Raw genomic sequence first — 538,033 nt, 5'->3', positions numbered from 1 at the left:
GATTGGTAAGAAATGTTGAACAAAGCCTGTAGATTGCTAGATTAAGGTTTAGACTTTTAGACAGCATTTTCACTTTTATTAAGAAAAGGACATAGATTAAGTGGTGCCAAGTACAAGAAATAAAAGTAGAGATGGTTACAAGCAAATAAGTTTGTTTTATTTTTACAATAAACCAACTCAGGGAAAGGGTGTTTCTCCCATTTACATTAATAAGCTGTGATGTGCTTCTCTCTCTTTAAGGTTTGTTTGTTCCTTGAATCTCTCCCTGAATGGTCCAGGAGCTGGACAGTACAGAACCTAAGTTTTGGGAAAATTCAGGATGGTGCGTTCTTTGGGGTCACCTTGCCAAGTTGTCAATCAAGGTCTGGGGGAAACCAGTGGAAGTCTGTGGTATCGCAGGCAGCCTCCTGAATCCAAAGTGTGAGAGCAGGGCTGCCCAACAAAGACATAAAATGCAGAGCCAATAGAGACAAGGAAAGAGGCTGCAGATTGTGCTGCTGGCAGTCAGGAAATATCTTTGGTGAAGGGAGAAAACTAGAGCTAGGCGTCACTGAGCGAGACAGAATGTGGAATCCTACCAGGTATGTCTGGACTCCTGTGTGGCTATTGGTGGAGCTCAAGTGAACTGATTCCCAGTTAACTTAGGTTAACTAACATAACAGTAAATGCCACCCCAGAGGCGGCATGTAACCGTGGATGGGGGTGGGTGGGCACATTTGAAAGGTTCTGATGGGGTGGAAGGGTCTGCGAAGTAGGCAGCATTGGGATCCAGCATCAGGGAAGGAGAAGCAGCGCATGTAGCAAGGGGAGGTGAGGGGAGCTCAGCCAACCGCCCTGCTGCTTCCTCCCTCCCCGCACTGCAGGGACACACAGTGAGTGCTGCCATCAGGTGAGTTGCTGCCTCTTTGCTCTAGATGTCCCAGTGAGAGGCATCCAAAGAAATCTGGAGAGGCACATGACCCCACAAGAACCCTCCCCCCTCCATGTGTCACCTCTGCAGCAGATGTTTGTTCCAGGATGCAAATATCTGTGGTTTATCCCGGGACACAGCCTCAAGTAAAGTACAAACATTTGTGGTGTGTCTAGATTAGAATTTACAATAGTTGATAAATCTGAGTTAGAACAGAATCATAAACTCTAGTCTAGACAGACCTACAGTGTCACTAATCACTGCTCCTCTGACTGTAAATTCATGTTAACAATTAAACAGGTGCCTGCAGTTTCCTAGCTGCAGCCGTACAGACTGATGAATGGCTGATCTTCCAGTATATTGCTTTCCATTGCGTGCCAGAGAAAAGGGATTCGTTTTGAGTCCTGGTTTTCCAGTTGTATGGAGACCCTTTGCTGTATTGTATGCTGGCTGCTATTTGGTGGGGGGAAACTCATTCTCAATATGCCAGACATTCTTTGTCTAGCCTGCAGAGGTCTGTACGGGGGTTGTCAGTGATTCAGAGTCAGCAGATGTGGGTTAATTGCTGACTGATAGCAAGACAGGAGTCAGTATTTGGTGTAAAATCCTGGGGGGTGGGGCTTAGGGAGGTAAATCAGCAGAGATGGATGCACTTCTCTCTCTTTCAAGACTCATAGTATTTGAGAAGGGTGCCACGTTCGCAGTGCTGCAGATTGATATACTCTGTCTCCAGCACAGGCACTGCTTTCCCCACACTGTTCTCTACCAGAGTGCCCCATCCCTGAACATGAACAGTTGTCCCTGGGGCTTTGTCTGCATCCTATTCCATTATTCTCCTCGGAGACTGCCAGCAAGTGGCCAGCATCGGCAGTGTCTTCACTGAGGTGGACACTGGTCCAATAGAAATTAAGAGACCACACCATCCCCAACTCAGTCTAAGCCAAAGAGTCTGATGGTCCCTGCTAGCCCAGACTACATTCACACCAGAGACCCAGATATCTCCATAAACCATTTATTCCCCCTTTTGCCCGTGCTCACCGTTAATCCAGATCATAGAGGCAAGGGATTTCCAGACTGTTTGTGAAAGCTGTTAAATGGTCTTGCTACAGTAGCTGTAGAAAAGGCTGCTGCTCTAGCAACGGGACAGAGGGATAGTAGAAAATTGTGCTTCTATGAATGCCTTTAGGTTATGTCTATATTGCAGACTTCTGCCAGCATAGCTGTGCTAGTTTAATATCTGCCCAACAGAGTTTTCTGGCCAAAAGCCCCTAGCATAGAGGCAGTCGTACCACCAAAACCACACTTTGACCAAGGCAACTTGTTTTGCTCATGGTGATGGTGGAATAAGCTATACTGGTAAAGGCATAGCCAGTATAACTCTTTCCACTTTCGGAGCGCTGGTGTAGCAAACTGATATTCCTACACCAGTCAAATGTTTCTAGTGTAGACACAGGCCTAGTATTGACAGGGCCTATATCTATTTAATCTTTCCTAGTTAGCATCAATCGTGGCAGTGGTTTTGGGGACGTGGGCATCTACCCACCAGAAACTGGATTGAGATAGCCAAACTCCTTTCAGTAGAGCTGGTTGAAATTTTTCTGATTTTGATTTTTTGAAGACCTCTTTTGTTGAAAATTCAAATTTGGACAAACACCCCTTTTCTTCCCCTGCTGATCAAAATGTTTCAGTTTTCAAAAATAAAAATAAAAAAATGGATATCAAAACAGTAAAGATATTGGAATATTTTCATGGTTTTTTATTCCTACTTTTTTGACCAGCTCTGCCTTTCACACACACACAAGGGTCACAGGTGACCTGTACAGCTGTGTGGAGAATAGAAATTCCATTCAGCACAGGAGTCCGAGGTTAGAGATGTTTGAAATTTGTAATAAACCTGCAAATTTCAAAATTCTCTGTGAAAGAAAATTCCAGAAACTTTGTTTCAGATCGATTGAAACATTTAATACAATTTAAAATAAAAAATATCAAAATGTTTCATTCTCAAAATGTTTCAACATTAGCAGAACTTTCCCCCCTCCAAAACAAAATGTCAGCAAAATCTGCACAATTTTGTGAAGCTTTTTGGTTTAGATAGAACTGCATTCTGCAATGGAAAATGGTTCTGTCCAAGTTTTTCTGACCAGCTGTAGTGATAAATAAAGGGGATGGAAGGTTCTGAGCTGAAGTATCTTACATGATAATGGCTTGCAAGAGGGAGTGGGGCATGTAATACCTTGCCCCACATCCTGTGCAGCTGCAAGCCCTACGCCAGAGCCTGGCAGCTGCGACACAAGGCCGTGCACGACCGCCTAGTGAAGGCCATCGCCCTGCACCTGGGAGAGATCGCCGTCAATCGCGCCATCTCCAACACCGACAGCCCGTTGTGCCTGGACATCGTCGTCACACACGAGGATCGGAAAAAGATCATCCTTGTTGATTCATAGATTCATAGACTCCAGGACTGGAAGGGACCTCGAGAGGTCATTGAGTCCAGTCCCCTGCCCTCATGGCAGGACCAAATATTGTCTAGACCATCCCTAATAGACATTTATCTAACCTACTCTTAAATATCTCCAGAGATGGAGATTCCACAACTTCCCTAGGCAATCTATTCCAGTGTTTAACTACCCTGACAGTTAGGAACTTTTTCCTAATGTCCAACCTAAATCTCCCTTGCTGCAGTTTAAGCCCATTGCTTCTTGTTCTATCATTGGAGGCTAAGGTGAACAAGTTTTCTCCCTCCTCCTGATGACACCCTTTTAGATACCTGAAAACTATCATCATGTCCCCTCTCAGTCTTCTCTTTTCCAAACTAAACAAACCCAATTCCTTCAGTCTTCCTTCATAGGTCATGTTCTCAAGACCTTTAATCATTCTTGTTGCTCTTCTCTGGACCCTCTCCAATTTCTCCACATCTTTCTTGAAATGCGGTGCCCAGAACTGGACACAATACTCCAGCTGAGGCCTGACCAGTGCAGAGTAAAGCGGAAGAATGACTTCTCGTGTCTTGTTTACAACACACCTGTTAATGCATCCCAGAATCACGTTTGCTTTTTTTGCAACAGTATCACACTGTTGACTCATATTAAGCTTGTGGTCTACTATGACCCCTAGATCTCTTTCTGCCATACTCCTTCCTAGACAGTCTCTTCCCATTCTGTATGTGTGAAACTGATTGTTCCTTCCTAAGTGGAGCACTTTGCATTTATCTTTATTGAACTTCATGCTGTTTACCTCAGACCATTTCTCCAATTTGTCCAGATCATTTTGAATTTTGACCCTGTCCTCCAAATCAGTTGCAATCCTTCCCAGTTTGGTATCGTCCGCAAACTTAATAAGCGTACTTTCTATGCCAACATCTAAATCGTTGATGAACAGAATTGAACAGAACCGGTCCCAAAACAGACCCCTGCGGAACCCCACTTGTTATACCTTTCCAGCAGGATTGGGAGCCATTAACAACTACTCTCTGAGTATGGTTATCCAGCCAGTTATGCACCCACCTTATAGTAGCCCCATCTAAATTGTACTTTCCTAGCTTATTTATAAGAATATCATGCGAGACCGTATCAAATGCCTTACTAAAGTCTAGGTATATCACATCCACCGCTTCTCCCATATCCACAAGGCTTGTTATCCTATCAAAGAACGCTATCAGATTAGTTTGACACGATTTGTTCTTTACAAATCCATGCTGGCTATTCCCTATCACCTTACCACTTTCCAAGTGTTTGCAGATGATTTCTTTAATTACCTGCTCCATTATTTTCCCTGGCACAGAAGTTAAACTAACTGGTCTGTAGTTTCCTGGGTTGTTTTTATTTCCCTTTTTATAGATGGGCACTATATTTGCCCCCTTCCAGTCTTCTGGAATCTCCCCCGTCTCCCATGATTTCCCAAAGATAATAGCTAGAGGCTCTGATACCTCTTCTATTAACTCCTTGAGTATTCTAGGATGCATTTCATCAGGCCCTGGTGACTTGCAGGCATCTAACTTTTCTAAGTGATTTTTTACTTGCTCTTTTTTTATTTTATCTTCTAAACCTACCCTCTTCCCGTAAGCATTCACTATATTAGACATTCCTTCAGACTTCTCAGTGAAGACCGAAACAAAGAAGTCATTAAGCATCTCTGCCATTTCCAAGTCTCCCGTTACTGTTTCCCCCTCCTTACTGAGCAGTGGGCCTACCCTGTCCTTGGTCTTCCTCTTGCTTCTAATGTATTGATAAAAAGTCTTCTTGTTTCCCTTTATTCCCATAGCTAGTTTCAGTTCATTTTGTGCCTTTGCCTTTCTAATCTTGCCTCTGCATTCCTGTGTTATTTGCCTATATTCATCCTTTGTAATCTGACCTAGTTTCCATTTTTTATATGATGCTTTTTTATTTTGTAGGCCACGCAAGATCTCATGGTTTTGGGCCCTTAATAGTGTCCCTTTGAAAAACTGCCAACTCTCCTCAGTTGTTTTTCCCCTCAGGTAAGGTCCCATGGGAATCAAGACTATCAGCTCTCTGAGCTTACCAAAATCCGCCTTCCTGAAATCCATTGTCTCTATTCTGCTGTACTCCCTTCTACCCTTCCTTAGAATTGCAAACTCTACGATTTCATGATCACTTTCACCCAAGCTTCCTTCTACTTTCAAATTCTCAACAAGTTCCTCCCTATTTGTTAAAATCAAGTCTAGAACAGCTTCCCCCCTAGTAGCTTTTTCAACTTTCTGAAATAAGAAGTTGTCTGCAATGCAGTCCAGGAACTTATTGGATAGTCTGTGCCTCGCGGTGTTATTTTCCCAACATATATCTGTATAGTTGAAGTCCCCCATCACCACCAAATCTTGGGTTTTGGATGCTTTTGTTAGTTGTTTGAAAAAAGCCTCATCCACCTCTTCCACCTGATTAGGTGGCCTGTAGTAGACTCCCAGCACGACATCACCAGTGTTTTTTACCCCTTTTAGCCTAACTCAGAGACTCTCAACACTTCCATCTCCTATGTCCATCTTCACCTCAGTCCAAGTGTGTACATTTTTAATATGCAAGGCAACACCTTCTCCCTTTTTCCCCTGTCTATTCTTCCTGAGCAAACTATACCCATCCACACCAACATTCCAGTCGTGTGTATTATCCCACCAAGTTTCAGTAATGCCAACAATGTCATAGTTGTACTTATTTATTAGCACTTCCAATTCTTCCTGCTTATTACCCATACTTCTTGCATTTGTATATAGGCATCTAAGATACTGGTTTGATCTTGCCTCCCAGCTTTGCCCTGACCCTCCTTCCTCACTGCCATTATAGCCCGTGCTCCCTCCTGTTTCCAACCCATCTCCCAGGTCTTGTTCCCCACTTACCTGTGGGGTTTGCTCACCTGTCCCCGTCGAACCTAGTTTAAAGCCTTCCTTACTAGGTTAGCCAGTCTGTGCGCAAATAAGGCCTTTCCCCTCTTCGAAAGGTGAACGCCATCTGTGCCTAGCAGTCCTTCCTCGAATAGCATCCCGTGGTCGAGGAAGCCAAAGCCTTCCTGGCGCCACCATCTTCGCAGCCAGGCATTCACCTCCACAATGCATCTGTCTCTGCCCGGCCCCCTACCTTCAACAGGAAGAATTGAAGAGAATACCACCTGCGCTCCAAACTCCTTAACCTGTACTCCCAGAGCCCTGTAGTCACTCTTGATCTGCTCAGTGTCACACCTCGCAGTATCATTTGTGCCCACATGGATGAGTAGCATGGGGTAGTAGCCAGAAGGCCGGATAATCCTCGACAATGCCTCTGTAACATCTCGGATACGGGCCCCTGGCAGGCAGCATACCTCCCGGGATGAACGGTCAGGGCGACAGATGGGTGTCTCCGTCCCCCTCAGCAGAGAGTCTCCAACCACCACTACCCTACGTTTCTTATCAGTGGTGGCAGCAGACCTCCCAGCCTTAGGGGTACGAGGCTTCACTTCCTTAACTGTTGGGGGTGATTCCTTCTCTCCTGTATCAAGAAGAGCATAACGGTTATCTTTTACCACAGCAGGAGGGTTTGCAGCAGGGGTGGAGCACTGCCTGCTGCTAGAAGTAACCAGCTGGCTGTGTCCACCCTGAGCCTCCTCCTCCACTGGTGTGTCAGATACACTCTGAGGCATCTCCTCCTCCACTGGTGTGGCGGTAGTCCTGTGAACTGGGACAGCTACGTCAGCTGTCTCTACATGGATACTGTCCAGGAATTTCTCATGGATATGGATGTTCCTCAGCCTAGCCACCTCCTCCTGTAACTCTCCCACCTGCTGCCTGAGAGATTCCACCAGTAGGCACCTTTCACATTGGATGCCACCCCCAGCCTGGATATCAGTAAGTGGAAATTGCAAATTACAGTCTTTGCAAGCCCACACCAGAATCTGGGTAAAAGCATCCATGCTTTGGTGCTCTGTCTGGCTACAGGCACAGGTGGAGGAGACAGAAGCAGTGCTGGCACAGGTGTTGCGGGTCCTCCTCACCATTGTGAGCCTCCCTCTGTCAAACTCTCTCAAATTCCCGTCTGCAGCTCCCTGTCCGCTCTGCTCTGCTGTAAACAGAAAGGTTTTGGATGTGGCTCAGTTTATAGGTTCAGGGGACCAATGGGTCACAGATGAGACCGACAAGGGACCCCCACACCCTTCCTACTCCCCTTCCTCCTTCACCTGGAGAACTCCCTTGCAAAACTCCCTGTTAGCAGCTCCTGGTCGCTAAGCTCCCTGGTCGCTTGTGCACAGCTTTATAAAGCCCTGGCCTGGGTGAATGCCCCGCCCACTGGTTAAGGCTCAGCCACTTACCAGAGGCTTCTAGCTTTCAAACCTTCCTGGTAGCTCTGCCTCCAACTGCCAGCTACAGCACACGGTCCTTCAAACAAACAAACCAAACAGACTGACAAACACAAGCTCAGCGCACAGCCAGTAACCCCCAAACACAAACACAAACACTGCAGACAGTTCGAGAATAGGACCCCGATCTTCTGTGAAGCCCGAGCCTGCAAACTCGAAAAGTACGCTCCCTTGGCTGACACCCTGCGGACAAAGGGCTACGAGGTTTACACCGATGCTTTGATTGTTGGGGCCCTGGGTGCCTGGGACCCCTGTAATGAACGCGTACTGAGGATCTGTGGGGTGGGCCGTCGCTACGCACGGCTCATGAGATGCCTAATGGTCTCAGACACTATTCGATGGTCTAGAGACATTTACACAGAGCATATTACTGGCCACCGCCAATACCAAGAGTGAGCCGGCATGCCATTGTGCACCCATAAGGGGGAAGAGACCTGTAAATCTCCTCTGTTGGACTTTATCCCCTGAGCCCCAAACCCACCAAACCGAACTGAACTCCACCATGTGAGGGTCATCCTATCCCCATTACCCAGCCCGCTTATTTATACCCATGACTGTCTGCACCTTTTTGTATGAGTGATGTACCCTCACAACTGGCTGACTGTATCTTCATCTCACCCACCGTATACCCCCCCCCGGGGACATTGCAGATTGTATATGTTATGTGCTGTCCAATACCAAAATACTAGCATCCCCCTATACTCTGTATGTTACCCCCAATGACCAATAACTGACGTTTCAAACTCTGTATCATCTATTTTTAAGCATTTTCTAATCAACTTAGGATCTGTCTTCACATTGAGATGGCTAACGTGAGACAGCTCCATGTGTAGAATCCTAGTGGAGATAGGCTCTGTAGTTTTTATCTGGATGTAGCTAGCTGAGGTAAACCCCAGGTCAAGGGTATAGGGTTGATCTTGATTAACTACATCCAGGTGAAAGCTACCTGTGCTTTGTCCCCACTAGGACTTTACAGCGGGACAGCTAGCGCAGAGTCAGAAACACACCTCTTTTTGCAGCGAAGGCATAGCAGACTCAGCTCTGAATGTGTCCCATTATCCTAAAAAGTCATCAACAGCTTTATTGGGAATACTGGGCCCCCAGCAAATGGACAGATCTCCAGGTGCTAGAACCTGCCACTTCATTTTACAGATAAATAGCAGGTTTGGCTGTGCTGTGTTGGTGTGTGTATTTGCTTTTGCTACCAATTTTTAGAGCACAATGTACTGTATTAATGAAAGCAGCTGCATTAGCAAAAGCCATCACCGGTATCGAAAACACTTCACAAAGGATTTTTTTTTTTTAAATCAATTTGTTTGGGCTTGAAAAAGGTCACTCCACCAGGCCAGTCACAGAAAGCTTCTCAATATTCTCATGTATTTTCCTGGCAATACAGCTGTCATGGTATAATTCCCCACTCTGAACCTTAGCGTCCAAAAGATGAGGTACCAGCATGAATTCCTCTAAGCTCAATTACCAGCTTAGTACTTGTAGCACTGCCACCAACCAGGAATTCCAGTGCCTGGTACATTCTGGTCCCCCCAAAACCTTGCCCGGGGACCCCCAAGACCCAGACCCTCTGGATCTTAACACAAGGAAAGTAAACCCTTTCCCTCACCGTTGCCTCTCTCAGGCTTCCCCTCCCTGGGTTACCCTGGAAGATCACTATGTGATTCAAACTCCTTGAAACTTAAAACAGAGAGGAAAATTCACCTTCCCCCCTCCTTCTCCCTCCCCCTCCCAGACCTTCCCTGAGTGAGAAAGTAATCCTAACACAGAGAGAAAATTAACCTTTCTCTCCCCCTTCCCTCCTTTCTCCCCACCAATTCCCTGGTGAATCCAGACCCCATCCCCTGGGATCTCACACCAGAATAAAAAAACAATCAGGTTCTTAAACAAGAAAAGCTTTTAATTAAAGAAAGAAAAAACAGTAAAAATTATCTTTGTAAATTTAAGATGGAATATGTTACAGGGTCTTTCAGCTATAGACACTGGGAATACCCTCCCAGCCTAAGTATACAAGTACAAAGTAAAATCCTTTCAGCAAAATACAAATTTGAACTCCTTCCAGCCAAATACACATTTGCAAATAAAGAAAACAAACATAAGCCTAACTCACTTTATCTACCTAGTACTCACTATTCTGAATTTATGAGAGCCTGTATCAAGGAGATTGGAGAGAAACCTGGTTGCACGTCTGGTCCCTCTGAGCCCCCAGAGTGAACAACCATCAAACACTAACAGCACACACAAAAACTTCCCTCCCTCAAGATTTGAAAGTATCCTGTCCCCTGATTGATCCTGTGGTCAGGTGACAGCCAGGCTCACTGATCTTGTTAACCCTTTACAGGCAAAAGACATGAAGTACTCCTGTTCTATTAATCCTTAACTATCTGTTTATGACAACAGCATATTGGTGGATATTGCTAAAAGGGATTTCTTTGATGGAGTTTGTAGTCGCCAGGTTGAGCGGGGGGTGGAGGTATTTCAGAGGTGACTCTTATCTTGTGACTGTATTTCTTTTCCAGCTTCCTAGTCCTTGATATCTTCTCTTTCCTCCAGGGTTTTTGCTGGTGGCTTTGGCCAGCTGAGCCTTTAGAATAATAGCCAATAGCACCAACGCCTTGGAAGAGAGTAGACTGAGTGACAGAAGTAGTTCTAATGGGATCTGTCTAATCTATGGTATTTATACAGCACCAATAACATAGGAATTAGGGGTTGGGAGAAAAGGAGGAGAGGAACCTTGCCTGTAATTCCAAAATCATTGAATGAAAAACTGAGGGTAACACAGCCATCACACAGGAATTTCCAGACCTAGTCAGTCCAGCAGTCTGGTAATCTGTCTCCTAGAACAGCTAACAGTGGAGAAAGTAATGAACAATGTTTCAGTAATTTGTCTATAGGGACATCTCACCAAAGCCTCAGTAGTTAGTGATTGGCTTATACATGTGGTGCATGAGGACAGATAACCCTGACAAATCCCAATGTCTCTGGTACAGGAGCTTGCTGTTGGCTGGAGCCTCCACCCAGTAATCTGGGAACCCACATCCACTCTGGGCACCTTTGGTAGGCAAAGCTGGACCCACTCGCAAGCACATTCAACAGAGGTTTAAACAAATAAGTTTTATTGGGGAAAGGAAAGGGTGAACTTGAACAAAATTTGCAATTTATCACTTTCTACCACCTCAGGGTGGCATGCCTCACAGCCCCAAACAATTGGATCCTGAGTAGCTGATGCAGTTTTTCTACCTCCCAATCCCCTATTCACAGTTCATGAGTCTCCAGTTTTCCCCACTCTCAGTTTGTGGTCTCAGGAAAATCAGGGGCCCTGTTTCTTAAGCAGCTCTCAGGCTCTGCCACCCATCCTGCTATAATGATTTTAGCATCTAGTACAGGGAGGCCTTACCAGAGGGCACCAGTGAAACAGTGGCTGCAAAGTCCTCTGCTCCCACCGCAGTCCATCCAATTTCTTTGTCTGCTACTCTTCTGCTGTATGTGTGGTTGTACCCACCTACCATTTTGCGCTACCTACTGCTGGCCAGGTGACAAAAATGGCAACTGAGCTCTGCCGTCTTCTCCTCAGACAGCAGGAATCAAAGCTGAGCTCTGCTTACAAAGGCAGCTACCGTTCTCAACTCAGCTCTTTCAGTTGCAAAAGGACCAGTAATCAAAAGAAGTGTAGCTCAAGCTTTCTGATACCAGGGACGGGCTTGCTGCTTTCCTAAAATGTCTCAGGAAAATTTCAGGGACTGGCATGGAGATTGCTACAGAACGGCACCGGTCCATTGAGAAACACTGATCTCAATCCAGCAGCACATCTGCCACCAAAAAAGACATTTCTAATGGCAAACCAAAACATACTCTCTCTTTCTTTGAAGTTTGGTTAAATCCCAGGCCTCTGTCCCCAGCCTCAGCAAACGTTAGTCTCCCTCAGGGTGAACCCAACCCGGTCGGTATCCAGGCTTTGCCCAGGTGGTTTCCAACAGGATAATCTCCAAAATATTGTCCCCAAGTACAAAATGTAGTCAAATGATACCCCTATGTCCCCAAAATAGCCAGTTAATATGTAAACGAGGTATTGCCTCTCTCAATTGACTCTTCCTGCTCTCCAGCAGATGACAGCAAAGAATGCAGTTGGTATTTAAATCAGGTGCAACCTCACTCAGTCGATTCTCCTTGCTCTCGGACAGATGCCAGCGGAGAGCTCACTCAGTTACATCCCTTCTCTGATAGTCTTCATGTCATTGGTCAGTCTTCCTTTTTTTGTATGTTCATTTTTTTTTGATGAATCACTTAACTATTGCAATGAAAATTTGTCTATTTTTTCCTCAGTTTTCCAACCAGCTGAAACTTCTAAAAATGATTTAGGACTTGGTTTTTCAGTCAATTCTACTTTAAACTCTTTTCTATATGTAGTGCCCCTCTCTACCTGATTACCTCCTTTAATGGCAATCCGCTTACAGGTTCTGATGGACAGGTCTGGCTTTTTTTGGATCCCGCCACCCACTCAGCAGGGTGATTTTTCTTTTTTTTGTTATGAAATTATTTGGCGGTGCCTCCACCCCCCTCGCTCCTTCCTGGCAGAGTCACCAGGGCAGCTTGGGCGGAAAATTCTAACTACAGGGGAATCCACACTTACTTGCCAGATAGTTGGAGACTTCCAAGAAATAACACAACACATAAAAATATATTCAACACAACAGTTATATTAAACAGGCAATAAATACAACATAACAGGGTGAAACACTATTTTTAGGGTCACTGGTGCCCATACTGAAAATACCCCTGACTTGATGTAACAAGTGTAAAATTAGTGTCCTGTTGGTACATGTACTTTGCTGGGGCCCTTGATGACCTAAAAAATTCTCTGCAGCGGATTAGCAGTGTGGCTGACTGGGTTCAGTACAGCTCAAAGGACCTACAAGTGGGAGGAGGTGGTAAATCCCTCCACAGATGTAATATGCAGCAGGTTATAAAATCCTCAAACTCTCCCTCCCTGGTTTGAGGACACAGTTCAGGGAGTAGGGGATCCCTAAAACAAATTCCCTGATTAACTAACTAAAAGCTGGTGCACTCACAAACTCCATGAATGACCTTCAGGTTTGAAGATGACGCTGGACTCCTCAGTCACTGCAGAGTGGCTGCTGGCTGCTGGCAGGGATCCTCCTCAGGCAAGATTCAGGCTGCGCTGGTCCCAGGATTTCCCCTCACCACAAAGGGGCGCAGGGCTCGAGGTGTAGGTTATACAACTACCCTAACATCCAAACTGTAGACTCCTAGCCCAGCCTCCAGTCACATACCCAGCAGGCAGCAGCCCTGGACTAGCAGCGCTGACCATGTGGGGACTGGTCTCACCAGGGGAGCTGGAGGTGAAACCAGCCTGGCTGGGGAAATTTCTCAGCAAATGTAACAATTGAGAATCATCCGTAGGGAAGGAAAATCCAGCTGGGGGATCTGCGGTCAGGTCCCTAGAGGCCAGTTCGCAGGGGGAACCCTGCATGCAGGCCTGGGACACACCAGCTGCCCACACAGCAAGTCCTGCCCTGGCCCTCACTGGCTCCAGCCTCTTCCAAATGGCTTCTCCCCTCTCCTCAACTCCCTGGGAGGGGCTTCTCACGCCCTATGGTTGCCGGGCAGATTCTGAGTTTGCCTTGGCTTCTCCTCCCTGAGCTGCCAGCAGATAGAGCTCCAGGAATCTATGTAATTTCCTTGGGGGTTACATATACATAGGAAAATGGGAAGGGGCAAGGGTGTATGGTAGAACAAGCCTAATTCTTCACTTTTCCAGGCAGTTGGAGCAGGGCGAAAGAAATCTGTAATAAAGCAACTTTTGAGTCACAGGCTTTGTAAAAAGATTGGCTGTCCCTGATGGAAAACATTTTGATCCCATCCTGCTATTTTTGGTACAGAGAACAAGCAAGTGTAATGCATCTTGCCTCGATCCCAGATGTAAGCCAGTGTAATTATGGACTCCCTACACACTTTGATGCATTTACTCACACAAATAGACCTATTGGCTTCAGTGAGATGTTGTGGGGTTGTGGATATAACTAACTATTCAAGCACAATCTAGACCTAAATCTTTATGGAAGTCTCAGCAGTAGCACTAACTTGCATTTTCACTTTCCCTGGATTTCACTCTTTTGTTATTTAGGGCTGGACAGCACACAGAAGTTCTATGTTGGGTAGGGATGTAATTTTTTACAACATGGTTATACTGGTAAAAAACCCTAGCATTGACACAATTACACCAAACCAGAATAAGCTAGATCACCATAAGAACTTTTTGTATCAGTATAACTGCATCCACACTAGGATCTCCCCCTCCACATGCCCATTTATCTATACCCACATAATTAGATTGCTACCTTGGTTGAAAATCCCCAAGATCATTTTCATCCCGTTAGTTTTCAAAATAGAATGGATTTGTTGTTTGACATTTTCTGCATAATTTTTATTGCACATTGTCGTGGGGTAGATCCACCCAGGGATGTCCAGTCATGTACGATTGGTGGGGGGCTTTATTCCCCAGCCGCTAGAGTTGCTCTGATGGTCTAACCCACAAAAATGGGAAAGTGTTGCCTAGTGGTAAGAGTTCTTTGGGCTACCCTGTCTCTCAATGCAGTGTGACGTAGTGGTCAGAGTTCTTTGGGGCCGCTTCGCAGGGTCTCAGACCTTCAAGCCAGGTGGAGCACCAAAACACTAGCCCTTAGGATTTCAGACAGAGTAGAGCAACAAACATGCAGTCTGGGATGCTCAGGCCCTCAGGCAGGGTGGAGCAGCAAACAGCATGCTGTCCTAACTCTGGCAGACAACAGAGAAACACAAGCCTAATTTGGGAAGGCTGCCACCCCAGGGATGGGGTTGGTAGCAGAGGGTAGGGGGACCCAGGCCCACACTACCCCATCGGGTCCCAGCCCCGGGCCCAAACAATGGCGGTTTGTTCCGCCACTGGGTCAGCGGGGATCCCACCACAACACACTGACAAGTTTCATGGTCTTATGGCTGGGCCAGTGTCTATTTCCCCTGGGCCACTTCCTATCCTGTCTTTCAGTGCAGCAGTCCACGGGTCCTTTGGTCCCTGGGGTTTTCAGCTGGAGAGGTTTCCAACAGGTTCAGTTCCCTCCCAGGTCTGCACAGGCAGTCCGGGGTCCGCCTGGGTTTGGCGTGCCTGGTCAGTGTGGACTGGGGCTCCCGCAGCTCTCTGGAGGGAGCTTGCGATACACATCCTTCCTCCATGGCAGTTCAGCCCAAATCAGGTTCTCTGCTCGGTGTCCCCGTCAGGTTTCCTTCCTATGACCCTTTGACTGCACTCCTGTCCCTGTTCTTTTATTAGTTGTCCCCCGAAATCAGTGGGATTCTGAGGTCCTGTGGGTCCTCCCCTTAGGCTGGGGGGTGATCCTTTAGCAGTGGGCGGGGTTCCGCCCACCCACTTCCCAGAAACCCAATAGATACTCTGTCTCCAGACTGAGCATGTCCAGCAAGGACAGAGGAGCGGCTTCCTCAGCCCACAATGCACATTAACCTCTGTGGGACCAGTGGGAGATAGATACACCATGTCAGAGGCATTTTTTCATTTTCAAAAATCATTTTTTTTTTTAGTTTGAAATCAAAGATTTTCAAAAAGACACTTTGATTTTGAAAAAAAAATCCTCCCAGGTGGCTGAGCCGTCCAATCAAAACCAGCAATGCAACAAAACCAAACCAGCAACGTTGATGACTGAACACAAAGAAGGTTTAATGACTGAACACACAATTACACACACAAAAAAGAAGAGAGGTATAATGAGAACAGCTAAACACAAAACACCGAGGTTCAATGACGGCGGAACGTAAGGACGTTAGAACACAAAGCCCGAAGAAGACAACTGTGTGGGAAGCATTAATGTACAAGGAGAAGAAGTGCAAGAACTAAAATGAATTTTGTGCCTGTCCTTTTGTTTTGTATTTCTATAGTGCCTAACAGAGTGGGTTCCTGGTCCCTGGTTGGCGCTCCTAGGTGATACTGTAGTGCAAATAGTAATAGTCATTAATAAAATAATAATAATTAATAATTGAAAAATGAAGGCCAAAAGCCCAATAGGCTAGCTAATTTTTTTTTAAAATTGCAGTTTCTATTAAAAACTTTTGAAAAGTTAAGCATTGCCAAAAGAAATCTAACTGGCTTTGCAAAATGTTTCATTTCTGAAAAAAGGGTCATTTTTGTTTGCCTCTCCGATAAAAGACAATTTGTTTGCAAAATTCCACCCAGCTGTAATCAATCTGTGTTTCCCCGGATGCAAGTAATCATGGCGGCAAAAGTAATGAGTGAAATGTACAGCTGTATCTTAATATCACCATGTTTCCTGAGCACGGGGATAACATTCTTGCTATGCAATGAAAGACCTCATTTGCCCTTTTCTTAGCATAGCTGCTATGAGATCCAGTTGGAGATTTTTATTTCTAGGGCCTGTCACCGGGCAATTATCCACCTGACACCCAAGTCTGCCTAGACAGTCCCTCCTCCCATTGACTTGCATGGCTAGAGGCCCCAAATTGGGCCAATTTACAGATAAAATCTGAAGCTCGGCTGTTCAATATGCAAATACGGTGCTATCAAGAAAACAGTTTAACCTAATTACGCTGCCCAAACTTTCGATTCCCATCGCATGAAGTGAGTGCATTTGGTTGAGTCAGCAACATTTTGGTTGTTTGGGTCAAAGATCTGGGGCCAAGACTCTTCCAACTGAAGGCATTCTTCCCCCGCAGCTGAGATCGGAGCATTCCTGTCCTACATTTAGGTTTAGACTTTGAGCTGCATCTCTGTGGTAGCTTTCTCTGTATTGTTAGCGCAGACCCCATCCCTCTCCTTACTTGGATACAAATGCAGATCACAGTCAGGAACCAAGCTCACAAATGATGGACCAAAGGAAAATTACCAGCAGGTGCTCAACTTTCAGCCCCCAGCCACATAATTTCTAGGCCCAAAGTGAGCTTTATCTCCTCAGGCAGAACCAGTGAACAAGGATGTGACACACTGAATACAACTTCATTTTCTATGGAGTCTTTTATACAAATGGTCCCTGGTGTTGCCTAGAGCTACTGCTTCCGGCCATCGGGTAGCAAAGTCCACTAAAGTCAGTACGTACTGCTTTCCTCTGGGCGTCTTTTTTGGGAAAGGGCCCAGAATATCCACAGCTACTCGCTGAAATGGGACCTCAATTATGGGGAGTGGCTGGAGAGGGGCCTTGACCTGGTCTTGAGGCTTACCCACTCTTTGGCATACCTCACAAGACCGGACATACTTGGCAACATCCTTGCCCATCCCCTCCCAGTGGAAGGACTTCCCCAACCGGTCCTTGGTTCTGTTCACCCCAGCATGGCCACTGGGATGATCATGGGCTAAGCTTAAGAGCTTCTCCCGGTACTTAGTTGGAACCACCAACTGTTTTTGCGGCTGCCATTCTTCCCGGTGTCCACCAGAAAGAATTTCCTTGTATAAAAGTCCTTGGTCTATAACAAACCGGGATCGATTAGAAGAGCTGAGAGGCGGTGGGGTGCTCCGTGCCGCCGCCCACGCTTTCTGAAGGCTGTCATCTGCTTCCTGCTCAGTCTGGAACTGTTCCCTTGAGGCTGGGGTCACCAGTTCTTCCTCAGACTGTGGACTTGGGCTTGGTCCCTCTGGAAGCGATGTAGGTGATGGGGTTGTTTCCGTTGCTGGTGAACCGCTCTCCGCTGGTGCACCTGAGGGTATTTCAGGCTCTGGCTGAGACTTTTGGGTATGGCTGTCTGTTGCTTCTGCCAGTTGTGGCTCGCTGGCGCCCACTGGCGTTGAGTTTGAAGATGGGTTTGCACTTGCTGGTGCTGGTTGCTGTTCCAGTTCCGAGCCTGGGACTGGAGATGCTGTGGCTGTTTCAGTGGTAGGCATGGAATCCGGGTCCATTACCTCTGTCTGGGTCTCTGGTAACACAGACGGGGCCTCTGTGGACGGCTCAGGATCAGGAATGGGTCTGGAAGCTTGCCTGGTTTGGCTACGTGTAACCATTCCCACTCTCTTGGCCCGCCTCACCTGGTTGGCCAAGTCTTCCCCCAGTAGCATGGGGATAGGATAATTGTCATAGACTGCAAAAGTCCACATTCCTGACCAGCCTTTGTACTGGACAGGCAGTTGAGCTGTAGGCAAGTCTACAGCTTGTGACATGAAGGGGTAAATTGTAACTTTGGCCTTTGGGTTGATGAATTTGGGGTCAACGAAGGATTGGTGGATAGCTGACACTTGTGCCCCCGTGTCTCTCCACGCAGTAACCTTCTTTCCGCCCACTCTCAAATTTTCCCTTCGCTCCAAGGGTATTTGAGAGGCATCCGGGCCTGGGGATCTTTGGTGTGATGGTGGTGTAATGAATTGCACTCGCATGGTGTTCTTGGGACAGTTGTCCTTGATATGTCCCAGTTCATTACACTTAAAGCATCTTCCATCTGATGGGTCACTGGGCCGAGGTGAGTTACTGGAGACTGGTGAGGTTGAAGGGTAGGGTATCTGTGGCTTTACTTGGGTGGTATGTGGGGTCTTTGGCTGTCCTCGGTTGTAGGGTTTATGGTCTGTGTGCCCCCTGGGGTAATAGTTCCCCTTGACAGTAGCTTTCTTGCTTTCTGCCAGTTCCATCCATTTGGCTCCAATCTCCCCCGCCTCAGCGATATCTTTGGGATTTCCATCTTGTATGTACCGTGTGATGTCTTCAGGAACACCATCCAAGAACTGCTCCATTTGTATGAGGAGGTGCAGTTCTTCCAAGGTTTGAACGTTGTTTCCCGTTATCCAGGCCTCATAGTTTTTTGCAATGTAGTAGGCATGTTTGGGAAATGACACCTCTGGTTTCCACTTTTGGGTTCTGAAGCGTCGGCGGGCATGATCTGGGGTTATCCCCATTCTGTATCTGGCCTTGGTTTGAAAAAGTTTATAGTCATTCATTTGCTGCTTAGGCATTTCAGCTGCCACCTCTGCTAAAGGTCCACTGAGCTGTGACCTCAATTCTACCATGTACTGGTCTTCGGGGATGTTGTACCCAAGACAGGCTCTTTCAAAATTTTCCAAGAAGGCCTCGGTGTCATCACCTGCCTTGTAGGTGGGAAATTTCCTGTGCTGTGGAGCAATAATTGGCGCCGGGTTGTTAGGGTTGGCTGGCACATGTAGCCCAGCTTTTGCCAAGTCCAGTTCATGTTTTCTCTGTTTTTCCTTCTCTTCATTCTCTTTTTGTTGTTTTTCCATTTCTTTTTGTTGTTTTTCCATGTCTCGGCGGTGGGCCGCCTCTTCTTCTTCTTGCTTCCTTCTGTGGGCCAACTCATCTTCTGCTTGTTTCCTTCGGTAGGCCACCTCTTCTTCTTCTAGTTTTCTTTTCTGTGCTGCCTGTTTGATTTGTTCTTCTCTTTCTTTCATCTCCATCTCTTTTTGTTTTATTTCCAGTTGTCGCCTGTGTTCAGCTTCTTTGAATTGCTCTTCGGCCTCAATTTTTGCCTTAGAAGTCATGATTCCTGTTTTCTTGTGTTGGGGTGCCCTCCGGTGTTTATCTTCTGAACTGCAGGCTCTGTTGCCTCCTGGGGTCTGCCTAGCAACAATGCTTTTTTCCCTTTCTCTCTCTAGCTAATGTTCAATGAAAGGAAACCAGAAAAACCACTTTATTTGCATGCATATAGTGCTGGTACTTGCCTCCTAATGGGAGGGCTATTGCATGACAAAAGACCCTTAACAGTCTCTTAATGGCTTCTTGCTTATTACGCAAGCCACAAACTGCCAGAGAGAGCAGAAAAAAAAATTCTCTCTGGTTCCCTTTTAAAACCAAACTGTTTCTCTCTGCTAAAAAGCCCTTAGCAGAGAAGAGAAAAATATAATATTCCTACTGGTTTCTGGAGTCTGTCTATATCCCACCGCTGGCACCATGTCATAACCTTAGTCCCAGATTTGGACCTTAGCGTCCAAAATATGGGGGTTAGCATGAAAACCTCCAAGCTTAGTTACCAGCTTGGACCTGGTACTTGCTGCCACCACCCAAAAAATTAGAGTGTTTTGGGGCACTCTGGTCCCTCTGAAAAACCTTCCCTGGGGACCCCAAGACCCAAATCCCTTGAGTCTCACAACAAAGGGAAATAATCCTTTTTCCCTTCCCCCCTCCAGGTGCTCCTGGAGAGATACACAGACACAAGCTCTGTGAAACTACACAGAGTGACTCCCCCTCTCCGTTCCCAATCCTGGAAACCAAAAGCACTTTCCTATTCCCACAGAGGGAATGCAAAATCAGGCTTGCAAATCCAACACACAGATCTCCCCCCTGATTCCTTCCTCCCACCAATTCCCTGGTGAGTACAGACTCAATTTCCCTGAAGTAAAGAAAAAAACTCCAACAGGTCTTAAAAGAAAGCTTTATATAAAAAGAAAGAAAAATACATACAAATGGGCTCTCTGTATTAAGATGATACAATACAGGGTCAATTGCTTAAAAGAATATTGAATAAACAGCCTTATTCAAAAAGAATACAAATCAAAGCACTCCAGCACTTATATTCATGCAAATACCAAAGAAAAGAAACCATATAACTTACTATCTGATCTCTTTGTCCTTACACTTAGAAACAGAAGACTAGAAAGTAGAAACCACTTCTCCAAAGCTCAGAGAAAGCAGGCAGGCAGACAAAAGACTCAGACACTAAATTCCCTCCACCCAAAGTTGAAAAAATCCGGTTTTCTGATTGGTCCTCTGGTCAGGTACTTCAGGTGAAAGAGACATTAACCCTTAGCTATCTGTTTATGACAGCACCTTACCCAGTTCAAACTCGTGCACATTCCCCATACTCCAAGCATAAACCTCTCACAGCTGTGAGGGCTGGTATTGCCAAGAACAGAGGGGGAATGTAGGCCTCAGAGAGGGGACGCAACCAACACTCACTCAGTTAGGGAGCTGAGATTGGAAGCTTGATCTTCTAGCTCCCATGCTATAGGCCTCAACCACCTGAGGTAAAGACATTTTCCTTCACTTGACACTAGTAATAGGGCCTTTATCCTCTCTGAGCCAGGCACCACACACACAACACTAGTACCAGCTCACCAGGAGTCAGAAAAAGGATTAGAACATGCGTCTATTACAGGAGCGAGTGGGGAAGGGTGTGCAATGTTCTAGCTGGGATGGCCACGGCAGCAGGATTTGAACTGGGGACCCTCAGAGCTAAAGTGGCAGGCTCCCGAGGCAGTGTGATTCTGTTGGAAAGTAATACCAAAATGCTGGATCAAAACACCATTCCACCCCCACCTGAAGTTGTGGCAAATAATGCCTACAAGTGATTTCAGTGCTGGGGTGGAACTACTGGGGCAGGTGAGAACTGTTTTCACAACGCTCTCAGCCCCATATCATCTGGAAAGTGAGACACTGGGCCCAAGGATAAGATCTGGTTTTTTGCATGGTGGCTTTGGATATTCACTAGAAAGCTATAGGGCTAGCTTGGTTGTTTTGAAAGGACCATCACCAAGACTTTTGACACAGCATCCTTTGTTTCCTCACTCTTGTATACACATGGCCCCTGGAATACAATGGTGATAGCAATACTGGGCCTTGTCTCCAGGAGCTTCTTTCTAAGTGACTCCCTGGTCCCACCTAACTGTCACCAACCCAGGATTCCCTTCTTGTAGGGACGTTTCTCCCTTGCCCCCCAGTATGGCTTTCTGGGGCTGTTCTTTTCAACTGAGCAGAGCCAGACATCTGCAATCTTAGGGGGGCCATTTTATAATTAGCTGCTGTTTGCTGTATCTCCTGCTCTTCCAGCTGGTGAGTCCCTGTTATGTCTTCTTGGTTCTTATTGCTGAGAAGCTGGGACACTCTCTCCTATATACTCTAGTAATAATAGGAACGAATCCTGTGGCACCTTATAGGCTAACAGACATTTTGGAGCATGAGCTTTCGTGGGTGAATACCCACTTCGTCAGATGCATAATAATCTTCTAGTAATAATGTATAAAACATCTAGTAATAATGCAGTTCCAGGGATAGTACACCAGGTGGCGCTCTAGTATAGCCTCTGCTTTGGTTTTTTATCACCATGCTGTCTAATAAGGTTAGATGACAGTGTACACCTCTCATAGCCCCTCCCTGTCTTCCAGACCTCTGGTTAGAGTGTCTACAGTTGGTCAGACCTTATCTGCACTGGGGTTTAACCACCAAGTTAGCAGTTGTAAGCTGTGATTTCCACTGATGCTGTTTATTTCTGCTTTGAACCAGATTAAGTTGCACTGGGGCATATAGAGGGTTTGCCTGTCTAAACTCGGGGATTGCGTTGATCCAGTGACATCAATGATTTGCTGCTGCGGGCAGACACAAGAGCAGACCCCCATGATCTAAGGCCTGTGAATGTGTCTTTCATTTTTTTGCAATGGTTTTGCTCATACCAGAAATATCAGAAAATCCAAAAGTGTTCTCCCTCCACTACTGCCCCACTAGGAATCCCTGTTTTGTGTGGGGATGGGCACTCAGAGTGCCAGATGGTGTGGGATGATTTAAGAAATATATCCATGCCACTGAAGAGCCAAGACTCACTTTGATATTCATTGATATCGCTGCATAATTCAGGGCTCCCCTGCTGCTGTAAGTGGGGAAAAGAGGATTTGCTAGGTGATTGAGTCCCACATTGCCACATAGTACAAAGGCCCTTTTCTCTGAGTAAATCAGCAAGTGCAAGCACATGGACAGCAAAACCAAGCTGCATCTTCGAAGAAGAGCGACTCAGTACAGACATGGCTGGATTTTCCCCAGAGTGTCTTTGATAATATGCTGACTCACAGCTATCTGAGCCGGAAAGAGTCAGAAGGCAATGGTGATGTGACAATCAAACAGAAAAACTCCCTGCCGTGTGGGTTAGACTCTGCAAAGTGCTAAGTGCTTACTCAACCTACGCTTCCACTGAGACATCTGGGAGTGGAGGAACAGTCAGCATTGATTGGAGCATGGACCTGGGCACTTAGTGAGCATAAGGATGGCAATTAATAATAACACCTACTGCTTACCTGGCACATTTCATTAGGAGATCTCAAAGCATTTTACTCACAAGGGTAGTATCATCACCCCCATTTTACTGATGGGGAAATTGAGGCACAAAGAGGTGATGTGACTTGCGCATGATCGTCCAGCAGCACAGCTGGGAATAGACCCCAAATATCTGAGTCCCAGGTAAGCAGTCTGTCCACTAGGTGACACCGGCTCTACCAGGGAGCTGTTACTGAGGCTATGATGAGTGAAAGGTGCTTCCGTTTTTGACAAATGACCAAGTTAATTTAAAATAAAAAAGTCTTGGTGTTGATTACCGGGAACTAGATACTACTGTCCTCTGCCCCAAAAGAGAATTTGCCAATAAGCATGGTGTCTTAACTAGTCGTTAGAGCATGGGCTGGGAGTCAGGATTCCCAGATCTAGTTCAGATACTGCCACGCCTATGTGACTGCGGCTTAACCGCTCCATACACCGCTCTACCCACAGTGTGAATCTGAGAACATAGTTTTATTCAGGGTGTGAAGCCACCCTTGAGGAGTAATAAATGGTGAGGTTTGCATTGCAACTCAGTCACCACATCACCACAATCCCTCCTCACCTTTTAAGAAAGCTGGTTCTGACAATACAGAAGCAGAGCTGGCTGTGACTGTTGTACCAGAGAAATGATTGTTTAAGAGCCAAGGGAGAACATAAGAACATAAGAACGGCCATACTGGGTCAGACCAAGGGTCCGTCTTGCCCAGTATCCTGTCTTCGAACAGTGGCCATTGCCAGGTGCCTCAGAGGGAATGAATAGAACAGGTGATCATCAAGTGATCCATCTCCTGTCGCTCATTCCCAGCTTCTGGCAAAAAGAGTCTAGGGACACCACCCCTGCCCATCCTGGCTAATAGCCATTGATGGACCTATCTTCCATGAATTTATCTAGTTTCCATTGATGGACCTATCTTCCATGAGTTTGTCTAGTTTAGCTGTGGGAGCTACAAAAGACAAAAGACAAAATACTTAGGCAACCTCTTTCTCAGCAAGAATTTGTTCTTTGTTGATTGGGTTTGCCATTGGATTACATTGATTTTCCATGTTATTCAGAACTGTAAACAAGTCAAACAAGTGCAAATGTCTATACACTAGGACAGCTTTTAGGAAAACTGTTAGGATGTTATTTTAGAGAGTCTCGGGTAGCGAAGAAAAAGAAGTGGTGGGTAGAGTTATAGAGATGCAGTCATGGTCTGTGAGTGAGGTATATTAGAGATGAGGGGTAGCAGAGTCAAGGAAAACAAAACAACTCTGAAGAGGTATTGCTTATTTGTATTAAACTAGTGCCTGGTTGTGCTACACACTGTACAGACATACACACGGTGAAAACCAGTGCCTATCCCAAAGAGCTTTCAATCTAAATAGATAAGATGGACAAAGAAAGTATTACTGTCTCCATTTTACTGATGAGGGACTAATGCACAGAGAGATTAAATGTCAATAAGGCATCGATGGAAGAACTAGGCATTGAACCCACATCTCTCAACTCCTAGGCCGAAATACCTTCCCTACAAAACCATCATTATGGTACAAGGATTGCTAAGGCCGTGCCTACATTGGAAAGGTTTCCCAGTACCTGTTTTACTGACATAAAGCAGTTGACATGACAATGTTGCTACAGCACACACACAGGCTGCCTTTACGATGCTGTGCATCCTTGCTGCAGGAGGTGGTAATGGCAAAGGAGGCATTGAACTGTGAGTAGGTATCTTTATGTGCCCCGTGACCACAGCGTAGAGAAAAGGCAGCCAAACTGCAAAATATTGGTTGCTTTTATCACCTTTCCTGGCAACAACCTTTTCCGTAATCAGCATATCCCATACTTTATAGTGCCACTATCCTGCGACAAATAGAATGTGGTCAGGTGATTAAAGACCATGAGCCATTTGCTTTATAGTCTTGATAGGCTTGAAATTCACTTTGTGCGTGGAATTTCCAAGGTGTTTTTAATTAAAGAAGACTGGAGAAACAAAGAAATTCCATCACATGCAGATGCTTGCTAGACAGCAGTAGACCTCCCGGCTCTAGGAGGAGGGTGTGATCTTAGAGGTTAAATTTAGAAAAGGGCTGAGAACTGGGACTCCTGGGTCCTATTTGTTTTTTTTAATTGTGATTTGTATTACATGGCGCTAGTTCATCTAACAATGGGGGGGGGGTCTCTACATACTTTGTGGCTCTGTAGAATTAGCCTACACATGCCATAGCCCAGAAGATACACATGGATAGTCCTTCTGAAAGGCAGGGCAAGTGAGTGGATGAAATTTGGGTCTGTCACATTGTACACTTATTTTCTATTCTCAGCTCTGCCAGCCACACACTTGTGCACTGGGTGTTCTTAGTTACCCATCCGGGAATGATACCTGCCTTGCTCAATAGGAAAGGCTATGAATTGCAGAAAATGATTAATATCAGTATGTGGAATAGACGAGCCTTCCACTCACAGTGTCCTGGCTCCTAGGCCAGTGTGCTTTCCTCTGTGCCAAAAGGTATTTTAGTAGCAAGGTTGTCTATGTCCTGTTCAGAGCTGTCACTGCGTACTTTTGTCTCAAAATGATGCAGGAGGCTCAGTGGAGCCCGTGAGCTAGTAGGAAGAAGTTTTTAAAGGCATCTACGGGAGTTCGGCGTGCAAATCCAACTGAAATTGTGTGAAGTATTTCTTCACGCAACACACAGTCAACCTGTGGAACTCCTTGCTAGAGGATGTTGTGAAGGCCAAGACCACAACAGGGGTCAAAAAAGAACTAGATAAATTCATGGAGGATAGGTCCATCAAAGGCTATTAGACAGGATGGGCAGGAATGGCGTCCCTAGCCTCTGTTTGCCAGAAGCTGGGATTGAGCTACAGGGGATGGATCACTTGATGATTCCCTGTTCTATTCATTCCCTCTGGGGCACCTGGCATTGGCCGCTGTCGGAAGACAGGATACTGGGCTAGATGGACCTTTGATCTGACCCAGTAGGGCCATTCTTATGTTCTGATGAAATTCAATGGACATTGATCACCTAACTCCCTAATGCGCCATAAAAACTTCAGCCAAAGGGTGCAATGAATTCCACGGTGAAAATGGTGATATTCTTAATTGTAACTCGGTCAAATATGGGCAGATTCTCGTGATGCCAGTAATAGGCACCTCTCTGACCTCTGCACTACGTCCCTTCCAAATCTGGAGTCCCTGCTCCTATAGACTGTGACATGAACGCTGTTCAAACAGTGCCCAAAGATTTGTTTTAGGTATCAAAAAAGCACCTCTTTTTGACTCACCATCTGGAAAATGAGTGCAACCTCTTTGATTAATGTATCATTAAACTTCAATCTGAGGCAAGCGCCAAGCATGGAAAATCTGAGCTCGAGAAGTTAATAGTTGCTGAAGTTACACATCATCAAAAATAGGAAGCGATAATGGAAAGTGTTAGGAAACCTGAAAAATGTCAGTGTTGCGCTGCCTATGCTTATTTCCATTTAACATGATACCTGCAAAATCTAACCCGATATACAACGCAATGCTTTGCTCTGCTCCTTTACCTCAAACAGTCAATTAGGAAAAAGAAAAGACCAGAAAATAGGTCAATTGTTGACCTGTAAATGTACAACGTTGGTAATTCTACTGTCACTCGGTCTCCTTCCACGTTCCATTCGTCGTCATGTTCATCTGTGATGTAGAGAGTGATGACAATCTGGCCCATTACTGGCAAACAGGAAGGCATTAGAAGAGAAAAGGTGTCATGAAAGTTGCTGTCATCCAAAGAGAGGAAGCTGCGTGATGATGACTGTAGTGACCTAAAATATCAAAAGTTAATGTGACACGAGTGGCTGGTCTCAACATGATACCTACCAGACAAGTGTCAAGGTTCAAAAATCATGATTACAGGTGGCAATGACAGTAAGGGTTGATGGGTAAGGTTCTCTGGCAAGAGCCCATTATGCTAGGCACTGCACAAACACAGAGCAAAAAGTCAGTCCCCCCCATATACTTAGAGCATACAATCTAAATATGTGACAAGAAACAACAGATGGATACAGACAGACAAGGGAGCAGAAGGAAACGTTGATCAGCATGATGGACAGTGGACTCTGCATGCCAGAGAAGAAGAGTTTAAGAAGGAATTTGTAAGGCAAACAATGAAATATTCTGCAGGAGGTCAGACTAGTTGATCATAATGAGACCTCTTGGCCTTAAAAATCTGGCTCTATAATTGGCTTTCTAGTCCCTACCTTTCTACAAAGGTAGTGTGGTCTGGAGGAATGAACACAAAGTTGAGTTAGGAAGTCTTGTGTTTTAATGCACTGCCTCGAAATTTACCATGTGGCTTTGGGAAAGTTGTTTCATCTTCTGTCTCAGGGCTTGCCTACAGGGAGGGAGTTGACTGGAATAGATATTCTGGAATTTCTCTGTGTATGGACACTCTATTCTGGAGTAAAAGTCACTTTTGTTCCAGAATAATTATGCCACTTCCAAAGTGAACTATTCTGGAATCAAGTGACATTTATTCTGGAATAGGGAGGTACCTGCAACAGCTGTTATGGTCAGGTTCCTGTGTCTCCCCGCGCCTAATACTGCAGTATCCACCTCACCCATCCACCTCACAGTGATGTTGTCAGGATTCTAAAAGAATCTGTACAGTGTGTATCTCTGAGTGACCGGGGCAGCACTAGCTTTTTTGCTGCCCCAAGCACGGCAGTCAGGCAGCCTTCGGTGGCTTGCCTGCGGGAGGTCCCCGGTCCTGCGGCTTCAAAGTACTCGCCGCCTAATTTCTGCTGAATCCACGGGACCAGTGGACCTCCCTCAGGCATGCCACCGAAGGTGTGCCTGACTGCCGCCCTCACAGGGACCAGCAGGGCACCTCCTGCGGCTTTTCCCCTCCAGGCACGTGCTTGGAGCGCTGGTGCCTGGATCTGCCTCTGTGAGTGATCCCTGCTTATCATGATAAAATCATAATTGTCTCAATGTTGCTCTGTGCTCTCCAAGTTATTTGTTGCATCTACGTCTTGTTTCTCATCTTATACTTAAATTATAAGTTCTTCAGGGCAGGGATCATATTTTGTCATGTCTGTATAGCGTCTAGCAAAGTGGGCTGGGACACCTTGGTTGCTACCGTAAACCAAATAAATAATAATGAAGTGCTTTGAATGTGTAAAGTGCTACATACATGCTAGAACAATTAGATTAGTTATTGTACTGGGCCTATCAGGACAGCATCTGAACACCCATCTAACCTATGTTAAAAAGTGCCTACTGCCTTGGGGGCAGATTGTCTGCTGTTGCTTGGAGCATTTACACCAGCTGAGGATCTGACCCTTGGTATCAAATCAGAGAAGTCAGGGGAAGCGTGGGCATAGAGTGAGAACTATCACCCCATTCCTAGAAATGGTCCCTCCATGTGCTGTCAAAGGAGAATTAAAGTCAACAAGAACTCAGCATCACATTCTATCAGTGGTGTATTTTCCCCTAATGATGGAGGTGGAGAGAAATGACTGGCATCTAAGTTCTAGTTATGTGAAAAGTGTCTGCAATTCTTGATTCAACATTGTGGTTGGTGAAGTGGAGCCTGGTCTCATTGTCTCAAAAAACGCGACACAAAGCAATAGCGAAAGGAGAGCTTGTTCTGGGCAGCTCTGCTAGGAAATCTTGTGCATGGCCATGAGCATGGTGGGCTCTTCACAGGTCACAGCACAGAGACCATCATCACGCTTATCGTTGGTTCTCTTCCCAATGAGTGGCACGAGGAAGGATGGTTGAGTGCATAGGGCTGGGGTGTGCCCCCTAGGCTAGTGGTTTTCAAACTTTTTTTCTGGTGACCCAGTTGAAAATTGTTGATGCCCGTGACCCAATGGAGCTGGGAATGAGGGGTTTGGGATGTGGCAGGGGCTTAGGCCTGGAGCAAGGGGTTGGGGTGCAGGAGGGGGGCAGGGATTTGGGCTGGGCATGCAGGCTCTGGGATGGGGCCAGGGATGAGGGGTTTGGCGTGCAGGAAGGGGCTCGGGTTTGGAGGGTGGCTCAGGGTTGTGGTAGGGGTTTGGGCCGTGGGCTTACCTCTGGCTGCTCCCAGTCAGCGGTGCAGCCAGAGTGCAGAGGCAGGCTTCCTGTCTGTCCTGTCACCGTGGACTGCGCTGTGCCCCGGAAGCAGCCAGCAGCACATTCAGCTCCTAGGCAGAGATGCTCAAGAGGCTCTGCGCAGCATGTGGAGCCCCATGGCCGCCCACTCCTAGGAGCCGGGCCTGCTGCTGGCCGCTTCCGGGGCGCAGTGCAGTGTCAAAACAGGTAGGACAGGCCTGCCTTGGCTGGGCAGCGCCGCCGATGGGACCTTTAACAGCCCAGTTGGCGGTGCTGACCAGTGCCGCTGCGACTCAGAGCCTTACATTCCCAGAACTGGGTCGCGACCCACAGTTTGAAAACCACTGCCCTATGCAACTTGTAGTCAATTCCCTGCTCAGCTGCATATTGCCTGGGTGGCCTGGGGTAAGTGACTTAATCTATGCTGTGCCTCAGTTTCCCAAATACTTCACAGGGCTGTTGTGAGGCGAAAATGCACAATGAGATGCATGGGCCATATAAGTATCTAGACAGACACGAAGGTTTAGAGGGGGTTCCCAGGCAGCAGGGATGAGGTGCTTGTGAGGAGAGCTTGCCCAGCTCGTGGTACGTCATTCAGTGGTGAAAGAGAGGCCCCAGTCTCTTCAGTGCAACCATCCATCCATTGGCACCAAATTCACTATCCAAAGAAAAATACATTCAGTGGGTCGAATGCTGAGAAAATGAGCTGTCTCATGTGACTGTAATGGCTCTGAGATGAAACCCCAAGCTAGGCAGCTCGTTGTCTGCTGCCGTTTCACTGTCTGTCACTTTCCCACTTCTTTAGGGGGGTTGATTTTTTTTTTGAGATTTCATTTCAAATCTGGGAAACCACCATAGATTCAAAATCAGAGATCCAAACCCAGGTTCCTTGACCACATTCCTCTGTGTATTTTCAGTGCTGCTAGCCCATCGCATGTGGGGTTAATGACAGGTACAGAAGCACTGCTTTTCGGTACTTCACGTACTGTGATGCTTTGCACTGTGTTTAATAAAAGCATGAATAGCTATGCTAAGCAGGGCCTGCTCCAGGTTTTCTGCCACCCCAAGAGGCAAATAAGAAAGAAAGAAAAAAGCCAATCAGCGGTAGTTGGGTGGCAGCTCAATTGCGCCGCTCTATTCTTCGGTGGCGGGTCCTTCACTCCCTCTCTTCCTCTTCAGCAACACTTCGGCAGCAGCTCAAAGAAGAAGAGAGGGATCTGCCACTGAATTCCTGCTGAAGACCCGGACGGGCTGCCCTGATACCAGATGGAGGGCCACTCCTTTGTATGGCCGCCCCAAGCACCTGCTTCCTTAGCTGGTGCCTGGAGCCGGCCCTGATGCTAAGAGGTGCTTTGCAAAAAATGAGCCCAAGGGTCTCATCCTGTAATGAGCTCTGGCCAGGACTGAATGAGGATCCATCCAGGGGAGCTCATTACACTATAGGTGTATGGCTGAATGGAGTTGAATAGTTCAGTTTACTATAATGATCCAAGGCTAATCTTATTTAGTGTGTCTGTTGATCTCAAAGCTCTTTACTAAGAAAGGGCAATCTTACTATCCTCATTTTACAGATAGAAAAACTGAGGCAGAGAGTGAACTTACCCAGCAGGTAGGGGGTACAGCCAAGAGCAGAACGCAAGTCTCATAAGTCCCAGGCCAGGGCTCTAACCACTAGGCTCCATTGCCTGGCTGTTCAACTGTTCCTTTCTGCCCCCTTTGCTCTTCATTGCTCCCCTCTACTCCATCCAAAATGCAGCTGCTAAAATTATTTCCCCCAGCCATCCACTTCACACCTCTATTCAGATACCTTCAGTGGCTCCATCTCGTCCACCAGAGCAAGCTCAATGCCCTCATCCTACCTTCAACTCCTGGCAAAACTTGGTTTGAGTCCACAGTGTGTATCTGATGTCTTAGCTCCAGGCGATACTTTGCCAAGGATGGCAGTCTTGAGGGCTCCTTTACTAGGATCCTCCACGCTGCCCTCTATGCATGGTGTGACCTTCCAATGAAGGGACCCCAAGCCCATTCAGAACTCTTGCCCAGAAACACTAACTCAGGGCAAACGCCCTCTCAAGTGCAATATATGCATAAAGGGACATTTGCAAGACTTTCTTTCATGGTCATCCCCCTGACCACCCCCAGCCCCTGAGGGATCATATACCCCACTACAGAGTCAAAGAGAATGCAAATGCTTTATTTTAACAATTTTTCACTTATATGCTTTGGGGTTTTTGCAATATTCATGCATCTCATAGATATGAATTACATGCAAATCTGCCCTGAAATAAAAAAAACAACATTATTTAAGGTTGCCAAATCAAGCACTTAGAAAATAGGAAATCCAATAATTAAGGTTGCTTGTACAAACTTAATACGGTCCCCTTGTGCAAGTGCATTGTGAAACAGACTTTAATTATGCGATCACATACGATTATTTTCCACAGACTCCTGCCTCATTCAGTGTGAGGATAGACGAGTCCTTCAATATTTCGATTTCTCCTCATTGTTCAGTGTGAACGCTGCCCAGAAGACTGAATTACTAAGTGCCTCCCAGGCTTTTCTATGCTGATCATCACAATAGGATCTGAGTGCTCTACAAACATCAATTCATACTTTTTTTTACAATCCCTGCTCTGAGATGAGGGGATGGTATTATCTCCAATTGCTAGATGGGAAACTGAAGCACAGAGAGATTAAGGTCAAAAGTAGACAGACATTTTAAGTGCCCGGCTTGAGGTGCTTAGGGAACCTTATTTTTCAGGGTACTTATCATTGTATAGCACCCTACATGGTCAAAACAGTTCCCATTGACTTCGGTTGCAGCTATGCACGCTCAACACTTCTGCAAATCAGACTGCAGGACCCAGAAAATGAGGCAGACGCAGTTAGTAACCACCTGTGAAAAGTTTCGTTTAAGTGACTTGCCCAGCACCACACAGGAACTCTGTGGCAGAGGACGGGATAGACTCCAGTTCTCCAGGGCAGCATTTAACTGCCTTAACCATGAGACTATCCTTTCTCTTCCTGCAATCCCCTGCCTTATTAACTGCACACCTTCCAGCTTCTGTAACACAAGAGGATGGGGTCTTGCAGAGAAGACTCCTTCACTACACAGTCCTGATTCATCCCCAGAGCAGGTCCATCCTGAGCACTGAAAGAGGCAGAGGTCCTGGGAAAAAGAGTACTATGTGACCATGTAACTAAAGACTGTATCATACTATGTATGCACAAGGAGGTGAATTAAGGTTGTACAAATTTCTTGTCCAGCAAGTTCCAGTCTTTTCCCCCATCCAGTCTCCTTGCCCAGCCATTCCCTGTTCTCACGACACACTCCTGGCTACTTGTCCTGCCAGTCCCAGTTCCCTGCCCTCCCAATCCATCTTTCTCCCCCTTGGCCTCCAGTCACTCCCAACCCATGTTCCCTATCAGCTCCCAGTCTCACTACCCAGGCTTCTTGTCCAGTCTCGGTATTTTCATCTCCCCTGGTGCCTTGTCCCAGTCTTTTTGCCCAGCCAGTTCCAGTTCTCGTTTTGCACTCTGGCTCCTTGTCAGATCTGTCTCTCCTCACCCACCTCTTTCTCCCCACCTCACTGGTTCCCAGTTACAGACTCTGTAATGGCTCCTCCTCCAGTCTCAGTATCCCCCCCCATTAGCTCCCAGTGTTCCCTGTTTCCATCCCCAGCTTCCAGGCCCAGCCTCCTTGCCCAGTCAATCCCACTCTCCTTCCAACTCCCAGTTTCCTTCTCTCCTTCACACTAGCCACCAATCCCAGTCTTCCTCCACCCCAGCTTCGTGTCCCAATCTACTTCCCACACCTTCCCCTCCTAGGTCCAGCTCTTGTCCCCTCTGCATTTGAACCAGATGACTTCCTCTTCCACACTGCCTGGTTGTCAGCAGAGAAGTCACTGAGAGCATAGAAGAGGCAGACTCCCTGCTCTCATTCTGGTGCCTGGCCCCACCTTGGCCCAGAGCAGCCATTACAGGAAAAGTCCAGCTTGGTCTATGTAGCCCTGAGCTGGACGGACCATGCTTAATCGCTTTGTGGGGATACGCAGTCTGGGCAATGCTACTAGGACCCGAGAGATGCTCCAAAATGTGCAGTGAGGACAGAATTCTCAGACATTTTAGTGGCTCAGCTCTGAGAAGTCTCTACTGAGCCTGTGGGAATTGGGGTTTTTCCAAGGCTTATAATTTGGTCAAATTTGGAAGGATTTTCATGGGAACACTGAAAAGCACCCCCATGACGCAGACCACGCCCTGCCAAGTTTCAAGTCCTTGCTCCAAAATAAGGATTTTTTATCATGGACAAAACAAAATACTTTCTCTTAGTCTCAGAAATGAGTTCGGAATATAACCTAGTCCCCAGTGCCTTTAACCACAAGGGAACATCCTTTCTTGTCATGTAGCCTGCTGCCCCATGCAATGTTCATCCTGTGCACAGAATGAGGCAGGGGACCTGTAGAAGAAATAGCAAGTGATCATGTAGTTAAACTATCAGAGTGGTAGCCATGTTAGTCTGGATCTTTGCTGCTTTCACATGCTGTATTGTCATGCCCAGGTACATGGGCACTGAATTAAAGTGCCCCAGCAATCTAACTTTTGAGTGCTTGATCTTGTGATCTTAATGTTCTTTTATGTAGATTTTTGTAGGCAGTATATAGGTCTGTCTGCATAGGTGCGTGTGTTTGTGGCATATGTGTGGAGAGATAATTGACTAATATGAAGAAAGAAAAAATGCTGATAATACAAGTGCAAAAACGGATGGCACCATTCTACATCTCTTTAGGGCTAGTTTATTTCTTATATATCGCTTTATCTGCATCTGATCAGTTGGTCTTGGATTCCAATAGCTGAGTAGTTGGTTCATCACATGTATTTTCCTTTCTGCCTCCCACCCTGTGACAGCCTGAGGATGTGGCATAGAAAACGTCAAATGACCCAGAACCGCAAGTAAGGGAAGGGAAGCTACCTCTGCACTGCAATGGAAATGATGGGAGTGATTGAAAACCATTATAAAAAGGAGCTGTTGCTGGGCTGATAGATATATTCAGGTTGAAAGACCTCCTGCGGAAGGATACTCACCATCTGACTCAGACAGTCCAGATCTGCAGCAGGAGAGAGATCGCGATGGCTTTTGCAAGAGACCCCTCACTGGTGAGTACTTTTATTTAACTCGGGTGGCCACTGGTTAAATAAATAAAATCTCACTCCTTTGGAAACCGAGAGCTAGGGTGACCATCTGTCCCATTTTTAAAGGGATAGTCCCATTTTTGGGGACTTTTTCTTATATAGGCACCTATTACCCCCCACTCCCTGTCCTGTTTTTTCACAATTGCTATCTGGACACCCTACCAAGGTCCCCCTTATGCCAGTGCTGCTTATGAATGACTCCTCTTACCTGCAGTGGGAGCTACTCACAGGCAACGCAGTTAAGCCCTCTGGCAGTGGGATGAGTTTGGAGTTTTCTTTAAAGTTTTCCCAAGTGGATTTAGTGCTGGTGAGAAGTGCTGGGTTGACAGCCCTGGGGGACTTACCTCTGCCATTTCTCCACCAGAGAGGGGTTAAAGCACAGGCAGTGGCAGTGCAAGCTGCCCTTTGCTGTTTCAATAACATACCCAAGCCTGTTCTGAGAGGAGCCCTTCTGTGGGGAACAGGACTGTGCATTATTGTTGTTTAGTTGTAATGACAGTGTCACTTACTGGCCCGGATTGGGTGTGGCACTGTATAAATTCAGCGATAGAGACAGTATTGAGACACTAGATGGAGGGGGCTCTGAGTGACTACAGAGAATTCTTTCCCAGGTGTCTGGCTGGTGGATCTTGCCCGCATGCTCGGGGTCAGATTGATCCCCATATTTGGGGTTGGGAAGGAATTTTCCCTTGGGTTAGATTGGAAGAGACCCTGGAACCCTCTGCATGCACAGAGAGACCAGGGAGAATGGACTGGACTTTGCATTGCAAAGTACTGTACCAGATGCAGTAAAAGGCAGTGGGGGAAAGGGAGAAGTGTAAGAGAGACTGGGACAATGCAAGTGGGAAGCTGTGGCCTTCTGGATTCAGTCAAGCATCCTGGGTTCTATTTCTGCCAGCGCTGGCTTTGGGTGAGTCACTGTAGCCAAAATGTTCAAATGTGGGTGTCTAAAGTTAGGCACCTAAATCCATATTTAGGTCCTAAGTTGCCCGATTTTCCAGAGGTGCGGAGCGTCTAGCTGCTTCTCTTCCATATCCAGCCTGATAATAATCAACCTCCAAGATCAGGCCCTGTCATTGTTCTTAGAAGAGGCATCTCTGCTTAGTGCAAATATTTATTTTAAAGACAAAGATAACCATAAAAAAAGATTTCCTTGAAAACTCTGGGCTCTGTCCACCTTTGAATTGTCTTCCATTGGAAGCAGCATAAGCCTCTACTGCTGTGCTGGCTAGTATGTTATGCCCAGCTGAGCTAGAGTTGCGGGTGAATGGTAACCATAATCCAGTGCTGATTCCCCAGGATGGATGAATTGGCCTTCACTATTCTAAAATCACTATTCACCATGCTTCACTTGTGTTTTCCTCTTCCTTTCACGATTTACAAGGGATTCCCGAGTGAGCTGTCACTGGAGCTGTTTGGTGCCTTCGTCAATTTCAAACTGATCTGAATAGAATCAAGACAGCTGTTTCTCTCTTTCAGTTCAGGACACTGCTGCTAGTGCTGATCCTGGTGCTCTCGGCTAAGAATTCAGCCCATGGGAGGGCTGTACAGACTGTACCCAACAAGGAAGGAGGCACTGATGAGAGCGTGAGCGATGGCTGCCCACCCCAAAAGAATTCCAGATTCCCTCTAAGTGTGAAAGTCAACATACACATCAGCAGCTCCAGTCATGCAATCAGAATGGCTCACGATGTCAGGAACCGGTCTATATCTCCTTGGGATTACAGGTAACAAACACATCTCCATTGGCTGGAAATGCACTGGCCACGCTGCACCGCACAGTTATCTGCATGTTCCCATCGGGAAGAAGATCGTCATTGTGTCCTTTCAGCATTTACAAAGGGTATTGGATGAATTTGCCATGGAACTCCACTTGGTGTCCTCAGCCAGAGCACTACTCCATTCGTCTGGTACAGAGGAATTAAAAACACTCCTAAATTTTCAGCCATTTCTAGGAAATCACTCTAAAATAAATAACACAGGGGGACTTCTTTTAATTTGTCTCCTAATGAGGATCAGTAGTCATGTAATGGGCAAAAAGGATACAAATATAAAATGAATAGAAGGAAGTATCCTTTGCACAGTGCATAATGAACCTAGGAAACTCACTGCTGCAGGATATTCTAACCACTGTTGGAGACAGGATCCTGGGCTAGGTAGACCATTGGTCTGATCTGGTATGGTCACTCCAGTATTCCTATTCTTGGGGCAAATTTACAGTAAACATAGCCATGTCCAGAACTAAGAATAGCATCTATTTATTGAGTAGAATAAAATTACAAGGCCTATCAATGTGTTTGCTTCGGGCTAAAAGTTGATCACTAGAAACGTCTTGCATTGACCTCATTTGGAAATAAGGTGACCAGTTGTCCCAATTTTATAGGGACAGTCCCGACATTTGGGGCTTCGTCTTATATAGGTGCCTATTGCCCCTCACCCCCATCCCGATTTTTCACACTTGCTGTCTGGTCACCCCATTTGGAAATAAGTCATTGGATGAGAAAAAACACTGATCTGTTGAGTGATTCATGGAGGAGACTCAGACCCTGCAGATCTGCATTTTCCTCCGAGGAATAGTGGTGTAACAGAATTCATTCTCTTTGTGTCTTGATTCACAGCATTACCAAGGATCCCAACCGGTACCCTGAAGTGATCGCTGAGGCCAAGTGTCGCCATTTCAGCTGCATGAATGCCTTGGGGCAGGAGGATTACAGCATGAACTCCGTCCCCATCCAGCAGGAGATCCTCATTCTCCGACGGGAACAGAGAGGCTGCCTGCACTCCTACCGACTGGAGAAGCAGCTCATCACCGTAGGCTGTACCTGCGCTGTGCCTGTTCTCCAACATCAGTCCTGAGAGGGTCAGGACAAGGAAGACACATGGACAGCTTGCCAGTGTAACAAAAGACATGTGTAACAAATTTGTGATTACTCTGATCTGTCAGATCCTCATGAAATTTAACCTGACTTTTCAATACAAAATCGGGCGGAGGGGTAGGGGGGAATTTTTTCCAGTGCTGATAATTATTGTTATTAATTAATATTTGCATTATGGTAGGGACTCCAGATTCTGATCATGGGCCCCATTGTGCTAGGTGCTGTACTGACATAAAAGTAGAAATGGACCATGTCCTGAAGAGCTTACAGTCTGAGAAGGCAAGCAACACACAAAAGGAAGGGAAGCAGAAAATGCAAATTCTGATTTGTGAGAGAGCACAACTCTATTCCCAAATCATTTTGTGTGTGTCCGTGTCTGTATCTGACAAAGAAAACTGAAAATCAATGCAAGACTAGCTGTACATTAGAAAAAGTTTGCCAGGACACCCTCCTAGTGCTTTTGCCAGTATAGCTTATACTGGTTCAGCAAGGGAAATGAACTATACTGGCAAATGCACCTTTATGCTGATATAACTGCATCTATACTAGGACCTTTTCTTATAAAAATATTGCAGAACCCCCCGCCTCTAATCGACTTTGCTATACCAGCAACTGTTTCCAGTGTAGTGCTGACTAGGAGACTTTGGGCCTGATTCTGGTTTTATCCCGTTATAACTCCTGTGATTTCACTGGAGTCACTCCTGACTTACATCAGTGTAAATGAGAGAAGTGGACCCACTGGCTTCTGCAATAAATAGGACATAAGTGAAAAACTCCAGGAGAAATGGCTAAGACTTGTTACATGTTTATATCTCTATTTATATGATCTATTTATATGACTATATTTATGGCCCTGTAAGTGCTCACAGTACAAGAACATTGTATCTGTTTATTTGTATTTATTCAATAAAGACAAAGACAGACTTCTGTTTGCTACTGTTTTCTTTCTTTTTAAAAATGCTATTTTTCTGGAAGGGAAAGAAATCAGACAATTAAAAGTTGTTAGTACTCCAGTAGGGACTGATAGATCCCAACTAAAACCAGGGCCCCCGTGGTGCTAGGTGCTGTACATATGCATAGTAGGAGACAATCCCTGCCCTGCAATTACGGTCTAAATAGGTAAGGCATGCAAAGGATGGGATGGGAAAGAGAGGTCCAGTGACTTGCCCAAGGTCACACAGGAGGTCAGTGGCAGACCTGGCAAAAGACCCTAGATCTCATGAATCCAGTGCAGTGCCCTCGCACTCTGAACTGCCTCTCAACTTGTCAGAAGCTGTTTTCAATATTACACTGATGTTAGGAGAATGTGAGGTAACTAGAGTAGAGACTAAACATAATAGTTTTGCCTTTGGCCTTACTTTTAGTTTCAACGGGCTAAACAAGCAAGCGTATTCCAAAGCCCTCCACCCCAGTCAGGCTATCTCTATACGCTGGCAGAGATTTTTTCTTCCCTTTCCCCAGCTACTATTCTGTACGCTGATAGAACCCCCTTCTTCTCCTAACCCCTAGCAATGGAGCTCCCTCTTCTGCCCTGCTCTTCTTGTCAAACTTAATTATATTTATAATGCCCCTCCCCGCCCCGTACCTCCTTATTAGCCCTTTAGGCTACCAGCTGGGAGGAGAGGACGTGGGGTGCAGCCTAGTGCTTTCACTTACATTCCCTTGCTTGCTTATTCAGCCAGTTTACTTCACATTCTCCTAACATTTGAGAGAAAAGAAGTAGGAGCAACACCCATTGTGCATTCTGCACCCAGCCCATTGAGTGGCCCTCAGGGCAGAAGCAGGTTGAATTATGAATTATAGCCAGGCTTGAGATGGAGCTTTTGCGCCTGAGCTGCTGCGTGTACTGTGGTTTGAAGGTTCCATCGGGCAGTGTGACTTAGGTGTGAAGAGTTACCAGCCATGTCAAAGTGTGCAGCATGCTTGCCTTATAAGAGTACGGGCAGGGCTGGAGAAAGCAGTGTGCTGGCTTGGGATGTATTATGAGAGAAAGAGAGAGAGAGAGAAGCTCCCTTTGTGCCCGCTTCAACACAAGACTCATCCCAAAATAGGTTTAAACATCTTCATTTTTTCATCTCCTCCTGCCCGGGCCATGGCTGAGTAGATATAGGATAAATTGACCATCTGCATGATGCCCCTTGATTTTTAAAAGCCACAATCTGAAAGGTCGAACGCCTTGATCCGAAGCCCCTTGAAGTCAGTGAAATGACTCCTGCTGACTACAATGGGGCTTGGCTCAGGACTGACATGAGATAAATTGGATGGCTTGAGATCTAAGGGTATGTCTACACTGCAATTGGGAGGTGTGACTGCAGCACATGTGTACATACCCATGCTAGCTTTATTCTAGCTAGCTTGCTAAAGATAGCAGTGGAGTCACAGTGGCATGCACTAGCTGCCCCAGTACGATCCCTTCTGGGGCCTTGGGTATGTATTTGTGATGTTAGTCTGAGCCTCAGCCTGTGCTGGTGCTACCATGGTTACCCTGCAATTTTTAGTATGGTTGTAGCTGTGGTCCCAGGATGTGAGAAAAGACAGGTAGGGGTGGTCCCTGCAGCATGTGTGAACCCCTTATGCTTAACCATCTAACCCTTTATTGCCCACTTCAGTTTAAGTAGTCTCCTACAACCTCTTTATGCTAACAGTCTGTCCCTCCTTGTAGTTAGCTCGGACACTGGTTACCTTCCCCAGACCTGAAGAAGAGCTCTGTCAAGGTTCCTTCCCCACTCTGAACTCTAGTGTACAGATGTGGGGACCTGCATGAGAACCTCTAAGCTTAATTACCAGCTTAGATCTTGTACACAGGAGGCTGTTACCCTTCCCTTCATAGTTATGACAAGCTCTGTGTAGCTTGGAAGCTTGTCCCTTCCACCAACAGCAGCTAGTCCAGTGAAAACGACCTCATCCACCTTTTCAGTCAGCTATTTTTAGCGAGCTAGTTTGGCTGTGCCTACAGATGCTTCAGTCACACCTCCATGCTGCGAGACTCACAGTCATTCACACCTGTAATTGTTACTTATTACATGAATTGCAGTAATATTATGAATAAAGATGCACATTTTCTTCACTTTCCCAGCAAAATATGCTAAACTTTCCTCCTTAAGGTTTTGAAACAAATTGATAAATTAAACAGGAATAGGTCACCTGGTCCCGGTGATATTCACCCAGGATGTCTGAGGGAATTCAAATATGAAATTGCAGAACTGCTAACTGTGGTATGTAACATATTGCTTAAATCAGCCTCTGTACCAGATGATGGAGGACTGCTAATATAATGCCAAATTTAAAAAAAGGCTCCGGTAATCCTAACTTCAGCACTGGCCAAATTGGATGAAACTATAGTAATGAAGAGAATTATCAGACACACAGATGAACATGATTTGCTGGGGAAGTGTCAACATGGGAAATCATACCTCACCCATCTATTAGAATTTTTGGAGGGGGTCAACAAACATGCGGACAAAGGTGATCTGGTGGATATAGTGTACTTGCACTTTCAGAAAGCCTTTCACATGATCCCTCACCAAAGGCTCTTAAGCAAAGTAAGATGTCATGGGATAAGAGGGAAGGTTCTCTCATGGATTGGTAACTGGTTAAAAGATAGGAAACAGGGTAGGACTAAATGGTCAGTTTTCAGAACGGAGAGAGGTAAACAGTGGTGTCCCCCAGGGATCTGTCCTGGGAACAGTGCTGTTCAACATATTCATAAATGATCTGGAAAATTGGGTGAATGGTGAGGTGTCAAAGTTAGCAGGTGATATAAAATTACTCAAGATAGATAAGTCCAAAGCTGACTGTGAAGGGTTACAAAGAGATCTCACAAAACTGGGTGAATAGGCAACAAAATGTCAGATGAAATTCAGTGTTGGTAAGTGCAAAGTAACGCACATCAGAAAACGTAATCCCAGCTATACATACAAAATGATAGGGTCTAAATGAGCTATCACCACACAAGAAAAGGATCTTGTAGTCGTTGTGAATAGTTCTCTTAAAACATCCACTCAGTATTGAACAGCAGTCAAACAAGCTACCTGAATGTTAGGAACCATTAGTAAAGGGTTAGATAATAAGACAGTAAACATCATAATGCCCTGATACAAATCCACAATACGTCCACAGCTTGAATACTGTGTGCAGTTCTGGTTATCCCATCTCAGAAAATATGTATACTAGAACTGGAAAAGTTACAGCAAAGGGCAACAAAAATGATTAGGAGCAGCGCTTAATTTGTAATCAGAGAGGTGCTGGGGCTCAAGCAATTTTTTTTACGTTCATAAGTGATGCAGTAAGCCCAGAGGTGCTGGGGTTCACGCCTGCCAAGCCCTGGCAAAAAAATAAACATTGATTAGGGGTATGGAACAGCTGCTGTATGAGGAGAGATTAAAAAGACTGAGACTTTTCACCTTGGAAAAGAGACAAGTGGGGGGAGATATGTTAGAGGGCTATAAAATCATGACGTGAGGAGAAAGTAAAGAAGGAAGTGTTATATACTCCTTCTCATAACACAAGAACTAGGGGCCACCAAATGAAAATAATAGGAAGCAGGTTTAAAACAAAAAAAGGAAGTAATCTTTCACACAATGCACAATCAACCTGTGGAACTCATTGCCAGGCGATGTTGTGAAGGCCAATAGCAGGAATGGGTTAAAAAACTATTAGACAAGTTCTTGGAGGGTAGGTCCATTAATGACTATTAGCTAAGATGGTCAGGGTGTAGCTGGGTGGTCACCCCACTCCTACCATGAAAGGCTTAAAACAGCTTGAAAGAGGGCTGCTGTGGGGAAAAAGCCAGGCAGATTGGGGGAAGCAGTCACAAGTGGGGCCATTCCCCAGTCAGACCACAGCTGGCCCAGAGGGCTGAAGGCCAAAGACTGAGACAGACACTGTCTCTCTAGCTTCTTGAGAGAGAAGGACTTGGCTGCCTGGGAAGCTGAGGAGGGTACCGAGGGTGGAACAATGCTGGGGAAGGGCAGATGGAGATGGGGAGCTTCAGCCTAGCAACGCTCCAGGCTGCAGGCCAAGTTAAGGGCCCACAAAAGGGTACTAGGGCTGCAGAGGGGCAGCCAGGGAATAGGCAGAGGCAGTGGGTCCAACCTCCTTGGCTGATGGTGAGTGGTTTACAGAATGCAGTCTGCCCCAGGGAGCAGGGGCTAGATGGAGACTGGCAGTAGCCACTGAGAAAAGTTGGGGATAGGGGATTGGAGGTTCCCCTGAGAGGGGAGACCCAGAGTGAGCGGGTACCGCAGTGGGCAGAACCCTTAGGTAAAGGGCACTGAGGTCCTGGAGGAGCATGAGGCCAGTGGCAAGCAAGACACCAGCATACATAGGGTGCTGCATGCTGGAAAGAGCTAATTCACAGGACCACCAGTGAGTCGTCACCCCACCACAGGGACACAACTCCGTGCTGTAGGTGTCCTAAGCCTCTAATTGCTAGAAACAGATGACAGGGATGGATCACCATATAATTGCCCTGTTCTCTTCATTCCCTCTGAAGCACTTGGCATTGGCCACTGTCGTAAGCCAGGATACTGGGCTAGATGGACCTTTGTTCTGACCCGGTATATCTGCTCTTATGTTCTTCCTAAACCTTTGCGGTTTTGGAATATTTCCTTTGTGTGATGCTTATTTCAGCACAAAGTCCTGGGTGTGAAGCTGCCAGTTACGATCATGAGTCCTGATCATGCAGTCAGACCCAAATTGTTTTAAGGGTCATGTTGATCTGATTGCAAGTTTAGGGCTATCATACGTATCACTATATGCCCTACAAGAACTTGTGGGGATCCCCCCTGAATCTTCTGTGGAGCAGTTGCATATCCGACTCTTCACTGACTCATTTTCCTTTAATAATGAAGCATTTTCACTCCAGTTTGGAGTCTGGAAAGAATCTGGTAATTAAGACTTGCTATTTATTAATTATTAATTATTATTATTATTGTTATTATTATTATTATTATTATTATTATTATTTGATTAGATTGTTGAGGGTTTCTATTTTAAAGTGTTATTCTTTTTCTAGACATAGTGGGAGCTAGAGTCATCCCTGGTGTAAATTAGTGTAGCTGTAAGTTCAGTTTACACCAGCTGTTTCCTTGTTTACATGGGGAAAGTTGCACCAGTTTTAAATTAAATCAATTTTTCAACTGGTGTAAATCCCTGTGAAAATACTCTATCTTTGGTTTAGGAATAGTTAAACCAAAATTCTTCCCAACTGATTAAAGTTAAGCCAAAAAGGAAAAAAAAAAGAGAGAGAGAAGCCATTCTTAAACCAAAAGAGTGTCTACACAAGAGTGTAATAAAATCAGTTTCAATTCAGACTGGTGAAACTTTCTCATGCAGATAAACTCTGTCTTCCTTCCAGCATATTTCAAATCTGTGACCCAGACGTCTGGTTTGGAGCCCTCGTGTTCTCCTGAATTGGAGGTGAGGTAGATCTGGGCAACTAACCTAGCCCTTGTCTAGTTTGCAGTGTGTTTCTCCCCCCTGCAGGTGGTGTGTATGTAAATGGGGTCTAGCCACACCAGTAAAACACACTACTTTGATGTGACTAGAGGGGAAGCGTTTCTCATTCAGTTACAAAGCAAAGCGAACTCTGGTTGGCTGCAACAACAGAGCTGTTTCTTTATGACTGCCAAGCCCTTCATGTGGCAAGCACGTAAACCCACCAAGGCGCTCTGGAAGCTCCCCACGTGATATGAGTTCCCTTGTTACAGTAACCCTGCGAGAGGGAAGCAAGCAGCAAGCTGTGCACCAGTTGTTGTTACTTAAGGTGACCTAAATTCTCTGCCTCCTGATAAGCCCTTTCTTGGTTGCCACCCCTGCTAATTTGCTGCGCTGGAATAAACAGCCTGAGGCTTTGTCTTAACACAGAATTAAATTGGCTTTTAAATAAATTTAGATAAACTGGTGCAAGTGCCTGTGTGGACGCTCAATTTAACCTCTCCATTTAGCTCGAGCCAGCAACATATCAACTTTAGCTAAATTGACATAAACCAGGTAATTAAGAGTATCCACGCAGGGGTTTGGACTTGTCTGACTATACTGATTCAAAAGCACACCTTTAGTGAAACTAGAACAAACCTGTGTGTAGATGGGGCCTGAACAAAACCAGCACCAAGGCCTATTCCATTCTAAAGAGACCAATTTCCTGGAGAGAGTTGGCTGAGCAATAGGACCATTTATGACCTATTTGACTGGCTTTTATTGCCAGGAATCTAACTAATGAAACAGCAGACAAACCTGTCCTTGGTTCCCTGTCAAGAGCATAATTTCATCACCTCCAGTGTCAAATGAGTCCAATTCCAAACAGCTCTTCTTTTTTTCAAATTGCACCCAGCTCAGCTGATCTTACAAACCTAAGCCAGTTCCTGGCTGCTTTTTGTGCGGCTCCAGTGGTGCAAAGCAGCCCTAAAGCCAGTGGATCCAGCCCCGATATGATCCCATGTCCTCTGGCACAGAGCTGCTGATGTGCAGAGACCACAGCCTGTCATGCAGATTATTATTGACACTTTTCTTCCTTGTACTCCTCTGTCTGTCTGCACTCATCTGTCGTCTCTTATCTTACACTTAGACTGGAAGCTCTTTGGGACAGGGGCCATCTTTTTGTTCTGTGTTTGTACAGCACCTAGCACAATGGGATCCTGATCCATGACTTGGACTCCTAAGTGCTAAAGTAATAGAAATAATAATAGTAGGAGTTCGTAAGCCACCCTTCAAGCTGCAGCTACTGAAATTGCCCTTGGGGTCACAGGCAGCTGGAGAGCAGTCTTCAAGGACCTGGCCAGTCCACAGCTAGCGTCAACACTGGAGAGCTACACAGGTACCATAAAACCACCTTGGTTCTTCCTTGCAACCCGAGCTGGACTGAACTATCTCTGGCCAGACTTCAGAGTCGGGGCCTTTGCCTCTCTCCTTTCCCCTTCTTCTTCCTTCTGCTTGCCTGACACTGCCTCTCCCTGTCCCTTCACACAGTCCTTCCTCCTTTGGTGTGAGAATCTCCTTCTTCTACAGCTCCTGCCGTCTGGAACAGCCTTCCTCTGTCCAGTCTCCTGGATAGCCCTCTGGACCATGGGACTATTCCTCCCCAGTACCACCCCCAGAAGATGGACCTGTTGGAGATGGAGTTGCCAGGAGATGGTGAGATCAAAGCTAAGGGCCCTCCCCCTCCAACCCAGGCCACAAGTGAATTCTGGGGAGCCCCAGAAGATGGAACTGCCTGGAGTGGCCTTCCTTTGTCATGGTCACCAGGCTGTTGTGTGTCATCTAAAGTTTGCAATCAGCCAGTGATGAGATGGTATGGATAGAGCGCATCAGTTGATAGCATTCCTGGAGGTTTCATCGCATGATATAATTTTTAATTAAAGATTAATCATTAATTCCTGGAAACTCCAGGACAATCCTGGAAGGTTGGCAACCCAAAACCAGCTTCTTTATTCAGGCAAACTCAACTATATATCAGAGATCTCACCAAATTCCCCCTTGAGATTTTGACCTTGATTTTACTCTCATATCCGGCTTCTAAAGTATGTATCACATTTCCTCAGCCTAGCTCTCATCAATTAGCATTATGCAACATAGCTCTATTTATCCATCTATCTAGCAATTTATCTGTGTATTTATATGTCTCATCACTATAGTATCTGATCATCTTCCTATTTTAACTGAGATTAAAAATAATAATTATCTGCTCTTTTGCTACACCAAAAAATCTCAAACCTTCCTTTCTGTTTGCTTTTTATCGTCGATTTTTATCACGTTTTAAGTTTAGCAGGGCTGCTGCTGCTGCTGACGTTTTACAAAGCTAACAGGAAACTTATGGAACCAAACTGGAAGGGAAACCAATGATGTGTGAACTGAGGCTCCCTCCCATGAGGCTCCATCCCATGAGGCTCCATCCCGTGAGCTTAAATCAGGGAGAGATTGAAACCTTTGGAAAAAAATGGCTGTGGTCATTTATATTTTCAAAAGGAGGTGCTGGATGGACAGTTCTGGAGACGAATGTCCCTTATTCATAGAATGGGCCCTGACAAAGCAAGCTTTCCTTTCTATCCATCCCAGTCCTGGAAGGACCATTTCTAGGGTAAAGGGAATAGTTCAGCCTCCATCTTTCCTCAGTTCTTTGCTTCAGACAGTGCCGACTATGGTCATGGAAGTTTGACCACAGGAGACTGGAATGAAACCATGAAATGGCCATCAGATGGTAAAGTATCTGTTTATTTATATTTATTCTATAATGTTTTGGGTGCATACTGAAATGTAAAGACAGACTTGTTTCTCATGGCGATGGAGGCCATATGAGATTGTAGATAGAATTGAAAAGAAATCCTTCCCGGTAGCAAAAGAATTCAGGCAATCAAAAGTCGAGTTCAATATTACTGAAGAAACATGTGCAACACCCAAGAAGCCTTCTGAGCTCAGCAAGTGAGTACAGCAGGCATGAATAGAGTCAGTCGGGAATTTTCCCATGGAACTTTTTTCATCAGAAAATGTTGATCAACTAAACTAAAAATTTCCTGGAAATGTTTCAGTTTTGACTAAATTTTTGTTGGGAAAGATATGTCAGGTTCAGGATGGAATGTCTGAAACCTTGAAACATTTTGTGGGGATGGGAAAACCATTTCCCACCTAGCTTCATTAATGAGGCTTGAGATGAAGATTTCTTTATGTTGGCCGAGTGAGCTGTTAAGTGCTGCTGGTGCTAGTCATACACTGGGGAGAGTGACATGGATATCACTGCAGCTCGTAAACGGAGTGTTGACCAGTGTAGACCGGAGTTGGGATGTACTGAAGGGGAAAGGGGCTAGAGTCCATCACCAGACCCTTGAGCCATTCAGTCACTATTTTTGATTAGAACATAAGAACAACCGTACTGAGTCAGACCAAAGGTCCATCTTGCCCAGTATCCTGATTTCTGACAGTGTTCAACGCCAGATGCTCCACAGAGAATGAACAAAACAGATAATTATTAAGTGATCCACCCCTTCTGGCCCATTCCCAGCTTCTGGCGAACAGAAGCTATGGACACCATCTCTTCCCATCCTGGCTAACAGTCATTAATAGACCTATCCTCCATGAATTTATCCAGTTCTTTTTTGAACTCTGTTATAGTCTTGGCCTTCACAAAATCCTCTGGCAAAGAGTTCCACAGGTTAACTGCCCATTGTGTGAAGAAATACTTCCTTTTGTTTAAACCTGACCCCCACTTCTTGCATTATGAGAAGGAGTAAATAACACTTTCTTATTTACTTTCTCCACAGTAGTCAGGATTGTATAGCCCTCTATCATATCCCCACGTAGTCGTCTCTTTTTCAAGCTGAAAAGTCTCTGTCTTATTTCTCTTTCCTCATATGGAAGCTGTTCCATACTCCATTGTTTGAAGGTCCAGGGATTTTGTAAATAATACTTCTCTAAATTCCTAATTGGCCCTCATTACCATAGTAATGGGCATGCTCATTCGAGCCACAAATTATTTCTTGAAAACAAAAGGTCACTTGGTTTGTAACCTGTCCCACTTGACATATGTCTTCACTGCACATACCCATACTCTTGAAATAATTAAGAGAAGAGTCTAAAAAGAAGGAGTCTGGCTAAGAGGAGTGTCTGCAAGTCATTTTAAATAAGACAAAGATAAATCCATCTTAGAAGGAGTCAACATGGTCCTTCCCACCCCACAAGCTGCAAAAAAAAAATTGTGGTTCAGCAAAAAGGAGAGGAAGCGACAGAAGAACGGCTGCGGGAGAAAGGAGGTTGTAAATCTTCTCAGATTTAAGATTGGAAATAAGAGTGAACTATCTGAGACAGGTTTTTAGCTGAAGTTGGTAATAGGCTATGACATCACGTCTTTGTTAAAGAGTATACAAAGTAAACTCTTAAAGGGGTCATTGCTAACACCTGCCTGACCACATTGGAGCTGACCAATATGGGTCTAAGCACCCCTGTGGCTAGACTGTTTGTATATCTCTTGATCAAATACTTATAAATGTTTTGTTACTGTTTGAGTGTAGTAAATTGCTTATTATTTAGGCTTGTTAGGTACACTTAGCGCAATTGTATAAATACCATTTGACCTTTGGATTTAATAGAGGAATTGATGGTTACATTAGTGTGTTGCTAATGCTCTGAATAAATAATAATAATTCCAGCACCACCTACCATCCACACAGGAGAATCTCTGACTTGGCTTTGGAGGTGTTTTAAACCTGGGCCAGCTTTCAAGCCTGGAGTGTTAGTTTCTCCAGCTCTGCTTTAACTTGGGCTGAGAACCTGCCTACTTTGCAGGCTAAATCACTCAAGTGATGATAGTGATGACAGTTCTCCAACATCCTTCCAGCAATTCCCCTGAAGGACAGACAAGTCCTCCAGTTGACAGAAGTTGACTGGGAAAGCATCCTAGAACATCTCAGCACAAAGAACCATGGGATATGTCCACAGTCACACACAGAAGGCAGAAACAGTAGGGATAGAGCAGTGCAGGCATGGCTTTGAGGTAAGCATGCTCACAGCTGGGCTAGGCTAACCCCAGTGCTCAGAGTCTGGGTACCAATCACTGGGTTAACTGTGCAGTGAAGACACGCCCTTTGTGACTGGTCCTCAAACGGTAATGGCCTGCTATTGACATTGTTGGTGCCTATCCGCATGAGGAGCAGATTCTCAAACTTGTTTATAGCAAATGTTAAAGCTGCTGCTGTGTAGCTTTAACTAGTGGGGGCCTTAGCCTGGCATTCGGGAAGCTAGAAATGGAACTATCCACCTTGTGTACTTAATCTACTAGTTGAAGGGATAGAAGTTTGTGTTTTGGTGTGGAAGGTCCTGGGCTCAGACCCTGCTGTCAGCCTTTGCTGCAGGGTTATTGTCCACAGCCAGAAGTTTCCCCTACTGTCATTTGCATTAGATAGCCCAGCATTCTCAAGTCTTGTCTGCATAGATGAAGTCTCAATCGGGGGTCTCCTGACCCACTGAACCCGTGACAAGGAACTCTGTCCACTCTGTAACTGGAACTGGTTGAAAAATGGGACTACTCTTCATGAAAAATGTGTCTGTTTTTCAGCAGAATAATTTGAAATTTCTCAGCTAGCTCTATCTCTAACCTCATCTGCACTATTGCCACTGATGTTAGCAACACTGGGGGCCTGAACATAGTAGGCTCCCTGGCTTCAGCAGCTGTTTTCAGCCCAGTGCTGCTCACAGAAAGCCTAACCAGCATAGTTCTGCCTCAGCTGGAGAGTTGTTTGTGGGAGTAGGGCTCCCAAAAGTGATAACCACAACAGCTGGTAACAGTATGGATCTAAAGTACATATATCCCCCGTTCACATAGTATCTGAGCATCTTACAGGTTTCCTGGAAACATCTTGCCAGGTGCTATTGTCCCCATTTTACAGATTGAAAACTGAGGCACAGAAAGACTGACTTGCCCGAGGTCACACAGGAAGTCTGTGACACTGCAGGGTATTGAACCTGCATCTTCAAGCTAGCATTCTAACCGCCAGACAACCCTTCCTATCCAAAACTAGAGCTGGGGGAAAAATCATGGAAAATTTATCCCTACTTGTCGTCCAAAATGTGATTTTTCTAAAGCACCTGAAGGATCCAGGAGTACAAGTCTCATTGACTTTTAGTGGGATTTGTGCTCCTAAATTCCTGAGGTGCTTTGGGAAATCTCCCCCTAAATTCTTTTCAGGTACTTACATACCCAACCTCAAACTAATCAGTTGTTAGATACATGCAACCCACCCTGACCTCTGCATCCTTCGCATGTCTGTATTTTCTGTCGTTTTCACAAATGAGATTTCAGTGGTGACAAACACACCACAAACTTACTCCTTCCAGGAATGATAGCAACATCTAACATCCGGGACTTCTCAGACCAGCCAAACATTTGAAAAGTGGGACATTTTTGTCTTTCTTTTCTCAACAAAATAATGCTTTAAATAAACACAGACAGAGAGAGAGCTAGCTTTCCACCCCACCTACGCCTCATCAAAGCCACGGCAGAAATGCTTTGTCAGCTTGTCCTACATTCAACACTTCTGCGCAGCACTGACTGGTGGTGAGGAATGCATTGCAAGAGCATGAACATGGAAGAAACCACTCCAGAGATCGGCAAATCTGCGTTTCACCTCGCCAGCGGTTATCTTCTTCCCTCAGCAGTCTCATTCATTCATGTATGGTTCCTCTCACCCACATGGAATAAGCCCAGACAACAGATAATCTGTCTGCTTGCATGGTATAGTTTTGAGATAAATAGAGTTGGCTAGAAATTGAAAAAAGCAATTTGGTGAACAAATGTTGAAGTTGTTTGCTTTTAGCAAAATGCACCCTAAAAATAACTAACTAAAAATTTGGGGCAGAATATTGGTATTTATAAAAATTAAAAAAAATTGCTTTCAAAAATGAAAATGTTGTTTTTCCAAAATATCTGTCAGAAAAAAGAAACAAGAATATAATATCTACCTCCCACAGAGTGTCCTGCATCAGTAGATTTCCAAGCACTTCATAATCTTTAATGCACTTATCCTCACAGCACCCTTGCAAATTATTAATTTCATTTTAAAGATGTGGAAAATGAGGCACAAAGAGATTAAGTGACTTGCTCAAGGTCACCCAGGAAGCCTGTGGCGGAGCAGGGACTCAAACATGGGTTTTTGAAGTCCTGAACTATGCCCAAACCACTATACCAAGAAAAAGAGAGTAGGAAACTAGGAAAAAGCTAAAACACAATAAAGCAAAATGTTCTATATACGTGTTGATTAACAATTTCAAATAAAATGTTGAAAATAGATTTTTTTCACAAAAATGTTCACATTTGAAAAAAAAAGAGTCGCATATCAATAGAAAAAATCACTGAAAAATGTATGAGAAAAATCAGTCTGGATGTTTTTAATCTATCGGTGAGCCAAAATAACTAAATGTAAGCGTTTAGCTGCCTTTTGATGTGCGTTTCATATCACATTTCACATCAAAAATCATATGTAGCATTTCTACAGCTCTTATCTTCAAAGAACGATGTGCAGAAAATGCAAATTAACTAAATAGATCTGTAGGGTAAGGAAATTAATATAATGACCTGGGTTTTATAGATGAGATGACTGAGACAGAATTGGTCAGAATTTGCTGATTCAGAGAAACTGGAATGTTTGTGTGGTGGGCAGTCCGATTTTGCCAAAGTATGGACAGAGTCCAGGTACGGTTCTGTTGGAAAAATGCTGGTTTCCTGCCAGGTTGCCTGTCTGGCCTCTCAGCAGCCTGCCTGGTTGTCTGCCGAAGTCCATGGCTTGGTGGCAACCTGCCAAGTGGAGTATCCCAGGTCTTGTAGGGCCTATGTCCTTGTGCCAGCCAGCCATGTGGACTGTCTTAGAGTTTCAGTCCCTTTCATGGATATCTTAACATTTTTTGGTTTTCATTCTCAATTGGAACAAACCCAAATTGCAAAATATCAAAATCCTCTGTGAAAAGAAATCGCCTTTCTCTGCACAGCTCTACTATTCATAGAATAACAAACATGTAGGGCTAGAAGGGGCCCTAAGAGGTCATCTAGACGTGCCCCCCTGTGCTGAGGCAGGACCAAGTGTACCTAGGCCACTCCTGCCAGGTGTTTGTCCACCCTGTTCTGAAAAGCCTTCAATGATGGGAATTCCACAACCTCCCTTGGAAGCCTATTCCAGAGCTTAACTACCCTCATAGTTAGCAAGCTTTTCCTAATATCTGACCTAAGCAGAGACATGGCTGACCTGTGCTGAGTACTAACTTGCCTGAAATTGGTGGGTACGTACTTGGCACAGCTCTTGATGTGAGTTAGCTTGATGAGAGCTACTGTGAGTATTTTTGTATGACCAGTGGAATCAGACCCATAGCTCATAGTATAGACCTAGCCTACATCTGCTGCAGATTAAGCCTGTCACTTCTTGCCTTACCTCAGTGGACATGGAGAACAACTATTCACAGTCCTCTTTATACCAGCCCTTAACATACAATGAATTTCATCAGGCCTTGCTGACTTGAATACATCTAAATTATCTAAATACTCTTTAATGTGTTCTTTTCCCTATTTTGGCTTGTGTTCCTTCCCCCTTGCAGTTAATATTAATTGTGTTGAGTATCTGGTCACTATTAATCTTTTTAGTGAAGACTGAAAGCAAAATAGGCATTAAACATGTTAGCTTTTTTGATATCATCAGTTATTAGCTGTCCTTCCCCACTAAGTAAAGGACCTACACTTTCCTTTGTCTTTCTCTTGCTTCTAATGTATTTAAAAAACCTCAGTTTATTGCCTTGTTCCTGATTTGGTGGTGTATGATAGACCCCTACCATGACCTAAGTCCTATTTTTTCCTCTTTTATCCTTACTCAGAAATTCTCAATTGCTCTGCCTCTCACCTTCTTCTGGACCTCTGAAAAAGTGTACGTATTCTTGATTTATAATGCAACACCTCCTCCCTTTTTCCCCTGCTTGTCCTTCCTGAATAAGCTATACCCCTCTCTACCAATATACCTGTCACTGGAATTGAGTGACTTGGCTATGTTGTGAGTCACAGATAATGTGAAAACTGTGCTGCAGATAGCAAACACAGTCCTATGTAAATCAGTCACACACAGACAAGGGAGTTGGGACTAGAACCCTGCTTCTTCAGCTCTACCAAAAATGAACCTCTGTCACTTGAGCTCTAGGAGATCTCTTTTCAGAGACAGCAGTAGTAGAGACCTTATCCTCTCAGTGGATCACTCATTAGATGGCAACATTGAACACAAAGAAACAATAGATTTATTCACTGGATTTTTATTGAATAAATACAGATAATAATCAGATCTATTCTTTTGAATCTCACCTCTTAATGGTATAAATAATTGTATAAATAGATAATTTAAATAGAGATACAAAAGTATACCATTTCACCACTGTTCTCCTGGGGGTTTACATAGATAGTTAAATTACTGCAAATTTGGTTTTATGTTCCATATCCATTTGCAGAAAAAGAAAGAAAACTACATTTTTGCTTTTTTTAAAGTCTTGTGCTGTTACAAATATAATAATTTACTTTTATGAGCACTTAAAAAAGCCTCTGGATTTTAGAATCAGATTCAGGTTGATTTTCCCAAGGCTTTGATTGACTCTAGAGCTGGTCAAAATGGTTTGAATTTTGAAATAAAAAACAACAAACAAATGGGGGAAAAGGTTGATATCAAATTATGAAAGTTTTCACCCATTTAACTCCCACTTACAGATCTGATTGAATTTTGAAATTCAGAATTTCAAAATCTGGGGGAAATGTTTTAAAAAAATTGTGTATTTCTTCCCTCTTTTTTAGCCAGCTGTCTTTGAATCTGGCTATTGATTATGGCCTGGCCCAATTCCAGTGAAATCAGTGGAAAGACTCCAATTCTTTTCAGTGGGAGTTGGATCAGGCCATTTGTTAAATCTGAGGCCCATGGCTGGTTCTCCATGTGGTTTCCTTCTTCTGATCTTCTGGCTTCTCTTACTGCAGGTAGTGGATGATGGGCCTGGCACAGGTACAGCCCACAGTGACCAGCTGTTTCTCCAGCCGGTAAGCGTGCTGGCAGCCTCTCTGCTCCCGTTGGAGAACAAGGATCTCGTGTTGGATGGGGATGGAGTTCATGCTGTAGTCCTCCTGTCCGGTGGAGTCCACACAGCTGTAATGGCGGCACTTGGCCTGAGCAATCACTTGGGGGAACCGGTTGGGATCTTCATTAATGCTGTGAAGCAAGACACAAAGAGAATGAATTGGTCAAAGTGGAGGACTGGCCACTGCCCTGAATCAGCAGGGCTTTCTCCTCAGCTAATTCTGGCTCATCACCCAACCACAGTTTGCAAATGCCTCCTTGAGATGCACCTTTTCCCATGACTCATAGAGTCAGCTTGTGCTGGGTCAAAGTCTGAGCTCCTGCAATGCTCAATCACTTCATGAGTCTGACTCGTTTCAATGGGAGTTTTTGCCTGAATAAGGATTGATTACAATTGGATGAAGACTTCCAGTATTAGGCCCAAATGTTCCCAAAGCCTAGTGTCCTGCTAACATCAGTGGCAAAACTCCCATTGACTTAAATGGTGTAGGATTGAGCCCTTGGGGGTAATTTGCTGGACTTTCTGAGGCAGGATTTGCACTCAGGTGTCAGACCAGAAATGGCTCTGAAAAAAAGAGCAATGGTAAATCCTAAAGCTAATTAGTTTTCTATCCTTAGCGCTGAGTTGGACCATCTTTTTGTTCACTGTTTGTACAGTGTCTAGCACATGGAGTCTTAGTCCATGACTGGGGCTCCTAGGTGCTACCACAATACAAATAAATGATAACAATGAATAAATATCCAGTTATCATTTTTTGGATTAGGAATCTGACCCTCACCGCATGGACTGGCAGGTCAGAGTTAATGTTTCTGGATATAGCAGTGCACTATGTTTTGTCCTGGGGACATTCCCTCCGGCTGCCTAAGCAGTGCTTTGGAAGAGCCCAGTGCATTTCCAGACAATGGGGACATGAACTGTACCTGTAATCCCAGGGAGACATAGACCGGTTACTGACATCATGACCCACTTTGATAGCATGTTTTGTGCTGCTGATGCTTATGTCAACTTGCACACTTAGAGGGAATCTGAAATCTTTTCGGGGCAGGCAGTCGTCACTCTTTTTCTCATCAGTGCCTCTCTCTATGTTGAATCCAGGCCGTACTGCCTTTCCATGGGCTGAATTCTTAGCCTGGAGCACCAGGATCAGCATTAACAGCAGTGAACGGAACTGAAATAGAGAAACACCACGATTAGTTAATGCAGAGCACAGAATGCAGGAATGGGTTGTGTAGCTTCAATAACAAGTTATATCCTGAAATTCAACTCTTGGCTTGGAGGTCTCATGCACGCCTAACTCGGCTTGTGGTTGGTAGGTTCAGAGATGAACAAAGTTCTACTTCATTCACAGAAGCCTTTGTGTCTAAAGAGAACCCATGGCAATTCTCATGATTTTTATGAGATGGATGCACTTATAAACATCTAAGGTATAAAAAAGTAAATTCCTAGGAAGATACACACCTTTGCAAAAATACAGCAGCAGAGTGTGAGTTATTGTTTAGGATTGGGAGCTAGGAATCCTTTTTCCAGGCCCAATCTCTGCTAGTGTAAATGAGAATAGCTCCATTAACATCTGTGGACTTTTGACCATTTACACAAGCAGAGAATTTGCCCCTCTGAATCCAGATTTTTTGCAGAGATAACTCGTCAATGGCTGAAGGTAGAAACATCAAACTTAGCTTGTTCTGTTGATCTCATTGAGACAAGATATAAAACAAAGTCTGAAGACAGTAAGTTCTTTTACTGTAAATTAGTAGCATAAGAAATTCAGGTTGTATTAAATAATAAATAATCTAATTGAACAAATAATTTCACATAAAGGAACTCTACTTTAAGAAATAAGCACAACGAGACACAGTAAGGTTGAGTTTTCAACCTTATTGTTTCATTTCCTGACTTTAGAGTGCCTGAATTCTCACAGTTAATATTGAATTAGTGCTAGTTTTGTGTATGGAAAATCATATATCCTAATAATCCAGAACAGTGCAAAGCAGCCACAGCATACGAGTGATTCTGATCCAAAACATTAGAATTTTTAAAAAAGAAAAGATTTAGGATTGAGATTTTATATCTTCAATTGATTAGTGATATCATATAGTAGCATTCTCTGTGGTTTCCTTCTTTACTTTTCATGTATGACATTTTTAACAATTAAGAAAGAAAAAAAAAGGAAATACTCAGACAAAAAACTCAGTTAAGGTTGACCGTACAAACTGGTAACTAAATTGTAAAAGAAAAATCACTAAAAAGTTGTATTTATCCTCAAAATAAGCATTATAAACCCAGTAATTCAGAATTACAGTGAAAAGTAATGTAAACATTTTAAGGTACAACAATGCATAGTAAAGGTGCTAATAACCATTACTCTGCCCCATAGTAATGCTATGTGATAGCCATATGTTTTAATATTTGCTGGTCCCAATTTAGAATAAATTGATTATTAAAAATAGGTAGATCAATTTATCTACAAATATCTTTTAGAAATTACATCAGTTACAATCAAATTTAATGAAGCTGGTACTTACCAATGTAACACTCCTTGTAAAAGTCATCGTACTGCAGTGTCTCTTACTTTGTCTGATGTGTGTATAGGATATTTTCAACTGAACCTGTCTGTGTGTATAAACTTCAGGGCTTTATATAAGGACTTCTGCTGTCACTGTCCTAGTTTCCGTTGCAATTCCATTGCAATTGGTTTTTCCCAACCTTATTTGTGGTTCTTGCTCTGGACTGTGACTTAACTTTATATAAAACTTTACATAAAACCTTCACCTGATGAACTCCAGGAAATGAAGTTGTTGTGGTAACTGACAAACTGCTACCAGTTAACCTTAAAAACCCCTGGTTGATTTCAAGGAGTTGGACTATAAACTGTCATAAGTAGTAAATTAGTATCAGTTTGGAATATTTGCATAATTTGCTCCCTTTCTGGAACAAAATTGAAGTCAGACACAAAATCCTTATGCTGTATTGATCAGAAATAAGGTTAGGTACTAAGTGAATTCAGGTAACTGTGGTTATTTCATCAAATGTAGGTTGAGATACTCGGCGGTCTTTCCTGGCAACACCATATGTATGATAGATGCTGTACTGTCACAGAAATATAGGAATATATGTGCCAGACTGGATCCTACCCATGGTCCATCTAGTCCAACGACCTGTCTCTGACAGTGGCCAGCACAAGAAGTTTCACAGGAAGGTACAACCCCCCTAAAGTGGACATTCTGCCCCCAAGGAAAGTTTCCTTCTGTCTTCCAATATTTATTAGAGACTGGCTTATACCCTGACACACGAAGGTTTAAATCCCTTCCTGAACACTTGGTTTCTTTTAACATTTACTCTTATAACTCAGGATGGTCTTGTATCAGAGGGGTAGCCGTGTTAGTCTGGATCTGTAAAAGCAGCAAAGAGTCCTGTGGCACCTTATAGACTAACAGACGTTTTGGAGCATGAATTTTCGTGGGTGAATACCCACTTCGTCAGATGCATGACATTCGACAAAGTGGGTATTCATCCACGAAAGCTCATGCTCCAAAACGTCTGTTAGTCTATAAGGTACCACAGGACTCTTTGCTGCTTTTACAGGATGGCCTTGTTACTTATATCAATGTCCAGTCTCTGTTTCAGTTCTGCTAAGATCTTGGCCTCCATTATAGATTGTGGTAATGAGTTCTACAGACTAATAATGCATAATGTGAAAACTTACTTCCTTTTACCCATTTTGAATTTACCAGCGTTCCATATCATTGAATGGCCTCTTGTATTCTGAGAGAGGGAGAAGAGAAATTCTCAGTCTACTTTCCCTATCCCATTCATTATTCTTTCTGTCTGGAAGATAGGTTATTCAGAGTGCCAACTAGTTAAACTCTGTTGGGAGGTTAGTAAGAGATGAGATGGGCTATCGTAATGCTGGAAGGAAGATAATACTTAGTCCTGCCATGAGTGCAGGGGACTGGACTAGATGATCTCAAGGTCATTCCAGTCCTATGATTATCTAATCTATCTATCTATCTATCTATCTATCTATCTATCTATCACCTCTATTTCCATATAAACCCCCTTCTATCTATCTATCTATCTATCTATCTATCTATCTATCTATCTATCTATCTATCTATCTATCCGCCACCGATCACTGTAGTATCTGAACACTTGCTCTTTAAAATCAATGGCAACAGTGAAGTCACTATTTGAGCTCATGTTGGGTGGTAGGAGTTTAAGTTAAAAGGGGCCATTTGTGTCATTTTTATGATGAAAAGGCCTTTTTTTCAAAGGGCAGGATTTTGCAGTTTTTCCCAAAGCCAGCCAGACTCTGGATTTGTCTGACCATCTCTGGATCCCCTCAACTGCAATGGTCCCCTCTTGTTCCCCTGCTCCCTAAGGTGAACAGTCCTTCTCTTTTCAGCTGTTCTTCATACAAGAATTTTTCCATGCTTCTAATCTTTCCCTTGAGGCAGCCTGTTGACACATGGGAGAAGAGTCATCACACACTGGTACAAAGAGCAGATTGGTTCATTATTCAGGGCCTTGTCTTATAGTTGATTTTTCACTCTAGACTCATTGACCTGACCGAAAGGGGCTGGCAAAAGGAATCCCTCCTTTGGACACCATTAAGAGAAGGGAAAACATATGGGACTTAACAACACAGAGGACATGCAAAGAGTGTCCCAGAATAGACAAGGATGATGGAACCTTGCTTGCACTAGAAGTAATGTCTGATGACGTGGGTAGGAAGTTATTGCACTTGGAACAATGGCAGGATGTAAACCTTTGGAAGTACTACAGTCTTGAAGCTGCAAGGTGCTCAGCATTGGCTGTGATATGCTGTGCTCTGTCAGCTCCTTCTGCTTTCAATGGGAGCTGAAGGCATTAGTACTTCTTAGGCCATATGCCAACATACAGATGGACAGTATGTTGGGCAAAGAATTATAATTGGACTGAGGATATCATGTACATCTACAAAGCCACTGAGTCAATTCTACCTGTCAGTCTTCTGTCTGATGCCCATTGGTAATGCATCTCATCACCAGGGTAACCAGGTGCCACATACACAAATTAAATGCAACCGTTCATTCAGCAGTATTTGGCAGTGTTTCCACTGATCCATCACTCACCAGCAGGATCCCTTGGCCTTGTTTGGGGAAGGCATAGCTGCCTAGTTTGGCACTGACATTATTGTAAAGAGGTTGGTGTAAACAGGTGAGTCTGGTGTTAAGCCCTGCGGGTGGACAGACTCTGCTTCCTTCTGACTTCTGGTGGTGGTGAATTCCACAGTCAGGGGCCCCCTCAGAGAATATGGAATCCCAGCTTCTGAGAGTTTCACCCGGGGTTTTATCAACCTCAGTGTCCCTGGTGATAGCAACTGCTCCGTTTGTATTCATTTCTTACATAAGTAAAACTCCTACTGAAGTAATTGAACACTCCAAAAGATTGGGCCCCAATTTGACATTTTTAAGCCCGATCTTGCAAGATGATGACTTCTTTGGGAGCATCTCCAGCATTTGGCTGCTGGATGAGATCTTTGGCTGGGATAAATCAGAATAACTTCACAGACATCAATGGAGCGATGCTGATTTACACCAGTGGAGGATCTGGTCCTCTATGTCTTACAAAGAAGGTCCTGGTGGATACATTTCCCCCATGACTGGGCTTGTCACACTTGGGGGAGTAGCTTTATTTCTTGGCACACAATCTCCATCCATTCTTTTGGGGATATTGAAATTCGAATCCTCTAGGAAAGGTTCAGCATCAGCATGATATGGATTGATCATCTTTTCCTGGTGACATTTATGTTAATAGATTATATATCAAAAGGGATAAATCCAACCCTGGTATAAAGAGCAAAACCCTATTAACTTCAAGGGAGTGTTGTGGGATGCATGTGGTCTATAGCCATGTGTCCATTCATCTCTCATGTGGCTCCACCTCTGGGATAGATTGTACATCTCTCATCCCATCTCAGACATGGAATAGCTCTTGCTCCAGGAGCACTCCTAAATTGTGTCAGGGTTGAGAAGGAAGGACTAGGAATAGTGGAGTAGTGATGCAAAATTGCTCCTTTGGGGCCAGACCCCACCTCTTGTTCAGACGCCTTGGCCCCAGTGCAGATGAGGTGCATGCCAAATGTACTGCCTGCATCTGCCAATGCACCTTCTCTGCATTGAAACTCAGGTATAATTCAGTTCTCCGAGGTGGTGGGAGGACTTCATCCTTGGTGATGAAAGGGCAACAGGAAAAGGTAGTGCAGTGGTTATGGCACTCATTATTCCCCTCTGGGACCTGAATATGATCTTGGGATGACCTCTGTGTAATAAGATCTCCCAGTCTCAGCCTTACCTCTTCCCTGGAGGATGGATCTTCCACCCACAGGCCACTTCCCAGTCAATCATCAAGAACAGAAATCTGATTTCACTAACCAGGCAGCTGGGCTCCTGCCTCAAAGGTGAGTGCTCATCAGTGGTTGTGTATCACAGTGTTCACTACCAAAGAACTGCTACAATTGTTACATCATTTTATCTTCCTAAAGCAGCTAACTTATAGAACCAGGTTCAACTCTGGCATGTCAGTAAAATTCCCATTCAGTTCAATGAGATTGGGAAGGAAGTTTTTTCACCCAACTATTGCTGAGTTTGAGTGAAATTGTAAAATATAGTTTTATTGAGATACATATTCTGCAATGTTCATAGATCACTGGATAGATAGACAAGAGTTTGACAGAGGGAAAGAAAATCATAAGTAAATCCATAAATAAATACGTATTGTATTTGGTAAGTGTAATTATATGTGTGTGTATAAAATTGTGTATATATACATACCATTTTAGTTGAAAAAAAAAAGGTTATATCGTTAAAAATTCTCCTTTCCCCCCAAAATATGCATTGAGCAATGGAAAATGTAGGCTATGTTTCAGGAACAGTGAGCACTACTACACCATGGAAACCCCATGGTTTGAAACATTAACACTAAACTGAACAAAGCAATGAAGGATATAGACTGCAGGATACAATCCAGCTCTGATGTCTTTCTGGCCAAGGACTAGAAGTCCTAATGCATTTTCTTTCCAACTTCTAATTTTGATGATTCCATGAGTGAAGATTGTGCTAATTTGAAGCATGCTTAATATCTGCTCACTGGTACAAACTCTGTCTTCATTTTTTTCAAAGGGATGTAACTGAGGGTAGAATTTAGTCCTTTATTTCTGGGATAACCATGACCTATATCACCTCCCTCCAAAGTACGTTAAGATCTGAAATGTTAAATGCGTAGTTTAATTTCCTCTCAATGTGAGACACATACAGGCTAACGGAAACCTTTCCCTCAGAAAGGGGTTTTCTCCTCAGCCACTTACTGAAATACTCAAAGTGGGTCAGGGAACTTTCCATTTCTGAAAGCAACGAAGATCTCAAAAATATCTTTCTGGCTTAAGGTTAGACCGATGGAACCTGACCCTGAATTGAGGCTGATCAGTGGTCTAGGTCATTTTGATGTGTGAATAGATAGCATCCTGATGTAGCCTGATATTAAAAATGATTAAGAAATCTTCCTGTGGTTTGTTTTATGAGTGATGAAATCTATTGATCTGCAATTATTATGAAAAGACAGACATAGAGAGGGAGGAAAAGTGGGCAAACCCCTGATGTATATCCAGGAATGACATAATATGAGCAAAGGAAGTTGCAACAATACAGTCCATATCTCTCTAAACCCATTGTTCTGTGCTGGAATCATGGGAGTCAGGAAGAAATCCCCTCTAGAGGTATACTATTGCATCACCAGGTATATTCATAATAATATAGTGTGCTCTGGCAGTAAACTCTGGCAGGTGTGCAAGATATTTGCATCTGCCTCTGAGCCTCATGAAACAGGATCATAGAGCTAGAGAAATCAAACATGGTAAAGACCTGGTCTGTCATTTAATCCATCTTTCTGCCAATGAAGGTGTCAGGGTCCCCCACACACACTCTGAACTCTGGGGTACAGATGTGGGGACCCACATGAAAGACCCTCTAAGTTTATATTCTATCAGCTTAACTTAAAACTTTGCCAAGGGACAAATTCCTTTCCATGTCCTTGGACCGTATTGCTGCCACCACCAAGGGATTTACACAAAAATTTAGGAAAGGGTCATTTGGAATCCCTGTCCAGCCAAAATATCCCCCCAAGCCCCTTCACCCCCTTTCCTGTGGAGGCTTGAGAATACTATACCAACCAATTGCCTTAACAATGAGGGCACAGACCAGACCTTTTGTCTTCAGGACACCGAAAATCAATCAGGTTCTTAAAAGAATAACTTGATTATAAAGAAAAAGTAAAATAATCACACCTACAAAATCAGGATGGAAGGTAACTTTACATGGTAATAAAAAGATTTAAAACACAGAGGTTTCCCCTCTAGGTTCAGCTTCACAGTTACAAAAACAGGAATAAAGCTACCTCTGTAGCATAGGAAAATTTACAAGCTAAAACAGGGGTCAGCAACTTTTCAGAAGTGGTGTGCCTAGTCTTCATTTATTCACTCCAATTTAAGGTTTCACGTGCCAGTGATACATTTTAATGTTTTTAGAAGGTCTCTTTCTATCAGGGCTGGCTCCAGAGTTTTTGCCGCCCCAAGCAGCAAAAAGAAAAAAAAAAGCCGTGATCGCAATCTGCAGCTCTACCGCCGCTGCTTCAGTCTTCGGCGGCAATTCAGCGGCTGGTCCTTCACTCCGAGAGGGAGTGAGGGACCTGCCGCCAAATTGCCACTGAAGACCCGGATGTGCCACCCCTCACCATTGGCCGCCCCAAGCAGCTGCTTGCTGGGCTGGTGCCTGGAGCTAGTCCTGCTTTCTATAAGTCTATAATATATAACTAAACTATTGTTGTTTTTAAAGTAAATAAGGTTTTTAAAATGTTTATGAAGCTTCATTTAAAATTAAATTAAAATGCAGAGCCCCCCAGACCAGTGGCCAGGACCTAGGCAGTGTGAGCGCCATTGAAAATCAGCTTGCGTGCCACCTTTGGCACCCATGCCATAGGTTGCCTACCTCTGAGCTAAAACAAAAAAATAACCTAATGCATTTCCTTGCCTTACTTACAATTTCTGTGATTTAGATGGATTATTCCAGGTGTATTTTCAGGAAACGTGGTACGTGCTTGGCTTCTCTTTCCGTCTGGAGAGGGAACAAAAAAAGAGAACAACAAACAAATCCTTCCTCCCCAGATTTGAAAGTATCTTCTTTCCTCATTGGTCCTTCTGGTCAGGTGCCAACTAGGTTATTTGAACTGTTTAATCCCTTACAAGTAAGGCAATTCAGTACAGCTGCCAAGGCGGGGTTTTATGTTACTTTTTCCTCTACATTTATGACAGAAGGTTTGCTTTCTACATTGTATTTCCTAGACCTATGTCAAGTCTAACTTTACATGCCTCAGGCAATAGGTGCCTCCACCATTTTAACTATAGTCCAATGTTCCTCATTAGCACCCTCTTGGTTCATCCCAACAATTCTTCTCCCTTCTCTACACCCTTTAAATATTTGTAGCCCATATCTCCACTTTAGCCAAACAAAGCATAATTAAAGCATGGGATCAGTGGTCTATTCCAAATGACACACAGCTCTGTATTGATTGCATATCTGAGAAGGATTCTGGGTTAGCGCTGGTATTTCTGAAACATTGTCCAATGACAGAAACATGGGCATTGCCATGTCATGACAAACGCTAAGATTGTGTCATGGTTATTTTTCGTAAAAGTCATGGACAAGTCATGGGCAATAAACAAAAATTCACGGAAGCCGTGACCTGACTGTGACTTTTGCTGCTGCAGCTCCACGGTTTCTCCCACCACTGTGGTGGCTGGAAGCTGCAGGGTGGCCATATTTCCCAAAGAGAAAATGAGACATCCCCAGCTGCTCGCCCGAGGCATCCCCCTCCCCCACTCCCAAGGCTGTCACCTGTCTCTGAAACCCTGAGGGGTGCCCCCTCGTGAGCCTGTCACCTGTTGCTGGAACATTGCAGGGCCCCCCCCACATTGCTTGTCAATGCTGTTGCCTGTTGCTGGAACCCTACCAGCAGAGAAGGTCAGGGAGATCTCTGGACGTCATGGATTTTGTGACTTCCATGACATAAACGCAGCCTTAGTCATGACATCTGGATTGTGCTAGCGTTGGTGAACTGTGGGACAACACTATCATGTTGCATCAAAATATCCTCCAAGCATCATCATGTAGTGAGGTTCTGTCTCAACTTATTGTGGTTCTACAGGCCCCGAGAGTCCTTTGGAAAGCAGTGAAGTTAACCACAACATCAACCTGAGAGAACTGGGATGATTCCAGATATAGCAGAGTAGGTGAGAAACCTACATTTAGGTTTGTTCTTTTCACTTTACCATGGGAGAGGTTAGGTAGTCTGGCCAGAGAGTCCATCCCATAGAGGAGAATGGAGGTGAGCAGACTAAAACTCCCATGAGTCACCATTATGCCTTTTAAACAGATGCAGCTTAATGTCAAACTCACTCGAAACAAAACATTTGGATTTAGTTTAGTTTAGTTGAAACTAAACATTTTTTGACATTTCCAAATCCAAATTTTTTGGAACATTTCATTCTGTGAAAAATCGTCGATTTGTTGAGATTTGTGTTGAAAGCAAATGTTAAAATATTGGAATTTTCCACAGGATGGAAATTCCAATTTTTGCTCAGCAGGATTATTTCTATGTTCAAAAAGGACTCTACCCCCACCTTGCCCCTTTCCTTCACCTTGTGCCACTCTAGTGTGAGATAATGTATGGTATTTGTCTTCATAGCATAGAGTTATATAGCATCATGGTCAGGTGATATACAAATGATTGTGATGTCACAGATTTAATTATCATTGTGACTTCAACGCAAGGCCAGGTTAAGAAAAAAACTAGGCTGTAAGAGAGGAAGCATTTCATTTTCTTCAGCCCCTTTGAGATGATGAAATAGGTGTAATACCAATGTCTCGTGCTTCTGTCATGCTTTTCACTCAAATATTTCAAAACAATGTCATTTTACAACACTCCATTGAAGGTGTGTATGGTTATCCCCCGGGGGAAACCGAGGCACAGAAAAGTTGAGGCCAACATTTTCAAACTTGGATGCCTATGGTTAGGTGCCTATTTAAGTGGCATGATTTTCAGAGGTGCTAAACGCTCATAACTCACACTGACGTCAATAGGTACTTCAGGTGCTCAGCACCTTTGAAAATTAAACCACTGAAGGCCTGATGCAAAGCCTAGTGAAATAAATGGGAGACTTTCCATTGATGTCAATGTGTGGATTTAGAGGTGTAACTTAAGGCACCCAAGTCTGAACATTTTGGCCTCAGTGACTTTCTCCAGGCCACACAGTGAGCAGGGGCAGAGCAGCAAACAGAACCCAGAAGTCCTGCCTCTCAGTGCTATGATCCAACCATGTGGTAGCCAACACTGCTCCCTAATAGCTGAAAGGAAAAAGAATTTTTGTCCCAGACAGTATTGCCCAATATGTCAGCCCCTGTTATCCTAGCACAGGAGCCCCTCACAAGCTTTGTTTACTCTATTTATTCCCCTCACCCCTCCTGTGAAGTGGCCCAGTGCTCTCGTCCCCCTTTTACACATGAAGAAGCTAAGTGATTTGACCAAGGTCCCTGAGATAGTCTGTGGCACTGCAAGGAATTGAGCCCAGGTTTCCAACTAGTGGCCTAACCCTTATGTAGTCCTTACTCTTTCAGAGAGCAAGCATGCTGAGAAGGGGGCAACCCTCACCCAGGAAATCCCCTGTGTCCCTTCGAACGGCTGCTGCCAGAGCATAAACTGTGATCTCCTCTTGCACACCTGCCTTTCTCAAGCTCAGCTAAATCTATACTGCGGTTACACATCCGATGTGGTTTCTCGCAGTGGTTAATGTCTGATAGTTAATAGATATTTTATAGATAGCAAGGGAGCTGCTTTGAAGGAAACCCTCAGCCACTCACGGTGCTTTGCAGTTGCTGCTAACCAGGAAGGGGGCGGGGAGAAGAGGGAGAAAGAGTTGCCAGAAACATGGGCTGGATTTTAATCATAGGCAGGTTTTTTTCCCCCCAGCCTGTTCTAAGTTAATTTATATAGGGTAGATTTGCACCTTGCAATCTATCCCCAGGAAGGCACAGCATGTGTTTGCACTGCCCTAGGTGCAGAACAGGGCAGGGCTGCTGGAACAGATTTTACAGTGGGGGTGCTGAGAGGCATTGAACTAAACTGTAAACCCTGTATGTGATGAAAACCACTTCAAGCCAGGGGGTGCTGCAGCATCCCTCCCTCCCCCGCAGCCATAGTTCCAGCACCTATGGAACAGGGACCATAGGCGCCGACTTCTATTGAGGCCAGTGGGTGCTTGACCCCACTCTGCCCCCAGCCCTGCCCTGACTCCTCCTCTGCCCCACCCCCCATTCCAACCCCTTCCCCAAAGTCTCTGCCCCAACTCCGCCCCTCCCTGCCCCTACTCTGACTCCTTCCCCAAATCCCCTCCTGGCCCAGTCTCTTCCCCACCTCCTCCCCTGAGCGCTCCACATTCACGCTCTGCCCCCTTCCCTCCCAGAGCTTGCTACAGCTGTTCGGTGGTGGCAAGCGTTGGGAGGTAGGCAGAGGAGCAGGGACGCGGTGCGCTCAGGGGAGGAGGCGGAGGAGGAGGTGAGGTGAGGTGGGGCGGGCAAGGGGAGCGCTTGGCTGCTGGTGGGTGCAGAGCACCCATTCATTTTTCCCTGTGGGTGCTCCAGCCCCAGAGCACCCATGGAGTTAGATCCTATGACAGGGACTGAATTGTGACTCAGAATCAGGTCCCTGGTTCCTTCCAGGGAAGTAAGCTTTGCCACCCCTTTACCTGAGTTCCACCTATTGCCTGCCCACCTGTACAGGAGGGAGAGTAGCAGCCCCAGAGAGGTTACCCTCCCCACTTACATTGTGACATGTTATTATCTGTATTACCAACATTCCTGGAAGTCCCCGTCATGGTCCAGCACTGTGCTAGGTGCTGTACCAACATATAACAAAAAAACAGGCTCTACCCAGAGAACTTGCAGTGTAGAGTCTAGAACAAGAGACAGCAGATGGATACAGACAGACAGGGGAGCACAAGGAAACCACGAGACAATATTGGTCAGCATGACCGGCAGTGGTGTTAGTACACCCCTGGCCTAACCATTGTCAACTGTTTTCTGTAGACATCGGGGCACCGGAAAGTTGTGAGGAGGGATGTGAAGGGTGGATAATGAGATGGTTTTATGGATGTTTGTGGGGAGCACTTCCCAGGTGTGAGGGGCACCGGGGGAGCGACCATGCAAGTGCTGGTATGAACATGTCACACAAGTAGGTGTGATGGAGGCTGGCATCCTGGGCCAGTTGAAGGTGGCAGTCGATGTCTCAGCAGTGAATGAGCGATGACAAGGAGGGTGGGGATAGATCACAGAAGTGAAAACGAGCAGCTTATAGCAGATGCAATGGGGAAGGGAAAGCCAATTGAAGGACACAAAGAGAGGCTGACATAGTTGAAATGACCAGCAAGGAAAATAATCTTTGCAGCAGCCTTCTGAATGGACTTGAGCCAGACAAGATGGCATTTGTCAAGGCCAGAGGAAAGGATGTTGCAGTAATTGAGATGTGCTCTGTGGATGGATAGGAAAGGCCGTAATTTAGAGCATAGGCGCTGAGTTTCTAATCTGCTAGGGGGTGCTTCTCCCCTGGCTCCACCAAGGCCCCTCCCCCACTGCACCCTCCCCCCAGTGCCCCACCCCTGCCTTGCTTCTTCCCATCCCCGCTCAGCACCCACTTTTTTTTTCCTGTGGGTGCTCCAGCACCAGAGCACCCACGGAATCAGCACCTATGCCTTAGAGCTTTATACAGAGAGAATCAACAAGAAGTGAGGAGCTAGAGAGAAGCCGGAGTCAAAGATTATGTCCAAGTTACCAGGCAGGTAACTCATATAGAGGAGTTAGAGGGTGTTTAATTCCTCTGTGGGGGAAGAGAGGATCATAGGCATGTCCATACTGAATTAGATCCGGGGTCCTCTAGGCCGGTGTCCTGTTGCTGACAGTGACTGATGCCAAATGCTGTGGGGGAAGAACAAGAAACCCTGCAGTAGGCAGATGTGGGATAATTTAGATCTCATCTGATTCCCTAGTAATTAGAGCAGACGTGGGCAAACTATGGTCCGTGGGCCACATCCAGCCTGCAAGACCGTCCTACCCAGCCCCTGAGCTCCTGGCTGGGGAACCTAGTCCATGGCCCCTCCCCTGCAACCCCCCTCCCCTGCAGCCACGCCATCAAGTGGGCTGCGCTCTGGTCTATGGCTCTTGCTGGGCAGCGTGGGGAGTGCAGCCCCAGATTTCCTGGTGTTCTACACAGCTGTGTGCTGCTCCAGCCCCTACTCTGCCTCTTCCCCATGGCCTCTGCCCCAGCCCTGCCTCTTCCTGCCCCTGCTCTGACCCAGCAGAAGGGGAAGAAGGGGGGCTTGGTTGGAGCACCGAAATGGCTAGGGATGGCCCTTAGTTCCATAGACTAATTACATACTGTGTGAAAAAGCATTTCCTTTTATGCGTGTGTAAATTGGCTGATAATTTAGCCCATAAATAGTTCCCAGTTATACATCTTTATTTTTTCTGAAGTCCCAGTATTTGTTTTATGCAAATTATGACTCATTTCCAAACTGTACGATTTCTACCTTATCTACCCTTTTTATCGCTATAGCATCTGAGCACGACATAACCCTTAATATATTGATCCTCACAACAACCCTCTGAGATAGGGAACTGTTAGTACCCCCATTTTACAGATAGGGACTGGTGCACAGAGGGTATTTCTATGATGCAGCTGGGAACAAGCCTCCCAGCCTGGGTAGAGAGACTTACACTAACGGGGCTCAGACCAGCACACTAAAAACAGTGATGTGGGTGTGAGAGCCCCACACTGCTATTCTGAAGTGCATTAGCTCGAGCTTGCTCCCGGTTGCAGTGTAGACATACCTAAAGAGGCTGAGTGACTTGCCCAGGGTCATCCAGGAAGTCTGTGGCGTAACAGGGAAATGATCCCCTGGGTCCCAAGTCTCAGGCTAGCATTCTATCCACTGGATCTTCCATCCTTTTCTGTCTCTGGGGTTTTATAACAGTTAACACTGATGTAAAATGAAATAATTTTCAAAGGACGTCAGTATGAGCCTTCCTCCTTATTACGGGTACATGCTCAGAGACCACACTCCTGTTTATCATAGGGAAAGCTGAATTAATAAGCTCCTTTCATCTATAGATAGGGTGGGCCTGACTCTCCCCTAATTTACATTGATGTAAATCAGGAGTAGCTGCATTGGAGTCAACAGAATTACATTTTATATGTCTGGTGTGTGACAGAAGAGAAACAGGCCTATTACCTTGCATCTCAGCAATGAATTTGGGAACAGAATGCACTGGAAAATAGAACAGAAAAGAGCAATAATCAGTTCTTTTTGGTGATTATTGGAAAAAAAATCTGTCTGAGTGGGTTTTATCCTTCATGTCAATTAAAATCTAAAACCAGAAGCCTGTATACTTGATTCACAACTACTTTACTCCAGTTTTACATCAGTGTAACACCACTGATTTCATTAGGGTTAGACTCATATAGAGCTAGAGTGGAATTTGCTCCCCACACTGACCCTGCAAGAGCTTTAGGCCAGGTAGGCCCAGTCTGATAATTAGGCTGCAAAACAGGAGCTTTAGGCTGGAGGCAGCTAATTAGAGAGAAGCTCACCTCCTAGAGACAGGCAGGGCTTCTGCAAAAGTCAGGAGGCTGGCAACAGAAGGTGTGGTATGGAGAAGTCTGCAGTTACTTCCTGGGAGAAGTGTTTGGGGGCTGCAGACATGACTTGCCTGAACTTACTCTACAGGACAGCGGTGAGTAAACTTTTTGGCCTGAGAGCCATATTGGGATTGCAAAACTGTATGGAGGGCCAGGTAGGGAAGGCTGTGCCTCCCCAAACAGCCTGCCCCCTCCCACTTCCTGCCCCCCTCAGAACCCCTGACCCATCCAACCCCCCCTGCTCCTTGTCCCTTCACTGCCCCCTCCAGGGACCCCCCATCCTTAACTGCCTCCTTGGGACCCCACCCTCTATACAACCCTCCCTGACTGCCCTGATCTCTATCCACACCCCGGACAGGGACTCCCATGCCTATCCAACCCCCTCTGTTCCCAGTCCCCTGACTGCTCCCTCCGCAACCTCTGTCCTCTGCCACCTGGAACCCCCTGCTCCTTATCCAACCCCCTCACTCCCTTACCATGCTGCTCAGAGCAGCAGGAGTGGTGGACCAGAGCGCTGGTGGTGCGGTGATATGGGGCTGGGAGCTCAGAGGCTGGTCAGGATGGTCCTGTGGGTTGTAGTTTGCTCACCTCTGCTGTAGGAGGAGGGGGGAGTGAAGAGAGTGGCAAACCCAGAGGTGTGGGGAAGGCCAGGAAATATGGATGCAGCTCAGGAAAAGGCAGCAAGGTGTAGGGAACAGACCTTGACTGCTGTGTAAAGGGTCCCTGAGCTGGAACCTGGAGCAGAGGGTGGGCCTGGGTTCCCTTCCTAGCCATTGCAGGAGTGGCAGTGTGAGGTAGTGAAATGGAAGAGTGCCTGAGATGGCTGGAGAGCAGGAACCTTGTTATACTCTCCCTGGATGGGGAAACCACCATAGTGACTTGGCTGGAGGCCTGAGTCACAGAGAAGATGCTGGAGTGAGGGGGAGGGGGGGCTGTAGAGGAGAAACTGAAAGGGGGTAACTTCTGGAAGGAGCATCAGCCTGATAGAGCTACTCCCCAGAACCAGGAGGAGGTGGCACTGTCTGGTGGTGAGTAGAGTAACACCAGTAAATCAAGCTCACTCTCATTTGGGTGGGTGGGTGGGTTGGGGTACATACACATGCTTTTTATACTGCTTTATGTGTGGAACACAAAAGGGAGCCCATGTATGAAGGACTCAGCAACCTGTTGAACGTTTATTGGACGTAGCTCAGACCTGATCCCTGGGCTATGACTGCTCCCGAGAGGCTGAAAGTCACCCCTTGGCAGAGGTCCAATTCAATGTCTAGGCACCAGCAAAGTTTAGGGCCCGATTCTCATCTACACTAAAGACCCTTTACACCACCCTAGCAGCAAAAGGCCCCTTTACGCTGCCAGAGGGATGTACAGAGGACACAGGTCCGTTTCCTTAAAGGCTTTTAGGCACTTAACTCCCACTGAAATTGCTTTGAGGGTCTGGATCTTGGTGTAAATGAGACTCTGGCCCTGAAGTCTTGAGGTTTTAAGTAGGAGTCAACCAGTGGACCATCCTTCCTCTCCACTTAAAGGATTAGCCCAGGGCTTGGGAGGTCTGAGTTTAAGTCCTTTCTCACTTCCTGGGACACCTTAGACAAGTCACTAAGTCTCTCTGTGCCTCATATTTGGGATAATAACACTGCCTTGCCTCAAGTGGTGGGGTTGTGAGGCAAAATACATTAGAGATTGCAGTGGTAGAGCGAAGTGGTGCATAGCCTGTGTGCTGGCACTTTGCACGGGAGAGAATTTCATCCCAGGTTCTAAAGAGTTTTCTTTTTAGTCTGCAGAGTCCCTGTAGTGACCCAGTACTGGCATCTCTTTATTAGCCCTTCCTCTTAAGAAGTGGTTCACCAGTGGTTATGGTATGGCATAGCCCATCTCTGGCTAGCACCTCCACTGTGTCTCTGCACGCCACCAGGGCAACTGCTTGGCTTGTGACCTGCTATTCTTACATGGGAATAAAAAATTTGGGTTCTTATGTCACCTGGCAAAGCCCAAGCAGGCCACAGTGCCAGAGCCCACAGCCACAAAACACGTGCTTTGACCTTTGTGAGCCACTGTGGTCCTGGGTGAAAATGTTAAGACCTGTTGCAGGTGCCCTGCCATGGGGGGTGCCCGTCATAGGGCTAGAAGGGACAAGAAGTATCTTCCAGTCTAATCTGACCCTACCAGGTCGCCAGTGTATTGGCATAGTGCTATTGATGGCCATAAGCACTTGGCCCTCTGTAGCTATGAATCCAAGACAGTGCTGGCTGGATGATGAGTCGCTGAGTGACTAAGCTGAGAACTCAAAGCAAATTGGGTGGAGGTGGGCAGAGTCTTAAACACTTGGGCAGAAAGTGCAAAGCATGCTCTGGATCGGGGTCCCCAATGCGGTGCCATGGCTCCCACCGGGGCGTCTAAGTGTGCCTGAGTACTGATGGTCGGACGAGCATCTGCCGAAATGCTGCCGACAAGCTGCATGATCCAGAGGCATCTCCTCCAAAATGCTGCTGATTTTTGGCAGTATTTCGGTGGTGAAGCCTCTGGATGACACTACTTGTTGGTGGCATTTCGGCGGCAACGCCTATTGATGTTGCTGCTTGACAGTGGAATTTCAGCGGATGCTCGTCCGCTGCCATGATCCTCCGTGGCTCGTCATCTGGCTCCTGCCAGACAAAAAGGGTTGGGGACCGTTGCTCTGGATGAATGGGATATGGGGCCTTTCAGCTCTAGCCCACTGGTTTATTTAGCAATAAGTGGCATGGCTTGTAGGAAAGGCCTCTTTATTGAACATGTATAGAGACCAGAGTTGCATGCGGAGAGGACTGTGTTTGTCTGGTACCTGTCTCTCTGGTCCCCTGCTGTCACACCAAACTAGGGTCCTTCTGTAACCTGACTTTTTCTTTTCTCCAGTTCCACCCAGCATGCTATGCATACCTGTAACAATAGGAGGGCTCTTTGATGCCTTTTTCAGGTGATGGTACAGGGGCACAGATGATGTAGCTTTCACGGTGGCTGCATATGGATAAATGCTGACTCATTTCCAGTCAGGCATGAGCTTGTCTTAGAGATGCAGCTGCCATTTATTTTCAGTATAAATGGATTCATCTAGCGTGTGGTGTTCATGGAAGAGCATACAAAATAGGTAAGGATTATAACTGTAACCTAATTTAAGTGGTTTTGGCGAGGGCGGCAAATATATGGTAGGACTTGATCTGATACCTTTCACCCATGCTAGGAAAATTATTTTAAAAAAATAAAGGAAATTCACCATGAAATGGAACCATTTCACCAAACCTGTGCATTTTCAACCACAATACCATTTAGGTCTCAGAACTATCCCAAGCGTAGCGTTCAGAGCACAGCCATTGCGATAATGGAATGATGATCAAGTCTCTCTTCCTGTTCTCATTACAATCTTCGTCACAGAAACAAGACGCTGGATTAGAAAGGCCACCTGCAGTGGGTGGGAGGCAGAAGCACGCTGCCCTACTTTGATCTGATCTTTAGACTCTATGGGGACAGGCTAGTACTTGAGTCCTACAAAGGCTGTGAGTGTGGGGGGAGAGAAATGGTGAGACACCAGTCAAAGCAGATCCCCTTAATAATGTCTCCTGCAAAATAGAAAGGCCAGCAATATCCTCAGTCTTAACAGCACCCCCTGCCGTTATTTCAGGAGTGGCAGCATGATCCAGAGTATCAGAATGGGGATCCAAAGGATGTGGGGGTGTTCCTGCAGTGTCAGTGCCATGGGGGAAGGGAGGGGCTGTTGGCATCTAGCCTCACCCTCCATTGAATGGATGGAGCAGAGCATGCTTACACGCTGCCTCTTTGTGACCCAAAGTAACTTGCTCCAAGGAGCACAGATGCAGGTGTAGCCTCTGCGCAGAGGGGACCCAGCTGCAGAAAGCTGAGGCAAAGGGAGTGAGGAGCAGCCAGCCAGTGAGTCTAAGCCGGCAGCAGGTACAGGCCAGCTACTTGGCACAGTAGGGAACAGGTTATGTCTGTGTGGAGGAGGGGAGCTGTGGCAGAAGGTGGGGTTGGGGGGGTGTGGTGGAGGAGGGCTGAGGTTGAGGGTGGGGTGTGTGGAGGAGAGGAGCGGTGGTGGAGGAGGGCGTAGAGGGTGTGTGTGGTGGAGGAGAGCTGTGGTGGAGGTTGAGGGTGGGGTATGTGGTGGAGATCGGGGTCTGTGGTGGAGGAGGGCGTAGAGGGTGTGTGTGGTGGAGAGGAGCTGTGGTGGAGGTTGAGGGTGGGGTATGTGGTGGAGATTGGGGTCTGTGGTGGAGGAGGGCATAGAGGGTGTGTGTGGTGGAGAGGAGCTGTGGCAGAGGTTGGAGGTGGGATGGAGGTTGCGTGGAGAAGGGGTGTGGGTGTGTGTGCACATGCACCCGTGCTGGGGAAAGGCCCCAGATGGTTTAGTTGGGTGACTGATTTAATCTGGGAGATAATCAATGACTGTGAGTGGTGAAGGGCAGGGAAGATATCTGAAATTTTAGAGGGAAGGGTGGTATCAGATTGCCAGCCCCACCAGTTACTCTGGACACCAGCCACTGATAAAATCATCCTGCCCTGCTTGTGGAAGACCTGGCTGGGGTGGGTGGCAGAAGAGTGCTGCGTGAGTGCTAAGCATGGTCACAGGAACGAGCACTAGACCGAACCAGCCTATGCTAGTTACAGATGTAATGTAGCTGGGGGGCCTTGTTCATCTTACAGATAAGGTGCAAACATCTGCCAGTGAGGGTAATTCACAGCTGAAACAGATTGCCTCGGGGTGAGTGGATTCTTCATTCTCCCCCACCCCCATCTTTATGACCACGAGATTGGCCATCTTTCTAGAGAACATGCCTTAGGCTGTGTCTACACTGCCACTTTCAGTGCTAATACTCTAGTTGTTCAGGGGTGTGAAAAAACAGCTCTCTTCCCCTCCCCCAACCCCGAGCGACAAAAGTTTTAGTGGTGAAAAGAACCAGCATAGACAGCGCTTTATCCCCGGGAACCACGCTCCCAGCCATAAAGCTACCACCGCTCGTTTGGGGTTATTTTTTATCACCAGGACAGCTCTCCCCCGGGCGATAAAGCATGGCTATACTGCCCACATCACAGTGCTGCCTCAAGTTACAGGCTTAATGCAGGATTTACTGGGAGAAATTCTCTGGCCTATGTTATGCAGCTAGTCAGACTAGATGATCACAGTGGTCCTTTGAGCCTTAAAACCTATGGAAATCTCAGAAAATGCTGCCCTTGGGGACTTTCTAAGTGGCTGGCGATCTCTGTAATCAGCAGGAGATGGCCAATCATAACTGCTGCAGGGGTGTTAATTAGTGGCTATTTTTCCCCCTAGGGGGTTGTCATAGGATTAGGGGAAACAGTGTGGCCCAGTGGTCTGGGACTCAGGAGGCTTGAGTTTTATTCCCAACTCGGCCACCTTGGGCATGTCACAGTGCTGCTCTGTGCCTCAGTTTCCCCATCTGTAAAATGGGGGTAATGCTACTGACCTCCTTTGTAAAGTGCTTTGTGCTCTGCTGATGAAAAGCACATGGCATTCAATAGGGGTGAGTCAACAGGTTGTACAGAAATGACTTAAGGCCAATAGAACCTGATAAAAGTGAACTTTCTGGAGTTTATTTTTTTTTAAGTCATCCTCTAAAATTCTGTGATGAATGCAATTTCCTATTAAACTCAAAGGAACATTTTTTTGCAAAAATTCACATGGACAGTTCCCTCTCTCCTCCCCACATTGATGTTTGGAGAATGGCTGCTGTTAAGATGAAAACCTGTCTGTATGTGAGCAAGGACATTTGTGTATGAACTTACTATTTTCAATGCACTCTTTGGCACACACCCTTTGATGTTTTACTCCTCGTTCTCCAGTCATGTAGTCAAGGAGCAGAAGCAATACCATGTGACTTAAAGGACACAACCATGCACCATGTCAAAATGAACGGTTTATGAACAATCTTTTAGCTGACCATCCAAACTATCTGGCAAATACTTATTAAAAAATTGAGGTCAGTCTGTGAACCATCTGCAAACAGAAAACTTGGCAAAGTTCGCCAGATAATTCATCTGCACCAGATAATTCAACATGTTCCACTGGATAAGCAGTTTTGCCTGTGATGGTAGCTAATGTGATATTGCTCCAACAGTAGGTTAGGTTTTAGTTATCATGAATGGCATCTTTCTAAATGCGGCTCATTTTCAAGGGCTAGACTGCGGTCTTACAATCCGACCTGAGCACGCAGCTGCATTGCTCCAGGAGCAGGGACTGAAGTGTGATGCTGAGAACTGCAATTTGATCCCAGCTGAGCTTCCCCCTTGCTCCATTAGGAAAACAAGATGTGCTGGTTCTTTTTCTGGTGCAGATGACTTACCCTGGCATGATGGCGCATCTGCATTGGCTGGCATATTAGGGGGATGGTGGAGTGAAGGCCCCACCCATTCCCTGCATCTCCCACCTGTGGAATGAGACATATCCACCTGGCAGCAGCTGTTCTCTCTCCCCAGTGCACAGGCTAGCAATAGAGGTGGGCAACAGAGGAAAATAAAACTTTGTTTCATGTCCCTGTACTCCCTTTGCCATGTGTTAAGTAGCCCACCACTGAGCCCTAAAGGAGATTTTGCTGGTTCATGGTGTATGACTTAGCATTGGTAATGGTAATGGCTGAAAATGTAACAGACAAGATGCCAGATATCTCAAGCCCTCTGTGATGTGCAAGTTCAGATGACTAAGTGACAGACAGCTTGATAGACAGGCATTCCAGGACTAGCATGTGACGTACACAAATGCCTCCTCATCCACCTCTGAATCCTGTGTCTGAAGGACTGAACCAGAAATCGCTAGCCTGGAGTGGGGTTTACCTTCTCAAAGCTTAGTGAGGCAAAATGAAACTTAGGTAGGAAATCACATTTTTAAACAGTGATCAACTGGGAACTGCTGTACAGAGTTAATCATTCCGTCACCCAAGGGCATGATGGAGTTTTAAGATTAAGAGATCTGTTATTCCTACAAGTGACTCTGGGGGTATGTTTACACTGCAGCATGTGGAGAGGTACAGGAGCTAGCTTTGATTTATCTAGGACAGGTACCAAGAGCAGTGAAGCAGCGGCAACATTGGCTGTGCAAGCCCCCCCATTATCCTATACTTGAACAGCTAGCTCATCCATGCTGCCATCACTGCTACTGTTACTCAAGCCAGCGAGACCAGAACCAGCTATGTCTACGGGTGCTGCAATCATGCCTTTGACTGCAATGTAGTTGTATCGTATGAGGGCAGATTCCTGCAAAACCTCAGTGAAATCAAGGGGGCTGTGGCAGAATTGGGGCTGTATCTCCTTGGCTGCCAAAGCTTGGTATGGGTCACATGGTCTGACAAAGGTCTGTGGATTCATGTAGGACGTTCAGTGTTGTGGGATTCCTTCCCTTCATTGCAAACAACCCTCACTAACAATGCAGCTGTTTGCATGTCTGGTGTAAGTGAGGAATTACCCAGCTTGTGTGCAATGCAGGCAACTTGGGGACTGAAATGAATGACCTCGCTGGAAATTGGGAACAGTCAGAGGGTAGGACCAGGGCCTTACTTACGGGAAAATCATTCAGATTTTCAGATTGATTGATGAGAACACAATTGTAAAGAAAGGCATTTGAGATCTGAAAAGGAGAATTTATTAAATTAGTGGACACAGGGATTCTTCCCTTCCTATCTAAGTCATTATTGGTGGAAATAAATCTAGCATTCTTAGATGATAATGATAGGGTCCCTGAGGTGCCAGGTCTTGACATCCCAGGGACCAAGAAGATGTTGAAACTCTGGACTACATCAACCTTATGAAACCCTCATAGTTAGAGTGGTCTGAAATTTTCCAGATTAAAAGTTTTTCCAGATGGGGGTGGGGGGAGGGGAATGGCCTTTTTTAGTGGATAAAAAACATCACCTGTTGACTGTTTTGCACAATTTCACAAATGTTCACGATGTATTTTTATTGTCCTTTTTTATTTACCCAGAAATGGGTTTTTGCTAATCTAAAAATGTTAACCATTTCTTTAACTGTTTCAATAAAATCTTCAGTAAACAAAATTGATCAGTTTTGAATCCTGTCAAAAGAACCTGGAAACTCTGAGGATTATTTCTGATCACCTTTACTGAGGCTACATGAACTCTGTGGGCCACTGGTGCTTGCATGGGGCTGCATTTTGCCTTCAGTGGGGCTATCTGTGTGCTGAGCTCATGCACTGAATTTTATTGAGGAAGATGGGACAAACTCTTAATTTGGTGAGCTGTCTCCATTTCACTGGAAGGAGATATACTTTTGTTTAAGTGAATTCAGTGCTGACTGGGGGGGAAAGCTAGATTCTCAGCCCAGGAGGGCGAAACTGTCTAGACAGAGGAAAGGTACAATATCCTGGGATTGGAAACTCTCTAGGGCAGAGACTTTTGTTCTGTTTGCATAGCACCTAGCCCGGTGTGTTCCTGGTCCAGGACTGGGACCCCAGGCGGTACTGCTGTGCAAATAAATAACACAGCACAGACGAGCTTCCCCTGTTCCGCCTAACCAATGAACCTTACCCCACCTGGATAGATCATTTCTAGGGCCAGATTCTCTGCTTGTGGAAATGGTTTCACTTCTGATTTCAATGGAGCTGCACCTGTTTACACAGCAGGGAACTTGGCCCCTATTATTGAGGAAGTAGTTGAGTCTTTTAAGGTATGTCTACACTGATAAGAGTCATGGCCATGCCGCAGGTGGCCTGGGTCGGCTAGCTCAGGCTCAGCCTGCGGGACTAAAAATTGCAGTGTGGAAAGAGCCCTAGAACTGGAAGGGACCTCGAGAGGTCTTCTGGTCCAGTCCCCTGCACTCATGGCAGGGCTAAGTATAAACCATCCCTGACCGTTGTTTGTCTAACCTGCTCTTAAATATCCCCAATGATAGAGATTCCACAACCTCCCTAAACAATTTATTCCAGTGCTTAACCACCCTGACAGTTAGGAAGTTTTTCCTATTGTTCAACCTAAACCTCCCTTGCTGCAATTTAAGCCCATTGCTGCTTGTCCCATCCTCAGAGGTTAAGAAGAACAATTTTTCTCTCTCCTCCTTGTAACAACCTTTTATGTATTTGAAAACTGTTATGTCCCTTCTGTCTTCTCTTTTCCAGACTAAACAAACCCATTTTTTTCCAAATCTTCCCTCATAGGTCATGTTTTCTAGATCCTGAATCATTTTTGTTGTTTTTTCCTGGACTTTCTCCAGTTTGTCCACATCTTCCCTGAAATGTGGCACCCAGAACTGGACACAATACTCCAGTTGAGGCCTAATCAGCACAGAGCAGAAGAATGACTTCTCAGGTCTTGCTTACAATACTCCTTCAAATACAGCCCAGAATGATGTTTACATTTTTGGAGGCTCGGGCTGGAGACTCAGCTCTGAGGTCTCAGAAGGGGGAGGATCTCAGAGCCCAGGCTCCAGCCAGAATCTGAACATCTGCACTCCAATTTTTAGCCCTGCAGCTCAAGCCCCATGAACCCCAGTCAGCTGACCTGGTCCATCCCAGTGCTGTGGGATTTTTATCACAGCGTAGACGTACCCTTAGGACTTCAATGGGGCAGCATCAGGCACTGAGTCTATTCAGTCCTTAGCATTGCTGCTGAGATTGACAGCCACCGGGCTACCTAGATTTGTGGCAGTGGTGGTAGCTTGTCTTGTGGCCCCCTATTCATGGGAACGGGTGCTGCTGCCACCTGCTCATTCCCCACCAGTCAGAGCACTTGAAGGCTATTTACTGATTTGCTTTGCTATATTAAAGAACTTAATTCAACGTATCTAGTTTTTTTTAAAAAAATACTTGTATGCTGATATCTGGGTTCCCCTCCACTCTGAACTCTGGGGTACAGATGTGGGGACCCACATGAAAGACCCCCTAAGCTTATATTCTACCAGCTTAGGTTAAAACTTCATCCAGGCACAAATTCCTTTCTTTGTCCTTGGACAGTATTGCTGCTGCCACCACCACCAAATGATTTAGACACACATTCAGGGAAGGGTCACTTGAAATCCCTATTTCCCCCCCAAGCCCCTTCACCTCCTTTCTGGGGGAGGCTTGAGAATAATATAACAACCAATTGCCTTCACAATGTGAGCATAGACCGGACCCTTTGTCTTCAGGACACTGAAATCTATCAGGTTGTTAAAAGAAGAACTTTATAAAGAAAAAGAATCACACCTTCAAAATCAGGATGGAAGGTAACTTTACAGAATACTAAAAAGATTTAAAACACAGGGGATTCCCCTTTAGACTCCACTTCACAGTTACAAAAATAGGAATAAAACTAATTCTGTCATACAAAAAATATAACCTAATGCATTTCCTTGCCCTATTTACAATTCCTGTGATTTGTAGATGGATTATTCCAGGTATATTTTCAGGGGCTGTTGTACCTGCTTCACTTCTCTCTCAATCTGGAGAGGGGAACAACCACCAAAACCCTTTTCCCCTCATTTGAAAGTATCGTCTTTCCTCATGGGCCTTTCTGGTCAGGGGCCAACTGAATTATTTGAGCTGCTTAACCCCTTACAGGTAAGGGGATTCAGTACAACTGCCAAGGAGGGATTTTATGCTACTCTTCCCTCTATATTTATGACAGCTGAACTACACACACTGGCAAGGGTGTGAGGGTGGTTCACCAGTGGAGCAAATTACTGATGGAGGTGGTGGCTTATCCATCTCTTGAGGGCTGCTCTTCAAGACTGGATGTCTTCCTGGGAGATGCTTTAGTCAAATGCAATTTATTGGTCTCAATACAAGGGAAAATGGGTGAAACACTCTGACTGTGTATTATCTAGCAGGTCTGACCTGATCTACTGTCCAGAAGAACATGAGCACAGCCATACTGGCTCAGACCAATGGTCCATCTAGCCAAGTGATTCAGAGGGAATGAACAGAACAGGGTAAACATCAAGTGGCCCATGTGCACAGGCACCAGCACTCCAAGCATGTGCTTGAGGTGGCACTTTCCAAGGGGTGGCACTCCATCGCCCCCCCATTTTTTTTTTTTGGTGGGGCGCACAAAGCCGGGAATGTTCCCCCTCAGCTGAGGCGTTCAGGCGGAGCTGGAACGGACACTGCAGCTCTGGATTCAGTCGCTAGAGGGTGCTCAGGGCAGCCTGCGTTGCATAGGCTGGGCTGCAGTTCAGGCTGCGCTGCCGCTGCGGAGCCGGAGCATCATCCGCCGGAGCTGGGCCCAGGCTGCGGCGGCGGGAGGGGCTCAGCTCCGGGGGATGATGCTCTGGCTCTCCAGCGGCAGGGCAGCCTGAGCTGCAGTCCAGCCAGGGAGGGAGGGAAGCGGGGCCTGGGATGCAGGGAGGGGTCCTGCTGCCGCTGCTACTCTGAGTCTCCCCAGGGCGGCGCGCGTTTCCCGGCAGGAGTGGGCTGTGCAGGGTGCCGCTGGGCTGGATGGGGGGGCGAGGATCCTGGCTCGCATGCTGGTTGGGCTGCCAGGGAGCTGCCACCACCCTCCGCCCCCGGACCCAGCCCGCTGCACACATCCCCCACCTCAGCCCCACTGCCTGCCCTGGGGGTGGGGGGAGAGGCATGCCCTGTTCCGAGCGGGGGATACTGCCCTGCTAGGGGACCCCCGCGGCTCGGGCACCTGGGAGGGGTCAGTGTCTGTCCTCTCGGCTCTGCCTGCATGGGGCTGGGGAAGCAGCTGGCAGCGTCTGCCCCTCTCAGCCCTTGCACCCCCCCATCCCACTCACAGCCCCTCCACTTCTACCTGCTCCCATCGCTCCTTCGCCGCACCCCTTCCTCTTGCACTCTCCCTTCACCCGTACCTCTCCCCTTGTGCCCTCCCCCAGCCCTCTCCTCCCATACTTCCCCCTTCCCCTGCACATCTTCTCCTCCCCCCTCCTGATACCCCCTCTCCTCCTCCAGGAGTACATCACACCCACTTCTCTGCCAGTGTAGAGCTCCTAAGCACCACCACACCTGCTCCTCTGCCTAAACCCTCTGTACTAGATCCCCATCCCTTTCTGGGTACAAGGTTTGAGGGTGAGTCACTATGCCATCCATATGCATTTGGAGCACTAAAGATGGGGTTGTCGGGCATGGGGGAGTGAGATTTATACTAAAGTGAAATAAAAATAGAAGAAATGGTTTGATCACCACTGCATGTGTAAATGGGGATTGCTGTGGTGAATGGGGAGGTCACGTTTGGGAAGGGGAGCCCAGGGCTGGGGTGGCAGGGGGTGGGGGAGGGCACTGGTGGGGGTGGGAGAGCCCAGGGCTGGAGTAGGGGACAACCAAAATTTTTTTTTTTGCTTGGGGCGGCAAAAAATCTTGAGCCGGCCCTGTGTACAGGGAGATTTTGGAAAACCAGTAAAGTGCCAGAAATCACTATTGTGTATTGCTAAAAGCAGACAAATCAGCAGGCTGTAAAGTGGCTGTGCAGCAGGCTTAGCTTCCCCAAGGCAAGAGGGGAGGGGGTTTTGGGAAAGGGCAGCTTGACCTTGCATCCTTCCTGATAAGAATTGTGTTGAAGTGCTGATACATGCATTTTAGAAGAGCAGGATATGCCCTTGAGACTCATAGACTCGGACTGGAAGGGACCTCGAGAGGTCATCGAGTCCAGTCCCCTGCCCTCACGGCAGTACCAAATACTGTCTAGACCATCCCTAATAGATATTTATCTAACCTACTCTTAAATATCTCCAGAGATGGAGATTTCACAACTTCCCTAGGCAATCTATTCCAGTGTTTAACTACCCTGACAGTTAGGAACTTTTTCCTAATGTCCAACCTAAATCTCCCTTGCTGCAGTTTAAGTCCATTGCTTCTTGTTCTATCATTGGAGGCTAAGGTGAACAAGTTTTCTCCCTCCTCCTGATGACACCCTTTTTGATACCTGAAAACTGCTATCATGTCCCCTCTCAGTCTTCTCTTTTCCAAACTAAATAAATCCAATTCTTTCAGCCTTCCTTCATAGGTCATGTTCTCAAGATCTTTAATCATTCTTGTTGCTCTTCTCTGGACCCTCTCCAATTTTTCCACATCTTTCTTGAAATGCGGTGCCCAGAACTGGACACAATACTCCAGTTGAGGCCTAACCAGTGCAGAGTAAAGTGGAAGAATGACTTCTCGTGTCCTGTTTACAACACACCTGTTAAACACAGTCCTAAGGCTGCAAACTCTAGGAGGAAAAAAAACTTCTAGTTAATCAATAACCAGAAGAAAACCTCTTGCTTGACCATTGAAACTGCTTGCTTAACAAGTTTTCTTTAAGGAACATGTCATTGTGTTACTAATGTATAAAACAAGGGAGAAAAGTTTGAGGTGGTGGGACTCTTTGGGACTGGACTCTCCCTCTGGATGCATCTTGTGTTTCCCACCGGTGGACGGGCTGTCACTGTGTCACTCGAGAACCGCACTCTGCTTTGGTAATTATTGAGGGTTGGGGTTGTTTTACTAACCTGTTGTGGAGGTGTGTGAATGCTTGAGACTAAGTAAAGTTTAGCTTTAAGTGAAAGAACCCTTGTGTTGTCCTGTTTGTGCCAGCCATACATCGGTCGGATGGCCATGTCTCCCCTGATTTATTTCCTGACACCACCTCACACAGAGTAAAAGTTACCAAGAGCTTTGGGTTGAGAGACCCTCAGGTAACATGTCCCCTGTTTTCCAGTCCCAGCATCTGGCAGTCAGAGGCTTAAATTCCCTCCTGGCCTTAAACTCTGTGGAATAATGAATACTGCAACAAGGGAACCAATTCAGAATAAGACTTCCTTTCATCAATCAACCCATCAGAACAATCAATATTAAGCCCCCACTAAAAGCCCATGGGCACCCTCTGGGCCCTCCCTGTTCCTGAAAGCCTGGGAAAATACTGGACCCGAAGGATCATCATACTCGGGCTCTGTTGGACCAATGAGGGAAGGAAATGCCAGAGTTGAAAGAACTCTGGCTGAAGATGCTCTTGTAGTCAAGTATTCATTTGGTCAGTGATCTCAGATGTGGTGGTATTGGACACAGAGCCAGGCTCCAAATAAACCAGGGTTGCCTTATACCTGGACATGAATTGGAGCCCTGTGCAGATCTGGAGCCCAGGCATAATGTCAGCTGGAGTCCTGCGAAGTGAGTGCACAGTGTCCCCCTGCACTAGCTGAACTCTCCGCATGGAGGATAGGTCCATCAATGGCTATTAGTTAGCATGGGCAGGGATGGTGTCTCCAGCTTCTGTTTGCAAGAAGCTGGGAATGACTGACAGGATGGATCATGTATTGATTGCCTGCTCTGTTCATACCCTCTGGTGCGCTGGGCATTGTCAGAAGACAGGATACCGGGCTAGATGGACCTTTGGTCTGACCCAGTATAACCATTGTTCTTATGTTCACATGATTATTCGGGGTGTATTTCAGTAACCAGCGGTATAGACGACAAAGGTGTGAGCAGGTTACAACCCCTGGCAAAACAACTAGCTGAGGTGGGCAGATACAGTGTGAGAAAAGTGCTGTGCATCAGATGTGTTGCTGGTGCCCTCTGCTGGTTAACTGGTAGAAGAGCAGCCCACACAAGGGCATTGCCTGATAGGTTAGAACAGCAGCGCTGGTAAATTTCCCTATGCAGCCAAGCCCTTGGTGAGAATTCCCGTTACGCTGCCACGTTTTCTAAGAGCTGAGTTGTAAATGTGATGTTGGGGCCTTTGTTGTTCTGCTTTAGTGTTTTTTTTTTGGCCATTTTTATTGTAATGTTTTGTAACTTTCGACCAGTTCTAGCTGTGACTTCAGGCCTTATTTGGGTTTCTGCAGGGTCTGAATGTACAGCTCTACATTGCACAGACATAGTCAATCACATTGTGCTCATAGTTAAAATGGAGTAAAACCAGAGCGATTAACTCCCGTTCATTGAATTGCACTGCGCTAAGTCCAGAAAGCAGAATCTCTGATCCAGGATACAAAGTGCTGATTGAGTACTGATTAGTAGTTAACAGGTGACTATTCTAGCTATTGATGGATACAAGCCAGAAAGCATGGATTTGGACCAGTAGGGTGACCAAACATCCCATTTGTAAAGGGGCAGTCCTGAATTTAAATCCATCTGCAGGTGTCCTGACTTTTTTTTTCCCTTAAAAATGGGCAAATTGTCCCGTATCTTTGTCATAAACAGATAGCTAAGGGTTAATGTCTCTTTCACCTGGAAAGGAGTAACCTGAAACACTTGACCAGAGGACCAATCAGGAAACGAGACTTTTTCAAATCTGGGTGGAGGGAAGTTTTGGGTGTGAGTTCTTTGTTCTTTGTCTTGTGTCTGTGCCCTCTCGGCTCTGAGAGTGATCTCTCTCTATCTCCTAGCTTTCTAATCTTCTGTTTCCAAGTTGTAAGTACAAGAATAGTAAGACAATAATAGGTTTATATTGTTTTCTTTTGTATTTACATGTGTGTAGTTGCTGGAATGTTTAAATTGTATTCTTTTTTTTTGGATAAGGCTGTTTATTCATTTTTTTCTTTTAAGCAAATGACCCTGTATTTGTCACCTTAATACAGAGAGACCATTTTTATGTCCTTTTCTTTCTTTTTTATATAAAGCTTTCTTTTTAAGACCTGTTGGAGTTTTTCTTTAGTGGGAAATCCAGGGAATTGAGTCTGCAGCTCACCAGGGAATTGGTGGGAGGAAGAAGTCAGGGGGAAAATCTCTTTGTGTTAGAATTACTAGCCTGACTTTGCATACCCTCTGGGTGAAGGGAGGTGGAGAGATTAGACCTCTCGGTACTTGTGTTTTCCAGGACTGGAAACAGGGAGGGTGGAGTCCCTCTGTTTAGATTCACGGAGCTTGCTTCTGTATATCTCTCCAGGAACCCAGGGAGGGAACACCTGGAGGGGAGGAGGGGGAAGGGAAATGGTTTATTCCCCTTTGTTGTAAGACACAAGGAATCTGAGTCTTGGGGTCCCCCAGGGAAGGTTTTGGGGAGACCACAGTGAGCTAGGCACTGTATAAATCCCTGGCTGGTGGCAGCGTTATCAGGTCCAAGCTGGTAACTAAGCTTGGAGGTTTTCATGCTAACACCCATATTTTGGACGCTAAGGTCCAGATCTGGGAAAAATGTTATAACAATCTTCTGTCTCCCCTCTTCCCCACAATCAGTACTGGAAGGTCCTGGTGCCGGCCAGATCCCTGCTCACCAGTTACCCGCCCACCAGTGGGGAGGGGGGGAAGGCAGTGGCCGATGGTGGGTGTGGGTGTGCAAGATTCGTGGTTGGGCAAATATGCAGTATGTGGGGCCGGCTACTCCCCCTGCTGGTCCATCAGCACAGCCCCTGCTGCATGCCAGCTCTCGGTCAGCAGGGTCCTATCACCCATCCTGTTTCTGGGGGGCACTAGCTGCGAGCTGCAGTGGCTGGTGAGTGCAGGTCAGCACCAGGCGGCAGCCAATTATGTGTCACCTCTGCTGCCCACCCATCGGCCCTCTTGCTGTTTTCTCCCTGCTTTGTCCTTCACCCTTAGCCCCACTGCTCCTCCACATTCCCCTAGGCAGGGTGCATCCTGCTCCCAGCGCTGTGCGGGGAACCCACCCCTAGTCAGAGCACTGAGCTCACCCACAGCCTGGCCGGAAGGCTCCTTCCTTCCTGCCACTGCTTCTGATTGGACTGGTGCCCTGGAAAATCCCAAGACCCTTTGCCCTGGGGTGCTGACCAGGGAGAGCCAAAGCCTGTCACAGCACTCGCATAGCAATGCCTCTCTGTCCCTCAGCTAAGCTCTGGAGCATCAGGGGAGGTGGGAAGCAATTTCCAACCTCTTCATGCCCCAAACCTGCAGGCTCCACAGCAGTGCCCCTCGCCCAGCCCTCAGTCCTGCCCCCAGGGAGCGTGGAGAAGCTCCGTCCCCTAGGGTCCCTCTGCTGAGCCACCTCTCTGGCTGGGTTGACTGAAGCTGGGTTGTGACAGTGGCCAGCAGCAGCCTGTAGGTGTTAGTTGCCTTTTGACAAGATGCTTCCAGCCGCATGGGAGGGGAAGAGGAGCTCTTTGAAGACACAGGCCAGCCAGATCATCCCTTCTTCCCCTCCGCCTTCCCTGTGGCTGGAAGCAGCTCCCATCCCTTCCCTCCTGCACAGTGCTGAAAGGCTGCTGCTGCTGGTCACATTCTGGTGTGAACCCTGGATGAAATCTGGGGAAGAGGGGCACGTGACCCTGCATTGCATGTGTGTGTGAACCCTAAGGCCTTAAGGATAAGAAGGTAGCTTAAAAAGAATCCACCTACGCAGGTTTTTTTTTTTTAAACAGGCTCAGTCACCATGATGTTAATTTGAACGTTTGTATGATTGATTGCCATTTAACTGGCTTGAATATGAGTAATTTTACCTGGTGTCCTGTATTCAGCATAGGGAAATATGGTCACCCTCGATCTGGATCAGAACCCGACCTGGGTTCTGATTCTAACTACAGATCTCCCAGACCTATAAACCTTTCTGGTGTTGGGCTCTAGAGTGTATGTCGGGTCCATTAGGCTCATTAACCAGTTAGGGTCACTATTTATTTTAGGTGTAAGGACATTTTTAAAATAGACCCTTCCTGCCATATGAATTCAGCTCAGGAGCCTGAGCTGTGTATATCCTATGTGTGATTTGCCCATAGGGGTGGCAAGATAGTAAGGTCAGCTGCATGTTGATTTCAGCAGCTGTGTGGCCCTACGCTGTTTTACATGATATTACACACCATTAACATCAATGATTATTAGTCTCTGTTTGCTTGGCTTGCTACGTTTTCTGGGGTGAGGGGATGGTAAGTTTCTCCATCTTCCACTAACTTCCCTAGCCATAAATCTTTTTTTGTAACCCTTCCCTTTCCCTGATGAGACCAGGATCACACAGCCTAGCAATCCCCCAGCTAGCAAGATAGAGGCCAATATAAAGCCCCTTCCGTGCCAACAAACTGCCGGCAATAGCCCTGAATAACAGGTGGTTTGGAGACTCCCTGCCATGAAGCCAGTGGCATATGCCCCCAGCCACCACAAGCAGGTATTGTAAGGAGCACTGGCTCATGGCAGATGCTTTTGCACCAAAAGTTATCTGAGTGCAGGATGTGAGGGTTTTAATCTTCCAGAAGAGCCACAGAGACCTAGTGTGTGAGCTGGAAATCCTTTCTGCTCACCTTGAGGAAAGGTGGCAGAATGATAAGGGCTCAAAGAGTCTTGGGAAACCTTCCAGGGTCTGGCTTATGAAATGTGGCATCTCCTGCTAAGCAGGACTTTAGATCCAGAACCAATCATTTTAACAACAACTCAACCTCTTGTGTTCATGGGAAACTTCTGTCTTATTGGTCTTAAATGTTGGGCCGGCTTGTTTTCTAATGTGTTTCCTTGGGGCTTTAGATGACCTTGTCAAATGTCTAACAAACAGGTACGTGCGCAGACAAACAGGTGCACCCAGTGACACAAACATGTTTCTGTATGCACAATCACACGTGTGTGTGTGTGTGTGTGTGTGTGTGCGCATGTATACACACAGACCTGAAAAGGCCTGGTCATTCAGGTGCACGTCTCCATACACATGCATGCCAACCCATATTCATGCCTGAACAAGCAGTTGGGTCCCCCGACAGGCAGAAGCACCTCCTCTCTGGTTGGTATGTTTGTGTGCAGTCTCTAACAAGGTCCATTAGCTGTGCCTATAACTCTTTTCCCCTTAGCCAAAGCTGACAGTTTTGCTGAGCTGTTCTGCCAATAAGTCAAAACCAGGGGTCCAGTCCTGCCAGATGCTGAGCACCTGCCAGGTGCTGAGTATCCCCTAGGGGAGCTAGGAGCATCCACTGCCTCTCTGGAGTACAGCTGCGTGAATTTTTTTTTTTTTGTCCCAAACTTGTTTTCTGAAGGAGAAAAAAATGCTGATTTGGCAGCATGAAAACATTTTGCAAATATGTCAGTCTTGCCAAATTATTTAAATAAAAAAAACAACCAACCCCCCCAAACTGAAAGGTTTTGTTCTGACCTTTTCATTACAAGGTTTCCATTTTTCAGTTGGAAATGACTTTTTTTGTTTCAAAATTTCATTAATTTCTTTTTTAAATGCTTGAAATCAAAACATCTAAGTTTTGGGTTAAATGAAAACTTTCATGTGACCTGGAGCAATTTTTTAAAATCGTTTTGAGTCTCCTAAAATGTGTTCAGTTTGACTCACAGCAGCTTTATTTTATTTTATTTTATTTTTTTTGGAATTCGTAGTGAGCTGGAAAAAATCTGTTGCTCAGCCGGCTGTAGTGCTGAGCATCCCTAATGGGAGCGGGAAGTGTTCAGAACCTCTCAGTAGGTTCTCCTGTAACCCCCTGTTCGGCGTGTATTGTATGTTCATTCTTCCTTTTATGGCAATAGGTGTAGGCTCTATGCAAATATCTTTAGTCCCTTACCTCAAGGTCTGGTGCACAGCTAGAGGTCTTGGCTTCAAATTCTCCAGTTGTTCTGGGGTTACATGCCACACCTGATGAGGCTGGACACAGCCTGAAGTAGAGATCTACTTATGGTTTAAGTGCTACCAATGTATTCATTCCCTACCTCAAAGAGTTTAGACTAAACAAGATCAGGATAACACGATCCAATGGCTGGAAGTTGAAGCTATGCAAATTCAGTCTGGAAATAAGGCGTAATTTTATAACAGTGAGTGTAACAAACCTTATGGTGGATTCTCCATCATTGGCAATTTTTAAATTAAGACTGGATGTTTTTTCTAAAAGATCTGCTCTAGGAATTACTTTGGAGAAGTTCTAATACTAGAAGGCAGACAAGGTGATCAGTGATCCCTTCTGGCTTTGGAATCTATGAATCCATAAACTCCCTAAAACATTTCAGATGTGGCTCTCCCCTGTGCAGAAAGCCAGCACCAGCCTCATGTCCTGCTAGGCCACTTAAGTAACTAGCTTATGCTCTAATAAATTTGTTAGTCTCTAAGGTGACACAAGTACTCCTGTTCTTTTTGCGGATACAGATTAACACGGCTGCTACTCTGAAACCTAAGTAACTAGTGGCATTTATGTGAGGGTCTAGGTCTTGTGCTGGCCTAGGGTGAATGCTTTTCACCTGTGGGAAGTTTCTCCTGTAAAATATGTAGTCTACATACACAGAATGCATGAATGTTGGGTGGTGGGGGAAGAGGCTTTATGAGAGAGGCAGTGTGGGCTAGTGGCTAGTGTGTCTGACTGGGATCTAGAATGACTGGGTACTAGTCCCATCTCTGCTACTGGTTTGCAGGGTGACACTGGGCAAGTCAGTTTGCCTCTCCATGCCTCCATTTCCCCATCTGTAAAATGGAGATAATAGTACTGATCAACTTTGAAGCTACTGATGAAAAGGGCTAGATATCATTAGTGGCACTCATTTGTGGGTTTGCTGCTCATGAGAAATGCATCCACGCTCTCCTTGTGCTGATTTAAAAAAAAATCCCGCCCCCTCCCTCCCAAAGCACCATTGTGTGTCCCATTCATGGCTCTTTTTTCCAATGGATTTTGAGAGCCGCGTTGTGTGGCTCTCCTGACTTTTGCTGGAGTGGACCCTGTCTTGAGAAAATTCAGAGTTCAGAACAAAAGATCTTTTAATATCTTAATATATCTCCTTGGTATTATCTGTTGTGAGTCACTAATACTGTGACCTGCTGCAAACACAGCTGTGAATAAATCTAAGCAAGAGCGCACCCATTACAAGGCCTCAGCAATCTGTCTAAGTGTGCTGGAAAAGCGTTACATGTGCAGTATAATCAGTGTTTAAAAAATAGAGAGAGAGAAAATAGTTATGCACATGCTGCTTTTTTATTAAGCAAACAAAGGATTTATGTACCTCATGCCTTATTTTGTTCAATGACAGATTTGAACCTTTGAACACTGGCCAATGTTTTCCAAGTTGTGTGTCAAAAGTTAGGCATTGCAATTCATATTCAGGCACTGATTTTCAGAGAACCTGCATCTCCTGTTGATGCCTGGGAAATAAATAAGCTCCCAGGCTATTCCCCCGCCCCCTCTGAATCCATCACTTTGCAGTGTGTGTGTGAAGAGAGAACTTTGTGTGTTTCTGTGTGTATTGCAGTGTATGCGGTTATGTAACTGTTTTGTGTGTGCCACACACGCTTACGTTTCTAGGCATTGGCTGCTTTTGGAAGTGGCTGCCAGTTTGTTTAAATACAGCTTGTAAGTGAGAGCAGAGACTATACCTCTTTTGTTTTTATACTTTTTTTTATTCTCTAACAAGTCACACAGACTGAAAGTATGTGGTGGAGTCTTTGGGTCTGAAAAACCTCTTGGGTGCCTAATTCCTGGCATGCCCTGAGCCCCGTTGAAGTCAGGAGCAGAGATATGGGGATCCCAGGGCCCCCTGCGAGGCTGAAACTGGGAATGAAGTTATGGGACTGAAGCCCTGATCACAGTGCTCCCCCCAGGTCTAAAGCACTGAACCCCAGTGCTCCTGTGGGGCAGAAGCCCGGAGCCCCCTGCCTGAAGCCCTGGTGCCTCAAATTTCAGAAATCCTGACTAGTGCCTGGAGTCCTGACACCTCCCCCCAACCATGTGACTGCAGCCCCAACCCAACATGTGGCTGAAGTCTGTAACTTCCTCTTCAGAGTTACGCACAACCTCCATTCCCCGAGGTGTCTGCAACTCTGAGGTTCATACTATATTAACTTTTTAACTTTTAACCCACTTTTAGGTGCCCTTAGAATGCCAGTGCCCCAAGGCCTGTGCTTACTGTGCCTAATTGGAAATCCAGTACTGCTGGGAATTACCCATGTGTAGGAGCTTGCTAGCTCTACACCAGTTGCTCTTGGTCCCCAGGGTGTAGGGGGCATTTTGCTGACATGCTGGAGGATAGAGGGACTTGGCTGGAGTTCAGTGAGCCTGGGTCACAGCAAGTTAGCTGCTCTCACTTGTGCTGGGGGCTGACTAGCACCCAGACTTCCCCTAGGATCAAGAGACTGGAAAGGGGGCAGAAAGCCCCCTGCAGCCACCATCCTCTTGGCCAGGTGCTCTGAGTGTAGCTCAGATACACCTGAGGACCTTGCCCAGTATGTATAATCAAGACATTGCCCATGAGGATCAGCACCCCGCTCCCATGTGCGCGGTATGTGGAACATGCTAACAAGAGTCAAATGCACATTTAGGAGGAAAGTCCTGTGGGGGTGAGTTGATGGGAGGGGGAGGTGTCTTCCAACAGCAGGACAATTTCTGCACTGCTGTAGCTGGTTGAAGGGGACCAAACCTCCAAGGAAGACGGACTTGGTTCCGTTTGACCAGCCAGAGCAGGGTGCAGCCCCTGTATCCATGCGAGCATGTGCAGCTCCAGCTGCTTGCAGCTGAGTCCACTTCATGGTGCCTTACCTGCAACATAATTAGCACAGGTTAGATGAGCACAGTTACCAGCCACCGCTGGGCATTGACAGGGAGTAGAAGGCTGGCCCAGTGGTTGGGGCCCCAGCCTAGAATTTAGGAGACCTTGGCTTAGTTCCCTGCTCTGGCACAGATCTTTGATGTGACCTTGGGCAAGTCCCTGATTCCACATCTGTGAAATGGGGGTTCTGTAGTAGTAGCTCCCTACCTCACAGGCGCATCAGGAGAGTCAATCCAGAAGAACAGTGCTTAGAATTTATCTTGTGCTTTGCATTTGGAGATCTGAGTACTGCATTCCCCAGGGTCCTTATGACGAGTCTGTGACCTCCAGGGCAGTAATGTCTCCTGCCCCTCTTGGGGCCTAATCCTGCTTCCCCTGATGGCCCTGGCAGAAATCCCAGAGTTGGCCCTTACTACAGGGTGTAAGTGATGCCTAAAGTCTGGTGTGGGCTCTCTGTGCTCCGGTGAATTTCAAGCTAGCCGAGCAGGTTCAACAGCAATGGGCCCAAGCCGCAAAGCTGAGTTCTGGCTCTGAATCCACATTGCCCCCCCTCCACACACATGTACTCTCCTCATACCCCTTCCCCGGAGTCTGGGGTAGTTTCAGCTGTGCCAGTTTTGGCCTGGGCCCAAGTAGCAAAGCTGGGTTGTGGATCCAGATCTGAACCCAAACTCTCCCCAAGTTCAGAGGTTGGGCCCATTTCTAGCAGCAGCAAGAAGTTTAGCAGCTTTCCCTTTGTACATCTGCTCTTGCTCTTACCCCCCACACCCTTTGACAGGGGGAAGGAAAGACTCCTCCTTTGTCAATTGAAAGGAAATCACCTGTCAGTTGTCAGTCAGGCATCACTTTTCAGGGACGCTGCCCCATCCAGCTGTACCTGAGACGACCAGTCTGCTGACAGCTGCCGAGGGTCTCCAGCAATGGGCCTTGTGGCATCTCTTAAACAGCACCAAAGCCTCATTTTCCCCACCCACGCCGAAGCTCCGCGCCATGTGTGCGTGGCTCGTCAGGGACCTGACAAGACCCCCTTGGCAGGATGTCTGTCTTCGGAGTGTTTCCCTCCCTTCCATCCCCCATCGGTGTGTGGCATTGGCGGGAATGTGAAACTGTGTAACAGAAAAGACCAGCTGCATGAACTGTGTAGTCCCTCAGGACAGGCCCCCTCTTCCTGCCAAAAACTGCTCAGAGAAGCATTCAATATTTGAGCCTGTTTCTCCTTTTCCATGCCAGTTTTACATGAGTGTGACTCTAGAGAGAGCAATGATTTGAACCCATGGCACTGAGAGGAGGAGCAGGCCTGTAGCGACTTTTGTATTGGAGTAGCGCCTAGAGGCCTCAACTCAGGCCCTGTTGTGTTGGGTGCTGTTCAGAGTCAGGCCCTGCCACACCAGTTTCCTAGCTAAATAGATGTGACACCCAAAGGAGGTAACAGGAAACAGATGAAGTGACTTGACCCGTGTCCTGTGACAAAGCAGCAGCAGAGCGAATCCTAGAATCCAGGTTTCCTGTGTACCCAGTATCCCAGGCAGGGCTGGCTTTAGGAAGTGTGGGGCCCAATTTGAACAGTTTCGGCAGGGCCCCGGCAGGGAAGACTTTTTAAAAAAAATGTGGGGCTTGTACTCACCGGGCGGTGCTCTGAGACTTCGGCAGCGGGTCCTTCAGTGCCGCCGAAGACCTGAAGCGAGTGAAGGACCCGCCACCGAAGTGCCGCTGAGGACCCAGAGCACCGCCAGGTGAGTAAAAATGAAGAAGGCTTAATTCAGTAATGCAGCATTTCCCTGACCATGGAGCATGTCACCTGAGAGAGGAGGAGGGGGAAGAGAAGGCATCAAAATTGTTCTCCAGAGTCTTTTTTTTTTTTTTTTTTTTAAGTAAGCTACTTATGGTTCAGAAGGGAGTCTCGAAAATATGATGTGAATGTAACTGATGCAGCAAGGTCTGCCTGAGTTTGCAGAGAGCCTGACAGTTCCAAGCAGTGGATTTCCCCATTCATTTCAGTAGGTTCAAATGCCACTGCTAGGCAGTTTCCCCTTCTCATTGGGGCATGTAAGAAAGGACAGGAAGCATCATATGACAAAAATCTACACAGGTGTGATTGAGTGACAGCGCCTTTTGAATTGACCTTTTAACAATGCAGAGTGGAGTTGAAAGTACGGGTCAGCTTTCAAAACTTTGTGTGTTGTTGCATTAATGCTCCAAAAATTCACTAAGGCTCTTGAATGGAAGATGCCAAAGAAGTGCAAAGTAGTATTTTTGCTGCAGGAAAACGACTTGAAACAGAAGAAAGATTGCTTCTAGAGATGGAGAGCCTCAAAAGGCACAGAGGCTGGAAGAGGAAGACACATTTGGATGCTCATCTGGACCTTCTCCAGACATCTCCGGTCTGGAAACTGGATTGAAAATGGCAAGAGACCAGTCCTTGTTGTGAGATTTCCAGTCCTTCTTGCTTTCAGTGGTGACCCAGAAATATGGCACCAGGAGCCCCTGTAACATCTGCTTCTGGTGGAAATCAGGCTGGGAGGAGGGAAATGAAAAATATCCAGCCAAAAGCAATCCTCAGTTTCTTCAGATCTCTTTAAAATTTGGGTTCTCTTTGGAGTATGGTTTTAGTGCTGACTTGGTGCTTTTATAACTGGGGATCTCTAAGTTATTAAGGAATTTAAATATCCATTTTAGAGGTGAGGAAACACACAGGGGAAGTAACTTGCCTGGGGATTTAGCAGCAAAACCAAGACAAGAACAGGGGCTTCTGTACTGCACTGAGATCCCAGTGCACAAGCCCAGGGGCGGCTCTAGGCATTTTGCCGCCCCAAGCACGGCAGGCAGGCTGCCTTTGGCGGCTTGCCTGCGGAGGGTCCGCTTCCCGAAGCTGCGGGACCAGCGGACCCTCCGCAGGCAAGCCACCAAAGGCAGCCTGCCTGCTGCCCTCGCAGCGCCGGCAGAGTGCCCCCCCCTGCTGTGTCTTGCCTCCCCAAGCATGCACTTGGTGTGCTGGGGCCTGGAGCCGCCCCTGCACAAGCCACTGGACCATAGTTCCCCTTTCCTGTGTTTTCTGAAGTTCCTGTTTGTATCAAGCATTTTGTCTTGCTATCTTTTAAAAATAACTTTCCCCGACCCTCTTTCTGCTCTGAAATGCATCCACAACCAATCAAGGCAGTGAACTGAAAGAAACTAAATCTGATTAAAGCATTATATGTTTGTGTCTGATCCCAACTTACAGTGGGGATAAGATCACCCAGGATTTAATAATAAATGGCCAAAAGCAGAGATCTTCAGTCAGTTTTTGACTCCAGGTGAAATTTTCAAAAGCACATAAGTGACTTATGAGTCTAAACCTCACTGACTTTGAGATTAAGTCCCATTCAAATGCCCGAGTTTCTTCTGAAGTTGAGATGTAGGCTCCTAAATCACTTAGGCACAATTGAAAATTTCTCCCTTAGTCCAGTAAAACTCCTATAGACTCAACAGGAGTTTTGCCATAGTAAGGAATGAATTAAAACTGAATAAAGTTTTGATGATTTAGCCCAGTACTAGTAATATTTGCACTGTATTATTGGATCATTTGTGTCATCTTGAGTGGATGAGTGGCCATTGGCCCCATATCTGACAATTTACAGTGATCTTGTGGTAATGAGTTCAACATACTATCATTGAAGTCAAGAGCTTTGTAAGATTCAAAATAGGATTGTACATCTGACTAGATAAGACTCTCCAAAGCTATCATAGTAAGGATTAAAATTTTTTTTGAAGGCATGTATATCCTCCTACTTAAGGGCATAACTAACAGGAAGTAGAAAGAAACTTTCTGTGTGCAGCTGGTATTGAGTGCTGATCCAGTCTGGCAATCCCTATACTCCTGAACTTGATAGCACATTAATGATGGACTTGCCATGTGCCACAGAGAGCACCAATGGAAGTTCTGCCATTGACTTAGTTGAGATCAGGATCAGCCCCTTACCTGTTTGAGTCCTCCCAGGCTACATGCTGATGGTCTCTGTGCAACTAACTCAGCATGTCACTAAACCCATGACATTCCTGACCAGCGAGGAATGTCTGATCCATTTTCTGCTGTGACTTAGCACTTTTCATCCCTGGATCTCAAAGGGGGAGATTTTTCACAGGCACACATAGCAACTAATCTCCTAAATCCTAGTGAAAGTCAATGGGATTTAGGTGACTAACTGAAGTCGAAATGGAAGTCTCCTCCAAAAGTCCTTTACAAAGTTGGGCGAGTATCATTTGTGCTACATATGGGGATCCCTACGTGCAGAGAAGTGAAGTATCTAGACAAGATCATGGGGTGAATCATGGCTGTCAACCTTTATGAGCATTCCATTCACACTGATACTTTTAGCAACTAAAGTAAATGAGTTACATACAAGTGTCTGCGTCGTTGCAACAGTCACAAGCAAAAAAGGAGTAGAGGGTGATGATGTATATAATTTCATCTCCCTGAAACCACACACTTCCTTACATTCCATAGCACCATAATTCATATGGGGATATAAAGAAGCATGTTGTCTCAAAAGAGAAGTTTGTCTGTCAGTCTCCAGGCAGTAGGACAGCTGCCCATCCTCCACTCTTAAACAGATAATATTGCTTCTCAGATGTTTCAGTGCTGGATTGAGTATTTCCCTTTTTGGAAAGCCGTGAGCACACAGAGGCATTCAATTCCACTTTTGCAGTTGGTGGACTCTGGATGGTTGGGAACAGATTTTCAGGCACTTGAGAATATCAGTTGCATGCCTCTTTTGCAAGAGCAATTTATGTGATTGTAAAGGCGCAATTTTGGTTACTGGCGTGCCCTGATTTGCATGTACAAGGATTACATGGAGTGTTTAGGTACATTTTGCATGCACAGCTCTACACCTAAAGCTTTGAAAATCATGCTGTTTATTGAGTGAAAACAATTCATAAATAAAAATGGGGACCATAGAAGCTGGAGATGGGATATCCCTTCTTAAATTAACTAATCTTCTCTTTAGGATTATTATAATTTATCCTGGTGATGCCCAGAGCCCTAACTGAGAGAATTATCCCGATGTGTTAGAGTTGTACACACTCAGAGGAAGACAGCCAAAGGATGGGAGGGGAAAAAGAGGCAAAGTGGCTTGCCCAGAGTCAACAGTAGGTCAGTGGCATGGCCAGGAATAGAATCCAGGTCTCCTGATTCCCAGTCCAGTGCACTGCCTGTCCATTGGATGCCTACTACTGATGCAGGAGTGTTCCTTAAAGTATAGTCCTCAGTACTTTTCCCTTAAGGAACTTCATAAACTCATCATATGATAGATACAGTGGCAGCTCTGTTTTATGAACCATGGTGATGCATGCATGCTTCATTTTTTCCACAGCAGTTCTCCTGCTTATCAAGGTGGGTTCATCAGTGGTGGTGGTTTCTGTTCACGGCCTCTAAGCTGTGGTTACTCGACTGGGGGGTTTGGATGCAAGAGTATTTGGGAGTGGAGATTTCAAATGAGGGTATGAAGAAGGATTTGCATGTCTGTCCATACAAAAGAATGGCACAAACACAACAGATGTTACACATGGTGTTCTGACTCAAGGTTGCAGCTTGCTTAGTCTAGCGGATGTACTGTGCAGGAAATGCATAACAAATCTGCCCCTGTGTCAGCATGAAGTGTGCTGTGGTGGTCTGGCAAAGAGGCAGGAGTTTCTGAGTTCTAATCCTAGCTTTCACATTGATTATCTCTGTGGTGTTGGACAAATTGCCTAACTTTGTTTGCGAAATCCTATAAAAGTACTTGCCTATCTGCCAGCATGTGTGTAGCTGGGCTTGTGAGGTTCCACTAGCTAATGTCCGTGAGTCACTTTGAAGTTGAAAATTGCTAAGTATAATTATTAGTACTATTGCTATGTTTGCTGGGGTCTAATTCTAGCTCTCCTGATGTGCATATAACTGCAATTGCTATGCCTTTGGCCAGTGATGTTGACGGGAGAGCCCTGAGCAAATAGCATCAGGGTACAAGCTGGAGCTTGATGGGAGAAGATGAGGATAACTAAACGGTAGTGATAGTTCATCCAATAGACTCTGCAAGCTGCTTTAAAAGCACAGGGCTATAATCTCCTCTGAGAACATCGCCGTGGATGGCAACTTTGTTCTCTCTCCTTCCTCTTCAGTAATGTCAACAGGTCTAATGACCATGATGTTAGTCATCACTGACGGATTGAACAGGAGAACTCCCATGATAAGCACGGGCTGATACAGCTTGGGCTAAAGGACTAAATCCCATAGCTTGGAGCACTAGCAGACTTTCATCCTAGGTGGATCAGGCACAGAGGAGGATGCATATCACACACTGCATATGTAATCCATTGCTCATATCAGGAGAGCAGAATGCTAGGATCAAAGGAGTTACACTGCAGGTCTAGGAGGAGAATCTTGCTCTCTGTGGTGGAAGCGACTATCTCTGGAGTGGAAGGTAACCGTGCATAACAACCCTACACAAAGTTTAGGACAGGAAGTGAATCTCGAGCCTTCTCCACAAAATGAGCTACCCCATGTGGGAAAGATTAATAGATTCTGTCAGCTGATGCAGTGCCCTGGAAGTATGACTGGAAATCTTAAACCATTGGGCTGTCCTTCCTCTCTTAGCTCATTATATTGGAAAAGTAGCTGAGACAGGTTAAACTATTTCAAGCAAAGGCTGATTTAGTTCACATTTTCCTCAAGGAATTATTCTTTTACTACGTCATTGTGGGGTTAGTCTACTGCAGGCGTGTTCTTTTTTTAATGTACTAACTGAAAGTTCTGCTATTACAAACACGCGTGAGTCACTTTGCTCCAGTGATTGGTTCCATTGACGTCAGTGGGTCACAGATTCATATCATGTGCAGGCCAGAAGGGACTGATCCTGTCTGACTTACTGCATAACAGAGGGCAGAGAATTTCACTCAGCAATTTCTGCATCAAAGCTAGTAACTTGTGGAGAAACTAGAGCATCTTTAAGGGGACAACTACACTGTGAGCTAGGGGTGGGATTCCCCTGCTCGTCTACACGTATCGTGCAAGCACTCATCAAGCTAGCGTGATTGTAAACACCTTGGACAGTGGATGCACATCTGAGCCAGGCCAAGTACATACATGCCTGAAAGGGGTGGGTGTGTACTCGGCACAGATCACCTGCAGCACTACTGCGACTACATGGCTATTTATTCTTGTGCTATCTCGATGCGAGCTAGGGAGAGTGTGTGTTCACAAGCAGGTGAATAACACCTCTAGCTTATAGGGTAGATCTAGCCTTAGAAACACATGAATTGTGGGACAAGTCATGTGACTTAAGCTCCTCACATGCATAAATGTTTGGTGGCAGGATCAAGACCAACATTTCATTTCTATAAGGGATAGTGATCATCACAAAAACCTCAGCCCAAAACAGCACCGCCATTATATGTCCACCTACTGACCTCCCACATGGTCACCCTTTCAGCACATGATGATGTTTAAAACTATTGTTACAATTATACAATTTAAAACAAGGTGAGAATTCCATGTACTCTTTGCTTAAAGAGATGGGGTGGAAGCCTGCTCCACTGAAATCAGGAACAGGTGTCTTGTCTTGTTTTTGTTCTGTGTTTGTACAGCACCTAGTACAATGTGGTCCTGGTCCATGATAGGGCTTGTAGGTGCTAGCATAATACAAATAATAAAATTCTAGCTGATTTCAGTGGAGCTAGCATTTCACCAGCCACTGGTGGCCTCTTGTTCTGGGTGCACGGATCCCATGGAACTGATATATTTCAACTATTTATAGTGCCCCTTCCAATTCTGGGTTAAGGCCATATTCAAAAATTAAAAGATTGATAGCTGATTTAATGGATTATCAGTATTGACAGCCTCAGTAACAATAACTCATCAGCTTTCCTCCTCCCCAAATACCTGAAAAAGTGGTTGTATTCATTTAACACCTCTTCTTCTTTCTCCTGGGCCTATTTAGCCCTGGGGTTGTTCTATATTACACCCAACTGTCCACGGTTCCAAGGGGATATTCTGATAGCTGGGGATTAATGGGGTATACAGAGGCCCCAGCCATGTCCATTTTCCCTAGGCACATCACAAACATCTGAAACTGACAGCGGAGATGGAATGGAGATGCTGTAGCAGGCCTATATTACTCAATAGTGTTTTCCTTCTGGAAAAATCATCTACTTGCCAGTTAAGTTAGCTTTAAGGTTGCAAAGTGGGTCTGGCCCCAGATCTAGCACTTTTTATTCCAACTGCACCAAAGTGTCTGATCAGGAACCACCCCCCAAGCTTTGGAGCTGGGAGGTCACTTAGAAACCTGCATCCTTATTTTGCAGCTTGAGCCCATCTTTAACTAAAATTGTAATCTGACTTGGATCCTTAATGCACATCAGACATCAAGAGAGGGCCAGATTTAAAGTGCCAACATTAAAAAGAATGGGAGGGGAAAATGCATATGGGATAAAGAGAAACCACTGTTAAACGTAACTAGGGGATACTAGGTTACACTAATGGAGAAAATGGAAATGTTACAAATAAAAATAAAATAGTAGTAAAATGTTCTAAAAGTGTTTGTTTTAAAAAGAGAGAGGGAGAAAAAAGAGGAATAAAAGAATGGTAAGAAAAATTCCGTGAGTGAGTGGCATGAGTAGGATTTTAACTGTGACCTGTTTACTGCTGTCTCAGTCTGTTCTGATCCATCAGACCTTTAGAAAAGGTTTAACAAAGACCGTTAGCCTCTCTGTAGTTCTTTATTTTTAAACCAAGCTGCAGAACTCTGTAGCAGAGAGATCATTCTTTTATTAAGTTTTGTTGGATCATTTTAAAAAAAAGTGTATTTTCCATACAATCCTTTACTAAAATGTGTGGGATTCTAATGTCACTTTTACAGCACTGAACTGTTTTCTTTCCCATTTGATTTCACAGGACTTTTCCTTAAGTGTCAGCTCTTTTATCACACTATTATTCAAATTGAGGAAAAAAACAGTAGGATGGGAGGACACCGATACTGAGAGATCTAATTGTCCAATTAGTATCTGATCCTGCAGAATTTACTCAGGCAAGTTATCCTTACTCATGTATGTGGCCCCACTGCAGTTAATGAGCCTGGGTTTTTGTTCTCATGCTGGTGTAAATCAGGAACATATCTATCAAAGTCATTGGAGTGGCACTGGTGTAGAAGTGGGCTCTGTTTGGCTAAGTAAGGATTACTCATATGAGTAAAGGTTTGCAGGCCTGACCCACAAGATCATATCAGTGCATGATTTTAAGAAAATGAGGCAGAAAGAGAAAACTTGTAAAAATGTATAAAAGAGTCTATGAAGATTATGGAAATGAATAAAACATATAAATTTAAAGGGAATATTAAAAACTAAAATGGCAACTGAAGACTGCAATAAAGAACTGAATCTATAATGTATAAAATATATAACTGAGCCAATATCTTTTTAAAAAAAATCAGTGCAAGAAAATTAAATTCCTTCTGAACAGAAGATGTATGAACTACCAGACAACAGATCATGCCTTTCAGCTCGCATGACAGTAACCCAATCCTGGAAGAATATACAGGGCCACATCTGTCCATTCATGGTATGGCTCAGAGAAGGAGAGCAGAAGGGTGCAGCTGTCCCCTTAGGGTCACTGGAAGGGTGATGGTTTTCCATTAGTAAATAGTCAGTAGGTGACACTTTAGAAGCAGTCTTGTTAATACCACTGGAGTTCATGTGCTCGCTCTGCCAGGCTGTCTCACAAGCTGGTCTCGGCTCTGCAGCTGAAAGACGGGTGCCTCCCTCAAGGCACCTGTCATTGGAAGGAGGGCAGGAGATACTAGCTCTTGGCTCTTCTACACCACTCTGTATTTACATTCCCCTAGAGGCTTCTTTTCATTGTCAGAGTGACGCAGAGTGTCTTGCTATAAATGAGAATCTGGCCCCATGGCACTTCCTGGGAGGTACTTGGCATCCTCGGCTCCCATTGGAGGAGCTGAGAGGGCACAGCATCTTGCAGGACTGGTGCAGCAAAAGGCATTCAGCTCTCTCCTCCTGGCATAGATACACGAGTGCAAACCTTTCAGCGGCTCATCGCTACCAGCCTAACTCTTCCTCCAGCCACATCAGGGAAGGCAGTGTTGTGGTTAAGGCACCTGAGTGAGCCTCAGGAGATCTAGGGGCTGTTCCCAGCTTCCCATCTGACCTTGGGCAAATCAGTTAGGTTAAAATTCCTGGGCTTGGTGCCTGGTGAGGCATCTACAGCTATATTTAGATGCCTGATTTTCAGAGATGCTGAGCAACTGCAGTTCCTTTAGTCTCTAACGGGGATTGCATGGGTGTATCTGAGGACAGCATTGTATCTCACTCAACAGATAAAGATTCTTCTGTTTAACACTTTTCAGGGGGACTCTGGGCTCAACTTTGTTGCTCTCTTGGCTATTCTGATGGCAAATCGAGTTCTTCCCATACATTTTTACCTTGTATCACAGTGATCACGTTATAAAAATTCATGTGTCCTCCTAAAGCAGGTGAGCATTATTGTGTCCATTTTACAGATGGGAGAAGTTGAGGCACAGAGAATCACATTTATAGACAAATCTACTTCTTTTTGTGCACATGTCCCATGTGAATCCCTTTCAAAGGGTCTGAAGCACCCACAACTCCTCTTGAAGTCAATGGGAGCTGTGGGTGAGGAGCATCTCTGAAAATCTGGTCCTAGGTGTCTCATGGTGAGAACTCTAAAACAAGCCCTAAGTTTCTAAACTCTTAAAAAATTGGACCGGAGATCTCTTGGCAAACCTATGGCAGAACCAAGTAAACAGTCCTGACATCCTGATGCCAGTCCCCCTGCTCTGACCAGTTGGACTGCTGATCCCTGACTATAGCTCCCACTGGTTCCGGGGGCTAAGCCTCCAAAGACAGAAGGAGAAGAGACAGACACACAATGGGCATGAGGATATGGGGATATGACCATGTTGCTTTTGGGATGCTGACAATGTTTGTTTCTGTTCTTATTTTGGTTGGTTCCCAATGGAGTGGCCCAAGTGTAGGCAACACAGAGGAGGCTGGAAATACCATAGACCTGGGCATAAGAAAAATAAATGGTAGCTTCCTGTACACAGTTTTACATTCCTGATTAAAATAAGTCACACTGCTACTGGCCAGCAGTCGCCACACAAGGGAGTGAAAGCTACAGACAGAGTCAAGAGCACATCATAACACAGTGAGTGAATGAGACACTAACCTGGGAGGTGGAAGCACTAGATTCAATTCCTTGCTCTGCCCTAGACTTCTTGTGTGACCTTGGGCAAGTCATTTAATCTTTGTGCCTCAGTTCCCCATCTATAAAATGGAGGTAGCACATCTTGGAGATGTGTATGAAGATAAATACTCTAAAGTTTGTGTCATAGCAATAGAGGCAATAAAAGTTTTGATACTATTTGCCTATCTGTCTAATCAACGTAAACCTTGAGGAGGAGGAAGAGAAGGACAATACATCCTAAGATAAGAAAGCTAGAGGCGTAATTCTCCTGGTTTTTCCTCCCCTACAGATAACTTGTTGACCCAACCTCTGATACATTTAGGTCTTATAACCAATGCTGTCTCTCATAATGATGGTCACTTCCGGAGGCGTTTTAGAGAACAGTTCAGAGGGTCATTTCTTGAGACATACAGTGGATGATGCTATGGAGAAGAATGGCGTTTGTGCCGATTTATAGAGCACCTCTAATGTAGGGAGATATTGCTACAATTTTACTTTGGGTGAGAATAATAAATATCATGGGCCATGTTATGGTTTTGATCCTGTAGCAGTCTCAGAACAACTGATGAGAATTCTAGTGACCCAGAATGTCAGGGTTTGGCAAAAATGGGATCTGACTCCGAATTCTCCTCTTTGCCAATCCAAAGCCTCTTCTAACTGGTTTTGAAATCCCAAAAGCATCCTCTGATTCTGTCTTTCTCTAGCTATAAGCCTCAAGAAATGTGTCTGTAGGGGACTCTGCTAAATCTCTCCTTGCATGGTCTAATCTATTCTTGTGCTTCTCTGTCAGCATGTGGGTTTCAATGTCTCACAAGCAGCCACTCTAACAGTAGCATGGATGGTTTTGCATTTGTAACAAATATTTATGCAGGCACCGTAGTAACAGCTGCTGATTATGATACCACTGCTCAGTGCCAACAACTTCCTATACTGGTAACACCTATAACTCCATTTATGGCTAACAAACTTTTTGCTCTCTCTGTCTTAAGTACTTATATGTAGCTAGACCACTCACAATCTTTAAGGTGTTTAGCTTCATAACACCTCTATTAGGCGGGGCAATGCTGTTGTCCCCATTTTATGGATGGGGAAATTGAGGACAGAGAGGCTAACTGGCTTGTCCATAGTTACACACACACTCTCACACCCAGACCCTATCCATGCACTTGGCAAGGGCACTGGACTGTGGGTCAGGAAACCTGGGTGCTACTCTTGGCTCTGAACTGAAGCATGATCTTGAGCAGGTCCCCTCACCTCTGTTTCCCCTCCCACCCACTATGTGTCTTGTCTATTTCATTGGCAAGAGGCAGGGGCTGTCTCATACTGTGCATTTGTACAGGACCTATCACAGTGAGGCCTGGCTCTTGGCTGGGGTTTCTAGGCTCTGCTGGACAAATAATAAGTGATGCTAATTCTTGGGGGACGAGAGGAGGAGCCTGTTAAAATACTGCACTGGAAAAATCACAGAAATTACCTTCACTGGGGACGTTGCAGGTGTCTTCCTCCTCTTCCCCGTGCTTGGTCCCTGCATCACTCCAGGCCCCAAAGGGGGGTTCATTCTGCAGGCAGCTTCACCATGGGGCATTTAGTCTATTTAGAGAGTTCTGCGAGGAAGCTGCAGCTGGTGTGGTCAGAAATGTCATTCAGGGAGTGGCCAAGTTTTGGGGGCCTGGAAGATTCTCTCAGCCGGTGAAAAAGGCTTCTGAGCAGCTTACCCTGTGTGTGTGTGACGGGAGGGGAGTTCCCCCTTTCCTATTTCTCACTTACATCATTTCTTAGACTCCCCCCCCCTTTAGGGGCATGCTACTTAAATTCCCTCCCACAGCTCAGTCTTCCTCAAATGACTAATACCCCTCTCCTTCACTTTAGTTCCCTTTAGGTTCCTTGCTTTGGATATTTCTAAGAGCTTTACACTCATTCCTCTGCCCATCTCCAGCTGCTTTGCTCCTTCCTGGTTCATTCATTCATAGCTTTGCCTGTTGCAATGAGCTTACTAGAGATCTGCTCATTCGAGTGTAAGTCCCTGGGTATCCCTCTCTCTCTTTCTTTCCCTTCTGCACTCTGTCCCCCACCCCCCCATCCCAGCTTGTTCACTTTCCTCTCCACCTCCCGGTTTATGCCCCGAAAAGGCCTGCACGATCCCTTTTGTATTCCATGCTCTCCGCTCCACCCCTAAGCTTGGTCCTCACACCTGTCTGTGTCCTTTACCAGCCCTGGCCATTTCCACACCTCCTGTCCACCTCAATCACTGCAATGACAGCAACAACTTGGAGCGCTGTTGAATTACACCTCTTCAGCTGTCCTGCTCTGAGAGGGCACATCTCGATCTTTATTCCCTTTCCGATGGGTGAATACAGGCTTGACTGGCCACACGGCGAGAGGAGATCTCTGCGAATGGGGCTATTTTATTTTAAATACAGGCAGTTTAATAACTTATTTACCAGCGCCGGCTGCTGACAATATTAATAAAAATATATGTAAGAATGCGATAAAACAAGCACAATAAACCCGCTTTTCACCAAGGATCTCAAAGCACTTCACTGACTACACAAATGGAGCCTCTCAAGACCCATGTATGGTAGGAAATATTGTTATTGAGGGGGAAGCTGCGGTCCAGAGAGTAGGGGCCAGATTTTTGGAAAAAGCTCAGCACCCAGCAGCATTCCTCATTCCCAGTGGCAGTGAAGTGGGGGACTCTCCATCTTTCTTAATGGCAGGTGCGGCGTGCATCTGAAAATCTGCCTGAGCTCTCTTGCAAAGGTGGCTGGTTTTGTTCAGGTGCCTAAGAGGGAGCTGAGCTCTTTTGAAAACAGGGGCCCACTTCCTGGGGCCGAGTCCATTGAAAAATTCTAGCACTTGTGAAAGCAAGTTATTGGCAAAGATGGGAATAGAACCCAGGAGTCCTGTATTCCACTCCCTAACCCTAACCATGCTGTTTATAATAAAAGCTCGTTGGATGCTGGAGGACATAAATTCAATTTCCTTCATGAATGTTTTTTCTGCTAGCTCACACCACTTCTTTTATGGCAGAGTTGCTCCTTAATGCAGGGCTAAGGACACTGGTTCTAGCTTTCTGGGGTATTTATATGGCCCCCATCACTCTATATCAGAGCATTTCACAATCTGCAATGTGTTTATCCTCACCAGACCACTGTGAGTTCAGGAAGTGCTCTTATCCTCATTTTACAGTTGGGGAACCGAGGCACAGAGAAGATAAATGACTTGCCCATGGTCACATAGGAAGCCAGTGGCATGGCAAAGACTTGCATCCAGGTCTCCCAAGTGTTAGGCTGGTGCTCTTACCACTGCTTTGTTGTTGTACAGTTGGTGGGTGGCTTGGATATATACACAGGGTTGTTACTGAAGGGTTACTAAGAGTTAGAATTGGCCAAAGTTTTTTCAACTGAAAAGTTTTTTCCGCTAAAAAATGGAGTTTCATTAAAATATAATTATTTTGCAGGAAAATGTCCTTTAAAAAATAATTTCAACAGGAAATTTTGAAACGAATCAAAATGAAAAATTTTCAGATTGAAATTTTAGTTTTTATCTGTTTTTTCTTTTGAAGAGTTCAGAGCCAGTTCTAGCCCATTGGGGGCTCTAAGCAGGAATAGTTTTGGGGTGCCCTTCCCCCACAATACTAAAACAGGCAAGTTCTTATAATAAAGAGCGAATAGCAGGCCTTCTTCAGTTGCTTGGGGCCCAAGCAATTGCACAGCCTGCTTGTGCCTAGCACTGGCTCTGGAAGAGTAGCAGTTACATGGCTGCAGAGTTTGTTTAACATTTGCATTTGCTACTCTAACTTTTCCAAAGTTGGTGAAATGTTGAAAGGTTATAGAGTGGGGTGAAAAAGGAAAAATGAAGCTTTTTTTTTAAAAGGAAGAGTTGAAAAAAACAAAAAAGGTTATTTAGCCCTGGTCTACACTGGGGAGGAGGGGATCGATCTAAGTTATGCAGCTTCAGCTATGTGAATAACGTAGCTGAAGTTGACATACTTAGATCGACTTACCGTGGTGTCTTCTCTGCAGTGAGTCGATTGCTGTCGCTCTCCGTTGACTCTGCCTGTGCCTCTCACTGCGCAGGAGTACAGGAGTCAACGGGAGAGCGCTTGGGGGTCAATTTATCGCGTCTACACTAGATGTGATAAATCAATCCCCGCTGGATCGATTGCTACTTGCGGATCTGGTGTGTAGTGAGGACATACCCTTAGATTACAAACTCTTTAGGGCAGGGATTGTCTTTTTGTTCTGTATTTGTCCAGTGCATGTTACAATGGGATCCTGGGCCATGACTGGGGCTAATAGGCACTAATGCATACAAATAACTGATGATGGTGATGATGATGATAACTAGACATCGTTAATTTGACTGCATTCATTGGCAAAAAAGAAAAGGATAAAACAATCTGCACTTCTGAAAATGTTTTTTGAAAATTGAGTTGAAATGATTTTTTGTTGTTGAAATATTCCCATGTGTGTGTGAGGGGCCGGGGGCGAGAGGGGGGCAGTGTGGAAATAAAAAATAAATTCAAATGAGAATTTATGTAGGATAAAAAGCATGTTCTTTTCCCCACCCAGCTCTAATAAGGCTAATTGGTTGCTGGCACTACTTTTTATTTTGTTTTTATTCTTTTGAAACAAAGTGCATCCTCTGTTTAAAAAAATAAAAAAACTGCTATGCAGCTATGGTTGTTCTCAATTATGGCTCACCGTCCTCTCTCTGGATGCTTTCCTAGGAGAGAGGCGCTAAGCTAAAGCGAAAAGAACAGGCTAACACGGCTGCTATTCTGAAAGCTACAGCAGAGTCCTTGCCCTGAAGGGTGCCCAGTGCAAAGGCAATGTACGGTAATAACATACAGAGTGCTCTTTATAGCTGGAATGCTTTTCAGAACAGGTGGACTTCCAGTGTTTTGTGAGTCAGGATGGGGAGCATGCTAAACAGGTGGAGGTCACTGTGTGCACAAGGGGTAGCTTGAAAAAGGCAAAGGAGATGGCACAGGGCAGAGGGTGTTTCACAAGCTGGTAAAAGGAAAAGTGGGAGGTCAAGTTTCAGCATCCCAGCTTTGCAGCATTCCCCATATTTGAGAGCTCAGCATAAGCAGGAGAACCTGAACTTAGAATCCTTGATGTACAGCGGTTCAAAATTAATTCTTTAACAACTAGTGCTACCTAACAGACTGGGACTTCTCATGTAGGCTACTTCAGTGCTTTTCCTGGGAAAATATTAAGGTTCCAATGGAATGTCCATACCTAGTAGCACATCGCCGTGTTCTCCTGCCAGCCCAAAGCTGCAGCAGAACTGAGAGAACGCAGCTGATAAAGTATTGGACGTTAGCAGTGTGTGTATTACTGAAGCCCATATGGAAGTCAAAGAGGAATTGCCAGGCCTGTTTGCACCAGGAGCGGCAGTCTATTCTCGACACTGTGGGTACTCCTACACTGCAGCTGGATGGGTAATATCCAGGTCAAGTAGACATTCGCAAACTAGCTGTGACTGAGCACAGCATAGCGGTGTTGCCGTGGGGGTGCAGGTGGCTGCACGGGCTAGCCGCCGAAGTATGTACCTATGGTTGCTGATGGGATTGTACTAAAGGTGGCTAACCTGTGTGTGCCACCTGCTATTTTTAGTGTGCTAGCTGGATCAAAGCTAGCGTCGAGACATCTATCTGAGATGGAAACTACAGCTCCATCTGCAGGGTAGATGTACCCTGTGTGTGTGTGAGAGAGAGAGATCTTGTGCCTCAGTTTATCTATCTGTAGAATGGGGATATGAATACTTGCCTTTTTAAAGCATCTTCAGATTCTTAGGGCTCGTCTACATAGTGGGAAAGCCTGTAGTCGCTGGTGCGCACTAGCTACTCCACATTAACCCCCCACGTGCACACTCTTACTGGACACACAGAGTGCCTTGGTGCTCATTAGCTTAATGCACTCTGGGAGTGTACTAAGCAAACTGCCTGAGGGTGCACTCAGTGCACAGTAAGAGTGACCATGTAGGGGGTAGCGCAGAGTAGCTGATGCGCTTTAAATTTGTACCCTAGCTTACAACACGCTAACTTCCCATGTAGACAAGCCCATAGATACAAAGAGCTGTTCAAGTGGAAAGTATTTAGCACCACAAATCTTCAGGGTCTTCTCTGGCATATCGATTATTGGCGTGTGCAGGGGTCTGAGGTTTGCAGATCATATTTGGTCACCCATGATTTAGAGTCAGGACATTTTCTTGTCATGTGCTGGTCTGATCATCAGCATATCAAGGAAGGATGATAAGAAAAAAGAACCTAATCTGATCTCTCTACACTCCATAAATCCAGCTTTCAGATGTCCTGGGAAAATCCCCATCAGATTTCTGAGCAGGACTTTGAACCAAAAGAAGGAAAGATCCTGCCTCAAATATTCATCCCAGGTTTTGCACTGAGCTCAGGGCATGCTGTAGTTTGCTGAGCGCTGTGTGTACAAATGCAGTTGCAGCAATGCTCAATGAAGCTGATAGTTATGGTGTGTCAGTACTTTGGTTTACAGAGCTTCCAGTGACCTTGGGAAAAGCTGTCAGACTGCATGTGATTATACCATAGGCAGGAAGTGTAAATGCAACATTCATGGAATATATCAGAAAAAAATTTCCCCCATGAAAAAGGATGGTCTAGTCTAGACTAGTGTTTAAGGCACTGGATGGGAGTCAGGACATATGGGTTTGATTTCCTGTTCTGCCATAGACTTTCTGTGACCTTGGGCAAGTCATTTAATCTTTCAGTATCTCAACTTCCCCATTTGTAAAATGAGGATAATAATACTTACTTTGTCCGTCCTGTTTGTTTAGATTGTTTTGGAGCAGCAGCTGTTTCTTACTGGGTAGGTGGACAGTGCCTAGAACAGTAGCCGTGATACAGATGATTACGTTTCTTTTGGGACACTATGAAGCGCTCAGTCCTTCAGGGATGGGCAACTCGGAAATTTTGTTGAGCAAGGGTGGATGTGGAGCAGCTGCTTTTATTGTGTAAGGATATGGGGTATGGCTGCAGAGCCTACAGATCGTCCTCTGCTTTGTAAGGCAGAGGTCTGGAGTGTGAGGGCAGGTCAGACTGCAATTTACTGCAGGGATGGATTTCTGTGTCATTCAGTATCGCCAGTCCCAAACAGTCAAAAATCATGAGTCAAGTCTCCAAAAGTCATGGGCTTGGCTTAAAAATAGAGATTTTTTTTTAAAAAAGTAATAACAAAAGCAACCTTTTTTTCCCTGCTAGTTTCTGAGCATTTATGGTTAACACGTTTACGCTTTTCTGCATAACCATGAGAACTGGAATTGTAATTATTTTTAAAAACAAAAGCTGATTCTCACCTCATCACTCCTCTCTAGGTGCTGTAACTTTAAACCATGAAACATCACAAGACTCCCAATAAGATCCTGAAGGTTGACAACGCTGGTTATGGAATGTTTAGATAAAAATAAGTAAATTGTTGAACGCTCCCTTACTTTCATGCACAAAATAACACAGGGTTAAATGTGTATTATTCTGAGTGGCAGATTAACTAAAAAGTCAGATTTAGCCAGAACAATCAAGTTGCGCCTGGTGCTGATTGAAACTAGAACTGGTTAGAAAATAGACTTTTTTTTCCTGTGAAAAACTTAAAAAGAAAATTAAATTTTGATAAAAATATATATTTTTTATGGCAAGGTTTCATTTTTTTGGTGGAAGAAGCAAAAATATTTAGGTTCAGAAATGTTGCTACCATGTAATCTCCTTCTCTGCTGGCCGGTTAGACTACATCTCCCATGATGCACCATGGTCTCACCTCATGGAAAGATGAGGTCTCTGGTGCATTATGGGAGTCTGTGGCCATGATAGTGGATTTGCAAATTGAAATTTTCAGTAGAAAGCGGACACTTTTTGTGAAAAACTTTATTTAGTTGGAAAACCGTTTTGAGAGAAAATTTTCAGCTAGTCCTAGCGGAAACCATACAAAGCTATTGAGTTTCCTCCTGCAAACATAAATATTCCCAAACCTAAATCAAACTTGGTCCAGATTTATGTAAAGGTTTGCAGCACTCTGAGGTTCCTTTCAAGTCAAAACTGAGCTAATCCTCCACCATGGTCCAAGCTGAATATTATCCATGGAATGATTGATTTGATGAATAATATAATTTTCCAAATAATGTATTTGCTGACTAATTCCCTCCACAATATTTGTCCAGCTCTAGTGTTAGCAAAGTAAAGCACCATCTCTATATGTGATAGTGGAATTCAGTATAAAAGGAAAAGTGCGATCATCAATACAGAAAGGCCTTTTGTCTAATGAATTTAATAGATCTACTAAACCATGCCTCTGAGGGTTGAATCTAATTGCTTCTTTACTGACTCCAGGGCTTGTGCTTTACTGTCCATGATGGAAGTTTGTCTTATGAATTGTATCAACTCTTTGTTGAATAAATACATGCTTGACAGTGTGCATTTGATTGGTGAAAGTATTTATAACTATTGCAGCTCTTTGGGAGGCATGAAACAGATTGGCAGGGATGAGAGAAGGAGAGTGTGTGAGACTGAAAATTGTAGTGACATTAAATTTTGCAATGCAATAAAAAGAGAGGCACCATACTGGTTGAAAGGGCCTCTTTCCTCCTCTTCTGTTTCAGAATCTCTGATGTTTTGGCAGATAAATGAGCACTAGATTAGTCTACAACTGTAACTCCTTATGCTATGGTCCTGTCAGATTTGACAACTAAGAAGCATCAAGCTAGGTGTCAAGGTTCCTTCCCCACTCTGAACTTTAGGGTACAGATGTGAGGACTTGCATGGACACTTGTAAGCTTAATTACTAGCTTAGATCTGGTATTGCCACCACCATCCAGAATTTTCAGTGTCTGGATCACTCCTTTTCCCCCCAAAACCTTCCCCTCCCTGGGTAGCCTTGAGAGACTCCTTCACCAATTCTCTGGTGAGTCCAGGTCCAATCCCCTTGGCTCTAAAAACAAGGAAAAATCAATCAGGTATTAAGAAAAGGCTTTTAATTAAAGAAAAGAAAGGTAAATGAAAACCCTCTGGGAGAGATTAGCATACCAGCTACTTTCACAGACAACAGATTCAAAACACAGAGGATGTTCCCCTGGGCACAAATTTAGTTACACAAAAAAATACCCAATTTGATTCTACTTCTAATTGCATAAGACAGGTTACAAAGAAATAAACACAAACCTATTTATTCCTTTCTAAAAACTTACTACTCTGATAAGAGGCTGGTTCCTTGATCTTTTTCACTCCGGCTGAAACTGAAACTCTAAACAAAGGAAAAACTTCCCTCCTTCCTTTTGAAACATCTTGTTCCCCCATTGGTCCCTCTGGTCAGGTGTTAGCTAGGCTAGGTGAACTTTTTAACCCTTTACAGGTAAAAGAATATTAACCGTTAACCATCTGTTTATGGGGAGACCTCTAAGGGAAAATCTAGATCAGGGGTAGGCAACCTATGGCACACGTTCCAAAGGCGACACAAGCTGATTTTCAGTGGCACTCACACTGCCCGGGTCCTGGCCACCGGTCCAGGGGGCTCTGCATTTTAATTTAATTTTAAATGAAGCTTTTTAAACATTTTTAAAACCTTATTTACTTTACATACAACAATAGTTTAGTTATACATTATAGACTTATAGGAAGAGACCTTCTAAAAATGTTAAAATATATTACTGGCACGCGAAACCTTCAATGAGAGAGAGTAAATGAAGACTCGGCACGCCACTTCTGAAAGGTTGCCGACCCCTGATCTAGATGTTGCACGTCCTGATTTCTCCAGTGTGGTGCTAAAAATTTTGGAGGCGGTCTAATGTTCAGTTATGACCATTAAAGGTCCCAAGATATTTTCTCTGAGAGATCGGTTGTTGATCCCAATATTCCAGTCAAATTCCAATTAGCATCATTCCATTTTGTCTTCCCTTGCAGTTTCCACTACACGCAGTATTCTTCTTCATCTCTGATCCTGGCTAGCTGGGTAATATTACTGTGAGCTGTTAAGTAGCTGATTTGTTCCATCCCAGACCTGGCTTCATTTCAGTGAAGAGGAAGCAATTTTTATAATTTATACTTTCTTCAGAGAGCAGTTTGTGAATAAACAGGCTCAATAGATATTCATTCAAATCAATTTTTTATTACGCCGCATTCTATAACATTGTTGACCTGGAAGGAATAACTCCTCCTCCACAGATTATGTACAATTTTTTGTGTGTGCTGATATACACTGAACCAGTCTCTCAACAAAATATCTCCATATAATTCATACCTCATTTGCCTATACTCACCCCTGAGTCTGTCTTTCATTGCAGTATTTTAGTAGGCAAATTCTCCAAGTACTTAATTTGTGCCTCTAGGGTTGTCAGTTCATAGTCCCAGCACCTCTGGGCTTGCTGCATCAGTTATGAAAGTAAAAAAAAAAAATTGCTTTAGCCTCGGCACCTCATTGTTTGAGTCCCAGCACCTCTTTCATTGCAAATTAAGCACTGCTTTCACCCTTACCCAAAATGCCTTTGGCTTAATTTTCCCTAGCATCTGAACTCTGCTTGGCGTAAAGGAGCGAGAGGTGCTGTCAGGGAGCCAGTTATAGTAATCCTACTCTGGCCTGGCTCTGGGGTCGGTTAGACAAACCCTGCGCTGCTCTAATTTATGCCAGGGGTGTAAATATGCCAGTAGCAGATTGGCATAGAGGAGTTCTGCTCTGTCAAGTCCCCTACACCACAGGATGAGGAGGGGGTCCATGACCCAGGGCCCACTCATGCTGGGTGTACTCCAGCAAGAGTTCCTCTTGGCTAGGGGAGTTCTCTGCTGACTAGAATCTGTTCTCTATACGAGTGGTTTTCAAACTTGGGCCTCTGCTTGTTCAGGGAAAGCCCCTGGCAGGCTGGGCCAGTTTGTTTACCTGCCACGTCCGCAGGTCCCGCCGATCGCGGATCCCACTGGCTGTAGTTCGCTGCTCCAGGCCAATGGGAGCTGCTGGAAGTGGCACAGGCCGCGGGATGTGCTGGCCGCCTTTCCCGCAGCCCCCATTGGCCTGGAGTGGCGAACCGCGACCAGTGAGAGCTGCGATCGGCTGAACCTAGTACATGGCAGGTAAACAAACCCGCCCGGACCTCCAGGGGCTTTCCTTGAACAAATAGCAACCCAAGTTTGAGAACCACTGCCCTATACACCATCCTAGTGGTGCAAAGGAGATGAAGTGTAACGGAGAATCGGTGCCCTTGACTGTACCTTTATTTACCACAAAAGGGTAAAAGTGGCTTGGAACAACCGAACCCATGGTGTCTCACACCTGCTTGCATATTTGTAGGGGCCGGGGGGGGGGAGAGGAAGGAGGGGAGCAGTTGTTGGGAGTTACAAATTCTGGGAGTCTTCTTGGGATATGAGGCCTGGAACAGCTGACCCTGCCTGCAAATATTTCTCTGTTTGCCTTAATATGCTGTCTATAGGGGAAGGGGGTGAAGAAGTGAGAGAGAGTGTTGGCCTGGCACTCAAGCTGAAAAGAGTTTGTCAGGCTGAAATACAGGCACTAAGGTCTGGAAATACAAATTAAGCCCCCAGCTGAGCCCCCTCCTGTCCTGTGGAGGCTCTCTCACTTTCCAGTCCACTCTCCCAGGTAGTTCAGGAGCATGCTCGGTGTGGCTGCTGACCTCCAATCCAAAAGGGCTCATCCAGGATGGGCTGGCCAGGCACCAGAAATCTCCTGAGAACAGCCAAGAAAGTGCCCAGTTAGTATAAATGGTTGGATACAAATCTGAACCTCAAGTAGGGTGACCAGATGTCCTTATTTTATAGGGACAGTCCTGATTTTTGGGCCTTTTTCTTACATAGGCTTCTATTACCCCCACCGCTGTACCGATTTTTCACACTTGTTGTCTGGTCACCCTAACCTCATGTTATTAAGAAGCTGGTATCCAATACCTGGACCTCCATCCCAGAGCTTTCTACAGGAGCGTTTGCTCAGTTGGCTGCACTAATCTGGGGTTGGTGTTGGCTGGTGCTCTGTTTGGTATGGTTTACTCACTCACATGCATCTGATGAAGTGGATATTCACCCACGAAAGCTCATGCTCCATTACGTCTATTAGTCTATAAGGTGTCACAGGACTCTTTGTTGCTTTTTATAACAATAGCTACTAGGAGTCAGTGGATACTGGTGCCCGGTAGCAGCTGGGTCAGGATCCACCATGCCCACTTGTTGCAAATTGAAATATAGAAGACATATGACACTGAGAGATACGCATACCCCCAGCCCATCGTCTCAGGAAATCATGTGATCAGCACTCCTCACCCCAGTCCTAATGGGTCATCCCCTTCAATGCACCCTGCATTGTCTCCTGCTGACAGTTCCAACCACTATGCATTGGGATGACACATGAGTAATGTGAGGCACCTTTCTTTGCTCTCCAGAACTGAACATGTTGTTTCAGTGCCTCAGAACAATCCTCGCTCCTGCCTAGCTGGACTGGGACAAGGGAACAAGGCATGTTAACAGCGTGGTGATGCCGAGCTCATGCACAGATGTGGCAGAAATAACATTTTTTAAAAAAAGTTATAAATAAATCAACTAGGACGATGTCCTCTTCTTGTGGCCACTCAAGGATGGAAGAATTATAGCAAAATAATTAGTAACCCATCTAAGGTACTTATATGGCCTCCCATCACTCTGATACAATAAATATTTATGTCTCTTACCTCACAGTACAGCTGAAACACACAGAGGCTAAGTGATTTACCCAAGGTCTTTGGTGGAGCAAGAATTCAAACCCAGGCTTCTCAAGGCTAGGCTAGTGCCCTAACCATTGGCCCATCCTTTCTCTCAGTGTCAGTCTCTATTGCTAGATCTCACATGCTGTACAAATCCAGGCTGATGCAATGCTTGCATTTTACAGATAGAGGAATTGTGGCACAGAAAGGTGAAGGGTCCCAGGACTACGCAAATGTCAGTGCACTAAATATGTGATGACACACAAGGGGACTGGTAAGGGAATTGTCTTTATTTCCTGGCTCCCTGTATGGATAACAAAGGATTCGGAGCTGTTCCCATGACAAAGATCCCTTTCCACTCAATCCAGGAGCTATTCCTATAGTCACTGTCATGGATGGAACCCTGTTGCTGTAATTACTAGACCATGGTGGGACTAGATTAGATTAACCTACTACAGTATGAGAGGGGAGGTGAAAGGCTCCTGCCACCAGGGCTTACTGCTCCTGTTATGCTGCAGCAACTGTGAACCCTCTGCATAGGACACCAACCACCTTTAGAGGCAGAAGAGTAACCCAGGGAGGCCCAGCAGAGCAGCGTGGTGGAAATTTCCTTGATGGGCTAAATAGCTGGTTTGGGGCAAGAGTATGAATCTCCTCCCATCAGTGTGTTTACAACTAATCTGATTTCATGCCAATTCTAGATCACTGTAAAAATACACTCATGCTGCAAAAGCAGGTATACTGTGTGCCCATTTCAGAACCTTTCTCTGTCTGTAACGCTCTAGGCCATCATCTGGCTAGGATGTATGGGTCACAGCTCTAGATTTCACCACTGTGGTGGAAAGTCTGCAAAGTCACTCTTCCGGCAAGATCAGGGAGCCTAAACTTTGGGCAGCACTTCACAATGCAGCCCTCTACCCTGCACCCACCAGAGCCGGTGGAGCACCCAGCCTGGATTCACCAGGAAGCCTGCAAAGGGGTAGGATGGATGAAAAGGACTCAAAGCTAGAGGCACAATCTGGAGCTGAGTGTGGGATTGAGTCCGTAAGTATAGGGCCGTACCAAATTAGCAGCCCAGAAAGGGTTTGGCATCGTCTCTGAGCTCTGCAAACTACTCGAGCTGAATCTATGGTCCTGCTGTTTAAAATGGGGAACAAGATAACTCAACACTTTCAGTGTCTTTGCTTTTGAAAATCTATTCCCGACAGCATGCCAGTGGCTCTGAGTCTTTGCTCTGTAGCCTGAGACACCGGTGTGGATGCTGTCCCACAGCCAGCAGCTGTGCCCTTGGAGGTTTATACAGCTGTTGTGGAGGCAGGCGCAGAGGGGGTGGGGATGCAGCTTTTCAAGTGCCTAGATCCCACAGGAGGGTCAAAGGTGAAAACGTTTGGGCTAAAAGAGAAACAGGTGGATGTAGTCAGACAGAAGGAAGAGTGGCGTGTTTGTTTATTTATTTATTTCCCCACTGCATTCAAACTACATTGGAAGCCTCAAGAAGAAATTATCTGTAAAGCATTTCACTGTATTGACCAAAAAAACCGGGATTGCAGAGCCGTGTTTTCAGGGTGTGCATATTCAGGTGCAGGAAGAGGCTTTTGAACCTCACTGCAATTTTGTTTAAACACAGGTTACCGATACAAAGCTCCTTAAATCAAAGCACTAATGCTCAGTATCTATCAACATGATTGATCGTGCCTCTCTTGCGTAAGAGGCAGCATGCTCCAATGACCAGGACCTTGCCTGGACTCTAAGAGAGCTGGGTTTTATTCTTGGCTCTTCTGCTAACTTCCCATGTGACTTTAGGCAGGTCACTGCCCTCCTCTGTTTCTCTTCCCATGTCTGGTGAGTGTTTGTGTACAGGGGCTAGCACAGAGGGGTCCTGATCTTGACTGAGGCCTTGAGGCTTCCCTGTAACAATAATTGCAGGTACCCACAGCATTGACTGACCCCTACCAACTGTTCCTTGAGATAATAAGTACTTAGTCATGCAAGTAGCAGGTTTCACTCCTAAAATATTCATGTTACAGAATGAGAGAGAACACTAGCAAGTCACCAATGCTACACCACTGTCTATACATGTATAAACCACTAGTTGATGGATGTTATCTGTTCCCCATTCTGTTCCCAATCCACAGAGGACATGTACCTAGCTAGTGAAGTCGGTTCTTTAGCTCCAATTAGAGACTTTTAGCCATGGAGGTGTTTGGTTCAATCTTGCCTTTCGGTCAAACTGGCAGCTATCCCACGAAAGGGGGCTCATCTGGGAGCTGAACTGTTGTGGGCCTGGGACAAGCTTCCTCTGTCCAGAAGTTTCTAACTCATTGGTCATCACACCGTTCTACAGGGGCTGGTCCAGTTTAGCTGTAAAGATGCCAAGCAATAATGGCACTTCGGGCACTTTCCTGGGGAGGCCGTGTCACAATTCAGCAGAACTCTTTTTGAGAAAGTTTCCCCTGATATTTGGCTTAAAATTTCCCTTTTTAATTTCATCTCAGTACTTCTAGTTTGACCTTCTTGTGTCTCTCTGTATAATTTCTGTTTTTTTTTAAACTTAAAAGCAGTAAATAATTTTAGCAATTGTCTAGTGGATTTTAATGACTAGACAAAAGGAAGGCAAATATGGAGAATAAGAAGGACAAATGCATTACTCAGGAAGGGCTGTATTGTGTCATTTCTGCATAGTCCTGCATCTGAGCTCATGCAAAGCTTCATTGCTCCAGAAACTGCTCAGAGCCAAATTGTACCTCCGTGAGTCATCATCCTTCTCTAGTGGCACCACAATGGTGAGTGGGTGAGTGGGAATATTTAATGTTCCAGTTTAATTTTCTCTGGGTCCTCAAACACTCTTATACGTTAATCATAGGTTATTGTATGGTGTCACTGCAGGGCAGAATTAAGGTTATCTGGGTGCCTTAACTGTATTTCCATACCTTCACATATCTGGATTTCTTTTAGGCCCATCTACACTTATGGCAGCATGTACAGTATGTGTAGGTACACATCATGGTGAAAGACAAGCTGTGTCTACAGTCATTGTGGTGTATAACTACAGGTGACAGTGAAGGGCTCTGGCAGGGAGAGGCAGTGGGGAAAATAATCCCTTTTCCCTGCTGCCACCATCTTGCCCAGGGGTTCTCAAACTGGGGGTCGGGACCCCTCAGGGGGTCACCAGGTTATTACATGGGGGGGTCGTGAGCTGTCAACCTGCCCCCCAATCTCTGCTTTGCCTCCAGCATTTATAATGGTGTTAAATATACAAAAAAATGTTTTTAATTTATAAGGAGGGTCACACTCAGAGGCTTGCTGTGTGAAAAGGGTCACCAGCACAAAAGTTTGAGAACCACTGCTCTTGCCAGAGCCCTTGCCTGCTGCTGGAGCCTCTCACTGTGGTGGGAAAAGGCTCTGGCAGCTGGGGGGCGGCAGGGCACTACACTGTTAAGAGTCGTGGCGTGGACAGGGGAGGCACTTAGGGTTCTGGTGTGTTTCTGCTTGCCTAAGCCATGGCCATTGATACTACTGTTTATACCCATACTAACTGGACATGAAATGTCACTGTAGACCTACCCTTAAGTAGAAAGAACAAGAGTACTTGTGGCACCTTAGAGACTAACAAATTTATTTCAGCATGAGCTTTCGTGAGCTACAGCTCACTTCTTCAGATGCACAGAATGGAACACACAGACAGGAGATATTTATACATACAGAGAACATGAAAAGATGGAAGTATGCATACCAACAGGAAGAGTCTAATCAATTGAGATGAGCTATCGTCAGCAGGGGGGAAAAAGACTTTTGAAGGTGGCAGTTTTGCAACAAAAAAACTTCAAAAACAGACTGCAAAGAGAGACTGCTGAACTCGAATTAATATGCAAATTAGACACAATTAACTCAGGCCTTAACAGAGACTAGGAATGGCTGGGTCATTACACTAATTGAATCTATTTCCCTATGTTAAGTTCTCCTCACACCTTCTATGGGTCTTCTTAATTATCACTTCAAAAGTTTTTTTTCCCCTGCTGATGATAGCTCATCTCAATTGATTAGACTCTTCCTGTTGGTATGCATACTTCCACCTTTTCATGTTCTCTGTATGTATAAATATCTCCTGTCTGTGTGTTCCATTCTGTGCATCTGAAGAAGTGAGCTGTAGCTCACGAAAGCTCATGCTGAAATAAATTTGTTAGTCTCTAAGGTGCCACAAGTACTCTTGTTCTTTTTGCAGATACAGACTAACACGGCTGCTACTCTGAAACCTACCCTTAAGTGTGACCTTACCTCTGAATTTCCTTGGTTTGTAATGCTTGTTAGGAGGAGAATTGCAAATTTTGCCCTTTGGTTTCTGATCCACACTCAGCCGGAACTCTACCTTAACACAGTTTCATCTGGAAACTTATTAAATGCAGACAGTGTACTCTTTGCTCTGCTGGGGGTTCATAGTTTGTAAATTTTTAAGGCCAAAAGGGATAATTAAATCATATAGATTTCACAGCACAAAAGACAGACAATACTGGACTCTACCCAGGGGCTGCTTTAAATCTTCCCCTGGACAAATGTGCGGAGGAGGGATAGCTCAGTGGTTTGAGCATTGGCCTGCTAAACCCAAGGTTGTGAGTTCAATCCTTGAGGGGGCCACTTAGAGATCTGGCCACTTAGGGATCTGGGGCAAAAATTGGTCCTGCTAGTGAAGGCAGAGGGCTGGACTCAATGGCCTTTCAAGGTCCTTTCCAGTTCTAGGAGACTGGTATATCTCCTATTATTACGTTCAGGGAAGGATATTCTCTAAGTGGGAAGTGAGTCAGTTTGTGTGATACAATAAGTCACTTCATCCCCCTCCTGAGGAATATGATGACGAATTATTTTCCTTGTCTCCGGGTGAAGTGAAGACCAGGAGCAGCCTACTGTGAGCTGCTTTCTTTTATGTGACTAATACGTACAAATCCAGAGTCCCTGGAGACTTTGGGGTCACTGACAGCAGCGGCAGACTGTGAGAACAGGGCAAGCGGAAAGGAACTGTGCTCTCCTTTCATTCAAAGGCTTCAGCTGTCCCACCTGTTCCCCCTGGTTTGACATTGGTAGCAGGGATGGAGGAGGGGAAGCTGCATGAATGGCATTTAACATAAAAACACATAGAACTGAAGGAATTTCACATTAAACAAGGGGAACAAACGAGCAACAGTCTTGCCACAGACAATGACAGGAGGGGGCAAATGATCACAGGCTGCTGTGGATCGTGACGGAGTCTGTACTTCTGGGCTGAATCAATGGTCTGAGAAACAAGGACCAGGCCAAAAATGCATCTGGTCATGAAAGGATAGTAAGAGGTGAATTTCAATAGGTGCAGAGTTGGGGTTGATGTTGGTTGTTTGTTCAAGCTACTCGGGTATCTTTGCAGTACATGGCTAATGCATTATCTTGGGAGATTTCTTCCCTCAAGGAAATGCCCTCTAGAAATTAATAGAGAATGGTGCCCTATAGAATTTCTAACCCAACCTGGAGAATTCTCTAGCAATACATTCTACAGTTTGCTTTAAATATTTCCTATTTGCTTCTATAGGTTTTATAGCAGTAGTTTCTAATTAGTCTCCTGTGCTCGCTGCTCACCGTAGTGGTGGAACAATGGTGATACAATGGTATTTTTCAGGCTATATGGTGTTTGCCAAAAGGGATACGGGGAGCGTCTGCTTGCCAGAATATGGTGGTGGGTACCATAGAAAAGCCAAAGATAGCTAAGTAAGCAGGAGAGGAAGAGGGGTGGAGTGGGTCAGGCTCTGTACAAGGCCTTGGTTTGATTCCTTGTTCTGCGGCAAACTGCTGATGGAACAGTGGATAAATCATTTACTCGCTCTGTGCCTCAGTTTCCTCATCAGTAAAACAGGGATGTTAATGTTGCCTTTGTTTTGTCTTTTTAGCTTCTAAACCCTTCAGGGCACAGACCGTCTCTTACTACTCGTTTGTACAGCACCTAGCACAATGAAGCCCTGATCTCAGGTGGGGACCTTTTGGTGCTGCAGGAACACAAGTGAAATGATATGCAGTAAGTGATGGTAAAATGGAGGCTTCCTTTGCATGAAAGCTAAGCAAGATGGTGTCTATTAGGTTATGTCTACATTGTGATAAAAGACTCATGGCATAGCTGTGGCTGGCCCAAGTTAGCTGACTTGGGCTTTGGAGCTAAGAATCACAGTGTAGATGTCTGGGCTGGAGCCTTGGCTCTGAGACTGCTGGGGCCTGACCATGGCTAAGACTAGTGGCACAGGTTTTTATTACAGTATAGACACACCTCTGGAGATCCACAGGGGGGTCATCTCTGGGAGGAACACCAAACACAGGATGTCTTTTGTATGGTATAGAGAGAGCACAAGGATCCTTCTAGCTTTTTTCTGTCATCTCAGCTTTGCATAGGAGCCAGTTGCACAGCCTTCTGGAGCTGTGAGGATGACCATTACCTAGTGCGTCAGAAGGCCAGCTGTGTGATACTATGGTATTATGTATCACAGCCTGCCACATGGTAGCACCAGAGCACAGCATGCAAATCCTCTCTGAAGGGATGGGTCTCTTCTTACCAAGTCACATTCTGTATTTAGCCTGCTTCATGTGCCACTGGAGTTGTGGGTGGCCATTCAAACACTCTATATAACCAGCACAACCACAAAAGGCTTAAGCTGAAACAAGCTGCCTCTTGAAACCAAAGGAGCCTCAAACCTGTCATTAAAGCAGCTGCATTGGCAATAAATTTAGTAGTTAAGGAAATTTGGTGACTGTTTGAAATGCAAGAGGAGTCCTTAGGGGAATGGCCCGCAATAGATTTTTATATCCTCCTGAAAAGCAATGCTGTGAAATGTACTGAAATGCTCCTTTAAAAGCCACTGAAGAACAGTATTTTTCAGCTCAAAGTAAACAGAGAAACCTATTTTAAATGTAGTAGAAAAATGAACACGAAACAATGGAGTAGCTTCATTACTAGTTGTAACTGCATTGGTTTCACACCAGGAGACACTGAGGTGAAAGGTCAGAGTTGGATCAAAACGAGAGAGGCAGAAATTTTACTGCAACTTTTTTTGATGAAATTTTTGTTTGTTTTTTAACAATATGAACATTTATCAAAAATAGTTTTTTAAATTGAAAATGGTATTAAAAACCATTACAATTTGTTGTTGTTGTTGAAAATTCATAGGAAATTTTAGAAAAATTGAATTTCTCCTGAAAAAATAATTTGCATTTTTCTGAGTGAGCTTAATCCAAACTTCCCTCAAGTTTGGTGTGTTCAGTTCCAGTATGTTGGTTCGCTCTGTTAGAGAAAACCAGCTGCAGAGCTGAATCTCTGTCTGGCAGAACAAATAGTTTTTTGCCATTTGCAATGAGTTTGTGTGCCTCAAAGTGCTTACAGTCTAGGTAAAGCTTATGAGCTTGTGTTCGTTACCACCAGGCTACAATCAATGTTTGAGTCGGATAGCCAGGCCCTGTCATTACGTATGCTGGTGAGCATCTTGAATTCTCACTGGTGGTTGTTGCACTTCCTTATCTTGTCTACACTTACTGCCAGAGATGAACCCTCCACATTCCTGTCTTTGGAAGAAGTAGAAACATACGCTGAAGTATTTTTCCCAAGGTTGACCAGGTGGGGTGAGATAATATCTTGTTTCAACTGACTTCTGTTGGTGAGAGAGACCAGCTTTTGAGCCACATAGAGATCTTCACAGCAAAATGCAAGGTGGAACAGATCGTTTAGTATAAGTAGTTAGCACATATTGTAAGGGACCATTCAAGGTAGAGTGGCCCATTAACACCTCTGTCCTCATAGGACAAAAACGGTAGGCGGTTAGCTAGTTACGTACGTTTGTTTTAAGCCATAAATCCAGTGTGTCTGTTCAGTGAATCTTGACACCTGGGGAAAATTCCTTCTCACCACCAAATATGGTGATCAGTTAGACCTGAGCATGTGGGCAAGACCTGGGAAGAACAATCTGTAGTAACTCAGAGCACTCCCCACCTGATGTCCCGTCGTCAGCCATTGGAGATATTTGCTAATAGCAGTTGCAGTCACAGATGGGCCATGGGCCATTATAGGTCGTCTTTAAGGATCTGGGCTTAGGCACTTTTGAAAATTCCACCTTCACTATTATTACAAGGCTCATTTTGTTCTGGCTTCCACAGTTAGATTCACCAAGAACTGATTCTCAAACCTTTATCCTGGATCACTTACACATAAGAACAAATTCAAGGAACTGTTTACACAAGCATGTTAGTGTTCATAGGATCAGAGCTGTAGTGTGTTATCTGATGTGTGCTATTATCCTTGCTTCCACATTTAAATATATGGGGCCATTCGCATAGCAAGGTACTAATTGACCTAGGTAAGAGTGGCAGAATCTGGCTGAAAGCAATGGGACTACTCATGGAACAAGTATTCAATGGCAGTAAGTTCCCTTAGTATTTAATAGAGAATGTTTTAAAAAATATAGAAAGAATTTCAATTAGGGTTGTCAAGCAATTAAAAAAATTGTGATTAATCACACAATTAATTTCACTCTTAAACAATAGAACACTATTCATTTGAAATATTTTTGGACATTTTCTACATTTTCAAATATATTGATTTCATTTACAACACAGAATACAAAATGTACAGTGCTCACTTTGTTTATTTTTTATTACAAATATTTGCACTGCAAAAAACAAAAGAAATAGTATCTTTCAGTTTACCTAATACAAGTACGGTAGTGCAATCTCTTTATCATGAAAGTTGAACTTACAAATGTAGTATTATGTACCAAAAAAATCCTGCATTCAAAAATAAAACAATGTAAAACTTGAGAGACTACAAGTCCCCTCAGTCCTACTTCTTGTTCAGCCAATCGCTCAGACAAATACGTTTGTTTACATTTGCAGGAGATAATACTGCCCGTTTCTTGTTTACAATGTCACCTGAAAGTGAGAACAGGCATTTGCATGGCACTGTTGTAGCCAGTGAGACAAGATACTTACATGCCAGATGCACTAAAGTTTCATCTGTCCCTTCATGCTTCAACCACCGTTCCAGAGGATATGCATCCATGATGATGTTGGGGTCTGCTCAATAACAATCCAAAGCAGTGCGGACGGACACGTTCATTTGAATTATCTGAGTTGGATGCCACCAGCAGAAGGTTGATTTTCTTTTTTGGTGGTTTGGGTTCTGTAGTTTCCGCATCGGAGTGTTGCTCTTTAAAAACTTTTGAAAGAATGCTGCACACTTCTTCCTTCTCAGATTTTGGAAGGCACTTCAGATTCTTAAACCTTGAGTTGAATGCTGTAGCTGTTTTTAGAAATCTCACATTGGTATCTTCTTTGCATTTTTTGGTCAAATCTGTTGTGAAAGTGTGCTTAGAACGAACATGTGCTGGGTCATCGTCTGAGACTGCTATCACATGAAATATATGGCAGAATGAAGGTAAAACAGAACAGGAGACATATAATTCTCCACCAAGGAGTTCAGTCACAAATTCAATTAACACATTATTTTTTTAACGAGCATCATCAGCATGGAAGCATGTCCTCTGAAATGGTGGCCAAAGCATGAAGGGGGATACAAATGTTTAGAATATCTGGCACATAAATACCTTGCAATGCTGGCTAAAAAAATGCCATGTGAACTCCTAGTCTCACTTTCAGGTGACATTGTAAATAAGAAGCGGACAGCACTATCTCTTGTAAATGTAAACAAACTTGTTTTTCTTAGCGATTGGCTGAACAAGTAGTAGAACTGAGTGGACTTGTAGGCTCTAAAGTTTCACTTTGTTTTATTTTTGAGTGCAGTTATGTTATGAAAAAAAAATCTACATTTGCAAATTGCATTTTCACGATAAAGAGATCCCACTCCAGTACTTGTCTGAAGTGAATTGAAAAATACTATTTCTTTTGTTTATCATTTTTACAGTGCAAATATTTGTAATAAAAAATATAAAGTGAGCCCTGTACACTTTGAATTCTGTGTTGTAACTGAACTCAATATATTTGAAAATGTAGAAAAACATCCAAAAATATTCAACACATTTCAATTGGTATTCTATTGTTTAACAATGCAATTAAAATTGTAATTAATTACGATTAAATTTTTAAATCACAATTACATTTTTTGAGTTAATTGGGTGAGTTCACTGTGATTAATTGACAGCCCTAATTTCAATCTACAGGAGAGATCTCATTCTCTATCACGTTCTACAAGTTGGTTAAAAAATTCTATGGGTTGCTAAACTCCATTGGACTTTTCCCTAAGGGTTGTGTATGCTGTATATTATGACAAGCAGGGAGGATGGTCAGTAGGGAAAGATTAGGGTCATGTGTTTAAAGCCAAGGCCTAGAAATAAAGAGATCTAGGTTCCATTCCTGATTGTAGCACAGGTAGGGTGACCAGACAGCAAGTGTGGAAAATCGGGTTGGGGAAGGTGGGGGGTAATAGGCGCCTAGATAAGACAAAGCCCCAACTATCGGAACTGTCCCTATAAAATTGGGACATCTGGTCATTCTACCTACAGACCATATCTTTGACCTTGGCCAAGTCCCTGCTACCCAGATTTTCAAAAGTAGACTCTAGTTTTGCCTGCTTTGGAATGTAGATGCCCAGCTCTATATACCTAGGTGTCTAATATTGGGTTGAGGCACCAAAAATAGAGGTTCCCCCCATGTGCCACAGTTTCCCCATCTGTGGAGTGGGGCTATCTGTTTACCACAGGCTCTAATGAATCAATGTTTGAAATGCTTGGAATGCCAGCTGCTATTTTTTACATTTTTTTACACAAGCTTTTCTTTAAATCTCTTACCAGATCTTTGCAACCCTGTTCCCACTGAGTAATGTGGTTAAAACATGGGTTAATCCTGTCGACACAGGTAAGACTCAGCCTGTTGTCGCTCAAGCCGCCCCCGTCACAGCTGGTTTGACTGCGTAGACAGGTTCTAACATTGCAAGGGATGGAACACACATTCCATTGTGTGGTCTGGATGCCAAGTATGTTCACAGGAGAAATGAAGGGGCTGGGGGTTGGGCATGCTGCTCTGTCTCATCTCATTCTTTTCACCTTCCTCAGCAGAGGCTGCCAATCAGGGCAAATTACGAGCAGAGAAATTTTTCCATTGTGAACAACTGTCTTCTAGGCACTGAGCTGGGGATCTCATTTCAGGGTCTCATGTTGCACGTGACTGGTGCTGGAGGCGAAAGGCTGCCAAGCACAGCTCAGGGTTACTTCTATAGATACTGTGGAAAAGCCTAGTGATCGAACAAGGTGCATGACATGTAAATAAGGGACATTTTACCAGGCAAGAACAGGATCAGAGGAAGCTGGGGAACAGAGCCTTCTAGCAAGGGCACATATGCTCAGATGCAGGGCTGGCTCTAAATTTTTTGCTGCCCCAAGCAAAAAAAAAAGAGCGTCGCCCTACTGCAACACCCCCACCCCGCGAGCGCCATGCCGCCGAAACCCCCACCCTCCCGAGCCCCCGCCCAAGCCTCTGCCCCTTCCGAGCGCTGCACCGCTGTAATGCCCCCACCCCATGAGCGCCGTGCCGCCAACCCCGCCCCAGCGCCACACCGCCGAAACCCCTGCCCAAGCCCCTGCCCCCTCCGAGTGCTGCGCCACTGAAACATCCCCCTCTCCGAGCGCCGCCCAGCTGAAACAAAAACAAATAAACAAAAAACCCCCTCCACCACCGCCCCGCTGAACCAAAAAAACCTCAACAACAACAAAAAAACCCAAGCGCTGCCTCGCCCCAAGGTGCTGCCCCAAACACGTGCTTGGTCGGCTGGTGCCTGGAGCCAGCCCTGCTCAGATGCTCCACCCAGTTTTGGCAAAGTTCTATGTTCTGGCAAAGTTCTTCTGTTCTGTTCTATGCAGGTTCTCATGCCACACTTATCACCATAGTGTATGAATGCCATCCAATAGTGCACTGAGTGACCTGACTAACATCTGTCATGTGTGGTTATGGGGGAGAATTGTCTGTGCAGTAGAGTGTGTTTTGGTTTGGTAGGTTCTCCCCACTTTCTTATGTACAAGTTGCTCTGTGTTTATATCAGACAAGCAGGTTGAAGAAATGTATCTTGCAGTTGGAGCAGAAGGCAGAGGGGTTTGTGATGGCCCTTAGTTCCTGGGGGATTTCATTCTACATTGTCAGACCAAGCACTGAGGCCTGCTCTACACTACGCTTTTAAACCGATTTTAGCAGCGTTAAACCGATTTAACACTGTACCCATCCACGCTACGAGGCCCTTTATAGCGATATAAAGGGCCCTTTAAATCGGTTTCTGAACTCCTCTCCAACGAGAGGAGTAGTGCTAAAATCGGTATTACCATATCAGATTAGGGTTAGTGAGGCTGCAAATCGACAGTATTGGCCTCCGGGCGGTATCCCACAGTGCACCACTGTGACCGCTCTGGACAGCAATCTGAACTCGGATGCAGTGGCCAGGTAAACAGGAAAAGCCCCGCGAACTTTTGAATTTCATTTCCTGTTTGCCCAGCGTGGAGCTCTGATCAGCACGGGTGGCAATGCAGTCCCAAATCCAAAAAGAGCTCCAGCATAGACCGTATGGGAGATACTGGATCTGATCGCTGAATGGGGAGACAAATCTGTTCTATCAGAGCTCCGTTACAGAAGACGAAATGCCAAAGCATTTGAAAAAAAATCTCCAGGCTACACAGTGCTGTGTGACAAGCGTAACGGAAAGTCAAAGAATCAAATGGATGGTCAGGGAGGGAGGGAGAGGGGACTGAGGACTCCAGCTATCCCACAGTCCACAGCAGTCTCCTAAAAGTATTTGCATTCTTGGCTGAGCTCCCAATGCCTGTAGGTTCCAACACATTGTCCAGGTGTGGTTCAGGGAAAAGCTCGTCAATGTACCCCCTCCCCCCCATGTGAAAGAAAAGGGAAAAAAATAGTTTCTTGACTTTTTTTAGTGTCACCCTATGTGTACTGAATGCTGCTGGTAGATGCGATGCTGCGGCAGTAAAGAGCAGCATCTGCTCCTCTTCCCTCCCAGGTTGCAGACGGTACAATATGCTTGATAGCTGCTGAATACCCCTAGCTGGCCTCAAGTTAGGCCTGCCGGGGGTGCACTTGGGTAAAAATAGGAATGATTCCTGGTCATTCCCAGTACATAGTACAGAACGGCTAGTAACTGTCTTCATCATAGCAACTGGGGGCTGAGCTTCAATCAGCCCCTTCCCTTTTATGTGTAAAGAGAAGATTCTGTACTGCCTGGACTATCATAGCAGTGGCATGCTGGTCTCCTCTCCCCCACACCGCTTAATGTCCTGCCTGGACTGTCATAGCAGCTGGAGGCTGCCTCTCCCTCATTTTATCTCACTAACAAGTCAGTGTTTCTTATTCCTGCATTCTTTATAACTTTATGACAGAAATGGGGGGGGGGGGGCTCTGCCACGGTAGCCCAGGAAGGTTGGGAAGGAGGGAAGCAATGGGTGGGGCTGTTGCAGGGGCAACCCCTGTGAATGTCATGCAGCTCATCATTTCTGCAGGATCTGACATGCAGCAGCTGTGCTCTCTGGTTCTCTGATACACTGGTTCTCTAGTACACTTGCCCCATATTCTAGGCAGGACTGACTCTATTTTTAGATACCATAAAGGAGGGATTGACTCGGGGAGTCATTCCCATTTTTGCCTTTGCGCCCCCGACCGACCTCAGCCAGGGGCACTCATGATAGCAGCAGATGGTACAGAATGACAGATAGCCATCATCTCATTGCCAATTTACAATGGCAGCAGACGGTACAGAACGACTGATAACCGTCTCTGCTATCATGCAAAAGCAAATGAATGCTGCTGTGTAGCGCTGGAGTATCACCTCTGTCAGCGGCATGCAGTACACATACGGTGACTGTTTTAAAAAAAAATAAAATAAAATAAAAAAAAAAAAGCTGAACGGGCTCCATGGTTGCCGTGCTATGGCGTCTGCCAGGGCAATCCAGGGAAAAAGGGCGCAAAATGATTGTCTGCCATTACTTTCCCGGAGGAAGGAATGAGTGACGACATTTACCTAGAATCACCTGCGACAATGATTTTTGCCCCATCAGGCACTGGGCTCTCAACCCAGAATTCTAAGGGACGTTGGAGACTGCGGGAACTATGGGATAGCTATGGAATAGCTACCCACAGTGCAACGCTCCGGAAATCGACACTAGCCTCGGACCATGGATGCACACCACTGAATTAATGTGCTTAGTGTGGCCGCGTGCACTCGACTTTATTCAATCTGTTTTACAAAACAGGTTTATGTAAAATCGGAATAATCCCGTAGTGTAGACGTACCCTGAGGCAGCTCTGTCACCCACATCAAGATCTTTGCTTTTACTATAGAGTTCCATTGTGCTAAAGGAGCGGAGTTGTCAACATGGTCTTTGTCCTGGAGCCTTAGCTTCTTTTAGCTCTCCTGGACCCAGGCCAGGGACAGACTACTACTTGCCCTGGCACTGAGGGAGGGATCAGTTCTGACAAGTTGAGTGTTTTCTGATTGGCCTTTGGTCACCCAGTATAGATGCAACTCCTATAGAATCCATTTCTGGGAGGTTTACATGGAACCCAGGCCATGGTGTGAGAGGCTCTTTCTTTGGAGTGTTCAGTTAGTTCTCTGGAGATCACCAGTGAGGCTAGGGCATGCAATAAAGCTTCTTTAACACTGAAGTTGGCATAAAGAGACTGTGGTTAGAGAAGTGTGAAGAGGGGTTGGGAAGCCTAGATTCAATCCTTGCTTTTTCCGGTGACTTGCCTTTGAAGTCAATGGAAGCCCATTTCCAGCTCTTGCTCCACAGCTGCATTAGACCAAGATTAAAACAAAAAGAAATCCTTGATGGATTCTGTACTTTATTCCGATATTCCAGCAATGCTAACACATGTCAGAATGCTTCATTGGGATCACTGGTTTGGAGACCAATGAGAAGGATAAAGCCTGGGAAATTCAATGAGTTGGGTGCTCTACTCTCCTAGCTCGCTTTGCTGCTGGAAACTTTCATGCCAACATCTAACAAGCTCCTCCAGCCAGAGATAATTAACCCTTGGATTTATTAACAATTAATTCCAATTCTTAGCATCTTCTCTTTGGCCTTGGTTGCTAGGAAGCTTGAGTTAATACAGTAAGACTTGGTATTGACAGAAAGAAGTAGCAGCTGGGTGGAAACTCTACACAGAAATGAATAAACACCCCAAAGGGCCTCTCTCAGGATACCGGGCTCTTCTGTAAATTTGAGTGCTTATTTTGGAGTTCTGCAGTTGTAGTCCAGTTCCAAGGGGGTTTACAGCCCACCTTCCACTCTAGGCTTGGCTTCTGTGCCTCCCTGATCACTCCTCTTTATTGTCCCCCGGTTTGCATTTCTTTGGGGGAGGGGTATATACATTTGGGGTGGGAATGTGGGGCAGGGATTTAATTTATTTATTGTTGCTCCCTGCTTGTAGGGATCACAGAATCCTACTTGAGTGTTTAGAAGGGTCAGCAATGCAGACAGAGGCCTGCCTTGTGTGATGCTAAGTCTTGCTGTCGCAGCTAATGCATTCCCACAGCCCAGGTACATGCTGTGCATCCAGCAGGGCTGCCAGGATGGTACATAATTGTACCTCTCTGTGGTCAGAGGCTGCTGTGGCATCTGCTGTGCAGGTAGCTCCATCGGTTCTGTCTGTGGCTCCCCAGGCTGGAGATGACCTTGGAAAGAGCAACAGGGAGCAGCCAGTGCTGGTGGAAGGGTGGCAGCAGCAGCAAGTGCTGGGACCAGAAGATCTGGGGAGCCCAGTACAGGTCCTAGGCTCTCCCACACGGCAACTAATCATCCCCACTTCCAGACACTGCCCCGCTCCCCCAAAACTGCTCACCATTCCTCCTCCAACCCAACTGGATTAGCCTGCAAAACTCAGCTGTTCTCAGCTCCCTTTAGACCTCAACCCCCCAAGTACTGAGTTTGTACCCACCTTTTCCTCTCACCACAAACCCGCTTCCTCTTAGCTACCTCCATCTTCTACTTAGATAACCCCACAACCTCCCTTCCCTGTGTAAGCAGGGTCTGAATGAGTTCTCACCTGACATCTAGTGGTAAGCTGGGGAAAAGACTTCAGGAACAGATCAACACTGCCCACTCTGCCTAGTTGCACAGTAGATGGATCTGCTTTGCCAAAATGATAGTCTGGTTTGGGGTTACAGATCCCTCTAGTATTTGAATGAACGGGGAGTGGAATGTTATCTGGTTCCCTCCACCCAGCATCTCCCCAGAAACCCCTTCAGTAGACATCTGGCTGCTAGGATGGCCAGGTGCCTGGTTTTTGACTGGAAAGTCTGGTTGAAAAGGGACCTGACAGTGTCCGATCAGATCTATTGAATAGACACCCAAAGTTCTGTTACTGTGGGTGGAGAAGGGGCCAAGTCATTACCCGCACCAGCCCCTACTAAGTCAAGGTTGTCTCCTACTTGCATCGGGCAGCTGCAGCTCCCAGCCATGGCTCCACAGGCAAGTACCTCCTGACCTGGCCAGGGAGGGGAAGAGCAGTGAGCAATGGAGGGAGGGGGAGAAGAGGAGCAAATTTTGCCACCTCACTGTTTACCCTCTTTTCCATATCATTTATGAATATGTTGAATAGGACTGGTCCCAGAACAGACCCCTGGGGGACACCACTGTTTACCCCTCTCCATTCTGAAAACTGACCATTTATACCTACCTTTTGTTTCCTATATTTTAACCAGTTACCAATACATGAGACCTTCCCACTTATCCCATGACTGCTTACTTTAAGAGCCTTTGGTGAGATACCTTGTCAAAGGCTTTCTGAAAATCCAAATACACTATATCTGCTGGATCCCCCTTGTCCACATGCCTGTTGAACCCCTCAAAGAATTCTAGTAGATTGGTGAGGCATGATTTCCCTTTACAAAAACCATGTTGACTATTCCCCAACAAATTATGTTCATCTATGTGTTTGACAGTTTTGTTCTTTACTCTAGTTTCAACCAGTTTGCTCAGTACTGAAGTCAGGCTTACCAGACTGTAATAGCTGGGGTCACCTCTGAAGCCCTTTTTAAAAATTGGCGTCAGATTAGCTATCCTCCAGTCATCTGGTACAGAAGTTGATTTAAATGATAGGTTACAGTTAGTGGTCCTGCAATTTCACATTTGAGTTCCTTCAGAACTCTTGGGTGAATATCATCTGGGTCCTGGTGACTTATTACTGTTAATTTATCAGTTTGTTCCAAAACCACCTCTAATGACACCTCCGTCTGGGACAGTTCCTCAAATTTGTCACCTAAAAAGAACAACTCAGATTTGGGAATCTCCCTGACATCCTCAGCTATGAAGACTGATGCAAAGAATTCATTTAGTTTCTCTGCAATGGCCTTATCATCCTTGAGTGTTCCTTTAGCAACTTGATCGCTTAGTGGCCCCACTGGTTGTTTAGCAGGATTCCTGCTTTTGATGTAGTTAATTTTTGTTTTTGCTATTACATTTTGAGTCTTTGGATAGCTGTTCTTCAAATTCTTTTTTGGCCTTCCTAATTATATTTTTATATTTCATTTGCCAGAGTTTATGATCCTTCCTATTTTCCTCATTAGAATTTAACTTCCACTTATTACAGGATGCCTTTTTGCCTCTCACTTCTTCTTTTACTTTGTTTAGCCACAGTGGCTCTTTTTTGGTTCTCTAACTATGTTTTTAAGTTTGGGGTATACATTTAAGTTGAGCCTCTATTATGGCATCTTTAAAAAGTTTCCACGCAGCTTGCAGGGATTTGACTTTTGGGGCTGTACCTTTTAATTTCTGTTTAATTAACTTCCTCATTTTTGTGGTGGTCCTCTTTCTGAAACTAAATGCTACAGTGTTGGGCCGCTGTGGTGTTTCCCCCACTACAGGGATGCTAAATTTAATTATATTATGGTCACTATTACTAAATGGTCCAGCTATATTCACCTCTTGGACCTGATCCTGTGCTCCACTTAGGATTAAATCAAGAATTGCCTGTCCTCGTGTGGGTTCCAGGACTAGCTGCTCCAAGAAGCAGTCATTTAAGGTGTCAAGAAACTTTATCTCTGCATCCCGTCCTGAGGTGACATGTACCCAGTCAATATGGGGATAGCTGAAATCCCCCATTATTACTAAGTTTTTTTATTTTAATAGCCTCTCTAATCTCCCTGAGCATTTCTCTGTCACTATCACCATCCTGGTCAGGTGGTCTGTAATATATCCCTACTGCTATATTCTTATTATTGAAACATGGAATTACTATCCATAGAGATTCCATGGTACAGTTTGGTTCATTTAAGATTTTTACTTCATTTGACTCTATGCTTTCTTTCACATATAGTGGCACTCCCCCACCAGCATGACCTGTTCTGTCCTTCTGATATATTTTATACCCTGGTATTACTAAAAAGAACAGGAGTACTTGTGGCACCTTAGAGACTAACAAATTTATTTGGGCATAAGCTTTCATGGGCTAAAACCCACTTCATCAGATGGATGCAGTAGAAAATACAGTAGGGAGATATACATACACAGAGAACATTAAAAAATGGGTGTTGCCATACCAACTATAATGAGACTACTCAATTAAGGTGGGCTATTATCAGCAGGAGAAAAAACTTGTGTAGTGATAATCAGGATGGTCCATTTCCAACAGTTGACAAGACGATGCGAGTAACAGTAGGGGAAAAATTAGCATGGGAAAATAGTTTTTTCTTTGTGTAATGACTCATCCACTCCTAGTCTTTATTCAAGCCTAATTTAATGGTATCCAGTTTGCAAATTAATTCCAGCTCTACAGTTTCTTGTTGGAGTATTGAGACTTTTAGGTCTGTAATTGAATGACCAGGGAGACTGAAGTGTTCTCCGACTGGTTTTCAAAGGTTATAATTCTTGACATCTGATTTGTGTCCATTTATTCTTTTGCTTAGAGACTGTCCAGCTGATTATCCTCATTCCACCAAGTTTCTGTGATGCCTGTTATATCAATATCCTCATTTAATACGAGACACTCTAGTTCACCCATATTATTATTTAGACTTCTAGCACTGGTAGATAAGCACTTTAGAAACTTTTTAGCTGTCTCCTATTACATGATGTAATTAAATGGGACTTTTTTGTTGTTGACTGTTTCTCATCAGATCCTACCTATATTTTACAATTTTCCATCCTCTCCTCCTTATTATGACATAGGGAATCTCCATTTATAGATCCTCCCCTAAGTGATGTCTGAACCATGTGCTTCTCTGCACCTATTGGCTTTCCCTCAGCCCTAAGTTTAAAAACTGCTCTACAACCTTTTTAATTTTAAGTGCCAGCAGTCTGGTTCCATTTTGGTTTAGGTGGAGCTCATCCTTCCTATATAGGCTTCGCCATTTCCAAACATTTCCCCGGTTCCTAATACATTTAACCCCCTCCTCCCTATATCATCGTCTCATCCATGCAATTAGACCCTGCAGTTCTGCCTGTCTAACTGGCCCTGCGTATGGAACTGGAAGCATTTCAGAGAATGCTACCATGGAGGTCCTGGACTTCAATCTCTTACCTAGCAGCCTAAATTTGGCCTCCAGGATGTCTCTCCTATTCTTCCCAATGTCATTGGTACCTTCATGTACCATGACCACCAGCTCCTCCCCAGCACTAGACATAAATCTATCTAGATGTCTTGAAAGATCTGCAACCTTTGCACCAGGCAGGCAAGTCACCACGCGGTTCTCCCGGTCATCACAAACCCAGCTATCTATGTTTCTAATGATCAAAATGTCCATTACTAATACCAATCTGGGGGAGTTCCCTCCCCCAGAGAAGTATCCTCAGTGCGAGAGGATACCACAACATCATCTGGAAGGAGAATCCCAACTATGGGATCATTTCCCTCCGCTCCAGTTGGATGTTTTCATTCCATGAGGCTTTCATCCTCCTCAACACCACAGAGGCTGTCAGACCGGGGGAGAGACCATTCTACTGTGTCCCAGACAGGCAGGGCCGGCACTTCCATTAGGCAACCTTAGGCGGTCGCCTAGGGCGCCAGGATTCAGGGGGTGGCATTTTGCGCGCTCCCCATGGGGCGCGCTGGAGCGTCTGGTTCCGTTCCCGTCGCGCTGCCGAAGAAGGACCTCCTGCCGACGTGCCACAGAAAACAGCAACAAGCAATTGAGCAGCACAATAACTGCCGCTGTCGCCTGCGGCATTTCGGTGGAGGGTCCTTCTTCGACGGCGTAATGGGAGCGGAACCAGAAGCTCCTGCACACTCCGTGGGGAGCGCAAAAAATGGCACCCTCGAATTCTGCCCAGGGTGCCAGAAACCCTGGAGCTGCCCCTGCAGACAGGGGCAGCTCAGGCACCAGCATACCAAGCGCGTGTCTGGGGCGGCAAGCCACGGGGGGGCACTCTGCTGGTCGCTACGAGGGCGGCAGGCAGGTTGCCTTCGGCGGCATGCCTGCGGAGGGTCCGCTAGTCCTGCAGCTTTGGCAGACCTCCCACAGGCGTGCCGCCGAATCCGCGGGACCGGGCACCTCCCGCAGGCAAGCCGCCGAAGGCAGCCTGCCTGCCGTGCTTGGGGTAGCAAAATTCCTAGAGCCCCCCCTAGTCCCAGAAAGTCTCATGTAACTCTCTGTCTTCTTTAGCTCCTCCAGCTCAGCCACCCTGGTCTCCAAAGCCCGTACATGGTCTCTGAGGGCCAGGAGTTCCTTGCACCAAATGCACACACATGCCACCCACAGGGCAGGTAATCGTACATGCTGCAGTGGGTGCAATAAACTGGATAGCCCCCACTCTGTTGCTGGACTTCTGCCTGCATTCTCTATTTACTCCTGCAGCTGGTTCCTTTGCTGATGTTTGGTTTTTTGTTTTTATCAGGGGGTGGTTTTGGCTTGAAGTTTAAAGAAGTTTAAGGAATATTAAGTGTATGTAGACCCCCTCCCTCCCCCCACACACTCCCCCTGTACTACCTTGCAAAACTCCCCTATTAGCTGCTCCTGGTCTTCCTGAGTAGCCCCACCCCCTGGTTAAGGGTGATGGGCGCTAAAGGGCATAGGGATCACAGCCTCATTAAGAAGCTCTCAGCTCTCAGCCTTGCCTAGCAGGCCGCTAGTCTCAGAGCACACATGATCAGCACACGGTCCCCCAAACAAACAGATCATACTGTATATTTCCATCCAGCAGCAAGCACACCACAACAGACAACAAACTTACCCCAAGCGTCACATAACCGCTCCTCCTTCACCTGGAGAAGTCGCTCGCAAAACTCCCATGAGCTGCTTCTGTTCGCTAGCTGAGGTGGGAGGTAGATGGGGGGTAGGACCCTGTGTGGCAGATGGAGGGGATATAGGGGGCAGGAAGGCTAGAGCAAGGTGACTGGGGGCTGGACCCCAAGGAGACAGGGCAGCTGGGGTGGGTGTAGAACTTGAGGGCTGAGGAAGGGCAGGAGACTAGAGTGAGGGGCAGGCTGTGGGTGCCACTTACTTCTTCATTGCCCAGCCCAGGACTTGACCAGGCAGAGGCTGCTGGGGGCTAGGCCATGGGCTCCCACTGGGCCAGGTGGTCCTGCCGCATGGTCCATGCCAGGGCCTCTGCACTTATGTAAATGTGCACAAGGTGCCCACAGCATGTACCTTGTTTATGTGCATTAACAGTTTGTGCTCAGAGTCCGCACCCCAGCTTGCCATGAATCTGCTGCCATGGACTGCTGCCTGGTTTGCCTGAGGGGGTGTTGTCCTAGCAGTGAAACGTGGGTGCCAAGGAAGGCAATGGATTGACATTTTCAGTTCTTGTCAACTTCCTTCAGCTGTTTCACCTTCAGTAGCAGGACAAGCTCAGCTATGCAGATTTTCAGAGCTGACACCAGCAAACTCCTCCGTCAGCACTGGTTTGGTTTCAGAGGCTTTCTTGGTACAGAGAGTTTACTAGGCTGGAAGACCAATGAATTAGGAAGTGTGTTTACCAAGGAATGCTGACAGGGGGCTGGCGATCAGGTGGGCACCAAAAACTTTGGTGGTGTGATAAGATTGCTAAAGATGGACACAGACTGAACATCCAGACAGACAGACTTTAGAACCTAGCTAGCAACTGAGCGAGGGGGCCATTGATCTGCAAAGAGGCTGTGGGATTTGCCTTGATGATGATATTTTATAGGATGGGAATCTGGGGATGAAGCTATTTACCCAGGGCCGGTGCTTCCATTTAGGTGACCGAGGCGGTCGCCTAGGGAGCCTGGATTTGGAGGGGTGGCATTTTGCCACCTTTGGTGGCAATTTGGTGGTGGGGGGATCCTTCTGCGCTCCGGGTCTTCAGCGGGTCCTTCACTTGCTCCAGGATCCGCCGCTGAAGTTACCCAAAGACCGGGAGCACGGAAGGACCCCCTCGCCGCAGAATTGCCGCTGGCGACTGGGAGCACAGAAGGAACCCTGCCTAGGGCACCAAAAACCCTGACGCCACTCCTGTATTTACCCAAGGTAGAGCTGGGAATAGAACATAGGTCTCCTGACCCCTACACCTCTGCTCTCACCACCAGACTATGCTGCCTCCCTCAGGGGTGCAAGCTTAATAACCATTATTACTGAAGCAGTATTACACAGCACCGTCCTGCAGATGAGCAACCGCTTGGTTTATCTTTACTTTTCAACTGAAGCACAGTTCTGCAGCGACTCAGCACTGCCACCCGGTGGCTAAACAGCTACTGTTCATCCTCTGTGCTTATACTGTAATTATTGCTTGTCTGCTAGAAATGGCCCAGGACAGTTTGTTCAAAGATCCAGAACTCTTTTATGAAGCACTGACCCTCATTCTATTTCTAAACCTAAAACCTTGAACTTCAGAATTAGTTGTTGGTCCTGTGCAAAATCAGATGGCAATTCAGGATTTTTTATCCCTTTGGAAATGGCATATTCTGTATATACCCCAACTCATGGGTGGACATTTTCTAAGTTATTGTAGTGTAAACTTGAATATGGATGCCCCTGTCCCAGAGCCGGCATCTCTACTAGGTGAGTTTTAAAAACATACAAACAAAAAACCTACCTTCTCTAAGGTGTCCAGTGTGATGTTGCTGTGCTAAATTTGTCTCAGTGTAAGCAGAGTCAGGATGAGCTCTACCCTGACATCTGGTGGTGAATTATGGTGAGTGTGGAAAAGAATTTCAGGGGCTGATAGTGTTTGCATAGGCACACCCTTCCCGCTTGGCATAGCCCACGGCAGCCTGGGATGGTTGCTTTGGCAGCTGTGGGATCCCCAGTTTCTTTGTTGTTCGGTCGAGAGGAGTGGAGTTTTGTCACCCTGATTGTGTGGATGAGGAACTGTGAAACTGCTTTGTGACAGGGAGTCTCACCATCAATTGAGTGGCACTTGCTAGACAAGGGAGTGGGTTCCTTATGTGAGCCAGAGGCACCAAGTGCACCTCCTCTTTTCTCCACTGTTGAATATCAGAGCTGATTTTTGATTCCCTTAAGAATGTAAGTTACAGGTTACTGAGCTGAACTCACTTTGGACTAATGGTGCACCAGCACTGGGGCTCCCCCACTGAGAGCTGAAATCACTAAAGAGCTGTGTTAACTACTGGGGGAGCCTGAAGCTATATTGCGGAGCAGAGCAGCTGGTGGAGTGGAGCAGTTTGTGGAACAGTTGGAGTGCCCACGAAACGAGTGGAGCTGAGCAGTTTGCGGGGACAGCTAGAGTGGATCGCAGGACGGCTGGTGGAGCAGAGCAGCTGGTGGAGCGAAGCGGAGCAGTTCATGGGGAAGGCGGAAGCAGAACACCACAGAGAGGCAGGGCAGTCTGCCCCAGACCACGTAAGGTGCCCCTTTCTACCCAGGCTGGAGGGGTGGGCGGGTGGGGGGTACCTTGCAGATAGACTCTTGAACTGTGGGGCTGCACTGACCCGGGACAGAGATATTTGGGTTGTGGGACTTTTGGGACTGTGAGTGATTTGGGGGTTGCTGGACTCAAGAGCCCAGGGAAAAGGACACAGCCTAGTTGAGGTGTTTTCCCAATGTAATACTATGTTGTTTATCTCATGTTATTAAACATTTTCTGCTACACTGAGACTCTGTGCTTGCGAGAGGGGAAATATTGCCTCTTTGAGGAGCCCAGGGATGTGTGTATAAGATTTTCCCAGGTCACTGGGTGGGAGCTCGAGCTGGTTTGCATTACGTTGTAGGGAAGGGACCTCTATGTATTGAACCCGGCCCTTGCTGCTATCAATTCGGCCTGGCAGAAGGGTTACATCAGCTTGTGGCCCCTCTTTGTTTAGGCCATGGGGTCTGTTAATTGAGAATACCCTTTGCTACTTTTGCAGGGGTGTCAGTAGGGAAAATACATCTTTGCCATCTCTAATCTCTGTGTGTCCCCTTTTAACTCATGCAAGGAAACTGAAAGCAACATGAGTTTAAATTAAAGACATGTATTAATTTGGGATCCCAAGTGATCAGTTTCTATCCGTATAGGTTCATTGTTTCATTGGCTTCAGTGCATTTAATGCACCTATTCTCAGGCTCTGAGCACATGAACAATTCACTCTATAGAAACACACAGTTACCAACAATGGCAAGCACTGAACTCCCCAAGACACACAACCTGGGACTCAGCCAGACCACCGGGAATCAGGTGTATAGGCAGCCTCAGGGAACAGCTGTCAGGTATCTGGTCTGTAGCAGAGCCCCTCTCTGGGCAACGTAAGGAGCTAGATTGTAGTAGGCTGCCTAATTGGCTACTCTGCCTGATTGGTTAGAAGAGTCAGCAGACCGACTCTTACACCTAGCAGCAGCACCACTTCAGTGACTGCTTCTAGTGTTGGTACCTCCTTGTTCCCAGCTTTGCCTCACTCCAAGTGACCTGGTCCTGACCCTTGGCTCTGATTTGTAACTTTGGCTGTGGTGTCTAGGTCAGACCATGGGCTCTGATGCCTAAGTACTGCTCTAACTACTGGGCATGACTGCCCATATCTCGGTCTCTTCCAGCAGCCCTCAAGGGATGAATAGATTCTATGGCTAAAAGGAACCACGACGACCAACTCCTTATAGCACAGGCAGACAGACAACATCCACAAAATAGTTCTGTCTGAACTACAGCATACTTCCTGGGCTAAAAACAGCCAGTGAGGGAGAATCCACCAGCGCCCTTGATGAGTTGTTCTAATGGCTAATTGCCCTCCCTTAGTTTGAGTCTGAACTTGTCTAGCTTCAACTTCCAGCCTTTGCAGTGGTTCTCTGTAGATCTCATAGAGCCATCCTCAGGAGATTGCTGATGCCCACCCAGAACCTCATGGAGCAGCTCTCTGGGCATTGCAGAAGATCTTTGAGATCTTGCAGGGGGTTACATGCCCCCCTTCTCTGCAGATCTCAGCAGTTTCAGCTGTGAAAACCCTGCCCTTTTTCCCCCACAGCTGGTGTGGTGCTCCACTCATCTAGGGACCTTCCAAAATCATTGGTGAAGGGCCTCAGTTGCCTAGTGGTAACATTCCAGCAACTTTCCACTGTTTCTCCCAAGGTGCTTCTGCCTGTTGAATGTGCTATGGGGTCAGTCTTATATGAGGCAAGCAGTAATGCTCCTGTAAATGACTTCTGCCCCTCACCTCCCATACAGCAGTGCTTTCTTCTCACTTGTCATGCCTAACGGGCCAGCTGGTTAGCCACTAACACAACAGGCAGCATCAGGTGAGGGTGATGCTGTGCACAGGGAGCTGGCCATAGCTGGGAAATTGATTTGGATCCTCCTGCCACTCATCAGATTTCCCCCGCAGCTGGAGAAAAGTGAGATGCTCTTGGGAGGTGATGAGAAGAGAAGGTGGGGGAGAGATGAATTATGGGTCCCAATTCACTTGGTTTCCACCATTGGCACTGGGGCTGGGGGAGCTCTTGGCAATGGAAACTCTCCCTGGATGTGGGGAGAGCTGTAAGAGTGGATAAGGGTAGGATGGGGATGGGCAGAGGATGTACGGATTCAATGCACTAGGAAGCCTCTGGATCAAGGCGTTAGGTGGAAATAGATGGAAATAGCAGGGCTGATAGATTTAAATTTGACTCTCTTTTAAAGTGACACTTGCTGTTTAAAGTAAGATTCCCTAGTAGCGCAGAAAACACCAGCTCTTCAAAGGTTAGGGCTGTAGTAACCATGTTTAAAATCCCCTCTCCTTAACCCATTGGCCAGAAACTCCTATTACCAGGTCTCCAGGCAAGCTCCATTCAACTTAGCCAGGAGCGGGGGGAATGTGGGTAAATAAGAACTCTGTACTCTAAGCTACTGTCGGGAGAGGACACTGGACTAGATGGACCACTGGTGGGACTCGGTATGGCTGTTCTTATGTTCTTAAGCACAAGTGAGTTGTATAGCTTCAGTCCGCTGCTGGTGGGTCATAAGAATATGGGATCTAGAGCCAGGCTGCTGTCATGTGGGCAGCTCACCCAAAACAGGCAGAACATGTAGACTAGATCTTGGAGCCTTTTCTCCAAAGCTCCAGGTCTCTACTGCTTGTGGGAAAAGAGGCTCATCTGTAGGTGCAAATAGTATCAAGTCTTATGCTCATTCTTTATTTATAGGTATCAAGCCACTAGGTGGCAGCTTGATTACCAACACTTGAGCAGTTCTGATTTCATCCAGCAGAAGGCAGTGGTGGAGAATACAGACCAGCCAGTGCCTCATCATGATAGGGGATGCAAGGAATAGCACCAGGTGCACACACACCGATTGTTCACGGGTATTTAACACCTCTATGGCTAGCTTTCACCCATCCTAGAAGCTGGAATTTTAAGAGTATTTGGGTGAGGCTCCTGGGACTGATAACTTAAACAAAAATATTAATTGGAGAGAAATTTGAAATCAAAACAACTCATTTTTAAGGCAGGTCTTTGGAAAGGTAGGTAGTAAAACATGGGGCTGTTCGTGCTTGAGAGACTCCCATTGAAGTGTGACCAGTAGTGCTGTATAAAATCCTGTGGTGCCAGCTCAGAGGTCTGTGTGTACCTCTTTCTGATTTTCACTTTGGGTGGGTAACATTGCACCAGTAGCCCAAAATGTCAGAGTGAATCTCAGTGAAAACTTCTAGGACCACATCTGGTTTTGCACGGAAGTCTTGGGAAAACCCCAAATTTCACTAGACACCATGAACATAACCCCAGCCTCGCTTGAAACTTGGCTAAAATTCTTGGCAAACTCAGAGATGCTTTGTAAAACCATGGCAAATTTGGACTGAGGTTTGCCAGAAAACCCCAAACACCTTGGGCTAGGGGGTTTTGTTATGAAAGTTACTTCCAACTCCATTGACTGGTGTTTTGGGGAACAATGATGTGTTGCTTATTTTTCACATGGAAGCAATGGAAAGAAAAAAAAATACAAAATTGATTTGATTTGAAAATGTGCTTGTTTTCATTGCACATATAAAAATCCTGTTTCAAGACGAGAAAAATTCCAAGTTGCTTTCCCCATGGTCATTAACAAAAGACTCAGAGCAAAGTGGTTAATAGCATAAGGAGCTTAGGTTAATTATTACGCTTGCCCTAGGGATAGCTCTGAACTTTTACTATGACAAGCATCCAACCTGCACATAAACTAGTCTGGTAAGTTACAGCACGACATGATTCAGTTACTTGCAGAACAATTAGAGTTAGTGCCTGGAACACCCTTGTCCCAGAACAGCAACAAAATTGAACCAAGCTGTCAGGTTCCAAAGGGATGAAACCACAAAAGTTACTCTGAAACCACAAAAGTTACTCTGAAATCAGAGGTAGCTGTGTGCATCTCTCATCTGAGCAATGGAAGAAAAGCGCATAGGAACAGGTAAGCAGTATCATCTTTTTTTTGGTATGTCTTTATGTGTATAGCTTCAAATGCAAGGTCATTGTGAGTACAGGTTGTGGAGTCTGGCCAGTCCTGATTGCAGTGGCATTGAGAACTATAAGGAGGAGCCATCAGCCACTGATTGCATTGTAAAGTGGCAGAGCTCATACCACAAAAGATAGACGCAAACTAGTTTGTGGATGTCTTCCATTACTATAGTATCCACGCATGACTATCTAATCTCTATCAGAACCTGGAAGCAGGAGGAGCAGAGTGAAGGGAATACATATTACTGAACATTTGTCAACTTCGATTGAGAGAACCTGGCTGTTTTCTCTCTCTGTTGTTTACCTACCAAGGCCGGTTACAAAACTTGTGATTTTTAGCTACTGCTCTGCTACAGACTCACCGTGGGACATTGTACTAAGTCACTTACCTCCAGGGGGGCTGGAACAATTTGTATAGTGAAGGTGCTGAGAGCCATTAAACTAAATTGTAAACCCTGTGTATGATGGAAACCACTTCAAGCCGGGGGGTGCTCTCGGCACCCCTGGTTCCAGCACCTATGCTTACCTCTCTGTGAGATCTGTAAAAGAGAGGCTACAATATATATCTGCTTCAAGCAGGAATGTTGGGAGACCCAGTGAATTAACTGAAATGTGTGCAGCATGCTGAGACCTTTGGCTGAAGTGCCCTGTAAGCTATTAATGGCTGGGCATGGCTGCCGGATTGAAAGGGGGATGTAATTCAAACAGTCCGCTTTGTTGATCTCAACAGGAATAGCGGAAGGCTTAAAGTTTACAAGGTACCTGTTCCAGGCCTAACCACAGCTCTGTCCCGTTCGTAGTCTTTCTGAGTGCCCCCCTGAGGTGTCAGCCTTTTTTCTTTTCCCAGCTTGGAGTGAAATCCCACAGTTCTCCCACTCCTAGAAGTGGGTCCTAGGCTACAGTATCCTATGTATCTACTGTGCTCAGGGCTTAATTTGTGCCAGGGCGGAGTGCCGGCACCTCGAGGCTTGGCAATTCATAGCTCTGGCACCTCTGGGCTTGCGGCATCAGTTAAGAATGTAAAAAAAATTGCTTGACCCTCCCCAGCACCTCTTTCATTACAAATTAAACACTGAGTGTACTTACCTGGCTGGTCCGACCCACGTTTCTTCCCTTTGGCAGTCTGCGACCAGTGGTGCGTCTGCATTGTTTGTTTTGCAGTAGGAACAAAGAGTACAAAGGAAAAAAAAAAAGATTCTCGAACAACAGTCTACACCAGGGGTTGGCAGCCTTTCAGAATTGCTGTGCCGAGTCTTCATTTATTCACTCTGATTTAAGGTTTCACGTACCAGTCATACATTTTAATGTTTTAGAAAGTCTCTTTCTATAAGTCTCTAATATAGAACAAAACTATTGTTGTGGGTAAAGTAAATAAGGTTTTTAAAATGTTTAAGAAGCTTCATTTAAAATTAAATTAAAGTGCAGAGCCCCTTAGACTGGTGGCCAGGACCCGGGCAGTGTGAGAGCCACTGAAAATCAGTTCGCATGCTGCCTTCGGCACGCGTGCCATAGGTTGCCTACCCCTGGTCTACACACACGCCTATCTTGAGAGCCTTGCAAATCCACAGATATCCATGAACTATTTTTGTGGATCAGCTGTGAATACAAATTTTGGATAAAAAACTAGATAAATTCATAGAGGATACGTCCATCAATGGCTATTAGCCAGGAGGAAGCTGGGAATGGATGACAGGGGATGGATCACTTGATGATTATCTGTTCTGTTCATTCCTTCTGGGGCACCTGGCATTGGCCACTGTCAGAAGACAGGATACTGGGCTAGATGGACCGTTGGTCTGACCCAGTATGGCCGTTCTTATCTGTGCAGGGCTCTACCTATTTAGGCTTACTATCCCCCGAGGGTAACCTAGGCAGCCCTAACTCTTTCATACGTTCCCAACATGTGTCTGTGTCTCAGTCTGGTTCCCTCGAACAACACCCACTCTCTTGAAAGAGTGTTCCTTTCTAAACCTGCCCCAGGTATTCTGCTCTCCTGGGTTCTAGTCTTTGTTCTGCCACTGACAAGCCACTTCACCTCTCCATATCTATTTTCCCTCCCACTGTCTGTCCATCTTGTCTATGTAGATTTTAAATTCCTTGGGCCCGGGCTGTCTGTACAAAGGGCCTTAATTTCGGTTGGGGCCTCTAGATGCTACCATAATAATCATCGTAAATTACGCCTTCCAGTTAGCTCCTTGTCTTGCTCTAGTCCTCCCTTCCTGTTTCTTCGACGTGTGAGTTGCACCAGAATTGAGACTCTATAGATTTTCTAAGACTCTGAGCCTCCTCTGATTGTTCCCCCGTGCAGTAATATCCCCATTTTATAGTTAGAAAAACTCAGGGGTATGTCGTACTTTAACTACCCACCTTGTGCAAGGGGGAGCATATAGCTGCAGCACTCCTGGAGCAGCCAAGCAGAGGAAGTGAACCTCAGTGCCCTTGGTTAGCTTTGCTGGGCTTTCTGCAGTGCCAACTGAGGTTCTGACCCTGGACATCTTCATGAGGAGGTGGACTGAGCTCACAGATGCTTTTTGCACAGAGTGCTGAAGAGCCAGAAGAGTTTAATGTAGCCCTTCCAAGGGAATGGTGCAACTAAATCCCTTAAACCCTCTTGACAATCTCTCACTTGGTGCCAAAATAGTAGTAGGGCTTGGGAAAACCTGGTCCTGGGTGCTGAGCACTTAAAGATCTGGCTCTTGGAGTGGATGAGGCTTCATGTGCTGTTATCAGCCTCGCGTGTGTTTTAAATCTTTATTCGTGAATGAGATGAAATATATCTCTCTGACGCGCTTTTTGATTTCAGGAAACAGCCTTTCCTACATAGCAGAACAATGACTCAGAGCAGCATGGCCTGCCTTGAAGGCTTGTCATGTGAATAAGGAATATAGAGGAGGGTTTAATGTTACAGGGAAGGAGCTCGGGCACTAAAGCCACATGCTAGACCTGTGAAGATGTGAGCTATCTCAGGGAAAGTCTCCAGTGCAGTTGAAGTCTGGGGCCAGAGATGAACACTTTGCTACCGTCCTTTATGAACGTGGAGCTGCTGCTCTTTGCAGGTGAGTGCTAGAAGGTAGGGGATCTCAAACTATTATCTATGGGGCCAGCAGGACAGATGAACCAATGCCACTGGGAAGGGAGTGGGATTGTTGGGAGGCTGGGAGCAGCTTTGCAAGGGGCTCTGCCTTTGTGGGAGGCTTATGAGGTGGTTTGCGGAAAGGACAAAGTTGGATGCCATAGGGCGCTGGTGGTAGCATGCAGGATTTCCTACAGTGTTGTAGCTAGTATGCAGAATGTGCCACTCTGCTGGTCCATGGCTGGGTCTGTAAAACACAGTGTATAGAGACCACTGGCAATGTCCAGTGCAATATTTCACCTACCTGATACTCCAATGCTGGGACACGTGTCAATGATTTTTTTTTTCACTGCAGTAAATGACTATCTCCTCTAGGTTGTTGGGTCAAATTTAACTCAGGCCAGTAGTGGACAAAAGTTTTTGTCATCTGATAGTTTTGTCTGATTTTGGTGAAACATATTTGGATCTCAGTCTAGTTCCTAGTGGAGAAATGTCCATATCTCACATTATCATAACTACTGCTCTTGTTGATAGCCTCAACAGAGGTCCTCTGTTGGAATGGGAACTGCAATGTTCTTCCATTTGTAGGTGGTCCCATAAGGTTATTCACTGGCAAGGGAAGCTTGCTCCGTTGCTGTCTTTGCTGTGAATAACTAAGAGACATTCTCAGTTTCTAGCCTCTGCTATGTTTGCTAAATCCACCTAAACACAAGTCAGAATCTGTTAACGGTGTGGAACACAGCTCCTTCATCTGGCTGTCCCACTAGGCAAGGAGCCCTTTGTTTCTCCTTTCAGGGGCTCTATATAGTTTTCCAAGAAAATGTTCCATGGTTTAACTAGACTGGTTATCACCAATCCCTCTGCAGAACAGAACACTCTACAAGTGGAACAAAGCTGGGGCAAAGCAGTGACTGCAAGAAGGCTTGTAAGCTCAGCATAGCAAGGCCTAGATGTCTGTCTCATTTTCAAGAGGGACGTAGGCACCTAGGAGCTTATGTCTCATTGGACTTTATATGTCCACCCACTTGTATTCATTCTATATACATGTGTGTGTGCATATTATGTATTTCTAATCTATTGTAGCTCCTCCAGTTGTGCTGTTAGGGATTTGTTTATTTAGGAGAGATATACTTTGGGTCAGAACATGCTGATAGTAAACCTCCCATGCAGAAATGTGTCTCAGGCATTGCCAATGCCATTGTAAAGATACATGCTGCACACAACTGATTCTGCTGGTGTATTACATTTCATCCTGAAGTATCTGGGTTATTTTTGCAGTGGCATCTGCAAAGTTATTCACTGAACCGCAGGAGGGCAGCCTTGCTGGAGGAACATGGATCACCCTGACATTGGATGGTAAGTTTTAGGAGGCTGCTAGTAATTGGTGGAAATCATTGGATAAAAATGGGGCACTTGGAAGAATTACCAGGGGTCAGCTGTGTTTTGAAACACAAGACTATAACAGGGTTCAAAAGAGAATTAGATAAGTTCATCAAGGATAAGTCCATCAATGACTATTAGCCAAGATGAGCAGAGATAGTGTCCCTAGCCTCTGTCTGCCAGAGGCTGGGAATGGGCAACAGGGCATGGATCACTTGATTACCTGTTCTGTTCATTCCCTCTGGGGCACCTGGCACTGGGCACTGTCGGAAGACAGGATACTGGGCTAGATGGATCTTTGATCTGACCCAGTATGGCCGTTCTTATGTTCTTAATTTGTCATTCTGGTATTGGCAACCATAAATGTAAAACAAAACTGAAAACACCCACACAACAACACAGCAGTCAGGCGCCCCAAAATCATGAGATTGGGTTGAAAAATCATTAGATTTAAAAAAAAATAATTAGTGTTGGGTTCTTTTTATTTGCCTTCTGGATTTTTGAGTATTTAGGCTGCACTCCAGTAACACTGACATGCTTTTCTCTGAAATCATAAGAGCTAGAAATATACTTCTTCTTTTTTAAATGAAAGCTGAGATTTTCATATAGTCACATGACTCCACTAGCCAAGGCTTTAAGAAAACCATCAATTATATTGTGAGACTTGTGATAAAGACTTGCCAATATTGTCAGTCACATAGGCCATAATTGTCAAACTTGGTTGCCCCAAACTATCCATATAAATAATGCTACCTAGCTCTTATATAGCACCTTTCATTAGTAGATCTGAGAGCACTTTACAAAGGAGGTCAGGATCATTATCTCCATTTTTGCAGATGGGGGAAACTGAGGCACAGAGCAGGCAGAGTCACTTGCCCAAGGGTCACCCAGAAGGCCAGTGGCAGAGCCAGGAATAGAACCAAGTGTCCTGAGACTCAGTCCAGTGCTCTGTTCTTTAGGCCATAAATAAATGACCTGATTTTCAGAGGTGCTGAGCACTGACTTCAGAAGGAGTTGCAATTCCTCAGCATCTCTGAAAGATCAGTCCATTTGTGTGTGCCTAAATACGGATTTTGGTGCCTGCCATCGGTGCCCAAGTTTGAACATTTCGGCTAAGTCATGTATAACTGTGCAAAATATGTGGAAAGGGCATGTGAAATGCGAAGGTGCCAGGTAGTGGAGAATCAGGCCCAGTGCAAGCAGAATGCTCTATAACAGAATGTGTATGGGAGAGGTTGCCTGGTAAGTATTTAAAAGCAGTTCACCCAAAAGAAGATACATAGCTGAGTAGGAAGATGAACCATGTTTTAATATGAAAGACAGTGCCCCACACTTGGTTTTAAAATCCTTGATTAGGGGATGGCACTGCTGTTGATAGACACAATCTGAACTGCACTCTGTAAAAGTTTTAATATGTTATTGTCATGACTACTAAAGGATCCTGCACTTACAAAATGTTTGTCATTAATGGATTGCTTAGGTCTGACATCTCCCCAGTTACAGTTCATGTACTCCACCAGTGGGTCTTTGCTAGAAGTGTCCCTAGTGAGTCCCATTCTGCCTCCAGTACGGTGCGATGTCCATCCTGTATATTTCGATGTATCCATCATCAGATGCAAAACGAGGTACGGCACTCTATTAAAGGGGTTCAGGAAGGACTTTCTAGGCAGAAGATGCCCTAGGAAAACATCTGAGGATGTTTTCTTGTTGTTTTCTGAATGCGTGCTAGCTTCAATGACTGTTTGAACTATTAGCATAAAAGACCTACTAGGATCCAATGACTGGAAAGGTAGAGAAATTCAAACTGGAAGTAAGGCACAGATTTTCAATAGTGAGGGTAATTGACCAGTGATACAACTCACCAAAGGGTGTGGTAAATTCATCATCTGGGATCTCTATATCAAGACCAGATGCCTTTCTAAGGGAGAAGACTTTGCTCACCCGCACTTTACTGGGCTCAATAGCATTCATATGTATTGGGAAGAATAAATCTTCCATACCAGGAATCATGGGGGTTGAGAGAGGAATTCTCAGGCCTCTGTTCTGCAGAAGGTCAGACTAGATGACTTTAGAGGTTCCCTTCTGGTCCTAAAAGCTCTTAATACAATTGAAAGACTCACTATCCCCACACCTGGGCACTTGGGCAGGATAAAGCAAAGCTTTGAGAGTCTTTTGAAAATTTGGGAGTATGCTCTCTAAAGCTAGCAAGAGCAATACCTCTTAAAGGGTCCCTCATGGATTTTCAGCCACACATGTAGAGTTTGTGCTGAAATCCAACTCAGGTGACTAGACTGACCGCTGAACTCCCCTCTTGCCCCCAGAGGTGGTCCATGTAGGTTAAATTTGGGGCACACTGGCTGGCGATGGAAAACTTCCACAGCTGCTGCCCATGCTATACCTGCTATAATGTCCTTTGCCAGGCTGTTATACTGGTTGATGAGTCCTCTTCTGGAGAGTGGTGCCCCTTGTCTGGGAGTCATGGCACAGCGTCCCCCTCTGACTCTGTTATTGGCCCTGCCTCCACACCCCTATTCTGCACTTGTTCATTTGTGTCAAGCTTGTTGTTTTTTGTCTCCTTCTCTCCTCTAAAGAGGAGACACATTAGATTAAATAGATTACAGAGATTAAAGTCAATGGAGCTACACGAGTTTACACCCACAGAGGATCTGGCCCATGTTTTACTTTAAAACTCATGAGCTGTTGTTTCCTTTGAAGGCCCTCGCAGCAGGAGGGGCTGTACCAGCTGGAGGTGATTGCCAATGGGCAGGTGATAAGCAACCTGGATGGGATGCCTTGTGACAACTGCACTTTCAAGGTAAATTCCAGGGAGGGATGGGAGGAAATGGCTAAAGATAATCCAAAGGGGGTTGCAACTCAGAGTAACAGACTGAGCAGAACAGAACTTCGATTGACTGTTGGGGTGGGGGGAAATTCTGAAAGTGCTATCTCCTAGGTTGGAAAGAGGTGGATGCACTATTATTTGGGTCATTTAAAACTAGCCCTGACAAAGTGCTAGGGACAGAGGAATAATCTAGCCCTGGTTCCCTAGTAGGGGGACCCGATGTCCCGATTTTATAGGCACAGTCCTGATACTTAGGATTTTGTCTTATATAGATGCCTATTACCCTCCCCCGCTACTTGCATCCCAATTTTTCACACTTGCTATCTGGTCACCTTATTCCCAGAGGATAGATTAGATGACCCAGGAGGTCTTTGTCTGTGATTATGTGACAATATGGGTCCTAGTCACCCTCTCTTTGCATTTTTAAGGCATGCAATGGCAAAATGCTCTTATGAATATTTTTACATTGGTGTCTAGATGCCTGATCATGCTAGGTCCTGTGCAAACACACAGTAGGAGAGTGTCTCTGTCCCAACTGTCTAAATAAAGAAATAATGAGGTGGGAATAGAGGCACAGAGAGATGAAGGGACTTGCCCAAGGTCCCACAGCAGGTCATTGGTAGAGCCAGGAATAGTCTCCTGAGTTTTAGTCCAGATCCTTATTGACTGGACTATACTGCTTCCAATTGTGCCTGTTCAGAAGGGTGCACTGTAGCCCGATTCATAGATTATGTATTAATCATATTGATTACTTAAGAATTCCCAGTTATCACTTTGAGGGTTGACAAGGTCTTGTCTCCAGATTAGGCCCAGTGTTGTTAAAATAACTGGATAGTTGGGAGCCCCGATGTGCACAGTTGTAACACTCATGCTTCAGGAAGTTTTCTATAGTTACAAAAATGTATTAATACATTTAGCAAAGTCACAAACACTCCAGCTCAGTAAAGTAGGTAGAGATACTACAGAATGTATATCTGAACATCCATGTACTCTCACCATCCCTTGAAGAACAACCTGAAATGTTAGCCATTTTCTCCCTCATCACCATCACCTTCCCCCTGACCGCCAGTGGCTGTCGTTCTGGCACCTCTCAAGGGCTACATCTCTTTTTCCGACTGCCCACAGACTGGAATACAACTTTTATGATGTGAGGGTTTTCCCCCTCTTCCTTATTTATATTTTCTCACCTTACTCATGTTGAGGTGTCCTTAGAATATTAATGTTCTCAATTTATCATATGCGTCAATTCATTGCTATGGTACTCTTGTGGATAGACTTTTACGGATGTTCTATCCAGAAGCTGATGTTAGCTCATGTTCTTGTGGTGGGCTGATGTCATTATGGAGAAAATTCCCCTGTACACACTCTACTTCTAGTTCTTTAGGGGGAGGGATAGCTCAGTGGTTTGAGCATTGGCCTGCTAAATTCAGGGTTGTGAGTTCAATCATTGAGGAGGCTACTTAGGGATCTGGGGCAAAAATCAGTACTGGGTCCTTCTAGTGAAGGTAGGGGGCTGGACTTGATGACCTTTCAAGGTCCCTTCCAGTTCTAGGAGATAGGTATGTCTCCAATTATTCCCCTCAAGCTTTGTACTAGCTCCTAAAGCAAATGTCTTACAGGGTACAGGCCTGTAAATTCCTTGCATTACTGCTAAATATAATAAATGGAGAATTGAAGGCAAGACTCTGAATATAATAAAGGGAAGCTAGCGATATGGCTTGAAGCCCATGATAACCCAAGAGTTCTGTACACCAAAACCATGGGTTGATCAGGGAGGGGATGGAGTCAGGCACTGCTCCCCATGGCACTCATCCAGATATTGCAGAACTTTGTCACTCGGGAAATCTTGAGATCAGCTCTGGTTCCAAGGTTTCCAGATCTTTGTGAGTTTTGGCCTTGTGGGAAGTGTTACCTGAGGTCCCCTAAAGCCAAAGCTCTCAGTAACTTTACTTTCTGCAAGGCAATATCAGGAAATAAATCAAGGGAGATGCAGCATCTCTGTCTGCTATAGGGCTGGCATAAATCACACAAAATCAAATGCTTTTACTTAAAGCTTCACTTTTATTAGTCTCCAGCACTTTCACAAGAATGGCGTTACTCAGAGTCTCTGCTTTAGTTAGTCTTAAGCACATACAAACACAATAGGTTATAGATCACTCCCAAAAAATAGTTACCCATGGTCTGGAGTGGTCAAACGACAAAGTTCAAGTGGCCAGCTACCTGCCTGCCACTGGGGATTCCAAGATATCTGAAAGGTCAAATACAATTTCCGCAGACCTGTCAACCCCTTTTATGTTAGTGACTGTTACAATTACATCAACAACATGTCAATCAAAGAAAAACCATTAAGCAAGCACTTTTTAAGCTATTAGTTATACAGATGTGTTTCTGCAGAGTCTGCAGTCTCATGGGCCCTGACACACGCACACAGAAGTCAAATATGTATCGACTTGATGTTTTTCACAGACCCTTACCTCAGCATATCAGAGAGGACATAGAATCAGATTCAGCCCTCATGGTCACTGCCCCCCTTCTCTCCCAGCTTTGCCTTGGTGATGCAAAGGCTGGTGCAAAGGCCTGACAGGGGCTACTTTGGGCAATACACAAAATAATCAATGTTCCATCCCAATAGCTGGCTGTGGCTTGAGCACCTGACTGGTTGCTAAAAATGCCCCCTCTTCAGCAGAACTTTTCTTGGCGTGTTTCCGCTTGTGGGTGAAGCCAGGACACGCAGAAGAAGATGCGTTATGCTGTGTTTTGTCTTTCTGCATATCCAGTGCAGCAATGGAGACACTGATAAGAGCAGAAGAAGGCTCAGATGCCTGGATTCTCTACCTTCTAATTACTGTGGTAGCTTGCAACAGTCATTTACTTTCTCAGTTCCCCATTTGTAAAATAAGGATGGTTCCACTTGGCTCCTTTTTTAAAACCCTCAATTCTGCTCCCACTAACGTCAATGAAAAAAGTGCCAGTGGCTCATTTGGGTTCAGGGTCAGGATTTATAAGAGCAGTGTATTACTATTTATTATTATTCTAGGGTAATGGAGATCACTTAACCCTTGCAGAGCAGGATCCTCAGCCCATAGCTGTTTGCTAGAGAAGAAGCCCCTTTGTGCCTGTCAGTCCTGTCTAGCTCTTTTCCAGGAGTGAGCGGGCGAGCCCAACGTTTTCAGCAAATTGCACATTAAACTACACAAGTCATTGGGCAGTTCAGCTAGCTTAGAGAGTTGATGAAAAATCACCAGGGGATGCTGTTAATGAGACACATTCCAAGCTAAATAAAACACAATGCGTCTCTTTGTTTTGGGACTGGAAACCTCTGAGCCATGAGTATTAAAAATTAATTTGGCCTCTCCAGTAGACTGCAAAACCCGCTGCAGGCAGTGACAAGTCTGAACTGCTCGCAAAAGGTTTTCCTATCAGCTGGTGGCTGTTGCCTCACTGCTCTAATCTGCTCCTTGCTCCAGCCAGTCGGGCTGGCTGTTGGCCGGTGCTGATCTCTCTTCTTTGCGATGACCGGCATGAAGGGAGCTTGATGCTAATGCTCATGAATTTTTTAGACTGCCATGTCTCCAGCCCAGGAGGGAGGCAGAGGCCAGAATCTATCAGAGAGTGTGATGCTATGTTGTGTCACATGACAGCTCAGAGGGAATCAATGTTGGGAAGTCATAGAAAGTCTGACCCCAGCTCTGCCAGGTCTTAGGTTGCTCGAGTGCTTGACTCCAGAATATAGGCGCATGTTGGGAAGGGAGAGGGAGAGATGGCTAGGATCTGTGTGAGAGAGGGATAGTGGGCATGGGGCTGGAGAATGAGAGTGTAGGAGGCCCCTACATACCTTTTAATAGGGATAAATCCTGGTCCCATTGAAATCAATAGGAGTTTGCTATTGACGTCAATGGAGTCAAAGTTTACTTTAGCCCAGTGGTTCTCAAAACCAGTCCGCTGCTTGTTCAGGGAAAGCCCCTGGTGGGCCGGGTTGGGCTGGTTTGTTTACGTGCCACGTCTGCAGGTTCAGCTGATTGCAGCTCCTACGGGCTGCGGTTTGTTGCTCCAGGCCAATGGGGGCTGCTGGAAGTGGCGTGGGACGAGGGATGTTCTGGCCGCCCTTCCCACAGCCCTCATTGGCCTGGAGTGGCGAACCGCGGCCCCGGGAATCCGCAATCGGCCGAACATTCGGATGCAGCAGGTAAACAAAATGGCCCGGCCCACCAGGGGCTTTCCCTGAACAAGTGGCGGCCTGGCTTTGAGAACCACTGATTTAGCCCATTAGTAATATTTGGGGCTAGATTCACAAAGGTATTTAGGTGCCTAAAGATGCAGATAGGCACGTGATATGATTTGGAAAAGTGCCTACCTCTCGCTGACAGTCAGTGTAAATCCCACTAGGCCCCTAAATTCCTTTGTGAAGCTGACCCTTAGCTCTTACATGATGCTTTTCATCTGGAGAGTTCAAAGTGCTTCACAAAGGGAGATTGGAATCATCCTTCCCATTTTACAGATGGGGAAAGTGAGGCACAAATACAAAGTGATTTGGCCACAGTCATGCAGCAGGCCATGTGTGGAATCCAAATCTCCAGCCTCCCAGTCCAGTGCCTATCCACTGCCTCCCAGGAACACAAAACTGGGCTTCTTTACCGTGCTCTGACCACTGCAGCTGAAACCACAGTTCACACGTTGTCCAGTTTTGGGATGACATAATCTCATGAAAATCCCAAATGCTGCACGTTTCTAGGAAAGCAGGAGTTGTCAGATCAGATCAGGCAATTGGTCCATCTAATCCAGTATCCTGGCTCTTAACACTGGACAGTCCCTGAAGCCTCAGAAGGAGCCAAAAAAAAAACAAAACCCTTGATACACTTAATCCTGCAGGAGGCTCGACTAGAGGACCTCTTGACGTTCCTTCCAACCATTCCTTTCCATGGTCGGAGCAGGGTAAATACCTCCCACAATACTCCGTGGATACTGGCTTGTGTAAAGCTCTGGGAGCCAGATCCTTGGCTGGAGGTCAGTTAAGCTATGACAGTGTATCCCAATGGAGGAGCTGGGTCTGTATTCATTCTGCCTATGCTTGCTTTCCAAGAACAGTCTAGGGAAGGAGTGAACTGGCAGGAATGCTTGACGTGAGTGTTAACTGCATATGGGAAAACAGTCCCCAGAGCAACAGATAGGCATGCTATAAAGATCAGTAATATTCACAGAAAACAGCAGGGTTTCGAACTGAAACTCACACACCAGGAACCTGAGACTAAGAGTTACATTCAGGTAAAACAAGTGATGCCATGTGAGCTGTAATTCCAATCAGAACTAATGCTTAGATTGCAGATGTTGGCTTACAAACTATCATCAGGCCCAGAATCATTTGTAGAAATGATTCAGCCAGCAATTTTGAAGGAACAAAGGAATTCGGGACAATCACAGGCTGCTCGCAGAGAAATGAGGAGCAGAAAGAGAGAAAAACATCGTTGACTCGGTTTTTTGCTATGAATGATTGGTTCAGCTCTGTGCCACAGTACCCATGGTCAACTGGGCAATGCAGTGCACAGAGGAAATATGTAGGACTGTACCCTAGTGCGGAGACACTGTAGTTACACCTTCCTACATGCAATTACACTGCTCAAGAGGCAGAGACATAGGAGTTCAGGAGCACCAAGGGAAATGATTAAGGCTGCCAGGAATGCTCTCCACGCCAGAGGGACTGTGTCTGGAATCTCCACTCTGTGCACACAAGGGTGCTGGAGGGTTTGCATAGGAGTGGGAAAGCAGGTTACCTTTCTTAGATAGGAACAGTAAATGCTTCTTGCCGAGTACACTCCTCTCAGGGACCCTGAATACCTTTGACTATATGGACACATCCTCCCTCACTCCCCAACTGCTCTACCCATATAGGTGCTTCCTCATCTCAGATTAGTTCCCAGAGTTATAATCTGACCCTTAGTTTCCAATTTCTGCAATGATCAGGTTATGTTCTGGAGCATGAGATCATCTTGCCCTTGTCTCCTGCAGGTCGAATTAGATCCTTGGTGACCCGTGTGCAGACCTGTAACTGATTAGCAACTTAATAACAGTTTTGTTGGTGAGGCAGAAGATAGAGAAGAATGCAGTTCTCTCTTCTCTTCGCTGCTCTGGTTCTGCAGAGCTAGCAGGAATAACCAGCAGTAGAAACCTATTGTCATCACTAAAATCAGCAGATCTGACTGTGAGAACACATGGGGAGTAAATTTGCTGATAAGAAGGGGGCAGTTTTACATAGTCACTCATCAAAGTAAAAATGCACTTTAAAGACAAGCCTCAAAATAAGTGTGTCTGAAATGCTGGTTACCAGTTGTGTTGCGAAAGATGCATAATCGGATCTTGTAGGGCTGCTGTGGAAGCTTGTTTATTTAACAACAAAATTCTTTTTGCAGTTTTCTGTTGCACAAACACCTATGGTTTACCAAGTTAATCCACCATCTGGAGTCCCAGGTAAGGGATCTTCCTTTAAAATGGAGACTGCTTTGATGTTACATATTTTCATCTTCCTTGTGCAAGGGCTGCCATTTTAGCTGATACATTGGGGATTAAATAAGGCACCTATAGAGCTGAAAGCATGAGCTACTACAGTTTGAGCTATGAAGTTAAGGCTCCATAGTTAGTAAGACTCATATCCTGTAGATCAGGCACAGTGGGGTTGCGTAGCATGTAGGGTTGCCAGATGTCTCGTTTTCAACCGTAATGCCCAGTAGAAAAGGGACCCTGGTGGCTCCAGTTAACTGCCGACTGGGCTGTTAAAAGTCTGGTTGGTGGTGCAGTGGAGAGCTGAGGCTAAGGCAGACTCCCTACCAACCCTGGCTCCGTGCTTCTCCAGGAAGCAGCCACCAGATCCCTATGGCCCCTAGGCACTGGAGAGACCAAAGAGGCTCTGCGCACTGCCCCCACCCCCAGGGCTGGCTCTGCAGCTCCCATTGGCTGGGAACCATGACCAATGGCAGCTGCAGGGTCTGGTGCGTGCAGGTGCAAAGGCAGAGCACACCGTGCAGAGCCACCTGACCAACCACATGCCTAGAGGCCACATGGACTTGGCAGCTGCTTCCTCAGAGCCGCGGTAAATGTCACTGGGGCCCCCCCATGCCCCAACCCCCTGGCCCAGACTGGAGCCCCCTCCTGCACTTCAAACCTCTTATTCCCTTTTCTCCAGTCCCACCCCAGAGCCCACACTCCACCTGCACACCAAACCCCTCAGCTCTGGCTCCATCCCAGAGCCTGCACCCCCAGCCAGAGCCCTCCCTCTCTCCCCAACCTCCTGCTCCAGCCTGGTGAAAGTGAATGAGGGTGAGGAAGAGCGAGCGATGGAGGGAAGGGGGATGGAGCAATCAGGGGCAGGGCCTTGGAGGAGGGGCAGGGCATGGAGTCAATTTTTTATTTCAGAAGGTGGAGAAAGCTACTAGATGGGAAGCTGTTCTAGATTTGATTTTGACAAATCGGGAGGAACTGGTTGAGAATTTGAAAGTGGAAGGCAACTTGGGTGAAAGTGATCATGAAATGGTAGAGTTCATGATTCTAAGGAATGGTAGGAGGGAGAATAGCACAATAAAGACCATGGATGTCAAGAAGGCAGACTTTAGCAAACTCAGGGAGTTGGTAGGTAAAATCCCATGGGAAGCTAAGGGGAAAAACAATTGAAAAGAGTTGGCAGTTTTTCAAAGAGACATTATTAAGGGCACAAGAGCAACCTATCCCACTGCGTAGGAAAGATAGGACATATGGCAAGAGACCACCCTGCTGAGAACACCAGAAGCCTGCTCTTAGAATCATAGAATATCAGGGTTGGAAGAGACCTCAGAAGGTCATCTAGTCCAACCCCCTGCTCAAAGAAGGAATTGCTCTTCAGCAAATTCTTTCCACACAATTCCACCTGCTTCATTGGAAAGTCCTTGAAATTGCCAATCAAAAGCCAGGGGTGAAGAAGAGTAAATGTTGTTAGGGTCACATTGATACAAGAAGTTAACAATCCTGTCCTCTTGATTTATGTCTATTGCAAAGTTAAACGACCTGCTGGTCCCCAGGGAACAAAAGCCAGATTTCTGACCCCTTGAGCTGACCCTGCCCTTTATAGAAGTTCAGGGCTTTGCTGAATCACATTTCACCAATACATGATGCAAAATGTACTTACCTGGCCCAAGCCTACCGGCAGTGACCACAGAGAGGTAACGGGAAGGCAGTTTGTCTCATTCAGAGCGGAGGACTGACCATCAAGACTTCTGGGTTCTATTTGCAGCTCTTCCACTGACTTCCTGTGTAGCCTTGTGCAGATCATTTAGGGACAGATTTTTAAAAGTGTTTAGATGGCCAAAGATGCAAAAAGGAGCCTACTGTGATTTTCAAAAGTGTCTAGTGCCTAAATCCCATTGATTTAAATGAGAGTTAAACACCCAGACCCAGATCCTCAAAGGCCCTTAGACTTCTAACTTCCACTGAAATCAACAGATGTTCAGAACCTAAATACCTTTGAGGATCTGGGCCTTGGACGCTTGAAAATCCCACTTGGTGCCTAAATTCCTTTAAAAATCTGTGCCTCAGCTCAATCACTTGTGCAATGGGGATAACCATGTTTTCCAGTTCATAATTCCCATGTGTGATGGTAGATTCTGATCTGAGTTGGACCAGTGTAAAAGTGAAATGTGCCCACTGAAACCAATGGTGTTAATCTGGAGTTAGGGGCAAAGACAGCAGATTTTGACCCACTGACTTCTGTTGTCATTTTTACCTATTTGGTCTCAGTACTGCATTAACCGCCCCAATTCAGTGGAGTGCTAAAGAACATGCCTAATTTTAATCATGCAAATAGTCTAATGGAAATTCACATGCCTAAAGGGAAGCAGGGGTTAAATGCTTTCCTGAATAATGATGGGCTACTTATTAGCTCGAAGTTAAGCAAGTGCTCAGCTGACTCATGTCTGTAATTAACATAAAAACACAGTCTCAGGTCTCCAAAATAAAAAAAAAAAAAAAGTGCCCAGAAGATGCTGTTTGGCTAACTGAAGTGACTCAGCAGTAAAGCTGGTTAGGTAATTATACACTTTTTAAAATTTGAAAAATTTAGAGGAACGTGGCTTTTTTTTATTATTATTATTTTGTCAAAAATTGTTGGTGTCTGTTGGAAAAACTAGAAATTGAATTTCTCTGTTTAAAACCAAAAAATTGGACTTCTAGGCACTCTGGTAATACAAATAATAATTATTAAATACCCCTTAGTAAATCTGGCCCTTAACCCTCACTTTGCTAGCTGCCTTCCTCCACAAACATCAGCATACTGCTTTAAAAATAATCCCTTTGTTTTCTTTCTCATTTAAACAGGAAACATCATACAAGTCTGCGGGCAGATCATTGCTGGCAGTTACGAAACCATTGACTTTAATGTTGACTATATTGATGGGTAATTACATATATTAACATTCTGGCTCTGTCCATGTGATTGAATATTTTTTGGCATTTCTTTCTTCGACCAGCCTCATTGACAGCAATAAATTGCAACCAGTTGGCATGGAACTGCCGGTTTCCTCTTGATGTGGTTTATTGCAGCTCATGAGTTGGGCTCCAGCAAACTTTGTTAATCTAATTGCAACTGGTCCATTAAGCTAGTCCGTTTATTGAGCGATAGCACAGTCAATTGTGGCTCAGTGTGAATTGTACTGTAATTGCATCTGGTTGTTGGAGGTTTTATTTTGGTTAACAGATTAAAACAAACTAATTTCAAATGTAGGAAACTACAAGTTAATAAATTTTCTCTTCCAATTGCATTTTTAGAAATTCTATTAGCTGGGTTGGGGAGAATAATTTTCATGGCAAATGGAAAATTATAGCAGAGCTCTTAAGAAACAGTGGGCCAAATCCTCAAAGGTATTTAGACTCCTAGCTTCCTTTGAAGTCTCTGGCCTTACTCTCCACTCCCTTGAGCTTCATAGTCACGTGCACTTCCACAGAGGGGTGACTTGATTTTTCCATTGCCCTGTTGCTTAAGTGGTCATTTACACCAGGGTCAGGTGAGTGTAAAATGCCAACATTCTGAATTTGCATTGGTGTAAATGGTCACACAAGATGGAGGGTAACAGAGGCCCAGCAAGTTCAAAATGGGTATAAAATGCTACCACTAAGATAAGTGACAGGACGATTCTGAACTGGTACGTGTAGGCCTGGTTGTGCAAGGCTGTGGAGAATGAGGGCCCAGAGGGTCTACAGTTCCTTTCAGATATTTGTTAATGCCGTAATTGATGTAAGGAGAGGGGTAATCAAACCTCATGCTTCAAGAATTTAACTGATCGGCCTAGGGGTCAGGAAGAAATATTCTTTCATTGCACGTTTGCCAGGGGTGTTTTATTCAATAGTCTCTGAAGCATCAGACATTTGCTGCAGGGGAGGCAGCATTCTGAGGGGTCGCAGGTCTGATACAGCATGGTAAATTCTCCGATTAGGGAACTAAATCTTCAGAGGGTATAAATCCTAAATGAGGCTGGGATTTAATCATGGGTGTTTTTAGTAAAAGTCATGGACAGGTCACAGGCAAGAAACAAAAAATCAGGGCCCATGACCTGTCCGTGACATACCATAAATGCCCCTGATTGAATGTTAGGAGTGGGGGGGGGGTGCTGATGTGGGGGGAGCCCCATGTGGGGAGGGGCAGCGGCTGCTCTGGCCACTGCTGTGGGGGAAGTCCAGGGAGGGGGGAGGGCAGCAGTTGATCTGGCTGCTGTGGGAGAGGAGCTCTGGGGGGCCAGCAACCGCTCTGGCCACCACTGGGGGTGAGAGGAGCCATGGGGGCCAGTGGCAGTTCCGGCCATTCCCAGGAGGTTTGCTCAGGCCGTCCCCAGGGCCAGCTGCCTGGGGCCGCCTGAGCAGCTGGCTGTAGAGTTGCTCTAGCAGTCGCTAGCCTGGCTGTCCCCAGAGCCACCTGAGCATCTAGCCCCGGGGTCAGCTGCTTGGGCAGCCTTGGGGTCAGCCACACTGGCCCCCGCAGAAGTCACAGAGGTCACAGGAAGTCATAGAATCTGTGATTTCTGCAACTTCTGTGACACGGAGCCCTAACTGTAAGTCAGTAGAGCTGCACTGATTTATACCAGCTGATTCAGAGTCAACAATTCTAGCCTCTGGATACTGATTAACCTGTGTTCAATATCAGTTATTGTTTCACCCATCTTCAATGGGAACTACAAGTGCTGTGGTTAATGAAATGGAAAGTTGGAGTGTGTTTCTGTGTAGCTTTGGTGTGTTGGTTATTTACAATATAACCTCAAAACACTGGTGAGCATACTTGAGAAAATTCAACCGACTGAATAGATTCATCCTATAGTTTTATAAGAAAGCTATGCTCACCTTTAGTGAATATGTGCAGTGACTGGAGCAGGATTTCACACAAACTCTTGCCTCAATCACGTGGGTCTTGTAAAATGCCCAGTGACTGAGGCAAGGGCTCCTTAGGTTTGTAAGAGTTGTGCATGTTTCATAAAGTGTATGGGACACAGCTTTCCAGTGATGTCAAGTCAGATAGTTCCAAATATAGAATTTATTTTTTCACTGAAGCCAGTGGATGTTTTGCCAGTGACTTCAGCAGGTCCAGAATTTCACCCTAGGGCTTAATGGCTTCCCCTAATGTCACATCTTTCCTGTTTGTTTCCTATCTAGCCCTGTTATCCTCGAGGCGGAAGGAGATGGATGGATCAGCCTCTGTTCTTTTGCCAACAAGCAAAAGAGAAGCATGTTAGTTTGTGATCTTCCTTTTTGCTTTGGGTTATAACTAATTTCACATTGCTTTGAGATCTCAATATGCTTGATTGTAGAGGATCGTCTGTCCATCTGGGTTATGGTAACAAAAGGCAGGTGCTTTGTCACAATTTTGAGGGGCTCTTGGAAAGATTGTTGGTTTTCATAGAAATGTAGGGCTGGAAGGGAGCTTGAAGTCACTGAGTCCAGCCCTCTGCAGTGAGGCAGGACCAGGTAAATGTAGACTGTCCCTGACAGGTATTTGTCCAACCTGTTCTTTAAAAACCTCCAATAATGGATATTCCACAAGCTTCCATGGAAGCCTGTTCCAGAGCTTAACTATCCTCATAGTTAGAACATTTTTCCTAATATCTAAGCTAAATCTCCCTTGCTGCAGGATAAGTGGATTACTTCTGATTCTACTTTCAGTGGACACAGAGAGCAATAGATCACAGTCTTCTTTATAGCAACCCATAACATGTTTGAAAGCTGTTATCAGCTCCCCTCTCAGTCTTCTTTTCTCAAAACTAAACATGCCCCGTATTTTATTAAATCTTCTCGATCAGGTTTTCTAAACCTTTTATCAGTTTTGCTGCTGTCCTCTGAACTCTCTCCAATTTTTCCACATCTTTCCTAAAGCATAGCACCCAGAACTGGACACGATACTCCAGTGAGGTCTCCTCACTGCTAAGTAGAACTGGACAATTACTTCTTGTGTCTTTCTTACAACGCTCCTGGTACTACACTACTTTTTCACAACTGCATTGCATTGTTGACTCATTCCATTTGTGATCCACTATAGCCACAAGATCCTTTTTGGCAGTATTACCACCTAACCTCTTATTCTCCATTTTGTAGTTGTGCATTTGATCTTTCCTTCCTAAGTGAAGTACTTGCCCTGACCTTTATTGAGTTTCACTTTTTTTGTTGTTTGCTTGCATCTTGTTAGATTACCAGAGTCGGGGGAGGTTCTAGGTTCCTGGTTTTCTTGCATCCTGTTAGGGAACAACATAGTTATTAGAGCTGCTTGGAAAACTGAATTTATGTTCTGCAGGAAATTCTGCCATTTCAAAATTTTCTTTTCGCTCCAAATTGGAACAAAAAATTAAAATTTCTCGTGGAACAGAAATTCAGAAAAAATTAGATTCAGAAACATTGTATCATGTTGATAGTGTCAAAATGTTATAATATAAAACACTGAATACAATACGTTGACTGATAAATGCAGTATATGAATAAATAAATTTAAATCAATAATTTAATATCAAAGTTGAAACAATGAGAGTCAAAACAACTTGTTTTGACAGTTTTCCAGTGAACACCTTGTTGAAATTGTCCCTTTTCCATAAAACATTTTGGTTTTGATGAAACTGTGTCTTCGAGTGGAAAATTATTCCATCAAAAATTTGTCCCTTGGCTTTAATCATTGCCAACCTGAGTATAAGTGGCATGCTAGGAAATGTGCACTGAACAAAGGACAAGAGACTGATTCCATAGTCCTTGATAAGTGTCAGGGACTAGGATATGGGAGCTCTGACCTAGTGATTTGAGCTGGAGCCTGGCCTAGTGGTTGAAGCTTGGGAACAGGCTTTAACCATGAGGCCAAGGGTCAGAGCTCAGTCACAAAAGAAGCAGAGGAGTGGGATAGGAGCAAGGCTGGGAACAGCGCAGGCACAAGGGAGATTGCTGCTGTCTGTGTAAGCGTTGGGCAGCCAACAACCTGCCGCTGCTGCTGAGCACCTGTGGGCCTTTTGCAGCCAGTTGGGCAGGCCTGCCAATCAGGCTATTCTACCACAGCCCAGTTGGGCTTATTAATTGGCTGGGCAGGCTAGCCACAGACTCAGCTGAGGAAACTCAAGCCCACAGTTCCTGGCAGCTAAGGTCCTTTTAGGCCATGGGATTGAGCCAGCATAGCTGCCTTTGCACTGCCATTCCACTCCACCCCAGTGTAGGAGGTGTATTAGATTCATAGATTCTAGGACTGGAAGGGACCTTGAGAGGTCATCGAGTCCAGTCCCCTGCCCTCATGGCAGGACCAAATATTGTCTAGACCATCCCTGATAGACATTTATCTAACCTACTCTTAAGGAGTGTGCAGGGAGCAAGCAGAGGGTAGAAATGGAATGCTCAGCACTCCCCAGGGCGCTTTGGCTGGCAGAACAGCCCATCCTACTAGTGCCAATGAGACCAGTGGATCTCAGGATCAGCGGAGGTGACAATGGCTTAGGCCTTATTGCTGTTGGGATATTAGCTGCTGATGGAGTCACCCCCAATGCAAAGCCCCAGCACTAGAAGCAATTACATAGTATGAGGCATGTTTTACACTCCCACCCTGTGTGGATTAAATTGGGGCCAGCTGCACCAATACAGATTGCAGACAGGATCTCCACCATCGCAGCACACTAGGGCTTTGCACTGGTGATGCTACCCTTTTGGCTAAACTCCCAGTGTAGACAAGGTCAGCTGTGCATGACTTCATTGCAAATGAGGATCAGACTCTTGACTCTTCTAAGTGACACAGAGGCTGGAAGTATCTTCACTCACTTTAAATACAGGTATAAGTGACTGAGTGCAGTGTAATAGGAAAGCTGCCAGAGTGGATCTCCGTGGGGGGGAAGTTTTCATGTCTCCGGGACAGCAGCTCCTGGCAGTAGCATTCCTGTTTGCATTACTTATTTAGTCAAATACAAACTATCTCAGTTCCCTTAAATCATAAATTCTTTCTCTGCTGCTGATGAAAAGGTCTTTGTTTAAAATATGGAAGTGGTGGGGCCAAACTGCTAAGGGTTTAAGCAGTTTGTCAAATCATTGTTTAAACTTTTACAAACTTACCCTTGGCATCATTGATTTTTTTCAAAGCAGTTTCAACATTAACAACATTCTTAGCCTGCCTGCTAGCAATCTATAACCACCCCTCTGAGAGAGAACTGCTCTGGTAATACTGCAATGTGCAGGATCCTCTCTTCTTAGAAAGACACATGGGACCTGATTCTCAGGTTCTCTGTTTCTGTGGTTTGGGCGGGGGTGGGTAATCAGGATCTGCCTCCTCCTGAGCATCCCCTTGGGGCCGAGGTGGCTTTGCAGCTTTCTGCCTCTGTTTCCCTCTTCAGGACTCCTTAATAAATTGTGCATACAGGCAATCCACCCCTCCGTAGGGATGGGTTTATCAAGATCAAAGTTCAGAACAAAACTCAAAGTCCCAAAATAAAGTCTACAAAGTTCAACTCAATTCCCTGCTTTCAGCAGGCAACTCCCAGCCCTCTCTAGCTGGAATGTTCCTTTCTTCCCTGGAGTCCACTTTCTCTGGTCTTCAGCCCTTTGGCTTCCTGGCTCAAACACTTCCCCGGTCAAAGGTCTTCTACACAAGTCTCCTGGTCTCTGTCACAGTTTCCCCTCTCTGTTTTCTGTCTCCCTTTGGATCTTTAGAAAGCCCAGTTGCTGTCAATCAGGCCCCATCTAGGGGCCGTTAATGAAGCACAGTTGGGCTGGGGCTCCTTAAAGGGGCCCAGTCCACATTGTGACCGAAGACAAAGTCCACCTTTAAGCCATTGTTGCATTTTTCATACGTTGGGGCCATAGAGTGTATGTCTACAGTACAGTGTAAGCCCAGGGTCAGTAGAACTTGAGTTAGTGGACAGGTTTGTTAACCTAGGGCTTGAGCATCTACACTTAGTGGTAGCCCCAGGTTAGGACTTGTTGAATCCTGGGTCCCATCCCATTATGCAGGCCCAAGTCCAACCACTCATATCCCAGACTTTCTGTTACCCTCTCAAAATGTGGCTGCTCTAGCCCTTTGTTCATGGTGCACTGTGGGAAAACTTGGCTGTCCACCAAACTTGACTTTCCAGAGAACAAAGAAAGTCAGCCTGTGGGATTGTGGGATAATTTTGGTGGACTCCCAGAGCATGAGTCCAGTGGGGCTGCATCTATACTGCACAGCAATAAGGCTTGAGTCTTGGTTCCTGGCTTGACTCGGGCTTGGACCCTCCAGCCCTGTGGTTAGCATGGTTTGTGTGTAGATGGAAGAGGGGTTAGGCTTGAGCCTGAATTTGAACCCTGGGCTTACTTTGCAGTGTAGATATGCCCAGAAAGGTCAGCCCAGTAGCTAGTCTGCATCATAGCAACCTCAGGACTGTAACTCTTCCTATGCATTGTCTCCAGTGACCCGGTCTTGTGAGATGCTGTTTCCCTCACCTCCTATTTAAGCTGAGGGTCCAAGCAGCCTTCCAGTATCAAGCCCTGGAGCTGAGGACAACCTGTATTTTGTTTGGAATGGTAATGCTGTGTTTTCCTTGCATTCTCTTTCCTTTCTAAAGGCAGCACAATTTCTCTGTCTCTTTACAGCTATCCCATTCAGATGGATCATGGAACAGGGACCTTACAGTGCCGTGTAGAAGGCAGCTATATCGGTCAGTGGAAAGACAACATGTACACCTATAATTCTGGTCTCTGCATCGAAAGGTGTCTTAATTATTGAAATACCCGGAGGGTGTATAGCCATCCCATCGGAAACCCAAGGTTGGGAGTGAGTCCCTTGAACGTTTCTGACCATGGTCTTATTATTGTAACCTAATGACTTATTTATTGTAAATATTTCCCTCCCTCACCCATTTTTTGACCTTCACTTTTCTTTACATGTGTCAGAGTAGCAGCCGTAGCTTCAATGTGTGTAATGACTCAGCCATTCCCAGTCTCTATTCAAGCCTAAGTTGATGGTATCTACTTCTTGTTGGAGTCTGTTTTTTGAAGCTTTTCCTTTGCAAAATTGCCACCTTTAGGTCTGTTACTGAGTGACCAGAGAGGTTGAAGTGTTCTCCTACTGATTTTTGAATATTATGCTTCCTGATGTCAGATTTGTGTCCATTTATTCTTTTGCGTAAAACTGTCCGGTTTGGCCAATGTACATGGCAGAGGGGCATTGCTGGTACATGATGGCATATATCACATTGGTAGGCTTGAATAGAGACTGGGAATGGCTGAGCCATTATGCAAATTGAATCTATTTCCCCATGTTAAGTATCCTCACACCTTCTTGTCAAAATGTCTGAAATGGGCCATCCTGATTATCACTACGAAAGTTTTTTTTCTCCTGATGACAATAGCTCATCTTAAGTAATTAGCCTCTTAGGCTGGTCTACACTACGCGTTTAAACCGATTTTAGCAGCGTTAAACCGATATAATGCTGTACCCGTCCACACTACGAGGCCCTTTATATCGATATAAAGGGCTTTTTAAATTGGTTTCTGTACTCCTCCCCGACGAGAGGCGTAGCACTAAAATCAATATTACCATATCGGATTAGGGTTAGTGTGGCCGCAAATCGACGGTGTTGGCCTCCGGGCGGTATCCCACAGTGCACCACTGTGACCACTCTGGACAGCAATCTGAACTCGGATGCAGTGGCCAGGTAAACAGGAAAAGCCCGCGAAATTTTGATTTTCATTTCCTGTTTGCCCAGCGTGGAGCTCTGATCAGCATGGGTGGCAATGCAGTCCCAAATCCAAAAAGAGCTCCAGCATGGACCGTACGGGAGATACTGGACCTGATCGCTGCATGGGGAAACAAATTTGTTCTATCAAAGCTCCGTTACAGAAGACGAAATGCCAAAGCTTTTGAAAAAAAAAATCTCCAGGCTACACAGTGCTGCGTGACAAGCGTAACGGGAAGCCAGAGACTCAAATGGACGGTCATGGAGGGAGGGAGAGGGTACTGAGGACTCCCACAGTCCCCAGCTATCCGACAGTCCCCAGCAGTCTCTGAAAAGTATTTGCATTCTTGGCTGAGCTCCCAATGCCTGTAGGTTCAAACACATTGTCCGGCGTGGTTCAAGGAATAGCTAATCAATTTACTCCATCCCCCCTACGTGAAAGAAAAGGGAAAGAAATTGTTTCTTGACTTCTTTCAATGTCACCCTATGTCTACTGAATGCTGCTGGTAGACGCGATGCTGCAGCAGTGAAGAGCAGCATCCACTCCTCTCCCCTGCCCAGTGGCAGACAGTGCAGTAGGACTGGTAGCCGTCCTTGTTATCAACCTGTTAGTGCTCCTGGCTGGCTTCAGGTGAGGTTGGCCAGGGGCACCTGGGTGAAAATAGGAATGATTCTCGGTCATTCCCAGTAGATGGTACAGAATGGCTGGTAACTGTCCTCATCATAGCCATGGGGGGCTGAGCTCCATCAGCCCCCTCCCTTTCCTGTGTAAAGAAAAGATTCTGTCCTGCCTGGACTGTTATAGCAGCAGCATGCTGGGCTCCTCTCCCCGGCACCGCTTAGTGTCCTGCCTGGACTGTCATAGCACCGGGAGGCTGCCTCCCCCTATTTTATCTTACTAACAAGTCACTGTTTCTTATTCCTGCATTCTTTATAACTTCATGACACAAATGGGGGGGACACTGCCACGGTAGCCCAGGAAGGTTGGGGGAGGAGGGAAGCAACTGGTGGGGTTGTTGCAGGGGCACCCTCCGTGAATGGCATGTAGCTCATCATTTCTGCAGGATCTGACACGGAGCAGCTGTGCTCTCTTATACACTGCTTCTCTAGTACACTTGCCCCATATTCTAGGCAGGACTGACTCTATTTTTAGAAACCATAAAGGAGGGATTGACTCGGGGAGTCATTCCCATTTTTGCCTTTGCGCCCCCGGCCGATCTCAGCCAGGGGCACCCATGATAGCAGCAGACAGTACAGAAGGACAGATAACCATCATCTCATTGCCAATTTACACCGGCCACAGACAGCACAGAATGACAGATAACCATCTCTGCTATCATGCAAAAGCAAATGAATGCTGCTGTGTAGTGCTGGAGTATCGCCTCTGTCCGCGGCATCCAGTACACATACGGTGACTGTTTTAAAAAAAAAAAAAAAAAAAAAAAAAAAGCTGAACGGGCTCCATGGTTGCCGTGCTATGGCATCTGCCAGGGCAATCCAGGGAAAAAGGGTGCGAAATAATTGTCTGTCGTTTCTTTCCCGGAGGAAGGAATGAGTGACGACATTTACCGAGAACCACCCGCGACAATGATTTTTGCCCCATCAGCCACTGGGATCTCAACCCAGAATTCTAAGGGGCGAGGGAGACTGCGGGAACTATGGGATAGCTACGGAATAGCTACCCACAGTACAACGCTCTGGAAATTGACGCTAGCCTCGGACCATGGATGCACACCGCCGAATTAATGTGCTTAGTGTGGCCGTGTGCACTCGACTTTATACAATCTGTTTTATAAAACTGGTTTATGTAAAATCGGAATAATCCCGTAATGTAGACATACCCTTAGAGTTGGTAGGGCAACTCCTACCTTTTCATGTATCTCCTCACTATATGTTCCATTCTGTGTATCCGATGAAGTGGGCTGCAGCCCACGAAAACTTATGCTCAAATACATTTGTTAGTCTCTAAGGTGCCACATGTGCTTCTGTTCTTTACGTGACAACTCTCCACCTCGTATCTAAGTGGAAGTGCACAACAATGAGTTGTCCCTAGCTATATACTTTTACAGCCCTTTCCCTGGAGTAGCTGAGTTTTGGTGGTGTTTGTGGGCTCAGTATGTCACTTACTCATTGTTTCACATCACCGTGTTACTAGGCCTGTGAGGGTGCCCCTTCTGCTATGCTTGTCATCTGAGTTGTAGGCCTTTGATATAGGCCATTCCCAGGAGAAAATTGGTGGGACAGCTGCCTCACATGATTGCCAGTGTCTAAGGGTTTGCCCTGGTGGAAGACCAGAGTTATTTAGGTCTGGTGGCTAAGGCACTGCACTGGGATTCTGGAGACCTGGCTCAGCTAGGAGGCTGTGGGCAGTCACTTTTAGGTGACATTTTCAAAAGTGCCTAAGTCTTGTTTTCAAAAGTGACTTAGGAGCTGACATCCCACTGACTTTAAGTGAGACTTAAACTTCCTCAGAGCCTTAGTCATGTTTGAAAACAGGACTTAGGGGCTTTTGAGAAGGTTACTCTGAAGCTTTCTGTGTGCTTTATTTCCCCTGGCTCTGTTCTGTATGTTTAGATTGTAAAATGCAACAGCGACTGGCTTAACGGGGCCCTGATCTCAGTTGGGTCTCTAGGTGCTTCCATAATAATAATGTGGCAGGCTCCCGTGTCAGCTGGACACTGTGCAATATAGTTTTGGTGTGACTGCTCCAATGGGTTCTTTGGGGTATAGTTCTCAGGTTTCTGTGTTCTCGTAGCAGTACTAGTTGATGTGCTTTGTCCTCTCGCTGTAAATCAGAGCAGCTCCCCTGAAGTGTGTGGAGATACACTGGGGTAAAGTCAGTGAAGAAAGGGAAATCAGACCCATAGTGTTGATCCTAGTCTGGTGTGCTTTTTCTACGGACTCCTCCACGTTCCTGCATTATCTGTGTCTGTTTTCTCTTCCAACAGGTTCGCAGAACGTTAGCTTTTCAGTGTTTAACAAAGGAAAGTGAGTAACAGGAATGCTGCCCCGTTCATCTGTGGTTTCCTATGGCAGCACGGCTGCATTTCTGGGTCCAGAAAGAGTACCTGGATACATTTTATAGAACTTGCTTCTACATACCTAGCCCTGGCCCTTTACTGTCTCAATGGGATGAACTGATCATCAGATCTGAGGATGGCAATAAGAAGAAAGTTCCCCCGAGAGAATATTGAAAGGATCAGGGGGGTCTCCTTGCCATTGTTTAAGTGCAAGAACAGGGGTATCCATTAGATACAGATGGGCATAATCCCCTATCACCAATCTTCTACACAGGCAGTGTGGCTGAGTGACTTGTGAATGTTAGGGGTGGGGAAAGAGGGCAGAGTTGGTTCTGATCCAAATGCAGTATCAGAAGGAGTGTATAACAGCTGATGCTTGGTGAGATTTCTATGAGGGTTTTGCTTTAGACAGCATAAGAGCCTTGCTCCCAATGGAGGGATAGCTCAGTGGTTTGAGCATTGGCCTGTTAAGCCGAGGGCCGTGAGCTCTATGCTTGAGACAGCCATTTAGGGATCTGGGGCAAAAATCTCTCAGGGACTGTACTTGGTCCTCCTGTGAAGGCAGGGGACTAGACTCAACAACCTTTCAAGGTCCCTTCCAGTTCTATGAGATAGGTATATCTCCATATTTTAAAAAAAACGGCTTGATTATCATTGTCCTTGCTCATGAATCAGTTGTTACTTTGGATAAAACTGCCAGCCACGGATCTCTGCGCGTTGGTGGTAGAAATCAAGGTATGCATTGTGGCGACTTCCTTATTAACTGCTGGGTTCAACTTCTGATTCTGTGACAGATTTGTTCAGTGAGCAGGTGTAATGCTGACAGACCCTGGTCATGAGCACCTGGGACCTCTGGAGCTTAATGCATGAGTCTCTACTGCTTGAGCTAAAAGACATCTCTCTCCTAGCCAAGGCTGTAGCAGATTTATCAGTCTATAGCTTGTCTGGCTGCCACTAGAGGAGGACAGAGCACCACACCAAGCAGGCATGGGTTACATGTGGGCTAGTTATTTCATCTCTCTGCACCCATTTTCTCTACCTCATCATGGTGTTGAGACTTAATGCTTATGAAGGGCCAGATTGCCCCCACAACTCCAACAGGATGTGCAGGGAGCGTTGTCCAGGGTCGAAGGTGCTTCACACACCCCCTGCATAGGCTAGGGACAATATCTGCAATTTCCTTTTCCTTGCATGTGTCTCCAAGACTGCAAGCTGTCCCACAAGGAGTGGGGACAAGGTGCATCATGACCCTTACACCCCCACATACAAACTGTGGCCAGGGGAATATGCTTGTCTATTCAAAAGCATGATACAATCTGTGTATACCCGACTGGTCCAATGTGTGATAGGTCTCCTCACACCATGCCCAAGTCACTGAGGAAATGAGTCTGTACCAGGTGTTAACTCTGGAATCTAGCTTTTTAGCTCAACCTGTAGAGACTCATGTGGTCAGTGCTGGAGGTAGTTGGTTCAATCCCTGATGTTGGCCAGTATGGTTTGCTATCCATTCTGCACTTACTGGAACTCTGGGAGACACCCATTGGGTATGGTGTCTCCATCCATATGCCAGTGGTTAAATGCTACCATCTGACCCACAATACACTCAGGTTAGAGCTGGTTGGAAAACCGAGATTTTTCCCTCTGAGTTTTCTGTTGGAGAAATCACCAAAAATTTTTGACTGCAAAATGTTGGGTTTGGGGAACGTTATTTTTTTTTTTTGACTTGGAATGTCACATTTCATTTTTTGTACTCCAAAAACATTTCAATTTTCCTTTTTTGGATTTTAAGACCCCCTCCTTCCCTTCTCTCCCTTCTTTTACTTTTCTACCCTTTTCGACAGAAAGAAAAGGGAAAAGGCAAAGTATCTGAAAGTGGGGAAAACCCCCTTTTTTGCCATTATTCACCTGCAGAAAATAGGAAAACTGTAAGAAAGTGTGAGACAACAGATTTTGATTTCAACAAAACTGTATTTGATAATGGCAAAATTTTTCATTTGAAGAATTTCAACCAGCTCGAATTCAGATGCTTGAATGAATGATGCTATATATGGGTGAAAAGTAGCATTTGCTATCCTAGAATAACTGTTTTCCTGTGTTTTATTCTGAGATGTCCCATTCAGCTTCCCTGGTACTATGGAGAGATCTACCCTCAGCTCAAATTCCACGGAGTTTCACAGGCCTTTCTCTCATGTTGCAGGTCAATGGTACACAAGGATGCTTGGCTCATCAGTGCCAAACAGGAGGTTTTCTTGTATCAGACATTCTCAGGTGCTGTACATTGCTGCCCCAATGACTGCTCTGTCCTATGACAAGTCAAAAGAGGCTTTTATTCTTCCCAGTGTTATTGTACCTTTGATCCTTGTGTGCATTTCCCTTCGGATTCAGTGGGAGTTGCTCTCATGTAGACAGAGAGCACAAAAAGGACCTCAGGATGAGATACAAAATCTAGCCCTCTATCTTTCTATGAGCTAAGGTTTGGGGGTACCCAGATTTCCTGTCTCTTCCTGCTTTCATTGCATGCTGAACTGAACTCCCTGCAAGATGGGCCTTATCAATCAGGTTATGTCTATACTGCAGGAAAACACCCGTGGCTGGGCTGATTCAGCATGCAGGCTCGCAGGACTCAGGCTGCAGGGCTATGAAATTGCAGCATAGACATTGGGGCTCGGGCTTGTGGGGTTTCAGAACCCAGGCTCCAGCCTGAGCCCAAACTGCTATTTTTAGTATGCTAGCACAAGCAGCGCTAGCAGTCTCTCTGCCTGCTCTGGGAGCCCCCTCATGTAGATGTACCCTTTGTCTCTAGCTTTGTGGGTGGCTCTGAAATCTCTAAAGGGGATTGAGCAGGAAAACCCTAACAGGAGAATCAGCAGGTGTGGAGATGGGGTGATGATCAAGTGACCCAACTATTTCTCCTGCCAGACCTACACTAGGCGCCTGACCCTGCTCAGCCCCCTCAAATCCTACCGAAGTTGGTGGGAGTGGAGGTCTCCGACATGCAGGGGGGTTTGGATAGGACGAATCAGCTGAAAATTACTTCCTGCCTATCCTCTAGCTGATTGTATTGTATCTCTTGAGTTTCAGTGTAAGAAAGCATTCTGGGCAAAGATATATCACAGACTACTGTAGTATTGTCTTGTACTGAGTAAGCGTTGTATTGTAAAACACATGGGCATGAAGTTTCCAGCTCTCTAGAAAGTATAAAATTAAATTCTCAGTAGCTGCTGTCATGGTTAAGTAATGTCAATGATCTTCAGAAAGAATCTGGGTCTAAAACTCAAAAGTATAACCACAGATCTAAGTTTCATGAACCATAAAGCACTTGGCTTTGATTGCTATCATAGATAGGACAAGGCTAGAAAAGACCATTTGGCTTATCCAGTCTGAACAGGTTTCAGGGCTGCCTGCTATATCTTTCCCACTAAGGCTTGATCTAACCATTGATTGTAAGTATTGTAACTCATGGACTGGTGATTTGTGACGTGCACACGTACAAAGGACTCGGTTTAAAGGATTTAGAGGGATCCCTTGACTGCTGAAAGATTAATATGGCACTTAAATGGATGGATTAGAAAAATTTTAGGCTTGAGAAAGCTAAGGTCATCTCTCCAAATAGCCCATTTTAAGGATTACGAAAGTGTGATTCAGTGTTTAGAACTGCAGTTGTCCCATCTAACTACAGTACCTGTGTATGCGTGAGAGATGAGGAATGCTAAACAGCCATGCTGATATCTAGTGGAAAAATAGCCAGATTGTCCATGCAAACAGAGATTAGAGGTCAAATCTGAGCATTCACAACTTCCATTTATCTCACTGGCAATTGCCAGAGGCTCCGCATCTTTCAGGATTTGGCCCTAAACACTAAGGATTAACAACATCATATTCAAACTGTTTGAAAGTTCAATTAGAGAGCCAAAGTGGATGAGGCACTATCTCTTATTGGACCCGCTTCAGATGGTGAAAGAGATAAGCTTTCAAGCTGACACAGACCTCTTCTTCAAGTCTGGGCTCACTCACCTTGTCTCTCTCTCATATCCTGGGACCAACAAGACTACAACAACACTGCTGACAGAAAGTTCACAACAGTCAAATCAGTGGGTTAAATTAGGAGGCCAGCCTGACAGTCTAAAACAGTGGTTCTCAACCAGGGGTACTTGTAGCCCTGGGGTCAGGGCCAGCTCCAGGCACCAGCTTAGCAAGCAGGTGCTTGGGGCGGCAGGTCCAGCTATTCAGCGGCAATTCGGTGGAGGGTCCCTCACTCCCGGTCAGAGCGAAGGACCTCCCGCTGAATTGTCGCAGATAGCGATCGCGGCTTTTTCTTTCTCTTTCTTTCTTTTCTGGCTGCTTGGGGCGGCAAAACCCCTGGAGCTGGCCCTGGCTGGGGGTATGCAGAGGTCTTCCAGGGGTACATCAAGTCATCTGGATATTCCTCCCCCCATAAAAAGCACTAGCAAAGTGAGTACAATGTAAAATTTCATACAGATAAAATGAGAAAGTAATAATTTGTCAGTAACACTGACACTTTTTTGTATTTTTGTCTGATTTTGTAAGCAAGTAGTTTAAGTGAGGTGAAACTTGGGGGTGCGCAAGACAAATCAGACTCCTGAAAGGGGTACAGTAGTCTGGAAAGTTGAGAACTACTGGTCAAAAATAGTTTAATTTCACCTGCTTCTGGCTTCCTCAGGATGTGAATTATACCAGCTTGTCAGAGTTATCATATCCCTCCTTAAATTGTCCTTTAGCTGAGCTATATCTCTAGGATCAAATTAATCCTTGCTGTAATTGCACTGGTTTCCTGAATGAATTCAGGCTAGGGATGACTTTGGGCCAGTTAGTTTCTCAGACCTGCTCCCCCTGAGATCAGGACAAATGTTGCTTTTTTTAACGGAAGCAGGAGTGGGATGGGCCTTTCCTAATGCATGTTAGCTAGGTCCATTCTCTGAGTCTCCTTTTCCTTCCTCTATAGATATAGCATCTGTGTTTCCTGTCTCGGGAAGCCTAGGAGGAGGAAGTGACCTCACGATTACAGGAGACTTCTTTGACCAGCCTGTGCAGGTCACAGTTGCAGGTAACAATGTAGAAATCAGTTTTGGATACTACAGTGACAGAATGAAAACCACAGACCAAATTCATAGAATAATATGTAAGCAGAGTCAGGATGAGCTCTACCCTGACATCTGGGGGAAAGAATTTCAGAGAGTGTATTTGCATAGGCACACCTACCCCATCCCAGGCTGCCGAGCTATGGGACTGCCTTGTGACAGAAATGACTCAACCTCAGTTGGGTGGTACTTGCTAGACAAGGGACATGGGTTCCAAAAACCAGTGAATTGAGAGAGGCTGGGGACAGGTATCTGTGCCTGGTGGTGCAGTCTCCTTGTGGAGCCAGAAGCACCAGTTCCACCCACTCCTCTCTCCACTGTGGCATGTCAGAGTTGATTTTTTAGTCCCTTAAGACTCTAGATACAGGTTACTGAGCTGAACTCACTTTGGGCTAATGGTGCACTAGCACTGGGGCCCCCCTACTATGAGCTGAGATCACTAAGAGTTAAAATCACTAAAGAGCTGGAATTACTGAGCTGAGAGCACTGAGTACTGTGCTAACTAGTGGGGGAGCCAGATGTCAGGGTAGAGCTCATCCTGACTCTGCTTACAGACTTCTTTGACCAGCCTGTGCAGGTCTCAGTTGCATGTAACAAGGTAGAAATCAGTTTTGGATACTACAGTGACAGAATGAAGACCACAGACCAAATTCATAGAATCATAGAATATCAAGGTTGGAAGGGACCTCAGAAGGTCATCTAGTCCAACCCCTGCTCAAAGCAGGATCAACACCAACTAAATCAACCAATTAAATTCTGCCTTGGGTTACACCCATGCCACCATATTGAATCTCAGTTGGACATGTGTTCAGAGGAGCCAGCTCCCTTATGGCCTAATAATCTAATAGCACTTGCTCAAGCAAGTCCTACTGAAGTTGAGTCAAAGTCAGTAGGACCACATGTACAGGTAAGTACCATGGTAGTGGCCATAAGAACCATGGTGCTTGCCGTATGAGAGGCCCTCACTGTTGTGAATTCACATGAATAATTGGCTACAGATATACAGCCCGTTTGGTGTGATGTTGCCCTTGTTTGAAGGTGATGCAGTGCAGCTTTGCTAATCTCTTTCAGAATCAAAGGGGGCTCATCCCTTAAACAGTTTAGGCCTGGATTTATGTTCTTCAGTCTCATTCTGCATATACCTACTTCTCCTTTTCCCACTGTCAGGTGTTCCCTGTGAAATCAAGCACTGTTCTCCCCGGAAGATTAGCTGCATCACTGGACCCATTGCTGAGATCAGAAGACTTGCTGCACCCCAAGCAGGTACAGTATTTCTAAGAGCAAAGGCCCTGCTTGCAAACTTCTTTTCTGCCATTTGGAAATGGGGTAGAGCAGGGGTAGGCAACCTATGGCATGTGTGCTGAAGGCAGCATGTGAGCTGGTTTTCAATGACACCCACACTGCCCAGGTCCTGGCCACTGGCCCGGGGGACCCTGCATTTAAATTTAGTTTTAAATGAAGTTTCTCAAACATTTAAAAAACCTTATTTACTTTACATACAACAATAGTTTAGTTATATATTATAGACTTATAGAAAGAGACCTTCTAAAAACATTAAAATGTATTACTAGCACACAAAGCCTTAAATTAGAGTGAATAAATGAAGACTAGGCATATCACTTCTGAAAGGTTGCCGACCCCTGGGGTAGAGACTTCATTCTGTGTTTAGTGGTGGGATGGATAAAAATGGGGCTATCCAAAACCTACTGATGTCACTTGTCACATCACATGGGTTTTCAATCACAGGGTAGCCTCTCTTGGGTTTGCCAACCAAACTTCCCAGTTTGTTTGGGATTTCTGAGGAATATCTGAACCTAGGAACTCTGGACTAACCCGATGGCACTCCTCAGTTTTTCCCCTGATACCCATGAGTTTGCCCCTCCTGAAAGGTCTCCTTTATTTCCAGTCTATTTTCCAGGGGTCTTTTGTTTTCTGATCCCTTTTGGAGTCCCTGAGAATTCTCCCAATTATTTTTCCTTTTGCTTCAATGTACTGACCATTGCACCTTGGCTGGGAGTGCTGGAGGCACTACACTTTGAAGACCTTTGGTACTTTTCTTTATTTGCTGGAGGGGACTCTATAGATCAAGGTGTCGTCGCTCTAGTGTTCCTAGCCTGGAACTAATGTTGATCCCATTAATAGGTCCCAAAATATCTCTTCTCAGAGATTATTATCCAGCAACCCATAGACTGTGGCCTGCAGCATTTCCATTGTTTTGCTATTAATTCTCTCATGTGCTGTGGACTTTCCATTAGCCATGCTGACTAGATTCGTGATATTTTTTTTTTAATTTCCCAGGAAACAGAGGGCTTCTCTTTGAAGTCTGGGATGATGCAGCAGGCACTGATCTCGCTGAAACAGCCCCTGGATATAGATGGCAGATTGTTCCTAATGCCAGCTCTCCAGAAAGATTTCTCTCTCAAGCACAGCAGTCATTCAGGTATTCAGTGGTCTCAAAAGGAGACGAAAACTTGCTATGCACCTTTAGCCGCGAAAGAAGTAGCAATAGCACATACCAGTCCTTTTAAACAAGCTTTACTGCACAGCTCTGAGGCTTCCAATCAAATCTTTGCTCAGTACTAGAGTTTTTAGGTCCCCTTGAAATTCAAAAAATGCAGTGACCTATTTTATCCTATATTTTTCATCTTCACTGAATTGTCCTGCTTGGAGAACCTGGGACAGAGTGGTGTAGGAGGAGTTTCTTGGTTTTGCCCATGACTAGAGACAGAAGTGATGAAATACCTCAAAGGAGAGTGCTCATGAGATAGAACTGGCTCAGCCAGAAGCAGAAAGTATTGCATCTGGAGAGCAGCTCTGTGTGCCAAAAGGTTGGAATAGGCATGTTGGGCCAGATTTACTCCCCCAGAGGAGCTAGCCCTTAGAATTTTGGGGTGCACAAGATCTGACCCTTTTGAGTTTCATCCATTGAGAGCTGTGTTTTGTTTTGCAGAAATGCTCAAACATTTTCACCTTTCTGACATTTTCACGTGCCTCTCCTTTGAACTTGTGTAGGTTTCCAGTATAAACGCTGTTTCCTGCTCAGCAGTGGGGATGATTCTACTTTAAAAAAAAACCTAGTCTATTTTCCCTTTTTTCTTGGAAATATTTGTGTAATGTCATAATTTTTTTCCCTGTGAAAACAGGTCAGATTTTGAGTCCCTAAAAACTGGTAAAAGCTCTTGAATTTGAATAAATTTGCATGTTGTTACAAATATTTCCCTCTTACTGTTAATAAATGGGAGAAACCAGCTGTTTGTCTGGGATTTCGCACTGCTTTTGTATGACATGGATATTTTTCTGCTGCCTAGCTCACGACTACGTGGATTCTTTGTGGCACCACAGACAAATAATTACACCTTCTGGATTCAGGCAGATGGCAGAGCTTCCTTGCACCTAAGCCTGTCAGAAGACCCAGGAAGAAAGGTATTTCATTAGGGCAGCAAAAATTGGAAGTGCAGGGTATGGAAGAGTTGCATTTACAGTTATCAAGCACTGGGATTTCCTTTTCTGCAAGTCGGATTGCTTGGGCCTGATTCTTCAGCTGTTGTGTTGATTTTTTTAATGGTGTTGTCTTAACGTGGTGAAGCTACACAGATCGGCAACAGTGCTGCGTAAGCAGGCTCTGCAACCCCGAGTGGTGGGGGAGATGACTAAAAAGGAGAAGCTGGAATTTCTTGTGCCGGTTGGCTTGAAAGGTGGCAGATGTCCCACTCCTCCTTCCTGGTGCCTGCTCCCCTCTGATATGGAGGATGGGATTGTGATTTGAGAAGGGTTATTGGATAGCGCATGTGCTGCTGTAGGGACCGGGCGGGCCAAGAGGCTGAGCTCCAGGAGGTGGATGGACGGGCCTAGGAGGCAGCCTGCATGTGTGGCTAGTATAACTGTTCACAGCACATGAAAATCAGACAGAGCTCAAAAGAATTGGAGACTGCGGGACTGATGCTGGGGCCACTGGGGTTGTTGTTTGCTGATAAAGGGGACTGTTTCTGATTTGTTTGTCATTGATAGCTGTGCTGGATTGATTCCTGGGAGAATTTCTGCCTCCCCAAGGTGAGGGGTAGGAGTTTGGAGCTAACTCCCTGCAAGAGGTGCCTCCATCACATACCCCAGCATAACAAAGCAGGAACTTAGGCCCTTGATTGTCCAGCTTTCCAGACGCGCTCTCCTTGCTGTAGATTTTCTCTCCCTCTTGCGGAAAATGGGATGCCCATTGAAAGGTGGTGTTATGTGGATGGGTGGTACATGATCTCCTTGTTCTAACTTCAGCAGCAACTTGGGGTCCTTGTCCCATGCCAGAGAATGGTGGTTCAGTGACTACTAGAATGTGTCTGACAGGAGGTGGATGGATTGTTTGGTTGGCGTGTGACCACATCACTAAAAATGCAGTCACAGCTGGCACCATTGTTGGCATCAATCTCGAGAGGCCGAGGACTGAATGGGCCTTAGAGACTCAATTATCCTTTCCACCCCAGAAGCAAGCCTCCTGGCTCAAGACTGAGGTCCTTTGGTGGGTTACTGTCAAGAAAACAGCAGTCTCCAAGGGCTCTTTGTCTGGTCCCCAGTTACCTTTGGCTCAGAGGGGAAAAGTCTCCTTCTGCCACCCCTGAAGATCTCACCTGCCATAAAAGAATGGGTGTCAGGCTACCAGAAAGGAGGTTCCTATGCAAATGAAATGAGCGTGCTCAGTGAGAACTAGCTGTTTCCAGAACTCTTAAGCATAGAATCATAGAATATCAAGGTTGGAAGGGACCTCAGGAGATCATCTAGTCCAATCACCTGCTCAGAGCAGGACCAGTTCCCAACTAAATCACTCCAGCCAGGACATTCAGTCAGAGCTTGGTGCATGTGGAGTTAATGGCAGTCCTGTGCCTTCTTTACTGACAACCCTGCCTCTGGAGGGAGCTAACCATTACATCACTCAAGCCCACTAATTACATAAAAAAAAAAGACATTAAAAGAACATTCAAACTGCAAAGTCAAACATCAAAAATACAGAAATGCTAGAATTAAGGTTGCCTGTGCAACTTTAATTTGCCCCCCTTGTGTGCAAATGCATGATGATATAGTCTTTAATGACATGATCATATACTGTGTTTTTTTCCCCACAGGAATCCTGCCTCATTCAGTCTCCACTGAATGAGGGGCTGGTTGATGTTGCTTTCTATCCTCATCATTCAGTGCATGGCCCCATGCCATATTTACTGCACTCCATCCAAACCCTGCACTGAATATGGAATTATTAACTTCCTTAGGGGCTTTTCTATGATGCTGCCATAGTATTTTAGTTCTTCATGCACATTAATGCATTTATTTCTGTAACACCCTTGCGAGGAGAGGGTATTATTAGCCCTGTTTTATACATGGGGAACTGAGGGTCAGAGGAGAAAACCCAAAGTGTCTAATTTAGGGGCTCAGTTTAAGAAGCCTGGTGCCTGATTTTTATTTTTTTTAAGCGGACTCAGTGTTTTATAGTACTTCATTTGTTGAGAGCACAGCTGCTATTGACCTCAGTAGCAGCTGGGAGTGCTCAGCACTTCTGCAGATCAGACCTCCAGTATCTCAAGTTGGGCAACCAGAAAAGGCGGATCCCACTTGTGGAACATTTTGGCTTAAGTGACTTGCCCAGCATCACACAGGAGCTCTATGGCACAGACAGGGATAGACTCCAGTTCTCCAGGACAGCATTTAGCTTAACTCTGAGACCATTCTTCTCTTCCTCCAGTTCCCTGCCTCATTTGCCTTCTAACTTCTGCAATAAGAGAGGCAGGAGTTCTATGAACAGCAGCCATCTTCACTCTGCAGCCTTGATCCATCCCAGAGCACAGTCCATCCTATGCGCTGAATGAGATAGAAAAATTAGAATGTAACCGTGTAATTAAATTACTCAACCAGTTTAACTGGAAGTTTAAAAAAAATCCACCCTGAGATTGACACCCAGAATGAAAAATTTCAGCTTGAATGGTTTAAGTGAAAATTGAGACTTAAAATGGCAGTCTTACCTACAGGTAGTGTTACTATAATACCCTGGGTGGGGAAAGGGAATTAGCTCAGTGGTTCTGTTCCCTCGTGATTTTAAGGTGTGGTGCTCTTTTTGGTGTCTTTTTCTTGTCGTACCTTGAAAGGGTTCCCTCTAACAAACAGCTTTTTTGAGGTGGCCTCCACAGTTACCTCAGATTCCATGGAATTGAGGGAAAAGACTCCATTTCAAATCCAATGAATGAAAGGCGCTTGGTTTAGATGACTCCTCATGGGCCACTGTCGTTTCTCAACAGGAGTGTAAGGAGAGGACCCAGCAGGGCCTCTATCAAATAAAATCTAGCCCTGTTAACCTGCAAAGCACCTTATAAGTGGAAGCTAACTGTTCCTCATAACACCCATCTGAGATAGGTAGATCACACAACTTCCATTTTACAGATGAGGAACCTAAGTGATTTATCCAAGGCCAGTTGTTATTGTGAGTTGTTATTAGGGCTGGGGTGAGATATGAGAAGTCTTGGCCTCCTGGGACTCAACTCAGACCCCTTGATCACAGCACTCTGTAGTAGACAGGATTTTCCCTTACAAAAAGAAAGGAATGCTGCAGACATCTGCTCATAGCTGTGAATGTGATCTGCTTTATCTTTGTCATTTAAAGGTACAATCTCTCCAGCTAAAGAGGTCTCGTTCATGTGTTATTTTGGAGCCAGACACTGCTGCATAATTATCTTGTTGCTTTTGTTGGTCTGAATTCAGGTGAAAGTTGCCTTTATTCCTGCTGGTGCTTCTGAATGGTCTGAACACTGGGAGAAAAACTGGAGCAAGAGTTGGCAGCCAAAATCCCAGAAATTTGAGCTGATGGGTGGCTCAAAGTACTACCTGGAGGCGCTCCATCATGGGAAGGCACCAAGCAGTGGGATGCGAGTTGGGGTTCAGGTGCACAACACCTGGCTTAACCCTGATGTGGTGAATACATATCGCAGAGAGAGGCACGAAATCCGGGCCAGTGCCCTCCGGCTTCCGGAGATACAGGTCAGGGCCATGTCTGTGATCATAAGAACATAAGAATGGCCATATTGGGTCAGACCAAAGGTCCATCCAACCCAGTTCCTGTCTGCCAACAGTGACCAATGCCAGGTGCCTCAGAGGGAGTGAACCTAACGGGTAATGATCAAGTGATCTCTCTTGCCATCCATCTCCACCCTCTGACAAACAGAGGCTAGGGACACCATTCCTTACCCATCCTGGCTAATAGCCATTAATGGACTTAACCTCCATGAATGTATCTAGTTCTCTTTTAAACCCTGTTATAGTCCTAGCCTTCACAACCTCCTCAGGCAAGAAGTTCCACAGGTTGACTGTGCTCTATGTGAAGAAGAATTTCCTTTTATTTGTTTTAAACCTGCTGCCCATTAATTTCATTTGGTGGCCCCTAGTTCTTATATTATGGGAACAAGTAATTAACTTTTCCTTATTCACTTTCTACACACTACTCATGATTTTATAGACCTCTATCATATCCCCCCTTAGTGTCCTCTTTTCCAAGCTGAAAAGACCTAGTGTCTTTAATCTCTCCTCATATGAACCTGTTCCAAAACCCTAATCATTTTAGTTGCCCTTCTCTGAACCTTTTCTAATGCCAGTATATCTTATTGCCGTTATATAAATCCATGGTATGCCCACATCTTGAATACTGCGGTCTCCTCATCTCAAAAAGATAATCTCCATCTTATTCTCTATCTCTTTTTTAATGATTCCTAACATCCTGTTCGCTTTTTTGACTGCTTCTACACACTGCATGGACATCTTCAGAGAACTATCCACAATGACTCCAAGATCTCTTTCCTGATTAATTGTAGCTAAATTAGCCCCCATCATATTGTATATACAGTTGGGGTTATTTTTCCCAATGTGCATTACTTTACATTTATCCACATTAAATTTCATTTGCCATTTTGTTGCCCAATCACTTAGTTTTGTGAGATCTTTTTGAAGTTCTTCACAGTATGCTTTGGTCTTAACTGTGCCTTGATCCTGTGCCTTGAATGCTTCATGGTGCTATTTACTCCACATATTTTGCAGCAGTGTAGAGGCCTTGTCTTCAATAGTGAAGAAAAATGCTGTGTTCTTCCCTCGTGTTAGTTAAGGCAAGTTAACTGACATGGGATAAAATCCTAGTGAAGACAAGGCAGTTTGTAGTTTTAACAGATTAGTCTTACCTTGACCTGCCAGCAGGTGTTAAAACTAGAATTTGATTATGTTAGCTAACACAAGGCAGGACCAGTCTCTTTTTCCAAGCAAACATGGATCTGAAGAGTGTCACCTTGGGAACTGAGCCAACTGATATTCATAACCAGCTAATAACAAGAGATTTATAATAGGAAAAAGAGTTGCTCAGTAACTAGAGGGACTCTTATTCTAGTGGCTAAAGCACAAGACTGGGCATTAGGAACCTGAGGTTGTGGTCCTAGGTCTGCCACTGGTTTATGTGTGAAACTGGGCAGGTCACTTAACCTCTCTGCCCAATAATCTGAGATCCAAGGCTTTCAGAGTGAATTGCAACAGATCACATAGTTAAAGTGGCACTTGTTGATGTAAAGATCCTCTTAACTAACAGATCATCTGACACTTTTTGAGTTGTATTTAGCTCACCTTGTTTGTTTCTGTTTTTCCTGACAGATGCTGACTTTATCCGGCACAGGATGGTTCCGTATTTCCTGGGACAATGTATCCAGCAACATGATGGCAACAAATGCTACAGCTGATCAGGTCTGTATAATTAAACCCAGAGGGCTAGAACCTCACCTAGTATAAAATGTTGGAGCTCCAATGAAATCAATGGAGACGTGATGATTTACATGGCCTGGAGACTGAGACCTTTTGCTGTAATCCCAGTGACGTTTACAGTTATTGAGAGTATTTTTCAAAAGGATATAGCTAGAGTCTCTGTAATCCAGCAACATCTGATCTGGTCCCCCGTACATTCAAAATGAAACACAAGCCATGCGCGGATACATGTTTATCAGCAGGGGGACTCAGAGGCCTGAGATTAGGTTCTTTGCCACCCAGGAACATACACCAAGAGAGACCTCACATCCCTAGGACATGGGTTTGGAACTGGGTTCTTCAAAGCCATTGATTTCTGCTGTGCTCCTGTCATGGCATAAATCCCCCACTCTGAACCTTAGCGTCCAAAAAATGGGGTACGAGCATGAATCCCCCTAAGCTTAATTACCAGCTTAGATCTTGTAGTGCTGCCACCAACCAGGACTTGCAGTGCCTGGTATACTCTGGTCCTCCCAAAACCTTCTCAGAGGACCCCAAGACCCAGACCCCCTGGATCTTACACAAGGAAAGTCAACTCTTTCCCCCCACCGTTGCCTCTCTCAAGCTTTCCCTCCCTGGGTTACCCTGGAAGATCACTGTGATTCAAACTCCTTGAATCTAAAAACAGAGAAGAGTGCACCTTTCCCCTTCCTCTTTCCCCCTCCCCAAGAGGTAATACAGATTCAAGCTCCGTGAATCTAAAACAAAGGGATTCCACCTTTTCCCCCCTCCCTTCTCTCTCCTTGTCTCCCACCAATTCCCTGGTGAGTACAGACTCAATTCCCTTGAGCCTCAACAAGGAGAAAAATCAATCAGGTCTTAAAAAGAAAAAACTTTTAATAAAAGAAAGAAAAAAAGTAAAAGTTCTCTGTAATTTAGATGGTAAATGTTACAGGGTCTTTCAGCTTATAGACACTAGAGAGGAGCCTTCCCCCCAGCACAAATACACATTAAAATAATTCCAGCAAAATACACATTTGCAAATAAAGAAAACAATCAAAAAGACTAAACCACCTTCTACTGTAACTTACTATTTGAATAGAAAATTAGAGAGCCTGTAGGTATGTCTGGTTACCCTTTCAGAACCCAGAGAGAACAACAGACAAAGAAAACACACAAACAAAGACTTCCCTCCACCGAGATTTGAAAGTATCTTGTCTCCTGATTGGTCCTCTGGTCAGGTGTTCCAGGTTCACTGCTTGTAACCCTTTACTGGTAAAAGAGACATTAACCCTTAACTATCTGTTTATGACAGCTCCGAGATTGGAGACAAGGTAGGTGAGGTAATAGTTCTTATTGCTGTCATGGTATCTTTCCCCAATCTGAACCTTAGAGTCCAAAAGTTGGGGTACCAGCATGAATTCCTCTAAGCTCAATTACCAGCTTAGAACCTGTAGCGCTGCCACCAATCAGGACTTGGAGTGCCTGATAAACTCTGGTCCCCCCAAAACCTTCCCTGGGGACCCCCAAGACCCAGACCCCCTGGATCTTAACACCAGGAAAAGTAAACTCTTTCCCTCACCAGTGCCTCTCCTAGGATTTCCCTCCCGGGGTTACCCTGGGAGATCACTGTGATTCAAACCCCTTGAATCTTAAAACAGGGAGGAATGTCCCTTCTCCCCTCCCCTTTCTCCCTCACCCAGAGGCAATACAGATTCAAGCTCCGTGAACCTAAAACAAAGGGATTCCACCCTTCTCCCCCTCCCTTCTCCTTCCCTGTTAAGTACAGACTCAATTCCTTTGAGCTTCAACAAGGGGAAAAAAATCAGACAGGTCTTAAAAGCAAAACTTTTAATAAAAAAGAAAGAAAAAGTAGAAGGTGTCTCTGTGCTTTAGATGGTAAAAGTTACAGGGTCTTTCAGCTTATAGAAACTGGAGAAAAAAAACCTCCTCCAACAGAAATACAATTTAAAATACTTTCAGCCAAATACACATTAGAACTCTACCAGCCAGATACACATTTGCAAATAAAGAAAACCAATTAAAAAGGCTAAACCGCCTTTCTACTTGCACTTACTACTTGAATAGAAAATTAGAGCCTATAGTACGTCCGGTCCCTCTCAGATCCCAGAGAGAACAAAGCCAAACCCAAAAAACACAAACAAAGGCTTCCCTCCACCGAGATTTGAAAGTATCTTGTCTCCTGATTGGTCCCTGGTCAGGTGTTTGGTTCCCTGTTCGTTAACCCTTTACAGGTAAAAGAGACATTAACCTTTAACTATCTGTTTATGACAATTGTGCCAAGTGTGGAGAAGGTAAGCAGAATGTCTGAGTTAACGATAAGGTGGGGGACTGATTGTTACGCAGAAGGGTTTCACACATGCTGCCAGAGGGCATTTAAAAATCTTAAACCTAACACTTAATATTAAGTGCTCTCCTACTGCCCTTGGGAGGCTTGAAAGCTTTTCCTTTCCACTAAAGGAGGTTGGTCCAGTAAAAGATATTTCCTCACCCACCATGTTTCTCTCATGTCTGGGGTCTAGCACAGCTCCAACAACACTTCAAAAAATGTTCATAGATTCTATGGCCAGACGGGACCATGGTGATCTAGTCTGAGCTCCTGCAGAACACAGGCCAGGGAGCTTCCTGAAATAATTCCTGTTGCTGGAATAGAGTCTAGCCCTCACTGTAACTAGTGAAAGCATAGAAATAGAAATAGAAATAGAAACCATTCAAAAATATTTAAATAAGTGGTACTTTATTATTGTTTAACAGTGCAATTAAAACTGCAATTAATCATGATTAATTTGTTTAATCTCATGATTAATAGTGATTCATTTTTTTTAATCACTTGACAGCTCCAATTTAAAGTCATCAAGAGATGGAGAATCTACTGTTTCTCCTGGCAGTGTATCTTGGTTGGTTGTTCTAATTGTTAACCATCCACGCTGATTTTTTTTTTTTAAATGTGCCTTTATTTTAACTGAATTTGTTTGGCCTTAACTTCCAGCCACTGGTTCTTGTTATGATATACATCATATCTATGTTTGGTTGCACTACCTCTCGAGTCTGCCTGACTGGGCTGCAAATCTCATGAGGATCGGCTTTTCTGTGAGATTGCTTGTACATCTTGCTTCTCGCCAGCCAAGGAACCCTTTGAGAATAGCCTTCTTCATAGTATTTATCACTACTTCTTCTGATCCCAGCTGGAATGTAAAAGTGTAGCGATGCACTGAAAATACAGCTTTACAGGAATTTTTAAAGTTTTGAGAAGTCTTTCAAATAGCCAGCGTGGTTGTATTTAGGGTTTGGTTTCAATTTTGGTCAAATGTGGATAGTTCTTAAATGTCTAAGCTGGTTCTTCCGTGCCTATTAACATTAAATCTGGTTTTGGCTCACACAATATGTGCAGACTTAATCATTCTCCATCTCCAAGGCTAGCTGGAACAACAGGAAGTGTTGCCTTTTTGCCCATGCCAGCCCATGTTCTAAAAGGGAAAATGGATCTTTCGCCTCTGCTTCCTGGTTCCTCATTATATCAACCCTGTTTCCATCACTGGCTAGTTTACTAAACATAGCGACCATTTTATGAGCATCTCAGCCTTCTCTACTACACAGTTAAACAAAAATGATCATATTGTGAATATTTTTTTTTATTTTTATTTTTTGAAGGTCCAAACAGTGATAGAGGAGCTTCTTTCAGTAAAATGTGAAACTGAGCCATTGTCTGCTAAATTCCTTCTCCGGAATGGATTTGAGGAAGGTAATGCTTTTAAAAAAAATTAGGTGACACTTACAGTAATAGGAGGTTTCTCCTTATGTGCTAAAAAAGACCTTTGCAGGGTGCAGGAGGTATTATACTCTTAATGGTTTTACACCATTTATTTTCCTCCTGGTTTATTAATAATGTGTGTGTGTTATAGTGAGGGAGTTTAAGGAGGAATGAACTGTTGAACTGATATTAAAAACAGTATTACTAATATGTTAATTACTGATTCCTCTCCTCCCCTCAATCTGCTTTATTACACAAACATAAGCAGGGACATTGGGATAGTTTACTATGGGACATAAAGTACCGTATTATGGAAGTTCCACTGTCATGTGAAGTTATCCAGTACCATATTTTCAAAGGTAGGTATGTGCTCATGCCTGTTTCTAATGTAGTAGGGATATTAGATGAGGAGAACTCTGAGTTACTACAGAGAATTCCTTCCCAGGTATCTGCCTGGTGGGTCTTGCCCACATGCTCAGGGTCTAACTGATCACCAGATTTGGCGTCGGGAAGGAATTTCCCCTTGGGTCAGATTGACAGAGACCCTTGGGACTTTTTTGCCTTCCTCTGCAGCATGGGGTCCTGGTCACTTGCAGATTTAAATTAGTGTAAATGGTGAATTCCCTGGTTTCAGAGTAGCAGCTGTGTTAGTCTGTATCCGCAAAAAGAACAGGATTACTTTGTTAGTCGCTAAGGTGCCACAAGTACGCCTGTTCTTTTTGGTGAATTCTCTGTAACTTGAAGTTTTTAAACCATGATTTGAGGACGTCAGTAACTCTGCCAGAGGTTAGGGATCTATTTCAGGAATGGGTGGGTGAGATTGTGTGGCCTGCAATGTGCAGCAGGTCAGACTAGAACAGGGGTTCTCAAACTGGGGGTCGGGACCCCTCAGGGGGTCACAAGATTCTTACATGGGGGGTCACGAGCTGTCATCCTCCACCCCACACTCCCCTTTTCCTCCAGCATTTATAATGATTTTACATTAAAAACACCTTTTATATATTTATCAGGAGGGGTCACACTCAGAGGCTTTCTATGTGAAAGGGGTCGCCAGGACAAAAGTTTGAGAACCACTGGACTAGATGATCCCGATGGTCCCTTCTGGCCTTAAAGTCTATGAGTCTCTGAGATACCTTTTGTATTAATTTATAATAAATGGACCCAAAAGGTCAAAGGTGTTAAGATGACCCAGTCACTGTCCAATATTAAATGGTTTTAAAGAAGGTTTGGGGTTTCTTATTCAGATAAATCAGCCTGCTTAGTACCATGGCAAACACACCATGAATTGTTTTAACCCTTTATTAAAAATACAGAAAAGAAAAAGCATCTGAAATTTGAAGTATTAAATACGGCCTCTCCTTTTCCCTTCAGCTGGAGAAAGGCTTTAAAAGGAAAATGCCCTGTTTGAGAGTCCCATAGATGGGATTGCAGATGCTAATAACTGTCCTTTTGGGGGAAAAGAGAAAAAATTAGTTGAGATGGGCTGGAGCTGTTGTTGAATCTAGCCCGATCCCATTGCCTGGAAGACAAACCAAGGAAAGAAAAGAACAGCAAAGACAGAAAAGGCTGCCTCTGTCTCTGGCGTTGACTTTCACTTGCAAGCTGACTGCTGAAGAAACACTGGCATACCACATGGTTTTATCAGCCACTCTGAGACCCGCATTCCAGCATCGGGATGCTTAGGGCATTGCTTTTAACTATCCCTCTGGTCGCAGGCTCACAGCGCGGTTGCAAAATATACAGTTTTGGCTGGCTAAGCAAGACTCTTCTTAAACAGAAGGCAAAAGGAGAGAGATACGAAGGAGAAGAAATAAAGTGGGGAAGGAAAAGGATGCACAAGGGGTGTGTGTGTGGTGGGGGGTGACAGTCTCACATTCCAGATGGTATTTGGGATTTAGCCAGAGTTGGTTGAGGGGGTGATGTCATTTGGGTTCCTATCTCTGGCCTGGTCTAGTCAGGAAGCTTCTCAGGATTAGGATGAAGAAGGCACAGTTGTGTCACGCTGGATCCTGTACTTGTGTATCTAAAGTGTGTGCACCTCCTTGGTATGCTTCATTGGGCACACGCATGTGCAAATGCTTGCTTTGCAAGTGTGCAGCATTTATTCGCTCAGGCAAATTTAGGCACAAGATTGCATTCACCAGACATTCGAGTGTCCAGCTCCTCCATGGATTTCTGAATCCTTTTCAAACATCTAACCTCTTTGATTTTTACCACTGTCAGGCCAGAGAGACCCTGCCACTGAGGGACGTGTTGCCAGCTGGACAGAACCCTTTTGTGGAAGGTTCAGTATTCACAGGCCAAAACATCTTGTAAAAATGTCTCCATCAACCTTACCAAGATACAACCTCACTGAGTACACGCATGTAAGTAGCCTCGCTGAGTGGGGCAAAACATGGAGGAAAGTACCAAGAACCAAATAACGTCATAAAATTAGAGATGGACAAGACATATTAGGAAATTGAGGCCATCTTCCCTTCTCCCCAAACCCATGTAAGATTGTGTCTTAGGTATATATATTCCTGGGCCATGAAGAAGCAAACCTTATTTATCCATAACATCTATTGCTTATTAAAGGCGATAGATTGACAGCCCTGGAAATTGATGTGTTCTGGAGATAACCAGAGGATGTGCCTTGGGGTCAGTGCCAATCCAAGCTGCTCCATTCTATTTCATTAATGTGCTGCAACCCTGCCTAGAGAGGCTGCCTCTACCAATGTAATGCTTAATACTTGTAGTGATTTGCACCCATAGAACTCATAGTATGGTTATAAAGATAGGTAAGCATCATCCTCACTGTACAGATTAGGGCACAAAGAGTTTAAGTGACTTGCACAAGCTCACTAAGGAGGCAGTGGTAGAGCTGGGAATAGAATTCAGGTCATTTGATTTCCAGTCTGGTATTCTCTCCCCTCTAAGTACAATACTAGATAAAGCCTTGGGAGGAGACTCAGCAGACCAGGGTTCTATTCCCACCATTGCCACTAGCCTGCTGGATGACCTTGGGCAAATTACTTCTCTGTGCCTCATTTTCCCCATCTGTAAAATGGGGATAATGATGCTGCCCTCCTTGGTAGAATGCTACATAAAAGCTGTGTGGTTGTATTATTATTATGGCGATGGTCTCTGTGTAGTGGGAAGGGACAATTCATTCTAAATGCCCATTTTAGTCTTTTTTTTTTTTATGTTGGAGATGCCAGCAACAGTGCCAATTACTATCAGTCAAAATAGTGGGCATTACAGTGTAAACTTCTTTTCACGAGAAATCGGACTAAAAGCAGCAGCTCATTTCACATAAGTCAAGAAACAGACCTCAACTGTGTGGGTTGGATTTGGACCATAATATAAACCTTCTTCAGCAATAATGTATTGTTTCCTTCCTCTTTCTCAGGTATGCTTTGCATATAAAGGTTATGTGAGCGATACCCTTTATGTTTCGGTGTCCTATATCAACACCTTTCTAAATACGGTGAAGAAGAATCTTACTTGCCTGTGGAGTCTGAATGAGACCAGCCCAGAAAGGTACCCAGTACAAGGATACATGTAGTATAGTTTCAGCAAATGGCTTCCTTCGCACTAAGAGAACAAACCTGTGTGCTGTAGACATACCAGCATAGGGGCAGCATCTCTGCTGGTGTAAAATTTCATAGCTCCATGGAAGTCACTAGAGATATGCATGTTTAATCCATCTGAACAGCTTGCCTGTTGTGTTCATCAGCAAAACCGTACACACTGAGCGCTGGCAATAGAACTCAGCACTGTCCCCTCCAAGACCTTTACCCCTTGAAATAGAGAACAGCCACATGGAGTAGCAAAGCTTTTATCTTCCTTGTGGGGCTACCACTGGAGACTGACCAGTCACAAGCCATTTAACCAGTACGTTACACATGGACACGGTAATCGTAATAATACCCCTCCCTGAAGGCCTCTAAGGGTGTGTCTACACTGCCATTAAAAACTCATGGCTGGCCCACATCAGCCGGCTTGGGCTTGTGGGGCTCAGGCTGCTGGGCTATTTAATTACAGTGTAGAACTCTGGGCTTGTGCTGGAGCTCTGGGGCTCTGCCAGGAGGGAGGGTCCCAGACCTGACCCTGAATGTCTACACTGCCATGTGACCCCCAGCCCTGTGAGCTCAAGCAATGGCCAGCCATGGGTGTTTCATTGCAGAGTAGACATCCTCTTGGTGCCTTGACAATGAACACCACAAGCCAGTTGCTGTAACGGGAAAGACTCTGAGTAGTGGCTACACAGCACTTAATCTCAGAAATAGTTAGGAACTTATAGCATTTCTTCTTGACCCCCATCTGTCAGCCAGCATATTCCTGGAAACACACATAGGAGTGGTAGCCCTTGTGATTTTTATCCTAACAAATGTACCTGCAGATGCCATTCTTAGGTATGTCTAATTATTTTTGATGCTTATTAAGCTATTTCCCGCCATACTTTCCTGCATCCCTGAGTTCAACGAAGTATTTAGAATGCATGTTGCTGCTACTCCGCCTTAACCCACCACTCTGTCCTGGATGATTGGATTGTTGGAGTCAATGCACTACGTTAATGCTGAGTTATACAAGGCTAGCCACTGTGGGTATATACAACCTGACTAGAGGTCTGCGTTGGAGCTGACTGATTATTGGCAAGTGTCCTATCTCAGTGTGCACTATATCCTGTGCCAGGCCAGGGATGTGTTCTCCAGGGGTCTGTCTTTATGCTGGGGCAAACAAAAGTCCTTACCAGGAACTCAGCAAAGATATTTCTTGGATGTAATGCTCACCCTTATTTAATCTAAAGTTATTTCATTGGCTGTCCTTGGAGATAGGATACTGCCCTAGGTCGACAAGTGGTCTAGTTTGGTATGATACATTCTATTATGCTCGTTAGGTTTTCTAATGGTTAAGGGTTGAATCTGGCTGTTAATTTAATATGTCCTCTTTGTGTTTAGTAGAGACAAGATTCTTACCCAGATTTCCTTTTTGCACTAGCTGAGAGGACTGGCTCTAGGTGAATATTGCCATACGCATTACGAGCATTTGACATCTGCTATACACCCACAACCCCTCAGGATCCTTTGTATAGTTGCAACAGTGCTTCCAAGGTGGTGGTGGGCAGGAGCGGTGCCAGAGTTTCTGACGCCCTAGGCGGACGGCCATTTCTCCGCCCCCCGCAGCCCCGGTGGACCTGCCGCAGGCATGCCGGCGGACGGTCTGCTGCTGGAAAGGCTCCGGTGGACCTGCCGCAGGCATGACTGTGGTAGGTCTGCCAGAGCCTTTAGACCAGCGCACCGTCCGCCGAAATGACTGCAGCAGCTCCACCGGAGCCTTTCCAGCAGCGGACTGTCCGCCGGCATGCCTGCAGCAGGTCCACTGGACCCACGTGCCGCCCCCCCCCCCGGCAAAATAGCACCCCCCAAAAATTCTGGCACCCTAGGCCATTGCCTAGGTCGCCTACATGGTAGCACCGGCCCTGGTGGTGAGGATTGCAACAGCTGGCATGAAGGTTTAAGGCATGGGCAAGTGACATGTAGCACAACAAGTGAAGATACATTTGCCATGAAATGCAGCTGTGAGCCACTCTTTCTCTGCCTATCTGCAGGGTAAGAGAAATGCTGATTAATGGAGGTTTTTAGTCAAGTTAAGCAACAATCGGTTTATGTTTCTCAAGGCAGAGAGGTGTGAGCCAATAGCATGGCTGTGGTGTTGCATTTATTTCTGGAAATCCATGATTTACTAGGTACAGCCCTTGAGTACCTGACAAGGTGAGAATGCAGCTCTCTGTGCTGAAGAGGCTTGGAATTCTAGGCTTAAAGTGCTCTGGGCATACAGGAGGAGCTTGGGAAATCCCTGCTGCATGCCAAACAGGCCCAGATATTTTTGGTATTGTTTAAAACAATTTGAACATGAGGTAGGCCCCGTCTTTGTGTAACCCATTTGTGAGTGTGCGTAACCAGTCCTACTCTGTGTTGATCCACAGAGAAGACAAGGCTGTTGAAACCCCACGCTAGAGAAGTCATGACGCTTTAACTCATGCTTTAGTGACTCATGCTTATAGCTCTGGAGGTCTCTGATTCAATTCTGTGTGTCAGCCAAGATGGTGGCCGTCATATTAGCACCCACTTGGGTATAAGATTTAGGCAGCTGCCTAGCTCACCTATGCCTTAAGCTGGCTATTAGTGAAATGTACTCTGAATGCCTTTTCAGCTGGAAGTTCACATGTGCTGATCTCTGGAGGTGCTGTGTGAACGGCTCTGAATCCCTCCGGGATCTTGAAGCCAACTCATCGGTGTTTGTGCATCAGATCGATATGCTGATCCCTGAGAGAGAGGAGGAGACATCTAGCTGGTTTTACCTTGATGAAATTATTGTCTCGGATAGAAACATAGCTGGTAATTGAATTCCTTTCTCTTTGTTGGTGTTCTAGGCACTACCTTCCCTAAAAAATATCATTAAATGATCTGGCTTTTAGAGAGAGTGTTTTTTCATCAAAAAAAATACAAAAAAAAAAAAAACCGCCCTGCATTTTTCTGAAAACAAAGTTTCTTGAAAAACCATCAACTTAAATTTATTTTGTTTACATTGAAAACATCTAGAGTAGAACCTCAGAGTTGTGAACACCAGGGTTATGAACTGACCAGTTAACCACACACCTCATTTGGAACCAGAGGTACACAATCGGGCAGCAGCAGAGAGGGAAAAATAAATAAATAAATAAAGCAAATAGAGTGCAGTACAGTGTTAAATGTAAAGCTATTAATAAAATAAAGGGAAAGCAGCATTTTTATTCTCCACCGTAAAGTTTCAAAGCTGTATTAAGTCAATATTCAGTTGTAAACTTTTGAAAGAATAGCCCTAACGTTTTGTTCAGAGTTCCAAACATTTCAGAGTTAGGAACAACCTCCATTCCCTATATGTTTGTAACGTTGAGGTTCTAGTGTCTCAAAAATGGTGGTTGACCCTTTTTAGCTCCCTGAAAATGCTGGGTTTTCAGTAAATAAAACAATTCACTGACATTTTTGATAAGAAGTTGTCAATGTTATGAGACATATTGAAGAAACACCAACAAGTGGGTGCATATCCAGTTCTGAAACGGAAACGACTTTGAAGTTTTGAAATAAAAAAACAGTGACTCTCTCTAATGAATAATAATATTTTCCTTTCAGTTTTTCAAAAGGATTCCAGACCAGCTCGTCCAGGTGGAAATGTTATCCAAGAAGTGTCTGTGGTGGGGTCTCCCCCAACCTACAATGTGTCCTTTCTGGTGGCTGGCTGTGGCAGCAATCTCCCTCTTCTGTCACTGAGGTAGGAATTGGAGGCAGGTTATCCTGCATGTGCTTAGTACAGATTCTCATACCTTCCTCTGGAGCAGCTGGTGCTGGCCGCTGCCAGGGCCAGGATGCTGGACTAGATGAAACTCGGGTCTGACCCAGTCTGGCAATTCCTGTGTTGCCGTTCCTAGGAATTCTTAATCTTTCACTCGCAAGTGCTTGATGTTTCTGCTTCTGTTCAGTTTCCATCAGACCCTTTGCTAGAAGGTCTCATCTTCCCTCAGCCATTCTTGAAGGGGACCAGACAGAGGCCCTTGTCACCAGAAATCCCAACTTGTTAACAGTAAGGCAGGGCCCTGGACTAAATAGAACAGAGAGAACTATAAGGTTTTAGATTAAAAGAAAAATTCTGAATTTCTAATCCCAAACTTTGGGAGAATTTGGTTCCAGACTGGAATGTTGTGCTTGGTTTATCTCCATGCTGAACTGGAGCACAGAGTCTGAACAGCCTGGAACTTTGAGGGAGTTTAGATTTGGATTTTATGATTTGGGCTCAATCTCTTAAAAACCAGCCAAACACACTCCACCCCATCCCACCTTACATACACAACAAAGAACTCCTCCATGACCTCCCAGGTCCAGTTCACCCTGGTGTCCTATGTAGCAGTGCAGTTTGTTTTCACAGCTCATAGCGAGGGGCCATTCTTATTTATTTTTTTAGTGTTATTTTTTAAGGCTGGCACTCTGTGTGTGATTATGAATCAGCTTATTATTATTATTATTTATTTGTATTTCCAGTAGCAGCCATGAGCCCCAACTGAGATCAGGGTCCCATTGTGGTAGGTGCTATGCACACACATATGTCTCTGCCCCAAAGAGTTTTGTCTACTTAGATCACAGACAGACAAAGAAAGGACCACCTACAACTCTTACTGAAATCTATAGTAGCTGCATGGGCTCAGCACCTCTGAAAAATCAGACTCGTGGATTTTAAAGAAATGCAACCTAAGTCAGCAAGGAGGAAAAAATAGAGAAATGGAAACAATCCAGTTTATATTTTATGGGGGACTCCCAAGACCTTATCTGCTCAGTGTAAGTTGTTCCTGCTACACTCCTTCAAAGTTCAAGGCTCTCAAATGATTTGGTAACATGGTTAAAACACAGTACAGCCCTGTCTGCAATGCAAAGCCAGCCAAGTTTCGTAGCATTGTAGATAGGTACAGCATAGATGTGACTTCACTTGTAAGTAGATCTCCCCTTACACCAGTGGTTCTCAAACTTTTGTACTGGTGACCCCTTTCACATAGCAAGCCTCTGAGTGTGACTTTATAAATTAAAACACTTTTTAATATATTTAAAACCATTCTAAATGCTGGAGGCAAAGCAGGGTTTGGGGTGGAGGATGACAGTTTGTGACGCCCCATGTAATAACCTTGCGACCCCCTGAGGGGTCCCAACCCCCAGTTTGAGAACCCCTGCCTTACACTCTCACTTTACAGAGAGAAAGAGAAGTTCCATATCTATATGGCACGGACAAAGCTGAGTGGATAAATTCAGCTTTGTCTGAATTCTGTTATTTTTTTTTAAATATATAAACAGGGGAATAGTGGATAGGCACCAGGGAGGGGATTTTACTTTTGCGTGTGAGCTGTTTGGTGGAATACTGATGTCCATTTCTGGTGTCAACATTTGTAAAAAGCATGTTAAAAAGGTGGAAAAGGGGTAGAGAAGAGCTACAAAAATGATTCAAGGACCGGAGAGAATGCCTTACAATGAAAGACGTAAAGAGCTCAATCAATTTATTTGTCAAAAAGATTAAGAGGTGACTTGATTAATATCTAAGTACTGACACAGGGAGACTCTCTCTACGGGAGTAGTAAAGAATTCTTTAATCTAGTGGAGAAAGGCATTACAGGAACCAATGCCCGGAGGATAAAGTCAGACAAATTCAAATTTGAGCTAACACGCAATTTTAACTGTGAAGGTTGCCAAGCATTGGCACAAACTATGATTCTCCAGTCTTGATGTCTTCATATCTAGACTAGATATCCTTCTGGAAGATGGACTTTAGCCAGGCACAAATTTTGGGCTCAATACAGGGGCAACTGGGGGAAATTCTTTGGCCTGTGTTGTACAGGAGGTCAGGCTAGATAATCTAATGAAGTGGTTATCAACCAGGGGTATGTGTACCCCTGGGGGTACCCATAGGTATTCCAGGGTGTACTCAAGTCATCTGGATATTTGCCTAGTTTTACAACAGGCTAAATAAAAAGCACTAGTGAAGTCAGTACAAACTAAAATTTCATACAGTGACTTATTTATACTGCTCTATGTACTATATACTGAAATGTAAGTACAATATTTATATTCCAGTTGATTAATTTTATAATTATATGGCAAAAAAGAGAACATAAGCAATTTGTCAGTAACAGTGGGCTGTGACACTTTTGTATTTTATGTCTGATTTTGTAAGCAAGTAGTTTTTAAGTGAGGTGAAACTTGGAGGTACACAAGACAAATCAGACTCCTGAAAGGGTTACAGCATTCTGGAAAGATTGAGACCCACTGATCTAATGGTCCCTTCTGGCCTTAAAATCTAGGAATTAGAATAAATGTGTTTAATTAGGGAATTATATAGCTGATATTCATACAAGTCACCACATGGTGACACTCTTGTGCCACCAAGGACATTTGTTTTTCCCCAACCACACTTAAAGTGGTGAATTTTTGAAAACAATCTTAAAGTTGCAGGTCAATCAGTCTATATTGTAAGCAATATAGATAACTTGTCCTTGCCATCATCAGATGCATAGAGATGTTGAGCACATTTGTGAAAGCTACTTGAACAAATATCACTCCAACCTCTTTTCTTTATCCCTTTGGCATAGCAAATGTGCTTATCTTTGGATCACAGATTGTCCTTTTGTTCTATTTGTACAGTGTCTAGCACAATGGAGTCTAGGTCCAGGACTAGGGCTTCTAAGTTCTACCATAATACTACTACTACTACTAAGAAGAAGACAACATTATAACTGTGAAGCATAAAAACATTGTTCTTTAAGGATCACCTCCATTGTCCTCCACTGCAGATGATGCATGTACCATGACCATGTGAGCTTGGAATAGCAGTGTCTCAGGGCTATGAGTGTTCCCTGCTTTGGTCCTTAAACACTTCCAAAGGACGCTGCTGATCTAAACTCCATGGGGTGCATACGCATCACTTGCAGCATGGATCCTTGCAGGCAGCCATCTCGAAGAACAGTTACAATGATAAGGCACCGTGTTACTTTTCAAAGCACATCTGGATCGTAGTCGGCTTCCTTGTTTGGAGATCATTTTTGTGAAAGTGTCTGACATTGCTTTGCTCTTCTGTAACCCCTCCCACCAGGAGAATCTCAAAGCACTGTACAAACATTGGCCAAAACTAAGCAGGATGATGGTCTTGTGGTTAAAACTTAGGGCTGGAGGTGGGCCTTGTCAGTTAGAGCACTAACCTGGGACGTTAAAGGCATGCAGTTTGTCAAGACATCAAGGAAGTCAATTAGGATATGCCCACAGTCAAGCTGAAGGTGTAACTCCAGGTAGGATAAAGGTACTTCTGCTAACTTAGACAGAGCCAGCATGCTAAAAATAGCAGTGTAGCCCCCAAAGTGCCAGAGCAGGTACAGAGGGTCGAGGGTGGGATTGTACTCAAGGCAGCTACTCCATCTTACAACCTGTGCCACTGTGGCCATGCTGCTATTTTTAGCATGTTAGCTTGATCAAAGCTAGTGTGTGTATGTCTACCTGAACTGGAAATTACATCTCCCGCACCAGGGCAGACTCACCCTTCGCTCCCATCATTAAATGGGGATAGTGGGACTAATCTACCTCGTCAGGGGTCTTCTGAGGATAACACGTTTGTCAGTTCCTAGGATACTATGATGATGGGAGTTGGATAAGTACCTAAGATAGAAAAGAGTTGGGGGACCAGAGTTGTCCGTTCCCAGTTCTTCTATAGCTTTTCTTGTATGACCTCAGGTAAGTCATTTCCCCCCTCTGTGCTCATTGTCCCACATTGGGAATGATAATACAGAAAGGTTATTGGGAGCCTTAATTTGTTACTGTTCGAAGTTCGGTAGCCCAAAGAGTTTGACAAAGTATTACTGAAGCTCTGAGAATGGGCTCCTGGAGCGCAGATGTTACATCACTTTGAAAATGCTGCCGTATCGCAGTGCCAAGTGTTGAAATGCTAAGGTTCAGTTCAGCAGACTCAGACTGGGACAGGCACAAAAGCTATTTGGCCAGCCTTTGTGAGGGGCTTTCTGATTCATTTCACGGGCATGTCACACCTTTCTACCTAGCTCTGTATGGAGAACAGTAGCTGGTTCAAGATATTGCAATCAGCTGAATTTTGCTTGCAATCTCCCACTCATGCTGATTGCATTGGAGTGGAGTTGTGCATCGTGCACTGGAGCTGCTGACTCAAATGGTTCAATCTCTCCAGCAGGGGAGCTTTGCCCTCGCAGGGCTCAGAAGAGGATCACCTGGCTGCGTTCATGGAAGGTGCAAATGTCAGCATGACAGTTCAGAGAGTGCAAGCTGCATCTCCACCCATTGGTGGGACTTTTCGGATCCTGCTCCCCAATACAGTGATATCAGGTAAAGGGAGGGTGAAACTTTCCTTTTCTGGGAGCCAGGACGTCACCCCTGGAAACATTCCTGCAAAGGCAGGGCTGTCAGACTGTCCCCCATTTATCTGCCCCAAAGCAGGGACGGATATTTTTGGATGATACTTTAGGTACTAATCCAAAACCCAACTGAGGAGAATGGAGAGACACTCACTGACTTCTATGGGGTTTAGCTCAGACCCTTAGAGGTTTTTTTTCACACTAAGGTATGTTATAGGACAGTGATACTCTCTAAAGCATGTGGGAGGGATAGCTCAGTGGTTTGAGCATTGTCCTGCTAAACCCAGTGTTGAGTGTTCATTCCTTGAGGGGGCCATTTAGGAATGTGGGGATTGGTCCTGCTTTGAGCAGGGGGTTTGACTAGATGATCTCTTGAGATCCCTTCCAACCTTAATAATCTGAGATTCTGTGTATGTGTATCTAATGCTGTTATACTTGTCCAGGTGGACCTGTGGCTGCACAGCTGTTGATATCCTTGTTTATAATGAACTTCCCAGGTGTCCCGGTGCATGTCTCCTCCCATCACCTCCGTAAGCTCCTGCAAAGCAACTCAGATAACTCCACAGGCCAGTACTTCAATGCCAGTGATTTCACTGTGACCAAGGATGTGAGCACTTGTTACCAAGATGTGTGGACACTGACCTGGAACTCCATGACTGGTGACTTGCCCATTGTTATTGATGTACGATTATCTTTTCTTTTAATGCAATTCATAGAATATCAGGGTTGGAGGGGACCTCAGGTCATCTAGTCCCACCCCTCTGCTCAAAGCAGGACCAATCCCCAACTATTTTTTTTGCCCCAGATCCCTAAATGGCCCCCTTAAGGATTGAACTCACAACCAGGGGCAGCTCTAGACATTTTGCCCCCCCAAGCACGGCGTCATGCCGCAGGGGGCGCTCTGCTGCTTGCCGGTCCCACGGCTCCTGCGGGAGGTCCACCGAAGCCGCAGGACCAGCGGACCCTCAGCAGGCATGCCACCAAAGGCACCCTGCCTGCCGCCCTCCCAGCGACCAGCAGAGTGCCCCCCGCGGCATGCCGCCCCAAGCACGCGCTTGGCGTGCTGGGGCCTGGAGCCGCCCCTGCTCACAACATTGGGTTTAGCAGGCCAATGCGCAAACCACTGAGCTATCCCTCCCCCTAAATTGTTGCTGCACCCTTAAATCTCCCAGCCAGGATGTCTGTGTTGACAGGATTCATTTCCACAAAAGTTTTATTCACCTAGCTCTCTCAGGAAACTCCAGCAAAGTGCTTGACAAAGGCTATTATTGAGAGCAAGAACTCAGTAAGTTCTGGAGTGGTTAGATGATTAAGAAAAGGAACAGCAGTTATAGTCAAAGAGATAAAATATAAAGCCATCAGCCCTAATGCTTTGAAACATAAGCCTGAGGTCAGGAAGTAACTCCTCCATGTGTTATAGCATTGCACAAGACGGCCCCATTGACATGGGGATTGGACCTGTGCTAGCCAGTCATGTTAAAACATAGTTGCTGCTAGCAGACTTCTAGCATGGTTCTCTGACCAAAGTAGATAGGGTTTTTGTCTTTGAGAATTATACTATGGAGTAACCCACCAGGGTTTTATTATCTGATTCTCATGTGGTTCTCAGACAAAAGTCTCTGTTCATGCTGGTCAGAGAAACCCTCCCCAATAGAGGTGATGTGTAGGGGGGCATGAGGAGTGACATGCCCCCCAAGATTTCTCCCAAGGTGGGAGTCTGGGTGAGCATGGCTGAGGGGTATATGCCTGGGAAAGGCACCAGCACGTAGTGCTCCCACTGAGCTCTGCTAGAAGGCACCTGGAGCAGGGAAGAGAGACTAGGCTGGCAGCACAGCTCTGCCAGAGGGGACCCGAGGAAGCCTGCTGAGTTCTGTCCCTTCCTCATCCGCAGGCACAGTTACTGATGGTACTGTAGTAGGTGTCTGGACCCTGCTCTGGCCTGCGCCATGCCTGCAGAAGGGAGGCAATGGGAAAAGTGGGAAGAAGCTGTGAGGGGTGTGGGAGCAACATGGTGCTGGCTTGGAGTGGGCGAGGCACGACGGGACTGGGAAAGGGCCCAGAGGTGACGTGGGGCGGTCACGTGCCACTCCAGAACCTTTAAATCATGCCTCCCCCAATCAAGAATTATGTGTCGCCTCTGTCCAAGTCCTGCTCAAACGAGGTAGTAGCTAGCATGGTCCTAGTCTCAGTCTGGATAGGGACTAGGTGCATTAATGGGCTTTTACACTAACCTCTGAAGGATGTGGCATTGCCCCCTGTCAGAGGCAGCATATTGGACTGAGATGGAGCACTGCTATATAGGGAATCCTGTGTACGTTTCTTTGACAATGAAAAGCCAGAGCTAGGGAGGCAGGGTGGTCTGGTGCTGAAGACACAGGACTGGGAGATGGAAAAACTGAGTTCAATTCTGTGCTTCAGGGCAAACTCCCTTCATGATCTTAAACCATGTTTCTTAATCTTTTTGCTTGTTTCCCACCTGTACAATGGAGATTGCAACATTGTGTTGTGGGATGCATACACTAAGATTGTGAGGGGCTTGGATGTTGTGCCAATGGGGCCATAGAAGCAGATACAGAGAACGTTCCCATTCATTCATTGTAGCCCTTAGAGTAAACCTTAGCTATGTGAGTTTGAGTTGCTTATGAAATGGTACACAACATGTATAAGAAAAATTTTTATTAAGCTGAGAAAAATTGATTTTTCATTCTTTCACGCCATGCTAGGTTTCTGCTGAAAACCTCACAGGACTTAACCCAACCATTGCAGCTCGTGTGGTTTATGATGGCGGCGTATTTATTGGACCAATATTTGGGGATATGCTAGCTACGGCCAATAACCACACGCAGGTAGGTCACCAACTGATCACAGTTCCCATAGGCTCATTGTGACTTGCTGTCTGACTGACAGATCTGGCCACCCTACACTTGCTGAACAGTGCTGCACTCCCTGGGAAAGGCATTTAAATCAATGAGACTCAGTACAGATTAAGATACTACTAACCATGAGTAAGGGAGGGGGATTTTTCCTTGTGAGGCAGGGGCTTAGAGCTAATCCTATATGACCGTGCCATTAAACCAAACTGATACTGGGTTCTATAGTCATAACTTCCAAACAGTGTACCAACACTATATTAAACTGCAGTTTTGGGGCCATTATTTAGCAGGGTATGAGGAAGGATGAGCTAGTGAGTGAGTGTGACGTTCCCCTGGTGTTATCTGGACTGGTGATCTGCTAGGTCACTCCAATCCTCAACTCTGGGAGCCAACTTTACCCTGCTCTGCCGTGAGAACCCCCACTCCTGGGCTATTCACGCACAGCTTCTAGCATGTAAACTGCTCCCAGCGACGTGAATGAGCACTTTTGGCCAGCCGCTGCTTGGATTATGCAACTAGCTGATATCTCTGGTCCCAGACACAAACCTAGGAATCTCTGTCTTGCAGTGTCCAATTATGCCCCCTGGACGCTGCAAGCTTATATGAGTTTGTCAATTTAACAAAGAAATTGATATGAACCAGTCTTGTTGTCCCACGGGGAGTCTCTGACATGCTTCAAACCAAAATGCACTGCTTCAAGTAGAATAAACAAACAAATTTATTAACTACAAAAGATAGATTTTAAGTGATTATAAGTCAAAGCACAAGAAGTCAGATTTGGTTAAATGAAATAAAAGCAAAACACATTCTGAGCTGATCTTAACACTTTCAATGACCTTACAAACTTAGATACTTCTCGCCACAGACTGGCTGGTTGCCCTTCAGCCAGGTTCCCTTCTTGATCAGCGCTTTAGGCACTTTGTGGTGGTATCTGTAGATGGAGGTGGAAGATAGAGAGAGAGCATGGCAAACGTGTCTCCCTTTTATCATGTCCTTTCTTCCCTCTTGGCTTTGCTCCCCTCTCTCCTCTCTTAGAGTCAGGTGAGCATTACCTCATCGTAGTCCCAAACTAACCAAGGGAAGAGGGTGTCATAAACAGATAGCTAAGGGTTAATGTTCTTTTACAGGTAAAGGGGTAACAACAGTAACCTGAAACACCTGACCAGAGGACCAATCAGGAAACAAGACTTTTTCAAATCTGGGTGGAGGGAAGTTTTGGGGTGTGAGTTCTTTGTTCTTTGTCTTGGGTCTGACCCTCTCGGCTCTGAGAGTGATTTTTCTATCTTCTGTTTCCAAGTTGTAAGTACAAGGATAGTAAGACAGTAGGTTTATATTGTTTTCTTTTGTATTTACATGTGTGTAGTTGCTGGAGTGTTTTGAACTGTATTCTTTTTGGATAAGGATGTTTATTCACTTTTTTTTCTTAAGCAATTGACCCTGTATATTGTTGTCTTATTACAGAGACTATTTTTAATGTCTTTTTCTTTCTTGTTTTTTATATAAAGCTTTCTTTTTAAGACCTGTTGGAGTTTTTCTTTAGTGGGGACTCCAGGGAATTGAGTCTGCAGCTCACCAGGGATTTGGTGGGAGGAAGAAGTCAGGGGGAAAATCTCTTTTTGTTAAATTTACTAAGCCTGACTTTGCATACCCTCTGGGTGAGGGGGGGAGAGAGATTAGCTCTCTCGGTACTTGTGTTTCCAGGACTGGAAGCAGGGAATCTCCTAGGGTCATCCAGGGAGGGGAGCCTGGGAGGAAGTAACCAGGAAACAAGGGGAGGGGGTTATTTCCCTTTGTTGTAAGACTCAATGCATCTGAGTCTGGGGGTCCCCCAGGGAAGGTTTTGGGGAGACCACAGTGAGCTAGGCACTGTATAATTCCTGGCTGATGGCAGCTTTACCAGGTCCAAGCTGGTAACTAAGCTTGGAGGTTTTCATGGTAACACCCATATTTTGGACGCTAAGGTCCAGATCTGGGAAAAAATGTTATGACAGGGTGTGACTCACTCGAGAGTCCAACAGATCCTTTGTTGCTGCCTAGGCCAGTGTCCTTTGTTCCTGTGAGGCTGGGCTGGGTTTGTCCCATACATGCCGTGATGAGGTGTGAACCGCCCCTGTGTTCCTGGAGAGTTTTGCCTGGGCTTTTTTAAGCCATAAGGACAGATTTTCAGCCTCATAACTATATACATGAAATTACAACCTATAACATTACTATAACAACAATGCTTAGTGCATCATGAGCCTTACGAAGACACCGAACATGACAAATTTTGCATTGGATACCACACAATTATATTATAAGGATGAACATGGGGGTGCAGGGTGTTCCCTCAAGGTAAGAGTGTCACAGTGGGGTCCTAGCCTGGACTTTAGAGACCCATGTTCAGTCCCCCGCTCTTCAAGAAACTTCCTGTGTGATCCTACTTAAGTCACTTAGTCTCACAATGCCTCTGTTCCCCATCTGTAAAACAGGGACAATAGCAATCCCCTCCCTCACAGGAGCATTGTAGGAATAAATACATTAAAGCTTGTGAGGCTTTTGGATGCTGCAGTGCTTGGGGCCATGGATATACCTAGTGAGATAGACAGAACATTATGGTTTTCTTACACATGGGAGAAATTTTCTCACTTAGGTTTGTTGTTCATTTGAAGCACTGTCTTGGCTTGATACTGGTAGCAAATACCAAAACTCCCCTCTGATTTTAAAGTGTGGTTATAGTGTTAAAAGAAAAAAAAGGGCCTTTAGAAGTAGCACATGCCAGTTCTTAGCTGCTTCCTGTATGTCTTTGACAAAATTTACTTCTGCAATCAGCACAGTCCAGTGTTTCCTTCCTGTTAGCCCCAGGAGACCAGCAGGTGGTGGGAGAAGGAGGTGGGTTCTGTTGCACTTTGTGCTTCACCAGTCTAGTTCACAATGGAGACTCTTTCACGGGAGGTGAAGTACTGCTAGAGCCAGCAAGATCGCAACTTGGTTTTCAGATCGCAAATGGAGCTTTGGGATCTGTAAGCTGATCATGGTCTCATGTTGCAGTGAGAGAGGTTTAGGTTGGATATTAGGAAAAACTTTTTCACTAAGAGGGTGGTGAAGCACTGGACTGGGTTACCTAGGGAGGTGGTGGAATCTCCTTCCTCAGAGGTTTTTAAGGTCAGGCTTGACATAGCCCTGGCTGGGATGATTTAGTTGGGGATTGGTCCTGCTTTGAGCAGGGGGTTGGACTAAACGACCTCCTGAGGTTCTTTCCAACCCTGATCTTTTATGATTCTATGATCAGACTTGATCTGGAATTTGTTATAAATAGGGGACCCCACTAGGTACTTTTCAGAGTGTAACAGCAGTTTATACTGGCTCTCACATGGGGAAGGAGAGGAGTGTAGGGTAAATCAGAGCATTCAATCAACTGGTAGGATTGGAGCTGGGAGGAGCTGTGAATATCAGTCAAAAATGAGAAATGATCCAACAGGCACCTAGAGAGGTTATCAGTATAGGCCCTGGCTTGCCTACAGTGAACCCTAGAAAACTTTGTAATAAACTTGGGCCGAATTTGAAATGAAACTAGGCAAGTGTAGCATGATTCTGGGTTTAATTGTCAGCATTTTGTAGAGCTGTGTTAACGACCTGGGTCCCCTTCCCTCTTTCGGAATAACATTCTTCTCCGTTTCTTCAGGTGGTGGTGGTGGTGAACGACGTCCCAGCTAACTGCTCTGGTTCGTGTTCCTTTCAGTATTCTCGGGAGGCAACCCCGTTAGTCAGCCACGTGGACTATTCACTAGGTAACGGTATTTGCACTTCATGGGAGGACTGAGCTGTCGAAAGGGCCTTTCTGACACTAGAGATGGGCTCAAGCCAAATTTCTAGAGTTCGAACACCCCGGAACTTAGGAAAATTTGGAATCTGCACCCAGTTCTGGATTTGAATTTTGCATCTGGCCCCTATTTCTCCAATGGGCTAAAAGAAAGCCCTAGTTATGGGGGAGGGATGCGTGAACTTGGTGTGTTGGAATCTGTGTTCAGATCTGAATTTTGTAGTTTGGATCCATCTCTTTTAACTGTATCCCTTACAGCTTTTGGAATTGTGTACAGCTTTGCAAAGATTGTTTACAGTGCTACCATTCAGATTGTTGCTCCCTGTGACAGAGTGCTGGGCCAAAGCAGCTGGGCCAGTACTCTGGTCACTGCAGCTCTAATTAATTACTCCAGAGCAGACCACATTAAGAAGAGCTGTGCCTAATTGATAGGCTGAGAAGAGCTAAGATGGTAATAATTAAGCCATTAATCAGATGATACAAAAAGCACAGGAAGGAAGTGGGAAAATGTATCAGAGGAAGCAGAGAGAGAGAAAGAGAGAGAGAGGGTGCTCTTCCCTGCTTCTCTCAGGAGCTGAGGGCTCCCTGGGACTGTAAGTGTAACACTATAGAGTTTAAGGGTGGTGGAAACAATATTGTAAATAACTGCACAGAGTGTTTTGCCAGCAGAAAGGTCTTTGAGTAATTTGTAGACTTGAGCAGGAGCCTGACACACTCTCTTTGCACTATGTTAACAGAATAGTCTTAGATTTCTGTTAAGGTGTTTGACTTGGTACCACACCACACACTGATTAAAAAATGTAAACGATATGAAAGTAACACGGTGCACATTAAATGAATTAAAAACTGGCTAAGTGATAGGTCTCAAAAGGTAACGGTAAACAGGGAATCATCATCAAGTGAGTCTGTTTACACTGAGATCTCGCAGGGTCGGTTCTTAGCCCGAGGTTTTTTAAAGAGGCTAGGACTCTTCAGCTTGGAAAAGAGGAGACTCAGGGGGGATATGATAGAGGTATATAAAATCATGAGTGGTGTGGAGAAAGTGAATAAGGAAAAGTTATTTACTTGTTCCTATAATATAAGAACTATTGATCATCAAATAAAACTAATGGGCAGCAGGTTTAAAACAAATAAAAGGAAGTTCTTCTTCACACAGCACACTATCAACCTGTGGAACTCCTTGCCTGAGGAGGTTGTGAGGTCTAGGACTATAACAGGGTTTAAAAGAGAACTGGATAAATTCATGGTGGTTAAGTCCATAAATGGCTATTAGCCAGGACGAGTAAGGAATGGTGTTCTTAGCCTCTGTTTGTCAGAGGATGGAGATGAATGGCAGGAGAGAGATCACTTGATCTTTACCTGTTAGGTTCACACCTTCTGGGTCACCTTGCATTGGCCACTGTCGGTAGACAGGATACTGGACTAGATAGACCTTTGGTCTGACCTGGTTCGGCCGTTCTTATGTTCTTATGTAATATTTTTAATGATGACTGTGAAAATAACATAAAATCACTGTGACAAAGCTTATAGATGACAAATTGGGGGTAGTGGTAAATAATGAAGAGGACATGTCGCTGATTCAGAGCAATCCGGATCATTTTATAAACTGGGCACAAGCAAAGAATCTGAGTTTTAGTATGACTAAATGTGTACCTATAGGAATGAAAAATGTAGGTCATACATACAGAATGGCAGACTCTGTCATGGGAAACAGAGACTCTGAGAAAGATTTGGAGGTAGGGGTGGAGAATCAACTGAACGTGAGCTCCCAGTGTGACACTGTGGCCAAAAGAACTAATCTGATCTGGGATGCATAAACAAAGGAATTTCGAGTAGCAGTAGAGAGGTTATTTTGACTTTTGTCTTTGGCATGGGTGCACCCACTACTTTAATACTGGATCCAGTTCTGGGGCCCACAATTCAAGAAGGATGTTGACAAATTGGAAAGTTCAGAGAAGAGCCACGAGAATGATTAAAGGATTAGAAAACATGCCTTATAGCAGGGGTGGCCTTCCTGTGGCTCCAGAGCCACATGCAGCTCTTCAGAAGTTAATATGCGGCTCCTTGTATAGGCACTGACTCCGGGGCTGGAGCTACAGGTGCCAACTTTCCAATGTGCCGGGGAGTGCTCACTGCTCAGCCCCTGGCTCTGCCCCAGGCTCAGCCCCTACTTCACCCCTTCCCCGAGCCTGCAGTAGCCTCGCTTCTTTCCCCACAGTCTCCCTCATGCCACGAAACAGCTGATCGGGAGGAGTGGGAAGGACGAGACGGTCCTGATGGGCAGGGCTGCCAGTGGGTGGGAGGTGTTGGGAGTGGGAGTGAGGGAGCTGATGGGGCGCTGCTGACCTCCTACTGTGGCTCTTTGGCAATGTACATTGGTAAATTCTGGCTCCTTCTCAGACTCAGGTTGGCCACCCCGCCTTAAAGAGAGAGACTCAAAGAGCTCAAACTATTTAGCTTATCAAAGAGAAGGTTAAGGGATGACTTGATTACAGTCTATTGGTACTTACATGGGGAACAACTATTTCATAACTGGCACTTCAATCTAGCAGAGAAAGGTTCAACGTGAGCCAATGGCTAGCAGTTGCAGCTAAACAAATTGAGACCAGAAATAAGGCATAAATTTTTAACAGTGAGAGTAATTAACCAATTACTGGAATAATTTGTCAAGGATTGTGGTGGATTCTTCACCACTGGCAATTTTTAAATCAAGGTTTAGTGGAGACCAGAGGAAGATATAGACTTGAGAGGAAGGAAAATGGTAAATGTAGAAGACCTCTGTTCTTGTTTGTAGTGTGGTAGTGTCTATGAACCATCGTAAGCTAGGCACCATATGAGATGACAATAAAAGTACAAGAGAAGAGACAATAGGTGAATGCTGACAGGCTTGGGAGGAGCAGAGGGAAATGATTTTTTATATTGTGATGATGATAGTTTTGCTAGGCACTCATATAACGAGGGTGATGAGACTGCAGTAAATGCTTAAGCACAGTTAGCCTAAGCAGCTTCTTTGTTCTTGGGAAGCAAATTTGGGTGTCATTACTTAGCAACAGATTTGTAGTTTTTGTTTTACTTTATCCTTCCAGCTGATGGACTCCACACCAGAGTTTATATCACAGGGTCTGGCTTTGCTGAGGACAGCCAAGCACTGCAGATAGAGGTGAACCACACAACCTGCCAAGTAATGACTTCAAATCAAACGGCTGTAGTTTGCTGGATGAACATGTTACCAATGGGACTGTACTATGTTACATTACTGGTGAGACCTTATGGGTTTGCTCGCAATGCCAGCGAAGGACAGGGCATCTACCTGAGGGTTAAGCCAAGGCTGGAAGCTATTGAACCTCCGACGGCTTCAGAGATTGGTATGTCTGAATTCAGTAGCAGCTCTGACCTGAATATCTGCCTTTAGCATTATTGCTTTTGATAGGTTGTTTTTTCAACATTTGTGTATGGTGCTTTAGCGACTCTGCTCTCCACCTGACATGGGAGTGACCAGGCTAGGGGAGGAGGCAGCTGGCTCTGGCTCTTCCCTGGGGGTGCTACATCTCCTGTCCTTGTAGTGCAGATGAATATGGGTGTATGCTACAGCTCTGGATAACAGTGAGAGTTTCATGGCTAATTTTCTCATGTCATTTTGAAAGCTGCCTGCAAAGTGCAATAAATCACTACACTCTGTCCTTTGAGTGACCAAATGGAAAGTGTGTCTCTGGCTAGCTACAAAATGTAGTGAGAAAACCTCAAAAAGCAAAACCCAAACCCATATTTTCCCTCTCACCTTTAAAATATAAGTGGAAAAAGGAGGGCACTATCTCTTCTTTCTGAAAAAGAAACATTCGCAAGCTATCCATAGAATTTAAGTCCAGAAGGAACCATTATGATAATCTAGTCTGACCTCCTGCATAACACAGGCCAGAGAATTCTATCAGGTGATTCCTGTATCAAGCCCCTAACTAGTGGTTGAGCTAGAGCAGTGGTCACCAACCCATCGATCACGATCTCTGGTGGCACACTTTGGCTGGAGCTAAGGCAGACTCTCTGCCTACCCTGGTCCCACGCCACTCCCAGAAGTAGCCAGCGCAGCCCCAGGGGTGGTGGGGGGGGGCAGTGTCTACCTGTGTGTGCTGCTCCTGCCTGCAAGCACTGCCCCCGCAGCTCCCATTGGCCGGGATTGCTACAGGGGCAGTGCTTGCAGAGAGGGGCAGCAAGTGGGGCCATGTGTCCCCCTCCCCACCGGGGCTGCAGGGGCATGTTAGCCCCTTCTGGGAGCAGTGTGGGTCTGGGGTAGGCAGGGAGTCTGCCTTAGCCTCACTATGCTCACCGCCAACCAGGAGCCGCCGGAGGTAAGTGCTGCCCAGCAGGAGGCTGCATCCAGGGCCAGCTCTAGGTTTTTTGCTGCCCCAAGCAAAACAAACAAATGAACGAACTAACAAAACCTCCGAGAGCGCAACTGTTGAAGCAAGAAAAAAAAAACTTCTGGAATGCCGCCCCTGGAATTGTACTGCCCCATGTGCTTAGTTTTGCTGGTGCCTAGAGCCGGTCCTGACTGCATCCCAACTCTCATCCCTGAGCCCCCTCCCAGAGTCATCACCCCACCCCCCTCTCAGAGCCAGCACCCATACTCCCCCCTGCACCCCAAGCCCCAGCCCTGACACCATGAAACCAGAGCCAGTGCCCTATACCCCCTTCTGCACTCCAACACCCTGCCCCAGCCCAGAGCCCCCTCCTGCACCCAAACTCCCTCCTAGAGCTTGCACCCCTCACCCCCTCCTGCACCTCAACCTCCTGCCCTAGGCTCAGCGCAGAGCCCCCTCCCACACTGCCAACCCCTCAGCCTCAGCCCAGATCCCGCACTCCATCCTGAACGCCAACCCCCTTCCCCAGCCCGGTGAAAGTGAGTGTGGGTGGGGGACAGTGAGCGACGGAGCGGTGGGAGGATGGAGTGAATGGGGCAGAAATGGAGTGGGGGTCCCAGATGTTTCTGTTCTTACATGGATGGGGTCCTGGTATGGGGGAAGGTTGAGAATTGCTGCTGTAGATCATTAAAAAAGAGGTAGGTGCAATGCTTTGGCTTTGTTTTTTCCAACTTGCTACATCCCCCATAATCCAACTCCTCTCCTGATTGCAACAATCTTTCACTCATTAAAAAGAAAAGCAAGTATATTGTTATCCTACATTACACATGTTTTGAACATTTGTAATTGGAAAGAATTACAGCTTCCATCTGTGTTTTTAATTTCTTCCTTTAAAATGCCTCTCCAATTCTCTCATAAAGTATGCACACATGATTTTGCATGTGGATATCAGTGCAGATATCGAACTTATGTGCATTAATAGATATAAAATATACGTGAATACTGTACACTTGACTTGGAGCTGTTTATCTCGCAGTCACCCAGGCGAGACCTGGCTTAAATTTTGAGTTGTATTCCACTGTTGTGAACACAGGAGACTTAGCCTTCTAGATGGAGAGGCTACAGAGTATCTTGTATCACTCAGCAGTGATTCCTTGTGTGAAAATAGCATCAACATCAATGGGGTCAAAGCCGTGTTCCATTCAACATACCTTCCATGAAGGAAGATCATGTCCAGGCGCAGAATGTAGAATTACTTTATTGGGTCAGATTGGTACATCACTTAACATTCTTTGTCAACACTGAATGTCTTTCTAAAGATATGCTCCAGCTCGAACAAGTTATGATCTTACTATAGAAATTACTTGGCCTTTGTTAATAGATCAGACTAGATGACTTTAATAATCCCTTCCAGCTTTAAAATGTATTAATCCATTTAGGCTGTTATGTCTTAAACAGTACCAGACTTAAAATATATTAATCCATTTAGGCTGGTATGTCTTCAACAGTGGCCAGTGGCACATGCTTCAAGAGAGTGCAAGAAACCTTGTAATAGATAGTTATGGCATAGCCTTCCCATAGAAGTTGTTTCTTCCTGAGCACTATTAGTCACACTATGAAACATGAGGGTTTATATCCATTCTAATTTTTTTATCCTATCTCATGTAACTAAGAATGATCTCTTTATTCATACAAACACGTTACTCTGTTTAAATTCTAAGCTCTTGACTTCATTTATATCTTTTGGCAGTGAGTTCCAAAAGTTAGTATGCATTGTGTGTTAAAATGAATTTCAGGAAAGAGTGGGCATGTTTGTAAAACAGGGAGAAAATGGAGTTATTGTCCATAGATAAGCTCCTGGCCACCTGCGAAGGACTTTAATAAAGTGTTGTCTGGAAAAAAATGTAGAGGCAAAATGTGTCAATCATCCTATGTTCTGGCCCAAATCATTGCTGGAGTAATCTAGTACCACTCCACTGATTTTTACTGTTGTTCATTATTTGCATATGATATCATCAAGAGGCCCCAAGTGAGAGCAGGACCCCATTGTGCTAGGTGCTGTATATACGCATGGTAAGACATTTCCTGCTCTAAAGAGCTTGCATGAGACAGGCACAGGGTAGGAGAAATGCAGTAGTACTATCCCCATTTTACAGACAGGAGATTCAGGCGGAAAGATGGAATGACTTGCCCAAGGTCAAACAGGGAGTATGTGGCAGAGATGGGAACTGGACCCAGATTTCTCAAGTCCTTATCCAGGGCCTTAACCCCCAAAACATCCTTCCTAGTTGTGAAGCGCTTTGAGCTCTACAGATGAAGAGCACTGTGTGAGAACTAAGTGGGATGTGCTGCTATGATAGCATTCACACATTGCTGTTACAAGAGCTCCTTACCACTAGTCTTCCACACTGTCAGTTATGATGTAATTTCAGAGTAATCAGGTTCTAATATCTTAGGTTCCTAGCTGGAGTGAACAGCTGTGGTTTTTTGATCTGTATCAATTTGTCTGTGAGCTGCATCAAAGAACAGAGCAAAGATTGGGACGCCGTGCAGTTAACCCAGGGTTTGCTTCATCTTTGCCCTTTCACTTCTAGGTGTCTCTGAAACTTCTGGTCGACTGAAAGACCAGAGTCTGGATCCTGGGTATTGGAACAGGAATTGAATATCCTGTAAAGACAAGCTAAAATCTTTCTCTTGCTTTGAGAGTCATCCTGAGCAATGCTGAAGACCTCCAACTCTCATTGGCTTATATGAGAGCTAAGGTCTATCAGTAGCTCACAGCATCTAGTCCTCTTGTGACTTTCTTCCTCGCACGCTGCTGTAGTTCAAACCCTGCTGTGTCTCCTTTTCTAGACTGTGTGTCATGGACATGTGCCTCAGCCTATTTCACAGTAGATATTTGAGCTATGAGGGCACCTGCTGCATAAGGCTCATTTTTATTCCTGGTGCTTCGGTTTAGTCATTTGTTTCACACTGGGGTCAGGGATCTTTCCTGGGCTGAGATCACAGTACAGACCTTGCCAGGCTAATCAAGTCGGGCATGAAAACATGTTTCTGTCATGGACAACAGTCCAAAGAGTAGACTAGAGAGATGAAAAACTGAAGCACAAAAGATTAAATAACTTGGCCAACAGAAAGCCAATGGCAAAGTTGGGAGTAGAACCCAGATCTTCTGACCCATCAGCTTATGCTTTACACAGTAGGAAATGCTCCTTATTGGAGTTTATGCATTTTAAAACACTTTCTGTACACTGCACTTACAATGAAATCACTGGTTTTGTAGGAGGGTGCTCAGTGATCCTCCGAGGGACTGGTTTTGACGGGATAAGCCAGGTGTTGTTTGGATCTCACCCTTGTCCAATTAACACCAACGCCAGCAACTCAGTGAGGATTGAATGTGAAGTTCCTTCTCGGGTAAGAAACAGCATTTCATACTTGTCCATGTAACCCAGTGGGCTAGCTTGCCTTCATTATATTTTCTGCATTTCATTATATTCTACTTTGCATTATATTCAACAGTAAAGCTAGAAATCTACAGGCCTGCGTCCTATAAGACATTAGCTTCAGCAAGTTAGCATGAGGGTTGAGACCTATGACCTTTGAACAGATAAACAGCCCAATGGAAAAAATCCCAATATTTGGGGAGCTGAAAATAGAGTTTAAGGGAAAGTTCTGACCACAGGTAAATAATTCAACCACAGAAGTCTTCTGGCAACAAACTGACGTACATAACAGGTACATGAGATACATTTAAGGCTAGCCTGCTTGCTTGCCTATATATATATATATATATATATATATATATATATACATATATATAATTTTCTTCTTTTCTTATAGGTTTGATTGTTTGTTTGATTATAATAGGTTTATATTAGGGTATATTTTGTCTGTAACACAAGGGACCTGCAGGCCACATCCTATATAGTGGGCTAAGGCAAAGTTAGCATACATATGTCTGGGACCTTTTACCTAGATAAATGGAGCTAAAGCATAAGGTCCATGTATGACTGTGACTTTTAACAGAGAGGATGTGTTAAAGCAGGTTGGCATAGGCGCTTTCCTAAGTTCATACCCTTCTAAACATAACAGGTACACCACAACTTAGAACTTGGAAACAACTGAAATAACCAGTTAGGACAGAAATAACAAATGTGATACCTAACCAGAAAAGGAACATGGTAATGAACTGAAGTATATAATGAGTTGAGATCATTGATATACTAACCTATAGGAAAAAGAGACTCCAACATTAGTGAGGTGAGGAAATATAAATAAGGAGAAGGGAAAAATCCCTTACTGAATATGCATCAAACATAATGGCATCAGCGTAACATATTATAAAAGTGGTATCGTAGCTTAGGAGCAGTAGGAGAAAGAGAAGTAGTCCTTGGGAATTATGCCAGAATTGTGCCAGAATTATGACCACTGGTGGTGATGGGAAAGGTGATGGTTAACATTTTAGGTTGTTTTACAAGGGATGGTGTGAGTATATGGAGGCACAGATGTACATTCTGTAGTATCTCTATCTGTCTTACTAAGTTGGGGTGTTTTGTGACTGTGCTAAATGTATTAATAAACTATATTTGTAAATATAAAAGAGTTCCTATATTGTGAGTGTTTCAACTGTGCACACCAGGATTCCCAACTGTATAATAATTTAAATAATACTGGGCCTGATCTTGGGGCAAGAACCTGTCAACCCTCAAAGTGATGGCTGGGGATTCTTAAGTAATCAATGTATAATCTAAGATCAGGCTACACCCATCTGGGGGAGAATCAATTTGCAGGGGGGTGGGAGAGGCTTATGTGGCCCTTTCTCTTGTATCTATATGTTCATCACTGGTGGATTGCTTGCAGGCTATATGTGTCCGAGTGGCTAAATGCTGTTCCAAATCAATGACTGCAAACACCAGGTTCAGTAGTTAAGCTTCACACAAACAGAAGTGGGACTAGAACTGCAAACCTTTGGCTCCAGCAGCATATGTCAGTACTACTTGAGCTAAAGGAGACTGTCTGGCTGCTGTAGTAGTGTTATGGCTCATATTTTCTGGAGGCACCTACTACTGGGCATCATAATCACACACACTTGAGCAGAGGGCAGTGGTGGCCATACACGTTAGAACCTTGCAGTGACCCATCTTGGGTTCTACTTATGCTCTACAGATGCTTCTCTAGCTGATAAGCTCAGGTCAGGACATTAATGCTCTTAATCTCGCATGTAAGGGAAGAAGGTGCTTGTGTTTTACTAGAACATGTTCACCTCTGCTCTTTTTTTAAACTCTGTTTTCCAGGGGGATGAAGAATGTGTTGTCCCTGTGACACTAACCGCTGGGTCCCAGTCTGCCACGTTCACTGAAGTGTTTAAGTACGATCCTTCTTTAAATCCAGCCATTGTATCGCTGAGCAGAAACAGAAGCAGCACAGCAGGTGACAAAGGAAGTTTAAACTTGAAATTAGATGAAGGTTTCTAACCATTAGAGGAGTGAAGTTCTGGAACAGCCTTCCAAGGGGAGTAGTGGAGGCAAAAGACATATCTGGCTTCAAGACTAAGCTTGATAAGTTTATGGAGGGGATGGTATGATGGGATAGCCTAATTTTGGCAATTAATTGATCTTTGATTATTAGCAGGTAAATAGGCCCAATGGTCTGTGATGGGATGTTAGATGGGGTTGGATCTGAGTTACTATAGAGGATTCTTTCCTGGGTGCTGACTGGTAAGTCTTGCCCACTTGCTCAGGGTTTAACTGATCGCCATATTTGGAGTCGGGAAGGAATTTTCCTCCAGGGCAGACTGGCAGAGGCCCTGGAGGTTTTTGCCTTCCTCTGCAGTATGGAGCATGGGTCACTTGCCGGAGGATTCATTGCATCTTGATGTCTTCAAACCATGATTTGAGGACTTCAATAACTCAGACATAGCTTAGGGGTTTGTTACAGGAGTGAGTGGGTGAAATTCTGTGGCCTGCGTTGCGCAGCAGGTCAGACTAGATGACCATAATGGCCACTTCTGACCTTAAGTCTATGAATATATGAAGCCACAGTCTCAAAATGCAAAGAGACGGCTGGTGTAAAAATATGACTGCTCTAAAAAGTTTCATTTTCCATTGTCATCAACAACGCGGGCAGGGCAGAGGCACTAGGTGACTAAGAGGACTGGGGATTGATGCTGGCACACGGCGCCTTTTACTCCCAGGTCACCAGTTCCAGTCTGGCCTTGTTCAGTAGTGAACAAAGGCTCTTGCCATCTGATGGCTCCCCCGAGGACCATGTGAGAAGAGTCATTGGTTTCAGCTTAATATGGGTGGGTGTCCATATTTATAAACCACCATCACAACTGGGTGTCCTGCTGGCATGGTGAGCAGTCAAGGGATGAGAATGTCCATAGAGAATGACCTACCTTCGCGTCCCTGAGGCAGTGCAAATTCAGGGCATAGTAGCATGCGTGTAGTGGGGGGCTAGAAATGAGCAAGAACTTGCTTTGCTACTATCCATACTATACCTGTAGCAGAGGTGTAATAATAACACATCTCTCATCCCTTTTCATCAGTAGACCTCAAAGCACTTTTCAAAAGAGAGATCTGGCTGAAAAGTTTCTGATGAAATAGTATCTCAGGCCAGGATAGAATTTCTGGAAAGAGAGAGAGAAGCCACCGTAGACTAGCCAATAGCCCAATGATTAGGGCATTCAGTGTGAGATGGGAACTTGAACTTGGGTTCTCTGTCTGCTAAGTGACTAACTGAAGACTAAGCTATTGGCTTTTCTGGGTCTCCTTTTTTCTTTTTTTTTTTTTAAATGAAAAATTTCAAATAGGCTCATTTTTATTCTGTAATGGAACAAAAAGGTCAAAACTTCCAAATGTTTCAGTAAATGGAATTATTGTTTTCTGCCCAGCCCTGGTAAGTATCATTATCCCCATCTTATAGATGGGGAAACTGAGTCACAGGGCTGTCAAGTGACTTGCTCAAGGTCATCCAGCAGACCAATGTCAAAGCTGCACCCAGGTTTCCTGAGTACTAGGCTCTATACGTTAGCCATATTGACTCTCAGAAGGTTTCAGTTCTCAAGCCAGTCTCATACTGCTCCACATCTGAGCACATTCCATGTTAAATCAATTGTTGTAGCGAAGTCCCTAGTGAACTTGATGGACTCTCTGGCAGATCTCCATTTTCAAGGCCGAAACTCTGCTTGGGGTACAGTTTGCATGTTTAATTTAACTTTTATGAATTTCTTCTCTTTAATGCTGTGGGTTTCTCAGGGTTGAAAGTTAGACAGGGTGTCAGTGTTCTGGGTGTCACTTTTTGATGGATAGGCATTTCTGAAGGGGAGAAGGTTTCACAGCTGACAGTCAGATTCTGGATTTGCCTGATCTCCTCTGGCAGCTTGCTCCATGGCCAGCTCCAGCACTTTCTGCAAATATGTAGTTCACTGAAAATAAAATAGTGGAGACACATGTCAGACCCTGGCGTGTCCCTCTGAAAACTTAGCCCATTGAATGTAAATATTTACTAACTTCCTCTTCTGCCCCCTATTATCACTTTTTTCAGTTATCTTAAGTGAGTAGTTTCCTGATGCTGAAGCCAGGGCTGTCCCTAGACATAGTGGTGCCCTACGCAGCTGGGCTGGGACGGATCAGGGGTGGGAAGAGGTGGAGCAAGGGTGGGGGCAGCTTTCCTGGTAGGCTCAGCTGGCCGGGGGATTGGGCTGGCCACTGGAGAAACACGCAGCTGTGTAGGGCACCAGGAAATTTGGGGCAATTTGGTGCCCCAAATTTCCTGGTGCCCTACACTGCTGCAGAGTTTGCATGTGGGTAAGGATGGCCCTGGATGAAGCCTTCCGTTTTTAGCAAATATTTCCCAACAAGGAACATTAAAGGCGAACATGCCAACCTACTATATCTAGAATGTAACCCCTCCTTTCTCTCTCTGTAGAGATAAGTATTGCCAGTCAGCAGCAGCCCAGTTGTTGCCACAGTTAAATATTGGGGTTGGACAGAATGATCTGGGACCAAGAGGAAATCGGAGAGTGGGGAATCAGTTGCTGACCCCAGAATCAATACAGCTAGCTTAGTTTAGAAGATGAAGGTTAGAGACAGCCTTCTAGATATTGGGCATGTGAAGTTGCATCCCAAATGTAGTGGGCAGGCAGTGCTGGGTTTAATAGATAGGGCACTGGACTGGAAGCCAGGAGACCTGGGTTCCAATCTCAGCTCTGTTGTTGAGCTGCCCTGTGACCTTGGACATGTCACTTCGCCTCTCCTACCCTTTGTCTGCCGTGTGTATCTTGGTTGTAAACTCTCTGAGGCAGGAGCTGTTGTAACACCGGCAGACCCCAGTTGTTGGTGGATAGGATCGAACCGGGGATCTCTGGAGCTTAGTGCATGCGCTTCTAGAGCATGAACTAAAAGCCAACTCCCCGTTAGCTAAGGCTATAGAGCACTCATTAATCTCTCTCTCTCTAAGTAGTTTCGGTGCCATTAGATGGGACAGATCACCACCCCCAGAAGGTGTGTGGGTTATACTGTCTGTACAGCACTAAGGACAATGAGGTTCTGATCTCTGTGGGGCCTCAAGGTACTATTGTAATATAAATAACATTGCCACATGTCGCCAGCCCAAGAAGATACCTGTGTTCTGGGATCTCGTGCTCAGTGCTTGGGCAGGGAGAGGAGTCTGAGTTTGATCTCACTCCCTGAGGTTGCCCAGAAGACCATGTGCTGTGGGACCCTATCCCAGGAGCATGGGCAGAATGTTGTCAGCAGCAGAACCTGACCCCAGTCATTTCACAATCATCACAGTCCTACGGTGTCGTTTCAGAGAGAGGGAACAGGAATGAAGAGTGATAAAGGGGGTGGGGGAAAGGAAAAACAGACTCTCCTATCCCCACACTGTCCTGTCTCTTTCGATTTCTTTCTTTTCTCTTCTGTCTTTCAAGTCTATCCAATCTCTGCACTATACACTGTAATAAAACTCCCTCTAGGTTCACCAGCCTGGCTGGACTTAGCACCAATGCAAGAGGAGAGCTGATCACCCTCTTTACTGCCCACACGGAGTTTCTGTTCCATTCCCCTCTCCGCTTTTCATTTTTTAATACTGCAGAATGCATAAATAAGGGAAAGTATCCTTTATCATCTGAATATTATTCAGCTACGTTAACACCAAGGGGAGATTTTTCTAGCCGCAGGCAGCATAGGGTGTACGGAACTTCTTAATGTTATAGAATCTCATGAATGGTGATGGTACTGGGAGCTCAATCTCTTATTCAGAAGTCAGTGACTTTGGCTTTTAATATAATTTTCCTCCTATCATCAAAATAAATAAATGACACCAAGGCCTTCCAGGCATTTTTGGATTAAGCTGACAATTGACCAAGAGTCCAAAGAGTTCAGGTTATTAATATAGACAACTTCACAGGCTTTCAAAATTTCAAACTTTATTTGACTCTGATGTAAGTGTAACCCACACACCTTCTGGGTGTGGTGCTCTGGCCTATCTAGTGGCACCGAGACCACCTAGAGAGAGTTAAATGAGTCTGCACGTGGGCGGGACAATATGCCGAAGAAGCTTGCATTGCCGCAGCTTGTGTTGTGAAGAGACTTCTCTTGCTCCGACACTTGCCCATGCACTAGATTCAAGGTAGCAACAAACAATTTGACTGCTTCATGTCTTCTCCTTTCCACAGGGCCCCAGTCACTCCAGATTGGAATATCTTCCTTCGCAAATTGTACTGGCCTGGATGTACAGGTCAAAATTGAGGCCACTGTGGCACAGATCCAAGCACGAACAGCCCATGGCGTCGATGTAGTACTGCCTGCCCTGGCAGATGGATGGTACAACCTTTCGGTCATCATCAATGGCATTGCAATCGGCTCACATGGGTGAGTGAAGGTGCCTATTCCCTTGAGAATGTGAACTTCATTTCTATTTTGGATTTTAGGCTTAATTCAGCTTGGGATTTTAGAGTTAATGGAAAAGCAAAGGAAACATGGGCTCGGTATCAGAGCCAGCTTGCTAACAAAGAGCTCTGCTGTCTGTTTTACAAATGATGAGCAATTACTATGACCCTGATTCAGCGGTGAATCCCTGTTCAGCAAAGCTCTTAAGCATGTGCTTTAGTCCCACTGCAGTCAGTAGCACTTTGTACTGCTTCTGTAGTATTCGTAATATCTGTCTCTTCATGTTGCTCTGTAGAGACCCTGACCAGCTAGTTACGTGCCTGGGCTCCAAGGAGAGAGAGTCTTTATGGTCTGGAATGACAGTGCCTTGTAAGAGGGCACCCGGGAGATGGCATGGAATGAAGCAGGAGATGTAGGGAAGCTATTCGGGGGTCCAGCCAGGAAAGGCAATGAGAGAAAAGCATGTGGGATAAAGAGGAAAAGTAAAGAACTGATCCTGTGTTTGTGTTTTGCAGAGTTGATCCATTCATCCAGTACAGCACTGAGATCCTCAGCATAGAGCCCTGCTGTGGCTCCGTTCTGGGTAAATACAGCGCTTAATTTGTAATGAAAGAGGTGCCGGGGCTCAAGCAATTTTATTTTTTTTACTTTCATAACTGATGCAGCAAGCCCAGAGGTGCTGGAGTTATAAACTACCAAGATCAGAGATGCAGAGGCTCAACCCTGGTGTAAATTAAGCACTGGTAAATAGCATCAGCACATCTGTCACCACTTCTGGAGGACATCAAGGGATCAAGGACTCATCTCCCCTCGTTGATTGGGAAGGACGTCCAATTTCACAGCTGTTTAGATGATGGCATTTGCAAATGTGTGAACCCTTATTATGTAGACTTGTATTGACAGGCAGCAGCTGCCTGCCTGGGATTCTCTGGGTGTGTGTGAGTGTACTGAGCAGCCCACCTTTGGATTGTCTGGCTAATATTGGAACAAGTTGGCCATAGGATTGATGACAAAGTCCACTGTCCTTTGAATTTGTTTCTCCTCATGAATGAACCAAATGCACAAAAATCACTCACACCTGAATAACCGATGCTGGCTTTTTCAGTCTGGAGATCCCAGTGCTTAACATTCAACGTGCATAAGTCTTTGATGTATACTCAGAGTCCCACTAGGACTAAAGCTGACCATAAACCTTTGCAGGATCAGGGCCTACGTGGAGTGTGTCTGTTGCTTTGCTGTGTAGCAGATATGGAGGCAATGAACATTTTAAGTTGTAGAAACTTAAATTCTTGATTTTGCTCTGTCTCATACCAGTGTAAATCAGCAGTATCTCCACTGAACTCAATGGAGCTCCTCCCGTGTAAAACTGGCATTAGGACAAGGAGAATCTGGGCCTAATGGAGGGTAGGAAGGGATGCATAGTCTTATCCTTGAAGTTTAGGACTGGGAGCTTGAAACTCATGGATCCTATGGCTTCCCTTAGCCAAATCACTTATCTCCTCAGATGACCATAATCGTAGAGGGGCTTTGTGTTGGTTCATTAGATAAAGTGTCAAATATTATTATTCAGCTTTGAGAGTTGATGCCAACTTAGATATAGCAAAGCCCATCAAACTGGAAGGTTAAATAATAAAAAAAAATGTGGATTGTAGAAGAATTCTCTTTTTAGAAGTAAATTCAAGGTTTAAGAAAAAAATGATTGGTTACGAATGATGTTCAGCTCCGGCAGCATGCCAGGCATTTTACCAACGGAAGTGGAGACAGGGATGCTACCCCAAAGAATGCACTATCTGGGGATCAGGATGCTTCAGAACCAGTGCTGAGCGAGAAAGCTGGCCGAGTCATACTAGTTCCCCTTTGTTGTTTCTTGAGAGGACTGGGGTTTATTGACTTTTTAAGAAAAAATGTACTGAAACTTTCTAGAAAGTCACATAGGATAGCCAGTGAATAGTCTATAGTCCAGGGCCACCTTCTTTAATCCCACACAGTAACTATAGGCTGCAGCATGGGATGCACCACTTTGAAGTCAGTGGAGGCTGATTGGCTCAGAATGGAGTATTGCAAGCTGGGACAAGGAGTTGCACATGCATCTCTGTATTAAAGATGACAACAGCTGCAATCTGCTCAGTTTTATGCCATTAACATGTGGCCTCTTGATGTCATGGCAGGTTACCAATACAGCCTTGAATTGGGCAAGATTTGGGCACACCTTGCTATTGGGTCCTTCAAAAATTCTGTCATCCTAATAGAGCCATCAACAAATTATATAGTTCCTAAGGAGAGCTCTCTTGCTGAAGCACTTGCCAAAGATCTTGCAGAGTTTAGGCTTGAAATAGAGGAATTTAGGCCTGAGTTATAGCAGCTGAAAGCCTGAGCTCACCCCTCTTCTTAGCAGACAAAGGGTTAGCTTTGGTGATGTCTGCACTGCAGTCTGATATTTCTTCACTGCTATATGGCATTGCATCACAATCTCATGTGCAAGTTAGTTCATGCCATTCTGCACAAGGAGGAGGGGACCAGCCCATACTCCAGGGACATATAGCTGGAATGCAGCTGCCAGGTAAACAGCGATCACAGGGTAATGTGGCCAGTTTGGAAGAACCCTGTGCTTGGCAAACCCATCCTTACAATGCAGGGATTAGAATTTTTCAAACTCTCGCTGCTCTCCCCATGTTAAATTGTTAAATGTTACACCCTGGGATGCAGTGGTGGGTGAGGGTTCAATCTAGGAAGCAGTGTCATATAAACTCAGGGTCCCTATGTGGAGATCAGGTGCCAATGAATCTCATTTTAAGGGGAGAAGCAGCTGAGACTATGCGGTTGTGGAAATTTACGTGGAGTTTCACCATATTAGAATTCACGCTGAGCTGACTCCATGGCGCTAACCCTTTGATTTGATCTGTATCCCTAGGCGGAACAATCCTCACAATCTCTGGAAAAGGCTTTAGCCAAAACCCTTCCCTGGTTTCAGTCTTTATCGGCACGCAGACCTGTGATGTTACCCGCTCGATGGAAGAGACAATATGGTGCCAGACCCCACCGGCTGCTGACTTCTCTAATATAGAGTTCCAGGACATCTCTGTACTTGTGGGGGTGTTCTTTGGTAACAGATCCTCTCCACTCCTTCCCTCCTGGAGCTTCCCAAAGAGGAATATCACCTTTACTTACCAGATGGCTTTGACTCCCATAGTTACCTCTATGGAAGTAAAAATGATGAATGACAGCCTGTGTCTGGGCATAGAAGGAATAAATATAACTGGTTCAGTGGCTAAGCTGGGAGACTCTGAATGTGAGCCGGAGTTTCAATGTGCCAATGAATCCACAACCCTTTCTCAATGCTCCTTCCCACTGAGCACTCTGGAACCTGGGATCTATCCCATCAGATTTCTCCAGAAGCAGCTGGGCTATGCCAATGTGACGGCAGCACTGCAGAACTTTACATTAGTCCCAGAGGTAAAGGCCATAATTCCCTCACAAGGTTCAGCTTGTGGTGGGCTGTTGCTCACTATATCCGGTCTTGGTCTAAAATCCAGGAGGAATTCAGTTCATGTGAGCCTGACGGGTAACTATACTTGTGAGATCCGCAGTGTAGATCACAACAGGATCAGCTGCGCTCTTCTTCCAAGGGAACCTCCTCTGGGTGACTGGTGGTTGCCTGATGCATCTCATGCCCTTAATGTCACAGTGACGGTAAATGGAATCCAGAGTGTCTGCCTCTCAGACTGTGCACTCCACCTGCTGAAAGAGTGGACCCCTAGAGTGGATGCTGTGGTCTGGGAGATCAATGGGACATTGTCATCTCTGCTGATCAGAGGCCAGAGATTAGCTTTGGCAGCTGATGAACTTGTGATACAAGTGGACAACCATGACCCTTGCAACGTAACTTTCTGGAATGAGACCAGCATACAATGCCAGACAGGCAGCCTTTCCCCAGGGGAGCACAGCCTTTCTGTGTCCAACAGAAGAAGTGGGCATGCTTGCTTCAGCAGGGACTCCCATATCTTCACCGTCATTCCTTGTGTGCTCAAATTTTACCCCAAAAATTTCAGTACCAATGGTGGGGGCCTTCTTGCCATACAAGGGGCAGCACTGAAAGGAAGGAACAGCACTTCCATTCTTGTTGGGAACCGACCCTGTCTCATTACAGATGTCAGCTATGTGGTTCTCCGGTGCTCTGTTCCTCTGGGCAATGGGATCCATGCTTTAACTCTAGAAATAGATGGCATCTCGTACCACCTTGGTGAAATAAGTTACAGTGAAGAGTTCACCCCCATTTTCCTTTTCCTTCTGCCTCCGGTGGGCCTCCTTTTAACAATGACCGTGTCACGGATCACGGAGGTGGAAAGGATGCACATTTCCATTGGGGACTCCCCCTGCACCAATATCACTGGCAATCACACCACTTTACAGTGTTTGGCTCCCTGGCTTCCTGCTGGAGAATACCGGGTCCTTGGTGGCGACTTCCTCCAAGGCTGGGCTTCGTCAAATTTGACATTCACCTCTCAGCTTACCATCACATCGACACGCAACAACTGGGGTAAATGCATGAGTGGCTAGGGATGACTATCTTCCAGGTAACAGCAGTGACAGAGCTGTCACAATTTGTATTTGGAGTTTGCAAGAGAGGAAATCACTAGTGAACCCCACCTCCTCTCGACAAATGCACTGAAAACTAGAGTATTGGGGAGAGTGAATGTGGCCTGATTTGTTTCTTTCACAGACTATGAGTAAGTGTTCTGGCTGGGGTCTAGGAGGAGGGATAGCTCAGTGGTTTAAGCATTGGCCTGCTAAACCCACGGTTGTGAGTTCAATCGTTGAGGTGGCCATTTAGAGATCTGGGGCAAAAATCAGTACTTGGTCCTGCTAGTGAAGGCAGGGGGGCTGGACTTGATGACCTTTCAAGGTCCCTTCCAGTTCTAGGAGATAGGTATATCTCCAATTATTAAAAAAAAAGCTGCTTACATGCTAAATTCTTTGTTTTCAGGAATTCATAAATACCCCTACCCATCCTCCATAAAATAAAATCCTTATTTGGGTGTGAAACATAGTATCCAAGATTTAATGGAAGAACAATGGTAAGCAATCAGAGACTGTGTTGACGGGCACAAGCACAAAATTCGAAGACTGACCGATCTATCTATCTAGATGTCTGCATGGATTTGATCATAGACTCATAGAATATCAGGGTTGGAAGGGACCTCAGGAGGTATCTAGTCCAACCCCCTGCTCAAAGCAGGACCAATCCCAGGACCGATCCTGCAGAGTTTTGTAAAAACCTTATATTGGCAAGCAGTTAGATCCCCATGTTACTCACACACGATGATGCCCCTTGTTTATGCATCACAGCGGAGTGCTGATTAAACCATTATACCACATCTCGCCTCCATAAATTCTGCACAGGCAATGTGTGTTACAGAAAAAAATAATTTTAAGATCTTGGGGAGTTTTATAAAAAAGATGTTGTGGGATGGAAAAGGTGATTCCAACTGTGCAAGGCTGGTTCTAGCAGACAGGGATATGGCTGGTCAGAAATCTTCTGCTGAAACATATTGTTTCTTGGAAAATGCCAGTTCATCAAAACCAAAACTATTTATGGGAAAGAGTTGTTTTTGACAACTCTCCCAATATGAAAAAAGTTTGTAAATTGTCAAAATATCCTATTTTGACATCTATTTGAAACAATTATTTTTTTCAGTCTGAATCACCGTCTTGTTTTGAAATTTTAGTTAAATTATACAAAAAAAGGTATTTATTTTTTATATGAAACATTTTGATTGACCCAATCTAAAAAACTTTTTAGGATTATAGATTTACAAAAAAACACTTTGAGATTTAGATGCATTGTCCTGATTTGAGAGATGATTTTTCTTTTTTTTTTTTGAAACTTCAGAAATTCTCACAGGCTGGGAAAACTGTTTCCCACCCTGCTCTAGACAGGGAATGTACTCACACAAAAGCAGGATGACCTCCCCTTCTGGCTGCATGGCTGCATACACCACAGTACTCATCCCACACTGGGGCAAATGAAGGCACAGGGGGATGCACATCCATGTTTTCCAAGCGTTCATTCATTTTATTCCCTTGGTATTTGGGTGCAGAACTTGAGACACCTAACCCCTTATTTTCAGAAGGTCTGAGTGCCTCCAGCTTCCACTGACTTCTGAAAATATCTGACCTTAACTCTCTTAAGATGGACACACAAAAATGCAGGTGCGTGAAGTCAGTGGCTACTTTTGAAACTCAGTAACGCAGCAAGTCAATGACAGAAAACACTATTTATTTATGTCTTTATTATAGTGCCTAAGGGCCCCAGCCAAGATCATTGTGCTAGGTGCTGTACAGACACATAGAAAGAGACAGTCCAGCCCTGAAAAAATTACAATTTAAATAGACAAGATAGACAAAGATTGGCAGGGGAAACAGAGAGATGCTAAGTGACTTTCCCAACATCACAAAGCAGGTAATTATCAAAGCCCCATACTGCCTCCATAGAAACGGAAACTGTAAGCCTGATTCTCATCTCACTTCGACCAATTTTATATTGGCATGACACTTTTGAGTTCACGGAGTGCATCTACTTAACCTTAAATGGGTACATGAAGGAACCGGCAGTCTTTAAAGTTTGTCTTGGGATGGGGCATTAAGGGTATTGCAGCATCGCAACCACCCCTCACCCTCTGTAGAGCCATGCAAGATGCAGTGGCCAGAGATGATCTGGCTCCAAGTATTGTGGATAACTGAGGCACATCTGTAATGGCCTTTCCCTTACACATAATGCAGAGTGTAAAGACAGATTTTGAGGCTCTTGTAAATTGATACTGCAGTTCCAGGCTGGTTTCATTAACAGCCAGTCATGAAGCTCTGTTTTAAATCATTTTCTCTATTCTCTTCCTAGGTGGCCTGGGTGGAGGGGAAGTGCACGTGCATGGCACTGGGTTTGCTCCAGGAAACACCTCTGTGACCATCTGTGGTGCTCCCTGTGAAATGCTAGGTGACATCACGACAACCGATGTGAGCTGCCTGGCCCCACGCTTGGACGGTCAGTTAACATGTTGGGATGGATAATGAACCCTTCTAAAATCTATCCCTGACCTCAAACCACATGTCCTGGATTCCCATTGCAAAAAATCTTAGCGCAGATGACGAGAGGGGCACCTCTGATGGCCCAAAAACTACCATGAGGAAGGTAGAGGAGCCAACATGGCAGCAGCTACCTCATCCTGACCCTCATCCAAAATCCCACTGATGTCAATGGGAGTCTTTCTATTGATGTCAGTGGGCATGGATCAGGCCCTCTCTGGCTACACCACATGGTCACTGCTTTGTGAGTGTGTGGGAGATGTGATAAGAGATGGTATGTGGCTGGATGACAGCCTGTCTGCAGCATCATTCCCATGGGAACAATCCAGCAGAAGCACTTACACCTTTCTTCTCTTGATGGCAGGAAGTAGGGAATGGGGTGGGAGGAGACTATGGAATGCATGCATGCAGGGTATTGTTATTGGCATTGCAGTAGCTTCTGCAGGCCAGGGCCTCATTGTGCTAGGCAGTCTACAAACAAACATATGGCAAAGGGGCTTACAATGCAAGTACCTTCAAGCTACTCTAAGGGTAGCGCAAAGAGTAGGTTAGAGGGGCTAAGTGAGTATCCTGAGATCTGTATGTAACATGGAGAGACCCTGGTTGTTGGTGGGCGGGATCCAACCTGGGACCTCTGGAGCTACATGCCTCTTAACTAAGGCTGTAGCAGACTCATTAATCTCTAAGTGTTCTCAGTGCTACTAGAGGAGACAGAGAAGCACATCCACAACATGTGTAGGTTACATACTTTTCCTAGCTGAGGAAGCTTGTCCGAAGCTTCTGAGACTTTCTAGTTGATATCCCAGATGAGCCCAGACTTGAAACAAAGACAGACCCCAGTCATTGGGGAGTGGGATTGAACCTCTGGAGCTAAATGCATGAGCCTGTACTGCATGAGCTAAAAGGCACATGACCCTTAACTAAGGCTGTAGCAGACTCATTAATCTCTAAGTGGTCTCAGTGCCACTAGAGGGGATAGAACACCACACCCAGGAGGTGTGTGGGTTACATACAATATTTCTTCAAATTCTAGAGACCTCCCTGAGGTCAAAAGTCCATGGTCTCTGCTCCTCCATGGATCTATAAATTACTCCCATCCTATGCAGTGATGCTATGAGAATATCTGTGACTGCCAACTTGTGGAATTCCCACTTGTCATTTTGCCTCATCCTCTAGGTTTCTTGATAGGCAGTCTCAAAATACAAACCAAAACTCTGTGTGTTTGGATGTGGGTGGCATGAACCTGAGATACTGTAAATAATCACTTTATTTAAACAGGATTTGGGAACAATCCTAGGAACTTACCTTTAAGCTCTGTCCTGGGAACTGGGATATCTCATGTTAAAAGACTCAGTGCTTGAATACTGGGATGAGGAGCAGGGGAGACTGGTTATTCAAGAAAAATAAATAGAATAAAATACAAAAAAAATGATTGAGACCAAGAAAACATGAAGAACGAGCTTTCTAAATTTACTGTACTTTGGACCATTGCTGAGGTGGAGAGAATATGTTTGTCCAGATAATACTTCAAATGGGCACTAGGTGTCAGCAAGCGAATGCTGATTGATTGTATCAAAGAGTTTCTTGGTTATTTAGTTTGGGGGATTGAGTTGGGTAGGCTGCACTTCCCTCTAAACAGACAAATAAGATTTTTCCTTGTTTATTGCTCAGCTCTTGCTGAATTAAAAGAGATTTATCTCATACCCTACCAAATATGCCATTGAGAAGCCTAACTTCTCTCTCTCACACACCTATCCTCTACCAGTGATGACCTGTTACACTTAGAAAAATATTTGTATTTTTCTGATCGAACAAAACAAACTAAAAAACAAACTCACATTTGTTTAGGGGCAAGTAGATATTTGCAATGCTGATATAGGCACATAAACATAAATATATAAAATGTTTGTATACACAAACTCAAATGTGTTCATATCTCGCAAACACACCACAAATATTCACATTTTGATTATAATTGTATTTACAGGTTATATTTTTAGATGATAATTGGCCTGCCAAAGATCTTTTTAATCAAGCCTCACTTCTGCTGTTTACTTGGGGCTATTCTCTGGGAGTTTTACATTTGTGATGTGCTGGCTGGCCCCTACCAGCTAGACTAGTGAGCTGTAGACAAACAGAGCTCCTTTTTGCTATCCTCATTTACTCAGCAGAAAGGTTCCTAACCACTGCAGTGGTACAGGGAGACAAGCTGTGTACAGAGGCCTAGGGAGACATGATTTGGGGCCTTTGCTACGCTTCAGTACAGAGGCACGTGCATGCAGATTAGAAGCACTTCTGATATTTCCTGGCTGTGCCCAGTGCCAGGGACTGGTGAAGTGGATGCATCACCGTCTTGTTGCAGAAATACCTCCCCTTGATGTATTTTTATGTAGAACACACACACAAACACACACACCGCCTTTGGATGATCATTTTATTTTTAATATTGTTCTTGCTGCTTATCTATCCAAGGTATTTATTTCTGAGAGATCCTGGGTCTTCAATGCGGGTTGATGGGTCCCCAGGCAGTCCTCAGACTGCTGGTACCAGCAGAGAATTGTGGGCTGGTGGACCCAGCTCACCAGAAGCACAGACCCCAAAGCTCCTAATTGGAGGAGATGCCTGGCCTCTCTGATTGACTCAATCTTGTCTTTAAGCCAGAAGGAGGCACAGGAAGTTCTTGGAGCAACTAGGTGAATCCCTAGCTAAGTGCTACATGAGACCTTGCCCTCTCACCTGATTCCTGATCTTTGCCTGGTTCCTGCTTTGTTCCAGATCCCTGCTTCTGTGCCCCCTTCCTTCCCCTGGCTCCATCTGCAGCTCTGACCTTGGCTCTGGTGCCTGACTCCTGCTCTGATGACTACATTTGACCACCACTGCTCTGACCACTAGGACTGACTGCCTACTTCCCGGTCCACAGCAGTTTGCTTGGAAAACCAACCTCTCTGAGCAGGTCTGGCTCCTTATCCCAAGGCGTGCTGGCTCTGCATGAACCATTAAGCACCTCCAGATGGATAACCAAGCTGTGCAGCATGGATTTCACAGCTGATCCTCAAGAACTGGACACTGCAGGAGTAAGTTCATCGTGCTAGCAGACAGTTTTATGCAGCCTACAGTTGAAAATGACACCTCCTTGGGAACTGTCTGAGAAGCCAGTAGGCTGGAGAAGCTGAAGTTTAATTAATCCCATGTCAGAGTGAGATCTTATATAGCAGATGATCCAGACACAATGAAGCCTAAAACATGGTGGCAGTGGTAATCAAGTCTTAGACCCAGGGGTCAGCAACCTTTCAGAAGTGCTGTGCTGAGTCTTCACTTATCACTCTGATTTAAGGCTTTGCGTGCCAGTAATACATGTTGATGTTTTTAGAAGGTCTCTTTCTATCAGTTTATAATATATAACTAAACTATTGTTGTATGTAAAGTAAATAAGGTTTTTAAAATGTTTAAGAAGCTTCATTTAAAATTAAATTAAAATGCGGAGCCTTCCAGACCGCTGGCCAGGACCCAGGCAGTGTGAGTGCCACTGAAAATCAGCTCGCGTGCCATAGGTTGCCTACCCCGTCTTAGACAGTGGAGAGACCATTCAGAGCTGCACTGCAGAGAGCAGAATATAAGACAAGGCCGATAACTGAAAAATGGAGGGTCTGAAGCCTCTGGGGACATTAAACCTGCAAGTGAAGAATTTAGTTCTGGCATGGAAGAGCTGGAAAGAGGTATTTAACCCCGCTGGAAGATAAAGAAGATACTGTGAAAATAAAATGGTTTCATTACCTGATTGGAGAAAAAAAGGAGAGAGGTAAGTGAGACTCTGTGTGGAAATTTCCCAAGCTCAGCACACCTTAAAAGGAATAATGGGTTGTTTTGGTACTCTCTCTAACCCCAGGAAGAATGAAATGGTGGAAAGATCTCATTTCTTGACTTGGGATCAAGCAGCTGGAGAGGATATAGATGAATAAAGCACTGATTTAAAAATGCTAGCAGCCAGATGCAGTTTTGGAAATATTAAAGATTCCTTGATAAGAGACCGGATAGTGTGACCAGATATGAGACGGACTTGACTTTGGGGGAAATACATAAGAAAGAGAAATCAAAACCAGATCCAACATCAGTAGATGACAATGCTACAGACACATGTCAATACTGTGGGAGAAACCATGAAAGACAGAAAGAAAAGTGTCTAGCTTGTGAGGAAAAAATGCCATATCTCTGACAAAATTTAATCATTTTGCAGCCAAGTGTTTATTTTTTTCCCCAGAGAGAAGAAAAACAAATCCAAAGTACGCTCAGTAACTAAAAAGAGCAACAATGAGTATGAGGACATTGTATGAGTGACCGAACAGATGATAAACATAGTGCAAGAAGACCCTCGTAAGCACCAGAAATAGTTGTATGCAGCCAGGTTATTTGGGAAGAAGCTGATACAATTTCAATTAGATTGATTGGGATAATGTTACAATGTGTGCCACAGTCTGGTGAACCCAGACATATGGTTGGAAGAGACCAACCAGCTGTTAACAATGTATAACCAGATCACATTAAAACCCATTGGGGAAATGTAAAATTAAATTAGGAAATCCAAGGGAAAAAATACAGACTGGACTTTGTGGTCATAGGTGATGAGACAGCACTTTTGCTTCTGGGCAGCAAGACTGTCTAAGCCATGAACCAGATAAAAGTACAGTTCCAGAACATAATGAAAGTGGATAGTGAGATGACTAAAATACATTGGATGATATTACCTTGGACTAGGAGATGATACAGTGGGAGTATCAAGATATGTTTCAGGGAGATGGACAGTTAAGATGGTGTTTATAAAACATAGATTGACACCAGTGTGAAGCCAGTTAAATTGCCAAAAAAAGGAAAGTACCCATTGCATTACGACAGCCGTTGAAAGACGAACTGCAGAGCTTACAGAACTGTGGAATTATTCATCCTGTAGAGAAGAACACAAACTAGAAAAGCAGTCTTGTGGTGGTAAGAAAACCATCTGAAAAGCTGAGAATATGCATAGACCCAAAGACTTTAATCAAAGCTTTGAAATGGAGCCATTCCCCTCTGCCTACAATTGAGGACATATTAACAGATTTGTCTAAAGAGAGACTTTTTACAGAATGAAATATGAAAAATGTGTAGTCATGATCTCATTGAGCTTGTTCTGGATCATCATCCTCTCCCACTATCAACACAACTGCTATTGTCCAGATTCCCATCAAGCCCTCCAATACTTGGGTCAGACTGCTCTGGAATACCTCTGGAGCCGAACTGATTCCCATTGGCATCCTTAACCATTAGTATCTCCCAAGTGGAGTTGCACAAGTTATCAAGTAACTGGAATTAGGTTACTTAATCAGTTATTCCTGGGGTATTTGACAATTTTCTTTAGAAGAGAAGGGATGTAACAATATGAAAGTGCTCGCAGACACTCTCATACAGTATACTGTTTCCTGAAGAGAACTGCTTGAAAGCAACACCTCCTAGGTAACTGTCTGAGAAGCCATGAGGCTGAAGAAGCCATGTTATAAGCAGCCACAATAAAACTAGAGTTTGTAAATTAACCCAGTGTTGGAGTGATCTCTTGTAAGGCAGAGGATCAGTATACAACAAAGTATAAAACAGCATAGCTGGTTGCTGAGAATCAGGTACTACAGGAGCAAGTCCATCAGCTCTGTGCAGAGAACAATGTGCTTCAGGTCCAACCAGCCACATCGCCCCCTGAGCCAGGACCTGTCATTGCCTTTCTGGAGTGCTTCAGTAGGGATTGTTGCAAATTTTGAAATTTCAGGACAGGGCTGGCTCCAGCTTTTTTGCTGCCCCAAGCGGCGAAGTGAAAAAAAAATAAATAAAGCCACGATCGGTGGAACTTCGATGGCAGCCCTACCGTGCTGCTTCATTCTTCAGTGGCAATTCGAGAGGGATGGAGAGACCCGCCGCTGAATTGCTGAGAGGGATGGAGGGACCTGCCGCTGAATTGCCACCAAAGACCTGGACGTGCCGCTTCTTTCCATTGGCCACCCCAAGCACCTGCTTCCTTTGCTGGTGCCTATAGCTGGCCCTGTTTCAGGAACCAGTGCTGCCTCTTGTTTGCTTCTCCCTCAAACGCACTCATCCATCCAGAGCAGAGGTCGGCAACTTTCAGCATGGGCCCATCTGTAATCCACTGGCGGTCCGTGAGACATTTTTGTTTACATTGACTGTCCGCAGGCACTGCTCCCCGCAGTTCCCAGTGGCCACGGTTCATTGTTCTTGGCCAATGGGAGCTTCCGAGCCACTTCCTGCAGCTCCCATTGGCTGGGAATGGTGAATCACGATCACTAGGAGCTGCTGGGAGCTGTGCTTGCGGATGGTCAACATAAACCAAATGTCTCGTGGCCTGCCAGTGGATTGCCCTGATGGGCTGTGTGCCAAAGGTTGCCGATCCCTGGTCCAGAGCAACAGAGGCCTGGATTGATAATTGATTGTGGGGGCAGTGGGAAGAAAGACGAGAGGATTGTCACAGTCATGCCTCCCACTATTGAGTCCTGCTTCTCAAGTCAAGCAGTTGCAGGTTATTTTGGCCTACCAATCTTGTGTTTCTATTGTGGCAAACTAGTTCATTGTATTTCTGGTTGCTGTATGAGGAATCCAAACCTAAGAGACCCAGGAAAACAAGTCTGTCCAGGCCTCAAGAATGAGACTATCCAGGGAACCTTGACAAAATGTTTCCCTGAGTTTTGAGCCATGGACCTATCCAGAACACATGCTGAACTCTGCCAGCCAACACCGCATTTACAATTACTGGACGAGTATGTGTCCCAGCATGATCCCTTCCAGTCCCTCCACAGAAGCTTCTCATTGACTCAGATCAGATCCCCCTAAGGCCTAGGCCGTTTCTGGACCTAGCAGAGACAGCTGATGAGTTCCCTCCTTCTTCTATCTGGTGGACACAGAGACTGTACCTCTGGAAGTCACTATTGAAGAGCCAGGGCCGGCTCCAGCATTTTTGCTGAGAGGGACTGAGACCTGCCGCCGAATTGCCACTGAAGACCCAGACATGCTGCCCCTTTCCATTGACTGGAGCCAGCCCTGCAAAGAGCATAGAAAGACAATTCAGTTCAGTGCTATTCACTCCTGGCGTTTTCCCCTGATCCTGGGTATTTCTTGGCTGACCCTCCATAACACTCTTATCCACTGGCACAAACTAAAGGTCAGTTTCTTTCCAGAATACTATTAGAGCTGGGGAGAAGTGGAAGACCACCTTTCAAACCCACTGTGGACACTATCTCATGATGCCTGTCTTTTTGACCAATGCCCCTGAATCCTTGGCTGAGTGCTACATCAGACCATGACCTCTCACCTGACTCTTGAACCCTGCCTCGTTCCAGGTCCCTGCTTCTGTGCCCCACCCAACTCTGGCTCTGAATCTTGGCCTGACTTCTGACTTTGGCTTTGACACCATACTCATCATCTCTCATAACAATATCAAGACATTGATTACTCTCATCTCCACTCCTAATGAACCCAGCTTCCATCACCCATTAGTACATTTTTGAACAAGCATCTTTGTGCTTTCTACCATGCAGCCTTTCACGTTTGGGAAGAAATCCATGTAAACATCTGCAAAGCCACCTCATTGTTCTTCCTAAAATCCTTCCTGAAAACTCTCCTCTGCCATGATGTATAAAAAAACCTCAACAATGGTTATGCAGCTGGTGTGCTTTGACCACTGTTCCTTATGCTGATCAGTATTTTCTCACTGCTACCTTATGCTCTGTCTTCATAGAATCATAGAAGAGTAGGGCTGGAAGAGACCTCAGGAGGTCATATAGTCCGACCTCCTGCTCAGCTGGTGACCAACACCAATTAAATCATCCCAACTAGGGCTTTGTCAAGCCAGGCCTTAAAAACCTCTAAGGATGAAAATTACACCACCTCCCTAGGTAACCCATTCTAGTGCTTCACTACCCTCCTAGTGAAATAGTTTTTTTCCTAATATCCAACCTAGACCTCCCCTACTGCAACTTGAGACCATTGCTTCTTGTTCAGTCATCTGCCACCACTAAGAACAGCCTAGCTCCATCCTCTTTGGAATCCCACTTCAGGTAGTTGAAGGCTGCTATCAAATCCCCCCTCACTCTTCTCTTCTGCAGATGAAATAAACCCTGTTCTCTCAGCCTCTCCTCATAAGTCATGTGCCCCAACCCCCTAATTATTTTCATTGCCCTCCGCTGGACACTCCAATTTGTCCACATCTTTTCTGTAGTGGGGGGCCCCAAACTGGATGCAATACTCCAGATGTGACCTCACCAGTGCTGAATAGAGGGGAATAATCACTTCCCTCAATCAGCCGGCAATGCTCTTATCTACTTGTTGTCTTTTGTTTTATGCCTGGATTGTGATAAACTCTGAGGCAGAGATTGCTTAGTTTATATGTGTTTTGAATTGGCCCTAGAACAATGATATCTTGCTTAGAGCTTGGCAGGAAATGCTTTCCCTGTCCTATGAATGTTTTTCAGATTTTAGAAAATGTTCTCATCCCAACTCTGGATTAAAAAATCAAAATTTCAAAAAACATTTGCAAACTGACAAACTGAATTTTTTGGGGTCAATCAAGAGACGTGTTTTGATCATTTCAAAATATTCCATTTTCAACCATTTTTAATTAAAATAATTATTTGTTGTACAATTTAAATTTTGAACTGAAAAGTCCTTTTGAACAATTTTTTGTTTTGAAAACATCAGAAGGGGACAACTTGGAAATCTTTTTTCAACATGTTTTTCAAGTCAATAAATTTGTCAGATCTGGTCCTTTCACATGAAAAGTTTCAGTTTCAACAAATCGGCATTTTTAACAGCAAAAAAGTTTCACTGAAAAATTCCCAACCAGCTCTGGTCCTGATCTCTGATGAGCCATAGAAATGCAAACAACAATCATTGGCACAAGACCATCTTTCCTTTCAGCTATGCATTGTTTCATGAGTGCTAGCTCGGTGGAGATCCTCCCAGAGCTGTATGAAACCCTCAGGATTTTGAATGAATTTTGTTCTCTGGTTTTTATTCCTGTAGGCCCATAAACCTCTTCCCACCTGACTTTCAGCTCACAAAACCTATCCTTTAAAAAACAAACAAAGAAACCTCTTAAAGCAAATTAATAAAACCCCCAAACCCATTGAGTTAAAGTCATGCAAAACCTCAAGTTTCACATAGATTCCAAGCAAAAGCTCAAAATCCACTGCAAATCCATTCCTTTGAAAAGCCTGCAAAGCTCTGTTGATGCTTTCACTGAACCAGGGCTGAGCTTGAAATCTGCAATGAACTTTATCACCAGACAACATTTCCTGGTGAAAGGTTCACAGTCAGTTTGTGCTTTCCATCCCAACAGCTTTCCCCAATGAACCTCGGTCTCCAAACGGTGAAAGGTTAATTGCATTAGCCCACTCTGACCCGCAGTGTGTTGAGCACAACACTCTCTTCATGAAGTGCAGATCCAGCCACAGGAACAATAGTGTAGAGAATGTTCCCTTTCCGCTGAACAATCGAGGATCTGAGCACGTACTGTACTGCTGGCGTGAAGCAAGCAAACAATGGCCCATCTCCTCCAGGCAGCAGTTATGCCATCCCCTTAGCTAATCACTGCTTGCTTTTGTTTCCCACAAGGGGTCACTTTATTCTAAAGAGCATCTGGACAGATTCTGCCAAAGGATCATAATTTTCCACACAAATAAGAGATCAAACCCAATGGGCAGAGTAATAAATAGATCATATGGATTGTGAGAATGGTGGGTTGTGGTTCCCAAAGGGTTAGACTGGGAAAATAATCACGACCCTTCTGCCATGGAAGGCAATAGCAAAATAGCATTGACTTCAGTGACACAGCATATGGTTCTAACTTGCATCAGTGCCAATGCTTATGTGGGTGGGTATTTTTTTTTCCTTCTGACTTTGCAGCGTCTTTGGCTGTTCTCTGTGGCCTGACCCATCCTTCAGAAGACTGCAAAGGAGCTGGGACCACATATGTCCAGTGTGACGTCCATATCACCGCAGGAGCATACAGCCTAGCAGGAGCCAGGCCTTACATATACCTGTGTGATGACGACTCTCTGCTGGATAGCAAGACAAAAGTCAACTCACCCCAGGCGCTTTTTGCTGGCCTCTTTTTCAGGTTAGCCCTGGCTCTATCCCACAGCAGTGTGGGCCTGGTGCTGCTCAGTGTCTTCTAGAAGACACTTAGTGTTTGCAGAGTTGGGCGATGGAGAAGGTGGATTTCTATTTCCTAGGTTGGTGTGCTCCACTGGGTTGTGAAATCCATTTAGCGTGCATATCAAAGCATCTGCCCCCCACATCCTTTAAAGCATTCAAGAGACCTCAGAAAATCCATCTAGTAAACAGCCTGCTTTGTTCCTTTTTAGATTTTAATATTTATCTTCTGATCCAAAGCAACATCTGGTGAATGCCAAGGGGGAAAAGGATTAGTCATTATGAAAACCAGAAGGGATTTTTTTCCCCCTTTCACCTCTCCAAAGAGATTCATGGGTAAAAAGTCTCAGAGGATCTGGCAGGCTGTATGTTGTTTACTCAACAAGGGTGCACAGATAGTTACTGTAGCTTTAGGCTTTGGAAAACATGGGCCAAATTTTCTGGTGTAAATTGGAACTACTCCATTGACGTTAATGGAACTACGCCAGTTTACACCTGCAAAGAATTTAGTCCTATAAATTTGTGGTGGGGGTGGGGAGGGGTGGAGAGAAAAAAAAAAGAGAATGAAACTTTCCCATTTGTTTTTTTTAAGTCCTCCTTCCTAACCAAATAGATAAACAAACCACAACCAGATTATTGGCTCAAGATTTTCTGTAAACTGAGCCAAACTCTCAGCTGATGTAAATTGGGATCATACCATTGATATCAGTGGCACTATTCTGATTTACACCAGCTGAAGATCTGGCCCCATGTTCTCCTGTTGCAAGACACAAGTTAATCAATGGGACTTACTTAAACCCCATGGTGAGAGCAGCAGGCATTACAGTATGCATTTAACAAGGAGGACAAGACTGCCATTGTGTAAATGTTTTTTTCAAAACCCCAAAGCCACATGAAAATAGCCTGGTTTGAGGTTTCTGGGCTTTGAATCTCCTCTTGCTCACATCAGTATAAAGCAGAGTAACTTCCTTCGAGTCAACTGATTTACATTTGTATAAAGTCAGTGCGGTCAGAAGAGAATCAGTTTCCTTGGGGCAGATCCTAGAGCTATTACTCATTTACACCAGCTAAGAATCTGTGCCATTGCTTTTTATTATTTCTGATTTACATAGCACCAGATTATTCTAGACACTTAACAGACACAAATAAATACACAGGGTCCCGATTCTTCTCTCCCTTATACGTGGTTTACACCTGGGTAATTCCATCGACATGGATGCTCCAATGGCTCTAGGCCTGGCTTGCAGTGGTGTCAGAGAAGAATCAAGCCTACCATCCCTACTTTAGTAGGTTTGCCCACACAAGGCACTGGAGAATCAGGTCTATAGTCAGGGCTTCAGTGTTTGGCTCATAGAATCCAGAAAGGGAGAAAAAGTCTTTGAGGTCATCCCGTCTCTCTCCCTGCCAACTCATATAGTTCTTTTATGGCATGCTTTGTCTAGTCTAGTTATAAATGTCCCAAAAGGTGAGGCTACCATCATTTCCCTCTCCATCGACCCAGCAGTGTCTATGTCACCGCTTACGTCAGCTTAACTGCATCGCACAGGGTGTGAATTGTCTCACAGCCTGGAGTAATTTAGTTAAGCCAACCTAACTTTGTAGTAAAAAGAACAAGGAGTACTTGTGGCACCTTAGAGACCAACACATTTATTTGAACATAAGTTTTCATGGGCTAAAGCCCACTTCATCAGATGCATTCAGTGGAAAATACAGTAGGAATGCTGCTAGTTCACATCCCCGTTTACTATGCTAAATAATTCCTCTCTCCATTTGGTACTTATGTAACACCAACAGACCCCAGTTGTCAGCGGATGGGATCAAACCTGGGTTCTCAGGAGCTAAATGCATGAGCCTCTACTTCATGAGCTAAGAGCTAGCTGGCTGTTAGTTACAGCTATTCTCGTAGCTGAAGTTGCATATCTTAGGTCGATTCTTGCCCCCGCCGCCCAGTGTAGACCAGGCCTAAGTGGTCTGAGTGCCACTTTTTCAGATGGGACAGAAAATCACACCCAGGAGATGTGTGGGTTACACTTACACTCTTCCAGTATTATAGATTTGTTGTTAGAGCTGGTCACGTGTTTCCTGACAAAACTTGGCTTGTTGGAAAATGCTAATTTGTGGAACCCGAAATAATGTGTGGCAAAGGGTCAGTTATGAAGAATCTCCCAATTCCAAAATTGTAGTTTGTTGAAATGACCCTTTTCAACATTTTCAAAACAAAAAAGTTTAATTTTCCTGTTCAAAATGACTTTGTGTCTAACCTTTAGTTAATTTATACTTTCAAAAAGGTAATAACTAAAAAAGGTCACAATCTGAAAGAAAAGCTTCTGAAATTAATGAACCAAAACATTTTGATTGACCTGATCTGTTTTTTTTTTCTGATTATCTGTTTGTGGAAGTGTTCAATATTTTGGCTTTTTATCCAGATTCAGGATGAGAAAAATATTCAAAATTGTGAAAATTTCTGTGGGACTTGACAGCCATTCCCTATCCAGCTCTAACTGTTGTCTTCCTCTTGTGATCGTGTCTTTTCAAACCCCAGTTTCACACTGGCTTCAATGAAATTACTCCTGACTTCCACTAGTGTAACCATGAGGACTGTCAGACCCATATGTGTTTAATTCTTAGCCCTCGTCCAGACTACCCCGCTGTATCGGCGGGTTAAAATCGATTGCTCGGGGATCGATATATCGCGTCTAATCTAGACGCGATATATCGATCCCCGAGCGCGCTTATATCGATTCCGGAACTCCATCAACCCGAACGGAGTTCCGGAATCGACACAGAGAGCCGCGGACATCGATCCCGCGCCGTCTGGATGGGTGAATACTCCGATCTTAGATATTCGACTTCAGCTACGTTATTCACGTAGCTGAAGTTGCGTATCTAAGATCGATTTCCCCCCCTAGTCTGGACGACCCCTCTGTGCCAAATCCAGCTTTCATTGAACAGAATGCAAGTTTGGCAATTGATGTCAGTGGGACCAGCATGTGACCCTTAACCTTCAGTTTGTCCCTCAGCTCTGATTATTTTTGTTGCACTTCAAGCCCGCCACTTCGTTAATCAGTGTCCAGCAGTGAGGTGCCCAGAAATGAAGTAACTGTTACCTTTGTGGTTAACCCAGGACCATACAGAGTGTGTCCATTACCTATATATTAATTCCCAACGTAAAATCAGATTAAACTCCCATTCCTGTCTCTTGCGAGAGCCCCATTGAACTCCATGCAAGCTGGATCCAGCCTGTAGTTTGTTTATAGCATTGGATATAGCCATCTCCCCAATACAAATGTTTGCTCTTTAAAGGATACATTTTTTCCTTGCAGCACAAAATATGATGCAGCCCACTGAATTATTGTACAGGATAAGAATAGTTCTCAAAGTGTTGCTATCATGAAGCTAATGCTGTTCCTTAAGGCTGACTTTCTGTTATTGATGTGGTGGAGGGAATGATTTATTTACATAAACAAATACAAAATCATTGTTAAAATAGCTCCGATACCTGCAACGGTTTTTGTTAATGCAACTCTGACTTTAATATACCACCTATTGTGCTAAAAAATGGCAATAAAACAGACATCCCCCAAACCCACTGCCATGGCTGCTGTCTCCTTGAACAATGGCATGGTTTGAAAACTGCAGGTTCATCAATTGGTTGGGATCCTGGTACTCCCAAGCAAGTTAAGGGCCAGATTTTCAGATGGGTTGATTTGACTTGGAGTAAGCAACTAGCCCGCTTTCGCCCTTTTGTCAGTCTGGCCTGAGGTGCACTATAGAACAATATTGTAGCTTATCTCTTTTCAGCCCCCCACCCCTATCATGTAAGTTACATCAGCTTAAACCCTTACCTGTTATTTCTGAATTTGATCTGAAAAAAGAGTTTGATTGTCTCCATCCAGATTCCCAGTGACTAGATACCTGCATCATGAAAACCACTGCCAAATAGATTGAATTGACTTAGAAGGCTTGATTCACCATTGCCTTGTACCTTGTGTCACCATTTATACCTGTGTACGATGGGTGTATATGACGACCAATTCAGAGTGGTAAGCATTTTTGAGCTGGTGTAAATGACTGCACAAGATGAACGGCGGTGGAGAATCAGGCCCAGAGACTGAGTTGTCTTCTCTATAATAGGTACGCTAACTGAGATAAACTGCCTTTGGGTTGAGGTTGGGTAGCACTGCTGCTCGCTGTGCTGGGATGGGTTTGTGGAAAAACTGGGGACTTCATTTTTCTGAAATCAGATCTAAATTCACACACAAATCCACAAACAAATTCATTGAATATTGGGGGCAGGAAAGGAGGGGAGTTGGGGAAAGGAATGCAAATTGCAGCCAGACATGAAAATGAGATGTCTACTTCCTGGGTCTGATCCAAAGCTCAGCTAGGTGAACTGGGAGACTTTCCATTGCATTCAAGGGACTTTGGACCAGACCTTCACAGCTCCCCATAGTAGAATGCTACCAAAGTGAGCAGCTGTCAGCAGTAAGACCCAGTAAGAACCCACTTTACCTATTACCTTTGCTGCTCCTTCTTCTTTCTGTGTGACAGAAGCCTTTGGAGCAAGTGTCTTCGTATAACTGGCACATATATCGAATCTGCTTAGTCTAGGCTGTTAAGTAAGTTTAATTAATTTACTAAGTTAATGTTCCAGTGCTAGCAACAAAGCATCATTGCAATCAGCTGGGGAGCAGGAATTGGAACCCTAAATGAGCTCATTTTTTCACAGTTGGAATTAGGGACCAGTTAGCCAGTTGTGTGGTTTTCCAATTTCTCCGCTTGCCCTAAGGGAGTAGCAAGTTATTCATTCCCCATTGCTAAGTATGAATAAGATAGGGAAAGGGGGGTGAGGGGATCCAGACAAACCCTGCTCGGGGTATGCTTCCATCTTTGACTCTCACAGTGGCAATTCCTTAGTCCTTCTCTGCACTTACCTCCTTCCCTTGGTCCTGGAAGAGCATTTGCTAGCATTTATAACTGTTTTGTGAAGCTGAAAGGCATCACGGAGAGATATTTACTGCATGCGTTGTCATCAGGAGGGTTTGCAGATAAAGGGTGGGGGGGGAACAAATAAACAATAAAAGAATGGAAACAAAATTACAGAAATTTGCAAAGTTTGACAAATGGTGGGCAGGAGTTGCCACAAGCTAATGGCTTGCAATGATTAATAAGAGTAAAAATAATTGCATTTCATTAAGATTGATGACACCCTATTTAACCTCCCTTCTCGTTTCAGCCCTAAAGTGGAAAGAGATGAAGTTCTCATCTATAATAGCTCCTGTAACATTACCATGGAAACTGAGGCAGAGATGGAGTGTGAGGGAGCTAATCAGCCAATTACCGCCAAGATTACTGAGATACGGAAAAACTGGGGCCAGAACACTCAGGTATAATCAAATCTTTTTTACAGACTGATTCAAACAGCTTAAAATTAAATTTGTAATATTGTGTACATTTAAAGGGAAAAAAAACAATTTAGGCTGAGCAGTGGCAATATATAATATTAAATGCTCTCCAACTTTGAATAGTAGTTCTAATGCACAGTAGATGAATTAATGGTTAACTATGGTTAATCACATATTGATCAAATATAAATGAGGGCTGCCTTGTTTCCTTTAACTTCCTTTATAGCTTATGTCTTTTTTTTCTTTTTAGACTCTCCTTTCTATGTACAAATGCCAGCTCTGTTCGTAATGTAGTTTTCCCCTTATCTACATCCCTTTGTCAAAGATCCCAGCTCAGGAGACTAGGAGTTCTAAGTTGCCTTTGGAGCCTGAACACTAAGCAGTGGTTCGGCCCAAATAATCTCTTTTGATGCATTTGTTTGTACCTGTTTGCTCTTTGAAAGATGGGTGAGTGTGTATGAGAGAGACAGAGCGTCATAATCAGGGAACAAAATTTATCCCTTCCGCCCCTTTTAAAAACTGCCTCAATTTTAATTGCAATCCTGAGAGCCATTTTCTTGCTCTCCCTTCAAAATCTCAAGGGTGTGAAGTGGCAGAGAACACTATAGATGAAACAAATTCATCATAGCTGCTGAAGTGCAGGTGGTATGGAGAGTTTGGTAAATGTAAAATATCTCCTCTCCCCTACACTCACCCTAAATGTGATTTGCTCAGAATCTCCCAAACAGACTGCATGGGAGTGTCAGGCTGTGTTCAAAGCTGCTGTTCTCATGATGGTGGAAATGGCTTAGTTATGTAAGCATGTTTGCAAAACACTGGTCTGATTTACTTTCCATTTGTGCTGGTGTAATACAGGAGTATCTCTTTTGGAGTCAGTTGAGTTATAGCTGTGTAAAAACTGGTGTGAGTGAGATGAGGCAGACCCCTCAATCCATTCAGCAGCATCAGCTGTGCCTTTTATGCTTGATAAATCCTCAGAGAAACAGAGTATCAGGTAATCTACTAAGCATGGATGAGACCTAGAAAACAGAGGTCCTGTTTGCTCTGTCCTGATATTAAAGATTTTGTGGTAACTTTTAACTCTGCTGTCCTTGGCTGAAATTTCCATCTCCTTATTGTTATGCATTGTGCCATCTAGCTGATGCCCTCCACCCCAGAAGGAACTGCACTGCTGTGGCCTAATGATTCCTGTATGTATATAGAACCAAATTCTGAAGTCCTTATTGGGTCAAAATTCTCTGAATTTGGCCTGTTGTTTGTAATGCTCTTTTGGATGAAGAGTGCTAGGGTTATTACTACGCTGAATCTCTTAAAGTGATATCGTTACTCTCCACTCCCTTAAAACATGTTAATTTTGTTAAAAGAAAGTGTTAAAAGTTCTTTTTGTGGATACAGACTAACACAGCTGCTACTCTGAAACCTTTAATTTTGTTATTGCTCATTGTTTTAAGACTCAGTCTAGGCCTAGATGTTGGCCCCTAGAAGGCTACATAAGACCTTTTCTTCCCCCCTGTCGATGTTGTCCACTTTCATGCTGGTAACCACATTTCCCTGGGCTTCTAGCCCTTTGCAGGGGCCAGGATGATTCCCCCTTTTTGTTGCTTTGTTTACTTTCTCATCTGTTAATCAGCCTGACTAAACATAATACCAGTAGTTTGCACAGCTAAGGGAAAATGTTTCAGGTCAGCACTGCTGTGGGGCCAGCAGGGTGACCTCTTCGGACCAATCTTTGGCAACTACTCTTTTTATTTGTTTTTTTTTCTTCTCCTAAATAAAATGCAGAACTTATTCCCAAATGTATCATAAAGCACAGGCTATGGTGTATATGAGCTACTGGGTGCTACTGGATGGCATCAGGCCTGCTCCATGACACACACAACTGTGTGTGATAGACTCTGTAGTCCCAGCACTGAAAACATTGTTCTTTAACTCGAGTGCTTGAGGCCTGCGCTTTGGGAGCAAGAGGAGGATCCAAGTTCTGTCCCCGCTAGTGGCTGTGCTGTGCAGCATAGTGAAAATCATGAAGCCCTGCGTGGCTTGAACAAACCGCGAGGAGAGATGTGCAGAAACAGGGAGTCTTGGGTTTGGGGTCTGCTTAATGAATCCAGAGGTGTTTTGGAAGTAGGCTTCATTTTATCCCTCTCCCCCAAATTGGTGGGGTGATGGGGGTGGGGGAGTTCAGATAAATGGTTTTAATTTTGGTCCCTTTCTAGTTGACAGCATCTTGTTAAGATTTATGACCCACTGCAGCTTATGCATGCTTCATGATAGAGGTTTAAATCATGTCATGTGAACTGGCCTTGCCTTTCCACTGGAAATAATGGTCCCCAGCTTCAATACCAGACAGTAAAATGCATTAACAGCACCCTGTGTATTTGGATAATGGCACTATTAACAAGCAGCACAACATACCACAGCAGTAACAGGACTTTGCCTCTTTATAGTAAGACCTTACACTTCCATTACACCTTTCAATTGAGGATCTCAAATCACTTTGCAGAGGTTGGGGCTGATCCTCATCTGCTGGAAATCTGTGTAGCTCCACAGACTTCATGGTCTGCTGAGATACTCCAGCTGAATATCTGGACCGTTATAACAATTATCTTATTTATATTATGGGAAAACCTAGATGCCTCAGTTGTGAACAGGGTCCCATTCTGCTGGGTGCTTGGCAGACACATAGTAGGAGACAGTCGCTGCTCCAAAGAACTTAGAATTTAATATGAGGCAAGATGGAACAAATAAATGTGACAAACAATGGCAGGGATGAGGGCAATAAAAATAGGGTCATGGGGTTGCCGGTTAGCTGTTAAACAATTTGGTAGTTCATGATGGCTCCAAATATTTCCTTAGTGAGGAAAGATGGTCCAGTGGTTAGGGCACAAGCTTGAGTTTTGGATTCAAGTCCCTGCTCTGCCACAGACTTCCTGTGCCTTCGGTAAGTTGCTTAGCTTTTCTGTGCCTCAGTTTCCCATCTTTAAAATGGGGATAATAGCATTGCCCAGCACCCTACCTTACAGGGACATTGTGAGGCAAACTACATTTGGGGAGAGAGAGAGCTCAGTGGTTTGAGCATTGGCCTGCTAAACCCAGGGTGGTGAGTTCAATCCTTGAGGGGACTAGCTGGGGATTTGGTCCTGCTTTAAGCAGAGGGTTGGAGTAGATGATCTCCTAAGGTCCCTTCCAACCCTATGAATCTATGATACATTAGACTGTGACATGATGGGGGCAATATAAGTGCCCAAGAGATTTGAACAATTATTGATAAATTAAATCAGCTGATTCCAAATGAAGGTGGGAGAAAAATGTCAGATATCCTTCCTGGAAAAATCTTCAGCATTTTCCTACCAGTCTGTTCTACTGATGTGTAAGCAAAACTGTTGTTGTTTGGCTGACTCCATGTAGGCATCACAGCAGGGACAGCCTTGAAGAGGGATTTGATGGAGTTCTTACTGATCAGCTCAAAAAGGGCATTCCAAGTGTAATGGGGCTAGGGGCAGGAGTATTTTAAATGGGACTCTAATCCACCCTAATTTATCTTGGTGGAATGAGAAGCAACCTGTATCTCCCTGCTCCCAGCATTGCCCAGAGGAACAGGCTAGGTTTAGTTCCCTGCCTGTAGGATGGTTGGGATAGTAGTAACTCCAAGGGACTTTATTCCCTGATTTACCCAGTGAAACGATACCTGCAGGTCCCTGCCTGCTGGGTCTCCAGAATACTCTGGGGTTGGGTTTAAGGCTGCAACCAAATTATCCTCCCTCTTGAGGGACCTCACAGCTGCTCGTGAAACCCCAGACTGAGCCTGAACAATGGAAACTATGATGAAAAAGCTTCCAAATCACTTTGCTCTCTCTTCATAGTACCTCCTCCCCAGTCACTACTCTTACCCATGTCAGATCCGTCTGTGAGGCAGAGCACACCCACCTGCTACAGACTCTCAATAAGTAACATATCCCTAACTGAAGTAGTAGCTTTATCTTGAATTCAAGTGTTAAAAAAGGGGCACACGCAAAACATCAAATCAAAGAAAACAGATTTATCTTTCTCAGGAACAACCTAAAAATGGGAGAAAAGTTAGCAGGTTTCAGAATATACTAAGCAGTTGAAAGCTGGTAAAATATACTGAAGCAATCCTTACACTACTTCCCACACCCAGTTGAACAGGCATGTTAAAGTATTTACTCTAGATGAGTACACACATACAAAAAACACTTTTAACAGTAATAGTCTCTGTTGTGGGGTAGTGAAACTTGGCTCTTTGGTTTGATGGCTCCCAAAGGGTATGTGATGGGAATAATGCTCTGCCCACCTGGTTATGGCCTCATTCAGATTCCCACACAAATGATCACAGCAATGTCTTGAGCCCCCCTTTCCTCCTTTTGTGCAACCCCCAAGTCTTCCCCTACAACAGAGGCCCTGGTTTGAAAGGTCACTAGATGCTGCTCCCCAGTACGCTTGAGTGAATGAAAGAGACCCACCTCCAAAGCAGGTGAATGTACCAGCTGAGTTCTTACCAGGGAAGCGGTAGTCAAGGGTAGCCTGAAAAGGAAAACCCATCGACCTCAGAGCTCTGCACTCGTCTGCCTGCTGTGAGGCAGGGCCACCATCATCTGGGCTGTGCATTGCTCACACAAGGCTTTGCCCCAGGACTGAACCAGAAAATCTTCCGTACAACCAGCTGTAGTTACCCTCACAGTATTTGCCGCCTTGTCCCTGGCTCAAGGGCTGCCAGAACTCCCCAGACTAATGCTGTTCATGGTCCCCTGTGCATCCGGTCTCAGGGCTGTGTGGTGAGGGGTTACTGGGCTCCCATAGCTCATGCCCTCCTGCCTGCTTCATTCACTCTCCTTTGCTGGCTTTCTGTGACTTTCTCTCGTTCCCTTATCACGTGTCTCTGACCTCCCTGCCCACTCCCTACAGCTTCCCATCTCTGGTGCTGTTGTTCACTCACCTCTGTAGGGCCCTGCCCTGCTGGGCCTGTCACTTGTTTAGTGCATAGGATTGCCAGGCATCTGGTTTCCGACCAGAACACCTGGTTGAAAAGAGGCCCTGGTGGCTCCAGTCAGCACTGCTGACCAGATCCTTAAAAGTCCAGTCGGCAGTGCAGTGGGGCTAAAGCAGGCTCCCTGCCTGCCCTGGCTCAGTGCTGCTCCCAGAAGGGGGCAGCATGTCTGGCTCCTAGGTGCAGGGCCGGTCAGTGAAGCTCCATGTGCTGCCCCCACCCTGAGCGCCAGCTCTGCAGCTCCCATTGGCCATGAACTCCAGGGGTGGCACCTACAGGTGTGGGCAGCATGCACCACGCAGAGCTACCTCGCCATGCCTTTGCCTAGGGGCCGGACATGCCAGCTGATTCTGGGAGCAGCACTGAGCCAGGGCAGGCAGGGATCCTGCCTTAGCCCTCTTGCTCTGCCAACTGGGAGCCACCTGAGGTAAGCACTGCCCGGCTAGAGCCCGCACCCTGACCCCCGGCACAGGTCGGAACCCCGTCCTGCACCCTAACTCCCTCTCAGACCCCACACTCGCACCCCAACACCCTGACCCAGCCCAGAGTCCCCTCCTGCACCTGAAACCCCTCATTCCTGTCCCCACCATAGAGCACGCACACCCAGCCAGAGCCCTCACTCCTTCTCATACTCCAACCTCATTCCCCATCCCTGAGCCTTCTCTCACACTCCAAGCCCCTTGGCCCCAGCCCAGAGTCCCCTGATGCACCCCAAACTCCTCATCCCTGTCCCCACCCTAGAGTGCACACACCCAGCCAAAGCCCTCACTCCCTTTCACACTCCAACCCCCTGTCCCAGCTCTAAGCCTTCTCTCACACTCCAAACCTCTTGACCCCAGCCCGGAGCCCCCTCCTGCAGTCCAAACCCCTCATCCCCATCCCCACTCCAAAGCCTGCACCCACAGCTGGAGCCCTCACCCTCTCATGCACCCCGACCTCCTGCCCCAGCCTGAAGCGCCCTCTGGCACCCTGAGCCCCTCATTTCTGGCCCCATCCCAGAGCACACCCCCACCAGCTGGAGCCCTCACCCCCTCATGCACCCCGACCTCCTGCCCCAGCCTGAAGCCCCCTCTGGCACCCTGAACCCCTCATTTCTGGCCCCATCCCAGAGCACACCCCCACCAGCTGGAGCCCTCACCCCCTCCTGCACCCCGACCTCCTGCCCCACCCCAGTGAAAGTGAGTGACGGTGGAGGAGAGTGAGAGATGGAGGGAGTGGGGCGGAGGGAGTGGGGCCTCTGAGAAGGGGTGGGGCAGGATTAGGGCTTCAGGGTAGGGGCATAGAAGGGGCAGGGCAAAGGTGTTCGGTTTTGTGCAATTAGAAAGTTGGCAACCCTATTAGTGCGGGTCCCTGATCTCTGCGCCGACCCTTGCTCCACATCTTGGCTCTTGTGCTGCTCCTCCCCTGTGGGCATCCAGCTACAGCAACTCACTTCACCTGGGGTTGCTCTTGCTGTCTCCTCCTCCCACAGCACATGCAAAGGCTGGGACCTGAGCTGAGGCTCCCAGATTGGCCTGGCTGCCAGGTAAATCAGACTGACTTGAGGGACTAGCTACTTCCCATTGGCCCTGATCTGGAGCTGTCTGATTGGCTGGAAGCTCTGTCAGTCCCAGGATCCTAAATTCCTTCTTCAAACAAAATTCCCACTGAAGACTGTGAGGTGGATCATCATCTTATGTAAATTATCATAGCTCTGTTGACTTCAGTGGAACTGGGACAATTTACTCCAGCTGATAACTTGCCCCTTCAGGATTAATCCCTAACCTATTGTTTTTCAATCAGTCTTTGATTTAGCTGCATATTTCTAATGTCCCAAAGAGGTTTAGAGGTGGAGACTTTACCCCATTGGTTGTGACGTTCTGATCCAGATGACAGTGCCCTCAAATGTCATGGTGTTGGTTTGACCCTTTATAGAAATTGGGACCACTCACTAAGCTCAGGTCTGTGTTTGAATGTCCCTGAGGATGGGGCCAGAGATTTTGGAAAATGAGGATTTTATTTCAGACTCCCATCTTCTTATTTGTATTGTGTTTGAAATACATGCCGCCATATGATTTAATTAGGTCATGCATGCAAAGTAACAAGCCTCTGCCCCAGCATTCTATTAACATTTGTAAATTGCTCAGTTATTAACTGGGGAAAGAGCTGTGGAATTTTTTTTTATATCTGTATATAATGCAATTTAGCCTACTTAAAATAATAATAAAAAGCTCTGATTGTCTATCCCACAGGACTTAATTAGCTCACAGTTTCATGATACACTGAGTAATGGCAAGATACAAATAAAAAAAAAAGTTCTAATGCTCAGTCACTACCTGTCCACTTTACCTCTGGTGCATAATGAGTTGTCAGCCACCGTGACACTGATGAGATGTGTAAAACATGCTGATAACACAAGGAGAGGATGCTCATGGGAAGGTTTGACCAGACTTAGGTGTCTCTGAACTATTATGCTTAGTGAGCCTTCAGATTATTATTCCAGATCACTGGACCAGACCTAATCATCATGCAAGCATGCTGTTTGAGCAATGTTTTCCTTGTACTCACTCCCCTCCTCCTCTGGCCCAGATGGGTGGTATAATGTGTATCGCTGGGCACATGCCACATATATTAAGTCAATCGTTGGAAAACCTAACTGGTATGGTAGTGAATTTGTTACAACCCAGCCCTTGAGGGGATCCCATTAAGGAATAGAAGGGTAATAAAAGTAACATGCTAGATAAAAATGCTATACAGGATTACAGCTATGCCTGTGTAAGCTGTGCTTCCTTTAATTTGTTTTTAAAGATGAGAATACAGGAAGGATGTGAGGTTTAAGTAGTGGCTTAGAAAGCTGAAGATCTGTGATTTCTTAGCCCAAAGATTAATACTGTGGATGTGTCTGCACAGGTTGGGTGCCTACATTAGTCACTTAAGATGAGGTAAAGGAAAGACTGTGGCTGAGATTTCCGTACCTACTTAGGAGACCTGGCTACTCAACTTCCATTAATTTCAATGGGAATTGGGTCTCCTAATCCTTTAGAAAGCTCTGCAAATCTTAACTATGGTCTTTGCTTTTGATTTACGCTTACCTTACCTGCCATCCTCCCTCTCCATGTACTGGCCTGGACACAGTATAAGGCAACCTACTATAACTACCTTTTATTCATTTCATTAATTCTCCTGCTAGTGGAGCATAGAGTGCACGTTTCGGGTCATCCACTTCCAGGGAGCCTGGTCTCTTGCCAATGTTGTGGCCTGCTCTATCTTGTGGGTAAGATGGAAAGCCATGACATCCCTCCTGTGTGGGAAGCTGGCTCTGAGGTCTTCTCCATCCCCTTTTGTTAGCTCAAACGCATAAAGTTGGCAGGCTGACATGGACTCTGGCATATGAAGCAGATGGCCAAGCTGCCTGAGTTGGCATTCAGTCACTTGGGAAGACATTGGAGGCTGGTTGGTCTGATTAAAATATTATGTAATATTATTAAATATAAATATGATTTATAATATAGCTACCTGCTTCCCCTATAACAATGACCAGGAAGGGAAGTGCAAATTTATATATAGCTATAAAATTGGATCTATTTGATAGTCTCCCTTTCCTCTCACCCTCTTTTTCACTTCTCTTAGGTGGGCTTCAGGATAATGGAAAGATAGTCTTTGTCTTACATCCCACAACTCCACCCGCTCCTGTACCAAGCATAGCTTAGCCAGACCAGAGGAGCTGGCTCTTAGTGCAGTATTTAAGTATAGGAGCAATAAGAAGAGCCCCAGTTACATTAGTTAAATTTAAAAATGTATAAGGGATGTTAACACTCATGCTTTAGGGTATGAGCAGACTACTAACTGCTTGTGATTAGGAAGCAACTTTCCACTCTGGGCAGCTCCACAATTGTCTATAATAAGGTAGCTTGCATCTTCCTGCGAAGCATCTGGTATTGGTCACCCTTGGAGAAAGTATCCTGGACTAGAGGGATCATTGGTTTGACCCAGCATGGCTTTGTCTATTTAAACCATCATGGGACCAGTCTGTGGGTCCAGTCACACAAGATGCTGTGAGATCTTCCAGAGAGGTTCTGGGTACCTTTGACTTCTGGTGAATTCACTGGGAACTGAGTGCACTCAGTGTCTTGCAGGACAAGGCTCTGCCTGAGGAACTGCTTCCGATGGTACCACTCAGATTGGGCCTGCTGACCATCCCTGCATACTGTACAGACTAGAAAGAATGGGAGGAGGTAGGTTCTTCTCCATGAGGGCCTACAGCTCTGGAATACTCTTCCTTCCCATTCAGCAGAGCAAATCCATGATATTCCTCCAGGCAAGACCTTGTTAGGGCTGCTCATTATTATCTGGAGGGCAAGAGGGTGTCCACCTATTGCATGTTAAGGATGAGATAGTGGCATTTTGTCACACCTGCTCATACACTGTTCATCCATTTGTGGTCAGTTGTGTTTCCAATTCTGTGAGTGCCTAAGTCCTTGTGAGGTACTGGAGCCTAATAGTTGAATTTTATCATTATTAATGGCCAGGAATGCTCAGCATTTCCTCCTTGCCAGCAAAGCTTCTCACAGCTGCACTATCCTCTTAGGCTTCTCCCATGCCCTTTCTCTTCCACCAAGCCCTCTTGCTTCCTCACTCCCTTTCCATCCTCATCTCATTCCTTCACGCTGCCCCGTTTGCCTGAAAATCCTAACCCTGGAATGAAGGGCTACCACTCTTAGTTTCGCTCCTCAAAACTCTCCTTTGCCATGATGCCTAAAAAAGACATGATGGTGATTAGGCAGGCAGTGCCTATCATTCTGACCAGCACTGTCTCATTGTTTCCTTGTACTCCTCCATCTACCTGTCTGCATTCATTTGTCATCTCTTTTCTTGTATTTAGACTGTAAGCTCTTTCGGGGAGGGCTCATCCTTTTTTTCTTGTTTGTGTGTGTACAGTGCCTAGCACAATGGGGCTCTGAGGTGCTCCTTCAATACAAATAATAATAATTTTCCTGGCATGCCCCCAGTGTCAACCCACCTGTTGCTATACCTCTAAATACAGCAGTCTATGATGAGAATCCAGGAGAATTTGTGGCTCCCTTGTCTTGTCTTTCTAAGACCAGATCTATCCTGTACACTTATGTTAGTATAAGTATGCCAATCAAGGATGTAAAAAATCCACCCCCCTGAGCAATGTAGTTATACCGACCTTAAGCCCCCTTAGAGATAGCACTATGTAGATAGGAGAGCTTCTCCCACCGACAAAGCTACTGCCTCTCACGGAGACTAAGAGACTAAGTGACTTGCGTAAAGTCACACATGAAGGCTGTGGCAGAGCAAAGATGTGAATGCAAGTCTCAGAAGTCCTAGGCTTGTGCCCCAACCACTCGACAAACCTTCGTCTCCCAGCAAGGTCCAGCTCTTGTAAGGTAATGGAGACCTATTGAAGACACTGTACAGGGACTGGGGGCTGCTCTGTCAACAGCTGTCAGGGGAGAGGTGAGAAGCTAGTCAGGAGCCTGAGTTCTATTTGAGGCTCTCCCACTGGCTCCCTGTATGACCTTGGCCAAGTCACCTGAAATCTGCATTTCACTTTTCCCACCTGTGAAATGGGGTTAATGACACGACTCCGCTTTTCAGCTCTACCCATGGAAAGAACTGTCTGCTGGGAAGTATTTAGCAACAACAGCAGCAGCAGCCTGGTTCTCAGGCAGTACCCAATGCTGCTGTGTGTAGCAAACATTAATGTGGGTTCAAAATCAACCCCTGCCAGTTTATATTGATATGAAAACAAACAAGCTCCTCAAACTCATAACAGATTAATAGTGTAGGTTTTCTCCCATTTCCCCTCAACCTCTTCCCACATCCCATTCCCTCTCCCTGCTCCTCCCCAACTTTCACTTCACACACAAAATAATCAATGAAACTGAGGAAGGATGATCTTGTGATTAACACACTGGCTTGAGACTTAGCAGTAGGGCTGGTTGAAATTTTTTTTTGATTAATTATTATTGTTGTTTTCAATAAGACATATTTTTCTAAACTTATTTTGTAAATCTCAGCCCCTCCCTTCCACCCAATATTATTCACTTCCTACATTCTGTAACCTGTTAACCTGGTACAGAGATGCCCTCTGAAAGGCCCACTAATCCCTAAAAGATTTGCAAGACACAAAAAAATAAAATAAAACCTAACAAAATAAAACCAAAAAAGCCAGTCTTGGGGAGTGCAGATGCTATCAGTGCTGACAGAGGTACCTTCTGCAAGGTTGTTAAGCTGTAAAGATCCAAGATGGCTGCTGTAGTAACCACAGGCAATGTGAAGAGATAAATGGTTGACCCTAGCCCGTGTCAGGTTAGGATTGATGCCACTATCAGCCCTAGTGCCTTTGCAATGATTTTTTAAAAAATCTCTGATCGAGTGTGTTATCTAGTTAGTGGCATAAGGGCAATCGCCCAGAGGGAGTGGGAAGAGGAAGAGAGAAAAGAAAAAGAAAAAGGTCATTCCGGGAGGACAATCTTTGTCGGATTAAATGAGAAAAAAAGACTTTGCACAAAAAGGGGAGGTAAATAAATAATAAAAGTGGCTGCTAGGTATTTGGGAAAAGGAGAAGTGAAATTGCTTCTTTCTCTCTCTCTTTTATTTTTTTAAAGTGGGATGGGCCTTGGGCTGCAATGAGAAAATTTAGGAGATGTGCCAAAGATTTTTTTTTCTTTGCTTGAACTTTTTGCAGCCTGATGTACAGCCTTACCTCTTTCTTCTCTCCTTCAGGAGCAAAAGCCCAGGGCTCATTTGGGTCTTGCTCTCACAGCCCTTCACAAGCACAAATCCATCAGGGGGCCCGATCCTGCACCTGACTCTTCCTCGAGCCTCGTTGACTAATGAGGCCCCAAGCTGCTGCATGGAGGTCGACCGATGTGGAGTCAGTTACGGGTTGGGGTTCCTCCCACTAGCAACCCAAAGCCCATTGAACCTTCCCATTGATTGTAAAAGGGTGTTAGATCAAACTCCAGGTGAGCTCCGAATGCGACCCCTAGTCTTACAAACAAACCACTTCCCCTCCCTCAACCAGAAGCACGTAGATACAGAGTGGAAACTGCTGCTCTTTATTAAAAGGCTCTTCCTCCAGGGAATGGAAAGCAAAACTTTACCCTTCTTTGGGAAGAGAAAGCTGAATTAGGGTCACGTGAGTTCAGGAAACAGTCTGAAGGGCTGGGGGAGGGGGAGAGCGGGGAGAAACTACTCTCACTTTGCTCTGAGGCGGTTGCATGGAGCCTCACTGCTGCTGTCGGTCTTGCTATTTAATTGTGATAGAAATTCTGATTGCCTCGTTCGGCATTAAGGCAAAATGAAAAAAAAATCTCTGTCTGAATACTTGGCTTTGATTCTCAGTCCGTTAGCCTTGCGTGTTCATTTATTTATTGATGGCATTTATTTAATGCTTGTGTCAATTGCTGGAGTGCCAGGTGCTGGGTCTGGATCCTGGTTTGGCTGAAGTCAAAGGCAAAGCCCCTCTCTCCCTCCTGAATTCAGCACATCTTAGGATCTACACAGCATTTTGGGCCTAGCTACCTACCCAGGTTTGATTGTCAGACGCTGGTTTGTGGGACCAGGGGAGGCTCCAGGCACCAGCATGCCAAGCGCTTGCTTGGGGCAGCAAGCCACTGAGGGCGCTCTGCCGGTCGCCGAGGGCGGCAGGCAGGCTGCCTTCGGTGGCATGCCTGCAGAGGGTCCACTGGTGCCACGTGCTTGGGGTGGCAACATGCCTAGAGCCGCCCCTGTGTGGGGCTCATGCTAGTGCTCTAAAACTAGCTGTAGAGACAGTGCTTTGAAATCACGACGTAGGCTCTGAAGCCCACAACTCTCCCTAGGCTTCAGTGCCTGAGCTCTAACCTGAGTCACAGCTTCAAAGTCTGTTCTACACAGCTATTTCCAGAGTGCTAGCGGGAACACCACAAGCCTAAGTCAGTTGACCTAGGCTGGGAGGCTGGCACCAAAATGCTGTGTAGATATCCCCTTAGAGACCAGAATAGTCTGGGTTTGATTGTGTCCTATGATGGAACTTTGCTCAGCTCAGGAGAAGTGGACAGGCTGTTGGAGAGATGGTTCCAGCTCGCCCTCAGCTTGGTGTGAGCTAGAGCATCCTTCAGGTGGCTCTAAATGACATCATTGACATAGGATCCTACTCCATTGAAGGATTGTTGTGGCCCCCTCCATACTCCAAGCATGCCACCTACACTGGGAAGGGGTGGGGATGGAGGTGCAGGGTCAGGCTGTCATGAAGATGCATGGGCAGAGAGTCCCTTCTTCCAGGAGAATTCTCTGCTGAGCATTTTCAGCTGGATAATGACCCCATGATGCTCCTGTAGAGTGACATAAAGGGGTGATAACCCAGTTTGAAAATCTGGCTTTCTGTCAGCAGAAGAGGTACAGCTGCCCACTCCGCTCCGCCTGTTTTGTCACCCTTTAATCACCATTTTGTGTAGTATCCAAGTGCTGCATTTTCAAATTCAGGTGTTTTAAATTAGGTATCCAAAGCCATAGTAAGGTTCCAATGCTGCCAACACTCATGCAGATGCTTAATTTAGGCATATATGTAGCAAGGTCAGTGGAACTAATACAGTGCATAACGATTGGCAGATTTGGGGCTGACTCTTTGGGCATTCCCATTGAAGTCAATAGCATGTGTGTTGCTCTGCCCTTTTGCAAATCTGGCCACTTTTTTATGTGATCATGCATAGGCTCTGATCCTGCAATCACTTGTGCATGGCAGTAACCTGGCCCATTGACGCAATTACATTGAAATCACGGCACTGCTCCTTTTTTCACAAGCCCAGTTTCTTTCTTCTGTATCTTCCAATGCAAAGGAGAAATCCTTGTGAGGTTCAACAAAATTAGCTGGAGTTAAAGATAATGGGTGATTGAATCGCCACATGGTATCAGTTCATAAAATGTAAACTGGTAAATTGCTGTAGCAGGAGGAAAAGCCAGGTTGTTAAATGTCTGCACCGTAATTAACCTATTATAGTCTCTGTTTTCTCTTTAAAGACAGGGTTAATTTTATGTGATTGCCAATAAAACCTACCCTTTTTCCAATGCCTCCCTAATAGCCAGGTGATACTCTGACATAACAACTGCTTGTTGGAGGCTGTGCATGCTTTCTTTGTAAGCAGCCCTCTATGTGGAAGCCCATAGTTTCCAATCTGTCCTTCTAAACTGCTGCAAAGAAAAGGACTTCATTAAGGGAGCGTAAGGCTGCCTAATAATAATAATAATTAATAATAAAAAAGCAAATGGAATAGTGGCTAGAAGGAGCTGAGGGACTGAGTTCCTGGCAGACCCACTGAAGAAAAGCAGACAGCATAGGGCAGGGAAGCGACAGGTAAAGTGGTCGCTATAAACACTTTCCCTTGAAAGCTGTGGCTTTTCAATAAACAGGCTGTTAGCCGGTCTATGGCTTTAGCAAAATATTTCCAGTTGACTTCATGGGTGGTTCAGAGCTGGGAGCTGTTAGCTCATGCTCAGTTAAATTTCAAATGTCAGAGCTCATTAGTGGTGATTTTAGCCAAAGACAGTTTGCGAGGAGCTGTGCAAACTTAACTTCCTCAAATAAAATTGAGAGAAGACATCATTGTTGTGTTTCTATTTATTTATTGAGTCTGTCCCTCCCTCCTCCTTCCCCTGGCACTTTCTCTCTCTGGTTCTGGTAGAGGTCATTCTCAGCTTTCCCAACATTGGGTTTCTAGTTGATCTTCTCTGTTTTCTTTAATTGGCCTTGTCCTTTCATGCTCTCTCTGTGAATACTAGGTGATTTGCAGATGAATTCTTTGAATTCTTGAGGTTGCTTTTCATCTGAGCTCAGTGATACATGTGCACAGAGTATTATATGGCGATAAGGAAGCACATTATAGATTTACCGGACAAAGTGCTATGAAATATAGTGCAGAGGCTAGTCCTGTATTAGCCAAGGGGAGGGATCAGACGATATCCCATAATAGGTCTTTCCCTCTCTGGCTTAGCCATGTCTGTGATCCAGGGCTGGAGTCGTCATTGCTGCACGAGCCCTTTGTGCCGGCTGGACAGGTGCAAAAAGGCTATAAGGCAGGCATGAGGTTGCCTTGGAGAATATTCCTTGCAAAGGGGGCCACTGGGCTGACAGTTACATCCGTCAGCTGCCCCAGGAGTCCCTTCTCCAGCACGAAAGAGTCTGTGGTGAGGATTTGTCCAGAGGAGGGCGGGAGTGAATTGGGACCAAGAGGAGGCATTGGCAGTGCTGACCTGGCCCAAGCCATACTGCAGCCCGGTGACGGTCCCGAAGGACCATTAGAACAAGGACACAAGTTATGGGTAAGCAAAATGGTCCCTGCTTCTACACCTACTTTGCCAGCACGGCCTTTGCAGAATTGGTTGCCAGCAATACAGAGCTAGTTTCCATGCAGGGCGTTTGGAGAGTTGGGGGCTCCGTGGTTTATTCTCTTGAGTGAAAGAGCACGTCTGACTTTCCTTAAGAAGCAGCAAGTTTCTTTGCAGCTAATTAGGGCTAACGCTAGCTGGGGGTTGGGAATCATTTCTGCTTTTCATCAGAATGCCCCAACCCAGTGAGAGTTAGGACACATTGGCAGAGTTTTCTCTATGATGTGCTGTTTGCCTTAAACTGGAAAAATAGAGGGCCAGATATTCAAAGGTGTTTAGGTGTCTGAAGATGCAGATAGGTGCCTTATGGGATTTTCAGAAGCACCTGGGTGCCTAATTCCTACTGAAATCAAATCCTGATTTTGAAAATCCCACTGGACATCTACCTGCACCTATAGGCACCTAAACATTTTTGAAAGTCTGGCCCAGAGTGCACTGAGCAGGATCCTGGGGCAGAGAAAACTGGTTTCAATATCCTGACTAGTGATAAAGGCCTGGCAAGTGGTTGGCTGGCACCGTGACCTCATTGCCTCATTAACCTCTGTTGCTTACATGTATTATTTAAAACCTGCACCCCCACACCTATCAAGCCTCCTCATAGCTCATACATGCAGCCATGTGTTCCTACTCCTTTTGTTCTTGTCTTCTGATTAACCTCCTCCTCCGTGTTCTACACCCATCAGACACATTTTGGTCCCTGTTTAGGACCTAAGCCTACAAATATGCATGTGCTTAACCTTAAGCACATGCTTGGTCCCATTGACTGCAGTGAAGCTACTCAGGTGCTTACAGTTAATTATGCGTATACATTTTACAGGATTAGGTCCTCAGGCCTGACGTATGTTAGAAAATTTGTACCGGTTTAACTAAATTGATAATGTAATGAAATGCTTAATGCAGATATACTTAAACTAGTTTAACCTCTGCTTAGATCACTTTAGTTTGGTTTGATAATTTCCTGGTGCAAGTGATATTGATTTAAGAAAGGGTTAAATGGATTTTAGTGCAGCTGAAGAGGGAGAGGAAGGATGATGCAGTGGTTAGAGGTCTAGCCTAGGACTTGGGGACCTGAATTCAAGGCTCTGCTCTGACACAGACTTCCTGTGTGACCTTGGGTAAGTCACTTAGGGCTGAGTACATGGAAGAACAAAGTGTACAACAGGGGGGTGGTTTGTAGAGTGCTTTAGCAGCTCTGTGTAGACTCTGTTGGTGCATGTTTTTCATGTTAACTATCTGAAACATGTGACCATCCTCCAAATCTGTTTAAAGCACTTAAAAATCCAGCTTTAACAAAATGTGCTCTTGCAACTTCACCCCCACCCTCCCAGTAAACCAGTTTCATCCAAGGGCTGGTGCTGCTTCATTTTTGAAAGTTCCTTCTTCACCTTTTTACCTTTCTGGCAGATAAATGTTTTTGATGATGACAATAAAGATATTGCCAAGCATTTTTATTCTTTGCAACCCAGCTGGGCTGTGTGTTTGATCCGAACGCTCAGAGTTCCAGGCAGATTGCACTATCAGATGGAGCTGACTCTATTTCCTGCATTATTCTTCCTGGCTGTACAGTATTATGCAATTATGTTTGCATTTAAACCTGAGTATTTACCTGTAATGATGCTGAAGTTCAGTACATGATACATTACAGCAGTAGATAATGCATACAGATAGGCTAAGAAAGCATGTTGTTGACGTGCTAGGGCTAAACAGGACATTGCATTTGAAAGCGGACTCGGGAAGCTTGCAGATTAGGCACTTAGAATACATCAACACAGTGAGTGGTAGCAACTCTGAGCCAGGGACGACAGACATGGGGTCGAGCAACCATGCTAAAAATATTACGGCAGATGTTGCGGTCGAACTGGAGCTTGGGTTCTGAAGCCTAAGGAGGTGATGGGTTTCAGAGCCTGAGGTCCAGCCGAAGCAGCAATGTCTACAGTGTTATTGTTAGCACGGTAGCATGAGCCTGAGTCTGTCATCCCAGGCACTGAGACTGGCGGTCATGGCCTGTGTAGACAAACCCTTAAAGATCTTGCTTAACCAACATGACAGCCCTGGAGAGTGAGGTTCTCTATCTAACCACAGAACAGAGTCAGAAGAGAGTGGCAGAGCAAACTTCCCTCATGCTGCTCCTTAGTCTTGATCTTGAAGGATTAGCAGTAGAGCTGAGTGAAATGTTTCAGACAAAAGGTTTATTTACCCCTAAAAAGCAGCTTAGGGTTCTCTGAAAGCATTCACAAATTTGACATGAATACGCTAAGTAGTTTTGGACAAAAATAAATTAGGGGCTAGATTCTCTGAGGCTAGAACAAGAAGCAATGGGTTTAATTTGCAGCAAGGGCAGTTTTGGTTGGACATTAAGAAAAACTTCCTAACTGTCAGAGTGGTTAAGTACTGGAATAATTGCTTAGGGAAGTTGGGGAATCTCCATCATTGGGAATTTTTAAAAGCAGGTTGGACAAACACCTGTCAGAGATTGTCTAGATAATACTTAGTCCTGCCTGGAGTGCATAGGACTGGACTAGATGACCTCTCAAGGTCCCTGCCAGTTCTATAATTCACAAAGGGAGTTAGGTGCCATTCACAAAACACCTGGAGGAGGAGGCGTTTCTTCCCTCCCCCCAATAGTCCTGGGCTGTAGGAGACTGAAGCTTGAATCCCACCCTGGTGCAGGGGTTTGAACTAGGTCTCCTTGCTCCCAGGTGAGTGTCCCAATCATCAGCCCTCAAAGATAGTAAAGCAAAGCCCCTCCAGTTAGGCAAGATAGGAGGATGACAGGAGGCAAAGCTGCTCAATGGAGAAGGTGAACTGGTAACAGAAGATGATAGAACGGCAGAGCGGTGCAATGCCTACTTTGCTTCAGTGTTCTCACAAAAAATAACATGTGACCAGATGACTAGTGCAGTTACCACAGATAATAAAGGGGAAGGGATGCAGATCGGGGTAAGTAAAGAAGATGTTTGCAATCTTCTGACCAATCTGAATGAATTTGAATCAGCAGGGCCCGACGCTATTCACTGAGGGTATCAGCTGAAGAAATCTCAGAACCACTGGCAGTAATATTTACACACTCACGGATAACAGGAGAGGTTCCGGAAGACAGGAGAAGGACTAATGTAATGTCCATCTTTAAAGAGGGGAAATAGGAGGAGCTGGGAAACCAGTCAGCCGGACTTTGATAGCCGAGAAGCTACTAGAGCAATGTGTAAAACATTCAATTTGCGAATACCTGGAGGATGAAGAGGTGATCACTAGCAGCCAGCATGGATTTACCAAGAAGGAATCATGCCAAACCAGCCTGATTTCCTCCTTTGACAGAGTAACTGATTTGGTGGATAGGGGGAATGCAGTGGCCATAATATACCTGAACTTCAACAGGGCTTCTGACACGGTCCCACGTGACATTCTCATAAGTAAGCTGGAGAAATGTGGGCTGGACAGAGCTACCATTAAGTCGATACATAATTGGTTAAGCAGCTGCAAACAAAGAGTAACTATTAATTGAATGATGTCGGACTAGGGGGAGGTCTCAAGTGGGTTTCCATGGAGATCTGTTCTCGGTCTGATATTGTTTAACGTCTTTATTAATGACATGGATGTAGGTATAGAGAACATGTTGATCAAGTTTGTAGATGACACAAAGGTGGGGGCATTGCCAATACACTGGGGGATAGAGCTAAAACTCAGAGATCTTGATAAATTGGAGAACTGGGGTATGAACAACAAAATGAAATTCAGCAAAGATAAATGTCAGGTGCTATACTTAGGGGAGAAAAACCCAGAGGTGAAAGTAAGCCAGTCCGGTCCAGTACGGCGCACCGGCAAGAGATAGTATGCCGTGCCGGACTGCACTGGCTTCCGCGGCCAAGATTAAAAGGGCTCTGGGCTCCCGGCCGCAGCGGGGAGCTCCGAGCCCTTTAAATCCCGCCCGCAGCTCTGGCGGCCGGGCTGGGGCTGGGATTTAAAGAGCTTGGAGCTCCCAGCCACTGCGGAGAACCCAGAGCCCTTTAAATCTCGCCTGCAGCTTCAGCGGCCAGGCTGGGGCCGGGATTTAAAGGGCCGTGGGAGCCCTGAGCCCTTTAAATCCCAGCTGGAGTTGGGGGGTGGGATTTAAAGGGTGTGGAGCTCCATGGTGGCCAGAGCCCCGGGCCCTTTAATTTGCCCATGAGCCCCGGGGGGCTCCCACCCACCTCTGCAGCTGGGATTGATTTAAAAGCCCTGGGGCTCCCAGCCACAGCCGGTGCCCCAGGGCCTTTAAATCTTGAGAGGTCCCGCCTCTTCCAATTGAGGCCACGCCCCCCTCAGGACTCCGGCAGTACCAGTAAGTCCTGTAAGTTACTTTCACCCCTGGAAAAGCCAAATGCACAAATACAAAATGGGGGATAACTGGCTTGGCAGCTGCACTGCTCAGAAGGATCTGGGAGCTGTGGTGAATCACAGCCTCAACATGAGTCACCAATGGGATGCTGTTGCAAAAAAAACAAATGCAATTTTAGTTTGCATTAACAGAGGCATAGCATGCAAGCCACAGGAGGGGATAACACTGCTCTACTCAGTGCTGGTTAGGCCTCAGCTGGAGCGCTGTGTCCAGTTTTGGTCACCAATGTATAGAAAGGATGTAGAGAAACTGGGAGGGATCCAGAGGTGAGCACAAAGATGATCAAAGGAATGGAATGCAAGCCATATGAGCAAAGGCTGAAGGAACTGGGTATGATTACTTTGGCAAAGAGGTTAAGGGGTTTTATGATGGTGGTCTTCAGATGCTTGAAAGACTGCCATAAAAAAGATGGAGAAAAGTTGTTGTTTTTCCACAGAGGGCAGGGCAAGAGAGAATGGGTTCAAACTACAGCATAGCAGATTTAGATGAGATCTCAGGAAAAACTTCCTAACTGTAAGAACAGCAGGACAGTGGAACAGACTGCCTGGGGAGGTTGTGGAAGCTTCTTCACTGGAAGTTTTCAAAAGAAGCTTGGATGTCCATCTGTCTTGGGTGGTTTAGACACGTGAAGTCCTGCATCTTGGCAGGGAGTTAAACTAGATGATTCTTGTGATCCCTCCTAACCCTGTGATTCTATGATTCTAAGTCAATTAAGCATCTGTGCCTCAGTTTACACTTCTATAAAATAGGGATAATAGTACTTAGTTACTGTAATAGAAGTGCTTCATTCATTAATGTGTGCAAAGTTCTGCAAGGCCTATGACTGGAAGCTGCTATGGAGGTCCAACGTATTACATTGATTTATCCAGTCATGAAAGAGATGACATGGTGGAGATGGGCCAGTGGGATATAGTACAAGATGTGATGGCTTTAAACTGAGCTACAGGTATAGATAAAAACAAAATCTTCCGAACGATGTGAACAATTTGTAGAATGTACTGACCTGGGGCAGCAGGTTTAAAACAAATAAAAGGAAGTTCTTCTTCACGCAGCGCACAGTCAACTTGTGGAACTCCTTGCCTGAGGAGGTTGTGAAGGCTAGGACTATAACAGGGTTTAAAAGAGAACTAGATAAATTCATGGTGGTTAAGTCCATTAATGGCTATTAGCCAGGATGTGTAAGGAATGGTGTCCCTAGCCTCTGTTTGTCAGAAGGTGGAGATGGATGGCAGGAGAGAGATCACTTGATCATTATCTGTTAGGTTCACTCCCTCTGGGAGGCCTGGCATTGGCCATTGTCAATAGAGAGGAGACTGGGCTAGATGGACCTTTGGTCTGACCCAGTACGGTCATTTTTATATTCTTATGTTCACAGGAGTGTTCAAAAGCCTAGACGGGGTGCATTTGGATGTAACGACGTGCAAGATCCCTTTCAGCCCTGGCTCTAAGGATATTGAGGCATGTGTTTAAATTCAGTGTGTAGAATGTGTTAGTTCCTATCTGGTTATGTTTTGGCTATGCTTGTTTATGTGCCTTCTCTTTTACATAGAAGAAAATGCAACTTAGCATTTGTGCAGGAATTTTCATTTTCAAAGCATGTTCCACTTATCAGCCAGTGAATCTTTGTAGCACTGCTGGCTGTGAGGTGAGTTTGGGAAGAATGAAACGCAGCTGGGTTAAGTTCCAAATAAACCAAGGGGTCAGTATCAGACAGAAGTCAACAGTTCCTGGCTCCCAATACTGTGTTCCAACCACTGTCCTACACTGCTCACTCACTAGTGGCTGGGGTCTAGGACTCCAGAAAGTTAAAAAACCCTGACATATATCTTTCAGAATACTAAAGTGGGAGTTATTCTGGAGCCTGGTCCAACTCCCATGGAAGTCAGTGGTTTTATACAGACATCACTGGGATTGGATCAAACTCCTTTTCTTTTTTTACTATTGAAATCATTCAGAATCATGCTGGTACATGTTGTGCCTTTTTTCTTCAGGTGGCTGGATGACCGCAATGTTAATCTTTGTGTTTGCAACAAAACTGAGAAAACACACTGCTGGAAGTAAAGATGATGTAATCAAGTGAAAGGGTTTATACAGCATGGACTATGGTCTACGGTGTCCAGCACAGGCAGTAGGCTAGGGACACTGTTTGTGTAAACAATTAACTCTTTCAGTTTGCTTGTTAGCATTAACCTGACATTTACCATTAGTTGACATTCCTCTGAGAAGTTGGTGATTTACATTGCTGTGTAAATCATGTGTGCCCTTCAGCTGTGGGTTGGAAAACAACATCCAAGGTGTGTCTAAACTGGAGAACTACATTCCATTATCTCATACACTCTCTCTCTCTCTCTCTCTCTCTTCATGCAAGATGGTCTTGTGGTTTAAAGTACTAGATTTGGACAGCTTTCACAGAAATGAATAATCTCTGAAAATCAGGCCAGATTAGGAAGAATACAGTACATGTGCAGTCAGTTAACACGGGGAAAGTTTGGACCCATGTCTCAACTTCCTATAATGTGGTTCCTTCTCTGAAGTTCCCTGTAATGGGCTGAATTAAAACTCCGAAGGATAAAATTCTGGTCCCACTGAAGTCAGTGGGAGTTTTGCCATTGACTTCAGTGGGGCCAGGGTTTCACCGCACATCTAAACTTTGGGAAGGTTCTGTTCCAACTCTGCCCATAGCGGTGTATATGCCTCTCTAGACCACATGTGTTCTGTAAAACGATGCCTAAAAGCCAGCCTGTTGAGTTGCAATGCGTTATTTGTTGTTGTAGCCAGGTGGCTGGAATTGAAAGCAACTCTATTTGCATTCCAGGATTCTGGAATTGAGGAACATTGTGTTATTAAAGAGGACACAGGTACATACCTGTTTAAGATTCCCCTTCCATTTATGAACTCTACTCACATGGCTCCTTTAATTACTGAGTGGTTTAGTGTTCATTATTTCACACCAGGTCTTTGAGCCTTACTAGTCACAACTGGGCTTTATTGCCTCAGTAGGTAAAAGGGAGGTTATTAAGGCTGGTGTCTTATCTGAGGTGTGCGCGCACACACACACACACACACACATGCATTGCCATCTTTTCAGTGCCTTCCCTGCGAAAGCACCATTTGATCAAACCAATATTCCGTGTCCTTAATTAATTACCTCTGGTGTAAAGAGCCTTACCTTCTGTGCTCGGAAATTGCAGTGATTACTCCCCTGCTGGAAAAGCTTTTTATAGGATTCAAGTTCTCTATCGTGCCATTGTCCAGCTGCAAATTGGCCCGCAGACTGGCTCGTGCCATGGGCTTTGACCTCCTAAACTACCCACTCATTCCTCCCCCTCTAGCCCAAACTAATCAGCTAGATGAACTATTTGCAGTTGGCTTTTGGGTCTTCTCACTGCCTTTGCGGCTGCCCTTGTCTGAGTAATTAATGATAGCTCTGTTTGTTTATGGTCTTGAGTTACTAATGCTGTTGGGTGGAAATGCATTTTTACCTTTGGGACCTCCAGTTTCCTGGTTCCAATCCCACCTCTCTAGCCCAGGTCAATTTTGTGTGTGTAAATAGATTTGCCCTGTAATAGCTGGTGGGAGACTGCTTCATTTATCAGTTCCATTGTAAATGAACTGGGCCAAATTCTTCCACTATTGCTCCAGTGCAATTCAGTGGAATTAGTGAGGTTGCTCCAGGGTAGCTGAAAAGAGTCTCCCTTCTCTTTTTATTGTGGATACAATCCTGGGAAGAGCTGAGCGTGACACACTGACATGTTCCTGCACTATCCTGAATGAACTTGATTGAGTGGAGTTGAACCTGATTGAATTAGGTTAGTAACTTTGGGTTCATTGTATTACAAATGCAGTTGTGTACATGTGTTATTGTGGAACTGTCGGTATTTCCATGGGAAGGGTAAATAGGAAAGCAGCAGAGGGTGATTATGCAAATTCACTCAGGTTGTGAGAACTTCAGCAAAGCCACCCTCCTGAAGAGGTGCACCTATATTAGTTCAAACTGGAGTCTCATAAGAACGGCCATGCTGGGTCAGACCAATGGTTCATGTAGCTCAGTTTTCCAATAGTGCCTGGTGGCAGCTGCTTCAGAGGGAACGAACAAAACAGAGCAATTATCCAGTGATCCATTCCCTGTCATTCCAGTCCCAGCATCTGCCAGTCAGAGGTTTAGGGACACACAAAGGATGGGGTTACGTCCCCAACCATCCTGACTACTAGCCATTAATGGACTGATCCTCCATGAGCTATCTAATTCTTTTTTTGAACTCAGTTATATTTTTGGCCTTCACAACATCCCTTCCAACAAGTTCCACAGGTTGACCGTGCATTGTATGAAGAAATACTTCCACATGTTTGTTTAAACCTACTGCCTATTAGTTTCATTGGGGGACTCCTGGTTCTTGTTTTATGTGAAGTGATAAAACACACTTCCTTATTCACTTTACGCTATTCATGATTTTATAGACCTCTATCAAATCCCCCTTAATTGTTTCTTTCCTAAGATGAACAGTCCCGGTCTTTTTAATCTCTCCTCTTATGGAGGTCGTTCTATACCCCTAATCATGTTGTTGCCCCTCTCTGTACCTTTCCCACTTCCAATATATTTTTCTTGAGATTGAGTGCCCAGAAATGCATTGTGACAAAGTTCCTCCTCTACCTTGGTGGGTCCTGCACTTATTGGCTGATTTGCTCACCTCAGTGATCTTCCCCTCTGGTGGAACCCACAGTCTGGGTCAACTCCTCCTGTCTCTGATCAGGAGTTGGGAGGTTTAGGGGGAACCCAGGCCCGCCCTCTACTCCGGGATCGAGCCCAGGGCCCTGTGGATTGCAGCTGTCTATAGTGCCTCCTGTAACAGCTGCATGACAGCTACAACTCCCTGGGCTACTTCCCCATGGCCTCCTCCAAACACCTTCTTTATCCTGACCACAGGACCTTCCTCCTGCTGTCTGATAATGCTTGATTGTCTGATAGTTCCTGAATCCTCCGGTAGCACACCCTCTCAGTCTCAGTTCCTTGCGCCTCTTGCTCCAAGCTCTTCACACAAGCTCCTTCTTCTCTGGCTCCTCCCTCCTGACTGGAGTGAGCTCCTTTTCAAACCCAGGTGCCCTGACTAACCTGGAGCAACTGCCATTTGGTTACCATGGTACTAGGGATTTGTTTAGCCTGGGACTAACATACCTGTTCCTCAGTACTTTACTGAAGCCATCTGGCCTTGCCCCATCACATAATGTAGTAAGTTGTGGGTGTACCATGGCTTTATATAGTGGTATTATGATAAGTAGTATTATGATATTTATTGTTTTAGTATCTATCCCTTTTCTAATGTTTCGTCACAGTCTGTTAGCTTTTTTGACTGCAGCTACACATTGAGCAGATATTTTCAGAGAACTATCCACAGTGACTCCATGATCTTTCTTGTGTGGTAACAGCTAATTTAGACTCCATCATTTTGTATGTTTAGTTGAGATTGTTTTCCAATGTGCATTACTTTGCATTTATCAGTGTTGAATTTCATCTGCCATTTTGTTCCCCAGTCACTCTGTTTTGTGAGATTGCTTTGTAACTCTTCACAGTCTGCTGTGGACTTAACTATTTTGAGCAATTTTGTATCATCTACAGACTTTGCCACCTCACTATTTGCTCCTTTTTCCAGATCATTGATGAATATGTTGAACAGCACTGGTCCTGGTACAGACCCCTGGAGGACCCCATTATTTACCTTTCTCCACTGTGAAAACTGACCATTTATTCCTACCCCTGATTTCTTATAGTTTTATCAGTTATTGATCCATGAGAGGACCTTCCCTCTTATCCCATGACTGCATACTTTGCTTCAGAACCTTTGGCGAGGGACCTCGTCAAAGACTTTCTGAAAGTCCAAGTACAATATATCCACTGGGTCACACTTGTCCATATATTTGCTGACCCCCTTTCTAGTAGATTGGTGAGGCATTCTAGTAGATTAGTGTGACATGATTTCCCTTTAGAAAAACTGTGTTGACTCTTCCCCAACAAATCATGTTCATCTGTGTGTCTGATATTTTTGTTCTTCACTGTAGTTTCAACCAGTTTGCCTGTATTGAAGTTGGGCTTATTGGCCTGTAATTGCCAGGATCACCTATGGAGCCTTTAAAAAAAATTGATGTTACATTCTGCCACTGGTGACTTTAGGCATATCACTTCTCCTTTCTAAGCCTCAGTTTCCCCATCTGTAAAATGAGGATAATGATGCTGATCTCCTGTGTCAAAAACTTTGAGATCTACTGATGAAAAGCACTAAGTAGGAGCTAGGTGGTGTTACCAACAAGTAAATTACACTGCCATGAATATGATGTCTGAATTTGGCCCACCAACATGTGGGACCCTTTGCTCCACGTGATGAGAATCTGAAGACAATAAGAGACCCTTCATCCATGGAGGAGAGTGGGGTGCCGTGTATCATTTCAGGTCCATGTTGGATCAGAACTCTTGGGTAGAGTCCATCCTGAGCTAGAAGGCTGGTTTCCCTGAAAAGGCTCTGATCTTTCTCAGGAAATGCAAAAACAAGTCTATGGTGGGGGAAAAAGAAAATATGCCCATTCTGGCCATATTGTTCTCTCTAAGGACTTGGCCAAAGCTGAACCAGCTGTAGAGCAAATGGAAGTGACTAAGGTGCTGAGAACCCTGCAAGGTGGAAGGGGTGGGTGGGTTGGTTCAGAAAGGATCTCACTAACTGAACCCTAAACTGTAGTTCTTAGGGTCTGGTAGTGAACTAGCTTGGACAGTTTTTCTTGGAGGTTCTAGTTCATTTCTCCTATCTGGTAAGCTGTTTCTCTACTCAACAAGCCTAGTATCCTGCCCTGTTGTGCCCTTTGCAACAGCACCCTTGACCATTGGTGCATGGACTGGACACCCATGTGCAGATGATATTGTGTTAGTCCTTGTATCAGAGGGGTAGCCGTGTTAGTCTGGATCTGTAAAAGCAGCAAAGAATCCTGTGGCACCTTATAGACTAACAGACATTTTGGAGCATGAGCTTTCGTGGGTGAATACCCACATGCATCTAACGAAGTGGGTATTCACCCACGAAAGCTCATGCTCCAAAACGTCTGTTAGTCTATAAGGTGCCACAGGATTCTTTGCTGTGTTATACCTTGACATTGTATTTGTGAGCACTTTAACAGTGAGCTTACATTGATGTCCATGTTGTTCTCTAGCACAACACACAGTATTCGCTTTCCCGCCTGGGAAATCCTCAATCCTTTCTTCATAGGAAGCTGCGAGGAGATGAACCGTACTCAAAGGGACTGGTTCTCATTGATGCTAATGCCTCTTTACATTGCAAGAGCAATGTAAAGAGACCTTAGTGGAAATGAGAATAAAATCCCATCTGTTTTGCTCCTATGGACTATGGAAAGAGTTTTCAAAATCCATTCAGCCTAACTTTCAGTTGAAAAGAAGAATGTGTCAGGCTTTCACTGAATTATTAGACCAGGTAGCGTAGCCAGATGTCTACTCTACCAAACCATGATGATAGGAGCTATATGACCATCTGGGTAGCTGGGAGAGCAAGGTCAAATAGACATCATGGTGCCCTGCTACATCTCTTGCCTGTGTTAATCATGGTGAGTGTTCCTTGTCTTTATACCACACAGGTGCATCTTGGGATGGATCAATTATATGTCAGTGTGAATGAAGGACCTGACTACAGGGGCTGTTACAAGAGAAATTTAGTTCAATCAGTCAGGCGAATATCTTGTATGTTAACCACATACCTGCACTGAATAAGACTTTGCAGCATGTGTGTAGGAGGTCCCTGCGCCGATTTGTCCGATTTAATTATAGATGCTCTACCCACCTTCCTAATTGCTTCTTCATTAGGAAGTAGCTTGTTGTTTCTTTTTTCTCCCTAGGAACTAAAAATAATCCACTTTTGTTTGTTTCTGTAAATTTTTTTTCTTTTGCCCTTGAGGAGATAATTATTTCTATTGTTGCATGGAGATGGTGGCCAATACAGGAGGAATAATTAGAGCAGATGGCTGTGAATACTTCCCATCTAAAAGACATCTAGGGTAATAAAATCCTCCCCCCCAATGTCTCCTCCAAATATGTGCTTTGCTTTCCTTCAGGTGGATTCAAGTGGGGGGGGGGGGGACGGGAAATGGTTTCCCTGGTGAATTAAATTGAGGAGCTGTCAAGAGTTCACTGCCCGGAAAGTGAGGTCCCATGTACTCCATCACTGAAATTAAGTGTGTTCAAATGTGGTGTAGAGTCCTGGGTCCATGGCATGGGGAAATATACGCTGTATTCCATCACTTGAAATGTTAACCTTGTCTCTCACTAGTGACTGGGAACAAAACAGTTGCTCTATAGTTGCTGGTTAAATGGCAATCTGTCACTCCTGCAGGAAAGGCGTCCTCGTGTGTGTCAATCTCTCTGATATAAGCCTTTGCTTGTTCACTGCTTCATGACCAGGAGTGGGTAATGGCTATGTTACTTAAAGGTGTATTCCCTCCTCCCTCCCCTGCCTCCCCGTTAGATAGTAAGTGGTTATAGGGATATTTTTGTATGCAGGAAAGCAAGGTGGTAGTGGTTATTATTTTGGTATGTAGTATTAGCTTTGTGTTCAGCACTGTAAAGACATGGCAAAATCCTGACCCCAGTGAAGTCAAAGGCAAAACTCCTGTAGAGTAAGGATTTCACTTGGAGTCCTTGGAGACCAAAGAGCCTTTAGTTTAAATTCACAATATGTAGGATAGGCTCTGGGTGAAATAACAAGCAATGCGCTTTAGTTAGGTTTTTGATTGCTATTTACTGTATTAGCTTTTAAGCTGTTGGTCTCTGATCACAGGATCAGGCTTGTTGTCTTTCGGGGGAGTGTACTTGTTCTTCTGTAGCTGCTAGTTTCCTTAAAAAACAACAACAACAAAAGACTATTAGGTGTCTGAGATTAAGTGCACTATATGCTCTATAGCAATCCCTTCACCTGCGACTGAGGCCTGGTCTACACTACAGACAGAGAAGATGCTTGGGGGGGGTGGGCATGTGGGGTCACATGCCCCCCCAAATTTGCTGCTTGGCTTGTACTGAGCATGCTCGCATGGACTGAGCATGCTCAGTAACACCGCTGCAGCTGGTTGCCCTCACTCTGCCCCCCCTGCACTATCAGCAGGCACAGATCATCCCTGACTAAAGTTAGGTCAACGTAAGGCAGCTTAGTTACTTCGACCTAACTCTGTAAGTGTCTACAGCTCCCACCAATGTAAGTCGCCCACTATATCGACTTAATCACTCCACCTCTGCGAGAGGCAGAGCACTTAGGTCGATATGGTTAGGGCGATGCAGGGTATGTACAGACACTGTGTTATTTACATCGCCTGTTAGCTCTCATAGAGGTAGAGAGGGTGGGGCTCCAGCTGTGAACCCCGCGCCAGGCTCACAGTTCTGACTGTCAGCCCCACAATGCGCCAGTGGAAGTGCTCCTGGTGAGGATGCACACCATGGAAGAAGGGGCATAATGTGGACGTGAGTCAACACTTTGATTACTGCTGTGGCTGTGTGTCGGTGGCTGTGCAGTTTCTCGTTGGAGTCTGTTTTTGAAGTTTTTTTTTGTTGGAGAATTGCAACTTTTAGGGTTACTCAATTACAGACCTAAAAGTTGCTGATACAGACTAACACGGCTACCACTCTGAAACCTGTCACTAAGGCTATGTCTAGACTACCCGCTGTAATGACTGGTTAAAATCTATTGCTCGGGGATCGATATATCATGACTCATCTAGATGCGATATATCGATCCCCGAGCACGCTTATATCGATTCCGGAACTCCACCAACCCCAACGGAGTTGCGGAATCGACATGCAGAGCCATGGACATCGATCCCGCGCGGTGAGGACGGGTGAGTAATCCGATCTTAAATATTTGACTTCAGCTACGTTATTCACGTAGCTGAAGTTGCATATCTAAGATCGATTTCCCTCCCGTAGTGTAGACCAGCCCTTAATCTTTGGCATTATACTGCATACAGCATATTATAGGGCATTGGCTCACTACTGACTTGATGGCCTAGTGTCACCCGTGGTACTGAAGATTTTTTTTAAAAAAAGTTACCAGCATGTCCTCAGGAGACCCATCCCTGTTACCTGCAGCTACACAGGCTCTTAGCTGGGATATGGAGTTGGTTCTCAATCATTTGTCCTCATCACTCCCAATCATCCCTTGTAGTGGGTTACCACGAAGCTGCAATAAAGGAGGAGGTGGAGTGGTGCAGCAGGAGGGTTAAAATATCTAAGTAAAAACAGGACTGAAATAGGTTTAGAATCTGGGTCTGGGGTGTACTTTTGTGTTTTGGATCCATTTGTAATTGTTTGTTCAGCAGTTGTTTGAGATCTCTAGGTTATGTCTGAGTTTAATGTTTATATCCGACTGTGCAGCAGGGACTGCACTGATCTCTCTGTACACTGAGACAAGGATCCTTTTGTATTTTTCTTTACATGCCTCATTTACAAGGAGCAGCCATGGTTACAGCTCCTGACCTATAGCATTGGCATATCTGTAAATGTAAAGACAAGGCAAAGGGGGAGATATGTATCTACACAAAAGGAAGCAGCGCACAAACAAGCCAGTGGTTATAAGGAGAGTTCCACGAAACCCGCACTCCTCCTCTGCTTGGCAGTGGCCCAGAAATCAGCTCTGAATCCAGGTCTGGGTGTGTTCAGAGCTCCAATTTCTGTTTTGGGCCCACATCACTTCCACTCGCAGAAAAGTTGGCTCAGAACCACCTCTGATGACAGATGAAATGAAGGAACAAAAGACTGCATAAGCAGCGCTCAACTCCATGCACTCCCCTCCCCTCCCACTGATTCCACAGGCTCATCAAACAAACGTATCCCGAAAGGTGGTCAGCCATGATCTCGGCCACTGCAGATGCTGCTGCTCTTCAGTGTTAACAGGAACTGTTTATAGAATGACATTGCAGGAGTGCTGGGTGCTAACCAGAACCAAAAAAGAGTCTCATTTCTACAACTGTGTGCGGCTCTTCTTTGCCTTCCATGGCCATCACTAAACAAAGCGGGAGTGGGAGGGAAGGCTGACACCTGCTCTGGAGGAAAAGGGAAGAAAGTGGAATTGTGACACAATGAGCCAGTGTGGCTCCTGTGCCCATCTAATACTCGATAAAAAGGGCTACCCTGCTATATACTCTGTAGCTATGTAGTAGCTTTCCTTTGAGGAGCTCTCGGTACTTGACAAATCTTATTAAAGTCAGTTATAACACCCTTGTGAGGTGGAGGAGTACTTTTTTCACATAGGACAGAACAATACGTAAAGCCGCCTTTCCTTTACGATAATTTTATTATATTAGTGCCAAGAGATCCCACTGCACTGTGCACATAGATGAGAGAATGCCTGTCCCAAAGAGCTTACAGTATATATAGACAAGACCGAACAAGTGGGGAAGTGACTTGCCCAAGGTCATAAATCAGGGCAGTGGCAGAGCCAGGAACAGAACCCAGCTCTCCTGACTCCTAGGCATGGGCAGATCCAGGTACTAGCAAAGAAAGCAGGTGCTTGGGGCAGCCAATGGAAAGGGGCGGCATGTCCGGGTCTTCGGCGGCAATTCAGCGGCAGGTCCCTCAGTCCCTCTCGGAGTAAAGGACCCGCTGCAGAATTGCTGCCGAAGAATGAAGAGGTGTGGTAGAGCTGCCACCAATCGTGACTTTATCTCCCCTGCCCCCGCTTCGCCGCTTGGGGTGGCAAAAAAGCTGGAGCCAACTCTGCTCCTAGTTTAGTGCTCATCCATTAGGCCACACTGCTATGTAAAACCCTTCATAGCTCTGCTCCTCCCTATTATTGTCTCATGGTTTTTACTGTCTCTCCCATGGCCTCTCAGCTCCACCAAGGGTACCAGCCTAGACTGTGCACTTCTCCCACAAACTTCTTTCGTGCTACCCTTTGCACGTGGAGCACGCTCCTTGAACTGATCCATCTTTTTTTCCTCTTCAAGTCCTTTCTTCAGACCCATTCCTGCCATGCCATTGACAGGATTTTGCCAGCTGGTCAGGCCTAGGCCTTGAGCTAGTGTGGCTGGTTGGTATTTAGCTATTTGTATATTTATAGTTTTTTTTATCTACTCAAAAGATTTAGAGCCACCAAGTTGGGCATACAGCAGTTTATGGAAATTGTGTCTTCTCGCTGTTATCCTGGTCTTCCCTGCCCACTTCCCTTCTGTTGTTTGTTGTACTTGCTCATTTCATCTTGACTTGCAGGCCTTGTGGAACAAAATGTCCACTGGAAACATCAAGGAGAAGAGAGAAAGAGTTGAGCCAAAGAGTAACAGCCACTTTGACAGGAAAAATGGTCTTGTGAATAAGGCACTGGGACTCAGCCACAGACTTCCTGCATGATCTCGGACAAATCAAATAAGTCTTTCTGTGCCCCAGTTCCCCAGAGGATTATAAAACTTCCTTAGTCTGTCTTGGACAGTAAGATTGTAAATTCCTTGGAGAAATTCCTTGTATATGTGCAGCACCTAGCACTATGGGGCTCCTAGGTGCTACCGTAATACAAATAAACGAAAGTAACATCTATTAGGGTGATATAGGCCTTTTCTGAGTTTGGTCCTTAAGATGGATGAAGGTTCTTATTTTGTGGACTATTTCCCATCCATAATTGGCTTGGGAAGCATCACTACATCTAGGTTTTTGGTGTCACATGGGACAGCATTGGGAATAGTAGCTGGCCCCTGCCCAGGGGGATTGTATTTGTGTTCGTAGGGGGAGGGGAGGATGAAAAAAGAGAGGCATATTTCTTGTTGGAAAGAGAAGACATAAATGAAAAGAGTTGAGGAGTCGGTGTCATGTTGACAGACCCCAGTCATTGGTGGATGGGATCGAACTGGGGACTTCTGGAGCGTAGTGCATGAGCCTCTACTGCATGAGCTAAAAGCCAGCTGCTTCATACCTAAGGCTGTACCGCAGACTCATTTTCTCTCTCTCTCTTTAAGTGATCTTGGTGCCACTAGTGGGACAGAACACCACACCCAGGAGGTATGTGGGTTACATCTGTACCCTGTGAGAGACCCTAGGTCCAATGATGAGCTTCTGTTCTCAGAAAGCCAAAATCACAAAGCGACCATTTCTTCTCCATTCCTCTAGAGACCTACCTACCCAACGAGTGATATAGGTACTAAGTAAATAAGAGCAACCACAGCCTAGTGTGTTACTTTTATCCATGCCTATCACAACATAAAGAGCCTGTTGAAGTCAGTGGAAAGACTCTTCTTGATTTCAGTGGCCATTGCATCAGACTCAGTAAGAGCCTTGTCTCAGAGGAATGCTCCCAGATAGGAGGAGGCAAACCATTTGATAGTAACTGTATATCAGGCATCACCCCTTATATACTACACAGAGTGGCCGAGACGCCGTCAGACAGGTAGCTATAAATGCTAGGATATTGCTGCGTGGGTTGGTCTGCTCTGCCATTTAGCAAAGCAGCATTTGCTCTGCTGAGGTATACTGCAAAGCTCTGGAGAAGAAAAGAAGATGTTTTACACCTCCTCCTTTGCTTATTCCACTTTGAACAAAAGTTCCTTTAATGTTGGAGATTCCTCATGAAGAATTAAATATTTACGTTAGCAAGGACCTGTGAAAGGCTTGATTTTCTGAAAACCCTGCTTCCTCACACAACCCATCTAAGGTTTTTCCATTTCTCTGTTCCTGAGAGAACCTTATTTTCTTTAAAGTGATGAGTATTTATCTAAGGTTCAAGGCATCTACCCTGTCCATACTTGAGTCTCTATTTAAGACCCACTTCTGCCATGGTGCCAACAGTGAAAAGATTTGACTTGTATGTGCATTGCATATTGTTGCTCCCCTTCTCCTAACCTCTGCCTGTATTTGTCAGTCTGTATTTACATTGTGAGCTTCTCATGGTAGGACCACCCCTTCATGATACGGTGATAATTAACAGTCAAACTGGATCTGTCAAGAACAAATTATGTCAAACCAACCCAATATCCTCCTTTGACAGGGTATCAAGCCTTATGGATGATGGGAAGTAGTAGATGTGATATATCTGGACTTGAGGAAGGCTTTTGATACTGTTTCACATGCTTTTTCTCATGAACAAACTAGGGAAATATAGCCTAGACAAACCTATGAAAAAGGTGGGTGCACAACTGGTTGGAAAACTGTACTCTGAGAGTAGTTATCAGTGGTTCACAGTCAAGCGGGAAAGGCTTGTTGAGTGGGGTCCCACATGGATCTGTCCAAGGTCTGGTTCTATTCAATATCTTCATAAATGATTTGGATAATGGCATAAAGAGTGCATTTATAAAGTTTGTGGAAGATACCAAGCTGGGAAAGTTGCATGTGCTTTGGAGGACAGGTTTAGAATTCCAAGTGATCTTGACAAACTGAAGAAGTGATTTGAAATAAATAGGATGAAATTCAATAAGGACAAATGCAAAGTACAACACTTAGGAAGGAATAATCAATTGCACAAACACACAATGAGAAATGACTGCCTAGGAATGAGTACTGCAGAAATGATCTTGGAGTTATAGTAGATCACAAAGTAAATATGAGTCAACAATGTAATGCAAAAAAAATGAACATCATTCTGGACTGTATTAGCAGGAGTGTTGTAAGCAAGAAACAAGTAGTAATTCTTCCACTCTGGTCAGCACTGGTGAGGTCTCAATTGGAGCATTGTGTCCAGTTCTGGGCACCACAACTGAGGAAAAATGTGGACAAATTGGAGAAAGTTCAGAAGAGAGGAGCAAAAAATGACTAAAGGTTTAGAAAACATGATGTACAAGGAAAGATTGAAAAAATTGTGTTTGTTAGTCTGGAGAAGAGAAGACTGAGGAGGGACATGGTAACAGTCTTAAAGTACATAAAAGATTGTTATAAAGAGGAGGAGGATAAATTGTTCTCCTTACCACTGAGGACAGGACAAGAAAGAATGGCCCTAAATTGCAGTAAGTGGGATTTAGGTTAGACACTAGCAAAAACTCCCTAACTGCAAGGATAGGGTGACCAGGTGTCTGGTTTATGACAGGAACACCCAGTCGAAAAACTGTCTGGGTGGCAGCTCTGCGGGAGGGGGGCTGGCAGGTTCCCTGCTAGCCTCCATGCTGTGTGGCTCCTGGGAAGCAGCCGGCATGTCCTGCCCTCTGGCTCCTACATATAGGGGCAGCCAGGGGGCCTCTGCGTGCTGCCCTTGCCCCAAGTCCCATTGGTCAGGAGCCTGCGGACGGGGTAGCGTGCAGAGCCACCTGACCTGCTTCAGTATAGGAGCCGGAGGGGGAACATATCACTGCTTCCAGGAGCTGCTTGAGGTAAGAGCCATCCAGAGCCTGCATCCCTGACCTCCTCCCAGGCCCCAGCCCCAGCCCTGATCCACCTCCCACCCTCCAAACCCCTCAATCCCAGCCCAGAGCACCCTCCTGCACCTCAAACCCCTCATCCCCAGCCCCACCCCAGAGCCTGCAACCCCAGGCAGAGCCCTCCGTCCTGCACCCCAACCCCCTGAGCCAGTGCGGTGAAAATAAGCGAGTGAGTGAGGGTGGGGAGAGTGAGCGACAGAGGGAGGGGAGGATGGAGTGAGTGGGGGGCAGGGCCTTGTAGAAGGGGCAGGGCATGGGTGGGGCCTCAGAGGAGGGGCGGGGCAAGGGTGTTCGGTTTTGTGTGAATAGAAAGTTGCCAACCCTATGTCAGGATAGTTAAGGCCTTGAACAAATTATGTAGGGAGGTTGTAGAATCTCCATCATTGGAGGTTTTTAAGAACAGGTTAGACAAACACCTATCAGGGATGGTCTAGATAATACTTAGTCCTACCTTGAATGCAAGGGACTGGACTATGACTTACTGAGATCCCTTCCAGTCCATTTCTGTGATTTCTGTGAATGTGTAGAAAGCACCCAGCACATTGTTAGTGCTACTGTAAATAAATAGTACTATCTAATGTTGACAAATTGTATAGTCAATTTTTTAACTACACTTTAGTTCATTATGAAATATACTCAAGAGACTAAACAGCCAATGTCAGTCATGTTTATTGCTAAAAGCCAATAATAATGTAGTACAGGAAAAAGGTTCTATACGATACTCCGGGAAGCCGTCTTGTTCAGCACTGTTACATTCACATTACGCAGAAGGTGTGCTCCCAGAGTTACACCTCTAAAGCCATCTTTATATACCCTACCAGTTTACAAGTACATCTCTACCCCGATATAACGCCGCCCAATATAACACAAACTTGGATATAACGCGGTAAAGCAGCATTTCGGGGAGTGGGAGGGCTGCACGCTCCAGCAGATCAAATCAAGTTCGATATAACGCGGTTTCACCTATAACGCGGTAAGATTTTTTGGCTCCCGAGGACAGCGGTATATCGAGTAGAGGTGTAAAAAGTACAGCGTACATCACCTGAAACTAGAATTTTACCAGTCAGCTTTTTACCTTGTGTTTCTGGTACTATGTACTGCTTATCTCTTTGTTCTGAATGCATTCCAGATACAAAGGGCATAAAGGCATCTCCTAGGTTTGTACTAGGACAAAACAATTATATGTCTTGTCTTCTTCCTTTTGGACATTCCAGTACTGGCCTGGGAGAATAACTCCCTACCTGTTGCTATGATAAAATAATCATATGTCCTGATCCTGACACCTTTCCTATGTACTTAAGCCAAAGTTTACTTCAGGTAATGCAAGGTGTTATGGGATACTTAGGATTAGAGAATAGTATTATGATAAAGGTAGAGGCCAATTTAGGTTATATAACTGCTATACTATTTGTTCTTACTTCTATTTGTGCTTAATGCATACTAATATATGTATGGTGCAGGTAATCCATATTAATATGATCTATATGCTAGCTAGCATATATTGGTCACTTCTAATGTTCCCACCGGCAAGGTGTGTAGGAGTCTAAAAAGGTTTGGTTCCGATAAGGATACAAGCTGTGGAGACCGAATAGCAGACTTGATGGACCATTAGTCCCTTCTAGTGTAGCAAATTCTTAGCTACCTAAATGTTTGTTTTCCAAAATGCACCCCTGCCAGTCTAAAAGTGGTGTATGAACCTTCAGTATAAAACATTGTTCAGCAAAAAACAAAACTGATGGCAAGTCAACTGGGAAAAAACCCCTTACTCCCACTCTACAAACTACATTTGAATTACTCAAGCTTCTAGCAAAATCTTTAGTGAGTAAGATATACCTGGCAGTGTGCCCTGGAAATTTGGGCTTGTTGAGCCACTGAACTAAACAAAACCCCATCCCTGTCCCCTGGAGAATGCCCTGACTCTAGTTCCCTACTACTGATATCTGGGAACTGTTGTCAGGATCATGCCAGACCATCTGATTTATCAAGATAGTGTATGAGGAGAGAGATTCTGAGGTAGACAGGACTGAAGTCACATAGAGCTTCATTGATCAAAATCAGTGTTTTGAATTTCACTCAGAAACAAATGGATGCAATCTACAGAGAGCAGGTGTAATGTGCTCCAGAGGAGAATCATCAGTAAGGAAGCAGGCAGGTGCATTTTATACTCGCTGGTGTTGCTGAATCTGCCAGGGTACATGGCCCTCATCACTCTGGTAACTGGGTCCCTCACAATCATAAAGGGTTTTATCTTCACAACACCCTGTGAGGTAGGAAAGTTTCATCCCCATTTCACACATGGGGAACTGAGACAGGGGTAGACTGATTTGCCCAAAGCCACTCAGGGAGTCTGTGGATGAACCCAGGTTTCTTGAGTCCTTGTCATGCCCTGTCTACTACATCAGTCTTTTCACCCTATAGAGAAATCACATAAATCCTGTGTTGCACTGATCCAGTATGATGGTAACAAGCACATGGATCCCTGTGGTGTATATGTTGCAAATATTGACTAATCCTTGCAGTATCTCTTGAGGTAGGTCTATTGCTCTAAACATTCTATCTAGCATTTCCTCTAAGGTCTATCCAGGCCTAACCTTTGTGGGTAGCCTAGGTCTACTTTTGAAGTAGACTGTGAGTTGAGTCTAGATATTTTAGTGGAGAAAACACACACCAAGAAACTTGGATCCCCTCCTCTCCCTGTTGTTGTTTAGAAGGAGGAGTGCTGCATATTGGAGGGTGGGGGGACATACAGCCCAACTAGCCTAGACGAAAAGACGTTGCCAGAGTGAATGAACTCCACTTAAGGTATGCCAGGTAAAACTGGGGTCCATTTTCCCCTTGACAAGTATTTCCATGCTTGGTGACAGCAGGAGGTTAGGACAAGGACCTGCATGACCACACTTATCATTTGTTTTACAGTTATTTCCAGTTATATATTTTTTCAAAATAATGAAAGATCAGTTTTAAGACCTGTATTTTCTTTTTCAGAGGTACCTTCCCCTCCAATTCTGTGGCCGATGGTCTAAGAACTCCAGCTGGCTTGATGGGCACCTGCCACAAGATGGCGCTAATGTCACGGTAGAAAGAGGCCAGACGCTGCTGCTGGATACCACCACTGGCATCCTCAACTTGCTGCATGTCAAAGGTCTGAGGAGGTTTTTGTCTGTTTCTTTCTTCCAGGCGGTAGAGTTTCACTCTCTCCTTCCCTGCCCCCAAACAAATAAACTGTGCCAAGGCACCTGGTCACACAGGAGCGTAAGAGACAGAGCATCAGTGTTTGGTAAACATAGTAAGGATGAGGGGAGGGATCTGTTTAATTATTATGTATGCGGAAGGCATCGTTTATGCCGTTTGAGGCATAATGACAATATGAGTAGGAATGCTTTTATTCCTGACTGCTGAAAGTGCTGCTCTTCTGCACAGCCATCAGGGATAATAGTGGTACTGGTAACAACAATCGGTTATGTCTTGTGTGGTATCTTGGATGCAAGTGTATTGGAAAAGCCTTTACAGAACTAATGATGTTGTTACAGAATTATAGGCTACAGTTACAGAATGTAGTAAATAATCCATGATCCTACCACTGTTGGTGCTGTGTAAATACAGCACAATTAAGAGAGAAAGCATCAGGTTTGTAGTACTTACTTACATACCCTGAGTCAAATTCAGATTTGATGTAAATAGATGAAGCTCTGCTGGAATCAATACACAATTTAGGACAAAAATAACCTTCCATTCACCAAAAGAAACATTTCCATCCTCGAAATGACAGCCCCAATCCTGCATACCCTTCTTCACATGCTTAACTTTAAGCACATGTGCTACACTTTTCAGGCTTGGGACCTAAAAAGTTAGCAAAGGACTTTGTGTTGTTTTTAAATGCTTACATTTAATGGTTTGTAAAAGATTTCTTAACAAATCTCATAGGTACTAAGGCCCAAATCCTCAAAGGTATTTAGGCTCCTAACTCCCATTGAAATCGAAAGGAGTTGCACATCTAAATATCTTTGAGCATCTATGGCTAAACCTTCATTGAGCACTATAGACACAAGGAATGTGATATTTTAATGTATTTTAACTCACTTTTAGGCCAGAGGTTTTCACAACACATGTTATGTGGCCGCTCTGACAGTTTTCCCTACAATACTTAATTACCTTCTGTACTTGTTGAAAAGCAGCAAACCCCTTTCCGTAAGTGGCAGCGAGGAAAGATTCCCCTGTGCTCAAACTCACTCCGCATCACTGATGGAGCTCTTGATGCTAATAAGAAGGGGTGATCCTGGCAGGTTGCATGCACCACATGGGAACTTAGGTAGGAGCCCCTTAGTAGGGCATGGCTTCTCCACATTGGGGCTGGGCAGTAGGAAGTAGAGATCCCCATTTAGCTCCCCCGGACTTTGTTACTATTATGCTCAGAACTTGTCATTGAGTGGGAGCCCCTCACTGTGCTGGGGACCTGCCAAGCCCTGCAGCAGCCTGGAGTCGTTGACCTGCTGCAGTAGCTAGAGCAACTGTAAATAGCGAGTGCAGCCCCAGGCGCAGGAAGCAACAACCCATCTCTGTCCCTGCCTCCCATGGCCCTTCAGCGAAAGACAGCCCCAGAAAGGTGGGTCAGGAACTCACCGGACGTCTGCAGCATCCCAAACTCCCGGTGTGGGGGAGCTACCCGAGGAAATGTCCTGGTGACTAATTGTCGCAGCCATCTGCGCTGACAAGAGCTGCTTCCGGTGCCATGCACGTGTCTGCAGAGGCGCTGCCCACAGCTCCCAAGAAGGCTGCGTGGCGCAGGGTGCTGATCTCTGCTGGCAGCACCAGCGCAGACACCAAGACTGCTGCTTTGCCCTCCTGATCTCCACCCATGCTTTGGTGGCTGTTGTGGCTGCAAAAAAATCCACCGGTGGCCGCATGCAAGAAACACAGATAACTGTACTTTTGGGGAATAAAGAGAAGAAGTTAGTTGAGATGGGCTGGAGCTGTTGTTACTGCTGTTGAGGTTTGTTCCTGTTTTTTAGAAGACAAAAGAAGACACACACACAAGAGGAACATGGAAAAAACAGCCAAGAGAAAATGCAGCTTCTGTCTCAGGTGTTGACTCTCACTTGCAGACTCAGTGCTGGAGAAACATAAGCCCAACTGGAGAAACACAAGCCCAGCACACAGTCTCAGAGTGGCTGATAAGACCTGGCAAGCTTGTGCCATCATTGGGCCATTTAGGGCATTGCTTTTAACTACCTCTCTTGGGTGACAGGCTTACAGCAGTGTTGCAAAATATAGTCATGGCTGGCTAAGCCAGAGAGTTATTAAACAGAAAGCAAAAGGAGAGGGATAGGGTGGAGAAGGAATAGAACACACATGGAATAGAACACCTACATCCCAGGTGGCATTTGGGGTTTAGCTGGTGAAGGTGGCAGTGTCATCTGGGTCCCTTTCTCTGGCCCGGTTTGCTCAGGATGAAGATGGCACAGTGATGACCCTGGGATCCAGTGGGACTCAGGAGACTGCAGGGGTGGCAGCCATGATGGTGAAGCTCACTCCTTCCCCTTCTTTCAGTCAGTCCATGGCCACAATAGCCATCTTCTTCCCCAAAAAGTATTTTGCTGAGTACTGCAAAGGAAGAGTTGGGTGGAATAGTCCATCCCTTTATTATTTTGTCCACCAATTAGGTCTAATTTTCAACAAACCAATTTTGTTTAACTGATGTCTGACACTTTTCTTGTTTACCAGGCATGAGGTTAACACAGTCCTGGTGTTTTATCAGGAGGCCTTTTCATTTGTATTAATTTAGCTTTTTTCTTTCCCTGTTGCACCTCTTCCCATCAATCTGACCCTACAGACATAGCTGGATAACCTTGTCTTGGTTTTGGACAGGAGTTCTTTGCAGTGATCCAGCTACACCTCCCTCTTTCCTTCAATACCATCAGTCATAGGGTCCTGATAAGGCACATACAGGATCACTTCAGCCAATAGACGCTGAAGTCATAGCTGATATGGGCTGAGTTTGAACTGGTACCATAGAAATTGCACATTTTTTCTCCTTGTCCAATCTTCTGTGTCATCCAGTCACCTGCTACAGATACCCATTATTTCCCTTGTTTATAGACTGGCTGTGATGCTTGGTTATCGGAGCCATTGTTTGTTATGCTCAGTCCATTTGGGCTGTGCATGATGATACTATTTGCAGGCAGTTTCTAGTTCATATTTTCTTTTTTTAATCAGCCAGAGACGTTACAATTAAAATACCGTAAAAGTGATTCTAGCAGTATTGCAATAAGCATGTTTTTTAATTAAAGAAAGAACACGGGATGTACAAATAGTACCAGCTAATGGGAAGTTGCATCCAATGTATATTTTAATTGAGTTTTAAAGAGACTGGAGGGGGGGAAGGCAGTCCTCTCTCTTTATTGCTCTGTGATGGGATCTCTAGGTTGTTACAACAATGTGCATCAAGTCTGAATTAATTATAGTCAACACATCATAAAATTCCACCTGTCTTGGAAGAAAGGAGGGACTTTTTTTTTTTTTTTAACAAGAACTCCGTGTTTTTCAATGGAATTTAACTTGTAGGACAAGAAATTCCCTGCAGGGGAATTCTGAGGCCTTTACAACTGTAGCAATTGGACAGCTTTTCTCTTTCTTTCCCTTAATTGTAACTCCTGATTTGTGGCTCAGTTTAGGGACCAGGCATCTATTTCCACCCCTATTTTGACTGGGATTGCAGCATGTATATTAGACTCCTAGGGTTCTCATTTCCCATTTACATCGATTTTCCTCGTGTGTGATAACTGCCAAGACTCCTCCAAGGCTTCTCAGGCTGAACTCTGGCAGATCAGTAGAAGCTAATCCCAGCTCTGCTAACAAAAGGAACTGTGTATGACTCCTGCAGGGATCAGACTGGAAGCTTAGGCAGCATGGTCCCTCCTTCCTCCACTCACTGGCGTGAAACAGTCCTGTCTCTGCAAGGAGAGCCTGCTGCTAATTATCTGAGAGAAAGCTCTCTTGAATCCTCCTAGAACTATTGTAGGTACTTTTATTGCCCCATTCCCATAGTATTTTACAATCCTTAATGTATTTGTCCTCACAAAACCCCTGTGAGGTTGGACAGTGCTACTAGCCCCATTTCACAAGTGAGGGACTGAGGCCCAGAGAGACTCTCACTTCCTTTAAGGCCACAGAAGAAGTCTGTGGTGGAACAAGCAATTGAACCCAGGTCTGTTGAATCCCAAACTAGTGCTCTGACTGCTTGACCATTCTTCCTCTCAAGCAGTAAATCTTGCTAATCTGTAGGCAAAAGATGATGCGTTAAGATATGGCCTACCTAGGTCCTGGGATCGGAGCCCCATTGTGCTATGCACTATGCAAAATGCTTAGTAAGAGACAGTCCCTGCCCTTGCAAGCTTACAATCTAAATAGATGAGACAGATGGAGCATGGCGGAAAGGGATACAACCTATAAACAGAATATTAGTAATTGAGGCACAAAGAACTTCAGTGACTCGGCCCACGATGACACAAGCAGTCTGTGGCTGAGCCAGGAATTGAACGCTGCTCCAGGGCACTTGCTACAAGACCATCCTCTTTTGCTAAAAGCAAACTGTTTTGCTTGAGCTGGTCTCCGGCAGGTTGAAATGTCCAAGCAGCTGTCTGTTTCTAGATTTGAGCTGGATTAAGGCTTGATTCAGCAAAGCACTTGTGTCCAGGCTTCACTTTTAAGTGTGAGTAGCCCCACTGACTTCAGGGGGACTAATCATGTGCATAAGTGTTTTTCTGGATTGCCACCTTTGTAAAATCAAGATTGGATTTCTTTTAAAGACATGCTGTAGATCAAAAGGACTTATTTGGGGGGGAAGTTCTATGGCCAGAGTTGTACAGGAAGAGAGATCACAATGGTCCCTTCTGGCCCTGGAAGCTATGATTCTATGAAATGAGCCCAGGTTCAGTTCTGCAGATCAAACACTCTTTTCACTTCAGTTCCCTTCTTGTGATTTTTTGGAGCCTTTGTGAGGCTTTCCCCAAAGCATTATTCTACCACAAGAGCCAAATGTGTCCTTCCTCTGGTGCTCAGGTGTTGGGATTTGGCAGCCCCTTGGATTATTACAGAGCAAAGAATACTTACTGCACCTTCCCCTATTTTGTCTCCTGGTCTAACTGGCCTTCTCTGAGCATCTGCATTGTGTATCCTTGGGTAATACAGATTGTGGCATATACAACTGGGTGACTTTCATCCAGGTTTCCAAGGTATCTACTGTAACAAACCCTGTTCTGGTGCAAACAGTAATGTTCACACACTCCATTGTAACCTCTCTTCCTCCCTGTTTGGCTGTCCCTTTCTTTGGCTCATACTGTAAGTGTGATCAACTGTCTGTGATGCCGCCTCAGTTCTGGCAGAGCAGAGGGACTTCCTCTAGATGAGATGGTGCTTGCAGCCTTATGCAGGCTGCTGATCCAAATCACCATTGCTTGGCACCTGTACTGCAAGGAAAGAGGCCACCCAGCTTGCAAGAAGCACATGCTATCTGAACAGATGGGGATGAATGCAGCTGCCAGAAAGCATGGGCATCGGTCCTGGGAGTTGATTTCTAACTGAGAACATTCAAGCAGCTGCCTCTCTCTAGCTCAAGGCTGGATTAAGGCCCCATAGCTCTTGAGCACATGCTTTAATGTTAAAACACGTGAGTAGTACCACTGACTTAAGTGGTATTGCCTATGTCCTTAAAATTAAGCGTGTACTCAAGTGCTTTGCTGGATTGGGACCTAAATGTGTGTGGGGAGAATGCACTCTGTGACATGTACAGCAAGTTTTGGACTCTTTTGGTTCAGGCAGCTTTGGGGACAGAGTCAATGTTGTGAGCTCTTCAGTCCTTTGTGTCTTGCTCTGTTGGAGCCCAGGCTGCTGTGAACTTGTGTAGCTCATCCATGTTTCATGTGAGCATGTCCAAAGGGGGCATGCAACAGGGTCCATAAAATTAGTATCTTGTCTTTAATTAAGGCCGATAAACAATGTCTATGAAATGAGCGCAAAAGGAGCTACATAGCAGGATCTTTCTTTTCATTCTAGTTTGCTCCCAGCAGGCACCCCCTTGGAGGCTGAGAACAAGCATATCAAATGGACTGCCAGCATGCTGCAGTCGGTTATGCATGATCAGTTGTTTGAGGAAAGATGTCCCAGCTCTAACAGTTTCCTCCTGCTGTTTGCCATTTGGGGCTGCATGCCAAGAACATAATTTATGAGGTTCAGCACATCTCCACGGGTTCTAGTGGTATCATCATAAAACACAAAAGTGAAGAGAGCTGGGAATAACAAGTCAAGTAGTCTGCAAATATTGGTCATACAGGGCCAAAGCCATGATACAAAACTCCTTCCTCATATACCAATGGTACGGTACAACCCTTGTGCAGAAGAGAGAGAACGTGTCCATTGAGGAGGTGACCTTTCAAATAGCAGCAGATTCTTTTTCATTAGGCGAAGGGCATTCTACTGGATTTTTCATCCATACAATAGTTAAGAGGATGCAGTTGATATAATTGTGTGTATGTCTATATAGATGTGTATTTGATTGTGTGTGTGTATACACACCTTTACTGTGTGACACTTAAAATTATTGATTCAAAACAATTCTCTTAAAAATTACTTTACATCTTTTGTTTACATTAGCACTTTACTCAGCTTATGTAGGGACGCTGGATTGGATCAGGTGAGAGTCACCTTTATCCTTTTCCCTGCACAATCTAATTATAACCTGCATCCAAATTTACAAGCACTTATGTCCAAACTTATTTTTACCATGGGACTTATTTTAATGAGGCATTTCATTTAAAAATACAGTATTTCTCTTACAGGTAAAATATTGAGGCCGATTGCTTATAACATCAAAGCAAAACAGGGCCCTCAATGGGTGCTTTCCTCTGTGTTTGAGAACTCCCTAAAACATTTGGAATGCTATCACAAACTAAACATTAATGAGAAAGATGGGATTGAACTCAACACCCAAAGTATGGACAATGAGAATATCCATAATCATAAGGATTAAAAATAGACAGACATTTTGGAAGGGATATATAACCTCCTGCTGCAAGACATAACTCAACCTCTGACTAACAGGGATCAGAAGAAGCTTTCCTTGTGGGTAGGTTGTCTTATCACTTCCAACTTTGGAGGTTCTTGCACCTTCCTTAGAAGCATCTATTGGAGACAGGGTACTGGATTAGGTGGACCTTGAGACTGATCCAGTTTGGCATGTTTTTGTTGCAGCCCAAGACACTCTATGAAATGAAGAGCTATCATATTGCATTTCCAGCTCCTCTCCATTTGCTCTTGTTTTCCTTTGTTTCACATAAGACTTCAGAGCAGAAATATCCATCTATCCCTCACCAGTCCCTTCATCATTCTTCTGGTGCAGTTGGTGCTCCAAGTGGAAGAGCACCTTAGTGGACCTATTTTATTTTCTGATTTGTTTTCTTTAATGATCTATTCTTTTTTCTAGCTGTTGGTTGGTTTTCTTTTCCCTCTGTGAAAGGGGGAGGTGCCTCAGATTTAGTTTAGTTTTTGTTTAAAAAAAAAAAAAGAGAGAATGGAAGAAAAATTCTTTCCAGGCCTGGAGGTGAAGGCCAATTGCTGGGTTAATGGAGATGAGTGATGGTTTTGATGTTCTCACCAAACATCAAATAGCCTCAGAATGTTTCTTTTCCCCTGCATTTGAAAGAGACGTGTTTGGTCTCCATATCATGGTACAGAAGAGATTATGGGTTTAATTGTATTTATTTGAATTGGTGGGGAGGCTACCATAACAATAGTTGATTGATTTTTACAAAATTACCCCAAGGTCCCTTGTGTAGCCATAACAAACAACGTAAGGGCAGAGGCAATGGCTCAGTGGAGCACGGTTCTCTCTTCTGCTTGCAGAAAAGGGGCAAGTGTTTAAAATAAGGAAAGGAAGCCTGAATGTTTGCCAGTCTTTGCATTTAACTGTTATTAAGCTGTTATTTCTTAACTCCCAGGGATTCATCATCTCTGCTCTTGGACTGATTTTCGGAAGGACTCAACTTCTGTTGACTTCAGTGATAGGTGTGGGGGCTCTGCAGTTTTGAAAATATCAGGGGTTAGGGTTCAGGTCTGTTCTGTAGGTAAGAGCTGCGAGAGCAAACTGCAGAGGAGAAAAGGGGGAAGAGAAGCCCCAGGACTGTATTTCGTTTTGAATTTTATATAAACAAAATAGACTGTGAGAGAAGGGAATGTTATTAGACAAAAGGATTGTGCTGAATTTATTAAGGTGTTCTGAAGAGGGGAAACTGAGGCAGGGAGCCACAGAGTGACTCCAAGTCACGAGGGCTGTGCTTGGGATGCGGCCGACCCTATAACAGCACATGTGAGCGCGCACACGCACACACGCACATATTTTTAAAAGACACTAACTGTGATTTGTTAGAAAGTTCACTGAGGATTGTTCATAGAATAGACACATTCAAAAGTAGTGACATGCCTATCAACACCCTTTGGAACATGTCACCTTTTAGCTGCTTCACGTCACCCATTCATTGTCTCTTTGTCATCTTAGGTTTTCGAGGCAATGACTATGTCTTCTTGTATATTCATATGGCCTCTAGCCCAATGTTGCCTTTATCTACCTTTAACTGCCAGACATTGGAACTGTACTTGCTCCCATCAGATTATGGGAAAGCTATTTTGGTGCAAACCCCTTTTCTAACACTAGTGAGCTGGTACTCATGTGAGTAGTCCCATTGATTTCAAGTCTATAGATGAGAGAACAAAGGGCTAACCTCGTCAGTCTGTCCAGCCCACTGCAGAAGCACACCTGCCCTCAGTACACAGCATTTACCACTGTCTGAGAGGAAAAAAAATGTGGGTAGTATTGTGGGTTCAATTTAATTCAATAGCGAGGTAACAAGTAGCTAGGCTTAATCAACTTTACTAATCAACAATGATTAGTCAAAGATTAATACAGCACAATACAGATAGGAAGGCCAATACATTGCCAATCCATCTGGGAGCCAGCAATGCAGCAGGTCAGCTGTCTCAAAATCTGAGTTTCACTCTACTTCTCTATATACGATAGATGAGGGTTTCACTATTTCTTTGCATTACTTTAAAGCTAGTTTTATCTGTCTTCATTGACATGCTTTTGAACATTTTGTGATACGCTTACACAGACCCTATAATAAACAGGACAGAGATTGGAACACGTTTCTTACCTTATTTGACCATAGCATTCCAGAAATTAGCAAAATTTCAGTGACATCCTGCACATTTGAAAGACTGGGTCTGTAGTAGCCAGGCATAGCATGAATACCTAGAGGCTAGTTGGTTAAGTATATTTCTCAAGACTTGTGATACTCTTATATTATATACAGTGGAGTCATGCAAAGGTTACAGCATCTAACTATAGAACAGTTGTAGGGTTATACAACTCAGCATGAAAATAAAGCATTCTAAATAGCATGTACTGTACTTATTCACTATTATCTACTGTCTTATTCTGGTTACATAAACGTCTCCTTTTTAATCACACTTATAGCTACAACAACTCCCAGGCTTTGATTAATACATTTTGCTTGTGAGAGCTGAATGCATCTGTTTTCTGGTCGTTAACACTAAAGCAATTTATATGTCTGGCTAATAGTTTTGTTTCTGAGAGCTCGTTTCCCAGTCTTCTTGCAAAAGTCAGCTTCACAAACCTTGATACGTTTTTTTTTCCCTTATCTGGTAACTGCCCTGCAGCATTAACCAATGTATGTAACTAAATATGCAAGTAGTATTTTTCCATTTTGGCTTTGGCCTGGCTGCAAAGCACCATGGGACTTTGGCTTAGTTTGGTCAACAGTAGGTAGCCCTTGTTAAAATATTGGCTGTAGATCACTGAGCTCCCTTCTCTGAAAAGAAGCTTCTAGAGGTCAAAGGCCAGTCTAATACTCCAGTAATGAATTTAATTGGTTTATCTTTTCTCTTTAATTTTAAGTAGACTACAACTTTTAACCTTCCCACCACCCAAAAAAGAGTCACGCTGTTCAGTTCATACTTATGTCTGCTGGCAGGATGGTTTTTTGTTGTTGTTTTTCATATTAAACACACACACACACACTCACTCTCTCTCTCTCTCTCACTCCCTCCTCTGAAAGGGCAGGATGTGCTATTTTAAACTGCAATAACATGGAGCCTTCACCTTTATAACTCTTAACATGAAAATTGTTTGGAGCAGCTTGTGAAGAAGGAAAGCCAGCTGGTCCCAAGGACCCCACTGTGTTAGGCACTGCACAAATACAGGATAAAAAAAACCCAGTCCCTGCCCCTAAATAGAAGATAAGAGACAACAGTTGGATACAGACAGTTGGGGGAGCCGAAGGAAACAATAAGACAACAGTGCCCGGTTTAGTGTGGCTGTGGTCTCTGCACACAAGCAGCCTGACCATTGTCAAGTGTTTTGTAGGCACCATGGCAAAGGAGAGTTCTAAGGAAGGATTTGAAAGTGGATAATGAGGTAGCTTTGTGGATGTTTCCTGGGATCTTCTCCAAGGTGTGAGTGGCAGCAGGAGAGAAAGAGCCAAGATGCTTGTTAGAAAATGTAAGAGGTGGGCAAGGGAGTCTGGCATCATGGGCAGAGGTGAGCGTCCACAGTTCAGTAGCTAAGGAGAGGTGATAGGTTGGGGGGCATTGACTCAAAGGGCCTTGAAAGTGAAGACAAGCAACTTATGTCTGATGCAATAGTTTACAATCGAAAGGGACAATACATACAGAGGAATCGTTTATCCTTGTTGTACAGTTGTGGAGCAAAGGCATTAAGAAGTTAAGCGTGTTTTGGTCAAAGGGCCCCCAACCCCCATTCAAATTCTGTCTGAATTGAGAGCACAACTCCTTTTGGCTGGCTTGAAAACCCCAGCCTGTATATCTTGCCCAGCATCACACGGGGAGTTTGTGAGATAGCTGGGAATTGAATTGAGACCACTTGACTCTTAATTCAGTGGCTGACCCACAAAACCATTTATTCCTTCATCTCTTGTATCTGTTATGTGCAGCACGTTTGAATATGAACTAGCAAGTTTGTATAAGAGTGACCAGTTGTGTTTTGCTCTTCTGTTGTTTTTAGGTGGCAAGCTCTTGTTGGCTGGCCCTGGACCCATAGAAATTCATGCTCATTATATTCTGGTAACCGATGGCGGTGAATTCCAGGTGGGATCCCCAGATAAACCTCTTCGTGGCAAAGCACACATCCATCTCTACGGAAGCTTTCATTCTGCAACCTTCTTTCCATATGGGGCTAAATTCCTGGCTGTGAGGAACGGGACCGTTTCCATGCATGGTGAGTTGGAGAGGGTACAGTGTGACACACTCTCTACCCTTAAAAAAGTGTTGATTGTATTTCTAGTTAAGACAACGACTGAGACCACATGAGTCATTTGGGATGAAATTTTCAGACAGGGTTCTGCACCTGCCGTCAGGGTTAGATGTTCCGAAAAACTGAGCTCCCGCTTGGGTGGGAGTTTGGCTCTAGATCTCCACTCTCAGCTCCAAGTGGCCCTATTTCCGAAGAGCATAACATGTTAGATGCTGATCCCTTTTGCAAATCTGGCCGTAAGCAGGAGCTGCAGCGGGGTGCGAGCGCTGATAAAAATCTAGCCCTTAGTTGGATGCCTAAATGACAGCTGAGCACTTCTGCAGATCTGTCCGCTGTCATGAGTTCTCAGTACTTGGAAACTGAACCTTTGAGCTCTGGGATGTCATTCTTGCTATGCACTGCATGGGTCTGCTCTGTGGGTATGATAGTACAGGGTGTCCTAAATAAATGCATACCTCTATTACCGTGTAGAAAATCAGGGCAGTGCTAATGTGAAGGACTGGGCTCTCGCTCCATGCAGCTTCAAAGGAGTATAGACTGCCAGCTAAGAATGCTGTCCAGGCCCACTGCAACTTGGGACCATTACTCCTTGTTCTGTCAGCCATCAATGACTAGTGGGAGGGACACAAGGGGGGCACAGCTAAAGGGGGGCATGTGAGCTTCCCACATGACCCCCCCACATGATTTGTCCTTGCACCCTATGTAACCCCCTCATGTGACTCGTCCCCACCCCACTACCCTCATGACTCCCCCCACGTGAATCCTCCCCGGCCTGCACCCAGCCTGGGGGCCCGCATTCTCCCTGTCCCCTCCCCATCCCATGTTATCTGGCGGAGGTGGGGGCGTTCTACTCCAGTCCCCCTGGCATGTGGAGCCACTAATGCACTCTCCTGGCAGCCTCCAGCCACAATGCCTGCCTGGGCTGGGAGCAAGCTCTGCTGCTGTGCTGTAAGTCTGTTGGTCTGCATGAGGTAAGCAGGGTTAGGTGGGGTCAGTGTTTAAATGGGAGACCACACATGAATGGTGAAGTGAAACAGGAAGTAGTGCTGTTGATTCAGGAAGTTACACAGTTCCTGTAAAATTTGCATTGGGGTGAACTGGGTGCTCTGCTACCCCTGGAGGTGCCAACTTTCAGATGAGATCCAAAGCTGGGTGAGGGGTCTTGACCACTTTGTTGTGGTATCATGAGACTGAATTATTTAATGCTTGTAAAGTGCTTTAAGATTAGCATTTGACAGGCTTTATAAAAGGGCAAAGTATTTCTACACCATTTCGTACTGAGGGACTTTGTTACTATAACATCCTGTCACACTCACATTGTATCCTAGGGTGACACACACAATCTCCTTATTCATAGATTCACAGTTTGAGGCCAGAAGGGACCATTAGATCACCTAGTCTGACCTCCTGTATAACATAAGCCAGAGAATTTCACCCAGTTACCCCTATATTTAGTCCAAAAACTTGTCTTAGATTATAGCGTAATTAGAAGACCACAAGAGATGGAGAATCCACCAGTTCCGGCTGTTAATCATCCTCACTCTTAAAACTGTGTGCCTAATTTTTAATCTGAGTTCAACTTCCAGCCATTATCAGAGGGGTAGCCGTGTTAGTCTGGATCTTTAAAAGCAGCAAAGAATCCTGTGGCACCTTATAGGCTAACAGACGTTTTGGAGCATGAGCTTTCGTGAGTGAATACCCACTTCGTCAGATGCATGTATTCACCCACGAAAGCTCATGCTCCAAAATGTCTGTTAGTCTATAAGGTGCCACAGGATTCTTTGCTGCTTTTTCCAGCCATTAGTTCTAGTTCTGCCTTTTCAGCTAAGTTAAAGGACCCTTCTATTTTCAGTTTTGATTTGGATTCAGTTAGCCTAATGAAGTCGTTGTTTAGATGGCATCTTCTTTTAAGCTGCAGGCCTCCTCCTCTCACTGGATCAGGCTCAGAACGATTTTCCTTCCTTGAGACATACTTGTTCAGTAAAGCTCTTCAAGGAACCAAGATTCCTTCCCTCAAGCTTGTGCTGTCACCTTGAGCCTTGTCAGGAGCTGAAGGTTAGTGTCAGGGCAGCACTCCCTTCTATGGCTGTAAAGGACTGGGTGGATTGAGGGTGTGATAGATGCACACCAGTGAATGCTTTCAATCAATTTCAAGGATTTTCAGGACAAGCCATTCAAATGGTGACATAGTCTTGACATTAAGGTATGTGTATCTAGAGCAGGTTTCACAGTAATGGTGAGTTCAGTGTCTTTATTTCTTAAAGCATGTCTCCATTTTCTGTTATATTCCATTATTTTTATTCTTTGTTGATTTTCAACAGTGGGCTTGGCATTACATAGAACATAAAGGAGAAAAGGTACTTGCCCCAATGAGCTTTAAAATCAAAAGGCAAAGGTTACCCACTGTCCGCCATAGTTACCAACTGAAGGAGTTGCTCCTCTAGGTGCTTGCTTTTAGCACTGGAGGTCATGGGTTCAGACCCTGTGATGATCCAGGGATGCCACTCTAAACAACACTTCAGAAACCCAAAATGTTAGGAGGCTAGATTCAACACAAAGTGGTGCAGGGTTTTTTCCCCTCTCCTTTTGTCGTGAGTAAACAAGAGCATTTCTTTGGCAGGCAGATTAGCATGTGTGTTTTGAGGAAGGAATTGAAACAGGTGAGTATTCCACATCACAGAAAGGGAGAAGTTACTGACTAGAATGAATAGCGCAAGGACAGCTGAGAGTAGAGACCTCCGGCCAAACTCATGCTGGGTGAAACTTGGTTGATGTAGCTGGAGTAGGGTGACCAGATAGCAAGTATGAAAAATCAGGACAGGGAGTGGGGGGTAATAAGAGCCTATTTAAGAAAAAGACCCCAAAATCGAGACTGTCCCTATAAAATCAGGACCTCTGGTCACGCTAAGGTGGAGCTACAGCGAGGATACATTCATTTTGACCACACGTTGGAGCAGAGTAGTGCAGGGCTTTGATAAAGAGCAATACAGAAGGGAGCCATTCCTGAGTTAGTGTCATGCTGGGAGATGTGTTTTTTGAAGAATTGTTGCCTCTCCTCTCACTCGTACAAGGGGAAAATGCTCTGTGTTTTTCTCCTAGGTCATTTCCCATTTCAGTTAGTTTGGTGGAAGAAATAATTTCTATTGCATCTTCTACTGATCCATCAATTTGGGGTGTTTCTGTGGCCCCTTTTATTGTAGTATCCAAGCACTTCACAAGCTTTGATGTGTCTGTCCTCACAGCACCTCCTGTGAGTTAGGGAAGTGCTATTATCCCCATTTCACAGATGAAGAACTGAGATACAGAGAGATTCAGCGACTAGACGAAGGTCACACGGGGAGTCTGTGGTAGTATAAGGAATAGAACCTGGGTCTCTAGAGTCCCACACCCGCACCCCATCCTCTGGACCACACTTCCTCTCTTTATGTATAATCCAGTGAAGCACAGTTAATATTTATTCACTGCCAAAGTTCCCAATGGGGCTGCTTTTCAGACAAAAACAAGAAGGCAGGGGCCCTGCTCCAGAGAGTCTACAATCTCAGTACAAATCCTGATTGCCTCACACATTCATGGAGCCCCACTGAATACTGTCTAACTTATGGGGAAAGCCTGTTTGTCTTAAGTGAGTAGCCCCACTGAATGGAGATGAACGGGAGATAGCAAAAGCCCATGTGATGGCACTGTTTAGGTTCTGTAGCTCTATAGTGAAGGCATAGGCAAGAGGGGAGAGTTGGGGTCCAAAAGACACTAGCTATGTGGTGGAACGCGAAGGCAAAGGTGGCTTGGCACATTAGCAGAAACACTTTGCGTTTCAGTTTCTGCCGATTCAAGACATCTAGACTTTCTGTGCTGTCACTTCTAAACTCTTTGTAACGTACAGTCCCCGTGCATGGCTGCAATTAAACTTCACTGAAACCATGTAATCCGCAATTTCGCATTGAAGCAGTGGAAACCTGCTAGAAAATAAAACTGGAAGGAAAGTGTTTGTGCTGTCTTGATACCACTTACATCAAACAGAAGCATGTTATTCTGGTTTCAATTTAACATCAGCCTAGCCCATGGTCTAGAACAAATTGGGGAGCATGTCAGATATCCTTCTCCTCTTTTTATATATGTTACCGCAATCAAAATCATTCAACAAGCAGGCTTTGAAATTTTCAGCCGTCTCAGCGAAGGCAGGATCGAATGCCATGTAATTTCTTTTCTTTTTAAGATTGGAAAGTTTGGGGAATGGTTTTCTGCTATGGTTGAGTTCAACTTGTTTAGTAAGCGCTGTCAGCAGCTTGCTTTGATATGTTAATATGACTAACGGTCTCCCAGAATTCTCCGTGAGTGGCAGTCCTGTGCTCCGGTGGTAACAACAGATTGGGAAATTTCACTGTTGCCTTTGGCTTTAGTCAACTCCCCTGCCAGTCAGAGCATGCCACCCATAAACCACCTGCCAATCACATGTCAGTTTTAAAGGGGGTCTCAGTCAGCTAGGGTGGCTTGAATTTTTGACAATGTAATTATAGCCCTTGCATCCACATTGAAATCTTGACCAGGACTGAGGGAGTTTTATTGATTGTTCAGAAGGGAAATTCATCAGTGTCTGTGGCTCCGTTCATACTTTAATTCCCCAGAAAACTCTTCTGACAAGTTCCCTAAGAGAAATCTAGCTTGTTGGCCTTGGCTGTACTTGCGTCTTTGTCTTTCCCAGCAAAATTGATTCGGAGCCACACTGTGGATTCTGAGTGAACCTTCAGCGTTTCAGACTCCGAGCAGGGTAAAAAGGGGCCATGTTCACGAGCAACACAAGACGGGTGGGCACACTGCCTATGCCGTTTCTCTGCTAAAAGATATTTGCCACCTGCTTTCAACAGGCAGACTGTGAACAAACGAGTGCCCCAATGAGGTAGTGAATAACTGTTCCCCAGTGCATGTAAGGAATTCACAACCTGGCCCTTAGAAAACAGACCAATATTTAATGATTTAATAGTGTCCTTCTCATGTCCTGTGTGGATTGTACATAGCTTTTAAAAATACTATTTATAGTTCAAAAGACATTGTTCATTAGCTCTATACATGGGATCTGTCTGTCGTGTGTGTGTATGTGCATGTGAGTGAGAGAGGGAGGGAAACCTAATTCTCTGTTTCCCTGCACTGTGTGCAAAGTGGGTGCAAAATGCTACTATTTTTGTGTAGTAAAGTTTTACTCCCACCGTGCTCTGGTGTGAATGACCACGCAAGGTGTAGGACAAAGGAGAATCAGGCCCAGAGAGTTTAAATTCAGTATGATACTCATTTATTGGTATGGTCCCAGCATATACATAAAGAAATGTGATAAAAAATAAAATACTCTTGCTGGAAGATTGCAATGTAATACCTCTTTATTTCTTAGAATTTAGAACAATAACACACAAGAATCCCAAACCAGAGAGACAAATCAGGCTGCTCTCTAAGGCAGACAGATACAGCTCACCCCACCTTGTTTTACGCTGCTTCTTCCCAGGCTGACTGTTTCGACTCAGTTTCCCTAGGGAGCGCCCTAGCCTGCAAGCAGAACCAGGAATCCCTCTCCCCACAATCTTAAAGTGATAGCTTACAATTCCAACACAGTCCTCAATACACTGTATTAATCAGCAGACAAAATAAATTCAGTGAGATTCATGGTCTCCGCTAATCATGAGTTCACCAGACGAGGTCCAGATCCCATGTCTCCTGCACTCTCAAGTCGCTCTCTGTGGTCTACGTTTTTCATTGTTCCAGTTGAACAATCCAATGGGAGCCTTTTAACAGAAGGACAGAGAGTGAGAGTTGGACTCTGTGTTCAATGGAGAGTTGTAGCAGACCATTGAGTGCTGGGAGGATGTGCTCTTGGAGGCCTGTGTTGCGTGCAAGACAGACTGCTGTCCGTATCTGGTGGAGCTTTTTCAGGGTGTGTGGCTTCATTTCTGGTACGAGTTGCAATAATCAAGCCCGGAGCTCATGAATGCATGGATCACTGTGGTGAGATCTGTGTCTAGTAGAATTGGATGCAGTCTTCTGGCAGCTGCAGCTGGAGTTGAGTTCTTACTAGCTCTTCCATCTTGCTAGAATCCTTCTGTTTTGGCTGGCTTGAACTTTAACCAGTTGCTTTACCAGAACTTTAGCTTTTTCTGGATGCTGATATTACTTAGGAATGGTGAAAACAAGGCAGTGACGTTATCTGCATCGGATGTAAGGAGACTGAAGGTTTATCTTCACTACCGGCTAAATCGGCACTGCTGCCATCAATGCAGCGGCGTCGATTTAGTGGGTCTGGTCAACACGCGCTAAGTTGATGGGAGAGTTCTCTCCTGTTGATTTCAGTACTCAGCCTCCTCAAGATGCAGAAACTATGTTGAAGGGAGAGAATCTCTCATTGACACCACTGTAAATCAATCTAAATTACATTGGCTTAAATTGCATAATTTAAGTAACTTAACTAGCATAACTTAGATCGACTTACCTCGTTAGTGTGGACTGGGCCTTAGAGATGGGTGTTGTCTGCATGCTTCTGGCATGTCATCCTATGTTTTCTCCCATGATTACCACAATGGGTAAGAAGGTTGAATCTTGGGGGTCTCTGCAGATGAGGGCTTTGGAGGTAGAGAAACATTATAAACCTTTAGGAATCTCATCAGAGCACCCCGTATATAAGTTCTTCCACTAATGGCTCCAAGTGCAACCAAGATATCAGGAAAAATGGAGGTGCACAGCAAAACATGAAAGTCAAGCAATAATTTTCAAATCTCAAAAGTTTTGGTTTGAATTTCAGGCTCTGGATGGAGATGGGAGAAAGTTTGGCAACGTTTGCAAAGCTGAAGGGTCCGGGTCTAGATCAGAACTGTCCCAAAGCCCCAGGTTGTGCTAACCCGAGGTCCTGGTTAGAACTCATCATATAACTTCTTCTTTATCCAAATCATTTTGTTCATCTCTAACTTTCACCCACTCCCTTGACAATGACAGAGTCGATGTGTCTAATTCCCTTTCTTCACATAGTGAGGATGTAGCTAACTGATCTTAGCATTTAAATGATCATTCTGCCCTGCATTCTCATTCCTGCAGGCAGACATTCCCTGTCTCGTTCAGTAGCAGCTCTGTAGATTAACTGGCAATAATGTAAAATGTTAACAGCTGTGCGCAACTATGGATGAGCATGTACAGTATTTAGCTGTCGTATTTGAAGCGGTTTGTTAATGGTGCCACACCATGTCAGTTTAAAGGAGGTTTTCCTGTAACATACCTTTGGCTAGGCGATATTTTTATACACATTGTGTGTTTTGTGTGATACTTATTGGCTCATTCATTTATGCAAAGGGATCACAAAAGCTGAGACATCTTTCCTCCCACCCCCTCTTTTTTTAAACAGTGGCACTAAGTTAGTAAAATATCCAGGTAAACACTGATTAAAGGAATCCCTTTGGGAAGTAACTAGCATCCAGGGAATGTCAGATGGAAAATGCCTGTTCTCCAGGATGTTTTGTAGCTAGTAAGGAACAATGAAGATGGTTTCTCTCTATATGTGTGTTTATATAGCCCTTGTTATTATAGCATCGGAGCCGTCTCAATCATTAATGGATAGATATGATTGAAAAAATATTAGTTTCATCAACATCAAAACATTTAATGGGGATGTGTCTATTCTGATTAAATTGTCAATGGAAGAACATCAACACTGTTCATTTTTACTTTCTCAGTTCAGTGATGATGAAATATTTATTCTGATCAGGTAAAAAGATTTAGTTTGAATTTTATGATGTCATTTTATGTCATTTGACTTATATACATTTTAATATTATATAGATCCTATTTATATATGTAATATTTTTATATTATAATGTTTCAGCATTATCCAAATAAAATGTTTTTACTGTATCAAAATTAAATAATTTGACATTATTGAAAGAAAACATCTGATGGTTCCAAATCAAATTTTGAGGGGGATTTTTATTCTATGGCGAATTTCAAAATTTAGATTTTTTGTTCTCATTCAGAGTGAAAACAAATTTCAGCATTTCCATTTACCAGCCAAGTGCATCAGTGGATTTTATCCTTACAGCACCCCTCTGGGAATGCATTCTCCCCATGGTACCAGTGGGAAATTAATCCGCTCTGTGCCTCAAGCAACTTGTGCTGGTCACACAGGACTGAGCGGGGATCTGAAGCCAGATGGATCGAATCATAAGCCACTGGCCCATTCTCCCTATCACACCCCAGCCTTGTCCTTTGGCTGATGGCAGATGATGCTGGGTTGTAACTACTGGGAAGAACAAAATCCCAAACCCGTCTTCCTCCTCCTTGCAACATGAATTCTCTTCTCCTTGCAGCTCTTCTCTTCTTCATTCTGCCTCCTTCTGCTGCCGTGTCTCACATTTTCTTTGATACTGGGAAGCTGGAGGGGGCTTTCACTCAGGGAGCTTGCAGGAGCATGGGGCAATACAGGTTCCTCAGGGCAGGATACTGAGTATGGATATACTCCTCCTCCATATCCTCACATTTAAGCAGTTATGTATAAGAAAAGACCCTGCAGGGCATGAATGAAAAGCTTTTTGCACTGGCTGTGGTGTACAAGTGACAGAAAAAGCAGATGTGTTTCAGCGAGAGCTGCCCACACATAGAAATTTGGCCTGGAGTAGTAGAGGAGGGTGGAAAAATATTGCCCACTTTCTCTCAGAGCAGAAAACTGTTCCCTGTCTTTAGAAACTGTGCTGCAGGAAAAGCAGAGCCCCCTTAATTCAAATGCAAGGTAGAGACTTTATGCAAAGACAGAGAATAGACTGAGGATTAAAATTAAATGAGGGAGGGGAAAACCCAGTACCTCAGTCTGGGGTGTGAATTAGTAGGCTGTTAGTGAATGATGAGGACTAGTTCTTCAGATCCATGCCTTCAGCTGCATGAGAAAAGTAGGGTATGTAGCTGTGATTTTGTGTGTTCTGTTTTTGTATATTAACTATGCAGCAACAATAGCTAAGATCTAACAAATAATTAAAATCCCATCTCCTTTTCAAGGGATGTGTTCCCAGTGCCCATTTACTCATTTGCTGTTTCTGACATTTCCCAATTTTAGGAAGAGGTCAGAGTGAGTAATGAAAGGTGATTACATGTCTCTGGGGAACAGGTTGGATCTCTTAGGCATTACTTTCCAGACAGTTTAACACTGTTTTTATAATTATTATTATTAATTAAGATGTGTAGTTTTTGAAAAGAGAACTTTTATAGGCTAGCTAGAATCTATTGAAGTACATTTCAACCATTGCTTTCTTTAATGAGGTTTTCTTTGTTTGAGAATATAAAATAAAAGTAACCTTAATTGAATGTGTCAAGTATCAAAGGGGTATCCACAAAAACAACCAGGAGTCTGGTGGCACCTAACAGATACATCTGAAGAAGTGTTTTTTTTTACCCATGAAAGCTTATGCCCAAACAAATTCCTTTTAATCTGCTTTGGTAGGGCCACTTTTAGACCACTTTACACTTCCAGACCAATGCAAGAGGCCTATAAAGAAGAATCGGGCCCAAAGTATGCATCTAGTAATACACACTCTGGAGTGACTTGCTGAGATTACCATACATAGTAGCCAATGAAGAGTTGTTCCCTACTGTGTATTTGGCCTGGTCTACATGCAAAAATTAGGTCAATGTAGCTATGGTGCTCAGGGGTGTGAAAAATGCCGATTAACCCCCTGGTGTAGATGCAGCTAGGTCGATGGAAGAATGCTTCTGTCAACCTTGCTACTGTTGCTCAAGGAGGTGGATTTCCTAGAGTGACAGAAAACCCCCTTCCATTGAAGTGGGAAGGGTCTAGTTATAGCCCAATAGCTGCTATAATGCCCATCAGGGGTGAAAGTAATTTACAGGACTTACGGGTACTGCCAGAGTCCTGAGGCGGGCGTGGCCTCTCAAGATTTAAAGGCCCTGAGGCACCAGCTGTGGCTGGGAGACCCAGGGCCATTAAATCAACCAGGGGCTCCCAGCTGCAGAGGTGGCTGGGAGCCCCCCGGGGCTCAGGGGCAAATTAAAGGGTCCAGGGCTCTGGCCACCAGGGGGAGCCCCGAGCTTTGCGGGACTGGGGCAGGGATTTAAAGGGCCCAGAGCTCCTGCCGCTGAGGGAAGCCCGGAGCCCTTTAAATCCCAGCTCCAGCCCTGCTGCTGGAGCCGCGACCGAGATTTAAAGGGCTCTGGGCTGCCCGCAGCCGTGCGGAGCTTTGAGCCCTTTAAATCCCAACTGCTACCTGGCTGCTGGAGCTGCGGCAGAGATTCAAGGGGCTCTGGGCTGCCCATAGCAGCGGGGAGCTCTAAGCCCTTTATATCTCTACCATGGAAGTCGGTGCGGTCCAGTGCAGCATACTGGCTCTTGCTGGTACGCCATACCAGACCGTACTGGCTTACTTTCACCTCTGATGCCCATAGTTTAGGTATGACCTTTGCTAGAGTTTTATACACTGTCATTTTAAATGATAAAGTTTCATTCACTTCCCTTGGAAGACTATTCTGCAATCTTTCATGAACATTTTTTTAGTTTCGTAAAACATTTCCATTTTTTTTTAAAAGAAGAAAAATTGGAAACAAAATGTTACTAGAAAAGGTTTTCAGTAAAATAAAATAGGTTTTTCAGTTCAGTTTTAGGTAATTTTTTTTAAAGAATAGTTTGTTTACTGAACATGGTTTATGAAAAGCAAACATTTTTCAGTTTTTGGTTTTATTTTTTGTTGAAAAATCAGAACGTTTTTGGGTGAAATTGCACAAACATGAAATTTGTGAAATTTCTTATAAAAATGGCATTTTTCTGCCAGCTCTACTTGTTAATTCTTTCAATATTCCTGCCAGCCCCGATCAATTTCTTTACATTTTTCTGCTTTTAAGGGGCCGAGAGTTGAACGCCAAATTCCAGAGGCATATAGGGAGAATTTCTTCCCTTTTCTATGATATGATTCCCCTGTTGGTGCATCCCAAAATGTCAGTGGTCATCATTAAATAGTCCATGTATATTCTGTGACACCGTGGTTATTTCTTGTTCTGCAAAGACAATGTGGTTTGGAAGAGTGAGCACAGTCCTGAGAGTTAGGAGGGCCCTAGGTCATGGGAAAATTAACTTTAACCATTTAAACTGACTCTTTCTTCTACAACTGATAGGGAGGTTATCAACCACCATCTTTTGCAATCGTGTCACAGTTGCAAAACTTTTACTTTCCTTTGGATACCACTCCTCCGGTGATGTTTCGGATGTAGCTGGATCTCTTTCTTGCTCTTCCTGGTTTGCCTGTGATCTTGCCTGATAGTATCAACGCTAGATTGATTCACTCAGCGATCAGTAGGCAATAATTCTGCAGAAGGATGTTCTTCTCTAACCTAGGGTCTCAAGTCATTTTAAAATTTATCCTTATCTCATCGTTTGTAGGCTGGTTATCCAGCAAATTTTAAGATTCTTGTCTTCACATCAAAAGGCGAATGTCTGAGGGCTGGTCTACATGGGGAAACTCACACCCCTGAGAGACGCAGCTATGCTGACCTAACCCTGGTGTAGACAGCACTAGGACAACAGAAGAATTCTTCCACTGACCTAGCTACTGCCTCTTGGGGGAGGTGTATTATCTATGCTGACAGAAGTACCCCTCCTGTCAGCATAGGTACTGTCTACAGTGAAGTGCTGCAGCTGTGCTGATGTAGCAGGTTAAGTGTAAACAAACCCTGGGTCTCTATGTCTTTTTAAAGTGTCCAGCTCTCACTTCCATACAGACGGGTTAACCATATGTAGCACTTCAGCAATCTAGTGCAGATGTGTAACTTTAATTTTCCACAGCACAGACATCTTTGGATGTGTTTTTTGCAAGCTGTATCTTTCTCTTGATTTCTTCATTGCATCTTCTGTCTGATGTTATTAAACACCCTAAACAGGGGAGACAATTTATGTGTTTCACCACTTTACTGTTTAGATGAAGATATTGCCTAGTACAGAGTTTCTCAAACTGGGGTTGCCACTTCTGTAGGGAAAGCCCCTGGCGGGCCGGGCTGGTGTGTTTACCTGCCCTGTCCGATTGTTGCTCCCACTGGTTGTGGATCGCTGCTCCCGGTCAATTGGAGCTGCTGGAAGCAGTGGCTAGTACGTCCCTCTGCCTGCGCTGCTTCCAACAGCTTCCATTGGCCTGGAGCAGCGATCCGCAGCCAGTGGGAGCAACAATCGGACAGGGCAGGTAAACACACCGGCCCAGCCCGCCAGGGGCTTTCCCTACAGAAGCGGCAACCTCTGTTTGAGAAACCCTGGCCTAGTACCTTACTGTGTTTACTTATCATATTTTTTTGTCTTTACAACATTAATCATCATTCCATATTTCTTAGAATCATAGAATATCAGGGTTGAAAGGGATCTCAGGAGGTCATCTAGTCCAACCCTCTGCTCAAAGCAGGACCAATCCCCAGACAGATTTTTGCCCCAGATCCCTAAATGGCCCCCTCAAGGATTGAACTCACAACCCTGGGCTCAGCAGACCAATGCTCAAATCACTGAGCTATCCCTCCCCACTTCCTGTTGGCATCATCCACAGCAATAAGGATGTTCTGAAATTCTTCCTAGTAGAAATGATGCCAACTAAGTCATTGGTTTATATGATGTTGTTGTTGTAAATGCTATTGAACTGTATGCCCTAGTTGGTGTCTTTTAAACTTTCCCTTTCTGTGTGTAAGTTCAATAGTTGCGGGAAAAGGATGAAACCTTGGTGTAAAACTTCTTGATGCTGCAGTACTCATCTTTTGTAGTTCGTTGGGATTGCTTCAGACTTATTTAATGGGGACCTACGTTTGCCATGTGCGGTACTGTCTTTGGGCTTTTGTGGTATTTTATATGGCCAGCAGTGCCACTTTCTGCTCCACCACGCAATGTTAGTACTGTCACCAGATTGTCTGTGACTGCTTAATTAACAGGTCTCCCTGCTTATATCAGATCTGAAGGCTGTTCCACTATCTGCAACCCATGGCTGTGCTCAGTGGCAATGGGAAGATTACCCAGACCTGAGTATGCTGTCAAGTTTTTTTTTTCTTTAACATTATTGCAACTCCTTCTTCGTGCCTGTCTCCACCCAACTTAATGGATTCACTTTCCCCATGTGAACAATAGTTATACTATTTTCTCACCTACCTCTGAGAATCAGTTGGTTAATGTCTGTATAAAGTGCTTTGAATTTATACAATGCTATATAAATGCAAAGTGAGTGTTGACTTTTTAGTGGCAGATACTCCATGTCAGTCTGTTGCTTGTAATATAGGATGGTTATGTGTTTAAGGAACTGGCTTGGGACTCACAAGATCTGATTAATTTTCCAGCTCTGCCACAGACTTCCTGAATGACCATGGACAACTCACTTAATCTCTATGCCTTAATTTCCCATCTGTAAAATGGGGATAATATTTCCTTTCTCCCATTCTTTGTCTTGTATATTTTGAATCCAATCCTGCACCAGTATGCCAGTGCATTGTGAATGGCATGATCGGCGCCTCATTGTAAACTCTTAAGGGAAGGACTGTCTCTCACTACATGTTTGATCCAAAGCTCATTGAATTCTATGGCAAGACTCCCAGTGACTTCAGACCTCTTTGGATCAGGCTCTTTGTGTGTGAACAGTGTTAGGCACAATGAGGCCCTGATCCCAGACGGGGCCATTAAGTCTTATTTTACTATAAATAATGCATATCAAATTCTACACCTGATTTGCTGTTATTGGTATTGGTCCCTTTTGGCATTCCTAGTGCTGATGATTTGTTTTAAGTTGGAAGATATATTTTTTACGGTCAGAAAAAAATTGATTTATTCCCCTACGTTAATAATAATAATAAAAGCAAATAAAAATAAACGTCTCTCTCAGACATCCCTCCCTGAAAGGGAAAGTTCTTTAAAAGAGTTCTTCTATTTGGTGCAGCGTTTCACTGGGAGGAAAAGTGGGCTCCGGTACTGTGTTTCACAGCTGAGATCAATACTGGTTTTATTTTTTTTTTCTTTTCTGTCGTGCTGAGAAGTTGGCAGAAAGGCTGGGCATGTGATCAGTTTTATAAATGAGACCACGGATGCGACTGGTGAATTAATGACACAAGAAAACACACTGCTGTCACTGCTCTCAGTCTAAAGGAGACAGCTTTTGTTGGACACAATTAATAATCAGGAATGGTAGAATTTTTGAAAGTGCCTAAATGACTTAGGAAGTCAAATCCCAAAGGGAATGATGACTACAGAGTTATTTATGCCCTTCTGAAAATACTTGACAATTGTTTGGGCTTACATGTGCAGAGTTGAGTGCCTAAAGTTAGGAACCTTATTTAGGCACTTAAATTGAAGCAGCCTGATTTTTTTTTCACAAGGTGCCACAGAAATGCCATTGAAATTAATGGGAGCTGCAGGTGTTCCAGATCCCTGAAAATCAGCCCATTTATATTTAGATGCTTAAATATCACTGCAATTGACTATTTTTAGGAACCTCCATTTGGAAAAACAAAACAAAAAACAGCGCTAATATTTTCCATGTTCTAAGCCGTTAAAGAAGCCACTTAAACCTATTTGGGTCAGTATAATCACACAGAACTGCTGATGTTCAATTTTTCCACACTTAAAGTATTCAACAGATTGCTTCAGGAACTGTGTGTTAGAAATAAGGTGAAGTAAGGTTAATACTGTGTCATAAGTCAAATCCAGCTAGGCCATTAAACATGTGCTTAACAAAAAGCGTGCACAAAGCGATCTCTCCATATCAGGTCTCTCAATTCTTGTCCTCAAGGGAAACCTGCACAATACCTTCAAAAGAGCGTAGGGACTTAAATTCATAACTCTCTAGACACCTGAAATCATGGGCTCAGAGACACTGCCTTTATGGCTCATTACAACACATTTGTAACTTACGCACCCTCCTTTGTCCTATGACTTCAGAGGTGTTAATTTCCCACTTCATTTTAACTGGTCTCCTGCAACATGTGTTAACCGTGTATGCTTAACATTCTGTCCGGTCTTGTATTTAGCTGCGTCACTCTGATTACTTTTTCCAGACCTGAAGGAGTGCTCTGTGCAGCTCAAAAGCTTGTCCCTTCCATTAACAGAGGTTGGTCCATTAAATGAGATGATCTCACCCAACTTGTCTTTCACTTAGCATTAGAGACATGAGCAGTCCAACTGAGTTAAGCACATGCTTATTCATCAAAGTACTTAAGAATGGACTTCATCACCTGCTTAAAGTTATGCACAAGCTTATGTACTTTACTGCATTGAGGCCCAGGTCTTGTACTACAAGACATTTCTGGAAAGACCAAATCATCTCATGAGGTCAATGGCAAAGCTCTTATTAACTTCAGTGGGGCCAGGATCTGAGCTAGTGATTTTACTGGGTCTAATTGTCTGAAGGCGATGAGGACTTTGCCTACAGGATACTGCTGGTATTGTAGGAAAGGCGAATGGAGTGTCGAGGTTTAAATGTTAACATAGCTCAAATGGTACCGTTTTACGCTCACTTTGCACAACTGTAGAAGACTGCAAGCCACTGGAGAATCAGTCCCCTACATACTTGTCACCATTGACACTCCGTTTAAGTTTTTCACTTCACTTACATAGGAGAGTGAATCTAAACAGGTCAGCATTGCTTTGTTTTCAGGAATGATGTTTAGCTCTTATAAGATGGTTTACATTTTGAGAGTCCTGTGTAAAATTTAAGGTTTCATGCATAGTCAAAGCTGATATTAAGTTCAAGATGATCTTTGTGTGGTCAGTACTCACAGGATCTGACCTTTACTATTACTCTAGAAGGTAGTTGAGTATTATTATCCTATTTTTGCAGGTGGAGAAACTGAGTCACGGTGAGGTTAAGTGACTTGCTGAAAATCACAGTGTGAGGTGGCAACAGAGCCAGGACTGGAGATGAACTGTTCCTAGAGCCTAGCTTCATGATTTAATCCACTTTAACATGTTGATTTAGAGTTAATTTCATCCCTGGCTGACCAGTAGTAGCACTGTGCTGTGCTCTTCAGGGTTCAGTATTTAAATACATTTCTATTAATTAGTTCAGTAGTCTATTTTATTCCCTCTTTAACCAAATCTAAATTTTGGGTCTAAAGTATCTGATTGTCCCTTTAACTGTGGAGCTGTTGCTTCAAATCTCAAGATTTGTTTTCCTGAGCTCAGTTAATTATTAAAAATGAATGTAAAAGATTAAGGAGCTCTACAGAGTCATCTATTTTTCAGCACTTTTGAGTGTTTGTAGTGGAGTCCTTTTGGTGAAGAAGAACTTTGATAAATCACAGCGGCTTTGTGACCAGTATCCTCCTGTCTTCAAAAAGCACATCTACCTGTTTCCATCAGTGATTCCCAGTCATTAAATAGGTATTTTCCCCATCACTGATATTTCTATCGTATGCTTTGTTGTCAAAGGAAAATGCTAGCAGAAAGACAGAGAGCATGCTGAAGGAATTCTCTATGCACAGATCTTTTCTTGGGCCCGCAGACACAGACCTCAGCCATCTCCAAGGGACCATCCACCACCCATCCTTGATCTTCATGGGGAGTTCTCCTTGGAATCGATAGCTTGAAGGGAACAGAGCCTAGAGAGATGAGCATTTGTTAAAGAATTGCCACTCAAACCTTAAAGTGGCAATTCTTCAACAAAAATATTTCAAATACAGATTCCAATGTGAAGCTGCAGAAATGGAATTAATTTGCAAACTGGATACCATCAGATTAGGCCTGAATAAAGACTGGGAGTGGTTGGGTCAGTACAAAACCTAAACTTAATTTGCCCAATACTATTTTTTCCCTACTGTTACTCTCACCTTCTTGTCAACTGTCTGTAATGGGCCACTCTCTTACCACTTCAAAAGTTATTTTTCCTCCCTTGGTATCTTGCTGTTAATTGATTTATCTCATTAGACTGACCTCACACTTGGTAAACCAGCCCCCATCTTTTCATGTGGTTATACCTGCTCCTGTATTTTTCACTTCATGCATCCGATGAAGTGGGTTCTAATCCATGAAAGCTTATGCTGAAATAAATTTGTTAGTCTCTAAGGTGCCACAAGGACTCCTCGTTGTGTTTCCCTAGTTTGTTATTGAGCAGTGAAGTGAAAAAAAAAATCATTGACTACCAGACCATCAACGACTGAACTATTTTAAAGTCAAATTGCAGGCCATGTAGTAAAACATTTGTTGTTTGAGCCCCAGAGCATTACTCTCTATAACAGAGATGTTAGGACATCCATGTTACTTAATGTTGCTCCCTGTAGTCAGGTTTGGTTTCACTGTTTCAGTCTCTACCACTGCAAGTAGTCATACTCTGCTCTCAGCTACACTGGTGTCAAACTCTCTGTCCTAACCCTATTGAAGTTAGTTGGCTCAATCCTCACACTTGATATAGCTGAGGAGAGAAAGGAAACTCTATGCGGCTTTTCTACACCTCTGATCCTGGTCCATTGAGGGCTGATGAAGTGCAGCTTATGCCAATGGAGGTATGTTGATTTCTGTGAGTTAAGGATCAGGTCTTCCACCTTTTCAGTTGTGCAGGGGGAAAAAAAATGAAGAATCTGCTAAGTTTAACCTCACTTTTACTAGGGAAAAAACCCAAACATTTTAAAATTAGACGTAGAAGATTTTGTACCCAGTTGTTCTTTTACTCCTAATGTACCAAAATGTACAAATAACTACTATATCACTACTGTGTCATCAATTCAAGAAAATATATAAGAGTAATAACTCTAATTGTATATGTGATCAGAAAATGGGATTTTTCAGTGGAAAATTAGATAAAAATGAAACGATTTGGGTTTTGGCAGTTTTCAGTGGAAATTTTTACCTCTCCATTGCAAAAATTAAAACTCAATACCCCAAAATGTTCAGGCAAAAACTGAGGAGGGAAATTGGTTTTTCAATGTAAAATCAAAAATTCTCTCAGAAAACCAGACACTTTCCACAAAATAATTCATTTCCTTGAAAACTCAATTTTTCCATCAGTAAAAGTTTCAATAACATTTTTTCAGCCAGTTCTGCTTATTAATAGAGCTGAAGGGGAAATGGTGAGTATTTTTTTATGGAAAAAATGTCAAATTATCATAATTTTTTGAAATGTCCCCCAAATTAAAAATAATAATTGTTTTTATGTTTAAAAAAATAGAAAAAAGTATATAATATTTGAAATCCAAAAGAACATTGTTTTTAAGGTTTTGTTTTTTCCTTTCCTTTCTTCCATAGTTTCGTCATCTTCCAGTGACAAAAAGGAAAAATGGGGGGAAAAGAGAAAGGAAAAAATGAAAAATAAAGGGCAAAAAGCCCAAAGCAACATATTTTGCAGTTTGGGTTTTTTTCACAGGAAAAAAAACCCAGGAGATTTTATGGGAGAAAAAAAGTCTTTAAAATTTTGTTTCCCCAGAAAGGGCATTTTTCATCTTTGAATGAAAAAAAAAATGTTTTGTTCCACTTAGTATCAACATTGCTTACCCTTGGAACATTTCTCTACAAAATTATATAGTATTTAAACATGGCAGATACATGGGGACACACACACACACACGCGTGCGCACACACACACACACACACACACACGATCAGATAGCAAGTGTGAAAAATCAGGACGGGGGTGGGAGGTAATAGGTGCCTATATAAGAAAAAGACCCAAAAATCGGGACTGCCCTATGAAATCAGGACATCTGGACACACACACACACACACTGTGTTGCTGTGAGCCAAGATTGCAGTGTGCTGAGGAAAAAAAAATATCGCACACGGCTTGGCCCTCTATCAGCAGCTGTCAGTCTTTCTTTTATGGAAGTGCTAAAAATTCATGAGGTTCACTCAATAAAAGAAGGAAAATGAATAATAATGATGATCCTGCTGCCAATAAAAGAATGCAAGTAGGCAGATGCTGACAAAGCTTCCTAGTGCAGCTGATGGCTGTGAGACAAGATGGCTCAGTGAGCCAGATTCCCCATTGCCGTGATCCTTGTGAAAATGGTTATTCTGTAAGTAATATCTTACCCCTACTTTGCACTGGCGTGAAGTTTGGCAACATAGCCATCACCGAAAGATTGTCCCAGGTATTTGCTTAAGACTCATCGGAGTGAATAGTGACTGCTGACACTTTGGTAGAGTACTCTAGGAGATTCTGTGATAATGGGTGACATCCTTTGAATCAGATGAATGTTGTACCAAAGCCCCCTTCATGTTGGAGTTATCAATACTCCTGGAACTTCATATGAAGGACAGGAGAACGCTCCTGTATCATAAGAGACTCTGTTTGGCCCTGATCTGGAAAAGCATTAAGCATGTACGTAAGTGCACCCTTGTTCAGCATTTAAACACTTGCTTAAATCTCCCTGATTTAATACAGTCCTCCAGGAGGAGGATAGTCATCTGGTCCATGAGAAGCATTTAGGTCTCTGAGACCTTTAGCTGAGGGAAAGTGAGACAGAACTACATTTTTTTTCAAGAGAAGCAGAGAGGCTTATCGGAGAGGTATCATTAAAGAATGTTAAACACTTTGTTTAAGGATGAGTTAGCTACTGGCATATTAGTGACTGTTCTGGCAAATAGAACAGCTATTGTGCACTCAGACATTGCACCCCCAACCTGTACAACTTTATTCAGAAAGGGCCAGCTTCAGTAAGTCATCCGTATTGAGGACAGCATGTAGGCCCTTGGACTTAAACACGTTTATTTTGTTTTTCTCCCTTTGTCATTTGACTCCACTGATTGCAACTTTGGTGGTAACCTTGCCCCTGAATTCTCCTTCTGTTGCCCTCAACTCCCAGCTCTGCAAATCTGCCACTTATTGCTTGTTCAAAACTGCTGATGTATTCAACTCCCTTGAGTCCACTTCTGGTGAAATCCTCATCCGTGCCATCTCCTCTTGCATTGTTCCCTACAAAAATCACATTCATTACCGCTGGATAGAGCTCCCTTCCCTGTAGCCCTCAAAAGTCCCAAGTCTCCAGATTTCAGCTATTGTCTACCTTTCCCAAATACTCAGTGAAGTAGGTCATCCCCATCCTCGGAGAACTTGTTGGCATTTCAGGATTCAGGTCAAAATTGCTCTCCCTGGGCTTGATTCAGCTTTGCCCTGCACTCATGTCATCATTTACACTGTGCAAAGTGGATGTAAAATGCTGCCAGACTGACCTGGGGGCATCTTGCACCCACTTTGCGCTGGAGTACAGGTGCACAGCACTGGCAAATTAGGCCCCTCCCTGGATTTGCCTGTTTCAATCTGATGTTCTGGGCCAGCTCCTCAGCTGGTTTAAATCAGCGTAGCTCCATTGAAGCTGATTTTCAGAAGTTGAGGATCTGGGCCTCTACTTCCTGCTCCTTTTACTTATCTAGGATCAACCTCCACTCTAGCTTGGCATGAGAGTCTTCATCTCTGCAGCTTCACTAGCCAAAATAGCCTTCCCTGCATCTCTGCGCAGTATCTGGGAGGGATTGCAACTGCTTTGAAGGAGAGGGTCAAAATTCAAAATGATCTGGACAAATTGGAGAAATGGTCTGAGGTTAACCAGATGAAGTTCAATGAAGACAAATGCAAAGTGCTCCACTTAGGAAGGAACAATCAGTTTCACACATACAGAATGGGAAGAGACTGTCTAGGAAGGAGTATGGCAGAAAGAGATTTAGGGGTCATAGTGGACCACAAGCTAAATATGAGTCAACAGTGTGATACTATAGCAAAAAAATCAAACGTGATTCTGGGATGCATTAACAGGTGTGTTGTAAACAAGACACGAGAAGTCATTCTTCAGCTCTACTCTGTGCTGGTTAGGCCTCAACTGGAGTACTGTGTCCAGTTCTGGGCACCGCATTTCAAGAAAGATGTGGAGAAATTGGAGAGGGTCCAGAGAAGAGCAACAAGAATGATTAAAGGTCTTGAGAACATGACCTATGAAGGAAGGCTGAAGGAATTGGGTTTGTTTAGTTTGGAAAAGAGAAGACTGAGAGGGGACATGATAGCAGTTTTCAGGTATCTAAAAGGGTGTCATCAGGAGGAGGGAGAAAACTTGTTCACCTTAGCCTCTAATGATAGAACTAGAAGCAATGGGCTTAAACTGCAGCAAGGGAGATTTAGATTAGACATTAGGAAAAAGTTCCTAACTGTCAGGGTAGTTAAACACTGGAATAGATTGCCTAGGGAAGTTGTGGAATCTCCATCTCTGGAGATATTTAAGAGTAGGTTAGATAAATGTCTATCAGAGATGGTCTAGACAGTTTTTGGTCCTGCCATGAGGGTAGGGGACTGGACTCGATGACCTTTCGAGGTCCCTTCCAGTCCTAGAGTCTATGAATCTATGAATCAGCTCACCCGCCGCCGCCCCTTTGAAACTTTGCCATAAATAATACATTGTCTCCCTGGCTCATGCCTCTTAATTTCTGTCTCCCTCTTCGTGTTGCCTTATGACTGTGAGGCTTGATTTTTCCATTATGCCTTGGAGAGCTGGACACTCAACTCCTTTTGGAAGTTGGCACTGAAATCCCTGAGTTACTTTTGGAACTCCCACCTATAGTCTTTAATTAATTTGCCCTACAATGTCATAGCACCATGCTATCTGTATTTTATCCCACCCACTGCCTGCTCTCTATTATTTAGCTCTGTAAAGTGGTTTGGGATGCAGTTTATATGAAAGACACTTGAGCAAACAAAGTTGCATTGCATCAAGTCTGAGAGGTGCTGTATAAAACCACATTTTACAGCGTGGACTAGTGAGTTAGTTTTTAGTGTATTGACAGTTGCTTCATGTCTTTATTTTATAATGTATTATTGTCCCTGGCGCTGTTTCTGCAAAATGTGATTGGCTGATATTGCAGGATCAGGGCTTGGAGGAAATTTCTTTTAAGTGAAGTCAGCAGTTGTGAAAGGTGCCAGATTGACAATCCTGCAGAATGACCAGGCGGGTGAGGTATTATCTTTTGTTGGACCAACTTCTGATGATGAGAGAGACATGCTTTTGAGCTACACAGAGCTCTTCTTCAGGTCCTGAGGAAGAGTTCTGTGTAGCTTGAAAGCCTGTCTCTCTCACCGATGGAAATTGGTCCAGTAAAAGATATTACCTCACCCACCTTGTCTCTCTAATATCCTGGGACTGACACCACTACAACATTACATACAGCCCTGTAGAATGACATTGTCTTCTACTTATCTCCCAAGCAGGAAGTACACCATCAGCAGCAGCAATGCAAGATTACCCCGTAACACTTTCCCCAATATTTTTCTGCTATGGATTCGTCCAGTGGTCAGATTATTCATTGCAAATGAAACTCCTGCCACTTGTAGCTCTTCTTTCTGTCTGCAGATAGTTTGCAAACCCATCCTGATTTCTGTAGATTGATTTGTATTATTCATAAGTACTCACTGGATAGTTCAGACACTTTCTTTCCTAGTCTGCCAGTTTCTTCTCAAACTGTTTACTTCCTGAGTTTTGCTGTTTATAATCTCTGATGCATGAGTAGCCTTCTGGTATTTTTTTTTCTGCTCTCTATATGGATGGCAAATAGCAAAGAAAAGCAGTCCCCCAATGTAATTTTCTGTCTCAATGATCTTGTGCCCTAAAATCCAAGAAACTTTTGAAATTTGTGAATATTTTTACAAATGTACAATGGCCATCTGAATACTCTCACAGGGAGTCTGCAGGCCTCTACAGAGATTAAGGTCCTATCATGCTATGCACTGCAGAAACACATAAAAGAATCTAGGGTTGACACACTAAATATATGGGACAAAGGAAGGATAATCAGCCCACATTTTACAGAGAGTTGGCACTCATCTCTCATGAGCACCCACCCTGCAAGTTGAGCTTATGCATGCTTGCCATTTTTTCCTCAGTTTCCTCAGCTTATGGTTCCCCTGTCAGCTGCCACACTTATCAGGCGGGTCTCTGGTGACTCAGCCCTCTGTCCAAGTCACACTCTGTCCATGTGCAAAACAAACAAATCCCTTCTGAGTTAGGCCCTCTGTTGGACTCTGTAACATCTCTTTATCTGCAGACCTATCCCTGGGCTGGATCCTCAATCAGTCCAACAGGGTCTATCACACTACCTTGCTTTGAGCTGTCTCTCAGCCCCTTCTGGGCTCTCTCAAATTGTTCCTGCTCTGATATGGAGCAGTGCCCAAGGACTCCCTCCGTGGAGGCAATGTCTTTGCTCTCTTTGGACCTTTCTGTCCCCAACACTTCTGCTGGGCCACTAAAAGAATTCAGTTCCCCTTTTGGGGTGCCTCAAAGTCCAAGCCATTTCCTCCATGGCTGTTGAGGTGAACCCAGGCCCCCCAACAGATCCAAGTCCCAGCCCAGGGACCCTATAGATAGCAGCCATCTGCCACATCTCTTTAAATAAACTGCATCACTGCTCACTTCCCTGTGGCTCCAACACATTCTTCACCTTACCTCAGGGCCTTGTCCTGGTTGAGTCCCAGCAGCCAGCCCAGAGCTCTTTCTTGTTCCCCAACCTCAGTCTCTGCCATCGTGGCTCTGTCCTAAGTCCACACTATCCACGCTCCTCCAGCTCCAACAAGGAACTGAACTCATTAGGGTCCTGCAGCTCTTTTTATACTAGCCTGCTGGGCTTTAACTGGCTACTTCCCCAAAATCACTCTAGGACATTTGGAGGACTTTTCTTCTGCTCCTCTTTGGGACAGAGTTTGGTAGGAGCCTGAGGCCTCCAGGCAGGGCCAGCTCCAGCTTTTTTGCCACGTCAAGCAACAAAGGAGGGGGGGGAAGCCTCATTCTTCGGCGGCAATTCAGCAGCCGGTTGTTCCTTCCAAGAGGGACTGAGGGACCCGCTGCCGAAAACCTGGATGTACCGCCACTTCCCATTGGCCGCCCCAAGCACCTGCTTCCTGCGCTGGTGCCTGGAGCTGGCCCTGCCTCCAGGCTGTCACATACATCTTACCAATGTTGTGTCCCTTTCTTCACCTGGTGCTCCACCAGTGATACTAACCTCAACTGCCTGCTAGTCCACTTCACCGATGAGCACTTTAGTAGGGTAGGAGAATAATTAGCAAGTTATTTTGTTTAAGTATCATTAAAAAAGAAACAACAAATAGGGTAAAATTGTTCCTTAATGGTTTGATTTGTCTCTTTAGTAAAGCTTGGGTGTAATTATGGAACCTTTGACTCCATGTGGGAAAAAAAAACAACTTTAAACAGTAATCAATTCTGAGTTTTGAACCCAGGCCTGCAGTACCCCAAGCAGCTGCCACCCTGAAGCTCTTTAGAGCTACTGGAAAAGGGAGCAGGTAGAACTTGAGCTGGCCGAGAACTCCTGATTGGGAGAGATGTCTGGCCCTGCCAATTGGCTCAAATGAAATATTTAAGCCAGAAGAAGGCACAGGAAGCTGTCTGAGCATCTAGGTGAATTTATGGCTGTCTACTGCTTTGATACTCTGCATCCTTGCTTGCATCTTGAGCCCTGCCTTCCATTCTGTTCCTTCCCTCCTTATCCCAGATATCCATCTGCTGCTGGTTCCTGCTTGCCTGCCTCACTCCAGGTCCATGCTCATATGCCCTGCGTCCGATCCTTGGCCTGACCCTTGATTCTATCTCTGGCTATGTCCTCCTGGCTCTAGTTTCTGGCTCCTGACTTGCATGGTTACGCCTGATTGCCCATGGCCTGGTCCTTACAGTAACCCAAGCTGGAAATGTACAGTCTCATTCATACACACAGAAGGCATTCAAAGATGGTTCAGAATAACAGGATGTAAATGCCTGAGTTTTCTGTCATGCTAGTATAAATCTACTGACTTCTGTGCAGTAACTCCTGATTTACCCTAGTGCAAGTGAGAGAAAAATCAGGCCGGCAGACAGAGGGCTCACAGAAAACAAAAGCGGAAACTAAGAGGAAAGCTTGCTTAAAATAATTTGAAAAATGATTTATTGGATGCAACATCTACCCTTGGTGATTTCTGGTATTATTACTTTTCTTTAGTACAACCAGGGAGGACAATAACTCTCTGTGGGCTAACGGAAAATTATGATCTATTGCAAAAGAGTGAGGGAAAATGCATCATAGGAGGTTGAATATGTGCCACATGCTCTCCCTGATGCTGTTGCACAAGTCGGATCTCACTGGACACGTCTGTTTGAATGTCTGCTGGAGAAAAGGGAATGTAAAATGTTAGAGCAAATGTCATCTAGCGAAGAAAGAAGGGAAGGCATTGGACTGAAAGGGATTGGTGACTGCGGGCTTTGGAGTGTGTCCACTTATAAGGGTGAGGAACTGGAAGCCAGAAGTCTGTTCCCAATTTTACCACTGATTTAATGCGTAGCCTAAGGGTGGTGTAACTTTGCCTCTCCAGGGCCCCAAACATGCTTCCTTTGAAGTCAACGGAAGATTTGTCATTGATACCATCAGGCCCAGGGTTGGGGTCTATGTCTCCTTTTACTCTTCTACTTGGGGATACCTCTAGGATCTATCTCAGCAAACTACTGTGAGGATTAGTGAATAAGTGTATTAAGTCTCAAACTTTTTTACTGGCAACCCCTTTCACATTGCAAGTCTTTGAGTGCAACCCGCCTAATAAATTAAACACACTTTTTAATATACACCTCTACTTCAATATAACGCTGTCCTTGGGAGCAAAAAAATCTTACCGTGTTATAGGTAAAACTGCATTATATCGAACTTGCTTTGATCCGCCGGAGTGGGCAGCCCTGACAGCCAGAGAGCTGCTTTACCACGTTATATCCAAATTCATGTTATATCGTGTCACATTATATCAAGGTAGAGGTGTATTTAACACCATTATAAATGCTGGAGGCAAGCGGTGTTTGGGGTGGAGGTTGACAGCTCACAACCCCTCAAGTGATGACCTCGTGATCCCCTGAGGGGTCCTGACCACCTGTTTGAGAACACCTGTGTTAAGTGGAGTTTAACATTATTTTTCCTGGAAAAAAGAAAGAGTTTTTGTGTTCAAAATTTTATGATTTTTTCTCCCTGTTGTGGACATAAGGTTTTAAATGCATTTTTTCTAAATAATTTTTATTTCATTTTTAAAAATGCATTTTGATTGTTCACTTTTCTTCTGTTACTTATTTACTTACTTTCAGGGGGAGAAAGTGAGAAAAATAAAAAATAAAATAACAAAAAGTCAGAGCGTGGGTTTTTTTCCTCATTTTTATGGAAAATTTTCAGAATTTCAAAAACATTCAGAAATATGTTAAAATTTTCTTCAAAATTTTATTAGCAAAAAAGACAGTCATTGTCAAAAATTGTCATTGTTGAATAATGACAAAAAATTTCATTGTCATTGAAATCTTATTTTTTAACAACCACTACAAAACCAACACCATCAGCATAGGCAGTGTCTACACTGAAGAGCTACAGTGGCACAGCTGCTGTAGTGTTTCACATATAGACAAATCCTTAGAGGTCATCTTCAGAGAGATACTTGTACTGTCACAGGGTCAGCAACCTCTGGCACGCAGCCCATCAGGGTAATCCAAAGGTGGGCCGTGAGATATTTCGTTTATATTGATCATCTGCAGGCACGGCCCCCTCGCAGCGCCCAGTGGCCGTGGTTTGCCATTCCCAGCCAATGGGAGCTGCGGGAAGTGGCAGGCCACAGGGATGGTCAGCGTAAACAACATATCTCGCAGCCCGTCTTCAGATTACCTGATGGGCCGCATGCCGAAGGTTGCCTGTACTATAAGTATACTCCCAACATTTCTTTGATGAGTCAATTTTAACTCATTAAGTCATATCCACATTAAGGTTCTGTCTAGATACAGATCCATATTATAGGGTTAAGACAGGATTCCCAAAGCAGTGTGGAGAGATGGTATAATCAAGAGATAAAGGCAATGCCTCACTTTATTTTAATAATTATTCATCAACATATTATTTAAACCATATTCAGTTCCTGGCAAGTTTATTCTGGCCAGAGGCTTTTTTCAAATGGTTTAAAAAGCCAAAATGATCAAGATATTTGTTATGTACCGTATCTGGTGCATTTCATCCAGAAGTATCCCCAGGACATCTATGTGCAGCCATCTCCTGCGCAGAACATGGCAACCCTTCAAGAGCACCCCATTTCGTTGCATAACAGTTCAGGACAGGAAGCAAGGAAGCAGATGATATGAAATGGAAACTTATGAGGAATTTAGATTGTTTGAATGTAATAATGTAGATTGAGATTTGGAGAGACATTTTCCATATAACTGTTTAAAACAAAAAACAAAAATGCAACAAAAATGTTCAGGAAAATGACAGTAATTGTGTGTAGCACTGCAATATCATTAACAATTCAGTATTTTTTTTTAATTATAGCTTAAAATGGCCAGATTTTCCCAGTTGGGGGCAATCACTAGTCTCTTGAATATATTGGCCATGGGAGTCTTTCTGTTCTCTGATTTAGAGATGGCTATGCAAACACATCTGGCACAAACGCTCATTCTCATGCATCTTCACAACGCTTTTGCTTTCCACAAACATCCTTTTGAACAACCAGCCACACTTGGTCAAATATTTGCAGCAAATGAAATCAATAGAGTGGGAAAACCATGAATTCGCTGTGACAATGTTTCTGTTTTAGTAATCCAACAAATGATCACAGATACTCTTTTGCAGAATTAGTCTATCCACTGTTATAGCTGCAGGTCGGTGATTGACTGTAACAAAGGCTATGTCTACACTTAAACCGCTACCATGGCTCAGTTGCAGCACTTCTGTGTAGACATGCTACCGCAACAGAGAGAGTGTGTACGGGGAGACTTTGGCAAACCAGTAAAGTGCCTGAAACCACGATGGCTTATTGTTAAAGGTGGCCTAGTTAGCAAGCTGTAAATTGAACATTCAGCAGTCTCAGCTTGACCAAGGCTGGAGGGGGAGTTTTGGGGTGCCACAGAAAGGGCAGCTTGACCCCGCGTCCTTCCTGATAAGAATTGTGTTGAAGTTGGTGATACATGCATTTTAAAAGAGCAGGATGTGCCCCAGGAATGTCTATTGGGGTCTCAAGGCTTCAAACTCTGGAAAAACCCACACCTGGTTAATCAATAATCAGAAGGAGCCTCTTGCTTTCCCATTGGAACTGCTTGCTTAACAAGTTTTCTTTAAGGGACATGTCATTCTATTACTAATGTATAAATAAGGGATAAAAGCTTGAGATAGTTGGACTCGTTTGGGGACTGTTTTGGACTCTTTTTGGAATCTCCCTCTGGATACATCTTGCGGTCCCCACCGGCAGACAGAAGATTTGGTCACCAGCAGCCTGCCACTATTTCACTCGAGAGCCACACAGGACTTTGTTAATTATCGAGGGTTGAGGGTGTTTTACTAGTATCAGAGGGGTAGCCATGTTAGTCTGGATCTGTAAAAGCAGCAAAGAGTCCTCTGGCACCTTATAGGCTAACAGACGTTTTGGAGCATGAGCTTTCGTGGGTGAATATCCACTTCGTCAGATGCATGTTTTACTAATCTGTTGTGGATGTGTGTAAGTGCTTGAGACTAAGTAATGTTTAGCTTTAAGTGAAAGCACTCCTGTGCTGTCCTGTTTGTGCCAGCCATCTATCGGTCAGTTGGCTGTGTGTCCCCTGATTTATTTCCTGACACCTCCTCACACAAACTAAAAGTTACCAAGAGATTTGGGTTGAAAGAACCCTGGGTAACAAGTGCTCCCATTTCTGTAGTTAATACACCTCCCTGAGAGGTGGTAGCTAGGTCACTGGAACAATTCTTCCGACCTACCACTATCAACACTTAATTATGTTGTTCAGGGGTGTGGATCTTTCACACCCCCTTGAGCAATGTAGCTGGGTCAAAGTAACTTTTTAGGGTACTGCTGGTCATAGTCTGAATGACTAGTCATTATTTTCTAAGCACCCAGCTAATGTGATTTGTCGAGTCCTGCTTTGTGACTGATAACTACCCAGTTCATTTCTTCATGTATCATTCCTAGGTTGGGTGCCACAAGTGGTGTCCACACACCTGAAGTCAGCAGCTTGCGTTAATGACTCTAGGATATTCCTGGAGGAGCCTGTCGACTGGCAGCCTGGGGATGAAGTTATTGTGAGTGGAACTGGTCCTGGAGATACGTATCAACAAGAGGAAATTGTCACAATTGAGGCAGTGAACAACACTGAACTCTACCTTAGATCACCTCTCAGGTAAGTGGGACATGGGGGAATCCCAACAACAGGTAGCTAACTTGTGATTTGTCTACACAGGAAGTTATTCTTGATTAAGTATTCCTGATTAACTCCCTATGTAGATGCTCTTATTCCAGAATAAGAATTAATCCAGAATAGTTAATCTGCTTTGAATTATTGCAGATTATTTTTCATTTGTAGAAAAAAAGTCAGTAAAGCATGGGAGTCAGGTTCAGGAATCGCAGCAATTCCAGTATAAAGTGATGACAATACTATATAATACCTTCCCATGTGCATCAAGAGTAAACCAAGAACCAGCCAGTAGAGAGCTTTTTCATAGCAATTAAATCTTCAAAACTATTATGAAACTGTTATGAAAAACTCTACAACCTCAGGCACAAAACCAGCTTCTCACCCTTATTTATGATAATGAACCCTCCCCCCAGAAAACTTCTGATGATATTTTACTGAACCCATTTAAAAAAAAAAATTACTCTGAGCAGGAGAGTAGAATTTGCAAAGCTGAATTAGTTAACATATATTTCTTATGACCCTATTGGACACTGAGCATATTTGTTTTGGTTTAATTTTCCTTTTCTTTGCCAGGGCACACACAGCTGGGGCATTTCCAAAAATAAAACCACCAACCCAAGTGTAATAGAAATGTTCATTCTTTTTGGATAGTGGTGTCTGAGATGGTCCTGGTTGCCCAGTGCTGGTAGTCTATGCATCCATGGTGGAGATAACATAACAGAGTCTCTCGGGTTACTAGAGATTGATGCCCTTAATTATTAAAGTGGGGTACAGAGTAAAATACTGTGTGTTAGGGGTGGATATCGTAAGTCCTACATTTGGTCTCTAGTTGCCTGAAAAATGCTGGCCAGGAAAAGCAATATTTGGAGGTCATTAGGGCCCAATATATTCTGAATAGGGCTGGTCAACAATTTTCCAATGAAACTGTTTTTCACTGGAAAATTGGGTTTTTGACTAAATGAAAATTTTTGCAAAAAGTGTCTGTGGAAAAATTTGATTTTGTGGTGGTGGTGTTGATGTTGACTAACTGAATGCCCCAAACCAAAATATTTTTCATTTGGAAATGCAGCTACAGGGCATCTTAGGAGCTGTAGTTAGATTGTCTTCTGCCCCTAATATGCTGTATTCACTGGACTCCTGGCCAAACTGCATCTCCCATGATGTACCAGGGCTTGGGACTCAGGTAATTCAGCAGCTCCTGTCTTTAAGAGAGGAAACCATGTTGCAGCGTGGGCAATGTAGTCCAACCAGGGAGCCTGGCCTACAGAAGAGGATAGGAGCATGAGGCACTCAAACTGTCCTGAAATACCATGGCAACATTTCCAACTAGAAATATGTTGGGTTTTGGCTAAAATATTTTATTATATGAATTTCCACCAAAAATCAAAATTCTCTGTTCTTCTCCCACCCACCCCCCTTTTCTTTGACCAGCTATATTTCTGAATAGGATAGAGATAGGATGAAATAAATGAACAAAGCTCAAACATATAAAACTGCAACAAAACTATTACTAAACTAGTGAGGATTTGCCAATGATTGCAATGGCAATAGAATTGGGTCCCATTCCACAATTGTCTGAAATATACAGATGTGACCTGAGAGCATCACTTGGCTCTTACTCTTGAAGCTCAGCCTGGGTAACTCTTGGTGAACTTTTCTAGGAACCTGATGTGAGTTAGGGGTCATAATGAAGGAACCTGGTGGATTCAGATTTAATTCTGATTTTTTGTGTGTGTGCATAGAACATGTTGAAACCTTTTTAAACCAACCAGAGTCTTTCCATACTCCCAAACCCTTTTATAATTCACAGGAATTTGCTGTTGTAGTTATGAAATAGAGATGGACTCAGAGCTAGACCCTGGAACTTAACAAAACTAGTTTGGACCCAGCTCTGAATTGTGAAGTTTTCATCTCTAAGCTCAGGATGAACGGATGCTTCCTGGAGACGTTCCTGGCAGTCATGTTCTTGTGTCTGTTGCTGTGCTTTGTATAGGTTCCCCCACAGCTCTGGAGAAGAGTGGGTGCATGGGCAGCGCTTTGCTCTGAAAGCTGTTGTGGCATTGCTTAGCAGGAGAATTGTTTTCCAAGGAAACCTCACCAGAGAGAGGATGTCCCACCTAAAGGCGTGTGCTGAAGCAGGTGTGTCAAGAGGTAAGAAGATTATTTGGATAGAGACATGTTCAAAGGGAAAGAAACAAATAAAGGCAGTATTGTTACTTTGACATCACATTATGGTGTATCATTTTGTTATTCTGAACAGAATAACTTTGAAGCCCACTCAGCACCAGGAAAGTGAACTTATCTTTCCAGACATTGTTCGACATGAGAGTATGAAGTCTCAGGAGTAGAACTGAATTTCCTTGTTATCTTGCAGATGTGTTATCCTCATGCTGTTGTTGCAAGCCATCTTCAGACACCGCCATCCCTCCCCACACCTTTTTAAAATGAGCCTAAAGTGGTGGTAAAGAGGATATCTTTTGACAATAATGTTTCCATGTATATTTTCCAAGTTTATGTTAAACTTTTAATTGTGTTTACTAGGTAGTGACTTAAAGAAAATCTCCCAATCCTTTTTGTAGTCTGAGTGTAGAAGACTGAGATGTTACTAAGTGCATTTGGAAAACCTGGTCAAATAAAGATAATTGGTTTGATTTCCTCTCACTTACAGTGGTTTTATGCCTGTATAACTCCACTGACTTGCAGGGCAGGGTTCCTGGTTCACCCAGGGGTTCCTGCATAAAAGAGAGCAGAACCACACCCAGTAACTGTAATTTGAGGTGATAATTAGGACTGCTGACTGCACATGCTTTCCTTTAAAACTAAAATTCTGGCTGCTTTAAACTTTTGACACAAGACTTCATTTGGTATGCAGTAGCCAATTGCTGGTATAGCCTCATGGGTTTACTCTGGCACCCAGGAATATTGTCATTGATATGCAGTAGGAGTAGGAGGAGTTGGAGTGGTTTTATTTGTGTTAGAGTGAAGCTGTGGTTGTCAGAGGAATAACAAGATGATGATTTGGGTGGGTGTCAGATTGCCTGGAGTGGCTCATGACTGTGAGTGCCTACCTCAAGGCAGACTGTCAGAAAACGAGGCAGACACCCCCAACCTGGTGGTGTGTTCTATAATTCGATTTCATCAAACCAGTAACAAATGTGAACTCCTGGATCACTTATACCAGTCTTTTCATAGAGTCACAGACAGTCCCGTTAGATTCTCCAGTCTATCTTGCCACCCAGACAAACTGGACTTTGTGATGAAAGGTCATTTAAACCAAAAATCACATCACATTTAGTTTGCTCCCAGTCCCAAGAGACTAGTTACTTACCCCAGATCTCTAGATCTTACACCAAAGACAACACTGGTAGCCAATTCTGTAGTACACTAACTAAAGGTTTATTAGTTAAGGAAAGGAAATGAGAGTTACTGAGAGATTAAGGCAGGTAAAATATATGTGCAGGTGAGTCACAGTTTGTAATTCCAAATGGCGGCAGGGATGTTATAAATTGCCAGTTTCCCAAAAGTCTTTTCAGGGTTCCCAGATAGTCTCTGGGGACTCTGCTTTGCATCTGGTATACTTCCCTATAAGAGTCCAAATAGTCCAGAGATGTGGGATCTTTCCTGGAATCCATACTTATAGCATCTTCTCACAGAAAACAAGCTGTGAGAAGCCACGTGGGCTTTTCCTCTGGTGACGGAGAGAGGAACGCATTTTGAGTCTTTGACCTCCGATCATCATACACAATGCCCACTTGCTTCAAAATGAGCTCTTTTCTGTTAAAGTTCTTTGTTTGAATCGCACAAGGCTTCTTTCTCATTTGATGGCTCGTTTGGTGTGTTACTTAGTTACCGGAGTGTGTACAATGTACATGTTTGCTACTCCATTATACCAGGATACAGATAAGTGAAAACAATTCACATAACATCCCACTCATTTACATGAAGTTTAAGCACCAAACACACTCTTCTACATTTAACAACCACTTTTATCTATGCTAATACCCAAGTGAATTGCCCTGCAGCTCTGGCATGAGTTGTCACCTCGACTGCCAGCGTCGCAGTGGGATTTTGTTGTTACAGTTTTGTCTTAAAAATAAAAGAAAATAAATAAAATTGTGCTGTTAAAAGTGTCTGGACAGTGTTGGAGACTGAAAATCTCTCTGTAGCCTCAGAACGGGCACAGCTTGGGCAGAGGTAGTACAAATCTCCATATGCTACCCACCTGTGTGCCTCATGTCTGACCTGCAAGAGCCATCTCTAGGGACAAGAGGATTGTTCATGCTCAATCCCATTTAAATCCTCAACAAGGGAGAGGTGTGATCTGAGTGCCAGTCTCGGAGCCCTGCTTCCATCTTTGACTCTGAGAAAGTTGCTACTTAAGTTCTGTGTGTCACTGTCCCCACTTGCCAGGTGGGAGTAATAGTCTTTACTTACACCTCCGAGAGGTACTGCAAAGAGCTAATGTTCATAAAGAATTTTGAAGTATTCTCGTTGCAGTTTAATTCAAATACATCCATGCCCAATCGCCTTTTCACGAATCTGACCCACAGTAAATCAATGTCAAATTCATCTTTCCCAGGCACAGATCTATTTAGAACTGAACAGAAGGAGCTTACCGAAGCATAAAATGGCTTCAGCTTCCTGCAGGTTTCAATATACGTCCCTCTAAAAAGGATCAGCTCTTATGCATGGAAAGACATGGCTTAGGACTTTGCATGGAGCCTAGAGTCACTGTGGGGCTGGGCCGCTGACAGACTCTCTCTGCTGTATTTCAGATGCCTCGGCATGTCTGTACAAGAGGAGTGAGAGGATGCTAGGATCCCGGGATTTGGGGGCCGTTATTATTGTGCAGGCTTTCCAGGGTGAGGACAGTCACATCCATTTGGAAGGCGTTCAATTCCAGAACGTGGGCCAAGCGTTCCAGCAGCACCTGAGTGCACTGACCATTGCCGGGGATGCCCGTATGACTGGTGAGAGACTGGTTAGGGCCCTTGCTTAGCACTTGGGAGACCTTGGTTCAATTACCTGCTCTGCCACCAACTTCCTCTGTGGACTCAGCCAAGTCACTTAGCCTCTCTGTGCTTCAGCTCCTTATCTGTCAAATGGAGATAATAGCACTGCCTCAACTCTTGGGGGTCTTGTCAGGATAGAGACACTAAAGTCTGTGAAGTGCCGTGGGATCTATTGATGAAAACTGCTATACTGTATAAGAAATAGGTGCTATTGATGATTATTATAGTTCGGAGAAAGGCCCAAGAAATGCCATGAATCAAGCCTCCGCTGATTGAACTTGGGCATGAAAATGATCATGAAATGGTAGAGTTCATGATTCTAAGGAACGGTAGGAGGGAGAACAGCATAATAAAGACAATGAATTTCAAGAAGGCAGACTTTAGCAAACTCAGGGAGTTGGTAGGTTAAGATTCCATGGGAAACAAGTGTAAGGGGAAAAACAATAGAAGACAGTTGGCAGTTTTTCAAAGAGACATTATGAAGGGCACAGGAGCAAACTACTCCACTGCGTAGGAAAGATAGGAAGTATGGCAAGAGACCACCCTGGCTTAACCAGGAGATCTTCAGTGATCTAAAAATAAAAAAAAAACCTACAAAAAGGGGAAACTAGGTCAAATTACAAAGGATGAACATAAACAAATAATGCAAGCAATTAGAAAGGCCAAGGCACAAAACGAGATCAAACTAGCTAGAGACATAAAGGGTAACAAGAAAACATTCTACAAACACATAGACGCAAGAGGAAGACCAGGGACCAATTGGGCGGGGGGAATGATAACAGAAAATGTGGAAATGGCACAAAGCTTAATGACTTCATTGTTTCGGTTTTCAGCAAGAAGGTTGGTGGTTATTGGACATCTAACATATTGAATACCAGTGTTAATGAGGTAGGATCAAAAGAGGCTAAAATAGTGAAAGATAAAGGTTACTTGGACAAAATAGATGTCTTCAAGTCACCAGGGTCTGATTAAATGCATCCTAGACTATTCAAGGAGCTGACTGAGGAGATATCTGAGCCATTAGCGATTATCTTTGAGAAGTGATGGAAGATGGGAGAGATTCTAGAAGATCGGAAAAGGGCAAATATAGTGCAAATTTATCTATAAAAAAGGAAATAAGGACAACCCAGGGAATTACAGACCAGTCAGCTTAACTTCTGTACCCAGAAAGATAATGGAACAAATAATTAAACAATCAATTTGCAAACATCTAGAAGATAATGAGATGATAAATCACAGTCAGCATGGATTTGTTAAAAATAAATCATGTCAAACCAACCTGATATCTTTCTTTGACAGGGTAACAAGCCTTGTGGATAGGGGGAAGCATTAGACATGCTATATCTTGATTTTAGTGAAGCTTTTGATTCTGCCCCGCATAACCTTCTCATAAATAAACTAGGGAACTGCAACTTGGGTGGAGCTACTATAATGATCTGGACAAACTGGAGAAATGGTCTGAAGTAAATAGGATGAAATTCAGTAAGGACAAATGCAAAGGACTCCATTTAGGAAGGAACAATCAGTTGCGCACATACAAAACAGGAAATGATCGCCTAGGAAGGAGTACTGCGGAAAGGGATCTGGGGGTCATAGTGGACCACAAACTAAATATGAGTCAAACAGTGTAACGCTATTGCAAAAAAAGCGACCATCATTCTGGGATGTATTTGCAGGAGTATTGTAAGCAGGACAGGAGAAGTAATTCTTCCACTCTACTCTGCTCTTATTTGGCCTCAACAGGAGCATTGTGTTCAGTTCTGGGTACCACATTTCTGGAAGGATGTGGACAAACTGGAGAAAGTCCAGAGAAGAGCAACGCAAATTATTAAAAGTCTGGAAAATATGATCTATGAGGGAAGATTGAAAAAATTGGGTTTGTTTAGTCTGGAAAAGAGAAGACTGAGAAGGGACACAATAACAGTTTTCAAGTATGTAAAAGGTGTTACAAGGAGAAGGAAGAAAAATTGTTTTTCTTAACCTCTGAGGATAGAAGCAGCAGCAATGGGCTTAAATTGCTGCAAGGGAGGTTTAGGTTGAATATTAGGAAAAACTTCTTAACTGTTAGGGTGGTTAAACACTGGAATAAATTACCTAGGAAGGTCATGGAATCGCCATGATTGGAGATGTTTAAGAGCAGGTTAGACAAACACCTGTTAGGAATGGTCTAGATAATATAGCCCTGCCATGAGTGGAGGAGACTGGACTAGAAGACCTCTTGACGTCCCTTCCAGTTCTATAATTCTATGATTCTATGTTTTCTTCAAAATCTATGTTCCAAACCACACCAAATTTTGTATTTAGGGTCCTCTCTCTCTGTTCTGTGAAATGTGTTTCAGACTAGGAGTGGTTCAATTAAATAAGAAATCCACATTAAGTTTTATCCATTCCTAGAACTCAACCCCTAATGAATCTTGTTGAAAATTTTAAGATATTTAATTGTTTTTCCCCTCTGCCTTGCAGCCCGTCTCAAATTATATTTCATTTTTGCTGCTTCTGTATGTAATCATGGTCTGGCCAGCACTGGAAACAGAAGTAAAATACTAAGAATGATCTTATTTCATTAGCTTCAGTCCAGCAACTGAAGACCTGGAAAGCTCATGGGTAAAGTTGGTTCTCATGAGATTCCTAGCCAAGCTTCATAGAATAATATAATTCACAGAATCATAGAAGATTAGGATTGGAAGAGACCTCAGGAGGTCATCTATTCCAATCCACTCCTCAAAGCAGGATCCAAACCCACTAAATTATCCCAGCCAGGGCTTTGTCAAGCCGGACCTTAAAAACCTCTAAGGATGGAGATTCCACCATCTTCTAGGTAACCCAGTCCAGTGCTTCACCACCCTCCTAGTGAAATAGTGTTTCCTAATATCCAACCTAGACCTCCCTTACTGTAATCTCATGGGGGAGGTTTAATTAACTTGGACTTTCAGTCTTTTAGGGTTTGTCCATCACTACTGCAGACTGCAGTAAAGTCTGGTGACTGTTGTAGGGCCCACCAACTCCTGTTCATACCAATGGGAGTCTTTCCTTTGGTGTCAAAGGGAGCTAGATCAAGTCCAGGATATGAACATCAGTTCAGCAAGCTTTGCCTTTGTCCTGGCATGTAGCCTACACTGGCCTGTCATTAGTCATTTCTGCTAATTTGCACATGGCTCACTGGGTTGAATATAAAAGATCTCTTACAGCGTAATGACATTTTTATTCTTGCTTTGCGGATCACTGGATGGCATATGTTCGGCTTCTTGTGTGATTGTGCTAAACTGGCCACATTTCAAAGTTTGTCGTATAGAAAAAAACTCACTTGCATGACATTGCTGTGATGCAAATTCACTTAATATAGTGACATCATAGAAAGTGTGATATATTTGTGTAAGCATGATGCCACAGTACTTTGCAATGTTATGATGCTGCTTTAAAACCTCATTATGTTGTGATGCAATGTCACAATGTTGCAAACATTTTACCAGTTGGAAATCATTTTGGGGCTGAGGGGGTAAAATTCATCATATAAGCAATACTTGCAGGTTGGTAAAATATTGCAAAATTTGGTAAGGGTGCACAGCTTAAATTGTGATCTGTCTCATTGGAGCATCACAGCAAGTTGACTTAATCAAGCAGCATCAGAGTTGATGAATAATAGTTTGTACAAAAACATCACCTTTAAGTGAGGCAACCTGGAGTTATATTCTTGCTTTCCTCTGACACTACCCTTTTCTTTCCAGATTCTTACATTCGCGGTTGCTCTGTATGGGATTCCTTTGGTCGAGGACTCAGTCTGTCGAGGACCTCAGAGCTAAGAGTGGACAATAATGTTTTCTATAACATTTTTGGTCATGGGATTCTACTGGGTAAGTGAAGCAGAGGATTTTCAATCAACCTATGTGTGGCTCTTTATGCCAAGGATACTGTTAATCAAAACTTCCTTGGGTGGAAGGAGGTTCAATTCATGTTCCCTGGCACTAGTCTTGTGGAATTCAGTATATCATTTTCCAACTTCCTCATGCAGCTGCTGAGGACCTATTCCCTTGTAACCATGTACGCCTTGGGTCCATTTCTTATGAGCAGCATGGAGCTTGTTCAGTCCCATTGGTACTTCTCTCCCACCTCACCTCTTTTCTTTATAATCTAACAGTGGATAGAGATTCACCTGTCATAGAAAGAACTCTATGATGTAATATTTAAAGGCCTGGTTCACCAAAGCACATAAACACATACTTCCCGTTAGTGTTGATCAGGTGACATTGAAAACAATGGGATGATAGCACGTGCTTAAAGTCAAGCACAGGCCTAAGTACTTGACTGATTTGGAACTTGAGGCAACAAAAATATTGAAAATCAAAATCTCTCTCCGATCTACCATTAAAGCAAGCTGGAGACTGGTCTGCAGACTGTTCCACCAGCATCCCATACTGCCTGACTATCTAATGATATCATGTTAGTTTTCGCTGCTGCCAGTCATGGATGAGAAACAGCAATTTAAATTTAAACAAACAAAAGCCTTAGGCCCTGATCCTGAAATCCAGTGCACACATGCAGGCCTTCCTCTCGACTGGCGTCCCACTGAAATCACTTTGACTATAAACAGGTGCAGCGCTCAACCTGTCCAGGTCTTAATTTGGAAATCTGTTCCTCCCATCATTCATGCTGAGACATAAGTCTGACTTTCCAATCTCTGGGCTGAACTAAATGTGTCCTCAGAAATTTTGGTCTGAATACTCTGTATCCTCAAGACTTCTTTAATGGCTTCAATGTCAGTAGCTCCAGAGGGTCTGAAAGATGAATTTATATATCATTTTGTTACCTGTAAAGGCATATTTATTATAGCTGCCTGTTTGCTGCTCTAGAATTGGAATCGTTCAATGATTTCATTTAAACCCCTATTTTCTAGGGTTTGCAGGACAGTCATAAAAATTTGCTCTGGGCTTAAAGTTAATTGGCAAACAAGATCCCGGCCTGGAAGCCAAGACTTGTTATGTCTCCTTTCAAACCTGGATGACTCTCCAAAGCACTAGTGTACAATCCTACTTTTGCTCTCATAATGGCTGTGACTGAAATAAGTACAATCTGAAAAGGAAATATTTCTCAGTAGGATCTAGTTCCAAGGTAAATGAAATGGAGGTTGCAGGGTGTGTGAAAAAATAAAGCTCCAAACTCAATGCATTTTTTTCCCCCCGGAGATCAGCTTGAATTTAGGGTGGTTAATATGTGGGAGGGTACCTGTGTCTGGGGGAGAACTGCAGGGAGTGTTGGCGTATGTTATCCCTAGCAAGAACCATATTTCTTGTAAAGGAAGGGGGAGGTTGACTTGCATGTTCCCTGGATAGGGCTTGCCATTTTCCAAATAGATGATGGCTGGCATTTCCTTAGGATGGAGGTTAAAGTGCTTTTCTTTCCTTTCTGTGCCAATTCATGGTGCATGCTGTTTTTGGGACCCAACTGCAGCAGGCAGGGGGCATGTCTGCTGCTGTGAGTCATGGATCCATTGTTGTCTTCTGCCCATTGTCTAGTTCATGCCTCCCCCCCTAAAAATAAAACAACCCACCAAAAAACCCAACAACAACCAAAATAAAACAACAACAAGCAAAAACCCAAGGCACTTTGGCACATGATTGCATGATGTGTTTTTAATGTTTCTGTTTACATGGTTAAGGCATTGGCTGGGGACTCAGGAGATTTTGGGTTTAATTCCTGGCTCTGTCACAGAGTGCCTGTGTGAATTTAGGCAACTCACCTCATCTCTCTGTGCCTCTGTTCCCCATCTGTACAATGTGTATCGTAATATCTCTTCTTTCTACCTGTTGTCTGTCTTCTCTGTTTAGATCGTAAACTCTTTGGGGCAGAGACTGTCTTACTCTGGGTTTGTGTTTGTACAGTGCCTAGCACAAGAGGCTCTGATCTTGATTCCTCTTGGCACGACCAGAGTACAAATTAATAACAACAGTTTCCTCTTCACCCTGTGGAAATTATCTGATCTTTCAACTATGCACCATGGTAATAATCTTCACCCCTGATATTTAGACCCCTGACATGTTACATTGATCCTGCTCCACTCTCAGATTTCCTTCTATGCTGTAACATGGATTCCAGAGTGCTTTGCAAATAGTATATGTACAACACTGCAGAAATGCAGCCACCTCTGTAGTGAAAAGCTGCGGCCAACCAGCATACACTGCCTTGCACAACAGTATAGGTGGGGAATAAAACATACAGAATAATATGTGGTCTGCATGAGTGATGATTGTTGGAGCTGCATTTGATGAATTTGTGCCTCTGATTATATTTTAGGAGAGTCCTTGGAACAGGGGAATAGAGTCAGGCATAACACAGTGATTGGACTTTCTGGAACTGATGGACTTTCCAACATAGAAACATTATCACCAGCAGGGATCTACATCAGGGCTCCTGCTAACCAGATAGAGGTAAAGGTAAAAAACAACACTGTATCAAAGAACAACATCATGGTTTGAAATATAGTTCTCAGGGTGACCCAAACACAGGCTGTTCACTTACTGAGTGAGTTTTAATAAGTATGGTTACTGCAACAGGTTAGTAATACAAGTGCACAATGCTATATTCCCAAATAATTGTCTGTCTGTCTGTCTGTCTGTCTCTCTCTCTCTCTCTCTATATATATATAGATATAAATAAACACACACACTCTCTCTCACACACACACTCACACCTACACAGTGTCTTTCTCTCACATACATATGGTGTGAAATGTTTGCAACTAAACTCCAGTCCCTATGTAACTTCCAAGCTTTTTATGTTTCGTTACAAAGTCCAAAGTCATCTTGAGTTCATCAGAAGGTGCACAAAATTTTGCCAAAATACCTAGGCTCAGATCTGATCAATTCTGGTCCAGTTTTATTGTTTCCATCACACTTTAAAAAACTCCCAGTTTTTCATGATCTGGATGGCAAACCAAATACAATTCCTGAGTTTCAAGTGAATTCCACCTGGATTTGTTCCCAAAACTCAAGAAAAATTCTGGAACTGCCAATCCATAGAAACTGAAACCAATGAGGAACTACATATGAGGACATGATTTCCCCTTCTCTCTATGCTCCTCAAAGAGTTGTACCTAACTTTGAAAGTGAGAGACTGCCAACAGGTTTCCTGTGTTACTCTCATGACGAGTTTGCCTGAGAATAAAGAGAGAACTTCGATTTAATTCCCTGCAGGGCATATACCCAACTTTACAAGCCATTTTAGAGAACATAGTGGAGGCATCTATTATGTTAAAAAAAAAAAAAAAGTAGGCGGAGTAGCATGACTCTCAGGCCTCTAAACATAGAGAGATCTACAGAGTTGTACATTGGCATAGCCTAGAGCTGTCTGACTCAGTACCAATGGTTCAGCTGTTAAAGGCCTTGCTACATTTATCTGTCAATGTACTTGTAAAGGTAACTCAGTCAGTTTTCAATGAATTTGTTTAGCTCATGTGCAATAATCGAAATACAGAGATCTATTTCGAAGTTGAGGCCATGGACATGTAACCAGACACTGGGGTTAAACTCCTTTTCAAAAAACTACTGGGCCCTGTCCTCTGCAAGCCAGTGTGGGGGGAATAGCAGATGCTCGTTGCAATCTCCATTGTGATCTGCCATCTAAAGGGATGGATATATAAGTCATTGCAACAGCAGGATACTGAGAGCTAAAAGAAAACCAGGATTCTACCTCCCTTTATCTACATTATTAGTAGGGGTATTTATTATCATACAGTACCCAGAAGTGCTTGACAGAAAAAAGGAAAGACACGGTCACTGTAGGAAAGACCACAATATATTTGTAGGCTTTTGGGGTTAGGCACAGTATCCTATGATGTGCCTGTACGGTGCCTAATCTTGCTTGAGGCCTTTAGACTCTACCCTAATACAAAAAGTAGAAGTGCTGAACTGTAGGGCATGAAGGAAGGATTTTAGCCACTTTCTGTGCTCATGAAGTTAATCAGTTTAGGCATGAGGGTTCATAAAAACATAAGAATGACCATACTGGGTCTGATCAGTGGTCCTCCTAGCCCAGCATCTAGTCTTCCAACAGTGACCAGTGACAGATGCTTCAGAGGGAATACGCAGAATAGGGCAATTGAGTGATCCATCCCTTCTTATTCCAATTCCAGCTTTGGTCAGTTAGAGATTTAGGGACACCCAGAGCATGGAGTTGCATCTCTGACCATTTTGGCTAATAGCCATTGATGGACCTCTCCTCCATGAATTAATCTAATTCTTTTCTGAACTCTGTTATAATCTTGGTCTTCACAACAACCCCTGACAAAAGTTCCACAGGTTGTGTGAGAAACTATTTTGTTATGATTGTTTTAAACCTGCTGTCTATTAATTTCTTTAGGTGACTCCTAGTTCTTTTGTTATGAGAAGGAGTAAATAACACTTCCTTATTCACTTCCTTCTCACCAGTCATGATTTTATAGGCCTCTATCATAGCACCTCTTAGTCATCTCTGTCCTAAGCTGAATAGTCCTCGAGTTTTTAACCTCTCCTCTTATGGAAGCTATTCATACCCCTAATCATTTTTGTTGCCATTATCTTTTCCAATTCTAATATATATTTTTTGAGATGGGGTGACCAGAACTGCACGCAGTATTCAAGGTGGGTGTGCCATGGATTTAGATAGTGGCATTTATGATATTTTCTGTTTTACTGTCTATCCCTTTCCTAGTGGTTCCTAACAGGTTGTTAGCTTTTTGACTGCCTTTGCACATTGAGCATATATGTTTTCAGAGAACTATCCACAATGACTCCAAGATCTTTTTATTGAGTGGTGACAGTTAATTTAGTCCCCATCATTTTGTATGTATAGTTGGGATTATATTTTTCCAGTGTGCATTACTTTGTACTTACCTACACTGAATTTCATCTGCCATTTTATTGCCACATCACCCAGATTAATGAGATGCCTTTGTTACTCTTCACAGTCAGGTTTGGACTTAATTATCTTAAGTAATTTAGCTTCATCTGTAAAAATGCTCCCTCACAGTTTACCCTTTTATCCAGATTGCTTATGAATATGTTGAACAGTACAGGTCCCAGTGCAGATCCTTGGCAGACCCTGCTATTAACCTCTTTCCACTGTGAAAACTGACCATTTCTTCCTATCCTTTGTTTCCTATCTTTTAACCAGTTACTGATCCATGAGAATATCTTCCCTTTTATCCCATGTTTGCTCACATTGCTTAAGAGCTTTTTTGCTCCTTGTGTGGGACCTTGTCAAAAGTTTTCTGAAAGTTTAATTACACCGTGTCAACTGGATCAGTCTTGTCCACATGCTTGGTGGCCTCCTCAAAGAATTCTCATAGATTGGTGAATCATGATTTTTCTTTACAAAAGCCAACTCTTCCCCAACATATATTGTTCATCTGTGTGCCTGATAATTTGTTCTCTACTATAGTTTCAACAAATTTGCCTGGTTCTGAAGTTAGGCTTACCAGCCTGCAATTGCCAGGATTGCCTCTGGAGCCTTTTAAAAATCAGCATTACACTAGCTGTCCTCAAATCATCTGATACAGAGGCTGATTTAAGTGGTAGTTTATATACCACATTTAGTAGTTCTGCAGTTTCATATATGAGTTCCTTTATATCTTTTGGGTGGGTATCATCTGGTTCTGGTGATTAATTACTGTTTAATTTATCAGTTTGTTCGAAAACCTCCTGTATGGACACCTCAGTATGAGACAGTTCCTCCAATATGTACCTAAAAATAGTGGCCCAGTTGTGGGAAACTCCCTCTCATCCTCTGGAGTGAAGACCAAAGCACAGAATTAATTTAGCTTCTCTGCAATGGCCTTGTCTTCCTTTAACATTTTGGTCATCCAGTGGACCTACTGATTGTTTGGTAGGCTTCCTGCTTCTGATGTACTTAATTTTTTGATGTCGTTGCTGTTGGTTTTTTCGTCTTTTACTAGTTGCTCTTCAAATTATTTTTTGGCCTGCCTAATTTTACTTTTACACTTAATAGAATCATAGAAAATTAGGGTTGGAGGAGACCTCAGGAGGTCATCTAGTCCAACCCCCTGCTCAAAACAGGACCAACACCAAATAAATCATCCCAGCCAGGGCTTTGTCAAGCCGGGCCTTAAAAACCGCTAAGGATGGAGATTCTGCCACCTCCCTAGGTAACCCATTCAAGTGCTTCACCGCTCTTCTAGTGAAATAGTTTTTCATAATAGCCAACCTAGACTTCCCCCACTGCAACTTGAGACCATTGCTTCTTGTTCTGTCATCTACCACCATTGAAAACAGCCTTGCTCCATCCTCTTTGGAACCCCCCTTCAGGTAGTTGAAGGCTGCTATCAAATCCCCCCTCACTCTTCTCTCTGCAGACTAAATAAGTCCAGTTGCCTCATCCTCTTCTCATAAGTCGCTTGACATTCATTATGTTCCTTTCTATTTTCCTCAATATAGTTTCCATGCAGTTTGCAGGCATTTCAATTTTGTGACTGTTTCTTTTAATTTCTGTTTAATTAGCTTCATCATTTTTGTGTAATCCCCCTTGATGAAGTTAAATGTTACTGTGGTAGGTTTCTTCAGTATTCCCCCGCCCCCAAAGCATGTTAAAATTAATTACATTATGGTCACTATTACTAAGCTGTTCAGCTATATTCACCTCTTGGACCAGATCATATATGCTTCTCTTAGGAATACATCAGGAATTGCCTCTCCCCTTGTGGGTTCCAGGACTAGCTGCTCCAAGGACCAGTCATTAATGGTGTCTAGAAATTTTATCTCTGAATCTGGTCACGAGGTGACATGTACCCAGTCAATGTGGGGATGAAATCCTCCATTATTGTTGGGTTTTCTATTTTCATTGCCAGATATTTAAAGTTATGTAGGCATTACTCTGCTCAGCCTTGCAATGCCTAATTGACTTAGGAGCCTAAGTCATTTTTGAAAATGAAACTTAGGCACTGTATTCACTACCTTCTACTGTGACCTCTGGCTAGGTATTTCTCACTCTCTATCTGTTTAACTCATGCCTGCTGTGAAGACCTCACAGTCTATAAGAATGTGTAATGGCTGCCATTTTGGCTGACACACTGTAGGCCTCCTGAGCTAAGAGAGTGAAGTGCTTGAGCTAAAGGGACCACGGTTCTATAGGTGGGGGCTGTGACAGATTCACATCTTGTGTGGATTGGCACAGAGAGGGATGTGTAATATACACTCACCGAATACAGTGCCTAAAAGGGTGGTGCCCTGATTTAGCTTGGGGTTTCTAAACACCGTCATTATCCATAATAAAAATTATGTTTTCACATGGAGAAGAGCATAGATTGCACAAAGCAGAGATGTGGTCCCATTTATTCAGGCATCCTAGAAGGATGTGCCTTCCTATAAGCCTGCTGCTGTAGGATAGGGTCTCTTTTTATCCCAGCTGTACGGTGATCCACAGCCAGTGAGCAAACATTTTGTTACAGTATATGCAACTTCCTCAGCAGTGTGTGCTTCCAGTGGCTCACCTTTGCAGTTGACCCACCTGCAGTGTCCTGTATGCTGTCCAGCCATTTCAGTTGTGAAATTACTTTTCTTACAGTCATGCTATAATCATCATTGCTTCAGACAGGGCAGGCATGGAGCCATGTCCATGAAAGGAAATGCCAAGTGGACATGATGGTGATCTTCCTCTTCTGTCTCAGGGCAAGAGTGTACGTGGCCCTGTGCCTGTGTGTGTTAGGGATGAGAATTTCCAACCCCTTTACACCCCTCTACAGGAGCCAGAGACAATCCTGGGGAAAACCTAAGCACCAGGACTGGGAGTGTCACTGCCCATTCCCCTTACACTGGCAAGCAGAGCTGGCTTAGCACAGGGATAGCATCTGCAACAGTGCCCCCTCACACTCCTGGACACACAATACCACTTTGTGCTGCCAAAGGGGCACAGTTGTGAAGGGAATTTCTTTACAAGCAAACTAACTGCTGTTGCCTCCTGAAGGACTTAAAAAGTCAAAATTTTGTCTACAAACAATTCTGCTTCCCCACATCATGCATTTTCTGGTTTTTCCCATCCCACTTTTATTATTCTTGAACATGGTCTAATCTCAGTTACTCCAGATTTGCCACAACCAGTGTAGTCACATCGTTTCAGTTACCCCGGTGAAGCTGAGAAAAGAATCTGGACCAGGTCCTGTTACAGCAATTCATAAATTCCTGCACCCCTCGCCTCATTTGAAGTCCTAATCCTGTTGTCTGTGACTGGAAATGGTTGTGATGTTACAAACGAGGATTAAGATTTCAATGAGGATGAAGCTTTGAAAACAAAGATTTTAGTTCTAAGTGGATACCTCTGGTAATTAAAAAGGGAACTAGCAAGACCCATATATGCCTGTCCTCACCTTAACTGCTTAGGGTATGGCTACACTTACAGCTGTACAGCGCTGGGAGATACAGCTGTCTTCGTACTGCTGTGTAGGGAAAGCACTGCAGTGTGGCCACACTGACAGCTACTAGTGCTGCAGTGTGGCCACATTTGCAGCATTTGCAGCGCTTTTGGGAGTGGTGCATTATAAGCAGCTATCCCAGCGTTCAAGTGGCTGCAACGTGCTTTTCAAAAGAGGTGGGTGGGGTGGAGCGTGACAGGGAGGTGGGGGAGACAGAGAGAGTGGATTTTTGGAGCTGACACTGTGGCTATGGCTACACTTGAAATTTCAAAGCGCTGCCATGGCAGGGCTGCGGGAGCAGCTTTCTGAAGTGTGAGTGTAGTCGGAGCGCCAGTGCTGGGAGAGAGCTCTCCCAGCGCTGCACGTAAACCACATCCTCTACGGGTGTAGCTTGCAGCGCTGGGAGCCGCGCTCCCAGCGCTGCGGCACTGATTACACTGAGGCTTTACAGCGCTGTATCTTGCAGCGCTCAGGGGGGTGTTTTTTCACCGCGAAAGTTGCAGTGCTGTAAAGTGCCAGTGTAGCCATGGCCTCAGTCAGCTCCCTGCCTTGCACGTTTTAAGGACTGGAAGATACACAGCACCAACCTTCAATCATTTTAAAAGTTTCGACCCCTTCCCCCACCCCTCTTTTATTCACTAAATGCAAATAGCCTTCAGATCAGATAAGCAGCTGCTCCAAAACGGACTCCCCCCTCCCCCCTGCCATGTTGCTTCTCTCCTCAAGCAAACTGTGAACATTCCAAAGGAAACCCCCTGCCTGCCTCTGCTCGAGCAAACGAGCTGTGTTTGTTTTTTAGATAAGCAGCTCCGGGAGCCCGGAGTTCACAACAAAACAGCAGAGTGGCTGAACTGGCATTCTGGGATACCTCCGAATACCTCAGAGGCCAATTACAGTGTTTTTGGTGGCCACACTTGCGGAGCAGCGCTGCATCACCAGTGCTGCCATCTTTATACCCCAGGCAGAACAGGAGTACAGCCAGCGCTGCAGCCAGGGAGATGCAGCGCTGTATGTGCCTTGCAAGTATGGACGGTGAATAAGTTGCAGCGCTGTAAACCCACCACCAGTGCTGCAACTCTCCAGTGTAGCCAAGCCCTTAGCTTGTGTTCTGTCCTTGGCCCCCTCCCTTCATTTGCTTTATTATCTATTTAGATTGTGAACTCTTTGGAGCACGGTCTCCCTTGCTATGCACATGCACAGCATCTGTCACAACAGGTCCATGATCCCAACTGGAGCCTTTGGCTGCTACTGCAGTACAGATAAATAAATAATAAATATTTTAAATATCCCAAGTGCAGCTTCAATCACTCTCCCTTGGGACACTGTTCAGTCTATTGCCACTCACCGTCAAGGAGTAACTCTTGATGCTTAGCCTAACTTTTCCTATTACTCCCTTAGAAGCCATGCAAAATTTCTTCTCCTCCACAAGGGCATCTACACCTTTCAAATGTGGTAGACTCTTATATCCATGTCCGTTTCCCAGACCTTTAGTCACTCCTTATCCAAGCTGCACTTTATCTGTTTTGATCTTCTGTAAGTCAGTTTCTTCAGCCAATGATGTTTCTCCTCATGCGCATTCAGACAACACCTCTTTGAGTGAGTAAGGATTCATACAGAGCCAGCTATTAAAGAATTCCTCATTTACCCCAAGGTAATTCCAATGTCTTCAGTATACCTACTTCTATATTACATCTAGATAAGGAGAACTGGGCCTGTACTTCTCTGTGGTTTTAGTGCATTGACAATCCTGGAGACTGATGATCTCTCTTTATCCTCAGAACAGACACCTCTTCAGTGCGCATCATCTCCAACATGGAGAGGGTGCATTTGGCATGAGAAAGCAACTTATTCTCCATGCTTATTCAGTCCTTAGCCTCTTGCTGCTCCTTAGTACAGGGATACTAATTAATGCTTAGAGCTATCTTTTTGTGTTTGCGGGCTCCAGTCCACCAGAAAATGTATGGAGATCAACAATTGCACCTAGGTCACCAAACAGCTGTCCTGGTAGTAATTTGAGTTCTCTGTTGTTGATGAAAAGTTCCCTAACTCCTTACCAATATCATCTGAACTAGCCAACTCTCAGATTATCAGACATTGGGGAGAGGACACATCCTCTACATCTGAGCATTGCCCACCATGGCTTCCCTACCATGAAGCTTTCTGAAACCTACTGCAATGTGAGTGCTCACTGAATAGACCCACTGGGACAACTTGTTGCATTCTGATGGGCTTTGACATTGGGTAATAGTGCTGGAAATGCCTTCAGTGTTGTATTTTATTGGTGGGGAGGAGAGGAAGCAAAGCTTTAAAGGACCATCACTGTTCATCCTAAGGTATTCATGAAACAGTTATGTTATCAGTTAAAAGGCACTTAAAACGTTGACTGGGTTTTATTCCAATGACTTCAGATTCACACCTTCAGGTATCTTGCCTACACAGGCAATTAATTTCTCTCTGAAATTTTGATTGCATGGATGTTTGTAATACACTGACTTTACAAAAATTTGATTTCCACACAAAATTCCCTTCCTGCTTAAAACCGCTGCCTTCAAGCCACTGGCTGTCTGAATAAATGTACAGTTTTCCCTTGTGAATTTTCTATGGAATGCACAATTGCAACTGCAAGTAAAAGATCCTGGAATACTGTAATTTGACTGCAGAAGCATTTTTTTAAGGGAAAGGGATCTGTATTGGGTAGCATGTTCTAAATTGTTGCAGCTCTGCAAGATGGGAGATGAGGCAATGCTTTGGACATTGATATCCTTTTGTTTTTTGAAAGATGTCAGAGATCACTACTGCAGGGAACTAACAGGGTCAGGAGACTGGCAATGGAATAAGGAGCCTTTCACCTCTGGGTCACTGGTGTGGCTTTGATTAGGGTCATTACTCATTACCATTTAAAAGCTCACCAGTGACTTTTGCAAAGAGAGTTGGAGGTCCTAGTGGAAAAATGTCCACATAAAAACACCACAACGATTGACACCATCTAATGACAACTAATTTTGGCCACTGCCAACACAGGGCAGATTTGAATTCTGATTGGGGTAAACTCCTATCCCCTTTGAAGTCAATTGCAAAACTCCCATTGACTTCACTGGGACAGGATTTCACTGCTGGTGTTGAAAAGTTCCTTATCTCATTGCTTATATCCCTGCATAATCTACTCCCTGCTCACTTAATTCACAAACTCATAACTTTAAGGTCAGAAGGGACCGTTATGATATCTAGTCTGACTTCCTACATAACACAGACCAAAGAACCTCAGCCAACAATTTCTACATCAAGCCCAGATTTTCTGTTTTGAGCTGTAGCATATCTTTTAGAAAGATACCCAGTGTTGATTTAAAGACTTTGTGTGGTGGAGAATCCACCATGTCTTTAACTCACTTCCTCCAACAGTTAATATCCCTCATCTGATGAAGTGGGTATTCACTCACAAAAGCTTATGCTCCAATACATCTGTTAGTCTATAAGATGCCAAAGGACTCGTCGTTTTTTACAGATCCCCACTAACACAGCTACTCCTCTATTTTTAAAAAACTGCCCTTTATGTCTAGTTTGAATGTGTTTAGATTCAGCTTCCAACCATTGATATATCACTCGTCCGTTAAACTTTCACTCTGCATGTTCTGTTCAATTTCTCAACTCTAGCATTGCATTAGTTCTAGTTTGTTTGTTTGTTTTTTTGCATATTGAGAGAGAGAAATTGGTAGAACAAGATTTAAACAGCCCACTTATGTACAAAATAATGTTCAATGAACAAGAAATTTTAGCCAACCTGGAGTTTTGCATACCTGTTGTAGAAATTACAGATCAGAATGGAAATCAAGTGGTGCTATGTGATATGCCGGCTTGTCTGCCAAATACTATTGCATGGCTTGAGGGTGGCCCTGGGTGAGAAAGAAAGCAGGAGTGAGGATGCTGTAGTCCATACTTGGCAGAATTTGCACTGACTTCAATAATAATAAATTAATAATAATAAATAAATACTTAGCTCTTCTATAGCACTTAGAAGAACTATGTGAGTTAAGGGTGTAGGAGTAGAGGGCTTGGCCCAAAATGAATTTAAAAACAAAGATTTTAATTGCCAGGAATCTTTTCTAACTGTAATGCATGCTTGTCTGCAGGCGAATACAGTGTGTGCTGCTGGTTACGGCTATTTCTTTCATCTCTCGCCTGAGGGGCCATCACAAACTCCTCTTCTCACCTTCAGTAAGAACACAGCTCATTCCTGCACAAGGTATTTGGGGATTCCCTTTGGTTAAAGATTTTTTTCTATAGCATGAACTGCTTAAGGATTTTTTCCCCATAACATGGACTATAATTGCAATAGATAATTAGGCTCTGTCCCTTTAAATATAGCTTCAGAGCTTTGTTTTCGTTTAAAATTTAAAATCTTCTCTCATCTATAATAGCATTTCTCCACAGCAGAATGAAGTCATCTGATAATGATTCAGTTTGTTTTATTTCTCATGGATTATCTGTAAATAGTTTAAATTTCAAGTTTCAATTAGATACATCCTTTTTCACTTCTAGTCATCCTAAACTATTGCGTAGTCTTCATGTGTAGTGTTAACAGATGATGCATTTCACCCTAGACTTGCTGCATTTCAGTAGCAGATGAAGTGATCCCTGTAGATTTAAGGTCTTGAATTAGCAACGTACTTAATCACCTGCTTAACTTCAAGCCTGTGAGTAATCCCATCCTTATTCAGCAAAACACTTAAACAGGTGCTTATGTGCTTAACTTTAAGGACATGCTTATATTTAAGCATGTGATTAAGTGCTTTATTGAATAGAACTGGGATTATTCACATGCTTAAAACTAAGCATGTGATTAAATTCTTTGCTGAATTGGAGTGAAGAGATCCCATAGGGCATTACCGGTAGATATGCTATCTACATATATGATATTGCAATATAATTATTATTTCTGTAGTACCAAACATTGGGGGTTCTAGAAGGCCTTTAAAGAGTTTTCCCTTAATTGTCTTAAAGAAACTATAATCAGAAGCCTAACCTAAAACTCACTGTACAAACACCCCTGGATTTTCAGGAAGTTTGAATCATGATCTAAATAGAAACCTTCCAACTGGTCAAACCAAAATTGTCACATGCAGAAACACCCAAACTTTGGCACTGTTGGAATCAAAACTTACCCTTATATTGTTGGATTCCAAATTGGAAGGGACTCTCTGTTTGGATCCAATTAGTTCAGAGGCAGCAAAGTTGGCCAAAGTTTGATGGAAGGATGGTAAGAGTTCATAGCTATCTTATTTCAGCCTGAGCAATATCTCTCTTGTGGCGAATTCTGAAGGCACTTGCAAGAAAAATGGCATGGGTTTTAGAGAACTACTTCTGGACAAGGATTGTTATATATATTTGAGTACAAAACCTCTTTATTTCTGAATAAATGTGCCTATGCAGAGAACTGGTGCAGGCTTAGGCATTAAGATACCATAAGTATCACAGAAAAACCTACACATACATAAATATACAGAAAGAAAGTTGAGCATTCTCTTCCTTCGTTTTTCTTCTTAAACAGGTATGGTCTCCTGGTGTATCCAAAATACCAGCCCAAATGTGAAGATGGCCTGGGCCCAGTTCTGTTCCAGAGCTTCACAGCCTGGAGAAATCAAGGCGGGGCTCAGGTATAATTTGTTTTAATTGTATTTTGGTAGTTCAGGACACTTCAGTATAATTCTAAAAGGTGCAGCTCCTCTGTACCCACTTTGGTCATTTGGTACCGCAGCAGGGATCACTGTGATCATCCAGTTCAGTGGTTTTCAACCTTTTTTCATTTGTGGACCCCTAAAAATTCCGAGTGGAGGAGTGGACTCCCTTGGAAATCTTAGACATAGTCTGCGGACCCCTAGGGGTCTGTGGACCATAGGTTGAAAACCACTGATCTAGACTGACTTCCAGAGTAGGCCAGATTTAACCCAGTAATTCCTGCATCTTCCCCAATATCTTGGGGTGGAACTAGATCAGACTTTTTGGAAGGACAGTCAAACTCATTTTAAAGATTCTAAATGATGGAGAATCCACCACCATGCTTTGGTTAATTCTTTCAATGGTTAATTACCCTCTTTGTGAAAAAATGTGCATTTATGTCTAGTCTGAATTTGTCTAGCTTCATTTGCCAGCCATTGAATCTAGGTATGCCTTTGTCTTCTAGACTAAAGAGCCCTATAGTATCTAATACCTTCTTCCCATGTAGGTACTTGCAAGCTGTGATCAAGTCATCTCTTAATTTTCTCTTTCATAAACTAAACGGATTGAGTTCTTAAAGTCTTTGTAAGACATGTTTCTAGTCTCAAATCCTTTCTGTGGCTCTTCTTTGTACACTGTTGAATTTTTCAACATCCTGTAATGGAATTTGCTGGTTCTGGAAAAGCTTATTTGTATGAAACAACATAAAGTTGACCAGTGTTTTCCAGTTTTGGTCACCTTTTATCTGTCATGCTGACTCTGATAGCCAGACTGCCAAACCAACCAATTTATTATTCTTTGTACCTTAATGCCCCATCATACCATAATAATGAGATTTATTCTGTGTTTCCTGAATGTGTTACCCACCAACAGCTATCTTCCCATAATCACGTGGTTGTAAACAATACCTTGATTATGTTCAAGGAATGCCACTTTATAATACATCCTTTTTTTCCTTTGTCGTCTTTAGCTATTGCTCTCTCCAATAATTACAAAAACAGTATTTACAGCATTTTAAACCCTGGATATTGCTGACTATTTAGTCTCATTTTTTCCAGTGCAGTTTTTGTATCAACATGGAAATAACTTGTAAGAGTTCAAAGCTATTTTTCTGAATCTTCGCAATCAGGAGTAAAGAATTAAGGGTGAGATTTTCAAAGAAAAATTAGATGCTCGACTTCTATTTATGCTTTTGACAGTCTCCCTCTTCTTCTACACAATGGTGAAAGGCTAATAGTGAACCACAGAACTTTTCTGAATTTATTATTATTTTAAATAGATTTTTAGCAGCCGCAACCTGGAACTCCGAAATTTCCAGATCTATGCTTGCAAAGATTTTGGAATAGACATCGTAGAAAGCCTTGGAAACACCACTGTTGCTAATAGTTTATTACTTGGACACTTTGGTCAAAAGGTAAGAACTCCAATAGCTGTTTTCCTTCTGCTTTTTCAGCCCAAGCTATTTTAAAAAGGTCCTCCTTACAGACTAGTATCAGACCCAATAGAAGGAGATACAAAAGCCAACTTCTCCAGAAGAGATTTAGCTATTTTCTCAGTGCCAGCTTCACTTAAGCTCTGAGCTTTGAGAAACCTCCATATCTTGAATACTAAGGGCCTACGTTTCTTCCATTCCACCTGAAAAACAGCACTCCAGCAGCACAATGCCTGTAACATCATGCAAGAGCACTGATTCGGTATTGAATGAGAGGGAAGTGTGCCAGCAACATTACCCTTCCAAGTCAGTGGCTTCATAATATTAGCTGCCTCTATTTTAGGAGGGTAGTAGAGGGAAGTATAATAAGTTTATAAACACTGGATATAATGTCGCTTTTCACATGCCAGGTTCTACAGGTTATACTGTATCTCCAAGTACAACGCTCTGTCCAGGCACAAAAGGTAAAACTGAGCCAGAGACAGAATTTCCATTCTGTGGGCAAGTCCAGTTTTTTTTAAAGTCCAATTTGGAGTGAAAAGCTGAAATTCTCCACAGAAAAAAAATTCAGAAGAGAGTTGATTTGAGACCGTCGAAACATTCCATTTGATATAATATTAAATATTATATTGAAATTAATATTATAACAGAGTGTAACAGACTAAATAGAAGAAATTGAAATGACACTTTTGAAAAGAAACATTTAACAGTATCAAAAATGACAGATTTTGACACCGCTGAAGTGAAATATTTTGATTTTTTCCATTTTTTTTTTGTTAAAAATTGACATATTCCCATGAAACATTTAGATTTGAACTAAAAGTAGTTGTTGATGGAAAATTCTTCTGTTGATAATATTTTGACCAGCTCTAACCATCATTAGTTTTAACTTTTTACAAAAATGCCCAGCCAGCGTATAACCAGGTGTCACTGAAAAATTTAGTCTAGTGGCCTGAGCACAAGTCTGGGAGTCGGGTACACAATTCCAATCTTTTGGGAAATATTTTTAACCTTTCTGTCGATTTCTCACTCTGTAAAACCTTCAAATCAAATGTTTCGATGGTGTCAAATCAACACTCTTCTGAATTTTTTTCTGTGGAAAATTTCAGCTTTTCAACTCCAATTCTGAGAATTACGTCTTCTTTGAACATGAGAAATACGATCAAGTGCTAACTGTTATTATTTATGACAGTAAGTTGAATTCATGATGGTAAATTGAATCTTCACTATGTGCTTGTGCAGCATCTTGCACAATAAGGTTCCCGTCCTGACTGAGTCTTCTGGGTGATACTGGAATGCAAACCGTTTAATTAATAATAGAATCTTAGCAACAGCTGCCCACAGCTTTCTTTTTCATATCTTTCTGCTCTGGTTTCTAGCGCAGCTTACTGAATTGCTTGGGGTACATTGCCAATCTGATTGGCTGATGGATATATTTTTTTAAAAGGTTAATTTATAAGCCTGGGGAGGACAGTACTTTAATGTAATGGATTGATCCATAAGGAGTACAGAGCTCAAATAAAGCTACGGCCCCAAACAACTAATCTTCCAGTGTTCTAGCTGCACAGTGAATTGCTCTTAGACTTGAAGGGATGGCTCTCTTTTTTTGTGTTGTTACGGGATCCAGGGGAGAACTCCAGTGCTTTACTTGTTAAGAGATGTTGAAGCGCTCAGCTGTGCGTTGTTCCTCACTGCCCCCCAAGGGTGTGATTATCTTTAATTATCTCATGATAAGAGTCGCCTTGTCATAATTTACATCTTAATTTATGTAATTCTCCCTTTAATAATGATGTCTCTTTAACATCAATTAAAACTTTGTGACATGAATTGAACAGGAACATTGGCTATTCTGCTCTGCCAGCTGTTTTGTTTTTTAAAAGATGCCTTGCAAGCAGATTGTTGTTTTCTGAAATGTTAGGAAAATTGAAATTGAGTCCTGTCATAAACATACACAGCTAAAAGTTCAGAGTGGGGAGGGAACCCTGACAGGTCCTCAGTCCTTTTGTGCTGTAGTATCTAGGCCGGGGCAAAAGCTGACGGACATCAATAAAAAGGCTCCTGTTTACTTCAGTGGGCTTTGGATCAGGGCCTTTACTTCTTTCAGTGAATAAACCAGATGCATCTGCATTGCGTGTAAAAGAAAGCGTTAACTTCTGATAAAGACAGATTGTCCAAGGCAGGTGATGCACATTTGGGGAGGAGAAAAGAGTGAAACAGTCTTCTAAAAATATTTGAAGGGTGAAAACATTAAGAAAGGAAACAGCTTGTGCAATGTGAAGCAAAGGGATATAATTAGGGTTGATGGGATGGACATGAATAAATCAAAAAAGTAGGTAGGAAAAAAACTTTCTAAGAGCAAAATCTGTCTGGTCTGTGTAACCCCATGGTGAGGCATTAGCTCTGTACTGACTTGGAACCAAGTTCTTCACCTAGAGAATCTCCAACTTCCTTCCTTGGGGAGGGCTCCAGGGGAATGGCAGAGCACCTATCTCTTAAAGAGACAATGCCATCTTTAATGGTATTAAACCAGCTAATTAAAAAAATCCTGTTGCTGATAGAGTACCTTTAAATTGCATTTTTGATTCATGTGTTTAAAGTTCCTTGATACAATATTTGTGAAGGGTTTTGGTTTTGCTTTCTTCTGTTGAGGGTCTTTCCAAGGTAGTGAGTGGGCCCCAGACGAACATCAATGGGGTCATGCCAGCTCCTTTTCCACTCTCCTCACCGTCTCTGTGCATACGATTGCTCCCAGCAGCAGCACATGGATTAGCAGATGGGACCAGCCACCCCCATGTCTTCTGGTGCTATGTCGTGGAAGGGCTACTGTCATCTTGTTCCTGTCCATTTTCTCTTTCTGGTTGTGTTTTTTGCCTCTTTGCCTATGTTTTTTTTTTTTTGTTTGTTTTTTTCACCCTCATCTCTTCTTCTTTCTCCATATTTATTTGCTGTCTGCGTGCTCTCAAGTTTTGTTGTGAATGTTTTGTACAGCCTGGAACAGATCCTCAGATGGTGTAAATTGGTCCCAGCTTTGTGGACTTCAAAGGAGCTATGTCAATTTGCAGCAGCTGAGGATCTGAACCCTGAGCTTGTTTCACTCGGGAAACTCAAATGCTGATGTGTTCAGCTGTGCTCTTTACTTTCATCTTGCAGGACAGTAGCTGTATGTCATCAGGGCTGAAAACTCCCCAAAGGCATGAACTGTTGGTTTCCAATACATCTTTCATGAACTTTGATATTAGCACTTGCACTGCAATCAGCACCTGTTCTGGCTGTTACCAAGGCCAGGGTAAGTTACATTTACACTGACACTCTGACATAGCAGAGTCTGAAAAATCCTTGAATTCTGTAGAGTTTGGTGTTACCTTTGTGATTTTATTTCCTCACCAAGAGGCATCTCTAGAGTTTGCTAGCTGTATCCTGGAGGAAGGATGATCCACTGACTAGGGCACTACCTTGTGACTTGGGAGACCTGGGTTTAATTCCTTGCCTTTCCACAGACTTCCTGTATGACTTTAGACAAGTTACCTAGTCTCTTTGTACCTCAGTTTCCCCTCCTCCCCACCGTGTTGAAGTGGTGTTGTGAGGATAAACCCATTAAAAATATTGAGGTGCTCAAATGCTGTGGGAAGGAGGGTCATAGGAAAACTTTATGTAGTTGTCCTGCAAATCAACACGTCTGCTAAGCTGGGTCAGCTCTGGGCCATAATTTTAAGTGGGAGCATTAATTTGTAACTCCACCCCTTGGACAGATAGGTGTTCATTAGGGTGTTTTTGAAAGTAGTCCTCAGTGTTCTGATATCACTGGTGTGCTGAAACATGGGAGTCTCCTTACAATCTTTTTTCTGCTTTGCTAGCCCCTTACTGCAATTTTCTCGCTCATGTCTGGGGCTATGGGTGTAGATGCTGCACATGGATCTTTACCTGGAAGAGCCAGGCTGTTAAACTGACAGCCATGAATGCTGCATAGATTTGAGATGAAGGTGGTTTTTTTTTCCCCCAACCATGATTTAATTTTCCAGTTTCTCTGAGTTTGGGACAAGTATTCAGAAGCCCCATTGGGACGCAGAGGTAGGGATTAACACATTCATTTGTTAATATTCCTTTTTCAGGGGGTAATACTTCAACATAGTGGTATATTCTGTAATCACTACAACACATCTTCATAGAATTCCAATGAGGTTGTACCTCAGGCCACCCTAAATCTTAAGTGACTTTTCCTGAGATAATGTATGGAAACAAAGAATTCATCTGAGTTTTCAAGAGCTACCCAAAGGCTCTTTGAAGAAAGTTCCAACTGCAATTACCTGTTAAATGTGTGTGTATGTGTAATTATAAACTATATTAAAAACATACACTTTCCTGCAAAAATGGTGAAAAATACTTCAGTAGCAGAGATCAAATGGCACCAGGAAGGCAAAATCTGCCCCCAAAGTGACTTCAGCTGTGCAATAGGAAGGTCCTATATTAACAAACAGTGACTAGTGAACAAAAGTGCTATATTTGGTTTGCTTTGGGCCCTGGGCCAGGTGCAGGGGGAGTTATGAGCCTATTTGATTATTTTAGTTTGCGGCCAACCTACTGTTACTGCTGCATCTGAAGCCAGTGCTCGAACCAAAAGACCTGTCAGAGGTGGGATACTGGACTAGGTGGCTTTTGGGTCTATGCAGTAAGGCCATTCCGATGACCATGCTTCCCATCTGGTTGTGACTCTTCTGTTTAAAATATTTCATTATCTAGTCAGTAAGTAGAACCAATAACATGTGACGTATGTGGCCAACCACACAACAGACCCAGGGTGTGGAGGTCTGCAGGTTCCCCTTTCTGTCCCAAGCAGCCATTTCTCTGACAGGAAGCTGAGTTGAGATTAACCCATTGTTCACCGAGGGGAAGAAGAAAGGTAGGTAGTGCCCCTGCACCCAGTCAGACAAAGGTGTGACCTTGCATTTCTGAATGGTTGCTTGTTTCCCCAGGCGGATTTACAGTGAAAGCTGAACGGTTGGCATTCCTGAATTCACCCAACCAGGCGTCATTCCCGTTTCCCCATTCGGCCATCCTTGAAGATCTGGATGGCTCCCTCACAGAACAGGAAGGAAGTCATCTTCTTGCTTCTCTGGACACACTTGGAGCTTCCTGCGTGGCCAGTGCTAACTTCAGTCATGCTGCTAGGGGGAGTGTTTGTGGAAGGGACGTGATTTTTCACCGTATGTCTATTGGTTTGTAAGTAGCAATTACATCTTTGCAAGATCAGGTCTGGCCTGGGCTTTTATGTTCCATATTGGGAAGAGGTATCAGGTCTGGGCACAGTTGTGGAGCTAAGGAAGGCTAAGATTAATCCCAGCTCTACAACGGCCTCTCTCTGTGGTCCTAGGAAAATCACTTACCCTTATTATCTTGGTTTCTATATCTGTAAAATCTGAGCTTGTCCAAGGGGAAGGTTGGACCTTAAAAACCTGATTCTTGTTTATTCTCCAGTCCCTTCAAATAACTCTGTCAGTGCAAAGGAGCCTTAAAGTAGATGTAGTTGTAATTTATGCCAATTGTACAACCCTTCGCACTGTCAAAGTGGTGTAAACGTGCCTTAGTGTAAATAAAAATCAGTCCTCTGTGTATCTCAAGATGTACCTGAAACTGAGTTAACCAAAACTAGCGGACACCTTTGGACTAAATGACTTGGCCAAGGTCACAGAGTTTATGGCAGAATTGGGAGTTGAACCCAGATTTCTAGTCCCTACCAGATATTTTTAGACAAGTAAGAGGGCATCACAGGTAATGGAGAATTAAAGAAAAAAGTTTGAATTACATTAGATTCAAAACAAGGAGAATGTTCTTACAATTTTTTCCCCAAGTGTGGATTGTTCTGAAGGTAATGGCTGGTTACACTTATCTCTGGCAAACTCACTTCAGTTCATTCATTTTCCATGTTAATTTAATGAACTTTCAGCTTCATCTAATACTATTAATATTGGAACCAACATTTCATGGCTGGGATGATTTAGCTGGGGTTGGTCCTGCTTTGAGCAGGGTATTGGACTGGACGACCTCCTGAGGTCTCTTCCAACCCTAATCTTCTATGATTCTAAAGTTCAGTTTCCTACCAGATCTCCTGTGTGTCAGACTCTTCATACAAAGCTCAGGTAGAGGCAAATTTCTCACTTCAGCTTTAATGGACATATAGCTCCAATGTGCTATTCCGCTTCACCCCTTGTTGCTACTACTGCCTATGTGAGCTGGACTGGTTACTGCATTTGAGTTGCTGGCAGCTAAAGGAGAAATGTTGCGTAGCCAAATGTTACCACTACTGCTCGTAGAGGGAGGATACATTAGAATTGCTCTCTCTTAAGAAAAGTGTTTTAACACATGGAAAAAAAAACCCACTCCAGCTTTTTGATTCCCCCTCCCCAAGCTCCCCATCATTTCATTTTCTGTTTAGTGTACAAATCTGTACCATTTTCCATTTTTGCTGTTTCAAGTTTGTTGCACACTGGCAGCAGTGCTGAAGAGCGCTGTCAGATGGATGTAAATAATTCAGAGTCTTCGTATTATTAGAAGAAGGAAAACCATTTCCAAATAGAAAAAAAAAAGTTGCTGTATAATTGCAGAACTGGGGGACATTTTCTGTAGCCTTCACCTACATAGAAACTTTCCATGCAAATACTATTTCTACTCACTTTCACTAAACCAAAAGTCTGTAATCAGCGGGATTATGGAGTTGTGTGGTTTAGTGGATCACGCACTACCCAGGAGTAAGGAGACCTGTGTCTTATTCCTGGCTCTGCCATATGGCCATGGCAGGGCCGCCCAGAGGATTCAGGGAGCCTGGGGCAGGGCCAGGTCTTCATCGGCAATTCAGCAGCGGGTTCCTCTTGGAGGGAAGGTTCCACCGCCGAATTGCTGCCGAAGAATGAAGCAGTGGCGGTAGAGCAGCCTAAGTGCCGCCAATCGTGGCTTTTTTTTTTTCCTCCACTTGCAGCGCTTGTACTCACCGGGCTGTGCTCCAAGGTTTCGGCAGCACTTCAGTGGCGGGTCCTTCACTTGCTCCATGTCTTGTGCTGCGCTGAAGGACCCACAACCAAAGACCCGGAGTGAGTGAAGGGTCCGCCACAGAAGTGCCGCTGAAAACCCGGAGTGGCTCGCGGGGCCTGGGGCAAATTGCCCCACTTGCCCCTCCTCTGGGTAGCTCTGGGCCTTGGGCAAGTTACTTCCCTTCCCACTCTTTGGGAGAAGTAACTTGTGTTGTCTGTTAAGATTGTCTTGTCTGTTTAGATTGCAAGCTCTTGGGAGGCAGAGACTTTTACTTATTCTATGTACATACAGCCCCTAGCTCAGTGATGCCCCAGTCTTGATTGGGGCCTCTGGGCACCCCCAGAATATAAATGATGATAATACATAAAAAGTGGCAGTGCACTTCTCTAACAAATATTCAGATCCCTCTTGTTCCTTCCAGTTCACAGTGCCAGTGGGTCTTGTGGGGTGAGCAGAACTAACAACTAATTAGAACTTTAGATCCAGCATTTATGAACTTGGGGAAAGTTTGAATCTGGCATTCAGCAATGCCCTTCATTGCAGGTGGATGGCTTAATAGTTTTAGGCAAGTTGCAGCAAGGGCCTTTGGCTCTTTCCTTTCCTTTCAGGCTAACCTCCCTCTTCTTTCCATTCTTTCCAAGAGCAGGGAGTCAGCTGATGCCAAAGATACTTGGCAGCACTACTTCCCAAGGCCAGCTGCTAGCCTGTCCTCCAGTGGAATGTTTTCTGAACTGAGTAACCCTCCTCCATGGAGATCAAGAGCATCTTCTCTATGCTATTTCCAGATCTCACTCTCCTGAGTGTGCACTACCAGCCAAATCACCATCATGTTAAGTTGAAAGAACATCCGCTTGCAGCACGGAACATCAGCCCACATAATGTACATTCAAATAGAGTATAGGTCTATCATAACCTAGTCCCAGATTTGGACCTTAGCGTCCAAAATATGGGGGTTAGCATGAAAACCTCCAAGCTTAGTTACCAGCTTGGACCTGGTAAAGCTGCCACCACCCAAAAAATTAGAGTGTTTTGGGGCATTCTGGTCCCCCCAAACCTTCCCTGGGGACCCCAAGACCCAAATCCCTTGAGTCTCACAACAAAGGGAAATAAACCTTTTCCCTTCCCCCCTCCAGGTGTTCCTGGAGAGATGCACAGAAGCAAGCTCCGTGAATCTAAACAGAGGGATTCCACCCTCCCCATTTCCAGCCTTGGAAAACAGAAGTACTGAGAGCTAATCTCTCTTCCCCCCTCACCCAGAGGGAATGCAAAGTCAGGCTAGTAAATCTAACACACACAGATTTCCCCCTGACTTCTTCCTCCCACCAATTCCCTGGTGAGCACAGACTCAATTCCCTGGAGTTCCCCACTAAAGAAAAACTCCAACAGGTCTTAAAAAGAAAGCTTTATAAGAAGAAAGAAAAATACATAAAAATGGTCTCTCTGTATTAAAGTGACAAATACAGGGTCAATTGCTTAAAAGAAATATGAATAAACAGCCTTATTCAAAAAAATACAGTTTAACACATTCCAGCAACTATACCATGTAAATACAAAAGAAAAAAAACAATAACCCCTATTGTATTATGATCTCTGTACTCACAACTTGGAAACAGAAGATTAGAAAGCAGGAAACAGAAATCCTCCCATAGCCGAGAGAGAGACAGGCAGAAGACCAAGAACAAAGGACTCACACACAAACTTCCCTCCACCCAGATCCAAAAAAGTCCCGTTTCCTGATTGGTCCTCTGGTCAGGTGTTTCAGGTTACTTCTTTCCAGGTGTAAGAGACATTAACCCTTAGCTATCTGTTTATGACAAGGTCAGAGAGGCTCCATTCACAGGGACAGTGCTCTACAAATGGACTCATCAGGGAAATGTGGAGGGAAGTAAATAAGGGGCTACAGGGATTGTAAGATTAAAGTAAATATTTACAGCATGACCAGAGAATGTCTTGGAGGAAGATGGATTGCATCCAGAGGTACTGAAGGTTGTAAAGGAGAAAGAGGGGACGGTTTAAGAGAGTGTAACTAGGAAAAATGGGAAGAAGTTAAGAAAGGAAAATTGGGAAGCAGGGAGAATTTCCTCACAATAAAGTCTATTGGTCTTGGACCATCTCCCCGGAGAATGGTAGAAGAAAGTACTATCATTTGAATAATCTAAAACTGGACTGAGCAAAGCACAAAAAATATACTGTAGGGAATAATTCTGCATGGCATCTCCAGGCATGATGCAGATGACCTTCTAGCTGGTAGAATTTCCTATCTATGATCACAGTACCACTTGTACTTCCTCAGAGCCATGCAATGCAGGAGGCCAGGTTTTTATCTTATCTGTTAATGCTGTTGGAATGGATTGTATCTGAAAGGGGGGAAAGACCCTGATGGCAAATGTTAAGAATCAAACCCAGATCACCAGAGTCTTTTAGGCCATGTCTACATCTAAAATTTTGCAGCGCTGGTTGTTACAGCTGTATTAGTACAGCTGTATAGGGCCAGCGCTGCAGAGTGGCCACACTTACAGCAACCAGCGCTGCAAGTGGTGTTAGATGTGGCCACACTGCAGCGCTGTTGGGTGGCTTCAAGGGAGGTTCGGGGAACGCGAGAGCAAACCGCGGCGAAGCTGGTCTCCTTTCCCGGTTTGCTCTCTCGTTCCCCGAACCCCCGAACAAGCAGGTCTCCTTCCCTGCGGTTTGCTGGGTGGTTCGGGGAACGCGAGAGCAAACCCGGGAAAGGAGACCAGCTTCGCCGCGGTTTGCTCTCGCGTTCCCCGAACAAGCAGGTCTCCTTCCCTGCGGTTTGCAGGGTGGTTCCGGGAAACGCGAGAGCAAACCGCGGCGAAGCTGGTCTCCTTTCCCGGTTTGCTCTCGCGTTCCCGGAACCACCCAGCAAACCTCAGGGAAGGAGACCTGCTTGCTCGGGGTTCGGGGAACGCGAGAGCAAACCGCGGCGAAGCTGGTCTCCTTTCCCGGTTTGCTCTCGCGTTCCCCGAACCACCCAGCAAACCTCAGGGAAGGAGACCTGCTTGCTCGGGGTTCGGGGAACGCGAGAGCAAACCCAGGAAAGGAGACCAGCTTCGCCGCGGTTTGCTCTCGCGTTCCCCGAACAAGCAGGTCTCCTTCCCTGCGGTTTGCAGGGTGGTTCCGGGAAACGCGAGAGCAAACCGCGGCGAAGCTGGTCTCCTTTCCCGGTTTGCTCTCGCGTTCCCGGAACCACCCAGCAAACCTCAGGGAAGGAGACCTGCTTGCTCGGGGTTCGGGGAACGCGAGAGCAAACCGGGAAAGGAGACCAGCTTGATTACCAGAGGCTTCCTCAGGTATGCTGGGATACCTGCTTATTCCACGGAGGTCAAGAAAAGCGCTGGTAAGTGTCTATATTTGATTACCAGCGCTGGATCACCAGCGCTGGATCCTCTACACCCGAGACAAAACGGGAGTACGGCCAGCGCTGCAAACAGGGAGTTGCAGCGCTGGTGGTGCCCTGCAGATGTGTACACCTCCTAAGTTGCAGCGCTGTAACTCCCTCACCAGCGCTGCAACTTTCTGATGTAGACAAGCCCTTAGTGTAGTGCTGTAGCCACAAGACTATCCTCCTTTTCTTATGCAGCCAGAAGTTTTCTAGGGCTATTAGCAAAACACTCTAGAGTCTGGCCATCAGAATCTCACTCTGATTCCATAGTGTTGGAAGTACTGTGTATTTTTGTTTAAAGAGAATGGAACAGATGCTTGGTTGCACAGCAATAAATGCAGTGACTGACATGGAGTTGCTTCAGATTTACCCTCATGTAAAGAGATCAGAATTTGGTCCTATTTGTCTGAATATTGATTCTGTGTTTTTTGCTTTCATGTCTTGTTGATATTAACCCAAATGCACCATGTTTGCTAGTCATTCTGTTACTTGGCAGGAGATATTAAGGAGGGAAGAGAGAGATGAATTCAGCATGCCTTGACAATGACCCTTTTTGGTTGCATATATAAATGAATCCGTCCCATGGAGTCACTTTTGGGAGGTTGAGATCAGGATCTCAAATTCACAGCTGCCTGCTATTCCTACTGTGGGCCAAACTTAAGCCCTAAATATAGAACTAGTAAAGAATTAATCCCCCACACACGCACACATACACACACACTGCCATGAAAAAATTGGGGGAAAAGTGGCTTTTTTTTTTTTCAGAATATGTAGGGAGTTTGACAATATTTTAAAGAAAATCCAGTTTTGGCCTCTGAAACCCCCCCAAATCTTTGATTTGTTGCTTTTCAGTTTTTTGATCAATACCCAATTGAAAAATACCCTCCTCCCCCCAAAAGGACATTTTTGCAAAAACATTTCTATTTAAAAAAAAATCATTAATTTTTTATTATAAATAGTAGATGGTAGAATTTCTACCTGTTCTATCTGAATCTAAAATCCCAAGAACTTTGAGGGAAATTATGGATCTGGAGCCAACTTTGCAACCTTGATCCATATCTCTATAAAAAGAGCAGTTTCTGTCAAGTCCAGTTGAAATTTAAACTAATGTGTCACTTAAACTGCCCTGGAAGGGCTCTTTACATCTTTTAAAAATGTAATTGAAGCTTATAAAAGTCTTTATAAATCTACATGCGAGAAAGTTATTGAGTGCTGTGAAGAACAGCTATGCCATGGTGTAGTGCTGAGTGACTGCAGGCTACATACGGTTGCTCAAAATGCCACTGCTAACCATATTATCTTGAAAATGTGAGTCCCTATTAATATTAAAATAAATTCTCATTAAAAAATTGTCATAATGTGATTAAGTGATTTTAAAAGTTTCTTCTCCTCATGCATGATTTTTACAAGACGAAAGCATTAGAATAATCTCCATTACACAGCACCTTCCATCCCAAGGAATTATAAAAACATTGAGTAAACTTTATACTGTCCAGGAGTAACTTTGCAATTCACTCAGTTTCATCTGCCTCCACTGCGGAATTTTGAAAGCCGGGATTTTTGCCCAGCTCCAACCTTGCAACTGAGCCTTTTATTGCTTCTCTCCTTTATTTTGCCAGAGAGGAAAAGATTAGCTCACTCTTTGATTACCTTAATTCCTAAATCTGGTCCAATATCCTCTCCTGTAGTGCATGCACTTGCTACAAACACAGCAGTCCTTGATGTGCCAGTGTAAAAGGAATCGTGTACCCCCTAATTCCATGACTTCAAGAGAAGAGTTCAAATCATTAGTCTAGTTTTGCTTCTCCTTTGATCTTTACTTACTTTGGTGCCTATGCGTGTACCTCTTCCCGCATCAAACACATGCAAAGTCACACTTTTCCACTCACTACACTGTGGCCCTCTGTACACACATCTTCGCTAAACACACACACTTATTCACACCTACAGATGCCTTTCCTACACTTACACACACTCTTCTGTTAGCTTAAATTGGTCTTGTCAGGGGTATGTGATGTGGTTTGGCTGGTGAGCATTTAACAGCTGGACGCTGGCTGTTCAATTAACAAGACTACCTGTTTGAATTTCCTTCCTGTGTCCGGCTTGCTACACTGTATTTCTTCCATAATTGATCGATCCTAATATTGAATTGATTTTTAGTGTAACGTTCTTGGACAATGGCAGTTTGGCTGTGAGGTAAATTATGGCAGTCCAAAAATGCACGCTTCCAAATTTTGAGTGAGTGCCTCAGTTTCTGGATACCCAACTTGAAACACCTTGTCTCTGATTTTCAGAATTGTATTTCCTGTGAAGACTCCTCAGCATCTCTGAAAACCAGGCACAAAAGGCCAGATTCTTCTCATACTTATACCAATGTAAATCAGGAGAATGTCAACTGAAGACAGGAGTTACATCACCCAAGGGAGATAAGAATCACATTCCCAGTCTTTGGACTTGGGTACACACATTTAGTGACAATATGTAAAGGTTTTAAACCTCTGCAATTAATATATATATATATATATATATATATATATATATATATATATATATATATATATATATATATATATATATATATATATATATATATATATATATATTCCTGGGCCCAAGACCTAAACAATAAGAGTTTACTATAGTCATTGTGTGCATTTAGCCTCCATTTGTACAGCAGTAAATTAGAGTATTGACACAAATGTTTGCAGCCCCATTTGAAGGGAGCTGCTATTTGATTTCCTGTTTTAAGGAGATGGATAATCATAATGGGTTATTTCACAAATGTACCAAACAGAATGCATTTAGAGAGAAACACAGCGCCTGCCTCCATACGCAGAGATATGGAGCCTTAGGATAAGAAAGCTAATGGTAAACATAAACAGGAGAGTTAATATTTGTTCTCCTTGGTGCTGTTGATTGGTTCAGCAAATCCTTTGTGGGCCATCTACATTCAACAGCTCTACACAGTACACTTGAGCTAAATTACATAACAGTTTATACAGCCGCAATGGTAAATTGTGATTCAGATTGTAAAGTTCTGTCTCGTAACTATGCCATATTTCTAAAGCAAATTACTCCTTAATTGAATTACTCCACTTCGATATAAAAATACAGCACTGTCAATGAGTCATCCATTTTTTTTTCCTGATACAGTTTGGAAAAGCTTCCGACTGTTTAAAGCAGGGGTTAATTTTGCATTAAGACCACTGCCTCCTGGTTTCTTTCAAAAAAAGCCAGGGGAAGTTCAGGGAAAGGCTCTTTCTTTTGGTAATGAAGCTCTCTCATGTTAATGATCCATGCAGGCTCCCTTGGCTCCTTTGAATTAGAAATACTTGTGCCTGTGCTCCTCTGCTTCATTAACATTAAAGAGAGGTAGATTGGTGGCTATTTAGGGCACAGTGAAATTGTTGGCTATTTAGGGCAAATGAAAATGATGCTAATTGTGGCTGGTAAATTCCATTAGCGGTTGTAGTCCCATTTTGGCAAGGATATGAAAATAAGCACAGGGGCATCCTTTTGAAGGGAACCTGGTATCAATGTCAGGGTTAACTTGGACGAACTAACTCTTGCATAAGGTGGCAGGACTTTTTCAACCCTCCCAAAACCTGGCTTGATTTTTTTGGTGCTGATGCCGGGTTAAGGTGCATGGGGGTTGTATAATATCTGAATGAAGAGTAGGACAAAACGTTGGAGAGTTGGGGAAAAATCATTCCCAGTTGAGGCAATCCAGCTGTGGAACAGGCCTCTGGAGGCTATTCAGGGAACATGGAGTATGTCTGTCCTCAGGAAACGTTGCAAAACCTTCCTTTTTGGAAAGGCCTTCCCACCACAGGAATGACACTCACACCCCTTCCACCCAAAAATCTCCGAACAACCAAAACAAAAAACAACCCCGAATCAACCTAAAACAAAGAGTAGATGAATAAAACCTAAAGAGGAAAAAAAATAAAAAAACTCACAAATTGAGTATTTTAGGCCAAAACGGGAGAAAGGCCAATGACTCCATGAAGACAACTAGGGACTTTGCCATTGTTACTGATGATACACGCAAGGCACTCTCCTACTACAGTGATGGGCAGCAGTGCAAAACGGTATGACTGACAGATTATACCCAGACTGGTTTGCCCAGCCTAAAGTTCCTGTCCACTTGTACACCTATTAAAGGGTGCTAGTTGAGAGCTCCCATAGAAAAACTGCCTCAAACACCCAGTTGCCTGGAGGACTTCAATATAATGCAGAAATCCTGTGAAAATAGAAAAACAAAAGTGACATGTTGCACTGAAGCTGGGAGTTGTGGCCCTGAATCTCCTCCCACTTGCTGTGGTTTTACATCATTGTAGCACCATTGGTTTCACTGGAGTTACTCTGGATTTACACTAGTGTAAGTGAGAAGAGACTCAGACCCTCTGTCACATGAATACCCTCAGCTCACTCTGATAGTGCTATTACTTGTAAGAAGGTTTTCCTCTGTACCTGAGCAAATGTGAAAGTGCTCACAACCTATGACTGTACAGCAGTGATTGTCAGTTGCTTACTTAATTAGTATGAATACCTTGGCCCATCTGATGCCTGCAAGGGGACGTTTATTAGTAGTGAACCATCTTCTAAACTCCTTCCAGTCAGATTCTATTGTTCTTGTCCCATAATTCCCCCCTCACTATCCTCCTGCTGAGTGTTCTGTAAAAGGCAATAGCCTGGGATCTTACCTAGTTCATGTTAAGAGTTGCTGATCAAAGCTACATTCATCTTCACTACAGAGGCATGGCCCATAGACAGCTTAGGTCCTAGCATGCCAGGCCTTTTTTTGGGTCAGGATGGAGCTTTCTATCCTGGGACCTGTAACCCTGAACAACTGCACCTCTGTATTAAGGATCCATGGAAGATTCCATGGCTGCATTTGGCCACCCCTGCCCTAAACCTTTCCATACATGGACCAGTTTTTGTCTTTGAAACTATGATTGTGGCCTGTGATAAGGGAAGGGCTATGGTGTAGTGTGAGCCCCAGCAGGGCTGACTCAGCCAGAATCCCTCCTGGAGCTTTGGGGGAATGTACACTACACTGCCACATCATCCTGACCACCCTTTGAAAGCGAACTCTGTCCACTTCCTTCCATGTAGGATAAACTCTCTTGGCTGGTCAGGAGGAGGGCTGAGAGCAATGTCACGTATCCCCAAAGGGATCGTGCCAGGTCTCTCCTCAAGGACAAAACCAGGAAAGGCTTCTTGTGCCATGTTCCCTTCCTACACCCTTTGTTTGCCAATACTTTGAGCTACAAAGGAATTAGCCTCACCTCTCCCATTGCCATTAAAGGGTGAACTCCCAGTTACTTTTAAGGGAAATTGTGTGATTCTATTATGCAACTCTTTCAAAATGCATGGAAAGCTGTGTCATTTTTACAGTGCACACAAGTATGCTAATTTCTCTATGGTATGTAAGCTCTTTGGGCAACATCTTTCTACACAATCTAATTCTAGATGTGACAAAACAAGAGGGGTTAACTAACTTACCAGAAAGTATGGACTTGGGTGGGTGGGAGAGGTCAGGAAGTACAAGAGTCACTGCTTGGGTACAAGGCTAAGCTTGTCTTTGAGCAGTGTAAAGTGTTATTACATTAGTCATTATGCTAGGAGCTGGCTAATAATGGAGAACTGAAAAGTGGTTTTTTTTGTTTTTTTTAAAGAAGCAGATTGTAAAAAAGCCCAACACTCTGACAGCCTTCATTGGCCAGATATTGGGGAGGCAGTGGGTACAAATCTGGTATTTATTTGCAAGTGGTTTGATGTTGGAATGAGTACAAGTCTTTCTTCCGATGACAAGAGACTGCCTTGCATTTGATTCTTCTGGTGGGGTATGGTATTGAAAGTCTGTTCCACTATTTATCGGTTACTTGCTGGCCTATGTATCTCCTGTGTCCTGCTGATCATGACTGAGTGGAGTGCATATTTCATCATCCTCCCATGTCCATGTTATGTTTTGTATTTGTAGTGGGCTAATGTATTTGCACTTTCAGTTAAATATACCCATCCACTGCTACATTATATGAACAAGGATTTATCTGATCAACACATGTAACTTGCTTCCTAATGCATGGTTTTGTCCAGGTAGGGTCTCCCCTTTATATTTCTGGGAGGTTTTAGTTGGCTTTAGACTTTCCGTGTGTCTCTTCCTTTTTGTCTATTGCTCCTTCCACTACTACCAGCTGCAGTGATTCTGGGGCTGTAGGCACCAATGGACATGTGCATCTTGACATTAAACACTGTACCAGGCTGCTATTATTACTCCCACTTCGGTGGGAGTATTCCTCAATTCAAGAAATATTTTCTTTGCTCTTTACTGGTTTATTTAATAGAGTCTCAGCGATTCTAACTGCTGATTAGGCTTTGCTATATGACTACCTGGTATGACTGAATTCCTGGGTAAACTACACAAATTCACTGCAGATAAACTGAGATCGTGTCTCTGAAACTGCACAGTTTGGGATATCACTTGTGCTGAAATGCTTCACTGCGTGGTCTGTGATAGCCACTCTGACTGTTTGGCTAGTTCCCAGAAATCTGCATCTCCATGGGCTGTGAGAAGTGACACGGGCCGAGGGATGTGTTGGCCGCCCTTCCTGCAGCCCCTATTGGCCTGGAACGGCAAACTGCGGCCAGTGGGAGCTGTGATCAGCTGAACCTGTGGATGCTGCAGGTAAACAAACCAGCCTGGCCTGCCAGGGGCTTTCCCTGAACAAGCGGCGGACAGGGATCTGGTATGCCATCTGATTATAATTTTTCTCTTTTGGATGTTTGTTTTTGGTGGCAATATTTTCAGTTAGTGATTACATGTACTTGTATATTGTGATTCTCGTCCAAGACCATGTTCATGTTTAAGCATAATAATTAACAACCAAGGTAATGTAACATTTAGACTTTATTCCTTCCTCTGCATATACTGTACTTTCTCAGCAAGCACCTCCTGAAAGTAGAGTTCTCTAAATTCCTAGACATTCCCTAAACTTAAGTGTACTATAACGCCCCCTATTAGGAAACTATCATAACAGTGGGCAAGTCATTTTGGCCAACAAAAATGACTGAGATCAGTTTAAACTGTAAAACAAATCATTCCAAATGTCCAAAAGTCATGAGATAAGAGGGAAAGTCCTCCCATGGACCAATAACCAGTTAAAAGACAGAAAACAAAGGGTAGGGATAAATGGTCAGTTTTCAGAATGGAGAGAGGTAAAAAGTGGTGTCCCCTAAGGGCTCTGCACTGGGACAAGTCCTATTCAACATATTTGAAAATGATCTGGAAAATATGGTAAACAGTAAGGTGGCAAAATTTTCAGAGAATGCAAAATTACTCAAGATATTTAAGTACAAAGCAGATAGCAAATAGTTACAAATGGATCTCACAAAAGTGGGTAACTGGGCAACAAAAAGGTGCATAAAATTCATTGTTGATAAATGCAAAGATATATACATTGGAAAACATCATCAAAACCATACATAACAAAATCATAATCCAAACTATACATGCAGCAAATTAGCTGTAACCACTGAAGAAAGAGATCATGGAGTCATTGTGGACTGTTTTCTGAAAACATCTGCTCAGTTTAAAGTGGCAGTCAAAAAAGCTAACAGACTGTTAGGAACCATTAGGAAAAGGATAGATAATAAAATATCATAATGCCAGTATATAAACCCATGGTACACCTGCAGCTTGAATACTGTTGCACTTCTGATCACCCCAATCTCAAAAAAGATATATTAGAATTGAAAGGGTACAGAGAAGGGCAACAAAAATGGTTAAGAGTATGGAGCAGCTTCCATATGAGGTGAGATTAAAAAGGCTTGGACTTTTCCACTTGGAAAAGAGATGACTAAGAGGGGATATGATAGAGGTCTATAAAATTGTAACTGGTGTGGAGAAGGTGAATAAAGAAGTATTATTGTTGTATTGGCACCCCGAGCTTCTGTGGTGTCCTTAGCCTGTGTTGGTGTCCCTAGCCTCTGTTTACCAGAAGCTGGGAATGGACGACAAGGGATGGGTCATTTGATGATTACCTGTTCTGTTCATTCTCTCTGGGGCACCTGGCATTGGCCACTGTTGGAAGACAGCATATTGGTCTAGATGGACCTTTGGTCTGATCCAGTATGACCGTTCTTATGTTCTTATTTACTCCTTCACATAATACAAGAACCAGGGGTCACCCAATGAGATTAATAGGTGGCAGGTTTAAAAAAAACAAAAGGAAGTACTATTTCACACAACACACAGTCAACCTGTGGAACTCATTGCAAAGAAATGTTGTAAAGGCCAAAACTATAACAGGGTTAAAAAAAGAACTAGATAAGTCCATGTAGGATATATCCGTCAACAGCTATTAGTCAGGATGGTCAGGGATGCAATCCCCTGCTCTGGGTGTCCCTAGCCTCTGATTGCCAGAAGCTGGGAGTGGATGACCAGGGATGAATCACTCAGTGATTCCGTGTTCTATTCATTCCCTCAGAAGCACCTGGCATTGGCACTGTTGGAAGACAGGATATTGGGCTAGATGGACCATTGGTTTGTCCCAGTATGGCTGCTCTTACATTCTTACAATTTGGGGGACAATAAGGGGGAACAGAGGGCTGTCCTATGGTAAAAGCTTTGGGGTAATCAATATGGGTGAATCTAGTAATCCCAGCTGTACTTTATTATTTTTAGCACTGGAATTCAGTCATATTAATGACAATGTGTCACACACACATGAATGTTGTCATTATTACTCTACATTGTTGAATAAGTTTTGATGGGCTGTACTGGATCTAGGTGAGAAATGGGAAATTAGAGAAGTAGTAGTTTTTTGAGTTTTTCTTTGGGTGATCAGATAAATGGTTCTATGAAATCATCACCTGTTTTGTAAGGCGCTGACTAATCAAACAGTGGTCCAAGTTGTGATCCACACTCTCTCTTTCAAGTCTCCTCCTTTGTACATGAGCTGAAAAAGATATTTGTGAGCCAAAATGACATATGCTTCCCATTGTTTAATGGCCATTTTATAGATATTATTCATATATTTGCTCCCCCCCGAGAAGTTAACATTGTGGAAAGACATATAATGCTAATGTGTTGCACTTACAGACAGCAGTGCTTTCCATCCAAAGATCTCAAAGGGTGGTAGAAACTCCAGTAAATTAAGCTTCATGAATTAGGTATTATCTGCATTTTAGAGATGGAATAACTGAAACATAGAGAAGTTAAGTGACAGAACTGGGAATAGAACCCATAGTTTCCAGGCCATATTTCTAAGGATCCAATGAAGTCAATTGAAAGAACCCTGCTAACTTCAGCGGGCTTTGGATCAGGTCCTAAAAACTGAGGTAATGTCCTAAATGTCACACAATTCAGATATATTTTTGTTCTGGCTTTAGGAAATGACTGTGTAGAAGGCCTGTTAATCAACTGAATAATCTCTGGAGCTGGCTGGAAACAGGACTTGTGAAAAATGTTGAAGTTTTGGGAACTTGTTTTCATTTCACATTAGTCTTTTAGAAATTTTTCATGAAAAAACATGAGAGTGTGACAGAGCAAGAGAGAAAGAGACCCAACCTGCACTAGACCAGCAGTTAGGGTATGCACCTAGGATGTGGGAGACCAGCAATCCCTGCTTCAGAAAGCATGGTTTAGCAAATAGCGAACAGGCCTGGCTCTGCCGCAGACCTTCTGTGGAACCTTGGACAAGTCACTTCACCTCTGTCCCCTCTTCACTATTTGTCTTTCTCGTCTATTTACAGTATGAACACCTCAGGGCAGAGCCTGCACCCCCATCCCAGATGGGGCCTGTAGGTGCTACTGTAGAACAAATAAAATGTAATTATATTATTAAATGAAGGGTTTGAACACAGATTTAATGTATTTTTTCCTAGAAAAGAGGCTCCAGACTTTCCTTATAATCTAACTGTGACTGATAGTAATAATAAGACAACCACAGTCCGTTACGTCTCTGATACTTTATCAAACCCCTATGGTTGGATGGCTCTGCTCTTGGACCAGGAGACTTACACTCTGACATTTGGTAACCTTTTTGTGAGCAAACAACTGCAGGTATAGCTGTTGTTTATTAATTAATTAATTTATTTATTTATAAAATGGCTTTTGTAATGGATGAACGGCATTCACCAAAACCATATCAAGAAACAAGGGAAGAGAAATCCTCCCATTGTTCTTGATGGGCAAACAAAGGAGGAAAAGTACTGCATGCTCATAAAAGAACACAAGATAGTCTTCAGATCACATGCACTGGCACCTTTATGAAATTGCTCTGAGCTGGAAGAGCATCCTGAGCACTATTGATGAATGTTCGACGCAGTGCATAGGGCCAGAATAAGACCTATGCATCACTTAAGACCCACCAAAGCTTGGTCTTGATGGTCCATAATTTCTACCCATGTTTTAATGTGGTCAGGAGGATTGATTTAGCATCCATTTCCCACATATCATACATAGTTTTTAACATTTTATGCTTCTGATACCAAATGACAAAAGAACGCATTACTCTTTAAGAAAATGCCTGTTCATTATGTTTCCCTCCATCTAGTACTCGGCTACATTCGATAACTTCATTGCTGGGAATTACTTACTCGTAGAACATGAGAACCTCCCATCCTATGTTGAGGTCATGGTGTTCTGTGGGACAAGACCTGGTCAGCCACTCCAGTCACTTCCTTCACACGATCATGACAAGGGCTGTGACTGGTTTTTCAACAGCAAATTGAGGAAGCTAACCTATTTAGGTAAGTGCAATGCAAGTAATATATGTAACGTTGTGCAAATGAGCAGTGCTTGGAGTGGCCAATCTGCAATTAAAGGTCCTGATCTGCAAGGTCTTAGGCATGGACATAGCTTTAAGTCAATAGGACTACTGAAATAACAAGTTACACACATGCCCAAGTAAGTCTTTACAGGCTCAGGGCCTTAATCTCTTATTATCCACAAAGGAGGGTACAGCATGAGCCTTGGCAACTGGTGCTTTGGAGGTGAAAAGGCTTTGGAGTCCATTATCAATTCTCTGAATCCTCCACCTTAAATGTCTTGGGAGACATTTGCTGTGAGTCCAATCCTGCACCCACTGAAAGTCATGGGAGTATTTTTTTGACTAAGGATTACTCATATGAAGTGGGTGTCCTTACATCGTGAACTCTCAATGGTTTTGTAGGCCCATGCGTTTGAAAACATTGACTTTTTTAGAGATAATTTCTAAATATTGTGAATATTTCCTGTTCTTTATTGTGATCACCAATGCGTGCTAATTTTGCAATTGGGCATTGGCAATCTCTTCAAAACCTGGGACTTTCACCCCTTTATCCTTTTCTCCAGCAAATCAGTCACTCTGGTGCTAAATTCTGGTTGTGAAAGGAGAAGTAATGATTAGGACCATGATTAATAATGGCAGTACCAGAAGTTACTAGACCTCACAGTACCCTTGGGAGGCAGCTATTCTCATTGCTTTTTCACAAACAAACTATATCTATACTGCAACCAGGGTGTAACTTGGAGCTCCCATAGATGTACTTGCACTCCCTTTATTCCAGTTTATACAGTGAAAACAGCAGGGAGAACACCGTGGTTCAGGCTTCAATGCAGGCAATAGACCCCCCTGGATAGCGTACTTCTCAGTAATGTAGACATACCCTTAGCTACGCTAACACACAGAGGGCCTGAACTTGACTCACATAGACCATTTTGACACTCATACAAGTTCATTGGCTTTATTGAGTTACTTCTGATTTGCACTGATCTGATTGCAGTAAAACCTAGAGAAGTTAAGTGACTCACCCAAGGCTGTGCTAGACATCTATCACCAGAGCAAAAAATCTTGATTTCTTTGCAATTTACTAACAGTAAGAAGGGGGAAAAAAGACACATACAGCTACACACAAATCTGATGATAATTCCTCACTGAAGACCTATTATTTTAAGTACATATATGTCAACAGTTGGGCACTTTGAATACCTTGCATAAAATTTTCCCTGAAATAGGGAAACCTGGGAAAGCTGAAAAACTGTGGCACATTTCTTGGCGCGTTGTTGACATTAAAGAAATAGATCTGACTAATGCTGTCAGCAATAGTGAGCTATGATTTACCATTTAGCATGCAGCAGTCTCAAACATAATGGTTACATTTCTATTCCTCCTTCCGTCTTGTTTGCATTCTGATTGTGTTGCATTTAGTACATGGTGTTTTAATACAGGAGAAAAGATTCACATGCCTGGCATTTAAATGAATGAAAACACCTCCACCTCACATTTATAATCCATGCTGAGAATATTTGACTAGACTGCAACTAGTACTTTATTTACATTATAACTGGGAGATCATTAATATAATATTTGTTACTGAAAAGCTAACTTTGTGGTAAGGGAGAAAATCTGAAATGAATGGATTTGTGGCATTGAGGTGCCACTTAATTGCTATCCTAAACTCTAGTGCACATTACTGGAAGTTAAAGTTACACAATATCAAATCGGATATAAGGCACACTTTTTAAACAGTGAGGATTATCAACCATTGGGCCAAAACTACACGAGGGTATGGTGGTTTCTCCAGCACTTGAAGTCTTTAGATCAAGTTTGGATATCTTTCTTAAAAAAAAAAAAAAAAAAAAAAAGTCCATCACAGGTTATTGGACTCCATACAGGAATCACTGGGTGAAATTCTCTGCTCAGTGCTATGCAGGAGGTCAGATAAGATGGCCACAGTGGTCCGTTCCAGCCTTAAAATAGATGAATCTGTAAATTGAAACAGAGAGAATGAAATTTTTGGTTTTAGCCCTCGGAACGCTCTGCTGTTTAACATTGTGAGCTGTTTTTTTATTTTTGTTACGTTTAACTATATGAAATAATTAGTCAACTAATTAATCCAGTTTACAAGCTTTGTAGGATTCTTCAGCTGTCACTCACATCCAAGCCTGAGGCCTATGTTTAGTCTCAGTTCTCTTGTTCATGTGACTTGGTCTCCATGGCTACTGGCTGCATCTGCTGACACCCTACTCTCTATTTACCGCTTAATTAAGAATTTCACGCTCAGCCCTTATCTGCCGCTAAGAACAAGAACACACTGTTAAGAAATTCCAAATTTAGGCTGCTGCACAAGGAAAGCCTTTCTTGTAGGCCTGACTGTGTGGAGCCTTTTTAACTATTCTCTTGGCAACTGAGCTGCCATCCTTCAATCAAAAATCATTAAATGGGGCAGAGATAATGAGCATGTAGCATATCAAAAGGAGGATGTTTGCTTGTGCTAAGGAGGAAAAGCTGTAAGGGCCTATAAGCAGCCGCCACTTCAAAGGAAGAGGGGGCTGCCCCGTCAGCAGGGCTGATAAAGCATCATTTGTTCCTGCTTGACTTATGTAAAAGGTCTGGTATGTTAGAGTCCCGTCTTGCAGACGCGAGTCCACGCTCTTGGTGCTCGTGTGTCAGCAGTTAGGCAGCTGGACCCAAACAGCATCAGCCAGAGCATATAATCACTTGACTCCGTCTCGACAATGGACACTTGTAGGGGGTGGTCAGGGGGAGGTCCCTAGGATAATAGGAACACAATTATTGCAGCTGCTCGGGAGGGCTATAATTCTTCCTGGAGAAAGGAGCAGGCCCTCGCAGAGCTGGGGGAAGACCTTGAGTGTATTATTCATATTCTGACTTTTGGAAGCACTTTGCTGTACCGGTGGGGTTCCAGCAGCTGCTCATGTATCGCCTCTCTCTAATAATTGTACATTCTGTCAGGGGTCAACTTACTTTTGACCCTCTCCCTTTGTGCCAGTTAAAAGGCTTTTTAGGGCAAACTGTTGGGTAGTGGCAGGGGTGCATTAAATCCAAAATTAACATCAGTAAATACGGCTCAGATGCCAGCTCATTCAGAGGCAGGCTCCTAAATTCACAGAGCCCTTTGCTCAGCCCCAATGGAAATTAAAAAAAGCTACCCAACAACTGGGAAGATATTGTTATTCAAAAAAGCCAAACAGCTGAATGAATCTGCCTCAGCCAGCATTGGGGACTGCTCATGTTCAGCTCAGATGCTCTCTACGCCCCTCTTGTCTGATCGGTCACGGAATTTGACCAGCATCCTGCAAGCTCTAGTCTTCGGGGAATGAGGCTCTCTGACACAAAGGACGAGAAAATATAAGGTTGGGAACAAGGTGGTTATGCTGCCCCGGTGCTTTACTTGTTTGGAAATTAGAGCATGGGACAAACAATGCAGAAGACTCCTAATGTGGAGGGATTATAATTATAATGGGCGATAAGTAGAACCCACAGGATCCAGTGTTTCTGATGCATGGAGGACACATACAATGATCCTGTTAACCAGGGTGCTGACTGCTACTTACGCACATTAATCCTGTTAACTAACTCCCATGCAGCCCTTTGAAAAAGGAGTTTTTTCAGAAGTTCAAAATACAAGGAGCTCACGGGCAGATTATTCCCCTTCGCTGCTGGGAGCTGGGGGAAGCATGTTGTAGTCACCTGCGCTGAAGGAATTTGGGGGCTACTCTCATCCATACCTCTGTAACTATGCTCTTAGGGTTGCTATTCATCCTTGTATATGTGGGAAGATGCTATTTTCCTCCAGGACATCTTGTGTCCCAAAAGGAGTGCTCCAAGAGCATTTGTGGGTCCTGTAGTCACTGTCTGGCCCTATGAAACACTAACCTACTTTGACACAGGCTCACGTCATGACTGTGTTTTGACGCAACATCGCCACGTTGTGGCATAATGATCTCATGTCACAGTGTGGGGAGGTAAATGTCATACTGGGGCAAACTCAGACAATGGCATCTTAAGTCTGAGGTATTCTATGCAGACTAGGGTAATGACTTGTTTTGGACTGTCAGCTCTTTGAGACAGGGACTGTCTTTTCACTATATAAGTGTACAGGAGCTACTGGGATGGGGCCCTGATCCTTGACTGGGGCCTCTGGGCAGTACCACCATATAAATAACCAGTGGAATGCATTTTAAAACCCTAGTGTTGTGAAACCCTTTGAAATTACAAAGTTGTTTTCATTTCAAAGAGTTCAAGATAGAACCATTTTTCATTTGTTTTTCAATTTTTATGACCTTTTCATTATTATTATTATTATTATTTATTAATTACATTTGCATTGTGGTAACGTCTGGGAGCTGAGTCTTGAACCAGGATCCTTTTGTGGTAAGCACTGTACACATACGAACAACAAAAAGATTGTCCCTGCCCCAAAGAGCTTACACTCCAAGTATAAATCAAGACAAACCAGATGGATAAATAGACAGGTGGGGTCAGGGAAATGCCAGGAAGCATTGGTCAACGTAGTAGACAGTGGTCTCAAACTGATTGTTAGGGTTTTTTTGCAGGCATTGTGGCAAAGGAGAGTTCAGAGGAGAGATTTGAAGGAGGATAATGAGATGGCTTAGCAGATCTTTATGGGAGCAACTCCCAAACATAAAGGGCAGCATGGGAGAAAGCATGAAGGTGCTTGTTTGAAAATTTAATTACTGGGGAATGAAGGTGGAGGTTGTCCTCTCAGTAGTGAATCAGAGATGATGGGTAGGGTGGGGATAGCCAGTGAAGGGCCTTGAAAATGAAGACAAGGAAGCTTATTAATTGAAACATTTTTAGTTGAAATATTTGTCAAAAACATGATTTAAACTTCATGAACATGTTTACTGAACTTTTTCATTTACTCCAAGCCCATTTTCCAATGAACTTAATATATGGATCTTGTCTCCTTGAAGTCAATGGGACTACTCACATGTAAAGTGACAAGGATCAAGGCTTAGCATTGTATTGGTGCTGCATCAAACCAGGCTTTCTGTTTAATTAGTTTAAGCAACTTGAATTTCATTATTTTGATCATTCTTTCTTGTAAATACCTAAAGCCTGATCCAAACTCCAAAGGGAGGTTTTCATTGATCTCAGTAGGAGAAGAGCAGGCCTCTAAAGAGTTGTTCTTTACATTGAAAATTATGGTATGAGCAAAACAAAGATGCTTCATTTATATTCATTGCCCCAGTTTCAAGGGGCATTTTGGATGAAAGATTTGAAGTGGGAAGCTGGATGGCTCAGGAGATTGGTAACGCAATAATAAGCCTTTAACTTCTAGCCAGTTTGAATTCAGACCGAGTAAGTACTTTCCAAAGGTCACAGTACTCTTGAACGCTTTTTAATGGCCTATATGTGAGGATATGATTTAGTCACGGAAGTCACGAATGCCATGACTTTACTGGACCTCTGTGACTTCGGCTTCAGCTATCAGCGGTGGGGGTGGAGGGGGGCTATGCATCCCTGACCCGCGGCTTCAGCCGGAGCCAGGGCTGTGTGTGACCCCCCACACACACCTCCTCTTTGATGGGGCCTGAGTGAGAGCTGCTTCTGTGTGTCCCTGCCTCATGGCTTCAGCCGAGGCTGAAGTCAGAGCTGTCCCCTGCTCTTCCGTAGAAGTGAGGCTGTGGTTGTCAGTCCCTCACCATGGGGCTCCAGCTGTCATTCCCTTTACTCTCTCCAGCCCTCTCTCCCCTGTTATTTTTAGTAAAAGTCATGAACAGGTCACAGCTCCCGTGAATTTTTGTTTATTGCCCGCGACTGTCCATGACTTTTACTAAAAATAACCATGACAAAATCTTAACCTTACTTCTCTGAAATGAGTTGAGTGTTCTCATTTCAGTTCCTAGCGGACAGGTGCCCCAATCACTGACCCACGGAAAAACACCTTCACACACAGCACCAATTGTCATCCTCGCTGGCAGCTTCAGTGGAGAGGCCAAAAAGTGAGTGGATTGTGGTGATCAGAAAATGAAGACTAACCCGCATTCTTTCACTCTTAGAGATAGTCCTTGTAATTCTGGATTGAAGCTCATTAGTATGGAAGACTGAGGAAGCTCATGCTGCCTCAGTCTTTGCTGCAGCCATTATTAATCCATTAAGAGAGGAAGCCAGACTTGATTTGCCAGATTTTAAGGTTTTATGTTGCTGCCCATCTGCATGGTATCCAAATCCATATGATAATACAGTTCCGAGCACCCTAGTATATGACATCTTCTAGTAATTGACCAAATATTCTATCTCCATCTCCCCAGCTTTGGAAGATCTGTCTCACGTGTAGTGCTGCAGATGCTTTGTAGTTGAGTGTGATTTCTAAAACTTTTGATGTTTCCCATGATCTGTGTTGGCCCCATTGTTGTTGAATGACATGATGTTGTTTCTTATTTGTAAGTCAGGCTATTGGAGCATTTATCCTACTTTCAGCACTTTCTAATAACCACAGGCAAGTTTTCTGTCACTACATAGCTGATGAAAGACTGTTTTGCTCCTCCTTCACATCAACTCAGAGACCTAAACCAGGGGAAGGAAGATGCAAGGAAGTCTGAATTCAAGAAGGCCTTTATGTATGATTCACAGCCCAAGCATCCAGGAAGGGCTGTAATCAGACAGAAAATTGATGGGCCTGATAAAGTTTTTATACAACTAGGCCCTGGAGCCTTATAACTGCATGTTGCGAAGAGGCACCTTAATCCAATGTTTACTAATGACATCCTTTATCTGTGTTGCCTGCATCTCTTCCTGTTCCTTGCCTAAATGATGATAATATACTCAATATATAAACAAAACTACCCAGAAAACTAGGTAATTATGTTCTTGTCCGCTCTCTGGGCTTGAATCTCAACTGCATGGGCAGGGCCGTCCAAAGGATTCAGGGGGCCTGGGGCAAAGCAATTTCGGGGACCATTTCCATAACAAAGAGTTGCAATACTTTAGAATACTATATTCTTGTGGGGGCCCTTGCAGGACCCGGGGCCTGGGGCAAATTGCCCCACTTCCCCCCCATCCCCCTCAGGCAGCCCTGTGCATGGGACCTTGTGTAGGCATTTATTCCTGAGTGAAGTGGGTGTAAAATGCTTTCCAATCAGCATGATTGTGCTTTACATCTACTTCGCCTTGCACTAGCATAAATAATTACATTAAATTCTAGGCTGTAGAGAATCAAACCCTGTAGTTTTTAACCAAGCTGATAAATTAGTGATGTGGTTAGCTCTAAGCATGATTAGGATTATCACCCAACTTGAGTAGTTACCATGGCAGCTAACCAGGAGTTGCTTTTGTCATTGGCCTGGCCTAATATATGGTTGTCTTCATGTAACCAGGCTGCAGTAGTGTTACCTGTTGTATAAACAGGACCCCTTCACCAGCTCTATGTAGCCACGATAAACAGTCCTCCTTGTACTGAGCTTTCTGTGCGGTGGGAAATCCCAGCATTCTCTGTTTCATGTATTGCTGGTGCCATTCTGAATGTCTGCTGGATATTCTATTCCCTGCTGAGGCACTATGGGGATAGCTGACCAGATTTCCCCTGAATGCACTGTTGCAAACAGAGGTAATCAGACAAACTGGGTTGTTCTGTGAAAAAATCTGTGTGTGTGTGTGTGTTGTAACCAAGTCAGATGAGCATATTTCAGACCTTGTTACAAAAGCACGGTTGTAGGATTCTCCTGTCTCTTGCAACTGTTTATCCTCTGGTGTAACCCCATTGATTTCACAGGATTATTTCTCATTTGCCCTGAAATAAGTGAGAGAAAAATGAATAGTGAATAGACTGGCCTACAGCAGATGGTCTAAACCATTCTCCTAAAACAATAAGTTACTTCAGGTAGTCCTACTTCTCAGGTCTCCTGTTCCGATAGATTGCTTCATTGCTTATACCCAAATTACCCTTTGCCTCCATTTTACCTTATTTTACTGATGAGTTCATTCCTGACAGAATTAGAACTAAGCATCAATCTGGTATCATTTCTGAAAGGAACATATTTTTGTTCAGGTTTTTCACTGCCATCTTTATCTTTCTGGCATTAATTCTACTAATAAGGTTTTCTTTGTTTCTGACCACTAATGCTGAGGTGAAGCAGTAACACAAGAACAGCATTAATCTCTCCGTGATACTCATGTTGCCCCTGCACCCTAATGCCTCACAATCTTTAATCAGGTATCAGAGGGGTAGCCGTGTTAGTCTGGATCTATAAAAGCAGCAAAGAGTCACCCAGGAAAGCTCATGCTCCAATACGTCGGTTAGTCTATAAGGTGCCACAGGACTTTTTGCAATCTTTAATCAGTTTATCCTCACAACATCCCTGGGAGTTAGGGAAGTGCCCTGGTCCCCATTTCACAGATGGGAGCTGAGGCGCACAGACACTAAGTTCACACAGGAAGTTTCCAGCAGGGCAAGAAATTGAACCCGGTGCTCCAGGCTAGCACCCTAACAATGACACCCATCTCCACAAGAGACAGAAGCAAAGTGGCAGACCAAACTCCATGGCATTATTAAGTGGAGTCCCTGTATGGTGACTTTGCACTTCAGAGTGGCTTTTGCAAATATGGCACCAGACTGTAATTAACTATTGGGAAACAAGGTGTCGCTGAAGAGCAGGGTTGTGGTACCTGATTACGAATTAATCAGGCATGGGAAAACCCACATGGAATCCCATTCTGTTTAATTATGGAAGCCTCATTCGGCATAGGAGCATATGCTCCTAACTCAGTCTAGTGTTTTAAACTGACATCAGATAGTAATTATCAGAAAGAATCAAGTATTTTGATTATTCCCACTAATTTATTAACACTTAAAATTAATGGACCTCAGACATTCTAAATTAGCTTGGTTGCACTGGGAGATGGGAAGGGAGGTAAGGAGAAGTGGGTCTCACAGTTTAAAAGGACAAAGGCCTGTTTAAAGATAAGGTAAGTAACGGACAAGGTGACATGCACTCCCATTGTCAGGTTAAGGTGAATGTTGTGGAGAAGATAAGAGTGTTCTTGAATGGCTAGCTAGTAGGAGTTCTCCTTTGTAACATTGCTTCTGTAGAGCTAGGAGCATAGTCATGTAGCCATGGAACCTTCCCCCTGCTCTAGATTCACCAGTTTTGAGATCAGGAGATAGCTTTATGATCAGCCCTGTGGCCTGAAGCTCTAGAACAGGGATCAGCAAACTTTCAGAACTGGTGTGCCAAGTCTTCATTTATTCACTCTAATTTAAGGTTTCGCGTGCCAGTAATGCATTGTAACATTTTTAGAAGGTCTCTTTCTATAGGTCTATAATATATAATTAAATTATTGTTGTATGTAAAGTAAATAAGGTTTTTAAAATGTTTAAGAAGCTTCGTTTAAAATTAAATTAAAATGCAGAGCCCCCAGGACCAGTGGCCAGGACCCAGGCAGTGTGAGTGCCACTGAAAAGCAGCTCGTGTGCTGCCTTCGGCACCCGTGCCATAGGTTGCCTACCCCTGCTCTAGAAGGTAAAGAGCTCCTTGCTCCTATCTGATGAATGGGGGAAGAATGGCCACAGAGTTGCTTCATCTGCATACGTTATTTATTCAGAACTCAAGATGGACAGAAGTTCCAAAGGAGAAGAATCTCTCTTCCCTGCTCTATTGGTAAACAGTGGGAGTTGTGGCTACAGTGAGTGCTTCATCTGCATAAGCTTCTTACCCAGAATTCCTCCAGTGATACTTGGGAGTCACCATAACTGTACACACTTGGAATTGGTTTGGAATTGGAACTGAGGCAAGAACTCACATTTTTAGTAGTAAGGGTCTTTTCAAGAGTCTTACATCACTACTGATTTCCCTTTATTGAGGAGTCTGTACTGTGGGGACAATTCTCTGCTGAAACCCACGAGGTAGCTTCTTGAGGGGATGCAGTGCAGAGAGGGCTCTTTGTTGAAGCCACTGAGAATAACAGCAGAGGTGAGTAAATTCTCTGGTAGGGTTCTTCCTACCCAGCAACCAAATAAAGCTGAAATCATTGTAGTTGAGTTAAGTGGTGGAGCCTCAGGACAGGACCTGGCAGGATTTTGCAAGGGATTGGAGGCAAGTCTGCCCAAGTGCACCTCAGTACTCTAGGACTACGGTACCCATTGACACCAAACCGTGAGTTGTGTTTAGCGGAGGGAGAAGACAGAAGTGACCTGGTAAAAGGGGCGTTTGCCTACTGCACATTCACATTGGCAAGTAGGGAACCAAGTTAAAAGACTATTGCCAAAGTTACCATGGGGGAAAGCTCTAGGTCCCACTGTCAACAAGGTTGCCCCTCTCAAATTGCACAGAGGTGAAATCATTACAGATAAAAGCAAGCAGTTGTTTTGTTGGGTTGAACACTCTTCAGAGCTCTACGCACAAGAAAGAAACATCGCCTGTGAATCACTGATCCAAATACCAACTCTACAAGTCATGCCAGAGCTAGATGTGGAGCCCAGTGTAGAAGAGCTAAGCAAGGCCATTGATTTGCTATCAAGTGGCAAGGCTCCTGGAAAGGATGGCATCCCAGCAGAAATCCTCAAGTGTGGGAAAAACAGCCTGCTACCATATCTTCATCAGCTGCTACTTAAATGCTGGAAAGAGGGTGAAGTACCACAAGAGCTGTGTGAAGCACAGATCATTACTTTGTATAAAAATAAAGGGGAAAAGGGTGACTGCAACAACTACAGGGGTATCTTGCAACTAAGTATAGCAGGAAAAGCTTTAGCAAAAGTCATCTTAGTGCGGCTACAGCAGTTGGTGAATCATGTATACCCTGAATCACAGTGCAGATTCAGGGCTGGAAGATCAACTATAGATATGATATTTTCTCTACATCAACTCCAAGAAAAGTGCATAGAGCAAAACCAACCATTGTACATTGCCTTTGTGGACCTAACCAAAGCATTCAACACAGTCAGCAGAGCAGGTCTGTTTGCGAGCAACTGTTCAGTTTGATGGGTCCACTTCAGACAGCTTTGAGATGAAAATCAGAGTGAAGCAAGGATGTGTTCTTGCTCCTACAGTCTTTGGAATCTTCTTTTCAGTACTCTTGAACTGTGCATTTAAGGATATTAAAGATGGAGTATATCTCCACACAAGATCAGATAGGAAACTCTTCAAGTCAAAGACCAAAGTCAAAAAGGTGATAATTAGGGAATTTCTATTCGCTGATGATGCTGCCCTCATAGATCACAATGAAGATCTGTTACAAGAAGTCATGGGCTGCCTTTCAAGTACCTGTCAGGCATTTCTATCACCATCAGCATCAAGAAAACAGTTGTATTAGGACAGAGGTTTCCACAAGATCTGCCAATTACCTTAAAAGCAAACCAGCTAGGAGTAGTCCAAAAGTTCAGCTATTTAGGTTCTACAGTGATCACCGACCTCTTACTGGATGAAGAACTAAATGTTTGCTTTGGAAAGGCTGCCACCATCTTTACCAGACTAAGTAAAAGAGCATGGAACAACTCAAAGCATACTATCAAAATCAAAATGCTAGTGTACCAAACTTGCGTCCTCATGTATGGTGGGGAAACATGGACAACTTACGTTCATGAGGAGAAAAAGTTTAATAGTTTCCACCTACGTTGTTTACACTGCATACTCAACACCAAATTGCAAGATAAAGTCACCAACGCAGAGGTTCTTCAAAGAGCAAATTTAGCAACTGTGACAGTCCTGCTCAAGCAAAGATGACTGCGCTGGCTGGGCCATCTGAGTAGGTTGGAAGATGGATGCATTCGCTAGGATAGTGGTTCTCAAACTAGGGCCGCCACTTGTTCAGGGAAAGCCCCTGGTGGGTCGGGCCAGTTTGTTTACCTGCCGCGTCTGCAGGTTTGGCTGATCATGGCTCCCCCTGGCTGTGGTTCACCGCTCCAGGCCAATGGGGGATATGGGAAGGGCAGCCTCCTGCAACCCCCATTGGCCTGGAGCAGCAAACTGCGGCCAGTGGGAGCTGCGATCGGCCGAACCTGCAGACACGGCAGGTAAACAAACTGTCCCGACCCACCAGGGGCTTTCCCTGAACAAGTGGCAGCCCTAGTTTGAGAACCACTACTCTAGGACATACCATACAGGGAACTATCAGAGGGAACAACAACAACAAGACGTCCCAAGCTTCGCTATAAAGACGCATGCAAGCGAGACATGAAGGAATTTGGAATTGATCCTGACCAATGGGAAATCTTGGCAAGTGATCATAAAAAGTGGCATCATCGTCTCCATGAGGGTATCAAAGTCCATAACAGGAGTTGGCTTGAGCCCGCAGGAAGCAAGCAGCTCCCAAACAAGATACAGACATTTTCAATAACTGCCAAAGATCATGCAAATCTCAGACTGGCCTATTCAGTCACATGAGACATTGCAAACCATCTACATCATAGGCTGCAATTCCCACGGTCTCTCGCAGATGAAAGGATGCCAACAACAACCACGGGGAGTGTTTTACTTGTCATTCATTTAGATACATGGTTGCTGTGTTTCCCCAAGATGACGCTGTGTTCCTTTTCCTCCTAATGAAGTGTTCCTTTCCTCATATACAGACTCAGTGCTTGTGAGTAAGAAGTATTACCTATTAAGGGCACCCAAGAAAGGTATTAAGTGATCCCAGAATTGCTGGCTAGGAGCTCAAGCTAGTGGGGTATTAATTTTAATAGATGAACTGAGCCCTTGTTGCTGTTGACAAAACCTAGCAGAAGGGGTTACAGTTATGATAATCTAGTCTGACCTTCTACATACCACGGGCCATAGAATTCCTGGCTCTAACCATAAATCATGGTTGAATTAGTGCATCTCTTTTAGAAAAGCATCCAGTCTTGACTCAGATTCCAAGACCGTACATACATACGATGAACAAAACCTACAGTTCCCTTTCTGATCTCAGTTATCCCATTGTAAATCCAAAGTAATTCACTAGTGTGAAGCCATTGCAGTCAACAGAGATACTCTAGTTTTACAACAGGGTACATGAAGTTGGCATGCCAAGTGAGGCTTTTGTTTATTGTATACCTGCTCTTAGCTTTTTTTTGATAAGGTGCCAAGAGCCCTTCAGTGCCTACAAACAAAAACATATTCATTTCTTTATAAAAACACTGGAAGAAAAATGGTTGAAAAAGGATCAACAAGTCTAGGTACTTGGGAAACCTTTTGTTGTTAGAAATGTGAATGATCAGAAAACATCGTATCAGAGATTACTGTCTAATTACTTTTGTTAGTTTCTATTCAGTTGCTGATGGGGTTTGCTTACAACCTATGCATCCTCTCTGATCAGTTACAGGGGAAGAACTAGTCCAAGTAACACTCAAAGGAGAAGAAAGAATCCCTCTACCTGCTCCAGGTATGTGACGATCTCAGGCTGACTGGTTTGGTCTAACAGCCACAGCAATTCCTTTTCCTAGGTTTCCAGGAAAATGTTGCTGCACATCATCTCTATGTTTTGTACATCTGTCAGCCCAAAAGGGACTCTTGGCATTCATTTAAGCATTTTATTGAGCCACATCTACCATTGTATATGATAAATGTGTGATTCCCCATTATAAAAGACTATAAACTTTTGTTAAGAAATACCATATCAGATCATAAAGGTCATGGCGAATGTAAGACTACAATGTATTTTAGTGCTACACAGTGATCTTAGGATAATAGCATGACATTATTATGCAGTTACACATTGAGCCAGACAGCATAATAGACCAAAGGATAGGGCTGGAAACAAGGAAGACCTACCGAGTTCTAATCTTGGATTTGCCACAGAGTTGCTAGGCAGTCCACTATTGTTACTGTTGTTTATTTGTGTTGCAGTAGTACTTAGAGGCCTCAGCTAGGGATCAGGACCCCATTGTATTAAGCATTGTACATACACATAACAGAAAGACAGAGCCTGCCCCAGAGAACTAACAATGTAAGTTGGGCTCAACTTCTCTGGCCTTCATTATACTGTGGAAAGGGGTTCATAAAACTTACCTACCTCACAGGATTATTATAATCATTATTTATTTGTATGGCAGAAATGCCTAGAAGCCTCAGTCTGGATCAAGGGTGAAATCTAGGTCCCCACTGAAGTCAACAGGGATTTTGCCATTTCCCTGGAGCAAGGATTTCACCCCAGACCTTCATTATTCTACATGCTGCACAGATATATATAGTAAAAAAATCCTTGCTTCCAAAGAGCTTAGTTGATTTTCACATAGCCTAGATTCTTTGACCTTTAGGATATATTACGGAATCCATCTAGCTTCCTGACTTTTGGGTTGGAAGGCACGCAATGAGACCAGACACTTGTTGGTAGGGTATGGTTTGGTTCACTGGGCAAGTTCTGGTTTTGTAGGGGAGGAGAGATTGCTAGGGTTTTTTTCCCCTTCCATTTATGTGCTTTAAATATGTCTCAAAGATATTGAGAGATTTGGATAATTGCTTTTATTGCTGTTAGGTAAATCTTACAAGCTGAAAGCCCATGCTCTCACATAGGTATAATTCATAAAGTCGGGTGTTTAAAAATGCTGAAAATAGCTGAGAATTTAAAAATTGGACACTTAGAGACTGAAAATCCCAGTGATATTTGAACCAAGTGCTATTCTGCCCCAAAAGGGCTCTCAGTTATGTTTGTAGCTGCTGTTATTGATTCACACTGACTGTGCTGATGCTTTAGGCTTCAGAGTAGCACACAGAATGATATTCCTGGAGTCTATTATATAGTTACAAAGAAATAAAATAAGTGTAAAGCACTTTGAAAATGTAAAAGATTGTGTAAGTATCATAGAGGAACCTCACATTGCTTAGAGCTCTGCCTTGATTTGGGTGAGCACTAAAGGGTTTGAATGGTTGTCTGGACCTTCTCCCACCACCTTGGGTCTGCAGAGATGATCTCAAACTCTTAGGAGAAGTCTCTTTTTCATGGGACCTCCAGTGCTTCTATTCAGAAGCCAAGCAGCATTTAGATTGATAGGGTATGTCTACACAACAATCTGGAGGTGTGATTGCAGCATGCATAGACATACCTGAGTTAGTTTTAATCTAGCTAGTTTGCTAAAAATAGCAGTGAAACTGAATCAGCACAGTGCCTGAGTATAACCCTCCAGGATCATGAATACATACTCAGGTGGTTAGCTAATGCTGCTGGCTATGCTCCCATGGTTTCTCTGCTAGCTTTAGATCACATGCTGCTGTCACAGCTCCTAATCGCTGTGTAGACATACCCTAAATCAGTTAACACAAATAGGGTGTTCATACCATGGATCTGTGACTATCCAGGAAAGGTTAAGGCTCCCAGCAAATGACAATTCCAAATACATCTTTCTTTGTACATCCTGTTTTCTAGCTCCAGTTTCTCCTCCTGACGACATTTTGAAATGGTCATTTCCTGAATCATGGAGTGGAGTGAAAAAAGGCTGGGGTGGATACAACCACAGCATTCCCGCCCCTGGTGAGGATGTCATCATCTTGCCTAGTAAGTAAGGGAAGTACAGTTCTGAGTTTCTCTCAGTAACACCAAAAGTATGTCTACCCTGGAAATGTTAGTCCAGTTTTAACATGTGCTAATTAACACAACTGTAGATTCCAGTGTACAGAGGACACAAACATTTGACCTTAGACTGCAGCATAAATGCATATTTGTTAGAACAAATATTGCCCCCAAAGCACAGACCTCTCTATATCTTTCTCTCACAAGCCCTCATCCACTGCACAAATATACACACGGTTCCGTGGTGGGATTTTTTATTATTTTTTTTAAGTAAACTCAGATGTACCATATCACAGAGAATGCAGAATGTGTCTTTCTACTTACCTAGTGGTGTTTCACACAAGGAGCATATTTCAGCTGAGCTCCTAAGACTGCATCTGAGGAAGTGGGTATTCACCCACGAAAGCTCATGCTCCAAAACGTCTGTTAGTCTATAAGGTGCCACAGGATTCTTTGCTGCTCCTAAGACTGTACTGGCTTCCATTCTGCTTTCTGGTTGCCTGTCCAGCTGTTTATTTAGATCTCTAAATCCGTTTATGGATTGGGTTTCTAAGTACCATTGAGTCCATCCTTGTCTTTGGGCTTTACCCCAAGAGTGGAGATTGGCTGAAGTGCTGATCTCATATGGCCATGTGGCTATGGCACTTACTCTGTGTCTGTGAAGGCACAGACTTTATATGTCTGGTTGCCCAAGTCTGGGTGCCGCAGCTCCACTTCTAAATATTGGAGATAATTAAGCTTCTTTTCTCTCAGCCTTTGCCTCTCTTCTCTTTTTAGATTGTAAGTTCTTTGTGGCAGGGACACTGTGTTATATACATACATGTAAAAGCAGCAAAGAATCCTGTGGCACCTTATAGACTAACAGACGTTTTGGAGCATGAGCTTTCGTGGGTGAATACCCACTTCCTGCATGCATCTGAGGAAGTGGGTATTCACCCACGAAAGCTCATGCTCCAAAACGTCTGTTAGTCTATAAGGTGCCACAGGATTCTTTGCTGCTTTTACAGATCCAGACTAACACGGCTACCCTCTGATACTTGATACATACATGTGCAGCGCCTGGGACAACGGGGACCTGATCATGGCTGGGGCTTTGAGGCACTACAGCAATACAAATAATATATTGTACTAATTATAATGCTGGCAGTCCTTAGACTTGTGTATCTGGGTGGTGGATGCAGGGCAGTCTCAATAAAATGTCCTGGACTCTGAATTTCCCCCTGAACTTGGTCTGACAAAACCTGAGTTTGCTGATCCTTCTAGAATGCCTGTCTCAGACCTACTCTGAGGACCTGGGTTTTATCATCTGTTTTTCTTGTGGGGGTAGGAGGGTCTTTCTGTTGTCATTTTTTACCTCTTGGGCAAATTGAGATTATTACTTTTCATAGATTCATAGATTCATAGACTCTAGGACTGGAAGGGACCTCGAGAGGTCATCGAGTCCAGTCCCCTGCCCTCATGGCAGGACCAAATACTGTCTAGACCATCCCTGATAGACATTTATCTAACCTACTCTTAAATATCTCCAGAGATGGAGAGTCCACAACCTCCCTAGGCAATTTATTTGCATTTTATTTGATTGTGTCCCAGAAGTGTTTCATTGGCCCCACATATAAATGATAAATAATTAAATAACACATTATGAATGTAGTAAAAATCAGCATTAGTTGAAGAGAGAATTAGTAGTGTGAGTTATATATGAGATGGGGGAAAGACACAGCTGCTCCCAGAACCTCCTGGCCAGACTTCTGACACAGATCATTAGGACTCTGTTCTGGCTAACATGTAAGCATCTACGTATGTTGGCTTCTCTCTGGACCCCCATTGGCTACAATGTGTACAGATGCCTAGACTCCAAGTAGCCTAGTGATAGGCTAGTACACAAAATACCGACTCATCTACCTCTTTCATGAGATCGGGTTGAAGTATTCCACTGAAATTTCAAATATTGGTAAAAAATTGATAGTTTTCCCATGTCTTCCTCTGCCCCCACAGGTTTTCAACTAACTGTAGAGCTGGTTGAAATTTTTCAAATTTTGATGAAGAAGCAGGGATTTTAAAAAAAATTATAATGTCCCTCCCCTCTGTTTTTTCAAAAAACCTCTAGCAGTGACACAAAAAAATGTACAAATTATAAATAGTGACAAAATTTGTAAAAATCATGCCCTTTTCAGTTACAATTCACAAACAGAAAAAGTGCTGTCTTTTCTGTTCTGTGCTGTCTAGGTTCTTGTATCACCCTCATCACCATAGTGTCTGAGCAGAGCGCCTTCCGGTTATGCATTGAGCAGCATGATTAACTTCTTTTCACATGTGGTTTATTCCCTCTCTCATCTCCTCCTCAAAGAGAGAATTTTGTGTGCAGTGGAGTGTTTTCTTTTGGTAGGGTTTTTCCCCCCCGCTGCTCTGTGTTTATGTTAGAGAAGTCAAATTGAAGAAGTGCACCTTGCAGGAGCGGAAGATGGTGAGGTTTATGATGGTGCTTTGTTCTGGAGGACTTGCTTCCAAAGTCATGAACTGGCCCCCAAGAAAGATCTGTCTCCCACACAGATGATCTTAAGCCTTATGGAAAAAAGTTCCACTGTGGCTCAGGGCAGAGCTATTGACCACAGTTTTCATCCTGCAGTTTTAGGCTCTTTTAGATACACTGGGCCCACGCTGTTGTGCAGCCTGAAGATAAGAATGGAGACATTACTACATTACATTACATTACAAACATTAACTAATCCTCACAACACCTCTGTTGTGTTGTATATAAGAAAGCTGTATCATACCCATTCATCACATGGAGAAAGTACAGCACGAAGAAAAATAAATGACATTCCCAAGACCAGAGAGCAGCTCAATGCCAGAGCAGCATTAGAATCCAGGAATCCTTAGTTCTGAGTCCTGCTGTTCAACTCTTTAGAACATACTGCTCCACAGTGGCACAAAAACTGCCATCTCCACCCTTTAAAAACCTTACCAAATGGGGAACCAAAGCAAAATGTTTTATAAGCAAAAAGAAACAAACAAGAGGAGTAGTTGAATGTTAGGCCATGCACAATTCATTGCAGTGTGTTGTAAGTTTATGGAGAGCCGTTCCTTCTGTTTGCCTGCATTCCTCATGTCGTAAAGAACTGTCATGTTGCTGTAGATATATAGATGTAATCCCTTCTTGGGTCTCAGCCTGGTGCATATGTACATATATTTGGTTAGTGTCCAAAACCTACTCCACCCTGCTTCCCACCCTGCTTTTCCTTTATTTTAATTTAAGAACCACAAGAATAAACTCTCTAGTTTGATCTTCGTCCCAAGTTGGCTGTTTTATCACTTGCCTCACCTTTACTCTCTCTTGCCTTAGAAAAGCTTCATCTTCACTCCTCCACTCCACTAGTTCCAACTGCCATGGTGACTAACCATGCAGCTTCACACAGAGTCCTAAAAATCAGTTACAGGTACCAATATCAAGTTTTTATTCATAGAATCATAGCATTGGAGGAGAACTCAGGCGGTCATCTAGTCCAAGCCCCTGCTCAAAGCAGGACCAATTCCAACTAAATCATCCCAGCCAAGGCTTTGTCATGCCGGGCCTTAAAAACTTCTAAGGATGGACATTCCACCACCTCCCTAGGTAACCCATTCCGGTGCTTCACCACCCTCCTAGTGAAATAATGTTTCCTAATATCCAACCTAAACCTCCCCTACTTCAACTTGAGACCACTGCTCCTTGTTCTTTCATCTGCCACCACTGAAAACAGCCGAGCTCCATCCTCTTTGGAATCTCCCTTCAGGTAGTTAAAGGCTACTATCAAATCCCACCTCATTCTTCTTTTCTGGAGACTAAATAAGCCCAGTTCCCTCAGCCTCTCCTCATAAGTCATGTGCCCCAGCCCCCTAATAATTTTTGTTGCCTTCCACTTGACTCTTTCCAATTTGTCCACATCTTTTCTGTAGTAGGGGGCCCAAAACTGGACACAATACTCCAGATGTGGCCTCACCAGTGTCAAACAGAGGAGAATAATCACTTCCCTCAATCTGCTGGCAATGCTCCTACTAATGCAGCCCAATGTGCCATTAAACTTCTTTGCAACAAGGGCATACTGTTGACTCGTATCCAACTGTTCATCCATTGTAATCCCCAAATCCTTTTCTGCAGAACTCCTACTTAGCCAGGCACTCTCCAGTCTGCAGCGGTGCGTGGGATTCTTCCATCCTAAGTGCAGGACTCTTCACTTGTCGTTGAACCTCCAACATCCAACTATCAGATGTCTTTTAACCCAATCCTCCAATTTGTCTAAGTCACTCTTAACCCTATCCCTACCTTCCAGCATATCTACTCCCCACCTCCAGCTTAGTGTCATCCGTGAACTTCCTGAAGTGCAATCCATCCCATCATCCAGATCATTAATGAAGATGTTGAACAAAACTGGCCCCAGGACAGAGCTCTGGTGCACTCCACTTGATACCGGCTGCCAACTAGACAGAATCATTAATTACTACCCACTGAGCCTGACGATCTAGCTAGTTTTCTGTCCACCTTATAGTCCATTCATCCAGCCCAAACTTCTTTAACTTTCTGGCAAGAATACTGTGGGAGACCGTATCAAAAGCTTTGCTAAAATCAAGGTATTTCACTTCCGCTGCTTTTCCCATATCCACAGAGACAGTTATCTCATCATAGAAGGCAATCAGTTTGGTCAGGCATGACTTGCCCATGGTGAATCCATGTTGACTGTTCCTCATCACCTTCCTCTCCTCCAAGTGCTTCAAAATGGATTCCTTGAGGACCTGCTCCATGATTTTCCCAGGGACTGAGGTGAGGCCGACAGGTCTGTAGTTCCCCAGATTCTCCTTCTTCCCTTTTTTCAAGATGGGCACTATAGTTGCCTTTTCCCAATTGCCCAGGACCTCCCCCAGTTGCCACAAGTTTTCAAAGACAATGGTCAATGGCTCTGCAATCACATCAGCCAACTCCCTCAGCACGCTCAGATGCATTGCATCTGACCCCAGGGATTTGTGCATGTTCACCTTTTCTAAATAGTCCTTAACCTGTTCTTTCACCACTGTCGGCTGCTCAACTCCTCCCCATACTGTGCTGCCCAGTGCAGCAGTCTGGGAGCTGACCTTGTCTGTGAAGAATGAAGCAAAAAAAACATTGAGTAGTTCAGCTTTTTCCACATTATCTGTCACTAGGTTGCACATTCAGTAAGAGTTCCACATTTTTCCCGACCTTCTTGTTGCTAACATACCTGTATAAACCTTTCTTGTTACCTTTCACATCCCTTGCAAGTTGCAACTCCAGTTGTGCTTTGGACTTCCTGATTACACCCCTGCATGCTCGAGTAATATTTTTGTACTCCTCCCTAGTCATCTATCCAAGTTTCCATTTCTCGTAAGCTCCCTTTTTGTGTTTATTGAAGATTTCACTGTTAAGCCAAACTGGTTGCCTGCCATATTTGCTATATTTTCTGCACACTGGGATGATTTGTTCCTGCACCCTCAATAAGGTGTCTTAAAAATACAGTCAGCTCTCCTGGACTCCTTTCCCCCTCATATTAGCCTCCCAGGGGACCCTGTCCATCAGTGCCCTAAGGGAGGCAAAGTCTGCTTTTCTGAATTCCAGGGTCTGTATTCTGCTGCCCTTCTTTCTTCCTTTTGTCAGGATCCTGAACTCAACCATCTCATGGTCACTGATGCCCAGGTTGCAACCCACTTCTACTTCCCCTACCAATTTCTCCCTGTTTGTGAGCAGCAGGTCAAGAGGGTCATGGCCCCTAGTTGGTTCCTCCAGCACTTGCACCAGGAAGGTGTCCCCAACACTCTCCAAAAACTTCCTGGGTTGTCTATGTTCTGCTGTATTGCTCTACCAGCAGATGTCAGGTAATTGAAGTCTCCCATGAGAACCATCCTTTGGTTTTAGTCCAAAAGGATATAAATGAGCTCCAGGCTAGAAGAGAAACCAACCTTTACTGATCATCCAAAATGCCTGCATGGGGTGGATTTCACCTGCAATGATAACTTTAGTGCGACTACTATTGCAAGGGTAGATCCCTGGTGAGAGTGTGTTATGGGTTCCCTTCTATGCCTGAGCCACAGAGGACATGAGGCTGTTATAGTCCCAGAAGGAGTTTTTGGCATGAGAGGAAAGATGGTCTAGTGGTTAGGATGCTGACCTAGGTCTTAGAAAACCTGGGTTCAATTGCTGGTTCCACCATTGACTTTCTGTGTAACCTACGGCAAGTTGCTTAGGCTCCCTGTGCCTCCGTTCCCAATGTGGATAGTAGCGCTTCCCTTTGTCACAGGAGTGCTGTGAAACCAAGTCCATTAACGATTATGAGTTTCTGTGGTGATCAAGGCTATGTAAATAGATTGCCTTGAGTTGTATCAGCTCATTAGTTTACCTCTGGTGTTTTAGCCAAGATAGTGTCCATCACATAAGGATTAATCACATGAATAAGGCTTGCAAATCAGGTTCATTGCCTAAACTGGGACTCCCACATTTAAAAGCCAATTGCATAACTTTGAAAAGCATGAGGCCATGTCTACATCTAAAATTTTGCAGCGCTGGTTGTTACAGCTGTATTTGTACAGCTGTATAGGGCCAGCGCTGCAGAGTGGCCACACTTACAGCAACCAGCGCTGCAAGTGGTGTTAGATGTGGCCACACTGCAGCGCTGTTGGGCGGCTTCAAGGGGTTTCGGGGAACGCGAGAGCAAACCGGGAAAGGAGACCAGCTTCGCCGCGGTTTGCTCTCGCGTTCCGCGAACCACCGTGCAAACCGCAGGGAAGGAGACCTGCTTGTTCGGGGAACGCGAGAGCAAACCGCGGCGAAGCTGGTCTCCTTCCCCGCTTTGCTCTCGCGTTCCCGGAACCACCCTGCAAACCGCAGGGACGGAGACCTGCTTGCTCGGGGTTCGGGGAACGCGAGAGCAAGCCGGGGAAGGAGACCAGCTTCGCCGCGGTTTGCTCTCGCGTTCCGCGAACCACCCTGCAAACCGGAGGGAAGGAGACCTGCTTGCTCGGGTTCGGGGAACGCGAGAGCAAACCGGGAAAGGAGACCAGCTTCGCCGCGGTTTGCTCTCGCGTTCCGCGAACCACCGTGCAAACCGCAGGGAAGGAGACCTGCTTGTTCGGGGAACGCGAGAGCAAACCGCGGCGAAGCTGGTCTCCTTCCCCGCTTTGCTCTCGCGTTCCCCAAACCGCCGAGCAAGCAGGTCTCCTTCCCTGCGGTTTGCAGGGTGGTTCGCGGAACGCGAGAGCAAACCGCGGCGAAGCTGGTCTCCTTCCCCGGTTTGCTCTCGCGTTCCCGGAACCACCCTGCAAACCGCAGGGACGGAGACCTGCTTGCTCGGGGTTCGGGGAACGCGAGAGCAAGCCGGGGAAGGAGACCAGCTTGATTACCGGAGGCTTCCTCAGGTATGCTGGGATACCTGCTTATTCCACGGAGGTCAAGAAAAGCGCTGGTAAGTGACTATACTTGATTACCAGCGCTGGATCACCAGCGCTGGATCCTCTACACCCGAGACAAAACGGGAGTACGGCCAGCGCTGCAAACAGGGAGTTGCAGCGCTGGTGGTGCCCTGCAGATGTGTACACCTCCTAAGTTGCAGCGCTGTAACTCCCTCACCAGCGCTGCAACTTTCTGATGTAGACAAGCCCTGAATGGTGAGTTGATTCATACCATTCCATCAGCAAACAGCAGCCGTCTTCATTCCAGGCCAGATCATGGAATGCATTAGCTCCTCAAATGCTCAGATTTCCAGTGCTTTGGTTGATGGTTTTTCAGTATGACACACTCCTGACACATTGCATATTGGGTGGAAGGAGAACGTGTTATAATTCTGGGCAATGGAATGTTGGTTTGAAATGTCTAGATGTGATATCATGTAGCCCCTGGCCTTTTTTTCTTTTTTTTCTTTTTTTAGTGGTGGAATCCACTCTGTTCATTTTCTGATTTTGATTTTCTTTGAACTTTTTCTGTTTGAAGAGATGAATGCTGGAGTACTGTCTCTCATATAATAGCTTGTCTGTTGTGCCTGATTTCCATTCAATGGCATGCTATGGTGTTTTATATAGCAATGGGGTTGATCAAAGGCATTTTATGGCATTGCTGGAGTCATTAGTGAATTCTCAGCTTTGAATGCCCAAACATTAAGGCTGTGAGATTTTGTCTTCAGGAAGTACACATAAAATGAAAGGTAGCCCTCTTAGATTTGAATTATTTTCTTAATGCAGTTGCTTGTGGTGATGTGAATTTCTTGGGGGAAGGGAGGAAACAAATACAGTTTTTCCTTTGTCTGGAGATAAATTTCGTTGAGCCATCTGACCTAAAGTTGCTGATCTCAGGCACTGACTAGTCACCTCACTGTAATCTGCAGAGCTGCTCATATGAGGCAGTTAGGTATGTGCCGCAAGGAATATATCGTGTGGTAACCGTCTTCTACCCATCAGTTCCTTTTTCTCCTCAAGTGTGGAAGGAGATTAACTCTACAATAGAGCCCCCTGCTGTCTCTGCAGAATATATTTCTCTCTCACACATCCGCTGAACATGCATCAATTTCGCCCTCCGTTGCACCCGTGAAACCACATCAGGTCTGCACAGGTGTCTCGGAGGGCCAGAATTTCTCCCTCCCATTATTATTCTAGGGTCACATGCATGAAGCTCTAGTTACAGAGCAATCAGTGTTTCATTTATAAGCCCTTATTTCTAAGGATGTGCAACTCAGCAAAAAATATCTGTTCCGGGCTTAAACGTGACATATAAATGTTATGCCTAGAAGCACTCTCTCTTCTTCTTGTAAAAATGTTTCACTCTATGTTTGATGAATATACTTATGGCCTTTGTCAACTGGAGAATTTTATCATATTCTTGAGCAGTGATTTCCTAATACAAACCTTTCCCACAATATCATTTTAAGAATATCTCCCCCCTTATTCTCTTCTCTCTGCCTTGTTTCACTCTGTATTGCGTTTTCTCCTACTGATTATGACAGTTAGCTCTTCAGGGAATGGGACTCTGTCCCTCATATAAAGGACCTTGAACACAGTTGTTTTGCCATCCCAGTTAAAATTTTCCCAAATTTTCCCAAGTTGTGACCCTCTGTTCACAAGCTCAGTAGAGACTTATTCCAGTTTGGCAGATAAATTCACTGATGATTTCATCCATGCTGAGCATGCTCCAGCCCAGGGCTGCGTGGACTGAACATGACTTTCAGTGCAATTGCTCGTCTGGGCAGCGAGGGGCTGCTGTGGTTGCAGGCACAGGAACTGAGAGCAGAGAGACTGCCTCCCCTGCCTTCTCAAGGCTCTTCCTGATAATGCCCAGGCAGCAAGGAGGAAACAACATGATGTGACTGTGGTGGAGTGAAGGGTGGGAATGAGGAAAAAAGAAGGGGAAGGAAGTCAGAAAGTTGTGGGGATACAGGAGCAGAGGGGGAGGAGTCAGGAGCTGGGGTGGGGGTTGGATGGGAACTGAGGGGGATGGAGATGAGCTGGGATTGGGTGGAGATCAGATTGGAGCAGACGGGGAGAGGTCAGGAGGCAGGGTGGGAGTTTGATGGAAGCAGAGTGGGATGGGAAGGAACTGGAGTGGGGTGGAAGATGGAAGGAAGCAGAGGGACAGGGGTCAGGATCTACTGTGGGGTGGAGGTTCGATGAGAGCAGAAGGACGGGGTCAGGAGCTGGAGTGCGGTGGAGATTGCATAGGAGCAGAGCGGGGGGTCAGGAGCTGGGGTGGAGGTTGGATGGGAGCAAGTGGGGAGAGGTTACGAACTGGGGTGGAGTGGAGGTTGGATAGAAGCAGAGGAGGATGGGGAGGACCTGGGGTGGGGTGGAGGTTGGACAAGAGCAGAGGGGGGAGTGATGTCAGCTTGCCGGCAAGTTAAAGTATGGGCTGGATGAAGGGACTATAAGGTGGATAGAAAGCTGGCTAGATTGTTGGGCTCAACGGGTAGTGATCAATGGCTGCATGTCTAGTTGGCAGCCGGTATCAAGCGAAGTGCCCCAAGGGTTGGTCCCTGGCTGGGATGATTTAGTTGGGGATTGATCTTGCTCTGAGCAGGTGGTTGGACTAGATGATCTCCTGAGGGCTCTTCCAACCCTGATATTCTATGATTCTATGATGTGGGGTGGAGGTTGGATGAGAGCAGAGGGGGGAGGAGTCAGGAAGTGATGTGGGGTGAAAGTTGGATGGGAGCAGAGGGTGAGGGGTCAGGAGCTGGGGTGGGGTGGATATTGGATGGGAGCAGAGGGGAAGGGGTCAGAAGGTGGGATGAGGAGGAGGTGGAATGGGACTGGAGGGCAGGTAGAGGCAGTAACTAGAGGGGTAGATAAGAATACAAGGGTGTGGGTCAAGATTCGGTGGCTTGGAGGTTGTGTAGTAGCAAGGAGGAATCAGGAGCTGGTGAGTGCATAGGAGGAGAGAAAGATGGTGTCAGGCTTTGGGGCCCAGTGTTACGTGAGATTGCAACCATTACAGAACGCTCCCCTCCAGAACCTGGAATTGGATCCAGGAACCCTGAGTATCACCATTCTTTGTTGTCAGCAGGTTGCTGTGAAACACTCAGAGTGTGTATCTCATGCTTGTCTAGTGGCTGGTTCACATGCAGGATAACAGCCTACTACTGCTACTAGTTATTCCATTGGCTCAATTTATAGACAATTTGTTGTGGGTCTCAAGGTCTGACCTCTGCTCATGACCCAAGCTGGGGTCAGTTTGGGTCCACATGACTGAATTTTTTATTTCAGTTTGTTTTAAATTAGAAAGAAAAAGAAAGCAGAAAACCCTACATTTAAAGAACATTAAGGTTCATTGAGCAGGGTATTGGACTAGATGACCTCCTGAGGTCCCTTCCAACCCTGATATTCTATGATTCTATGAAGGTTGTAAAGTCAAAAACACAAAAGTTAGGGAATATCAGAATTTACCTGAATAAGGACAGAGTAGATACCTCTGGGCATTTTACAAATATAATGAAAACTGATAAGTTAGTGTTGCCTTGAAAAATATAAAGCCTTTCATCTCTTTTAGTGAGATATGCCACAGTTGAGGAGGAAAAGATAATGTCCATTTAGCTCTTTTTCATGTGACACACAATTAGCTTGTGGAACTCATTGCCACAATATATTATTGAGGCCAAGAGTTTAGCAGGATTCAAATATAGATTAGACATATCCCAAAGAATGACAAGAGTACCCTACAAAAACCCACAGAATTTTTGAAAGGGTTAATTAACCTCTATGCGAAAGACTTAAGCTGATCTCTAATTATTGGAAGCAATGAGACTTCTCTTAAGACTGGTTACCCTGTCATTGCCTTCTGGAGCATCTTAGTGGTACAGAACACCAACATTTTCATGGAGCCCTCTGTTGAGAAAGCATTTTCATTTGTCCAGGAGCGTCCCCTGATGCAGAGATAACTGGTCACCACAGCATGTTGCACCACGGGGCGCCAGCTTCTAATTTTCTCAGAGGATGCTCCACTCCTGCTCAGCCTCAGGCCCTGCCCCTGCCCCTGCCCCTTCCCCCAAACCTCTATACCTGGCCCTCCTCTTCCTGCCCTGCTCTGCCCCTGCCCCCACTCCACCCTTTTCCCCACAGCTCCACCCCCACTCTGCCTCTTTCCGCCCCCTCCCCAAGCATGCCCAATCCCTGATCCTCCCCCTCCCTTCCCAGCACTTCCTGCACACTGTGGGCTCGGCGCCTACGTCATACCTATGTCACATCCAGAAGACAATTGTGAAAACCACAATTAAAGGCCCTGAATCAACTTTCTCTAAAGTCTACTGAAAGAATCCCATTGACTTTAAGGGGAATTAGGTCAGGCCTTGAGGGTGAAATTCAGCTCTGTGCTGTGGGCTAGTGCAAGACTTACGCACATTTTAAGTCCCTCTGACTGCCGTATATGATGGATACACAATGCAACCAGTGAAAAAGTAGTGGAGATTATTGGAACCCAGCAAACACTAGTCAGAGATAGTATCAAAACAAAGGTTAGATGTGCTGGACACATTTTAAGGGGTTCAGTGAGCAAAGCATGTTTACAGGGACTGGAAGGGAAAGTTGATGGCAGAAGAGCTTGAGGAAAAAAATGGATGGATGCTGTATTATCCTGGGCAGATCAAAAAGGATTATTCATCCCCAAAGAGATTAGCAGAGGATCATACAGAATGGGATATCATAGTTGCAATACTCCAGTAATGGAGATGCCACATAAGAAGATGACTACTCCCTACTTTGAATGCTTTAATGGTACATAAATGCTGCACAGTCTATCTGCTGGCATCTTTATAAAGAAATTGTGCTATGGTGGGATATTCAGAAGTGCTCATTATTATTAGAATAACACCTAAAAGCCCCACCCAAGACTTGTGTTATGCAATGTACAAACACAGAATAAGAGACAGTCCCGGTCTCAGAAAGTTGACACTGACAAGCAGAGGGAAATGACCGTCAAATCTTTCATCAGCTGCAGTGAGACACAACACGGTTGAGGAGGAAAAACAAGATTACACAGGAGACCAGTGGCAGAGCAAGTGATAGAACATGGGTCTCCTGAGTCCAAGCGCAGTGCCCTATAGTGGAACACACTGCCTCTCTACTGTTACTTTATCTGCTCCTGTTGGAGTCAATACAAAAACCTCCATTATCTACAATGGCAACGGCGTTAGGCGAGTGCTGAACACTTCTGAAAATCCCACCATTAATTACTGATTGCTTGTGTCAGCAAGGTGGGTAAATTTCAACATACGTCTGCCACGTGAGACGTGTTTGAACATTGTTATACTGTTTCACTTTGTTGATTTATATTTTCTTGGGTGTAATAAAAAAGTGATGCGGGTGGTTTTTAGCCTCTGTTTCAAAATTTGTTTTACTGAACTGAATGATTAAGTATCACTTACACCGTTAGATTTAACATAGACCCAGATTCAACAAACCCATTAGCATGTGCTTAAATTTAATTCAGGTCCATCAGGCTGAAACATATGCTTAAGTATTTTGTTGAACAGGGATGATTTACAACACTGCTTAAAGTTGAAGTCAATAGGACTTAAGCATGACAGAACAAGGAGTAATGGTCTCAAGTTGCGGTGAGGGAGGTTTAGGTTCGATATTAGGAAAAACTTTTTCACTCGGAGAGTGGTGAAACATTGGAATGGGTTACCTAGGGAGGTGGTGGAATCTCTTTTCTTAGAGGTTTTTAAGGTCAGGCTTGACAAAGCCCTGGCTGGGATGATTTAGTTGGGAATTGCTCCTGCTTTGAGCAGGGGGTTGGACTAGATCACCTCCTGAAGTCCCTTCCAACCTGATATTCTATGATTCTATGTTGTTGTTATTTATTATTTGTGTTACCATGCAGGGACCTCATTGTGGTAGGCTCTGTACAAACACAGAACAAACAGACCATTACAGCCAAAGAGTGTTTACAATCTAAGTAAATTCATAGGTTCATAGGCAGAAGGGACTACTGTGATCATCTAGTCAGACCTCTTGTATAACAAAGGCCATGGAACTTCTCTTAAAGGATCTCTTTTAAAAAAAGTATCTAATCTCTTATTTTAAAAATGGCCAGTGGTGCAGAACATCATGACCCATGGTAAGTTATTCCAATAATTAATTACTCTCAGTATTCAAAATTTACACCTTATTTCCAGTTTGAATTTGTCAAACAAAATTTAAAGTTAAGCATATGCTTAAGTGGCCATGATCTCTAGAGCTTTACCCTCATTTTCCATCTTCATATCACAGTGTCGGTATATTGACATTGCTCTCTCTTCTTTTTTTTTTTCCTCAGACAGGACCATCCTGGTGGATACAATGCTTCCTCCTCTGAGAAGTCTCTATATACTGGGGACTCTGGAATTCCCAGTCAACTCCAGCAATGTCCTTAGTGCCACCTGTATAGTGGTTGCAGGTGGTGAACTGAAAGTGGGTAAGAGATAAATAATGACCAGAGGATGTTCTTGAAACTAGGATTTCGTTTTATTTGTTGATTAAAAAAACCCAAACAAACAAGAATGAACAACAAATACTATGAGGTCATTCGTGGTGATGCTAGGCCTGATAATCAAACCAGTCATCGTTTCTTTTGTAATGCATACAAGAAAAAGGCCAGTTTAGAATGGGTAGGGTGAGGAGATAATCTAAATACAACTAATGCATACTTAAGAATTAAATGTACATAAGTAGTGAAAAGCTGATCCCATTGAAGTCAATGGTAAAACTCCCATTGATTTCACTGGGGCCAGATTTTACTCAATGTGTATAAAACCCATGCATGTGGGTTGTAACTTGTCATAAACAGATAGCTAAGGGTTAATGTCTCTTTCACCTGGAAAGGAGTAACCTGAAACACCTGACCAGAGGACCAATCAGGAAACAAGACTTTTTCAAATCTGGGTGGAGGGAAGTTTTGGGTGTGAGTTCTTTGTCCTTTGTCTTGTGTCTGACCCTCTCGGCTATGAGAGTGATCTTTCTGTCTCCTGGCTTTCTAATCTTCTGTTTCCAAGTTGTAAGTACAAAGATAGGAAGACCATAGGTTTATATTGTTTTCTTTTGTATTTACATGGGTGTAGTTGCTGGAATGTGTTAAATTGTATTCTTTTTGGATAAGGCTGTTTATTCATTTTTTTCTTTTAAGCAAATGACCCTATATTTGTCACCTTAATACAGAGAGACCATTTTTATGTCCTTTTCTTTCTTTTTTATATAAAGCCTTCTTTTTAAGACTTGTTGGAGTTTTTTCTTTAGTGGGGACTCCAGGGAATTGAGTCTGCAGCTCACCAGTGAATTTGTGGGAGGAAGAAGTCAGGGGGAAAATCTCTGTGTTAGATTTACTAAGCCTGACTTTGCATACCCTCTGGGTGAAGGGGGTGGGGGGCGGAATTAGACCTCTCGGTACTTCTGTTTCCAGGACTGGAAATAGGGAGGATGGAGTCCCTCCGTTTAGATTCACGGAGCTTGCTTCTGTGTATCTCTCCAGGAACCCAGGGAGGGAACACCTGGAAGGGAGAAGGGGGGGGAAATGGTTTATTCCCCTTTGTTGTAAGACTCAAGGAATTTGGGTCTTGGGGTCCCCAGGGAAGGTTGTTGGGGGGACCAGAGTGCCCCAAAACACTCTAATTTTTTGGGTGGTGGCAGCTTTACCAGGTCCAAGCTGGTAACTAAGCTTGGAGGTTTTCATGGTAACACCCATATTTTGGACGCTAAGGTCCAAATCTGGGAAATATGTGTTGACATATCTGCCTCCCTGCACTTCATGTGGCACTTGTTTTCTTGGATTGCAAGTGCTTCAGGGTAGAGACTGAGTCATCCTGGATGTGGGAGCAGTCCCTAACATTGTGTGCTTAAAGTTGAAGTCAATAGCACTTAAGTAAGTGGCATGGAGGGTCTTTAACACCAACTCAAGAAGGCAACTAAGTATTGCTCCAAGGCATAGAAATCCTGATCTGACATAAAACTGGCCTAGCTGGATGTTCTGCCAATACCTCAGAATACAGAGGTGTCAGAGACTCTTGGGGAATATAGCATAGGGTGCTAGTTTTTATGCCAAAGTGTCCCCAGTATCACTGGGTCTGTTACCTACTAGTCACAATGAAGAAAGCAACAGTTTTCCCCAGAAAAGTAATTACTCCCATAATTCTCTTCAAACATGAAGCTGCATAAAGCTGGGAATTTTATTTACTTACAGGAATCCTTTGGATGTTCAGATCAGTGTGTTGGTCACTCCGACCTTTCTCAAGATTGGTTTTATGAAATTTAAAACGATAATTTTTTTGAGTAATCACATTCCCACGAAGTCCACCCTGGGATTTCTTTGTTGTTAATCTCAGGGGACTGGCTAGTTAATACAGCTTTAGCAAAAGAGATATTGTATTGTCTTGAGTTTTGCTTTGAAAAAAGTCTTTACAGGTAACAGTGGAGGTCAGTGTACCTTTACATATTCTTAACAGTTTATTGGTCCCACCTTTTTGCAGTTTAAATGTATATATTAAGAAAATAAGTGTGCTCTGCTGCCTAAAAACACATATTTAGACATATTGATGTGCTTCATTGCTACATAACCCCCCCTTAAGCATATAGCCATGGAGTAATTGATAGCCAAACAGGTAGCTTGCTACACCTGTAGATTCTCTGGACAGCATCTTCTGGAGACAGTTTCCTGTTCCAGTTTCTGCTACAAAGGGGGTAGCTGGATATATATTCTTCACATTGCCCCCAGCGTTCTCTATTGGCTTTTACACTTGGCTGTAAAAACAGGAGAGGATACCACCCTCCCCCTTCTCTTCCCACGTATTCCAGGCCTGAAGGCAGCTTCTTGGAGCCCATCTGTCCAATCGTGTATTCCATGCCCAAAGGAAGGTTTTTCAGCCCATCTGTCCTATTCCACCACACCCTAAAGAAATCCTGACACAAAACAGATAATGAGACAGTTTAGTAAACAAAGTTAATAGATGTGGACATCAGCACTGAGTGATGCCTAAGTAGGCTCTGAGATTGACACCATCTGATCCACAAACCAACATGCGCTCTCCAATGTAACTTCTCAGTGTCCTGCTTCCAGTTCAGCCAATATTGACTAAATATCATTGACTCCGTTTTATAGGTAGGGAAGGTGAAGCACAGAGGGTATGTCTATGCTGCAGTTAGACACCTGCGGCTGGCCTGGGCCAGCAGATTCGAGCTCAAGGGGCTCAGCCTCGCAGAGTTGTTTAATTGCAGTGTAGACATTCGGACCTCCACTTCACAAGGTCCTAGAGCCAGGGCTCCAGCCCGAGCCTGAATGTCTACACCACAATTAAACATCCCCTTATCCTGAGTCCTGCAAGCCCAGGTCAGCTGGGTGTAGACATACCTAGAGTGGTTACATGACTTGCCCAGGCCGTACACACATTCTAGGGCAGAGCCAGGAATAGGACCTCAGGCCCAGATTTCCTAGTTCTCAGTCCAGCATATTTAACCTCAGGACCATAATTCTGTAGTCTATAAGTAAAAAACGTACTTGAACTTTGCTGTATGGGGGAGGGATAGCTCAGTGGTTTGAACATTGACCTGCTAAACCCCAGGTTGTGAGCTCAATCTTTGAGGGGGCCATTTAGAGTTAGGGTTAAAACCAAAAAAAAACTTGTCAGGGAACTTGGTCCTCCTAGTGAAGGCAGAGGACTGGACTCAATGACCTTTCAAGGTCCCTTCCCAGTTCTATGAGATGGGTATATCTCCATATATTATTATTTACATTAGCACATTGGTTCTTTTATTTGGGAGAAGGTTGATTAAAGCACAGGAGTGCGAGTAGGACTACAGGTAGGAGAAATAGTCTTTGCAAGACAAAAAAGGAACATTTCAAAGTTTCTGAAACTTCAACGATATTCCAACAATTATGGCAAAACCTTAGCTTGAAACGAAACAGGGATGTGAATTTTAGATGAGTCCATGCCCCCTAGAGGCTACATGGCATAAAGAGATGCATGTCAGGGCTAAGACCACAGAACTCCTGAGACATCTCTGATGGGCCTTACTAAAATTTTGCATTTATGTACAGTGTAATCCACTGGTCAATGTGTGCTATGAGTCCCCTCTGTACCTGATTCATGGGGGATACAATCTGTTACAGCTCCCAGCTATTGGGCTTAGATAGACCTGTAGCTCTGGATTTCCTGGTTCAGTGATGGTTACAATCATACTTTAGAAGCATTGTTTAGTTACACCTTACAGCCTCCACATGGTATGAAGTAGGAAATTATCATCATTCCTAGTATGAAGCTGGGGGAATTGAGGCTCAGTGAAGTGAATGACTTGCAAATGGCACTAGAATGTCAGTGTCAGAAGGAGAAACTCAAAAATGTTGGCCTCAACTTCTTAGCAGTTTCTGCTAGGTTTCACTTTGGGATTGCTGAGTTCATTTTGACCCAAAACTCAGGATTTAGGTTCAAATCTCAGTGGAATGAAACTGAAAAAAAAATGGTGAATTGCGCTGCTGAGCAAAGCTACCAGATTTCACACATCTCTGTTAAGGAAGCATCAAAATGCTGAAGTTATTTTCTTCATGATGGGCCCATTGAAATCCTTTTTGAACTCTGTAGTACTCAGCCATTCATTGCTGGCAGACTATCTGGTTTTGCCTGTCACACCAGAGTAAAACATAACAACACAACTCACTGAATAATTACCCAGATAGACTTCTTTAGTCTCAGACTTGTCACACATTGTCTTGGCTCTAGTGATGGCTGCTTGTCAGTCTTGTCTCTCATTCTGGGCAAGATGCTGAAGGTCATTATTAACTCATGACTTTACGGCCTGAAGATGAAGCACCAGACATTTCTGAAGTCTCTGTTGTTTTTGGTATGAAAGCCATAATGCACCAACTTCCATATTATTTATATAATTGGAAAAAAATCAAATAGAGTAATATCCCTCTTTGTCTTCTCAATTGGCACTTGGCAAAGGCTCATGGGATGATTAGGCAATAAGACATGTCAGACCATGTGGTATAGCTGATTAGCACCCAGCCTCCGGGGTGTAGTCAGGACATCTGAGGGATGCATGACTCAGCTCTACTGCATAGGCAGTCTTGAAGTTCTCAAACTTCTCTGTAGTGTGGACCATGAGAGATTGTCTCATGAACCCACTTCTCAGTCCATTTGCAGTCATGTAATACCCTTGTGGTAAGCAGGGGAGCTGTTTACATAAAGAAATAGTAAGAAACTATTTAATGCATTTCTAACTCACGTTAATATGATGAGGTTTTTTGTCCCTTTTGCGGAAAAAAAGCTAACAACACAATCTTCTGCCATTCTGTAGTTCATCTCCCCCCTTCTCTCACCTTTAGTCCTTGCTTTCCTCTGTCACTTAGTTCCTTTCCTCCTGCGCACACTGCCGGGCCATCTCATTTCCTTCTTTTATGGTTCCCCTTGATATTCATCTCCCACTAGCAGCTGGCAGCTCCAGTCCCACTGGTGGCACAGGTCCATAGAGGAAATTTTTTTATAGAATCGTAGGACTGGAAGGGATCTTGAGAGGTCAACTAGTCCAGCCCCTGCACTCATGGCAGGACTAAGTATTATCTAGACCATCCCTGACAGGTGTTTGTCTAACTTGCCCTTAAAAAATCTCCAATGATGGAGATTTCACAACCTCCCTAGGTATTTTATTCCAGTACTTAACTACCCTGACAGGAAGTTTTTCCTAATGTCCAACCTAAACTGCCCTTGCTGCAATTTAAGCCCATTGCTTCTTGTCCTATCCTCAGAAGTTAAGAACAATTTTTCTCCCTTCTCTTTATAATAACCTTTGATGTACTTGAGAACTGTTATCATGTCCCCTCTGTTTTCTCTTTTCCAGACTTTCAAACCAATTTTTTTTTCAATCTTCCTCATAGGTCATGTTTTCTAGACCTTTAAAATCATTTTTGTTGCTCTGGACTTTCTCCAATTTGTCCACATCTTTTCTGAAATGTGCCCCCCACCCCTCTGAACAGTAGACAATACTCCAGTTGAGGCCTAATCAGCATGGAGTAGAGCGGAAGAATGACAACTTGTGTCTTGCTCACAACACTCCTATTAATACATCCCAGAACGATGTTTGCTTTTGTTTTTTTGCACAACAGTGTTACTGTAGACGGGCCGGATTCACCCCTGCGGCACCTCCTGCTGGTGACTTCTTGGAATTAGCTCAATTCAGCTCTGGAGAGCCCTCTGCAAGCTGGTGATCCGCCTGTCCTCTGACCCCCGTGTCCCTCTCTGGACCCAGTGCCCTTTTACATGGGGTGCTGCCCCCTGGCAGTAACCCCTCAGTCTTAGGGTCTCCCCTCCCCGGGGAACCCCCACCCACTATTCTCACCTTGCCTCAGTATATGGCTACTGCCAGTCATTGTCTAGCCCCACGCCCTGGGACAGACTGCAGTATCAGCCATTCATCTCTGGCAAGGAGGGTTTGGACCTGCTGCCTTGGCCTACCCCTGGGCTGCCCTCTGCAACCCTCAGTACCTGTTGGCCCAATGCTAGGCCGCAGCCTGGGGCTTTCCAGGCTGGAGCTCCCCAGCTCCTCTGCCTGTCCTCAGCCCTGCTCCACTCAGGTACCTTTTGTCTAGCTCCCTGCAGCCACACCCATCTCCCTCTATAGCTAGAGAGACTGTTTTGGCTTCTGGTTCACAGCCTCTTACAGGGGGCCAGCTGGGCTAGACTGGATCATGGCCACAGCTGAGTCTACTCTCCTCAATCAGCCCAGGCTTCTTGCCCCAGCCTAAAGGCTGTTTCTCCAGCCACAGCCCCTTCCCAGGGCTGTTTTTAACCCCTTCAGGGCAGAAGCAGGGGTCCACTCTGCTACAGTTACACTGTTGACTCATATTTAGCTTGTGATCTACTATGACCCCCGACCCTTTTCTGCAGTACTCCTTCCTAGGCAGTCATTTCCCATTTTGTGTGTGTGCAACTGATAGATTGTCTCTTCCTAAGTAGAGTACTTTGTGTATGTCCTCATTGAATTTGTTTCATCTCCTTCTCTTAGGTAGCAGCAGCCCCTACTCGAGGCAGCTGTCTGGCTCCTCCCTGTTTTCAACTGTTTTTTCAGGCTTCTGGGCTCTTCTTTACAGTGAAGAGCCTGGACACCTGATGAAGCAACTGAAAAGGAGAAAGAGAAGCCAGCACTACATGACAAGTCAACTCTCTGTTGACCACCCGTAAATATTCTGCAGACTGAGTGTCCAAGGACCAGAGTTCAGAAAAAGCTGACCCAATAGAATCCAAGAAGGCTTGGGTTCAGATAATACACCAAACTGACAGATGTGGCCACTACACTTAATTCTGCAAAATTTTCTTGCCCATGGAAAGCAAAAAGTTCTAAGCACCAGAGGTTACTTGGTTTCCTTGTACAACCACTGCAGTGCAGCAGTGCTGCAAAGAAAAGGGAGACACCAAAAACAGTGAGGATACAGTAATGTAGATAGGGCTTTGCTGTGCTCAGTACCCGGGTGCCAATCTCGCAGGTTAACTGGGTAGTGAGGACATTCCCTTAGTCAAAAAGTGCTTGAGAGAAACGATGTGCCTTCACTGGTCTCCACTGATCAGTTAACACCATTTCTCACATGCGTGCTAATCCTGATCTCCTGAGCCTGCAAACGCTTGCCCACATGAGTGAATCATTACAATGATCCTTAACACTGCGGTCTTTCAGAACACTGTACAGACATAACAGATCAGTCCTCCCAACACCCCTGCAGAGTTAAGTGTGATAGTGTTGGCAACACATAGCATTAAAAATTATGAGAATGGCTTAAGAATCGTCATTTAAAGACATACATTTTGGGTTCTATTATAAATATCCCTTCTGGGATTGGAGCATTTAGGGTTCACACTTTTAAGCTTTTCTCCACAACCATTAGAAATGTACTTCTTTTTAAAAAAAATGTAAGCTGAGATTTGTTTGTATTCACATGGATCTTTCCAATGAATTTATGTTGACCAATCAATTCATACACACAAACATATATACAGGTGAAAATTTTATAATCACCAGGAAAACAAATCTCATAAAAAATTCTAAATCCCCAACTTGGTGGGGTATGGTTGTGGTTAGAAAAAGTTTATAATGGGTGAACTATAACTGAAAGGCTCCAACATGGTGTGTGGGGTCTCAGAGTGGTTGAGAACATCATCCAAGGAAGTAAGGATGACTTGGGAGGTTTAGGAATGGGATACAAAGCTTTAGGCTTAGATCCTTAGTGGCTGAAAGTTATAGTTACATGTTGTATGTCTGCTGTCCTTTCTGAAAAGAATCACTGGTCATGGTCCAATTCCTAGTGGAAAGGTATTCACACCAGTTATTGGTTGTCTCAGCAAAGAGGCCAAGTATTGACTGAACCATGAAAGAATGACTTCCCTCCTTGCTCTAGAGGAAGGACCAGCAGCAAAGGTATGAGATGCATTAGTGATAGAGTGGAGGAAGATTGTGCTTCCTGTATTGCACCTGTTCAGGTGATATATTGAGGACTTAAATCTCCAGAAATGTCAGTCTGGCACTGCTAGGGAACCTTGAATTTGCTAATTAATTCATTTATTTATTTTTAAAGGCTCTTAAAGAGGAATGTTTCTTTAGGATACAAAGTTTTCTCTCTTACTCATTCGTATATATATATATATCTCACCAAAACTGTAATTTTTAAATATGAAAAAAACATCACAGGCTGGCTAATTTTCACAGATTGTTTTTTTTATTCTACATCTGCTGCGGTTTTGTGTTGCATAATTGATTTAATCTCTAATTTTACAGGAACGCTGAACACTTTTACTGGACTCTATGTATATTTCTCTAGGGCATAAATTGTCCTATTTTTTCCTCCCTTGTATCTGTTTAGTGCTAGCCCATTTTCTTCTGAGACTGTAAACTACCCTTGGTGAAATAAATGAAGTCACAGTTGGAATACAGTTTACTGTACAGACTTATCACCGCAAGATAAGAAAACATCACACTCCAAAATTTTCTGAACATTTTCTTCTCTTCTGCTCTATTAACAATTTTATGTTGGCCTGAAAGAGCATTTTACTGGGTGTGGTTCAGAACTGATGATATTACACCTGAAAAGAAAGCATGTGAGTGGAGGAAGGAAAAGGATGGTCCAGTGGTTAAAAGTGCTTAGTAAAGACTTCAGAGACTCAGGCTCAATTCCCAGCTCTGCCTTTGACATCCTATGTGACCTTGAGGAAGCTACTTAGTTTCTGTATGCCACAGTTCCCCATCTGAATGTATCTGTCTACTTCCCTGGGGTATCATGAGATGCTCAAATACTATGCTAATGGGGGTTATGTGAGTACCAGAGGCATAAACTAAGAATTAACCCCATAAACTCATCAGATAACTTCATGAGAGTCACATCTTTACTGGTAGGTCACAGATACCCAGCACCTTTATCTTCAATATCAGGGGGTAACCATGTTAGTCTGTATCCACAAAAACAACAAGGAGTCCAGTGGCATCTTAAAGACTAACAGATTTATTCGGGCATAGGCTTTCATGGGTAAAAAAAAAAATACCTCATTGAAAAAACTGCAACTGAAGAAGTGAGGTTTTTTACCCACAAAAGCTTATGCCCAAATAAATCTGTTAGTCTTTAAGGTGCCACCAGACTCCTTGTTGTTTCTATCTCCAATGGGAATTGTGAGTGCTCAAGACCTCTGAAAATAAGGTCTTAAGTGCCAAAAAGTGTTGGCCAGGGGTCATGCTAAGTTTGATAATAATGAGTTAGTGGGAGGAGTAGAAATACATATTTCTGTCATCCTGGTCCTAATTACTAGGCAACACTGCCAATATATGTATTTAGCTTTTGTAGAACAAACTCTTTTTGCTTAATTTATATGCATTGCATGGGAGATAAACTACAAAGCATGTTACATGGTTTATTCTCTTTCATTTTAATTTGCATGATAAATCTGGCAGCGCTGGACATAAATTGGTTTCAAGAACATATTTTTATAGAACTGGTTAAAGTATTTACAGCTTCTAATATTTTGCTACTTCCCAGACAGAGATTTTCTCTGTTAGCTCACAGATTTGGACATTGATGTGGAATTGAGGGCTACCAGTTTAGTTTTAGTATATATAGGCTATTTTCAAGAGCCTTTAACTTTAAACATGGGTACATAACCCATGGATAAAGTCTGTTTTATAGCTCAATAAAAGCAAAGCACTTCAGCATATGCTTAATCACAGTGAAGTCAATGTGAAGTTAAAGTTAAGCATGTGCTTAAATGCTTTGATGACTAAATATGAACATAAGCACATTCTTAAAATTCATAGATTCCAAGGTCAGAAGGTTTCAGAGTGGTAGCCATGTTGGTCTGTATCAGCAAAGACAATAAGGAGTCCTTGTGGCACCTTAGAGACTAACACATTTATTTGGGCATAAGCTTTCGTGGGCTAGAACCCACTTCATTGGATGCATGAAGTGAAAAATACAGGAACAGGTATAAACACATGAAAAGATGGGTGTTGCTTTACCAAGTGTGAGGTCAGTCTAACAAGATACATCAATTAACAGCAGGATACCAAGGGAGGAAAAATAAATTTTGAAGTGGTAAGAGAGTGGCCCATTACAGACAGTTGACAAGAAGGTGTGAGTAACAGTAGGGACAAATTAGTATTGGGGAAATTAAGTTTAGGTTTTGTAATGACCCAACCACTCCCAGTCTTTATTCAGGCCTAATCTGATGGTATCCAGTTTGCAGATTCATTCCATTTCTGCAGCTTCACATTGGAGTCTGTTTTTGAAGTTTTTCTGTTGAAGAATTGCCACTTTTAGGTCTGTTATTGAGTGACCAGAGAGACTGAAGTGTTCTACTACTGGTTTTTGAATGTTATGATTCCTGATGTCAGATTTGTGTCCATTTATTCTTTTGAGTACAGACTGTTCAGTCTGGCCAATGTACATGGCAGAGGGACATTCATGGCACGTGATCGTATATATCACACTGGCAGATGTGCAGGTGAACGAGCCCCGGATGGTGTGGCTGATGTGGTTAGGTCCTATGATGGTGTCCCTTGAATAGATATGTGGACAGGGTTGGCACTGGGGTTGGTAGCAGGGTTTGATTCCTGGATTGGTGTATTTGTTGTGTGGTGTGTAGTTGCTGGAGAGTATTTGCTTCAGGCTGGGGGGGCTGTCTGTAGGCGGGGACTGGCCTGTCTCCCAAGGCCAGAAGGGGCCACTGTGATTATCTAGTCTGACCCCCTGTAGAACAAAAGCCATAGATCTTCCCCAAAATAATTTTTAAAGATTTTTTTTTTAAAAGTCCAATCTTGATTTTAAAATTGCCAGTGATGGAGAATCACCACAACCCTTGGTAAAGTGTTAAAAATGTACACCTTATTTCTAGTCTCAATTTGTCTAGCTTCAGCTTCAGCCATTGGAGCATGTTATATCTTTTTTTGCTAGATTGAAGAGTCCATTATTAAATATTTGTTCCCATTGCAGGTACTTATAGACTGTAATCAAGTCACCCCATGGCCTTCTCTTTGTTAAGCTAAATAGATAGACTCAAGGAGATCAATCACTATAAGGCATATTTTCTAATCCTTTAATCATTCTTGTGGCTTTTCCCTGTACCCTCTCCAATTTATCAGCATCCTTCTTGGATTGTGGACACCAAAACAGGAGACAGTATTCCAGCAGCAGTTACACCAGTGCCAAATATAGAGGTAAAATAACCTCTTTACTCCCCTGGTTATGCATCCCAGGATCGCATTAGCCCTTTTGGTCACTGTGTTGCACAGGGCTTTTGTGTTCACCTAAGTCTCCACCACTACCCTCAAATCTTGTTCAGAGTCACTGCTTGCCAGGATAGAGTCCCACATCCTGTAAAGATGGCCTACATCATTTGTTTCTAGACGTAAACATTTCTATTTAGCCATATTAAAATGCATGTTTGCTCGCACCCAGGATACCAAACAATCCAGATTGCTCTTTGTCAGTGATCCTCTTCATTATTTACCACTCTCCCAATTTTTGTGTCATCTAAAAATTTTATCAGTGATGATTTTATGTTTTCTTCCAGGCCATTAATAAAAATATTGAATAGCATAGGGCCAAGAACCAGTCTCTGCAGGACCCCTCTAGAAACACACCTCTTTGATGATGGTTTCCTGTTTACATTACATTTTGAGACCTTTTAGCCAGTGTTTAATCCATTTAAAGTGTGCCATATTAATTGTATATCTTTCTAGTATTTTACTCAAAATGTCTTGCAATACCAAGTCCATTACATCAACTTTATTACCTTTATCAACCAAACTTGTGACCTCATTAAAAAAAAAGATAAGTTAGTTTGACAGGATCTATTTTCCATAAATCCATGTTGATTGGCATTAATTTTATTACCTTCCTTTAATTTGTTATTAATTGAATCCTGTATCAGCTGCCCCATTATCTTGCATGGGACTGGTGTCAGACTGACTCCTATAATTACCTCGGTCATCCCATTTAGCCTTTTTTACATTAGCTGTCTCCCAGTCTTCTTGAACTTCCCCAGTGTTCCAAGACTTATTGAAAAACAACATAGAATATCAGGGTTGGACAGGACCTCAGGAGGTCATCTAGTCCAACTCCCCTGCTCAAAGTAGGACCAATCCCCAGACAGATTTTTACCCTGGCTCTCTCAAGGATTGAACTCACAATGCAGAAGGCCAGTGCTCAAACCACTGAGCTATCCCTCCCCCACAACATAAATGGTGCAGTGAGCTCCTCAACAAGCTTTTTTGAAATTCTTGGAAGTGAGTTCTCCGGACCTTCTGATTTAAAATATCTAACTTGTGTAGCTTCTAACATCCTCCCAAGATACCAATGGAATGGAAAGAGAGCTATCATAGGATATGACTACATCATCTGTTTTTTTTTCCAAATAAACAACAGACATATTTATTGAACACGTCTGACTTTTCTGCATTATTGTTAATGCTACCATGTTCATCTTGTAAAGGACAAATACCAATGTCAGGATTCATTTTGTTCCTAATAGGCTTAAAAACCTCCTGCTTATTATCCTTAACTCTGTAGGCCATAGATTTCTCCTTGTGTTCCTTTGCTTTCTCTATCCATTTTCTACAATTTTTAGCATCCAATTTATATTCATTATGTTCAACTTTTCCTTTCGTTCATTTTAATATATATATATATTGTGATACAGCATGTCCAGAGGGCAGCAGGAGAGGGCTAGAAGGGAGTCTTATTCCCTGTAAGGGGAAGAAAGTTTGCTATAGATTAATTAGAGCACCTGAAGCCGGTCACATGATAAAACCCCATGCTTCAATCAGACAGTGTGGGAGTTGGAGCAGAGAGGAATTGGTGCTGGAGCAGATAACAGTTTGAAGGGAAGCAGAGGACAGTTTGGAGAAGTGCTGCGGTGAGCTAAGAAGTCCAAGACCCTAGGTAAAGGTGCACCTGGCTTGTACAGAGAGAGGGCAGGAAGCCCCCCACAAGCTGAAGGGCAGGAGAGGGAAGTAGCCCAGGGGAAGGAAGTGTCAGTTCAAGTGGTTTACCACTATCCTCAGGGCCCCTGGGCTGGGACCTGGAGTAGAGGGTGGGCCCAGGTCCCTCCCTCTCCACTCCCCTCCTCTAGGACACTAGTGGGGCAGTTAACATTCCACTGCAGGGGCAAGAAATGCTGCCCTGAACCCTCCCCAAAGAAGAGAGAGCGCGAGACCCATCAAAATAGTGCAGGCAATTTGCCACAAGATAAATATATATATAGATATATTTTAAATTGTTGTAGGTGCCCTCATGTCCCCTCTAAACAAGGTCATTTTTAACCAATATAGCCTTCCTCTTTGATTGTGCGATTACAGGTTTTTGTGTATCTAGTGAAGTATTCTTAAACAATTCCCAATTATAATTCACATTTTTCTGATTAAACTCTTCCTCCCAGCTGCTTTGGCTCATAATTGTTTTAATCTTCAAAAATTGGCCCTTTTAAAATACCAAGCATGTATATCACTGGTCTGGACTTTATTCTGTTTGCACATTATAGATGTGATTAAGTCATGATCACATCTACCAAAGTTATCATTAATTTTTAGTTTTGTGATCAGTTCCTCTTTATCTGTCAAGATGAGGCCTAATATAGAATCCCCTCATGTTGGCTTTTTGAGTTAGGGAATTATCATCTATAATATTTAGAAATTTCAAGGATATTTTAATCCCAACAGCATCAAAACTCCAGCTTATGTCACTTAAATTGAAGTTCCCCATGATCATATAGCTTTTTCCTACACATTATAGATAGATACGTAAGGCACTGGTTACCCTGTTCCCTAGTGTAATTTGGAGGTATGCAGCAGACACCAACTACTATCCCATCTTGTGCTTTATCTGTTTGAACTTTGATCCATAAGCATTCAAGCTGATTTTCTTCCAAGTTATAAGTGAGTCAGAAACAGGTAATGCCATTTTTGACATAAAGTGCCACTTCCTCTCCTCTTTTGTCCGCTCAGTCCTTCCTAAATAGGTATTACCATTAATTTTAATCTTCCAATCATGGGAATCATCCCACCAGGTTTCAATAATACTAACTAGATTTAATTTATGCTCATAAATGAGCAATTCTATTTTCCCTTGTTTGTTACCCAGACTTCTACCATTGGTGTATAGGCAATTCAAGAATTTCTTCTCTTTGTGTCCTTTTGTTCCTTGATTAATTTGATCAAAATCTCGATTTTGTGCTGAGTGCTCATATCTTCCCCTTTTTTTGCCCTCCTCTTTTGTTGTTTGTTTAATGGCTTCCTGACTACTCTAGCTAGGCTGTTCCCACTGAGGTGGAGGCCTTCCAAACTATTCAGCCCCCTCTCCCTACAGAAGGTGGACCAATGTTCCACAAAACCCAAACCCTGCACTCTACACCTCTTACTTATCTAACAGTTCACCTCCAGAATCTTCTGCATTCTGGCTTCCTTTGCTCTTGGGACAGGAAGGGTCTCTGAGAAGACCTCTTAGACATTCTTCTTCTTCAGCATGTTTCAGAGTTCCATAAAATTACCTTCTATCTGTGAGATATCACACGATGAAGGATACACCTATAGTTTGCTTAATTGAGGCATATGTCACTAAACTCAGCCTTCTTCATAGATTCATAGATTCTAAAGTCACAAGGGACCATTGTGATCATCTAGTCTGACATCCTGTACAACACATACCGTAGGACTTCCCTGAATTAACTCCTGTTTGAAATAGAGCATATTTTCTAAAAAAAAAAAAACAACCATTCAGTTCTTCTAATATATACTCTTCTCTTTCTTTCATCATCACAACGGCCACTGAAACTCCCCTCTCCTCCTTTTTCTTTATTACAGGTACTTTTCAACATCCTCTAGAAAGAGGAATGAAGCTATTGATCCTTCTTCGGGCATCCGAGGGAGTTTATTGTGATCGTTTGGATGGAATCAATGTCCACCCAGGAACTATTGGTATGAAAAAAAAATTGATTTTTCATGGAAAAGGCACATTGTGGAATAACCAATCTGCTGCTGTTGAGCCTGGTGCTGCGTAGTGCCCCACCATCTATTTGCAGAAAAATGCCTCAGTGAGGGAGAGACAGTTTTTAAGATGAAGATAACAAGAATATTTCCCATTCTACCCTTATAAAGTCAAATCCTGGAGACTTAATTCAATATTTTTTTCCAGGCAAAATTCCACTGAAGTCAATGAGAGGTTGCCTGGGTGTCATTTGGGAAACCAAAGCTAAAGCTGAAAGGACGCAGATTAACATTGGGTTAATCTCTCTTCATAAAGCCACATGTTGTTTTCAGATTTCCAAACATAGATGTTTTCAGACATCCAAATTCATCTGATCTTCTGGTTTCATAGTGCTATATTTCTGATGGTGGTAGACCCCATTTTCTAATGTTATCTGTACAGATGTGTGCCTACTTATGGTGAAAGGAGGATGGATGACCCTGAAGCACAAAAACTGGAAACAGAAAATCTGGGTTATGAGCTATGTTCACAAAGGAACTTAGGCTCCTAGATAATCACTGGGATCCACTAAGCCTGAGTTAGACACTCAGGCGTCACATGAATGGAGGGAGCTAGGCGCCTAAGAATGACTTCTACAAAAGACAGCGTGCTAGTCAGCTCCCCACCTAACCTAGCCAATTCAATATTCCAACGAGAGGGGTTGCCCCACCAGTCCCAAGGAATTCAGCATCTATATGCAGGCTGAAGGGAGATGCCTCTCTCTTCTTGAGATTCTCAGGCATAAGCCCTCTCTTGGAGTTAGGTGCCTATATTATTGTTTTGCAGGCAATGATAGCAACCTCCTTTGGCCCAGTGGTTAGGGCACTCACCTGGTAGGTGAGATCCCTTGGTTCAGGGTGGGAGGGATTTAAACAGGGACTTGAAGCCTCTTAGGCGAGTCCCCTATCCACTGGCCTATGGGACATACTGGTATTAGGCTCCCTCAGTCTCTCCTGTTGAAGTTTTTGTGCTCTGGATTAATAAATACAGAATCATTGGAGAAAGGGGAATGTATCCTGAATCTCCCACATCTTGGCTGAGTGCTCTAACCATCAGGCTCTAGAGTGATATTCTCTCTCTATCTCTCTGGCCCATTGACTCTTTGCATATTTATCCAAAGTAGAAAAGCTTCAGCAGAGGTCACCTGAGGGAGCCCAGCATTAGAATATCTAATAAACCAGTGGGTTGACCTGAACTGAAATATTTCAGTTTGTTGAAATGTTCCAAAGAGTTTCATTTTGAGAAAGTTCACATTAAAATGCGTTTTTCCTTGTGGCAGCATTTTGCCTCATGAGTTCCCTGAATGAACTACATTTCCCATGATGCAATTCAGCTTCCCTCTAATCAAGTGACATGGTGCATCATGGGAAATGTAGTCTGGCAAGGGAGCCTGGCCCTTAGGGGAGAATGGGGGCATCAGACACCTGAACTGCAACTCCCATGAGGCAATATGTCATCACAGGGAAATACAGCATAAGGTTGAATTGACTCTAAATGTTTCAGGTCAGTTCAACATTTGGGAACCCTGAAATGTTTTTTTTTTAGTAGAAAGTGCTGAAACAACATGTTTCACCATTTCCAAATTGAAATATTTTGCAATGCTTCATTATCTGAAAAGTTTCACTATTTCAATTTTTCATCCTAATTTGGAACAAAAAGCAGATGTTGAAATATCAGAATTTCCCACGACAGAAATTCTGGTATTCAGTCAGTTCTATTATTTTTTTTTAATGTAGTATTTACTTATTTACTTAGGTTAAGATTTTGAAAACCAGTTAGGCGTTTTGCTACACAACTTCAATTTCATGGGAGTTCTGTGATTAAAGGGTCTACTTGTCTTTGTAATCCTCAACCTTATTATTTTACTAATTACTTATTTCTAGTCCTGAATATGGACAGTATTCACTTTGAAATTCAAATGAATCTTCATGTGATTCTCTCAGGTCTAGTCCATGTGCAAAATGTATTGAAATTTTCAAAACTCTTTTGAACACTCATGACAATTTTTTCCTTGCATTAAGCCATTAGTGCTCTGAGTTCAGCAGAAGTCCTGCTCTTTCCTTAGCTTTTGGCTTTATATCTCCGTTCCAGGGGTTTATGGGAAGGTGCAGATTCATAGTGCTTATCCTAGGAAATCCTGGACACATCTTGGAAGTGACATTGCACCTGGCAATGAGAGGTGAGGTTTTGCTCAGACGTGCCTCCAGGTAATTAATTTAGCTTTCTGTGTGCACTTCTGCTGTTGTGGTCACATCTAGAAGCCCCAACAGAAATAAGGGCCCATTGTGCTAGTATCACACATCCACTAGACTCTAGATGAGTGCAGACTTCTCTGTCTAATGCTCCTTCCTGAGAGCTGTGACTGGACAGCCCAGCTGTCCAGCCTCTGGAACCAGTGCTCGCTCCTCTGACTCCCCCTGTAACTTAAACACACCTTCTCTCAGAATCCCACCAAAGACGCAAGCCTTCTCAGACTCTCAGGAGGCACATGGTAGTTGTGGTATATCATGCACACAGATGCTTTGCACAAAGGTCTACAACTCTGCCACTCTTTACTTAGAAATACACAGATCCATACAAAAATAATAAACCCTATCTGCATTTCCCCTCACTGCTGCTCACTGTTCCCTTGGGGGTACTTGGGGGACCATCTATATTCAGGAAGTCAGGGTCCAGCCCTCCCACCCCAGCCTTATCTGGCTTCTACAGCAGCTTCATTCACCATAAGCTAGTGAAAATGGCCAAAGAGAGAACAAAGAGAGCAACTTCTGTCCTGTATTACCTACCAGCCTCCCATCAGGTGACTCTCTGGTCAGCCTCAGCAGGTGACCACAAGACAGATCATGGGCTGGAGAAAGAAGTGTTATCATCCCTATTTCAGAGGTGGGAAACAGAGGCACAAAGAGATGAAGTGAGTTGTCCATGGTCATACAGGGAAATCGTGACACAGCAAGAAATTGAACTCAGATCTACCAAGTCCCAATCCAGTGTCATAACCGCACATTTGCATACTTTGTCTTTTACGTTTGCCTTTCTTTAGTGTAAAGCAGGTTAATAAAGGCTGATACACTGTATCAAAGTGAGTTATTTATGAAAGATGATGCTGAGGTCAAGGAGAAGTCATAGGTTTTCAGATAAGATTTGATGGGGATCCCTTATAGTGGATGCAGAGAAACAGTTCTGATAGGGATGGCCATGGTACAGGATTTATTACCCACTGAGAAGAAACTATGAGGAAGGAAATCTTGTTATTTAGGAGCATAGAGAATGGACCAGAGAACAGGCCTCTGGTACCATAGTGATGGTAATGGTAAAAGAACTAAAGCTGGCCAGAAAATGTTTGTTTTGTTTTTTCCTCTGTCAAGATTCAAATGAAAACCTAACATTGTTTTGGTTTTCAGAGAAAAATGTTCAGTTTTGTCATTTTTCGATGGGAAAAAAGGATGAGAGGAAGGATGGTCCAATGGTTAGGGCACTAGGATTTAGGGTTCAAGTCCCTGCTCTGCCACAGACTGCCTGTGTGACCTTGAGCAAGTCACTTAGCCTTTATGTGCTTCAGTTCCCTGCCTGTTAAATGGAGATAATGTCATTTCTCTACCTCACAGAGTTGTTACAGTAAAGATTATGAAGCTCTCAGATACAGTACTGATGGGGCCCTATAAATACCTGAGGTAGATAAAACCCCAAAAGACATTCCCATTTCAACAAAAAAAGCCTTTTTCAGTCAAAAATAACTTTTTCACATAAAATGTTTGAGCAGTTCTAATAAGAACCTAGATTGCCAGGAAGAAATAAGATTAGATACAGGAGATGGGCAAATCAGTGGAAAAACTTTAAGGTAGGGGAAGGGTTTTTATATTGAATAAACTGAGTTACAGTAAGTTTCTGAGTATTTGTAGGCTGTATTTCAATTTCCAACCATGAGTCAGCAATGAGTCAGAGAAGAGCTGACAACTAAAAGGAGGAATTACTTAATTAGTTAAGATGAGAGAAAATGAAAGCCTAGCTCAATATTTCAGCAGATTAGTGGCTGAGATAATAGTTTGTGCAGGCCATGTTTCTCATCTGACTTTCTGTATTCCTCTTATCAAACTTCTTAGAAATGTATATTCAGTGTACTAAAAGAGGTGGGTTTATGTGGCTTATTGAGTATTCTTTGCTAGTTTTGCCGTGGCAAGATTATTGATCTCTTTCAGGAACTCCACGAAAATAGCCTTTCTCATAACTTAAACAGCATATCACTTAACTTTTGTGGGGTTACAGGATTTGGGTCGAGGATGAAGTAGACTGGAGTCCTGGTGGAAACATTGTCATCAGTTCCTCCTCCTATGACGCTCACCAAGCTGAGGTGGTCACACTTAAAGAAATAAATGGTCACAGCATTAGATTCCAGGAACGTCTCTTCCACAGGCATATTGGTAAGAAATCTGTAATATATATCACCTGCCTTCCCTTTATCCTTCTCCACATTCTTACTACTCATGGCGTGAGAGAATATCTGGCTCAGACTTTCCATATGGCTTTGCCTTAACTGTCCATTTTAGATCTCCCTGTGAACCTACATTCCCTACCCCCACTCCTTTCTTCATGCATCTTCATTTCTTTCTCTAAATGCTGCTTCATGCTTGTATTATGTAGCAGGTGGGAAGTTCAAAACTGCTCAGCATGGGGAGTTTTACTGTTAACTTCAGTGGGAGCGGAATTAGGCCAATGCTGACTGTTTTTTAAAATCCCAGGTTCTTTGTGTGTATGTGTAATAGAGATGGTTGAAATAAAGAAAAAAAACTGTGATTTTAAGGGGAAAACTGTTGATTTCTTTTATTTGAAATTACAGAAAATTTGGATCACCACTCTAGTTAGTTGAAAAACAAGGTGAACATTTCACAAAAACTTCATTTAAAAAAAAATGAAATTGAATTTCAGACCTTGAAAAATGACATAAAATACATGTATATGTAATATATATACACAGATCTAAAATATGTATAGAAATATGTATCTACCTACAGACATAAATGTATTCTTCATAGTTTACTTATATGTTATTTTATTATAACATATAACCTAGTCATATTATTAATTCTGTAAAGCATTTTATAGTATATTTGTATAGAAGATGCTATATAAAATCAAGATGATTAGGATCTCAGGATTTGGCCCACTGATGATAAAGTCAATGGGACTCCTCCTGGTAGTAAGTTTTATGTCTGACAATAAGTATTTGCAAATCTGGGCCATTGGTTTTTACTTAGTCCTTACTTAGGCTAACTTTCATTCAAGTCAATAATAAATTAAATGGATCAGAACTATTGTGAATGTTTCCAGGGAATCCTGTGGCATAATATCTACATCCAGCTTCATCCTGATCATTGCAGCAATATCTGAGTATTGTTTGGCAATAAGGGGTTAGTGTCAGAATTAAGAAAGAATGAATAACTAAATAAATATAGTGGCATAGATAGATTGTCAGGAGAGTCTTTCTCCATGTGATACAAAGGCACTCTTAGGGCTTGTCTACGCTACCGCATGGGATCGATCTAAGAAACGCAACTTCAGCTACGTGAATAGCGTAGCTGAAGTCAACATATTTAGATCTACTTACCGCGGTGTCTTCACTGTGGTTGATTTAAGTCAATAGCTGGCGCTCTCCTGTTGACTCAGCTGGTGCTTCTCATTCTGGTGGAGTACTGGAGTCGAGGGGAGAGCGCTCAGTGATCTATTGATTGCGACTATAGTAGACACGATAAATCGACCCCTGCTGGATCGATCGCTGCCTGCCGATCCAGAGGGTAGTGTAGAGAAGCCCTGAGTGACTTATGCTTGGCTCAGAGCCATTCACCTCCTTCGTTCAGCAGAGCTTAGATTTACTGTTTGCCCAACTAAAGACTTATCTCTTTTGTCTCACTTTTCACGAAGAGATGGGTGTGAGGAGCAGGGAATGGTTGGATGAGGATAGGTATTTGTGGTAGGATGATGTTTAGATAGCTATGGTTTATCTTAGGAGGTGGTCGGATCTTTTTTTATAGTTATTATTTGGGCATTTTAAGATTTCTTCAGGCATAGTTGTTTTCAAAAGAAATATAAATAAATAAATACAGAGACTTTCATCTTTAGTTTGCCATCTGTTCCTAAGTGATCAAAAGTCTCTGACATCAAGTTAGCTTTTTCCTGTCTAGTGTTCGGTGGATGTCAATCTGTTTCATAGGGAGGCCAATTCATGCACAATTCTGAAGATTGATCTTTTATATACTTCTACTTCAGTATCAGGCTATCCCTTGGAAATGGCCCATTCCCTGGTAGCAACTGCCACCTGACAAATATTTTGCCAGTGGAGGCCTCCTTCACCTTTTATACTTCTATAATTTGAGATAAACTCTCCCATGAATCTGCACTAAATGTTGTCAGTGATAGCACCTCTGGCTCTACACAAAAAGCTTCATCTGGTTTTGAATTACAGAGTATTGAAGGGAGGATGAAGGAAAAGGATAATGAACCATGGAACTCATTTGTAGTTAATCTATGCAGAGCCAAACTTCACTTTTGGCTGGATAGAATAAAAGATCCCATTGTTTCAATACATTGCAGCATATTTCATTTATAGTGAATCTCTGCTTGTGGGCTTGATGCTGCAATCCTTACTCCAGGAGAAGTGACACTGAAGCCACTTCAGGTGTAATTCCATCTCTACGGAAGTCAGTGGGAGTTTTGTCATTGACTCCAGTAGGGCTAGGATTTCATCCTTTGAGTTTTACTGCAATAAGCAATTAAAGTTGCATGAAACCATAATTGAGATTGCTAATTATAAGTCAAAGGAAGTTTGCCTGCGTATGATGCTCAAGCAGATCTTCTGCACTGGGAGGAATATCACCCAACAGGACAAAAGACCTATACTCTATTTAAACCTTGTATTAAGGACTCAAGTGAAAATTAAGCATTGGTCAGGGCCTTGTGTGGACTTTTTCTATTGGTGTGAATTTCCTCCTTAGAAAGACTGTGTTATATTGTACATGCAATCTTAGTACAAGATTTTTATAGGAAATTGGTTTTTAACATCATCACCAGGCTGATCACTATGTGAATTCATAACCCCAGGAAAGAGATCAGTTCCTTAGTGCAGCATACTAAGGTATTATGTCTCCTGCTGATATAATCTGTCCATTGGTTTGGCATGCCGTAGTCCCAGGAAACAGGTTTAGTATTCGCCTTTACTGGGAACAAAAGGATGTTGGTAAAATACACTCTCATCCCAAATAGGGGCAAGCAGGGAGCCGTTTCTCTTTGTTGGTGCTTGCAGAGAGCCCCTGAGGAAAATCAAACCTGAAAGGCAGTGCAACTTCTGAGAGGAAGCCACACATCAGTTGTCAGATGAGACATACCTAAAGCGTTGGTTACTGAAACATCCTAGACATTCATCCTGTTTTCTCTCCTTGAAATGCCACAGGGCGTTCCCATAGCATAGAAGATGGCAGACGTGTTCCGTTGGCCACTGAGGTTGGGCTCCTAACACGCAACATACAGATTAAGTCAGACACGGCTTGCTCTGGGAGGCTTCTGGTGGGACGCTTCAGAAATACCAGTGGAACGGAATTTGCAGGTAGTTGAAACTCACCCACTCAGTCCCATCCATATCAGTCCATCACAAATATTCTGTCCAGTCCAGATCAGGATGCTTTCAGGAGCAGGGGTTGTAACTTCTTTTATGGGTTGTACAACGTAGAGCACATAATAAGTGCTCAGCAAATAAGAAATATTAACAGTAATAAATAACTTTAAAACATTCAGATTTTAATAGCACTTTTTCTTGTTTTGCAAACAAATGCCTGTTTTTGGCATTTTATTTATGTTTTTATTGACAAAGGCGATCATACAAGCCAATCTACCTGTAATCACCCTTTCATCTCTCTTCATTTACCACATTATAGGTGACCTTCGGCTCTCAAACATTGAAATTCTGAACTTTGGACCATCACAGCTTCCTGCCATTGGCTTCAGTAACATATCTTTGGGATCCTCAATTATCTCTTCCAGCATTCACCATAGCTGTGGGGGTGGCATTCAAGCAGTGACAAGCAGTGGAATCTCATTGCGTGACAACGTGGTGTTCAACACGGTTGGCCCTGGCATTGACTTGGAAGGCCAAACTCATTCTCTCATCAGGAACCTTATCATTCTCAGCAAGCAGCCAGAGGGGTTACCAGACTGGGTTGCTGGTATCAAAGTGAACAAAATAGATGACTGTTACCTGCTTGGCAATGTCATGGCAGGTTCGGAGCGTATAGCCTTCCACATCAGAGGTCAAGAATGCTTCCTAGCTGGAGAGTATTTTGCTGAAAATGTGGCCCATTCAAGCCTTCATGGTGTTCATTTATACAGAGGGGATGGGTTTCAAAACTGCACCAAAATCACTGGTTTTCTGTCCTACAAGAATTACGACTATGGTGTCATGTTTCAGCTTGAAAGCAGTGTAGTGATGGACAATATGATGCTAGTAGACAATGCTGTGGGTGTTCTGCCAGTGGTGTACAGCCCATCTGCTAAGCAGCATCGTTTGGGGAAAAAATACATAGAACTTAGAAACTCTGTCATTATTGCAACAAGCTCAACTTTTGACTGCATTAAAGACAGGATCACGCCCCTTTCAGCTAACTTGACTTCCAGGGATCGAGCTCCATATTCCCCTCAGAGAGGTCGCATTGGGATTCTGTGGCCTTCATTTGCCTCTGAACCAAGCCAGTGGCCTAATGATCCATGGCACAAAATAAGAAATTATGCAGCAGTATCAGGAATCATGAAGCTACAAGGTTGGTCTTCCTTTTGTATTACCCCAGTGTCCTGGTGAAAACCCATCCCAGGTAATTACATTCTGCCTACTTAAAATCCACCCTTCCCGGCCAGGGCCGGCTTTAGGCACTGCAGGGCCCAATTTGAAAGAGCTGCCACCAAAGACAGCGGCGGGACTTAGGCGGCAGCTCAAGTGGCTCCTGGTGCCTTCTGGCAACACGTCAGCGGAGGGTTCTTCTTCCTCGGCAGCAATCGAGCTGCTGCCGAGGACAGTGGTGGGACTTTGGTGGCAACTCTAATGGCTGCCTGTGCCTTCGGCGGGACATCGGTGAAGGTCCTTAGGGATGTTGCAGGGCCCTCTTAGGCGTGTGGGGCCCGATTTGGGGGAATCAGGTGAATCGCCTTAAAGCTGGCCCTGTCCCCAGCAATCTGAAATGATTATAGCGGGTGAAATCCTGACCCCACTGAAATCAATAGCAAAACTCCTATTGACTTCAGTGCAGCCAGGATATCACCTGGTATTCTGCAATTCCTGGTCAAACTGTTGTGCAGTGTTACCATATGCTATTAAATATCTTCCACATTCCACACCAAGGACATCTGCCTTTCAGTGCTGGGTGAAAAGATTTCTGAATTTGATCCATCTGTCTGATATATTGGTATCTATGTCTAGATAAGGATACCAAGTCAATGAAAGGTTTTACAAAATTAGTTTACTACGTACAAAGTTTGCAGTGCTTTGTGATCCTTTTTGATGAAAGCTGATAAATAAAAGTAGGACCATTATTGTTGTTATAATGAATAATAATAATAATAACAAATGACTTTTGAGCAGGGATCGGCAACCTTTGGCACGGGGCCCATCAGGGAAATCCACTGGTGGGATGGGATGGTTTGTTTACCTGCAGCCAGGGCCGGCTCTAGCCATTTCGCTGCCCCAAGCACAGCGGCACGCCGTGGGGAGCGCTCTGCCCCTCGCCGGTCCTGCGGCTCTGGTGGACCTCCCACAGGTATCCCTGCAGAGGGTCTGCTGGTCCCGTGGCTGCGGTGGACCTCCCGCAGGCGTGCCTGCTGATGCTCTACCTGAGCCGCCTGCCGCCCTTCAGGCAACCAGCAGAGCGCCCCCCGCGGCATGCCGCCCCAAGCACGCGCTTGGCATGCTGGGGCCTGGAGTTGGCCCTGCCTGCAGCATCCTCAAGTTCAGCCAATTGCAGCTCCCACTTGCTGCAGTTCACTGTTTCAGGCCAATGGGGACTGTGGGAAGCAGCATGGGCTGAGGCATGTGCTGGTTGCCGCTTCCCACAGCCCCCATTGGCCTGGAAAAGTGAACCATGGCCAGTGGGAGCTGCGATCAGCCAAACCTGGAGATGCTGCAGGTAAACAAACTGGCCCGGCCCGCCAGCGTATTTCCCTGATGGGCTGCGTGCTGACGGTTGTCAATTCCTGATTTAGAGGAAGGCTGTAAAACACTTGTTATAGACTATTACGCCCTTTCTTTCCTTGTGTCCTTGGTTTAAATGCAATGGACATGCCAAATGATATTTTATTATTTGCATTACCATAGCAGCTGGATATGTTTCAGATCTGTCCAGCTTAGGTGCTTATGACACCCCCATTATCATAGTATTTGAGCCCTTCACACTTTAACCTACCAACATCTCCGAGAGAGAGGGATTATTAGGAACTATTATCCTCATTTAGAGATGGGGAAATGAGGCACAGAGAGACTAACTGACTTGCCCAAGGTCACACTGAAAGTCTGTGGTAGTGGAGGGACTTGAACGTAGATCTTTCCAGCCCCATGTTAACCACAGGACCATGCTTTCTTACAGGTCAGGGTTGAAATGCTTTATCAGAGTTGGCAGGGGTGACTACCTTCCCGTCTGCATTAATCCTGGTTCTAACTGAGTCTTTCACTTTCATGGGCATTAAAATTCACTTAAAAAGAAGAGAGAAGCCACAAAAAAAGGGTTAAATACATTTTTACTTCTTGTTTTTATGCAAAATAGCCCTTTACACATTCAAGATACTTTACAGACATTAGTTAAGTAATATGCCTGACCACTCCATGTAGTAGGCAAGTTTCATAGAGAGGGGGATACCAACTGAGTACCAAGAGATGAAGTGACTTGTTTCAGTTCACACAACCAGTCCATGGCAGAGCCACATCCGGGCTGTGTGTATACTAGAAAAGTTGCCCCAGTGCAACTAAATCAATTTAAAGTTGGTCTAATGACACTAGCGCAAACTTCTCATTTAGAGACTCTTAAACTTGCTTAAACTGTGGTTCTGTTGATTTAGTTTAAGCAAGATTTAAACTTATTTACATACTTAGGAGTTGCACTGATGTAAGTAGACTGATTTTAAGCTGGTTTAGGGGTAGCAGCCGTATTAGTCTGTATCCGCAAAAAGAATAGGAGCACTTGTGGCACCTTAGAGACTAACACATTTATTTGAGCATGAGCTTTTGTGGGCTATAGCCCACTTCATCGGATGCATAGATTGGAACATACAGCAAGATGATAGTTATACATACAGAGAACATGAAAAGGTGGAAGTAGCCATGCCAACTGTAAGAGGCCAATCAATTGAGATGAGCTATCATCAGCAGGAGAAAAAAAAACTTTTGAAGTGATAATCGATTATGCTGAAATAAATTTGTTAGTCTCTAAAGTGTCATAAGTACTCCTGTTCTTTAAACTGGTTTACTTACTCATAAGAACATAAGAACGGCCGTACTGGGTCAGACCAAAGGTCCATCCAGCCCAGTATCCTGTCTTTTAACAGTGGCCAATACCAGGTGTCCCAGAGGGAGTGAACTTAACAGGTAATGATCAAGTGATCTCTCTCCTGCCGTCCATCACCGCCCTCTGACAAACAGAGGCTAGGGACACCATTCCTTATCCATCCTGGCTAATAGCCATTAATGGAATTAACCTCCATGAATTTATCCAGTTCTCTTTCAAACCCTGTTATAGTCCTAGCCTTCACAACTTCCTCAGGCAAGGAGTTCCACAAGTTGACTGAGTGCTATGTGAAGAAGAACTTCCTTTTATTTGTTTTAAATCTGCTGTCCATTAATTTCATTTGGTGGCCCCTAGTTCTTGTGTTATGGGAACAAGTAAATCACTTTTCCTTATTTACTTTCTCTACATCATTCATGATTTTATAGCCCTCTATCATATCCCCCCTTAGTCTCCTCTTTTCCAAGCTGAAAAGTCCTAGCCTCTTTAATCTTTCCTCATAAAATGTGAAGATAGGGCAGGAAACACTCCCTCAGAAAGGGCTTGTCCAGGATTTGAATCTGGGATCTCTCGCATCCTAAGCAAGAATCATACTCCTAGACCAACAAGCCACTGTGCCAAAGCAGCCTATAGACAAGGCCTTAGAATGCATGGCTCAGATACCCATCCCTGAAGAAAATTCATCCTGCCTCTCCCAATGAGATGTGTTTTTATCTTTGTCAGAAGTCACCTTTACTGGTTTTACGAAGAGTTGCTATAGTGATGACAGAGATATCTGCATTATGTCAAATCCTGACAGCGTGGGCATCATGTACCCAATCACAGCAGAGATGACAAGGATGTCACATGTCCATGAGCAGAATAAATTCTACTTTCATACACTGGAAACAAGGTAGTGTGCTTTGTTCTTAATAAGTAGTCCCATCCCCCCAGGTTTATAGTGAATATGCACTACTAATTACATGACTAGTCATATCTTTATCTATCTATACCTCACTACAAAATCTACACTTTCTATTACTGGTTACATCTATCTTCAAAGAGATTCATTCTCTCATTAGGAGTGATGGGATGAGAATTTAAGCTAAAGATGGGCCTAACTCAAAACCTAGATTCAGTACCTCCGGACTTCGGGGATGTAGGGTTTTCAAAATCTGAACTCAGGTGCAGACCTGAGTGTTGTAAAATAACCTAATTTCTACAATGGGTTGAAATCAAAATTTTGGATACAACTATTTTTTTTGGGGGGGGAGGGTGTCTATCTGTCCCTCTGCTCTTTATACTGTTTTTGTCTGGGACTAGACATGGAAGAGCCTGGATCTTTCATATGGTTGTTTTCTCTATTGAAATTTGAAGACGTAGAGTTTGGATAGTTCATTAGATGTTTCTCCAAATAAAGCCTCCTGGAGTTCTCCTTTTGCTAGCATCTGTGTACCAAAGTAGCTTCAGGTAGTCATTGTCTTTATTTTCTGTCCACATAGCTGACTCCTCAATCCCAGGCCTCAGGACATGTCAGGAGCTCCAGCAAAAAGCCACTAGGTGGCTAAAGTGTCCTTTTTGTATGGGAAAATGAGTTTGATTTTTGCCTGTGAGATCACATCAGCAGCGCTGAGTGGAACCAGGCAGTCTGTGAGATGTCAGATGTGTGCCAGTCTAACTCACGCCCAGAGAGCATATCTGCTGAGCATAGTAGCACAGGGATCAGGAAGAAAGAGCACTTCTCTGTTACCTTAGGTTTCAGCAGTTCAAATGTGCAGAGTCCATGGGAAACGTGGGCGGATTTATTTATTTGTACAGCTGGCTACCGAAGTACACAGGCATTGTCACGAAAGCCTTGCTGCAGCACTGAAGCCCAACGTGAACCCCAGTTGCCAGTCAAAACTAATCAGAGATGTTCCATGCTGCTCCAATCCAGAGCCCCTCAAGCAGGCTGCCAGTGCTTTTTTTTTTTTTGCTCTGGGCATTAGTTTGTGTGTGGATTTCTGTGAACTGTCCAGCTCGTCAGTTCCCATTATATGTAACTATTGAATCCAGTGCACAGTATTACGCTATTTGTGACTGGCTGCACACACAATGCATTGCAAAAGCTGATCATTATCAAACATGGTCGATGGACATACAGAATACAAAGTGATTTCTAAGCATCCTGCTAAACCTGTGGGTAAGGTTCAGACTTTTATTGTTGCTTCTGGATCCTCTGCAGACATTTATTAAACCCAAGCTTTTAAAAACTGTGGGTCAATTTGTGGCCCATTCTATGGCCTCATTGTGCTGCTTCTGCCTTGCAAAAGAGCCATAAAGCTACCCTTGAGTGGGAGGCAGGACTGGGCATGGCGAGAGCACGTCGAACTGTGGTGATCATCAGCCAGAATAAACGTCCACTGGTGGCAGTAACAAGCTGGAATGATGTCTGTGCTAAGATATGCCAGGACTGAACCAGCCCCGGGGGATCTTCGTTCCCCATCTCTCTTGAGCTGTGCAGAGTAGAGCTTTGATCCAATTGTTTCTCTGCCCTATTAAGACACTGATTGGTTCACCCTGTTCAAAACACCAATCAGTGGGCTTTGCGTAAGGGAGTTCCACAGAAATCAAGAAATCAGACAGATCGCAGAGCATTGTTTCCTTGTGCTCCTCCGTCTGTCTGCATCCATCTGTTGTCTCTTGTCTCAAACTAAAATTATGAGCCTCTTGGGGCAGAGACCATCTTTTCGTTTTGTGTTTGTACAGCAGCTGGCACAATGAGATCCATGACTAGAGCTCCTGGGCACAACAGTAACTCAAATAATAAATATCAATAATAGAGATGAGCAGTATTAGAATCCATGAAACTCTGCACTCCTCCATTGATAATGGGAGGAGTACGGTTACTCGGAGTTCCAGACCTAGTGATCAATTTCCTGTTTTTCATGCTTTATGTCCCTGCACTACTCCAAAAGATGCTATCTAGTGGTACACACACCAGCTACCAGGATGTCCCTGGCTCCTTCTTGAACCATTATCCTTTGTAAGATTTCCTCCCAACAACAGGTACACTCGAAGCTTGGCCCACACTCTCCTAAAACTCAGCCCAAGTTTGCTGAGATTCATTTCAAAAGAACATCCAAAACCAGCTCGGGCCTACTTTCAGTTTTTGTTAGAGTCTCTCCAAACTCTAATTTGGAGCCATTACTGTAGAATTCTGTCACCTTTATGTATGTATGTAAGTAAGCATGGTTTAATTCAGTTCTGAAGAGCTGAACCTACAGGTAAAAAGACCTGGGCATTTCTTGCTCTGTAGATAGAACTGTATGGCATAGCCATTTTCATCCTGCTATGAATGATACAGGAGTTACAAGCCTGTGGATACTGATGAGTGACTCCTGAGGCACTATGGTTCTCTGAAGTGTTGAACTGTTTGATGAAGCAAAATCAGAATATACCTGAGATTTATGAGGATGCTTGGATCTGGATACAAATTTTGTGGCTAGTCTTTCCCTCCAATGAACTGAACCAAACCCCTGAGGTGCTGTTGCCCCTCCCACAGAGAGGTGAATGGGAATTAACTGTATCCTAGAGGGCAGAAGCCTGCTTCTGAGTCTGATCACTGCCAGCGTTTGGGAGATTGGGATCCAGATCTCAGTTTTGTGGATTGGCCCATCCATGATGAAAAGGAACATTGCTGTAGAATTTCATGATGATAGAGCAAGTCAGATCTGCTCCATATCATCAGATTTCACCAGTTATCCCTTATTTCCCTTTCCCACTTTTTTAGCAAGCAAGTTAATTCACATGAATGTTGTGGTAATTTGTGTATGTAAAAAAAATATATTTTTTTCCCAGTCGTGAAAATAACTTTAGAAGGCCAGTACAATGTAATTTCTCTCGCTGTCTTCCCAACAATAATACTCTTCCTCCTCTCCATCAGCATCAATGGATCCAAGGACTTTGAATATTTTGAGATGAGATGTGAAGGCTCAAGAAAGGCTCTCTTCAAGGATCTGGATGGAAGTGCCCTGGGCCTACAACCACCTGTGTCAGTTTTCCCAAAGTCTAAATCTGAATGGACAGAGTCTTGTTTACACGCTGGTAAGTAGCACACGAAGATTGTTCAGTATCTGAAAAATCTTGCTAAATCTTGGGCAGTGCATTGACTAACCAGTCTTGGGAGACATACCAGTGGGTTGTCATCCTTTGGGATCCTGAATAGCTTGTGGGCTTAGATTCCACAGCACTTTTCATTAAAGGAGGCTGCTTTATATATTGATCAATGGAAGGGCTTGGGAATCTGACCTGCTGTGGGGTGAGGCACTTACCCCTCTGTGCTTTAACTGATCTTTCTGTAAAACAAGGGTGATTATATTTACCCGTCTGCAAAGTGCTTTGGGATCCTTGAATGAGAGGTGCTGTATTAGGGCAAAATAATAAAAATAATAATAATTGTCCCAGTGAGGATTTTTATTCATTTCCTGCTGAGGAGAGTATCTGGCTGAAAATCCAGGCCAGCAGTTCAGAAAGTACTTTCTCTTGTTTAAAAAGACCCATCTTGCTCAGTAACCGCATTCTGAAAGTTCACACAGCAAGACTCCATTCTCATCCTGATTAAAACTCTGCTCTGTGATTCCAAATAAACTCTTTAATTACAATTAGCATTTCCCGAACCTGCTGCTGACGGCGGCCATTTTGCAGAGAAGTCGCCTCATTTGTGACTCCGGCAGTATGGGAGGCTCATGTGAGGGACTGTAATTAATCCCATTTTCTAGCCTGTGCTAAAACTGATTAAACACAAGAAGAACTTTAATCTTTAAACAAAATGTCTAATGTGTACCCAGTAAAGGCTTTCCTCTAAGGATCTCTCCCTCACTGGCTGCTTAGAGGGCTGATTAATACAATGTCTAGGCATAAACATGCTCTTCCCCCCACACCGCCCGCAACTTTCTCTGCCCTGGTTATGAATCACAAGCCAATGCTAATCTCTCAGTAGACACTGCTGTATCATTTGCCATTGGGCACCAACTTATTAAAGCATGCATGCGCACACAGTTCCCGATCATTTTTAAGATCATTTTAAAAGATTTTTACCATTTTTAAAGATACTCAGGCACATAGAAGTTATAAATACCAGGAAACCCCACTGCACTAATGGTGCAACCTGCACTCCACGGGGTTTGTCTCCTTATGTAATGAAGTTGACAACATATGGTAAATGCTGCCTGCCTCCCAGGCGAGAAAAGAATTGTGGTGTTTTCCTCTCAGTGCCCAAATGTGAGTGGCATTTTTTTTCCTTCCCAATTCCAGCCTTAATCCCTGAGTCTTCCTCTTTCAAAACTGCAAGTCCCTTTGTCTTCAGGCTAACATTTGGAAAAGCACAGGTTCATTTGGAGGTGAATTCATAGTTCTCTGTAATACAGAATACTTTGGACAGTGTAATGGAGGTTTCCACATAAGACAATTACAGTCAAATCCAGACCTTGGTCATGACCGCAAAACTCCCATTGGGCCAAATTCTACCTCAGTTATACTAACATAAGGATGGATTAATTCCACTGAATTCCAAATTTATGCTTGTGTAAGCAAGAATAGAATTTGGCTCTTGGAATTCTCTCTCTCTTGATTCCAGATTGCAGAGCTCAGCACTTAACACTTCTCAGTTAATCAGCACCCTCTGTGCCTCCTACTAATATTCACCTGTTACTTAACTGACAGCCAGTTATTCTGCTCACCTCCAGTGGCTTTATGCCCAGACTGCTGCCCTGCAGTTTTTAACCCTGTGCTTACATCTCTAAGCCCAAACCAGAGAAGCTAGCATCATCGGGTAATGTGCAGCATCCCTCCCACTCTCCACTTAGGAACATGTGCTTTCCCAAATGCAGTGTGGCACACACCTTCGCTAGCCCTCTGCAGCCTCTGAATTTGTCCTTCAGCATCATTTTTCAGGACCTTCCAATTTGGGGTGTCCAGTTTGAAGATGTTGGCCGCAGCCTTTGCCTGTCACACACTGAGGTGCAGGCAGTGCAATCTAGTGGTCAGAGCAGGAGTCTGGAGTAGTGGTCGGAACAGAATCAGAGGGCAGAACTGGAGACAAGCCAGTGGTCAGAGCTAGGAGTCAGGAGTTCAAAGGCAGGCAGGCTACAGGGCTGGAGCAGAGCTGGGAAGGGGTGGAGCAAAGACTGGACAGGAAACAGGTCTGGTGCATCTGCAGGCATGGAATGCATGGAGCAGCCACAGTGGTGCTGTTGCTGCAGGGCTTAAATGATGGTCTGTTGGCTCTTCTGACCAATCAGGGAGCACAGTCAATTAGTGAGGGTTTAGGGGGCCTAGCCAAGCTCATTGGGTTACTAGGCAATCGAGACCAGAGGTGGCTGAGTTCCTGACATTCCCCAAAGATCCTACTTATCATAAAAGGAAAGTTAAAGGCAAAATACCATTCACCCTTCAAGGTTAGGAGACCCAATGAATGGAACCCAGATATTCCCCACCCCACACACACACAATAGTGCTGTAGGCTCTGAGTAGGTGGGTTCTCTTAACGGGCATATAATTGAATGGCTCAATGGGAGATTAATGCTATTTCTTTTTTAATCTACTCAGTAACTTCAAATATTTGAAATGCAGGGCATGGCATGGATCTCACTGTTTACTTGTGGTGTTCCATCCCATTTGTCGCAGCCACCTGTTGTTTCCTATCTTACACATAGATTGTAAGCTCTTTGGGAAAGGGGTCATCTCTTAGTTCTATGTTTGTACAGCACCTAGCACAACGGGGCCCTGTTCCATGGCTGGGGCTCTAGGCACTGCCTTAATAGAAATAATAAATAACAGAATCATTGGCTAATAATGTACAAATACTACACAAACATTAACCAAAACCTTCACCTTACATAGCACCATTCAACATGTAGGAAGAAGGAACTGTGGTCCCCAGCAGCTAGGGCACGAGCCTGGGATTCATGAGACCTACATTCAGTTCCCTGCTCTGCGACAGACTTCTTGTGATTTTACAACAGGCACAATTTAGTTTGTACATCTAATTATTTTGTGTTTCCAAAGTGCCATCTTTCCATGGTAGTTATACGACTTCCATTACCATAGTATCTGAGCACCTCCCAATCTTTAATCCATTTGTCCTCACAATGCCCAGGTAAGGTAGGGAAATGCTCTTAGCTCCCTTTTACAGATGTGACACTGAGGCCCAGAGAGAATAAGTGACTTGCCTATGGTCATGGAAGAAGAGCATGGCAGAGCAGGGAATTGAATGTGGGTTTCCCGAGTCCCAGGCTAATATCCTGTGTACTGGACCATCTTTCTAGCTCCTATTTCTTCTTGTTATTTGAAGACACACTCTGGGCCTTTTTGAACTTGAAATAAAATAGACTGATGAAAGTACTGTGAACACACACTTGTTGGCTGTGAGAGCAACCTGACACAAAGATTAATGAAAGAACAAATGCCAGTGGTGAGCAGGGTATTCTGACTGCCTGGCTTCAAAATTGTTCTTGGCTTTATGGGGCTAGCTCTTGAGAAACTTTTTTTTTTTTAAACTTTCTTCATTCTCCTTCTGGAAATGGCAGAGAGATGGTGTTATAGACAGAGAAATGAGGGGGTGGAGTGAGGAACAGAGAAAGGAAATGGTTGTCAGAAAATTTGTCTGCCAATATCTGTGCTTGCAGAGGTCTTTTTCTCTTTCTCTTTAGCTAGAGGGGAAAATACCATTCTCTTTTCCCAAGCAATTATAGGCCCAAAAGATTGAAACTTACTCTACGGCTCTTTAATCTCAGCAGATATTTATGGTTAAACATTAGACTTGGAGCATTCCAGATGTCAGGGTATTAAAGCATAAAGGCTCAGTGGAGTCCCAGAAAATATTAGACTCTTCGGGATATGTGCCTTTGAGTGTTCTCATCTGAGCAGCGAAGGAGACAGCCCTCGGTGTTCTTTTGTACATCCGAAAGGGAGCTCTTACTGTTCCTTATTTCTGCCCTTTAGCATGGCTCCAAATTCAGTACACAGAGTAATCCGCCACCATGTCATGAAATTATTATTATTTATTATTCGGAGTATCCAGAATGACTTCCATGCTGGGTTTATAAAGAGATGCTTAAAAATCCATATGGCTGCATGGGAGCAATTTCTTTGCATATTTCGAGTAGTTTAACTGTTTCAGCTCCCGATCCTACAAACATGGATGTAACTTTACTCACCTAAATAGCTTGCTCACATGTGTATAAGTGTTTGTTGGATCAGAGCCTTAAGAACTTCAGCTATTCTATACCTTTTTCTTCTCATCATTAATAAACCCCATCAATTTCTTCAGAAAAATTACAATTGTTTTCTACATTGTAATAATAAAACCTTGCACGGCCTCAAAGATTTTCCACACATTTTACAAACTTTGATTCATGTTGGATTTATAATACCCCTGTGGGGTAGTCACGTATTCTTATACCCATTGTACAGAATGTGGCACAGAAACTGTGATTTGCCCAAGACCCAAGGTCATGCACTGAATCCCTGCATAAACACCAGGAGTTCTGACAGCCAGTCCCCTAGTTTAAAAACTACACAGCTCTGCACAGACTAGTTCAAAAGTAAGCATGTATTAACTAGAGCCAGTCAAAAAGTGTGTTTTATTTTCTGTTTTGGTTTTTGTTGTTGTTTCCCATCAAAAACATTTGCAGGGTTTTTTTGAGTTTTCATTGAAAACCTAAAATCATCAAAAAAAATAATAAGGCAGAAAATGGACATTTTGCAAAAATTTCCATTAAATTAAAAAAGTCATGAAAATCTTCAATTAAAAGATTTTGACTAGCTGTAGTGTGAACCATTTGATGTTAGGATAGAGATGGCATATAGCTTGGGTTACTTGTAATGAAAATTAATGAAAGAGTTAAATGACTAAATAAGAAACAAGCAAACTACAAACTGAATGAGACCCAAACTATGTTTGAAATTCAAAAAAGTTCAGGAAACATTTTTGTTTAATTTTGATTTTTCTGTGTGGCTCTGTGATTCCCAGGACCAGAAATGGAAATTCCTGGATATTTCAAGAAAGGCTTCTGCTTTGGTACTTTTGATTTGGACAAAATTAAAACAGCTGGAATTATTGAAATAATAAACCTGCTCTCAAAAAATGACTGGTACGTTGTCCATACCAAAGAGGTGTGGCTAAACATCTGAATGCCTGGATGCTAAAAGCTAAGCGAGGCCCCAGTCCTTCAAACTCATATATGTGTGCAATAATAGTCACTTTCCATTAAACAGCTTGCAAGATTGGGGTCCAAAATCTCTGAATGTATAGGGTTTGCCCAAGGTTACATTGAGTGTTAGCATTCTTTAAAATGAACTAAAATGCAAACGTTGGATCTTGGCCATGTCTACATGGTGAGTTATTTTGTGGCAAGCCATGTGTGAATCTACAGCACACCAGCTTGCTGCAGAGTAACCGCCTGCGTGGACACTACATTCCATAACTTTCAGCGTGCTGTAACAGTCTTGACCCAGGACATTACTGCACAACAAGCAGGTGTGCTGCAGATTCATACCTTGGCTTGCCACCCAGTAACTCGCCATGCAGACAAGCCTCTAGATTTTAAACAGTTCAAAGTTCATGGGTATTATGAGCCTGAATCAAAATCCTGGCTCCATTCTATTGCTAATTTTCTCTATTCAATAAAATGCACAAACAGTGCCAGTAAAATGAGCTGAAGGAGACCTATCGGGTGGGACTTTAAAAAACACCCAAGCGACTTATGGGCAAACCTGCTTGAAAATGGTCCATCAACATTACTTTTTGAAGGAAAGTAGCTTTTCAATCAGTGGAAATTTTCATGAAAAAAATTCTCATTTTTGTCAGAAACATGCTGAGGTCAAAAAACTAAAATCTCATTTTGTAAGCAACATTATGATGAATTTTTTTATGAAAACAAAGTATTTATCACAGAGGGAAAAAAAATCACTTAACAGCCAGTTCTACTTAGGTGCATATAAGTCCCACTGAAAATCCTTGAGACTTGTTATCCTAAATCACGGAGGAGCTGTTGAAAATCCAACCTGTTTGTATTCAGCCCTTTTTCATGTCAAAGTGTCAGTTTCTGAAAACATAAGGCTACCCAGAATCTAAGACCAAAACAACAACAAAATAGGTGGTGGGGAGAGGCTTCTGTATTAAAATAAAAATTTAATGAGGGCAGTATTTTCATTAAACAAATAAACATTTCCCTGTAGTGGGTGCTACCCAGACATTGTAGCATGAGAACCTGACAGAGAAATTGACTTTCATAAACAAAAGTGAAACTACCCAGTCTGTTTTCATTCTCCAGTCTGAAAGAAATGTAAAATATTAGCATAACTGTCAAACATCAGTTAATTTTTTTTTAATCTTTCAGTGTTAGTAATCAGGTTCTTTGTTTGTGCCAGAGGTGAAGATATTTTGTGTTTGAAAATATTATTTTTAATCTGACAGTGTCTCTCTTAGTATATTACAAATATACTAAACAAATACTGGCTATGTATGATCGTATAGTGCAGCTGTATTAAAATGTGAGAAAAATCATCTGTTTGCTGGATTTGAAAAAGCTACAAAAATCAGCTCCAAATTTTGAATATTTTCCACTAACGCAGGTTTTTTCACAGACAAACTTCCTTTTGTTTTAACAAATGACACGTGGAAGATGTGGCTTTTCAGTGCTAAAAATAGCAGTGGAGAGAATTAAAGGGAAATTGTCAAGTTATTTAAAAAACACTTACCTGCTATGATCAGAAAAGTTGGTTTTCTGAAATTGTCATGAATATATGACTTCTGACAGAACTCTGGTTGAGATCTCAACAGAACTCATGTTAAGACCAAGCTTTGAAGATGACTGATGGCTATTACACTTTGTACTCTAGCGAGGACAAGTTTTAAATATCTGTGGCCTGCCATTGTGAGCTGAGGGAAATGAATTGTTTTGGTTGTCTAACAACAACCCTGGTGGATCATGGAACCTGGGGACTAAAATCAGGCATCTCTACTGCTTGAGTCATAGGACCAGCTTCATTAAGATGGGACAACAGCACACTAAGAATCCTGTTAGGCAGTCCAGCCATTAAATGGGGACAGAGGCCTATGGTGTCAGCATGGGTCTGCATGCTAAGGGGAGGCTACAACCAGAAGGCAAGAGTTCTGCCTATACATCATATTCCTTGCACTACTCTTCCTGCTCTCCTCCCAACAGATTTATTTCATGGGGTTTCTGCTGAATTTACTCTCTGTGGATGTTGAAGGAGCAAGCCAAGTTGGGGGTGTGGCGGGGGGGGGGGGAGAGCTTGGCCAGAATGGGGCCTTATGGATGAAAAGGACATTTTCCTGTTTTGGAAAACTGTAAGATGCTATCGCTGGAGTTAATAGATATCTTAGCAGCCAAGTAACTATAGCAGGTTACCTGTTTCAAAGGTATTTGTCCCTTAGCTTTGATACAACAGCATTTGGCATGTGATGACATGGCATTTCCTGTTGTCGAACAGGACATGGCATGTCCTGTTAATGTTACAAGCATTAAGATATAGAGGAAAAAAAATTCTATAGCCAAGATACCATCTCAGCAATAAGTGCACATTACTCTTCACGTACACCATAACCCGCTACTGCACACTCCTACAACAGAGAGACACTAAGGCTATGTCTACACTACAAATGTACACTGGAATAACTAAATCACTCAGGAGTGTGAAAAATCCACACCTCTGGACAACACAGTTATACTAACCTCGCCCCCCTGTAGAGACAGTATTATGTCAACCGCAGGGATTCTCCTGGTCACCTCCTCGCATGGCAGTGGATTAACTGTGCCAACAAGAGAAGCTCTCCTGTCAGCGTAGCAGCATCTTTACTGAAGCACTTATGGATGTTGTTAAACTAAATAGGTTGAGTTCCTTGAGTCTATTCCTACACAACATGCTTTCTAATCCTTTAATCTTTCTTGTGGCTTTTCTTTGAACCCTTTCCAATCTATCAACATCCTTCTTGAACTGTGGGCACCAAAACTGGACAGCGGTCGCACCAGTGCCAAATGCAAAGTAAAGTAACTTCTATTCCTACTTGAAGTTCCCCTGTTTATGCATCCAAGGATTGCATTAGCTCTTTTGGTCACAGAGTCACACCATCATCCACCACCACCACCTCAAATCTTTTTCAGAGTCCCCCATCCTGTAAATATGGCCTACATCCTTTGTTCCTAGCCATATTAAAACACATATTGTTTGCATCACATCCAGTTTACAAAGCAATCTAGATTGTTCTGAACCAGTGACTTGCCCTCTTCATTATTTACCACTCCCCCAATTTTTGTGTCATTGGCAAACTTTATCAATGATGATTTTATGTTTTCTTACAGGTCATTGACGAAGGTGTTAAATAGAAATCAGACTTCTTGATGACAATTCCTCATTCACAGTTACATTTTGAGATCTACCAGTTAGCCAGTTTTTAATCCATTTAATGTGTGCTATGTTAATTTTATTGTCATTCTAGGTTTTTAATCAAGATGTCATGTGGCATCAAAATGTCAAGTCAAATGTCTTACAAAAATCTAAAGACATGTACACAAGTGCTTATGTTGGCAAAACTTTTGTCACTCAGGGATATGAAAAAAATACACCCCTGTGTGATGCACAGTGGTATGTCAGTGGAAGATGCTCTCCTGCTGACATATGTATCACCCTTCATTGAGATGGTTTTATTATGTCAAGGGAAGAGCTCTTTCCCGTCAGCATAACGGGGCTCCACAAGTGCTTTTACAGCGGCACAACTGTGTCAGTACACTTGTAATTGTAGACATGGCCTAAGTATATTATGTCAACAATACTACCTTTATCAACCAAACTTGTAAAAAAAAATCATCAAAAAAAAATCAAGTTAATTTGAAAAGGTCTGTTTTCCATAAACCCATATTGATTTGTGTTAGTCACATTACCATCCTCTAGTTCATTATTAATTGAGTCCCATGTCAGCTGCTCCATTATCTTGCCCACAATCAATGTCAGGCTGACAGGCCTAGGACTACTTGAGTCATCACTTCTACCCTTTTTAAAAGTTGGCACACATTATCTTTCTTCCAGTCTTCTGGAATTTCCCTAATGCTCCAAGAGACTTATTGAAAATCAACATTCATGGTCCAGTGAGCTCCTCAGTCAGCTCTTTTAAAACTCTTAGATGCAAGTTATCTGGACCTGCTGATTTTAAAATGTCTATCTTTTGTAGCCTTTGTATAATATCCTCCAGAGATAGTAGTGGAATGGAAAGAGACTATCGTCACAACATTTCTCAGATATAGAACAGCTCTGCCTTTCCTGCATTATTATTGAAAATACAATCATTTCCATCTAGTAATGGACCAATACCATTTCCATCTAGTAATGGACCAATGACTCTAATGAAGACCTTCTTATTGCCTTTAAATCTGCTAGCCATAGATTTCTCCTTGTGCCTCTTGGCTTCCTTTATCAATTTTCTACAATACCTAACTTCTGATTTATATTAATTACTATCAACCTTGCATTTCTTTCATTTGCTATATATTGTTGATTTTACAGCTCCCTTCAATTCCGAGTTGATTTTTTTTTTTTAAACCAGCAGAGCTTTTTTCTCAGTTGTGGGACTGTGGCTTTTAGGGCATCTAATAAGGTTCTTAAATAATTCCCAATTATCATTCACATTTTTCAGATTAAATTCTTCCTCCCAGCTGATTTGGCTTATAATATTTTCCACCTTTATAAAACTGACCCTTTTAAAGCACCAAGTGTGTATATCACTGGTCTGGACTTCATTCTTTTTGCATATTTTAAATGTGATCAGGTCATGATCACTTGTACCTAAGTTGCCATTAATTTTTAGTTCTGTGATCAATTCCTCTTTATCTGTCAAGACCAGGTCTAATACAGAATTGTCCCGTGTTGGCTGCAACACTGTTAAAGTTAGAAACTTGTCAGCTATAATATTTGGAAAATTTGTTTTTTGGTTTTTGTCCTGACAGCATAAAACCTCCAGCATGTGCCACTCAAACTGAAAACCTCCATGATCACCCAGTTGTTTCTTTCCCTACACATTGTAATTAATAGGTGTGTAAGGAAGTGATCATCCTGTTCCCCAGTATGATTTGGTGGTCTATAGGAGACTCCAACTAATACCCCGTCTTGTGCTTTATCTGTTAGGACATCGATCTGTAAGCATTCAAGACCATTTTCTTCTTATCAGTGACTCTGAAACAGGTATTGCCATTTTTGACACAGAGTGCCATGCCCCCTCCCCTTTTAACCAAGTAATCCAGTAGTTCTCAAACTTTTGCACTAGTGACCCCTTTCACATAGCAAGCCTCTGAGTGTGACCCCCCCATAAATTTATTTTTATATATATATATATATATATATATATATATATATATATATATATATATATATATATATATATATATATATATATATAAAACACTATTATAAATGCTGGAGGCAAAGTGGGGTTTGGAGTGGAGGCTGAAAGTTCGGGACTCCCCATGTAATAACTTCATGACCCCATGAGGGGTCCTGACCCCCAGTTTGAGAACCCCTGAAGTAATCCTTCCTAAATATGTTATCTCCATTGAGTTTTATATTCCAGTTGTGTGAATCATTCCACCAGGCTTCAATAATACCAACTAGATTGAATTTATGCTCATAAATAAGCAAATCATTTTCCTCTTGTTTGCTATATAGGCTCCTAGCATTGGTGGATAGACCATTAAAAAATACTTATCTTCATGCCCTTTGGTTTCTTGAATAATTTTGTTCTCAACATCTTGATTTTTGTGCTGAGGGCCCATATCTTCCCTTTTTTACCCTAGCCTTTTGCTATTAGTTTAATGCCCTCTTGACAACTGTAGCCAGCCTGTCCCCAAAAAGATTGGTCCCCCTTCTGTTGAGGTGGAGGCCATCCTAACTATAAAGCCCCTCCTCCACACAGGTAGTGGACCAATGTCCCACAAAACTAAAGTCCTCCACCCTATACTGCTTTCCTAACCAGCAATTCACTTCCAGAATCTTCTGCCCTCTATCTTCCTTTCTTGTGGGATAGGAGGGATCTCTGAAAAGATTGTTTAGATAGTCGTCTTCTGCTCACTTCTGAGTATCCCGAAGTCATCTGCTATCCCCGATTTAGTGTCATTAATGCCAATATAAATCATCACCAGTGAATCCATGCCTGTTGCCTACAGAAGCCTCTCTGATCTTAACATGACATCCCATGTCTTGGCTCTGTCTTGTTGTCCACCTGTCCCTTGCAAAACGTTCTTTTGATTCTTGATTTAGGTGCATAGTTGAGGATGTAGATAGCTAACTTTAGGCACCCACGTTTAAAAATGTTGTCCTGATCCCACGTCTCTGTCTCTCCGCATAAATGTGGGAGGCTAATAATCTAGGGTGTTGCAAGGAAGTATTCTGGTAATGGGGTGCTCTCTACATAAGAGAGAGAGACACAGCTAAAGAATAACTAGTTAGTTTGTAAAGATTCTCTCCCTGACCCCACACTCTCAGGGTATGTCTACACTGCAAAAAACAAAACAAAACATAGCCACAAACCTTAGAGCCTAGATCAATTGACTCAGCCTCCTGGGGCTTGTTCCCAGTTGGCCTGGAGCCGGGGCTTTGAAACCTGACAAGGCGCATGGGTCTCAGAGCCTGGGCTCCAGCCTGAGCAAGAATGTCTACATGGCTGTTTGAAGCCCTGTAGCATGAGTCTGAGGCTTTTGACCCAGGCTCTGAGATTTGCTGCTGCAGGGCTCTTTTGCAGAGTAGATGTATTCTCAGGCCCTCTTGGCCTGTCTGCCTCCCTGCTTGCTGGATCTTAGCCCATCAGAAAGGCTGGCAAGTGGAAGTGGAAGGATGGGTCACATAGGTTATGTCTACACTGCACAGTAACCCCAGGCTCTGATTCAGGTTTGAGCCCAAGCTCCCCTTCTATCCACACACAAATCAGCCTGACTTGAGACCCAGGTCCTAGGAGCCTGCTAGGGTAGTGAGTCAAACCCCAAGTCCCAATGAGACTCCGGTCCAAGCCCTGTCTTTTTTTGCGGTGTGGATGCAGATTAAGCCACAGACCCGAATCAGAAGGTCTGCATAGCACAATATGGACCCGTTAGTACTGGTGTGAGACCGGGGCTCAGTAATTGTAAACCCATGTTTACAACAGGATAGGTGCTCAAATCTGGGCTTGGAAACACTGAGTGCATGTGCCTAGGTCCCACAGACCTGGATTTACTGTGCAGTGTAGCGGTACCCATAGAAAGTGGTGTTTGGGGGTGAGGAGGTTTTGCAACAGTTGGGAAGCAGGGTGGAGGGAGACTCCTAACCTGGAAACTTCCCCCGCACCCCTTTGAGTAGCTTCCCCTACCTGTCCCCTCAAACCCTCTTACAAACAGCCATCTCTTTGTTATTGTAAGTGTTTCACTATTATTTATTATTTCAATCCCAGCAGTACCTAGAGACCCCAGCCCAGATCAGGGCTCCTTTACTAGGCACAGTGCAGACACATGGCAGTCTTGTCCCTAGAAAGCTTACAATCTCACTAGACAAGGCAAAGTGGGGGGAGAAACGGAGGCAGGGAGGTGAAATGACTTGGCCAAGGTCACATGGCAGGTCAGTGGCAGAGCCAAGACTAGACCTCAGCAATCCTGACTTCCTATCCACTAGACCATGCTGCCTCTCAAGCATTTGTGGGCGCTGCATATAGACATCAAAGAGAAACTAGATCCTTATGTTTATGCAAATGCAATACAAATGTGACCTGTATCTCAAAGCATAATTGTATTATTTTCCCTAGATCTTTAAGGCATATCCACAATCCGGCCAACCCCCTGACTGTTAGTTTGCAGAGCTTTACAAGGGAAACAGTGCACTTTGCAACAATTAATTTTTGCAGAGGAAGCAGCCTGTTTAAAGACGCCTGCAGCAGTCTCTAAAATATGTGTTGTTTTTCAAGGCCACCAGACACACGGTGTTGGCTAGGTTAGCTAATAAACAAAACAACAATGCAAAACCCCAGCCTCATGGGGCTTGCAGGAAAAGGGGATGAGAAGTCAAATGAATAATGTTTACCTGCTAGGGGTGGGTGAAGACTGTAATTGTTTAGCCTCCGGCAGATCCCTGCAAGGGTTAAAAATGACAAAGATATTAGTTGGCGAAGGCTAAGATTGTTGGTTTGGAGCTCTCGGCAATACACAGACTGTTATTTACCGGACTTGGTCGATTTACTTCTTAATGCAATAATGACCTGTGAAATGAAACGTGAGCTAGACAATTGTTCCTCATTGTTTCCAGTAAAACATCCTTTCATACCCCATTAAACCACCATTAATTCCATATGAAAGAGAAGCAGGCACAAACACCAACACACTCTCTCTCACTCTCTTTCTCTGTGGACCTGATCCAGAGCCCACTGACATAAATGAGACTTTTTCTGTCGAATTCACTCGGCTTTGGTTCACACCCCCGCACCCTGTTAGCCAGATTCCCAAGTAAAGAGCACTCACAATAGGGGAGAGATTTTCAAAAGAGTTCTGCATCCAGCAGGATCCCATTGCGAGACTAAGGGCTTGTCTACAGGGTGACATTCAGGAAAATTAATCTGAATTAAATAAAGGTGTCAATTTCATGTTGATTAGTTAAACCACTTCAAACTCCTGTGTGAACACCTTCATTCAGAATTAAAGTGCCCTTAATTTGGTTTAGTTTAGTTCACTTCCAAAGTTAATTAAACTCAGGTCTGGTCTACACTACAGACCTATATCGGTATAACTACATCACTCAGAGGTGTGAAAAATTCAGTTATATCCATCTAATTTCCCTTCCCCACCACACCCAGTGCATGGGCGGCAGGTTTGTAGAAATTTTGGTGGTGCCCAGAAACCCCCCCCGCCCAAACTCCGCCCCTCTAAAGCTCCACCCCCCCACCTGCCCAAGGCGCTGGGAGGAGGTCTGGGGTGCAGGGTACAGGTGCTGGGAGGAGGTCTGGGGTGCAGGGTGCAGGCGCTGGGAGGGAGTTTGGGGGAAGGAGGGAGGGGATGCAGGGGTGGGGCTGGGTTTGGGGTGGGGCTGAAGATGAAGGGTTTGGGCTGTGGGAGGGGGCTCAGGGCTATGGCAGAGGGTTAGGGTGAGGGCTGTGGGGTGGGGTGGGGCTGAGGATGAGGGGTTCATGATGCAGGAGGGGGCTCAGGTTTGGGGCAGACAGGATGCAGGGGGATGAGGGCTCTGGCTGGGGCTGGGGATGAGGGGTTTGGGGTGTGGGAGGGGCTCAGGGTGAGAGTAGGAGTGTGGGGGGTGAGGGCTCTGTCTGGGACGGGGATGAGGGGTTTGGAGTGTTGGAGAAGTTCAGGGCTGGGGCAGAGGGTTGGGGTGCAGGAGGGTGTGAGGGCTCTGTCTGGGTCTGGAGATGAGGGGTTTGGGGTGCTGGAGGGGGCTCAGGGCTAAGGCAGAGGGTTGGAATGCAGGGGGATGAGGGCTCTGGCTGGGACTGGGGATAAGGTGTTTGGGGAGTTGGAGGGGCTCAGGGCTAGGGCAGAGGGTTAGGGTGTGGGTGTGTGTGTGAAAGCTCTGGCTGGGGGCTCTGGGGTGGGGCAAGGCTGGGGATGAGTTTGGGGTCCAGGCAGGTTGCTGTAGGATAGGGGCCAGAGAGGAGAGCTCACCTCAGCCTTTTCCCTGCCAGCAGCAGCAAGCTCTGGGGGAGGAGCCCCCCTTTCCCACCCCCCCAGCAGCAGCAGCACACTCGCCCCCACCAGTGTCCCTGCATGTGCTCCTAGGGCCCCTCTCAGGTCCAGGAATCTCCCTTGCCTCCCCCGTGGTGGGTGCCGAAGGGTGCTGCGTGCGCCTCCTCCAGTGCTGTTGCCCCTGACTGTAGCCTCACTGGGGGTGGAGGAGGGGACTGCTTCCTTGCCCAGCATGGGGCAGGAGCAGTGACTGGGACGGGGGGGGGAGGCTGTGCCGGTGGAGGGTCCCGCCAGAAAAGGTAAGGGTCTGAGGAGGAAGGCAGGCTCAGAGTCAGTTGCCCTGGCAGTTGACGTGGGGAGTACTAGGACTCTGCGGCAGCAATTGCTGCAGGGAGGCAGCATGGAGCTGCACAAAAGAGGCAGGGACACTCTACTCCCTTCGGGGCCCAGGAACGTGCACGGGACCAGCAAGAGGGGACTGGGGGACACTCGGGGGAGGCGCGGAGGGGGCAGCAGGTGGGGCCGAGGGGGAAACCCAGCCCCAAACATTGGTGGAGCTGGGCCCGTGGGCTCTGAATATTGCTGATGCCCAGGCACCATGTGGGTATATAACTTGCCGCCCATGCCCCAGTGCAGACAGTGGTAAATCAGTGGGAGAGCTTCTCCCACCAACATAGCTACCACCTCTCGGGGAGGTGGATTAACTATGCTGACAGGAGAGCTCTCTCCCATTGGTTTACATTAAAGTGCTAAAGTGGTGCAGCATTTTAAATATAGATTTGCCCTAAACCGAATTCAGGCCACTTTAATTCTGAATAACAGCACCCCACAGGGATTTAATACGGTTTAACTAATCCACTTCAATTCCACATAATCTTTAGAGCTGTTTGGAAAAAGGGGATTTTGTCCCATGGAAAATTTTGCGGAGAATGAAAACAAATCACTTTTGTCAACATTTTTCAGAGAAATTTTTGAGTTTTCATTATAAAAAAAAAAAGAAGAAAAAGAAAGAAACTGAAAAGCTTATGGCCAAAAATGTTTTGGTTTTGAGTTTTTTGAGGAAAAGCTGAAATTTTCCACTGAAAGCAGACCCTGTGAAAATGTAAATTTAGTCAAAACCCCAAGTTTCTGTTGAAAAACAGTTCTGATAGGATATTTTCAATCAGCCCTAATCATCTTGGCTAATTTAGAAATGTTTCAGGTCAGATCCTGATCTCAGTTATACCTGTGTCTATCCGGAGTGAGTCCAGTAAAGTCAGTAGAGCTACTCTGGATTTACGTGGCTGAAACTGATATCAGAATCTGGTCCAAAATCCATGAGAAGTTGTAACTCAACAGCTAATTTCTCCCGAGGTAGGACATGTGGTGGATTGATTTTTTGTAATCAATCAATTGATAACGGTGTGCCACATGCAAGAAAATAACTGGAAAACAAAAATAAGATGAGATATTTTTGTTGTCACAACTCTTGGAGGGAACATACCAATTAACTACAAATCATGGCCTAATATTTATTATTTTATTATTATTATTTATAATATTTATTATTATATTTATTTTAAAAAATAGTTTGTAAAAGTAGAAAGAACTAAAGTCCCTTGCGGCTAGCTGCCCTGGGGCTCTCACATGCAGAGGGCCACTTTCCAAGTAATTAAAATGCAGGGAGGCCTACCAGCCTGGCATATGTTTGAAGCAGAAAAAAATGGGGGTGAGCAGTGACAAGAGCCTTCCTTTACTGCAGGGGCCATTCGTACATTGCATCAGCCATGTTAATTGAAGGCAAGGCTATGAAAGTGACATCACTTGAGCTTAGCTCACGTCCTTTCAGTTTTGCTGGTAACGTTTTTATGATTAAGTAATGGCTTTTTAGTTGTGTGATTGGTTTGCATACCCAGGCTTTTATTATTATAATTTCACTGAATATCAAACTCAGCGAGACTGTGTCATATGGTTATAAGTTTAGCTTAATTGGATGCAATTGATCTTTGGCTGCTGTCTGCATTTTGGTGCCTAGTTCACCACTTTGAGGCCTGATCTTGCAAGCTGCCTCCACGTACATTGATTTCCATAAGAGTAATCTGAGTAGAGGATTTGTAGAGTCAGGCCTTTGCTTTCTTTCTCCATGACGCTTAAAATACCAGAGGATCCGCTTGCTGGAAATGACTGATAGGACAATGCTGGGCGTTTTCCTTCTTCCTGAAATGGTAACATTTGAAAGACACATCATTAGGCACTCAGTCGTGTGCTCAGCAGTGTGGAAGAATAAGGAGGTGCTCCCTAGCCTGGACCCCACATCTCATCAGATTCTCTGCAGGCTGGGGGAAGGTGGTCACCACCGGGCTGCTGCTCCTGGGGCTTGGATTTAGGGGCAGGATACCCAAGTGACCACCTAGGTTAGGGGTGGTTGCCAGGCTCAGGATGCTGTTTTTGTTGTTAGGGAGAAAAAGCAAAATAGAATGTTTGAAGTAAAATATTTCAGGTATTCTGTATAGGGATGTATTTTTCTCTGAGCTCTTAGAATGTTCTGGACCTTTGTAGACTTTCATGGAACATTCCAGACTTTTTGAGAACTACATTTCGCTCAACCCTCCTGGAATGTTGTCAGCTGTGTCCTCACTGTGCTTCAGTTTGCGAGGGTGAAGGCGAGCAAAGCGACCTTTTGAGCTAAAGGACTAGGTTTAACAGTCTAAGGCTGTTGCCTGCTGTAATGCTATTTAATACTGCACAGTTCAATTTCTTGACGTTAGTACATTTCAGTTATTCTTAAAATTAAATAGTTTCTATAAGCTTAGAGAAAAGAATTTTTTGTATTTGCTTATACATGGCATGAATAAATACAGATGTATAGATCTTAGCATGCAAAATTAGCATCTTATATGACAGGGATAAATCATGCATGGACATTGTGCATCAAAGTTGTGAAACAGGCTACACATGCAATAAAAATAAGATATTTGAAATTTTAACAAATGGAGTGGGGGGGTCACATAGACGCTTCTCGCCTGGGGCACCATTTGGTCTAGAGCCAGCCCTGTGTGAGAGTGAAAGCTGGGGCAAGAAGTGAATAGAGCTGTTGCTCCACATTGCCACCCCTCAACCTCAATACGCTGGTTGGAGAAGTGGCTGGTGCAGTTTATTTCCCCCACAGAGCAAAGAGGGGAGGGTGGGTTCTGAGCCACAACTGGGTTGCTGCCCATGCTCTTATGATTGTATAAAGTGCCATTCCGGTCCTTAGCATGTAACCTCTTCGGGGAAGGGACAGTCTCCTACTGCCTATTGGACTGCACCTAAGACAGTGAGGTCCTGATCTCAGGTTAGGCCTCTGGGAGCTGTTGCAATACAAAGAATACATAATACTGGTCAGAAGCAGCTAATCTACAAGAATGACAAATTTAAAAGAAGCGTTGTTTCTAAAGAGATGCCGGTCCAGATTCTGTTCTGATTTACATCACTTTGCAACTCCATTGGGCTTGATTCCCATTTACTGGTCTAGCAGTCAGTGTAAAAGTGCCTTCAAGCACGTGTAAATGTAAATTGGTCCCATTTTACACTAAAGGGGCCTTAAAGCTTGTCCACACATGTTGCTATTCAGGAAGAACTATTCCTGATTAACTCCATATATGGACTCTCTTAGGGCTTGGCTACACTTTCAAGTTAGAGTGCATTAAAGCAGCCCCAAGCACCCTAACTCCCGACCCATCCACACTGGCAAGGCACTTAGAGTGCCTGAACTCTGCAGCTGGAGTGCTCCTGGTAGTCCACCTCCACGAGAAGCATAACGCTTGGTGCACCTAGGCTGAAACTCCCGGGCATCAGTGTGAATGAGGTGTTGCATTACTGAGCAGTGATTGGCCTCCGGAAACGTCCCATAATCCCTTTAAGTCAAGTGGCCACTCTTGTCATTGCTTTGGAATTGGTTGTAGGAATGCGGATATCCCTTTTCAAAGCTCCGTTTCTGACAGACAGCATGCTTATCTGCTCTGGGACAAAGCAACCATTACTGTGGAATGCTGCTTGCTGTGAGTGTGAGAGAGAGAGGTGGGCGGGGGAGGGGGGAGAGGAGGGTCTGACCTTACAAGACAGTATGCTGACACACTCTCAGCCCCCCACAAACCAACTCTCTCTCCCGCCACATACACACAACACACTCCCTCTCACACTCCGCCTCCCCCGACCCCATTTGAAAATCAGGTTGCAGCCACTTGAACGCTGAGATAGCTACCACAATGCACTGCTCTCTGTGGAATTGCAATTGCTGCTAATGCGGCCGTGCCAGTGCGCCATGAATCTGACAGTGTGAACACACTGCAGCGCTTTCCCTACTGCACTCTCCAAGGCCTGGTTTAACTCACAGCGCTCTACATCTGCAAGTCTAGCCATGCCCTTATTCCAGAATTAGGCCTGGTCTGCACTTAAAATTTAGCTTGACATAACTACGGCGCTCAGAGATGTGAAATATCCACACCTCTGGGTGCCATTCCTAGGTTGACCTAATGCCCAGTGTAGACATAGACCGGTAGACGGAAGAATGGACCTGACTACCATCATTTGAGGAGGTGGAATTCTTACAGTGACAGAAAAAGCCCTTCTGGTGTCCTCTTTTTACAGTGTGGGCTTACAGCAGCATAGCTCCAGCACTGTAGTGTAGACATGGCCTAAGAGTGTCCACACATGGAGTATTTCCCAGTTACAGCTGTTCCTGAAAAACTTCAACTCCATGTGTAGTTAAGCCCTTAGTGTAAATGAGAACAGGGCCCATTGACTTCAGGCTATTTTAGCCAAGAGTTTAACCAGCTGAACTGAAGCTCGGAAATGAATATTTGTCATAAAGATAATGATGTAGATCATTTAAAAAAAACAAAACTATATGAGTGTTGTGAACTTCTGTTTTGGTGAATCTTTTTGCATTTGTATGTATGTTTGCATGTGATGATCCCATGAAGGGTGTAAGCCTGTGTAGTCTGCCCAGTCTTTATTCAAGACAAAATGTCATTGAAGTCAGAGGGGAATTTTGCCTGAGTAGAGACTGTGGGCTGAGTGATTAGACTCTAGGCCAGGCCTGCACAACATATGGCCTGCGGGCCGCATGCGGCCCGCAGAGGCTCACTGTGCAGCCCGTGGCTGGGAATCAAAGGGCTCTGGGCTGCCTGCAGCCGCGGGCAGCCCAGAGCCCTTTAAATCTCAGCCACTGCCGGGATTCAAAAGGCTCTGCGCTGCCAGCAGCAGTGGGGAGCCCTGAGCCCTTTAAATCTCAGCCGCTGCCGGGATTCAAAAGGCTCTGGGCTGCCCGCAACAGAGGGGAGCCCAGAGCCCTTTAAATCTCAGCCCCAGCCTGGATTCATAGGGCTCTGGGCTGCCCGCAGCAGCGGGGAGCCCAGAGCCTTTTAAATCCCAGCCGCCAGGGCTGGCTTTTGGCCAATTCAACCAATTCCCCTGAATCAACCCATCCCTAAGAGGGCCCCATGCCCAAGCCCCAGTACGGTGTACTGGCAAAAGCCAGTGTGCTGTACCGGGGTGGCCCAGCTTCCCCAGGGAGCAATTTAAAAGGCCTGGCCAGGCCCTTTAAATTGCCACCAGAGCACCACTGCTGGAGCCCTGGGATAGGGCTGTGGGGCTCTGGGGGCTATTTAAAAAGTCCGGGGCTCCCGTCGCTTCTTCCACCCCAGCCCTTTAAATAGCCACCGGAGCCCCACTGCTTCCCCAGGGTTCCCGTGGCTATTTAAAGGGCTGGAGCGGTAGAATCAGGGGAGCCCAGGGCCCTTTAAATAGCCCCTGAGCCCCGGGCTGCTGCTGCTACCCTGGTGGGGGAGGGAGGAGGAGGGGGCACTAATCATACAGGATGGGCTGTACGCCCTCTGCCTGTATCAGCTGCCCGCAGCCAACCCCTGCTGCACCCCCTGCCCACACCAGCCCCTCACTTCCTGCCCTGCCTGCACCAGTTCCTGTCTCCAGCCAGCCCCGCACCCCCTGCCTTGCCTCCAGCCAGCCTCTGCCGCACCGCCTGCCCTGCCCGCACCAGCTCTGCACCCCCTGCCCTGTCTCCAGCCAACCCCTGCCGCACCCCCCTGCCTAAAGCCAGCCAGTCTCACACTCCTTTGTCTCCAATTCTGCCAACCCATGCCGCACTCCCCGTGACCCTGCCTGAAGCCAACCAGCCCACCCCACACCCCCTGTCTCCAGCCTGCCCCACACCCCTTGCCCAGTCTGCAGCCAGACCCTACCTCCAGTCCCTTCCCCCCCACCTCCAGTGAGCTCCATGTCCACTGGTGCCCTGCAGTTCCCAGAGAAGTAACCCTGCACACCTGCTTCAATGAGGTGGGCAGGGAGCAGCTAGGACCCACACATGTGCACCCTAGCACACTCTCAGGGAGTGGCGAAGCTCATTTCTAGTTCAAACCTATCTTTTTAAAAAATAACTTTAGGTAGGGTTAACATACATCTGTATTTTCCCGGACATGTCAGGCTTTTAGGTTCTTAAATCCCATCTGGGAGGAAAATATGGACGTTTGGTAACCCTACTGGTACAAAAAATACATACTGTGGCAGAACATTTTATAGGGAACCAGTTGCTAAGAAATGAAAGGGTTTTTTTTTTACTTTTCTTTTTTTTTCAGTCATCCCTGCCAGGGCCCTGCCGACAATGTTCGAATTGGGCCCCGCATTTCCTAAAGCCAGCCCTGCCAGCCGTGGTCGGGAATCAAGGGGCTCTGAGCTGCCCTCAGCAGCGGGAAGCCCAGAGCGCGTTTAATTCCAGCCACGGCTGGGATTCAAAGGGCTCTGGCCTGCCCGTGGCGAGCCCAGAGCCCTTTTAATCCCAGCTGCTTCCGGAATTCAAAGGGCTCTGGGCTACCCGCAGAGATTCCCGGCCGCGGCTGAGATTTAAAGGGCTCAGGACTCCCCGCCGCCGCGGGTAGCCCAGAGCCCTTTGAATCCTGGAGGTGGCTGAGATTTAAAGGGCTCAGGGCTCCCCACGGCTACAGGCAGCCCAGAGCCCTTTGAATCCCGGCCGCAGCTCCAGCAGATGGGCTGGAGCTGGGATTTAAAGGGCTCAGGCTCCCCTCAGCAGCAAGATATCAGGGCCCTTTAAATCCCTGCCCCAGCCCTGCAAAGCTCCAGGTTCCCCCAGCCGGCGGAGCCCTGGGCCCTTTAATTTGACCCTGAGAGCTCCCAGCCACCTCTTCAGCTGGAAGCCACTGGTTGATTTAAAATCAAGTATCACCTCCCCACCCTCAACCTTCCTTTTTGGCCCACTGCTGTTTTGATGGTGTGGCGCTGGAGAAGGAGGGTTTGTTTCTGCAGGGCTGGGCAGTGCTGGGGGGAGTGTTTCCACGGGGCCGGAGGGTTTCGGCCCTCAGCTGTTTTCTTTGGAGTAATGTGGCCCTCGCCGCTTTACGAGTTGTGCAGGCCTGCTCTAGGCCATCCATGCTCTACGGGTGCTAGTAGGGTTGCCAAGCCTCCAGGCTTGTCCTGGAGTCTCCAGGAATGAAATATTATATCATGTCATGAAACCTCCAGGAATACGTCCAACTAAAATTGTCAATCCTAGTGCTACAGCGACACAGCTGCAGTGCTTTATACCCGTCACCGCTGTAGCTATGGCTACCCAACTTGTAAGCACAGAAAGAAAGGCAGCATGTATATAATGGGTCACCCTCTCTAGAGTCAGTCTTACCTCACCGAGAAGCCTACTGCTTTTAATGCTTTGGTGAGACTTGTATCCTTGCCAGGTCAGTGAAGTCTCATTGATTTGAATACGCACGCACAGGGATTGCTGTGCTAAGTACTGCATGCATTTGTAATGAACAAGGCACATAATTCTACTGAAGTCAATGCCTAGCACTTTCCATCTTCAGCCCTTGTTTTTGGTTCCTTGTCAGTTTGTAAATCTATCCTTTTGTGCTGAAATTCCCATGCTTGGAGTCTGCCTTGGACCAAATTTTACTAGAAAGTTTAATCAAAAATGATTCAGCAATAAAGAACAAAAGAGAATTTTTGTCAGTGCTAGAAAACAATTTCCAACCTCTTTGTTTTTAAACTCTAGACCAGGGGTGGGCAAACTATAGCTGTGGGCCACATCTGGCCCACCAGCCAATTTAATCTGGCTCTCAAGCTCCCGATGGGGACCGGGGTCTGGGGCTTGCCCTGCTCCCACGCTCCAGCTGACAAGCGGGGCCGGGATTCGCTCCATGAGGACGTGCTGTGGCTCTGCACGGCTTCCAGAAGCAGCAGCATGTTCCCCCCAGCTCCTATCTGTAGGGGCAGCCATGGGGCTCCGCACGCTGCCCCCGCCACCCCAAGTGCCACCCCCACAGCTCCCATTGGCCAAGAACTGCAGCCAATGGGAGCTGCAGGGGCGGCACTGGCAGAGGTAGTAGCAGGCAGAATCGCCTGGCCCTGGTTCCGTGTAGGGGAGACATGCGGCTGCTTCCAGGAGCTGCTTGAGGTAAGCGCCACCCAGAGCTTGCACCGCTGAGCCCCTCCCATGCCCCAGCCCTGATTCCTAGCCCTACCCCAGAGCCTGCACCCCTAACTGGAGCCTTCACCCCTGGTGCCCCAATCTGCTGCCCCAGCCTGGAGCACCCTCCTACACCCCAAACCGCTCATTCCCAGCCCCACCCCAGAGCCCGCACCTCCAGCTGGAGCCCTCACCCCCTACCCCAACCTCCTGGCCCAGCCCAGAGCCTCCTTCTGCACCCTGAACTCCTCATTTCTGGCAGCATCCCAGATCCCACAGCCCCAACCAGAGCCCTTCCCCCATCCCGCACCCCAACCCCAATTTTGTGAGCATTCATGGCCATGCAATTTGCATACCCAGATGTGGCCCTTGGGCCAAAAAGTTTGCCCAGCCCTGCTCTAGACTCTTCAGTGTTGGATAGCTAGCAGGGAGGTAGCCCTGAGATCGGAGAAGCGCCTTTCACAATCCTTGTGAAAATCCACCCAGAAATCACCAAGAAATGTGCTGTAGAAAACTGCCATGTGCACCTAAGCTGTACACGTTTTTAGCACTTGGCCATGATTCATTAAAGTTTGAATTCTTGCTGAGCTGTATCATTCTGAAGCAGCTGTATGGAGCTATCCCGTCATACAGGGCACTAAATTGTCCTGCTCTTTTTATTCCTCAGAATAGACCTACTGCAGGAATGCCAGGTTTGCAGCCAACAGACTATGCAGTCTAGTCTCACCTCTTCCGCTTAGTAGAGTAAGAAATCAGTGCCCTTCACAACCCTTATTGTCAAGCAAGGCCTCATACTTTTACTGTAAGAGGCAGGCAAGTAGCATTCCCCTCGCTTTATAGAGGAGGCAACTTGGGATCTGAGAGGTTGCACATGGTCAGCTCTGGCAGCAAGACCTGCTCCAGGCACCAGCTAAAAAAGCGGGTGCTTGGGGAGGCCAATACCAAGGGGTGGTCCTCCGGCTGCCATTGGGGCGGTACGTCCGGGTGTTTGGTGGCAATTCGGTGGCAAGTCCCTCAGTTCCTCTTGGAGCGAAGGACCCGCTGCTGAATTGCTGCCGAAGAGTGGAGCAGTGCGATCGCCACGGCTTTTTTTTTTTCCCGCTTGGGGCGGCAGAAAACCTGGAGCCGGCCCTGTCTGGCTGAGCTGGGACTAGATCCCAAGGCTCTGTCACTAACAAGAACTTGACAGATTAGGGAAGCATGGGTGAGAGTTGATTTACCTGTCTCGGCGTTAAGATGCAAAGTATAGTGTATTTTGTCCTTATATGGTAGAGATTTTGCTTCTCTCACAGGTCTGATTTGGGAAGCTTGCTGTTCCTTTGATCCACATACAGTGACTGGCTGGGCAAAAGATCAAAAAACTGATTGCTCAACTTGGTCCTTATAGAAAGATTCGCCTCTAACTGCTGAAAAATGAGTCGGGGCGCTGGAAAATTTGGTACAAATCTGTATAGCAATTGCCTGGGAAAACAACCTCCTTCCTTTCCATGTCATGCATTAAGCCCCAGGTAGCAATGTTCCAAATAAAGGAGAATTGTTTTTGCGTGCAGTGTCCTTGCGACTGCATTTGGAAGCATTTCATCATTTCCCCCCTTGTCTTCCAAATATTAGCATTTAATGAAATGCACATTTCCTTCATTTATTTTGAACGCACTCCAAAGCCAGCAAATACCAGAACTTCAAATGTTATGATAGGATAGGTTCTTTATTGGTTTGTTTTCTTTTCATTCGTTTTGTTTCCATGTTTTGTTTCCACTATGATTGTGTGTGTGCGTGTGTGTGTGTGTGCGCGCGCGCGCGTGTGTGTGCGCGTGTAAATCCTTGTTTTCTAACTCAAGGAGTCTGGCTTCCAACAGAGGTAGACAAATATTTCCAAAAAAATGTCCCCAAGACCCATTCAGTGCAGACAGCTGTGCTGCAAACAGGAAATTGAGGAAGCCAGGTTCATCAGAGACCACAGGATTTCCTTCATGGATGTTTCAGATAAAAGCATCTTTAAGTTGTGCACACTAGTGCTTTCCTGTAGAAGGACAATGTGAAAAGGAGGTTGAGACAGAGGCTGCTCTGGTTCTGTAGAAAAATGGTAGTTTGGAAACACAGCTAAGTGATAATCCCTGACTGATGAGACCACACCCAGACATTACGTACAGCTGTCTGCACCTCAGTACTAAAGAGAGGTCAGCAAACAGCACCATAGAATTAACGAAGTGGAGGGGTTAATTTCTGAGGAATTAAATGTTAAACAATGCAAAAGGATAGTTTTGTGATGATGGCACTCCAGGGGGACTCAGGAGACCTGGGTTTGATTTCGGGCTCCATCACAGTTTCACTTTCTGGGTTTGGGCAAGTCACTTAGGCCCAGATTTTTGAAGTATTTAAGCACTGCTGCACTCAAGGTCACACCACCTAACTGATTTAGGAACCTAAATATAATATCTTTTTCAAAAGGAATCTAGGCACTTAGGAGTGTAAATCCCAGCAACCGTCTATGGAATTTAGGCTCTTCAGTCAGTTAGGTGTTGTGACAGCGAGCACAGCAATGCCTAAATACCTTTAAAAATCTGGGCCTTAATCTTCCAGTGCCTTAATTTGCCATCTGTAAAAGAGGGATAACCCATCCTTTCTCCTGCACTTTGCCTGGCTTGTCTGTTTAGACTATAATTTTTATCTCTCTCACTCTAGTTAGAAAATGCCAGAATTAAGGTTTCATGCAGCTGGATTCTATCCTTGCCTGTGCCACAAAGTGCCTGTGTAATGTGAGGAAAGTCATTTAAATCAAACTTTTCAAGCATGATCTGGCTCTTGGCCTCTCTGCTTTCGAATCTGGACACTTCCTTCTCAACACTGTCTGGGCACATGAGAAGCAGGCTTCCTGCTGTCAATTCTCTCTACCACCCCACCCCACCCCTTGCCAACTCCCACAACAGTTCAGAGCTGTAATTGCAGGGAAAGCCCTGTTCAGCCCTTGTCTTCAGCATGCCCTGTGCGTAGAGTGACCAGACAGCAAATGTGAAAAATCGGGACAGGGGGTTGGGGGTAATAGGAGTCTATATAAGAAAAAAACCCAAAAATCGGGACTGTCCCTATAAAATCGGGACATCTGGTCACTCTACCTGTGTCGAAGGAATTTTGGCAAAATTAGCTGCTAAAATCTCTGAAATCTCTACTAAGCATGCATGAACTGCAATTTTTCAAAGGTTTATAACTTGACCAAATTGGGGTGGATTTCCACAGGGATAGCAAAAGGCGCTGTCAAAAAACACCACCCCCATAAGTTGTTGCTCCAAAGAAAAATTCACCAGATGTTTTTTAACATGAGCAAAACAATGTATATTTTCTTTAGAAAGTGGAAATGACAGGTTAATACTACAAATGTTTATTGATAACAAATGCTGACCCCCATATTATAGCAGATTCAACTAGCCATTCTTATTCTCAGAAATATGTGTGAATCAGGTTTTCTCTAATATGTAGCAAATAGAATAAAGTATGGATCTGATTCAGTGGAAAGTAATGCACAAGAGAATTTGTTTACTTTGGTTTCTTTAATTGAACATACTGATAGAATATCCAAAGATGTCCTTTATAACTAGTAACTTTTCGTTGTGTCCCTGGAAGATTCAGAAGTTATGACATGGTGGGTTATAGAGAAAGTGGTGTGGGAAAAAGTCAGTAATATTACTCATAAAAAACCCATTATCCCTGATCAAAGGAGAAAACATTTGAATAAAGATTATTATATTCAAAAAGAAAAGTTTGGAGGCCTTGTTAAACCCACTGGGTTACTGTCCAGTTATGTGCAATTTCCCTCTAGTGCTTATTCTGGCATTCATTAAACGTTGGTAAATTACATAGCAATGCTTGAAAGAATGATTAGAAATGTTATGTGTGAATAATAGAATTGCTTAAAGGGCAAAGGAAACTCTTAAAGGGAAATGTATATTGACATGGAAAGCAAACACTGGTGATATTCTCATTGTCCAGGCTTATTATTTTCTCTTTTTTTTTAATGTTGAATTTGTAAACATTTATTTTCACAGTCAGTTTGTTTTTAGGCTGTTTAGGAGTATACTACTGCTCTTGTATTGACTCCAGCAGGAGCTGGAATTGCTAAGTACCTTTGAAACGCAGGCTTCTTTTACTTAGGTGCATATGAAGTTAGGTGCCTAACTTTAGCATGTTGGCTGTGATTTTCAAAAGCTTCTATGAGAGTTAGGTGACAACCTCTTGTAGACATTGTGTGGGAGTTGGGCACCAGGCGTGTGAAAAGTCCCCTGTGAAAGTCCCAGCCCAAAGTTTGGCAATGTTACCCTTAATGGAAAAGGCTCTTAAAGAGCGGGGGTGTGGAAAATGGCTAGGAACTGCTAAAGACTGGAATTACTAAAAATAAAAGGGAGACAAGATGGGTGAAGTAATACGTTGTTTTGGACCAAAACTTATGTTCTTATGCTTACGTTCTTAAGTTCTGTTGGTAAGAGAGAGAGAAGCTTTTAAGCTTACACAGAGCTCTTGAAGAAGAGCTAAGAGGTCTTGTCAAACCCAATTGTGTTCTTGAAGAAGAAGAGTTCTGTAGCTTGAAAGCTTGTCTCTTTCACCAACAGAAATTTGTCCAATAAAAGATATTGTGTCACCCACTTTGTCTCGCTAATATCCTGGGACCGACCTGGCTGCAACAACACTGCAAACAAAAATAAAAGTGAAATAGATAGAACTATCTTGGAATTTGATACTGCTGCCCATCACCACAGTATCCGAATGCCTTCTGGGTGAAATATCTCAGCTAGCCATCTGCCATAAGTAGATATAGCAAGATACATCCAGTTAATTGAAAACATTAATGGTGATGTATAAAGGTCAGAAGTGAGGAAAAAGTCAGGAAAGCAGAAAAATAAATAAAATATACTCTGGGCCAGGATATGGTGGATCGTGTCTTTTGGATCGCAAGAGTGAAAGTCCAACAGAGCATTGGGATCTTATTGGACACTGTTCCAAAATATATAGGAATGTAAAAAGAAAAATCTGCTTGCATGTGGATTTGTTATTGTTTATTACCTGTGTTACAGGAACATCTAGAAGTCCCCAGTGGGAATGGAGGCCCATTGTGCTAGGTACTGCAAACACTAGTGAGAGGTGGTCCCTGCTGCATTTAGCCTACAATCTAAATATTCAAGACAGACAAAGAGTGGGAAGGGAAACAAAAGCACAGAGAGCTGGAGTGACTTGCCCAAGGACACACAGCAGGGCAGTGGCAGAGCCACTTCTATCTTAGGTCATATTATGGATGAGCTGATGAGCCACAGCACAGGGGTCTCTTCCCCGTCTCCAGGGCACCCTAGCAGAAATCACTCATCATCTGGCTGCAGGCACAGGAAACTGCACTGATGGAGTGGCTACTGTGGGCTAACATTACCAGACAGGAGTGCTTTGGCAAGACAGGGGCATGGCTCCACCCTGCTGCTCTCCTGCAGGACTGCATGGTGGGGAGAGCTAGCTAGGCCTGTTATACAGTTGTAGCATGTGCAAGGCAATCCAACCCCGAGTGCCTCTGGAAGGCCTTTTGCCTTACAAGCTGTAATTACTCCAGGCATTAATGCTTGCTTGGTGCTTTTCTTCCTTCTCCTAATATGATTCTGCTTTGCAAGGGGCATAACTGAGTCCAGTAAAAGAGAAACTGACAAACAGTCTGAGTAGTTAGTGCCCCAGAAGTTCAAGCATTGGAAGGGGAAATTGAAATTAAGTCACAACTACTAGACAATGTTGTGTTCTGTCTTTGGTCTTCATGTTACAGATATAATATATTAGCATTGAAAAGTTACAGCAGAGGGTAACAGAGCTGATCCTGTGGTTGAGTTATGAAGGCAAGTTATAAAAGCCCTAATCTAAACTGTGGGATAATAAGATGTGAAAGGATTTTCTTGAGGTCTACTGTTGATCACATCATGTTTATTTAGCAAGAAAGGAGTGTTTTCAATGAGATAAAAATGTAGAGCACATTGAGGGAAGATTCAGACAAGGCCTTCTAAGTTTAAGCCATGGTGATTTACAGGGACAAGTATTTTTTAAAATCTTCTGTATTTTGTTGAGGGGAGTTGTTCTACATCAATTAATGCTCTCCTAGAATTGTGAAAATGTAATTTCTTTTTGTGCCCATTTTGTCCTATGGAATTTGACAAATGTTAGAATTCTTTTTCTTTTTTTTTTCTTTTTGTTTAGTTTTGGGTTTTTTTGCTATGGAGACCAAGGAGACAAGATTTGGATGGTGAAGTCCTGGCTCCCTTGAAGAAAATGGGCTTAGGATTTCACCCTCAGGGTCAGAATGGAGTTTTTACAGAGAATCTCAGAATCAAGATGACTTTCAGATAGGGGACTATTTCCCTGATCTATTGCAGCAGTTCTTAAGATGTGCTATAGAGGCTCCAGCTCAGATGGTATGTGGATTGGTTTGAAATACAGCATGCGATAAGACTTCATCATAAGTGCACCGATTAGAATGATGAAGTTGCTGCATCAAGTACTTTTAAGGTTTGCATGTAGTATGCTAGGTATTAAGGCCAGGATTTTAAAAAGTGGCCTAGGACAGCAGTATAGTATAACACAGGGTTCTGCTTTCTTTGATGTGTACACTTCATTAAAATAATATCTCCACTTTCTTCTGTATGCCCTTCGTCCCTCATCTCACACTCTCAACAACCCCCTGCAAACCAGTGATCTAAAAAATGGGGATTGCTGGTGACAAAGCATCATACTGAGGCTGAAATCCACGTGGCATATGACATAGAGAAAAGGTCACACTGCCCTGTGTCAGCCTTGCGTAAGTCAAGTTAATTAATGGCTCTTTTTTCCTAATTCAGCTGGATGGACCTCCAGGCAAAGTGCTATTTGTAACTGAATTGCGAACCAGTGTCATGCAGCCTGACGCTTTCCGTACCCCTCATGCTGTAAGTTCAGGAAATGGGGGCATGATGGCTCTTGAGCCCCTTTGCAGGTGCATAGATCACAAACTGACAAAATGCCAGCTGTCATTGCCGGTGTTCACATTTATTGGCTATGGGAGATACCTGGAAAGGACGTCTCACTCCAAATTCACCAGTGGACCAACTGTCAGGCCACTGACACTAAAACTTGTACTACAGGGTGAGGGGGAGATGGAAGTGGGCCTGCCAACTCCCCTTTGTACCTTTGGAAAATATCCCCCTCAATTTTCAATCCCAGCTTGGTGGCTAAATGTGTCCACCCCACTCTTTCCCCACAACCCACAATGATTTGCATGCATAAATGAAAGGCTGGGCCAATGAATACTTCAGCCCCCGTGTGATGAGGGGGATCACTACTGCTGCAACACAATCCAGCAGGCTGCCTTACTGCACGTGCGCGTAGGGTTGCCAACTTTCTAATCACACAAAACCGAACACACTTGCCCCGCCCCTTCCCCAAGGCCCCGCCCCTGCTCACTCCATCCCCCTTCTCTCTGTCGCTCACTTTCCCACCCTCACTCGCTCATTTTCACCGGGCAGGGGCAGGAGCTTGGCGTGCAGGAGGTTCAGAGTGCAGGAGGGGGCTCCAGGTTGGGGCAAGGGGTTAGGGTGCAAGAGGTGCGGGCTCTGGGAGGGAGTTTGGGTATGAGAGGGGGCTCAGGAGGGGGTGTGGGGTGCAGGCTCCGGGAGAGAGTTTGGGTGCAGGAGGGGGCTCCGTGCTGGGGCAGGGGGTTGGGGTGTTGGGGGGTGCAGGATCTGGGAGGGAGTTTGGTTGCAGGAGGGGGCTCCAGCCTGGGGCAGGCAGATAGGGTGCAGAAGGACATTCGGGATGTGGGCTCTGGGTGGCACTTGCCTCGGGGGTCTCCCTGTAAGCGATGAAATGTCTCTTGGCTCCTAGGTGGAAGTGTGGCCATGGGGGCTCTGTGCACTGCCTCCACCCGCAGATGCGCACCCGCAGCTCCCATTGGCCATGGTTCTCTGCCAATGAAAGCTGAGGAGCTGGCATTCAGGCGGGTGCAGCGTGCAGAGCTCCCTTGGCCTCCCCTCCACCTATGAGCCAGAAAGAGATGCTGCTAGTTTCCCGGGAGCCACGTAGAGCCAGGTAGGCACCCTGCCTGCCCTACTGCAGGTGACCAACCAGACTTTTAATGGCCCAGTCAGCAGTGCTGACCAAAGCCACCAGGGTCTGTTTTTGACCAGGCATTCCAGTCAAAAACCAGACACCTGACAACCCTACGTGTGTAGGCCCCTAAAATCTCATTGGGACCAAACCTAAGTGATCACAATGGAAAGAGCAGTGTTGCCTAGTGGAGAGAGCTGTAGACTGGGCCTCTGGAAATGTAGGGTATATTCCTGGCTCGGCCTCTGGCCTCCTGTGTGTGACCTTGAGCAAATTGCTTCACCTCTCTGTGACTCAGTGTCCCCATCTGCAAAAGGAGGGTAATGAAGCTTGCAAAGCGCTTTGAGATCTACTGATGGAAATCTTAAGACTACAGTGAATTGCCATTGGCTGGGATTAGGCCAATATTGAATGTCATCTATTGCAGAAGCTGAGGGAGGTGATTTATATTAATCAGCTCCTCCCTTCTCCCCACCCAGGTTCATGCCCTGAGATAATAGGGCCAGTATGGCACATGTGATAGTGGCTTTGTCCATGTGCCCTGCTCGGTAAACATGTTGACACAAATGTCAGAATTCTGGTTTTATCCAATTAGAAAGATTTGCAGAATTCTCCATGTTCCAGATGGAAAGAAAAAGCAACTCTGTCCACTTAATCTCTTTAAACTGTGGAAAGTAACTGTTTTCAAGTGTTGCATAACAAAATAGGAAACTCCGAGTGTAAAAAAATGAAACCTCACCAAACTATATTCATAAGAGGCTAGATATTTAAAGGGACTTGTCCTTGGTCCCCTTTGTTTGTGGGTTCTCCTACTGAGTCCACAATTAATGTGGGTTCAAACCACACCACTTACATGGGCAGGTGGGTCAAGTGCTAGCTGTCTACGTGGTAGGATTTGTTTCAGCCATTAATTTTTTGCAGGTAGAAACTGAACTTGCAAAAAAGTCTGATTGCCCTTTAAAAAAAAAATCTGTCCAATCACATCAAGGGTCATAGTACCATCTCCAAAGCCAGTAGTGAAAATGGAAAAAACTGTGCTTTCAGAACTGTCAATCAGTTTATGCTGTATATTTGACTGTATTGTCGTCTTTGCTCTTTGTAGTAGTCTGATTGCATCCTGCTGTCTCTGGTTTTAAAGAGCTTGTCCCTGGTTTCTTTTTTTTTCTTTTTCTTTTTTTTTTTTGTGCCTGCTATTTCTGATTTTAGAAGTAACTCATTGTCTTCATAGATCTACATTGTCTTTGTCTGATCAGCCCTTAAGTGTGCCTGGACTCCAAAGACTGGTTGCTTTAGCATTAGCTCCTAGTATCTCTGTTTTATTTCAGGTAGCTTGGTGGTGATCAAATGAAAGGCATATTCTGTGTTGCAGCCTACTTTCCTGTAGACTCCATGCCCTAGCTGTTGGTTGCAGGCTTTCTGGCTACATCCCTGCTGTTGTGTTTTGCTGCATCAGTGCCTGTGTACACATAGACAACACAGTCGTCAGTTAATTGTGCCAGTAATATGAAAAAAGGTGCTTAGGACTCCTGCTTCACAAAGACAGGTTTCTGCCAAGGGAGTTAGTGGAGTGTGTAAGTAGGTTCCCTAGGTAGAACAAACCTGGTAGGAATCCCCTTGCTTTTAACTCTACTGTGCCTCCAGTGGTCCTGGGTTCCTTTGAGTGCAGTGAGTTGTTGGACACTCCTCTTTAAAGACAACTGGGAATCCTCAGGTTCCATTTAGCATGAGACTTCCACCAAGAAGGGCTATGTACACACTGCCTTGTTATGGAGATACAGTAGATCAATGCCCCTCCGGCAGTGCTCCATGACCCAGCATGGTGCACAGATCCTGTTCTGGGGGTTCAGCAGAATGTGCCATTCTGAGAACCCAGCAATAGGGGACTGAGGTTATAGGTCCATGAGTGAATCTCTCTTACCAAGGAGACTACAGAATGGAATGGTTGAAGAACCTATGAGCAACTAAACTTCCATATTGCAAGGGATATATAAGGCAGGTCTTCACTACCTGCCAGATCGCGAGTAGGGATCGATCTGTCAGGGATCGATTTATCGCGTCTCGTCTAGACGCGGGTGAAACAATCCCCGAACACGCTCCCCGTCGACTCCGGAACTCCAGTTCGCGAGAGGCGGAAGCAGAGTCAGCTGGGGAGCGGCAGCAGTTGACTCGCCAGTGTCCTCATGGCCAGGTAAATTGACCTAAGATACGGTGACTTCAGCTACGCTATTCGTGTAGCTGAAGTTGCGTATCTTAGGTCAACCCCCACAGTGTAGACCAGGGCATAGATATTTTCAATCTAACTGGTGAGTAGTGGTGGCTCTCCCATTATCTACTGCCAGACACATCTGGTACTTCAAATGTGCTGTTTCATAGTATAGATGTGTAACCACACCCACTAGTCTGGAGTGCTCTGTCCCCTTCTGTTGGTGGCTGGGCCACAGAATGAGCTTGATGTGCCTCCTACAGCCTTAGCCGATAGAGGCATTTAGCTCAGGCAGTAGAGGTGCATGTTTTAGAACCCAAGATTTGATTCCATACCCTAGGGTTGTGGCATTAGAGATGTATCTCCTTTCAAGTGGCAGCCTTCTGGCAGCACATCAAGGGAGCATCACTGCTGTGTTCTGCCATAGCGCGGAAGCTGGAGTAGACACCCAGCAGTGTCAGGGCTAATACTGTTGCTTCAGTTGTTTAATAGAAAGCATATCTGGCATGTTGTCCTTGCTCCTCCTGGCCCCTGTCTGGTACTGAGACAAAACTGGATGTGGTAGGGCCAGTGTCATGGATGGGTCATGTCATTATGCAGAGTCTGCTACTCTGCCTCCACCCTTGTGACCTCGCACAGGTCATGCTGCCAGGGACAGGCGGGGGTAACCCCATGCTGTTCCCAGGAGTCCAATATTCTGGGGATGCAGCAGTGGCCACTCTACTTCCCTGTAAGAGGGGTAGAAATCCATACCTAGATTTGATGTTTTTCATTGGGCCAGCCTCGTGCATTTTGGCTCCACCTTGGAAAACACTTACCTGCTGGGAAGTAGTAATATCCAGGGTCTAATTTTTAACCTTACCTCTAGTTCTGGAGGATCCTAAAAAGTCTTTGCTCTGACATTGAAAGAGGGTAAGGGCCCAGACTGGGACTAAGGTGATCTGGAGGCTGTTGCCAGCTATGTCAAAGATATCCTTTGTTACCTTTGTCTAGTCACTTACTCTCTCTGTGCCTCAGTTTCCTTTATCGTTTTGATCTATTTAGAGTGTAAGTTCTTTGAGGCAAGGACTCTCTTACTCTCTGCCTGTGCAGAGTCTAGCACAATTGGAACCCCTATACACTTGCCACTAGAATGCGAACAATCATAATCTCCTTGAAATTCCAAGTTTGTGACAGAAACACTTTGGAGTTAAATAGAAACCTCTCCTTTCTCATGATCAGCAAAGACTATAGAGGAGTTGTTATTATTAAACATGGAATCCTAAGGCTTCCTTACTGGCCACTCGCTAATGCAGAGATGAATATTAACATCTATAATGGAACAGTGGTTGTGACACTTCCAAGGTGCATTGTATGCTTCGATGATACAGACCTGATCAATGCTCATATGCTTCTTAGACTCAAGCTGGATGATTGTGCAAAGGTCAGATGTCTTGAGTCCCCTCCCAGAAGGTTTTTAATGGAGTGAGCTGCTAGCTTTCATCCTCTCTCATAATTTTACAAGGCAGAATTCCCCCTCCCCCGGGCAAGTAGCCAGCCTGCCACTAAGTATTCACTTTAGAATTATGATGAAGCTTGAAATAAAACACAGCCATGGACTGAACCCACTAACCCCCAGTCCAAAGGTATTAAGGTTGCTGGTTGATAAAGACAATATCTGGTTCCTGGAAATGTTTTGCTTCTAGCACCCTGGATGATTAAGGAGAAAGAATCATGCAAAAGATAATGATTCCATATTTGCTGGGGAAATGGCAAATGCAATTTGAACTACCAACTGAGTTGTGATCAAAATTCTGATTAATTACTCACTGTTATTTCACAGGGAAGAAATTAGTGCACATCTAATTGGTGTTACTGAAATGTATTCTGTGGTTAGTCTGCCTAAATTAAATGTATAGGGTGTGTGTGTGTGTGTGTGTGTGTGTGTGTCTGTGTCTGTGTCTGTGTCTGTGTCTGTGTCTGTGTGTGTGTGTTAGAGAAAGTTTGTGTATATATAAAAACAGTGAGAAGTCCTTGTGGCACCTTAGAGACTAACACATTTATTTGGCCATAAGCTTTTGTGGGCTAAAACCCACTTCATCAGATGCATGGAGTAAGCAGTATATATATTTTACATATTTTATATATATAATGTTACATATTATATTATTTTCATGTGCTGTAATATATATACTGCATATTGTATTTTTCACTCTATGCATCTGATGAAGTGGATTTTAGCCCACAAAAGCTTATGCCCAAATAAATGTGTTAGTCTCTAAGGTGCCACAAGGATGCCTCGTTGTTTTTGCTGATACAGACCAACACGGCTACCCCTCTGAAACCTGTGTATATATACTCTTTGGTATATATCCTCAGCTGATATAAAGAGATATTTCTCCACTGAAGTCAAAAGGGCTATGCTAATTTACACCAGCTGAACATATGGTCCCATATGTGTGTGTCTGTATTGTGCGTCTGTCTATCTGGTGAGGTTCTCTGACCTGTGCTATGCACAAGGTCAGACAAATGATTATAATGGCCCCTTTTCTGTCCTTAAAATCTATGAATTCCTCTATTATCACCAATCATAGCAATACTGCATCCAACTTCTAGCTAGTGAAAATGCTGTATACTCCATCTACCACGCCACTAGAGATTTTCTAGTTCATTATTTTTCTTTGCTTATTTATTTCAATTTCAGCTCCCCATAGGCTCTAGGCACACGTTTAATAGCAGCAATTACACATTGTGCAAAATACATCAATATGTTTAGTATAAAGTGTAAAGGAAAACTCAGAACAACTTCATCAGCATTTTAATCAGCAGGACTGCAATAAATAAAGATCGGACTGGAAATCTTGTCAGATACGCCCAATCCTCTCCTTTAATTGACTTCAATGGGGAAAAACATCAAGCCCCTAGCCTAATTTATTGTCCAAGTGAAAATGGTAAAGAAGCTGCAGAAATGCTGAAGACTACTGGAAATGTAAAAATCCTTCAGTTTAATAATCATAGAATCACAGAATATTAGGGTTGGAAGAGACCTCAGGAGGTCATCTAGTCCAACCCCCTGCTCAAAGCAGGGCCAACACCAACTAAATCATCCCAGCCAGGGCTTTATCAAGCCTCACCTTAAAAACCTCTGAGGAAGGCAATTCCACCACCTCCGCAGGTAACTCATTCCAGTGCTTCACCACCCACCTAGTGAAAGAGTGTTTCCTAATATCCAACCGAGACTTCCCCCACTGCAACTTGAGACCATTGCTCCTTGTTCTGTCATCTGCCACCACTGTCAACAGCCCAGCTCCATCCTCTACAGCCTAGCTCCATCCTCTGTGGAGTTAATAGTTACACAGAGAGGGATTTGTTTTAAAAACTTGGGTCTGATTCAGTTCTCACACTGGTTTTACATTGGGTATAAGTACGAGAGATTGGCTTCCAACTCTCACTGGTAGAAAGGAGAATGGAATCAAGCTGCTTTATATTTTTATTTTGTTCCATTTAATTAACTATATGTTTTATTTCCCTTTTCCTTTCAGTGGCATTGTTACATCCCAAGCCTTGCGCTAGTGCATATCTACTAAAAGCGATGTTCTTTTCCTCAAATTCTATTCCTTCTCTAAGAATTCGCTCTCCTGCCTTTTAAATAAACATACCAGTTGTGCCCAGTTGACCCTGGGAGGATGCAGCATTCAGATCCTCCGTAGTTGTCTTTCTTTTCCTCTCTTCCCATCTCTGTCTCTCTTATCTCTGTGATCTTTCTTTCTCCACCTCCTTCCCCTTCCAGAGAGCTTTATTAAATTCACATACTTACTTCTGAGGCCTTTGTGTCTGAGTGCTTGTTCCATTCAGGTCATACTGAGTGAGAGAAATGGAAAGATTCCCACATGTTCCTCCACTCCCGATGTCTTCTGGGAGAACTGGGCTCCTTTCCATGTCACAGCCTTCTGCTGGGGTATTGCGGGTACAGGATGCAGCTCTGCCAGAAGCATTAACTCTCCTCCAGCCTTGGGGAAAAATAAAATGTGAGTGAATGCAAGTTCTTTTCGAACACCTGAAAACATATGGTTGAGCTGATACCCACTCCCTCTTGGGAAGAGGGTTTGGTTGAAGCCTGAAAGCTCTTCCCATGGGATCCACTAGCAAATGCAATACCCAGAATTTTCTCTAAGGTCGAGACTTGATAGAACTGGAACCCACAAAGATATGAGGATGGGATAATGCAAAATTTTAGCATATCTAGATACTATTGGTACAGATCACCTTCCACTAGGGGTCTGGACAGTGCCTACCAAAATGGTGCCCCCAGATACTATTGGAATACACATGATACATAGAATCATAGAAATGTAGGTCTAGACGGGACCTCAAGAAGTCATCAAGTCCAACCTGTTCTTAAAATCCTCCAGTGATGAGGATTCCCTTGGAAGCCTATTCCAGAGCCCAACTACCCTTATAGTTAGAAAGTTTTTCCTAATATTTCACCTAAATCTCCTTTGCTGCACAGGAAGACCATTATTTGTTGTCAGACTTTCAGTGGACACAGAAAACAGTTAGTCCCTGCCCTTTTTATAACAACCCTTAACACATTTGAAAACTTATCAGTCTTTCCAAAAGACTAAACATGCCCAGTTCTTGTAACATTTCCTCACAGGTGAGGTTTTCTTAAACCTTCTAGCATTTGTTGCTTTCCTCTGGACTGTCTCTAAAGTGTGGTACCCAGAATTGGACACAGGACTCCATCTGAGGCCTCTACAGGGCCAAGTAGAGCAGGATAATTACCTCCTGCATCCTCCATGCAACATTCAAGAATAATATTAGTCTTTTTTCACAACTGCATCACACCGTTGACTCATATTCAGTTTATGATCAATTATAATCCCCAGTTCCTTTTCAGCATTACTACTGCCTAGCTAGTTATACCTCATTTTGTAGTTGTACATTTGTTTTTTTTTCCTTCCTAAAAGAAGTACTTTGCCCTGGTCTTTACTGACTTTCATTCTGTTGATTTTAGATCATTTCTCCAATTTGTGAGGATTGTTTTGAACTCTAAGCTCCAGAGTGCTTGCAACCCTTCCCAGCTTGGAGTCCTCTGCACATTTTATAAGCATATTTACTCCACTCTCTAGGTCATTAAAGAAAATATTGAACAGTACTGGATCAAGGCCTTATCTCTGTGGGACCCTACTTTACAGCTGCCTTTCCAATCTAACAGTGAATTATTGATAACTATAGTCTTTCAACCTGTTGTTCCTCCATCTTATAGATATTTCATTTTGATTACATTTCTCTAGTTTGTCTATGGGAATGTCAGGTGGGACTGTGTCAGAAGCCTTACTAGAAATCAAGATATATCAGTCTATTGCTTCCCCCCATTTGGTAGGCCAGTAACCCCGTCAAAGAGGGAAATTAGGTTGGTTTGGCAAGACTTGTTCTTGACAAATCTATGCTGGCCATTCCTTATAACATACTAAATGGTTTTATTCTGGTGTCCGTATCACAAAAACCCCACCAAAGTTGGCATTAATTGGCCCAGTTTTCTCAGAGGGAGGAGATGAATGGAAGGTTAAGTTGTAAACAGGGGCTTGACAAACAGTACGCTGGAGTCAGGGGGTCTGTGCTAGCTAAGATAAGCAGCAGCACCCTGATGCCAAGGACTACAGACAAGATAAACTTAGAATGTAAAGATCAGGTTCCACGTGGGCAGACCATGCTGTGCAGGGATTGGTTCCTGCAGAGTGACCAAGCCATTCAGAAATGTGTGATTTAATGTATAGGAAATGCAATGTGATGTGTAAATGTGTATAAAGGAAGAGGTTGTCTGTGTAACTTCTGGTGTGTGGTACGCCCTGGACCAGGGGTCTCAAACTCAAATGACCACGAGGGCCACATGAGGACTACTGCATTGAACCTAGGGCCGCATCACTGACACCTCCTCTTGCTGCCTCTGGTCACGCCCCCACTCCACCCCTTTCATTAGGCTCCGCCCATGCCCCACCTCTTTCCACCCCTTCCCTGCCCCAATCCAACCCTTTTCCTGAAGTCCCCACCCCAACGCTGCACCCAGGGGGTGCAGTTGGTGTGCAGGGTGTGGCAGGGAGCTCAGGGCAGGGCGTTGGTGGGTGGGATGAAGAGGGTGAGGGGTGCGGCAGGTGACTCAGGGCAGGGGGTTGGGGTGTGGGATGTGGCAGGGAGCTCAGGGCAGGGGTTGAGGTGCAGGAGGGATGTTGGATGTAGAGGGGGCTCAGGGCAGGGGTTGGGGTGCAGGAGGGGTGTGGGATGTGGCAGGGGGCTCAGAGCAGGGACTGGGGTGCAGGAGTGGTGTGGGATGTGACAGGGGGCTCAGGGCAGGGGTTGGGGTGCAGGAGTGGTGTGGGATGTGGCAGGGGGCTCAGGGCAGGGGTTGGGGTGCAGAAGGGGTGTAGATGTGGCAGGGGGCTCCGGGCAGGGGTTGGGGTGCAGAAGGGGTGTAGATGTGACAGGGGGCTCCGGGCAGGGGTTGGAGTGCAGGAGTGGTGTGGGATGTGGCAGGGGGCTCAGGGCAGGGGTTGGGGTGCAGAAGGGGTGTAGATGTGGCAGGGGACTCAGGGCAGGGAGTTGGGGTGCAGGCTCCAGCCTGGCACTGCTTACCTAGAGCAGCTCCAGGATGGCAGCGGAGTGCACCGAGGCCAGGGCAGGCTCCCTGCCTGCCTGCCCACTCTCGCCTTCAGCCCTGCACTGCTCGGTTCCAGGAAGCAGCTGGAACCATGTCCCTGCAGCCCCTGGGGGGGGCCATGGTTCTGTGCATGCGCTGCTCTTGCTGCTCCTCTAGGTACCTCCCACGAAGCTCCCATTGGCTGCGGTTCTGTGTTCCTGGCCAATGGGAGCTGCGGGGGCGGTGCCTGGAAGGAGGCAATGCAGAAGCCCTCTGCCTCCTTCCCTCTCCCTCCCCGGACCAAAGGGGCATGCTACCAGCAGCGCTGGGCTCGCAACGCCACAGGGGGCAATCCTGCAGGGAGGTGGGGAGCCCCGTGGGCTGCGTGTTTGAGACCCCTGCCCTAGACCCTTTCCTACACCAGGGTGGAACTGAGTGTTTTGGATCCCAGAGAACTGGATGAAGTGTTCTCTCAGAACTGGACAAGGTGTTCTAGATAGGCCAAGTGGAAAAGGTCTCGGAGGGAATCTCAATGCTCAGTAAAAACTCATCCAAAGATATCACAGGGGAAATGTGAGGACAACTGGATCTTGTTTTTGAAAGCCTCCAACCCCCATACGGTGGGTGGTTATTCTACTTTCCCATTGCAGGCTGGGGTGTTTTCAGACTAAACAAACCCATGTAACCCAAACTTCTCCATCAGTCAGGGAGGTGCCTTATGCAACACAGTTAATAAATAAAAAGTTAAGAAAAATGAAAAGCCAGCCTCACCATTAACAAAGGACTCTTCAAAGCTATTCCTTTGCTCTGGACTTTTACAATAATAAACTGGAAAAAATACATTAGAGAATGAGCTACTTCTCGCCACTTCATATTTCATTTTGCCTCTTGCTTCTCTATTTATTTCACGTCTTTCCTAATTACTTCTCAATTGCAGAAAGACAACATTAGGCACAACATGTTTTCAATATATTCTCTCTAGCCAAAATAACTTCATGGGTTGTCTGAAATGTCAAGCTTCCCACTAGTAAGCCTAGAATAAAATTAAAAGGGAGTGCAAACTAATAGTTAGAGCAAGGGTGTCAAGATTCTTTAGTTATTTCCCCTGCTCTTCTGCAAACCTTCTGTGTAACTAACCTTTCTGCCCTTCAGATTAATTGGGTACCATAATCCAGATATATGTTGTCATATACTTTGATTATAAGCCTGCAATAACTGGGGACTGGATATGATGACCCAGGAGACCTCTTTTAGTCCTATGTCCTATGTGTCTAAGTAGAGTATGAGTCTTAACTAATTAACATATGCATTGTGCTTTGAAGATGTAAAGTGACATCTTATTATGGTGCTTGGAGATCCTCAAACAACGGTAAGGTCAATCCTTCTCCATTGGAGTCATTCAGCTGACTTCAACAGGAGAAGGATCAAGCCCTAGCTTAATCCCATAATCTGAGCAAAGTATTATATCCGCTATGTGCAGTAGTGGTGCTTGAAGTTATTTAGGCCCCGATCCTGCAAATAGGCATTCATGTGCATCAAGTTATGTGCCTAAGAGTTTGCTGGATTATGGCCTGGTTTGAACAAGTTCAGCCTTCGAAGACTTCACTGGGCTTACACCAGGACTGAATTTTGGTCCTGATATATCTAGCAGGACCTAAAAAGTGGATGTGTTGTGAATTTTGTATATGCTGATATTTTAGGAAAATGTATGCTGAACGTTAAACAGACCCTTGGGTTTTCCAGGAGCTGCTGCTCACATCCAGAGTTTTTTTCTCTCTAGTGCATGCAAAGTTTCTAAAGGTTAGATCAGGGATTGGCAGCCTTTGGCATGCAGCCCATCAGGGAAATTAACTGGTGGGACAGGACGGTTTGTTTACCTGCAGCATCTGCAAGTTTGGCCGATCGCCGATCCCACTGTTCCAGGCCAATGGGGGCTGCGGGAAGTGATGGCCAGCACATGTCAATCAGTACATAAGAATCATAAGAAATATTGCTATGGATACGGTCATGCAAATGTGGTTAGTTTTGCAGGGATATAAAGAGCTGCCTAGTTTGGTTCGGTCTCTGTCTCAAAATTTGTCAATGGAAGCAGAGTTTGGATCTAGGATTTTGGTTCAGCCCATTGCAGCAGTAGTGGCCAGTGGCCAAGTCTGGTTCCAGGGCTGAACTTTTCCAAAAACTGAAGGTCTTCAGATCCAGGGGCTTGGTTGAGACCCAGCTTTGGCTAAAATTATTTGGACTGGAGAATTCAGACAAGGTGTTAGACACCCGGCTAGACTGCAGGAGTAGGGATCTCTTTATTTCCCTGTTGAATATGTTCTTTGCTTCTTTCTCACTGACTTTCCCTACCATACAAAGAAAGTTATTAAATTATATCAGGAGTTTCCCAAGGCCACTACTTCCCATAGATGCTGGAATTAGAGGTGCTGGCGGTAAGACTGCCCCGCTTGGCTTGAGGTGGCTTACATCACAGGGTTTACAGTTTCGTTGAATGGCTTTCAGCACCCCCACTATACAAATTGTTCCAGCGCCCCTGCTTCCTCCAATGCCACTAGCATCATGTACCTCTACAGTTCTACAGATTTAGCTATCTACCTACCAGGTTCTTATACGGTGTCCTTTGTATGTGAATCTGATCCAGGCTCAGGTTCCAACTCCTCTCTGTAATCCAAGGAGTGTTCGGAACCTGGACCCACCTCTAGTTATGAGAGTTAAGATCCCTACTTCCCTTTGCTCTAAAGATCACTAGCAAGGTCAAGATGTCATTTTATGCTGCTTGCACTTGTAATGATCGAAACCCCCTTAGATCCCGATTCTGCGCTCCATATTCACATGGAGTAGCGCTTATGGGAATCATCCCAGCGACTTCATTGGAACTACTCATGTGAGTGAGTGCTACTCAACACAAGTAAGAGTTGCACAACTGGGTCCTTAATTGGTGGGACTGTACCTTTAAAGTCACAGTGCTCTGTATAACTCCACCATGCAAGGGAAAAGGAAGTGGGACAAGGCTGCTGGTGAGAGAGTGTCTGAGACGTTCATTCAAAGTGGCCAGGTCTCACAATTTTTGGTGTGTTTCATAGAACCCCAGTTCCTGGAGACATGCCACTGGAGAATCTCAGCTTTCATCGTGCCTTCTGATTGCAGAGAAAAGCTTGAAAATGTTACCTGAGTGTAACCTCAAGGGTCAAAAATCAGAAGGAGCACTTATTTATTTTATTTTGTTGTTAAATCTCATTATAGTTAAGACAATCTTATGATTGGGGGCGTGGACTCACAATTTTTAGACACTTGAGGTTGCCAATGTTGGTGACTTCTGTTACCAGTAGGGCAGGGCCCTGTTAAGATTTAGATGTAAATACCTTCTCCTGCTTCACTCTGAAGCCCCTAGCATCCTTCATACCAGGGCACGAGGGAATAGGTGCTGACTTTCTAATGTGCCCGACGATGCTCCCCACTAGCTCTGCCCTAGGCCCTGCCCCACTCCACCCCTTCCCCTAAGTCACTATGCACACCCCGCCTCTTCCTGCCCCTATTCCACCCCTGCCCTGCCTCTTTCCACCCCATTCCACTCCTTCCCCCAAGCACACCTGCCCTTGCTCCTCCCTCTCCCCCCCCAGTGTCTCCGGCACACCACGGAACAGCTGTGGGAGGTGCTGGGAGGAAGTGAGAGGTGCTGATGGGAGGCTGCCGGTGGGTGCTTGGCACCACCATTTTTTGTCTGTGGGTGCTCCAGCCCTGGAGGACCTGCAGAGTTGACACCTTTAACCAGGGAACAGGAATCTGGAGCAGTGAGGAACAGAACTCCAGCACAAGGGCTGCATGCAGCACAGCAGTCCCAGCTTGCTTTCAAACCCTGCCTTCTGCATCCCAGCAGCGAAATGTCTCTGTGCTGCCTGGGGATCACCCTCATCAATGAGTATCTGGTGGCCCAGCAAACTGTGTGAACAGGGCCAGCTATCATAGAATCATAGACTATTAGGGTTGGAAGGGACCTCAGGAGGTCATCTAGTCCAACCCCCTGCTCCAAGCAGGACCAATCCCCAGATTTTTACCCCAGTTCCCTTAATGGCCCCCTCAAGGATTGAACTCACAACCCTGGGTTTAGTAGGCCAATGCTCAAACCCCTGAGCTATCCCTCCCCCCTATGCATGAGCTTTTATTGTTGCACTCTTGAGAGGTCAGATGGAACAAAAAGGTCTCTGCTCGGGGTGACACAAGCATGGACACACTAGAAAGATCGCACCCGACTGTTCCCCTCTTGCTCCCTTTTTCACCTTCACTCAGCTTTGGTTTTGAACCTTCTTTCATGATGACGTTCTCTTTGGTACAGCCAAAGACCAGAAAAAAAAGTGTGTTTGTTTTGGAAGGGAAGGGATTAGAGAGATGGGGCAGATTCTCAGTTGGTATAAAACGTCATGATTTCATTGAAGTCAGTGGAGCTATGCCAGTTTACACCAGTTGAGGATCTGGAGGGAGTGGATGGGCGGCTGAAAATTCTATGCCAAAGGCTTCTCTCACATCATTTTCTGCACATCCACTTCTGGTCCTGAATAGAACCAAGGAGTTCTAAGATGGATGGGAAAGGCCTGTTTTTCAATGGTTAGGGTTCAGCATTTCCTGAAAACTAGGCTCTTTAAAATATCTAAAGTGAGTACCCAAAAATGGAGACATCCAGAATTAATAGTCACTTTTGAAAATTGAGTCCATAATAAATAATTATAAGCCAACAAACTCAGATCTGTAAACGGAAGTTCAGTTATGGATGTGAACTAGAGCTAGATGCAATCTTTTTGCCTCAATATTTTATTTTAATTAAAAATTTCTTGTTTGGGGCAAAAAATTCCTGTTTCCGAGCGGAAAACGGTAAATTAACCAATATTTGGTTACTGAAAAATTTTTGGTTTTTGACACATCCAAAAGAGGTTGTGGGAATTTTATGAAAAAATAACATTTATTTTCAAAATATTTTACAAAAAAAATTTGTCTTTTCCAGCCAGTTCTAACCAGAACATCTCCAAAGATTGCAGGAGCTCTTATTAACGGTTTTGCTTGTACTTCAGCTTTGATGGAAAATCATGATATTAAAGCCCTTTTCTGGGAAATTCACTCTTCACTGGAGTTAGCTCCCATGATCAAGAAACTCTTCTAATTAGAAAACAGTAATAATAATCCAGTGGAATGATCCCCCAATTTTAGTTTGGAGTGATCATTTTATTTCCAAACTTTATTTTTGCAAACGAAAAGGACAATTTATCTTTGCAAGAACTGCAGGCCAAGCAGGGAGAGAGAAGCTGAGAACCTTTCAGTTCATAATAAAAGCTGGCAACAATAGTCTTAACAGAGTTCAAGTTTATTTGACTAATACTTTCACCACTTGTCAGATAACATAGTTTTGTTTGTGGTAACAAAACAAGCCTTTTCCCCTCTCATTTCTCCAGTGAGCAGTACAGGCACTTGTGGTGAGCACACATTACTACTAACTGTTATGATGTTTTCTGTCAAATTCATTTATTTATGCAACTGCTGTGGAAAGGCCTGAGGCCCATAAGCAGCCATGAAAGATTTCAGAGTCCTGGTGTGGGGTCATGAAAGGGAAAGCAAAGGGGGGGAAGCCTCCACTCCTTGTGAGAAAGGAACTGACACAGGAAATGGTCACATATGGCACAGATTTATTGTGTCCGGGACTTCCCATTCAAATCTCATTATATCCACTGCTCAGAGCAGAGCATGGCACAACCGCATTCATTTTGAGGTCTGGCATCTGATGAAATTACCGCTCTGCTTTCCAGCAGAGGCGATGGGTTTATCATTCCTTGGCGAAAGAGCTGGAGATTGGAATTGCATTTATAAAGAATGCTGTTTGCTGCCCCTTGCCTTTAAATTAAGCCACAGGTATCCGTTTGTCTAATGCTCAGTAGACAAGGTTATTGGTGAGGAGGATGGGAAAGAATCCTTCTGGGCTTTAAATACAGCTAAAGAGAAAGAAGGAATAACTTGAGGGGAGATCAAATGGGAAAAGGTGTTCGTAGAGACAAGAGCAACGCGCTGTTCTTTTCACGGTAGGGTTGTTTTTCAGAAGTAGGATAGCTGAGGCAGCAAGATGGTTCTGTTTGAATTTTTCCCTCTTAAGCATCTTTTCTGCAGGTGAAATTTCCCTCCCTCCCCACAGAATGCCCAACTATTTAAGATTTATGTGGCAAAACAAGCAGGAATGGGGGAATGGAAAACTTCTTATTGTTTGTATTACAGGCACATCTAGGAAGTCCAGTCCTGGACCAGGACCCAGCTGTGCTAGGTGCTGTACGCACATAGAACAAAAAGATAGTCCCTGCCCCAAAGAGCTTGCAATCTACTCTTCAAGCCCATGGGCTGGCCATGGAGGTGAAATGCAGACTCTGCTGTGCTATTTCAGTGTATAGCATGAGGGAAGAGCCCTGTGGCATGAAGGAACAGCCGCAGTGTTCTTGCAATATTTAGTTGTCGTCGTTTTGTAAGCCCCATCTTCTGAAGTTTGTTGAACGTCCACACTCGCACTTCTCCCAGGCTTTCTGGGTCAGTGTGAGTTAGGCGGAGTGTGATTAGGTCAAAATGGGGAGCAATTTATTTATCAGGATGGGTTACTGGGAACTAGGAAAGTTTTTATAATTTGTTGCCAGTTTATTGGTCACATTTATTGTTATCCTTAATGTGCCCAGCACAATGGGTTCAAGGACTCTAGGTGTTACTGTCAAACATAATATAAACAATGCAAATAATAAGGCTAAATATAAATAATCATGTGTGTGCCTAAATCATTGCATGCACCCATTTAAAAACAAAATGTATAGTATTAACAGACCAGAGTAATTATGCTATTTGTATTCATTAATTCACTAGAGAGGAAGGGTAGTCCAATGGTAAGGGCATTAGGCTAGGTGTTGGGAAACCAAGAGTCGCCTCCCTACTCTGCCACAGACTTTCTGTATGACCTTGGGCAAGTTAATCTCTGTGAAATGGGAATAAACAGAACTTTCTGACCTCACAGGGGTGTTGTGAGGATAAATCAATTAAAGCTTGTGAGGTGATCAGATACTGTGGTGCTGGGAGTCACATAAATATCATAGATAGTATATAAATACTTGTACTTGTGTTAATACATAATTGTGTGTGTGCGTATGTGTGTAGTTGCAAGACTGTGTATTACATGCATTCACTCATGCTCAATTATGCATTAATAACATAAACTTGCACAATCATTTAGGCATTCTAGTATATTCAAATACAGGCACACACAGGGTACGTCTACACTATGGGATTATTCCGATTTTACATAAACTGTTTTTGTAAAACAGATTGTATAAAGTCGAGTGCACACGGCTACACTAAGCACATAAATTCGGTGGTGTGCATCCATGTACCGAGCCTAGCGTCGATTTCCAGAGCGTTGCACTGTGAGTAGCTATCCCGTAGCTATCCCATAGTTCCCGCAGTCTCCCCCACCCATTGGAATTCTGGGTTGAGATCCCAGTGCATGATGGTGCAAAAACAGTGTCGCGGGTGATTCTGGGTAAATGTCGTCACTCATTCCTTCCTCCGTGAAAGCAATGGCAGACAATCATTTCGCGCCCTTTTTCCCTGGATTGGTCTGGCAGATGCCATAGCGTGGCAACCATGGAGCCCGTTTTGCCTTTTGTCACTGTATGTGTACTGGATGCCACTGACAGAGGCGGTACTGCAGCGCTACACAGCAGCATTCATTTGCCTTTGCAAGGTAGCAGAGACGGTTATCAGCTGTTCTGTACCGTCTGCCATGCCATTGTAAATTGGCAATAAGATGACGAGTATCAGAGGGGTAGCCATGTTAGTCTGGGTCTGTAAAAGCAGCAAAGAATCATGTGTCATCTTATAGACTAACAGACATTTTGGAGCATGAGCGACATGCATCTGACGAAGTGGGTATTTACCCACGAAAGCTCATGCTCCAAAATATCTGTTAGTCTATAAGGTGCCATAGGATTCTTTGCTGCTTAATAAGATGATGGTTATCAGTCATTCTGTACCATCTGCCGCTGTCATGGGTGCTCCTGGCTGAGGTCGGCCAGGAGCGCAAAGACAAATATGGGAATGACCCCCCGGGTCATTCCCTCCTTTATATTGTATCTGAAAATAGAGTCAGTCCTACCTAGAATATGGGGCAAGTGTGCTAGAGAACCAGTGTACTAGAGAGCACAGCCGCTCCGTGTCAGAGCCTGCAGAAATGATGAGCTGCATGCCATTCTAGAGGGTGTCCCTGCAACAACCCCACCCGTTGCTTCCCTGCTCCCCCAACCCTCCTGGGCTACCGTTGCAGTGTCCCCTCATTTGCGTGATGAAGTAATAAAGAATGTAGGAATAAGAAACACTGACTTGTTAGTGAGATAAAATGAGGGGGAGGCAGCCTCCAGCTGCTATGACAGTCCAGGCAGGACATTTAACAGTGCGAGGGAGAGGAGCCCAGCATCCTGCTGCTATGATAGTCCAGGCAGTACAGAATCTTTTCTTTAGACATGAAAGGAGGGGGCTGATGGAGCTCAGCCCCCAATTGCTATGATGAGGACAGTTACCAGCTGTTCTGTACCATTTACTGGGAATGACCAGGAGTCATTCCTATTTTTACCCAGGCGCCCCTGTCCGACTCCACCTGAGGCCAGCCAGGAGCACTCACGGGCTGATGATGACGATGGATAGCAGTCATATTGTACCATCTGCCACTGGGGAGGGGAGGGGAGAGGGTGCTGCTGTTCAGTGCTGCAGCATCGCATCTACCAGCAGCATGCAGTAGACATAGGGTGACATACAAAAAAGTCAAGAAACGATTTTTTTCTCTTTTCTTTCACGGGGGGTGGGGGGGGCATAAATTGACGAGCTATACCATGAACCACCCCGGACAATGTGTTTGACCTTAAAGGCATTTGGAGCTCAGTCAATAATGCAAATGCTTTTTGGAGACTGCAGGGACTGTGGGATAGCTGGAGTCCTCCGTATCCCCTCCCTCCCTCCATGAGCGTCCATTTGATTCTTTGGCTTTCCGTTATGCTTGTCATGCAGCACTATACTGAGTCCCTGCTGTGGCCTCTGTCTGGAGATTTTTTTCAAATGCTTTGGCATTTTGTCTTCTGGAACGGAGCCCTGATAGAACAGATTTGCCTCCCCATACAGCGATCAGATCCAGTATCTCCCTTATGGTCCATGCTGGAGCTCTTTTTGGATTTGGGACTGCATTGCCACCCGTGCTGATCAGAGCTCCATGCTGGGCAAACAGGAAATGAAATTCAAAAGTTCGCGGAGCTTTTCCTATCTACCTGGCCAGTACATCCGAGTTCAGATTGCTGTCCAGAGCGGTCACAATGGTGCACTGTGGGATCCTGCCCGGAGGCCAATACCGTCGATTTGCGGCACACTAACCCTAATCTGACATGGCAATAATGATTTCAGCGCTACTCCTCTCGTTGGGGAGGAGTACGGAAACCGGTTTAAAGAGCCCTTTATATCGATATAAAGGGCCTCGTTGTGTGGACGGGTGCAGCATTAAATCGGTTTAACGCTGCTAAAATCGGTATAAATGCGTAGTGTAGACCAGGCCACAAGTTTACATGATCACACCTACTTATGCACACACAGACTCCCATGGTCATGTGCGCACGCAGACACACACACACAGTGAGATTTTCAAAAAGGGCTCAGCTTTGGCCTAATTTGTGCCTCCATTGAAGCCAATGGGATTACTAACATGAGTAAAGTCACCAGCCTGGGTATGGATTTGCAAGATCCGTGGCCACTAGCTTCAGTGGGACTCTGGATAGGCATAAGAGTCTGCCTGTATGGATCAGAATGAAGGATCAGTACCTACATTGGTAAATTACTTACCGTGAAAATTCAGAATGAAGAAAAGGAGACTATCAACGATTTTTCTATGCAACAAAAAATATTAACCCCAATTAATTTAACTTCCCTGTCCTGTTACCTTTTTAAGGTCCTAACTTTCGGCCTTTTGTCTCAAAATTGGACATAGGCAGGTCAAAAGGGGGCCAGATAGTTTTGAGAAATATTTCCTCTTCAGCAAAGATATGTGCTGGGCTGCCCAAGGCTAGTGAGTCACAATGTCTAAGCAGTGTGGCATCTATCCCATCCCCCACTCCTTTTTATATTTGCATAGCCATAATTGCAGTTAAATTAGAAAATAATAAGGGGCAAATTTAGTCAGAAGGAAATAAATTTGCAGGAGTTTTATTTTATTTTGAATAGAAAAAACAAACCCTGAAGCCACCTTTTCTGTTTTGGTCAAAAATCTCCTATATTTTCCTTGTACTATGAATTGTGAACTATATCATGAAATGGGTAAAACTTCTTGTAGATAATGGTGTTGTTCACCCGAAGGTAAAAATCATTCATGTTGTTGTAATTCATTCCATTTGAAATATAGAATTTTTTTTCATATTTTATTTTTTTGGCACTGAGAGATGGAGGAAGGACAGGAGATCTGCAAAGGAATCAAAGTGCCTTCAGGTCAAAACATCAATTTTAAAAATACTCTTTTTAAAAAAAGAAAAGGGAAAAAAAAAAACAACCTCTTCTCTCCTGAATTCATTTTTCTAAATAACAGATACGAGATGTTGGTTTTTTTTTCTTCCTTAAGCAAAGAGGACCCCCTCGGCATATTTTTCTTTTCAAATGTGAAATGAGGTGGAAAATCCTCATTTCACGACAGGAAGGACAAATATTGACACAAAGTTAATATTTGTCAGTAGCCCTGGAAGCAACCTGAATGTTTAAAAAAATAAATAAAAATAAGCAACGTGATTCGATGCTTTGCGAATCTGAAGAAGGAGAATCTGCTGCCTGAGTGTAAAGTAAACAGGCAACGCAAGCACACACCCCACTTTCTCTGTATTTCACACATGCGCACAAACACACATGTCCACTGTCCCTCTCTCACACACAGACTTCTCTCTCTATATGACACAGACACACTTCTGTCTCTTTCTCTCTCTCTCTCTCTCTCACAATCACACACACACACACTCTTTATCTAATATCAGCCATTTAGAAGGAGGGCTTCTGGAATTTATCACTGTTATTGTTCATCTCCAATGTAAATAGCACATCAGCTCAATATTCAGTGGTCACTCAGTGTTTATGAAGTCCTGTCCACTCTGGCCTTTTTTAGAGGAAAGCCCCAGGGCGGATTAGCTGCTGCCCTTAACACCCTGTGTCACTTATCTATTCGCATTGATTATGAGAGTCAGCTGTGACCAGGCCTCACTTTTCCCTTCTCCTTTCAGCCCCCTTTTACAAGCACCCCTGCTTGGATTTTCATGAGGAAATAATCAGATTAGGCCGTCAGCAGCGAGTTCATATGGAGTTCTCTTTCTCCAATGTGCTGCTAACTGAATAAACGTGTTTTGTGGTAAATTGTAAATTACATTATGATTACCAAGGCCAGCATGGGTTTCATTTAAAAGTGATCGAAATTGCAGGCCACAGCAATTGTGACTGGCAGATAAGGCCATTTGGAAGAAAGGAAGGGAGGGTGTTTGGGGGGAGCCAGCTGAGAGGCCACAAACCAGCTCGCAAAGGAAAGAAGCAGAGCAAAGGGAAAGTCCTGGGGATGACAAAATACAAGCAAGGCCTATCTGCAAACAAGTGAAATGTCACAAGGGAGGAGGGGGATGACTCGGCTGTTTCCAGGAGAGCGAATGATGAGATCCATCAGGATTTATGGGTTGCCTGCTGTACAGTGCATGTTCCTTGCACTCTGGGATAAAAAAAAAAAAATCTTTTTGTGCAGTTCTTCTATTTCTGCTGTCTAAATGAAGCTATTGTTTGTTCTCGCCCTCCCCCTACATATTATTGGTAAAGTGCCTGTGCTGATGAACCTGGAAAAGAAGATGGTAAATGGATTCTAAAAATAGCTGCTCCCATGCAGAGGGCCTGATTCTAATCTCACTTGCACCTTGTCTCCTGACCACATTCAATCAAGGCTGATGTCTGTGTAATTTCATCATTTTCCTCTATGGCATGCACCACGAGGCCCCACTCCGGAAAACACTCCTGCGTCTGACTAATTGTACCTGAGTCATGTCCCATTGACTTATGTAAGAGTTTGCAGGATCAGGGCCTAAAGCAGCCACTAAACGAATCAAGGGTGGCTTCTACAGGAAGATATATGGTAATCCCACTTCAAGATATCCTGCAGCCCGGAGTGCTACTGTTCGCACCACAAAGTGCCATTTCCTTTTCTCCATTTGACTGTGTGGCCTGGCAGCAGGTGTCGCCTCATTCTCATACTGTGGTGGAAGGCGAAGAGGAGCACTCTATTGGTTTCACTGTCCCATTCTTTGTATACTTTAATGAAGATCTTATTTAAGGCTAAATTGCCCCTGTCTTTTCAGCCTCTTCTTTTAGGCCTCTAACAATCTTTTTTTTCTTAATGGTATCTTATTTCCCCCCAACTTTGTAATGTTGCTGAGAAGCCAGGAAGCTGAACCCAGTGGGCTAGATTGTAGCTCAGACTGCACATTCACACAGGGGTATCAAGAGGAAGCAGACTCCCACTTTTATGCCCAGTGCAGGGTATAGTGTTGGATCCAGGCGTACTTCAGTAAGGGTCACTGCATACCCCATCTCCAGAGCACGTGGCAATATGCACAGCTACCTCCTGCAAGAGCAGGGAGGAAGAGAGTAATAATTTACTGCAGCACCAAATTACTACCTCCCTGTAGCAAAAGGGGGAACAGGAACCACAGTTCCTTCCCTCGGATGCTCCTGGAATTGTACAGCAATGTACTGCCCCTTACTATGGCCTACATTTGTGACACAATCCAGCTCAGTTGAAAGGATTGCTGGGGAAGGGAGAGGAGAAAGCAAGGTGGTAATTCATGTCAAATATAAAGGAGCTTCACAAAGAATACCAGTTCATGGCAAGGTTTGCTGCCTTGCTATACGTTTAGAACCAGGACATCTGAGAGAAACAGCTCCTTGCATCATCACACGTACCAGCATCACACAGAAAAGTGTACCATGCAAATAAGTAGGTACAGCGCAATGTGTAGAAATGGCAGATCACCCCATTCCTTTGTTTATTTGTTGTTAAATAGGCATTTACAGAGAAGACACAAAGTGCATCTACAAGCCCTCTATGCAAGGCTACTTCTGCAAAGACACAGACCATGCACTTGTGATCATAGAAAGCCTGGACACCGAAGCAGACGGAAGGAGGTTGCCTCCAGTGGTATCGGTGACTGGCAGTTTTGTGGAGGCTTTCAGTAGTGGAGTTTCACATGTATCTTGCTGTCCTTCAGAACATCCACGGGCTTTCTATTCGGTCTTGCCATCCAACAAGCTGACTAAGGTTTGCTTCGCTGGACTAACGCCTCCGAGCTTAAGACTTCGCCTCATCAGTGGTCAAAACTCTACCAGACTTCTCATAGCCATCTTCTATGATGAACCCCGTAGCCTTCACGTTTTCATGAACGGGAATTACGTTCCACTAGCCTCATCTTCGTCCAGTGCTTTCTTAACTAATGCCATGGCAGGCACCCACTTCTTCAGTTTTGAGAACAACCTTCTCTACATCCTCCTTCATGGAGATGACCCCATAGAAATATACACCAGCTTTTCCCTTCACACTGCTTTTACCATTGCTGAGACCATTGGAGAGGAGGGTCAAAGAAGGGTGGTCCATCGCCTGGCTGATTTCTTGCAGATTGGACGGGACCATGTCAGAATAGTTCTCAGTGTTTCAGGGAGTGAGAGCATGTTAAAGGTTATCTCAGATGATGTTGGCAAGAGGAGGCGTGAGTGCCCTCCCATGACATCTTGCACAGCCTCTTGTAGCAGGGCTGGCTGGGAGAAAACCCGGACAGGAGCAGCAAGTGTTTGGGTTCTGCAGTCATCTCATGCGGCTACTCCATTGAGAGTGCTGATCATTGAAATTGGAGAGCCACCAGGCCTTTTCAGAAATAAGTTTGTTCCCTCCTTGTCGAGCGACAGGTTGAAGAGCTTAGCCAGCACTGTTATCAACGCTCAGCAGACTGGGGATCTTCAGCGAGCTCTGGAGTTACCAATTGATACTTTAATGGTGACACAGTCTGCTTTGTCATCGCCACTAGGGGGCAGTGCCAGGTAAGCAAGTCACTTGTATGAATCCTTCAAAGCTCATTTATGATTATTTATTATTGTAGAATGTTGATAGTTTAAATGAGAGTGTTTAATCACTGGAACAGCTTACCATGAGAGGTATTAAATTCTCCATCACTCAGAGGTCTTAAATCAATACTTGATGTCTTTCTTAAAAATATGCCCTAGTCCAATCAGAAGCAGTTGGGCTGGATGCAGGAGCTGCCAGGTGAAATGCTCTGGCCTGCGTTCTGCAGGAGATCAGACTAGATGATCATAATGGTCCCTTCTGGCCTTAAAATCTATTAAACCTGTGCATGGTATTCATGTATTAACACAGTGCTGGAGATGGGTACAGTGTGTTATAGATGAAAAAATGACAGGCTCCTGTCCTGAAAAACTTAGAAATGTAGACCCCGATGATGCAAACACAGACACATGTGCGTATCGTGACTGCTATGAGTAGAATATAGCTTTGGGAGAAGACGAATTAGCTGTGTTTGCTCAGCATGGAAAGAATAGAGCCAACATAATGCAAGTCTGAAGGATACCCACACGTAAACGTGATGGCTGCCATCTTGGGCAGCATACTGAGGAATGAACCAGGGGTCTCCAGAGCTAAATGCATGAGCTAGTATAGCTTGAGGGGTCTTTAGCTGGGGCTGTGATAGACAGAGGCCATCCGTTACTGCCATATGTATGCCACCCACACCACCTGTCTGTGTGTGAAGGGAGAGCAGGCCCACTAGTCCCACCCTGCCCCGCCACACACACACGTAGGCAGAGCTGAACAGAACCTTGGATATTCTCCTGTCCAAACACTAGCCAGTGAAGCTGAGCCTGGGGCGGGAAAGGTGTAATCTGTGCCTTGTAAAGGTCTGACACAGAGTATTCCCCCTGTGGAGCAGAGAAAAAATAATAACTTTGCATCACTGTTCCTTTGGCTGGGTGCTCCTGGGGCAGCACAGGAAGCCCATTATAATATTTCATTGAAATAACCAACCAGCAATGAAAACAAAAAGGATCTCCGAGGATGTGTATTTAAGTGTAAAACATATTCGGTGATGTTACATTTCTGTATCTCCCGTATTCTCTCCCCATTCTGTTTCTGTATTGTCATCCCTCACTGTGTAAGCCCTATAGAACCTGTAGAAAGCAATAAGGCTTTAACTAGTAAGAATCATTATATAGAAATTACTCTAAAAACCTATACAATTTTATACAAAATGAGATCCTTTCTATAGGTGTGTGTTTGTTACTGTTTTTTTTTTTAAAACCAGCCTATAGATCAAGGATTTAATTCACGATTAAATTCTGTAGGATGAGTCACTAAATTCTACAGGGTGACTCAGAACACATATACAGGGCCGGTGCAACCATTTAGGTGACCCAGGCGGTCGCCTAGGGCACTGGGATTTGGGGGCGCCATTTTCTTCGACAGCGACTGCAGTGGCTTGATCTTCAGCTGCCCCGGTCGCCACCAGCATTTTGGCGGAGGGAGCTGGGGCAGGGGAGCGTGGGGAGGGCTGCCTGCAGCAAGTAAGCGGGGAGGCGGCACGCAGGGGAACTCTCCGCCCCAGCTCACCCCTGCCCTGCCTCCTCCCTGAGCACGCCGTGGCTGCTTCACTTCTCCCGCCTCCCAGGCTTGCGGCACCAATCAGCTTAGGCTCCTCAAGCCTGGGAGGCAGGAGAAGTGAAGCAGCCACGGTGTGCTTGGGGTGCTCGTGCACAAAGCAGGGGTGAGCTGGGGCGGGGGGGCTCAGAGGGGTAGCTGCTATGGGGAGGGCGCCTCAGGGTGGAGGGAGAGAGCTGCCATGGGGGGTGCACCTCAGGGCAGAGGGGGAGAGCTGCCATGGGGGGTGCACCTCGGGGTGGGATGCGGGGGGGGGGGGCCGTGCGCAAGGTGGAAGTTTCGCGTAGGGCGCGAAACATCCTTGCACTGGCCCTGCACATATAGAAAGTATTTTCTTTTATTTTAAAGCCTGTAAGATTTTCCTCTCAGGTTTATGTCTAAAAGCTCATTCCTGCAAAACCACTCTTTACTGGGAGCAGTATTAACTCCCATAAGCAATCTCATTGACATCAGTGGAACTACTCAATAATAAGACCCAATAACAAGCGTCTTCAGGGACAGGCCCTAATTTAGGGCCTGATCCTACAGAGGGCAACCTGGGGGACACAGTCACCAGTGGGATAAACTAACACCACCAAACTTGAGGAAAGTATTTGTCCTTCACTACTTGGGCTCCTCTGTAGTGTTATTTATTACTCCCCATCAGTCTTGGGCTTTATGGCATCACTTGTGGCTTTGACACTTGTGATATAATAAGGCCCTGGCTAACCTGTAAAATTAAATCAGATATTTCCTGTTGGGACATGTAATATCCCCTCTGTCTGTCCCTCATTAGAGTCTAGACAGTACACACCAGCACAGGCAGTGATAATGGGTTGGGATAATGAGAGAGTGTGTATTTTTCCACACAAGGGGGGAAGTTTTCTTCCACACCTGTGTCCTGCAGAAACAAATGAGATTCAGAGATCTCTAGGGCAGACTTAATAGCCTACACCAACACATGGCCAACAGCAGTGGAATGCCAGACCCACATTTCTGCCTGCTTTGCAAAGCTTTGGGCAACAGAGATTGGGACTTCCTGTTCACATCCCACAAGGAAGTGGCTAAAAGTAGCCTTGGGGACCCTAGCAGCAACAGCTCTGCATAACAGTGTAACGCCAACAGACCCCGGTCATCGGCATCGAACTGGGGATCTCTGGAGCTTAGTGCATGAGCCTCTGCCGCATGAACTAAAAGCCAACTGGCTCTTAGCTAAGACTGTATCGGACTCATTAATCTCTCTCTCTAAGTGCCACTAGATGGGACTGAACCCCACACCCCGAAGGTGTGTGGGTTACAACAGCAGAACTGTTTATCATTAGGCCAAGTCTTTTTTAAAAATAATTTGTCTTGTTTCTTTATGTGGTTTCAATTTGTTTACCTTTTTTAAGGTTAATTCATTCTGTTGCTTCCTGATTCACCAAGGAGAGAGGGAGATGATAGCTAATAGCTACATGGAAGACAGAGAAAGCACACTAATAATATACTTATATACCAAAAGAGTGTGTGTGTATGAGCGTGCATGTGCACACACACAAATTGTTCTGTGTTCAGAGCAGGGTTTGCATAGTGCACAATAAATAAGGCCTGGGGCCACACATTGAACAAAATGGATAAAGCAAAATATTGCATAGCTGCTCATTCAGTGAGCAGCATCCATCCTTCGCACTGAACAAGACAGGGGTCCTGTGGAAATAATAATATGTCATCCTGTAGTTAAAGACTGTGTGTCATAATGCATCTGCACATTGTGAATTAATGGCTGGATTGAGGTTGCACAGGCAAGTTTAATTCTGGTATGTCTTGTGTGTGTAACTGTAACATTCTTTTACTGAAATTACTATATGTTAGGGATGTAAATATTGTTTAAAAAAATAACCGTTTAAACTATTAAAATTATATTGGTTAACCATTTAATCATTAACACGACAGGGGTCAGAGTCTGGGTTTGGGGCTGTTGCCCACCCCTTTTGTGGGATCGGGGTCTACCGCTAGCACTGTGCGGCAAGGGTCAGGGTCTGCCAGTCAGCCCCACATGGTGTGGGACTGCCACCCAGACCCACACGGCAGGGGTTTGGGTCTGGGGCTGCTGCCCGGCAGGGGTAGGGGTCTGCCTCCTGGGTCTGCCCGGTGGGATTCCAGGTTGAGAGTTGCATGGTGGAGGTCAGAGTCTGCTGCCCGCCCCCGTGTGGCAGGGATCCAGGTCGGGGGTGGCTGTCTAGCCCCACACAATGGGGCTCAGGATCAGAGCCATTGCCAATCTGTTTTAAACATTAGCTACAATATATTAACAGTAAGACTAATACTTATCGGTTAACCAATTAATATTTTATATTCTTACTGTGTGTAATTTCGTAGACTGCTTAAAAAAAATGCAAAGTCCATCATATGGAACCACCAGGACTCCCACATAGTTCATTAGCAGGGTTAGGACCATTTGAGCTAGCGGCGTTACTGATAGCAGTGGTAGAAGGATCATCCCGTATGAGGGCCAGCCGCTAGTGGGAGATGAGACGCACATTTTTCCAGTGGGTTTCTCGGTTATTTGCTGACTGTAGAGGAATATTGAGGTTCTGTTCTAAGTTCTATGGGGAGTGTGTGTTCATGGTTAACAGACCTTTCTATGTGTGGCTCCACCCAAACTTGACCCCTTCTGCCTGTGGCTCTGCCAGCTCCTCCCACGCCCCTCAGCCCTTCATCGCAGTCCCCCAACCTTGGTTTGACAACTCAGTTTCCCTTCCTAATCGCCATAGCTCCTCATGCAACTCCCAGCCCCAGTCTCCTCCGCATAACTTCCTATCCCAGTCCCACCCCTGCCCCTGGCTTCACATCCCAGTCCTCTTTGCCCTGGTTTCTCATTCCAGCCCCTCCTGTCTCCTAATCCTCCCCCTTGCTTCTTCATCCCAGTCTCCCTCCTGCTCCTTGCCCCAGTCTTCTCTCTTACCAGCCCCAAGGCCCAGCTTCTCACCTCTGTGCATTTGATTCAGGCTGCTTTCTGCTTCTCCTCTACACTATCTGGGTGCCAGCAGTGGGAGCCTTGACAGTGCTGGAGAGACAGTAACCTTACTCCCTGTTCTGGTGCCTGGCCACACAGCAACCACACTAGCCAAGAGGAGCAATTGCAGGGGAATTCCTGCTGAGTGCCTGCAATCCTGAGCGCAGCACAGATGGAATCAGGCTCATAACTGGGTTCAGCTTGGTCAGATTTTCACGAGGACAGCAAAAGGCATAACCCTTGACATCAAAGCAACTGCCTGGCCAAATTTAGGTCCCTGATTCAAAGCTCAGAGATGTCAGAGCATGTCAACTAAATGACGGTAAGAATTTTCATAAGAATTTTGTAACCTGGACTGAGAAATTTCAGCCCAGACAGTTAGTTTGGTGAAGTTATAAGGAATTGAAAACAATGTCTTATAATGGAAAGTGACATTCAGTCTTAACTATAGGCAATGCCTATAATATGAAAGAGAGACAAAGAAAGAGAGAGAGCACATTGCTGTGGCAAATGGACTAGTAGCCATAGAAGTAATGTTATAGTTTAAAAAAATAAACTTTCAAATTATGGCTCAAGGAGCTGAAATAAATATGGAGCCTTTCAGATCCATCCCAGTTCTGTGATGACTGAAAGCTGTGACCATCTCATGAGCTGTGTGTGAAATGAATTGGAGAGGGTCTCAACCCAGTGTTTATTGGACAAGCATCCATGTCACAGCCCCCACCATGTTCACTGGTTTCCTTGCTGGCATTTTCATCAGAAAAGCCCAGGACAGAGTGGCCACCACACCACACCTCCCCCTGCTACAGCTGGTCTTCACAGATCAGGGGCACAGCGTAGGGGATGTTTGTACTGCGACTGCCAGTGCTGAGCTCAGTCTGAATATGTGGAAGACTTTGGACTCCAGCGCTGTCCTTTTAGTGCCTTTCACAGAAGTGAATGTATGGAGGGAAAAGGTAGTGAAAATGTTTAGGGTTAGATTGTGGATTGAAGCCACTGCATGTGGTCAGTGGGGGAGTGGAGTTGCACTGCCCCAAAAAGGGCTCCTAGAGGTAGTGTACCTGACTCCTGGTGCTCCTGCCACACCCTTGGAAAGTGAGGGGGGGGTGCACTCCCCCATGTGATGTCCCCACTCTGCTGCCCAGTGTGGTCTGCAGAAAGAACATGGCCCAACCCTCATTCCTCTCCACCCATTTTAGGAGGCTAGGACTGGTAAGGGACTCAGCCTGGAGTGCTCTTTGCTTAGCGGGGAGTGAAACATCAAGCTGCTGCATCCAACAATATCACTTTGCTTTGTAGGTTAACAATAGGTGCCCTCCAGTCAGGGGTGGCTCTAGGTATTTTGCCGCCCCAAGCACGGCAGGCAGGCTGCCTTTGGCGGCTTGCCTGTGGGAGGTCCCCGGTCCCTCGGATTCGGCGGCATGCCTGCAGGAGATCCGCTGAAGCCACAGGACCAGCAGATCGTCTGTAGGCATGGCGCTGAAGGCAACCTGCCTGCCGCCCTGGCGGTGACCGGCAGAGCGCCCCCCGTGGCTTGCCGCCCCAGGCATGCGCTTGGCTTGCTGGTGCTTGGAGCCGCCCCTGCCTCCAGTTCCCAAGCCCCTTTTGAAACATGCTCCCACTGGCTACTCACAGAAGTACCAGGTTTGCTGTCCCCAAGGGAGAGTATACACACCAGTTTGTCTGATGATTCAGCTGAGGATTGGTTCTTGTATAACATCATAGCACTGAGTTACATTTAGAGTGAAAACAGTCATGAGTTTATTGATGATTCAGATTTGAGAAATAGTGAGTAAGTGTAATGTTGACAGACCTTGGTCATCGGCAGGCAGGATTGAACCTGGGGCCTCAGGAGCTTAGTGCATGAGCTGATACTGCATGAGCTAAATGCCAAATTGCTGTTACTTAAGGCTCAGAGTGGCTGCCCCCATCTCTCTCTCTCCCTCTCTCTCTCTCTCTCTCCCCCCCCCGAACACCACCCCCTGGAAGTGTGTGTGTTACATAAGGAATAACAGAACGAGGAAGGTTGCATATAAAATAAAATCAGTACCGTTTCTAGAGACTAAACTTAACTTTAACAGGCTAATTAGCTTATCACAGAGCCCAATTCCTTCCTCAGGTGCAGGATCAAGTGGTTTCTTTTTGCCTCCCCCTTGTATTCCCCACCATCATTGTTTGTCCCCAGAGTCAAGATGATCCCTGGTGGCTTAGTCCCTGGGGTACTGGCTCCAAGTTGACTTCACATCCTCATGTTGCCTTCTAATGCAAATTGGGCTTCCATCGTATTGGCTTACAATTTACATGTGAGCTGAGGGAGACAGGTGGACATACATCCTTTGTTTGGCTGAACCCCCAGCTTGTACTGAATACCTCACAGGACATTCTTTATGGATAAACACTATGAAAGCAACATGCTAGGTGTAAGGAGTTTGTCAGGCCTGTCAGGAGTTGCTGTTACAGAACAGTAAACCCTTTGGAGTTGTCATTGAGGGGCTCTTTGGGTCATTCAGATGAGATCCAGTTGTCCTGTTTGTACTCAGTCCTTCTGGCTTTATTGGTACACATGGACACTGGAGCTAGCTGCATTTTCAAAGTCAATTAAAAATGGAAATTGACCTGGGAAGAAGAAAACTTCTCCCTTTTTCCTGATTGCTCAGCTGGCAGCTGTTCTCTAGGAATAATCCACCCGGTGAAAGGAAATGTTGGGACTCCTCAGGTAGCATCAAAGGAGCACGTTTCACAGCTGGAGTTGCTGAGCACTGAAGTGTTCAGGATGAGAGGCTGGGCTTCTCAGAGGAGCCTTAGAGAATTAGGTGTCCAACTCACACTGAATTTTGATTTAGCTTATAACCTCTCTGTGGCAGGGACTCTCCTTTCCTCCTATGCGTATGTTCAGCACCTAGCTCAATGGGGCTCGAATCCATGGCTGGGCTGTCTGAGCACTACTAAAATAAAGATAATGAAGAATAATTATAATTATGAATTTTGATGGGATTTAGGTGCCCAAATCCCTTAGGTGCCTTGGAAAATCCTGCCCAAAATGTTGCTCCTTTCTTTCCTTTAGATCAGGTCTTCCGAGGTATTTAGGTGCCTAACTTCCATTGGTATTATTGGGTCACCTAAATACCTTGAAGGAAAACATACTTGTCTTATAAGTTTTCAAACTTCTGTGTAAAATAACGTCTCTCAAACATTCATAGAATCGTAGAATATCAGGGTTGGAAGAGATCTCAGGAGGTCATCTAGTCCAACCCCCTGCTCAAAGCAGGACCAATCCCCAACTAAATCATCCCAGCCAGGGCTTTGTCAAGCCTGACTTTGAAAACCTCTAAGGATGGAAATTCCACCTCCACCCCCACACCAGGCAACCCATTCCAGTGCTTCACCACCCTCCTAGTGAAAAAGTTTTTTTCATATCATCCAACCTAAACCTCCCCCACTGCATTGACTCAGTTTCATATAATCACAGAACAGCCATCAACTGACAACAATTGTTGGCCACTGCTAACCTGGGCTAGAATCAGAATAATAGAAATGTAGGACTGGAAGGGACTTTAATAGGCCATCTAGTCCAGTACCCTGCACTGGGGCAGGACTACATATTATCTCGATCTAGATCATCCCTAACGGGTGTTTGTCTAACCTGTTCTTAAAAGCATCCATTGAGGAGATTCCACAATCTCACGAGGTAATTTGTTCTAGCACTCAACTCCCCTTACAGCTGGAATGTTTTTCCTGATGTCTAACTTAAATTTCCCTTGTTGCAATTTAAGCCCACTACTACTTGTCCTGTCCATGTGGATAAGAAGAATTTATTACTTTCCTCTTTATAAGAACTTCTAAGGTACCTAAAGATTGCTATCATGCCCCCTCTCAGTCTTCTCTCTCCAGACTAAACAACCCCATTTTTAAAAATCTTTTTTTCTACATCATGTTAAATCATTTTTGTTGCACTTCTTTGAATTTTCTCCAGGGTGTCCACATCCTGCCTGAAGTGTGGTGCCCAGAAATTGACTCACTGTTCAGGCCTTATCAGTGCTGAGGAGAGTTAGAAGAATTATGGTACCTCTCATGTCTTGCTTACAGCATTCCTGCTACTATATCCTAGAATTATGTTCACTTTTTTTGTGACAGTATTACATTGTTGACTCATAGTTTATGATCTGCTATAAGCCCCAGATCCTTTTCTGCAGTACTCCTTTCTAGGCACTTATTTCCCATTTTGTATTTGTGTAGTTGATTATTCCTTCCAAAGTGGAGTACTTTGCATTTGCCCTTGCTGAATTTCATCTATTTCTCCAGTTTGTCCAGATCATTTTGAATTTTAATCCTGTCCTCCAAAGTGCTTGCAACCCCTCCCAACTTGGTATCTTCCACAAACTTTGTAACTGTGCTCTTTATGCCACTACTCAGATCATATCTGAAGCTATCAAAAAGAACCAGACCCGCGACAATTCCCTGCGGGCCCCAACTCAATATGCATAGGGTTGGCAACCTTGGGCAAGCAGCCCATCAAAGTAATCCGCTGGTAGGCCATGAGACATTTTGTTTAGTTGACTTTCCACAGGCATGGTCCCCGGTAGCTCCCAGTGGCCCTGGTTCGCTGTTCCCAGCAAACGGACCTGCGGGAAGCCAATGGGAGCTTCAGGAATGCTGAACCATGGCCACTGGGAGCTGCGGGGGGGCCGTGCCTGCGAAGAGTCAACGTAAACAAAATGTCTTGTGGCCTGCCAACAGATTACCCTGACTGGCTGCGTGCTGAAGGTTGCTGACTCCTGCAATATGCCCTTCCAGCTTGACTGTGAACCATTGATAACTACCCTATGGGTATAGTTTTCCAATCCCTTTTTCACCCAACTTCTGGTAGGTTCATCTAGGCTATATTTCCCTAGTTTGCTTATGAGAAGGTCATGTGACACAGCATCTTACTAAAGTCGAGCTATATCATGGCTATTGCTTCTCCCCTATCCACAAAGCTTGTTACCCTGTCAAAGAAAGATCTTAGGTTGGTTTGACATGATTTGTTCGTGACAAATCCATGTTGACTGTTCCTTATTATCTTCTAGGTGCTTACGAATTGATTACTTGATTATTTGCTCCATTATCTTTCCGGATACTAATGTTAATTTGACTGGTCTGTAATTCCATGGGTTGTCCTTATTCTCCTTTGTATAGATAGGTGCTATGCTTGCCCTTGTCCAGTCCTCTGGGATCTCTTCTGTTCTCCAGGAGTTCACTAAGTGTATGTCTACACAGCACAGAAAAACCCATGGCTGGACTGTGCCAGCTAACTCGTGCTCAAGAGGCTCAGGCTGCAGGGCTCTTTCATTGCTGTTTTCTTGGTACCCTTTATGCCCCTTGCTGGTTTAATCTCATTTTGTGCCTAGGCCTTTCTAATTATGTCTCTGCATGCTTGTGGAGTTTATTTTTTGTTTTTATTTTTCATTCATCCTTCATAATTTGACCTCGTTCCCCCTCTTCGTATGACTTGTTTTTGAGTTTGTTTGTTGAAGTTCTCCTGGTTAAGCCAGGATCTCTTACCATTCTTCCTATCTTTCTATGCATTGGGATCGGTTGCTCTTGTGCCCTTAATAATGTCTCTTTAAAACACTACAAACTCTCCTGAACTCGTTTTTTCCCCCTAGACTTGCTTCCCATGGGATCTTGCCTACCAATGCTCTGAGTCTGCCTGAGTCTGCCTGCTTGAAGTCTCATTATCTCTATTCTGTAGTTTTCTCTCCCACCATTCCTGGATTCATTCCAGTGATTTAGGAGTTAAAGGCTCTTTTGCCCATTACCAATCCGCTGAGCCATCTTCAAACTGAGTCTTATTTGAAGCTACCCTCTTTTTAATATCTACTGTACATAGTAAACCTATCTAAAAAGCCCTCCTTACTCAGAGTGTCATACCATGCCTGGCAGCTATGGATATGCACTGATCACACTCCGGGGTGACACCTGTGAATTACAAGAGTCAGGTGATGAGAATTAAACTCCTACCCCTGCCGCAACTGCTGCTGAAACAGCAGCTGCTAAGGCAATAGCTCTCCAGGAGCCAGCTGATTCCAGTTCAGCTGCTAGGGTGAGGGAGGGAAGGGGAAAGAAAGGGAGAGAAGGGAATAAGAGAGCTGGAACAGAAGGGGTAGCAGCAGAGCAAGCGGAGGTGGAGAAGGTAAAGGGGAGAGGTGGAGTGGAAGGGCATGAGCTAGGAAAGGGAGGGTCAATTTCATCTCACATATAACACCAGGCTGATCCGTATGGGAAAAATTGGAGTTATAGCTCCATTGGGGGGATATGGGGTAAATCAAGCTGCAGTCTGATAGTTGATGACACCAGGACAGCTCCTCAAACAGGAGGAGAGTTGTGGGGTGGGTGGGTTGTCTGTTACTAACTCTCATTTTAAAGTGAATGGGCCTGATCCTGAGAAGCAAGAAGCAACTCCTTTAGGAGTTATGAATGCCACTCGTGCTCAGGGATTAAACCACAGGTGATTAAAACCATGTCACTTTTCTAATATATTTGAAAGGCGATCTGTCTTCTTCTATCACCTATTTTACATAAGCTGCACACCCCCTTAACAATGAATGGGAGATGTTGTAGCTTTTGGAAATGAAGAGAGTGTCATTGCTGATTCTCATGGCAAGTTGTACAATGAACTCCCTGTGCGGCAGTCCCCTCATGCATACAACTGAGCTAAGTGGGGACATTATGACAGCCTCAGCTCAAAGGGGCCGATTTTCTCCTCCTTTACATTGGAGTTGCTCTCATTTTGAACCATTCATTTCCATGGACTGAGACTAGTCAAATCGGTGTGAGTGAGGGAAGAATGAGGCTCTAAATATTGTAGCTGCCCCATTTCAATGCTCAGTTTGTTTTGAGCATTGCTTAATGCACCATTAATTTTTTTTCCCCACATGCCTCATTTGTAGAAAGCTGGCGAGTCAGGGGTTAAATGTTTTTGGGTGCTGGCACTTGGGTTCCTTTTCTGTATGCCCTAGTTTGGCTGAAGGACTTCATGCCCGCAGGCCACAGTCACATTATCAGCTGGAAATTGGATAACGACAGCACAATGACAAATCCAGGTTGCTTGCAATAAGGTGCTAATCCCTTTGCTTTAATATCGGAGCAGCGTGTAATGATGTTTGGACATCACTCCAGTTTACTGACGACCCCACTGGGGCCTGCAATAGAACCTTACAACTGTCTAACAAGACGTCAGGTGACTGCCGTCGTCAAAGCAACGGACGGTGCAATCTAATCTTCCCTCCATCCCTTCCAGCTCCCAATAAGGCCCAGGTTATAGAAGTGGCCCATCAATGCTTGGTAACTCGAATCAATTAACGTTAATTCGCACAATGCTATGATGTATTGTGATCACTTTCATTTCGGAGAAGGGGGAAGAAATTGCTATAATTCACCTAAAATGAGGTTGTCTATGGTGCTGAGGTATTAATTGGGTGTCCATATTAAATGGAAAAGGAGCACAGTAGTGAAGGAAAAGTGGATGAGTGACTCTCTTGGCTGCTATTGACCTATCAGAAGAAGACAGTGCCCTTTTCCTTTGCTTTTATCTATTACAGTTTTCCCTATTGCGTGTCAAGTTGATGTATTATAAAAAATTCATTTGGTGACCTTTCACCCCCCTAGCAGATTAAACAATTTCACTGGGATGGCATCATTAACAGGGCCTTGCATTTAATGATGATTTCTCTAAAAGGCCACGGAGATTCGATTTTAAGCTAACAGATTTATTGCACTATTATAACATATCGTAAAAAACTGTACCACCTACGGACTGGTTTTAGGATAGAAACTGTTTAAGAGTTTATATGGAGCTTAAAGTGGTATTACCTTGGGATACGCTGCAGCAGCAAGACTCTGACCTTCGGCGGGAGGCTGTTTACATTTAATAAAAGATGTTCCTCCAACAGTAAACTTGAGAAGTGTGATAGGGAAGAAGCTTGGCTTAGTTCCTAGCCACTAGTAGACAGCATGATGAGTACAGGTACTTCTGCTGGTTCCCAGGTAGTAATGGATGTGACCAGGGAGTTTTCAGGATGTTTGTTACTGATACTCTAAACTCCACTTCCTACAGTTTTGGAACATTCAGCTCCTACCTGCTCTGCAGGGTGCATGCCACTGAGTAACACTGAGTGCCTGTTTTTAAAAAAAGCAACATACTTTTTGCTACAGAACACATGGCACTGAAAACCTGCTAACTGCACTGTATCGAGCCACTCTGAGTCCTGCAGCACTGCTGCTATCTGCTTACCACTTAGGTTTGCATATGTTCAGCTGCGATGGAGAGCTGCGCTCCTCCAGTCCTCAGTACAGCTAGGGCCTCATGAGGGTCAACTGGGAACACTTGGACAAGAGGAAAAGTCTGGCCTTATGGTCTGGGGTTTAGAAGATCTGGATTCAGACACTGGCTCTGAAACAGGCTTCTTATGTATGTGACTTTGCTCTAGTTGTAAAACAGGGTAATATACTTCCTTCATCTGTTTAGATCATAGGCTTGGATTGTCTCTGACCATGTGTATGTACAACAACCAGCACCATAGGGCAGAGATGTTAATTGGGGTCTTTAGGTGCTATTTTATATTTATTTGTAGAACAATAAATTGCCTGAAAAGGCTGGGAACCACAAGTTAATCCATGTTCTTGAATCTGTCTCCCTTGCCTAATCCTTTCTAATACACGGGATTTCCCCAAATGCCCAGTTTTTAACAGAAGGTTTCCATTGCTTTTGAAGAAGAGAAATACAAAACAATTAGTCATTGAGTTGCTTTTTCTAGTCCAGTTTGGTTTAGAAAGGATAATGGAGTCACTTGTTTGTTTATCCCAATTCACACTGTCATCCTGCCCCTCCTCTTTAGTCCCCTGAACTATTATAGATACTGACATTCCCTTGCAGGAATGTAAATTCATTGTGCCACATACTCAGGGCCCCAGCCCAGCAAGAATCAGGGTTGAGCACACTGCATATAAATGTCAATCTCTGCTGAGTTGTTTGGGTCCTAATCACCCACCCATATTATTTTTAAAACAGCTATGGGTGATTTTTTTTCCTAATAATGAATCTACAGAAGGAATGTTACTGCCATCAGGAAGTGTCAGTAGCTGCTTCCCAACACTACATTTTGGGAGGCTGTTCCTTGAAACTAGAAAAGCTTTGCCATTACTTGTCCTGACTCTCCAACCAGTATGCTGTCCTCTAGACACCACTCTGCCTCTCACCCAGTTCTAAAAGTCACTGGTGTTTATGAGTAGCTTGTCAATTGCTGGCTACCGAACTTGGGGGCTTATTAAAGGGGCCTGGTTTTCAGAATGTGCTGAGCACCCACCCTCTGAAAATCAGTCCCCTGTGAAGTATCTCAGTGTGGGCCACCAAAATCGTAATTATGATCCATTATAGAAGTGTCTAGATGCCCCAACTGAGATTAGGACCCCATTGTGCAAGGCATTGTATATACACATAGTTAGAGATGGTCCCTGTCACACAGAACATCCAAGAAAAACTGATAAAGGGTTAGAAGGGAAATGGAGGCGTAGAGGATGATTTGCCCAAGATTATACAGCAGGTCATTGCCAAGAAGAGCATCCAGGTCTCTGAGGCCCGATGCATTAGACTACCGCTTTCCACTGCCCCTGAAAACTTTGCCCACTATTAGTAGCTTTGTGGCTTGGCCCAATCTTTGCGTTAAGCTGCAGTGCAGTTTGCCAAGAGGAGCTCTGCTTTGTAATGCAAAGAAACAGTCTGAAGAAACTGAGTTAAACCAAAGCGAATTGGTCCTCAATAAATTTTTTGTTTGTAACCACCTTTAAGCAAACACTAGAGAGTTGAATGAATAGCTTTCCTACTTTCATTGCAAGACAATGTCAACCCCCCAGTCGCCTCCCTTCACTGCAGTGCTAGATTAGAGGTATATATGTAAGTAAAAAGATGCTAAATGACAGGAAGCATTGAGAAGGGAATGAAATGATATGGGCTCAGAATAAAGTGTTGTTTCTTTATTCAACTGCAAAAGCCTTCTCTCAGGATGTTTGAATTTAAATTTCACTCTTGGCATACCAATGGCTTTTTAAAGAGGCATCTGTGTATCTCTGCACATTAACATACCTTGATACAAGTGACAGAGCACAAAATCACTGAAGAAAGGAATGTACAGTTTAGTTGTAGCTGTGTTGGACCCAGGATATTAGAGAGACAGGGTGGATGAGGTAAAAATATTTTATTGGGCCAACTTCTTTTGGTGAAAGAGACAAGCTTACACAGAAGAACTTTGTCTAATCCACCTTGTCTCTGGATATAGGAATGCAATACAGATCTGCAGCCTTACATATTATCCTTATGCTGGAGAAGGCAAGTGTCTTTTTAGAAGACCTCAGGGATATTCAGTGGAATGCATCTTGCTAGTCAGGGTGATTTTTGTAGAATCCATGTTTTTGAATGTGCAGGAAGGATGGTCTTACGATTAAGGCAGTGGACTGGGACTCAGGAGATAATATCTGGAGCTTTTCAGTCCTAGATCTCAAAGCACTTTACAAAGGAGGTCAGCATCAGTAGCCCCATCTTATTGCTAGGGAAAGCAGCAGCACAGAGACATGAAGTTACTTGCCCCAAGTCCCTCAGCAGGCCTGTGGTAGAACTGGGAACAGAACTTGGGGCTCCTGAATCACAGCTGAGTGCCGTATGGATTTGATTCTTACTTCAGTTGCACGCTTTTTGCGTGAACCTGGGACAAATCAATTAATTTTTGTGTGCCTCAGTTCCCCATCTGTAAAGTAAGGATGATAAATTGGGAATCCTTTGTTTACACTGTAATCTCTTTGGGGTAGGGACAGTTTCTTACTATGGGTATGTGCAGTACCTTGCACAGTGGGGCCTCTCCTGGAGTCTCAAAGTCCTATTGTAATATTAAAGAAACTTATTGGGAAATTGATACAGTGTCTTATTAAATCTTACCAGCAATGTTAATTCAAATTGATATGAACCACTGAGCATTTCACCTGGACTGAAAACAGCACAAAGTTCTGCGAATGGAGAGCAATGTCTAGTTAGAGGGGGTATCTAGGGAATTGTTTGGGGATTGGAATCAGGTGTTTTAAAATCATCCTTAATAATATGATGGCTTTTTTTTTCCACATTGCTTTGCATGAGGAAGAAACGGAAGCAGTCTAACTCCTGGAGGCTGCCTGTATGTGAGGCCCTATAATATCTCTATCCTGGTGCAGCCCTCTGATGGAGAAATGGAGCAAGAGCTTCCTGTTCAGCCACAAATTATTTTTTTGGATAAGCAGGTAGTGATTTGCCTTCCTACAGGGGTATGATTCTATTAATTCTGTGCAGTATTGTCAACCCCAAGCATTCAAAACTCACCGGGTTGGTTTTGAACTGCATGATTTATTTTTTAATAGTAAATATTGGGTTATTTTTCTTTGGTGTATATTCAGGTGATGTTTTCAAGCCTTTCTTCTCAACTATGAGGACTAACACATTCCTTTTTTGAAGCTGAGATTCTCATGCAATCTCTTGATCCCTCAAGCTGGGGCATAAAAAAACAACCACATGAAATATTGTGGGTCTCATGATAAAATCACTAGAGTTGGCAACAATGAACTGTATGTTGGGGTTAGCTGGGATCCCTCCTCTCCCTGTTCTCCTGTTGCTACTTTGCAGTTAGCTTCCACTATGAATCAGTCCCCTTTACCCTGACTTGGGAAAATCATAGGCAAATATCTACATAAACCTGGATATGAACTTTGCAGATCAGGTGTGTCCTGAACTGTGATACCAAATCCAAACAGTTCTGGGGAAAGTTTGTGTCTGGATTCAGAACTGCACTCTGTGGTTTACAGCATTGCCATCCCCAGGCATTCAAAAATCGTGAGTTGGGCTCCCCAAAATCATGAGCTTTGATTTAAAATCATGAAATTTTAAAAAACAATATTTGAGGTGCTTTTTATTTGTCTTATGGTGTCATAGTCTTTAGGGTTCACATTTTTTAGTTTTTTCCCTGTAACCGGGAAAGCTAGAAATCTACTTTTTTAAACATTAAAGCTGAGATTTTCTTCTAATTACATTCATTTAGAAACCGAGGCTTTATGGGAAACACCAAATAATGTAAGACTCACAATAAAACAGTGAGAGTTGGCAACTCTAGATTTAGGCTCATCTCTAGTAAATACAATACTGTTTGTGCTGCAATTTGTAACATATAGTGTTAATACATGCTGTATGTACATAGTGTGTAAATACATGCTGTTCTTGCTGCTAGAGATTAATAGATTAAAGTTGCCTTAGAAATAAAAGGATTCCCATTTCTCTGGGAAAAACTGAACAAACCTTTTATTGCTTTCTTTTCTTCTTCGCAGGGTCGGAGAGTTGAGACATTAGGGCTGCCCTCCGAGCCATGGGTCATGACAGCCTGTCTCAAGGGCTCTTCGGAGGCTGTGTTGAAAGGTTTGGATATGTTTTGGATATGCTATGGTGGAAGCCTCCATAGAAGTGATGGCTGTAATTTGAGGAGTTTCTTTTGAAGAAAGATTCAGTTTGAAGGCTCATCATTGGGCTTAAAATAGAAGGTTGGATTTGAAGAAGTGTGATGGGCTGCTCACATGGGTGTTAGGAGAAAAATGGCTTTAGAATGTGTTTCCATACCCTGTCAACTTAGAGACAGTGTCCAGCAGAGAAGACCCAAAATATAGATCCTGGAGGGAAAAAAGAGAACAGATGGAGAATTATAAATCCATATAGCCCAGTGCTAGGCTGGTGTTAGTTGGCATGAAGTCAATGATGCTACATTGATTTTATACCAGTGGAGTATTTGGCCTAATATGAATAGAAATATCTACTTGTTTTTGTTTTTAATGTAGTATATTCCAACGAGGAAATGTTTTAGAGGGAGATTTAAACATTCCCCTTCTGGCCCTGATTTAGAAAATACGTAAGCACATGTTTAACTTTAAGTGAATATTCCCTTTGAGCTTATTAAGGTTCACTATTCACATGCTCACATTTAGGCCCCAGCTTAAGTACTGTGCTGAGTTGGAAACCCAGACATCACAGTGTGGTATATGAAACCATGAAAGCGAAGCTGTTTATAAACACAGCATAAAATTGACCATGCTAGCTTCACTTCCTGAGCTGAGCGAGGTTCAAAATAGAGCTGGGCAAATGGATTTTTTTTTTTGGTTCTCTGACAATTCTGAAAAAATGAAAAAAAAATCATTTCTGAGTCAAAAATGAAATTTTTCACACAATTTCAACAAAAGGAAAAGTTGGAAAAAATGGAGTCTGGTTAAAATAAAACATTTTGACTTTTCTATTCAGCTTGGCTGAAACTGCCTTTTTCCAGCTCAAGTTGAAAAGGCAAACCAGCAATGTCGCTGGTGAAAAGTCAGGGTTCCTACCAGGGGAAGGTTTTGGGTTTACAATCAGGTCGAATGTGCCTTAACTTCGACTTGGCAAGACCATTTCCAGGAAAGTGTAAGGGGCAGGCAGTTTCCAAGATCTAATTCAACCACCAGTTATTGGGCTAGCTGCTAGGATCACTGGGTGAAATTCTGTGGCCTGTGCTATGTACAAAAATGGTAATTAATGATCACAATGATCCATTTGGACCTTAAAAAAATCAACGAATCTATTAATTTCTTGGCCTACCTGCTGAGATTGTCAAAAGCCTGGCCATTTCCTCAGTTTGGCTTAGCACCATGGAAATCAAAGTTGTTATGGCTGTTTACAGCAGCTGAGGATATGATCCGCAGTGTCAGTGGTGGGGTTGGTTTTGTCAGGTGGACGCTTGTCCACAGAACAACCACCAGATGACGACAAGTTTCAGTCACTACCGATATAGGCTGGATCGAAACCAACAACCTAGAAGTGAAATCCTCAGATCCCCTGTGTCACACTTCTCTGTTTCACATGACTTTTGAATAAACTTTATAAAAATCTGCAGTTCGTTTGGAAAGAACAACTTTTTTTCCTCTCCATTTTGCAACTTGAAACGAAATAAATCGTGAAGGAAAAAAAGAGAGAAATTAAAAACAAATGGAAGTTAAAGACTCAAATAAAGAATAGTCACCGAAAAGAAATGCACTTTACATTCTTTAAAAGATACATGCATCAAATTAATAGTCAATAAACTCCAGCAAAGAATGAATTGTGCTGTACAGATGTTCTGCGTGTAATAGTTTGCTGCAGTTTTTCCTTTGACAAACGTCCTTATTGCGCTCGTCTTTTGAAGCATATGAAAGCAGCATTTAATCGAAATGTATCCGTCTAGCGCATTGAGCCTGCTTCATCTGACAGCAGTCAAACTGCCTCGTGGAAAGTAGTTTAGCTCCAAATTAGCTTGCTTCTGTGTTAAATACCAGCTTGCCTGAGAGAGTTTTGTGAAGACTCCCATATATATATATCTATAATATTCTGAGATTTGAAGCATATGTGCCCGAAAGCTGAGATAGTCTCTGTTGAAAAGTACAGTACAGTACTCTAGGCTTCATCACAGACTCAGAATGGCAATTGTAAAACATTAGAATGCAATTGAAAGGATCCTCTGTAAAACTGGTGTTACAGTGAGCTAAATGGTAGAGTCAAAGACACTATGGGTAGTCAAGGTAGATAGTGTGGTCATGAGGGTCGTATAAATACCTAGATAAATAGAAGAGCCAGAACTGACACTGGCAATGAGGGAAATCCAGACTGCTAGGTTAAGATCCAGATTCTTATTGAAATTATTGGGACTATTCACTGATTAATTTACTAATTATTAGCATTTATATTACGTATCAATTAGAGTCCTCAGCTGAGATCTGGGCTCCATTATGCTATACACAGATGACGAGACAGATTGCCAGCTTTTTGCAGGAGGAACTAAGTGAACAGGACAGACAGTGGGTAGCAGGGGAAACACCCACCAAGAAGGGAAGTGACTTGTCCAAGATTACTGGGGAGCAGTCGTTAGACTGCCATGCAGTTGCCCAGCACTCACACAACTTTTCATCTTCTCTTTCCACACCCAACATTCTGCCCCCTCCCTGGGCTGGATCAGACCCTCACTATTCAACAACCCTTGCCAAGTTTAACTTCTCAACAAGAATTGTACCATTTCAATAACCTTTTTGCTGCTGGGACATTGGCTTTCCAATGAAGTCCTTTTAAGTGAGGTGGGCAGCTCTGGTGCTGGGTTTTGCCTGCATTATGTACTTGAAATGCTTAAGTCTGAGACCCCTGATACTTGACAAGTGTAGATTACTAGAATTAGGATTCTTACTGGCTGAAGCCCAGACTATGAATCCCTTATTCATGCTGAATAGTACTTTGCATCATGAATAGTTCCATTGAAGTCCGCTGGGCTACTTGTGTTGTGAAGTATAAATGACTAAGTGGGAGAAAGGGTATCTAATCTGTCCCATAATTTAAAACCTTCCTGCATTCCTTTAACAATACTTTGAATTTGTGTTGTGCATGAACTTTCCTGTTGAAGGTGAATCCAAGAGATGGTTGTAAAGATCTGTCCCCATCCCCAGAGTATAGAATGACCAGAAGTAGACAAACAAGGCACCTTCACCTGGTATACTGTGTCGTCATATGGTTATACAAGTGAATTATAGGTGTGATGACTTTGTTTCATAAAGAAAGGACTTATTGCATATAGGCTTTCAGCAAGTAAGGGGCTTTTCATTTGTGATCTCAGTATGCTGGACTCAAACCAAAGGAAATTCTGATTTCTAACTCTCATCTGAAGCAATATTTAGAAAGTTTGTCAATCTTCAAGAACACTGTCACTTTCATTCCACGAGCCCTGCAAGAAGCTAGCATTCTACATAGCCCAAGATTTGGCTGGTAATAAAATGGAGATACCCTTGATACTGCAACAGGCTATCATTTAAATGACCCCACTGAGATAGAAATCATAGTGAATGCAAATTTGAGGGTAAAATCTTACTGGGTCAGAATGAACACCCATATTGCATAAGCGTAAATGACAACACAAGGTGCAAGGCCTCAGGTTTAATCTTAAAACATTTCACAGAGATTTTTTGTCTTACAAGTTTCTAGCTGAGACAGATACTCTTGTTTATTTGATCATATGACAGCCATGCCATTGAAACTTCATGGCCTGAGTCATTCCAAGGCTTCTGAAAGGAAGGCAGTATTTGGAATAATCAAAAGCCACTGCCATCTGATGACTGTTTAATAACCTGTGTGCAAGGGGCTCTTTTCCATGCTACACTAGTTATGTGCAACTAGTTTTCTGGCCAAAATGTACTGCAGAAAATTGAAGCAATGTTCTGCCCCGGTGGTTGTTGCAGCTGTCTGGCTGTAATAAATTAGCTTACACTGTTGGTTTTTTGCACATCAGAAATCCCCCCCTTAACTCAAGTTGTGTACCACTCAAGAGAGTTGTATACCATTCACTTACCTCGCAGATAGGGCAAAACAGAGCTATAGAATTTCTCAATCTGTCCGGTACAGCTGAGAGGCTGGAGCAAGAAAGGGGTTAAAACAGGGGTGGGCAAACTTTTTGGTCTGAGGGCTGCATCGAGTTTTGTAAATTGTATGGAGGGCCGGTTAGGGAAGGGGGTCGAGGCCTGGCCCCACCTCCTATCTGCCCCCCACAGACTCCTGTCCCCCCATTCCCTGATAGCACCCACCCTGGGACCTCTACCCCATCCACATACACCCCACTCCCTATCCCCTGAATGCCCCCGCCACCCCATCCATCCCCCACTCCTTCCTGACTGCCCTCCTGGGACCCCTGCCCCCATTCAACCCCCTGTTCCTCCCCCGACCGCCCCACCCCCTATCCACACTCCTGCCCAACACCCCGAACTCTCTTGCTCTCTATCCAACCCCCCCTGCTCCGTGCCCCCTTACAGCGCTGCCTGGAGCACCGGTGGCTGGTGGTGCTACAGATGCGCCGCCTGGTTGGAGCTGAGCCACGCTGCCGCTGCCACCACCACTCAGCACAGAGACTGGGTCAGGCCGGGCTCTGCAGCCGCACTGCCCCAGGAGCTCACAGCTCTGCCGCCCAGAGCATTGCGCCAGCAGCGCAGTAAGCTGAGGCTGCGGGGAAGAGGGAATAGTGGGGGAGGGCCTACCTCCCAGGCCAGGAGCTCGGGGGCCGGGCAGGACGGTCCCGCAGGCCAGATGTGGCCTGCAGGCTGTAGTTTGCCCACCTCTGGGTTAAAACAATAAACTGTTGCTGCTTCTGGGAGCCTGTCTCTTTGGCTTGGATAACAATCAACATCCCACTGAAAATCCCCTACGAGCTCCAGTGCTCGTGGCGTCATTCTTCTCAGATTCAGATATGTTAACACTAGAGCTGGATCAAATCAAATCATTGCATACAAGCAGCTCCCAGTTCTGGGAAAATGAGGTACTTACCTATCCCCCACTACCGTAGTACCTCATTGTCTTCAGTGAATTTATTTTTATATCATTCTTGCAAAGCAGGGCAGTGCGGTTGTCCCCATTTTATAGATGGGGAACTAAGTGACTTTTCCAAAGTCACACAAGAAGTCTGCAGTAAAGCAGGACATTGAATTCAGGTCTCCCTGGCCCTAGCCTAACACCTTAATCAAGGGCCCATACTTCCTGTCTCCCTGAAATGGGGCTTCATAGATGGGCCCTATCTCAATAGTGAGCTAAGCCATAACCCTAGATCTGGTCAGCTCTGAACTCTGGGGCAACTCAGACCTGGTTCTGAATTTTACAACTTGGGCCTGTTCCTCATGTCACAGATCATGGGGCCACCCCCTCAGCGAGTGTATATTGGGGTAGCACTGTTAAAGTTGTAGAAGCAGGGCAGATTTGCAAAAGCTGAAGATCTGGCCTGTTGAGTTTTCTTTGAGACCTAGGAGCTTGCTTTTGGTGATGTTCAGCAGAAGGTTGTTAAGTCCCAGTGTCCTTGTGTATTGCTGTTCAGGGCACACCAGAGTAGAGGTTCGAGATGGACGGGCTATCTTTACGAACCTGGCAATCTCCAATTCAGGCTCAAACTGGTGCCTCGTTTTCACTGTTATTTCACCTCCAGGTAAGGTCCATTATATATCTCCACATTGCTCTTGCTTTACTTTAGTCATGGAAAAGTCTTTCAAAGCATTCTGGAGGCAACACAGGAAGGAATGAGATCAATGTATATGCATATCTCAAAACACTGATTTCACCTCCCAGTGTACTGGAACACAACAGTCAGGGACCGAGACTGGCAGTCTAAGGCTTGATTCAGGCTTAGGCCCTACAAGTCTGGGCCAAAGGCCCCACAATCTGGAGTCATGTGATTATATCAGATTCTGAGCCTTCATTTTTAAAAAAAAATAAGTCTCTTGTCCTGATGGTTGTGAAGAAAAGCTTGGAAACCTGACTTGAGTGAAGCCAACATAGTGTTGTCTGTCTCAGATTGCAGAGAGCCTGAAACAAGAGCTCTGAACTGCCCCATTCCTCTCGGTGCAGTGTTAACTCCAAGACCCACTCTTCTGTGGGGTGAGGGGCGTGCCAGCACCATCTAGCAGAGGAGTCTGTGTTTGTGGCAGGAAGAGGAGAGTGCAGATGGCCCAGTTCACCCACTGAAGCAGTTGCATCCTGGTTGGTCCTGAAGTGTTTCTGCTGGGAGGGGCTCGGGCCACAGAGTAGAGGCACAGCCATGGGGAGCCCATGTGATGGTGTGGCTAGGACCTTGGATTGCCTTAATCCAGCTCTGTGTTAGCCTGGAATATTTCACTGAAATGTTAAGACTGTGGTCCCCAATGCAGTGCCGGCAGGTGCCATGGCATCTATGTGCTCCCGCATACTCTCCAGGTGCTGATTTTTGGCGGCATTTTGGCGGCGACGCCTCTGGATGACTCTGCTTCTCGGCAGCGTTTCAGCAGCAACGCCTATTGACGTTGCCGCTTCTTGGTGGCATTTCAGCGGATGCTTGGCCATCAGCCATGGTCCTCGGTGACTCGTTGTCCAGCACCCGCCAGATGAAAAAGGTTGGGGACCACTGTGTTAAGACGTCACAAATTAGTGTCTAAACATCTCAGGTGTATAATGGCCCCAGTTTTAGAAAGACTAAATTGTGATACATAAAATACCAATGTCCCCTTAAACGGTGAGCATTTGTGCTCTGCTATGGTGTACATTCCTGCAAGTTCCTGAGGACCCTCAGCTCCCACTGCTTGCACTCCCACTGGCATCAGGAGGAACTCAGCTCCCAGCAGGCTCTGGCCCTTAAATTGGAAATGTAGTATGTTGCAAATTCACTGCAAAAGCTACTGCAGTGAAGTTAGAAGATCTTCCCATTGAATGAAGGTCAAACCTGGATCCTTTTTGTTACACTTTTAGCTAATAAGGACTGTGCTGAAAGAACTTTTCAGACAGTAGCATGAAAAGCTGTTTCATTTTGCATGATCTTTGACTAATTTAAACCAGAATACTGTACATTTTTAACATGCATCATAAAAAATACACTCTGAGTAACATAGATAATTCTGCCTTTTAAATCTCCTTCAGCATTCTCAAGTGGGAACCATGTTGGAGAGCGTACTGCATGCTGGACATTTATAGCAGATGTTTTCTTGGCATCTACGATAAACAAACAAAAAATGTAATTTCCCAGGCACTTGGGATCAAATTCTATCATTAGTTTTGCATGCGCAGCCTGCCGTAATTATTCATGCCCCGTGACCTCCCTTTTGGATTCCTAGATGGGGCTATTCTTGAAGATGCAGCAGGTGCTAAATGTGGAGGCCCCAACTGAATAGTGGCATTGTTTGGAGGGAGCAGATTATTTCCACGGGTGAGTATGTCTGCATTGCAATCAGAGGTGTGATCTCAACACAGGCTGGCAGAGGTGCATTTGCTTTAATCTAACTAGCACAGCTAAAATAGCAGCGAAGGTGTAGCAGGATGCTTCAATGCAGGCTGGCAATGCAAGTATGTCCCCGGATGCTTGTACAGCCCATGCTGAAGCCTGCCCTGCTGTGTCTTCACTGTTATTTTTAGCCATGCTAACTAGATTCAAACTAGCACGAGTATGCCAGCCACTGCAGTCACCTCTGTGATTGCAGAGCAGACATACCCACCCAGCGTTGCATAGACTTGCTATTTGCTTCCGGGTATCATTCCCTGTAGTGATATGGGACTATATGACCTTGATCCAACTCCCTTTTAAGTCAATGAGAATCTTACGATTGACTTCAATAGGAGTTAGATCCAGCCCCTAAAGTCCTAGATTTCTGAGGATGTGTCTACACTTCAATCACCCATGGCTGGCCCCTGCCAGCTGACTCAGGCTCAAGGGGCTGAGGCTAACGGGCTGTTTAATTGTGGTGTAGACATTCAGGCTGCGGCCCAAGCTCTGGGATCCTCCCACCTTGCAGGGTCCTAGAACTTGGTCCGAACGTCTACATTACAATTAAACAGCCCCTTAACTTCATCCCTGTGAACCCAAGTAAGCTGAGATGGACCAGCCATGAGTTTTTAATTATAGTGTAGATGTACCTTGAGAAACTTCATCCACTATTACTAAAAGTCCTTATGTTTAAATGTCTGAACGCCACTTCTGGTCTGTTGCAATTTGCCTGCCACATTGTTCCGATGGAGCCTGAGTTTGTTTAAAGGGACAAGGGCAAGTTGAAATCTAGTCAAGGTCAAATAAAAGTATTTTCCGGTATTACACCTGCCTTCAAGTCCCCATCTGCCAATGTTTGAGTTTTTTAAAATAAATCAGCAAATAAGCCTCTTAGAAATTTGTACTGAAAATATAACTCAGACAAGAACATTAAACAAATCTCCATTAAAATCAACAGAGTTGCGGATTTGGGATTGATGAGAAAATCAAGTTATAACAGAGGTGTGTTGGCCCAGGTGATTTGGCTAAATTTCAACCACCCAGTTTTGCTTGTATAGTTTCAACTGGATAAAGTGATCTTCACATTCTGTTTCATATTCTTGTGCAGTGTTATTGTACACTCCAAAGAAATGCTGCATTTAAATGGGGGTGAAGTGATTCCTAATCAGCCTATAGAATAACGTGGTATCTTTGGACAAAGGGAGTTATATACAAGGTGTACAATATGTGACAGTTAATAGTTGTACTAGTAACAGTAATGATAGTCCTACTGCTTGTTTATAATGTTTTAATCAACACTGTGGAGAAGATTAACAGCACTTTAGGCCCAGTCCAGCAGAGCATGTGCTCAGCTTTAAAGACGTGACTAGTTCCGTTGAAGACATTCTCAAAGTGCCTTTTGCTGGATCATGGCTTTAAGTCTGATATCCGAGAACAATTTCAAATTTCCAATGATCGGCACTCAGATAGCTGGTTGGGAACTGATAGCAATAGTTCATGCCTTTAATGTAGCAGCTTTGTCAATTCAAGAAAGGCTTCGTTACATGTTCTGTCTGGGCCTGATCCGGGGCCTGTGGAAGTCAATAGAAAAACTCCCATTGACTTCACTGGGCTATGATTTAGGCCCTTTCGTGAATGTATTTTCAGACATCAGTTCCTGTGTTAGTGGCCATAACCAAGTGTTCTGGCTATGAAACAAGTTTCCAAAATGTTGTAATAATCTGATATATTTTCCTCTCTCAGGTGCTGACTTCACTGTCGAGTCCCAGCCATTTACCATCTTTCCTATCCCCAAGGGAGGGAAGTCCATCACGGTCCTTGCTGCTGTGCTGGGCTCAGTGGCTTCAGTGCTAGTTATGGGTCTTCTTGTATTCTGCTGGTCCAAGAAAAGCAAAAGTTTCAGTAAGTGGGAATCCCCAGGAGAGCTCTCCATCTGCAGAGTCTCTCCCATTTCATTGGTGTCTAAAGAGTGACCCTTAAAGAGTTCTGTAATAATGGTAAGGCAGGCTGGGCTGGTATTATTGACATTGTTCATATCTCTTGTACACATTGGGCCTGACTCAGCGGAACTCAGCTGACTCCAGCAGAGATCATGGTCTTATTGTGCTAGGCACTGTTCATACACATAATAAGACAGCTAGTCCTTGCCCCAAAGAGTCGGCAATCACTGACGAAGGAAGCATTATGATCCCCGCTCTCCAGATGGGCAGCTGAGGCACACAGAAAGTAATAGCCAGGTTTTCAGTGTTGCCAAAACTGTCATCCGTGGTAACTGCTGAGCACTTTGGAAAGTCATATTTCCAAGATGTCATGCAGGGAGCATAGTGAGAAATTGAACACAGGTCTCCTGAATCCCAACCCAGTGCCTTAAGCACAGGGCATCCAAGCAGAGCACTCCACAGCTTAATTACACATTGCAACTTCCTTTATATCCAAACTGGGCAATTTTAAAAATCAGATCACGCCATATTCTCCTCTCCCTTGCATTGGAGCAATGGTGCTGAAGCCAGTGGGAGCTCAGCCCCTTTGAAATTCCAGGCTACTTATCTAGGTGTCTAAATCAGGATTTAGAAACCTAATTTTAGGCTCCTGTATTTTTTTAATCTTGACCCTTGTATTTCCCCTGTATTTAGAAGAGGAAATAATGAGGCAACTCACTGTGATGTGGCAAATATAAAGGCCCAGGTTATAACTTAAGGATGCTTTCTACCTTGTGGCCCTAAAACTGGCATAGCTTCAGGAGGAGTGCCCCAGAGCAGAAATATCCTCAGGTCTACAGTTACCAATGGAAGAGGAATGGCTGGAGAGAAACAGAGCATGGCCAGGATTTTTCTGCATGCCAGCAATCCCCAGTTGCCATCATAGTCAGATGGCATAATTTGAGCAGCCTTCAAAGTGTGCTAACCTATGCTGGGGAACTACTTCAGTACGCAAATAGCTCAGGAATGGGGAAGTACAAAAATGGTTTAAAGCCTCACTCCTGAGTTGCACTGTGTAGTAGTCTTGGCTGTGACCAGCCTGAGTTTCTAATGATGCCCAGTGTATACTGTGAGGATCTGAAGACAGAGTTTTGCTGAAGTGAAGAAATGTGATCCCTAAAGGTAAAATGCAGTGAAGTGTAATCATAAACAAGCCTCCTCCTTTGGGCAGAGAGAATGCACACAAGATTAGATGCCAGTTCACGAGCAATAGATTGTTTCTTAAAGTAATACTATATCTGGCTCTGAGACGTGGATGGACTGAGAATGATGTAACTGTTTATTTCAATACAGAAACAAAGATTGGACAGGCTAATGTACCACAAGCAAAGAGCAATATGAAATCCTCCCAGATTCTGCCACAGCAGCGTTCAACTCGTGCCGATCTCCACCATGCCCAGGAAGAGAACAAAAGAGACATTTCTGGGATAGAAAGAGGTGAGTCCACAGAATGAGAATAACTCACATTTCCAAAGCCCCTTTCAACCAAATAGATCTTCACTCACCTTACAAGCTATGAGCTTGTGTTGATAGAAGTTATAATTTTGCCATTTAAGGATCTGGCCTAGATAGATAGATGAATCACTTGTTCCACTAGAGCTGATTACAACATTAATAGAGCTGATTACTACAAATGAATTCTCTCTCTGAACTGAAAAATGTCCAAGAGAGTAAATGTGTGGTTCAATTTTTAAATGTCTGTAGAAGTTATGGATTGAATGGTGTCAGGATTTCACCCAATGTCAGTTTTGCCACTGATTTCAATGAAGCCACACAGGTTTTTTGGTTTTTTATTTAAATCCTCAGTTTCCAAGCATCTCTTCCAAAATTGAAGAGAAAACGTTGCATACATATGGTTATAGTCAGAAAAAAGGCCATGTAAAAATGGCTTATTTGCTCAAACAAACTGTTGCATGTGTTTTCAGATCATATCTGTTTATGTTATTTGTAAAACTGACATGTGAGTGACAGAATCAGCCTATATTGGCAACAGATAGTCCTGATTGGTGCCGTGTTCCAGAAAATCAATTGCAAGTGGTCACTTTGAAGTGAGACTATAGGCAAAATGGCAACTTTAACAATGACATTGTGGGGTTCCTTCTATCTTGGTACTTTGATGACTCCCATCACCATAGTATGTTTATTCCCTTTCAAATAATCCAAACCAAATTTGTTCCATTTACAAGTCAAAAATAAGTCTGCCTGAAAAATGTCACCCTGGATCTGAATATAATTTTTGTTTACACTCTCTTTGGCACCGTCAATGTGCTCAGCGCTTACAAGTTACAAACATTGTGGTAATCCCTGCCCCAAAGAGATTACAGTGCCAACTCCCTTTGAGGGATGTTTCTTAGGCCACACCCTCTGCTCAGCATTTTCTATTGGTTGGTATAGATGGCTCCCTGCTCAGCATGCTGGCTTTTGTGAATCCCATTCTCAGGTGTGTATCTCTCTCCATGCATTGTGTAGGAACTTGGACACCTAACCCAGGGTTCTGAATTCTCCTAGGTAGCAAGGTACCTAAAAGTTGCCACATCCACCCTAATTGAATTGGCCTCGGTAGCGCTGACCCCCCACTTGGTAAGGCAACTCCCATCTTTTCTTGTGTTGTGTATTTATACCTTCCTACTGTATTTTCCACTCCATGCATCTGATGAAGTGGGTTTTAGCCCACAAAAGCTTATGCCCAAATAAATTTGTTAGTCTCTAAGGTGCCACAAGGACTCCTCATTGTTTTTGCTGATACAGACTAACACGGCTACCCCTCTGAAACCAAAGTGCCTTTTTGTGAATCTAGTCCTTAGGTTCCTAAATCTCATTAAAATCAATGAGACTGGGCTCCTAAGTGCTGACAGGTACATCTACACTTCTGGCTGGAAATATAATTCCCTGATCAAGGATACATACCTTCATTAGCTCTGTTCAACCCGGTGTGCTAAAAACAGAAGTTTAGCTGCAGCTGTCCAAGCAGTGGGAGGGGCTAGTAGTGCGAGTATGTGCCTAGCACCTCAGATAGGTATATATTCAGGGTGGCTGGTCCTTCCTGCTGCTCGAGCCACCACCTCTACAGTCTATTTTTACAATATTAGTTTGATCAGAGCTAGAGTGAGTATGTCTCTGCACTGGGAATTACATCTCCAATTGAAGTGTGCACATGCCCTAAACTGCTTTTGAATCTGGGATGTAGGCTTCCAAGTCATGTGTTTTTAATAGTTTTACCGATAGCTGGATGTTTGAGATTACTATGACTGATGCTACTGCTGATTGGCTAGGAATTGTACACACAACTAGTTTATGGGTCCAGGTTAAGGGCAGGGCAAAACATTTTTTACCAAAACTTTTTGGGGTGAAAAATGAAGTTTCAGTGACACTGAAATGTTTCACAAATATGTATCAGTTTCACCAAATTGTTTAGAAAACAAAAACAATTCACACAACCTTCAACATTTGATTCAACATTGACAAAACATTTTGAGTTTTTAAAATATTTCCTTTACTTTTATTTGTTTTTAATTCAAAAACATTTTTAAATGGTCAAAATCAAAATGAAAGATTTTGTTTGACCCAAAACAATTTTTTTTCTCAGCTTTTCAATTTGCTGATTTTTTTTTAAGTTTATTTGCAGCCTGACCCAAAACGGATTTTTGGTGACTTTTTTTTCAAAATTGCCAGTGAACTAAACATTTGCCCAGCCGTAGCCGTGATTTCACCCTTTGTCATTTAGACTGGGACAGGGACTGCTATTTACTGTATGAAATAGTCTCGCTCTGACCTGAAAATTTACAGGAGAATAAATGTGTGGTTCAGTTTTTAAGTGTCTATAGAATTTATGGGTGAAATCCTGACCCCATTCAGTTCAGTGTCAGTTGTGCCAATGTCAGTTTCTTAAAGAGCATAGGACAAGCGGGCCTCAGCCTTTTCAGGCTGCTAGATGCTTCTGCAACATAAGGTTATGTCTTCACTACCGACTGGATCAACAGGCAGCGATCGATCCAGTGTGGATCGATATTGTGACTAGTCTAGACGCGATAAATCGAGTGCTCTCCCGTCAACTCCTGTACTCCACCAGGGTGAGAGGCACAGGCAGAGTCGATGGGGGAGCAGCAGCAGTCGGCTCACAGTACTGAAGACACCACAGCAAGTTGATCTAAGTACGTCGACTTCAGCTACATTATTCATGTAGATGAAGTTGCATAACTTAGATCGATTCCCCCCCCCCCCCCCCCCCCCGCAAGCGTAGACCAGGCCTAGGTGATTAACAATAATAGAGCATATGAATAGCTAGTATACACTAATCATTAAACACTCTAGGAGCTTTCAGGATGAAAGCCATTATTACCAAGGTAAGTTAATTTGGGGATGATTAGTCTAATATGCATCGTGCATATTTCTGAGTCAATCCATGCACGTTTTCATACTGTCCATGCCAGACCCATTCAGTGCTGTCCTTTTTCTGTAGGCCTTTTCATGGTTGCATGTTTTGACCAGCTATATAAAACCATAAGTCAAAAAGCAATCCCATTTCCCTGTTTTTCCTTGTTTTGCTCCTCTAGCTTTTTTGAGGGGGGAGGGGAAAGTAATCTTTTCTCATAATGATTTACTGATCAAACAAAACTCCCTCTGAGGTCACAGCCAAAGCAGATACCTTTAGGGGCGTGCACCTGGCACCGGGCTCCACCAAACAGCAAAAAGTATTGGCTTCCACCTTAACAAACTTGGATGGGCTCCTCCAGCTGTCGCCTGTTGAGAGCAAAGATCCGAATCCATTTCTCAGCCCATCCTGGAACCCTGACTGAACCACACACACACATTCTGGTGCTGGGTATTTTTTCCACCTCCTGCCCTAAATTTTGTGGATTGCATAAGAGGCTAGTTTGAGTTTCGTCTTCTTATTTTAATTAGCGTCCATCACAAAAGCAGAGGAGGAGAGAGAAGGGAAATGCTGCAGTTTATATGTTTTGATATTTGCCATACTTCTCCAAAACACAGCATTCAACTGTGTGCCTTAGGATACATATAAATTCATTTTTTATCTAATTTGTCTGAGATCTAAGCTTCCTGTGGAGGTCTGAGATCAAAGGATCTGATTCCGTCTGATGTCGACTCTGACACATAATGTGTGCTGACTTAGTTCTGTCTATAAACTCGCAGTGGGAGGCTGCCATATTCCCTTGGCACCTTTACATAGTGAACTTTCATTTCGGCTGGGGAGCCTGACAGGTACAGTGTTGATTGGAGCCATTGTGTAAATAATTCATGGAGAGATTTTTGTCAGAAAAAGGAAATCCAGCCATTTACAGTCTTTTAGGAATTGTTGCAAGACAAAGAGATTCCCCAATATGTTCAAATCTAAACAAGGATAACAATATCTTAAGCAAATTTAATGTGTGTGACTTGAAATGCCTTAATGTTTGATTTCCCCTTATTTAAAATAATGTTGGTTTTGGAGCGAGAGACAATCAAAGCTACAGTCATTTTTGTTTAGTTTCTCCCTTACATTTTTTTTCCCTGTGAAGAAATCCCATATTTCTAATCCAACAAGATGTTTGGGATCTTTATTATTATTTCTGTGATCATGAATAGGGCTTAGATTACAACATCTTCTGGGTAGAGACCATCCCTTTGTTATATGTTTGTACAGGGCCCAACACATGGATACTAGGGCCTTAGGCAGTGTGACAATACTGATGATGGTGGTGGATATACCAATAGATTCTAGACCAAAGGGGACCAAGAGGTCATCTGGTCTGACCTCCTGTATAACGACAAAGAGTCCTGTGGCACCTTATAGACTAACAGAAGTATTAAAGCATAAGCTTTCATAGGTGAATACCCACTTTGTCAGATACATGCGCCATTGAATTTCACCTAGTTACTCCTGTATTGTGGCCAATAACTTGTGCTTGACCAAAGCACAATTTCCCAAAAGCCATCCAGTCTTCACCTGAAGACATCAAGAGATGTCTTCTCTCACTGCTAAAAAATTATGCCTTATTTCTAAATTCAACGTGTCTTGCTTCAGCTTCCAGCCAGTGATTCTTTATTTACCTTTCTCTACTAGATTGAAGAGCCCTTTAGTGCCCAATATTTCTCCCCATGAAGTTACCTATGTACGGCAATCAAAGTCACCTTTCAGTCTTCTTTTTGAGAAGTTAAACAGACTCAGTTCTTTTGAGTCTCTCACTGGAAGGCATTTCTCCAACCCTTGAATCATTTTTATGGTTCTTTTCTGCACCTTCTCCAATTTTTCAACGCGTTTTTTAAGGTGGGCACCAGAGCGGCATGCAGTATTCCACTAGCCAATTCAGCAATGCCAAATATAGCAGTAAAATCAGCTCCTTGCTCCTATTTACTACTCTGCTGTTTATATGTCCAAGGATTTCATTAGCCACTGTGCCACACTATTGCACTGGAAGCTAGGTCCACTATGATCCCTAAATCCTTTTCAGAGTCACTTTTTTCAAGGATACACTCCTCTGGTCTAAGTGTGGCCTGCGTGCCTTGTTCCTAGATGTATAACTTTGCATTGGGCTGTATTAAAAGAAAATGCATTGTCTGAATGTTTTCCCCTTTCAAGCGATTCAGCTCGCTCAATGTGACTGCCCTATCCTTGTGACTATGTACCACTCCACCAATCTTTGTGTCACCCACAAATTTTATCAGCACCGATTTTAAATTTATTCCCTTTTATTGATGAAAGTGTTGAACAGTGTCAGGCCTAATACCAATCCCTGCAGAACCCCACTAGAAGCACCCCAATTGATATTGATTCCCTTTTGGCAACTATATTTGGAGATCTGTCAGTTCACCAGTACTTAATCAATTTATCAGGTGCTTTAGTGATAGGGTATAGTGCTCATTTTTTAATCAGAATGTTATGCGGTACTAAATCTTACAAAAAGTCTAAGTCCAATTCCATCTACGCCATTACCTTTATGAACCAAACTTGTAATGCCCTCCAAAAATGAGATCAGGTTTGCTTGACAAGACCCGTTTGCCATAAAAGAGATACCAGTCTGAAGAAAACTTGGTATAAATCAAATACAGCATAATGACTTAGCTATAGTAAAAGATCATGCACCAGTGTCTCCACTACATCAGTATGGATCCCTAATGTTTTCTCTCTATACCAGGTCTTACACTTGTCTATTTGTGTAATAATATGGCTTCCTTCACTGTAAATAGATTTCATCCTCACGACAGCTCTGGAAAATGGGGAAGCGCCATTATCCCCATCTTCCCGATAGGCAAAGGGTTGATTAAGTGACTTGCCCAAGGTCACACAGAAGGTCAATGGCCAAGCCAGGACTAGAACGCTCGAGTCCCTGACCAATGCCCTCTATACTGCTGTGGCTTAATTCGCTTTGTGTCAGTGTAGTACATCTTCATTTGGGGTCTGTGCCAGGTAACTGCACCAATCAGAGCACATTTTCCTAACAGGGGTGAGATCTACATTAGAGTCCAAGGGGCACTAAATGCACATGCTGTAGGTCGGTTGTTTTGCTAAGGGTTTATCATGCTGGTTAAAGTACATCATAGTCCTACCTCCTGTATTATTAGTCCTGCCTTGAGTGCAAGGGACTGGACCAGATGACCTCTCGAGGTCCCCTCTAGTTCTGTGATTCTGTATTGCAGTCCATTAAATTTCACCCAGATACCCTTATATGGAACCCAACGACTTTAGTTAGAAAAAAGTGTTTCAGTCCTCAGGAACCTAAACCATTGTGTGCCACAGGCAAAGCCCAGGAGGGTCTGAGGTGCAGTGACAGGGTGGAAAATGCCCAGATGACCCCAGCAGACAATCCTTGCTTCGTGCTACAGAGGAAGGCAAAGACGTCTCCAAGATCCCTGCCAGATAACTGTGGATAGTGGTGAGGGGCACAATTGAAAGGTTCTGTGGGGACACGTGACCGCCCCATGTGTTGCCTCTGCCTCCACCCCCTGAAACTTGATATGTAGGTAGACAACATACACTAGCAACTACTCCTCTTCCTCCTGCTCTCTGTCCTGTGACTGGCCAGCCCCTTGCAGAGCTTGCAGCCCTCCCCCAAACCTGGACTATCCCCAATCGATTTAGCAAGGGCTCAAAACAAGGCCAAGAAATGGGGCAATTCAGCTGGGATGCACAGTCCCCCGTCCGCCATCAGGGTGGATGGCTCCAGGGTGGGATGGTGCACGGGACTGGATCGGCTCAGTTAACAAGAAGTTGGAGAATTATCAGTCACTTTTTGTTGGAGGGGGAAATACACACCCTAAATTGCATTCTTCCTGATAGGCACATTGGAGGCTGCTGCTGTTTCAATGCACCCCTACCTGCTGGGGGTGCATTAAAGCAGCAGCAAGGTCTACCATCCCTTTCCCACTCTCTCCCTTCCCCCACCTCCTTCTCCCCTCACGCACGCCCAGGACTCTCGGGCTGGATGGGGCTCCACCAGAGCTACCTGGCACATAGCACACTGTATCTTGAAGATGTCCCCTTGACTCACCTGAGCAGGCAGTCTGCTAAGCAGACAGTGGGAAGTGCTGGGACTCCTGCAGCAGGGAAGGAGAAGCAGCCCCATGTAGCCCAGGGAATGGTGTTTAGGAGCTCAGCCCCCTGCCAGCCTCCCTGCTGCTTCCTTCTTCCCCATGCTTTGTAGACACACAGGGAGTGCCACCACCCAGGGGAGGCACTGCCTCCTTACTGATGGGCATCCTGGCAAGATGCATACTGAGAAATCTGGAGGGCATGTGACCCCACAAACACACACATCACCACTGGTCTCTGCCAATCTAACCTGAGGAAAAATTCCTTCCCAACCCCAAATCTAACAAGCATTTAGACCCTGAGCACATGTTCGAGACCCACCAGCCAGGCATCTGAGCATTGGCCCACATTGCTCAGTGTCCCATCTCCAGTTGTGGCCTGTCTCTTGATGCTTCAGAGGAAGGCTAACCCCACTTCCCCTTCTGAATACATCTGGCAATTGTGCATCAGGATTAAAAGTCATTCCTGACCCTTGCAGATTCCTGACTGAAGTCCTGAAACATGAGATTTGATTGCAATCGTTGTCTGAATGCGGAGCTGCAAAGGTTATAAGCATGCTGAGAGCAATGCAACAGAAGATTACAGTAACACCTTCTGGCAAGGCGACAATTCTCTGGCGCGGCACCTCCTGCTGGTCAGCCTGGGAATTAGCTCTTTCAGCCTGGCGCACCCTCTGCAGGCCAGTGTCTCGCCTGCCCCTGCCACCGTGTCCCTTCTGGACCCCAATGCTCCTCTACATCAGGGTTCTGTCCCCAGCAGCAACCCCTAATCTGGGTCTCCCCAGCCAGGGGAACTCCCAAATCTCTATCCCCACCTCGCCTCAGTGGCTACTGCCAGTCCCCTTCTAGCCCCTGCTCACTGGGGCAGACTGCAGTGCGTAAACCACTCACCATCTGCAAGAGGGGTTAGGACTTGCTGCCTTTACCTGTCTCTGGGCTGCCTCCCTGCAGCCCCAGTACCCTTTTAGCCTTCTTAGCAAGGCCTGCAGCCTGGAGTTTTACTAGGCTGGAGCTCCCCAGCTCCCTCTGCCCTCCCCCAGCACTGCTCCACCTCAGGTACCCTTCTCAGCTACCAGGCAGCCAGGCCCTTCTCTCTCAGGAAGCGAGAGAGAGTGTGCGCTAGCTTCTGTCCTACTGCCCTCTTATAAGGGCCAGCTGGGCCCTGATTAAGGTGGCCACAGCTGTGGCAGCTTCCCCCATCAACCTCCCTTTTCCCAGCCGCAGCCCTCTCCAGTGCTGCTTTTACCCCTGCTCTGTAAGAGTAGGGCACCTGCCCCAATACACACCTAGAGATTCCAACAAAGATAGGGACCCCGCTGCGCTAGGCACCGTATAAACATATAAACGTTGCAACCTAAATAAACCAAAAGAGAGAGGGGAACCAGATGCACAGTCAGATGAAGTGATTTGCCCAAGGCCACACAAATGAATTGCCCATGGTCAGTGGCAGAGCTTGGACTAGAAACAGCTTTTTCTAACTCCCAGCCCAGTGCCCTCTCCCTAGCTGCACTGGCTCACCTCGTGGCATCAGGATCACGTTTTCTCAGTTTACAAAACAAAACAATGATTTTTCTTCCCACCAGCCCTGCAAACGCAGGGTCCACTCTTACAGCACTTACTCCAGCAAAGTTGCTATTGACTTCAGAGGGAGCTTTACCGGAGTAAGGACTGCAGGACTCTGCCTGTCACCTGGGATGTGAAAAGCATGCTGGGCTCTTCCTGCATCTTCCATCATCACCAGTTACAAAGACTCCACAGACGGAGCTTGCTGCCAGTGGTGGGATTGAATCCGTAGCTATGCTAGCTCAGCAGTGTTACGGAAAGTAGTGGCGTGGTTTTGCCAGCAAAGTCAGCAGATGTCACCTGGGGCAGGTGAAATAAGACTAGGGACTGGTCTATTCTAACACTGTAAGTCAATCTAAGTTCTGCCAACTCAGTTACGTATCTTACGAAACTGAAGTTGAGGTAACTTAGCTTGACTTACAGCAGCGTCTACACCGCGCTATGTCGATGGGAGATGCTGTTCCATTGACATACCTTCCGCCTCTCAAGGAGGTGGAGTATAGGTGTTGACGGGAGAGTGGTCTTCTATTGATTTAGCATGTCTTCACCAGACCCGCTAAATCGACACCGCTGCATCGATCACAGCGGTGCCGATTTAGCAGGTCATCTAGATATGGCCTAGATTTGCATCGGAAGCATATACCTGGATTATTTATTTATTTATTTATTTTGCAAAGATTTTAGCAACTGTACAAAGCAACCAAAATAAGAGTAAGAAGCAGTCTGCCTGCATGCACCCCAATGCAGGATTGGAGCTTTAGAAGACAATGTCAGCTCAAAAGTCATATGTTGTCACAAAACCAGTTGCTTTACCTCTGTGCCCGACAACACTGTAGGTTATTAAGAATGCTTGCTTTTTGCATTTTCCACTTTGGATAATTAAAATAAATTATTCCGGTTTCACGTTCTTGTTTTAAGTCAACATTACTTTCATTTTTCAGTCATTTTATTTTTCATGTCCCTTGAGCTGTCTTGTCTGAGTTCCAAACACCGGGGGGGTGGGAAGGGTCATGCTTTATAGTACGCTTCCATTTAGAAATGACTCACAAAGGGGTTATTAAATGCATGTAGCAGACATGAATACTCTGTGTTATAGGTGGTCATAAGCAACTTATTAGCCCGTTTAACTCCATACCAATCTTTAGCCCATTTATTGAAACATCTAGTAATCAATGATAAACCTTTTAGAATCTATTTGTGAATGGCACCTTAATATAAAATGTGAGAAAAACAACTGTTGTCCTATGAATAATTGGTGTTAAGTGTGGAGATATTTAATTGCTGGTATGTTTTATATCAATATATTTTTACAATTTGTTTATAAGGGGTTAATAAATGACTAATAGATATTCAATATATGTTTAAAGATTGTTATAGAGCAGTGGCTCTCAAACTTTTTTACTGGTGACCCCTTTCACACAGCAAGCCTCTGAGTGTGACCCCCCACCCTTATAAATTGAAAACACTTTTTAATATATTTATCACCATTATAAATGCTGGAGGCAAAGCAGGGTTTGGGGTGGAGGCTGACGGCTCACGACCCCCCATATAATAACCTTGCGACCCCGTGAGGGATCCCGACCCCCAGTTTGAGAACCCCTGAAGTGTACTAATTAAAGTGCAATTTCCCTTTAACAGTCATTTTCCAGTGACCACCACACTTCAGTTAGCAAAAGGCTCTAGAATGGGGCAGAGACATAAACAGGAAGGGAAGAAAAAGACAGGGACCTACTGGTAAGGTAAAGAGTAAAAGGATTTTGTCTTGCAGATACGGAAGCAAATGGAGTAGCAGGAAACACAGCAAGACAGATAAAGGAATTGCACCAACAGACGGTTAAAGCCATGTCAGTGCAGAAGATAAGTACTGTTGAACATAAGAGGAAGAGTAGAGAGAACTTATCCATGGCTAGGAAACATGACAGCAGCCATTCATTACATGGAAGAACAGCTCTCTGGGGTTCTCTGGAACTTCAGCAGCGTGGTGCCAAGGAGTTCTGTGACTGGAAGGATACCCATCAGCAGCTGTTCGCTTGCACCCGCAGAAAAGAGATGGGAGGAGGGGAGCCTGTGCCCCAGAATGTGAACAGAGAGAGGCAGGAGGCGGCTGTGGGATCTTGAGGAGATGTGTAAGGGAAAGGATGAGCTGTGGCACCATCAACATGAAATATTTTCTAGGAGGGAATCCATTGGAACATGGGAACCTGAGATGCTTCTTCCACTGGTGTGGGCAGAAAAAGCATGTTAGCCCATCTGCTCAGCCATGCAGACCCTCACATTGTGGTTTTTTTTTTAACTAGGTGAGACTAGAAAAGGCTTAAAAGTGCCCAGGTTGTTACTGGACTTTGATGGCCACTAACCATAAAGGAAACAGTGCCTACTTTTAGTTCAGTTGCTTCAATTTGCTCTAACTCTGCCCAGGCTCATTCTAGGTCATCTAGGATTGTAGAGCTGGCCCCTGTTTTTATAGGAAGTCCCACAAGTGGTCCTGGCTCTCCTGTATGTCTCCTCTGAAAGAAGGCATTTACAGCAACACCAGGGGCTCCCTATGATTATGTTGGGGTGCTGGTCCAGGACTGGCTCAGAGAACAGTCAGTCACATGTAGACTCTCCCACACTCTCTTCTGTACCACCCCAGGCTCATAGTTTCATCGGGACAGATGCTCAGCTGGTGTAAACCAATGTAGCTCCATTAATGAGGCAGATCCTTAGCTGACTCAAATGGAGCAGTGCAGATTCCCACCAGCTAAGGATCAGGCCCATGGATTTGAAGGCCAGAAGGGACCATCCTTTCTACCTTCTGCATCACACAGATTGTAGAATTTCACCCAAGTCCTGCAGTGGCCAGAATTATTCTCCCTTACTATGTAAATGAACAGGATGGGATCCAGTGACTTGGGGGCTGAACGAGAAGCTATCACTTGGAAAGACATTCACCCGAAATCCGATGATTTGGACACTATTGCTTTCCGCGTATCCAACACAGCCTAATACAGATGCCTTGACATGGTGGAAGAAGCATTCGGCATACAGTAACTCCTCACTTAACGTTGTAGTTATGTTCCTGAAAAATGCGACTTTAAGCGAAACGATGTTAAGCCAATCCAATTTCCCCATGAGAATTAATGTAAATGAGGGAAGGGGGTTAGGTTCCAGGGAAATTTTTTTCACTAGACAAAAAACTATATATATTTTATATATATACACACACAGTATATGTTTTAAACAAACAATTTAATACTGTTCACAGCTATGATGATTGTGAGGCTTGGTTGAGGTGGTGAAAGAGGGTGGGATATTGCCCAGGGAATGCCTTGCTGCTAAATCAGTGGTTCTCAAACTTTCGTACTAGTGACACCTTTCACATAGCAATCCTCTGAGTGCGACCCCCCCATATAAATTAAAAATACCTTTTTATATATTTACCACCATTATAAATGCTGTAGGCAAAGCAGGGTTGATGAACTAGCACTGGGTTGAGCCCTCAAGGGTTAACACATTGTTAATGTAGCCTCTCACACAAGACAGCATGAACAGGAGGGAGGGGAGTCAGCATAGCAGACAGAGACAGACACATACCTTGTGTGTGGGAGAGAGAGAAATGCACACTGCCCCCCTTTAAGTCAGCTGACCCACTCTTAAGTGCATTGTCTTTTTAAGCAGCAAAGTGGATTTTGAGTGGATCAGGAAGTTGAGACAGCAGCTGCTGCCCCAGGCTCTCTCTGTCTCTCTCCCTCTATGTCCCCACCCTGCTCTATATGGAGAAGAAGGGGTAAGCAGGGTGTAGGAGCAGCGGGGAGGGGGACACCCTGACATTAGCCTCTGCACTTCCCCCAACTCCCTGAACAGCAAGCAGGAGTCTCCGGGAGCAGCTCCAAGGCAGAGGGCAGGAGCAGCACATGGCAGTGGGGGGAGGGACAGCTGCAATTGCTAGCCTGCTGGGTGGCTGCAGCACAGGGCATTTAGGGGAGTGGGGAGCTGATGGGGGGCTGCTGGTTCACCCTGGTTCCAAGCCCCCACCAGCTAGCTGCAACGGGCTGCTCTTCCTGCAAGCCGTGGACAAAGCAGGCAGCTGCCAAAGGTTAGAAGGGAGCATTGCACAACTTTAAACGAGCATGTTCCCATGTTGATCAGCAACGAAACAACGTTAATCGGAACGACTTTAAGTGAGGAGCTACTGTATTATAAATATACTTCTCCCTTCCCCCCATCCGTAAGCAACTCTACTCCTAAGTATCCCATCTGAACAGTGCAGGTGCAAAAAGTATGTCATTACAAATGTCACAATGTATGCAAATAATATGCAAAAGTAGTTATCTGAATACTGACTATAAAGAGTATGCAGAACTTGAGCAACACAACCTTCTGTCTGAAAAATTGTGCATATCGGTAACACTTAAAGGTTTTAATTAATCCTTTAATTGAAAATTCTTGTATTTATTCCATATTTTGTTTATAGACTATATAATGTCTTGCATGGCTAGATCTTTAAGTGCAGTAATGAGCAGAGATAAAAACATAGTTAAGCACAGAGTTGTTCTTAATTTCCGGCAGGGCTATGGGTTAACTCAAGTGAATGACATTGCCTGTTAAGCTTGTGAGATAGCAAAAGGAGTGGTAAACAGGAAGCAAACCCTGGATAAATAGGAAGGCATGGAGAGGGGTAATTTCTTGGTTTTAGGAACGAAGGTACGATTAGGTGATCAGAGAGAGGGAAGAGATGACTGTAGGCATTCATGAGCCTGAATTAAGTTTGATGTAACTGTAACACCAACAGACCCTGGTTGTCGGGATTGAACCTGGGACCTCTGCAGCTTAGTGCATGAGCTAAAAGCCAACTGACTCTTAGCTAAGGCTGTACAGCATATTCATTAATCTCTCTCTCTAAGTGGTTTTGGTGCCGCTAGATGGGACAGAACCCCACACCCAGGAGGTGTGTGAGTTACATAGCACCAGTTCTACAATTGATCTTTATAAATATTATAGCAGCAGCCCCCGGAAACCTCAGCTGAGATTGGGACCCTAGTTTGCTAGGCATTGCACAGACATAATCCCTGGTCTGAAGACCTTAAATAGACAAAGGAAGCACTATCATCCCAGCTTTACAAGGGAAAAACTGAGAGATCAATAGACGTATCCAAAGCCACACAGAAAATCTGTGGCAGAGCTTGGAATTCAACCCAAATATCTTGAGGCCTAGCCCAGGGTCTTAACTCAATGAGGAAGGATGGTCCAGTGGTTAAAGTGCTAGCCTGGGTTGTGGGAGACCGAGGTGGAATCCCTGCTCTGCCCTAGACTTCCTGTGTGTGACCTTGCGCAAGTCACATAGTCCGTCTGTGTCTCAGTTCCTTATCTGTAAAACAGGGATAATAGCCCCTCCTTGCCCCCACGGGTGTGTTGTGAGGATACATTTATTACAATCTGATGAGCTCAGATTGATGTGCTATGGTGATGGGGGCCATATAAGTACCGAGCATAGATGGGATAAGATCATGCTTCCTCTCACTGACTCACTATCTGTGGTACCTGCATTTATGATATGCCCTTCATTGTGGTATCTTCACACCAAGCACATAAATAAAAGTCCCATTGAATTCTGTGCAAACAGATCCACCTTCTGTGCTTGCCTTTTGCCCCATTAATTTTTGGTGTGCATTAAGTATACAGGGGGGAAATGCAGGGAACAAGGACAGACGCATTTGGAGCATCAACAGAGAAGGGAGGTGGGAAGGAAAAGGTTCCACCAAAGGGAACGCTGAAGGAATGGTTAGCGAGGGAGAAGGAGAACCAGGAAAGGACAAAGTCACAGCAGCCAAAAGAAGAGGGAGTCGCAAGAAAAGCACCAGCTGTTGTGTCAAAGGCATTATGGAGAATGAGACTAGAGGGAGAACCTTAGGCTTGGAAGGAAGAGGAAACATCATTAGAGACTTCTGGGAGGGCAGTCTTGGTGGAGCGGAGAGGACAGATGCCAGATTGCAGAAGATGCAGGAGTGAGTTGGAGGAGGCAAGACCCAAGTGCTGAGGAGAAACCAGCCCGCTCATGAAGCCTGGTGGGGAGGAAGATGTGGGCAGAAGGAGAGAGAAGCAGGGAGGAGTAAAGTTTTTCTTAGAGTAGGAAAACAGAAGCCAGCCTGACCAGAGAAGAGAGCTGGGAGGTGACTGTGCTGCACAAGTTGAGGTGTTGGGTCTGGAGGGGATGGGTCAAGTTGAAGGAAGATTCTGAAGTGAGGTTCAAGTAGCTAAGGCTTCTGGCCCAACTGCAGGGAATTCTGTTATGAGAGCCTCTGGCCTTCTCTCCACTAGGACTTTCCCTCCCTTGCAGCACTAGTGTAGACAAGGTGCCAGCAGGGTTTTAAGCTCTTTTGGAAATTTAAGCTTAAGAGAGCTAGACACCTCCTGCCGTTGAATTTTAATGGGAGTTTGGCAGTTAACTCCTTTGACAATCCCAGCCTTAAGCATCACAGCCTTCTCTGAGCAGGGTTGGAAGACCTGGGCTGAAATCCTGTCCCCATTGAAGTCAATAGCAAAATGCCCATGGGCTTCAGTGGAGCCAGGATCTCACCCATGGAGAATAAATATATCTGCAACTACTTGGAGCCCTGTGGCCACTAGCACTTGAACACACACTGTTGCAACCAACAAGGTAGCTGAACTGGTGTGTTAGTTTAGCCCACAATGCCTGGCCTGTGAGAATCCCAGGATGCTGCTGTGAGCAAGTTTTCTTTTGTGGCAGTGGGTTTTCCCTTCTCCCCTGACTTCTGAGGTGGAGAGGGAGCTGTGTTCCAGACAAATTAGCCTATGGCTTTGGGCCAGAGTTGATGAGACTTCACCAGGATACAGGCACAGACTCGTGGAGAGAAAAAAAAAGAGAGAGAGTGAGCCTGTGGAAAATTAAAATGACAAGGCTGGTTAGGGAGTGGAGATAACTGGGATGTAGTGAAATTAATTGCAGTCTGAGTTGAAAGAATCATGTTCCTAAAACAAAATTTCAACTCCCCCTTCTCCCAACAGCACCAGTGAGATTTTAAACCCATTAATTGCCCTTTTGTGTTACAAATAAAACTATTTGTTGTTATTGTTATTTCTACAGCGCCAGAGGTGTTTTACAGGCAAATCAGAGGCAGGCTTGCAGTCAAAGACCCTGATCCTGCAAAGACTCATCTGGGGTAGTTCCATTGGGTGTAAAATGGAGCACACCCCTAAATCCTCACTGGATTGGGGCTTAAATGAGATGTGACACTTCTGGTACATCTACACTGCAAGCGAAGGGATGATTGTACCACGGGTTGGCCTACCCACGTGACCTATAATCTAGCTAGCATGGGCGGCAATAGCAGTGTAGACATGGCAGTACAGACTAGCAACCAGAGTATGTACCCAGGCTTCCTGATGGTTTTGGACTCCGGCATGGGATTCAGCATGGGCTAGCTACCCAAGGGAAGCCTGGGTATGTACTCTGGTTGCTAGTCCTTTAACGCTACCACAAGTATATCTACCCGTGCTACAGTCACACTTTCACAGAGGTACCCTTCAGGTGGAATGAAGGCTATTCAGTGCCAGTGTAAACATATCCCCAAAACAAAACAAAAAGGCTGAACAGTTTTGGAAAATGAAATGTTTCTGGTTTTTATTTTGTGGTTTGTTATCGCCCCCGTTCCTTTTTTCTCCCTCCTTTTTTCATCTTGCCACTGGAAGAAAAAGGAGCAAAAAAACAATAAATGGGGGTTAAAAAACAGAAATGGAAAATGTCTGTTTTCTGCTTTGAAAACTGAAACATTTCTCGGGCAGGGGCAATTTTTTAGTCCAAATAATCCAATTTTTTTCAAAGCAATTCGGATTTCCCACAAACACTTTCCTTTTCAAACCCCGAGCGCTGCTTGCTGAAGGAAGTTGTGAAACCAACACGCTGGCCCATGGTAGTGGAAGTTTTCTCGGGCACCTCTCCTTAGTACAGGCTGCCTGCAGAGAGAAGGGCCAAGTCCTTACAATTCCAGCTGAAGTCAATGGGTTGTCAGCTCTTCAGAAAATCATGCCCAGACCCAAACAGTGTTCACATTATTGATGCACCCATCCAAGCACATTACTACATATTACTGGAATTGCTTGTTCAATATTGCATCTTATTCTATGATAAAGTTCACCGTTCATTGGGGCTCTGATCCACAAACCTATTTAAGCATGTACTTAACTTTAAGCATATGAATGATTACATGCCAGCTTTGAAGCACATGCTGGAAGGATTGGGGCCTGGGTTATCTGACTGATTTCCCAGTAGGTCATTTTGTCCATCCCCATGAATGGATTGTGTATGATTGGATGAATGTGCTTTTCCTACCATGCACTTTGTCAATTTCAGACTACAGTGAAGATGACACATATATACAATAAAAATTATACTAACCCTGTCTGCCCCCAACTCTTGCTTCCCCTCCCACTGCTGTCTCTTCATGCCTCGGTGCTGACAAAAGTTATGTCGTATTTCCTTCTCTTGGTGAGTGACAGGAGACTGGTGTCAAGTGAGAAAATGAAATGTAAATTTTATTAAACACTCCTCTCATCTCTGTGTATCAATCCAGATTCCAGCCTAACATAGCAAATCAAATCCTGTCTTTGCCAGGCCTGAGGGCAAACGAAGAATCATTTCTCCTTAATACCATTGCCTCCTAGTAAAATATTTTTTCTGTTTAGTAAATGAAAATTTAAAATACAAACCCTGTTTTAATCCCAGAGAAAAATATGTGCATTTCAGGGAAAGAATGCTACACTTCATTCTGTTCTGCCTTGTGCTTTCTTCTTGTTTTCAGACCCAATGATGATTAGCTGCAGTTTAAATGGCAACTCCCATTTAAGTCTTGTCAATTGGGACTTTCTAGCTGCATGTCCATCATGGGGCTTACAAGCAGGTACAGAGATGATTCTGATACGAGTCTGAAATAGCATTATAATTACTGCAAAGAATTTATGTGTGCAATGCTGCCCCCTACTGGATGGAATCAAAAATGCTCAACTGTGTGTCAGAAGCGCTATACTATCATCATAATGCTTTAGCTGTGTTTTCAGAAAAGGAAGATCTCCTCTCCGACCTTGCTGTTTCTGTGAATTTAGATTTTCTATCAGAAAACTGTTCTCAGCTCCTCTGTAGCCCACCAAGTGGACTTCCCCAGAGACGGGATCTCAGGGCTTCCAGGCTCTGTATTCCTGAGCAGCATGGAAGCCCTAGGAACCTTGGAGTGACACAGTGGTGCAAAGTCTTCACAGTTCTTTAAAAGCCAATCCTGTCTCTGACCTGACAAACTCATTACACCACTTTCATGGTATTGATCCATGAAGGGTAGCATGCATGGTCTCTACTGAGAGCTTGTAACCTATCAGGACTCATAATCGCTGTGAGATGTGTGTATGTGTAATATTTTAGGAACAATGTAACTATATTGAAAATCATGCCTTGTGGTCTTGGAGTCAAAATGAATCACCGGGGAAACATGTCTTAGTGATGATCCATTCAAGCTGGAGGGCGTTGTCACCCCTCTCTGGCTAGCCAATTACAAAATGTACTGCTCAGTGGTCTACCTTTGTTCCAATCCAGAAAAGTCAATGGAAAACCATCAAACACAAACTATAAACTTCAAAACCACTTGGAAGTGAAAGGGACTGACAGGACTGTGAGGGGAAAACCCTGTCTGAGAATAAAGACAAAAGGCTGATTCTGTATATCACAGGGTGGAGAAAGACAATCTGCATCCATTCACTGAGGAGACAGTAGGAGTGTTTCATGAAAGCGTGGATCCTGAGAAGCCAGCCAGCTCTGCAACAGACTGAACTTTTTGGGAAGGGGGTCATATATGTTGTTAGATAGGAAAGGTCTCTATTAATGAGTGTAGACCCCTAATTTGCACTGTATAATTTTGTAACCACTGTCTTGTTTCTAGTGGAATCTCTGCATGTTCTTAATAAACGTTCTTTTGTTTTATTCTGAGTGCTCTCAAGTGCTGTGCATTATGCAGGAGCGATGAGGTAAGGTAAGACTGGGAAACAGGGCTATGCTGTTGCTGGGACTGCATAGAGTAGCTGGATCATAGAGTATCAGGTTGGAAGGGACCTCAGGAGATCATCTAGTCCAACCCCCTGCCCAAAGCAGACCGATTTTTGCCCCAGACCCCTAAATGGCCTTCTCAAGGATTGAACTCACAACCTTGGGTTTAACAGGCCAATGCTCAAACCACTGAGCTATCCCTCCTCCCTGGATAACATAGGGAACACTTCAGTGGGATTGGGTTGCCCCTATTGTTATCCTGCAAGGAAAGATAGGGCTGGGATAGCCTGGAGGAGAGGGCTTGAGTGGTGGACAGGCTGGGGGAGATAGGGAGCTGGAGACAGGAGAAAACAAGTAGAGTCTCAGTCCTGAGTACCCTGAGAACTGTCACACTCGCATCCTAAGCTCCCTGAGCTGCCTGGCTTCCCACCTCAGGGAGCAATGGCAGTGGTTTGAAAAGGTCGAACTGAAATGCTATTTTGACATTTTCCAAAATGAAATTCCAGAATTCCCATCCCACGGGATGGTTATTACCAAATAACAGAGGAGAACACAGAAGCACAGAAAAGTTAAGCAACTCAAAGGTCACCAAAGGGAATCCGTGGCAAAGAAATAATCAAAAAGCACCTAGTTCTCCTGACTCCCTGTGCTCAGCTACATTCTCTGTCCTAGACACCTTCCACACAAAAAAGGGTGGTAGGCTGTACCAATAGTAAATACCTGGTGAGGAAGGATGTTTTTGCAGTTAAGGCCCTGGAGTGAGTCATTTCATCTCTCTGTGCATCGGTTTCCCATTAATAAAATGGGAAAGATACTCTCTTTCTCCATCCCTTGTGTGGCATTTTTCTTTTAGACCATAAACTCCTCCGAGCAGAGACCATCTCTGACAATGTGCTGGTTGAGTGCCTAGCACAATGTGATCTCTACCAAGATTTAGGCCACTGGGAGCTACTACAAATAAATAATAATAACAACATATGCAGCCAAGTTTGTTGCATTTTCAAAGCGCCAAGATTAAAAAGGTACATTCTGTGCCGAAGCGCTCTCAAATCGTATGAATTGCCGGCTCCTCTAATATCACTATTTCCTCCTCCGCCTCACCAACTTAAATTCTCCCATGCCTCAGGCTACAGGGCTGTTGGGACTCAGAGCTCTAGATACTTCCACACAGGAGATCAGTCATTTCACGCTGCCAGTGGGCTTCTTTACTATTCTAATACAGAACCGATTGCACATTATGACTAATAATGTTGGCTGTATGAAAGAATTATTGGTATAAAGATTGAGAAAGGCCTCTTTGGATTTCTAGACAGGACAGTCTTGATTTGAGAGCGCAAAGCATAAAATAACTTTACGAGGCCTTCCAGATTGCAGTAGTCTTTTGGAGAGAAATCCACAATTGGTGCCTGAACTTGAAACTAGGACTATATACCTGTAGCAAAACCTCTTTACTCATGTCTTAGAGCAGTGGTCTCCAAACTTTTTCGATCGTGCACCCCTATCAGTAAAAATTTTTTGTGCGTGCACCCCCAATATATGTATATTTATTTATATATAAATTATATACATGTACTACCATACTATTATATTATGTACATTATAAAACATACAAAAAGTAGAAATTAAAAAAGGAGAGATAAAGATGAAATAAACAATATTTTTAAAATATTTTTTATTGCATTTTGTTTATTAACAGTACAAAAAACCTTTTTGCTTTCACGAAATTTTTTTATTGATAATATTTTTAGTGAGAGCAATGTGATTGAATATGCTTCATTATATCTGAAAATCTTGGTTTAACACTTTGTGATATAGCGATTTGAAGGTCCGGATTAGGGTTAGGATGTGAGAGGGGGCTCAGAGTGGGGTGCAGGGTCTGGGAGGGAGTTAGGGTGCGGGAGGGTGCTCAGGGTGAGGGTGAGGGAGGAGGCTCAGGGCTGGGGCAGGCAGGAGGTGCAGAGCACTTACCTGGGGCAGCTCCTGTTTGGTGCAGCGGGTGTGCAGGTGGCTCTGCGCAGCATGGCACCACCCCCATGGCCACAATTCTGGGAGCTGCCTCCTCCCCCGGGCAGGACCACCTGGAACACAGGGGCTTTAGGGGACTGCATGGCCCTGGGCTAAGGGGGCCCGGGGCCCTGGCCTGCAGCTCTAAAGCCCCTTTCGGAATGTGGCCCTGTGAGCATGGGCAGGTGGTCTCAGGAGGAGCAGGGACAGAAGCGCAGCCAGTGGCCGGAGAGAAGTGCCGCTTTCCGGGCCGGAGGTCTCAGGGTCGCATTCCAAAAGGGGCTTTAGAGCTTCAGGCTATGGTCCAGGACCTCCTTAGCCCAGGGCCCTGCAGCCTCTAAAGCCCCTGTGTTCCAAGTGGTCCTGCCTGAGGTCGAGAGGGAGCAGCTTCCGTGCTCGCTCTTTCCCTCCTTTCTCCGGCCTCCCTTCCCCCCACTCCAGCAGTGCGCCTCCTGCCGCGCCCCCCCCCAATGGATCGTCTTGAGCTTTGGAGACTACTGCCTTAGAGTCCTCTGTGTCTGCCCACCCATAACACCCCTTCGGCTACTAAGATTTGCCGGTGAAATACTTAGTGCTGCTATTATTATTAATTTGTATTACAGTGGCACCTAAAGGCCTCTGCCAAATTTGGGGCCCCGTTGTACTAAGAGTTGTATACACACACAGGGTGAGACAGTCCCTGCTCTGGACAAGACAGACAAAGGAAGGATTCTTATCCCCTTTTTCAGGTGGGGAACTGATGCACAGAGAGAGTACGTGACCTGGGACAAGTCACTTACAGATCTGGCAGTGACTCCAGCTGCCTTAAAGGGAGTTATGGTTATTTTGTCTCCTTAATTACCACTATTTGCCCCAGTCAGGGACCAGGACCACATTGTAGTAAGTCCTGTGCAAACACAGAAGAAAATGGTTGCTCCTGCCCCGAAAAGCTTACAATCTGAGTAATAATAATAGGAGTTATGAATGCAGCCAGCACTTTGGCTACCACTAGGAAGAGGCAAAAGTGGGATTGATATGCTGGAACAGGAGCTGACCTGGAAGGAATCTCTGTTCTAAAAAACATTCTACACTATGAAAAAGCGTGAGTAGCATTGTACCAAGCCACTTCTCTCTCAGCTTCATGTTGTGTCTGCCACTGGCTGGTTATGAACTGGTGTTGGATTTGAATACACCCTTAGGGCCAAGGAAAAGGGTTCTGGTGTCCATTTTTACATGCACTGATGGAGCACCTTAATGAACTAAATGGTGCAATGACCTAACGCAGGCTATGTTCAGCCTTAAAAGACAGACTGGCCAACTACAGAAGGACGAAATTACTGATGTTTGGACCTCAAAATCTAAAGACCTGATTCTGAGGTTAATTATACAGATTTTATACTGGCAACTCTGCAGGCTTTAGTGGAGTTATGCCTGACTTACAACGTGATCAATATCCCCTGCTAGCAGGTTGCTTTTGGCTAAGCACCAAGAGTTCTGATGCGTAGGTGACAAGGAAGAACTAGCTAAAACACTCATCATCTCCATTACTGCAACATCCATTCCTCTGGGCTTGATAAATGCATTCTTGCCCCACTCATAATGGTGCTGCAAAGAGCATTTACCTAGTCCATTGCTTTTAACATGTCACCTTTCTCTTGGCCTCCCTCCATTGGCTCCCTCTTCTCTATCATATCAGACATAAACTGCTTGTCTTCATCTTCAAGGCTTTACACAGCTTATCTCAACCCTACCTATCGCCTCTCATTGACTAGCCTGCCACACTGACCAAGTTCCTTGCATTCCCCTCCTGCCTGTATCTAGCAGTCTCTTGTTTTATACTTACATGAAAAGCTCTTTGGGGCAGGGACTATAATTTTGTTCTATGTTTGTACAATTTAGACCTAACTTTATTCTGAAAATGTTCAATTGTGGTTCAGGATGATTAGTAGTTAGAATACTGTAGCTCCTCTGTATATAGGATTCTCAGAGAGCACATAATGAGATGGGCACATTACAATAACCTGAACAGAATAGAATCAGCTTCCCACCACCACTATAGAACGTAGCTGATATTAAGCCGATGATACTCTTGATCTTAGCTCACATGTATGTTTCAGATGAAAAAAAAAATCGAGCAGATAATCAAGTCTGTCCCTTAAGAGCATCATATACATAATTCCTTTGACATCAGCTGTTGTATTTGGTGCAATGGGGCAAATATGCATCATCTCCAGCTTTATTGGTATATCATCTTGGGTTGCATAATGCAGGATTTCTACTTGCACTCAAGGGATATCAGGGTTTGATTGTTTTTTTTAATGAATTTCATACTCCCATAATTTTACTGGAAAGTAGTGCGTATGATTCCTGCAGAGGACGCCATAGAGAATCTATGTAAATACATCAAAATGCATTATGGCTTCAGCCTGAAATCGGCATGTAAGAAAAGTGTTTGTTAACCAGGGACAATAACAGAATCCTAAAACCAGGGGCATTTTACACATGCACACGCACGCTTACACACACACCAACCTCCCTTGTCCTTCAGCAGCAGCAGTGGTAGCTGCAAGTTGTAAACTACAAACTGCTGCATTTTGAGAGAACATCCTTCCTTCCTTCCAGAAAATGCCCTCTGCTCTCCCCACAGGAAGTTGTAACACTGAAGTGGTGAGCATGAGGCAAGTAGAGAGGAGGCTGCTGGTCTGGAATCCTGTTCTATGTTTCCTTACAGTAGAAAACTTTGCCCCGGCTGGTTTGTTCGAATTTTTTGGGTCTGAGAGGGGTGACCAGACAGCAAATGTGAAAAATCGGGATGGGAGTAGGGGGTAATAGGTGCCTATAGAAGAAAAAGCCCCAAATATCAGGACTGTCCCTATAAAATAGGGACATCTGGTCACTTTAGGTCTGAGGTGAATACACACTGACACACAGTGCAGAGCACACTGTGGGACTTCAGGCCCCATCTCCCAAAACTACATAAAAAACTGCAAGGCAGACCTACCCTGTCTTGAACAACCTCTCACTGGGATGGGGAACAGGATCCTCGGTTGCATTAAGAAGACAAAAAAACAAACCTGAAGACATTCCACTGTGATATGATTCCACTTCTGTGTCATAGTATAGGCCAAATCATAGGGCCAGAAGACTGAAAGGGATCTCCTCGGTCACTGAGTCCAGTCCTCTACTATCGCAGGGGACTGGACAGTTATATGAACAATCATACAATCTGTTCAGAAAGTCCCTCCACTTGCAGTGGGCCTTGTGCAGGGGAGTCCAGCTGGAACTTAGGGAGGTGCAGTCCTGGCCTTCAGCCCACGAAGCAGCTTCACCACAGCCCCATGACCTGTGTGCCGTATGTAGTGCCATCCTTGGGTAGTTTCCCCTCTGGATGGGCTTTGGCCAGTGGCCTTGCATAGTGGTACACTCAGTGTCCACCCCAACCATACCTCCCTGCCCATGACCCTTCTCAAACTCTTTCAACCCAACCCCCATAAAGTGATGTCTATGGCACAATATTGTGTTGTATGGATGAGATGCAAGCCCCAGTCCCCATGCCAGATCTCTGCTGCCTGCCCCTTCCATGGAGCTCTGAACCAATGCTACTATTCTCTTGGAGTTAACCACTGTAGCATCTTAGTCCTGACAAAAATGCCTTGCTCTTCTAGGGTGCTTCCATCCAAGGATCTCAAAGTGCTTCATAATTGTTGATTAATTATGCCTCACAACACCCCCCAAGCATCAAAAGCAAACCAAGGTTAGGAGACTTACCCCAGGACATACAAGAAGGTTGTGGAACAGTCAGAAATAGAATCCAAGAATCCCAGGTATAAGCCCTGTGATTTAACCACAAGCTCATCCCTCAACTAAAGCATCCACGTGCCCAGGCAAGGTTTGGCTTTGGAATTTTTTGCATTTTTAATCCCCTTCTTCCCTGCCACCCCAAAATTATTACTGAGAACACTTGCAAACAAGATCTTCTGTGATCTCCTAGTAACATCTAGGAGGAACTTGGCTGATTTCTGGAACTTAGTCTCCAACTGAGTCAGTAACTAAGGCTTATTGAAAATTTTCAATACTTTTTTGTTTTTAACAGGAAATTGGGTTGTTGACTAAATGAATAATTTTGCAGAAAGTGTCTGCTTTCCTCCAACTTTTAATCTTGCAACTTGTTGGGAGTTTTTAGCCATAATGTTTCATTTTCATAGTTTTTCTATTTTCTGCTGTTGAATCTTACTGATAAAAACGAAACAACACACAGAGTGAGGTCTCTGTCTTTTGGTGTAGGCCAATCCTTTAATCTTTGATGTAAATGCCAGTTGTGAAGATAAGGGAGAATATGAATAGACTGTGCCATGTGCCTCTTGAATTTATTGTCTGAGGTGGTGACGTGCGTTCATGAATTTTCAGCTGGTGATTACATTGCTGTCTATTGATTTTTATTGTGTGATGGCCATTTGCCTCTTTGGATGTGTTGATTTTGAACAGCAAGAGTTCAACAAATAAGTTATAGATATAAGATACAGGAGCATTAAGGGTCTGACAATGTCAAAATTACACAGTCAAGGCCTGTTATTTTTGTCTCTAGGGCAAGTGATCACATTCAACCTTTAGCAAAAAAAAAATTCACATTGTAATCCCTAATTCCAAAATGCTATTTGGATTAATATACACAAGGACAAAAATAAACTACATTAGAATGTTCTGCAAAGTCATTGCCAACATTCATATTAAGGATAAAGGGATGGATCCTGAGCTGCTGTAAAGCAGACCAACTTCCCCATGGAGCTATGCCAATTTACACCATTTGAGGATCTGGCCTGGAATATTAGTCATGAAGTCACCGACCCACATAATGCACCCATCCCAATTACCTTGTAATAACTCGAATGCCCCTTAGAGCTGTTTCAAACTGTCTCTCTGATCTCCTTGCTAAGACATTTAAATCTTCTGTTTCATTTGCATGGTTATCCAGCGAAATGGCTCATAGTGTTTCTTTTCTTGTTTGCAAAACTGGGGGGTGGGGGGAGTGATGGAGGGAGAACATAGAAACAGGAGGATTTATCTGTGTTGCAGGGAAATTATTCAAATCTGAAAACTTACTTTTGTTCCACAGGAGACTTGCTTAAAGGCTTGGAGTCTCATGTGGGCAGAAAGCTGGGTTTTTTTAATTATTTTTTTTTAAAGTTTTCCCATAATTAGTATTTCATACAGTCTTGTTTGACGTCCACATGTGGCACTGAATTTCTTCACTACACAGCTGAATGCACTGGGAGGACAATTGATAAAACCCGGTATCCTCGCTATTCTAACCTATTTGCTAACCTTCCTGGGTCAGCAAGTACACAAAATTACCTACAGGCCAATTTGTTTTCACCACAAAAAATTAGGCCAAGCAGAGAACAGGAAAGAGGGAGATGAAGTAAAGGGATGGTGCTATAGGATTCTAAGTGATTTGAGGCTGAAGGCCCAGGTCCTCAAAGGTTTTTAGGCCTCTAACTCCTCTTGCAATCATTGAGAGTTAGGTGCACCTAAATACCTTTAAGGACCTGACCTAAGTGCTTTACTGAGTCATGGGCTAAGTCCTCCTTACCTTCGAGGCTCTACATAATTCTGCTCCTGGTGCCTTCTCATTTTTATCACCTACTGCTCTCTCTCACACATCTTATCCTCTGCCATTTCTACTCATCATGATGTTCCACTACCTCCTCCTACCTTCAGCCTCCACTCACCCCTTCCTCCTGGCGCAGCCTCTCTCTTCCTGTTGGACCTTTGCTCCCCATTTTTCACCTAGTGGTCCACCACTGATTATGCCTCCAGCACCCTGCATTGGGATGCCCTCATTTGAACATGACTAGCTTGAAAAATAGCATAACAAACAAAACAAAGGAATTAAAATTGTTTACCTAGGAGAGTTCCTCTGTCTCCCCCACAACTTGAAAGCTCCTCATTTCTATCTGCCACAACCTCTGGTTCGATCTCTTTTCTTATTCATCTGGGGAGCCTTTTTCCTCTTGAACCAACAACGGAAGAGAGACAAGTGGATACCAACTCCCTTGGTGGGCTCAATCATCTGGAACTGGATTAGCGTGAATGTGTCCCACTGTGCTCTGCTGGATGGAATCAGAACTGCTCAGCAGTGTGTCCTGGGTCCTATACTGCTAAGAGCCAAAAGAAAATTATCTTTTGCTCAAGCAGTCATGAGAAGAAGAGGGGCTGTGATTTTGGAGAAGAAGGACCTTGGTCCCTCTTAGGGTGTGGAATTCTGAGCATGCAGCTGTGAAGGTTTAGGCAGCCATGGATGTGTTACAATATATTGCATTTGTCTCCTGTATTAGAGTGAACAAACAGTGTCAGAGTCTTACTGTAAGTACACAATAGTGAATCTTTAACGCCTAGACAAATTGGGTGCTATTAATCTCAGTAGAATAGCACATTGCTTACAGGACACTGAAAAGGCTCCATTGTCTTCTGTTGTCAGTGCTGTTACCATTTTTTTTTAATGGTAAATACTAATCAGACACACGCTCAGCACAAAGGAAGAGATACCTTCAAAAAAGCTGACCTAGGAACTTACAGTATTTACTCCCTCAGCTGCAAATCGACACTGAATAAGAGTCTAAAAAAGCATACATTAACATTCAGCTGGCAGTCACTGCAAGCTGTAATAGATATGAGCATTGACTAGACCCAATATTAGTGATGGTACTGGGAAACCATCCTAGCTTTTGGCTGCCTGAAGGCAGCAGTGATCCCCAGCTTGTCCTATCTGTCAGTCTATTTGATCTCCAAATGAATTGCTTCTGATAACAGCTATATAAATGCAGAACTGTTCCGCTGGGCCTTCTTAAATGAGACTCCTCTCTTTCATCTCCCAGTCATTTCAAAAAGCAGATAGACTTGTTAGAGGTTTTTAATGCAATGATTTATGTTTTATCTTGCCTGGTTTGAGGCAGCATTTATTTAGCACTAAATTCTTCCCAAGCCTATATGTGAAGGAGAGATGTTTGAACACAGTATTTGGGATTTCAGATAGTATATGCGTGTGTATATATATAAAAATAAAGTGTGTGTATATATGCAAAGGTATCCATGGGGCGTGTATCTGTCTATACATACATATTTCTGCTTCGTTACAGTAAAG

At 44.4% G+C, this 538,033-nt stretch overlaps 3 protein-coding genes across 7 annotated transcripts; 2 read left to right on the top strand and 1 right to left on the bottom strand.

The window, feature by feature from the left end:
• The first annotated feature begins 33,965 nt into the window (after positions 1-33,965).
• On the top strand, positions 33,966-36,884 carry LOC127048883 (interleukin-17F-like). The gene is made up of 3 exons (XM_050948967.1): positions 33,966-33,992; positions 35,508-35,755; positions 36,647-36,884. The coding sequence occupies exons 1-3, from the start codon at positions 33,966-33,968 to the stop codon at positions 36,882-36,884; spliced, it is 513 nt and encodes a 170-aa protein (XP_050804924.1).
• A 16,485-nt stretch (positions 36,885-53,369) lies between these two features.
• On the bottom strand, positions 53,370-56,025 carry LOC127050129 (interleukin-17F-like). The gene is made up of 3 exons (XM_050951657.1): positions 55,999-56,025; positions 54,397-54,644; positions 53,370-53,607 (listed from the first exon to the last, which is right to left on the bottom strand). The coding sequence occupies exons 1-3, from the start codon at positions 56,023-56,025 to the stop codon at positions 53,370-53,372; spliced, it is 513 nt and encodes a 170-aa protein (XP_050807614.1).
• An 87,001-nt stretch (positions 56,026-143,026) lies between these two features.
• On the top strand, positions 143,027-525,781 carry PKHD1 (PKHD1 ciliary IPT domain containing fibrocystin/polyductin). Of its 5 annotated transcripts, none has more exons than XM_050948683.1 (66): positions 143,027-143,240; positions 146,091-146,343; positions 147,639-147,716; positions 149,221-149,365; positions 150,456-150,555; positions 156,987-157,044; positions 159,916-159,994; positions 162,238-162,312; positions 166,660-166,724; positions 170,693-170,732; positions 172,962-173,032; positions 175,728-175,829; positions 177,031-177,126; positions 178,162-178,303; positions 179,172-179,286; positions 182,596-182,871; positions 184,519-184,608; positions 188,278-188,368; positions 190,601-190,743; positions 191,769-191,899; positions 194,576-194,760; positions 195,535-195,673; positions 200,129-200,280; positions 200,807-200,991; positions 203,033-203,155; positions 206,844-206,949; positions 210,068-210,346; positions 214,620-214,750; positions 216,631-216,766; positions 221,016-221,211; positions 221,745-221,812; positions 224,141-225,766; positions 228,125-228,268; positions 238,240-238,453; positions 243,725-243,875; positions 281,993-282,149; positions 293,100-293,312; positions 322,238-322,445; positions 324,454-324,611; positions 327,236-327,430; positions 331,198-331,323; positions 333,761-333,894; positions 343,994-344,106; positions 345,412-345,517; positions 346,858-346,992; positions 350,161-350,296; positions 351,981-352,227; positions 367,328-367,505; positions 367,999-368,194; positions 381,487-381,552; positions 383,533-383,661; positions 397,451-397,588; positions 412,486-412,599; positions 414,740-414,827; positions 416,912-417,066; positions 420,090-420,242; positions 420,571-421,449; positions 424,897-425,065; positions 428,078-428,238; positions 481,343-482,369; positions 498,136-498,271; positions 499,346-499,433; positions 504,904-505,011; positions 508,555-508,713; positions 510,084-510,227; positions 520,648-525,781. In XM_050948683.1, exons 2-66 carry the CDS (start codon positions 146,292-146,294, stop codon positions 520,995-520,997), a joined length of 12,150 nt encoding a protein of 4,049 aa, XP_050804640.1. In that variant the 5' UTR covers positions 143,027-143,240; positions 146,091-146,291; the 3' UTR covers positions 520,998-525,781. The 5 variants fall into 5 exon arrangements, with proteins under 5 accessions (XP_050804640.1, XP_050804639.1, XP_050804641.1 ...); XM_050948682.1 differs by having other exon boundaries at positions 200,126-200,280; XM_050948684.1 differs by lacking the exon at positions 327,236-327,430 and having other exon boundaries at positions 200,126-200,280.
• Positions 525,782-538,033: the final 12,252 nt, after the last annotated feature.

This window comes from Gopherus flavomarginatus, chromosome 4 (genome assembly GCF_025201925.1).
Source record: "Gopherus flavomarginatus isolate rGopFla2 chromosome 4, rGopFla2.mat.asm, whole genome shotgun sequence".
NCBI classification, from domain to species: Eukaryota; Metazoa; Chordata; order Testudines; family Testudinidae; genus Gopherus; species Gopherus flavomarginatus.
This window is presented reverse-complemented; position numbering and strand designations above follow the sequence as displayed.

Bases quoted from the DNA above. Each gene is read 5' to 3' on its own strand.
- LOC127048883 (XM_050948967.1), top strand. From the start codon at position 33,966: ATGGCTTTTGCAAGAGACCCCTCACTG. The intron at 33,993-35,507 runs GTGAGTACTTTT...TCTCTCTTTCAG, and splicing joins TTGCAAGAGACCCCTCACTG to TTCAGGACACTGCTGCTAGT. The intron at 35,756-36,646 runs GTAACAAACACA...CTTGATTCACAG, and splicing joins ATATCTCCTTGGGATTACAG to CATTACCAAGGATCCCAACC.
- LOC127050129 (XM_050951657.1), bottom strand. From the start codon at position 56,025: ATGACTTTTACAAGGAGTGTTACATTG. The intron at 54,645-55,998 runs GTAAGTACCAGC...TCTCTATTTCAG, and splicing joins TTACAAGGAGTGTTACATTG to TTCCGTTCACTGCTGTTAAT. The intron at 53,608-54,396 runs GTACAGTTCATG...CTTGCTTCACAG, and splicing joins ATGTCTCCCTGGGATTACAG to CATTAATGAAGATCCCAACC.
- PKHD1 (XM_050948682.1), top strand. From the start codon at position 146,292: ATGAACACTTTGCTACCGTCCTTTATGAACGTGGAGCTGCTGCTCTTT. The intron at 184,609-188,277 runs GTCTGTATAATT...TATTTTTTGAAG, and splicing joins CAAATGCTACAGCTGATCAG to GTCCAAACAGTGATAGAGGA. The intron at 499,434-504,903 runs GTTTGGATATGT...ATTGCTGTTCAG, and splicing joins TTCGGAGGCTGTGTTGAAAG to GGCACACCAGAGTAGAGGTT.